The sequence below is a fragment of the Pinus tabuliformis genome, chromosome 1_2 (genome assembly GCF_031772625.1).
Source record: "Pinus tabuliformis cultivar Carrire ecotype Pingquan chromosome 1_2, CPIR1, whole genome shotgun sequence".
Taxonomy (NCBI): domain Eukaryota; kingdom Viridiplantae; phylum Streptophyta; class Pinopsida; order Pinales; family Pinaceae; genus Pinus; species Pinus tabuliformis.
Genome location: NC_142298.1, coordinates 314,132,354 through 314,709,069, shown reverse-complemented (window position 1 = coordinate 314,709,069; position 576,716 = coordinate 314,132,354). Strand labels below are relative to the sequence as shown.

Below are 576,716 nucleotides of genomic sequence, written 5' to 3'. Positions count from 1 at the left end.
AGATCGACTGGAATCCCTTCAACATTCAGGCATGTTCATTAAAACCAAATCACAAGCATAACAACAATAATTCCTCTAGAAATTGAGAAACCAACAACAACCTTCTTTGTCTTCATTCATGAAAATATATAATAGATACATGGATGAAAATAAGTCCAAGTTCATTGCATCTTCGATCCCACAGAGGATCGATTCAAACTGGGAAAACATAGCAAACTGTTGTTTTTTTACATTCTTTTCACCCAAACATAAAACATAAAGCATCCTTTTGTCTTTTTGAAAGAAAAACAACCTATTTAAATAAAAATTATCTTAAAAAGGTCTTTGAACTGGTAAAACTGACTGAAATAGAATAAAGCATAAAAGATGCTTTTCTGACTGCTAAAAAGCCTACGCAGTGCCCAAATATTCATCATTCTAGAACCGACACGTGGCAAGCAGCTGGGGTGGTGAGATGGACACCATATGTACTCCACGCCAGCATCTTCAAAACCTGACAGGTGGCCATCGTACTGTGTACGTGAGATGGTCAGAGCATGGGCTGCATAGCGAGTGTGCAACGTCTATGTAGCAAAATTGCTGCAACTGTTCTTTGAATGCCTTTCATTGCTCCTGAACATTTTCATGATACTATATGATGATCATATCAACTTCAACATATTAACACATTTGAAAATTAAAACAAAACTTGAGAATAAGAAGGAAATCCTGATCATTTCCTTTTCCTCTTGCTTGATAATTTACTGCTAGAAGCCTTGATGTTGGGAGTCTTGGACTTGGGATCTAGAGTAATGAGGTCCTTTTACTTCATAGGTGGTGATAAAGTAGGTGTGGCTTTGGATTTAGGATAAAATTTAGGCATTTTCATGAGCAGGAGGTATTACAACAACTCCCTCATATCTCTTCAGCAATTTATGTGCCTCCTCTAAATCTTGCCTCATAGTTCTCAGTTGTGCATTCAGGACCAAGTTTCTAACATACAAATTTCTTCATTGTCTCCAAACTGGTTGTCACCACTTGACAAAATTCTTACTCTTGTTAAGAGCTTTGGATGCCTCTTTGAATTCATGGTCACAATTTTCCAGAATATGTTGAATGGAATTCTTATACTCTAGATTTTGTTGCCTGAATTGATTGGCCTAGTATTTTCTTTCTTCTAACTCCTCTTAGGCACCAATGATACTCTTTCCATTGAATGAATGGGGGTATATAACGAGCTTTAGCTATTTTTTTCACATACTTAAACTTTGATTTAAATACCCTGACTGCTGGCTCACTAGACCCCACTACAACATTCTTAGCTTGTTCAGCAAAGGCAACATGTTTTTTCTTCCCTTTGGCACTTGTTGAGGGTGACTCTGTCTTGTCTTTTGCTGGTTTAATGGCCTATTTTATGTCTCTATTTTGCTTCTCCATAAATGTTATTCTCATATGGTTTTTAAACAATGCCTCTCTCATCTTTATTATCTTGGGGTCCTCTTCTTTGTACTGCACAACACCTGTCTCAAGTGGTGCTATGTCCTCCTCATAATATGATTGTACCATTTCTGGACCCTTGACCTCATCCACTTTGTCATCCACCTGTACATCTGTCTTCTTGTCTTCATAGATTTCCACAATTGCTTGAGGGGCTGCCTCTTCCTGGGTTTTTTTAACTCTAGACCTTGTTCTTGGTCTCATCACAAACTCATCTTGGACTGTGTCTTCAATTTTGACCTTAAGTCTGGCTTGTTGAGCTAATGTTACATGTTCTTCTGTTCCTTTGTCTTCCTTGTCATCCTCTATGCCGTGCAACATAGTTTTCTTTCTCAACTTGCCTGCAAATTTGTTGCTTGGCCTGACATCTTCCTTCTTTACAGGTTTCATTTCCATGACTGAATGGGTGCTCTCCTTCTTTAGATTTTCTTGCTTGGGCTCTTCTTTATTTGTCTTGATTGAAGGTGACGCAATTTGTGGCAAGAGGTCAATACTTGAAATAAAATAAGACCAAATCATTTCCTTTCTTTCAACAACATGCTTAACTAAGATTTTGATCAAAGAGAAATGGAATATACTTGAAGCATGGTTATCCTTTTGAATTTGTACTTTGGTGGCCAATCTTTCTAGACTTTTAAGCAAGAAATAAGGGAGGTTCATGGGCTTGCTTTCAGTGAAAAGCCATAGAAACCTAAGATGGTACCGATATATTCTACTGAACCTACCCTTGTAAGTGAAATGTCTTTGGATAACCTTCAGAAGGTCTACATACTTCTCTTGGAAATAAATTTTGGGGAAGGTGGAAGCAAACTTGTCAAGATACTCTGGTTTTACAAACTTCTTATAAGCCAAAATTTCTAACTTATCCCCCTTGAACCATTTCTCCCCTACTATTGGGAGATTGTTTGCATCATCTATGAACTTCTCAGTCAATATAATCTCTAGGTCTCCTAGTTTCACTATGTTGTCTTGAAAATTAAGAGAAAATAAGCTAGCCAGTTTGGCATTGTGACCTACTTTCTGAATCTTCTGGCAGAAGGGAATTCACCCTGTGTTCTCAAAAGCCACTCTAATAATAGGGGATTAATTGAGCAGACTCAAAGTACTGGGTTCAATGTGAAAAATGTTTCCTCCCTTTTTGTTGGTAGCAAGGGCCATCCTATCTCAACACCTAGCTGATTGATTTTGAATTTTAGGTTATGGCTACATGTGCAGACCCAAAGGAATGAAAATAGGCTCAAATGACAACAAAGCTCCAATCAGTTAGTTGTAACAATAGGATGGTGACAACATAGTTTATGTGATGGAATACAAGCAGGAGGCTTTGAAAATTTAAAAGATATTTAACATTTAATGCTTCAGGAAACATTCATCATCTAGATTTTAAGTTTAGAGCAATGATACATCGCACTTAGAGGCAAGACTGTGTTTTTAAACATAACAGAGTGTGTGCAACACATGTTTTTTAACAGTGACAGACACACTTTTAGCACAATGACGAGGATAATTAGCAATGATAATTTACAGAAAGGGTGACTGACTCCATACCTCTCTAATCTCTAAGTTCAATCTATGCGTTGGAGACTAGATTGAGATGCAACCTTTCTCTGTGCAGGAAAAATTCGCGCCATGCTCAAACTGTTCTGTAACCTGTAAATATCCCTACAACTCTTGAGTTATTACGCTTTCCGACCTCCCATGTGACCTTTTCTTTGGAAATAAACCACTCATCTCATTCTTTGCATATCTCCTGCGAGCAATCATACAGAAAATTGGCAGCCTTTACAATGATTTCAAATTATGGTGCTGATGTAACAAGATGGACGTGTAACTCGCGTTCCTTATGAAATTTCACATGCTCGAAAAAGTGATGTTCAAATGCTGTAGGGTGGAAGGGGACTTAGATATGATAACTTTGATAACCAAAGTTTGTTGAAGGTGAAAAGGATGATGGGTCAATTATGGTGGGTAATGATGTTTAGGAAAGGGGATAGTTTTAGGCCTAGGGAAATGTGGTTAAGTGAAAACAAAAATAAGGTTTTAGGCCTAAAATAAATCGATTAGAGTAATGTAACGATTAGAGAATGAGGGGAAGTAATGAAATGAGTAAAAAGGAGATAGGTAGAGTGATTAATATGATGATTAGAAAAGGTATAGGTCAAAACATTAATGCTTAGGATCTTTTCGAAATCCTTTCCTCAATAGCTAGCACTTCGACCATATTACCAACCTATCATTACCTAATACCTAGACTCAACAATAAAACCTTTCCGAACAATAGACACTCCTTCCTAATGACTGACCTTGATGGCCAAAGTGATAGCTCGACTAACGATGACTTCCTTGAGTAATGACAGGTCAAAACATGACAATGATCAAATTTATGATTTTGACCTTCTTCAAAATAGAAAATAATTAACTCGATGGTACCTTTCGACTGTAAAACTAACCTACTCTAACACCCTGCACCCAACTACCAGATGTTTATAGTATGACAAGAAATTTACTTTGTAAGATGATGAAATTTAATTTTATTTAAGTTTCACCTACACCGAACACTATTACTAATATTCAAGCTACGACTTTGTTTAATGAATTTTATTTTAACTTGAAGCAAACTATATATAGATTCATGTAACAAGGTCTCATTTATCTACACTGATAAATTAATGTTATTCGAACATGGTGTTAGTGGGACTCAATTCTACATGGTCATGTACAAAGAATGATTTTCCTTCAAATCAGTAGTAGCTCAGTCAAATATTGTAATTAGCTCTATTAATTCTTTACATGGTTAAAGAATTCAATAAGCACAACGAGATTGTTTGCTATGTGTTAGGTTTATATAAAAACTATTATAAAGTTTTAATATATATAAAAAATTTACTATCATCATTGGCCATATTAGGAAAATGTAAAATAATCATCATCAAACTCATGAATTTTTCACATTACTCACACTGGAGAGGATCCATTGTGAACAGTGGGATTAATCAAGGAGCCAATGCTTAATTGTTCTTTATTATCTCAAACATCCAGGAAAGTGTCATAAGGAGAGTTTAAAGGAAAGCATGAAAAAAGGAATTAGGGCGTATGAAAAAAGGAAAAGGAATTTTTGCATAATTGAAAAAACCCGTGAAAATGGCAGAAAGCGCTAGTAGCTAGATCACAGTGGTTATATTATGAATATAGAGGGAGAAAAATGATAAAAAAAGCCCTGCAATTTCAACACAGATCCAAGAAAAAAGATCAAGGAAAAGCCTCTTATGCAAGGATAAGTTAACCTAACATCAAGATTTTCCTCATGTTGTAGCGGCTGCAACACCTCCAAAATTTTGGTTTGCATCCAAATTTCGGAGCCTTCCTTGGTCTTTTTCATGATGGTCACATAAACTCGGGCTCAGTCCATGAGCTCTTGTTAAGTCTTTATACCCTTTTTTCTTGATCGACCACCGGTCGTCTTTTGGCATGTTGATTTCTATATCATGCTTGCTAGTTTGTTCTGGAAATTTTGAAGGTTTGTATTTGTGTGCATGAGTTTTTTTTTTCCCTTGAACATTGGTCATACTCACACACAAAGTTGCAAGCATTGCCATGCAAGTGTTGTCACGGTCATTCGAAGATCTATCTCAAGTGTCGCACCTGTCACTCATAACATTAAATTCAGTCTCACTGAGCACATGTTGTCTTGTTGGTTTGAGGTGTCTTGTCGTCGAGTCACGCTAAGTGTGTGATCACAATGTCATGTATTTACAAGTTCACTTGCTTTCACACTTAGCCATTTTTCCTGAAAATCTGTCGACCGGATAACCCTCCTTCAACTGGACCCCGACTGAGCTGCACTGCACAGTCTCAGCTCTCAGTGACCCTGCTCTGCTGCCCAAAACTGTGCAGAGCTTGAGGCTATCCTCCGGGGCAGCCTGCACTGTGCGATCCTGGAATTGAGCAAGCTGACTGTCTCCCAGAATTGTGCAAAAGTTCTCCGCAAGTCTGACCCAATCTGCGCTTCCCGTAAGATCACTCACCAAGCCTCCCTCTGGTCTACTGGAAAGCCTGAACTACAATGTGACCTGGGGCTACACAGCTCCCCAAAATTGCACAAAATTTGCCCAGTTTCCTGCCCTGCACTGTTTGCAAAAACTGTACAGTCATGTGAGTCGGGCCCATGTTGCCTGTCACTGCACTGTTCCAAGGAATTGTGCAGATTTGACTGGAAGGCTCCTTAATGGCTTGCCCTTCTCTCCCTCTGAAAATTACATAGTTTTGAATGGAAATATCCCTTTTGACCCGCTTTGCACTCATCTCGAAAATTGAGTATCAACTTCCTGTCCGACACTGTCTCTCAGAAATGCGCAGTTATGACTAGCAGCTCCCTGTAGCCCGATCCAACCTTGCTATGAGAAAATGTGTAGAAATTTTTGCCAATGCCTCCTGCTGGTCGATCTGTCTTCCTCCGAGAAACTGCGCAGATTCCCATCTACACCCCCAGATGACCTGCCCAATCCTCATCCTGAAAACTGCGCAGAATTGTCCCAACAGTTCCTCCCTACACCTTGCCTTGTCTTCCTACCAGAAACTATGCAATTTTTCCCACTTGGGTTCTACCTTGCAACTGTCACTGTTGTCCCGAATTGTGCAAATCTGCCTCCCAGTGACGTCTTCACATTTTTTCCCGATAGTTCTCAGGAGCCTCGCATATCGGCTTGAGCTATGTTCTGCATAGTTTCAATGGCTTGTCCCTCTCTCGGTCACCTACACCAAAACGAGCATCATGCTAGGCTAGGAGATTTTTGGATTTGATGTCAACTCATCATGAGTGATTGCAGGAACAAGTACATTGATGTAACATGGCGCGACGATGAATTGGATGAAGAAGGAGTTTATGATAGAAGCTTGTTCACAGTTGAGCGAACGTACGAAACACATCGAGCAACAAGTGAAAGGGACACATACACGAGCACCATCAAGCAAGACCAAGAGCATCGAAGACCCCACACACTTTTCCATGCGGAGGTGAAGACATGATACATTGAGAACACACCCATCACTCAGCAGCATAACAGCTCGACACGGACACCACAGTCAGCCAATACATGTCAACAGTGTCATGTCGAGCTGTGTCATGAGTTGTCTCGGCCACATCACTACTATGGGCCATACTTGTTGTAATCAAATGTAATGTAATGTGAAAGTCCAAGAGATGCACATATGAAGTTGAAGAGTCATGTAAGTCGAAAAGTCACAGGAAGTCAAATAGTCATGAGGGAAGTCGAAGAGTCACAAGGGTCAGTTATTCCCCTTGGCTATATATACCCCCTCATTGTATGAGTAAAGGACTTTTCACCTTGGCTCCCCCCACATAGCCTTGAGAGTATGTAATTTGTTCTTTGAGGAGCAAGGAGTGGATCCAATGTCCCACTACCGGGGCTAGTGATGTATGGTGTACATATATGTCTTGGAACTTTTGCTCAATTTAGAAGCCTGTCTCAGGCCAACACATTTTCACGCATGTTTTGTATCCATTTGTAGGACTATTCTTTAAACATTTGTAATGAATGTTTTCTTAACCTGTACTAAGATAATTGAACTACTTTTGTTATTTTAGCACTTACATTATTGAATATGTGTTTTATTATCTATCACCGTTGTCTCGTCCATGTGGACTACTTCGTCGAACACTAGACAGACCATCCTTGTGTTTTCTTAGTTTTAACGACCACCACCCCTGTGTGGACTACTCCGCTGGACGGTGTACGTATTTTTCCTTGAACTTTGGTTTTCACGACTGCCGCATCCACTGTGGACTATTCCGCTGGATGCTGGACAAACCCTTGTTTTTTTTGCGCTGTGTCCCTCCCTAGATGGTACTACTACCTCTCATCTAGAGGCTCACTTTTACCCTCTCCCTTATAATAAGAGAACCCGAACATTACGCACTCACCAAGCATACTCACCTCGCTTTCTTGAAGTTACAAGCATAACACTCTCATGCGTTGAACATGAAGGGCTAAGGTATATCTCTAAGATAATGGAAAATGGGCCACCGTACCGGATAGGACTCCTATGCCAAATAGTATGAGGTCTAGTTTAGAATTTATACCGGGAGATCCCATGAATGTTGGCGGGTCCAGCACCATCAACACCTCAATAGTTTTGTGTTTTAAGCCTTAATGATCTTCCTATCATTATTCTTATCAATTTTCAAATTGAAAAAATATAAGAATGATTTCAATATGTTTAAAACCTTATGTAAGGATATAAAGAGAAAATGAAATTGTAGACTAGTCATTGAACTCAGATTTAACACTCATGGTTCACTTCAACAATTTTCTAAACATAGAAAAGACAAAGTGCTAGAAAAAGATAAAATGTTAACTTATTGAATATTTTCACTTTACTTGATATGTAGCTCAACTTGAATAATAATAATAAAAGCTAGCAAGATAATAACAATTTCAGATAATGTTAAATAATAGTGCCACAACATATTTTTGAAGCAAAAGAAAGCAAACTCATTAATCATAGTCTTGACTCTTAGGAAAAGCTTATGAGGTTCCACGTTCCATAATAGCAGAATTGTGGGAAGCGCTAATAGCTAGATCATGGTGGCTGGGCAAAGTAATGATAATACTAAGTCCATTGATTATAGTTATTATGGTATATTACTTACACTACCCTATTTGACCTTATTGGGGAATCGTCTCTACCGATTGAACGCAAGTGATTATAGGGAGAACAAAGGCCACACATAATCTACTTGATCTCGATCAAATGGCTCTAGATCTCTCCCTACACCTAGAGGTTATGCATAAGGATATGGAACTCAATATCGTTCTGGATTTTTCCACTCATTAATTAATGCTTGAACTATTATGGAGAGGGGGTGCTTCAATAGCTTCAATAGATGTTGCTATATTAGCAGGAGAGAAATAGTTAAAAAATCCTTGCAATTTCAACACAAATCCAAAAAAAAGACTAAGCCTGTTGTTCCAATCCATATACAAAATTATGAACCATGTAAATTTAAAAACCCATATTTTAAAGAACATACTAACGAAAGCCCTGCAATTTCAACACAAATCCAAGAAAAAAAAAACCAAGCCCATTGTTATAATCCATATACAGAATTACAAACTGCAATTTCAACACAAATCTAAGAAAAAAGACCAAGCCATTTTTGAACCCTAATCTAAACCCTAAACCCATATGTTAAAAACGCTGCCAGTGCATAAAAACCAAAAATTTTAAAATCCTACCAGTGCCTTCTAAAATACCCCAAGAACGAGCTCAAATTCCCAACACCTACAACCCAATTTTGAAGCCTACCCTAAACCCTAAACCCATATGTTAAAAACCCTACCAGTGGATAAAAACCATTTTTTTTAAAAACCTCCCAATGCCTACTAAAAAACCCAAAGAACAAGCTAAAATTCCCAACAACCACAACCCTTTTGCAAACTCTACCCTAAACCCATATGTTAAAAACCCCACCAGTGCATAAAAACCATTTTTTTTCAAAACCCTACCAGTGCCTACTAAAATACCCAAAGAACAAGCTAAAATTCCCAATCGTGGACTGAATGTGTTGAAAAACACAGAGTTTTGCTGGTAGGATAAGATATCCTACCAGAGAGTTAGAGAAGCCATTTCCATGCCCAAACATCATTGCAAACCTCACCATAACACTTCTGCAACATATATAGTGATTACCTACAACAAAAAGGTTGCAAAATTAGTTCTGGAGCAAATAACAATAAAATTTACAACATTTCATGGATAAAACTGCAAAAAAACCAACTTATGCTCCTGGAGCTTGAAACTTGCATGTCCATTAGTGAACCAAATGGAATCTCCCACGGACTCCATCGTAGTCCACAAGGCGCATAATCAAAAGAGAGAACATGACTAACGGTAAACCCCCAATGAACCAAGCGAAACAATGAAAGACGAATGTGTAAACCCCCCACGAGCCACATGAAACAATGAGAGAAGTAATGGTAAACCCCCCATGAACCAGGTGGAACAACTACAAGTAGAATGGTAAAACCCCCAAAAACTAAGTGAAACAACCACAGGCACAATAGTAAACCCCCCATGAGCATATCCAAACAATGACAGCCCTCCAACAGTGCAAATAAGAATTTGCAGGTTAACTGGAGAAGGAGGTTGGGCGAATAATAGTCGAGGTAGCTCAGTGCCCACAAATTGGGCCCGAACAAGAGTGAACAAGGCGTCAAACAACCACATGAAAATGCCATAATGGAAACCCTAGACGTGGTGGAAAGGCGGGTCTTTAATGCGCCCACCCACCACTATTCATGGAGGGACCTTTTGGATAGGTGTCATACGACTTCCAGTTGGACGTCCACGTGATTTGCCCTCGTGGTAGGGAGGGTGCACGACAACTAGCATCCCTACCCTACATAATTGAGTATCAACACATAGACATACAACAATGCAATGCATGTAGCGTCAGAGCGATGTAATAAATGCTTTGAAGTTTTGTGCATAATAATTGTGTTACTTAAATCGTCTCACATTTAAAGGTTTTTTCCATACTTTATCAATAATGTTGTTATTAATTAAATCACTTAATTTGTGATAATGAGAGAATGGAACATTTCATCTCGATGAAATAATCGTGACACAATGAACGAGATAAAATGAAACTAATTTTGAAATAATGACTACACAACGGTGCGAAAGCTTTGGTATTATTTATGGTTAGTATTTTTAGATTAAGCATTTTCTTTTTTAATTTTTCTTGGTATATTTGTCGACAAATTTTATTTGAAATATGGTAAATATTTGTTTAAATTACAAATTTTAATTATATAATCTGCACAATTTAGGTGTTATAGGAGTTTTTCATGTTGAATCCATTTATGCAATTAAAAACACATTTTAAACAACTAAAAATCACAATCTCTCGCACAATTATATCGTCGAATTTTAGCAAAAAAGCAAAACATAAAATAATTAAACAACAACTTTAATTAAATACTTCAATAAAAAAATATGTACTTTAGATATTCATAATTATCAATTCTTTTTTTTTTTGAAATATTCAAATAATTAACTAAGTCTTTAAAAAATATTTAGACAAATTAATATCCCTATTTTTTAAAATCAAGAGATTAATAAATTTATTTGATTGAATTCTTATCAATCTTTCTCCTAGTTAATATTTCGATAAGTTGAACATATGCACATAAGTTGAAAATATGCACGATTGTGATAAGTTCAAAATATGCATGATTGTGTTTGTAACCATTCTTCCTTTATGTATTACTGTAGTATCCACCAACTTTAATGTGTGTTGTATACCTACCTTCCTACTCCACTTCCTATTAAGTTTGTGTAGAGCGGCTTTCTGACTCTACTTCCTTTCAAGTTTTTGTATAACTACTCCACTTCCCATTATGTTTTTAGATGTAGCTATAGATTAGGTAAATTGTAACATTGTTATATAAAATACAATAGTTAGACTCTAAATACCAATTAGTCATTCATTAATCACAATATCTATATCTATAGTTATAATTTTCCATTAAGTTTTTGTATAGTTACTTTACTACTCCACTTCCCATTATGTTTTGAGATGTAGTTGTCGATCATGTAAATTATTCATTAAACACAATATCTATAGTTATAATATTTCATTTAACAATGATGAAGAAGATATTATAAGAATCTTCAATTTTGATCATGTAAACCAACTCTATTAGTAAAAGAACTATTTTTTGGCACCCCAATTTCGAAATAAAGATATCTATTAGCATAATAAGAGTAATTTGTGAAGCATTTTTCCCATGTTATGACAAATATATTTGTCCAAAATAAATACAAGATAACTCATGAATAATAAAATTAGCATTATTTTTTATATCAATCGCATTGGATGCAAATGGTATGTGTGAGAACAAAGAAATTAGACACATAGGTGTTTTATTCTCCATAAGTTGTGTGTGGCAAGATTCTGCTAGGTTTCTCCATAAGATAGGTAACATGGTACCAACTATTGCATTGGAGTGTAAGTTGCTAAATAGAAATTGTGACACTCTTATTTTCTAGTTTTGTGTTTGTTTGTTTGTTTGTTGGTTTGTTTTGCAACAAGATTGTGCTTCTTTTAGGCATGGTGTAGAATGATATCATGACTAATAGTGGCCTTATGCAAGTCACAATCATTAATTCTTCTTCACAAGTATGACTAAGTTATCAATCACTATGTCTACCTCAAGTGAAGATCTTGAACCTCCCCCTAAAGTTTTTTGAGGTAAAAATGCAAACCCAAACAAGTATGAGTTCCAACAACAATAATGTAGAGGGAAGCGAGGGCAATAATGAAGGCACAACAAAGTGGGTCTACCTCTAAACAAGCCTTCTAGATAGTTTCCGAATTGAACACACATCCCAAAAAGATTATTGTTGTTGCTTAGTATAAATTCACAAATTTGACTTGTGTTTTAGGCATTCAAGCAAGGCAAATTCAAGATTTGAGTGTATTTATACATTATTATCCTTTACCTATTTTGTCTCCCTTTTGTTTTGTTTGATTACAATCCTCTTCATTTCCATTTGTTTCAATGTATAAGCTGAGTAATTTTCTTATGTTTTTGGTAAAAACCTGAGGAGCATCTTAGAGAAGTTGCCTCGTTTCTAGCTTTAAAGTTTGTTTCCACCTCTTATTTTCATAATGTTATATTTATTAAGTACTGGAAGGTGATTCTACCATATTCATAAAGGTTATGTTTTTTGCATCTATAGATATGTATATGCATCTTCAAGAGGATATGTGTTAGCCAAGCTCAAGCTTTGGATCACTAGGCTGTCACCACAATGAAAATGAACAAGTTTGTTTAATATCTATATAAAGTTTAGGTTATATAACGATTATGTGAAGGGTTTCTATTTCTAAGCAATTATAATTTATTTATTTGTTTATTTATTTTTTACTATGGTGAATTTGTAATTTATTGGAGTAATTTGGATGAGGTCTAATGGCTATCACTATAACAACAATAATATATCCAACAATTGGTAAGCCAAATATACTAGGCATTTATGACTTCACAAGAGCCAAGGCTCCACAGGGTGAGGAGCATATTCCTTAAGCCTTATCATAAGGGAGCATATTCCTTAAGCCTTATCATAAGGGACTGCAAATGTCTCATGAAATTTAAAACAAAGTGGAAGGAATAACATCCCACGTACCGATCACTTAATCATCCCAAAAAAAACTTAAATAATTACAATTTTAAATTATGATGGGTGCAATGACACGTTAATAACAAGGCCACATAGCTAGCGTTCCCTGCCGCTTAGTTTAATTTAGCTACTAATTTATTTTGTATTGCTATGATGTAATTAGTTTTAGTTAAATGTAATTAGTTCAAAAATTGGTCAAAAGTAATGTTGCTGTCATATTGTTTATTTTCCATGATGTTATATAACAATTTCTCTTTTTCTTTTAATGTGTCATCTACAAAGTGAATTGGTTTTAGTGCATTTCATGGGTGGCATTGAGAAAGATACAATGTGAGCCTTTTCTCTTTTTACAACTCTTTGTATGGTGGTGTTCATGTATTTTTGCAAGATCTATAGCAAGATAATTCATAATTGCATTATCTTTGACTAGGCAAAGATAATAATAATTCTATTTGTGTACGATTTTTTTTATAAACTTTAATTCCATATTTTTTCATTTTAATCTATTATATCTATAGATTTGTATGGAAAATCTCTCATTTTTTCAACAAACCCCATCCATGAAAGTGAATGGAAGATTATGCATGGATGGAGAGGAACTTTTAGAACAATAACACTAGGCTATTGAATATTTAAATAACAGAAGGATTTCTTTTCTATGGTCATGATGTATGTTGTAACACTTTTAAAAAACAATAAAAAAAAATATTGGATTTTTTACTAAATCATTGACAAATAAAAGAAAGAGTTACTTGCAATTTAAACACATTACTAAAAACTTCAAATAAGATTTTGACACGTGTCACTAAAAAGCTTCCAATAAGATTTTCAATAATTACAATATATTTTCTTCTTTCTTGTAAAAACAAAAATACTTGAGTTTGTAAAAATAAAAATGCGTTTATATTTAAAATTAAGTTTGTAAAACAAAGATACTCTTAAAAACAAAAATGCTTGAGTTTGTAAAAATAAAAATGCATTTATATTTAGAATTAAGTCAGAATTATTATATTGTTCATTATTTTTCTTCTGAGAGTTATTATATTGTTCATTATTTTTCTTCTCAATAAAGTGTGTATTAGCTTGTGACGCAACCATATGGCTGCCACACCCTAAACACCTTATCGGGACTCATTCACCCTTATAAGCCTTTTAAGCTTCATGCCCACATATACATATCGGAAGCGTTAATCTATATGCCTTTTCCTTTAAAACCTTGGGACCATGCCACTTTATTGAAATACACGGGAATACATGAAAAACCCACCTTAAACCTTAAGGCCGGACTTCAAAAGGATTTCACCCGCATCTATAATTCCCTCGGGTCCGCTCATCGCCCCTTCCTAAGGATCTATCGCAATATCGCTATCGCGACTATCACAGACACATAATATCGGAATACACTGCAACACATAGAAACCCAACCATAAACGCTTAGGCCAGATCTCAAAAGCTATAAAATCGCATTTAGAATGATCGTCGGGTCCGCTCCTTGCTAAACTTTCCGCCGCGCTTTCCGATCTCTGAAACCTCTGATTGTCGAACCCTCCGATCGTCGATCGGCACTTTATCGTTATTGGCATATCGGCATTCCACAATCCACTGTCACTTAACCTTCCACAATGCAATCGCCGACCAAATCTTGACCGTCGATTTGGTTCTGACCCGACGGTTGACGCTAAATTATTTGATCACTATCACTATGAAACTCTGCAATATGTGATTAGATCTTGACCGTCGATCCTCTTTCCAATCTGACGGTTGACGTTCTATCGCATGATCGCCATCGCTAAGTCTCCTCGGCCGGTTCCAATAACACAACTCTCCTTCGACATGATATCACTTGGTCTATTCTCCGCGATTTGATCTGGTCCATTGATCTATGAGATCTAACGACCACCATGCATTGATCAGTCTATTCCTCTTTGACTTCATTCCATTCGCTGTTTGATGGATTCTGTGTTAAAACGCAGTTTCTACCATACTCTGTCTTAAACACGACACTCCATATACATAACAATCATTCATTTACTCACTGGATCACCATCAATCCTACAGTGATCAATGGTCGATCAAAATGCCTAAAGATGGAATTTTAAACGATCTACGCATATATACACAACAAAACTCGAAAATGGCATAAATACACAGTTCCACACTCAGAATCAACTCTCTGTATATAAACATACAAACACGTAATTACATCTTGAGGCTCTCCATCTCTCTCTGGCCTGATTCTTCTAATTGGAGCCTCTGTTTTCCTAATCTGCCCGTAGGCTTACAATCCCATCTTGAATCCTCTCGAATCCTCTCTCCCTCTTCATAAAAGACAGGAAAATACATATATGCTCTATCTAACAGTCTCCTTCCACATATGAAGGAATTCACTATATACTTAGAAATCATATCCTACCCTAACTAATCAATATAACTACTTGGCTTGATCTCCACGCAGGGAGGATCACTTGCCACTTATTCCCAATTCTGTTCAGAATTAGGCAACAATTAACTACTTACATACTTTGCAATTAATAAAATTAAACAACCAATTCTTCCTCCAAACTTTCATTAGCCACAACATGTGACCACACCATCACATTGTTGGCTAGGCCTAGATGCTCCTGCATCAGACTCCCAAGGTTAAAAATAATCATGATCTCCTGATCATGTGCTTTTGATCTGTGTCCTCCTGGATCCCATACTTTGTTCGGTAGTCTATCCTTGGTTACTTCTATTGTTTGTTGTCCTCCAGGTATCCATACTTTATGCTATATTGCCCCATTAGCTATGCTCTTACTGTCTGCTACTATCTCTTCCATATATCTTACTGCTTTTTGCTCATCATCACAATTTATGTTAGTCTTCCACACTTTAATTTGCAGTTTACCATTACCTTCACCTGTACCATTCTTTTAAGCCAATCTTCCTTTTTCCTTTTGTCCTCTATTTATTCTATTGGAATGTTGTTGTATGAGTCTCCACAACTCATCAATTTCTTTGTCCACTTCACTTCTCAGATGATGAATACTATTCTCCTGCAACTGGATGTGTTCTTGCATAAGAACATCATAATCCTGTGCCAATACTTTCTCCATTGATCCTCTGCAATAATTCCAGTTCCTTATTCTAGTTTCTCATTCATGACTTCACCACTTCTTATTTCAAATTCCAGTATACCTGCAATTCCATAAATTTCTTGAAAACTAAGAATTCTCCCTGCTTGCTTAGGTACTTGGAATACCTCTTCTTCTAGTAACTTAATTTCTACACACTTAATGATTATGGCATCATATTTGTCTACTTCTGAAATGTCATTTTTAGCCTCTTCTTCATCAATAACTCCCAGTTGCACAATAGTAATCTTGTTACTATCATCTCTTGAAATCATCTACAGTTCAACAATTCCATACTGTAAATTCAACATCATTCCATATTTCTGAGACATTCTGATCTCATCCTTCCTTACTTCGATCTGATCTTTAGAATCAACTCCTTGTTTCAAATTGACTTCACATTGCTTTGTTCCTGCATATAAATATTCACCAGAATCAATTAATTCATTAAACACAAATTATTTACCCTGTTTCCTCATTATGCCAACATTTCTGACAACTTCTTTCCCATATTTTTCATTCACGACAACTTCTTCATTCTCATTCAGTTCTAGTTGTACAATTTGATCACTTATTCTTTGGTTTTCTTGCCTCTCCTCCAAAAGTCTTGACTCATGCCACAAATCTGCCATCTCATTTGGAATTTCTTCCAAAAGCTTTGCACGATCTTTACTAACTTCATTGTCTGCAACATCTGTCTTTAGTCCTTCTCTACTCTGGCTTTCTTCAAGGTCAATAATCTCCAATAACTGTTTATCATCTACAAAGTCTTCTATATCAACCTTCAGTAGCTGCTCACCTTTGGCTTCAGTCCTCAATAGTTTTCCAATATCTGCATAATTCGCTACAACTATGTTTAACAGCTGCTCTTTCCTCTGCATCACAAGATTATGTGAATTTCCTTCTTCTAACTTTTGAAAAATCATATCTTTGCTTTTCCTTTCCCTTATGACAACCTTAAACAATTTCCTTACTTCAATGTATCTTGCATTTACATACAAAATATTAGTTTCAAAACTATGAAACACCAAGGTCTCCTCAAAGAATTTCATCATCAACTCTTCCAGTTGACTCCCACTTCCTGAACACACCATAAGATTCTCCATTTGCTTTGTATTAGCTTCATCAGTTTTCCTGAGAAAACTCTTTGTTCCATATTCGTATGAATGGATCTCTTCCTTTCCAAACACTTCTTTGATCTCAATAATTCCTTTGCCATCCTCCTTCTGACTTATATTTTGGATGTCATCTGACTGGACATATTCCTTCACTTGACTGTAACTTTTCTCCTTATTCTTCATATGACTGTGGGTAGTCATCTTTCCACCTGTTGATATGACAATTTCCAATAACTGCTTGTTTTCTCTCAAGTTTACATGACCTACAAGCAAACAATAATTTTCAGTTTTTAAAATACAAGATCCTTCATCCTCTTTGTTGTGACTCCACTTCTTTGAATCTTTTCTTCTCTAACAAATCAATATGAATTTGTTCAAGTTCCCTGAACTCGCTTATCAGCTTGCCATTCCACCTCTATTGTAATAGCTTCCACTTGACCCGTTTCTTCGTTCTCCATCTGTATCTTCGGTCTTCACTTGTCTTTCTTTGTACTGCCAAACTAATCTCCCGTTCTTCATTTTGTTGCCAGTTGCTATACTCCTGCAATCTAATGCCTTCCTCAAATTCACTCTCATGTTGCTGATCATCTCTTTTAAATTGCTGGTTCCTTCCATTTTCATCCTGCTAGATTAATACTTTTGTTTCCTTCATGTCTCTAAGGATATAACTTTCTTGCTGCTCTTGATCTTCCATCTCACCTTCAAATAGGCTCTGTTCAATTTCCCTTATTTCAACATCATACTTATTAATGTTGTCCTTCGTACCTACAGTCACATCATTAACTGAAGAGTCTAAACATTTACTTAACTCTATAAATGTTTGAAACATTTCATCCTTATCATGCATGGTAACCACAATCTCTTCTTTATCAGGTTCTGAAAGCTTCGTTTCTACTTCAGGTTCCTTGAGTAATCTTTCCAAGAACTCTATTTCCATGTGAAATCTTTCCAGTAGTTCATCACAACTTTCGTTCTCAGCTTCATTCTTTTCCTGGCAATCCTCCTAAGTTATTCTGTTTTATGCACTATTATATTGCGAAGTTCTTTCATCAATCTCATCAAACAAATTCATTTGCTTACCTTATTGGAATACCACTATGGCATTTTCATTAGACTTCTGGTCCATATCAACTTCACCTGACTGTCTTACACCAAACATAAATTTATCTATGAACTCTTTTGCTGCAATAAATCAACACTTTCTTCCTCTAAAAGGCATTCTCCATCATACTTCACCTCAAGAGCTTCATTCCTGTTTGTGACAGTTTCACCAGACTGTCCATCATCCTCTGCATATCCTGCAAACATACACAAACTATGAGAATTAAAATCACAAGGCTTCATTGCCTCATCTGCTTCCCTTGTCATCATATCTTCTAATTGTTCTGAACTATGCCAATAGTCCATGAGATCTTCAACTGATCTCCCATTATCCTCTTCACCCAACATTTCACCTTGTTCTGGTCTACAAATGGAAACTTCCATTTCTGCCTCTGTTTCTCTGAGGTTTTCTATCAACCACTTTACATGTCTTTGCTGCAACCTTCTCTGCAACTTAGGCCACTTCACTGGCTTTTTCTTCAAGACTCAACCTTGTCTTTGGTTCTCCTCTGGCAGCATTACTAACGCATCAAGTTGTTCCTTTATTTCAGCTATTTCCTTGTCAAGCTCTACTTGACTCAGATTGTTTGAGCACCCTTCTCTTTCATCTTGTAGCCTTCTTCTGAACCTTTCATATGACTTTCCATAGCCATCTTCTCTTCTATGTGAGCTCTACACCTGCAACCAATCAAATTTCTTCTAAGTTGATCTTCTCACCAAGCTTCTCCTCTGCCTAGTCTCCAAGTCCTCTTTCCTTAGAACATGCACTGAGCAATCTTGCTCTCTCTCTGGTTGCTACACTCACTACTCTTAAGGACTCATCTGTCCTTATCTATTCCAAGCCTCATCTGGAATGAAGTTATGCTACAATCTCTAAGAACTTCCAAAAGTTCTTCCTACAGTCTCACTGCTGTACTCTGGTGCCAAACTTTTCCATTCATTCAACCGCTGCTACTCTCATACCTTTGTAATCACAACCTTCATAAGCAAGACATCCTTGCTCTGATACCAAAATGACACAAACATATGGATGCCACACCCTAAACACCTTATCGAGACTCATTTACCCTTATAAGCCTTTTAAGCTTCATGCCCACATATACGTATTGGATGTGTTAATCTGTATGCCTTTTCATTTATAACCACAGGACCATGCCACTTTATTGAAATACACGGGAATACATGAAAAACCCACCTTAAACCTTAAGGCAGAACTTCAAAATGATTTCACCCGCATCTATTCCGCTCATCGCCCCTTCCGAAGGATCTATCACAATATCGCTATCGCGACTATCGTTGACACATAATATCGGAATACATTGCAACACATAGAAAACCAACCATAAACGCTTAGGCCGGATCTCAAAAGCTATAAAATCGCATTCAGAATGATTTTCAGGTCCGCTCCTTGCTAAACTTTCCGCCGCGCTTTTCGATCTCCGAAACCTCTGATCGCCGAACCCTCTGATCGCCAATCGACACTTTATCGCTATCGGCGTATCGGCATTCCACAATCCACTGTCACTTAACCTTCCGCAATGCGATCACCGACCAAATCTTGACCGTCGATCTGGTTCTGACCCGACGGTTGACGCTAAATCGCGTGATCGCTATCACTATGAAACTCTGCAATATGCGATTAGATCTGGACCGTCGATCATATTTCCAATCCAACGGTTGACATTCTATCGCATGATCGCCATCGCTAAGTCTCCTCAACCAGTTCTGATAACACAACTCTCCTCCGATGCGATATCACTTGGTCTATTCTCCTCGATTTGATCTGGTTTGTTGATCTTTGAGATCTAACGACCACCGTGCATTGATCAATCTATTCCTCTTTGACTTCATTCCGTTCGCTATTTGATGGATTCTATGTTAATATGCAATTTTTGCCATACTCTGTCTTAAACACAACACTCCATATACATAACAATCATTCATTTACTCACTGGATTGCCATCGATCCTACAGTGATCGATGGTCGATCAACATGCCTACAGATGGAATTTTAAACGATCTATGCATATATACACAACAGAACTCGAAAATGGCATAAATACACAGTTCCACACTCAGAATCAACTCTCTGTATATAAACATACAAACACGTAATTACATCTTGAGGCTCTCCATCTCTCTCTGGCCTGATTCTTCTTATTGGAGCCTTTGTTTTCCTAATCTGCCCGTAGGCTTACAATCCCATCTTGAATCCTCTCGAATCCTCTCTCCCTCTTCATAAAAAGACAGGAAAATACATATATGCTCTATCTAACAATCTCCTTCCACATATGAAGGAATTCACTATATACTTAGAAATCATATCCTACCCTACTAATCAATATAACTACTTGGCTTGATCTCCACGCAGGGAGGATCTCTTGCCACTTATTCTCAATTCTGTTCAGAATTAGGCAACAATTAACTACTTACATACTTTGTAATTAATAAAATTAAACAACCAATTCTTCCTCCAAACTTTCATTAGCCACAACATGTGACCACACCATCACATTGCTAGCTAGGCCTAGATGCTCCTGCATCAGCTTGAAACATTCCATAAAAATGTGTTTATATTTAAAATTAAGTTTGTAAAACAAAGATACTCTTAAAAACAAAAATGCTTGAGTTTGTAAAAATAAAAATGCAATTATATTTAGAATTAAGTCAGAGTTATTATATTGTTCATTATTTTTCTTCTCAATAAAGTGTGTATTAGCTTAAAACATTCCATAACAGTGCAATTCATAAAACTATAAAAGCATAAAATAAAAATAAAACATTCCATACTCCATAAAACTATAAAAAAATAAAATATTTTTATTACTTTTTTATAATTAGTCTTTCTCTTCATCTAATATTCTCATAAAACTATAAAGAATAAAATAAAATAATTTTTTTTATTACTTTTTATAACGAGTCTCTCTTCATCCAATATTCTCATAAAACTATAAAAGAATAAAATAAAATAAAAATAATTTTTGAATTGAGGCTTTTGTGATCCATATCAGGTTTATGAGAGTAGTCTTCAACTAAAATCACATCATATTTTATTTGTCGACTCATTTCAAACCCACGAGTGTGGTTCATCGTCAGGACGAGTTGAAGAACCAGATCATAGTTGCATGTTAAATAGAGAGAGCAGGACCTCAAACGTTAAATTTATTGGGAATCAGCTATATTACATGTTAAATAGAGAGAGCAGGACCTCAAACGGTTAAATTGACTGGGAAACAACTATATTACATGTTAAATAGAGAGAGCAGGACCTCAAACGGTTAAATTGACTGGAAACAGCTATATTGCATGTTAAATAGAGAGTGCAGGGCCTCAAACGGTTAAATTGACTGGGAAACTGCTATATATGACTGGACAACTAGGTTGTACTAACGACTACTACAAAAGGATAAGTTTGATGGGGCACCAAGACCAGGAAATATGGAGAGGAAAAATAATTATTATTATTATTATTATTATTATGATTTACCAAATAATCTATTAATAGGTCTTTTAATTAAATCGATCAATAGTTAGTAAGTTAATAAAGGGATATTATATAATATTTAATTTAAAATAATAAAAAATATCGTTAAATAGACAACCTATATATATTCTATATATAGAATATATTTATTATTAAGTAGTTATAAATTATTAATGACCAATGAATATATTTATTATTAAGTAGTTATAAATTATTAATGACCAATGTAGTGGAATTCTAACTACTTAATAATAAATATATTCATTGGTCATTAATAATTTATAACTACTTAATAATAAATATATTCATTGGTCATTAATAATTTATAACTACTTAATAATAAATATATTCATTGGTCATTAATAATTTATAACTACTTAATAATAAATATATTCTATATATAGAATATATATAGGTTGTCTATTTAACGATATTTTTTATTATTTTAAATTAAATATTATATAATATCCCTTTATTAACTTACTAACTATTGATCGATTTAATTAAAAGACTTATTAATAGATTATTTGATAAAAAATAAAAAATAAAAAATAAAAAATAAAAAATATTTTTCCTCTCCCTCCCTATTTCTTGGTCTTGGTGCTCAATCAAACTTATCCTTTAGTAGTAGCCGTTAGTACAACTTAGTTGTCCAAGTTGTCCAGTGAAATATAGCCATTTCCCAGTGAATTTAATCGTTTGAAGTCCTGCTCTCTCTATTTAACATACAACTATGATTTGGTTCTTCAACTCGTCTTGACGATGAACCACAGAATTCAAACACAGAATTCAAAACCCATCGACAAATAAAATATGATGTGATTTTCGTTGAAGACTACTCTCAAAAATAATTTTATTCCTTTTAATAATCAGCGTTTCTCTTCATCCCATATTCTTCATATTCTTCAAGTTTTAAAAAGTTTACAGAAAGTAAGGAGGCCACGAGTCTATTGATGCTAGCGTATAGCGCACAACTTGGCATCAAGGAAACTCAATACAAAACACGATGCAACAAAAATCTAACCATTAATTTAATTTGGCAATTAAATCCCCAACCCTCAGAATTCACCAAAGTCCAGGATACAAAACACGGTTTAATAATAAAAATGTAATCACTAGCAATTGTCCCAAAAGGTACAAAGAGAGGCCTATAGGATTATTAAATTGGAATTTTTGAATTTTTCTAGAAGAGTTAATTGGTTAGTGGAAAACCTTGTTTTCTTGCACTGGATCATTGTGCAATTACTTTTCTTTAGATGTTTTGTTTATATCTATATTACAAGGAACACATTGAATGTCTTATTTCATTTCTGCTATCCTTACTAATATCCTTTCCGTGTTTTTTCTTGATCAATTTGATGAGATATTCCATTATCCTTTAGTCAAAGTCCTCCCCTGCATATTAGTGTACATCCTGGTAAGTTCAAAGCTCGAACCCCAACCAAAAAAGTCAATGATAACCACCGTGCACGTATTCAAATTTGTAATGTAAATCTGCGAGACAGAGTTCAGACAAATTACCTCCAAGATGGGTATCATCGTTTGTATCCAAAACCTCAAAAACTTCGTTGTCAATAGTCAAAATGCTGACATCAAACGTGCCACCGCCAAGATCAAAAACAACAGTATTTTTCTCTCCACCCTTCTTGTCCAAGCCATAAGCTATTGCTAAGGAAAAATATTTACAAAGCTAATAGTGAAACTGTACTTGCAGAGTGATAGTTATACGTGATACAGAATCAAAGTTCTACATCATAAAAATTATGAAAGGCAAACCAAACTGCAAAAGGCCTGAGACCCAGTACTCTGAAAACCAACCAGATCGATACAACCTGAGACCAAGTACTCTGAATACCAACCAGATCGATACAACCTTTTGTATGAGCTGAATATCCATGTATAAGCAATGAAACAATAAAGCAAGAACACCAACCAGATCGATACAACCTGAGACCAAGTACTCTGAATACCAACCAGATCGATACAACCTTTTGTATGAGCTAAATATCCATGTATAAGCAATGAAACAATAAAGCAAGAACTGTCAGACAAGGCTGCAATTTTTCTTATAAAAATATCTCCCACTGCAACGAGTTCATAACAGAAATTTAATGGCACTCCCCTGCAATAATAAATTGAGAGGTATGTGGTAAAAACGATACCCCTCATGATTTTTAATTTCTCATTATTAAACATATACAATACAATTAAATCTGGTACAACCTACCCCATACAATGAAACTCTCTTCAACTAAAATTGATATGTTGTCCATCAAATTTCTACAATCTACAGACAAGTGAACCTTTCACAAAATTCTGCAGCTGCATTCACAAGTACACCCTCTAGTTATCCACAGAAACTTCCTAGCTCCTGAGCTCTGGGTGGTTACTATATTCATGGATAATATTTAGCTTCAGAATAAGTGGCAGGACATACCTGAGTTTAATCTGGCCTCAATCATTTGGGATATCTAATTTGTTTTCTAGTTTATAACAAGGGAAACCTCAACACCTGCCATACCAGACAAGTAGGAGCCAAAAACAGTAGTCGGAGTTGCTAGAATGCCTTAGTGTTCCATTTAAAGAATTTAAGGCTCATTGAAGGCATTCCAGGTCGTTGGTCTACATGGGTGGTCGATGTATGCATACAAATTAATCCCAATTCAACAAGTCCATTTTAACAAGTCGGTGTGCTATGCAAAAACACTGAAACCCAATAAAGAAATCCATAGAAGACCAAGCTAAATCACCATAATGAAATGTTAAAACTTCAAGCCTAAAAAATACCAGAGTACTTTATTCAAATTCATAGCACCAGTATGCCTGATTCTATATATAAACCTAGCCCAGATGAACAGAGTCGTCCATAGTCTCAAGTAGTAGAAGAAACTGCAAATTTGCCAAACCTAGAATCTCCCTACAAAACTCTTATTCCTAAACAGAAAACCAGACTTAACCAAAATCTACACAAAAAATGTTAACCAAACACAATCAAATGTGTGAGCATGTAAAATCAACACAACAACTAAGGTGAAAATTTTGCAAAACAGCGAAATCAAAACGTTGATAGTCATCATATACCCATACGGTAATGAATACAAGTGAATAACAACTCATTCCAGAAATCTTCAATCTAGAGCAACCCAACGAGTAAATTTTTGTTTCCATCACAAGTTTCCATCACAACCCAATACAGGAATAAGCATAATATTGTGATTTTTTCCTTTCACGTTTTACTGAAATAAGTTCAAATCAATGTTTGAGGCATTCAATCTTCTACATAAACTCACAAACAAACCATACAAAACGTTGAAATTTGAATTTTGCCATCATTTTCGATTGTGAATTACGATCATGCATTCATAATGATTATAGGTTACGCTCATGTATTCATTTAAACTTGAAATTAGATTAGTTATTTAACATGGCAACAGTTGGTTTATTTTAATTCGAATTTTCCCATCAGTGTTTTTATTTAACATGATAGGTATTGAGTAATATTATGTAAAAGATGTCCATTATATTATTATGCATCAAATCTCTATTTGAGTTTATAACTTAGAATACTTAACTCACTTAAGTTATAAGAAAATACTAAAATGAAGTAATGGAAAAGCCAATTCTAATACAGAAAATACTAAAATAAGTATGGAAAAACCAACTGTAATACAGAAAATACTAAAATGAAGTATGGAAAAACCAACTCTAATACAGAATATTTGACAAATACGTTCAAATAACTGAGGAAATATGTCAATAACCGTCTCTTCTTGTACTGCAAAAACGCATAATTGCAATTCAACCCCAAACCAAATTGATACAGACTGTATATCTCCATAAGCTGCCATCCCCTCCAACTGTGGAAACCTGAAGCAAAAGAGCCCTCGTTTAATCCCAAATCCACCTGATTTATTTCTGCATCAGTCAACTGAAATTCGGATATCTACCTGATTTGCTTTACATAAGTCAACTCAAATTCCCAAATCCACTTGATTTAATTTGAGAAATTTAACAAGGCAGAGGAATTGCAATCTGGACAAAAAAATTTCAAAAAATCTTGTAAAAGCAGTGTTTGAATCAGTTTCTTGATGGTGGAAATGGATTCAGCACCATCAAAAAATGTCTAGAACACCTAAAATTTTAAAGTTTAACAACACTATAACTTGGATTTACAAGAACATTTTCACTTCAGGAACCTCTAATTAAACTTGAATTTATGCAAAATAAAACAGCTTATAAAACCTTAACCGATACCAAATTTGACAATCAAACAAGCATTAAAAACAACCAGAAAACATACCGAAATTCATGTTGATCTTCTCATCAACGCCACAATCGTGCATACCAGTAACAGTTATAAGGATGTCCTTATTGTAGGCAGCACAGAGATTACATTGAAAACACAAATTCTATCGTTGTAAAAAATGCTCCAAAACAATAAAATAGAAACAGAAGACGCGTGAGAGTCTACAAAAATAACTGAAACTCGTTACCATCGCTAATAAAACCGCTGTCATCAGTAACCCTCTTCAAAGCAGAAAAATCGAAGTCTACCCTCTTCCGGGACCTTAGAGGTTTGCTTTTTCTTTTCACAGATATATATAGTGGTTCATGGAAGCAAGATCAAAAGGAAGTCTTAAACGACAAAGTAAGAGGGACTTTGTAAACCCTCCTTATAACATTAAGAGATTTCTGTAAGCTCTCCACCATATCGAGCATAAAAAATCTGCAACAAAAGGTCTAGGGCTTCATCAATGATCAATGCTTCAAAGTTATAAAAGACTCTATGTAGAAGAATTATAAAAGACTAAATTACAGATGCAGGGTTTTGGGAACTCTCAAAGATGAAGGTGCAAATATTGTTAAACCCACTGGTAAGAATTCCTGCAAAGAACACAACAATGATGAGCAAATGAAATTGCAAAATAAATTGAGAGTAACTATCAAAGGCCAAAGAAGAGGGAAATGGAGCAAATCAAAGGTCTGATTCCCTCAAAGAAAAACGCTGCAACCCCATTTGCAAATGGTAAGGCCTTCGGACATTTCAATACGCAAAAAACCGAACCCTTCTTTTTCCAGCGCATAATTCAGAAAAATACTCAACTTCTTCCATTTTAATACACAAAATCTTTTAATACACAAAATCAAGACATATAACAGATGAACACCATATAGCCCTAACCTGTTGATTCGAAATACATGAGTCTTCCAGATCGATGGTAGTCTTCCACTGAAATTATAAGTTCAAATAAATGTTTGAGGCATTCAATCTTCTACATAAACTCACAAACAAACCATACAAAAAGTTGAAATGTGAAGGATCTAAGATTTTTAACTTTCAGAGGACATTTTCACTTCAGAACCTCTCATTAAACTTGAATTTATACTTGAATTTATGCAAAAGAGAACAGCTCGTAAAACCTTAACCGATACCAAATTTGACAATCAAACAAGCATTAAAAACAAACCAAAAAACATACCGAAATTCATGTTGATCTTCGCATCAACGCCACAATCGTGCATATCAGTAACAGCTATAGGGATGTCCTTATTGTAGGCAGCACAGAGATTACATTGAAAACACAAATTCTATCGTTGTAAAAAATGCTCCAAAACCATAAAGAGTAACAGAAGACGCGTGAGAGTCTACAAAAATAACTGAAACTCGTTACCATCGCTAATAAAACCGCTGTCATCAGTAACCCTCTTCCACTGGTAAGAATTCCTCAACCTGCAAAGAACACGACAATGATGAGCAAACGAAATTGCAAAAATAAATTGAGAGTAATTATCAAATGCCAAAGAAGAAGGAAATGGAGCAAATCAAAGGTCTGATTCCCTCAAAGAAAAACGCTGCAACCGCATTTGCAAATGGTAAGGCCTTCGGACATTTCAGTGCGCAAAAAACCGAACCTTTATTTTTCCAGCTCATAATTCAGAAAAATACTCAACTTCTTCCATTTTAATACATAAAATCTTTTAATACACAAAATCAAGACATATAACAGATGAACACGATATAGCCATAACCTGTTGATTCGAAATCCATGAGTCTTCCAAGACATATAACAGATGAACACGATATAGCCATAACCTGTTGATTCGAAATCCATGAGTCTTCCAGATCGATGGTAGTCTTCCACTGAAATTATTGTTCGATAAATCCACCCATGCAACTTGGTTATTTCCCAATAGATCCTCCGCCATGCCATGTATTGCAACCCTGCAACTAGGTTAGATTGGCAATACACTGTAGGATACCATCCCACGGCGGTATACATCCATGTATTGCAGGTGTTATTTCGAACAATAATTTCAGCGGTAGAATACCATCAGGAAGAGGAGCAACCAAAAAGGAAAGACATTATTCGCTCACAGAACATACAAACATCAAGCAACCATTACTTTCTTTTACAAGTTCAGTGTCCTTCAAACCAAGTCCAGTGTCCTTCAAACCCTAAGTTGTGTTCCTCGCTATAGGGTTTGTGTTCCTCGCTACCTAGATATCTGCCAATTCCAATAGCACGCCATTAACTATCAAGAAAAAGCTATGAACCCTTAAGTGGCCATGACCAAATCCCACCACTATTAACAGGCGAAACTCGATCATTATGCTGAGGAGTACAGCCGCGGAAATCCTCTCGCTCGGCTTTCAATCTCAAGGGGCTTTTCTTCTTCTTGGCATCCACGCGCCCAAAAACCACCACCTCCCCATTCTTGAGAGCCAGAGTAGGCGGTAACCCGCCCAAGGGCCTACAGCTGCGATTTCTTTTTGCAAAATACCTTCAACGCTGAGATATACAGCAGCATTAAGTGGAAAAGGCAGAGGGCGTGGAAAAAAACATGAAGAGCAGAAAACGGACGGATATGGAAGAAGAGCAGGAGGCGGCATCCATGAATACCTCCGCCCTTTCCTTGCAGGGAGGCGATACGCAGGTGCTGAGGTGTCGGAATAAGTGGTTTGCCTGAACGAATACGAAAATAAATGCCCGCACTATACCCACTAAGTCGTTTGTCTGATCAAATACGGAAAAAATTGTCCACTCTGCCAAGTGTTAGCCTGAAAATCATTAATTTAGTAATTAAATCCGCAATCGTCAAAATTCACCAAACACTGTGACGGTGTGTATGTTAGTATGTTCCATCTTTTTGATTGCACTCAGTGATGGCCCAAGTGAATCCAATGCACAGGATATTTCAATCTTCAAAGAGTATGGGGAATTTTCACATTTTTAATTGGCATAACCTGGAGAATTTTCACATTTTTAATTAGCTTTGATATTAGACTTTAACGCTCGGAGGGTTGGAATTTTCACACTATGATTTATTAAAGTCATTTAAATTTAATAGTTTTGTTAATTTTGATATTTATTTAATTAAATAATTGTTAATTTTGAAAAATGTTTAATCATATTTAAATAACAAAAATTATTACATCAATTAAAAGATTTATTAATGGGCTCTCCATAACCATTATATCTATGTGGTGTAATACTCATTCTGTCCATATAGATCTACTGGTTTGATATTGTTAAAATAAGTGATATTTAAATAACAAAAAATATTAAAATAAATAATTTAATTGTCAAAATTCATTTTTATACATAAGTAACACCAATTAAAAGACTCATTACTATTATAGATCAACTGTTTTGATATTGTTGAAATAATTAATATTTAAATAACAAAAATGATTAAAATAAATAATTTAATTTTCAAATTTCATCTTTATACATAAGTAACATTAATTAAAAGACTCATTAATATTTTGATATTGTTAAAATAATTAATATTTAAATAACAAAAATTATTAAAATAAACAATTTAATTGTCAAATTTCATCTTTATACAGAAGTAACATCAATTAAAAGGTTCATTAATTGACTCTTAACCATTATATCTATGTGGTGTAACACTCATTTTGCCAATATAGATTTACTATTTTGATATTGTTGAAATAATTAATATGTCCCTATAAATATTAACTATAAAGAGTGATTTGATTTTCAGTCAATAATAGATTAATTTATGATTTCACTATGAATCGAATGCGTTTATCCTCTACCTACAGCACGGATAAATAAAAAGTAAAAAACATATATAACCTGTAAAAAATAATTTAAATTAAATGCTAGATGCTTTGTGAAACAAAGTTAATGTCCTATAGACAAATTTATCTTTCATTTGCAATGCCTTTAATGGCCAAAGGGACATGTAAGGGCCCGCCATGAGTATTCCATTAAGACACATTTACCTTTTGACTTTGATAGAGGATGGATGCCAAGACTTTCATGCCATTCATTCATAGAGGAAACCCCACTACAACATTCTTAGCTTGTTCAACAAAGGCAACATGTTTTTTCTTCCCTTTGGCACTTGCTGAGGGTGACTCTATCTTGTCTTCTGCTAATTTAATGGCCTGTTTTATGTCTCTGTTTTTCTTCTCCATAAATGTTATTCTCATATGTTTTTAAACAATGCCTCTCTCATATTTATTATCTTGGGGTCCTCTCTTTGTACGACACAACACCTGTCTCAAGTGGTGCTATGTCCTCCTCATAATATGATTGTACCATTTCTAGACCCTTGACCTCATCCACTTTGTCATCCACCTATACATCTGTCTTCTTGTCTTCAGAGGTTTCCACTATTGCTCGAGGGGCTGCCTCTTCCTGGATTTTTTTAACTCTAGACCTTGTTCTTGGATTATGTCTTCAATTTTGACCTTAAGTCTGGCTTATTGAGCTGATGTTACCCGTTCTTCTGTTCCTTTGTCTTCCTTGTCATCCTCTACGTCGTGCAACTTAGTTTTCTTGCTCAACTTGCCTGCAAAGTTCTTGCTTGGCTTCACATCTTCCTTCTTTATGGGTTTCATTTCCATGACTGAATGAGTACTCTCCTTCTTTGGATTTTCTTGCTTGGGCTCTTCTTTATCTGTCTTGATTGAAGGTGACCTAGTTTGTGGCAAGAGACCAATACTTGAAATAAAATAAGACCAAATGCATTTCCTTTCTTTCAACAACATGATTAACTAATATTTTGATCAAAGAGAAATGGAATAGACTTGAATCATGGTTATCCTTTTGAATTTGTACTTTGGTGGCCATTCTTCTAGACTTTTAAGTAAGAAATAAGGGAGGTTCATGGGCTTGCTTTCAGTGAAAAGCCATAGAAACCTAAGATGGTACCGATATATTCTACTGAAACTACCCTCGCAAGTGAAATGTCTTTGGATAACCTTCAGAAGGTCTACATACTGCTCTTGGAAATAAATTTTGGGGAAGGTGGAAGCAAACTTGTCAAGATACTCTGGTTTTACAAACTTCTTATAAGCCAAAATTTCTAATTCATCCCCCTTGAACCATTTCTCCCCTATTGTTGGGAGATTGGTTGCATCATCTATGAACTCCTCAGTCAATATAATCTCCAGGTCTCCTAGTTTCACTCTATTGTCTTGAAAATTAAGAGTAAATAAGCTAGCCAGTTTGGCATCGTGACCTACTTTCTAAATCTTATGGCAGAAGAGAATGCACCCTGTGTTCTCAAAAGCGACTCTAATGGCAGGGGATTAATTGAGCAGATTCAAAGTACTGGGTTCAGTGCGAAAGAGGTCTCCTCCCTTTTTACTGGTAGCAAGGGCCATCCTATCTCAATACCTAGCTGATTGATTTTGAATTTTAGGTTATGGCTACATGTGCAGACCCAAAGGAATGAAAATAGGTTGAAATGACAACAAAGCTCCACTCAAGCAGTTGTAACAATAGGATGGTGACAAAACAGTTTATGTGATGGAATACAAGTAGGAGGCTTTGAAAATTTAAAACATATTTAACATTTAATGCTTCAGGAAAGATTCATCATCCAGATTTTAAGTTTAGAGCAATGAGACATCGCACTGAGAGGTGAGACTGTGTTTTTAAACAGAACAGAGTGTGTGCAACACATGTTTTTTAACAGTGACAGACAAGCTTTTAGCACAACGAGCAGGAGAATTAGCAATGAGAATTTACAGAAAGGGTGACTGACTCCATACCTCTCTAATCTCTGCATTCAATTTGTGCTCTCGAAACTAGCTTGAGATGTAGCCTTTCTCGATGCGGGAAAAATGTCATGCCATGCTCAAACTGTTATGCAACTTGTAAATCTCCCTACAACTCTTGAGTTTCTCTGCGCTTTCTGAACTTCCCTATGACCTTTTCTTTGGAAATAAACCACTCATCTCATTCTTTGCATATCTCCTGCGAGTTATCATACAGAAAATTGGCGGCCTTCACAATGATTTCAAATTATGGTGCTGATGTAACAAGATGGACGTGTAACCCGCATTCCTTATGAAATTTCACATGCTCGAAAAAGTGATGTTCAAATGTTGTAGGGTGGCGGAGGACTTAGATATGATAACTTTAATGACCAAAGTCTGTCGAAGGTGAAAAGGACGATGGGTCAATTATGGTGGGTAATGATGTTTAGGAAAGGGGATAGTTTTAGGCCTAGGGAAATGTGGTTAAGTGAAAACAAAAATAAGGTTTTAGACCTAAAATAAATCGATAGGAGTAATGTAAACATTAGAGAATGAGGGGAATGAGGGGAAGTAATGAAATGAGTAAAAAGGAGATAGGTAGAGGGATTACTATGATGATTATCAAAGGTATAGGCCAAAACATTAATGCTTAGGATCTTTTCGAAATCCTTTCCTCAATAGCTAGAAATTTGACCATATTACCAACCTATTATTACCTAATACCTGGACTCAACAATAAAACCTTTCCGAACAATAAACACTCCTTCCTAATGATTGACCTTGACGGCCAAAGTGATAGCTCGACTAACGATGACTCCCTTGAGCAGTGATAGGTCAAAACATGACAATGATCAAATCTATGATTTTGACCTTCTTCAAAATAGAAAATAATTAACTCGATGGTACCTTTCGACTGTAAAACTAACCTACTCTAACACCCTGCACACAACTACCAGATGTTTACAGTATGACAAGAAATTTACTTTGTAAGATGATGAAATTTAATTTTATTTAAGTTTCACCTACACCCAACACTATTACTAATATTCAAGCTACGACTTTGTTTAATGAATTTTATTTTAACTTGAAGCAAACTATATATAGATTCATGTAACAGGGTCTCATTTATCCACACTGATAGATTAATGTTATTCAAACATGGTGTTAGTGAGACTCAATTCTACATGGTCATGAACAAAGAATTATTTTCCTTCAAATCAGTAATAGCTCAGTTCAAATATTGTAATTATCTCTGTTAATTATTTACATGGTTAAAGAATTCAATAAGCACAACAAGATTGTCCACTATGTTTAGGTTTATATAAAAACTATTATAAAGTTTTAATATATATACAATTTTTACTATCATCATTGGCCATATTAGGAAAATGTAAAATAATCATCATCAAACTCATGAATTTTTCACATTACTCACATTGGAAAGGATCCATCACGAACAATGGGATTAATCAAGGAGCCAATGCTTAATTCTTCTCTATTATCTTAAACATACAGGAAAGTGTCATAAGGAGGGTTTAAAGGAAAGCATGAAAAAATGAATTAGGGTGTATAAAAAAAGGAAAAGGAATCTGTGCATAATTGAAAAAACCCGTGAAAAATGTAGAAAGTGATAATAGCTAGATCACAATGGCTATATTATGAATATAGAGGGAGAAAAATGGTAAAAAAATCCCTGCAATTTCAACATAGATCCAAGAAAAAAGATCAAGGAAAAGCCTCTTGTGCAAAGTGCTTTTATATTGTGTTGCCTCTTGTGCAAGGACAAGTTAACCTAACATCAAGATTATCCTCATGTTGTAGCGGCTGCAACACCTCCAAAATTTTGGCCTACATCCAAATTTTGGAGCCTTCCTTGGTCTTTTCCATGATGGATGCAAAAACTCGGGCTCATTCCATGAGCTCTTGTTAAGTCTTTACACCCTTTTTTCTTGATCGACCACTGGTCGTCTTTTGGCATGTTGATTTCTATATCATGCTTGCAAGTTTGTTCTGGAAATTTTGAAGGTTTGTCTTTGTGTGCATGAGTTGTTTTTTCCCTTGAACATCGGTTGTACTCACACACAAAGTTGCAAGCACTATCGTGCAAGTGTTGTCACGGTCATTCAAAGATCTTTCTCAAATGTCGCACCTGTCACTCATAACATTGAATTCAGTCTCACTGAGCACATGTTGTCTTGTTGGTTTGAGGTGTCTTGTCGTCAAGTCACGTTAAGTGCGTGATGACAATGTCATATATTTACAAGTTCACTTGCTTTCACACTTAGCCATTTTTCCTGAAAATCTGTCGACCGAATAACCCTCCTTCAACCGTCCCCCACTAAGCTACACTACGCAGTGTCAGCTCTCAGTGACCCTCCTCTGCTGCCCAGAACTATGCAGAGCTTGAGGCTCTCCTCCGAGGCAGCCTACACTATGCAATCCTGGAAGTGAGTGAGACGAATGTCTCCCAGAACTGTGCAAAAGTTCTCCCCAAGTCTGACCCAATCTGCCCTTCCCACAAGATCACTCACCAAGCCTCCCTCTGGTCTACTGGAAAACATGAACTGCAATGTGACCTGGGGCTGCACTGCTCCCCAAAATTGCACAAAATTTGCCCAGTTGCCTACCTTGCATTGTCTGCAAAAACTATGCAGTCATGTGAGTTGGGCTCAAGTTGCCTGTCACTGCACTGTTCCACTGAATTGTCCAGAATTGACTGGAAGGCCCCTTGATGGCTTGCCCTGCTCTCCCTCTGAAAATTACGTAGTTTTGAATGGAAATATACCTTTTGACCTGCTCTGCACTCATCTTGAAAACTGCGCATTAACTGCCTGTCCGACACTGTCTCTCAGAAATGCGCAGTTATGACTAGCAACTCTTTATAGTCCGATCCAACCTTGCTATGAGAAACTGCGCAGAAATGTCTGCCAATGCCTCCTGCTACCTGATATATCTTCCTCTGAGAAACTGCGCAGATTCCCATCTGCACCCCCAGATGACCTGCCCAATCGCCATCCTGAAAACTGCGCAGAATTGTCCAACAGTTCCTCCCTACACCTTGCCTTGTCTTCCTACCAGAAACTATGCAATTTTTCCCTGCTAGGTTCTACCTTGCAACTGTCACTGCTGTCCTTGATTGTGCAAATTTGCCTCCCAGTGACTGTTGAAAATGGCAACAAGAAATGCGAAAAATAGAAATGCTAAAAATAACATTGCTATAAATAGCATTTCAGGTACCAGTGTTGGACATAGCAACAAGGAATGAAAAATGGAAGTGCTAAAAATAGCATTTCGGGATAGATTCCAATTTTAGTTAGTCCCTAAACTAAAATTGTGAATTAAAATTCGAATTCTAGCAGCTGCTTGTAAATTAATTAATAATTCATCTTGAGTTAACTAGTTGGAGAAAATCATACATGAAGTCTATGTGAAGAAATGCAACATTTATCCCTTTGATTGAGGAAGTTATCCCTTAACTAAGGAGATAAGGATGAGTTGTACTTTGAGTTGTAATTAGTTAGCTCAGTTAACTGAGTTAAGTCCAGTTAGATTAGTTCCAACAGTTTGTGGAATTAATTGTGAGTTCAGTTAGTTAATGCATGCATGCATGTAATTGTTGCACTTTAGATAACGGAATATTCTCTCATAAATAACTCATGCATGTCTGTTTAGTCAGAGACCCAGTTGAGATCAGAGGAAGGGACAATGTACTATTAGTTGGAGGAATTTTACTATATAGGAAACTCATCCATGCAGAGGGAATTATCTCCTTCAGGATTGCGTAGTTACTACTGAGCTAAGTGAGTAGTGTGAGGTGGGAATTCACACAAGTGGAAGCACTAGCCCCCAAGAAAAATTGCGCAAGGAAATAGGAGGCTTGGAGGGCAGAGGAGAAGGTTTGTGAGAAGCCTTTGAGTGTTTATGAGTAGCAGAGGGATTGTACTGAGAGTTGGATAGCTTTTGAGCTAAAGCTTTGTGTAATACGGACATATTTCCACTTGTATGATAATACAGAGATCAAGGTTTTTAGTTGAGGCTTTCCCCAGAGTATTCTTCTGTGTTTCATGTGTATGATTTCTTCTTCTCTGTTATATGTGTTCTGATTGATCTAGCTCAAATTGATTAAGCTTCCGCAAGTTTGTTGTAGAAGTAGATCTTGTATTTTGCTTTAGTATATTGCATAATCTATTGATCTACAATGGAAATTTCTACATGGTATCAGAGCAAAGGTGATCAAAGGAGAGAACAATATACAAGAAGGGAGAAGTTTGAAGTTTGAGGTTCCTGAATATAGAAATCGAATTCTTATCACATCTCAATTTCACCAATGGTGTTCAACGGTTTAAGACTCGAGTATGCCCTTGATGGAAGCTCGAATTATATAGCCTGGAAGGATCGCATGGAAGTAGTATTAGAGGACAATGGTCTAAAGGACTTCATTGATCAAGAAGTCCCCAAGCCCGCAACGGCTAATGCTACAGAATTGGCGGAATGGAAGAAATGTGTGGCCAGAGCAAGGAGAATCCTTTTGGAGGGAGTTCGAGACCACATAGTCTTGAGTCTCCATGGGAAGGAGACACTGTTTTCGATGTGGAAAACATTGAAAGATCTATATCAAAACAATGACGATCAGAGGAAGCTGGCGCTGAAAGACAAGCTTCGGAAAATCAAGTGTGACAAGGGAAACATGATCTCTACATATCTAAACAAGCTCACCACCGCAGGGATGAGCTTGGAAGTGTAGGCATCACGACAACCGATGATGACATGGTGAGTCTTTCTCTCCTCAGTCTTCCTAAGAGCTAGCAGAGCTACCAAGACTCGGTAAATGGAAGAGAAAAACTACCAGATTGGGAACAACTTTGGTCGGATCTGATGCAGGAGGAGATAAGAAGAAGCACCAGAGATGGTTCTTCATCCAAGGAGGATGAAGAAAACTATGCCTTAGCGAGTAAGGAAAAGAAAGGGAAGGAGAAGGTTTCTCATCCCAAATTGAGTTCTTCCCATGGTGGAAAGAAGTTTGACAAATCGAAAGTGCGATGCTTTCATTGTCATGAGGTGGACCATTTTGCATCAAATTGTCCATTGAAGAAATCCAAGATGGGATCCAAGGAAGGATATGAAGGTGAGGCATTGGCCTCACAGTTCAAGTTGGATATCACCCTCTTCGCATGCATGGTTTCATCCATGGTGGGATGTGGTTAGTTTCTTGACAGTGGAGCTTCATTCCACATGACCGATGATAAGAGTTTGTTCAATACCTTGGAGGAGAAATATCTCCAGATACTCATAGCGATAGGTAATGATGAAAAGTATAGTGTCTCAGGTGTAGGCACAATTGTTTTTTAGAGGGAGCATGGAGCTCGCATTACCTTGACCGATGTCAAGTATGTACCAGGACTGAAGAAAAATTTGGTGTCGATCATAATGCTGGAAGACAAAGGCTATGATGTAGTCTTCAGTAAAGGAAAAGTTTTCCTTAGACATGTCACCACGAGACAAGTGAAGCAGATCGGTTCACGAGTCAAGAACTTGTATGCTCTTGAGGTTCAAGATGCATGCAAAGCCTTGAGGAGCAAGGCAAATGATGGATACTTGGTGGTTGAGAGGGAGAGTACACTACCTCTCAGCATGCAATGCCAGATGAAGTCTCAGACAATTGTGGAGGAGACACGATTGGTGAAGCAGCTTCAGGAGGTTGTGGAGTAGCCACAACTGGGGCAGCCGAGAGGAGATCAAGTGGAGGCATCCACTCGTGTAAAGATCTCTAGTAGGGGGCAATTTCGAGCCAAGTGGGCAGAGGGAGCGCATGCATCCATACCTCCAGGTAGGAGGTGGGGCGATGTGGAGTGACAGTCCCAAGAAGGCTGGAATAGGGGCATGATCATTGAGGTACCCAACCTCTTTGATTAGACCTTGCTACGGGAGCCCTGACGAGGAGTAGCAGGACTAGATGAGTGGGTAGAGACAGATGTGGATGGAGTGACAAAGAGAGCTATAGTGCAGGAGAGTGCAGAGCTAGCAGGCTACAACAATGCGAGAGGCACATGAGTGTTGCACCAATGCAGGATGGCATAGAGAGGTGTGCAATAGTGCGAGATACATGGAGTGTTGCAGTAGTTCAGAGGTCAGAGAGGGAGCACTTATTAGCGGTAGAGGGAGCTTTAGCATCAGAGGGTGTTTCTAGCCCAACAGGGAGGTCAGTTGGGAGATTTTTTGTTTCTAGAGTTGTTGAAGCAACAACACTTGGGAGAAGTGTTGCATGCAGAACATTCCAAAGGTTCAGGATCGGGTTCGAGTTGAATGCATTTCTTGTTGAGAGGGAGTGTTGAAAATGGCAACAAGAAATGCTAAAAATAGCATTGCTACAGATAGCATTTCAGGTACCAGTGTTGGACATAGCAATAAGGAATGAAAAATGGAAGTGCTAAAAATAGCATTGCTATAAATAGCATTTCAGGATAGATTCCAATTCTAGTTAGTCCCTAAACTAAAATTGTGAATTAAAATTCGAATTTGATCTTAGCAGCTGTTTGTAAAATAATTAATTAATTCATCTTGAGTTAATTAGCTGGAGAAAATCAAACATGAAATCTATGTGAAGACATGCAACAGTTATCCCTTAATTAAGGAGATAAGGATGAGTTGTACTTAGTTAGCTCAGTTAACTGAGTTAAGTCCAGTTAGATTAGTTCCAACAGTTTGTGAAATTAATTGTGAGTTCAGTTAGTTAATGCATGCATGCATGTCACTGTTGCACTTCAGATAACTGAATATTCTCTCATAAATAACTCATGCATGTCAGTTCAGTCAGAGACCCAGTTGAGATCAGAGGAAGGGACAGTGTACTATCAATTGGAGGAATTTTCCTATATAGGAAACTCATCCATGCAAAAGGAATTATCTCCTTCAGGATTGTGCAGTTACTATTGAGCCAAGTGAGCAGTGTGAGGTGGGAATTCACACAAGTGGAAGTAATGGACCCCAGGAAAAACTGCACAAGGAAATAGGAGGCTTGGAGGGTAGAGGAGAAGGTTTGTGAGAAGCCTTTGAGTGTCTATGAGCAGTACAGGGATTGTACTGAGAGCTAGATAGATTTTGAGCTAAAGATTTGTGTAATCCAGACATGTTTCCACTTGTATGATAATACAGATATTAGGGTTTTTAGCTGAGGCTTTCCCCAGAGTATTCTTCTGTGTTTCATGTGTATGATTTCTTCTTCTCTATTATATGTGTTTTGATTGATCTAGCTCAAACTGATTAAGCTTTCGCAAGTTTTTTGTAGAAGTAGATCTTGTATTTTGCTTTAGTATATTGCATAATCTGTTGATCTACAGTGGGAATTTCTACAGTGACATCTTCACAGTTTTTCCGATAGTGCTCCAGAGCCTCGCATATCGGCTTGAGCTATGCTCTGCATAGTTTCAGTGGCTTGTCCCTCTCCCGGTCACCTACACCAAAATGAAAAGAAATGCGTAATGCTAGGCTAGGATATTTTTGGATTTGATGTCGTGTCATCATGAGTGATTGCAAGAATATGTACATTGATGTAACATGGCAGGACGACGATTTGGATGAAGAACGAGTGTGTGATAGAAGACTTGTTTGCAGTTGAGCAAACGTACGAAACACATCAAGTAGCAAGTGAAAGGGACACATACACGAGCACCATCAAGCAAGACCAAGACCATCGAAGACCCCACACACTTTTCCATGCGGAGGTGAAGACATGATACACCGAGAACACACCCATCACTCAGCAGCATAGCAGCTCGACATGGACACCACAATCAACCAATACATGTCAACAGTGTCATGTCAAGCTGTGTCATGAGTTGTCTCAACCACATCACTACTATGGGCCATACTTGTAATCAAATGTAATGTAATATGAAAGTCCAAGAGACACACATATGAAGTTGAAGAGTCATGTAAGTCGAAAAGTTACAAGAAGTCAAATAGTCATGAGGGAAGTCGAAGAGTCACAAGGGTCAGTTATTCCCCTTGGTTATATATACCCCCTCATTGTATGAGCAAATGACTTTTCCAATTGGCTCCTTCCACATAGCCTTGAGAGTATGTAGTATATTCTTTGAGGAGCAAGGAGTGGCTCCAATGTCCCACTACTAGGGCTAGTGATGTATGGTGTACATACATGTTTTGGAACTTTTGCTTAACTCAGAAGCCTGTCTCAAGCTAGCACATTTTCACACATGTTTTGTATCCGTTTGTAGGACTATTCTTTAAACATTTGTAATGAATGTTTTCTTAACCTGTACTAAGATAGTTGAACTACTTCAGTTATTTTAGCACTTACATTGTTGAATATGTGTTGTATTATCTATCACCATTGTCTCGTCCATCTGGACTACTCTGTCAGACACTAGACAAACCATCCTTGTGTTTTCTTGGTTTTAACGACCACCACCCCTGTGTGGACTACTCCGCTAGACGGTGTACGCATTTTTCCTTGAACTTTGGTTTTCACGACTATCACATCCACTGTGGACTATTCTGCTGGATGCTGGACAAACCCTTGGTTTTTTCGCATGTGTCTCCCCTTGGGTGGTACTACTACCTCTCATCTAGAGGCTTATTTTTACCCTCTCCCTTACAATAAGAGACCCTGAACACAAAGTTACATTACGCACTCACCAAGCATACTCACCTCGCTTTCTTGAAGTTACAAGCATGACAATCTCATGTGCTGAACATCAAAGACTAAGGTATATCTCTAAGATAATGGAAAATGGGCCACCGTACCAAATAGGACTCCTATGCCAAATAGTATGAGGTATAGTTTAGACATTATACCGGGGAGATCCCCTGAATGTTGGTGGGTCCAACACCATCAACACCTCAATATTTTTGTGTTTTAAGCCTTAATGATCTCCCTACCATTATTTCTTATCAATTTGCAAATTGAAAAAATATAAGAATGATTTCAATATGTTTAAAATCTTATCTAAGGATATAAAGAGAAAATGAAATTGTAGACTAGTCATTGAACTTAGATCTAACACTCATGGTTCACTTCAACAATTTTCTAAACATAGAAAGATAAAGTGCTAGAAAAAGATAAAATGTTAACTTATTAAATATTTTCACTTTACTTGACATGTAGCTCAACTTGAATAATAATAATAAAAGCTAGCAAGATAATAACAATTTCAGATAATGTCAAACAATAGTGCCACAACATATTTTTGAAGCAAAAGAAAGCGAACTCATTGATCATAGTCTTGACTCTTAGGAAAAGCTTATGAGGTTCCATGTTCCATAATAGCAAAATTGTGGGAAGCGCTAATAGCTAGATCATGGTGGTTGGGCAACGTAATGATAGTACTAAGTCCATTGATTATAGTTATTATGGTATATTATTTACACTACCCTATTTGACCTTATTGGGGCATTGTCTCTACCGATTGAACGCAAGTGATTACAGGGAGAACAAAGGCCACACATAATCTACTTGATCTCGATCAAATGGCTCTGGATCTCTCCCTACACCTAGAGGTTATGCATAAGGATATGGAACTCAATATCGATCTGGATTTTTTCACTCATTAATTAATGCTTGAACTATTATGGAGAGGGGGTGCTTCAATAGCTTCAATAGATGTTGCTATATTAGAGGGAGGAAAATAGTTAAAAAAATCCTTGCAATTTCAACACAGATCCAAAAAAAAAATACTAAGCATGTTGTTCCAATCCATATACAAAATTATGAGCCATGTAAATTTAAAAACCCATATTTTAAAGAACATACTAACGAAAGCCCTGCAATTTCAACACAAATCCAAGAAAAAATACCAAGCCCATTGTTCCAATCCATATACATAATTGCAAACCATGTAAATTTAAAATCCCATATTTTAAATAACATACTAGTGAAGGCCCTGCAATTTCAACACAAATCCAAGAAAAAAGACCAAGCCATTTTCGAACCCTAACCTAAACCCTAAACCCATATGTTAAAAACCCTACCAGCACATAAAAACCAAAAATTTTAGAATCTTACCAGTGCCTTCTAAAATACCCCAAGAATGAGCTAAAATTCCCAACACCCACAACCCAATTTTGAAGCCTACCCTAAACCCTAAACCCATATGTTAAAAACCCTACCAGTGGATAAAAACCATATTTTTAAAAAACCTACCAGTGCCTGCTAAAATACCCAAAGAACATGCTAAAATTCCCAACAACCACAACCCATTTGCGAAGTCTATCCTAAACCCTAAACCCATATGTTAAAAACCGCACCAGTGCATAAAAGCCAATTTTTTCAAAACCCTATCAGTGCCTACTAAAATACCCAAAGAACAAGCTAAAATTCCTAATCGTGGACTGAATGTGTTGAAAAACACAGAGTTTTGTTGGTAGGATAAGATATCCTACCAGAGAGTTAGAGAAGCCATTTCCATGCCCAAACATCATTGCAAACCTCACCATAACACTTCTACAACATATGTAGTGATTACCTACAACAAAAAGGCTGCAAAATTAGTTATGGAGCAACTAACAATAGTATTTACAACATTTCATGGATAAAACTGCAAAAAAACCAACTTATTCTCCTGGAGCTTGAAACTTGCATGTCCATTAGTGAACCAAATGGAATCTTCCATAGACTCCATTGTAGTCCACAAGGTGCATAATCAAAAGAGAGAACATGACTAATGGTAAACCCCCAATGAACCAGGCGAAATAATGAAAGACGAATGTGTAAACCCCCCACGAACCACACGATACAATGAGAGAAGTAATGGTAAACCCCCCATGAACCAGGTGAAACAACTACAAGTAGAATGGTAAAACTCCCACAAACGAAGTGAAACAACCACAGGCACAATAGTAAACCCCCCATGAGCATATCCAAACAACAACACCCCTCCAACAGTGTAAATAAGCATTTGCAAGTTAACCAAAGAAGGAGGTTGGGCGAATAATAGTTGGGGTAGCTCAGTGCCCACAAATTAGGCCCGAACAAGAGTGCACAAAGAGTCAAACAACCACATGAAAATGCCATAACCGAAACCCTAGACGTGGTGTAAAGGCAAGTCTTTAATGCGCCCACCCATCACTATGCACGGAAGGACCTTTTGGATGGGTGTCATACGACTTCCACTTGGACATCCACATGGTTTTCCTCGTGGTGGGGGGGTGCACAACAACTAACATCCCTCCCCTACATAATTGAGTATCAACACATAGATATACAACAATGCAATGCATGTAGTGTCAAAGCAATGTAATAAATGCTTTGAAGTTTTGTGCATAATAATTGTGTTACTTAAATCGTCTCACATTTAAAGGTTTTTTCCATACTTTATCAATAATGTTGTTATTAATTAAATCACTTAATTTGCGATGATGAGAGAATGGAACATTTCATCTCAATGAAATAATTGTGACACAATGAACGAGATAAAATGAAACTAATTTTGAAACAATGACTACACAATGGTGCAAAAGCTTTGGTATTATTTATGGTTAGTATTTTAGCTTAACCATTTTCTTTTTTAGTTTTTCTTGGTATATTTGTCAACAAATTTTATTTGAAATATGGTAAATATTTATTTAAATTACAAATTTCAATTATATAATTTACACAATTTAGGTGTTATAGGAGTTTTTCATGTTGAATCCATTTATGCAATTAAAAACACATTTTAAACAACTAAAAATCACAATTGCTCCCACAATTATATTGTCAAATTTTAGCAAATAAACAAAACATAAAATAATTAAACAACTTTAATTAAATACTTCAATAAAAAAGTATGTACTTTAGATATTCATAACTATCATTTTTTTTTTGAAATATTCAAATAGTTAACTAAGTCTTTAAAAAATATTTAGTCAAATTAATATCCCTATTTTTAAAATCAAGAGATTAATAAATTTATTTGATTGAATTCTTATCAATCTTTCTCCTAGTTAATATTTCGATAAGTTGAACATATGCACATAAGTTGAAAATATGCATGATTCTGATAAGTTCAAAATATGCATGATTGTGTTTGTAACCATTCTTCATTTATGTCTTACTGTAGTAACCACCAACTTTAATGTGTGTTGTATACCTACCTTCTGTTTGTAACGATTCTTCCTTTATGTCTTATTGTAGTATCCACCAACTTTAATGTGTGTTGTATACCTACCTTCCGTTTGTAACCATTCTTCCTTGATGTCTTATTGTAGTATCCACCAACTTTAATGTGTGTTGTATGCCTACCTTCCTACTCCACTTCCTATTAAGTTTGTGTAGAGCGGCTTTTCGACTCTACTTCCTTTCAAGTTTTTGTATAAAAACTCCACTTCCCATTATGTTTTTAGATGTAGCTATAGATTAGGTAAATTGTAACATTGTTATATAAAACACAATAGTTAGACTCCAAATAACAATTAGTCATTCATTAATCACAATATTTATATCTATAGTTATAATTTTCCATTAAGTTTTTGTATAGCTACCTTACTACTCCACTTCCCATTATGTTTTTAGATGTAGTTGTAGATCATGTAAATTATTCATTAATCACAATGTTTATAGTTATAATTTTCCATTTAACAGTGATGAAGAAGATATTATAAGAATCTTTAATTTTGATCACGTAAACCAATTCTATCATTAAAAGAACCATTTTTTTCCACCCTAATTTCGAATTAAAGATATCTATTAGCATAATAAGAGTAATTTGTGAAGCATTTTTCCCATGTCATGACAAATATATTTGTCCAAAAGAAATAAAAGCTAACTCATGAATACTAAAATTAGCATTATTTTTTATATCAATTGCATTGGATGCAAATGGTATAAATGTGTGAGAACAAAGACATTAGACACATAGGTGTTTTATTCTCCATAAGTTGTGTGTGGCAAGATTCGGCTAGGTTTCTCCATAAGATAGGTAACATGGCACCAACTATTGCATTGAGTGTAAGTTGCTAAATAGAAATTGTGGCACTCTTATTTTCTAGTTTTTTGTTTGTTTGTTTTGCAACAAGATTGTGCTTCTTTTAGGCATGGTGTAGAATGAGATCATGACTAATAGTGGCCTTATGCAAGTCACAATCATTAATTCTTCTTCACAAGTATCACTAAGTTTTTAATCACTACGTCTACCTCAAGTGAAGATCTTGAACCTCCTCCCAAAGTTTTTTGAGTTCAAAATGCAAACCCAAACACAAGTATGAGTTCCAACAACAATAATGTATAGGGAAGCGAGGGCAAGAACGAAGGCACAACAAAGTGGGTCTACCTCTAAACAAGTCTTCTAGATAGTTGCCCAATTGGACACACATCCCAAAAAGATTATTGTTGTTGCTTAGTATAAATTCACAAATTTAACTTCTGTTTTAGGCATTCAAGCAAGGAAAATTCAAGATTTGAGTGTATTTATACATTATTATCCTTTACCTATTTTGTCTCCCTTTTGTTTTGTCTGTTTACAAGCCTATTCATTTCCATTTGTTTCAATGTATAACCTGAGTAATTTTCTTATGTTTTTGGTAAAAACTTGAGGAGCATCCTAGAGAAGTTGCCTCATCTCTAGCTTTAAAGTTTGTTTCCACCTCTTATTTTCATAATGTTATATTTATTAAGTACTGGAAGGTGATTCTACCATATTCATAAAGGTTAAGTTTTTTGCTATATATATATATATATATATACTATTTTGATGACACTTACCTAGTGATTTGAGCATTAGACATGCCTACCTTTCTAACGTGCTCATTTAAATGCAACTTCAAGAGGATATGTGTTAGCCAAGCTCAAGCTTTGGATCACTAGGCTGTCACCACAATGAAAATGAACAAGTTTATTTAATATCTATACAAAGTTTAGGTTATATAACGATTATGAGAAGGGTTTCTATTTCTAAGCAATTATAATTTATTTATTTATTTTTTATTGTGTTGAATTTGTAATTTATTGGAGTAATTTGGATGAGGTCTAGTGGCTATCACTATAACAACAATAATATATCCAACAGTTGGTAAGCCAGATATACTAGGCATTTATGACTTCGCAAGAGCCAAGGCTCCACAGGGTGAGGAGCATATTCCTTAAGCCTTATCATAAGGGACCCCAAATGTCTCATGAAATTTGAAACAAAGTGGAAGGAATAACATATTCCTTAAGCCTTATCATAAGAAACCGAAAATGTCTCATGAAATTTGAAACAAACAAAGTGGAAGGAATAACATATTCCTTAAGCCTTATCATAAGAAACCGAAAATGTCTCATGAAATTTGAAACAAAGTGGAAGGAATAACATCCCACTTACCGATCACTTAATCATCCGAAAAAAAACTGAAATAATTACAATTTTAAATTATGATGGGTGCAATGACACGTTAATAACAAGGCCGCATAGCTAGCGTTCCCTGCTGCTTAGTTTAATTTAGCTACTAATTTATTTTGTATTACTATGATGTAATTAGTTTTGGTTAAATGTAATTTGTCTAAAAATTGGTCAAAAGTATTGTTGTTGTCATATTGCTTCTTTTCCAAGATGCTATATAACAATTTCTCTTTTTCTTTTAATGTGTCATCTAAGGAGCCAATTGGTTCAAGAAATTTAGTGCTTTTCTTGGGTGGCATTGGGAAAAATACAATGTGAGCTTTTTATCTTTTTAGAACTTTTTGTATAGTAGTGTTCATGTATTTTTGTAAGCTCTATAGCAAGATAGTTCATAATTGCATTATCTTTGACAAGGCAGAGATACTAAGAATTCTATTTGTGTAGGTTTTTTTTTATAAACTTTAATGCCATATTTGTTCATTTTAATTTATTATATGTATAAATTTGTATGGAAAATCTCTAATTTTTTCAACAAACCCCATCCATGGATGTGAATGGAAGATTATGCATGGATGGAGAGGAACTTTTAAAACAATAACACTAGGCTATTGAATATTTAAATAACAAAGGATTTCTTTTCTATGGTCATGATGTAAGTTGTAACACTTTTAAAAAACAATAAAAAATATTAGATTTTTGACTAAATCATCGACAAATAAAAGAAATAGTTAATTGCACTTTGGACACATCACTAAAAACTTCAAATAAGATTTTGACCTGTGTCACTAAAAAGCTTTCAATAAGATTTTGACCGATTACAATATATTTTCTTCTTTCTTGTAAAAACAAAAATACCTGAGTTTTGTAAAAATAAAAATTTCTTCTTTCTTGTAAAAACAAATATACTCGAGTTTGTAAAAATAAAAATGCATTTATATTTAAAATTAAATTTGTAAAACAAAGATACTCTTAAAAAAAAAATGCATTTATATTTAAAATTAAATTTGTAAAACAAAGATAGTCTTAAAAACAAAAATACTCGAGTTTGTAAAAATAAAAATGCGTTTAAATTTAGAATTAAGTCAGAGTTATTATGTTATTTATTATTTTTCTTCTCAATAAAATGTATATTAGCCTTTCTCTTTATCCAATATTCTCGTAAAAATAAAATAAAATAAAAATATTTTATTACTTTTATAACAAACCTTTCCCTTCATCCAATATTCTTCATATTCTTCAAGTTCTTTTATCCAATATTCTCATAAAATTATAAAAGAATAAAATAAAATAAAAACAATTTTATTACTTTTAATAATGAGCGTTTCTCTTCATCCAATATTCTTCTTTTTCTTCAAGTTTTGAAAGGTTTACGGAAAGTAAGGAGGCCACGAGTCTATTGCTACTAGCGCAATAATAAATAGTTTCTCTTCATCCAATATTCTTCATATTCTTCAAGTTTTGAAAGGTTTACGGAAAGTAAGGAGGCCACGAGTCTATTGCTAGTAGCGCAATAATAAATAAGTTGACTTGGGATCTATGCATGTCCATTTTAAGTGACATCGATGGTACTTTGTCAAATCATGGGTGATAGATTACTTTAATCTTCAATGCTTTTCCCTAATTTTAATTACATTTCTTTTTTGACATGCCAATTTTTTTTAAAAACTTCACATCATGATTCTCTTACATACAAAAAATATTTAAAAAAGAGTCGTCTAACGAGGTAGAGGAATTTCGAGGACGGCTAAAAATGGTCGAAATCTCGGCAATTTTTTTTAAAAAATCTTGTAAACGCACTGATTGAATCATGTTTTTGATGGTAGAAATAGATTCAGCACCGTCAAAAATATCTAGAACACCTAAAATTTTGGAAGTTTAACAACTATAACTTGGATTTACAAAAATCCTTACCAGATTTTCTCTAAATATAACCAAAATTTTCCATAACTTTCCAAGCAACTCCTCCACTTCTTTAGACTACACGTTAAAAAAATTCACAATTCATATCAAATTTCTTGCCATTCTCACCTCAAGCTTCTGACAAATGCGTTTATACTCTTTCATTACGAATCGAATGCGTTTATACTCTACTTGCAGCACGCATATAAATAAATGGTAAAAAACATATATAACTTGTAAAAATTAAATTAATTTAAATTAAATGCTAGATGCTTTGTGAAACAAAGTTAATGTCCTATAGACAAATTTATCTTTCATTTGCAGTGCCTTTAATGGCCAAAGGGACATGTAAGTGCCCGTCATGAGTATTCCATTAAGACACATTTACCTTTTGACTGATGCCAAGACTTTCACGCCATTCATTCATAAAGGAAACCTAATAATAATTTTGATGTTTTGACGTCCGCCGCGTGAAGTTTTGGATGGGCGAGACTTTTAGAACATACATTCCCTCCCACGCAATGGTGGTCAAACTCTCGGGATTTTCCATTGCAAACATTCAATGAATTATTAAAATGGACACATTTATTCATTGTCTCATGACTCTTAGCAAGCAACTATTCAAGAAGTCATAACTTGCACAACTATTCAACAAGCCATAGCTTACACGATATTATTGGTTAGGTGATGTTTTGGTTTTTTATGGAATTCGGCAAATAATTAAAATTTTAATCAAATTTTTATTGAGATTTTGGTATGAGGGACACAAGCGTGGGAAAATGTATAGAGGATATGCGTGAGTATTTTCAATTTTTAGAGAAATTTAGGAGTATAGGGAAACATCTATATATATATTTCATATTTAATAATAAAATCATAAATATATTGATGTATATAAATGAATTAAATAATGAAATACACTAATTCATATTCACTATTCATATTGGTACATATAACAACATACAACAAGGGCTCTCCACATATTGGACAACTGGTTTGGCAATACTCTTTTCAAGAGCGTTAACATCAATAATCTTTCCAATTATAAGATCATCATGATAAACCCTTTGTTTGCAAAGCTATTTGGAAGCTCTCGAAAACAAAATTAGCAAGTGGGCAGAAGAAAGAGATAAGCGTGCTAAAGGGAAAGCATGTTTTAGACCTAAACATTCAATAGTTGATCATTGTATAACTTTAAGGCACATTATTGAAAAAGTTTGGGAGAAAAAGGAAGAAGTCTTTTGTTGCTTTGTTGATTTCAGAAAAGCATTTCACTCGGTTCCTAGGGATAAACTTTGGCACAGAATGGAGGAACTTGGGGTTCCTAAACATTTGAGAGCAGTTGTGCATAGGTTGTATGAAGAGTTGAAAGTCAAAATTAGAACTTCAGCAGGCATTTCTGAAAGTTTTATAAGCGATATCGGGGTCAAGCAAGGTTGCCCACTGTCTCCTATCCTTTTTGCTTTATATATCGACAAGCTTGAGGAGTGGTTAAATTTGCAAGGGGGTGATGGTATCTATTTGGGCAAGTTTGTTATAAGACTTCTTTTGTATGCAGATGACCTTATTATGATTGCTAAATCGGCTCTTGGTTTGCAAGAGCACTTACTATCCCTTGAACATTTTTGTAGAAGTGTGGGGATGCAAGTCAATATCAGCAAAATGAAAGTAGTGATCTTCTCTAAGAAAAGAAAACATAACCATCATACGTTCTACTTTGAAGGCAACATTTTGGAAGAAGTTGCGGATTACAAATACCTCGGAATTGACTTCAACAAAATTCTAAAATGGAATGGTTGTAGAAAGAAAAGAACTTTGGGGGGTTGGAAAGCATTTTATGCTTTTCAAAATAGGTGTAGAGAGGCAGAGTTATGGGACTGGAAAACCACTCAAACTCTTTTTGGGCTTCTAGCGATTCCAATGATTCTTTATGGTTGTGAACTATGGGCCAGTAGTACATCCGACATGTAGTGGAGACAAATTGAGAAAATTCAGAAGCGTTTGATTACAAACAAATTTAAGATTAAAAGTGCAGTTCCTTATGATATCTTGTTAAGTGAAACAGAGACTGCTCCTATTGAAACAATTGCTATAGTGCCAGTCATAAGGTATTTTAAAAAAATTGAGCAAATGGAAGAGGGTAGATGGCCTAAGGTTGTCTTTAATGATAGATTGTGCAAGAACAAAAAACTTGGATGCAGCAAAATAACAAATGGTTTAGTAAATGGGGTATTTGCTTGAATGCGTGTCCCATAAACAACAAAGAGATTAAAGCTTTTGTTATGGAAAAGTTCCAGAAGTGTACTTGGAATGAGAAGCTACGAAGAAAGAAAAACTACTATATTGAAGTGTTTAATCCCACTCATAGTCATCAACCAAAAGCATACATAGACGCCAATATTTTTGATGTTTTCTATCCATCCCATTTATAGAATTATAATACTACAAAAATAAATCAACTCTTTGTGTATCATTATCTTATTTGATTTTACAGGTCGCCTCACAGTCCCCTCTCAGAGTTATGGTATATGGCCTTTTCCCTCTATATTTCTTATTAAAAGTTTATAGTTATGGTATATGGCCTTTTCCCTCTATATTTCTTATTAAAAGTTTATAGTTATGGTATATGGCCTTTTCCCTCTATATTTCTTATTAAAAGTTTATAACTTGACTCCTCATATGCTAGTCTAAATAAACACAGTAACCTCACATGAAATTTATGTAGTCTTCCTTGATCTTAACATGTTTTTCAAAAACTGCATATAATATCTTATTAGATTCCACTTTCAAACCTCTTTTGTATAGGAGGAGTCATTGTATTTTGTTCCCTGAAAACATGTTCAAAATGGATGTGCTTGAAGTAATTTACTAGGAATCTAATAAGTTTCATCCAATTTGATAGTATATGCGGACTGAAAGCATTGTGATCCTTAATCCAGTCGATGATGTTCTTTGCATCTCCGTATACTTGCAGTTTCTCAATTCCCAACCACTTTGCAGCTGATAACACACCACATAAGGCAATAATCTCTGCTCTACTATTGGTTCATGTACCTCCTTCCCACCAGAAATTATAGTAGAAAAATGGACTGATTTTAATGAAAACCCCACATCCACATTTTCTCTTCTTGCAAACATAGTCAAAGAAACCCACCGGGAAAACGCTCCATATATTTTTGGATTTGACCTATCTATGATTCACCTTTCTTTTACAGGGCCAACCTCATTCAAAAATGCCATAGATTTAATGATCTCCCTATGTAAGAAACTGTTTTTTGTTAAAAAATGTTGCATTCCTGCTTCTCCAAATCGACCAGAAAATATAGATTGGGAGGAAAACGTATTTTTTATGGTTCTTTTACCAATAAAGTAAACATGACCTTACTGTAAAATAACTTCTATATGGGATATTATATTTTCTGAGAACACCTCCTTTCCAGACAACTAGGGCATGTGTACATAAAAGGAACAGGTGTTCTACATCCTTTGATTCATTTTGGCATAAAATGCAAAAGATCGGGCCAACAAAACCCCATTTCTATAGATTATACCATGTCGATCATTAAATACCAGCCAACTAAATATCTTTAATTTGTTTGGCAAATCCCCTTTCTAGGTTACTTGGAACCAAGTGTTTTCATCGATCATCTTCTCATGTCTGGGGTTTCCATGATAAATTTCCTTTCCCTGTGGATGCCCCTTCTTAAAATTTTCATCCCATACCATACGATCCTCCCAAATGGTGATCACAATACCAACTTGTCTGATTTGTAGTAGATATTAGTCCTATTCTGCTGCATATGGCCTAACAATTTCCATCATATTTGCTGATTTCCACCCTTGTAATACAGAGGTATTGTTTTGATCATCGATGCACTGATGAAGAGTATAAATGCCCTTTTGGTGGATGATTTCTTGTAAACAAAACGATAAGGAATGATTCCTTATTATCCCCTTCAGGGCATCAAGTCCCACCTCAATCTGGGTACCATTTCTGACTTCCCATCACATGAACATAAAAAACTAGGGTAAAGTTTTCCTCATGCCGCCCTAGATAGCCAACTTATTTGTCGAGCTTTTGGCTCCATTACGAACCCAAGAAGCAAGTGTTAGACCACACATGTATTTTTCTCTCATGATGGCAGACCAAAGGCTTGTACCAGTCAATACCCTCCACATGTTCTTTATTACTAGCGATTTGTTGAAAGAGCCCATATCTAAGATGCCCTAGCCTCCCTCCTCGATTTTCCTTGCCAGAATTGGCCATCTTACCAAGTGGATTTTTCCCGTTTGTTTGCTGCCTGACCACATAAACTTTTCCATGCTAGTTTCTAACTTGTGCAAAACCTCCCTCGGTAGTATGAAAAGCTGCATCCAGTAGACCGATATGCTTTGTAGTACAGATTTCAGCAGTATCAACCTGCCCCCCCTCATCAGCCACCTATGATGCCAACTCGACAATTTTTTTTCCATTCTATTAATTAGCTAGTCCCAATCTTTGATTTTATAACTATTTGGCTTTAGTTTGAAACCAAGATAATCAAAGCCTAACTCCATATTTCTGCCTGTAACATTAAAAAGGCCACAAATATATCTTATTATTGGATCCTCACTGTTCCCATAAATAAAAAAGGACTTGTGCTTGTTCATCATTAAACCAGTTGCCATGCCAAAGGAAAGGATGATCCTATGTAAGATATTCCACTCTCCTGGATCTTTTGTCCCACCAAACAATAAATCATCCACAAAGCATAGATGCGATACTGTGGAAGTTCTGGTAATTTTGAAGCCAATTAATTCCCCCCTGATCCTCAAATCCCTCACTTTAAGACTCATGCAATCAATAACCAGAAGGAAAAGGAGGGGAGAAAGGGTGCACCCCTGTCTCAAACCCCTGTGAGCAGGAAAAAAACTTGTTGGCAGACCATTTACAATCACAACAAAATTTGAGGACTTTACACAAGCCATGATCCAGTTCGAGTTGCATGTTGATAGTCCCACTTTTATCAATACCAACTTTAAAAACTCCTAGTCTACGCAGTCGTAGGCCTTGGTTAGGTCCACTTTCATGAGGCACAAATTTAAATTTTTGATTTTCATTGAATGTAGCATTTCCTGAGTGATAGCTACAACATCATGAATCTTCCTTCCTTCCAGAAACCCGAACTGTTCCTGGGAAATAAACTTTGATAATGTCAGTTTAATTCTTCTAGCAATAATTTTTGAAATGATCTTATATACTGAGTTGCAAAGTGATATGGGACGAAAATCTGCAAATGTTCTAGGAGCATCCGACTTTGGGATTAGGGCTATGAATGTGGCATTGATGGCCCCAGTAATGTACCCTTTTATCCTGGATTCCTCAACCATGACAAGTAGTTCTAGGTGCATGAGATCCCAAAAATGGTAGAAAATATCTATACCATAACCGTCCGATCCAGGTCTCTTTTCTTTTGTAGGATCCTTAATCACAACAAATAATTCCTCCTTAGTAATCGAATTTCCCATCTCAACATTGTCCTTCTCCGAGAACATCTCAGGAACCAGGTTAATAAATTCCAATTGGACCCCAATATCATGATCATGTTGTCTGTAAAACCTACTAAAATATTTAACAGTTGCCTCCTCAATATCCTATTGCTTTGTGTAGTGGTGGCCTTCCTCATCCCATATTTCCTCAATGGTGTTAATCTTCTTTCTCATATTTGCATATTTATGAAAGAACTCGATGTTCTTATCACCAGCTTCCAGCCATATAGCCCAGATTTTAATCCTTATGTCCTCCTCTTCTGATAAAAGGATGCTCCCTTTAGATCCCTACTGTGCCATAATTTTATCCCTGTAGAGAGGGGAGAAGAAAAGAGGGTCTTAAGGATCATTTAAGCCAATCATCAATTTTTCGATCTCAATTAGAGTATTTAAATCTGCCACTCTCTTCACTTTGCACCATGTGCTGACATCCTTTTTCAATGCCTTCAACTTTTTACAAATAAGTGATGAGAAGTCCTGTGGAGTAGGGATTATCAGCCTCCTCCAAGCATTAGTAACCAACGAGTCAAACCCCTTCATTTTCAGCCACTTGGGATTGAATTTGAAGGGATAATGACACGACATTGCCACCTCCTTCCACTCAAGTGAAATAGGCCTGTGGTCAGACAAATAGGAGGGAATAATATTTGATTGAAAACCCGCCAGCATAGTCTGCAAATTGGAGCTAATTAGAAACCAGTCCAATCATTTGGATATACCCTCAGCCCCAATTCTTTCGTTCCTCCAAGTGGGAGCCAATGGGTGAGGGATCACGTCAATGAGAGCGTGAGCTTCTAGCAAATCCTTAAAAAAAAACAGACAAAACGTCCACTCTAGCCTTGACACCACATATTTCCTCAAGGTCCATGGAAAAATTGAGATCCCATGCAATAATTAATGGGACCAGCCCCAATAGTCCCAAAATTTGATAACCGATTCCAAAATATTCTCCTGTCCACGAAGGGGCCGTATGTATTTATAAATCTCAGTATGATTTTCGAAGCAACCAGATGCCTTGTAAAAATTATACCTACACATGAGACGTATGCCTTGAGATCAAATATTTTTGGGCTCCACATCACCCCTAGCCCACCAGAATGTCTGAACGCATCAGTGGCGCATACACATCGATAAGGGAAAATAGATAGTAGTGCATCGCATGTCTTTTCTCAGGGGACCATCGTTTCCTATATGAGAATGAGGGAAGGGTTATGGGTCCTTGTAACCCCTCTTAGGGAGAAAATTTTAGTGGCCACTCCTAGAACTCTTACATTCATGGACAACAAGATCATGAGGTACCATGATTCTCAGACAGATTTCCTTTAAGAGCCCGGAGTTCAATGGTATCAGAAATATTCGATTTGTCAAGTGAACAAGGGGGATATATGGAAAGAGACCTCTTGCTAATCTCATTCCCAGGATTACCCTCACAGGCAGTGTGATACTCCTCAGTTTCCAAGGAATAGGCTGAGACTTTTTTATATTTAGGAGGTTTTTTATTTATGAGGGTGACATTCCTTCTGGATGCAGGACTAGGAGGATCAAGAGTCTCATGGAAGAAGGATTGTTTTATAGTCAGAGGTTCCATATCCTGTGAGGCAAACAAGATAGCCTCTAGTTCCCTGTCTGATGATAGGAGTTGATCATCAGAAAGCAGATGATAGGATTCCAAGGAATCATCAGATACACGAGCCACAACCTGATTGAGGTCAAGATATGGGGAGGGAGAAATAGATGAAAATGGGTCACAAACATCCCACAGAGAAGTTCCCGGATAAAGACCTTTGTCACTCCTCACAGGGTTGTCATTGGAAAGAACTCACCCAGGCACAGGAACCTAATGATCAACAATGAATAGAGGATAGGAAGGGCCAAGGAAAAAATCAGAGGGAGCTAATAAGGGGTCAGACATAGGAGACAACCTGTAACGCCCTCGCGACTTGGGCAAGTGCGTGACGGGCTAAACGCCTTCACACGACGAGTTGGCGGGCGACCCGGGTGGGCGACCCGTGCACGACGGGCGGGCGACCCGGGCGAGCGACCCGTGGGCGACCCGTGCACGACGGGCGGGGACCCGTGCACGGTGAACCGACAAACAGTTTGGCGAGCTGTGGTTGGGCAGTCACACGGCGACAGAGGACGAGCTGCGGTGGTCTGGTGCGCGGGTGCGACCACCCGATCGGAAAACAGACTTGGCGGTTGAGGCTTGGGCACGGTGGACCGGCGAGCCAAAACGCTGGGCGAAAGGGCGACCCGTGGGCGGCCGCGGCCGATAGACGGACAACCGAACAGACATAACAGAGTTGTGTGGACGCGGGTTGGTTCGATGAGGGCGCGGCACGGTTGAGCAGCAAAGGCGTGTGCAAAGGGAGGGCGACCCGGGCGGGCGCCCCTCCATACGGCGGACGGACGAGTGCGAACAACGGGCGATGTGCGACAAGGAACAGCAGTGCGACAAGTACCGGATAGCATGCGACGTTAGTACGAGTTGGCTGTGACGTTTTGGAGCGCATACTCTACACTTAACAAAATGTGCGATGGAGTGTTGCGACTTTATATTGGGCGTAGGGAGGCCTTGCCCTTGGGCAAGGGCCGACCTACCAAATAACAAAGTAGGGGCTCCAACGCATGAATTATGGGGGTCGGCCCAAAGAGCTGACACCCCTTCACCAAACGATGAGAAGGCTATATATGCAAGGCGCAGAAGGCTCATTTGGCATCAAAGCACTTCGCTCTCCTCTTGCATTCGATCTAGAAGTAAAGAGGACGCAGTAGAAGTGCGCATCTCTCATGCACATAAGGAGAAGTGCGCAGTTTTACTAGAGGACTGTTTGAGGACGACGGTACACGGTAAAACAGTGGTTCAGTGCGGAATTGACTTGAAGGAGTTCTAGTGGCTCGGGTGAGCACGCTCCTACCAAGGGAGGTTGGCATTGAATTGTAAAAAGGCGATCTTGCCTTGTTGTAATATTTCTAAGTGTTGGCCGAGGACTTTGCCCGACACACTTGTATGGTTGTATGTATTATTGAAAAGGTTTCATAATATATTATTTTGGGCGGACTCGTTCGGGAGTTGCCCCTCCCTATATGATTATGTGCAATTGTATTGCTCATGGTTTAATTGCATGTTGATTATATATGTGAATGAAGATTAATGCATTTTACTTAATTGAGAAGACGAAATTAAGTATGTTTATGTGGAAGGCGTAGTCCATATGTACAAGTATTAACGAAAAGAAAGTACACGGTGGTGCCGCACCCCGTCAGGCACGGTCAAAAAAGTTGCCGTAGGCTTGGGGGCGTGACACAACCCCACGGGCACATTTAGGGGATAAATCGACCTAGTCAAGGGAGGAAAGCGAGTAATGAGAGATTCATTTAAATGTTGAAAATATTCAGCATAATCCACAAATCGACCAAGGGATAGAGTTGGAGGATTATCTGGAGGACTGCTCATAAAAACGCTCACTGGGATGCCAAGATAATCCTTGATAGGAGACCTCCACACCGCCGAGGATTTCTTGGAGCATGCCACCAAAAGGTGACCCGTTTCGTGGCAAAGAAGACAATGGTAGGGCATTCCCTAGTAATCGATATGCATCATAAAACTGAAATTTCTCCATCGGATCTCCAGTTCCACTAGTAACCCTTTCCCCATGTCAACCTCCACCAGAAACCAGGCCATTCGCTTGTCCAACTGACAAAATCTCCCCTCGTCCCAAAAATAGAAAGACCCAATACGATTTCCGATGTCTCGTATCACCGAGGAGTTCCACAATTCTAGGGGCAGCCCTGACAGCTTTACCTAGACCAAATTCCGTCAAGGTGACTTAGTATGGGGTCAAAACCAACTTTCCATCTTTGTAAGATAAGGACCCCCCTTCCCTTAATCCACAGAGCCTTTAAAATCTTCTCAGAATCCTCTGCATTTAAAAAGTGGAAGACCATCCAGCCATTAAAGAGGATGTTAAACTTTTGATGGTATATGAGGATAGGCAGGCATCGGTTTTCAACCCAAGTTTTTACCTGCTTTCCCGTCATTTGGAGGTGTATCTAGCGGCTCATAAGAGCCTGCCGTCTCAACTTTTCAATGCTACCCCAGAAGGACCTTGCCCCTAAGAGAAGTGGAGGAGCCTCCACAGTTTCCTTCAACGGTTTAGGGTTTGGCTTCTTTTTCCTGGTGGTAAAAGTCGAATCAGGTTTCACAGGATTGAGAATTCCTACAAATCCAGTTTCAGGGCGGTTTCCATTGGAATTGTGTTGTAGAGAAATGCGAGAAATGGCTTTTCATTCTGCTTGTATAGTCATTTTGATGAGGGTCTCAGGGGAAAGGTCTGATGGATCATTAATGCCGTGTAGCTGTCTGGTAGCCATGTTGGGCAACTCGGTGATCGCCACCGTCGTGGCCAGACAAGTGCATCCTAGTATAGAGGTCCCGAAGTCCTAGTTGGTGATAAGGATCCACCCGTACGACAAATAAAAACTATGTACAAAGGAGGATGGCAGGTACAATCAGGACCACCTAGGTGAAATCCTAGCCCATACCCATGTCAGACAAATTAATATGTCGATGACACCTCATAAAGGTAAAAATATCCGTCTACACAAGCCCTCGTACCTACAGTAACGTGCATGCATCCCCAATCTCAACTGCCAGGATTGACTCGAATTCAAGTTCCCTGAAAACTGGTTTTCCCACCCTCCAATTCAAGAGGTCTAAAAACTAGTTCTTGGAAGCGCCATGGTTTCACCCATCTTCATTAACAACTGTCAGTAATAAAGGAAAAAGGGAAAGAGTAGGGTAACCTCCGATTCTCTTAATTCAGACTCAATCCACAATAAGAGAAAAGTGCTATGCCCCCGATCACAGATAAAAGCTCAAAACCACTCATGAGTAGTGACTAAAATGTCGATAATGATATAGACTGTTCACTAAAAATGAAAGTTCGTAAATCCCACAACGTTATACCAGTGGAGAAAAACCAAACCCTGTACTTTGAGTGCCCCTGTAAGGAAAGTAGCAAGTTAGCAATCCTACGTACATATTGTTGCATCATAAATCCCATAGTAATAAGTATCTCCATATAAAATGTCCTCAAGAAATCAAAGTGGGATTGTCGAAAAAATCACCACGCTCATGTTAATTCTTAAAGTCCTAGAGTCTCGCCTGGTAATACATGAACCGATCTATATCCCAGGATAGCTTCTATAGCTTTGAGGAAAATCACATTTTATCCTACCATATCATATACCTGCAAAAACCCCACACGAGTTTAACTTTAATTCAGTTTCCTCACAACTCAATGCTTGTTGAACGACATCGATGATCAACCACGACTTTGTCCTCATCCCTATCATCTGTAGTATCACCCTTGTCCTGAATGTTAACGAAACCATCACGTATGCCTTGTTTTTCATCCTCATAGAACCTAAATAAAGATAAAATATTAGGCACAATAGGACATCTAAAAGTCGGGAAAAACTAAGAGGTTCCAATAATAAACAACATAACACATTATCTTCCTTTGGAGATGTAGTAATCCCAAACTCCACTGAGAGTGTTGTCTTTTTGTCTCATTTGCTCCAGTGCATGGATAAGCGCTCTTTAGTAGCGAAGAATTCTAAGTCCCTGTCCTATGGGATTTCATTCAGTTTCAGTGGTTCTTGTGCATAGTCAAGTGTTGTAGTCATTCCTCCTTCCAGTCTTTGTGTCTAGCATTGTTGTTCAATATGGATTTGAATGAACCCCGGAAAGTAGAAATAATATGTTGGCTCCCAGCCTCCAAGAAGTGGGAATGTTTATTTCTTCTATTATGGTGGTTCTCCCGTTAAATGTTATGGATCGATCCTTCTATCTCCGCGATGTTATATCTCCACCAATTCTACATCCTCCCGAAAAACTCTTTGCCTCAATCTTTCTTCCCGCAAGGAATAGAACTTATTTCAGAATACTAGCAACAACATAAGTTAGAAAAAACCCCAAAATGTAACGCCCCAGTCCAAGCATCACAATCACATCCACTGTATGTTGAAAATAGCCATGGTAGCTAGGCTACACGGGACGAAGGAGGATATGGTTATACCAGCATTGAGAGGTAAGAGGGAATGGATTGAAAATCCAGGTGATGTTTTCCTTGTGTATGCAACAAGAGTCTGCTTGTAGTAAAGCACTTGTGCAGCGGTGTAGAGCTCAGCATAATGAACTTCATTGTGCAGAGCTCTGCGCTCCCTTACGTCATTGTGCGCACTCCCTTAGCTTATGCTATTTAGCCATTTAATCATATTCTTCTTCTTTTTTTCAAAACAAAAAAACACTTTCTTTTTCATTAACAAAAAGAGAGTACATTTTTTTATAGATACTATACTTTATCTCTTAGATCTGCTGTATGTAAAAGTGAGGATTCTATCATGTTTCTTATACAAAAATTGTTTCCCATATTAGTGTCTCTGTATGCATATTTTTCCCATGTATTATCTGTAAGAGTGTTAACTATATTCTACTAATTCATACAAAAAGAGAAATTATCTTTCCTGATGAGTGCATGTATTCAACGAGCCTATGTAATGAACATCATTTTACATCAAAATTCTGGAATGTGTTCCCTAGTTGATGTTAATACACCCAAAATTCATAATTATGTCCTATACATATGCCGCGAAGTGATACTTACTCTGAGTTGATACCCCTCTTTGAAAGAAGATCAACTACCTAGTTTTGTTCTCTATAGATGTGTGTGTATGTGATGTTCTGAAAGGTGGCTTCCAATTTTCTAATGCGACTTATCTAGTTGGACAAGATATGGGGACTAAAGTGAGTGTATTCTTTGATCCAATCAATAATACTATTGGCATCTCCATGAACGAATTTTTTTTCTAGTCCCAACCAATTTGCAAAATTGAGGACACCCCATAGCGCAATGATCTCAGCTCTGCTATTTGTCCCCCGGCCACCCTGCCACCAGAAATGGTAGAATCGCCCTGACTCCAGGATAATGAGAAATCCACATCCACATATTCTTTGTTGGCCAGCCCCAGCAAAATATCCTCTGGATAGATCCCTTTAATTTTCTTATATTTTATCTTCCTTATCTTTACCACTATCTTCGTAGGACCTATCACATAAAATTATGGGATTATCTTCAGTATAACCTCCCAAACCACCCTTCTCTTTTGATCGAACAACCAAGAATTGTGACTATACCATATGGCCTAGATAATGTAGAAGGGGAGAAAGTGATAGTTAAGCATGTCCTTAGACCAAGTGATGAAGCAATTTTGTAGTGTGTGTAGAGCACCCAAATTATCTAGCTTCAAAATTTTCATCACCCTAGTCCACACCTCCTTGGTGAATGAACATCCAATGAGTGTATGGTATGCCTCCTCTTCCTGTATCCAACACATGGAGAAAATTCCCGGGACTTGAAAGCCTCTACCCTGTAATTTATCCCATGTAAGAATATTTTTGTGTATGGCCAACCACCCAAGCCAAAATAGTTTCTTGGGAATATCCCACGTCCATGAGACCTTGAACCAAGAGTTGAATTTAAATTTTTTTTCTGCCAATGGAAGATTACTATAAATATCATTGAATTTGGGATATCCATTCTTAGTTGGGCCTTCCCACAACATACTGTCTTCACCATCACCAATACAAGCACCTGAATAATATAAGTTTGTGAGAAAATATTCCCACTCAATAGCCAAGTTATCGCTCAATCCAATATCAGTAGCCCTCATCCAAGACGAATGGGTAGAGAACCGATTGTTTTTGTAAGCAATATGTGCGAATTTTGTGATGCCCTTGTCGTGGAGGGAGGATATCACAGGGGGCTTCATTGGGGGAGAAATACCATATCATACCATGTGCATTCATATTGGGGAATATATATTGAGCATATAATAGGGGGTAAGGGTTTATTTATGTTGGGTGTGTTATATTCTTTCCACGACTACCCCACGCGGGGGGGGGTCACGGGGGGGCGATAGCCCCCCTTGTAAGTTGTGTCGGGTGCAGCAGGGCGGTGGTAGCCCGAAGAATTTTTTTTTGGACCCTATATTAGGTCGACGGACCTACCTATGGTTTTGTGCATGGATATTGCACATGGTTTTGGGCATGATGGTTTTCTGTCCATGGTTATTTATAGATCCGGTCAAGGGAAATATGGTTATGTTCTAATCTAGGGTTAATGGATTGGGGTTTATCGATGCTTTGGCATGTATATATATGTATTGTAACATTGGAAGGAATATAATGAAAAATCAATTTGGTAGTCCCAGTTTTGGGATCCAGGGGAAAATATATGTGTATATCTGTTTTATGTTTTATGCTCTCGCCATTGTTTATTTTCTGCTTTTAAGAATTTGTTTACAAGGAATTTCTGTATGAGGTTAAAAACTACATTTGGTATCAGAGTTGTTTCGGCTTCAAGGGGATTCCTTTGCTACTGAGGGTTTTTCTCGGGCTTGTGGTAGACCCTATTCAGTGGGAGATCCGCAGGATCGAGTCTTGTGGTGAAATAAGATGGTGAGCAGTGGAAAGATAGAGATTGAGAAATTTAATGGTCATAGTTTTGAGTTGTGGAAACTCAAGATGGAGGATCTGTTGGTGGATAAAGATCAGTGGATCACGGTAGATCCAGGTACTTAACCAACAACAATGTCAGGTGAAGACTGGGCGAAGTTGGATCAGAAGGCAAATAGCACAATACGATTGTGCGTCTGAGATTCAATATTGTTGAATGTATCAGGGGAAGCTTTGACGAAGGCTTTATGGGACAAGTTAGGGACTTTGTACCAATCTAAGGCTCCAGTGAATAAACTGTTCCTATGGAAAAAGTTGTATAACCTAAGGATGGAAGATGGAGACTTCGTGACAAAGAATCTGAACGCATTTACTACTGTGGTAAGCCAATTATTATCTGTTGATATTAAAATTTCAGATGAAGATAAGGGCATCATTTTGTTGTTTCTCTTCCAGATTCGTGGGATAGTCTAGTTGTTGCAATAGGTAGCAATGCAACTGCCTCGTAGTTTGATGAAATAGTCTCATCCTTGCTGTCGGAGGAGATGAGACAGAAAAATATGGAGGCATAATGGTGTTGCCTTGTTTGTACGAGGACAGTCCTAGAACAGAAACAAAAATAAGTCCTCGAGTGGGAGATCTAAATCTAGAGGGTGATCTAAATCTCCATGAAAACCTATAAAGGTGTGCTGGAAATGTGGAAAGGAATGGCACTTAAAAAAGGGACTGTAAATCTAAAGCTCTTGAGAAAGAAAAGGGATCTGATGATGCTCCTTTTGCAGAGGCGAAAAACACCTCAGATGAAGGTGGGGATGTGTACTTGGCTTCTTCTTCAAGTACACATGTAGATCATGCATGGTTGATTGACTTAGGTGCATCCTTTCACTTTACTCCCCATAGAGTGTGGTTCTACGAGTATGAGAAATATGATGGTGGTGATGTCTTCTTAGGGGATGTCAAGAAGGCTAGAATCATTGGTCGTGAAAAGTCAAGTTGAAGCTGCAAGGTGGAAGGATTAGAACACTTCCAGGTGTTTTGCATATTCTTGCATTGGCCAGAGAATCTAATTTCTGTAAGAAAGTTGGATGATGCAGGTGTAAAATAGTGTTAAAGAAAGATACCTGCAAGATGGTTCGGGGAGCACTGGTATTGATGTGGGGAGTTCGGATTGGAACTCTGTACAAGCTTCAGGGTAGCACTGTTATTGATGGGCATGCCAGTTCTGTGGTTCTTGAAAGTGGAGTAGAAAATCTAGTAGTCTATGGAGAAAAGACCATGTTATGGCATCAAAATCTTCGACATATTGGAGAGAAGGGCCTTCGAATACTTCATGGTAATGGTATGGTAGAAGGTATGTCTAATTGCTCTTTGGATTTTGATTTCTGTGAAAATTGTGTATATGGGAAGTAGAATTGGTGTGAGTTTTCCCTCTAATGCTAAGAGGGCAAAATGAATATTAGAGCTTGTGCACAGTGATGTGATTGGACCTGTGTCAGTTCCATCATTGGGTAATTCTGTGTACTATGTATCATTTATAGATGACTTCTCAAGGGATAAATGGATATATTTCCTTTGGAATAAATCTGAAGTCTTTGACATGTTTAAAGAATTTAAGGGTTTGGTAGAAAACCAAACAGAGAAGAAGATAAAGGTGTTGATGACAGATAATGGTGGAGATTTTTGCAAGAAGGAATTTGAAGAGTTCTGTAAGAAGTCTAGTATAGCACAGCAAAAGAATACTCCATACACACCTAAGAAAAATGGAGTTGCAGAAAAAATGAACAGGACAAACGTTGATGGAAAATGAAAGAAGCATGCTCAATGATACTAGTTTAGGACATGAATTCTGGGTAGAGGTGGTGGAGACTGCATGCTACATGGTCAACAAATCACCTTCATCAACGTTGGAGGATAAGACTCCACAAGAGGTATGGACTAGTAAGAAACAATATCTTTCACATCTGAGGGTATTTGGATGTGATGCATATGTACATGTTCCAAAGGAGAAAAGAACAAAGTTGGATAGTAAATATGAAAGGTGCATCTTTATTGGGTATAACGATGGTTTAAAAGGTTATAAGTTTTGGAACCCAAAAATAAGGAAAGTTGTGTACAACCAATATGTGGTGTTTAGAGAGGTGAAAGATGTTATTAAACATGAAGTCCTACGAAAGGAACCTGAGAAGATAGAGTTTGAGCTAAAAGAGGAAAAATCAGACTCTACAACAAAAGAGGAATCAGAAGATGAAGAGCCATAAACTCCATTTGTGAGAAGATCAGTTCGAGAAAGAAGGCAGCTAGAAAGATATAGTCCATTTGCTTTCTGTTCAAATTTTTCTTTATCTAGTACTAATGATGATCCTAGAACTGTGAGGGAAGCATTAGATTCAGATGATGGCAAACTCTAGAAAGAGACCATGGTTGATGAAATGGCATCTTTGCACAAAAATGAGGCTTGGAATCTGGTGGAGTTGTCAACTAGAAGGAAACCCACGGGCAGCAAATGGGTGTTTATAAGAAGATGAATGCAGAAGGAAAGGTAGATAAATACAAATCTCGGTTGGTAGAAAAAGGTTATTCCCAGGTGCCGAGAATTGATTTTTGTGATATTTTTTTCCTGTTACCAAGGTAGCTTCTATTAGATTACTTTTATTTATTGTTCCTGATTTTGATTTTGAGGTAGAACAGATGGATGTGAAGACAACATTTCTTCACGGGGATCTGGAAGAAGAGATCTACATGAAGCAACTTGAAGGCTTTGCGGTGAAGGTTAAGAAAGAACTAGTATGCAAGTTAAAAAATTCTCTGTATGGGTTAAAACAATCACCAAGGATGTGGTATTAGAAATTTGATACATTTATACGGGGACTTGGCTTCACCAGAAGCAAAGCAGATCACTGTGTGTATTTTAAATTAATTGGTGACCATGTTATTTATCTAGTCTTGTATATGGATGATATGTCGCTGGTTGGAAATACAAAGAAATTATCCAAGATTTGAAGACCCAATTTTCCTCCAAATTTGACATGAAAGATCTTGGTGCCGTAAACTATATTTTGGGTATGGAAAGTAAATGAGATTGGGTAAAGACTAAGCTCTGGTTAAACTAGAAGAAGTATGTCGAGACAATACTGAAGAGGTTTAATATGCATGATAGTAAACCGATGAAGGTTCCTATTCCTTTAGGTGTAAAGTTTTCTGCTGAACACTGTCCCAAGACACAAGAAGAGGAAGAGTACATGTCCTATGTTCCATATGCAAGTGCAGTCGGTAGCCTAATGTATGCAATGGTTTGTACTAGACCAGACATTGCACATGTAGTGGGAGTATTGAGAGGTTTATGTCAAAACTAGGGAAGGAGCATTGGACAACAGTGCAGTGGGTTTTCAGGTATTTGCGTGGCACTAGTGATTATGGTTTGTGCTACCAAGGAAGACCAGGATTGGACAGAGTTTTGGACATTCGTGGCTTTGTTGATGAAGATTGGGCTAGATATCTGGATCAGAGAAGATATATAAGTGGGTATGTGTTTAACCTATTTGGAGGTGCATTCAGTTGGATGAGTAAGAGACAATTTGTAGTGGCACTTTCAATGACAGAGGCAGAATAGATGGTAGCCACTCATGGAAGAAATGAAGCAGTTTGGTTATAAAGATTGTGTTCAAGTATGGGGTTAGTACAACGAGCTATAAGGATAGACTGTGACAACCAAAGTGCAATTTTCTTGGAAAAGAACCCTTCTTAGCATTCAAAGACAAATCAAATTGATGTTCAGTATCACTTTGTAAGGGATATGGTTTAGGAGAAAAAGGTGTTGCTGGAAAAGGTGGACACTTTGAAGAATACTACAGATGCATTAACAAAGTCTGTGAGCACTGATAAGTGCTCTTGGTGTAGAGAAACATTGGCCATTGCAGGGCTGGATCAATGGCTAATATCTCCCGTGGCCCCTTGCGGAAAGAAAATAACAAGTGGCAGAATGTTGGGTGTGTGTTATATTCTTTCCACGACTACCCCACACATGGGGGGGTCACAGAGGGGGCGATAGCCTCCCTTGTACATTGCGTCAGGTGCAGTAGGGGGGTTATAGGGTGGGTGGCTGCCTCCCTATCAGGGGGTATGCAAGGGGGTGGTACCCCCCCTGCACGGGGTCTGGGACAACGCCCCGATAAATTTTTTGGGATCCTATTTTAGGTGGGTGGACCTACCTATGGTTTTGTGCATGGATTTTGCACATGGTTTTGGGCATGATGGTTTTCTGTCCATAGTATTTTATAGATCTGGTCAAGGGAACTATGATTATGTTCTAATCCAAGGTTAATGGATTGGGGTTTATGAATGCTTCGACATGTATATATATATTATAACATTGAAAGGAATATAATGAAAAATCAATTTGGTAGTCCTGGTTTTGGGATCCAGGGGAAATCTCTGTGTATATCTGTTTTATGTTTTATGCTCTCGCCATTGTTTATTTTATGGCTTTGAGAATTCGTTTGTAGGTAATTTCTATATGAGGTTAAAACTTACAATTTATTAGTAGGTATAAAAAATGGAGCTTAAAATGAATGAAAAAATATAAAGGGGTATAAAAAATGTTCATGAAAAAATGGATACCTACAATATCTAGTGAAAGTAGGGGTTTTTTATATCTAGGTGGTGCATATAGATAATAAGGAGAAGGGGCAACATTAGGATAAACATGCAGTGCAAAAAAAGACCCTAACATCTGTTGATGCAGATAGGGATATGCATATGGCGTGTGGGACTTGGATAAGAGTTTCCATGAGGAGGATTGGGGGAGGGATACATGTAAGAGGAATTGGTCCCTCCCTAAGGTGGACCATAAATCATCAGAGGTGGAGCATATGGTTGAGGGTGTGAAATGGCTCCAACTATGCCATCCATGGCATGAGATACCCTTGGTGCATTTACAACACCAGGCCGAGGCAGATCGGGGATGAAAATTTAGACATAACTTGACTGGGCGTAGATCAGATCAAATTTTAAAGCTACTTGGAGCGCATGTTTCTTAGATAGGGGGAGTGTGACGTGACATCTTTAGTAATGGGGTCCAAGAGTGATCTAAGGAACCAATACATGTAGACACGATCTTCAAATTCAGGAGCTCTACAGATGCTCCTCCTTCTATGCCATTCTTGAACATGGTCGGAAAGGCGAGTGGTAGAAAATTGACGGAAATAAATCAATAGTTTGGTACTAGTTTCATAATGGAGAGGTAACTGGAAATAGGCAAGAAAAACTTTGGCAAGAGTCACAAAAGTGGAATGAGTGGCTCTAGGTTAATCAACATACCACTTAGCAGCAACTCTAGTAATCGTGCATTGGAACAACTAAAGACGATGGAGTCTTAAGTAATGGAATTTGATGAACACCACACATGGAATGAGTAATCACGATTAATGGGATCCTCTCGAGGATTACCTTCAAACTTTGGGATGTCTGAAGGGAGTTTAGTAGGCATAGCTGGCAAGTGGGATCATGGAGAAGGGGATTATTGATGAGTTGGCTAAAATATGGGAGACTCAAACCAACCATAAAAGGAAGAAATGGAGTAGGAGTGACCACATCGGTGGGGGTTTCACTGGTGGGGGTACCCTAGTTGGTACCTGGGTTACCACCTTGGTTTCCCGCACCTATGTTGGTGCCTAACATGGTGGCGATACGGGGCTGAGAAGAGACATAATCAAAGGAGGAACTGGAAGAATCAATAGAATTGGAATTATAATGATGAGTCGATGAAGGACTGGGAGGATGTACTCTAACTCGACAGGGAGGAGTAATATGTCCTAACAGGAACTAAGGCTGAAGACCTCGAAGTCTCTGCAACAAATGCCTAGGGTTGGCAATGATGTCAAGAGAATAATGATCGAAAGCCTAAAGGGTAATGATAGGAAAAAGAGCAAAAAAAACAAATAAACACCTAGTGCATTGGTTCAAAGTGTAAACTAACTATACTAATGATGTTACTCTAATACAAGCAAGCATGTCCTATCAAAGAAAAATGAATCTAACCTATAGGTGATCTAAATCCTTAAACAATCCTAGATCTACTATTTCAGATGACCTTCCAAAGAACTTCTTACTTGACGGAATCTGATCCCCGCAAGTAGAGTTGTCCAGAGAAAGGTAGGGTAGAGAACCAACTGCTTCCCACAACCAGTCCTATAGGGTGTTTTCCTAAGATTGGTCACTACGATTACCTTCATCCCATGAGGGTGGTCGAGTCTTGAGCTTCTTGGTAGTCGAACAACACACGAGATTCCCTGCCATGAGTTGGGTAGCCCTGAGGAGAATCTCTCACACGATGACCTAGCCTAACCCCCTCTGAATCGGGTTTTTGATACACTCCATCTTTGGACCGTGGGATGGTGAAGGATTTTAATCTCCCTAATATGCCAACTTCTATGTCTCAATGAAAGTGATCGATGGGTGTTATTGGAAGCCTATCCCACTGATCCTACACCTATACTACAAAGATTGTTTGGCCTAGTGCCCAAGTGGGCTAAATAAACGTGTGTTGAGTTATCAAGGTGTAATGTTTCAAGTCTTGACTTAGCGGTGTTAACCAAACTCACGTTCACTTAGGGTGTGAGTGTGTGAAAATAATGTGTCAAGTGGATGAGTTAATTGAGCATGTTTTATGATGCCACGTGCTGTTGAAAATAAAGTGCTGAAATACTGTAAATAAATATGAAAATGATAGAAAATAAACAACCAATCAAGTACACAAAACCCCACCCACAAGGGTTACCAAGCAACTAAGAAAGAGAGGGCAAACAAGCTACTCAAAGATACACAAAAAGGCCTAAAAGATCTAATGTCAAGGGACTAAGATCTAGAGGCATTAATATGTTGTAAATGGTGCAAACAAATCGCAAAAATCAGAGGTGAAAAATACTGCAAAGGATAGGAGTGAAGCTATAAAACCTAGGATGCTCAAGGGGATCCTAATGGGGAAAGGCAAACCCAAACACTAATGGGAGAAAAGGAAAACCCAAAATCTAAAGAGAGAAAAGGTACAAGAAACCTATCCAAAAGTGTTGAAAAGTAATGGATCAAACTCTAAAAATCAGTGGCTGAAAATGCTAAAACCTTAGACTCCTCACCAACCAATATCTTCCTAACAATGTGGAGGTGTACTCTAAACACTAGGGGGATTTTTCCTTCCTCAAAGAGACAAATTAAGTGTATCTAGGCTTGGGGGAGATTGAAAATAGAGGTGAAGTACCCTACTCACTCTTAAGACAACAATCTCGGAAATTCTAAAAAAAATTGAAAAAATTTCAGAAAAATACCAAAATTCAGGCACTGACCTGGAACAGTGGAAAACACAGTTTATGGGCCAAATAGTGCAGTCTGGAGCATATATCAGGGGCTTAAGTTTTTTATTTTTTTTTCTCCCGGAACTATTGGTCGGAATATCTCACATAGATTTTGTTGTCTCTTGCTTGGCTAGTACCTGTGACCCGCTAAAAAGAATCATAAAACCACCAGAATCCGAAAATTTGACAAAAAATGAAATAATACTATAAATATAAATTGAGAGGCTAAAAATAGCTGTAGAAAACCCTGAAATTTACTGAAACTTCAGTCACCCAAGAACGTTTTTATTACACCAGTGGAGTCGCCATTTGTTAGTGTGAAATTTCTTGGAAGGTGTACCAAAAACACTTCACTTAAGTCACTAGGTGACAAGTGACCCTAACAACAATTTGATGGATATTTACGATTCAGATCTGCAATAAAAAAGTGAAAAACTTGTGACAAAAACATATACAATCCAGAATAGAAAACAACAGTAAAGATATCCAATGCAATAACCCAAATGGAAAAACTTTAATTGAATAAATTCTTTATTGAAAACACCTGGTGAAGGAGATCTACAAAAAGTGTCTGCAAATCCCCCTCCATGGGATGGGTCCTTTGATGTCCTTGATGCTTCAGTAATCAATCTTCTCTTTCAATATGTGAAAAACCCAAACAATGTGAAGAACTCAAATGGGAGCTCAAAAGAAAAGAGACAATAATGGTGATGATGATAATGATCATGGTGAAGAATGAATGGAAAACCCTCCTATTTATAACAAAGTATTGAGTTAATCTCGAAAATGGAGAATAATAAAATAATATTAACCAAAGCAAGATCTTACCGTTAAGAATACTTTATTATATTTATTGGAGAGGGAAAATATATTTAAAATGGTCAAATACCTTTATTTAGAAATAATAACAAATAAAATGATTTATTAATAATTTCACGAGGATTAAGAATGGTGTGAAATTGAAATAATGATTAAATAGTGATTTAACAATTATTCCAAAAATTGAAATAAGGAATAATAAATAAATAGTGTCATTTTGGGATTCAACTGCGTTAAGTAAGTCATTAACGTATGACCATTTCCATGAGAGGTAGTCGTAACTGACTAATTTCTCATGATTTTTAATAGTTCACTTAGCACTCATTGCATCGAGTGATGCTCATAGGGGTGAAGAAGTGAGATTGAAACTAGTGAAATGAATCACATAGCGTCAATCATCACTTCGGGGCTTTCACCCGGTAACCAGGACTTCCCGGGAGGTCACCCATCCCAGATCGCCTCTGGCTCAAGCGCGCTTAACTGTGGAGTTTTCCCCACAATCAAGCCCACTTAGCTTGCTACCCCATTTGCAAAACCTTAGCAAGTATTGTGCCTCATGAACCATTCAAGTAGAGATCCCTTCACTCTTTTTGAATTTAAGTATTAGGGGGTTTACGCAGTGCATTATATTAGATGTCATTTTGGGATTCAACTGCGTTAAGTAAGTCATTAACGTATGACCATTTCCATGAGAGGTAGTTAATGACTACCTCTCATGGAAATGGTCATACGTTAATGACTTACTTAACGCAGTTGAATCCCAAAATGACATCTAATATAATGCACTGCGTAAACCCCTAATACTTAAATTCAAAAAGAGTGAAGGGATCTCTACTTGAATGGTTCATGAGGCACAATACTTGCTAAGGTTTTGCAAATGGGGTAGCAAGCTAAGTGGGCTTGATTGTGGGAAAACTCCACAGTTAAGCGCGCTTGAGCCAGAGGCGATCTGGGATGGGTGACCTCCCGGGAAGTCCTGGTTACTGGGTGAAATCCCCGGAAGTGATGATTGACGCTATGTGATTCATTTCACTAGTTTCAATCCCACTTCTTCACCCCTGTGAGCATCACTCGATGCAATTAGTGCTAAGTGAACTATTCAAAAATCATGAGAAATTAGTCAGTTACGACTACCTCTCATGGAAATGGTCATACGTTAATGACTTACTTAACGCAGTTGAATCCTAAAATGACATCTAATATAATGCACTACGTAAACCCCCTAATACTTAAAAATAAATAGTGATTTATTTAATTATTCCTAGGGGATTTAGTCAAATGTGACAAGGAATAGTTATTTAAACAATGATTTAATAATTATTCCTAGAGAAAATTTAATAAATAATGATTTAATAATTGTTCCTAGAGAAAATTTAATAAATAATGATTTATCTAATTATTCTCATGGGTTTTTTTATTTGAATCAGAAAATAATTTAGTAAAAGTGGTTTACTAAATTATTTTCCATAGCGAAAGTGATTTTACTATGGTAAAATTAATCCTACATGGTGTATTTCGATTCGCCTAGTTAGAAATGGCTAGGTGATCATTTTTTGGTGATAATAGATGATGTAAGATGAATTCCTTCTATCATGCTAGATGACTTTCTTTAAGCCATATGTACTATATATTCTTTCAATGAGGTTACCAAGAGCTACTTATTTTATATGATGATTGCTACATCCATGTAGGCTTTTACTTCAACTGTTCTTTCAAGCTTCTCTAAAAATGTCATGAGCTATTGCTTCAACGATATGCTTCTAGTATGATGCAATCTTCTACTAAGATGCATATTATCATAATGCTTTTCACCTTGACTGTCATGGTGGATGTCTTCTCACCTCCTACTTCTCCTTGCTATGCATTGGAGAAACCCTAATGGTGAAGATCTATGACTTTATATTTCTTCGCATCATGTTCTTCCACTTCTTCGGTGATATGAGCTTCATTTATTTCTTTATTTTTTTTTGTCCTTCTTGAATTTCAGACAATTTCTCTTGTAATGCCCATATTCCTGACAACCATAGCATTGGATTTTTGACATATCCTTCTTCTTCTTTTTCTGAGGATCAAACCTTCCAAACTTTCCTTTCCTCCTAGCCATGGCAACAAATTCTTGAACTTGCACGTTTGATCCTACATCGCTTTTTGCCTTCAACTTGGTTTCTTCAATCTTACAGAATGATGAAAGTTCACTAAATGGGGTAGCTTCCTTCTTTCCATAGATGCTTGATGTAAATTTTCCCCATTCCTCTCGTAGTGCATTGAGCACTATGGTGGTCATTTCTTTATTGGACATTATTTCTCCAAACTCTTTTAGTTGGTCTCGTATTTCTAATACCCTCATAAAAGTATGAAGCTATTCCATCTTCCTTTGAGATCTTCATTTTGTACAACTCATTCCTTAAAGATATCACTTCTATTGTAGTACTTACATAGAAACAATTCTATTAACTTGCCATATATATATTTTGATGTCTCCAACTTTGATACATAAGGTATGAGGGGATCCTTGATGGATTCTATGGGAGTCCTTTGAGCCCTTACTTCCCCTTTCATATAATTTCAAGAGCTTGAGCTTATTCCTTTGTAATTTTAGTGATTGTACCCTTAACATGTTCAATGGATTCATTTTCTATGAGGATCCAATATGTCCTCTTATTCCATGCAAGAAAGTTTGATGACCCAATTTTGTTTCTTTTCTCGCAAAATGAAGTCATTTTGATACAAAATCAGTCATAAATATAGAGGTGCTTACTTGTCAAGTGAAGATTCTCCCTGATGATGATATATTCAACCCGATGCCTTCTTGATTTATATGATGATGTTGATAATAGAAGATGTTTTCTTGATGAATATGTCTTCCTTCAAAAGTGATCATTCAAAGAGAGGGAGATCACCTTGATTCTTTGATGATAATGAATACACTTGTTCTTGCTTCCCTTGGATGTATAAAATTAAATATTCTTCAATGAGTATAAGTGGAGGTAAGGTTTTCTAGATATTTTCTTTGTGATGATTATGTGAGCTTTGCAAGATTGCTCCCACTATATAACCCTTCTTTAGATGAGTTAGGGTTTTGAGGTCTTCTTCCTTTAAGATGTGACGATCTTTGAGATGAATGGTCTTTATTGATGATTGATGCTCTTGATGATATTCTTGTGCTTTGGCCCTTGAGTGTCCTTCTTTAAGCTGCATTTCCTTGTCTTGTCATCTTAGCTCTGATACCAAGTTGAGAAATCTAGGGGAAACTAGATTAGGTGATTTCTCTTCTTTGATAACTACTTGTGATGTATTTTTACTTAACTTGATTAGATTATTCTTTCACTTGATTATTATTATATTCTATTCATAAAAAACTATCAAACCATAAAGAACAGTAAGACAAAGGACACAAGATATAAACAATCATCCAGGGCCAAAACCTCTCCAATTGAGAGGACAACCCACAATAATTCTTCTCTTCTTGTAGAACTTCAATTGATAAATTCCAAGACCTATGACCCTTAAACAAGACCCTCCAAGACCAAGTCAACCCTTTATTTCTTTCCAACAACTTTTGCAATTTCGATCTTGCCCAAAAAATTCTTTTGCAACTTAAACCTTCCCAACAAATTACTTTGGAACTTTGACCTGCCCAACAAATTCTTATAGAACTTCGACCTAGCAATTTCTTTCCAACACTTTGACTTGCCCTACAACAATTCAACTTTTCCAACAACACTTTGACTTGTCCAACAACAATTCGAGTTGCCCAACAACACTTCAAATTTCCCAACAACACTTCGACTTTCCCAACAAAACTTTGACTTACCCAACAACAATTCGAATGTAAGTCAAAGTGTTGTTGGAGATTGATTATAACAACTCCATCGCTACTTCATTTGTTGGAGAATGCTTCCACTTTGGACCTTGTTGTTTCTCATCTTCATCATCATAATTGAAGACCAATTGAAACTAATTAGGATCTCAGTTTCTCTTGATTACAACTTTTCTTAACATGTCTGTAGGATTCTAGCTTGTGTGTATAATTTCCATCTTCAACTATCCATCTTCCAACACTGGCTGTATGAAATGGTACTTGAGTTTTATATGTTTAGTCTTGGAATGAAATGTTGAGTTCTTTCCAAGATGAATGACATTATAGCTATCACTATATAACCTACCCATCTCCTTCTTGTTTCCAAACTCATCCATAAAATTTTGTAACCAAATCATTTTTTTACTAGCCTCTATAGCAGCAACATACTCTACTTTCGTTGTTGAAAGTGAAACAATGTTTTGAAATTTTGAAACCTGAATGACAGTCATTGCACCTACAATAAACACATACCCTGTGATGCTCCTTTGTTATCTCTATCACCTACTATATATGCATCAACATATCTGTGTAAAACAATGTTTTAACCACCAAAGCATAATTCTTGATTTGTGGTACCTCTCAAATATTTGAGAATCCACTTCACTGCCATCCAATTCTCTTTTCTTGGATTGTTCATATACCTACTTACAACTCCCTTTGCATGTGAAATATGAGGCCTTTTGTAGACCATTGTATACATTAATCTTCCAAACGCTGATGCATATGGAACTTTACACATATAATCCATCTCTTCCTGGGTCTCGGGACACGTCTCCTTACTTAGTTTGAAATGACTAGCCAAAGGTGTACTAGCTGGGTTTGCATTGTGTATATTAAATCTTTCCAACACATTTTCTATGCACTCACTCTAAGACAATGTTAGTTTGCGATTTTTCCTGTCTCTAATTATTCTTATACCATGGATTTGTTTTACACCACCCAAATCCTTCATTTAAAATGAATTTACCAATTTTCCTTTAAGAATATTTATCTCATGCATGTTAGACCTTGCAAAAAGCATGCCATCTACATATAATAGAAATATAATATAACTTCCATCACTTTGTTTGTTAAGATAAACATAGTAATCAAAATTACATCTAGTATAACCTTGTTCAGACATAAACTTGTCAAATTTTAGATACCATTGCCTTAGAGCCTTTTTCAGGCCATACGAGCTCTTCTTCAACATACACACTAATTTTTCCTTCTCTTTGACCTCATACCCTTATGGTTGATGCATATATATTTCTTCCTCCAAATCCCCATGGAGAAAGGCTGTCTTTACATCTAGCTTCTGAAGATGAAAATATTCTACTGCCACTAGACTTAAAATAATTTTGATTGAAGTCATTTTAAAAATAGGAGAACAAATTTCATCAAAGTGTATACCTTTATTTTGTGCAAACCCCTTCACGGCAATTCTAGCCTTATACCTCTATTTTCCTCCATCTTCTTCCTTCAACCTGTAAACCCATTTATTCTGCAATGTTGTTTTACCTGCAGGAAACTTGATTAAGTCCCAAGTCTAGCTATGCATCAAGAATTCCATATCTTATTCCATGGCTTGCTCCCACTTCTTCCTGGTTTCTATTTGCATTGTTTCTTATATATATCTGGTTCACCAAAATCAGTCAACAATACATAATATAATGAAAGAGAGTATTGATCAGGGGGTCTACTTATCTTGGTAGATCTTCTATCACCACTTTCCAGTGTTTGAGGTGTCTATTATTGTTGTGGTTGTTTTTGCTGTTGTGGCTGCTGATCAATATGATTTTCAGATACTTTTACTTTCCCTGTGATCTCATCAAGCACTGCATATTCTTTGTTTTTATTTTCCTGTTTATTTTCTTGTGTCTAATCCTTATACAAGACCTTTTCATTGAATATGACATCTCTTCTCCTAATGATTTTGTGATTTTCATAATCATATAAGGGATAACCAAAATCATTATCACCATATCCAATAAAAGGTACATTTCTTTGATTTTTCTTTAAGATTTGTTCTATTTTCTTTATTAATGTGGACAAAGGCTTCACAACTGAAAGTCTTTAAAAATATGTAGTTTACCTTTTTACCTATCCATGCCTCCTTTGGAATACCACCATCCAAAGAACTTCAAGGCCCTTTGTTTATTACATAAACAAAAATATTTACAACATTTGCCCAAAATTGTAAGGGAAATATTGCATGCAATCTCATGCACCTTGCATGCTCCATGATTGTCCTGTTCATCCTTTTTGGCACACAATTTTCTTGTGGCATTCATGAAACTGTCTTCTCTCTGTGAATTCCATGTTTTTAACAATAGTTATCAAAATATTTGCTACAATATTCACCTCCATTATTTGATCCGAGACACTTCAACTTCTTTTTTGTCTCATTCTCAACCAAATCTTTCCAATTCTTAAAAGTATCAAATACATCAGATTTATTCTGAATACAATAAATCAAGGTTTTTCTAGTTGCATCATCAATAAAAGTAATATAATAGCGAGAGCCACCAAGATATGATACCTGAGCTGGTCCCTATACATATGTATGCACAAGCTCTAATTTTTCTCTCTTTTTTTCCTTCTAAACTCTGATAAATATGAATCTCTTTCATTTTCTGTAAACACAATTCTCAAATAAATCCAAATCAACATGCTTCAAACTCGGCAACAAATATCTCGAGTGAAGAATTTGCGTCTCTTTCTCACTCATGTGCCCTAGCCTATGATGCCACAATGTCGTATCTACTCCTCTGGAGGTTAAAGCATTAACAAATTTAGAAATACCATTGCATAAATGCAGTGTACCCACCTTTTCTCCTTTTTCTATTAACAAAGTTTCTTTAGTGACCTTCCAAGTTTTGTCCGTGAATGTAGTTACACAACTTTCACCACCTAATTGCCTTGTTGAAAATAGATTTTTCTTCAGATTTGGAACATTCCTTACCTCCTCAATAGCCATTGGTTTTCATTTTGTTGCTTTATAAAAACCTTACCCATTCCAATGATTTTACAGGGTTTATCATCACCCAAATGAACATGTCCAAAATCTCCTTGAACATAGTCATGAAAATGTTTCCTATCAAGTTGTTGTGGTAAAAACACAACCCCCCATTATTCACTTAATTATCACTATGGGGACCCTTTAATTGAATGGTTGGTCATATTACTATTTGATTTGAGAGTTTGGATTAATTCAATGAGTTTAATCTGTTCCTATCTTCCTATCATAAACTTTTTGATCTCATTTGGTTGTTTGGTTTGTAAATGGCGCCTAATTGAAGATTGGATATTTTTCATTGCCTTGGCCTATTAAAATGTATATTACCTTTTTGTTTTATAAGTAATAGTTCTTTGTGTGTCTATATTATATATATATATATATTTATTTATTTATTTAATTCATTAGATAGCCCCTGAGGCCAAGACCAAGTCTTATATTACAAAGTGGATTTTATATTATGAATTGGATTATTGATAAAAGAAGAGAAAGACCTATTGAAAAGAATGCATATCAAATCTAATATCGGAGCTTTGATATCAGAGGAATTCATTTGAAATCCCTGATACTCAAAGTCCAATCCATAAAGTGACTCTTTTCAGTAATCAAATGATTATATTAAGTGGCCATATAAATTTTGGAACTATGTAATAAGGCGGATGTCGGAGGACCCACATTCCATGTCATTGTTTCCGCTCCCGCATATCAGAGGTAGTGCATATCGGAGATTTCCTTTCGAGACACATGTAAAAAACTTCGATAATGTTCCATCCAATCTCCGATAGCGATATTCTAATCGTGCCAATATACTGATACAACATATCCCTCCAATCTTTGATAGCGATATAACCTCCCGCTCTGATCTTCGATAATCTCTCCATCGTCAATATTCCAATGCGCCTCCCCCCCGACTTCTGATATTTGTCAGGCTCAGATATACAGACTTAATATACGTATTAATGATGGTCTAATCGAAACATCGCATTTGCCCCTTACATCAATTTTTTTATATGGTAACAGTCATAAAACCTCCGATCTCTTAAACCTCTGATTTGTGATATTCCTCTGGATTCGATGAGCATATAAACAAAGGTTTAATGTTGATATTGTGTCCGCTCCTCATCGGGACTTCTTTAAATAATGAGTTTTATATTATTTCCATTGCTAAAAGTTTCAATATCCATTTCTCTGATACCTGTTAACATTTGCCACTTGTCACCTCCTATGGGCCGTTGTTGTATACATTTAAAAATATGTGATTTATATGGTTTTGGGGCATAAGAATAGTTCCTCACATTTTATGGTTTAAGTTTGTTTTCGACATTTAAAAAAGAAAAAGCTCGCTACCAAAAAAAAAAAAAAACTAATTCTGTTTTCTTTTGACAGAGAAGTTTCCATGGATGACGATGGTGAATAGGTTGAGTCAAGATTTCTGAAGTAACCCTCCAGGTGGAAATAGTTTTTTTTAATAAAAAAAAGATGTTGAAGCAGTTGAATTCCACCTATCAGTTCAAAACAAGGGTGACAAACTTATCATAGAGAAAACTAAAGTGGGCATTTTTCTCAACTGTGGCCATCTACATTTGGCCAGAACCCCAACCAAAGGAATCATTTTGTTTCATTTTCTTTTAATTAACTCATTTATTGAGAAATAGAGGGGGACTATTAATATTTCCACTATGTATAAATACCCATCTCTGATTGTGACAAAGAGGATTTGAATCTGAGAGAAAAGAGGCAGAGTAATACTAGAGCTTACAACATGTTTGTATAGAAAGAGTTGAGACTCATTTTCACTATTGTAGTGAGATCAAATCCATCTCTGCAGATAGGGAATCGATTTAAAGACAACAAAGGACTTGCACTATTGTAATTCTATGATGTTTTATGTAATTGATTCATATTTTTATTAAGATTTGTTTCTGTAATTGTATGCATAGCACTATTATTTGCATCGATTATTGTAAATTAATTGTTCAGTTTTCAATTACATTTATGTTGTATGACTATGTATGTAGCTTTTTGGCGCTATCATTAAATGTTAACTGTTAGCCCATTTAAAATTCTGATCAAGCTATCTTGCAGGATTAATAAAAAAACGCCTTGAAAACTGGAAATTGTATAGGAACAAACTTTTATTTATTTAGGCTAGCTAGCTATCTAGAAGTTTCAAGTTATAAATGTTTTTCTTTTCTATATGTCATTTTATTTGAACTACTTCAATATTTTGACATAAATCTTTTGTTCTTATACATATGTTTATTAGGAGTTGGAGATACTTGCATTTAAGTGTCTGATAACTATTTATTAGGCATTTAGCTTCTTGTATGTGATTTAACAAGGATTAGATCTTGTGAGCTATTTCCCTAATCTAATTCCTTTATTTTATTCCAATTCCAACATGCTTCTTTTCCCATCATTTTAGATTGCTCTTGATTGAAATAAAGACTATTCTTTCCTTCAATCAAATATGTCTAGTATTAGATGTATCTTAAATTATACTTTGCATGCAGTTCTACTTTTTGCATCCTAGAAGTCCCCTCATACAGGGGCAATCTTTAGAGTGGTGTTGGGTGTGGTGATTCACTAGAGGAAGTTGATTTCAGTCAATACGAGAAGAATAATTATCATTGCTAGTCATGGATACTATGGGGAGAAATATCAGTGTTTTGAGAGTCACGTTAGCCCAAGAGACACGTGAAAGGGTCCATATAAATCAATCTTAAATATATGCAAATTCCTGGTATGGTAGACGTGTTCTAGAGCTTGTTGTGTAGCTATAGCATATTTCTGAAGTGGCTGAAAGGGACTAAACTTTTCTTGAGAAGGCATCACTATGTCTATTATTTGTATATTAGTAACCAAAGTTAATATATGAACTATATGCTTTCCAATTGATGAATAATGCTTCTTATTCTAGTTGTTGGTTTCAATTTTGGGTGCATACTTTTGTCATTGTGTGTGTTTGTTTAAACAAACTTTAGAAACTACACCTACAACAATATCTCATCAAATTGTTTGACAAAATAATTCAATGAAAAATCATACAAAACTTAGAAAATACAGTGATAACATTGAGTCATTTCCAAGAAGGAATCTTACAGTGGTATCAAAGCATGTTCTTGGACAATTGTGAGGTTCAAGGGTAAGTTTGTAACCACCGTTGATGACTTCGAAAGATAACCCTTAGGTCACTTACAAAAGACACTGCAGAACCAGGGAGTCCACTCCCATTCTGGAGGAAGAAATATTCCTAAAGTAGAAGAAGAAACCCCCAGAAAAGAGAAAGGGGTAGAAGAGACACCTGAAAGAGAAGAACCGGACATGGGGGATAAGAGTCAAGCATTTAACAACCTATTTAGTGCACTAAATTACTTGGCTAAGGGACAAAAGGAGATGGTTGATCTAATGAGTAGGATAACAAACAAGGGAATTCCATCAAGAAGGAACTTGTTATTAGAGAGGGGTTTAATAATGCAGAGGGAAGTCATTCCCATACTACCATGTAGATTCATTCACACTTATATATCAGAGCACATATACCCAACATGCCTCAATTCATACATGAGATGAAAAAATACTAGACATATCAGACGAGTCAGGGGATTCCTTATGCATATTATTTGGAAAAGTATAGATCATTGGGAACATGATTTCTAGGCTGTTATGAGTTTCAATGACTTTTTCCACCTCCAATTAAAATCAAGTCTAAGGAAGCTCAGAGGGTTTTGAAGCAAAATAAAGAGCTACAAAAACATTGGGAAAGGTGACCATTCCTTGTTTTGATGGGTCATGAAAGTTCTCCGCCATATCATTGGTCCAAAAATTAAACATCTACCTTCAGCTACATCAGATGAATGAGGTCGAGGCCATTAAGTTGGCAACATTACATTTGGACAAGAATGCCCATGAGTGGTGATATCATGGGTTAGTAACCATAGGTCGTGTCATCATCACCTCATACACTGAGTTCACTCAGAGGCTCATAGAGTGTTTTGACCAGAAGGATCCGAACAATAATTTCATGCAACTGACACATCTTAGACAGATGAGTAGCACAAAGGCATAAAGATTAGAGTTTTTGAGATTGGTAGTTATGGTCATAGACATATCAGAGTCTTTGTTGGTGATGTTATTTGTTGACGGGATGTCTAACCCTCTACGTGGTTAGGTTAAGTGGTATCAACCAACCCCTCTACAAGATGCAATGAACAAATATAGGGACATGCAACATGTGGTTCCTAAGATTTTCTCCTAATCCTTCCTTTCCCATAAGATCAAAGAAGTTAAAACTCTTCAGAAGGAGTGGACCAGGAAAACGAAGATGGATGAGGAAACCCAGAAGGAGTTGAGAAAGAAGAAGCTCTATTTTAGCTATCAGGAGCCTTGGGAACTAGGGCGTAGGTGTGTGAGAAAGGACAAGGTGGGCAAGGCCTATTATATTGAGGTGTATTTAGAGAGTGTAGAAATTCTTTGTAGATTCAAACTGCTTATGTAATTTTCTAAAACAAAAGACTTGAATCTACTCTACTCATTAGCAGAAACAATTAAATGATCATGAAATCAAGAAGCATACAAGAGAGAGAATTCAATCAAAACATTACATAATGGTTTCCTTGGGAAAGCCACAACTAAAAACCCCTGCTATCTGTATATTGCATTAGTTAGAAAATATGAGAAGATTACGATGCTTTTCTCAAGCCCGAAAAACCTCTACACTATCTCTATCTATTTCACAACTTCCTAGACAAGCCTAGGCCAATAATTAATCAAATTTTGGCTTGCACGAGTCCCTATTTCCTTGCGTTGTTTCCTTGGGAATTAGCCCCTTATTAATTATGGAAATTCCTCAATATGAATTGTGAAATCCTCATAGGACTTTCTCTAACCTCATGCACCACCTGTACAATTCAGATGATTATACAATTGATAGTACACTGCCCCTAAACTCTAATCTCAACTGGGTAACTCTAAGATCTAACATGCATGAGTTATTTATGAGTGAATCATTAGTTAACTGGTTGAACAAATGGAGCAACACCCCACTGTCTAACCTCCTACTAGTTCCTCCATCAGTTGGAACTAGTTTAATTGACTTTAAGTCGGTTAAACTGAATTAATTAATTACAACTCAAAATAAACTCAACCAAGGCTCTTATAAAGTAGGAGACACTCTACATGACTCAAGTTATACCCTCAACTTGAATCAACTGAGGCAACTGTGTCAAATTAGCTTGGTTAACTTGTACAAGTTGTCTTGTGATGTGGAATTACAATTTTATTCCTAATTTAATTCAAGGACAAAATTAAATCAGGATTTTCTTGTTGCATTTTCAACACTTCCTCTCAACAAGAAAGGGATTATCAGATACCCCAATCTTACCTCTATGGAACTCAAATTTTTCTCTTGACAATGCCTTAGTTAAGATGTATGCATCTTGTTCCTCTGTAGGAATTTACTCCAACAACATGATTCTCCTCTACACACAATCTCATAGATGGTGATATCGGATGTCGATATGCTTGGATCGATCATGAACAACTGGATTCTCGAAGAGTTTGATACAAATTTTCTTGTCACAATAAACCATTGTAGGATCCATCTGTTGACCAAATAACCCAATAAGGATCTTGCTCATCTAGATAGCCTCATAAGTTGCTTGACTAGCAACCATGCACTCTACTTCATCCAAACTGAGTGAAACTGATCTCTACTTCTTGTTGTACCAAGAAATTGTTGTTGACCTAATATTGAAGATTCCACCTAATGTGCTCTTCCCGTCAGATGGAATCCTTGCCTAATATGCATCTGTGAAGCATTGCAACTTCACTCCCTCTGTTTTTTGTACCAAAGACCAAACTGAGTGGTGCCTCTAAGATATCTCAACACATGTTTAGCTTCCTTCCAATAGAGTTTGGATAGATTAACCATTTCTTGATTAAACTGGTTGTTTGCAAAACATATGTTTGGTCATGTGTTCACCAAATACATAAGTGAACCCACAAGCTGCCTGAAAATAGTAGCCTCCACTACTTCACCTAAAGTAGCATCTACCTTCCTCCAGTTTCCTGCTAGAGGAGTCTCCTTAGGTTTGTTTCTCTCCATGTGGAACTTCTTCAGTATCTTATTGACATACTTGCCCTGAGAGACAAATAACTCCTCATCTCTTTGTGATACTTCCATACCAAGGAAAGAATGCATGAACCTCGTGTTCTTCATCTTGAATTCTCTTGCAAGATCCTCTTTGCAATATTTGACCAACTTCTCATCACCTGTTAGAATTAAATTATCAATAGATAATACTATAATCAATAATTTACCTTCAACCACAATATGGTAAAGTTTTGCATCCGCTTCACTTTTGGTGCAACCCAACGTGGTGAAATAATTGGCGATCCTGGTGTACCAAGCACATGGTGCTTGTTTCAATCCATACAACGCTCACTTGGGTCTGCACACATGTGACTCTTTGTTGAAGGTATAAAATCCTTCTGGCTACTCAATGTACACCTATTTCTCAATCACTTCATTGATGAATGTTGTCTTCACATCCATCTTATGTATCTTCCATCCCATCTGCGTTGAAAGTGCTACAATAGATATGATTGAAGAGCACCTTCCTACTAGAGAAAAGGTCTCTTTGTAATCAATTCCCTCCACATTAGAGAACCCTCTAGCCACAAATTTGGCCTTGTGTTTCTCGAAACTAGCATCTGCTACTTTCTTTACCTTGTAAATCCATCTGGAACTCACCACTGACTTGTTTTCTGGTCTTCGGACTACTTCCCGAACATTGATTTTGATAATGGAGTCATACTCCTTTACCATGGCATCAACCCATACTGGTTGTTGCACTGCTTCCTCAAATGAGGATGGCTCAATATCTACACTCTCGCTCATGAGAGCCATGTAGCTAGTGTATCGATCTGGTGACATCCTCTGATTGTGTTGTGATGTGGGTGCTCCCACATTCTCTCTAGCATCATGCATCATTCTGTCACCTTCTCTGATGCACTTCCTTCCATCTCTTGATGTCTCTGCATGAGTGGGTGCTTCCACTCTCTTCTCCTTTGCATGTGGTTGCTCCACATCATCCTGAGGTTCTTCCTTTGGAGCCAAAATATCCTCATCTGCATGTGACTGAAGATCCCTCTCAAGGGAACATATCATGGCCTTCTCTTCATTGAACTTCACCTCTATGAACCACTATCATCCTGTGATATGACAGATACACCGGATAGTTTGAGGTGTATAAGTGTACCTAAAAAATATGCCCAACTCAGCTATCGATTCTATATTTTTCCTTGCATCCTTGGTAACATGAAAATAAAATGATGAAGCAAAGATCCTGAAGTGTGCCACATCTAGTTGCTTACCTGAAAAAACTTCTTTTGGTGTACTCATCCTAAGAATCTAATGAGGACTCATGTTTTTCACATATACTACTGTGTTGCATGCTTCATCCCACAAGTGCAACGGTAGGCCCTGATCATGTACCATCACCCATGAAACTCCCACAATACTTACATTCTTCCTTCTAGCCACCCCATTCTGATGTGGGTTATGGGGTGCTATTAACTCCCATCGAATGCCTTCTGATGCAAAAATTTTATTGAATTCATTTGACACATATTCTCCACCATTATCACTCCTAAGAGCCTTCACTTTCTTGCCATTGTATTTCTCAACAAGTGCTTTAAATTCACAAAATTTAGAGAACACTTGATCTTTCTTCTGCTTGAAGAAAATCCAGAAATTATGTGAGAAATCATCTACAAATATTACATAATACTTGTGCTTTTCCGTGGAGGCTGTCGATAACGGTGCACACATATTTGAGTGAACTCTTTCAAGGATCGCTTGCACTCAATTGTCCTTATCATGAAAGGTGGATTTGGTGTACTTCCCCAACGTACACCCTTTTCATGTATCTCTCTGCTCTAGTGCACCCTTAGGAAGTCCTGTAGAGATTTGCTACATGATCTTCAAAGCTCCATGGTGAATATGGCCCAATCTTCTATGCCATAATTCGTCGATGTCTCGGCTCTACATTTTCTCTGCTTTTGTGCTCAATGCTGCACAATCTTCTACATCCAATTTGTATAGGTTCTTCACCCGAACCCTGATCCGATTAACTTGTCCCAAGGCTATGTGACGAAGGAAAGCCTTTCCTTTGCTAAATATCACATCATAGCCACAAACCTCCAACATAGCAACTGAAACTAAATTCTTTTTTAGACCTAAAACATACATGACATATTTTACAGTGAGAGGAGAACCAGACTCCCTTTGGAAAGCAATAGTACTGATGTTGGTCGCGCTATACCTCCCATCTTGATGTGCATCTGGAGATCCTTATCCTCCAAGTCACTAAAAAATTCTTTGTTATCGGTCATATGGAATGAGGCTCCACTATCCAGATAGCACACACTACCCATCACCGACGTCACCATGCAAGCAATGAGGGTGAAATCCAACTCGAATTGTGAAGCAAGAGCTTCACCTGTTGCTCCTCTTGAGGGCTTCTTGTCGGCCTTATTATGCAGACACTTAGTGGCATAGTGTCCCAACTCATGACAGTGAAAACATTTAATCTTCAACAAGTCCTTCTTGTCGCCTTGACTGGAATCTCCTTTGGATCAGAATTTCTTTCCCTTCCCTTTCTTCACCTTTCCAGTTAAGGCACAATTATCCTCATCGTCATTCTTGGATGAGGTTCCATCTCTGGTGCTCCACCTTAACTCTTCTTGCACCAAGTTGGACCACAAACTCTCCCACTTTGGTAGATGATCCCTCCCATTTATCGAATCCTGGTAGCTGTTCCAGCTCTTGGGAAGGCCTAGAAGTGCTAGGATGACTAGATCATCTTCATCCACTATAATACCAACACTCCCAAGCTCATCCTGACATTGGGTGAACCCGCTCAAGTATTGTGGTAATGTGTCACCCTTCTCCATCCTGATCTTCTGAAGCTTGTCCTTTAGTGCCAGCTTCCTTTGGTCACTATTGTTATGAAACAAGTCGATCAAGGCTTGCCACATTGCATATGGTGTATCCTTCTTGTGGAGGTTCAAGACAATATGAACTCAAACTCCTTCTAGAATGATCCTTCTCGCCTTTGCAACACGTTTCCTCCACTCTAGCAGATCTTGAACATCTATTTTTGGAGGCTTAGGAATATATTTTTCTATGAATTCTTTTAGCCCATTGTTCTTCAACACTGCCTCCATCCTGTTCTTCCAAGCAATATAGCTTGAACTACCCTTAACGGAATATTTGATTCTTAATCCATAAAACAACATCCTGATGGCTTTGAAGAATGATACTACAAAAGACAAACTCATATTCTCCTCTTCTATAATGATTTATGCTCTGATACCATGTAGAAATTCCTTGTATATTCAAACTGCTTATGTAATTTTATAAAACAAAAGACTTGAATCTACTCTACTCATCAGTGGAAATAATTAAATGATTGCGAAATCACGAAGCATATAAGAGAAAGAATTCAATTAACACATTACACAATGATTTCCTAGGGAAAGCCACAGCTAAAAACCCTGCTATTTGTATATTGCATTAGTCAGAAAATATGAGAAGATTACAATACTTTGCTCAAGCTCAAGCAACCTCCGCACTATCTCTATCTGTCTCACAACTTCCTAGACAAGCCTAGGCCAATACTTAACCAAATTTTGGCTTGCCCAAGTCCCTATTTCCTTGCATTGTTTCCTTGGGAATTAGCCCCCTATTAATTAAGGAAATTCCTCAATATGAATTGCACAATCCTCATATGCCTTCCTCTGACTGCATGCACCACCTATACAATTCAAATGATTATACAATTGATAGTACATTTCCCTTGAACTCTAGCCTCAACTAGGTAACTCTTAGATCTGACATTCATGAGTTATTTATGAGTGAATAATCAATTAACTTGTTGAATACATGGAGCAACACCCCATTGTATGACCTCCTACTAGTTCCTCCATTAGTTGGAGCTAGTTTAACTAACTTTAACGCAATTAAACTAAATTATTAATTACAACTCAAAATAAACTCAACCAGGGCTCCTATAAAGTAGGAGACACTTTACATAACTCAAGTTAGACCCTAAACTCGAATTAACTGAGCCAACTAAGTCAAATTAACTTAGTTAACTCGTACAAGTTGTCTTGTGATGTAACATTACAATTTTATTCCTAATTTAATTCAAGGACAAAATTAAATTAGGATTTTCTTGTTGCATTTTCAACAAGAGTGACAATAATGATGATGATAAGGATCCAACACTGAAGAAGGTACATGAATAGGGAAAACCGACAATTGGGGTTGAGACTTCATAGGTTAGGGGCAAAGCCCCTATTATCGCATCCATGTCAGGTTTCCCTAACTATCATACTTTTAGGGTCAAAGGACTTATGGTGAAACACAAGGTGGCAATCTTGATCGATGGTGGGGCTTCCAAAAGTTTCATAGATGTAGCCTTGGTTGATTGAAGGGGGACTCCAACAGAGGGCAATGGATTTGTAGTGGCCATACCAGGTGGCCATCAAATGGACTACACTAGATATATCCCCAAGCTAAAGCTAACAATGTGGAATTACACAGTGACATATGATTTCTTCATGGTGGATGTGTCAGACATCAATGTGGTGCTAGGAGTTCAGTGGCTCTATTACATTGGGAATTATACTACTGATCAACGAAACATGGATATGGTGTTTACAAAGATGGTAGTAAGGTTTTTTTTAGGGCCATACATCAGTAACCCCCCCCCAAAGATAGTATCGTCTAACAACATGAAGGAAATGTTTTGGTGGGGTGACATTGAGTGGGTAGTCAAGTGCTTCATTATAGACAACATGCAACCAGATCAACGAAAACAACATCTAGATGACATTAAGGTATTGCTCTGCAAACACGAGAAACTTTTTTTTGACATTCCTCCAAGTAGATTACCAGATAGGGGTTTTGAACATGTTAAAGGAATTTGAGGAGGGTGTGTAGGGGATCATAACCAATCCCTACCAAAATTCTGAGGTCTACAAAGATGAGATTGAAAAGGCCATTAAGGAGTTGTTGAGGTTTGGTCACATTCAACCTAGCTCCAGTCCTTTCACTTCTTTAGTAGTTATGGCCAAGAACAACAACAATACCTTCCAGATGTGCATTGACTACCAGGCCCTTAACAAGAGGAAAATCAAGAACCGATATCCTATCCTAGGATAGAAGAGTTGATGGATGAGATGAGGGGAACCAAATATTTTTTGGAGATAGATCTTCATTCAAGCTACCATCAGGTTTGAGTTCGGGAACAAGACATCCTGAATACAACTTTCAAGTGCCACTATGGGCACTACGAGTTCCCAATCATGCCATTTGGGCTAATCAATTCCCTTGCAACTTTTTGGTCATGCATGAACCACGTGTTAAACAAATAGTTGTGAAAGTGCTTTTTAGTTTTCTTTGATGATATACTTGTCTACAACAACACTTGGGAGGACCATATGGTGTACTTGGATGAGGTATTGGGGATTCCGGAAGAATAGGAAATATATGAAAAGGAGTCCAAGTGTAAGTTCAACATGAAAAAGATTCTCTACTTACGGCATGTGATTTATAATGATGGGGTTTAGGTACCTCAGGATAAGATCTGGGCAATCGTTGAATGGCATGCCCCAAAAAATGTAATAAAACTGAAAATATTCCTTGGTCTCTGCACATACCATAGGAAGTTTGTTAGCGGATTCTCATCGTTGACCATATGCCTCTTATAAACCTCACCAAAAGGGGGGCTTTCAGGTGGAACGATAAGGCACAGGAAACATTTGAGAAGATGAGTAGGTGATGAGTTTGTGCCATGTGATTGCACTACCAGATTTCACTCAGCCATGCGTGTTGGAGTGTGATGCTTCAGGGACCAGAATATAAGTAATGTTAATGCAGGACAACCACCCCATAAGATTTTAGAGCCACAAAATCATATATTATGAGCAACATTACTCAATTTATGACAAAGAAATGTTGGCCATCAAGCATGCATTGTCCAAGTTTTGATAATATCTTGTGGGGAATAGGTTCAAAGTAAAAGAAAATCATAACAACCTGAGATTCCTCACGGAGCAGAAGAAGTTGAGTGACAAACAACAAAAATGAATCAACATATTGTAGTCCTATGACTTAGAGATCAAGTATGTCAAAGGGAAAAACAATCTAGTAACAAATGCCCTCTTGAGGATGCCATCCACTCTCTCACTCATGGAGATAACATATGACTAGAAGTCACTACACGATGAAAAATATTGGGTCGTGGATGACATCATCTACTATAAAGACCAAATTTATCTATTACCAGAAACACAACTGAAGGAGGAAATTGCTCAAAATTCACCTTTGGTACTGTCGTCCCTTGAGAAACCAATTTCTTGGCTATGTAGAAATTGTGCTTAAGACATTAATGTTTATTATTCTTGTCACTTATTTGTATGATATATCCTAAAATGAAGGACCTAAAAGACCTAGTTCTTAACCCTTAATACTTAGGTGATATGAAAGTATCAGAATGCCATATGATGTTGGATATAAACGATGAATGAAGAATGCTTTGAAAGTTAGAGACAATATGCTATTTTTCACACAAACTATTATCTGTAACAATTTGAGAAGTTAGAGACAATATGCTGCTTTCACAAAAACTATTATCGGTAACTTAGAAGTAATGTTGAAGTAGGGGTTTCAAGTATAGGAGCGCTCTTTTAAGGAATTTTAACTTCATTAACATAAGTAAACAAAGACCTGCAACTTCATTACTATACTTAAAGAAAAGAAGACATATTATGACACATAACAGGGAAGTTACAAAATCATACTCAACAATGTGTGGAAAACTTCTGATTCTTTCATTAATCGACAGTTTATCAAAAATACAGTAGCCTACTCTCTAGGTTCTTCAAAATTCGAACCCTTTTTCTATATTTTCCCTCTTTTTATACATCATGGGACAATTGGTAATCGCCAAAACCATCAAACTACTTAACTATCTCCTAACTGTCTAAGGTAAAATTTATTATAGAATATTACATTAGAGGGTAAAAGACACCTCATTATTCTCAAGAAAACAAAATAACAAGAAATAACAGAAATTAGAAGGTGATGGATGCTCACTGTTTGAATCTATTGCTTAACTGTTGATGAAGTTTCTCTGTAGATGTTATGATGATAGCCAGACTGTTTTAACATAGCAAGCCGCATCTTTACCAAACTCCGAGCGTGGACTTGTGGGTTATGGACCCACGTGTATATCAGAAATGTTATGATTGGCGGAAACACAAAGAAACCCTTATGGCCCACATATATATCATAAGTGTTCTGATTGACGGAAACACAAAGAAACCCAACCAATCACCGTTCCTTTGGAGTTTCAGTCATCCGCCTCTAATTTTAGTTATTCTGCTAAAACAACGGAATTGGTTGATTTACGTGGAATATGGCAAACCTTCGTCTACCACAGAACTGAAAGGAAACAAAACTACGGTTCATAATCTTATCACGTCCGCCTTTTCCACAAACCTTTTCCTTCCCCACAGACCCGATAGGAAACAAAGCTGCAATTTATAGACTTCTCGGGTCCAAAATTCATAATAAAACCCATGCACTTTTTGACGTGATATCCATTGGATCTCATCCCTTCGTGATGAGCGGCTATGATTGATCCCAACTTCAATGGATTAGATTGCATTCCGTAAACCATCGCATCCATTTTCTGAATTGAACCTCGTCCATGTTAACCACGCGATTACCATCGGATCTACATTCTTCAAGCGAACGACCCTGATTAATTGAGGTTTTAACTCGGTTTTATAACTTCTTGCATCCGATTTTGAATTAAAATTCATCCTTGTTATCCACGCGATTACCATTGGATCTGTTGCTTGTCGATCAGATGACTCAGATCTTCTCCCAAGTTTCTTACGTTCAAAAGCCGTCAATAATATAAAACAACTCATTTCTTTCAAATTTCCGCATTCTCTTTTATTTCCGTTATAACATAATATTTGATATTTTTTTCATTTTTGCAATAAAACTGAAAATAAAATTAAAATGACAATGGATGCTACAACATCTGGCTCCACCTAGGGATAGTTCTTTTGCCACATAAGCACTAAGAACTACAGATCAATGCCTTCACCTCGGGCATGGAGTCATATATTGCTTAGCCAATTTAAATTCTATGGAATTTGTACAATGAATTCACTCTGGTATCTACAATGATAGGATGCTTGTGCTTCAGAACTGGAAATAATGTTTGAGGTACTGCCCATTGACAGGCAGCTGTAAAGATTCACCATCAAGATTCTCTAGGAAGAATGTATTATTTTCCCTTGCTTCTATAATTCTGAATGGGCCATACCAGAGAGGATCAAACTTCCCATGTTTTCCCTTATCTTCTCTTCTAGTATCCCACCTTAATACCAGGTCTCCAACTTTAAAATCAATTTCCTTGGCCTTTCTGTCAAAAATACCCTTCATCTTTGATTGATACATAATCAAATTATCTCTTACCTTATCCCTGCTTTCACTCAACTCCACTACCTTATGCATTCTTCTTATCAGAGCACTGGGCTCTATTTTTGCCTCATGAATCATTGCAATTACAGGCTTCACAAGCTGACTTGGGAACAGAGCTTGAGTTCCATACACTAACTCAAAAGGTGATTTGCCTGTAGACCTTCTTGTAGTCACTCGAACAACCCATAGAGAAAACTTTAACTTTGAATCCCAGTCTTTCTGATTCTCTGCAATAGTTTTCTTAAGGATCTTCATCAATGTTTTGTTAGTGGATTCAACCAATCCATTTCCCTGTGGATGATAAGCTGTTGAATGAGATAAAATAACATTATACTTTTGACAAAAAGTAACAAACTTACTTGAACTGAACACTTGAGCATTGTCTGTTATGATTTTGACAAGGCATCCAAATCTGCTGAAAATATTTTCCTCTAAGAACTTCATCACCACCTGGTCATTTTCCCTTTTAGTAGGTATAGCTTCTACCCACTTGGTGAAATAATCAGTAGCTGTGAGAACCCACTTATGCTGTCCACTTGAAGGTGGGTTAATTTCTCCAACAAAATCTAGTCCCCATTGTCTGAATGGTTCTTCTATGAAGACTGGGATCAAAGGCAAGGGAGCTAGCCTCTCCGTCTTAGCAAAACGCTGACACTTCTGACAAACTTATATGTATCACCAAATAGGGTGGGCCAATAAAACCCTGCCTGGAGGATTTTATGTGCAGTAGCCTTCCAACTATAATGTCCACCACATAACTTCTCATGATAATCTTTAATGGTCTCTGTAAATTCATCCTTTGTTAAACATAACAATAAAATTCCCACATAATCCTTCCAATACAGTCTGCCCTCAACAATCACATATGGCTGTGCTTTGATCTTTAATGCTCTATATTTTGTTCTATCCAAAGATTGAGGACAAGAGAGAAAACATAAATAATGGACTATGTGCTTGTACCATTCTGAACATAAAAACTTATATATGATCTTCATACCTGGATTTGATTTTTCTTCACCTTCTTCAATTATTTCCTCATTTGCAAGTGTTAACAAGTTGATTCCCAATGCCTGAAAATTTGACTCCGTCAACATCTTTTCCAATCCCTGCCCTTTCACTAGCTTTGTGGGCTTTATGTCCAGGTCATACTCTTGAATTTTGGCTATCCACTTTCGTCTTTTTCCTTTCACATCACTCTGGACTAAGACATATTTTACTGCAGAATTTGGTACATAAGCAATGACCTGTGACTGCAGCACATAAGTCCCAAAGGCCTTTAGGGCTTTTACCAAAGCATATACCTATTTTTTGAGAATATTGTACTTTAGTTCAACATCTCTGAGAATCTTGCTAAAGAAAGCAATTGGCTGCTCCTTTTCTTCATCATTTTCTGTAACAAAATAACAACTATGAAATTAGGCGATGCAAATGAAAAAACTTGAAAATGATTTTGATAATCAGGGCTAATTAAAGCTGGAGCTGCTTGTAATGCTTCTTTAATCCTGGAGAATGACTCTCTGGATTCCTTGGTCCAATGCACTTCATTTTCCTTCTTCAACATATTGGTAATTTCTTTTACAATTTCAGCATAATTGGACACAAACCTCCTTAAAAAGTTTATTTTTCCCAGAAATTTTTGAATGTCTTTCTTACTCCCGGGCAGGGGTATTTTCTGCATAGCTTGCACCCTTGCTGGATCTATCTTCACTCCATCTCTAGAAAAAATGTGCCCCAATAGTTTTCCCTCTTTTAGAGCAAAAATAGACTTCTTAGGATTCAAGGAAAGCCCAAATTTCCTACATTTCTCAAAATTCTTTTTAAGATGGTCCAGATGCTCCTCATCAGACTTAGAGAAAACAATGATGTCATCCAAGTATATCACTACAAACTTATCTCCCACAAATGCAATGTCCATTGCCCTTGAAATTTTGCACCTGCATTCATCAACCCAAAAGGCATTCGAGCACACATAAAGGTTCCCCAAGGAGTTGTGAATGCAATCTTTTTCTGATCTTCTTTGTCAACAGCCACCTGGTTATACCCAGAAAACCCATCCAGCATGGACATTATGAATGATCCAGTTACCTTCTGCAGCACATGATCCATTTTAGGTAACGGATAGTTATCTTTTAAGGAAGCCCTATTCAGATTTCTAAAGTCCACACATAATCTTATTTCTCCATTTTTCTTTCTTAGAGGCACTAAATTGGCCACCTAGTCAGAGTAATTGAGTGGAACTATTATCTTGGCACCAAGCAGGTTTTTGAATTCTTTCTCAATCAATGGTAAAATCAGAGGGTTTATCTGCCTGAGTTTCTTCTTAAATGGTTTAATCCCTTCTTTCAAGGGAATCTTGTGCTGAATAATACTTACATCATATGTTTTGAGATCCTCATAGGACCAAGCAAAAACATATAATTAAGTGTAACTCCATTAAATAATTTGACCAACCTGGGCTCCTTCTGGGTTCCAATATTGTGATCTTGAATCCGCTCATCCTGTGGAATTTTATCTGAACTAACAGCCACATCATTGGAGTTAAAAAGTCTTTCAAGAGGGACAAGCCCCCTTGGCAGAATATTATCTTTCAATTGAATAATTTTTTGATTAACTATATAATTTTTCAAACCTCGTACTTTTGCACCTTTTGTTGCTTCATCTTCATCTTGATCAATCTCTATGCCCTAAAAATCTTCAATCATAGTCAAGAATTCCTTAATCTGCTAATCATCCTCAAAAATCTGCTAGTGTTTTATATTATCCGAAACAGAAGGCCTGTGCCTCATTTCAACCTCATATCTTAGCTTTGGATTCATAGGAGGCCTAAAAGTACTGGCAGCCACAACCAAAGAGTCTGCTAATCTGTTTCCATCTCTTGGAATGAACTGTATGTTGAAAGCCTCAAAGAAGTTCTCAACCAAATCCCACACTTCATTTCTGTATGCCCTAAGCCTAGGGTGTTTTGTTTGACAATGGTTCTTTATTTGCTTTATAATCAGCTCTGAATCTCCAAAAATAGAAATTGACTAGATTCCCATTTGTTTTGCTGTTTGTAGAGCAATGATCAAGGATTCATATTCTGCCACATTATTTGTTGCCTCAAACTCCAATTTAAAAGAAAAAGGGATCATATTACCTCCAGGTGTAATTAAAAGGAAACCAACACCTATTCCTTCTTTAGAATAGGCTCCATCAAAGAAGCACTTCCACACCCCTTCTGTTTGTAGCTTTGTATTTACACTAGCTAAAGTAAGCTACCTCTGTTTATCTTCAGACAACTCCACATTGTCATGCAGCATGCAGCAAGAAAAGTCATGTTTCTCTTGGCTATATACAGGTGAATTATTTGCTCCATTCTTTGTGATCGTTTTTACAAATCTTGTTTCTCTGTACAATCTTCTTTCTTATCCACCAAAAATTGGTATGACAACATAAGTAAAATCCAGTTTCAAAACACCACCCAATTTATCCCCCCATGACCTAGATAGCAACATTCCAAACCTAGCAGGGATATCTGCTACCGCTACATCCATTACCAAGCTTCTAGCTGGGATCTGGGCTAGTGACACCACCATATATTTAATGACCCTAGACACTTGACTTTATTTGAATCAAAAGAATACAGGTCTCTGTAAGGTTTAGTAACTTGTAGGTTTAGTTGTTTCATCACTGATAATGGCATAAGGTTATGTGAAGCCCCTGAATCAAACATGCAATTATGCAAGAGGAAATCATGAATCAATAAAGAAATGTAGAAAGGAGGTGTTGAAGAATCTACCTCCTCCACATGTGGACCAAAAACCACTACTAGTTTATCTTCTTGTAGATTCATAGTGTCATTTATATTCACATTCTGAGATAGATTGATAAACTCAGCAATTTCTCTTTGATAAACTGGTGTTTTGACCAACTCTATGAGGGGCACTTGAATTCTGATTTTTTCTAATTCTTTAGTGAGACTAAACACATGAACCTGTTTAGTAGTCCTTTCATTTTCATCTTCACTTCTCTTCATCACTGAGACCTCTTGTGGAATGGAAACAAGTTTTTCTAAAGGAATTTTTTCACTTCTATCTTGAGAAGACTCACCTTGAAGTATTGGAGTCTTGCTATTTGTATTCTGCTGTTTCTTTCCTTTATTTAATTGTTTTGCAGGCTGTGGTTCTTGTGGATTCGCCTTTTATAGGGGAGCTAGAACTTGGTGCTCACCTTCATTTTCTTGAATTCTAGATCTTTTCCTTGATCTCAAGTCATACTTCTTATGTAATTCTGCCTGCATAAAATCAGAAAGCTGCTTCCAATATTCATTAATTTCATTCTCATCATAAATGGCATCTGTTTCAATATATTCATATTCTTCTCCCTCAACACCTAGTTCATCTTCATCTACTGCATACAATTTGTAGGTTTTAACCCCGTACAGAAATTACCTGCATATGAATTCTAAAACATAGAAAATAAACAATGCGAGAGCATAACACATAAAAGACATATACATAGAGATTTTCCCCTGGATCCCAAAACCGAGACTACCAGCTTGATTTTTCATTATTTTCCTTTCAATGTTATAATACATATTTATACATGCCGAAGCATCCAATACCATGGACCGAAAACCATCGCGTCCAATACCATGGACTGAAAACCATCACGTTCAAAAACATGTGCGAAAATCATGCACAAAACCATAGGTGGGTCCACCCATCCTAACATAGGGTCCAAAACCAAAATTTTTAGGGGCGCTGCCCCGAACCCCATAAAGTGGGGTTACGGGTACGCCTCAAACCCCCTGTGACCCCCCCTCGCTACACAATCGGCACAACGAAGGGGGGCTTCGGCCCCCCTCTAACCCTCCAATTAACTACGTGGGCTAGTCGTGGAAAGAATATAACACAAACCAACACAATTTAGAAATATGATCATCATGGTCCCTGGAATGGCCTGGTACTTCATCAAGATCTACCTCTAAGTAAAGTGGTGCTTGAACCTGATCTTGATCTTTTCTCTCCTTCTGCAAAATTGGCAGAGGTTTTATTCTATACTGAGGATTAAAGTTTCTGTTCTGTTGTGCTTGCCTCTAAGAATTCTTACTCTCCAATTCTAATTTAATCAATTTATTAGACAAACTTTTAATTACATTATTCATATCCTCCAAGGTTTCACTTTGAGAGGATTCCACTTTAGCCTCTCCCTTATCTTGTATAGGCTGTGTCTCTAGTGCTTTACCTGTAGCCACCATATTTGCTTCTATTTCTAAGGCATCAGTTTGGATCTAATCAAGGGTTGTGGATCTTCTCTCCCTCAATGTGAATCCAAAATCTGATTCAAAAGCCACTGCAAAATTTATTTTTGCACCAGCGGGGGGGGGCTTAATCTCCACTGAAAGATTATGGTACAGTTTATTGAACCTTCTGATGAGCTCCACAACACTTTCATCAGATTTCTTCTTAATAACATTAAACTCTATGAGTGAATACCCATGGTCTCTTTCTCTCCTCATCTTTGGGTGAACAGGCTCTCCATCTCTTTGCATGTAGGAATAGAGTTATTAGGAATCCCTTTAAACCATTTTCTTGCTTCTCCATCCAAGGATTGCACAAAAAGTCTTAAAACAACATCCAAGTGTTCAACATTGAGATTTTCTGCAAAATTACAAAACAATGCTATATGCTTCTCTGATGTTTGTTCATCCTCCCCTGAGAAACGAGGAAGAATTTTCAAGTATTCTTGAGGAATTTGATTCAACTATTGTGGCAACTGAATAGGTGCATACCTATTCAACAAAAATGTAGGTGCTGCCATGTTTGCTCCTAAACTTACTGAACCTTGAGTACTAGCAGGTGTAGAACCTGTCTGAGGAGTAAATGAAGTTTGAAAAGGTGGCAATGTAGTTATAGGTTCAGGTTGAATAACTATAGCAGATACTGAGAAAGAAACAAACTCTAAAGACTGTTCTTGACAGTTGGGTTCTTGAAATGAAGTGGATGTAAAAGGTGACTCTTGGTCAATAAAAGATGAATGTTTGGATGAAAGATGTGTTGAACTGCTGCCAGGTGCAGACAGTGTAGGACTTGGTGTAACTGGAGTTTTTGGCCTTCCAACCCTCTTGGAAACTAGTCTCTTAGGGTCTAAAAGGGCTTGAACCTTTTGCTGTGAGGTATCTGACCTCGTATGAGGCCTCTTTGAAGCTAGAGTTATTGCTTTCTGTTTAATACAGCCAAATATTTCCTCCTCACTGAATCAACCAGAGGAAAATATTAAAAACCCAAGGAAAAGTGTTATTGACTTCTCTCCCCAACAACGATGCCAATTAATGTTGTCCCTTAAGAAACCAATTTCTTGGCTATGTAGAAATTGTGCTTAAGACATTAATGTTTATTATTCTTGTCACTTATTTGTATGATATATCCTCAAATGAAGGACCTGAAAGACCTGGTTCTTAACCCTTAATACTTAGGTGATATGAAAGTCTCAGAATGCCATATGATGCTGGATATAAATGCTGAATGAAGAATGCTTTGAAAGGTTAGAGACAATATGCTGTTTTTCACAGAAACTATTATCTGTAACACTTTGAGAAGTTAGAGACAATACGCTGTTTTCACAAAAACTATTCTCGGTAGCTTAGAAGTAATTTTGAAGTAGGGGTTTTAAGTATAGGAGTGCTCTTTTAAGGAATTTTAACTTCATTCACATAAGTAAACAAAGACCTGCAACTTCATTACTATACTTAAAGAAAAGAAGACATATGATGACACATAACAGGGAAGTTACAAAATCATACCCAACAATGTGTGGAAAACTTTTGATTCTTTCATTAATCAACAATTTATCAAAAATACAGTAGCCTAGTCTCCAGGTTCTTCAAAATTTGAACCCTTTTTTATAATTTTCCCTCTTTTTATACATCATGGGATAGTTGGTAATCACCAAAACTGTCAAACTACTTAACTATCTCCTAACTGTCTAAGGTAAAAGTCATTATAGAATATTACATTGGAGGGTAAAAGACACCTCATTCTTCTCAAGAAAACAAAATAACAAGAAATAACATAAATTAGAAGGTGATGGCTGCTCGTTGTTCAAATATGTGGCTTGACTATTGATGAAGTTTCTCTGTAGATGTTCTGATGATAGCCAGACTGTTTTAACACAACAAACTACATCTTTACCAAACTCCATGCGTGGACTTGTGGGTTATGGACCCACGTGTATATCAGAAATGTTCTGATTGGCGGAAACACAAAGAAACCCTTATGGCCCACATATATATCAGAAGTGTTTTGATTGGCGGAAACACAAAGAAACCTGACCAATCACCGTTCCTTTGGAGTTTCGGTCATCCACCTCTAATTTTAGTTAATCCGCTGAAACAATAAAATTGGTTGATTTATGTGGAATATGGAAAACCTTCGTCTACCATGGAACTGAAAGGAAACAAAACTTCGGTTCATAATCTTATCACGTCTGCCTTTTCCACAAACCTTTGCCTTCCCCACGGACCCGATAGGAAACAAAGCTGCAATTTATAGACTTCTCGGGTCCGAAATTCATAATAAAACCCATGCACTTTTTGACGCGATATCCGTCGGATCTCATCCCTTCGTGATGAGCGGTTGTGATTGATCCAGACTTCAACAGATTAGATTGCATTCCATAAACCATCGTGTCTATTTTCTAAATTAAACCTCGTCCATGTTAACCACGCGATTACCGTCGGATCTGCATTCTTCAAGCGAATGACCCTGATTAACTGAGGTTTTAACTTGGTTTTATAACTTCTCACGTTTGATTTTGAATTAAACTCCATCCATGTTATCCACGCGATTACCATCAGATCTGTTTCCTGTCGATTGGAAGGCTCAAATATTCTCCCGGGTTTCTTACGTTCAAAAGTCATCAATAATATAAAACAACTCATTTCTTTCAAATTTCCACATTCTCTTTTATTTTCGTTATAACGTAGTATTTTATTTTATTTTCATCTTTGCGATAAAGCTGAAAATAAAATTAAAATTAAAATGGATGCTACAACAGGTAGGACACCAGAGGTATTTAAAAACCTACAAGAAAAGAAATGAGAGTTTAACTTGGAAAGGCTTCAAGATGGATGTGTTGAGATTTGTGAAAGAATGCAGCATCTGCTAATAGAACAAAGTTGAACATACTCATTCAGTGAGGTTGTTACAACCACTCCTTATCCATGAGTAGAAGTTGGAGAGCATTTCCATGGACTTTATCACTAGGCTACCTCTGGTATAAAGTAAAGACTGCTTATATGTAGTGGTGGATCGAATTATGAAGTTTGCACATTTCTTTTCCTTACCATCTAAATATTCAACATCATAGTTGGCCGAGTTGTTTTTCGGGGAGGTCTTTCGATTGCATGGGTTACCAAATACCATAGTGAGTGATAGATGCAATAGATTTATGGATGGGTTTTGGCTGGAAGTATTCAAACTTGTGGGGACCGAGTTGACACCAAGCACTAGTTACCACCCATTGATTGATGGTCAGACCGAGATAGTCAACAAGTGGTTGGAGGACTATCTCTGGAACTATGTATCCAACCAACATAAGGCATGGGTTAAGTGGTTGCATATAGGAGAACACTACCACAACACCACTTTCCACATGTGTATTGGTATGATTCCCTTCAAATCAATGTACAAATATGATGCTCCAATATTTACAGATCGAATATTTGGGGATAGTCGTGCCCCTTTGGCTAAAGATTGGATTCAAGAGAGCCAATATATCTTACGAGTCCTCAAGGACAACTTGTATATGGCTCAAAACCAACAAAAGGTATATAGATATATATATATATATATATATATATATATATATATAGGCACATGATGGAGTGTAGTTTTGAATTGGGAAATATGGTATACCTTCGCCTTCAACCCCACCGAGAATTCATCACTCAAAATAAAAGGGGGCTGAAAAACTATAACCCAGGGTCTATAGGCCATACAAAATCGTGAGGCAAGTTGGAGAAGTGGCATATGAATTTCAGCTTCCTGAAGGATGTAAAACTCATAACATGTTCCATGTATCATGCATCAAGAAGGCCTTGGGGAAGCATGTAGTCACCTCCATTGGAATCCCTTCATTGGAAAAGGAAGGAGAGCTAATTCTAGTTCTAGAGGAGATTCTGAAGAGAAGGGCGAAAAAGTTGAGTAACAGAACTGTGAGGGAGTACCTAGTGAAGTGGAAGGATTTACCTATTGAAGATACTACTTGGGAAGGTGAACATGTGCTCAAACATCTATAACTTAAGTTGCTTGAGGGAAAAAAATCTTGGGCAGGAAGGTGAACGTCTGCTCAAACATCCAGAACTAAATTTGCTTGAGGGAAAGAAATCTTGGGCAGGGAGGACTATAATGTCTCTAGCTGCTTAGGAGGCATAAGATGGGTTTCACTAGCATAATCGAGTTCCCATAAGTTAAGACAAAGAAAGTTTTAATAAGGGAACATGATTCGCATAGGAAAACATTATAAATGCTTTAGTGGTGAAAATGGGGACATATCCTAGGCTAATGAAAATTAACTTATATTTTATAAAGTGAAAAGATCCTAAAGTGACTTTATGAAATTAATAAGGTAAAATGACAACAAAAGTGACCACTAAATTATAAAAAGGAAAAAATGAGGAGCTTCTCCGCATTTTATCACTTGCATTTTGAGAAAATAAACTCTTGGAGAATTTTTGGAGAGAAGCATAGGGTTTGAGAAAACCTATCCACCATTACTAGAATTGTTTTTGAAACTATACACCCTAGTTAGTTCAGAGAGTGGAATCTCTCAGATTTCACCATCGCACTATTAAGGAGAAGAATATTTGCAGAAGAAAAATGAGGTAAAAGGTGCTATTAATTGATATTATATTCTAATGTTGAGTTATCATCTTATTTTAAAGGCTGGGGCCACGTCCATTGAAGAGCCAAGACTGCTATATCTCATAAGATGAGCCCCTAAGGAAGAAGAATGAGTTATGCTTATAAATACTAAACCCATTAGTCAAATATCTTGAAATTATCAAGAGAAAGAGGGGGCGAGTTCTGTAGACACCCTAGATGAGTTACATTGTTGAAGGAAGTCAAAATCCCATTATAAATATATCGAGCTATTTGGGTTTTATCTGAGACGAAATATCCTTCAATTTTCAACCAAGTTTGTTGACCAACAAGTTGGGTATTTTCTAAATGATGGGATGTGTGTATCATAAGCTAAAGAGGGTTGATTTTTGGTACAAGTGTGCCCATATACATTTTTTTCCTAGTGTTGAGTGTGGTGCCTCTCTAGAGGAAGTCAATTTCAGTTAACAAGAGTAGAATAATTCTCATTATCGATCATGGCTAGTGTGGGGAGAAATCTCAGTGAGCCAAGTTATCCCAAGAGGCACGTGAAAGGGTCCATATACATTAGTCTTAAAGCTATACGAAATTTTGGTCTATTGGACATGTTCTAAAGCTTGTTGTGTAGTTGTAGCAGAAGTGCAAAAGTTTGAAGTGGCTTAAAGGGACAAAACTTTGCCTAAGAAGACATCACTGTGTATACTAGGTTCCTTCACTATGCCTATTATTTGTATATCAGTAACCAATGTTAATATATGAACTATATGCTTTCCAGATGGTGAATAATGCTTCTTATTTCAGTGATTTGTAATATTTCAAAGTATAAAGTGTTTTTCTAGTTCTTGGTTTCAATTTTAGGTGCATACTTTGGTCATTGTGTGTGTTTATTTAAACAAACATTAGAAACTACACCTACAACAATCTCTCATCAATCCGTTTCACAAAATATTTCACTGAAAAATCATACAAAACTTAAAAAATATAGTGAGAACATTGAGTCATTTCTAAAAAAGAATCTTACATAAATTAAAATAATTAAGGAATGTAATGAGATAATTAAAACATACAATTGATTTCAACATGGAAGATTGATATAAATAAAAAATATAATATAGCATTAAACATCATTAAAACTATTAAATCATGAAATTATAAAAAAAGATATGAGAAATATTATAAGTAAATGATATAAAAATAAATAAGATATGAAATATTTAATTAAAAACAAAAAAAAGGGGCATAATGGAGAATTTTTTTTCCAAAACCATAATTTCATTTATAGATTAAACAAAATTACGTTTTATATATTCACATCCAAGTGTGTATTTATGAAATATTTGCCCAGATGCTTTCAGTGGCTATGAAATAAAACATATTTTCTTGCATGATAGATCATATATACATCATTTAACCACAAGGGTCTGCAAATAGTCCAATAAAAAAGAATTGTCAAAAACCCATATACAATCTATCAAAAGTATCAGAGTTTTCAGCCTATGAGGCTTCTATCATAGTGCCATAAATAAACTAACATCATTTTATGAGATAAAAAGTAAAAAAAAATAAAAAAAAATAGGGACAATAACTGATTAAAATGTTTATCCGTGTTTGGACGATGGAAGAAACATAAATGTTCGCCATTCAAAACTTCCCCAATGGGCCATAAAGCCCAATCAAGCTAAAGGCCTTCCTTAGAAATTCTATCTACTTCCTTGTTATGTACCCTGTAAATGTGAATGGAAGAAAAAGATACATAAGTAAGCTTGATCCTCTATAAATCCTCAAGAGTGTGAGAAAGGTGTAAACTGCGACATTGTTGAATCTTATTAACCCAATTAATAACCAACAAAGAGTCATAAAATATTGTAGCTGACAAACAGGTCATCGTGGAAACTTACCTAGGGAAACTTACACGGGGAAACTTACCAGGTCCAGACATAGTAAGGATTGAAAGATTGAGAACTCTGATACCAAATGTTATGAAACCAACTCACAAAAAGATAGAAAAGAGAGATCAATGCCTTCGAGATAAGCCTCTTCGAGGGGGAAACCTCCTTTACATTACATAAATGAGAAATTATTGGATGATACAAATGACAAGACCTCCTTTCTATATATAGGAGTCTAAGGGGAAACTTACATGGGGAAACCCAATGCTTTCCATTCCAATGGGTGGCATTGATGTTGTATTGGGAGTCCAATGGCTACAATCCTTGGGTACAACAGCTTTTAATTTTCAAGAAATTTTCATGAAATTTCCTTCAGAAGGAAAGGAATTTGAATTAAGGGGTATCACAGGGAAACTAGGAAAGATAATCAGCTCTAACAGAATGACAAAGCTTCTGAAGAAAGAACAAAGAGGTGTAATTGCACAATTATGTTCACTAGAGGTTCCCATATCGAAATCATCTATTTCTCCAGATCTCCAAAAGCCTTGGACAATCATTCCAAGGTATTTGAGACTCCCAAAGGCCTCCTACCTATTTGTGATCATGATCATGCTATTCATTTGATTCCAAGAAGTGTTCCTCCAAACATCAGGCCTTACAGATATCCATATGCCCAAAGGAGTGAAATAGAACGTATGGTTGCCAAAGTGCTAGAGGTCGGTATAATTATCCAACCAAATTTGATAAATGAAGCAAGGGATGAATGGAAGAATGACGAAGCAGGGTGGGAACTCATTCAAAAGTTGCAGAAGATCCCAGTTCAAAAAATATTACCAGAACTTGACAAGGAAGGAAAAATCATATTGGAACCTGAAGAAGTCACATAACGAAGGAATCTACAGCTACGAAATCGATCAATTTCAGAGTATCTCAAGTGGAAGAACTTACCAATTGAATATTCCACATGGAAGGATGATAATTTTATACAGAAGAATCCAGAACTACTCAAGCGTTTAGGACAACACTTTTTGAAGGAGAGGGGCATGTTAGGTCCCTAGACTACTATTGTAACCCTTATTGTTATTAGTTCAACCCCCTTATTATATTTTTGTGTCCATGTAGTACCAATATTTTTATTATTGTACCCCATAGAAGCCCACTATTGTTATTGTTGTGCCCTTACATTATTATTGTTATGTCGTCTCTGATTATATTATGATCCCTTAGACTCCTATATATAGAAAGCAGGTCTTGTCATTTGTATCATCCAAGAATTGTTCATTTATGTCATGTAAAGGAGGTTTCCCCCTCAAAGAGGCTTATATTGAAGGCGTTGATATCTCTTTTCTATGTTTTTGTGAGTTGGTTTCATAATAGATTCTCGATGATAAAGACAATGTAGACTAGTTTGGGGTGAGATTACAGTGATATCCTCCTCACTGTCTCAGGCATAGACTCACTAAAATGTGGATGGACAACGATGCAGTTTGGATAAGGTCTCGGTAAGATAATGCTCAGTGATACTCGGTGCTAGATCTTGATAATAATAGGTGTTGTAGTGATATGATGCTACATGATGTTGCTAGATATTTTCTAAGATGAGGCCAAAGTTCAAGAATATATCACAACATTTGAATGTTGCAGTGATCATGTTTTGGTGCCATGAAGAAATCGAAGAATCAAGAAGAAGGATCACTATGTCTTGGTCTAGGAATGGAAATATAGTTCAAGGGTCTTGGTTCTGCTCTTTGTCAATTGGAATCTCAATAAGAAGAATTTGTGTGGGTTTTCCTATCAAAGAGTGAGAGGTTTTGGCCCTGGCAGAAATCCAACATCTTGTGTTCTTGTCTCGGTAACTATTTGATGAACTAAGAAGAAACACTCTAATAATAACAAGAGAAGATTGTGCTAATAATAAAAATTAAAAATACCTTACAAATAGTTTTCATGTCAAGAATAATCTCATTAACTTGATTTGCCCTAGATTCCTCAACATGGTATTAGAGCTAAGGTGCTGAAGTCAAAGGAAGGGCAACAAAAAGAGACATTCAAGGATCAATTTTCAAGAAGGGCATCAAATCAAGTTGAAGACCTACATCAAATATTCAAGGATCAGTCTACAACAACAATAAACAACAACGATAGGCTTCTGTTTATATAATCAACGAAACAATCTACAAACAACAAGACAATTTAGTCCTAAAGTAAGAATGATTTGGTTCTCAGATAATTTCACAAGCCTCATACTATCCATAGTCTCGGTGCCACAATATAAGTATCTCAACCTCGGATTGAATCCTTTCTATAAAAGGAACAATCTTGACATTTCGGATTGTCTGAGCTTGATGATACGTATTCGATGGCATATAGAAGTTTGTATGGACATTACTTAATATAGAATGAAGGTCTCCTATGATACAACCATAGTAATACTAATTGATGGGTCTCTATACTATAAGGTGATCATCATGGCAAGCGACATCAATACTCTATGGTTCTACACAATGTTGCATACTACAAGGTTCCATAGTCCACTTATGTGATAGCAATACAATGTCATCCCAAGTATATCAACAGTTTGTTAATCATAAGGATCATATGTATAAGTCGAAGTAACTTGAACCACTTTCAACATGATCAAGGTGAATATTTTATCTTCACATGTCAAGTAAGTATTTTTCATTATTCAATTTGGTAAAATAACTTCATGATTGCAAGGAGATATATAGGTTGGATGGGTCATCAAAGGTCCTTGCATGGAATAAGGAGGATTGTCATAATCCTCATAGATAAGAGAAGTCAGTGAACATATCAAGGAAAAAGGTCTCCTTTGAATTCATGGGAAGGAACTCTTAAAGTCCTCTCATCCCTATGTAGCAGGAAAGGAGACATCAAAGAGATATATGAAATGATAGAAGATACATTCTCTGAAAATGTGGTAAATAAGGTCATGTCACTTAGACCTGAGCTCTACACAAAATTGAAGGTATCAAAGAATGATGGGATATCTTCATAAGATCTCAATTGGAGATATAGGAGAGATGATGATAAGATAATCATCATTGTTCTTAAGCAAGGTAACAAATGTCCATAGACAATGAAGTTACCTCATTAAACAACTTGTTGTCTCTATGTTAGATAGGAAAAGACAAGTTGAGGGCAAAATTGTCAAGGGCTAAAGGACTCAAACATTTGCAGAAAATAAAAGGAAGTTTGGTCCTTAATCAAGATAGAATAGTGCTATGGAAAGATTATGAAAAAAAAGCTCATATCACTAGAAAATGGAGGAAGCTGAAGAAAAAGGGCAAAGGAAAGAGGGAGTAACAAATCTCTACTATGATTGAGATGGTATCCCTCACAAAAGGTTCTTATCATAAGCTCCTCAATATTTTGATATGACCATGATAATAAGATGCATCATGGCATCATGGAATTATTAGAAACAAGAGCTCGTGACAACACCATGAGAATCATGAAGGACAAAATCCATGGCAGTCAAACATGAAGGATATAACTCTTGGGAACCTCATTGGACATTAAAGGACATGAAGAAGTCGTCCAGGACAAGGCTCATTATACATCAAGACAAAAGGGAAACATCTGCTAGATGGGGATATGCAAGATCCTCAAGGTTCTATGATGGAATCCTCATCGAGAGAGTTCACTAATCTAGAGAGGAAGCAAGTGTTTCATCAGGAACTCCAACTTATGGAATTCATGGGATGATGGTATGAGGACATAAGGAAGATCAAGGAATTGAAGATCTTTTAAATCAAGGAAGCTGTTGAAAGAAGCCTAGATGATGTAAAGGTAAAATGAGGCATGTATGCTTGTGTTTAGTATTATGATGTCATGTTGTATGGTTGTAAGTAGCATGGATCATTACTTGTATCTTGAGTAACATTATCAAGGGAAAATGATCTCCTCCTCTAAAAGGATGCAGGAAGGCATAAGTCACACTAGATGAAATCAACATAATATGTTCTCATATGAAGTCTGATATGGTTGAATATAATGAAGGAACTCTGCTTGAAATCTCCTAGGAATGGAATGTGTGAGGAAGGAAGAGACCGTGAGATATGCAACCACAATAAAGGAAATCAACGTCCAAAAGACCGAGAAGACTTGACTAGGAAATCTCTCGATAAGATATGAAGACTCTGATAGAAGTCTGAAATGATGGATACCCTTGACAATTAATATATTTGGGAGATGTGTAACCATGTATGCAGGATGTTGATACCTATAGGAAAATGTCATGATGAAGAGCCATCTCATAAGGTACAATTTGATTTAATGTGATGTTTTGATTTCTTGAATAATATATGGATGATTTCATGCAGGGATACTAGAACAAGAGTTGTGTTGGAAATAATGAGAGGGGGGGGGGGTGAATCAATATTCTTTAGTGATTAACACTTTTAAATATTTTTAGAGCATTAGTTAATATTCAATTATTATTAATGTTTATGTAGTAATAACAATAAATACAAGAACACAATAGACATAATAATTTTAGGTGGAAAACCCCCTCCGGGTAAAAAACCATCGAACACTTTTCTAATAAATTATTTAATCTTCAGCCCCAACTCAAATGCAAGCAACAACTTCCTAGAATTCTAGAAAAGCTTTCTTCTCCAGCTCTCACTAGAAGGACGCCCCAATGCCCTAGTTTCTTTAGTAGTCAACAGAATGGATGCACCAACACCCTAGCGAGCCACAACTCACCCTAGCACCACCCTACCACCCTAAAGTGTTCACATGCCCCAACTTGTAGGCAACTTCATACACCTACCTAACACCTCCCTCCCACCCTATAATGACTAAAATGAGACAAGAGTGTGGATTCCCATACCAGGGACAATGATCCACGATACAATATGATTTACAATGATTTTGACCGAACACCCAATCACACTATGACCTGCAGCCAAAGCATGACATCATCCCAATAGAGACTCCTATACCTCCCAATAATGCCTTTTCGACTCTAGGCAGATTAACTCTTTTACAACTTTACAATGATGAATCTTGGCCTTGACATTTCTTCACAATATACAGATGGCTGTCATGTCTTCAAGGATGTCCCACTGTAATGCTTCCTTTGATTTGATACTTATGCTCTTGAATTCTTGCTTCAAGTGGTACTTGAATCTTCTTCTACCTGCATGCAAAATTTTCCTAGTGAAACCAATCCCAAAACAAAACAAAATACCTTTCAACTTACCTTTGCCTGCAAAACACATGTAAGTTCATAATAATGAATAAATACAAATTAAATTTACAATGCGTACTTGAAGTGTGCTTTTCACTTTTGTTGTTGACTTGTTGCAGCAGTAGACAAAGACTCCCACTCTTGATATAGGCATGGACCCTATGCAAGACTATATCCAAAACTGACCTAAAGATATATACAATAAAAACTGATGACAAAGCCTAGACTTGTGATGGACCAAGTTCTAAGTACAACAACAGAGACCATTCTATCAACTATGACAAGACAAGTAACATGAAATACAACATCAGATATATTTAGCAGACTTGGTGTAGCATCAAGAATATGTAGCATCAAATGTGTAGTATCAAGAATAGGACATCCGAAATGTGGTATCAAAACTAACTACGACATATAGAGACATAGATATATAATCGAGACCCTGTATGTACTTACGCTGTCCTGCAAAAACATATGTCAAACATGATACTCATATTTCAAATGTAAACACTAATCATGCATACCTTGTTGTAGGAGACCTACCCTTGACTGTTGATGTGTGGTCCTTACTGCAGTGATCCTTGAATGCATGTTTTTTCTTGCCTTCTAGGAGCTCGATATTGAATTTGTTGTATCTATGCAATTTCAGATCTCCAGGGTCTGAAATTTCATCTTATGGTAGCCCTCTGAGTCCTCTTTCCAACCCCACAGGTCTGATCAAGATTGAATTCTTCAAGGAGTTATTCCTAATCTCCCACGATGACCTGATTATAGACTGGTTCAGTAGAGCGAACTTATACGAGGTGCCACGTATCACTGTTGCGACCTTCGGCCCTAAAAATTCTACTCAAAAAACTAAAGTCAGTCCTCTTTCTGTGACTATTTATGAAATTTGAATCCAATGCTCAAAGAGAAAGTTATGACTATTTTCCCAACGTCACATGTTTGACATTGAATTCGGGACCTTGCAAAAACCCTAACTTCCTCAGATCATATATCTGAAAATATAGCGAACCAAGATCTGAAATGAGGTCAGGAGGTTCATCATGATTTCGACTCAAATGGGTTTTAATTTTAGCTTCTAAAGCTTCACAGAAAAAAGGTTATAGCGAAAATTCCACGATGGCATGTTTGAAGCCACAAAATCCCTACTAGAGGAGGATATGAGGGTCATTATTTATATGAATGTCTTGAGTTGAGGGGGTCCTCAAAAAGCGAATATTGGAGGGATTTTAGGAACAATTTTTTATTATTATTAATTATTGACTATTTAATGACCACAACTAATTGCCACAACCCGATAGGGTTTTAGCCCACTAACTAGGGTTACTAACTTCAAACATGAATATCTCTCAAACCGTGAAGAATTACTTGGCGTGCCATATATCAACGGAAACATATCGACGAGTAAAATAAATATAGTATATCCTTGACTCAGAATAAAGTAAGTTGTCAAGTCAAAATTCCCATGCAAGATTGAGGTATCCCCTGGTGCTGCTTGGGTTGACATAAATGACAACCACTGATCAACAATCTCCCCCTTTGGCATTAATGGCAACACAAGTATTCCCCTTGCGATCATGACACTTCTTGCTACTACCTTCTCTCCCCCTTTGTCATCAATGGAAAAGGGTAACCCCCCCTCAAAAACAACCATCCTGCGGACCTGTACACACCTCCACTCCCCCTTTCTACTTGAGTAGGTAAGAAAAATAGTCTAATGAAAACTTGGGAGAATCCAAAGATTTTTGCGAAGATACTCAAATGATTCAAGAGGTAATGGTTTGGTAAATATGTCAGAAATTTGTTCCTTTGTGCCAGCATATTCAAGCTTGATATTCTTTTCAGTGACCTGCTCTCTAACGAAATGATATTTAATCAGAATGTGCTTCGTTTTGGAATGCATCATAGGATTCTTGGAGATACTGATGGCGTTGGTGTTATCACAAAAGATGGGAATAGGCTCATCAAACTTGACTTGAATATATTGCAAAGTTTTCTTCATCCAAATAACTTGAGTACAAGAAGCTGCTGTCGCAACATATTCTGCTTCTGCTGTGGATAATGAGATTGAAGGCTGCATTTTACTTAACCATGAAACAAGACAACCACTTAGATAGAATGTTGCTCTACTGGTACTCTTACAATCATCAACACTTCCTGCCCAATCTGTATCTATATAAGCTTGGATAACCAAATCATTCCCTTTGGGATACCGTAGACCATATTCTGTTGTGCCCTTAAGATATCGAAGAATTCTTTTGACAACAATAATATGATATTCTTTTGGTGTTGCTTGGAATCTTGCTACTTGTCCAACTGCCTGCATCACATCAGGCCAGGAGGTTGTCACATATAGGAGACTACCAATCATGCATCTATTCAACCTTTGGTCCACATCCTTTGACGAATCTTCTAAGCTTAACTTGCAACCTGTTATCATGGGGGTAAGGATTGGCTTGCAATCTTCCATCTGGAATTTTTTGAGAATTTCCTTGATGTACTTAGTTTGATATATGAATATTCATTTATTCTGCTGAGAAATTTGAAGCCCCAAAAGTATATCAGCTCGCCAAGCATAGATATTTCAAACTCACTTTTCATTTTTGTGGCAAAGTCTTTACTTAGCCTGTCATCATTGCTTCCAAAGATTATATCATCCACATATACCTCCATAATCATTAGGTTATCTTGATCCACTTTCACATAGAGATTGCTGTCAGCGCTTCCTTTCTTGAATCCTTGTTGATGTAGATACCTATCAAGAGGAGCATACCAAGCCCTAGGAGCTTGCTTGAGACCATGTAGTGCCTTCTTTAATATGCAAACGTATTTTTCTTTGTCAGTGAGCAGAAAACCTTTGGGTTGTTCAATGTAAACTTCTTCTTCCAATTCACCATTTATAAAGGCTGACTTAACATCCATTTGGTAGACCTTGATTTTTCTCGAGCATGCGTATGCGAAAAACATCTTGATAGCTTCCATTTTGGCAACAAGAGCATATGTTTCTTCAAAATCGATTCCTTCAACTTGTGCATATACTTTGTAGACTAATCTTTCTTTATTCCTGGTAACATGTCCATCCTCATTCAATTTGTTTTTGAAGACCCATTTAGTTCCAATAACATTTTTACGCCTTGGTCGTGGAGCCAATTCCCAAGTGTTTTTCTTCTCAATTTGATCCAGTTCTTCATTCATAGCTGCTACCTAGTGTTCATTTTGACTATATTCCTCAAAATTGCTAGGCTCAAAAGTTGCTAAAAGGGAAAGATGGGTTTGCTGTGATAAACGAAGTTGTCAACTTTTTTTGGTTCCAATTCCTTCATTTATGTTGCCGATGCTCTAATTTGAAGGATGATTCTTTTGATACCATTCTTTTGAATCTTTTGGAGAAACTTCTTGTACATCCTGGTGATCATTTCTTATTTCTTCTTGGTCGACTGGTGTTTCCTTATTTGATTGGTATTGTTCTGGAGCTCCTTCTTCATCCTTCATAGATTCTACCTCAAGCCCCTTAGATTTGGTTGAAGAGATGATCTCACAGTCTTCGTCAAAAGTAACATTTATACTTTCAACTATTTGTTTTTGCCTCAGATTGTAGCATCTATAAGCCTTTCTTTTGCACGAATAACCAACAAAAATACCTTCATCAACACGGGAATTGAACTTGCCCAATTTTTGGTCTTCTCTTTTGATGTAGCATTTACTTGCAAATATTTTGAAGTATTTGACGTTAGCTGGTCTTCCTTTCCATAGTTCAAACATATTCATGTTACAAATGTTCCTGAGAAGGCCTCTGTTTATAATGAATACGACAATATCAATTGCTTGAACCCAGAATTTATCGTCTAAGTTTGAGTCTTTTAACATGGTTCTAGCCATTTCCTGTATGGTTCTATTTTTTCTTTCAACTACTCCATTCTGCTGTGGTGTTTTGGCTGTTGAGAATTGCCTTTTTATTCCATGTTCGTCACAATATCGATGAAATGCTTTGGACATGAATTCTTTGCCATTATATGATCTTAGACATTTGATCTTCAAATCGGTTTCATTTTCAACCAATTCCTTGTATATTTTGAAACATTCGAATGCCTCAGACTTTTTATTCAGGAAACTGATAGTTGTCATTCTAGTGTAATCATCTACCATTAACATAAAGTATAATTCACTGTCTAAACCTTTTGTTCTCATAGGACCACATAGATCAGTATGTATTAACTCCAATGGATGTAACGCAAAATGTTCCTTTGTCTTGAACTCGACTTTTCTCTGTTTGCCATGCCGACAAGATTCACATATTGTATTGGTAGGCTTTGAGATTTTTAGCATTTTTCTAACTGCTTCCTTTTTGTTGATCTTGACCAAATTGTAGTAATTTATCTATCCCATTCATTTGTGCCATAATCAACTCTCGTCTTCTTTTTCCAAGAAACACCCTTTAGGTGTCTCATCCAAAATATATATGTCATTTTGAGCTCTAATTGTTGTAGCCACAATTTTACCAAACTTGCATTTCCTGATTTCACATTTTTTCGAGTTGAATAAAATCATGTGTCCTTGGTCACACATCTATCCAAAACTGAGCAAATTGTGATTCATATTTTCAACCAACAACATATCCTTTGCTAATGCATCCTTGCTTCCAAGAGTGACTGTACCTGCTCCTATGACGTTTGAAGACCCGTCATTTCCAAAAGACACTATTCCATCCTTCTTTTCTTTCAAGGATATGAACTTATTTCTATCTTCAGTCATATGCGTTGAGCAACCACTAGAAACATACCATATATTTCTGTTGTTTTGAGCCTTGAGAGCGAGAGCACACCTTTTAGTCTTCCTTTTCCATACTTGTTCATTCTAATTTTGCGAGAATTCCTTTAAAGAGCTTCCAAGTTTTCAATCTTTGGCCAGCTGTCCGAAATTGTTACATTTGTAACATTCAACATCATCTCTCAAATGATCATATCTGTTGATATTCTGCTGAGTTCTAGAATATCCATTTCTGAGGGATCTCCTGGAATTATATTCATTCAAAACATACATGCGACATTCTACAGCTCTATGTCCAAACTTTCCACATGAATAACAATGACCATAAAAGATAGTTTGATATCTGGGAGGAAATCTTCTTTGAGGAATTGTCTTCCAAGGTTCTTTCTGCGAATCTTGATCTCTTGATCTAGCTAGGAGATTTACCTACTTGGTAGATTTTTCATATCCATCTTCTTTAGTTGTCATGGAAGGACTTGACTCCTTTTTGAATTTTTCTTTGTAACCAAGAACAGTCTTGTTGTTGCATGATCGTTGGCTGCTGATGAGTTCATCCAAAGTCTTTGAGTTGTTGGCATAGTTTTGAAGGGTTTTTCCATTTTTTACTTTCTTTCATAAAGAAACGATTTTAGCTTCCAATGCTTCTCTTTCCTTGTTACTTTCCTTTAATTCTTTCCTGAGCGATTCTTCAATTCATTTGTATTCTTCAACCTTGATTTTAAGATTTAGGACATGTTCCCTTTCTGTCTTTAATTCACCTTCAAGAGTGTTGACGTGATTCTTCTCAGCCTTGAGCTCTTTGATAAACCTGATTACTTTGTTTTGAAATTCAACTGTAGTCATTTCTTCTTCGTTGTCTCCTTCTTCATCAAGTGCCTCTTTCTTATTGTGCTTGGCGATAAACAATACTCTTATGTTGAATTATTCTTCGTTATCACTGTCTTCTTCAGATGAAGAGCTATCTTCTTTGGAGAAGAAACTTTTCTTAAACCATTTCTTCTTGCCTTGCTTGTTGAACTTGCTAGGACTTTTCTTTCCTTTTCGTAACAACTTCATTTTTGTGAGGACATTTGGTTGTAAAATGCCCAACCTCACCACAATCAAAACATATTAATGGAAGTTTACCTTTGAATTTTCCTGTACCTGTTCTCATTTTTCGTGTGAAGTAGGAAAACTCTTTATCTGAGAATTCTTCTTCATCTTCTTCCTTTTCCTCATCCTTACAGTTGCAAGTTTTTGCTTTCGAAGTCTGCTTGTCCTTACTATTCTTCTTGGATGTAGATTTTTTTTTTCTAAGTGAGATGTGCCATCCTCTTCTTCAATCCTCATTTCATATGCCGTAAGAATTCCATGCAATTCATCTATGTTGAGATTGGTCAGATTCGATCTATCTTCCAAGACAGATACCTTAGGGTTAAATCTTGATGTCAAGGTTCTGAGGAAATTTCAGACAACAATTTTTGTTTCAACAGGTTCTCCCAAACCTTCCAATGTATTTGTTGTTTCATCAACATGCTGAAAGTATGCATCAATATCTTCATCTTCCCTCATTTTGAGTTGCTCAAATTTTTCCCTGAAAATTTGAAGCTTTTCTTCTTTCACCTTTGAGTCACTTGCATACATATTTTCAAGCTTGCCCCATACCTCTTTAGCAGTTTTGTAATTCAATACCTTAATATAAACATATTAGATAAGCCCACTGATAATAATATCTTTAGCCTTTGCATCATATACCATATTTTTCTTACCTTTCTCGTCCTAGGTCGTCGGTGTGAAGCCTTTGTCAACGATTTCCCATACTTCGTATCCTTGGGCTAACAAATGAACCTGCATTCTTCCACTCAAAAGTGCATAGTTATTTCCATTGAAAAAAGGAACTCTATTCTTAGTATACTCCATGATCTCCTTCCAGTTGTTAGACTACTATTGAAGGAACCAAGCTCTCATTCCAATTGTTGGAAATACTGAGAGGGGGGATGAATCAATATTCCTCAACGATTAGCACTTTTAAATCATTTCAAAGCATTAGTTAATATTCAATTATTATTAATGTTTATACAGTAATAACGGTAAACAAAAGAACACAATAGACACGAGAATTTTAGGTGGAAAACCCCTCCGGGTCAAAAACCACTGAACGTTTTTCTAATAAATTCTTTAATCTTCAACCCCAACTAAAATGAAAGCAACAACTTCCTATAATTCTAGAAAAAAATTCTTTTCCATCTCCCATTGGAAGGATGCCCTAACGCCCAATTTCTTTAGTAGTCAACTGAATAGATGCCCCAACACCCTAGCGAGCCACAACTCGCCCTAGCACCACCCTACCACCCTGAAGTGTTCACAGGCCCCAACCTACAGGCGACTTCATACACCTGCCTAGTACCTCCCTGCCACGCTATAATGACTAAAATGAGAAAAAAGTGTGGATTCTCATACCAGGGACAACAATCCACGATACAATATGATTTACACTGATTTTGACCGAACACCCAATCACACTGTTGGGTTGTGTTATATTCTTTCCATGACTAACCTACGTAGTGAACTGAGGGGCTAGAGGGGGGGCAGAGCCCCCCCTTTGTTGCGCCGACTGCATAGTGAGGGGTCACATGGGGGGTTTGAGGGGGGCGACTAGCCCCCCTCTACGAGGTCCGGGGCAGCGCCTTGGGAAATTTTTTTTTGGACCCCATATTAGGTTGGGCGAACCTACCTATGGTTTTCGGTCCATGGTTTTGGATGTGATGGTTTTTCGGTCCATGGTATTGGATGCTTCAACATGTATATATATGTATTGTAACATTGAAAGGAACATAATGAAAAATCAAGCTGGTAGTCCCGGTTTTGGGATCCAGGGGAAAATATCTGTGTATATTTGTTTTATGTGTTATTCTCTCGCATTGTTTATTTTCTGTGTTTTAGAATTCATATGTAGGTAATTTCTGTACGGGGTTAAAACCTACATTTGGTATCAGAGCTGTTTTGGCTTCAAGGGGACGCCTTTGTTGCTGAGGGGTTTCGATCGGGCCTGTGGTAGACCCTGTTCAGTGGGAGATCTGCGAGATCGATTCTGGTGGTAAAAGAAGATGGCGAGCAGTGGAAAGATAGAGATCGAGAAATTTAATGGTCAGAGTTTTGAGTTTTGGAAACTCAAGATGGAGGATTTGTTGGTGGATAAAGATTAGTGGATCGCGGTAGATCGGGTACTAAACGAATGGGAGTGTCTGATGAAGAATGGAAGAAGTTGGACCTGAAGGAAAAAAGCACAATACGATTGTGTGTCTTAGATTCAGTATTGCTGAATGTATCAGGGGAAACTAAGGCGAAGGCTTTGTGGGACAAGTTAGGGACTTTATACCAATCTAAGTCTCTGGTGAATAAACTGTTCTTGCGGAAAAAGTTGTATAACCTGAGGATGAAAGATGGAGACTTGGTGACAGAGCATCTGAACACATTTAATACTGTGGTAAGTCAGTTAGCATCTGTTGATATTAAAATTTCAGATGAAGATAAGTGCATCAGTTTGTTGTGTTCTCTACCAAATTCATGGGATAGTCTGGTTATTGCAATAGGTAGCAATGCAACTGCCTTGCAATTTGATGAAATAGTCTTAGCCTTGCTGACGGAGGAGATGAGATGGAAAAATATGGAGAGCCAGAATGGTGATGCCTTGTCTGTACGAGGATGGTCCCAGAACAGAAACAAAAATAAGTCATCGAGTGGGAGATCTAAATCTAGAGGGAGATCTAAATCTCCAGGAAAACCTGTAAAGGTGGTGTGCTGGAAATGCGGAAAGGAAGGGCACTTCAAAAGGGACTGTAAATATAAAGCTCCCGATAAAGGAAAGGGATTTGATGATGCTCCTTCTGTAGAGGTGAAAACCACCTCAGATGAAGGTGGGGATGTGTACTTGGCTTCTTCAAGTACACATGTAGATCATGAGGCATGGTTGATTGACTCAGGTGCATCCTTTCACTTCACTCCCCATAGAGAGTGGTTCTACGAGTATGAGAAATACGATGGTGGTGATGTCTTCTTGGGGGATGACAGGAAGGCTAGAATCATTGGTCGCAGAAAAGTAAAGTTGAAGTTGCAAGGTGGAAGGGTTAGAACACTTTCGAGTGTTCTGCATATTCTTGCATTGGCCAGAAATTTGATTTTTGTAAGCAAGTTGGATGATGCAGGTGTAAAAACAGTGTTCGAGAAGGATACCTGCAAGATGGTTCAGGGAGCACTGGTATTGACGTGAGAAGTTCAGACTGGAACTCTGTACAAGCTGCAAGGTAGCACTATTGTTGATGGGTGCAACGGTTTTGTGGTTCCTGAAAGTGGAGCAGAAAATCTAGTGGTCTCTGGAGAGAAGACCATGTTGTGGCATCAAAGGCTTGGACATATTGGAGAGAAGGGCCTTGGAATACTTCATGATAAAGGTATGGTAGAAGGTATGAGTAATACCTCTCTGGACTTTGATTTCTGTGAAAATTGTGTATATGGGAAGCAGAATCTGGTGAGTTTCCCCTCTGGTGGTAAGAGGGCGAAATAGATATTAGAGCATGTGCACAGTGATGTATTTGGACCTGTGAAGGTTCCATCACTGGGTAAGTCTGTGTACTATGTATCATTTATAGATGACTTCTCAAGGAATACATGGATATATTTCCTTAAGAAGAAATTTGAAGTCTTTGACAGGTTTAAAAAATTTAAGGCTCTGGTGGAAAACTAGATAGAGAAGAAGATAAAGGTGCTGAGGACAGATAACGGTGGAGAGTTTTGCAGTAAGGAATTTGAAGAATTCTGTAAGATGTGTGGTATAGCACGACAGAAGACTACCCCATATACACTTCAGCAAAATGGAGTTGCAGAAAGAATGAACAAGATGTTGATGGAAAGGGCAAGAAGCATGCTTAGTGGTGTCGAGTTAGGACATGAATTCTGGGTAGAGGCGGTGGAGACAACATATTACCTGGTCAACAGATCACCTTCATTAGCGTTGGAGGATAAGAATCCACAAGAGGTATGGACTGGTAAGAAACCCTCTCTTTCACATCTGAGGGTATTTGGATGTGATGCATATGTACATGTTCCAAAGGAGAAACAAACCATGTTGGATAGTAAATCTGAAAAGTGCATCTTTATTGGGTATAAGGATGGTTTAAAGGGTTATAAGCTTTGGAACCCAGCAATAAGGAAGGTTGTGTACAGCTGAGATGTGGTGTTCAGAGAGGTGAAAGATGTTTTAAACATGAAATCCAACGAAAGGAACCTGAGAAGATAGAGTTTGAGCTAAAGGAGGAAGAATAAAAGTCTAAAGCAGAGGAGGAATCAGAAGATGAAGAGCCACAAACTCCGGGTGTAAGAAGATCAGTTCGAGAAAGAAGGCAGCCAGAAAGGTATAGTCCATCTGCATTCTGTTCAAATTTTTCCCTATATATTATTAATGATGATTCCAGAACTGTGAAGGAAGCAGTAGATTCAGAGGATGGAAAACTCTGGAAAGAGGCCATGGTTGATGAAATGACATCTTTGCACAAAAATGAGGCTTAGGATCTGGTGGAGTTGCCGGCTGGAAGGAAATCCATTGACAACAAATGGGTGTTCAAGAAGAAGACAAATGCAGAAGGAAAGGTGGAGAAATACAAAGCTCGGTTGGTAGCAAAAGGTTATTCCCAGGCGCCGGGAATTGATTTTGGTGATATTTTTTCTCCTGTTGCCAAGGTAACTTCTATTAGGTTGCTTTTATCTGTTGCTGCTGCTTTTGATTTTGAGGTAGAACAGATGGATGTGAAGACAACATTTCTTCATGGGGATTTGGAAGAGGAGATCTACATGAAGAAACCTGAAGGCTTTGCAGTGACGGGTAAGAAAGAACTGGTATGCAAGTTAAAGAAGTCTTTGTATGGGTGTCACACGGAATGAGTCGTTAGTGCAGACACAACCGACCTCCCTAGAAGCCTAAGACTTTCTAATGACAAACAAGACAAATAAGAGCAATCCTTCTCTAAATATGCTTTTACAATATGAGAAATCAAGTGTTTAGATCCTACCTGTAACCCAACGCTGTTGTAGTAGTCCAGCTTCGTTGATCCGGATGAACTCCTCCTTCCCTTCGAAACCTGCATTCACTAACAATCAAACGATTAAATAGCACCTGAATATCACATAAAATAAAACATATTTAACATATAGACCAAGGAGTATATGAAACAACTCATAAATAACAAATTGTTGAGAAGAATGGACTAATTTGTATTAAAAGGTAACAAAAGGAACCATTACAACCTGAGCCTTGGTGTTGTGCAAGTCCCTCCCAGGGTCTACAAGAGTTCTCCTTTACTCTGATCAGCTCACCCACTTCCAAATAGAACAAGCAAAGATGGTAATCTCTCCTCACAAGCTTCTACAAGGAAGTCCTAATTCCAACAGCATCTACCCTTAGGAATGTTCAGCTTTCAACTTCCCCTCCCTTTGGCCCAATGCCTGTATTTATAATGTTCTATAGGAAGTTATTCAGGTCCACCATCAATGGGATAAGCCCCTCTTTGGATGGGATAGCTCCCCTCTTGATGGGATAAGTTCCTCTTTCGTAGGGATACATGAACCATCTAGAGGCGCTTCATACACGTCAAACAAGCTTCTAGAAGACTCTAGAAATGACCACAAGTAACTTTTTTAGAGTGAAACTTGCGCCTTTTGACCTTTACAGGAGTACGCACCCACCCCTTTACATACAGAGCGTACAAGTACGCAGGTATTGTGAACTTCGGTTGCGTACACGAAGGTAAGGCTAAGAGAAACTGCGTACCAGAGATAATTGACTTTAAATGACTTTTCTCTTTTTCTTGAAGTTTGACATGAAGAGCAGAGGCATGAGACTTGCCAAGGAGGATAGTATGACAGTGGATGGAGCCATACTAACTGCAAATAGTCATGGTGACATTTTTTAGTGTAACAGATTGCCCCCTAAAGTGCGAAGCCTGTAGTAGATTAGGGTTTTTATGATCTAGGAAGGGTGAAGTACTTTATCATTTCAAGGAGTATCTTGCGGAGAGCCCGGTCAGAACCTGCAAATATTCAACACAAAATACATATATAAGATGATATCATCGCTGAGGTAGGCATTCCCATACTCAGATTGAAAACTTTAACTAACAATCTAACTACTGCTCTGATACAAGAATGATTTTGCAGTACATCAAAATCGTAGACTTTTGTAGACACAGTATGGACGCAGCCATCTGTTTATGGTTAGTCTACTATATAATGAATACAAAACTCCTCGCAGCCTAGATGGTGGAAACTAGATCCAGGGTCTTCATCTCTACTTCCTGAATTGGTACGATTCTATCCATGCGAATAAATGAGTTGATGTCGAACATGGTAGAAACCACTTGATTACCAGTCGATGATGTAAACTGTTAACAAGTGTGAGAGAAACCACCAGTGATGTCAATGGTTCTCAAAGTACCCAGTACAATCCATGAAATGTGAATGAATGGGTTGATGTCGAACACGTCACGGAATCCTTCGATCGAAAGTCAATGATGTAAACTGTCGTCAAAGGCGAGAAACCTGCCATTGATGCATGCAGACTTCAAGGTACTGACGATTTCTAAGTCATCTTTCTAGATAATGTGCTGATGTCGATAGAAAGCGACCCGTCGCAGGCAAGCCTACAACACGAAATCATTGTTCAAGTTGAAGAAATGTTGCTGTAAGGACTAACTCAGGGATGGTCAAATGGATGACAAGTATTTTGCATATGAATGGTTTATTTGCAGAGACCTCTTGAACACATAACGACACGACAGATGGCTTGTTGACAATTGACCCAAAGTTAATACCCAGAAACGGTTGAAGACTTTCAGAGTGGTTTTATCAGCTTTAAGGCAAAGGATTTCCCAACCCAGGTGAATGAAACGTGTCGTGTTCAAGAGCGGTGATAAGGTTCTTCTGTAACAAAGGATAACAAATAGGTTCATTCTTCTCTCTTTTCCCCCACCATTTCTGGCAAGTACCTCTTTATTTTTTACAAGCTTGAGGAGGATAACATATGCTTGATTATAAGCTCATCCTTCGGATGAGTCCAACTTAGTTTAGATTCGGACCCTAAGAAGGAGTGGTCCGTTCCTGTTTGTAATCGAACAGGTCCTTTACTGTGAAATTTTAACGATTCCAGTATAGGAGAAACTCGGTGTTTTTCAATTTTAGAGAGTCTGAAAAAACTAAAGAAGACTCCAAGGTGAACTTTTTCGTAAATTTGTGTCTCCCAAGCCCGAAAAAGTATAAAATAATACCTGAGAGAACCGCTTGATCTTGCGACCAAGGAGTACTTTCATGATTAATGCCTTTGACCTGAAAGGTAAAAAGCGATCAGAGGCATGTCGTTTTATTTCCAGTATCGAATTTGAAACGACAAAAATCCGGTAATCTTTTCTTGTTTTTACGGTCAGGAAAGGGCTGTAAGAGGACCGTCTTTTAATTCCGTTTTAACGAGTGTAAAAGAAACGCTCGGCAATCTTTTCATGTTTTAGGAGTCAGAAAAGGGCTTAAAATATGACTCTGGTGTCTTGGTTCGTGAAAAATGATGATTTTACCCTAAAGTCCTTTTGTCCTGCACAAAAACAACACATTACTCATACCTGTTTAAGATAGGCAAAAATACATTGAAAAATATCCTTTCATGGTGAAAAATAAACAAACTTAGCATTCATTTATCCAAAAAACCTATAAAAAGACTTTTTACCATTTTACTGTTGAGGGTGAGAAAAGGGCTTTTGGCAAGAAACTTCCCGTGGACTTTGCGGAGAATCCGACCGTCGGAATTGAGCGCCGTCTCTTTAAGGTATTTCACAACATCCTCCTCTTCAATTTCATCCGTTTAGAATTCCATTTTAGGTTCTAGTTCGATTTTTTGGAGGGTTTGGGGTTTTAGGGTCCGCTTTTCGGGGGACGCAGGTGCCGCATGGGTGACCTGCGTACCCCGACATTTTTGTATATGGGAAAATGGTCAGAGTACGCAGCCCACCTTCAGAACAGCTGCGTCCCCACGCTCTGTTTTCTAAACGCAGGGTGCGTACTCCGCGCAAAGCGGATTTTCAAAACCCAAACTCAAAACCTAACCATCAAAATTTGATTTAATGAATTCTAATCAATGTTTTTTGGTGTGTAGATTGCCCACCATGCTAGATTGGCATGAAAGAGAACACGAAGATGTCGATTTGGCCGCAATAGGTCATCAACCTTCCATTGATGCTTTAAAGGCATGCGGACTCTACAAGTACTGGGCCATACCTGGCATGAGGGCCCAGGTGCCATTCTTAGAGTGGCTGGTTGAAAGGTGGAACATTCAGGATCAATGTTTTTACATCGGAGAACACCAGCTCGAGATAGAGTCCTCCGACATATACTTTCTCACTGGCTTGCCTAACAGGGGCGAGCAACTCTCTCTATTCGGGACTAGGCCGGGTGGCCAATCCCTTGCTAGTCTCCGGCTAGAATGGTGCAATAATCAAAACCAGGATAAGGGGATAGAAATCAAATACATATCCCGACCTGAACTTATGGTAATTTCCTTTACAGTTACCAGACTTTGCGGTGCTGCCGCTTTGCACATAGCCACTGGTTCCCAAATGCGGATGGCTATAGATTGCTTCCGAGGCACCATTTTCAACTGGTGCGATGCTGTGCTGGCTAATATGAAAGGCCAACTGACTAGGGCAAAGAACGGACAACTAAAGACTTTTGGATATGGGCCTTTAGTTGTGAGCTTTGCCCTAGAGAGAGTTCCAATGTTGATCCCCCAGCATCTTACTGTTCCAGTTGGGCCTCCTCGGGAGCCTAAGTTGACGCGATGGGTTTCGGTAATGGCCCGGCATCCTGATGAGGGAGCGGGGGTTGTCCAATTTCCTGCAGGTTACTTTCACTGGTTGGAGAGCCAGGTCTTTGCGATTCAGGATTTTCCTTATGCCGGAGTAGATTTTCGCAATGATCCAGACATGGTTCTTCCACAGGGAGAACAATGGGACGACAGAGGTACTTCATTTTTCACCAGTTTTTAAATTATCTATTATTTTTTTTTTGTTTTTTATATATTGTCTCAAAACTGACAGCAAAAATTTTCAAAATGCAGATGTAGGCCCACAGCGTCCGGCCAATCTCCGGGCTTTTGAGAGAAGAGTACCAGTTGCACCAGCACCAACCCCACAGGATGCGGCCGCAGAGACCTTAGCCGAGCTGGAACAGGACTTAGAGCGTCTCACGGCGGGCATACAAGAGACGACTATAGACGATATTCCTATCCGACTTCAGCGCTATGTGGTCGCAGTCCCAGGACCTTTCAGGAGGTTCCTGTGTAGGGTAGCGCGGGCAGTGGTCTCATATAGAGAGCACCACCAGTGATTGGCTAGTCACTTTTTGTAGACACATGTGACATTTTTGGTTTTTTGTACTTATCATTTTTGCCGATCATAAGGTGTTTTTCAGCCTATGATCGAAGACGATGTATATTTTTTGACACACTCCTATCTATATATATATCATTATTACTGGCTTATTTTGTTAAACATGTGTGATGAAATGTTTATAAATTTACATTTATGATTGTTACAAAGGTCTATTTAACATTCGAGACGCCATTGCATCTGCTAATGTATTTAAAGACCTTGGAATATGCTGATATTCAGTGTAATCAAATTCACGTTCCAAGAGACGCACCCTCAAAAACAATCTTAATAAAACTGGATTTATAATGGCATAGACTCTATTAAGCTGTAATACAACGAATTCAGAATCTAACCTCACTATCAAACTCCGAATCCCAAATGAAATAGATTCAGATAATAGCTCAATCACTGCATTGTATTCTGCAATGTTGTTTGTTGTTTGACCGAGGCTCACCCCATGCATAGAAACTAACTCGTCAGAGGGCGAATAGATAACCCAAGCTGCGGAAGAGATATTCCGCGTACTACGATAAGCACCATCAGCAAATCCAATGTACGTTTGGAGAGGCGTCGACATCTGCAATATCAAGAGTAAAACCAAGATAAGCCAGAATAACGACGAAAAACACACTCTCTAAGCTAAGCACACTGTCTAAACTAAGCAAACATACCAGCTAGAAAGAAAAATTAACTTAACTAAACTAACTGAATTCCCATACCCACCATTTAAGCATAATACCTCTTTAGGTAAAGTCCATTTCTGGGCTTACCCAAAGAGTCCCCATCAAAATCTACCAGCTCATAGGCCCCTTTTGCTAGCTTTCGCTTGACAATGTAGGGCCCATGCCACATGGGAACGAATTTTCCAGCACCTAATTTATCGTTAGCTTGATCATATAATAGCACTAGGTCTCCTTCCGAAAAATTACGAGGGGTCACGTTACGATCATACTGAGCTTTCATCGTTTTTGCGTGAGTTTCGATTGCTAAAGCAGCATCACGTCGAGTCTCATCTAATTTAGCTAAGTATAACAGACGCTTCTCCTCTTCGGAAGTAGCTGGGAGTAATTCGATAGCCATTTGAAGTGATGGGATTTCGCATTCAATGGGCAACACTGCTTCCAAACCATAAACTAGTTGGAAAGGAGTGAACCCTGTTGATGTTTTTACTGAGGTTCGGTACGCCAAAAGCGCTGAAAATAACATGTTATGCCAATTCGACCGATGAATACCAATGATTCGTCGAATCATGATAACTAGAACTTTGTTGATGGATTCAACCAAACCGTTTGCTTGAGGGTAATAAGGAGTAGAACTATCATGGCGTAAACCAAGCTGGCTTGTAAGTTCTGTCATCATAATGTTTCGAAAATGGCGCCCATGGTCAATGATTATCGCTTGTGGGACACCAAACCTAGCAATAATATGATTGAATACGAAAATCGCAGCTGTCTTGCCATCTGCCTCGAATGTAGGCATCGCCTCGGCCCACTTAGTAAAATAATCAACCACAAGGATGATATATGCATGCCCCCCGGCCGAGTGAGGGTTACATGTAATAAAATCGATACCCCATTTAGCAAAAGGACCAACGAAAATTATAGGGTGGAGAGGGGTAGGTGGTGCGCGCATCTTGCGATCAAACACTTGACAGTTGTGGCATTTTCGGACCGCAATGATACAATCTTTAAACATGGACGGCCAGAAATAGCCAGCACGCAACACCTTCTGAGCTGTGGCATACCCAGACATATGACCGCCACATGCTCCAGAATGACAGTCATTCAGAACCCTTTCTGCCTCTTCATGAGTTAAACAATGACGAAAAATTAAATCCGCCCCACGACGATAAAGAGTATCTCCAATAATTTTGTACTGTTGGGACTGGAATCGAATTTTCCGACGTTCCGACTTTGAAGCTTCGGGCCGAAAGGATTGGGTTTGGAGATAGACGATTATATTCCCATACCACGGATCTAAAGTGCTGATACGAAACAGGGATTCGTCCGCAATGGGTTCCTCTGCCACAGTTTCCGTGTCAGCACGCGGGAAGTCACACATCAATTCCGCAAAAACTAAGGATTTCTTAGACTTGGACTTCTCGAACTCCAAATCGAACTCCTGCAGGATAACGATCCATTTGGAGTACTTGCCCCCTAGCAATTATTTAGTCAGAATATAGATCATAGGGTTGCAATCCGAAATCACTGTAGTTTTACGGAGAAGAATGTAATGACGAAAACGTTGGACAGCCTGGACAGCTGCCAGGGCCAATTTCTCCACATGCGAATATTTTAGCTCAGTGGGATTTAACGTCCTACTGAGATAATATATCACATGTTCCGTTCCGAATTCGTCTTCCTGAACTAAGACCATTCCAATGGTGGAGTGGGAGGCGGCGAGATACAAAAAGTAGTCCTGGTTGTAGTTGGGAGGATGCAGCAATGGTGCATGGGTCAACGCGTGCTTTAGTGCATCAAAAGACTTCTGAGCTATCTCATCCCAAGAGAATTGTGCATTTTGTTTCAACAACCGGGTGAAACCCTTTGTAATCTCGGCGTAGTTAGGAATGAATCGACGTAAAAAGTTTGCTTTCCCCTGCAAACTTTGGAGTTGGCGCAAACTCGAAGGAGGAGGCAATTTGATGATAGCTTCGACCTTCGAGGGATCGACGCGGATACCGGCTTTTGAAACGACAAATCCTAGCAATCGTCCCACTTCTATGCAGAAGACACATTTGTGTGGGTTCAACCGAATTCGATAATGCCGACACCTCATAAAAATAGCGCGTAAGTGGACAAGGTGATCAACTCGATGTAAAGAATGAGCAGGCAAATCATCGAGATACGGTTGCACAATGTGCTTGATGTCGTGAAACGCGTAAGACATTGCCCGTTGGAAAGTGGCTCCGGCATTCTTAAGTCCAAAAGGTAATTTGCAGTAAGCAAATGTCCCCCAGGGACAAATGAAAGCCGTTTTTGGTTGATCGGCAGGTAGAATATTTATTTGGTTGTAACCGGAAAAACCGTCCACAAAGGAAAATATTTCACTGTCGGTACAATCATCAATTATTTAATCGATATAGGGCGTGGGATAGTTGTCTTTTGGACAAGCACGATTTATATCCCTATAGTCGATGCATATTCTTATTGTTCCTTGTTTCTTGTTGACCGGAACAATATTCGATACCCAATCCGTTAACGGGATCGGATAAATGAAACCTGCTTTCAACAGCTTTTCGACTTCTGCTTTAATCGCAGCCGCTTTCCTAGGGTGTATCTGACACAGACGTTGCCGAACGGGTTTAGTGTCCGGGTAGGTCTTGATTTCATGAACAACAATGGAGGGATCAATTCCTGGCATTTCCTCATAGGACCAGGCAAACACGTCGCAGAATTCTTGAAATAGGACCTTGTATGTTTGAACTTCGTCATCTGTACACGAGGCACCTATATGAATGTTCTCAATAATTCCGGTTTTGACTGAAATGTCAATGGCAATAGTTTGGGAAATGCTTCCCAAATTCAACTCTGAATCAGGATGTTTCATGGGATTCTTAGCGTCCTTGACATATTCAGCTGTAAAAATGGATGAAAAATCATTTTCAAAGTCATCACCTTCAGGTAAAAACGAAGATCTATGATGAAGATCTTCCCATGGTAGATCGTCTACACTTAGGATTTCGTGAAGTTGTTCGTCAGATGACACAACTTCAGGAAACGTTATCCATTCTGAGGTTGATGTGAAAAGTGATTCCTCACGGACCACATTCATTTGGTCGATTTGGGTTGAATGTGAGTTGGTAAAATACTGCACGGCTTCATAAGCAATTTCATATGGACTCAAAGGCATAACATCACCGAATGAGTCTATCTCAGATTCAGATGGGAAAATCCAAGGATCATCGTAAATAATAGTGTCTGAAGTAATCATATGAATGGTTGCGAATGAAGGGTCTGCGTTGATTGGAGGGAAAGGAAAAGTTCCTAGTAAACCAAAATCTTTAACTAATCCTACACCAACATCCTTGTACAGGATAGTCGTTTTACCGACATGCTGGATACTCTCTGAAGAGGCTGGTTCGGATGAAAAGTAAGCCAGCTGGTCTATCGTCATGATCTTACCATTGTGTGGAAACTTTATAACTCTGAAGACCGATGACACGACCGCTGTCATAGCGTAAGACCAACTGCGACCCAAAAGAAGGTTGTAGTCTAGAGGGGCATCAACCACCTCCACATCCAGACTAACGGTTTTTCCTTCAACCCCTATAGGCAAATCCTATAGAATGCCAAATGGATGGAACCCACGGCCATCAAAGGCCTTAAGAATCGTCGGGGATTGGTTCAGTGAAGGAGAGCCAAGCAATCTCCAACACTGAATCGACATAATACACGTAGAAGCTCCTTCATCAATTACAGTCCGATGAATTGGCATGTTTTTGACTATCACTGGAATCTGGAAAGCCATCTGATGAGGGAGACGCGGTGTACTATTTTCTAGATCAAAGATTATCAGGTTCGGGTCCTGAACATCAACAGCTCCTATAGCCGACAAAAGTAATTTTCTCTGTGCTGGGCATGATTGCAGCACTTCCAAAGCCGACATTGCTGAGGGTGAAACAACTAAATCCTCAACAATGTTGTAATTTTGGGCCGCTCTCGCATGTGGATTGAAAGCAGACCTTCGAAGTACACCCTTGGCGAGCGGTTTTATTACTAAGTCCGGGTTAGGTTTCTCGATCTGTAGTGGATCGGAACCGGGAGCTGAGGTTGATGGATTTGAACGAGAAGATTCCGCTTCTTTTGATCCATCAACAGGACTTTTACTACCATAATCTTGTGATCGAGTCGCAATCCGTACATGAGACATCATCAATATGGGTTCTTCACTGGCACTCGAGGAAGAACCTATCATTTTACTCTCCTGCTTTGGAAATGGATCTTTCAAAACAGCAGGAGTTGGGGAACCTTTAACGATTTTCACAACCTCTGCCCGATGAGGGCAATCTCTTGTGAAATGATCTTCTTCACAAATTAAGCAAGGATAGCGAGGTTTGCGCTTTTCGTCGTTAGATTCCGACTTATCTTTTTTCTCCTTTGGAGCCTTGTTTGCTTTATCCTTCTTCTTGCCTTTCTTCTTACCACCGTTTTTTGATTTAGCCGTAGATGACTCTACAGCGTGAATGTCGGCGATAATTTCAGGAGAAGGCTCTCCTGTCGGAGAGTCTGGTAAGGTTATTATTGGAGAAGAATTCTTTGAGGATTTCTTCTTACTTTTAGTATTCACCGTACCAATCATGCCATCAGCAGCATGAGATGCCGAAGGAGCAGCAACGATTTGATTCGACTTAGGAAGATCTGGGATCTTCTCGTGCAACGTACTCGACTGAGTATAAACTAAGTCAAGGTACTGGGCTTGAGCAATGACTTGCTCCTCAGTAACTACTCCGGCCTTAGCTACATCTTCAGTAATCTTCGGTAATAATGATTTTACAAACCATTCAGCTAAGATTTGGTCCGGGATAAAAACTTTCACTAATCGCCGTCAACGTCTCCATTCATGGATATGATCGGAAATATAAGTGGAGGTCGACTGTTTTAATGAAGTTAATAGCTCCGTGCCGTTATCGTATCTGACCGGCAACTGAAAATGAGTTAGGAACGAGGTAGCTAACTGACTGAAATTGTAAAAAGAGGCCCGTGGTAACTCAATGTACCACTTGGCCGCGAGACCAATGAGCGTACGCTGGAAAAGACGTAAGCGGATCGAATCATCTGAGATGGAATTTGAAGCACACCAGAGGTGGTAAGTCATCACGTGATTGGACGGATCCTCTCCAGACTTACCTTCGAACTTGGGTATATCACTGGGCAACTTATTTGGCATTGGCGGCCAGAACGGAAGATATTGTATTGGATCGTTCGTTAGGCGCGTCAAGTCTGGTAAATCCAAAGTTGCGATAAACGGTAACTGCTGGTTAGGATATCTAAAACTCTGGGTCACAAGACCAGTCCCAGGAGGAGGATATCCAGGATAACTTGGAACAGGAATCGCATTCGGGATATTATATCCTCCTGGAAAACCAGGATTAACCGGACCGTACTGGGGTTGTTGAGGTTGTTGATAAGTGTACCCAGGATACGGTTGATACTGGTAAACTGGTTGTTGGACAGCAGGACCGAATTGGTACTGTCCCTGGTACTGTTGGTAGGTAAATTGAGGTTGACTTGTTACAACAGTACTTAAACCAGGCTGCCCTACAGGCATCTGGACCGTGGTTTGAATCGTAGATCCGGACAACGGTAAAGATGTCTGAGGAGTGGTTGCAGAGACAGTAGAAATTGGAGCTGTCGATACTCCAGAAGTAAGTGCGGTAGATGTTGCGGTAGTTGCAGCAGTCGTTTGAGATGGAGTACTAGGTGCAATTGGCGGCTGAGTAACTACCGAAGTTACAGGAGTTTGAATATTTGACTGGACATGTTGCGGTTGCTGGGGTGAACCAGAAACTACGGGTTGTCCAGTTCGAGGTAACATTTGTATACTTGGCTGCAACATCTGTTGACCTTGTGATGGATCCCACACTATCATTCCGGGGTATTGACCCGTAACAGGTTGAGGATACTGAGATCCATAACCGGATTGAGGATAGGATTGATAACTGAAAGGCACAGTTCCCATACCTTGAACATATGACTGACCTTGAGGTGGTTGATAACCTTGACTCGAGTATTGACCTTGAGGTTGATAACCTTGGGGTAAATACTGATACTGGGGTTGACCTTGACCTTGAGGTTGATACCCTTGAGGTAAATATTGATACTGAGGTTGACCTTGGGGTACATATTGAGGCTGGGGTTGACCTTGAGGCATGTATTGTACTATGGGTACATACTGTCCTTGAGGTTGCCCCCCAGATGCAATTTGTGTACCTTGAGGTTGCCCCCCAGGCGTTAATTGAGGCTGCTCCCCAAGCGGTAATTGGCCACCTTGAGGTTGAGAAACGGGAACTGAACCTGACATCATATAAATGTCCCCTACACCTAACGGTTTATTACCATTGTTTCCAGCTAATAACCCATGATCAATGGGTTGAGGAGATGCCCCCGCAAAGGTACCAGAAAGTGAATGATACCCGGCGGGAACAGAAGGACCGCCGTGCAAGAAAGATTCAGGAGATTGAGTGAACACAGACGACTGACCAGACATATTTACAGGAGTATAAATACCTCCAGGTGGAAAAGGAGTACGAGGTGGAGAAAAACCTATCCCTGAGTTGTCTAAATAATTGGTTAACGAAAGGTACCAAGTAGTACTTCTAGGAGGACTGTAAAAGATAGACTCACGCTCCCTTAGATCAATAGTAGGTTGATCTTCAAGGATAGATACGCCTAATTCTTCCTCTGGAGCAAGTTCTTCAATAGCTACCAAACCAGCAGGAAGATTTTCGGTGATGACTCTTTCTACCCTAGGGGAATCTGGTGCACTAGAAGTTGGAGTAACAGGTTCAGATACTTCAGGTTCTTCGCCTATATCACTAGTAGATGAAAAACTACCAGCAAGCTCAGAAACTGCAACTGCCTCAGGATTATAACCTGTTTCTAGACCTTGGTAATCTGGATGGACTACCAATGACGACTCTCCTTCTTCAGGTGAACCTACTTTACTGCCACTAGGAATTACAAGGACCTTTAAACCTTCGTAATGACTTGGGACGTCTTGAGGAGGTTCACCCCGAAGTCTACGGGATTTCCTCAACAATTCGGCCACAGAAACAACCTCAGGAGACTTGCCCCGAAGTCTACGGGACTGTCTCGGTAATTCCGCCACAGTTAAAAACTTTTAACTACTGCACACGCAAACAAAATAAAATCTCAAAGCAAACCACCTAAAGTCTCTAAAGAACCAAACAAATTTGAATCACACGCCTAAATAATCTAGGGCGTCAAACCAAGCACAAACAGTAGCCTTTCGGACCAAAAACGCTAGTTGGAGATGAAACCCAACATCGCCGTATTCAGTACAGAAGTGGCGGGTGGAACAGTTACCTCGGCAACCTGCTTAATGAATAGACCGGCACAAGTTCCTCCACTTTAACCGTCTCGAGTGAAGTGAACCCCCCGGAAAATCCAAGTGAGTCTAGCCGACGTCTGCTCCAAGTACAGTGGGATCTTCCCTCCACCGTCACCTCGGTAGAATCCTAAAGATAATGGTCACTAAGGTTACCAACAGTAACAAATGCACCTGGGGGAACAGTCTACACTCCGACAGCACGCAAGGGCAGAGTATCAAGCTCAATCCCCTTGCCGGCTCCTTGACAATAATCCAAGGTTTACCGACAAGTGACCCCTGGCTCCTCGACAATGGTTAATCCGAGGTTTACCGTTTGTAATACGTGCGTGTCTGGCGTCGTTCCCAACGAGGGAGGATTGATCCCCTCACTGGTTCGGACACAAGCTCGTGCTTCTCCTTTAAGAGGAGCTTTCCTAGAGTACAAATGAAACAATTGGATTTATTCTATCACAAGATAAGCTACTTGTTTGGTTTTGTTGTCTTGGAGAGTTAATTACTCTCCTACTCCAAGACACTAGCCTGATCTAAATTGGTGTTTCAGAGCCCTAGTAAATAAAAGTTACTAAGTTAATTTTACTTTAAGCGTTAATTTTATGGTTTTTCTTAAAGACAAAAAGGTAGTGGAGATGAAACTGGTGGTGTGTAGACTCGACTCGCAACCACTACAAAGATGCACCTAAGATGATTTACACTACTTTTCTTTTTCAATGAATCTCCTAGCTAAGAGAGTTGGAAAATGCAAATTTTATAGAAAACAACTTTCTTGGCAAAGACAATCAAAGAAACAATCTCTTTATCTTTTCAAAACACACAACTCATGACCACTAATTACTCTACGAAATTTCCTTTTTCTCCCAAAAGACTACAAATGCTACCAAAGCAAACTTTTTCCAAAAGAATTTTGTGTCTTTTCTATATTAATAAAGCATGTAAAAACTATTTATCAAATGAAATTTAACAAATCTAAGACAATCAAATCAAATTCACTCAAAAGCAAATTAAAAGGAAATTTACCTAAAAGCAAAAAAAATAATGAGGACAAAAGCCTACAAGGATAATTCCCGGATGTTTTACTCAGTCAAAATACAACTAAGGATCAGTTCATGCAGAATCATAAACTAATAAAAAAAAACAAAATCGAAATCTTTTTGTTCTTTTTTCTCAAGAATGAAATTCAAGGTTTTAACAAACAAACTTTTCGAGATTCGCAAAGAGAAGACACAAAGGTAGGTCTCTCACAAGGGTGACTTCTATGACAGGCCCGACTCCTAAGAGGACTGACCAAAACCAAGGAGATCCAAAGTTTGACAACCTCTAACGTCAAGTCACTACAGGACCAGTTAAAAATCAAACCCTAAGGCAAAATCCCTATGAATTCCACCAAAACCCTCGACACTAACGGGACAAGTTCAAGTGAAGATCTCTGGCAGTAAACTAATGGATCTGGGCAGTAAAAACAAAGTAAAAACAAAATCTAAAGAGCAAAAAAGAGGAAAAATGAAATTTTCTCAAATTTGACAAGGGTACGCAGGTGATCTGTTGACACGGGCGCGGGTACGCCCTGTGCACGAAGACGCAGTGCGTACAAGTACGCACTGTGCCTAAATCAGAGACTGCGTACTACTGGCAAAGCTAAGAAAAATAAAAATCTAATTTGACTCTAAGCTAACCCACCCAAATACACAGTTAGACAGCCAAAAATTAGAAAACAAGCAATTTTTCTCAGACCAAAATATCAAATCAAAAAGAACTCAAACACATTCATGGAGTCCCCAGTGGAGTCGCCATTTTGTCACACGGAATGAGTCGTTAGTGCGGACACAACTGACCTCCCTAGAAGCCTAATACTTTCTAATGACAAACAAGACAAATAAGAGCAATCCTTCTCTAAATATGCTTTTACAATATGAGAAATCAAGTGTTTAGATCCTACCTGTAACCCAACGCTGTTGTAGTAGTCCAGCTTCGTTGATCCGGATGAACTCCTCCTTCCCTTCGAAACCTGCATTCACTAACAATCAAACGATTAAATAGCACCTGAATATCACATAAAATAAAACATATTTAACATATAGACCAAGGAGTATATGAAACAACTCATAAATAACAAATTGTTGAGAAGAATGGACTAATTTGTATTAAAAGGTAACAAAAGGAACCATTACAACCTGAGCCTTGGTGTTGTGCAAGTCCCTCCCAGGGTCCACAAGAGTTCTCCTTTACTCTGATCAGCTCACCCACTTCCAAATAGAACAAGCAAATATGGTAATCTCTCCTCACAAGCTTCTACAAGGAAGTCCTAATTCCAGCAGCATCTACCCTTAGGAATGTTCAACTTTCAACTTCCCCTCCCTTTGGCCCAATGCCTGTATTTATAATGTTCTAGAGGAAGTTATTCAGGTCCACCATCAATGGGATAAGCCCCTCTTTGGATGGGATAGCTCCCCTCTTGATGGGATAAGTTCCTCTTTGGTAGGGATACATGAACCATCTGGAGGCGCTTCATACACGTCAAACAAGCTTCTAGAAGACTCTAGAAATGACCACAAGTAACTTTTTTAGAGTGAAACTTGCGCCTTTTGACCTTTACAGGAGTACGCACCCACCCCTTTACATACAGAGCGTACAAGTACGCAGGTATTGTGAACTTCGGTTGCGTACACGCAGGTAAGGCTAAGAGAAACTGCGTACCAGAGATAATTGACTTTAAATGACTTTTCTCTTTTTCTTGAAGTTTGACATGAAGAGTAGAGGCATGAGACTTGCCAAGGAGGATAGTATGACAGTGGATGGAGCCATACTAACTGCAAATAGTCATGGTGACATTTTTTTGTGTAACAATGGGTTAAAATAGTCACCAAGGATGCGGTATCAGAAATTTGGTACATTTATACGAGGACTTGGCTTCACTAGAAGCAAAGCAGATCACTGTGTGTATTTTAAATTAATTGGCGACCGTGTTATTTATTTGGTCTTGTATGTGGATGATATGTTGCTGGTTGGAAATGACAAAGAAATTATCCAGGATTTGAAGACACAATGGTCCTCCAAATTCGACATGAAATATCTTGGTGCTGCAAATTATATTTTGGGCATGGAAATTAAAAGAGATCGGGTAAAGAGGAAGCTCTGGTTAAACTAGAGGAAGTATGTCGAGACAATACTGCAGAGGTTTAATATGCAGGATAGTAAACCGATGAAGGTTCCTATTCCTGTAGGTGTAAAGTTTTCTGCTGAACAGTGTCCCAAGACATAAGAAGAGGAAGAGGATATGTCCCGTGTTCCATACACAAGTGCAGTTGGTAGCTTGGTCTATGTGATGGTCTGTACTAGACCAAACATTGCACATGCAGTGGGAGTATTGAGCAGGTTTATGTCAAAACTAGGGAAGAAGCATTGGATAGCAGTGAAGCGGGTTTTCAGGTATTTGCGTGGCACTAGTGATTATGGTTTGTGCTAGCAAGGAAGACCAGGATTGGACAGAGTTTTGGATATCCATGGCTTTGTTGATGTAGACTAGGCTAGAGATTTGGATAAGAGAAGATCTACAAGTGGGTATGTGTTTAACCTATTTGGAGGTGCAGTCAGTTGGATGAGTAAGAAACAATCTGTAGTGGCACTATCAACTACAGAGGCAGAATACATGGCAGCCACTCATGTAAGCAAGGAAGCAGTTTGGTTGCAGAGATTGTGTTCAAGTATGGGGTTAGTACAGGGAGCTATAAGGATAGACTGTGACAGCCAAAGTGAAATTTTCTTGGCAAAGAACCCTGCATATCATTCAAAGACAAAGCACATTGATGTTCAATATCACTTTGTGAGGGATATGATAGAAGACAAAAAGGTGTTGCTGGTAAAGGTGGACACTTTGAAGAATACTACAGATGCATTGACAAAATTTGTGAGCTCTGAGAAGTTCTCTTGGTGTAGAGAAACAATGGGCATTTCAGGGCTGGAAAAATGACTAAGCTCTCCTGTGGCCCCTTGTGGAAAGAAAACAACAAGTGGGAGAATGTTGGGTTGTGTTATATTCTTTCCACGACTAACCTACGTAGTGAACCGGGGGGTTAGAGGGGGGGCGGAGCCCCCCTTCATTGCGCTGATTGCACAGCGGGGGGGTCACAGGGGGGTTTGAGGGGGGCGGGTAGCCCCCCTCTATGGGGTTCGGGGCAGTGCCTCGGAATTTTTTTTGTGGACCCTATATTAGGTTGGGCGAACCTACTTATGGTTTTCGGTCTATGGTTTTTGACGCGATGGTTTTTCGGTCCATGTTATTGGATGCTTCGACATGCATATATATGTATTGTAACATTGAAAGGAACATAATGAAAAATCAAACTAGTAGTCTCGGTTTTTGGATCGAGGGGAAAATCTCTATGTATATGTGTTTTATGTGTTATTCTCTCGCATTGTTTATTTTCCATGTTTTAGAATTCGTATGTAGGTAATTTCTGTACGGGGTTAAAAAATACACACTATGAACTGCAACCCAACCATGACATCATCCCAACAGAGACTCCTATACCTCCCAATAATGCCTTTTCAACTCTAGGCAGATTGACTCTTTTACAATAATGACTTCCAATAATGACACTTTTACAAATGACTCTTTTACAACTTTACAATGATGACTTTTGGCCTTGACACTTCTTCAAAATATACATATGGCTGTCATTCCTTCAAAGGATGTCCCGCTGCAATGCTTCCTTTGATTTGATACTTCTTCTCTTGAATTATTTCTTGAAGTTGTACTTGAATCTTCTTCTACCTGCATGAAAAATTTGCTCGACAAAACCAATCCCAAAACAAAACAAAATACCCTTCAAATTACCTCTGCGTGCAAAACACATGTAAGTGCATAATAATGAATAAATACAAATAAACATTACAATGCGTACCTAAAGTGTGCTTGTAACTTTTGTTGTTGACTTGTTGCAACAGTAGACAAAGACTTCCACTCTTGATATAGGCCTGGACTCTATGCAAGACTATATCCAAAACTAACCTAAAGATATATACAATAAAAACTAATGATAGACCCTAGACTTGTGATGGACCAAGTTCTAAGTACAACAACAGAGACCATTCTATCAACTATGACAAGACAAGTAACATGAAATACAACATCAGATATATTTAGCAGACTTGGTGTAGCATCAAGAATATGTAGCATCAAATGTGTAGTATCAAGAATAGGACATCTGAAATGTGGTATCAAAACTAACTACGACATATAGAGACATAGATATATAATCGAGACCCTGTATGTACGTACGCTGTCCTGCAAAAACATATGTCAAACATGATACTCATATTTCAAATGTAAACACTAATCATACATACCTTGTTGTAGGAGACCTACCCTTGACTGTTGATGTGTGGTCCTTACTGCAGTGATCCTTGAATGCATGTTTTTTGTTGCCTTCTAGGAGCTCGATATTGAATTTGTTGTATCTATGTAATTTCCAATCTCCAGGGTCTGAAATTTCATCCTGTGGTAGCCCTCTGAGTACTCTTTCCAACTCCACAAGTCTAATCAAGATTGAATTCTTCAAGAAGGATTTATTCCCAATCTCCCACGATGACCTGATTATAGACTGGTTCAGTAGAGCGAACTTGTGCGAGGTGCCACGTGTCACTGCTGCGACCTTTGGCCCTAAAAATTCTACTCAAAAAACTAAAGCCAGTCCTCTTTCTGTGACTATTTATGCAATTTGAATCCAATGCTCAGGGAGAAAGTTATGACAATTTTCCCAATGTCACATGTTTGACATGGAATTCGAGACCCTGCAAAAACCCTAACTTCCTCAGATCATATATCCAAAAATATAGTGAACCAAGATCTGAAATGAGGTCACAATGTTCATCATGATTTCGGCACAATTGGGTTTTAATTTTAGCTTTTAAAGTTTCGTAGAATCAAATTTATGGCAAAAATTCCACGATGACCTATTTGAAGCCATAAAATCCCTATTAGAGGAGGATATGAGGGTCATTATTTATATAAATGTCTTGAATTGAGAGGGTCCTCAACAAGTGAACGTTGGAGGGATTTTAGGAGAATTTATTATTATTATTAATTATTGACTATTCAATGACCACAACCAATTATGAGTGCCATGCCACAACCCCATAGTGTTTTAGCCCACTAATTGGGGTTACTAACTTCAAACATGAATATCTCTCAAACCGTGAAGAATTACTTGGCGTGCCATATATCAATGGAAACATCTCGACGTGTAGAATACATATCCTTGACTCATAATAGAGTAAGTTGTCAAGTCAAAATGCCCATGCAAGATTGGGGTAGCCCTTGGTGCTTCTTGGGTTGACATCAATGACAACCACTGATCAACAAGTTGTAAGTACAAGTACAACTAGCATTATTGTGATGGATTGAAATTCCTGAAAGAAACATGATGAGGAAGAAATAGCCATATGGCAAAGGTTCTAGATATGTCTTAATAAGGCCACTTTCCATGAAGAAAGGAATGACATGACGAACGAGGAAAGAAAGTGATGGATGGAAAATTCCCCACAAGGAAGAAGCTCGACTGAATTTCATGACATCAAGGAAAGAAATTGATCAAGTAGCTGAAGGACCCACTCGGAAGAAGTTGTTGATGAATAAGAGAGTCCCTACTTAAGAGGGAGCTTTGACAAGTCCCTAATTGAGTGGGAGCTTGGGCAAGTTCCTGGTCAGAGGGAATTTGGGTACATTCCTTTATAGGAATGGGCATGTCTTCCCTAGTTAAGAGGGAGAGATAGAACAAAATACTTGTCTTCGCCTGGGAAGAAAGAATGGGCGGATTGGGTAATCATCTGGCATCCGATACTCTTTGAGGATGTGTAGGGCATCTAAGATAAGAGTAGGCAAGAGGATTGATATTCTTTGAGGGTTGGGAATGCAAGATAAGAATAGTATTAGAAGGTCATACTCATTGAACATCCGGGTGGGTATGTACCTTGAGAGACAATGACGAAGGTGTCTATAGTCATTGGTCTCGCCAACATTGTGCTCTGATATAATGAGAGATAGAGCTGTTAGTCAAGCCCTTGTTGTGGAAACAATGTTGGTTACTATGATGCTATACAAATGGGTTACCAATTTGATTCTTCTTATGATAAATTCTTTAGATTGAGAATGACCAAGTACCATTATGAATACCTCCCTAGTTAAGAGGGAGTGTTGAAGAAAGTGTAACTAGGTTTGGTCTCCATAAGAACTTGTAATTATGATTTTATGAAAAGAAGAAACAAATGTATTTATTTTATTCCTTGCATCATGGGTTTCATGAGCAAGAAGTGTTTTTCATAGGTCAAAAACTTCTTCTTGATGTCTTTAAGGATTTGTCATCTTGTCATAAATTTATAATTCAGAGTCTATGAAGTGTTGTTATGCTTGTAAGATTCCTCCAGAATAGACAAGCACAATCATCTAACGACATCAATATATATATGCTCAAACTTCATGTAGGCTTCAATAAATGGAGACACAACCTTTGGAGAATGTGGTATATATGTGTGTGTGTGTGTGACATGTCGACTCAGCATAAAAGGACACGTCGGTTCATAAAGATAGGTCGATTTAAATGTATGACCCAACAACTATAAATAGGAGCCTGTACCCTTGCATTTCCATAGCAGACAAACTCAACATATCTCTGAAACTTCGGATGGGTACAAGAGAGAAAAATACAGATTATCCACAGAAACCTTCTCGGCATATTCTCTGAGATTATCGGTGCTCGAGACATCAAGAAGTTCGGTTATTATAGTGATCACAATGCGGAGTAATTTGGGGTGAGATTACAGTGATATCCTCCTCACTATCTCAGGCATATACTCACTAAAATGCAGATGGAAAATGGTGCAGTTTGGATAATGTCTCGATAAGATAATGCTTAGTGATACTCGGTGCTAGATCTCGATGATAGCAGGTGTTGTAGTGATATGATGCTACATGATGCTGCTAGATGTTTGCTAAGATAAGTCCAAAATTCAGGAATATATCACAACGTTTGAATATTGCAGTGATCATGTTTTGGTGCCATGAATAAATCAAAGAATCAAGGAAGAAGGATGATTGTGTCTTGGTCTAGGAATGGCAATATAGGTCAAGGGTCTTGGTTTTGGTCTTCGTCAATTGGAATCTCCATAAGAAGAATTTGTGTGGTTTTTCCTCTCAAAAGTGAGAGGTTTTGGCCCTGGCAGAAAGCCAACATCTTGTGTTCTTGTCTCTTTTGTTGGTAAGTATTTGATGAAATAAGAAGAAACACTCTAATAATAACAAGAGAAGATTATGCTAATAAGAAAAGTTAAAAATACCTCACAATTTTTTTTCATGTCGAGAAGAATCTCATTAACTTGATTTGCCCTAGATTCCTCAACACCAAGACCTATGTCGACTTTGTAAAAATGTTTTTCAAATAAATATGAGATGAAGCCACCACTTCTCGTGATATCTTCTCCTTTCTCAAGCGCATCAAAGTAACCCCATAAGCGTAATTTATCAGGTTCGTTTGGGATCACAAGTCTATTAGGGGGTGAAGAAAAGGGATGAGAAAAATGTGAAAGAATATCCATAATGTCAAAAACGGCTCGATTTGGAAAGGATGGCTTGTTTTTAAGAAATTCTTTATTCCTTGCTAACCATACACCCCAACAAATGAGCAGTGGAAGAGCCCTACATAGTTTTGTATTCTTATTTTGTACCCAAAACCACCACTTATTCTCAAAATAGGGTCCTTGCCATACACATCCCTAACAAAAAACAAAGCTACATATTCCAAACCTGACAAAAAAAGGGCATTCAGAAAAAACATTCTCTATGGATTCACCATTCGACTTACATAAGGAGCACCAACCAAGGCCAATCTTATGATGCCTTTGCAATAAATCCCAAGGAGGAACATTTTTAGCTAGGGAACACCACATAAAAAGGTGATATTTTGTCGAGAACTTTACCGTCCATACTCCTCTCCACCACCACTTACCCTCCACCTCAGCTACAACCACATTCAAATGAAGATACAAAGATACCCCAACTTGGGAGTATATACGCCCATCGTAGAGTGAGCCCAAACCAGCTCAACATCTCTCTAGGAAATTCTTATATGAGCAACAACAAAGGCTTCTAGGTAATTGTTCCAATTCTTTCTAAATTCCTAATCAATTTGCAAGGGTTCAACAGATAACCAACCTTTACTCCAAATAGAAGTCTGATTTGGGTAATCGATATGGGAAAGTCTAAAAAAACCTCTATCTTTGAGTTGATCAATGAATTCCTGAGGAAGTCGATGGTTTTTCCCAATATCTGGCCAAGGGTCCTAACCTAGCCTCACCTTTAAACCATTTACAACCTTCCAAGCAAGACCCAAAGAAATAAGGTCAAAAGAATTAAGAAAAAAATGCAAAATGATTGAAATGTTGACACATGGTTTTTCCCTCAGCCTTATCCAATCTTCCAAAGAGAAGGGGTGAATGTACTTTTGATAGACCACCAGAGTCCACAATCTCTGAGTGGAAAAAAGTCTCCATCCACATTTTGTTGCTAGAGATTTTGAGAACATAACAATACTTTTTAGGCCCCAACCACCAAGCATTTTAGGCAAAGAAATACATTCCCATTTAACCCAAGGGAGAATAATGTGTTCTTGAGTGTAAATCCATAGAATTTTGAAACGGGTTCTTCTAGATTTTTCTAAGACTCCCCAAGGGATCCAAACCACTGACATCTAGAACACAGGAATGACTTATAGAATCGATTTGACTAGAAATAACCTTCCCGCTCTTAAAAATCACCTTAAGATCCAACCTTTTAATCTTTTCTCTATCTTTGCGATTAACCATGATCAATCTTCCTTCTTGTATCAATTAGGTTTCAAATGAAAACCCAGTTATTTTAAACCTGCATCCATTTCTAATAGGTGAAAAGGGAAAGCATTCCTGAGATTTTGCAATTCATGACCTACCAGGTTTTGAGTAGAAATACATGATTTCCTGTCATTAACAACCATGCATGTCAATAATCTGAAATAAATTAGCATCATTTTTAGATGAACCATTACAGAAAATTAGAATATCATCAACAAATAGTAAATGAGTGATTGTTAGGGAATTAGCAATAACAAAACCCTAGAAATCACCTCTACATTTAGAATGTACCAACAAATGACTGAGACCTTCAATTGGAAACATGAACAACAAAGGAGACAGGGGGAATCCTTGATCAAACCTCTCTGAGCATGGAAAATATGGGAGGTCGACTCATATATTAGAACAACAAAAGAGACTGAATGAATGCATCCCATCACCCAATTTATAAAATCAATCATGAACCCCAGATGAGTTAGGAGTCTATTGTACATCCAACTCACATGATCATACACTTTTGAAATATCAATCATTATTACAACTCCTTTTAATATGAGAGTTTTGATACTATGGAGACCTTCTTGGGCCAACCCAATGGCTTCACATATCTATCTCCCTTCAATAAAGCCAAATTGTTATCTTGAAATAGAATTTGACAGAATAGGATTTATTTTTCTTGCAATAACGTTAGAGATGACCATGTAGATACAGTTATGTATAGAAATAGGACAAAAGTCCTCAAAGGAGGTAGACATGTCCACTTTGGGGATAAGTGCAATGAAGTTAGAGTTGAAATCCACTAAGACTCTACCTTCCATTCTTGATTCATTTACAAATCCTAATAAGTCCATGCAAATAAGCTCATAAAGCCCTTCAGAAACCTATATCCCCCACCCGTGAGGACCAAGAATTTTGTCTTTCTAAAAACTGGCAAGAACAACCTTCAATTCCTCATCAGATGCCTCCTCCACTAGAGCTCTATTGTCGTCAACATCCACAAACCTTGGGAATAATTGGGAAACCCTATTTACTTTGGCGAACTAGCCCTTTCAATCTCCTTACAAGTTTTATGAAATTGTGCTCGACCTAAAGAAGCAAGGCCTTCAAAAATTGAAACCTCCCTACATTCCTCATCTTGAAGATTCCATATTATATTGCACAAGTTCCTTCCCTTAACGTATGCATGGAAAAATTGTGTTCTCATCCACGCCTTCTAGCCAAATGTCGTTGCTTTTGAACCTCTACGTCGCTTCTTGTGCCTCTAGGATGGCCTTCTTGTGGGATTCTAGACGAACCAGGGTTTCTCTAGATTCCTCATTCAAAAAACCCCCATCCCTAGAATCAGAGATAACATGAATCTCCCTTTCAATTTCAACAAGCTGCAACCAAAGATCCATTGTTTGGAACATAAGAGACCCAACCTTCCTTGAACAAGTTTATAAAATCTTCATCTTTTATCCATGTAGAATTTAGCTTAAACTGAGCACCAAGCTTGGGGCCATGATTTTTCAGATCTAGCACAATGGGTAAGTTGTTATACTCTCCCTTGGAGCCAACCCATTCTTGAATATTATAAAAATGATCCACGAATGATTCTACCACTAAAAATATGTCAATACTTTTTTCTATTTGATCCTCCCCAATATAATGGTTTCTCCAAGTAGGACTTATATTTACATGCTCTACACCCAACAATTTTTTTGCCTCTTACTGAAAAAGTAATTAGAGAGCTTATCACCTCTGGCCCTAGGGCCCCAAGACTCAGTATCACCCAAGTAGAAATTTAAAACCCTTCCAATGATCAGATTCTCAAAATCCATCACCTTCAACCCAAATAAATTGTTCTAGAAATCCCCTAGCTTCGAAGAAAAATTTTGTGCCCTGGCCCATAACTGATATCCCATAAATTTTGAACAATAAGTTTGTGAATATCCTAGCCCACAACAAGACCCCCAGAGCAACCACAGGCATCCAAGGCAATAAAACACCAACCTCACAACATAGGTTCTAGTGTTTTTGAGACAACCTTCCCAAGTCCTAGGGTTTCTTGGAGAAAAAAAATATTTGATCCCTTGACCTTAACTAGCCTCTTGAGCACAAGTTTTTTAGAGGAACTTGCCAACCCTCTACAATTGAATGATATAAATTTCATTAGGAAACAAAACCTTGGGTGTTCAATGCTCTAAGCGCGCCAGTAATTGATAATGGTTTACTTGCAACCAACTCTTCTCTGGATTTTTCTTAGGCTTTGGAAAAAATTGATTTCCTCCCATGAGACTTGGAACTATGAGAGGAGAGCACAATTTGTCCTAAACCATCTCGTTGAATTTCGAAATAGGGGAAAATATGTCTAGATTGTAAACTATATAGGATCTCTCCTAGTTCTTGTTTCCTTGAGAAATCATAGAAACCATAGGAAATAGAGGGTCTTGGGGAGGAAAGGGCCATCGAAAAAAGGCGGGGGTGGGGGGGGGGGAAAGGACAAGACAATTGACCTGGGAAGAAGAAACCCTCAAAACATGATGCGACACAACGAACCCCAAAACCCTATATATAGGACCCCAATCATATCCCAAAATTGAAAAAGATATTGCAAGAGAAGAAATATTAGGAAGGGAAGAAAGAGAACCTAGAGGATGCATGACTAGGGCTAACATCCCACCATTGGCTTAAGGAGAATTCCCTTCACCAACAATCAAATCCTGAGAGAGAAACCTTGCATCTAGCATGCTAGATTCTGGTGAATCATCCAAAATTTTATGCACCATAAAAGGGTCTACCTCCCCATCCTTCAACCTTTCCCCAAGTCATCCAACAAATCCACCTTCATCTTCTTCTTGATCTCCCTTATGACAAGCCTTTTTTGAAGTGGAGATTGCAGTGGTGAACATTATGCCCATATTTCTGACAATGCTTACATCTAAAAGACACCCCTTCATAATCGAGCACCTGGAGTCATTCGATACCTTTGCCGACAATTATGGTTTCATAAAGGCGATTGCGCAAGTCTAGGTTCACAAGGATACTAGCCATAGACATATCCTTGGTTTCTTTGAATGAGTAACCCACTTTCAGGAAAACCCCAATAAAATTTCCAAGAGATTTGAAACTATTTCCATTCCACATATGGGATAGTAATCCAGGTAGCAAGACCCAAATGGGAACCATGTCAAGCCTTTTAGAAATTGCGTTAAAAATTGACATCCAAAATTTGAACGATAGAAGAGTCAAGTTAATGGACCATACTAAAATGGAAAAATTTTCAGTCTCCTTGTGAGACCCAAAATATATATGAATCCACCCTTTATCCATAATGAAAATCTCAGGAAGGGTTTGTACCTTAGGGGATATCTCAACCCTGAGCCACTTTTGCAAGGTCCCTGTTGCCACAAAATATAGCAAGGCCCTAGGAGGGGAACTTATGGGACAACAACTGGACCAAATGACAACAATGGGACAAAGACCCACTATCACCTCAGTCAATGTCCCCTGCTTTTTACGAACTTTCACTGATGGGAGGAGTCCTAGTAGGATAGGAATCACTTGAAAAAGGAAGGATTAATGATCTATGTGTGAAGTGATTCCACTAAGCCTGTTCAAGGAGGAGTTCAATCAATGCTCAATACTTCCAAGAAGTTAAAGGCTCTCCAAGAAAGGCCTAGGATGGACAACAAGACCTAGGGCTCAGGGTTTGCAATAAGGAAGGGTATGCCTAGAGTCAAGATTCCAATATAGGACTTGTCAATAATCTTTACAAGATAATGTCACCTCAAAGATGGTTTTCACTTCACTTAAGATACCTAGAAATGGCCTATGCTAGACCTATGGTTTAGGAATAATCATGGGAGGAGCTCCTCCAAGGTGCACATTAGATCAATATAGGAGAAGGGAAAGGGTCTTGTATGTTTTATTCCACTGAATACTAGGTTCATATGACCCTAAGAATACCACCTTGTCCAAAGAAAACTAGCTAGGTTTCCCTTCTAGGGCACACCTAGGGCATAATATTTTTGGATAATTGACCGTGAGAATTCCACCAATCTTTGAGGTCTCCAAAAGGAAACACTAACGAAGAGTTTAGTATAAGCAGAATCTCAAAATTCCTCCTCTAATGGATTTCAATGGATGCCCTAGGTATCCATCTAGGAAAAGGGCCTAAAATTTTTGGAGAAGAAAATAGGGGGAAGGAAAGGTTGATCACCAATTTTGCTTGGACCACACCCAATCCTTGGGCTATGGAGTCTATGATGATTCAAGATTTTCTAAATTCATCTTCAAGGAGTCTAGAGAATGATGCCCTAGCAACCAATCTTTAACAATTACCTATTCCATGTCTATGGTTTTTCATGGAAGTATAAGAAAATACCTTCCACTAGGAACATTCATCTAATTTCATGTAATGAGTAACATGTGCAATTTACAACTAAATAACCTTTTACAGTTATCTTCAATAAATTAGGACATAAGAGAATTATCTAGTTGCAATAATTCCACACATTAGACATTATTCCAAAAGAAAAGTTTCAACAAAATAACACTTACAAGATGTCAAGAGATATTTCCAACCCTAGAAAAGAAGTAGCTCCAAGAGAGATTGAAATTTAGCTTCCAAAGATATTGAAATGCATCAAATGTCTCCACTAGCATTCAAGAGAAAAGTGTGAAATTCTTGTACAAGAGAGAAGATCCAAGTGATGATGATGCTCTCTCACAATGAAAGCTAGTTCTGTTTATACGAGTCCCAACTAATTTGATTTAGCCTAATTATCCCCCAAAATTATAAAATAATGTGCTAGGTACAAGTATTGGTGACAAACCCACGAAGTAGTTAATAAAGTAATGAGAAAGCCATGCATGAGTAGGTCAAAATGATGATGTAATGATTAAATGAGGCCACTAGGAGGCCACATTGAGTCCTCAAAGTGCCAAAATGAGAGAGAGGGCTCCATAAAGTATGCACAAGGGGATGGATCCTTAATGTCCATGTAAGTATCACGTGGTGCTCCAAAGTGGCTTTGGGGCACAAATATTGGTATCTGGGTCTCTTGGTCAAAGAGAAGCCTATAAATTGCTCAAAATGAGGGAAACGAAGATGGTTCTTACCCTCCGATGTCTCAAGGGTGAGACAAACCTCCTCTAGGCCTTTAATCAACAACCAAACCATGTGTACACTACTAGGCTTGTTGGGGGGAATGTTGGTGCAAGTGCATCATCTCGCGAATAATGTGGGGCAATGAACAAGATGTTGAAGGTGCAGAGGGTTCCCGTGAGATGAGATAATGCTCGATCACATGATGGAGTCTCATGGCTCTCAACACATCCCCTAAAAATGACAATATGATCCTTTGGTGGGCTTGGGCCCTAGTTAAGTGGCCCAACCCATGATGAAACCGCCTGCCAATTATGCATAAGATCCAATGTGTCTCATCAAAATCAAGTACAATAATTCATTATTGCATCTAAGTGAACCAAGCTTGTTAGTCAAGGGCACAAATGATACTCCATAATGGACTTCGCTTCCAAATTTTGGGCTTTGAGCATGTAATAGTGTTACCTCCCTAGGTAGGATTGGCTAATAAGCAGTCCTATTAGGTGTTCCAAGCCCCTAAGGGGAAATACATGTCCAACGTATATCCTTCAAGTGATAGGGTCACGTGGATGATGATGAGGTGGATTGGGACACAGGGGTCTCAAGGAAAAATTCCATGGGTTCAATGATGGTAAAGGTGAGGGATGTCCACACATTTGGGTGTATAAATGTAGAAGGGACAATCGTGGTACATGAGTTACCCCAACCTCTATTTTCACCCTTCTTCATTTTCCTTTTTCCTTTTCTTAATTTTTTTATTATTATTACTAATCGGGGCTCCAAAAGATGAGAGCATGTTGTGTATGATACAAGTAGTGATTACCCCCTTAAGGTGTGTCAATTCATCGCCCACCAGGGGTTGGGATATGCATAGGTCCCTTAATGATACAGGGGGCACTCAAGGGGCCCTAGGAACCAGGGTGATGGCCATAATGAAGGGGTAGAGCTCATGTTTGGTGTTTTCCCACATGCTAATATATTTTCCCAACCATCTTTGGCATTTTGTGATATTTCTTTCTTTTGTATTTGGCCATGATATGTTTTTAATCCTTTTTTTAGCCGCATCAACCTTTGGGTAAACACTTCCAGACCCAACCCAAATATGTGGACAAGGGGAGGGGGAGTACCAAAGCCTTGTGCGTTGAGAAATCTAGGGCATTCAAAGTTAACAATATCTCTACTTGATAATTGCTTGTGATATGCTTTTTACTTCTTAGCTTATGATATTTTCTTTGTTAGCTTATTAGTGTGTTCTTCTCATCTAGACAATTACCAAAATAAATAAAGACAAGTGACATAGAATGTAGGCTTCTCCAGTGAGGGCCAAAAGCTCTCACCTCTTGAGAGGAAAACCCGATTGAAATTATTCTTCTAGATATTCAATTGATAAGTACCACGACCATCACACATACCCTTAACTCTAGTATCCTCCCAATACAATTGCCACTAACCTTAATGCTATTATTCTTCCTTTCCTCGCCTTCCTTCTTGATCTTGAACTGCTCTCCTCGAATTTTACTTAGAGAACCCGATCTCTATTCTTCTTACTGCTTCCTCCCAACTTCCCTAGAGAATCTCGGCCTCTAGGTCTTCCCTAGAGAAACTTGGTCTCTATCTTTCTCGGCTTCCTCTAGAGAATCTGGGTCTCTAGGTCTTCTCCTTCAACCTTCCCCTAAGAATCCTTTCTTCTCCAAAAGAAACCCTTTTTCGCTTGCCCAGAAGAAACTTCATTGTCCTAGCTTCGCACTACCCAGAAGAGACTTCGCTGCTCCAGGAGAAAGTCCTTTTCACCGGCCCATAAGAAAGTCTCTCAGAATATACTTTCACACTTCTCTTTACTGCTCCTTCTTCGCACCTCTTGTTATACTTTCTTCACACTTCTTTCTAGACCAAATTCAAGTTGAGTTGCTTGCCTAGAATGGAGGTCGAGTTCTTCTATTTATACCCTTCTTCACATGACCTTTAGGCCGACTTGATAACTGGAGTTAGGACGACTTCATCTAGCAGATTCCCAAACGTTTGTAGGCTGACTTGAAGAGGTTAGGTGACAAGTTCTTGGAGGATGTTTACATAGACAATATGACCTTTTACAAAGTGTAACATGACTTCATTTACATGACAATGACTCTACATTTTATGAATAGATGAAAAATAAATCCTAAAGAATCTCAATGGGAGTATTGACTTAAAAACAAAATCCTTGCTCATGAAACCCACGAAGCAAGTCAATATAATAATTTCATTTTTCTTATTTACATCTCATTACATAAAATCATAGTTACATGTCATTATGAAGACCAAACCTAGTTACACTTTTCAATATTGTGGACCCAGTGTTCATCTGTGTTGAAGAATGTAACTAGTGTCAGTATTCATAAATGTACTTGAGTCATAATAAAATGTATTTATCAAAAGAAAGAAAAATAAATTTTATTATTACATAAATTGACTTATTAAAGCATGGTCTTCATGCTTGGGTCAATTGTTCTTAGGTCAAATCCTCCATTGAAATATTTTAGGGTTTATGTCAAGTGTCCTTGTCCATGTCATATTGTAAAGAACCCTTCTTGGGATTTATTTGTCAAAGAAGAGATTTATTTTATTGTAAAATAGGTCAATTAGGCCTCCTCCACCAAGTCAGCCTCAAACTAGGCAAGTTGACCTAAAATGGGCAACATAATCACTATATAAAGGCAACAACTTGACCTCATTTGTGACTCACTCTCAACAAGTTTGATCTGCAGTTTCTGGGCAAAGAAAAAATGTGAATTTCTAAGGAAGAAGAGGAAAAGGATAGTGAAGGAGAAGGAGGTCTCTCACAAGCATAGGAAGTCAAAATTATCTCTCTTTTTCCAACACGTGTGAAGTCGTGAAGCTACTGGAGGGGCCGAAATTTCTGGGTCAATGCTGGGTTAAAGCTACTGGATAAGAAGAGACTATTGAAGGTTGTTGTATCTCATTAGAGGGTTGAATTGGTGGAGGAGGAAGGTATGTTGGCCTAGGGTCTTGGTCTATCTCATTTTAATTACTAAAGGAAGAGTTCTTAACTGGGTTTTCCCCTATATAGGTGTTTTTCCCTAGCTGTGTGCCTACATTTGGTGTCCTTGATCGTCGTATCTTGGTTTTGGTAATTTCTTGATGAACTAAGATAAAAGAAGAAAATAAGAAAGATAATAATATCTCAAGGAAATCACAAGTAATTACCAACAAGAGAATATTTTTTCCTTTCCGATTTTCTAACATGGTATTAGAGCTAAGGTGAATAAGGAAGAAAAAGGCAGCGTGAAGATCTATTGAAGAAAAGGAGATTGAAGGAGGTTATTAAAAGGAATCATATAAGGAGATAAGCCTACTATCTACAAGAACAATGTCTAACTCAATGAAGGGAGAAAACAAGTTAGAAGGAGCCTCCAACTACAGGGCATGGAAAAAGAGGATAGATTTCATCGTCAAGAAAAATAAAGTTTCGGATCTAGTTCGAGGAAATGTCAAGAAGCCTATAGATGAATCAAGTAAAGCAGAGAAAGCAAAGTTCAAAGAAACAAAATATTGGATATGAACCTAATAGTGGATGGAGTAAAGGACAACCTCATTCCATATATATCCAATATAGATTCTTCTCAAGAAATGTATGAGGCTCTATCCAAATTATTCACAATCAAGAACATTGGTCAAATTGCAAGCCTCAACAATGAATTAAAAACTATGAAGATTACAAAAGCTGATATTGTGGCATCCTTCTTTATAAGGATATCTAGAATCATAGATGAAATCCAAGCAATAGATGAAACTATACCAGAAAAAGAGCTCGTGATTACTGCCCTGCTAGGACTACCAACATCATGGAGTGTCTTTGCATTAGGAATCAATAGTTGGAAGGATAATTCGACATTCGAGCAAATGTGGAATGCATGCACTTAGGAAGAAGATCGAGTATCAATAACTAACAATAAGAAGGAGGATGAAGAAGAAGAAATCTCTAATGCATATTCCACTCATCACAAAAAGAAGGGAACCTTCAAGAAGTTCAAATGACCAAATAAGAAGATTGACCTATTCAAGACCGAATTCTATAATTGCCATAAGATGGGTCATTATAAAATCCATTATCTTGAGAATCCAAGGAATAAAAGGAGAGATAGGGATCAAGCAAATATTATTGATGAAGCACCACCTAAGAAGAGCAAGACCGAAGAATCAAAAGTGAGGGACTTATACTACTAAGTCCTCTCTCCCTTATCCCTCTTAGCCCTCTATTTAAGTTTTGAATTATTTTCCTTTATGTTTTGATTTCTAGAACTTGTAGGTCTAACATGCCTTGTTAGAACATTTTTGAATTATTTTGATAAGCTACTGGTATCCCTCGAGATTGGATTAAGAGGGATCCCTCGCCATTTTACCAAAGATAAGTATCTTACTCCTTGTATTATATTTTAAGTTTGGTTTCCTCTCTTATCAAGATGTGTTTGTATTATATGCTAATAACCTTTCTCTTTATATTTTCCTTGTTTAGGAAAGCTTGTTGAATGCTCAAGGGTTATGGAGGAGACCTCAAAGGATAAACTTGAAGCATGGTAGAATTTCCGTTGCAAAGGAAGTCCTTCAAGATTTAATGTTCTACAAGGTTTGTAAGGAACAACTAGAGGTATGTCTTATACCATAAGCTTTGTTCTCTTCATAAAAAAAGTATATTCATTCATTTTTAAAATTTTCTTTACATTACTGACATCGTTATGTCTAGGGTTTTGAATCACAAAGATTCTTATTAGGGTGATTAATCATTAGATTGAATCTACCCTCATTATATTATGATTCTTGTGGAACCCTAAAAGGTTCACTATAAAACCCTAACTTAAGGGTATATCAATATTTGTGAAACCATAGTCTACTTAGGGTTATTTATGAAATCTAGAAAAGACTATTCTTTTGATGTTTAGGGCTTTGATGGAAACCCTATTCCTTTAGGGTTTGTTTTATTGAAGCCCTAGATATTTAGGGTTTCGTAAATTAGGGTTTATAATCAAGACCCTTATATTAGCTAAGATGATGTCTGAGGAATGAAACCCTGTGTATATATTCGATTGTATGATCGAAACCCTAGTCTAAATGAAATTGTTGTTTATCTATCTTAGATGATTTGATGCTTGTGTCTTGGATTTACTTAGTAGACATTGATGAGAAATGTTAGTGCATGAATTCCTAGATATGTATATGTGAGTATGCTAACCTAATTGTTGATAGTTTGTGAATTCTAGGGTTTGTAACAAAGCCCTAGTAGAAGTTTAATATTCTAGGATGTGATGATAAAATCTAGGGTTTGCAATAAACCCTAGTAGAGTCTAAAATGTATAGTAGAATTGTTATTTGATTGAATTGTTGCTATCTAAGGATTTGTGTCTCTAAGATGGAATCTAGGGTTTGTAATGGATCATAGTAGAATCTGTCATATATCTTTGAAAATAATATTGAGGCCCTAGATAGAATTTGATTGATTTCTTGATCAAGTTGCTTTATGTTGTACTCTAGGGTTTGTAACAAGACCTGAGCAAGAAGTTGAAGTTTAGAAGTATGTGTCTCTTGCTGATTATGCACCTAACTAGGTTTAGGTATATGATGTCTAAAGTGTGAATGTTTAGATGCTTCCATTATAATGACTTGATTTTGATATAGTTAACTTCATGCTTTTGTATTTGGTTGTACTTGCTACTAAAGTTTTGTAGGTACACAATCTTCAAGATGTTGGAGATATACGTAACTAAAAAATAATGATGAGTATGATGAAGAAAGATATAAGGATGAGGATGATCAAGATGACCTTATTTAATTTGTGAAAGGTTGAAGCTTCTTTGATGTTATAGAAAAGGAAAATGGTTGATCTCTCCAAGTTAAGAAGAAACATGGTTAAAAGAAAAGAGTACATCTCCCTAGTTAAGAGGGAGGGACTATCATGATAGTCATGATGGATACCTTGAAGAATAAATCAGAGAATGAATGAATGCACTAAAAAAGTATTGAAGATGTCTTAGTGTTGCTGAATAAATGAAAGAAGAAAAGCTTCCAACTATTTCATATCAATAACTTGATTTAAGTGGCATCATGATGATTAAGGACCCCGAAGGTTTATATTTACTTGTATATGTATATTTGAAAATTTACTACTAATTGGGGTTTGTGCTTGTGTCTCCATAAACAGGTTGAACACTCTAGAAGCATGTTTGGGCAAATGGATATATCTAGTTTATTAGCGAGAGACGAAGCATCTAATGGCAGATGCTTTGGAGGACATCTGGCTGGCCTATGTGTGTTTGATGTTTAGATCCCGAAGAGTGAGGGTGTTGTTGGTCTTGGAGCTTTGACCTTAGATACACAACTAGACCCCTGGGTTGATCATTAGTTAGTAAGCCTGATGGTACCTAGATTGGCTAAAAGCTTTAGTCCATCTTAGTCCCACCTAGATATATTACTTGGTCAGAAATCTAGTCCATAGCATTGAGTTTGCTAGAACTTTTCGTAGCTCATTTTGGAGATCTTCCATGTACCTCTATAGATATATGTAATTATGAATACCTCCCTAGTTAAGAGGGAGTGTTGAAGAATATAACTAGTGTTGGTATTCATAATTGTACTTGATTCATAATAAAATATATTTATCAAAAGAAAGAAAAAGAAATTTTATTATTACATAAATTGACTTATTATAGCATGGGTTTCATGCTTGGGTCAATTTTTTTTAGGTCAAAGCCTCCATTGAAGGCTTCTAGGGTTTATGTCAAGTGTCATTGTCCATGTCATATTGTAAAGAACCCTTCTTGGGATTAATTTGTCAAAGAAGAAATTTATTTTATTGTAAAATAAGTCAATTAGGCCTCCTCCACCAAGTCAGCCTAAATTGGGCAACAAAATCATTATATAAAGGAAACAACTCGACCTCATTTGTGACTCACTCCCAACAAGTTCGATCTGTAGTTTCTGGGCAAAGAAAAAGTGTGAACTTCTAAGGAAGAAGAGGAAAAGGATAGTGAAGGAGAAGGAGGTATCTCAAAAGCATAAGTCGTCGAAATTCTCTCTTTTTCCCACACATGTGAAGCTATGACATTGCTAGAGGGGCTGAAATTATGAAGTTGGGTCGAAATTCTAGTGAAGTTGAGCCGAAATTTCTAAGTTAATGTTGGGTTGATGCTGTTGGATAAGAAGAGACTATTGAAGGTTGTTGTATCTCATTGGAAGGTTGACTTGGTGGAGGAGGAAGGTCTGTTGCTCTAAGGTCTTGGTCTATCTAATTTGAATTACTGAAGGAAGATTCCTTTACTAGGTTTTCCCCTATATAGGGGTGTTTCCCTAGTTGTGCGCCTACATCTTGTGTCCTTGATATTTTTATTTTGGTTTTGGTAATTGATTGGTGAAATAAGATAAAAGAAGAACATAAAAAAGATAATAATATATCAAGGAAATGACAAGTAATTATCAACAAGAGAAAATATTTCTGCCTTTCCGATTTTATAACAATGTGGACCCACATAGGTAAGATAATGAAATAGATCATGTAATGTGTGGAGGAGAGTGAAAATTATGAAACGAGAAAACGAGACCACACTACCAAAATCGGGGTTTCCCAAGAAGTTCCAATCCTGAAGCTATCAACCAATAGGGGAGATTCCATGGAACTAGCGTTGAGGATCAACCCCCCATTTAAGGTCAGGGAACAAGACTACAGTGAAATCCCTTCTTCCAAGTCACTCAATAATCCATACCTAATGTGCCCAAGGAAGAACAAGCATAAGCACTTAATTACACAATGAAAGACATATGCTTAGGATTAGATAGCCCATCTTCAAACATACGCTCTTGAGATATGGGCCAGGGGACATATGACTAGCTCAGGGAATGAAGATCAATTAGCACATATATCAACTACACTGGTGGTTGGTGGCTATCTAGTGAAGACAAATTTAGGAGAATAATATTTTCACCCTCTGGCCTGAGCAACTAGAGACTTCTTTGTTAGTGACTTAACCTGCGCCATCTCCATGTCGTCCCTCAGACTAAGCTTGTAAGAGGCATGAAAATTTGTGTTCTTCACAAGCCTATCCTTATTTGATTTGGGCCTTGTTAAAATTGGAAACTAGGGCCAAACTCCATATGGGTCACCTTATTTTTTACCACTGATATTTTCTTAGATTCCTCTCTCCGAGAGGTGTAGGATTTATCTAAAGATTATTTGATTCCAACATGTAAAAATGAAGATATGAATTTATTTGTATTATTGACAAATTGTCAAGGTCAGCTAGCAAGCAAAACAAGAATTTTAACCCCCAACTCATCCTTAACATTGCATATAAAAGGAGGAGACCTCAAGTCATTATTGGATCATCTCATCTCATGATCTCTCTCTCCACTTGTTTGGGTATGTCTTCTCAAAAGGAGGACGCAGTGGAAAGAAAGATCTCAAGCCCTAGCTGCAGTCAAGAAGGAGCCCTAAGACAACGTGAAGGATCCTGGAAGGACAACGTGGGAATTTTTGTGAGTTGTAGGTGACAACGTGGTGAATAAGGTTGTTCTAGGGCATGATCCAAAGTTTGGTTTAGGTGTGCTTTCTAGGTAGGGAAGCCACAACCACAAGGAGAAGTAATTCGTTGAAGACAGTCAGCGTAGGGCTGGATATGTATGTGGTTGGGTGTTGGCAGGTGCAAACAGCTAGGCCAAGTTCATGAGGAAGATAAATGTTGTTGTTTGGGTTTGTCTGGGTATCATTTGTGAAGGCCGAAAGCTACAAAAAATTGTTGTGCTAGGCTACAGGCCATAGCACACAACTGGAGGTTGTGTTAAGGGTTCTCATGGGTGGAAAAAACCTTTAGGAGGCAATGTGGCATGAGAGGAGGGTCTCCAAGGTGGACCACAACCCTACAAGGGTTTGTTTACTGACTATGTGGTGGAACTAGGGCTACAGGACGCACCCTAACCAAGAGTGTAGTAAACAACAATGCAAACAATGTTGCAGCAGTGTTTTGTAGAGGGTTGTTGGATTGATGGTATTTGAACTCCTCAAGGGTATGTCGTAGCTCTCTTAGGGATTGTTTGGAGACTGTCAAGGGAGTTTAGGGTTGGAGCAAGTGCCCTAACCTGAATAAAAATCGACTGCAGAATGCAAATAGAATTATGACCAGTGTTTTGGGCTGATTGAGCTTACTGTTGAAGGTTGAAGTTGATCGGGCTTGACCAAGCTACTTAGAGGAAGAATTCTACCCTGTTTGACCAACATTTCCTTTTCTGTCAAGGCTTATCCACTGCCGTAGTAAATTATCAGAATTGTAATTTGTACTATCTCTCTCTCTCTGTTGAACTATTGAAGAATATAAGAGGAATTGATCAAGGGTTTCCCCACATTGGGGTTTGTCCTTGGCCGGTGCCACATATTGTTTCCTCTTGTCTTGACTTGTCTTCTACTGTTTATGTTTATGTTTTATTTGCATTTTACTATCATGCTAATGTGATTACTAAACTGGTTATTGATATTGGGCTAATTAAGAAATTGAAGTAAATTTCTCTTAAGCATAGAACATACCAAAAATTAACATGGTATCAGAGTTGAGGTGAAGACAAAGCCCAAGCAAGAGTGAAAGAGCAATCATCGAAGACAATTGGACAAGGACAAAGGCTCAATGGGTTCCTCATCCCACTTCCTAGCTGAAGACAAGCTCCGTGAAAAGTCTGACTATCATGGATGGAAGATGTCTCTTGATCTAACATTGGAAGAACAAGAAGTGTTGGATTATGTGAGGGGTAAAATCCCTGAGCCTCCTTCAAATGCACCAGCTGCTATAAAGAAAATGTACAACAAGGCTGAAGTCAAAGCGAAGAAGATTACCAGAGATTCCATTGACAAGTGTCTGGTTGCCTACAACTCCGATTTAAACACCTCCAAGGAAATATACGACATGATGGTCAACATGTTCAAGGTTAGTGATGCAAATCAAATTTTATTTCTCAAAAATAAATTGAAAGATATTAGGAAGGGCAAGGACGAGGATATTCAATCCTACTTCTTAAGGATCATTGAGATCAAGAATGATCTTCTGTCGATTGGAGAGGTCATTCCTAACATAGAACATACTATCACTACCCTTGGAGGACTCCCACCCGCATGGTATATATTTAGAACCACTATTCTCAATAACAACCGAATTTCAGGATTTGAAGAATTGATGTTGAGATGCATTCAAGAAGAGACAAGAATGGTGGAGCAAGAAATGCCTTTTAATAGAGGCAACCCCATTGCTTTCTCCTCTCATGCCAAAAGGAGAAATAATGCAGGGTCTAAAGGTCATTTCAATTGAAAGTCCAGATCTAAGGGTGGAAGGAAGGGTGGGTGCTTTGTTTGCAATGAGTTTGACCACTATGCAAGGGAGTTTCCAAATAGAAGGGACACATCACATGATGATGATCACAATCATTCCAGGGGCAACTTCAACAATAACAATCAAAGGAATGGAAGGTTCAATGGAAAAGGAAAAAGGAATGCAGGACATCAAGGAAATGGTCAACCCTCCAACAAAGCAAGGAACTCTAGGTATGAAGAATCAAATGTTGTCAACAATAAGCAAAAGGAATAATATCTTATATTGGCCCTCTCTACTACCTCTCCTTCAGAAACTTTGGGGAATTGGATAATTTATAGTGGCGCCTTAACGCACTTCACCGGGTACAAGGAAGCTCTCTCTAATCTGATAGAGAAGGATACAAACTTGGATATTATTCTTGGAAATGATGCCAGCTACCCTGTGAAGGGAGTAGGGAATGTTACCCTTCAATTGAATCAAGGTAACACGATTCACTTATAAGAAGTTCTATATGTACCTGATCTCAAGAAGAACCTAGTGTCCCTTTCGGCTATGGAAGACAAATGATACAAGGTGGCATTCATTGATGGAAAGGTACATGTTTGGAAAAGAAATTTTAAAGATGCTTTTACTCTTGGGTTTTGGGTTGACACTTTGTATCAAGTTGGAGGAAGTCCATTGGGAGCCATGTCTTGCGACACATCTCTACAATCCAAACTATGACACCGGAGGTTTGCCCATCTTCATTATGAGGCTCTTACCGATGTGAGACAGATGGTGACAGGCATGCCCGAGTTCAAAGTAGAGCATGAAGTTATATGTTCAAGATGTGCTGAAGGAAAACTTATAAGGGGACCATTTCCCTCAAGTAATATCAAGACCACTGATATATTGCAGTTGATCCACTCCGACATATCTAGTATAATGCCCGTAAACTCCTTGGAAGGATACTTATATTATCTCACCTTTACGGATGACTATTCTCGGAAGACTTGGATCTACTTCTTGAAAAAGAAGGATGAAGTGTTCACCTGGGTCCATCACTTCAAAGTCTATGTGGAACAACTCGAGGGGTTTGAGGTTCATGAATGGGAATGTCATGTATGCAGGTTGAAGAAAGCTCTCTATGGCTTGAAGCAAGCACCCCGAGCCTGGTATGAGAGGATTGATAGCTATCCGATGAAGCTGAGATTCACTAGAAGTGAAGCCGATTCGAACCTTTACTTTAAGGTTGAAGATGATAAACCTCTCATACTAGTACTTTATGTGGACGATCTCTTTCTGACAGGTGCAAACCCTCTCATTCACAAATGTAAGAGGGAGTTGGCTTCCAAATTTGAGATGAAGGACCTAGGACTGATGCACTACTTCCTAGGTTTGGAGGTTTGGCAAAATCCAGGAGAAATTTTCCCATCTCAAGGAAAATATGTTGTGAATATTTTGGAAATATTTGGGATGGTGGACTGCAAGCCCGTGACTATCCCAATGGAACTTAACTTCATGAAGTTATGTGGTAGTGCTGTTGGCCTTGAATTGGGAAATGCTTCTGAGTATCGTCAACTCATAGGACCACTGATGTTCTTGGTGAACTCTCGTCCAGATATATGTTTTGCAGTTAATACATTGAGCCAATATATGGTTGAGCCTCATCACACACATTGGATTGGTTCCAAAATATTCTGAGATATCTTCAGGGCACAATCACTCATGGAATGAGATACACTACCGGAGACGTGAGGCTGCATGTTATTCTGATGCTGATTGGGCTGGCAGTGTGGTGGATCACAAGAGCACTTCTGAGTGTTGTTTCTCTTTGGATTTTGCTTCGATATCCTGGATGAGAAAGAATCAGAAGTCGGTTGCCTTGAGCACTGCTGAGGTTGAATACAAAGCTACAAATATGGCCCCTGTGAAGCTATCTGGTTGAAGAACCTCTTCAGTGAACCGTTTGGACATGTGCTGGATACCACCGTGATCCTTTGCGACAACCAGAGTGGGATCTGATTATCAAAGAATCTCGTATTTCATGATCGCTCCAAGCACATAGATATCAGGTACCACTTTATCCAGGATATGGTACAAGAAGGAGCAGTAAGGCTCCATCACATTGGGATTGATGAGTAGGTCGCTTACATTCTGACAAAGCCTTTGGGAAAGGTCAAATTCTTGACTTTCCGAGAATGACTAGGAGTCGTGGAGAGACCCTCTTATGAGGGTCCTATATGATATGGACATTAATCTCTCGGAGCTCCGGGGGGCTTGGGGTAATTCTTGGAGCGATGAGCAACCATAGGGTGAGTGGTTCAACCTTCCCCTATTGGTTTGTTGTGTACAGGGTGAGTGGTCCAGCCTTCCCCTGTGATATCCCATGGCGACATGTAGGAAGGATGAGTGGTTCATCCTTCTCCTGATGAGACATCCTACCTATGCAGTCTGGGACTCATGGGAAGTACCTCTCATCTGGCCAATGAGGATAGGGACCATAGTGCTACCGATGGGCACATAGTGTACTATCGTACTCCCTATGCTAGGATGATATTGATATGGGATCAATTGGAACTGACTTCGGGTCAGTAAGAGTGGTATGACACACTCTCTTTATTGGAATTGACTTCGGGTTAGTAAGAGTGGTATGAGACACTCTTTTATCTGGGACTGACTTTGGTCAATAGAGAATGGTATGATACATTCTCAATCACTTCTTCTACATAGTTCAAAAGCGCAGAGCAGTGCATTGATGGCAAAGATAGTACCAACTGGCAGATGGATTAGCAGATGGAGTTATCCCTAGTTGAGAGTACCAACTGGCAAATGGATTAGCAGATGGAGTTATCCCTAGTTGAGAGGGAGTGTTAAAATTGGAAACTAGGGCCAAAATCCATATGGATCACCTTATTTATGACAACTGATATTTTTCTTGGATTCCTCTCTCCGAGAGGTGTAGGATTGATTTAAAGATCATCCGATTTCGATATGTAAAAATGAAGGTATGAATTTATTTGTATTATTGACAAATTGTCAAGGTCAGCCAACAAGCAAAACAAGCATTTTAACCCCCAGCTCATCCTCAACGTTGCATATAAAAGGAGGAGACCTCAAGTCATTATTGGATCATCTAATCTCATGATCTCTCTCTTCACTTGTTTGGGTATGTCTTCTCAAAAGGAGGACGTGGTGGAAAGAAAGATCTCAAGCCCTAGCCATAGTCAAGGAGCCCTAAGATAGTGTGAAGGAGCCTAGAAGGACAGCGTGGGAATTTCTGTGCGCTGTAGGTGATAGTGTGGTGAATAAGGTTGTTCTAGGGCATGATCCAAGATTTGGTTTAGGTGTGTTTGCTAGGCAGGGAAGCCACAACCACAAGGAGAAGTAATTCATTGAAGATAGGTCAGCGTAGGGCTGGATATGTATGTGGTTGGGTGCTGGAAGGTGTAGATAGCTAGCTCGAGTTCATGAGGAACATAAATGTTGTTGTTTCATTATCATTTGTGAAGGCCGAAAGCTACAACAAGGTGTTGTGCTAGGCCGCAGGCCATAACACACAGTTGGAGGTTGTGTTAAGGGATGTCATGGGTGGAAAACACCTTTAGGAGGCAGTGTGGCATGAGAGGAGGGTCTCCAAGGTGGACCGCAACCCCACAAGGGTTTGTTTGTTGACTGTGTGGTGGAACTAGAGTTGCAGGACATGCCCTAACCAGTTGTGCAACAAACAACAGCGAAAACAATGTTGCAATAATGTTTTCTGGAGGGCTACTGGATTGATGGTATTTGAACTCCTCAAGAATATGCCGCAACTCTCTTAGGGACTATTTGGAGACTGCAAAGGGAATTTAGGGCTACAACAAGTGCCCTAACCTGAACAACAATGAACTACGGAATGTAAACATAATTATGAGCAGTGTTTTGGGCTAATTGAGCTTACTGTTGAAGGGAGAAGTTGACTGGGCTTGACTGAGCTACTTAGAGGAAGAATTCTACCCTGTTTGACTAGAAAAGTGTTCAAAAGACTAATCGTTGTCAGCTAAAAACCCTTCGTTTCTTATTTTGCCTCTATTACTAGATCGGTGGCCAACAAGAGAAAGCCTCCATCCATGGCCGAAAAGGGTAGAGTCCCCTCACCTAGGGATAAAAACATAAGTGTATCAAACCTTGGCTCCTAAAACCCATTAAGAAGAGCCCAAAAGCATTAAAACTAGAGCTCCTAAGAAAAGGGGGAACCCATAAGTAACATTATACATCTCCACATGTCTTGAACCACCACAATAGAATTGGGAAGAGTAAAAGACTAAGAAACTTGTGGTAAACAGATAGCATTTGATCCATGACTACCAAAATATTTGCTAGAAACCCGAAGTTCCTCTAGGATAAGACCTCTTAATGAAACCATACCTTCTTACTGATAGGCTATTTAACCATTTTGTGTTAGTTTTTGTAGCATAAGATAGGTGTTCTAGTCTCGACTTTGGTCAGAGAGGCTAATAAACACAAGATCTCCAAAACCCATAAATGTTTCAACAGAAAACACTCCTCGAGATAGCTCAATAAATTAATTGATTTATAATTAAAAAATGCATAAGCCTAACTTTGGGAAATCAATTAATTAAAGGGAATTAATTGAGAAATGTGAGGATGTTCTAGAAACTCACACAAATTGAGTTTGAGATGATCTTAGTCGTTGACGGGGATCTAATCATGGTCGTTGGTTCACTAATGAGATATTATAAGAGAAACTTGATGGTGATAGAGAAGACACACTTGTGAGGATGAGTTCATTGGCAGTCCAAACCATCCAGCTCCAAAGGTTGAGTAGGGAAGAAGAGTTCAAGCGAAAAGGGATGCAAATACAAATAGGGAGCAAAGACAATGATTCCAGAGGAGGTTTTCAATTTCAAAGAGGAAACAACAATAGGGCAAGTTATTCCACTAGAGACTACATAGGGACTGTGTAGGAGGCTTCAGAAGACAGTTCAATTTGGTTGAGAAGAAGGCAGATTAAGGTACCAGAGGCCAGGATAATTTTTCAAAGGGTCAGAGAATCACTTCCAACAACAGTATTAGGCATGACGCCTTGATCATAGGCATATTAAGGCAGTGCGAGTTACAGGTTGTGCAACATCTATGCTGGGTCCTATGCAACATCTATGCAGGGGCATGCACAGGGGTCTTGGATAGCCAAGTACGAGTGGTCAATTTGCTGCCCGATTGCTTGTGGAGGGAAAGAAACTGCCTTAATAAATCTGGCTAGATTATTTTGTAGAGGATTTCTAGGTTGGCATCCAAATTTGTACCCAAAATTTTCACTGCTGCATAATAATAATAATAAAACGCTCATCTGTTGCACTGGTTTTCCCACATTGGGTATTTCCAAGGACATTTGTCCAAAAACAACAGTGCCAATTTTATTGTGTGTGCTCTATTTTCTTAGTTCATGTAGTGTTTTCTCAGTTGCTGCATTTCAAGGAATTTTCACATGGTATCAAAACAATTTTGATCATATGAGGAGCTTAGTAGTGGAGAGGGAGAAAATCGTTATTCAAAGGGATTCTAAGTGAATTTCCTCTAGGTATGTGCAAAGAGCCAGCTAGGAAATGCAAATTGCAGGGTAGAAGGGTTTGATTTCCAGTTGCAGGTGCAAGAAAAGTTTGATGTGCCTGGTACTAGTTCTAGCAGGTAGTGGTTTTGTCTAGAAGCAATTCCGATGAGCAGATCAAAGAATTCATTTAGCAGATCTAGGCGCAATGATTTTGCAACAGTTTGCAGTGGAATATCAGCATTGGGTGGAAGAGAAAAGCACACAAAGGAATTTCCATAATTTCTCAGAGGGTTTCCAAATCTTGTTTTAGGAGGAAATCTGAGATTTCCAATAGCAGAAGGTAGTAGCAGTTTTTCCAATCAACCAGTGCAAGCTTTAGAAGTAGTAGATCGTTTGCCAAATTCTAGAGAAGGACTTCCAAATGGTTGAACGAGTTTCCTAGTTGGTGTAGCAAGTTGTGTGAGTGTCGGGGAAGGACTTTCAAAGGTTGACAATAGCAAATTTTTGCATTCCTAAGGGAGTGCAAGTAGCATAAAGAAGGTCAAGCAAGGAAAGAGAAGGAGATTTCTAGATCTAGACTCCAACTATTTGAGTTTTGCAGATTTTGCAACTTTTTAGAGATGGACGTATGAGATTGCTAGAGGAGATTGTACGAGTTAGCCAGAATGGAGATCTAGGCAACATATCGACTTCCAGTTGCCAAAGGAAGTGTGAGCTGTCTAGTACTATTTTCAAAGAAAAGAAGTTTCTTAGTAAGGGACAAGGCTTGATAGGAGATAGTGAGGCACTAGATCAAGGACGAGGAGTATGAAACTCTAGTGTATCGGATGGGAAGGATCCAATGCAAAAGAAACAAGGAGATCAGTTAGATCAACTCCAGTTGTTGCAGCAAGATCATCACATTTTCTATAGGGTCCCACAATATCATAGTAGTAGGTTCATTATGAGTTGGTGCAGTCATGTATCCAGATGACAGTTACATAGCCAGTTGTAGTCAGTACTCAAGAGACAGTTGTAGAACTAATTGCGGAGACATAGGCAGTGAGAATTGCCCAATTGCACATAGCATGTGTAGTTCCAGCCATAAAGGTTTCCAGTTTTCCTAAGCAAAGGAGGTCGAGTTAATTCCAGCAGGTGTAGCCGAGGGAGGCAATGTGAATTAGCCAGTTGTAGAGAAAAGGGCACAATTCTAACTAGAGATAGTCATCCAGTCTATGTTGTAAAGGCCATAGGTCATATGCTAGTGTCAAAAAGGTGATCCAAAGGAAGAGTGAGTAGCTACAATGAGCAACATGAGGTAGAGTTTCTAGTGGAAAGGGTTTCCAAAGATGAAATTGTTTTTCTTGCAAAAAAACTATGTAGTCCAGTTCGACATGCAGATAGGAGTGCAAGTTGCAGTATAGAGGCTTTGCTAGAATATGGAGGGATTTCTGAGTATTGTTTCAGAAGCAGATTGAGAATCAGAGGGAGCAAACCTATGGAACTTAGTACTTCAGGATCTGAGGTTATTAGTACACAGTTGTAGTGATGGAAACAACACGGATGAAATATAGTGTAGTGGCAACAAAAAAGTAGCAATGTTGAGGCTTCAACAATGTATGGTCAGAGTTGCAGAGTAATAGCGCATGGTGATAGCAACTATAACTCTAGATGGAGGTGGAGCATGATCCAGGGTTGAAAAGATTTGGGCAAGGTCCATTGAGGAGTAGCAACAATTGTAGATTACTCTTCATATGGATAATGACCCTTGCTACAGGGGCCCACAATTTTCAATAGCAGATGGATTAGTGTTCAGCTTGGCCTAGTGAAATTTTGAGAGACAGTTGTAGAACTAGATGCAGTCAGTTACTTGAGGGGTGTAGAACCAGTCAGGGTGCAGACAAATTCTCAATAAACAATGCAAGGGCTAATTGTTGTCAGAGACTCAGGAGACAACTACAAAACATGGACACAACTAATTCATAGTTTGGTTCTCAGTTGCAGTAGTTGCAAAAACAAAAACAACAACATGAGATTAATTGTAGCGCAAAGCAGTGTTGGCAGCAGTACAGTGCATTGTTAGCAACAGTGCAAAGGCAGGATGGTTCAACTACGGAGTGGTAGATGAATTAAAGTATGCGCAATGGCTTGGTGGGAAATGACAGGTTGTCATAGTTGTCAAACATCAGTAGTGTATGGGAGCATGTTATGTGATAGTATAACATCTTCCTCGCTAAGAGGAAGTGTTATTTTTTGTAGCATCAGATAGGTGTTCTAGTCTCAAATTTGGTCATAGAGGCTAAGAAACACAATATCTCTAGAACCCAGAAAAAGTTTCGGGAGAAAACACCCAGAGACAATTCAATTAATTAATTGATCTATAATTAAAAAATGCACAAGTCTAACTTAGGGAAATCAATTAATTAAATGGAATTAATTCAGAAATGTGAGAATGTTCTAGAAACTCAAACAGATTGAGTTTGGGATGATCTTAGTCTTTGATGGGGACCTAATCTTGGTCGTTGGTTCACCAATGAGAGATTATAAGAGCAACTCGATGGGGATGGAGAAGACACACTTGTGAGGTCGAGTTCCTTAGCAGATCAAGCTATCTAGCTGCAGAGGTCAAGTAGGGAAGAAGAGTTTGAGCCAGAAAGGACGCAGAGATAGAAAGGGAGTAGAGATAGTGATTCAGAGGAGATTTCCAATTCCAGAGAGGCATCAACAAGAGGACGAGTTATTTTTTTGGAGGTTGCACAGGCAGCTTCAGAAGGCAGTTTGATTTGGCTGAAGAGGTCGATTAAGGTACCGAAGGATGGGATGATTTTCTAGAGGGTCGGAGAATCACTTCCAACAATAGAAACATGCATGGCGTTTTGATCAGGGTAGATTTAGGCAGTACAAGTTATAGGTTACACAACATTTGTGCAAGGGTCTTGGATAGCCAAGTTTGAGTGGTCAGTTTGCAGTTAGATTGCTTATGGAGGAGGGGAAATTCCCTTAATAAATTTGACCAAATTATTTTGTTGAGGATTGTCAGGTTTGCATCCTGATTTGTACTCAAAATTTTCACTGTTGCATAATAATATTAAAACCTCATCCGTTGCACCGATTTTCCCACATTGGGTTTTTCCAGGGACATTTGTCCAAAAACAACAGTGTCAATTTTATTGTATGTGCTCTATTTTCTTAGTTGTTTTATTTTTTATATTATTTTTATGGTGAAGAAATTGCAGTGTGATTTATTCACTATTTTGTCGTAAAAAAATAAATTGCATAGTTAATCAGTCAGAACAATAAATTCCAATTGCTACATTTCAAGGAATTTTCACAGTTTACGCCCTCCTTTGACTGTCTAAACTCCTCGTCTGAGAGAAATGCCCATGTGACCAGGGATTTTTGAGTAGTCAATCATTTCTGACTCTTCCATTCTGTGAAGAACCCCTTCAACCTCGGTCAAACCGCCCGCAGACCTAAAATCCTATCACCATTCAACCTATGTTACAAACCTTAACTCCAGCCTCCATCAGAAACTCCGTCAACAACAAATCGCTCATTTCCTCATTCCAAACTAACAATCATCGGGTATGGCCATTGACATAATGAAGTTTGAGTAATCAATAAAGAGATTTGAGCAATAACAAACCTGGTTCAAAGAGTTTTTGGTAGGTTCTGATGTGGGATGAAGAAAAAATAAAAAGAAAACTTATTAAGAAACAAAAATATTGAAGAATATTAGGATAGGGGCAAGAATGGCAAGCGAATGCTAAGAAATCAAAGGAGAGCTTTAATGAAAAATACAATAAATGATGGGCTTCTAAGGTTGGTAAATTTTGTAACCATCTTATTAATTAATGTTGTTAAGATGTTTTCTAATTTCCAAGGCTTCCTTAATGATCCACAAGGAGTCGTGAGGACTAGGTACAAATATTTTGGTATAGTTACAGCAAATATAGTGCTTCGTGTTATGGGAATCCTCAATGTCAACAAAATTAGTAAGATGGTTATGAAACATGTTTTCTTTGAGAAATGTATGGATAGATTTGTTTGGTCAATGAAGCGTTTGTTGCAAGAGTAAGGAATCTAATTAATACCTTTAGAAAGAAGAGGGTTAGATTTATCTTTGATGATTCCAATATATGATTTAAGATTTTATGATGTCTAAAAATAGATTTATATTATTTTTGGCTACATCTTAGAAATATGATTAGGGATTCTATGAATGTAGGGGAATGAAATTTGGTATTGTGGAGGCAAAGCATGGAGGGGTTCTTCATTTAGATGAAGGATTGAACGAAAATCATTGTTGATTTTGGAAATATAATACCCATTGGCATTGAGGGCATTAATGGTAGGGTTTCTTTTTGTGTGAAGGTGATGGGAGGCAAAAATATTTAAGAACAACATTATTTTTAGTGGGTTGGCAGTAGGATTAGGGATGGAGATATCTATTAGCATGATGCATTCTCTAAAAGAGTTGGTAGGATAGGGAAGTTGTTAGTTTTTGTAGCATCAGATATGTTCTAGCCTTGAAATTTTGTGGAGAAGCTAGAATACATGAGATCTCCAAAACTCATAAACTATTTCTGGAAATTTTGCCTAGAAATGACTTAATTAAATTATTAACTAGTTTTTAAATATTTCCTAAGTCTGAACTTAGGAAATATGGTTAATTAATCATTATTAATTAAATCAAGGCGAGAATCATCTAGAAACTCACATAGATCGATCCAAAGATGGTCCTAGTTATAAGAGGAGGTCGATGTGGTGATGGAGAAAACACTTGAGATGTTTGATTTCTGAGCAAATCGATTTCCAGAGTAGAAGTAATCAGTGGTCAGAGAGAGCTAGAGATCGAAGCTGTGAGAGAGGGGCAGAGATAGCGAAGCCGGAGGAAGATTTCCAGATCTGGTGAGTGCATTTGTAGAGGGACAAAAGAGCCAAAGTGAGGCTGACACTGGGGCAACGCTATTTAGAGGCAATTTCGATTATGTTGTGGAAAAGCTATGTTTCAGTCTCAGAAGTTGGACAGACGTTCTGGGGTCTAAGAGAAACATTTTCCCAGACAACAGCAGACTAGACGATGTGAAGAGAGGTTGATTCAGACTGAGCGCAAAAGGGACTACACTAGGGTGATGCTAAGCCAACATAGAGGCAGTTTGGACGTCTCACTTGGAGTTGCCGTCAAAGCCCCAATTTGCCTGTGGGGTGAGGAAAATTCCTCACTAGGTTTTTGCCAATATTTTCTGTACATGATTGCCAGTATTCAACATCTAGATTGTACTCAGATGATTTCATTGTTGCTTAACAATAAAACCCTCAACGGTTGCGCCGGTTTTCCCAAGGTGGGTTTTTCCGGGGACTTTTGTCCAGAGACAATTGTGTTATTTTTATGTGCGTGCTAGCATTTCTTCCAACGTTTATTCTTCCACAATTTTATTTGTGTAGGTTGCATTGTGATTTATTCAATATTTGTCATAGCAAACAACAAATAAATTGTTTAATAAAATTAACAATTAGGAGAATAATTTCCAGTTCCTGCAATAGGATTCCAATTTGGAATTTTCACATGGTATTAGAGCGCAGTTGATCACTTGGAGAGCTCAAAGGAAAAAATAGAGGGAATTTCACTGCTCATTGTGGTCAGCAAGTCAAAATTCCCAAGGGCAGCGCAGCCATTCTGCAAGGAGGTCGAGTTACTTATGGAGGTTCGATTTTTTTGAGTGGGGGGCAAAAAAAATTGATCTTACCAGATCGAGTTATTCCAGAGGAAGAGGGAGCAACCCATATGTTTTGTTGGGCAGATCTCTAGCTGGATGCAGTGGTTTTTACAGCAGTTCACTAAAGCAAAGCCAACGTCGAGTGGAAGGAAGAAGAGCACACACAACGGGAATTTTTTCCTCAGGGAACTTCTAGTCTTAAGAAGTTCGTTTTTTCTATGCAAATCAACAATCGTTGTGAGCAAATCTTCTCATTCCAAAAGGGAGTGTGAATAGTTGAACAACGGCTGAGCAAAAAGAAAGAGGAAGTTTTCAACAGTTCATTGAGATGGCCATTGTCGGGCTTCGTGAACATGACATGTTAGATGGATCTTTCAACTACGTCATCTGGAAGGCAAGGATGTCCTTCCTTCTAGATGAATTTGGCCTGAAAACATATATTAATGTAGTGGTAGCAGTTCCCATGGATGCGTATCGACTAAAAGAGTACAAGAAGGAGATGGCACAGGCGAAACAATTGATCCTAGATGGAGTATAGGATCATGTTGTTTCACATATAGCTGGCAAAGATACTATCAAGCAAACATGGGATGCTCTCACCACATTGAATCAGGGTACTTCTGAGCAGCGAAAGATGTACCTCGAGAAGTTGAGGCTCATCCAGATGTAGAAGGGGGAGGCATAGACCCCTTCCCCACTAGGATTCAGGAGGTCCGGGACCAGTTGTCAGTTGTTGGGGAAATACCTCAACCCACAGAGCTTCTGAGATTGGCACTCAATAGTGTCTTTGAGGACTAGAAGGTCTTTGTCCAAAGCATATTGGGAAAAGACAAGTTACTAGATTGGGACAAGATGTGGGTTGACTTGCAGTAGCAGGGATTGAGGTGAACTCTTCTAAAGAGCTCCATCAATGGCAACAACAGTGGACAAAAGCAGGTGAAGGAGGAGGAGAATGTGGCCCTCACATCAAAGGGTCTTAGTCAAGGGCAAGGGAAGCAAAGGAAGAACAAGAAGGATCTGTCAAAGGTCAAGTGCTTCAGATGTGGTGAGCTTAGTCACTACAATACCCGCTGTCCTCTAAGAAAGAAGGACAAGGAGGAGAAGCAATACCAACATGCAACCTCAACAGAGAACGATAGGATTTCCTCCATATTGGAGGAAGACTTCGCTATGTTCGCCAATATACCTGCAGGAATGAGGTGGGGTGACTTGGTGTTGTAGCCCCAGAGCACTATAGTTGGGTATGATCCTTGAGGAGGCCACCTCATGGATGATTACCTAGCTACGGGGGCCCACAATATTCAATAGTAGGATGGATCAACGATAGTTGATGCAGTCAAATGCCAAAGTGACAGTTGCAGAGTTTAGTAGCAGTCAGATGTTGGGGAGCATAGTGCAGAGGTGAAAACAGTGCAGTTGGCACAGTGCAGAGTGAGCAACAATGTAGATCCTTTAGAGACAGTGCAAAGGCTAGTAGAAGTCAAGACTCAAGATACATATGTATCATATTGATCACAGTTGATTCAATATTTTGTATGTTTCTCAGTTGCAGCAACAACAAATGAGAGGGAGTTGTAGTGAAAATGCAGTGTTGGCGACAGATCAGCAGGGTTAGCAGCAGCACAGATGCAACGTATATCAGAGTTGCACAGTGGTTGGTGGGCAGCATGGCCAGACATTAGCAGCGTGACAAGAGATGATGTAGAGGTAGGGTGTTGCTACAGGGTATGTAGTAGCACTAAAACACATTCCTCGCTAAGAGGGACTATTGGCTTTTGTAGCATCGGATGTGTTCTAGCCTTGAAATTTTGTGGAGAGACTAGAGTAAATGAGATCTCCAAAACCCAAAAATCATTTTTGGAAATTCCGTCTAGAAATGACTTAATTAGATTATTAACTAGTTTTTAAATGTTTCATAAGTCTCAACTTAGGGAATATGGTTAATTAATTAGTATTAATTAAGTCAAAGCGAGAATCATCTAGAAACTCACACAAATCGATCTAGAGATGATCCTCACCATTAATTAATTTTTAATCTTGGTCGTTGGTGCTCCAACAGAGGATTATAAGAGGAGGTCGATGTGGTGACGGAGAAAACATTTGAGAGGTTCGATTTCTGAGCAGATCGATTTCCAGAGTAGAAGCAATCAGTTTCCAGAGAGAGAGCTAGAGATCGAAGCAATGAGAGGGGCAAAGATAGTGAAGTCAGAAGAAGATTTCCAGATCTGGTGAGTGCATTTGCAGAGAGGCAAAAGAGCCACAATGAGGTTGACATTGGGGTAGCACAGTAGCCTCTAGAGGAAATTTTGATTATGCTAGGGAAAAGCTAAGTTTTAGTCCCAGAAGCTGGATGGAGGTTCTGGGGGCCAGGAGAAACATTTTCCCAAACAACAGACTAGACAACTTGAAGAGAGGTTGATTAAGACAAAGCAAAAAAGGGACTGCGTTAGGGTGACACAAAGCCAACACAAAGGCAGTTTGGACGGCTCACTTGGAGTTGTAGTTAGAGCCCGAATTTTCCTGTGGGGTGAGGAAAATTCCTCACTAGATTTTTGCTAGTATTTTCTCTCAAAGATTGCCAGTGTTTGGTATCGATATTGTACTCAGATTATTTTAATATTGCTTAATAATAAAACACTCAGCTGCTGCACCGGTTTTCCGAAGTTGGGTTTTACGGGGGACTTTGTCCAAAAACAATTGTGTTATTTTTATGTGTGTGCTAGCATTTATTCCAACATTTATTATTCCACAGTTTTATTTGTGTAGGATGCAGTGTGATTTTTTCAATATTTGCCGTAGCAAACAAATAAATTGTTAAATAAAATTAACAATTAGGAGATAATTTCCAGTTGCTGTAATAGGATTCTAGTTTGGAATTTTCACATAAGCATATAGTTGTCGAGAGACTATAAGATTGAGAAAAGGAAGAAAATTCTCTTGTTGGGTTTACATGGTAAATTGAATGTGGGGAGATAATCTATTGAGCCAATCATGGAATGCCTTTATGGGAGTTTCGCCATCGCCATGGGGCCAAATGATGAGGGTATCATTAATGAATCTAAATAGCATTTGGATTTGAGAGGGAAATTAATAAGGGTTAGGATTTCAAAATGTTCCATGAAGATGTTTGTTATTGTAGGGAATACAGATGATTCCATGTTCATCCATTTAATTTGATGTGAAGGGATACTTTGATGATAACTAAATAAAAATGAGATGGAGGGCTTTTGGGTAGAGAACTCTATCCTTCGATTTTTTAATCCAAAAGCCTTCAATCTCATTCAAACCCAATCACCATGTTTGAGCCAATTCAAAATCAATACAATGAAATTGAAAAATGATGAAAATGTTATGTACTTCTCAAAACATTTAGGTTAATAATATTTTATAACAAAACATTAGAAAATTTACACTAAGAAAACTAAAAGAAAATCAAAGAAACTTTGACTTCGAAGTGAAAAGTATAATACTCTGGCAGGGATAACATATATATATATATATATATATATATATATATATATATATATATATATATATATATATATATATATATACAACTATATAAATTAAATATGGCTGATAAACGTTGATAGCAATCAAAATTTTTATTTACCATTTGAAATGCCAAGATAGGAGTGGAGGTCGAAAATGGGAAAACGGTTTGGAAACCCTTAATTTCATCTGTGGAATTGTGTATATGATGCAAAATACTAACATTATCAAATCTAGGCCATCCATAATATTTTATTTTCTAAAGAATGGAAACTATGGAAGCCCTATTCCAAAATAGACCACGCTTATTGGTGTAATTAGTCATTTACAATAAGAGATTTACTAACCTCATATTTTTGAATTTTTTGAGCGCATTTCAAGTGAGTCGCACCATCCAACATCAAAGACGAAATAAATTAGAAGTTAATTTTGAAATATACACTTGATTTATATATCCATTTTTTACATTTTTATTATTAAGATGAGCTAATATAAGTAAAAGGTAGGCCAAGATTAAATATTGTTCCTAGAACTTTTAGTTGCTGCAATAAGGTGTTTCTACATGAAACACCTATGTTCAAACCCTAATAAGGAAGACGAAATAGATTAGAAGTTAATTTTGAAATATACACTTAATTTATATATCCATTGTCTACATTTTTATTATTAAGATGAGCTAATATAAGTAAAAGGTAAGCCAAGATTAAATATTGTTCCTAGAAATTTTAGTTGTTGCAACAAGGTGTTTCTACATGAAATACCTATGTTCAAACCCTAATAAGGATTGCATGGATTGGTCATGTTTGATAACTTCACAATAGTTTGGCCATATTAATGCAAACGAGATTCATAGCTCCCGATGATTAAAAACATCTCCTAACAAACAAGAAAGATGTCTTCACAGTCTCATGATATAAATAATATTAATATTTATCAAATATATTAATGTTAAGCGAATTAATGTTATAAACATTCTATTGTTTTTGGACATTTAAAACTATATCCAAGAACCACAATGTTTAAATCCATCTCTCCCATTAATTTTATTAGGTATATTTACTATTTCAAAAGATTCTTTAACTAATTTAGAAAGTGTAGTCTTGAACTTTGGCAAGAACTTATTGTGGCAAAACTAAAATAATGTTTGGTCATATCAAAATGATCTGCAAGGTTGACTTGACGATTATAGTGTGCCTAATAGCCTGAATGTTCTCAATAAGACTAACAACGATGGAATGATTTGTTTGTCCTATGAACAAAGCACCACATAAACAAGATATTTCATAAACACCTTGGGCTTGGAGAGGTTGAAATTGGTTTTTTAATAGGTTTGAGGAGATTTTTAAAGGTTCAATAGGGAGTAAAAATGGCCTACATACAAAGAACCACATGGACAAGGTATTTCATAAACACCTTGGGTTTAGAGAGAATGAAATCACTCTTTAAAAGGTTTCACTAGATTTCTAACAGTTTGGTAGGGTGTAAAAATGTTCTAAGAATTCCAGAAATTATATGAATAGCTCTTTTATAACAAGTAGGTATGTTCAAGCCATATTATTTCCAAGTTAAGATTATGTTGGATGATGCAACTCATTTGAAATATCACTATCTAAAACTTTGAAACACAGGGTTATCCCAAAGCACCGATATTTTAACAATGAATACTTGTGAAAATATTCACTTGTCAATTAGATCATTGACAAGCTCACATGAAAATTCATGATAATACATCCAAATCCACTTATATTGTTGTGGTTATAGAAACCTGATAAGAAAGGCAAAAACATTTTCCATAGAAGTAAATCTACATAAGAAAGAGAAACCATTCCTTGTAATTTGGAACTTAGGTGCAAAATATATAAAATTCCATTCTTGCTAGTACACAAACTATTTCTACTTCTAAAAGCTTTCAAAATAAATGGCTTGGTTGTGATTTGGCAATACATTGTGTTGAGAAATCCATAGGGCAGTGATTAGAGTGATTTCTCCTTACTTGGTAACTGCTTGTGATGTCCTTTTACTTATTAGCTTTGTTACTTATTATTATGTGTGTGTATCATCAAGCAACTACCAAAAACAAGAAGAAAAGGAACACAAAATATAGGCTACAAGCCAGGGCCAAAACCTCTCCACTTGAGAGGAAAACCCACAAATCTCCTCTTCCTTATAGATTCTTCAATTGACGAATTCCAAGACCTTAAGACTGAAACCAATACCCTCCAAGACCAAGACCAACCTCTTTGGATGATGTGCTAACCTTGATCCAGTCAAACCCAGTCAAATCTCTTCCAGTAGCACTTCTTCGATCTCCAACTGCAAAATTTCGACTTCCACTGGAGTCCTAAAATTTTTGGCCACCTAGCAGTTGTTGTTGCCACACGTGTGAGCCTCACTTACCCTTCCAAGGGTTCCTTAGACCTTCACTTGCCTTTCTCTATCTTTTGGAGCTTGAGGATGACCTATGTTGATCTTTGCTTGATCTTCTTGCCTTCTTTTCTCCAAGATCAAACTTGTAGATGAAAACGCTAGATCTGTTGCATAAACCCTAGTCCTCCTTCGCACGTGTGAGAGAGAAATAGCCCAAACAAAAGTCTTCTTCATCCTCTTCTTTGCTAGAATGAGTGAATGATGAATGTCGCTCAAGGAGGTCAAGTTTCCTCCTATATATAGGCTCTTCAAGGTGGACATGGCTCTTCCTTTTAGGCCGACTTGGCCTTGGAGGGTATTTTGACACTTTTAATGACAAAACTGATTTTCTTTACAAATTACAATGTGCCCAAAGGGATCTTCAACTTATGACAATGACTATTTTGACTTCTTGACCTAGGACAAACCCTAGAAGCACCCAATGGGTGCTTGACCTATAAAATAAAAGACCTTGAGCATGAAACCCATGCTCCAAAAATCATAATAATAATTTTCTTTCATTTTAAAATTTACAAGAATCAAAATTACATTTCATATTTATGAAGGTCGAACCTAGTTACACATTTTTTCAACACTCCCTCTTAACTATGGAGGTATTCATAAATGGTACATGGACATTCTGAATCTAAAGAGATCTCATAAGAAGAACCCATTTGTTTAGCATCATACCAACCAACATTGTCACATAGCAAGGCCTTGACTAACAACTCTATCTCTCCACAAGATCAGAGCACAATGCTGGCGAGACTAATGATTTATAGACACCATCATCATTGTCTCTCAAAGTACATACTCTAACCCGGTGTTCACAGAGTATGACCTTCTTTGGACTATTCTTATCTTGGATAGCTAGTCCTCAAAGAATATTAGTCCACAACTACTCTCATATTGGATGCCCTACCTCATCCTCAAAGAGTATCAGATGCCAGATGCTTACCCAATCCTCCATTTTGTCTTCCCAAGTGAAGACAAGAATGATGTGCCTATCTCTCCCTTTCAAATAGGGAGGATACAGCAACCAAACCAAGATTGTTTCTCAAATACACAAGCTTCTTATTAGGAAGATATTTTGTTAATATGTCAGCTACCAACTCATCATTGGAGATTATTGTAGCTGCAACACACCATCTTGTACTAGCTTCGAATGCAGTGATACTTATTTTTGGTATGCTTTATCTTTCCATGAAACACTAGGTCTTCAGATAATCATATATAACCGGTGCTATCACAATGTATCATTGTAGGGTCCATTGGTCCTTTAAATAGGTTAGATAACGGCTTCCTCAACCAGAACACTTCTCTACTTACTTCACATGTTGCGATATACTCTGCTTCAACACTACTAAAAGCAATTATATCTTGCTTTTGACTCATCCATGAGATCATGGAGGATCCCAAACTGAAACATCCTCCTATAGTGCTCCTTCCATCTTGCTCACTGCCTCCCCAGTTAGAATTTGTATACCCAATCAGGTGGACATCATTCCTCCAATCGTACTTTAGGCAGTAGTGGATGGTTTCGTATACATATTCAGAATATGCTTTGCTACTATCCAATGATCATGCTTCGGCTCCGCTTGGCATTGACTGAGAACATTTGTTGCAAATCATATGTTCGGTCGAGTATTCACCAAGTACAACAATGAGCCAATCAATTGTCTATACCTGTAAGGATCCACAAGGCTTGATTCAGAACTCCTTAGTCTTTTCAGGTTTGTGATCATTGGGGTTGTCATTGGTTTGCAATCCATCATGTCAAACTTCTTCAACATCTTGATCACATACTTTCCTTGACCTAGACAGATCTCATTAGGTTCTTGCCAGACTTCCAGTCCCAAATAGTAGTGCATAAGCCCTAGTCCTTCATATCAAATTCTGCTACTAGTTGCTTCTTTCATTCTTCAATTTGACCTTCTACACGTGTCAAGAGAAGATCATCTACATACAGAAGAATGATTTCCGGTTCTCCCTTAACAACCTTAATATAAAGGTTTAGATCAACAAAACTCTTTGTGAAGCCTAATCTTTCTAGGTATGCATCTATCCTAGCATACCATGCCCTTGGTGCTTGCTTGAGGCCATATAATGCCTTCTTCAATATGCAAACATATGCCTTCGTGTCTTTAACTTCAAATCCCAAGGGTTGTTGTATATAAACTTCCTCATCAATTGTGCCATTCAGAAATGCAGTCTTGACATCCATTTGATGGATGTTCCATCCCATCAATGCTGCAAAAGAGACCAATGAACCTATAGTTGTATACCTTGTTGTCGAAGCAAATGTCTCTTCATAGTTGATGCCTTTTAGTTGAGAGAAACCCCTAGCCACCAAATCTTGCCTTATATTTGTCAATACTCCCATCTGTTGCATGTTTGATCTTATAGATCCATTTGGAAGTTACCATAGATTTATCTTTAGGCCTAGGCATGATCTTCCAAACTCCATTCTTCATTCATGGCATTCTTCCATTCTTGATGATTGACAACTTCTTCAAAAGTGGATGGCTCTGCTTCTGTTAGTTTTGTCATGTAGGTTGCATACTCCGAATATCGCTTGGGCTTCCTACTTTCACTGAATGTGCCTTGAGCTGCTCCATGACCTTCTACACCAAGTAGTATAGACTTGAACTAGTTAGGTCTCTTTCTTGATTCGGGGATGACCACAGGTTGAATAGATTCACTAGGACCTTCATCTTCATGGTGAAATTCTTCTTCCTCCCTGTTAACTTCTTCTTCAAATAATGGAAGTTCTTCATCATTAGAGTCCATGGGAAGTTCCTTTGATTTCTTGAATGCAATACTTTCATCAAATATGACATCTCGAGTGACTTCTATAAGGTGTCCTTCCTTTATGTAGATTCTATAGGAATTAGAGTTGTTGTAGCCAACAAATGTTCCCCTCGTGCCTGATGGATCCAACTTCTTTCTTTTGTCCTTCAGTATATGAATATATATAGGACAACCAGAGATTGAAAGATGATCTACAGTTGGTTTATTCCTAGTGAATACTTCTTCGGTAGTTGTGTTATCCAATGACTTCTGGGGACTTCGATTTTAAATGTATACAACTGTCTTTGTGGCTTCTCCCCACAAAAATTTTGGTAGATCTTGATCATGTAACATTGCTTTTACACTTTCTTCAATGGATAGGTTCTTTCGTTCTGCAACTCCATTATGTTCGGGATTGTATGGGACTATCAACTCCCTCTTAATCCCATACTCCTTATAGAATGCTATAATTTCCTTGGATGTATACTCTCCTCCATTATCGGATCTTAGTATCTTGATTCTTCTTTCTGTAAGGTTCTCTACTTTAGCTTTGAATTCTTGAAATTTTGTGAATACTTCGTCCTTAGATTTCATCAAGTAAACCCAACTTTTTCTTGAATGATCATCTATGAATGTGACAATATAGATAACCTCCAAGTGATTTAGGAGTCATAGGACCACAGACGTCGGAATGAATAAGATCCAAGATTTCTTTTGACCGTGAAGCACTGCTTCCAAATGGTCTCTTGGTGTTCTTACCCAATGCACATCCCTTACATATCCCTTCGTGATCTTCCTTCAATTTGGGGATTCCATCTACTATAGAACTTAGAGTTGGACGGATTTTGAAATGAAGGATGACCAAATCTTCTATGCCAAAGTTCACATGGGCTGATTTCAATGTGAACTAAATCTTGTGCAAGAGGAAATATCAACATGTAAATTCTTCCTTCACGAATACCAATTACTCTAGCATTCTCTATGCTCGAGTTCTTACTCCATACTACAACTTTTCCATTAATGAAAGCTACGCTATCACCCTTATCTTCTTGACTTGAAATGGAAATAACATTCTTATGCAAACTTGGAACAAATAGGATGTTCTTGAGATGAATGTTGCTTCCATTTTCCAGCTCTGTAGAGGTTGATCCAATTCCTCTTATAGGATAGCTCTTATTATCTCCAAGTTCCACCGAGTAAGAAGATTTTCCCTTTGATAATGTCTTCAGTTGTTTGTGATGGCCAGTCATGTGTCTAGATGCACCACTATCGATTACCCAAATGTTCTTGTCTTGGAATGTGCCAGTGAGAACTGAGAAGAGACCTTCATCCTTTGTCTTGATTACTTCCTTATTTGTAGTAAATAGAAGATTACATGCTTTCTTGGTGCCTTTCTTGAAATGACTTGCTACCTTTGACCACTTCTTGAGGAACTTTTTCAATGTAGTAGAGATTTTCATAATGCCCTTCGCCAACCTTAGCTCTAATACCATGTTGAAAAATCTATAGGGCAATGATTAGAGGGATTTCTCTTTACTTGATAACTGCTTGTGATGTCTTTTTAGTTATTAGCTTTGTTACTTATTATTATGTGTGTGTATCATCAAATAGCTACCAGAAATAAGAAGAACAGGAATACAAAATACAGGCTGCAATCCAAGGCCAAAACCTCTCCACTTGAGAGTAAAACCCACAAATATTTTCTCTTCCTTGTAGATTCTTCAATTGACAAATTCCCAAGACCTTAAGACTGAAACCAATACCCTCCAAGACCAAGAGTAACCTCTCTGGATGATGTGCTAACCATGATCCAGTAAAACCCAGTGACATCTCTTCCAGTAGCACTTCTTCGATCTCCTGCTCTAGAATTTTGGCCTCCACTGCAGAGCTAAAATTTTCAAGCCCCCAACAGTTGTTGTTGCCACACGTACAAGTCTCACTTGCCTTTCCAAGGGTTCCTTAGGCCTTCGCTTGCCTTTCTTTGTCTTCTAGAACTTCATAATTGTTGAAGAAAAGTGTAACTAGGTTTTGTATTTGTCAATGTAATTTTGATCTTTGTACTTGTCAAGAAAAAGAAATATTATTTTTATAAAATTATATGAATAAGTTTCTTGCTCATTCCATAGGTCTAGGAAAGTCAAAGAGTCAAGATTACGTTAAAGAGCTCTTTATGAGCATTTATGTACTGTACATGGGTCAACCTAGTGTCAAGGAGCCCTCCAAGACAAGCACCATGCTCCAAAGAAGTATATTGCCAGCAACACAATGAAGAAGACAGTCATGTTGGCCTCAAAGCATATATATATATATGACAAGTTGGCTAAAAAATAGAGACACATTGGTTCATCCTAACATGTCGGCTCATTATGGAGATGTGACAACTATATAAACCCAACGAAGGTCACCACTGAAACTTAGAATCTTGGACATCCTGAAACCTCAAATAAGGAGCAGAGATATCTCTGTATACATCTCTGAAATCTTGGTCAAGCACATTTGTATAGGGTCTCGGATGAGGTGCGGGAGAGTGAACACAAATCTCTACAACTTCGAGTGAGGAAAAAGCTGTGACATACTTTTGAAACTTCGGTCACAATTGCAGTGATATCTTCAGACTCCTCTCTAAGATTATGGACAAAGGAATAGTAGTACAGGAAGCTCGAATGAAGGCAGCAAACCAACACTTCGGATGGATCACTGTGATCTTAGACAAGCATTACAGTGACACAACTTCTTGGCACAACTGTGATCTCAGTGCAAGGAGGATGTTGTCATAAGTCTCGGTACAACAGTGTTGCAACAACAATAATCTCAGTGATTACCATTATAGTGCAGCGGGAACAAGACCTTGTTGACATGGTGAATAAAGCAAGATACAACTATAAGGATCTCTATGATATTATGATCATGATCTCGGTCAAGTAGTAACAATGATGTTAATGATCTCAACATCAAGAAGAGAATTAGTGTCTTGGTCTTGGAGTGGCCAATTGGAATCTCTATAAGAAGACTTATTTGTTGGTTTTCCTCTCCAAGAGGGAGAGGTTTTAGCCCTGGTAGAATGCCAACATCTTGTGTTCTTGTCTCTTTGTTTTTGCTAGTTATTTGATGAACTAATGAAGACATACTCTACTAATATCAAAGAAAAGATTGTGCTAATAAGACTAAGTTGAAACACCTCACAAATAGATATCAAATGCTAAGAAGAATCTCTCTAACTCTAACTGCCCTAGATTCTTCAACATGGTATCAGAGCTAAGGTGCAGAAGTCAAAGGAAGGGCAGTAAAAGAGACATACAAGGATCAGTCCTCAAGGGCATCAAAGTAAGGTTAAGGGTTTTGTCCAGAATAAAGGATCAAGTCTACAACAAACAATCGACATCAGCAAAGAACCTTTTTTCCACAATCATCATAAAAAAGGTCACCAAGAACCTTATCAATATGACTACAAAGCAAGATAACTCAAAGTCAAATATTATCATCTTGGAGAAGGTCGAAAATCCGAGAAGCAATCCTAATCTACACTACAACAAAAGGAAAACACAGTGCCTTTCACAATCTCAGTGCTAGCCTCAAAATTTGAGTGTAATTACAACCCATGTCATACCACAACAATCTTAATGACTTAAGCAATTTCGATGATTGGTATTGAACAGTGCTTGAAGGCCACAAAGATCTTTGCTCATGCTAAGTCAACTCAAGCAAGGTTCTACTCCATCAAGAAGCATTGAAACAAGGTTACAAAGATATACAGTCACAACATACAATACAACAATATCAATTTAGAAGGAGAACACAATGCCACATCTCGGGTGGGCATCGTGACAGTGCTCTCAAAATTCTTGATTCGATTCCATACCCTCACAGTCAAGGAATCAGATAATCTCAACATATCATAAAAGGCAGTAGTGCTTGGTGCTGAACAATGCAAGGAAGTCTCAAGAAAGGATCTAGAACTCGATTGTACCAAGCAGCTCAAGCAAGAATCTCATTGAAGGAGATCATTCAAGAAAGCATCAGAGTGAATATTTCATCTTCACATGACAAGTAAGTATCTTTTCATTCTATATTCAAGTTTGGTTAAATGACTTCATGATTGCAAGGACATTTATGAATTGGATGGGTTATCAAGATTCCTTGCATGAAGAAGGAGAATAGACATAGTCCACTAAGTAGCTGAAGTCATCAAAAGGTCTCCTCTGAATTTATGAAAATGAATATTTATGAAAGACTCCCTCACATAGCAAAATTGGAGACATCAAAGTGATGTAGATGATAAACTCATTCTCCTAAGGTGCAATAAAGAAGGTCAAATAAAATTTGATCTACATGAAAGTAAAAAGGCATCAAAGCATGTAGGATATCTTCATAAGGTCTTATATATAAGATCTAGGAATGAAGACAACCATCATTGATGCACTGACAATGTAAAAAATATCTATGAACAAGAAGGTTACCTCATTCAGCAATTTGTAGTCTCTATGCAAGATAGAGAAGGACAAGTTGATGGCAAAATTGTTGAAGGTTAAAAGAACTCAACCATGTGCAGAAAAGGAAGGCAAGGTTGGTCCTTAAGCAAGACAAAATAAGTATAGTTAAGATTCAATGCTATAGAAAGATTTTGGAAGCTCGTATCACTAAAAGATGGAGGAAGTTGAAGAAAATGGCCAAGGAAAAAGGGAGTAACAAATCTTTCCTATGAGTAAGATAGTATCCCTCACAAAAGGGTCCTATCATAAGCTCCTAAATCTTGTGTTATAGATATGACCAAGATAATAAAATGCATCATGGCATCATGGAAGCATTAGAAACAAGAGCTCGTGACATCACCATGGGAATCATGAAGGACAAAACCCATGGCAGACAAACATGAAGAATATAACGCTTGGGAACCTCAGTGGACATTGAAGAAAAGGAAAGAGTCATTTAGGACAAGGCTCATCATACATCAAGTCAAAACGAAACATCTGCCAGTTGGGGGTATACAAGATCCTCAAAATTCTCTGATGGAATCCTCATCGAATGATACGAGTTGACACAACTCCCGGATTTAACCAAGACTTTTTTATTTCTATGATGTTGTTAGAATTGCATTTAAAAGAGCATAAATGAACATATATGCATGTGTTAAAGAAGAGGGAACATAACAAAAATAAGCAACATAAAACACAAGGCGTTGATAACAGAGTTCGTCCAGTGTGGACTACGTCTCCAGGCCTAGTGTCAAGATGGTGTTGGTCGCTTCATTCAGTGCTGGAAATGGTGAAGATGTACATGGACTATGTTTTCTGTCATACAAGGATATGTTCCCTCTACATGAGTGGCAAAGTCTCTCCACGAGATGTTCCGCTACAGGAACTATCACTCACAATAGACCTCCTATCAGCATGACATAAACTTACACATGGTTACAATGAGTATCTCGACATCATGGCATCAAAGTGATCTCAACCAAAACACCCATGGTGACAATGAGTATCCCGCCATCATGGAAACAAAGGGATATCAATAAAAACATACATAACAATCCATGATGAATACATCTCACATGAAATAGACACAAAGATTCTGCATCATACATCAAGCAGGAATCGAAACAACATAATACATCTCACAGCAAATGATCAAAGAAGTACATGACAACAACACTTCATATACCTCAACTCTGATGTTGGCTAAAGAATAGAATACTTAGCTATTGGATCTGAATGCACCATCGAAATCATGGTGTCGCATGGCATAAGATCAACTATCCACACTCTAAAATCTGATTTTGTCAATCCAATTTGGAAAATGGCTGAAAAATAAAAGGCTCAGCTACACAAGATGACTACACCATTGAATTTGTGTTGTCGAGAGGTTTAAAATCGACTATCCATTTTCTGAATTCTGGCATCGGCAAAATCTGGGCCTATAGGAATCTTTTAAATTCCCTCGCGATTCTCTGTTATGAAACCAACGCAAAAAAAAATAGAAAAGATAGTTGAATGCCTTAGAATTCAGCCTCTTCAAGGGGGCAACCTCCTTTACATTACACAAAAGAACAATTCTTGGATGATACAAATGAAAAGACCTCCTTTTTATATATAGGAGTCTAAGGGGTCATAATATAATCAAAGCCGACATAACAATAATAATGTAAGGGCACAATAATAACAATAGTTGGCTTCTATGGGACACAATAGTAACAATATGGGCACTACATGGGTACATCAATATAATAAGGGGGTTGTATTAATAACAATAAGGGGTTACACTAGTAGTATAGGGGCCTAACATGCCCCTCTCCTTCAAAAAGTGTTGTCCTCAACGCTTGAGTAGTTTTTGATGCTTCTGTATAAAATTCTTGTCCTCCCATGTGGAATCTTCAGCGGGTAAGTTCTTCCATTTGATGAGATACTCTGAAATTGATCGATTTCATAGCTGTCGGGTTCTTGTTTCTGTGACTGCTCCAGGTTCCAATATGATTTTTCCTTCCTTTTCAATTTCTGGCAATATTGTTTGAATTGTGATCTTTTGCAACTTTTGAAAAAGTGGCCATACTTCTTCGTCCTCCTTCCATTCATCCCTTGCTTCGTTTATCGAATCTGGTTGGATAATAGAAATAGCGCAAAACAATGCTTCCACATCCTCATCCTTTCTTGAGAGTGCATTTGCAACAAAAATTTTCTTCCATTTTCTCTAGATGATGTCAAAGTCATAACCCAACATATTTGTGACACATTTTTTCCGTTCTTCTAAAGATAATAGTTGTTCTAAAAAGTATTTAAGACTATCATGATCCATTTTTACCTTGAAGTTTCTTCCCATTCGGTAAGGTCGCATTTCCTAAGTGCATGTAGCATTGCCAACATTTTCTTCTCATAAATAGCTTGCTTGAATGTAAGTAAAAATACACAATCACCTACATCAAAACATTTTTCACTACGATGTTGATTTACTTGTTGTTTCATTTGATTTTTCACCAAAGTGGCGTTATCTTTTAAAAGTTGGAGAACTTGTTGTTGATGTTTGATGTGATATTTCACTGCTTGAACCTTTTTCTTCTCGATATGTCCTTCTATCTTTAGAGTTTGAGGAGTGGTAATTTCTTCCAATCCTACAAGATATGGTCGGATTCATTTCTTGATGCTCGATGCGATCTTTCACTTCTTGAACATTTTTCTTCTTGATGTGTCCTTCTATCTTGACAGTTTGAGAAGTGGTAATTCCGACCAATGAATTACAAGATATGGTTGGATTCATTTCTTCCTTCTCGACGTGATCTTTCACTTCTTGCACCTTTTTCTTCTTGATATGTCCTTCTATCTTGAGAGTTTGAGGAGTGGTAATTCTTGCCAATGCTTTACAAGATATGGTCTGATTCATTTCTTCTTTCCCCAGGGTTGGGTCCTGGTGTATATCCTCTTCTTTTGATGTTCTTGATCCTTTTCTTCCTCCTCTTCATACTTTATGTAAAATAATTTCTTACCAGCACACTTATGACCTTTAGTGCATTTGCTATCACAATTGTAAGAAAGCCCTTTTTCTCTTTTTTCTTCCAATTGTTGTGGTGTAACCCTTGTAGGTTGTGGAAGGCTAGGAGAAACAACACTTCCATCTTTATAGTTGTGAGGGGTAGACTTCTTTGTTGCCATAATTTTACTTTCCACTACGTAACAAAGCCCTTTTACTCTTCCAATTGTTGTGGTGTTGCTCTAAAGAAGGTGTTGCTCTTTGTATCCTCATAATGTGCTATCATTTCCTCCGTGAAAATTGACCACGTAACAAGTTGTTTACGAGAACAAAGCCCTTTATACATAAAAATTGATATGGTTCTAAATATGAAGATGCAATACATACCTTTTGTAACAGTGGTACACCATGTAGATCAAAATATTGCTCCATCTGAAGTATCCAATTTACCGGATCCTTGCCATCAAACTTCCTCATATCGCCTTTTCTTGATTTTAGGAGCTCGATCTTGAAATTACTATAACTCTGTAATTTTGGTTCTTCTAGTTCTGAAATTGTGACCTGCAGTAGCCCTCTGCGTCCTCTTTCCAATGCCACCAGTCTGATCAAATTTAGATTCTCCAAGAAAGAGTTATGAACAATCTCCCAAGATGACCTGATTATATACCTTTTCAGAAGATTGAACTTGTATGAAGTGCCACGTGTCACTGTGTTAACCTTAGGATCTGAAAAATATACACAGGAAACTACAGTATGTTCTCTTTCTGTAACTTCTTACGAAATTTCAATCTGATGCTCAAAACAAAAGTTATGACGATTTTCCCCAGGTCACCTGTTTGGAATGTAATTCAGGAGTCTGCAAAAAGACCAACTTTCTCAAATCATATCTCCGCAAATATAGCGCAAAAAGCTCTGAAATTCAAACCCGAGTATCAGGGCGATTTCGTCTCAAATGGGTTTTTTTGTTCGCTTCTGAAACGTCGCAGAAAAAAAGTTATAGCGAAAATGCCACAATGACCTATTTGGAGCAGTGAAACCCTAGAATCCAAAGCTCTGATACCAAATGTTATGAAACCAGCACACAAAAAGATAGAAAAGATAGTTGAACGCCTTAGAATTCAGCGTCTTCGAGGGGGCAACCTCCTTTACATTACACAAAAGAACAATTCTTAGATGATACAAATGAAAAGACCTCCTTTCTATATATAGAGTGTAAGGGATCATAATATAATCAGAGCCGAAATAACAATAATAATGTGAGTACAATAATAACACTAATGGGCTTCTAAGGGGTACAATAGTAACAATATGAGCATTACATGGGTACATCAATATAATAAGGGGGTTGTACTAATAACAATAAGGGGTTACACTAGTAGTATAGGGGCCTAACATTCTCTAAAGATTCCCTCCTCCTGGTTGACTGCAGATCTGCAACTCAAATAAAAAAACTAATCTCACCATTGAGAACCTTGCGAAATTCTTAGAAAAATGAGTAGAAAGTTGGTTGCATTCTGAATCTGGCAAAATTCGGCCCCCAAAGAATTTGGAAGATTCCCTCAAGATTCTCGAAGATTCTCCTTCGTTGGAATCAGCAAATCTGCTGCTCAAAAGGCGAATCCGACCGCGCCATTGTGTTCCCTGCAAAAATCTGAAAAAAAAATATTGTAAACTTGATTACATTATGATAAAATGAATTTTTACCTCCCAAGGAATCTTTAAAATTCTCTGTAAAATTTGTATCTCGAAAAGCATGCCATCATTTTTCCTCCTCAAACTGCGTCATGGTTCCATCTCTAGCCTAGCTCACGGTTCCACCGTTCCGTTCCCCGTTTCACCCTTGTTCTCCCTCCGCTGAGTGAGCAAAATCATGGTTTATATATGAAAACGTGGGCGGAGCTATCAATGTTGAGCTTTGTGGCCCAACGGTGGCAGAGGAGACTAGGCAGGCGGAGGTTATGGTTTCAAATCCCCCTGCCTCCTAAACACAGTCACTTGTTTTTTTTTGTTTCATTACAAAACGGGTGCGATTTGATGTGGTGGTTACACATGTTGTAACCGTTTACATGTTGGGTGCGTTTGGTTTATGGTGTGGCTTGGTTGCATTCAAACATGGGAGCGCCACGTGGGCGGGGTCGGTGGACCCAGTGGTGGGTTCAACTCCCACCGGTTTCGTTAATATACATATATGATGTTTGGTGGGGGTGTGGGTCAGGTCCACCAGAGGTGGCCTGCCCACCCCAACGTTAACATTAATGTAATGTGGTTGGGTCGGCGGGGATCACGACTCGTTGACCTTTTTGAATTAAAAATCTATTTTAATGATATGTTCAATTCTGATGACCCTTGCCTCTTTAATATATATATATATATATATATATAGTTTTGTTTTTGTCTAATATAAGGGATATTAGACAAATTAAGTATCCAACAAATTCGCCCGCTCCTCGGGAGCCAGATTGCATGTCCGGTTGACAGTGAATTTGTAGGACACTTAAACCTGGCCCATTGCCCAACTTTGACCAAAAATTTGACTAGATCTTTCTCCCTCATACAAGCTCGGAATTGAGTGTCGTTCGCACTGTTGGAATCGAGATGACAAGCACTTCGATCTGGTGCTGGTTTGGGAGCGATCTGACTACTTTGAATTTTGACCCTTTCTGAGTCCTCTTAGATTTTTTCCTATGTCTGGTGCCACCTTGATCAATCCTCCCCACTGAGGAGCTTTTGGTCCTCCAAAAGCATGAAAATACTATGCAAATTCTTTGTACCTTGTCTGCACTTACAAGTATCTGATAGGTCACCCTTCCTTCTCCTTCACCTTTGTCTTTCGAAGCCATAAGCGATGAGTCGACAGCTGCAACCTCTGCAAACCTGTAGTACATTGTTTTGTAAATTACATGCTTGACTTACATGACCAAATAATGACCCAAACATCCCATACTTGCCACGAGTTTATAACTCATACACAGTGGTCAAGTTTACATCAAAATGGAAACAATACCCCAGCTATGAAAACAATGTCAACATATCATTGTTGCTTCAACAAGTGATGGAAAACACATCATCACTACAACACATGATTTACAAAAATAAGGCCAAACACTATTGTTGCTTTGACAAGTGATGGAAACACAACATCACTTTCACAGTGTAAAATGCAACACAAAATAAGACCAGACATCATTGTTGCTTAACAGGTGATGGGAAACACATCATCACTTTTACATTTTAAAATGCAACAAATGATTTACAAAAGCACGACCATGACAAGCTAACATATTTAGAAACCATTTTTCACTTATCGATGTGAATGGGTCATCCCCCTGTGGTGGTTTTGCTTGTCGAATGATTTTTTCAACTGGTTCATGCACTAACACTTTGTCTTTAAGGCATTTCTCTGGATGGAGCCTCCAACGTGTGGCCCTTTGGTGACCACTTCTATTGCAATGACTGCAATACGTCTTCTTCCTCCAAGATCTGCTTAACATGTTTCTTTACCTACTGTTGAGAGGGTCTTTCACGCCTCATCATTTTTTGTGCTGCCATTCTCTTCCAGCACTCAAAAAATGTATGGTTATGTAATCCACAAAAAGTACATGTTTTTTGATGCCTTGATTTATGTTCATCATTAACAACATGATTATAATCGAAATGAACATTCAAGTATTGAGAGTTGTTATACCTTTCCTTATTGTCTCTGGTGTAAATATGGCGATGAGAGCTTGCCTCATCTCTTTCCTTGCAATGGGCACTGCCATGGGATGATGGTGATGTGCTCCCATCATTCTCTTTCCTCGATGATTTCAATAATGTCTCGGAAGCATCTGACACCTTCGAGCATTCTCCTTTGGTGTATCCCAGGCCTGCAAATTGAGGTTTATGCACAACCTCCAATGGTTGAGTTATGCCTTGGTTATTAACACCAAACTCTTCTCCTTCCTTGTACCTCATCTTGGTAAGGAGCCTCATGTTTGTCCCTGTAATTGGTATCTCCACATTTCCAACAGAAATCATCCTATGTGAAGATGAAATTGAAGGGGAATCAACATCTTTTATCTCCATTGTCGAGTTGGAAAGAACTGATGAGGGCTTCTCATCATCTATTGTTGGTGGTTCGCTGGCTGTCTTGGCACATTCCCCAACTTCCTTCCCGACATACCCAAGTCCTACCTAACGGGGTAATTCCTCTACTTTGATGGGGTTGACAATGCCTTGGCCATTAATGCCCAATCCTTTCCCTTCATACCCCATTTTCTTCAACATTTGGACACAATTCCTGTGGTATGATTTTAAAAAATAACAAAATCCTCACCAGGAAACATACATGAAGTCGGAGAACTACTTTTTACCTCACATAGGTCACGCTACAGCTTTTCCAAGGCCTCATCCTTAGCTTGCAGCTGTCGTAGCAAACCATGTTTCTCCTCTTTCTCTTCTTGTAGAAGAATCTTCAATTCAGCGTTATCTACTTGAAGACTCTGGTTGTTGTGCTTCAATTCTTCCAAGGTCCCTTCCATGGCTCGCAACTTAAGTTGCACTCATTGCTTTTTCTCTTCTCTTTTTGTAGAGCTTCATACATTATTTCCACCTTTTGGGACACTCTGAGCATGGTCTCGTACATCGCTTTATCATCCTCCATCGCTACACGTTCCATTGTTTATGCTCGCAATTCACATCCACGCAAAGGCCGCTCTAATACCAAACTTGATCTGAGTTGACTCAACTCTCGGATTTAACCAAGATCTTTTACTTTCGTGATGTTGTTAGAATTGCATTTAAAAGAGCATAAAGGAACATATATGCATGTTGTAAAGAAGAGGGAACATGACAAGAATCAACAACATAAAACACAAGACGTTGATAACGGAGTTCGTCCAGTGTGGACTACATCTCTGGGCCCAGTGTCAAGATGGTGTTGGTCGCTTCATTCAGTGCTGGAAATGGTGAAGATGTACATGGACTATGTTTTCTGTCATACAAGGATATGTGCCTTCTGCATGAGTGCCAAAGTCTCTCCAGGAGACATTCTGCTACAGGAACTATCACTCACAATATACCTCCTATCAGCACAACATAAACTTACACATGGTTACAATGAGTATCCTGGCATCAATGCATCAAAGTGATCTCAACCAAAACACCCATGGTGACAATGAGTATTCTACAATCATGGAAACAAAGGGATCTCAATAAAAAACATACATAACAATCCATGATGAATACATCTCACATGAAATAGACACAAAGATTTTGCGTCATATATCAAGCAGGAATCAAAACAACATAGTACATCTCATAGCAAATGATCAAAGAAGTACATGACAACAACACTGCATATACCTCAACTCTGATGCTGGTTGAAGAATAGAATACTCAGCTGTTGGATCTGAATGCACCATCGAAATCGTGGCGTCGCATGGCATAAGATCGACTGTCCACACTCTGAAATTTGACACCGTCAGTCCAATCTAGAAAATGGCCGAAAAATAAAAGGCTCAGCTACACAAACTGACTGCACCATTGAATTTGTGTCATTGAGAAGTGTAAAATCGACTATCCATTTTCTAAATTCTGACACCTACAAAATCTGGCCCTGTAGGAATCTTTTAGATTACCTCGCAATTCTCCAAAGATTCCCTCCTCCGCGTTCACTGGAGATCTGCAACTCAAATCAGAAAATTGATCTCACCATTGAGATCCTTGCGAAATTCTAAGAAGAATGAGTATAAAGTTGGCTGCATTCTGAATCTGGTGAATTTCAACGCCCAAGGAATTTGGAAGATTCTCAAAGATTCTCCTCTGTTGGGAATCTACAAATCTGCTACTCAAAAAACAAATCTGACCTCGCCATTGCATTCCCTGCAAAAATTTGAGAAAAATGACTGTAAACTTGATTACATTATGATAAAATGAATTTTTACCTCCCAAGGAATCTTTAAGATTCTTTGCAAAAATTTTGTCTCAAAAAGCATGCCATCATTTTGCCTCTTGAAACTACGTCATGGTTCCATCTCTAGCCTAGCTCGTGGTTCCACCATTCCATTCGACCTTCGTTCCGTTCGTTCCCCGCTTCACCCTTGTTCTCCCTCCGCTGAGTGAGCAAAAGCATGGTTTCTATATGAAAACGTGGGCAGAGCTATCAACATTGAGCTTTGTGGCCCAACGGTGGCGTAGGAGACTAGGCAGGGGGAGGTTATGGTTTCAAATCCCCCCGCCTCCCAAAAATAGTTGTTTGTTTTTTTGTTTCATTACAAAACGAGCGCAGTTTGATGTGGTAGTTACGCATGTGTTGTAACTGTTTACATGTTGGGCACGTTTGGTTTATGGTGCGGTTTGGTTGCATTCAAACATTGGACCACTGCGTGGGCGAGGCCGGTGGACCCGACCGTGGGTTCAACTCCCACTAGTTCCATATATATATATATATATATATGATGTTTGGTGGGGGTGTGGGTCGGGTCCACTGGAGGTGGCCCGCCCACCCCAACGTTAACGTTAATGTAATGTGGTTGGGTTGGCAGGGGTCACGGCCTGTCGACCATTTTTTAATTAAAAATATGTTTTAATGATATGGTTCAGGCCCGATGGGGGTGGCAAGGGTCATGGCCCGCCATCTCTTTAATATATATATATATATATATAAAATAAACATTGTTTTGATTTTGTCTAATATAAGGGATACTAGACAAATTAAGTATCCAACAAATTCCCCGCTCCTTGAGAGTCAGATTCCATGTCCGGTTGACGGTGAAATTGTAGGACACTTCAGTCTGACCGACTGCCCAACTTTGACCAAAACTTTGAATAGATCTTTCTCCCTCATACAAGCATGGAATTGAGTGTCGTTCGCACCGTTGGAATCAAGCTGAAGAGCACTTCGATCTGGTGCTGGTTTGGGAGTGATCTGACCACTTTGAATTTTGACCCTCTCTGAGTCCTCTTGGATTTCTGCTTGTGTTGGAGCCACCTGGATCATCGAAGGGTTCACTAATCTAGAGAGGAAGCAAGCGTTTCAAGAAGAATTCCAACTTATGGAATCCATGAGATAATGATGTGATGACATGAAGTAGATCTTTTCAATCAAGGAAGCTGTTGGAAGAAGCATCGATGACCTGAAGGTAAAATAAGGTATGTATGCTTGTGTTTAATATTATAATGTCATGACGTATGGTTGCAGGTAATATGGATCTTTGCTTTTATCTTAAGAAGCATGATCAAGAGAAAAATGATCTCTTCCTCTGAGAAGATGCAGGAAGGCATAAGTCACACTAGATGAAATCAACATAATATGTCCTCATATGAAGTATGAGGTGATTGACTACAATAAAGAAACTCTGATTGAAAGTTATGGAATGTGTGAGGAAGGAAGAGATCGTGAGATATGCAACCACGATGAAGGCAATCAACATCCAAAAGACCAAGAAGATTTGACTAGGAAATCTCCCACAAAGATATGAAGACTTTGATGAAAGTCTGAAAAGAATGAAGACCCTTGATAATGGATATCTTTGGGAGATGTGGCAATATGTGAGGATGTTGATACCTACAAGAAGATGTCATGATGAAGAGCCATCTCGTAAGGTATGATTTAATATAATGTTTTAATTTCTTAAATAATATCTGGATGAGTTCATGCAGGGCTACTAGAACAAGACTTGTAAGTACAAGTGCAACCAACATTCATGCAATGGATGAAAGCTCCTGAAAGAAGCATGGAGAGAAAAGTAGCCATATGAAGAAGGTTCCAGATATGTACCAAGAAGGCCACTTTCCATGAAGAAAGGAATGACATAACGAAATAAGAAGGAAAGTGATCGATTATTGTTGCCCTACAAGGAAGAAGCTCAACTAAATTTCATGACATCAAGGAGAGAAGTTGATCAAGCAGCTGAAGGACCACAGAAAAAGTTGATGATATATAGAAGAGTTCCTAGCTAAGAGGGAGCTCTGACAGGTCCTTGATCAAGAGGGAGCTTGAATTAAATCACCCCTGATTACAAAAGAGTGACAGTGGTGTTTTTCTATTTCATGTGTCATGCACTAGACTAGGACTAACAACCATAAGTCTAGGTGAAGGCCATGAATGGAAATGTAGATACATGATATACGCAACATTCTTGTCTTCCCCTGGGAAGAAATAATGGAGGGTTGGGTAATCATCTAGCATATGATACTCTTTGAGGATGTGTAGGGCATCCAAGATAAGAGTAGGCAAGAGGATCGATATTATTTGAGGGTTGGGAACTCAAGATAAAAATAGTCCTAGAAGGTCATAATCAATGAACACCCAAGTTGGTATGTACCTTGAGAGACAATGATGGTGTGTATAAATCATTGGTCTCGCCAGCTTTATAACTCATGGTCTCGTAGAGAAATGGCATTGTTAGTCAAGGCCTTGCGCTATGACAATGTTGATTGATATGCTGCTATACAGATTGGTTACCAATCCGATTCTTATGAGAAATTCTTTAGATTGAGAATGCCCAAGTACCATTGTAAATACCCCCCTAGTTAAGAGGGAGTGTTGGAGAAAAGTGTAACTAGGTTCGATATTTGTCCATATAATTTTGATCTTTGTACTTGTCAAGAAAAGGAAATATTATTTTTATAAAATTATATGAATGAGTTTCTTGCTCATTCCATAGGTCTAGGAAAGTCAGAGTCAAGATTATGTTAAAGAGCTCTTTATGAGCATTTATGTAATGTACATGGGTCAACCTAGTGTCAAGGAGCCCTCCAAGACAAGCACCATCCTCCAAAGAAGTATACTGCCAGCAACACAATGAAGAAGACAGTCATGTTGGCCTCAAAGCATATATATATGACAAGTCGGCTCAAAAATAGAGACACATTGGTTCACCCTAACATGTCGGCTTATTATGGAGATGTGACAACTATATAAACCCAGCTAAGGTCACCACTGAAGCTTAGAATCTCGGACATCTCGAAACCTCAGATAAGGAGCAGAGATATCTCTGCATACATCTCTGAAGTCTCGGTCAAGCAAAGTGGTATAGGGACTTGGTTGAGGTGCATGAGAGTGAACACAAATCTCTGCAACTTCGATTGAGAAAAAAGTTGCGACATACTTTTGAAACCTTGGTCACAATTGCAGTGATATCTTCAAACTCCTCTCTGAGATTGCGGACAAAGGAATAGTGGTACAGGAAACTCGAGTGAAGGCAGTGGACCATCACTTCGGATGGATAATTGTGATCTTAGACAAGCATTGCAGTGACACTTCTTCTCGGCACAACTGTGATCTCGGTGCAAGGAGGATGTTGTCATAGGTCTTGGTACAACAGAGTTGCAACAACAGTGATATCAGTGATTACCATTATAGTGCAACAAGAACAAGACCTAGTTGACATGGTGAATAAAGCAAGATACAACTATAAGGATCTTTGTGATATTATGATCATGATCTCGGTCAAGTAGTAACAATGATGCTAATGATCTCAACATCAAGAAGAGGATTGGTGTCTTGGTCTTGGAGTGGCCTAGTAGGTCAAGTGTCATGGCTTTGGTATTCGTCAATTGGAATCTCTATAAGAAGAATTATTTGTTGGTTTTCCTCTCCAAGAGGGAGAGGTTTTGGCCCCAAAATGGCAACATGTGTTCTTGTCTCTTTGTTTTTGCTAGTTATTTGATGAACTAATGAAGACACACTCTAATAATATCAAAGAGAAGATTGTGCTAATAAAAATAAGTTGAAACACCTCACAATTAGTTATCATGCTATGAAGAATCTCTCTAACTCTAACTGCCCTAGATTCTTCAACAAGGATGACCTCTGGTGACCTTCGCTTGATCTTCTTGCCTTCTTTTCTCCAAGATCGAACTTGTAGATGAAAACGCTAGATATGTTGCAGAAACCCTAGTCCTCCTTCGCACGTGTGAGAGAGAAATAGCCCAAACAAAATTCTTCTTCATCCTCTTCCTTCTTTGTTGCCTTCTTCTTCCTCCTCCTTTGCTAGAATGAGTGATTGACGAATGTCTCTCGAGGTCGAGTTTCCTCCTATATATAGGCTCTTCAAGGTGGGCGTGGCTCTTCCTTTTAGGCCGACTTGCCCGCTTCCAAACCGACTTGGTCTTGGAGTGTATTTTAACACTTGTAATGACAAATAATTTTCTTTACAAATTACATTGTGCCTAAAGGGGTCTTCAACTTATGACAATGACTCTTTTGACTTCTTGACCTAGGACAAACCCTAGAAGCACTCAATGGGTGCTTGACCTATAAAATAAAAGACCTTGAGCATGAAATCCATTCTCCAAAAATCATAATAATAATTTTCTTAGGGTTGGTTCTTACCCCACTTCATATGCCTAAGAATTGCTAAAGCAGCAACATGTCCCAAAAGCATGACACAAAGTTGACAAAAGAAAATCAGAGTTATAGTAATAACAAAAAATAATAATTCAAATTTCTCTGCCACTTAAACTTGCACACAACCAGCTTAGGGTTGGTTCTTACTCCATGTCATATGGCATTCCCTGAGAATTGCTAAAGCAGCGACATATCCCAAAAGTATGACCCAAAGTTGACCAAAGAAAATCAGAGTTATAGTAATAATAAAAGAATAATAATTCAAATTTCTCTGCCACTTAAACTTTCACAGATATTGTGAAGATTCATTGTTTGAATGTCTCTACATGCACACTAACAAACTGCCACAAAAGATAAAGGTTGGTATGCTAGCTGCACATGCATGCACCTACACACACAAAAGAATAAATTACTTAATGGTGCATGACAAGTTGACAGTTTAATCCTTCCCACTATACAAAATTGGTACAATCAAGAAGAGCGTCACAATGTCACATTACAATAAATAATGAGGCCAACTTCACCTTCATCTCCAGCCAGGCAAGCATGCTTTCAAGTTATTTGAGGATTTCCAATGAAGATGCTGTAGCTTCTTTCAGATAGATTAATAGATTTGACATCACTATCATAGCTGAATCGTTTAAGAAAGAAGCAACTCACAATCTGAATGTTAGTTATCTCGCTTAGGAATATGAATATAATCAGATGTAAATTAGTTTGTACAGCTTTAACTTCATTACTCAACATCAATGATAGCCTAATTGCTTTCATAAAACACTCAAATTATTACACATATGTTGAAGTTAAAAATTAGTCCATTATTGACAATTAATTAAAAGGATATTAAAAGCTTGCTTCAATAGACCAGAAAGTTATGTATGCACCCCACAGACCTGAAATTTATCACTTTATTTATTCTTCAAAGAATGTTATATGATTATATCTAAATAGAAACACGAAACAAGCGTGCTGCAAAAGCACCGTCAAGGAAATGCTTAGTTGGATGTGAAATGAAGAATCCCCCCTCAGAGATGAACTCACTTGGAACATATTTGTGCACTGCTTCAACAATGAATTCCTGTGATAAAAAACATGTTTTAACATCTTAAAATGTCTATAATTATGCTAACAAACACATATAAGCCCTCCATTCATTTAAGGAAATATCAGCTTTGATTGACAATCAACATTTACATGATTCACTAAATGTAAAAAAAATACATACTGGATGTCTAGTAAGAAATGATTCAACACGTTCGTTGTTTTCTCCTGGATCTACTGAGCAAGTACTGTAGACTAAAATGCCGCCAGGCTTCACCAACCTGAAAGTTGAATAATGTTAGAGGACACGTTTAGGATGAATATGCTATCAAACATTGGATAAAAAGGAAAGTACGACTCAAGAACTCCAGCAACCCACTACTAATACTAATGTTCAAAAAATTATGGAATTGTAAATGAAGATCTTCCTGGAAAAGCAGTAATAAGAAATTAGGTTCTACAATGAAGCTGCATCTAGGAGCTCATCTTGCAGTAATATTAGCTGCTCCAAATCCTTTAGTGTTCTCTTCCAACGCAAATCTGGTTTCTACATACATTGAAAGATAATATATCATATTTTTTGTTAACATTTCTTTAGACATGATAACATTGCCATGTGGCATGGGCTGCGAAGATCTCAAGAGTCAATATAAGAAGCAACTACTCAGCTATGTACGGAATAAACAATAAGATAAGGTTTGCTAACAATGACAAACATAATTAGTTCACAAGCTAGATTTCATGCAATATATAGAAAATAATCAGGAGGATATCATGAACTACAAACTTTAATGAATTAATGTGTGATGTGATTAATACAGAAAATGTAGAAATGAGGCATTGAAATTACTGATTACCTTGAAAGAAAATAAAAAAAGGAGAAAGACAGAGTCAGATAAATGGTAAATCATATCGAAATCTGAAATGTTTTGCAGAAAAGCAATTATCAACTGATACTAACCTTACACAGGACACCGAGACCACTACACGGAGCATCAAGCAACACTTTATCAGCCCTAATAGATGCTCCAGCCTGTTACAAAATCAATGGAAGTCTGCTTTAGTAGGAGATAACATGAAAAAATACTTGACTGCACAAAAGGGATGACATATACAATCATAAATATTGCATCAATTTTCCCTACAAGAACAATAAAAAGAAGCCATGATGCTGAAGATAACAGCAAACAAAATCATATTCCACGTATGCTCACACATATTTTGTGAAAAGCCAGAGTTTCACTTGGCAGGAATTTAGGAAATGGGTTCCCTAAATAGGTCATAAATACAGGTGTGTAGCACATACAAGTAGAGGTGAAATAGCTATTTAATTATGTCTGATAATTAATTTGATAGCTCAGATTGTAGATTTATTATTCAACATGAAGTATCACATCTCTGGAGTAATGGATTGAAGCATGCTTCTCAGAGAAACCTACACAAGAAATATCGCAATTCTTGACTAAATACCAGTGTTGATAATATCGGTATCGGCAAAATATCGGTGAGGGTCCAGAAAACATTTTATCGGCAATATCGGCGAAAATATCGGCAAATATCGGCAAGAATAAAAAATCAATTTTTTCATATTTTTAAACATAGCTGATATTTTCAAAATATGGCGATATTTTGCCGATATTTTCAAAACGGAAAATATCGCGATATTTACTCGGCGATAAATATCAACGTTGCAAATATCATTTAGGGGAATGTATAGTCAATGATCTGGAAAGAAACTTAAATGGAAATATCGGGAAAATATAGAAACACCTTAGAAAATATCGGCAAGCATAAACTTGGGCTTGAAAATTTTTGAAATGTTGGCAGCCTGAAGAACAAAAGAAAAATTGGAAAAATTGAGAGGAATCAGAGAGATTTGCAACAGCAAATTTATTAACATTAGATTGGAAATTTTAAATCAGTATTAAAATGGTTTAATTAAGGCTTACTAAAGAAGGCATGTTCTTCATGACCTTATCAAGAGCAGGAAAATGAAAATTTGAATTTGTATTCTACTTCTAGACACCAGAAGATGCCCATGTTGGCCTCCCAGTGATGAAGTTGGCCCTGCCAAAGAGACACCTATTCAACCCCTTCCAGCATGTATATATAGAGATCACTTGTCTCCACTCCAAGGTATTCGCATCTCATCTCATCAAGGGTACCTCTTATCTAGCATAAGCGAGGAGGACGAAGAAAGAGAAGGTCAAACAAGAAGCCGCATAGCGAAGGAGGATGAAGAAAGAGAAGGTCGAAGGAGAAGATGAATTCAAGAAAAGTTTCTCACACATATTATCTTCTGCTGCCCTCGCATGTGTGGATATTGAAGGTCTGAATTTCTGTGGTGAAGTCTGGTCACAAGTCTGAAAATTCTGAGGTAGAAGAGTTAGTGCAGACCTAGAGCAAGCTTGTGGAGAGGCTCCTTAAAGTGAATTGGAGAAGTTTGCCTTGGCATCTTGAGGCATCTTTTGGTTGTCATCTTTCTGGTTAGTTTGACTTTGATGTATCTCTTGTTGCATTGATTCTCTAAGGAAAAGGTTAGCTAGGTTTTTCTGCTAAGTTGGTTTTCCCATGGTAAAATCTTGTCGTCTCTTTGTGCATTGTGATCTCTATTGCTCTACTGTCTCTATGGTTGAATTTCTGAATGTATAATTGCTTACTAATACATTGAAAGAGAAAATAATCTTCTACATCATTGGAAGTAACTATCAAGCTTCAGAACTAAGTGTTGAAGAAAGTGTAACTAGGTTCGGTCTTCGTAATGACATGATCTTTGTAAATGATGAAATAAAAGAAATAAAATTACTTTTGTATGCCTTGTTACATGGGTTCCATGAGCAAGAGGTTTATTAGTTAGTGGCTCCCGTTGAGAGACTTAGGATTTATTCAAAGAGTCAATGTCATATAAAGAAGCTCTCCTTGAGCCTATGTTTAATGCATAGAAATGTATAGAAGCCCTCCAAAGACAAGCACAATCCCTCTTCAAGAAGTCAGCCTCCAAACGATATAAAAAGAAGTCATGTTGGCTCATATAAGGAGACACAACAGTTCACTCTGTCATGTCAGCTTATATGCATGACTAACCACAATAAATAGGCGTGTAAGATCCGCATTACAGGAAGAATGGGAACTCGGATGCCTCTGAAACGTCAGTGGTAATTACAGTGAGTAATTATAGACTTAAGACCTCGCAAATCTCAAAGATCTCTGTTCTTTGGATGGGTACCACAAAGATGAATTTTTTGGTCTCCTCATTGTCTTAATGAATACAGTCTCGGTGATCACAGTCATCACTGAAGCAACATTACAGTCTCGGCATATTTGTGAAGAGGAGGATCTTGAAGTAACAGTCTCTGTCTCGACCTACATTCTAGATGCAGTCATAATCTCGGCATAGAAGTAATCATGTAGACATGTTAAGTTTTAGGTATGTTCTATGGTAGAGCAATTGATTTCAATTTCTTTTCCAGATTAGCAATCACATTAGCATAAAGTAAACTGCAGATAGAACATAAATATAAATCGCAAAAGACAAGCCAAGACAAGAGGACACAAGATGTGGCGCCAATGAGGGACAAAACCCAATGTGGGGAAACCCTTGATCAATTCTTCTTTTATGTTCTTCAAAGTTCAGCAGAGAAAGTGAGAGAGATATTTACAATAGAAGTCAATATTTTGACTTTTGATATCGCATGAGATTAGTTGAAGACATATTGCTTCAACTGATTCTCTAAGGTGACTCCTTCACCTATCATAGTGCTGCCTTTCATCCATTTGCTGCACATAACCATGTGACACCATGCTGTACTGTCACATGTGTTGAACCTTGATGACTGAGCTGCTCTCATCTTCATCCTACTCATCATGTTGCATCTTCCATGGTCTTATTCATCATCAAGTTGCCCATGCTCATGATCTCATTCATCATTATGCTGCCCATGATCTCGTTTATCATTATGCTACCCATGATCTCATTTATCATCATGCTGCCCATGCTCATATCATCATGCATCATTATGCTGCTCATGATCTCGTTTATCATCATGCTGCCCATGCTCATTTCATCATGCATCATTATGTTGCTTATGATCTCGTTTATCATCATGCTGCCCATGATCTCATTTTAATGCTACTGTAGGATTTCATAGATCCTCTTGCCACAAGAATACGTTGATGATACATGTGCCAAGGATTTCCTCATCGAATCCTTATCTCATCATAGAGTCATAGCAAGACAGTAATATAACTTACTACGGTTCCATGGCCTTGACTGTGACTCCATTTGATTGTGACTTTGCTTGACTATTGTTTCATGCCTTTGCTGCGGTTATGCCTTCATGTATTGACCCAATTCATAGATCATAGATGCATCCTTATCCTACTAAATATGACTACACCTAATATGTCTCCTTTGATTGTGTTTGAGTGTCACCATTGATTGCGTCGGAGTGTCACCATTGACTGCATATGAGTCTTCATAACTACGTAGGAATATCTCTATCATGAACAGCGTATAAGTCTTTCTGATCTACATATATGTCTCCATTATGGACAGCGTATAAAGTCTTCTCCTCTACAGCATTTAGGGTTTCACGTGGTTGTAGTTTAGGGCTGCGTAAACCTTCACACCTTGGCAGCTACAGGTCTCTTATTAACTGCGGCCAGATCTCCTTGACATTATTATGACTGTGGCTTCTTCCATGCATTATGACTGCGGCTTCTTCCATGCGTTATGACTGCGGCTCTTCCATATGAATGTCACTGCGTGTAAGGAGTCTCTCTGTATAAGTGACTTTCAGAACAGTGTATAAGAACAGCATATAAGGTCTCCTTATGAACAGCGTGTAAGGTCTCCTCGTGATCAGTATAAGTCTGCATTGGATTAGGGCATCATCTGCAGCTAGGGCTCCTTCTAGGCCAGCGTATTCTTTAGTTCTCTCCTTCTCCAAAAACCCAAGACGTGGAGAGGAGATCACATTAAGAGTGTGTCTGTAAATGACTTCAAGTCCTCTATATTTATACTAAAAACGTAGATGATGAATAGACACGACTATTGGGCTTCTGAGCCTACTCAAGTTGTTGGTCGATTTGATAATTTGTCTTATAACATAAATAAATTCATAACTCCATGAATACTTATCGGAATCGGATGATCTTTAGATCAATCCTACACCTCTCGATGAGAGGGATTCAATAAAAATATCAGCTGCCATAAATAAGATGACCCACATGGAGTTTGGCCCTAGTTGCCAATTTTAACACTCCCTCTCAACTAGGGAGAACTCCATCTGCTGATCCATATGTCCGACTGTACTATCTCTGCCATCAGTGCCCTGCACTGCTCTACTCAGCTCTGCTAGCTCTGCTCAGCTCCACTAGCTCTACTCAGCTCTGCTGGCTCTACTGAGCTTTGCTGGCTCTGCTTTGCTCAGCTCAGCTCAGCTCTGCTCAACTCTATTGGCTCTACTCTGCTCTGCTTAGCTCTACTCAGCTCTGCTGGCTCTGCTCAGCTCAGCTCTGCTGGCTCTACTCAGCTCTACTCAGCTCTGCTCTGCTCAGCTTTGCTTTGCTCAGCTCTGCTGGCTCTGCTCAGCTCTGCTGGCTCTGCTCAGCTCTGCTGGCTCTGCTCAGCTTTGCTGGCTCTACTCAGCTCTGCTGGCTTTGCTCAGCTCTGCTTTGCTCAGCTCAGCTCTGCTCTGCTCAGCTCAGCTCTGCTCAGCTCTATTGGCTCTACTCTACTCTGCTTAGCTCTACTCAACTCTGCTGGCTCTGCTCAGCTCAGCTCTGCTATGCTTTGCTCGCTCTGCTCTGCTCTACTTAGCTCTGCTCTGCTGAACCATGAAGAAGAAGAATTGATCGAGAATGTCTCATACCATTCTCCACTGACCCGAAGTCAGTCTCAGAGTGCGTACCACTAGTCCCAAACTAGTCTCAACCGACCCAAAGTCAGCGTCATAGTGGGTACCACTCCTACTACTGGTCCCAGACCAGTATCATCAGTCTCAGAGAGTGTACCACTGGTCCCAGACCAGTCTCAACTGACCCGAAGTCAGTGTCATAGTATGTACCACTCTTACTGGTCCCAACCAGTCCTCCACTGACCCGAAGTCAGTCTCAGAGTATGTACCACTGGTCCCAGACCAGTCTCAATTGACCCGAAGTCAGCATCATAGTGGGTACAACTCCTACAACTGGTCCCAGACCAGTATCATTGATCCCAAATCAATGAAGGTCATCCTAGCATAGGGAGTACGGTAGATACAGCGATGCGTCCATCGGTACTACTATGGTCCCTATCCTCATTTCCCTGCTCACTGATAAGATGAGAGGTACTTCCCATGAGTCCTAGACTGCATGGGTAGGATGCCTTGATAGGAGAACTAATCATCCTGTCCACAGGAGAGCGAATCATCCTGTCTAGTGGATGCCACGAAGAACTAATCATCCTGGCCCATAGGAGATCGAATCATCCTGTTCCGCAATCACCATGGAGAACATATCATCCAGGTCTCACAGGAGAACTAGTCATACTGCTACACAATCGTCATGGAGAACACATCATCCAGACCTCACAGGAGAACTAATCATCCTGCTACACAATCGTCATGGAGAACACATCATCCAGACCTCACAGGAGAACTAATCATCCTGCTACATAGTCGTCATGGAGAACACATCATCCAGACCTCACAGGTGGCCATGCTAGCAGCAATATACTTTGCCTCGGCGGTGCTCAAAGCCACCGACTTCTGCTTCTTGCTCATCCAGGATATCGAAGCAGATGCCAAGGAGAACTAGCACTGAGAAGTGCTCTAGTGATCCTCCACACTGCCTGCCCACTCAGCATTCGAATAATCATGTGGTTTCATATTTTCAGCAGTGTATCTCAATCCATGAGAGATTGTGCCCCGAAGATATCTCAAAAGATTCTTGGCACCAATCTAGTGAGGCTCAACCAAATATGAGCTCATCATGCTAGCTGCAATACATATGTCCAGACGGAAGTTCACCAAGAACATCAACGCGAATGAGTTTATGAAACTCAGAGGCATTTCCCAAATCTGGTCCGACATCACTACCATATAACTTCTGAAAGTTAAGATTCCCAAGGTAGTCACAGGCTTGCAGTTTATTATTCCACATCCGGAATCCAACTCCCTCTTACTTCTGCAAATGAGAGGGTCTGCACCAGTCAGAAATAGGTTGTCCTCATAAGGTGCTGGTATGAGAGGTCTATCATCCACAACCTTCGGATGGTTTGGATTGGTTTCACTCCTAGTGAATCTCAGCTTCATCAAACAGCTATTGATCCTCTCATACTACGCCCGAGGTGTTTTGCTTCAAGCCATAGAGGGCTTTCTTCCACCTGCATAAGTGAGATTCCTGATTATCAATCTCAAACCCCTCGGGTTGTTCCACACCTGTGGACCTGCCCATCGATGAGTGCCACCCTGTAACCTTCGACTTCCATTGCTGAAATGGAAACCAGGTTCTTCTTGCGATCAGGTACATAAAAGAGATTTTGTAAATGAATTGAGTTACCTCCATTCAGTTGAGGGATAACATTCCCAACATCCTTTCCGGGATAGGTGGCATCGGCTCCAAGTATAATCCCACGATTGTTTCCATCTCTACCAAATTAGAGAGTGTACCCTTCTATCCGATGAAGTGCCTTGAAACACTACAATCAATAAGCCAGATTCCCAAAAAATCTGAAGGAGAGGGCCAATACAAGATAACACTTCTTTATCTTATCAGAAACAATATTTGATTCTTCATACCTGGGGTTCCTTGCTTTCTTTGAAGAGTTGGCCGTGTCCTTGATGACCTGCATTACTTGTCATTCCTTTGATCATTGAAGATGTCTCTGCCATTCGGACACTCCTTCGCATAATGGCCGAACTTATTGTAACCAAGGCATCCGCCTTTCCTTCCACCCTTAGATCCGAACTTCCCAATGAAGTGATCTTTAGGTAGGCCATCAGAAACTTTCGTTGCGCCATTCTGATAATATTCTCTGCTTTGACTTCACCCTTGGTGAATTAGAAGAGGGATGAGGAACCCATTGATCCTTTTGTCATGTCCCAACTGTCTTCGGTGATTTCTCTTTCACTCTTGCTTGGACATTGTCTTCACCTCAGCTCTGATACCATGTTAAGTTTTAGGTATGTTCTATGCTAGAGCAATTTATTTCAATTTATTTTCCAGATTAGCAATCACATCAGCATAAAGTAAACTGCAGATAGAACATAAATATAGATCGCAGAAGACAAGCCAAGACAAGAGGACACAAGATGTGGCGCCAACCAAAGACAAACCCCAATGTGGGGAAACCCTTGATCAATTCTTCTTTTATGTTCTTCAAAGTTCAGTAGAGAAAGTGAGAGAGATATTTACAATAGAAGTCAATATTTTGACTTTTGATATCGCATGAGATCAGTTGAAGACATATTGCTTCAACTGATTCTCTAAGGTGACTCCTTCACCTATCATAGTGTTGCCTTTCGTCCATTTGCTACACATAACCGTGTGACACCATGTTGTGCTGTCACATGTTTTGAACCTTGGTGACTGAGCTGCTCTCATCTTCACGCTGCTCATCATGCTGCGTCTTCCATGGTCTTATTCATCATCAAGTTGCCCATGCTCATGATCTCATTCATCATTATGCTTCCCATGATCTCGTTTATCATTATGCCACCCATGCTCTCATTTATCATCATGCTGCCCATGCTCATATCATCATGCATCATTATGCTGCTCATGATCTCGTTTATCATCATGCTACCCATGCTCATATCATCATGCATCATTATGCTGCTCATGATCTCGTTTATCATCATGCTGCTTATGATCTCATTTATCATCATGCTGCCCATGATCTCATTTTAATGCTACTGTAGGATTTCATAGATCCTCTTGCCACAGGAATACGTTGATGATACATGTGCCAAGGATTTCCTCATCGAATCCTTATCTCATCATAGAGTCATAGCAAGACAGTAATATAACTTACTACGGTTCCATGGCCTTGACTGTGACTCCATTTGATTGTGACTTTGCTTGACTGTTGTTTTATGCCTTCATGTATTGACCCAATTCATAGATCATAGCTGCGTCCTTATCCTACTGAATATGACTACACCTAATACGTCTCCTTTGACTGTGTTTGAGTGTCACCATTGACTGCGTATGAGTGTCACCATTGACTGCATATGAGTCTTCATAACTGCGTAGGAATATCTCTATCATGAACAACATATAAGTCTTTCTGATCTGTGTATATGTCTCCATTATGGACAGCGTATAAAGTCTTCTCCTCTACAGCATTTAGGGCTTCACGTGGCTGTAGTTTAGGGCTGCGTAAACCTTCACACCTTGGAAGCTACAGGTCTCTTATTAACTGCGGCCAGATCTCCTTGACATTATTATGATTGCGGCTTCTTCCATGCATTATGACTGCAACTTCTTTCATGTGTTATGACTGTGGCTCTTCCATATGAATGTCACTACGTGTAAGGAGTCTCTCTATATAAGTGACTTCCAGAACAATGTATAAGAACGACGTATAAGGTCTCCTTATGAACAGCATGTAAGGTCTCCTCATGATCAGTGTAAGTCTGCGTTGGATTAGGGCATCATCTGCAACTAGGGCTCCTTCTAGGCCAACGTATTCTTTAGTTCTCTCCTTCTCCAAAAACCCAAGACGTGGAGAGGAGATCACATTAAGAGTGTGTCTGTAAATGACTTCAAGTCCTCTATATTTATACTAAAAACGTAGATGATGAATAGACACGACTATTGGGCTTCTGAGCCTACTCAAGTTGCTGGCCGACTTGACAATTTGTCTTATAACATAAATAAATTCATAACTCCATGAATACTTATCGGAATCGGATGATCTTTAGATCAATCCTACACCTCTCGATGAGAGGGATTCAATAAAAATATCAGCTGCCATAAATAAGATGACCCACATGGATTTTGGCCCTAGTTTCCAATTTTAACAAGACACATTCATGATCTTGATGGAGGCATAGCTACAAGGTCATAATCTCAGTGAATCCAGGTGCAGCTCTCATATATACATACATATCTCAGTGCATAGATCTCGTTGTTTTGGTGTAGATCTCGATGAAGGTGCAACAGAGATGCATCTGTGATGATCTTGGTGATGGCCTCATTGTTGCAGCAGTAATGATCTCGATGGTGCATTAGTAATAGCCTCGGTGTAGCAGCAGTGATGATGATGATCTCAGTAGTGACAAAGAAGAGGATTAGTGTTTTGGTCTTGGAGTGGCCTAATAGGTCAATGGTCATGGTCTTGGTATTCGTCAATAGGAATCTCTATAAGAAGAATTCCGTTTGAGTTTTCCTCTCAAAGAGTGAGAGGTTTTGGCCTTGGCTTAACTATTTGATGGACTAAGAAGACACACTCTAATAATAACAAGAGAAGATTGTGTTAATAAGAAAAGTTAAAAATAACTCACAGATAGTTATCATGGCGAAAAGAATCTCATTAACTTCATTTGCCCTAGATTCTTCAACATGGTATCGGAGCCTAAGGTGTTGAAGTCAAAGGAAGGGCATAAAAGAGACATTCAAAGATCAAGCTTCAAGAAGGGCATCAAAGCAAGTTGAGGGGCTTTGTGTTTCAAAACCTACATCAAAGATTGAAGAATCCGTCTACAACGACAAGGGTTTTTGTCTATATAATCAAGGAGACAGTCTACAATAGCAAGATAATTCAGGATAAGTACTACAGTGAGACTGATTTGATCCTTATCTGAAGTTCTCAGATAATTTCATAGTCTCATACTACCCACAATCTTGGTGCCAGGATCAAGTAATCTCAATCAAAAGATGAAGGGTTCATAACTCGAGTACATGACAACAATTTCGGTGCTTCCCACAGTTTCAGTGTATGTCATATAATGATCTCCATAATAACATGATCTCATCATACTAGTGACAGTCACTACCTCAGATTGAATCCTTTTCTATAAAGAATGCAGTCTTGACAACTCAGATTCATGATGCATACTCGATGACATATTGAGGTGGATCATCTACAGCATAGCGCTCAGAAATAGGTCTAGGTACTATAAGGTGATCGTAGCAAGTAACCTTGATGCTCTATGATTCTACATGATGCTGCATACTACAAGGTTCACTTGTGTGATAGCAATACAGTGCCATCTCAAATCATAAGGATCAAATGTATAAGTCATAGTAACTTGAAGGAAAGCTTCCTATTGTTACAACAAGGATCTCATCCAGAGGAAGCATCAATGCATTTGCTTCAACCACTTTCAACATGATCAAGGTGAAGATTTTATCTTCACATGTCAAGTAAGTATTTTTCATTAATCAATTTGGTAAAATGACTTCATGATTGCAAGGAGATCTATAGGTTGGATGGGTCATCAAAGGTCCTTGCATGGAATAAGGAGGATTGTCATAATCCTCATAGATAAGAGAAGTTAGTGAACATATCAAGGAAAAAGGTCTCCTTTGAATTCATGGGAGGGAACTCTTAAGGTCCTCTCATCCCTATGTAGCAGGAGAGGAGACATAAAAGAGATATATGAAATACTAGAAGATATATTCTCTGAATAATGCAGAAAAGAAGGTCATATCACTTAGACCTGATCTACACAAAATTGAAGGTATCAAAGAATGAAGGGATATCTTCACGAGATCTCAATTGGGAGATCTAGGGAGATGATAAGAAGATAATCATCATTGTTCTTAAATACACTAACTGATAAGCAAGGTAACAAGTGTCCTTGGGACAAGAAAGTTACCTAATTTAACAAGTTGTGGTATCTATGCAAGATAGAAAAAGGACAAGTTGTGGGCAAAAGTGTTAAAGGCTAAAGGACTCAAACATTTGCAGAAAGGAAAGGGAAGTTTCGTCCTCAAGCAAAACATAACAATATAGCTAAGATTCAATGCTATGAAAAGCTCATATAACCGGAAAGATGGAGGAAGCTGAAGAAAAAGATCAAGGAAAGAGGGAGCAACAAATCTCTACTATGTTTGAGATGGTCTCCTTCACAAAAGGGTCCTATCATAAGCTCCTAAATCTTTTGTTATAGATATGACCATGATAATAAGATGCATCGTGGCATCATGGAAGCATTAGAAACAAGAGCTTGTGGCATTACCATGGGAATCATGAAGGACAAAATTCATGGCAATCAAACATGAAGGATATAGCTCTTGGGATACTCATTAGACATTGAAGGAAAGGAAGAGGTCATCCAAGACAAGGCTCATCATACATCAAGTCAGCAAAAGGAAACATCTGCCAGATGGGGATATGAAAGATCCTCAAGATTCTCTGATGGAATCCTCATCGGAGGGTTCACTAATCTAGAGAGGAAGCATGTGTTTCATCAAAAACTCCAACTTTTGGAATTCATGGATGATGTTATGAGAGAAGAAGCAGATCAATGGGTTAAAGACACTTCAACCAAGGAAGCTGTTGAAAGAAGCCTAGATGACCTAAAGGTAAAATGAGGTATGTATGCTTGTATGTAATATTATAAAGTCATGTCATATGCTTGCAAGTAACTCGTATCGCTACTTCTATCTTGAGAATCATGATCAAGAGAAAAAGGATCTCCTCCTCTGAAAGGATGCACGAAGGCATAAGTCACATTACATGAAGTCAACATAATATGTCCTCATATGAAGTATGAGGTGGTTGACTACAATTAAGAAGCTTTGATTGGAAGCTTCTGGGAATGGAATGTGTGAGGAAGGAAGAGATCGTGAGATATGAAACCATGATGAAGGCGATCAACATCCAAAAGACCAAAAAGATTTGACTAGGAAATCTCCCGGAAAGATATGAAGACTCTGATGAAAGTCTTTAAAAGATGAAGACCCTTGACAATGGATATCTTTAGGAGATGCGTCAATGTGTATGCAACATGTTGATACCTATATGAAGATGTCATGATGAAGAGCCATCTCGTAAGGTATGACTTGCTTTAATGTTATGTTTTGATTTTTTGAATAATATATGGATGAGTTCATGCAGGGCTACTAGAACAAGAGTTGTAAGTACTAGTACAACTGGCATTCATGTGATGGATGGAAATTCCTAAAAGAAACATGATGAGGAAGAAGTAGCCATATGACAAAGGTTCCAAATATGTATCAAGAAGGCCACTTTCTAGGAAGAAAGGAATGACATGACAAACCAAGAAGGAGAGTGATGGATGGTTAATGCCCTACAAGGAAGAATCTTGACTGAATTTCATGACATCAAGGAAAGAAATTGATCAAGCAGTTGAAGGACCCACGAAGAAGAAGTTGTTGATGAAAAGGAGAGTCCCTAGTTAAGAGGGAGCTCTGACAAGTCCCTAATTGAGAGGGAGCTTGGGCAAGTTCCTAGTTAGAGGGAACTTGGGTACATTCCTTTACAAGAATGGGCATATCTTCCTTAGCTAAGAGGGAGAGATAGACATAACATTCTTGTCTTCACCTAGGAAGAAAGAATGGAAGGATTGGGTAATCATCTGGCATCTGATGCTCTTTGAGGATGTGTAGGGCATCCAACATAAGAGTAGGCAAGAGGACCGATATTCTTTGAGGGTTGGGAACCCAAGATAAGAATAGTCCAAGAAGGTCATACTCAATGAACACTTGGGTGGGTATGTACCTTGAGAGACAATGATGAAGGTGTCTATAGCCATTGGTCTCATCAACATTGTGCTCTGATCTAATGAGAGATAGAGTTGTTAGTCAAGGTCTTGCTGTGGAAACGATGTTGGTTACTAGGATGCTATACAAATGGGTTACCAATCTGATTCTTCTTATGAGAAATTCTTCAGATTGAGAATGACCAAGTACCATTATGAATACCTCCCTAGTTAAGAGGGAGTGTTGAAGAAAGTGTAACTAGGTTTGATCTTCATAATGACATGATCTTTGTAAATGATGAAATAAAAGAAATAAAATTATTTTTGTATGCCTTGCTACATGGGTTTCATGAGCAAGAGGTTTATTTGTTAGTGGCTCCCATTGAGAGCCTTAGGATTTATTCAAAGAGTCAATGTCATATGAAGAAGCTCTTCTTGAGCCTATGTTTAATGTATAGAAATGTGTAGAAGCCCTCCAAAGACAAGCACAATCCCTCTTGAAGAAGTCGGCCTCTAAACGATATAAAAAGAAGTCATGTCAGCTCATATAAGGAGACACAACAGTTCACTCTCTCATGTCAGCTTATATGCATGACTAACCACTATAAATAGGCATGTAAGATCCGCATTACAGGAAAAACAGGAACTTGGATGCCTCTGAAACTTCGGTGGTAATTACAGTGAGTAATTACAGTCTTAAGACCTCGCAAATCTCAGAGATCTTTGTTCTTCGGATGGGTACCACAGAGATGAATTTTTCGGTCTCCTCACTGTCTTAATGAATATAGTCTCAACCTCCTCACAGCCTCGGTGATCACAGTCATCATTGAAGCAACATTACAGTCTCGACATATTTGTGAAGAGGAGGATATTGAAGTGACACTCTCTGTCTCGGCCTACATTCTAGATGAAGTCATAATCTTGGCATAGAAGTAATCATGTAGACACAATCATGATCTTGATGGAGGCATAGCTACAAGGTCATAATCTCAGTGAATCTAGGTGCAACTCTCATATATACATACATATCTTAGTGCACAGATCTCGTTGTTTTGGTGTAGATCTCGATGAAGGTGTAGCAGAGTTGTAGTAGTGATGATCTTGGTGATGGCCTCAATGTTGCACCAGTAATGATCTCGATGGTGCATTAGTAATGGCCTCGGTGTAGTAGCAATGATGATGATGATCTCAGTAGTGACAAAGAAGAGGATTGGTGTCTTAGTCTTGGAGTGGCCTAATAGGTCACGGGTCATGGTCTTGGTATTCGTCAATTGGAATCTCTATAAGAAGAATTTCGTTTGGGTTTTCCTCTCAAAGAGTGAGAGGTTTTGGCCCTGGCAGAAAGCCAACATCTTGTCTTCTTGTCTCTTTTGCTTTGGTAACTATTTGATGGACTAAGAAGACACACACTAATAATAACAAGAGAAGATTGTGTTAATAACAAAAGTTAAAAATACCTCACAAATAGTTATCATGGTGAAAAGAATCTCATTAACTTCATTTGCCCTAGATTCTTCAAAACTAACTACTAGTATCAACAGGACTAACCTGTAGAACAAAACAATTAAAATTGGCCAAAAACCTGTGGTTTGTCTATTAAATTTGCATTTCTCTAGTTAAACCTATGGACTAGTACCCATGATGTGTAATATTCCTTTTTAATAATTTAGCTAAAAATATCAAGAAAATGTTACAGCAGAAATTTTGCCAGAAATTTTAATAAAATGCCATACAAATCCACATAAATTTTCATGAAATATTCCAACACAATTTCGCACAAGAAATACTGGCACACATGAAATTGCAAATATAAAACCCACAAATGTTATAACTCAAATACACATGAGAAATGACAACAAACTCGGCAAAATTCAGCCTTATTATTTATAATAGGGTTGTGAGAACCTGTTACAAATACCAGCAAAAATCTAAATGGCTGATGATAGCTATTACATCACTAGAAATGAACCTTGAATAGGAGATCTAGGTGATCCTCGCTTCCTACCCATAGATCTGCTCCAGATCTGCTCACCAATTGATGTCGATGAAGCTCTATGAGATTTGTGAATGAAATCTCCATAATAGTGAGTTGGGGTTTCGTCCAACACACCAAGACACCCAAGCGTTTTCATCCTAGGGCTCTTTGAACCTTAAAACCAAGTTCTCAAAAACTTCTCAAGAGAAAATAATCCAAAACCAAGATGCCCCAATGACTTTCTTTCCCCTCCTTTAAAGATTTGATGGATCTCCCTCCAACCTTCTAGAAACACTTATTATTATTATTTTATTTTCATTCTAGAAGCTCCTCCCTTTTATTTTATCTAGGTGACTCTTTTTATATTATTTTATTTAAGTCACTTTTAATCCCAGAGAATGATTATTTCTGCCTCTACGATCTCTTTGGCCATTGAAAGTCACTTTTCACCATCCCATCCTATAGATCTCTTCATCCCAGTTCCAAGGAACTATTACACTAAGGTGTTTCTCCAAATAATCTACTCCAAATAACACTTTTAGTGTATTTAATTAAATATGCTTGATAACGACCCAGTTTTACGTGAATTGTCGAAATGCAACAAAACCAAGAACGAACTGTGTAGAACTAACCTTGATGATGAAATATAGCAAACGAACCCTGTCGGACCCCATAAATCTCCAAAACCCTTCAGGCCCATTGATGATGTAATCTCACTCATGTGACCTGGATAACAACCTCTGGAAATCCACCCTAACCACATCATGAGGGAAACCAAACATGTGGACATTACAAATTCTCCTGCCCAAGATTGCTTTCCCTCAAACAATCCACATCTACCAATTGTAAAAGCATTTATACACCAACACCAGGATCCCATATGAACCATTGTGTCACATCATGCCTTCGTGCCACCCAATCATGAATGGAACCCTCGATACCTAGATCCCAAACAAACCTCTGACTCATCCTACCACCAATAGATCCACCTAGATCCCAATGCCACCATGGCCATCCATCATCACCCATGTCCCATGGCTCCAACTGCACTTAGCCCCTGGATATGGATGTTGTTCCATAAATTTTCCACTCAGTAGGATACCGACTCATCACTTCTCTCCAATCCATCTCCTGGCATGGACCTTGTGCATAAGCGCCCATACAAGATTCAATCCCACCATGTTGATGTTAGGCTAGCACAACTGGAATGCTGATGAAATGTTGGCTTATATCTCTGTCTTGTCCAACCTATAATTCCCCTCCGAAATATTCATCCCTTTCTTTCACATGCCGTATTTTCTTCGCTCCATGCAAAAGTGGACTTGTGCTACCGCAAGCCCGCTCTATATACTCCTAAAGACGGCTCCTCTAAAGCACCCTAGTATATTTCTCTTGTTGTTGCGCTAGGGATTTTAGTTGTTCCCAAACACTGGAAAGATTGGTAGCAGTGAGGGCACACCTAACTCCAAGAAACTCAAGTTCACCATTCTGATGTAATATGGTGTCTTGGAGTATCCTAGTCTTATCCTTTATTGCTAGAATATCTATCTTACGACACTTCATCTTTTTCTGGTGGCTGTCGCCTGGAGGTTCGAAAGCCACTCTGGGTGTCTCCTACTCAACCATCTCATCCATCACTATCACCTGAGCCTTCAATGGGCTCTCCAAAAGAGTAGACTCATGATCCTCACGATGCAATTTAGGCATTTATGCGTCATGCCTCTCCTCGTGATCATGCAAGCTAGAGCGTTCTACATGCAACTTCAATCCATTCATGGACCCTTCAACCCTTTCCTCAATCAGTTTACTATTGGGTGCATTATATTCTTTCCATGACTAGCTTCACGAATTGTACTTTTGAGATAAAAAATTATTCCAATTCATCTTCCAAAATATGCTCTGTTACAATCACACTTGATTTGTATGCTAAACTTGGCCCACCAAAGATAACTCATCTTCTATCAGAGATAAATAATGCCAGCAATAAAATATCTCTCGACCTCAATGATTAGCACTAACTTGGCTCCTAACACACATAATGAACTTTACCTGATAGCATAAGAATTGAGTTTGCAAAGGAAAAGATGGTTGCCCAAGATGCACTCAACCCTTCCACAATATAGCTCGGCCTTCTACAATATATATTGATCTCTGCAACACTACAATAGGCTCGACTTCAAGAGGCAACAATTCTTCCTACAGAAGAGGATAAAATTGACCTCCCAAGACTGACAAATCCAACCTTAATTGATACAAATCTCAGCTTGCCAAAATTATTGATCCCAACCTCTGATTAATGATGGATCTGATCTACTAAAAAGAAGTTGAGTATGTGACCTGCAATTCAATGATTTAGCTTCTCAAGTAGTCATTTGCTTATGCTAGGGTTTCTGGCTTCCACGAATCGAAGATGAAATTACCCTTTAACCCCTTAGGCTGGTAGAAACCAGCTCTGATACCATTGTAATATTCCTTTATATTGATTTAGCTAACAATACCAATAAAATGTTATAGTAGAAATTTCGCCAGAATTTTTAAAAATGTCATACAAATCAACATAATTTTTCATGAAATATTCCAGCACAATTTTGCACAAATACCGACACAAATGAAATTACAGATATAAAACCCAGAAATGCTATAACTCAAAATTACACACAATAAATGGCAGCAAACTCAGCTAAATTCAAGCTTGCTATTTATAATAGGGTTCTGAGAAACTGTTACAAACACCTGCAAATATCTAAATGGCTGAAAATAGTTATTACATCACTGTAAATGAACCCCAAATTGGAGATCTGGGTGATCCCCACTTGCTACCCACATATATGCTCCAAATCTGCTTACCAACTAATTTTGATGAAGCTCTATGAGATTTCGAAATGAAATCTCCACAATATCGAGTTGGGGTTTTGTCCAACACACGAAGAAACCCAAGGGTTTTCATCCTAGGGCTCTCTGAACCTGAAACCCAAGTTCTCAAAAACTTCTCAAGGGAAAATAATCCAAAACCAAGATTCCCCAATGACTTGCTTTCCCCTCTTTTAAAGATTTGATGGATCTCTCTCTAACCTTCTAGAAGCACTTTTATTTTATTATTTTATTTTCATTCTAGAAGCTCCTCCCTTTTATTTTATCTAAGAGACTCCTTTTATTTTATTTTATTTAAGTCACATTTAATCTCGAATTATGATTATTTTGTCTCTACAATCTCTCTGGCCATTGAAAGTCACTTTTCATCATCCCATCCTCCAGATCTCTTCATCCTGGTTCCAACGAGTTATTACACTAAGGTGTATTTCCAAATAATCTACTCCAAATAACAATTTTACCATATTTAATTAAAATATGCTTGATAATAACATCGTTTTATGAGATTCATCGTGGTGCACATACACAAAGATGGGGGGCGGACCTACCCATGGTTTTGTGCATGGGTTTTGCACATGGTTTTGGGCATGAATGTTTTCTTCCCATGGTATTTTGTAGATCCAGTCAAGGGAACTACAATTATGTTCTAACCTAGGGTAAATGGACTGGGGTTTATGAATGCTTCGGCATGTATATATATGTACTGTAACATTGAAAGGAATATAATCAAAAATCAATGTGGTAGTCTCGGTTTTGGGATCTAGGGGAAAGTCTTTGTGCATATTTTTTAATGTTCTCGCTATTGTATATTTTTTTGTTTGAAGAATTCATTTGCAAGTAATTTATGTACAGGGTTAAAACCCACAATGACTTGAGTTCTTTGCCATTTTTTGCTCTTCTTCAATTTTTGCAGTCTCATTTGTTTCCCTGTCCTTTTTATCTTTACATTTGTGATCTGGTGTCCACACTCCCTGACATGTGAAACATATTTTTCTCTCTTCTCATTTGATTTATGATCTTTCTTGGGAGTTCTAGAAACTTCTTTTGCTTTGGCTCCTCATCCTTTCCAAATGTGGACCCTCCAAAAATTCTCCTCACCAAATTTCTTTTGACAAGAGGGTCAACACTAAGGGCTATGAGTTGCCTTAGTGACTCATCCAACCTTTGTTGGCCTTTGGCCAATTCACTCTAGATCCTCGATAGATCATCCATGTCCCTCATGCTACCAGATGCTCTACCTGCTTGTAAGCTCACTTGTACCTACATGTACTCCTAACTCTGACATGCTCTTGTATCTGCAACTTATAACCACCTACTTAAAATTTTCCAACCTCAGACCTGTGGTTATGGGCCCCCAACTGTCCAAAGTCAAACTTTGTTAGCTACAGGTCACATCCATCAACAAAATAATCTTCCCTGTACCTGTGAATACTTGCTATAACCCAATCATTGGAAATAATTCAACACTAATGGATGCTTGTATTCACACATCTAGCGAGAACCTAGGACCTTTGTGACAATACTTGTCAATAAAGGACTTGACCTTTGTCACAAGATTGGATCCACTCAACCACTGTTGTCAAGAATAACCTACTTCCAACTTGTAAGCTACAAGATACCAATACAATGCAAAGTTTTCACTTTCATATCTCCACTACAGGATTTCAGAAATGATACTACTAGCATAAAATTTAGGAATCATGCATTGTAGTTTTGTTGCCTTAATATGAGTAGAAACAAACATCAAATTGAATATATGCAAAAACCTCCTCTTCCACTCCTTGAAGTTGCCTCAACAAATGCTACAAAATGGATACTCTGCTTCAACCCTTCTTTCACTTATGAACATTCATTGCCTGCATAAACAATTGATTAGCACATGCACAACAATACTTAATCGGTAAAAATCACCTTCAGTAAGTTGCTACAACTAATACATAGTGATCACCCCTGTTTTCATAATACAACCAGCCACATTGTTTTGCAATTATCTCACACCCTTTTGAGGATTGATGCAGTGGTCACAGCCTTAGACTCGGGGTCATAACTCGCTCAGGAATGCAAATCATTTACATGTTTCCTTTTATATGCTTTGATAAAACTTTACACTATTAGCCAATCAAACGTTCACACTATTGGAAGATTCAACGCATGTGTTCGTTCATCTTCAATGATGGACTAATCCCAGAGTAGACATACTACAACCAGTTATGTTTGTGCCGCGAATGTGTTTATCAATTTGTCACTGACTTGTAAATTAATTATGAGAGTAATCCCCTCAAGTCCTGCCACTAAGCCCCTAATGGTTCGGCTTCCACTTTATTGCCACATGAGACATGCTCAATTCCCTTATGCTATTAGAATCAAGTTTCTCACAAATCTAGTTGTAGCTCCACTTGGTATAATAATGACCAAATCTGGCTAACCGCTTTGACAAAACAATCATCCAAGTGACCACTTGATTTGTAGCTTATGACCTCCACAATGCTAGATTTTCTTCTATGGTAGATGACATCCCTCCTCGTCTAATCATTGAAATGCAAGTAGCTGTGACTATGAGCGATTCTTATGGGTCGAAATATGCAAAATTTCCAACTTTGGTTCATATTGCGTGTCAACGTTGTTTGCAGGTTGGAAGACCTCGAATCCACATGTCGAAATGCATCGCACCCATTTCTCAGTTGAATATCAACCTACTCTTCTGTAAGGTTTGCGTGACATCTCATGTGAAGGCGCTAATGCTATAGTGATCGTTTGTTAGACTCAAACTCTCGTCGCTCGAGCAAGAAATTCAGCCCCTTCGTACAAACTTGGCTCAGTTTCAATTCTTCAATAAAAATGGCTCAGATCAATGGTTCTCCCACTTCAAGAAAATCAAATTGGAAACCCGCATAAGAGTAACTCAAATTGTTTGCTATGTCGCCTCCAGAGATCCACGATTTCAATTGGGTCTAGTCCGTGTCCACTTGATTCCTACGATCTCAGCTATATTCAGTCCCTTGCCAATTGGCTCGATTTCATGAAGTTTCTAATTGGCTTGGCCACAAACGACTCATTCTCCAAATACGCAGAATATGAGTAGATCAGTGAATGTTGATTGCTCAATGTAGTAGGGGTTTTGAATATTCTTTTGGCGCGTTTCCTCTCCATACATTTTGATCGTCCTCAGGCCGTTTCTGTCAAAGGGGCACTATGTGGTGCAAGTGTGGCTTGAAAATTAATAAAATTCGGCCACAAAATATGAAATTCAACTCTCGGTCAAATAATACCAACTTGGTCCTTGTTGAGAAACCTGGGGGCAACTAGGTTAGGTGATTTCTCTTACTTTGATAACTGTTTGTGATGTATTTTTTTTACTTAACTTGATTATCTTCTTTCTCTTGATTATTATTGTGTTTGCTATTATCAAACAATCACCAAACAATGAAGATCAACGAGACAAGAGGACACAAAATATAGGTTGCATGCCAGGGCCAAAACCTGTCCTTTTGAGAGGAAAACCAACAATAATTCTTCTCTTCTTATAGAATGTTTAGACGACGAATTCCATGACCTATGACCCTTGACAAAGACCCCTCCAAGACCAAGTCAAACCTTCCTTTGATGAGCTTCTCTTTCACAAAGTCAATGCCAATCAAATTTGGTTACCAACTTCAGTTTTCGGCCCTAAGTTCGGAAATTTGGCTGCCACTTCAGGACTGCAATTTCGACCTGCCTGTAAATCCTATAGTTCCACACGTGTGGGTGGACTTAATGCAGAAATAACCTTCTCCTCGCTTCGCTTGATGGGCCTCCTCTTTCTAGAAAACTCGCCTTATATTGTAAGGCTTCTTGACACCAAACAGTGACTTCTTGACAGTTATGCAACTCGGCCTTACTATAGCCATAGATGCCCTAATTACTCTGCACGTGTGAGGTAAGGTAGCCCAAAACCAGTTCAATTCTTCTTCTTATTCTTATTTCCTTCTCTAGTTCTTCTAATGCTTGTACGAAGTTCTTGTGAGCTGAAATGAATGATCTCAAATGTGATCGACTTCTATCTTATATATAGGCTTACTGGATGCCCTTAATAGGCTGACATGTCTTCTCTAGGAGGCTAACTTCACTGTTAGATAGGTCAACTAGTTCTTTGGATGATGACAAGGTCTTAGAGGGTCTATGACACTTTTGACTTTACATAAATTTTCTTTGACTTGATACAATAAGCCCAAAGGGGTCTTCCATACATGACAATGACTCAATTGACTTGTTGACTCAATGACAAGCCCTAGAAGCACTCAATGGGTGCTTGAACTATACATAAATTTATCTTGAGCATGAAACTCATGCATCAAGAATGACAATAATAAAATTCTTTTCTCTTTAATATCAAATATATAAAATCATGATTACAATAGACATTATGAAGACCGAACCTAGTTACAAATTTCAACACTCCCTCTTAACTAAGGAGATATTCATAATCCATACAGAGTACTTTGACATTCTCATATTGAAGAATTCTCATAAGAAGAGTCGGATTGGTAAGCCATCTCATAAGCTATTTTATCAGTTTATACCAGTACATCTCATCATATCAACCAACATTGTCACATAGCAAGGCCTTGACTAATAGCTATACCTCTCCACAAGATTAGAGCACAATTTTGGCAAGACAATGACTAATAAATACCTCTCATCATTGTCTCCCAAGGCACATACACCATCCAGATGTTCACAAGGTATGTCCTTTTAGGACCATTCCTGCTTTGGAATAACACATCCTCAAGGAATTTCCTCTTCGACTACTCTTGCCTATTGGATGCCCTACCACATCCTCAAAGAGTATCAGAATCAATCTCAGATGCTTACCCAATCCTCCATTCTTTCTTCATAACATGAAGACAAGAATGATGTGTCTAACTCTCCCTCTCAATTGGGGAGGATCTACACATTTCTATAGAAGAAATATTCCCAAGCTCCATTTTAACAAGGGACTTTCCCAAGCACCCTTTCAACTAGGGACTTGTTTCCAACAACAGTTATCTGCTCTTTAGTGGATATCATTGTTAGTTTTTGTAGCATCGGTTGTGTTCTAGCCATGAAATTTGGTGGAGAAGCTAGAATACATGTATTCTCCAAAACCCATAAATCGTTTCTGGAAATTCCACCTAGAGATGACTTGATTAAAATAATTAATTTTTTTTAGTGGTGCCTAAGTCTAAAATTAGGAAAACTTATTCATTAAAGGGTATTAATTAAGTCGTGGCGAGAATCTTCTAGAAGAAGACATGGATCGAGTTCTAGTTAATCTTAGCCATCGATTATGTTTTAATCTTGGTCGTTGATGTCTCAATGAGAGATTACAAGACGAAATTCGATGGGGGTTGGAGAACACACTTGGAACCACCAGAAATTCAAATTTGTTGGGAAATCGATTTCCAGAGTAGCAGTTGTGAGTTGTTGGAGGTAATTCAGAAAGATCGAAGCAGTGAGAGAGGGGCAGGGATAGTAAGGCTGGGAGGAAGATTTCCCAGTGCAATGAGTGCATAGCAGAGAGATAGGGAGTTCCACAGAGAGGCAACAGAGAGCAGAGAGGCAGCGTAGAGCTTCAGAGGGGAAGCTGTATTTTGTTGGGGAGGAGCAGTGATTCAGTGCCAGAAGCCGGAGTGGAAGCCCGGAGGCTAGGAGAATCCATTTCCCAGACAGCAGCTGATCAGTTAGTGAGAGAGACATTGGTCTAAGTTGTGTGATGCATAACTGCATAAACTGACGCAGGGACAGCGTAGAGGCAGCGAAGAGCAGCTCATCTTGAGCCAAGGTTAGTGTCGAATCACCGATGGAAGTGAGATTTTTCTCACTATATCTTCTATCAGTCATTTCTCTGTATGGATTGCTAGATTTGAGCATCCATAGATTTGTACTCAGATTTACTACTGCATAATAATAAAACCCTCAGTTGTTGCACCGGTTTTCCCGAGTTGGCTTTTTCCGGGGACATTGGTCCAAAAATAACTATGTCCTTGTGTGTGTGCGCATCTATTCTTCCAGTGTTTTTATTTGTTCTGCAGTATTTTATTTGTGAAGGATGCAGTGTATTAGTAACGATATTTACCATAGGATGCAGTAAATAATTTGTTCAAGTTATTTAACAAATAGAAGAAACTTAATCAGTTGTTGCAGTGGGATTCGCAGTTTCCAAATTTTCATGATCATGGTACTATCAACTGCTTGTAGGGCTCCTCTTTCTGCATCATGTCATGAACTTCGTCTTCTTCATTATCGGGCCTTCTTCGTCATAACTTATTTGTAGGGCTTCAGCCATCTTCTCCATCACTTCACTTCAATGAAACATAGCGTTGAACTAATAGTCATGTCATCCTTTTCTTCGTCAGGAAGTGATCTTCTAGTTCACATCTGGCTATCCTTCATACAACTACCTCTTCTAAGTCATGCTTCTTTCAGGATCTTTCATCCAACCACATGAGTGCTAGTTGTATGTGACTTTCTACAACCCTCTTTTCGTAGCCTTGTTTTAACCCAACCAGATCTTTTTTAAAAATCAAAATGAACATCAAATCAAAGTTACCTTTTTATGATGGCCTTTCGTAATGACATCTGCTTCTTGCAACATCAACATCCTACACATGTATGAATCCATCTCCAAGACATTCATTACCAAGATTCTTCTTTTGCAGTATACATATCAGGGTCTTCATACCTTCTTCTTCCATGGAGATGTCATAGCTAATTCTTCTAGTTATCAGATGTTGATCACTTATCTTATCTTACGTGACTATAGTTGCATCTTTCACAAACTCTTCTTCCTTTCTTCACATATTGCTTCCTTCTGGATCTCTTTTACATGGTTCTTTCAACATAGGAACCATGATTGTCAACCACCTCATATTCCATATGAGGTCATATTATGTTGATTTCATCTTATCAATACGTAGAAGAGTTCAAGCACATTATCTACATGCCTTTATGCATCATTCTAATGGAAGAGATCCTTCTTCTTCGATCATGCTCATGAGATAGAGCATTCAACCATGTTATCTGCAACTATATGATGACATGACTTTATCTATCAAATATATACATAACTTTTCCTTCTTTTGGTCATCTAGACATCCTTCTAGCAACTTCCATTTCTTGCTTGAAGATGAAAGTACTTCAACCAACTCAACATGATGCACATCTTTGCCATCTTACCTTACCAATGGATCCCACACAAGGTGGAATGTGGACTATCTACGAGGCACTTGCTTCTTCTAAGTGAACCTTATTATAAAGATTCTAGAGGAGGATCTTGATGATCCCCATTCTGCAAATGCTCCTTTCTGATAATGATGATGTATGATGACTGCTTCAATCATACATGAGCTAGTTCCTTTCTATCATGATGACTGCTTCAATCATATAGACTTCTACTTTGGTTACATCGTGTTTTCATGATGTCATCTCAATGTTTGCTATAATGCATCCTATCATGAGATGCTTCCTTCTTTGATTTTGCTAACTTCTATGTACTTGAACAATAGGCTAGGTGAGTTAGAGAACTAATAGTGGAGGTCTACTACCTTTTTTTTTACTTCTTATTTCCAGGTTCTTCTACTTCTTCGGTGATATGGGTTTCATTTCTTTCTTTTCACTTCTTGTTGTCCTTCTTGAGTTTAAGATAATTCCTCTTAAATTTCCCATATTCATTACACTCATAGCATTGGATCTTTGACATGTCAAGCTTCTTCTTTTTCCAAGGATCAGACTTTCCAAACTTCCCTTTCCTCCTAGCCATGGTAGCATATGCTTGAACTTGTTCATTTTATCCAACACTGCTCTTTTCCTTTAACCTAGGTTCTTCAATTTTACATAATGACCAAATTTCATCGAATGGAGTGGCTTCCTTCTTTCCATAGATACTTGATACAAATTTGCCTCATTCATCAAGTAGTGCATTGAGCACAATGATGGTCATTTCTTTATCGAACATTATTTCTCCTAATTCTTGTAGTTGATCTCTTATTTGAGATAACCTCATAAGGTATGAGGTTATCCCTTCTTCCTTAGATACCTTCATCTTGTATAATTTGGTTCTCAATGGTATAACTTCTCCTGCAGTGTTTACAGAAAACAATTCTACTAGCTTTTCATAGATATCTTTCGATTTCTCCAACTTTGCTACATAAGGGATGAGGGAATCCTTGATTGATTTTATGAGGATTCTTTGAGCCCTTATTTCCCCTTTCATATACTTCGATAGTGCTTGAGCTTGCCCTTGAGATGGTTTGGAGATTGAACCCTTAACATATTCAATAACTTCATTCTCTATGAGGATCAAATCTATCCTCTTTTTCCATGCAAGGAAATTTGATCAACCAATCAGTTTGTTGCTCTCCTTGCAAAATGAAGTCATGTTGATAATAGATTCAGACATAAGTAGAAAATACTTACTTGTCAAGTGAAGATGCTCCTTTTGAAGATGATATCTTCAACTTGATGCTTTCTTGATGATATTGATAATTGGAGATCCCTTCTTGATGATGATTTCTTTCTTGAAGATGTCTTCCTTTCTCAAAGATGACAATGCTTCATTTTCAAGAGAGGGAGATAGTCTTGATTCCTTTGATGATGATTATAGAATGTGTGAGCTTCCCAAGAATGCTTCAAGTGTAGAATCCTTCTTTAAATGAGCTAGGGATTTTGAGGTGTTCTTCTTTCAATGATATGATCCTTGATATGAGATGGGTAGTCCTCTTTGATGTTCCTTAGATCCTTCCTTCAAGATGATGTGTGGATTAGTCCTTCTTGATGATTTACTTGTGCTCGACCCTTATGTATTCTTCTTCAATTGATGATCTTCAAGCTGCCTCTCCTTGTTGTTGTCACCTTAGCTCTTATACCATGTTGAGAAATCTAGGGGCAACTAGGTTAGGTGATTTCTCTTACTTTAATAATTGCTTTTGATGTAATTTTTTACTTGACTTGATTATATTCTTCTTTATCTTGATTATTATTGTGTTTTCTATCATCAAACAACTACCAAACAATGAAGATCATTGAGACAAGAGGACACAAAATATAGGCTGCAAGTCAGGGCCAAAACCTCTCCTCTTTAGAGGAAAACCCACAATGATTCTTCTCTTCTTGTAGAATGTTCAGACGATGAATTCCAAGACCTATGACCCTTGATAAAGACCCCTCCAAGACCAAGTCAAATCTTCCTTTGATGAGCTTCTCTTTTACAAAGTCAATGACAGTCAAACTTTCTTACCAACTTTAGTTTTCGGCCCTACCTTCATAAATTTGACAGCCACTTCAGGACTGCAACTTCAGCCTGCCTATAAATCCTATAGTTCCGCATGTGTGGGTGGACTTAATGCTGAAATGACATCCTCCTCTCTTCGCGTGATGTGCCTCCTCTTTCTAGACAACTCGGCCTATATTGTAAGGCTTATTGACACCAAATAGTGACTTGACAATTCTGCAACTCGGCCTTACTACAGTCACAAATGCCCTAATCATTCCGCACGTGTGAGGTAAAGTGTTGAATTTCCACGGCCTTGGTCTAGGTTAGAGTCTTAAAATCACTAACACTACCAAACCAAGAATCTCTACCATAAACTACTTTGCAAAGTGGAAATATAAAGCAGTAAATCACATATGCACAATATACACAGTTTTAAACAAAATTGTACAATAATGTACAATCACCAATCTTCGTTATATTAAACCAAATCTGAATAACACAATAGTCTATGGTATACAAGATACAATGACAAACTTCGTTGCAGCTTCTATGTCGTATCTCGTCCTGTCGATCCTTCACTTCCATACTGCTCTCTAGTAGTGCCTTAGTCCATCAATGCCACTACACATTGAGACTCCAAGAGGGTTGCCTCCTATCACTGCTACAAGTCACGTCTGCTACAATGAACACGGGCTCATCAAACCAATGTTGCATTAATCGTTATCGGGATAATATTGGCGCAAGGAAAAAATCGGAAAAAATAGGAAGTATCGGGAAATTATCGGGAAATAATTGTTTGGTACAAAAAAAATCAATTTTTTTCAATTTTTTTAATATCTAAACCATCTACAACATAAAATAAATACATTGACACATAAATATGATAAAAGAACTAATATATAAGATGTTTAATATCATTTCTAGTGCTAAAATCACGCATAACATTGAAACATGTCCTGAATAGTAAGTCCTGACTCCTTAGTTCCAACTCAACCTCAAAATATCAACAAAAAATATGATAATGTATCTCATCATGTCATAATGTCATATACAATAAAATGAAGAAAATAACTAAAGTCTAATCCTATTGATTTCCTCTGTCCCTCTTGCAGTAAAATGCCATAGCTTTCCCTTTCCCTTTAGATGTAGCTGCTGGTGCCCGTGCTAGTGGAGATGGCAGTGGAGTCTAATGTGCTCTAGAAGCTGAAGAACTAGAAGTAGGAGCTATAGGAGGTAGACCACATCCTCTACTAGTGGTAGTGGTAGCCCGAGCAGGTGGTGTCACCTCCTCCCCCTCCACTACATCCTGCACTAACCAATCATCAGCAGACTCCATGAGAGACCTCTCGGCCTCAACCCTCCATGCAACAGTGGTGTCAATCCCATCCAATGAGATGGCATCCACATCAGGTGTCCTCTCAAGTTGCCTCACCCACAATCGAAGATTGTAATAGACGTAGACCATGTCATTAAGTCGCTGGGACTCCAACCTGTACAAATATCATGAAATAATACTTAATAATTATAAAAAAAATATTGTTTAATGAATTCAAAAATTTATTTGGAAATTTGAAATATTTTAAATGTTTAAGTGTTAACCTGTTGCGCTTCTTGTTGTGTATTTTTTCAAATACACTCCAGTTGCGCTCACATCCTGAGGAGCTACATGTTTGGCTGAGGATGCGAATGGCAAGCATTTGCAGAAGGGGTACCCTACCACCATACACTTTCCACCATGCATCTACAACAAAATTACAAATAAAATTTTAAATAAACATAAGAAAAAAATGGAATTTGAAGAGACAATGAAATTTGAAACAAAGTTACAAACTAAAAAATACCTGGCATTTTAATCGTCCTATCAGTGACAGCCATCTCAAAGCCAAATGTGCCACCTGCCATCCTATATGTCTCAATTTGTTTAGAGATCTCTATACGTTGTTCTGGAGATCGCACCATCTTCTGGACACAGGATAAGAATCCATCCATGATCTCAGCATCAAAATCAAACCCACATGCGTAAGAAAATGCAGGGTTCAGGAAAAGCCCAGCAGCATGAATGGGACGATGGAGTGTGTTGTTCCATCGCTCATCAATCACTCCCCATAGGAGGAGTTGTCTCTGAAACCCATCATCTCCCTTACCATCATAGTAGGCCCGAATGGCTTCTTTGGCCCTGTCCATGGCCTCATACAAATAGCCCATTGCGGGCTTCTCACCATCAACCAACCGAAGAACCTTTACCAAAGGTTCAGTAATGACACACACCTCCTGCACTCCCGCCCAGAAGTCTTCTTGGTATGAAACTAGTCTGCATACGGCCTCTCCTTCTGGTTTGCGGCTCATTGGCAAAGCACGCCACTCCTCTGAAAGAAACATTCTCTTCACATCCCACATAGAATTCAAGAGGGGTTGAAGAGATATGAAACTGGTGGGAAACCGTGTAATGGCGGGGCACACCAACTTTTTGTTGTTGGTGAATCTTCTCATCAAGCTAAGCACAGATATATGATTATATATAAATTTTGTAATGTTTTTTGATGAGTCAACACTATCTTTGACAAAGGGGATTTTCCCTATGTCCTCTAACATCAAATCAATACAATGGGCAGCACAAGGTGTCCAAAATAAAGTAGGATGCCTATACATAGGCATCATACCAACAGTAACATAATTTGCAGCGTTGTTCGTTATGACTTGGACAACATGTTGTTCACCCACCTCCAAAATAAACACATCCAGCAAATCACATAAAGTTCTTGCATCTTTGATTTGTTCAAATGCATCAACAGATTTGATAAACATAGTCCCCTTGGGACAACTAACCAAGAAGTTTATAAGGGTTCTCCCCTTTTGGTCAGTCCAACCATCTGACATAACAGTGCATCCTGTTTGTGCCCATGATGCCCTAAATTCCTCCAATCTTTGGGTGCAGTCACGCTTTTCATTTTGAAGAATTCGGCCTCTGAAATCATGATAAGAAGGGATTTTGTACCCTGGGCCAACACTGGCAATAGCATCAACAGTAGGTTGGAAAAATTGATTATTCCTTACAATGCTGAAAGGAATATCACTCCAGAGGAGAAATTTTGCCAGCAGTTTGTCAGCTTGTTCTTTCTCAGTTCTTTTTAGCATTGAACCGATAGATGGCTGTGAACCAAGTGTGGTTCGAGGAACAAAAAATGATGTGGCAGCTACCGGATTGGTTGATGCTGCAGTAGAACCAGTGCCACTTGGCCCACTTCCTTCAGCTGACCTTTTTAGTTGCCTTTTGAGTTCTTCTTTGGCCTCTCTAGTCTGCTCTAATTCTTCCAATGCTCTCATGGCTCTTTGGATAAGTTCAAGATTTGTATTTGTACAAGGCCCCACATCTTTTCCAGGGATTTTTGCAAGGTGAAACTTCAACCTGTACACCCCCCCGGACATAGGGTGGCCACACAACTTGCAACTCAAGTTTAGTCTATCATTCGGAGAATCAGGTACACCATATTCCCAGAAAGGATCCAATTTCCTTGGCATGTTTGTTTTTGAACTTTGAAGTTGCAAACTTGAAGTCTTGACTCTTGAATGGTGTTTTGGTGCAATTGTGAACCTATGGGAAAATAAGGATTACAATTTAGCATTACGAAATTACAAGTTACAAATTTACAATTTACTATTTTAATTTTTAATTTTTAACATTGTACATTGAAAATCCAACTCCAAGTTACCCAACCTATAACAACCATTCCAAAGTTCAAAGTTTCAAACACAAGTTACCCAACCAAATGGCAAAAACAATGAAAAATACATAAACAATATTTAAAAACAATGAAAAAAAAATAAAAAAAATTGGTTCCCATAGTCATACCAAGTTACCCAACCAAAACAATGAAGATATACAAAAAAATCTTTAAAAACAATGAAAACAAAAGAAAAATGGTGCCCATACCAAGTTACCCAACCAAAAAGAATGTTTTTAAACAATGAAAACAAAAAAAAATTAATCCACATACCGTTTCTATGGAGAAACCGGTGGTCTCCTCTTGATTTTCTCCTCTAAGCACTTAGATTCGGCTAAAAACCCTCTCCAGCTTGGTCTCTAGCTCTTCTTTGCCCTCCGCGCGTGACTGTCCAGATGAATTCATAACAAAAAACAAAAAACACGTTATAAAACCTCGCTGCCGCAAAGCCCTGCGATTTTTTCCATTTTTATCGTGATTATTGCGATAATTTCAATAAAAATCGGCAAAAAAAAATTCCGGCGATAATTTCGTATAGTTATCGCAATATTATCAGAACAGCGAAAAAATCGCAATTATTTCATTTTATCGTGATATTATCGCGATTTTCACAACACTGCATCAAACTACTATCTAGGTTGGCCAATACCTAAGCTCCAATCTGTCAGGCTAGCAACAACTTTCGTCCATCAATGTGTTGCACTTTGACACCTATCTTCACCCAAACTTTGGTTGTTCTTCGTCCTTCAAGGTAGCTCGTCTACGGCTACTTTGGGTAGCCAACACATTGCCCTCCAATCAGCTCTAAGTAATCGAATCAATCACTGATGAATTTGCTCCTAATATGACACTTCACCACCTCGGAATGTCATATACATGGCATCAACAGGCTGCTCAACAAACTGATCCAATCTAGTCACACCTTGACCCAATACACCTCCCAAAACACTATTGTTCACCTTGTTGCACTGTTGTCATTGCATCATTGGTTAGGGCATCACCCTACAGCCCTTATCCTCCATGCAAATCAACACAACAACTCTCTTAAGATTGTGGTCCCCCAAGGGAATAACCCTCCACACCTACACTGCTCTTCAGGCCTTGTTTAACCCCAAATGCAACACCAAGAAGTAGTCCAGCTATTGTAGGCCTTCGGCCCCCTCCAAAACTCCACCAACCACCCCTAACACAGCTCTATTTTGTCCTTTAAATTTGCGGCCTTCCCTACCCAGCAATCCGTACCCAAGAAAAGCCCTAATCACACCTCAAAAAATCCCTAAGACCTCCACACTGTCAACTATAGCACTTCAGTCTTACCACAGAAAATACCCACGCTGTCCTTGGCTCCTCCACGTTGTCCCTTGGCTCCTTTTGTTGCAGCTTCCTCCACGAAATTTCAGACTTCTTTTATGAGATGTATTGCCAACTCTAGGATGCTTTAAAACACTCCAATACACCTTGTATTTATACACATACAAGGGCTTCAACGAATTGATGAAGAGACCCATCTATTAGACTAATTTTACACCAAGCCTACATGACTTGGTAACCAATAATTACCTTGTCAACTTCAAAATTTCATTTCTCTCTAACGACAACTTGGATTCGGACGATTCTTGATGCATTGGAATCATATCGTCGAGCACTATCATCCTCATCCATCACATGTCGTACCTCCATCTCGGTTTTGGCCCAAATCACGATGGGTGCAAAACCCCACACTTGGGTTCTAAGCTCACAAGCTGCCCTTGTGGTGCTTTGCCCTCCAAACCCTAAACCCTAGGGCTTGGAGTACCTCCCAAGCTACACAAATCAACACTCCCTCTTAGCGAGGGAGGTACTTCCAAGATTAGGAAGTATCTCGTCATCATCACTGCACGCAACACTTACCCAACTCCTGGCGCTCACAATCGCAACAATCCTTGTACTGTGAACTACGCCCTTCTCGGAAGTATCATTGTCACTGCTAGAAGCAACCTGCTTCTTCTTATCATATAACGTCTTCCACTCTTTCCATGATTCCTTCTTAGCAATTGTAGGAGCACCCTTGCTCACCACTGACCATGCGCTCTTCTTCGGTTGTAGAGTCTCCCTCTGAATCTGCAAGCTCCCTCTCGAACTAGACTCCCTTTGAGTCTCTGGAACCTAGACCTTCTCAGGAAAGTGTACCTTCTTCTCGGGAACCTGTACCTACACCTACACTTGCTCTTGCTTCTTTGGAACCTACACCTGCTTCTTTCCATGATCCACAGGCTTGGCCGTCAACCTGTAGAGACCATGCTCTCTAACTCCGAGTACAATCCCATCAGACTTAGAGCCTCTGAGCCTGAGTCTTGCCTTCCCATCCTGGAATAAGACCTCAAACCCTTTCCTCTCGATCATCGAGACAGAAATCACGCTATATTTGAGTCCTGGTACAAACAGTACATCCTGGACCCGCATCATACGTCCTGTCTCCATCCTGAATGGCACAACACCCAATCCTCAGATCTCCAACTGACTCTTGTCGCCCAACACCATGTGCAACTTCGAGTCCCATCCAGCTAGAGTCTCAAAAACCTCTTGTGACCCTGTCATATGCTTCGTCGCACCACTGTCCACGTACCATCCATCCTCAGTGATAGTACTCTGTGAGAAATGAGAAATCATAGCAAATTCCTCCTCTTCCAATCTCCTGGAGAGATCATCTATCTCTGCTGAAGTGGCAACACCGACGGCCTGCTTTCCTTTCTTCTTCTCATCATTTCCCTTCTTCTTCATCAGACATCTCGACAAAAAATGACCCATCTCGCCACAGTTGAAACACTTGACTTTACTCAAGTCCTTCTTTTGCTTACCCTTCATTCGTGATGCAAGTGCCATGTCATCATCTAAAGCCTTTTGCTTCGGATGAAGATCCTTGTCTCGCAACTCTTCTTGAATGAAGTCATCCCACAGCCTATCCCAATCTGGCAACTTCTCCTTGGCAACGATCCCTTTGATGAAGGGCTTCCATTCCTCAGTAAACCCTTTCAAGGCAATCCTTACCATATTTCCATTTGGGGTAGAGACACCAATGGCAACAAGCTCATCCTTAACCTCAGACAATCTCATCAGATATGAGTTCACGCTCTCACCCTTTATCATCTTGGTGGACTTCAACTTATCCTCCAATACTAGACCCGATTCTTGTTCTTATTCTGGAACAAATTCTGAAGAGTCATCCACATCTCATGTGCATTGTTCTTCCCAAACAAACGGGTATTAGGGCATCCCTCACACCATCTAGGATGATCAATCTTGTCCTCGCATCCAAATCCTCATATATTTCCAGCTCCTTAGGGTTGGTTAGCTTCTTGATCTCTTTCTCGGCGAACTCCTAGAACATGTCAGACCAACTTGATCCCTTCCTTCCAAGGACTATAGTTGGACAACCCCTCCAACCTGTCATCATACCAGAGATCTGCCTGCAACTTCGACATTGTAGTGAACCCTTCACTCACAATGTGACCAACTCCCCCTCACGCTGTACTTCGTTGCGCACAACTCTGATTTACTTATTTCCAAACTCAGACACGCTCTGGTACCATGTCTAATTTCCACGACCTTGGGTCTAGGTTAGAGTCTTAAAATCACTAACACTACCAAACCAAGAATCTCAACCATAAACTACTTTGCACAGCGGAAATATAAAGCAGTGAATCACATATGCACAATATACACAGTTTTAAACAAAATTGTACAATAATGTACAATCACCAATCTTCATTATATTAAACCAAATCTGAATAATACAACAGCCTATGGTATACAAGATACAATGACAAACTTCACTGCAGCTTCTATGTCATATCGCATCCTATCGGTCCTTCGCTTCCGTACTGCTCACTAGTAGTGCCTTAGTCCATCAAGGTCACTACACATCGAGACTCCAAGAGGGTTGCCTCCTATCACTGCTGCAAGTCACGTTTGCTATAATGAACACAGGCTCATCAAACTGCTCTCTAGGCTGGCCAATACCTAAGATCCAATCTGCCAGGCTAGCAACAACTTTCGTCCATCAAAGTATTGCACTTCGACACCTATCTTCATGCAACCTTTAGTTGTTCTTCGTCCTTCAAGATAGCTCATCTAGGTCTACTTTGGGTAGCCAACACACTACCCTCCAATCAGCTCCAAGGCACCCAATCAATCATTGATGAATCTTCTCCTAATATGACACTTCATCACCTCGGAATGACATATACATGGCATCAATAGGTTGCTCAACAAATTGATCCGATCTGGTCACACCTTAACCCAATACACCTCCCAAAACATTATTGTTCACCTTGTTGCAATGTTGTCACTGCATCACTGGTTAGGGCATCACCCTACAACCCTTATCCTCCACACAAATCAACACACCAACTCTCTTAAGACTGCAGATCTCCAAGGGAATAACCCTCCACACCTACGCTACTCTTTTGGCCTTGTTTAACCCCAAACTCAGCACCAAGAAGTAGCCCAGTTGTTGGCTATGGCTTGCGGCCTAGCACGGCAGCAGTTGTAGGCCTTTGGCCCCCTCTAAAACTCCACCAACCAGCCCTAACACAGCTCTGTTTTGTCCTTCAAATTTGCGGCCTTCTCTGCCCAACAATCTGCACCCAAGAACAGCCCTAAGACCTCCACGTTGTCACCTACAGCACTTCGGTCTTACCACAAAAAATACCCACGTTGTCCTTGGCTCCTCCACACTATCCCTTGGCTCCTTTTGTTGTGGCTTCCTCCACGAAATTTCAGACTTCTTTTATGAGATGTATTGCCCACTCTAGGATGCTTTAAAGCACTCTAATAAACCTTGTATTTATACACATACAAGGGCTTCAACGAATTGATGGAGAGACCCATCTATTGGACTGTTTTTACACCAAGCCTACATGACTTGGTAACCAATAATTACCTTGTCAACTCCAAAAATTCATTTCTCTCTAACAACAACTCGGATTTGGGCGATTCTCGATGTGTTGGAATCGTATCGTCTCGCACTATCATCCTCATCCATCACATGTCATACCTCCATCATGGTTTTGGCCCAAATCACGATGGGTGCAAAACCCCACACTTGGGCTACAAGCCCACAAGCTACCCTTGGGGTGCTTTGCCCTCCAAACCCTGAACCCTAGGGCTTGGAGTACCTCCCAAGCTACACAAATCAACATAAAGTAGCCCAAAAACAATTTGATTCCTCCTCTTCGTATTCTTCTTTCCTTCGCTGGTTCTTCTAGTGCTTGTATGAACTTCTTAAATGACCCCAAATGTGGTTGACTTTTATCTTATATTTAGCCTTATTGGATGCCCTTAATAGGCCCACATGTCTTCTCTAGGAGGTCGACTTCACTGTTAGATAGGTCAACTTGTTCTTTGGATGATGACAAGGTCTTGGAGGGTCTATATGACACTTTGGACTTTACATAAATTTTCTTTGACTTGATACAATAAGCCCAAAAGGGTCTTCCATACTTGACAATGACTCGATTGACTTATTGACTCAATGACAAGCCTTGGAAGCACTCAATGGGTGCTTGAGCTATAAATAAATTTATCTTGAGCAGGAAACCCATGCATCAAGAATGACAATAATAAATTTATTTTCTCTTTAATATCAAATATATAAAATCATGATTACAATAGACATTATGAAGACCGAACCTAGTTACACATTTCAACAATCCCAACGTGGTGAAATTCGATAGCGAGGAATTCGGCTTTGGCTTTGGAAAATCGACTCCATCCAGGTTGAGTAGTGAGACTTCACTCCTTATCATCCCGATCCTAGGATTGCAAACCTTGCCCAATTTATCAATGTGAACTTGGCTCACAATCTAGCAATGCCAAACTCGGCTCAATGAGGAACTAGCTGCAGCCATGGAGATGGTAATACAATTAAGAAGATCAATGTGACTCATTACTCGACCTCCTTATAATATCTCTACCTTCTAAGATAAAAAATAATTCTGATTCATCTTCCACAATATGCTCTGCTACAATCACACTTGATCAGTATGCTAAACTTGGCCCACCAAAGGTAACTCGTCTTCTATCAAAGATAAATAATGCCAACAATAAAATACATCCCGACCTCAATGATTAGCACTAACTCAGCTGCTAACGCACAGAATGAACTTGGCCTAATATGTATCAGAATTTAGTTTGCAAAGGAAAAGATGGTTGCCCAAGACGCACTCAACCCTTCCACAATAAAACTCGGCCTTCTACAATATATCTCGATCTCTGCAACACTACAATAGGCTCGACTTCAAGAGGCAACAATTCTTCCTATAGAAGAGGATAAAATCGACTTCCCAAGACTGACAAATCCGACCTTAATTGATACAAATCTCAACTTGCCAAAATTACTGATCCCAACCTCTGATTAATGATGGATCTGATCTAGTAAAAATAAATTGAGTATGTGACCTGCAATTCAATAATTTAGCTTTTCACGCAATCATTTGCTTATGCTAGGGTTTCTGGTTTCCACGAATCCAAGATGAAGTTGCCCTTTAATACCTCAGGCTGGTAGGAAAACCAGCTCTGATACGACTATAATATTCCTTTTTATTGATTTAGCTAAAAATACCAAAGTTCCACGGGGACGTGTCCCCCAAGGTTGGGTGCGCACACCCCTTGCACCCGGGACGGGGGGATGTCTGGGGAAACGTTTCCCCACGTCCCCCTTTTGGGGAGACGTGGGGAGACGCAAGGGGGGACGTTTACGTGACTCTCCCAAAGGGGGACGCCTGGGCGTCCCCCCTTAAATTTGCTTGTAAACAATGATTTATGACAGGCGGAACCTAGTATTTGATCATATTTCCCTACTAATGCTATCCAATTCATGGTAATGTTAAATTCTTAAAAGTGACATTCTCCTTTATCTTTCATTTTCATCCTTTTACTTAAATTTTTAACATTACCATGAAATGACTCGGATGTTTGAGAGTGGTCTCAACCTCATTGGATTTCATATGGAGAAAGTAGAATTTTAGATCTCACTCAAAATCCAGCAGACTTAACAGTTTTTTAGTAATTCATGATTTGGTGGATTGTAATGTTTCCATTGCAATTTGTCATGTACAAAGGTATGGAATTAGTATTTAATCAAGAGCACCAAGCCCTCTGTGTACTTTAGAGTGACTTTTAGACTCACTACTCCACTGTTTTTGAGTTTAGTTATATCAATTTCCTATTCCAGTCTTTAAAATTTAGTATCTATTATAGTCTATTGTGCTTAGTACTAATTAGATTCTAGAATGATGAATGATGAATATGTATCAGAGTATTTCATTATTGAATCTCGTGGTCTATGGATGAATAATGTATGTATTAGTAAGGATGATGAGTATGGATCAATGTATTTTATTACTTAATTCAATTATGTATGTATTATTGTATTATTGTATATATATATATATATATATATATATATACACGTCCCCCCTAAATTTCCCTAAAATTTGAGGGTACTCCCACACATCCCCCTTGTGCATCTCCCCGCACCAACGTCTCCCCGTCCCGGAGTCTTGGTGGAACATTGAAAAATACCAATAAAATGTTACAGTGGAAATTTCACCATAAATTTTTAAAAATGTTGTACAAATCCACATAAATTTTCATGAAATATTCCACCACAATTTTGTACAAATATCGGCACAAACGAAATTGCAGATATAAAACCCAGAAATGCTATAATGCAAAATTACACAAGAAATGGCAGCAAAGTCAGCCAATTCAACCTTATTATTTATAATAGGGTTCTGAGAACCTATTACAAACACCTGCAAATATCTAAATGGCTGAAAATAGTTATTACATCACTGTAAATGAAGCCCAAATTGGAGATCTGGGTGATCCCCACTTCTTACCCACAGATATGCTCTAGATCTGCTCACCAATTGATGTCAATGAAGCTATATGAGATTTCTAAATGAAACCTCCACAATAGTGAGTTGGGGTTTTGTCCAACACACCAAGAAACCAAGGGGTTTTCATCCTAGGGCTCTCTGAACCTGAAACCCAAGTTCTCAAAAACTTCCCAAGGGAAAAAAATCCAAAACCAAGGTGCCCCAATGACTTTCTGTCCCCTCTTTTAAAGATTTGATGGATCTCTCTCTAACCTTCTAGAAGAACTTTTATTTTATTATTTTATTTTCATTCTAGAAGCTCCTCCTTTTATTTTATCTAAGTGACTCTTTTTATTTTATTTTATTTAGGTGACTTTTAAACCTAGAGAATGATTATTCTGTCTCTATGATCTCTCTAACCACTGAAAGTCACTTTTTATCATCCCATCCTCTGGATCTCTTCATCCTGGTTCCAATGAGCTATTACACTAAGGTGTTTCTCCAAATAATCTACTCCAAATAACACTTTTAGCATATTTAATTAAAATATGCTTGATAATATAAGAATCGTCAAAATGCAATGGAACCAAAAATGAATCGTGTGGAACTGACCCTGATGATGAAATTTAGCAAGTGAACCCTTTCGAACACCATAAATCTCCTCCAAAACCCTTCAGGCCCACCGATGATGTAATCTCAATCCTGTGACCGCCATGGCTAACGCACCTTGGAAATCCACACTACTAGCCACATCATGAGGGAAACCAAAAACGGGGACATTACATGATGTCACTTTTTCCAACGATCAACTCTTTATTTACTTGACACCCTTGTGTCATTCCCTTTTCTCTAAATATGCTTGATTTTGTCATGCAATAGGTTCTAAATCTCTCTTTAAAGTGTCAAAATTCTATTGAATTCACATCTCAAATCCATCTAATTTCCTTGTCAAGATCTTGGGTTGCTTGGTCCTATTTCCCCTTAATCTAAGTTTCACTGAAACAGATACGTGGTTTGAAACAAATTTGACAAATTTTCAAAAAAATTGGATACGATACGGCAAGGAAACGACACACACACACACGTATATATAGTACATAGTACAAAGTACAAAATGAACTATGACTGCCAGTCAACTATCATATGGCATATCATGGTATTCAATGCTCGTTGTTCAAAAGTTTAAAACAGCATCATAAATTACATTTACATATCATCAAATATGTCTTCATCCATGTAATTAAGATCCACGTCCTCTCCAACAGTGGGAGCATTGCTGCCATGTCCACTTGAAGATCAAACTATTGGTGCCTCCTCGTCAAACAAAATCATATGAGACATGGCATTCAACGTCATATCCAAGTCAGGAAAATCTGGTTCCACATCCCATAGTTTGGTAGGCTAAAATCTGTATTCGTCACGCTAGTTCCTCAGCCTTCTTGGAGCCCAATCTATTTCGCTTCACTAAATGGATGAAGCCATATGTACTCCAGTTCCTTTCTGCTAAAGAGGAACTAGCAACCTATGACAAGATCTTGATGGCCAATTTTTGGATATGTGGAAGTTCCCCACCATAGTAGTTCCACCAATCAATTGGACTTAATCGCGTCATGTCCTGCATAGAATCACCATCAACAACCAAACCCTCTGATCCCACAAAATGAGTAAACTCTGAATGAATCTAAATACCAATTTTAGGATCTACAAAAGCTTTCTAAAATCTTTCTTAAATCCTTGTGAGACTTCTGGTTTTTGTTTGGTGTGGTTCTTTCTGGATCACTTACCAACTCTGCAAAATAATATTTTGGATTCACTACATAGGCCAAAAGGTGCATTGGGGTGGTCATCTTGTTTCACCTTTTGATCAATATATCTTTTACTTCTCTGTAAAAGACTTAATCTAGGTCCTTCTCCTTGGCATTTATAACCACCATTATCTTCTCTATCATGGAGTCAATTCCCTTATACACCTCTCCCAAACTAGGCATATTAGTGTCAAACATGTGGAGAAAATCCACAATTGGTTTAGTAAATGCCAAGAGGTACTCCACCCTATCCCATTATTCATCATCAACAACCAACCTTTTCACTACTTGTGCTCTTTCAGATTGGGATTGCCTCCATTGTTTCCAAAGGGAACTGCATACCATGGATTGTAATGCTTCTTTCACTTGCAAAAGCCTTGTTAAGACTATGATGTGAGAAGCAAAACTAGTCTCAACGACTTGCAAGTGCCAATCTTTTAATAAATTAAAACTCATAATTGAATGAATACATATTATGATTCACAAATAATGACATTTAAGAATCCAATTTACATATTTGAATTCAGAGTCATAGAAATTAGAATCAACTGTGAAATTTTCACTATTGCAACAACTGGAAATCATTCTTCTAAGTGAATATTATTGTGTGCAATTTATTTGCTATTATGCAAACAATGAATAAAATCACTATTGCAATTTTCACCAAAAATAAAATGCACTTCAGAAAATAAACTAGAACTGAGAAAATAGAGCGCGCACACAATAGAATGACACCATTATTTTTGGACAAAAGTCCCTGAAAAACCCCAACTAGGAAAATCGGTGCAACAGATGAGGGTTTATTTTTATTATGCAGCAACAAAATTTAAGTACAAAAATCTCAATGCCAAACTAACAATCCTTAGGAAAATAATTTGGACAAAAATTAGTGAGGCAATTTTTGTCTCACTTGATATTAATCTCAGCTTCGAAACTGGCTCAAATTGGCTTCTTAAACACCCTTGCGTCAACCTCTACATAGGCCAAATCATACTGCCTTAGGAACTGCTTCGATGTTGTCGTTATGCCCAACTCAGCGTTTGAGAATGACTCTCTTGGCCTCGTGGACTTTTTCTCAGCTACCAACAACTGAATCAACCTTCTCTTCAATTAAATCGAACTCCCTCTAAAGCTTCCTGCGTCGTCTCAATAAGGAAAATTCGGCTCTCCTGCTGCCGACTTTGTGACACTAGAAATCTCCTTTGGAATTACTATCTTTGCTCCCTCTCTTTCTCTGCGTCACTTTTTTCTCGAACTCTTCCTCCTTGCTCTACCTCTACAACTAACTAACTCGATCTACCAAGGAACTCGACCTCACAAGTGTGTTCTCTTCATCCCCATCAAGTTGCTCTTATAAACTCTCGTTGGTGAACCAACTACCATGATTAGATCCCCATCAATGGCTAAGATCATCTCAAACTCAATCCGTGTGAGTTTCTAGAGCATTCTCACTTTTCTCAATTAATTCCATTTAATTAATCAATTTCCCTAAGTTAGGCTTAGGAATTTTTTAATTATGGATCAATTATTTAGTTGCGCTGTCTCTGGGTGTTTTCTCCCAAAACTTTTTCTGGGTTCCGAAGATATTGTGTTCCTTAGCCTCTCTGACCAAAGTCGAGACTAGAACACTTGTTTGATGCTACAAAAACTAGCACTTCCTCTTAACGAGGAAGGTGTTCTCTCCCATAACATCTTCCCTCATGCTACTGATGTCTGGCAACTGTGACACCCTGCCACTGCCCACGAAGCCACTGAGCATACTCTGATTCAGCGGCCAACCCTGTAGCTGAACCACCCTGCATCTGCATTGTTGCTGACACTGCATTGTGCCCCTTGCACAACTGCCAACTCTACTTTGTGCTGCAACTGATCTCATCTTTATAAATGACTACACCAACTGACACTGAACCTGCTACTTTGATATTCTGGGCCCCTATAGCAAAGGTGATGATCTTGTAACAACAATCTGGAACTGATCTAACTAATTTCCTTGTTGCATCTGCGCTGGACCCTGCCTAGCTTGATATGCATAAGTATTAAGCTTCTCCTCCACCTGGATCTGGTGCCTCACTATCTCCTTTTGAGGTCATTCTTTTTCTGGGACTTGTTACCGCTCAAACTAGTAGGGGGTCCTAGAGGGGCACTTGCTAGGTCAAGAGCAACAATGAAGCTAAAGCCCACTGTCGCGACAGCTAAAGCTTTCCTACTCTTTACGGACTTTCACCGATAAGAGGAGACTCGATATATAGAGAATCACTTACGAAGGACACATCAACTAAGATGGGTGTGAAGTGGTCTCAATGACGCTTTCCTAGGAGAGACTCAAGAGTGGGACTTGCTTGCTTTTTAAGCAAGTTGCAAGGTTCTCTAGGATAGGGGAATAGGGATTTGAGGGCTTGGCTTAGGGAATGTGACTTGTAAAGGAGCTTCCTAAACACTAAAATCCTTATGGAACTTGGTTTCCCAAGTAGTTTTTGAAGAGTTGACTTTGATAAGATATGGGACCACACGAGACCAAGTGGACCTAGATTAGGTCAAGAGGAGGGAATTTAGGAATCGATGATGAGCTTAACCTAAACAAGAAAGAGAAGGGGATCAAAGAAGAGATCTTTACTTAGAGGTGCTAAAATGATCCCTATGAAGTACCAACCTAAGGAAACCTAGAGCAAAAATCAAGCTCAAGGCTAGGGCTTGGGATATCTCACAATCCTCCTCAAATTTGGAGGGCACCTAGGAGACACGCTAGCGCAGAAGAGGCCAAGAGATCAAAGTTTTTCTATGGGTGGCTTGTTAGGAAAGTGATGCTCTAGGAGGCCTAATGTGGCTAGACCTAAAACAAAGAAGAAAAGGTGAAGAAAAATGGTTCTTAAAATGATCACCTTATGGTAGACCAGTGCCTAATCCTTTGGGGAGATTGGAGTCAAGAAGAATAATGAGAATGGACTTCGTTTCTAGGTCAAGGAGGCTTCAAGGACTACTTCGTTTAGTGTTGGGGCAAAAGAGAGTGACCTTAAAGCTTTATACTTCACTTTGCAAGACGAGATGGCTTATCAAGATGAATTCAACCATAGAATTATCCCTAGGAAAATTCGTTCAACATACATGGCCCATACATAGAGAGAGATGCTATCTAGGAATAATAATTCCACAATTTCGCAACAATGCATGCAGCAATTAGCCCTAGTATAGCGAAAATCCCATTATCGATGTATGTGACAATGTAAAAGAAAGAATAGAATTAAATTTTGTACTGACATGTAAGAGAATATATCCAACCGTCAACAAATTGCCAATTAAGAAGCTCCAAGACAAGAAGAGATAATCCAAACATCAAAATTCATTCCATGCTTCAAAATTTTGTCCAACAAGAAGGAATAGCGAAAATCTCAAGAGAGATACAAGTCAAAACCAAGTGATGATGCTAAAATTAATCCTTATCACTTCTATTTAGACACTTCTAATGAGTTTGATTTAGCTACTTGGCCTACAGAAGCCCCTAAAATAAGAATAATGTGAAAAATAACTAACTTTTGGTGACAAGCCCACCAAACTAGCTCATAAACAAAAGTATAAGCCTCTCAAGAAGTCGAATGATCAAAAATACAGGTCATTGGGCCTTCTAAGAAACCTAATGAAGTCCATAAGTGCCACAAGGATGAATAGGACTCCCAAAGGTATTGGACAAGTGGTTGACCTCTTGTTCTCCAAATAATAAACATGTGGTGCTTCCAATGGGTGTGAGAGCACACAAGTAACCTCATGGGTCTCCAAGTAGGTCGAAGATGCCTGTAGACCATCTGTAAGCGCTCAGATGATAGTGTAAGTAATGCCACATCAGCATACAAGTCTTGGGTCATCTGCCAAGTGCATGGTACAACTATGGGGTTAGCTGGTCATGGTGAACCAGGTGCATCTTTCTCGTCCAATAGATGAATCTCGAGCAATCGTTGAACATCTTTGGGGATCCATGGAGTGTTGTCTACTGTTGTGGAGGCCCATGGCTCTCAACACACCCTACATGTGCCAATGTAGCCCTCTAGAGGGTTAGAACCCTATATAGGGAGATCAAACCCAAAATAGAGACCACTTGCAATCCTGCATAAGATCCAATGCATCCCCTAGCCTTCCAGTACAAGAAATCATCAAAGGAAATCGGGTAAAAGAGCTTACAAACCATGGACAACAAGAGGGCACTTCATAATGGCATGCCCTTCCATAGTGGCCTATGGCATGTGCTAATGTCTCTAAGCTACAAATGGGGTTAACCAAGTATCCTATTAGGTGGTTTCTACTTTTATAAGGGATAGTATGTCCATGGTACATCCTTTAAAGACTGGTGGCATGTGATAAAGAGATGAATGGAGTGAAAGGGGAAGCCCTAGGCTACATGTTGGAGTACAACGATAGCTAGTAAAAGGGAAGCCCACACTTGGGTATATAATGTATAGGAGGGAGCAATCGTGGTACATGAGGTGCCCCAGTCTTGACTTTTCCACCCTTCTTTATATGCCTTTTGCCTTTTATAATTTTTGTTTAATTAATTGCTTGGGGCTCAAGGGATAAGAGTATGATGTGTAAGATATAGCAGTGGATACCCCCTTTAAGGTAGGGCGATTCATTGCCTACCAAGGGTTGGGACATGTTGATTTCTGGTAGCATCGGATGTGCTTTAAGCCTCAAAATTTGCAGGGACGCTAGGACACATGTATTCCAGAATACCCAGAAATCGTTTTGGGAATTCCACCCAGAGACAGTTTTATTAAAATAATTAATTATTTTTAATAAATGCCTATGTATAAACTTAGGAAATTAAAATAATTAAAGGGTATTAATCAAACTGAGGGTGAAACTTCTAGAAGAAGACGGAGATCGAGTCCAAATGATCTGAGCCATCGATTAGAATCTAATCTAGGTCGTTGATTACTCAACTGGAGGATTATAAGGACTTCGATGGGCATTTGGAAAACACATCGAGTATGAGATCAAGAGATCAATTTCTGAAGAGAGTAGTGCAACAGTTGTCGGAGAAGTGATCGAGGGGATTTCTTGCAGTGAGGGGCATAGATAGTTTCTGGTTGGAGAATTTCTTGATCTAGGGATACATCGTAGAGAAGGCGAAGAGAGATCCAGAGGAGGCAACACAGAGCCACGCTTGGCAGCATCAGGCCACGCAGAGGCAGCACAGAGCCATGTTGGGCAGCATAAGGCCACACAGATAGTTTCTGGTTGGAGAATTTCTTGATCCAGGGATACATCGTAGAGAAGGCAAAGAGAGATCCAAAGGAGACAACATAGAGCCATGCTGGGTAGCATAAGGCCATGCAAAGGCAGCGCAGAGGCACACTGGGCAGCATAAGGCCACACAAAGCCTCAGAGGAGATCTGAAATTTGCTAGAGAATCGAGTTCCAGAGCCAGAAGTCGGGGTGTGAGACTGGGAGGGCAGAAAGTCGAAGTTCAAGAGGCAAATCAATCAGCCAAAGGAGTGACGCAATCCCTAGAAGTTGTGACGCAATCCCCAAAAGCTTTGACACATAGCAACGTAGTGATTGTGCAGAAACTACGCAAAGGTAGCTAGGGGCTAGCCATTCAGTGGTTGGATCAGTACTGGATCGCTAGTGATAGTGTGCGGTATAACTCACTCATCTTTCTATCAGTCAAATTCTTTGTATTGGATAGCCATCTAGGCATCCAAAGATTGTATTCAGAAATTACTGCTTAATAATACAAACCCTTAGTTGTTGCACCAATTTTCCCACATTGGGTTTTTCCAGGGACACTGTGTAAAAATTTCTAACCCAAAATTCTACTGCATCAACTGATTTATTTCACTACCTATTCTTCACAATAAGTTATTTACGAAATCCCTTCAGCAAACATTAAAATAAATTCTACTGCAGTTATCACATAACTACACAGAGAAAAATACATGCACAAGAACTAATCACATCAACGCAGTTGTTTTTGGACAATTGTCTCCGAAAAAACCCAATGTGGGAAAATTGGTGCAACAGATGAGGGTTTTATTAACCTTCAGCAACAACCGCTTTACAAGGAATGATTTTACAGAGAAACTGAGAGAAAACACCTGATACTTTCCCCTAGAAACTTTTTGACACCCTGGAGACCCTTCTCCCAGTTCAGCGTCACCTCTACGTCACTCTGCATGGTTTTGCGTCCCTCTGCGTAAGCCTACGTGAGAGTTGCGTCTCCCTCTGCGCTGTCTCTCAATACCCCTATGTCACTTCCTCCTCATTCATTGATTGCTGCTGATGCCCTCCTCTTCCTCCACCCTGCAACTTTCCCTCTGAAATTGATCTCCTTCTCTTTGAGAATCGATTTTCCTTGGGATACTGAGTATCTTCCGGTGTGTCTCCAAATGATCCTCACGTCTTCTCTTATACTTTTCCTGTTGATGAATTAACAACCGAGATTAAGTCTCTAATCAACGACTAAGATTAAAACAGACTTAATCCTCGTCTCTTGGAAGCTTCTCACCCTTATCTTTATTAATACCCATTAATATTTTTATTTTAATAAGTTTAGACTTAGGAACCTATTAAAAATATCAATTATTTTAATAGCTCCTCATCTGGGTGGAATTTCTCCAAACAATTTATGGGTCTTGGAGATCTCATGTGCCTTAGCCTCACCACCAAATTTCAAGGCTAGAGCACATCCTATGCTGCCCAAAATCAACACTCCCTCTTAGTGATGAATGTGCTCTAGCAATGCTTCACCATAAAAGCATCACACTGATCCCCCACATTGGTCCTCTGTGTTGATGCTTGGCCTGCTGCCCCACATCCACTGCACTATTTCTTCTTGTATTATTTCCCATGACACTGCCATCGCTACATTTGTACTGCAACTCACTCTCAACATGCTACATCATGCTGCCCATAGCACTACCACTGCTAATTGTTGCACTGCAATTCCCAATACTTATCCATTTCAGCTACTGAAATGGATTCTTCACCATCCCCATCTTCTACCTGAAATAAACAAACTTTGTTCTTCCTAGAGCCTTGGTGAGGATGTCTGCCACCTTTTCTCCTATAGGAGTGTACCTCAATTGTACTGCCCCTCGTTCGACACAGTCTCTAACAAAGTGAAACCTAATATCAATGTGCTTCGATAGATCATGAAATACTGGATTCTCAAAGAGCTTGATGCAACTCTGATTATCACACAAAATCATAGTCGCTTCCATCCTTCTCCTGAATAGATCCACAAGCAATTTCCTAAGCCATATGGCTTCGCACGAAGTTGCGCTAGCTGCCATATATTCTACTTCAGCTGAGCTCAAAGCCACGGCTTTCTATTTCCTACTACGCCAGGAGGTCATTCCTGATCCAATGTTGAAACAGTACCCAGTTGTACTTTTCTGATCTACTAAACTTCCAACCCAATCTGCGTTAGTGAACCCACTCAGCCTGATGTCATTGCCTTGGGTGTACAATAGTCCATGCTCGATTGTTCCTTGTATATACCTAAGAACATGTTTGGTTGTTGCCCAGTGCGCCCTCTTGGGTTCCACCATGAACTGACTGAGGGTGTTGACAGCGTAACAAATGTCTGGCCTGGTATTGACCAGATACATCAGGGACCCTATAAGTTGTCTGTACAAGGTGGGATCAACGTCTTTATCTTCTAATGCATCAATCTTCTTCCAATTAGTGATCATTGGAGTAGCCATAGGTCTACAATCCTGCATCCTGAATCTCTTCAAGATCTTTGTAGCATATCTCCCTTGTCCAGAGCATCATGGACAAACTTCCAACCCCAGGAAATACTGCATCTATCCCAAATCCGTCATGTCGAATTCTCTGGCTAGGTTCTTCTTGTAGTCTTTGATGAGCCTGGATGATCTTGTCAGGAAACGATCATCCACATATAACACCAGGATTAGAGGCTCATTCTCTACGACAAGATAGTAGAGATTAAGATCTGCGTCACTCTTGACGAACCCCATCTTTTGCAAGTAGCCATCAATTCGACTGTAGCATGCTCTAAGTGCCTCTTTAAGCCCATACAAGGCTTTCTTTAATCTACATACATGAGATTTCTTCTCATGTGTCTCAAAAACCCTTTGGTTGTTCAGTGTATACTTCTTCTTCTATCACCCTGTTCAAGAATGTCGTCTTGACATCCATCTGGTGAATCTCCCACCCCATCTGTGCTGCAAGGGATATCACGGTTCTAATAGAAGTATACCTGGCTACTGGGGCAAAGGTTTCTTCGTAGTCTATCCCTTCCTTCTGAGCATACACCTTAGCCACAAACTTGGCTTTGTATTTCTCCACATTGTTGTCTGCAGCATATTTGACTTTGTAGATCCATCTCGAACCTACCACTGACCTGTCCTAAGGCCTAGGTACCACTTCCCATACATCATTGACCATTATAGAACTGTATTCCTCCACCATAGCATCTACCCATACTTGATGTTGAACGGCCTCCTGAAAACTAGAGGGTTCCCCAACCTGAGCTACTAGGGCCTGGTATCTGTTTGGCTATCTTCGCTCCCTTTTATCATTCTTCGGTGCACCAATCAAGTCCTTTGCATCCTGTAGAATCTGTCGGAGATCCCGGCTCGTTCTTCCACTGGTAGTGGATACATCTATCAGCTCTTCCTCTTCCTGAGTTTCCTCCTGTTCTAAAGCTTTGCCTTTAGGCGAATTGTTGGTACTAGTTTCTACTGGTCGAAGTGGTTGGACCAACAGGTCGTCTTTTGACTGCTCTTCGAAAGGCATTTCTCGGGATTTCCTGAAAGCTCTGTCCTTCATGAATTGTACATCCCGCCGAACTACTACCTTCCTACTCCCTGGAAAATAGACTCTATATGCCTTAGCATTCTCGCTATATTCCACAAGATATCCTTTCTTAGAAGTTTGATCTAATTTCTTTCTCTTTTCTTCGGGTATACGATAATACGCCAAACTCCCAAATATCTTGAAATGACTAACTTCAGGTGTCTTCCCGGTGAAGACCCTTTCTAGAGTGATTTTGCCCAATGCCCTGTGTGGAGTCCTGTTCTGTACATAAAATGTCGTGTTGCATGCTTTTGCCCACAGGATTTTGGGCATATCTTGATCATACAGCATTGCCCTAGCTGCTTCCACAATACTCTTGTTTTCCCTTTCTGCTACTCCATTATGCTTCGGATTGTAGGGAGTTGTCCACTCTCTTCTGATGCCTTCCCTAGCGCAAAAATCAGTGAAGTCCTTGTCAACGTACTCTCCACCATTGTCTGAGCACAACACTTTTATCTTCTTTCCTGTCAGATTCTCTACTAAAGCCTTGAACTCTTTGAATCGACCAAAAACCTCATCCTTGGTTTTTAGAAAGTAGATCTAAGTCTTCCTGGAATGGTCATCGATGAAGGTGATGAAGTATTCGGCACCACTAAGAGCTTTTGTGGACATAGGTTCGCAAATGTTTGAGTGTATCAATCCTAGAACACTCTGAGCTCTATTGTTACTTTTAGAAAACGCTGCTTTGGCATACTTGCCTAGAGCGCACCCTCTGCACACATCATTTCATTCGGTACTTAATTCTAGAACTCCTGATACTGTTTTCCTGAGAATTCTCAGAACCCCATGGTGTAAGTGTCCCATTCTCCTGTGCCATAGTTCATTCAAATCTTTATCTCCATTGCTGCCTATCAGTGCCATTGGAGATTCTAACTGTAATCTATATAGCCTGTTACTCCTGATTCCAATCCGGGCCTTCCTTTTCCAACTCAAGTGTTTGACATATAATTTCTCCTTAATGAAGAAAGCGTCATAGCCCTTGTTTTGAAGTTGAGATACAGAGAGTAAGTTCATTCCCAATCCTGGCACATGTAGCACATTAGTTGCTCAAAGCCGCTCTCCTGCTTCGGTTTGAAAGACTACAGTAACTCTTCCTACAAGGATACACTTTGCCTTATTTCCCATGGTTATCTGAAAATTCATTCTTTCTTCCTAATAATCTGAAAAACATTCTCGAATTCATGTCATATGCCAGGAAGCTCCACTATCTATATACCAAACCTCAGAGGAGGCAGAGCTTGCTAGGCAAGCGACTTCTTCTTCCAGTCTAAAAGCTAACATAGAATAATCGTGATCCATGTCCCTCGTGCTTTCTTCTGGAAATCTACATGAGTCCCTTTGAGTTGATGCATGTGCATCATGCTCTTGACCCATAGCCGATTCTTTTCTCCTGTTGACGGATCTTCACTCTGATACCAGGTGAAAATTTCTAACCCGAAATTCTACTACAACAACTGATTTACTTCACCTACTTATTCTTCACAATAAGTTATTTACGAAATCCATTCAACAAACATTAAGATAAATTCTACTGCAGTTATCACATAATTACACAGAGAAAAATACATGCACAAGAACCAATCACATCAACACAGTTGTTTTTGGACAATTGTCCTGGAAAAAACCAATGTGTGAAAACCAGTGCAGCAAATGAGGGTTTTATTAATCTTCAATAACAATCGATTTACAAGGAATGATTTTACAGAAACTGAGAGAAAACACCTCAGACTTTCCCCTGGAAACTTTCTAACACCCTGGAGACCCTTCTCCCATTTCAGCATCACCTCTATGTCACTCTGCATGGTTCTGCGTCCCTCTGCGTGAAAGTTGTGTCTCCCTCTGCGTTATCTTTCAATACCCCTGTGTCACCTCCTCCTTAGTCACTGACAATCCGTTGATGCCCTCCTCCTCCTCCACCCTGCAACTCTCCCTCTGAAATCGATCTCCTTCTCTTTGAGAATCGATTTTCCTTGGGATACTGAGTATCTGTCGGTGTGTCTCCAAATGATCCTCAAGTCTTCTCTTATACTTTTCCTGTTGATGAATCAATGACCGAGATTAAGTCTCTAATCAACAGTTAAGATTAAAACAGACTTGATCCTTGTCTCTTAGAAGCTTCTCACCCTTATCTTTATTAATACCCATTAATATTTTTATTTTCTTAAGTTTAGACTTAAGAACCTATTAAAAATATTAATTATTTTAATAACTCCTCATCTGGGTGGAATAACTCCAAACGATTTCTGGGTCTTGGAGATCTCATGTGCCTTAGCCTTTCCAAGGCTAGAGCACATCCGATGCTATCCAAAATCAGCACACTGGTCCAAAAATAACGATGTCATTTGTGTTATTTCTTTCTTGCTTAAATTCTTGTTTCCGTATATTAATTTAATTAGTGGAGGCTATCGTGTATTGGTTTCAATATTTACCGTAGAGCACAGTAAATAATTTGTTCAGTTATTTGACAAATGGAAGAAACTTAATCAGTTGTTGCAAGAGAAATTTGAGTCTTCCAAATTTTCACATGGTATCAAAGTGCAGGTGAAGCAAGAAAGCAGAGCCAGAAGAGCCCAGCGCTGAAGAGGAGGGAAGTCGAAGTGCTACGTAGGTAGAAAATTGAATCCCTAATGGGATTGCGCAGTCGAGGCCAGGAGGGAAAAATTTTCATGGGAAAATCTCTCAGAGAAGCATCAGCGCAGAGAAGTTTTCTAGTGAGATGCGGTTTTCTACAGCAGTTTTTGGGGTAGAAAAGCGTCAAAAGGAAGAAGAAGACACTGTTGAGGGAATTTCTTCCTTAGAGAATTCCTAGCCAGGGAATTTGATTTCTCTATTGTTGAGCAGCAGCAAAGAGGAGCAGATCTACTAACTCTAGCAAGGAGTGCATAGGCTAGCCTAGTTGCACAGAGGAGAGAGGAGGCAGTTCGACATTTCGTTGGCAGAGATGGTAGCTAATGGGTTGTGAGATCAGGATCGGTTGGATGGCGCATCCAACTATGTGATCTAGAAGGCAAGGATCTCATGTCTTCTAGATGAGCACAATCTCAAAACCTATGTCAACAGTGTGGTAGTTGTACCCATGGATCCAGATCCGCTCAAGAAGTACAAGAGTGAGATGGCAAAGGCCAAGCGATTGATCCTCAACGGAGTGAGACATCACGTAGTGCGTCACATTGCCGGCAAGGATACTGCCTGGCAGATGTGGGAAGCATTGGCTACGTTATTCGAAGGATCTTCTGAGTAGCGGAAGATGTACTTGGAGCAGAAAATAAGATCCACGTAGATGCAGAAGGGGGAACGCGTTGATCCGTTCCTAACAAGGCTTCAGGAAATCTGAGACTCATTGTCAGTTGTGGGGTCAACACCTCAGCCTACTGAGATGGTGAGGCTCACCCTGAATTTTGTTTCAAAACTTAAAAGAATGGCAAGTATTTGTCTAGAGCATCATGGGCAGAGAGAGATTTCCAAATTGGGAAGGGATGTGGGCCGCTCTTCAACAAGAAAAGATGAGGAGAGACTTACTCAAGTGCAAACTTGATAGCAATAGCAACAGTTGGATGAAGCCCAAGGAGGAGGAAGAGATGCAACTTGCATCTAAGGGGCAACAGGAGCAGCGGAGGCAAAAGAAGGACGTCTCGAAGATCAAGTGTTTCGGATGTGGTGAATTTGGTCACTACGCTACACAGTGTCCTCTCAAGAAGAAGGACAAAGACAAGAAGCATAATCCAAAGGCTGCATCTGCAAAGATCGAGGAGGAGGATTTTTCGATGATTGGGCCAAATACCTCCAGGGGAGAGGTGGGGTGATCTGGTATTGTAGTTCGAAAGAACAATAGATGGGCAGGATCCTTGAAGAGTCCACCTCTTGGACCAATACCTTACTATGAGAGCCCATATCAGAAGTAGGAGGATGAACTAGGATCAGTTGATGCAAAGGAGTGTCGGAGTGATAGTTGCAGTGGCTAGGAGCACCAGAAACTGAGCAACGTAGAGCAGAGTTGGCCACAGTGCAGTTGGCACAGTGCAGAGTCAGCAGCAACGCAAAGGCTTTAGAGGGTCAGCTTAAAAACTAGCAGTAGTCAGACCTCCAGCAACAGATGCATCATGCTAAACACTTGTTCAATAATTTTGGATGCTTTTCCATTGCTGATGCAATAGCAGCAGCAGTTGAAGAAGGTTGCAGTGCAGATGCAGTGTTGGCAGTGGCAGTGCCAGCAGCAGCACATATGCAGAACTTATGAGGGGTGCAATACGGATGCAGTGTTGGCAGTGGTAGGGTCAGCAGCAGTACAGATGCAACATTTGTGCAGTAGTTGGTGGGCAGCGATGTCAGACATCAACAGCGCAGAGGGAGATGTTACAGAGAAGGGTGATGCTTCAACAGGTTGCATTACTAGAGAACATTCCTCGCTAAGAGGGAGTGTTGATTTCTAGTAGCATTGGATGTGCTCTAAGCCTCAAATTTTGCAGGGAGGCTAGGACACATGTATTCCAGAATACCCAGAAATCGTTTTGGGAAATTCCACCTGGAGACAGTTTTATTAAAATAATTAATTATTTTTAATGGATGCCTAAGTATAAACTTAGGAAATTAAAATAATTAAAGGGTATTAATCAAACTGAGGGTGAAACTTCTAGAAGAAGACGGAGATCGAGTCCAAATGATCTGAGCCATTGATTAGAATCTAATCTGGGTCGTTGATTACTCAACTGGAGGATTATAAGGAGGACTTCGATGGGCATTTGGAAAACACATCGAGTAAGAGATCAAGAGATTGATTTCTGAAGAGAGGAGCGCAGCAGTTGCCGGAGAAGTGATCGAGCAGATTTCTTACAATGAGGGGCAAAGATAGTTTCCGGTTGGAGAATTTCCTGATCCAGGGATACATCGTAGAGAAGGCAGAGAGAGATCCAAAGGAGGCAGCACAGAGCCACGCTAGGCAACGTATGACCACGCAAAGGCCGCACAGAACCTCAGAGGAGATCCATAATTCGCTGAAGAATCGAGTTCTAGAGCCAAAAGCCAGGGTGTGAGACCGGGGGGAGAAGTCAAAGTTCTAGAGGTAAATCGATCAGCGAAAGGAGTTACGCAGTCCCCAGAAGCTATGACACAGAGCAGCGCAGCGATTGCACATAGGAAGTTAGGGGCTAGCCATTCAATGGCTAGATCAGTACTGGATCACCAATGATAGTGTGAGGTATATCTCATTCATCTCTGTCAGTCAGATTCTCTGTATTGGATAGCCAACAAGGCATCCAAAGATTGTATTCAGAAATTACTACTTAATAATACAAACCCTCAGTTGTTGCACCAGTTTTCCCACATTAGGTTTTTCCAGGGACATTGGTCCAAAAATAACAGTGCCACTTGTGTGCTATTTCTTTCTTGCTCAGATTCTTGTTTCTGCATATTAGTTTAATTAGTGGAGGCTGCAGTGTATTGGTTTCGATATTTACCATAGAACAAAGTAAATAATTTGTTCAGTTATTTGAAAAATAGAGGAAACTTAATTAGTTGATGTAGTAGAAATTTGGGTCTTCCAAATTTTCACAGCACAATTATGGGTTCTTGAATGATAAAGAAGGATCATCTAGGGCCTATAGGAACTAGGGTGATGCCCATGATGATGGGGTAGAGCTCATGTATTGGCTTTTGCCCACGTGCTAAATGTGTTTGTCCCGACCATCTTTTGCATTTTGTGGTACATCTTCCTGTTGAATGTGGCCAATTATGCTTTTAATTTTATTTTCAGCTGCATCAACCTCTGGGGCATCATTCCAGGCCCAACCCAAGGTGTGGGCAAGGGGAGGGGGAAGGCTAACCCTATGTGGACCCAGTGGAGGAATGTGGACCCAAGTGGGAGAAATGATGAATGGGGTTATAATGAGTGGAAGGGGAGTGATATATGTGGATGAGGGAGCGGGACCACGCAACCAAAATCAGGGTTTCCCATGTAGTACCATCCCTAAAGCCCAAAGGTCAGTAAAAGAGATCCCACGGGACTAAGGTCCAAGGTTAACATCCAAAAGAGGTCTAGGGACAAGAGCACAGACCTAGCCCACTCTTTCCGCCAAATCCCCCCATTAATCCATGCCCAAAAGTATCCATGATAAGTAAACTACAACACTCAATTACCAAATGACAAGGCATACCTTTAGGTTCGGGAGGCCCACCTTCAAACATATGATCATGACAGATGGGTGAGGGACCACATGGTTGGCTCAGGTGGTGAAGAAATGGCACAACGAGCTAGTTGGTGGTTGCAAGGGGTTGTTGGCTGCCGACTGAGGACCATCTTGGAGAAAAAATTTCTACTAGGGACATCACCCACAAAATGGTGGGTAACAGGACCCTTCTTCGCTTTGCAACTCACACTTCCTCCGACAACTGGAAGTCGATTTGTTGCCCAAATCTGCATTCTCGCTAACTCATACGACCTCCTTGGCAGTCTTGTACGTCCATCTCTGGAAAGCTGCAAAATCTCTAAAATTCAAATAAACTGGAGAATTAGTACAGGTAATCTCCTCCTTGTTGAGCCTGCTCTCTGCTACTTGCACTCCTAGAGGAATGCGCAAATATGCTCCTCTTTGCCTCTGAAAATCCTTCTCGAACAACTTGCATTGCCTGCTCGCTCAACTAGGAAACTCGCTCAACCTTCCGAAAGTCCTTCTCCAGAATCTAGCACACGATCCACTGCTCCTGAAGCTCGCACTAGTTGACTGGCAAAACTTCTACGGCCTATTGCAACTAGAAATCACAGATCTCCTCCTGAAACTGGATTTGGAAACACTCTGAGAAATTCTGGAAAATCCTCTGTGTGCTTTTTTCTTCCACCTAGCGTTGATCTATTGCTGCAAACAAACTGCGCCTAAATATGCTCAATGAAATGATTGATGTGTTCACCAAACTACTTCTTGGCAAATCCACTACCTACAGATCTCTGCTTCTGAAGCTATTCGAATTTTTCTGTTGGTTACAACTAAAAATAGAACCCCTATCTTTGCTAATTCACACTCTCGATTGGCCTTCGCGCAGATCCAGAAATTTTCCCCAGAGACTCCCTTTGAAGATGCAAAATTTCTCTCTCATTATTGAGCCATTGGTTTGTCTTCAACTTGCTCTGATACAATGTGAAATTTTCACTATTGCAGCAACTGGAAATTTTTCTTCTAACTGAATATTATTATGTGCAATTTATTTTCTATTATGGCAAACAACGAATAAAATCACTACTTCAATTTTCACCAAAAATAAAATGCACTACAGAAATAAACTAGAATTGATAAAATAAAGCGCACATACAATTAAATGACATCGTTATTTTTGGACAAAAGTCCTCGAAAAAACGCAACTGGGAAAACCAGTGTAGCAGATGAGGGTTTATTTTTATTATGTAGCAGCCAAATCTGAGTACAAAAATTTGGATCCCAAATTGGAAATCCTCAGCAAAATAATCTGGCCAAAAATTAGTGAGACAATTTTTGTCTCTCCCGACACTGATCTCAGTTTCGAAACTGGCTCAAAATGGTTGCTTGAACATGCCTATGTCAGCGTTTGCATGGCCTCTACGGAGGCCAATTCGTACTGCCTTAGGAATTGCTTTGATGTTGTCATTCTGCCCAACTCAACCTCTGAGAATGACTCACTTGGCCTTCTAAAATTTTTCCCAGCCACCAACAACTAAATCAACCTTCTTTTCAGCTAAATTGAACTCCCTCTAAAGCTTCCTGTGTAGCGTCACTAAAGAAAACTCGGCCCTCCTGCTGCTGACTCTTGAGAACTAGAAATCTCCTCCAGAATCATTGTCTTTACTCCCTTTCCATAGTTGTGTCCCTTCTAGCTCGAACTCTTCTTTCTTGCTCAACCTCTGCAACTGAATAGCTCGATCTAATTAGGAACTCGACCTCACAGGTGTCTTCTCCATCCCCATCGAGTTGCTCTTATAATCTCTCATTGGTGAACCAACAATCATGATTGGATCCCCATCAATGACTAAGATCATCTCAAACTCAATCCATCTGAGTTTCTAGAGCATTCTCACTTTTCTCAATTAATTCCCTTTAATTAATGGATTTCACTAAGTTAGACTTAAGGCATGTTTTAATTATCGATCAATTAATTTAATTGAGCCGTCTCTTGGCGTTTTCTCTGGAAACTTTTTCTAGGTTCTGGAGATCTTGTGTTCCATAGCCTCTCTGACCAAAGTCGAGACTAGAACACCTATCCAATGCCACAAAAACTAACACCAACTTTGCAAATTCCTTGTAGATGCCTTGGGACATGTGGTGGTTTGTTATGAAGGCTTGAATTATTTTGCCTCTTCAAAAATAACTCGAATCCACTCAATTTGCTTCCCCATCTTGCTCAACATGACGTTCAATGAATGTACAACACAAGGGGTCCAAAAGATGTGCTAATATTTTCTTTCAATAATTATACCTGTTGTTCCACACACTATTGCATTGTTAGTTATTACCTGCACAACATTTTCTGGCCCCACCAATTCAATTGCTTTTGTCACGATGTCAGCAATGAATTGGGAATCTTTTAGTTTCCCCTCACAATCCACTGCCTTCAAAAACATTGCCCCCTTTAGGCTCTTAGCAATCACATTGATCGAAAGCCTATTCCTTTGATCTTTCCATCCATCAGAAATGATGAACACCCCTGAAATGCGCCATGAATTACAAATGGGGCTTAATTTAGCCTCCAAATCTAACTTCTTAACACTCAACAATGTACTGCGGACCTTCTCATATCCAGGGCTCTTATACCCTTTTGGAGCTTCATTCATTGCTTTGATCATCTTTGCCCAGTAAGGAGACCGCACAAGGTTAAAGGGAAGGCCATTTGGATAAATGTGTTAGTGTCAGTCTTTCCAGCCTTCCTCCAGTGATCAAATATGCTATTACAAAGTGGTCTCAGAGTGTCAAGGTCAAATTTTGTCATTTCAGTGAGTCTTCAAGCAAAATTTGGTCACTAGGCATTAGGTCTAGGGTTTGCTTTCACTCCTTTCAAAATTGCCCAAATGTCGGTCCATGTCATCATTCAGCTGAGCCTATCATCATTCATAGGGTTGTCCTCATCATGTCATGTTCCATTGGGTCATTTTACACCTTGTTCATGCTTCAGTTGCGCCTAGGCAAGGTTCATTTCCCTCTCCTAGGGTTTTGAAGGCAATTTCTCTTGGATGGTCAAATCATTAGCAAAACTTGTATCCAGATGTTCATACACCTTCCCCTATCCTTCATGTACCTTATCAAACACTTCCCATCTCTGAGATCCCGCAAATTCCTCATTTTCGCACAAACCCTAGTTTCTTGCTACAACTTGGCAATTTTCTAGGTTGGGCCTGTGTTTTGCCCGTTTGGACCCCTTCCCCTCACTCGATCTCCGCAATTCCACTTTCCCCTACTTCCTAACATCCCTCCCTACTTCCAAAAATTTCCCCAAGAATTTAGAAGCCCCTTATCCCCTTCATTTCGCTTCATTTCCACAAAATTCCTTGTTTCACACATCGGGATAAGTTTCACTCAAAAGATGTTTCAGAGCAATCAAAGATGAATTTTGGAAAACTGAGAGAGGTTTTTGTCCACAACATGCCAAAGAAGAAAAACCTCCTTCACTTTTTACACAGGTGTCATGGTTTTAGAGAAATGTCAAAAATATCGTTGCCTCAGGAGAATCGAATGCACCTCTGGAGTGACCTTGGGAAAATCAAATTTTCTCCTAGCTTGGTTGGTCAAATGAATTTCTTGATGAGTCAAATGATAACTAGACATAAATATCTTTCCAATGAGCTATCATGAGCTCAATTTGGAGTTGAGGAAGGCATTCAAAAGTTGACTGCAACAGCACTCTGCCTTGAGGCAGCCTCATTTGGCACATTTTGACCAGTCTTGGGAGATTTGATTTTTGACAAGGCAAATGAACTCCAAATTGAAAAATTCTAGTTGTGTTGGAAGGTAGACTCAAAGACCTTTCCAACGAGCTATCCTGCACCCGATTTCAACACCGGAAAGGCCTCCAAAAGCCTCTTGCAAAATGCACTATGTAGCTGGGTGCGCGCTACGCATCAGGGTCGGCGCGCTACGCATCAACACACTTTTCTCAGTGTAAATTTACTCACGCGCTATGCACCAGGGGCGCGCTACGCGTTGGGTGAGGCGCGCTACGCGTTGGGATTTTTGCTCAGAAATTCGCCAGCAAGTGTGCAACTCCTCCTCTAACTCAGTTAAAACACAGGTAGGCTTCATGTCCATGGTTTGTACTCAGTTTTGCAAGATGTATGTAAATAAATTATGCTAACTATGCCATGAAAATTAAATGTAAAAACCCTCAGTTTGCTGTGAGAATTCAAAGGTGTAGTTTACTGTAGGGTTTTCAAAATTATATCCTGCCAAGGTTTTCCCACTTTTGTGTTTCCTACCCCCCATGTTCACCAACATTTTCCTTAAAAAAATTCCTCATAGAACCCTACACTATCCCTCTACAAAATTCTAAACCCTCCCTTCTATTACAAACATAATATCCCCTAATTCACCCCAAACCCTAAAAATTATCAGAATTTCTATATCCTTTCCCTTCCCTAAATTCCTTGTTTATTTCCATTGCCCCTATGTCCCTAATGTTTCCCTTTCCCTAACAATTCCCTTGTATTTGTGTCCCCTTGGTCACAGCATTTTGAAAAACAGGAAAAAGTCTACAGTCAATTGTGTGCACAGTGAGCATATATATTCCAGCCATCTTGTCTTCAACAATATGTCAGAAACTAAGTCAGCTTATGAGCAGAGTTATGACAGTGATTCTACACCAAAAATAGAGGTGCCAAGGAGGTATCACAAAGGTGGCAAAGGTGGTCGGCATGTCAGGGAGGAGCCCACTTCTTTGGCTCATTTGCAAGCTTGTCCACTTGCAATGAACTGTTTTCGGTATCAATCATGTTTTGAATATTGTGAGCGGATCTCACAAATCCAGCATCACCGAGAACTAGTTCGTTTATTTGTCCTACATTTGCAGAATGGTCATGTAAACCTTGCTGGAGTGGATTTCACCTTGTCACCCGAGATTATTGCTCAGGCCACTGGGATACCAAATGTAGGGGAGGAATGGAATAAGCGCCAGCAGTTAGACAGATTTCACTATGAGCCATATATCAAGCCCGGGTGTATGAGACATTTAACCGCTGTTTTTCCTTTCAGATTCCTAAGGGATGAGTATGCACCATTGATGAGACTCATCATTCGATATTTCACTTGTGAGGGCAGATTTTCACGTCTCTATTCGTACCATATCCGTTTGTTAATGCATTTTACAAGGGTACATATGATGAATATTCCATTTTTCATGCGTCGCAACATAGAGAGAATGGTGCCTTTAGTACAAAGGAAGAGCCCAACACATCAGCATAAAAGCATCTATCATTATGCATTGATCAAAATCATAGTGATGCATCAGTTGGCACAGCAGGGCATTGCTTGGGAGGATTTTATTTCTCGTGATCTTTTCACAGCGCCACAGCCACCTCCTGAGATTGTTCATGATGAGGGAGGGCCTTCACATCAGTTTGACATTCCTGAGATAGAGCATGTCAGCGCTCCAGCATGTGCGACATATCAGCGAGGACACAGGGCCTTATTTGCATCTGCACGACGAGTACTATCTCCACCCGGGGTGGAAGGGGTCTCGTTGACTTCATCAGCACAGCGAGTGTTATCTCCACCTCGTGTGGAAGGGGCCTCGCTTTCGACAGCAGCACCGCAGGTACAGGATAAGGGCAAGAAGCCCAAGCATGAGGAGAGGCCTTCAGGTGAGCCATCAGGTTTTGTTACTAGTCATGATGAGACAGCTTCATATATCAGGTATCTAGAGCAGTGCAATAAACAGTTAGAGGACGAGCACACACTTATAGAGCTGCAACGAATCCGTGAAGACCGTAGGTTGGCCCGTAAAAGACCGGGTGACTTGACACCTGTGGCGCGGCAATTTGTGCTTGAGAAGGTCAACCGACACTTGGAGGGGTTGTTGGCGAAAGCCAATAGAGACAAAGACTTGCTTCGTCACATGAAGAATCATTACTGGGCCCGCATGCATGTTTGCAAGGCAAAAATTAAGATCCTTAAGAGGCGATTGAGCAAGGCACTAAAACGACGGAAAAGGCCCGATCCACTCCAAATTTTGGCCGAAGCCTCTTTGACTGAGCATAATACTTGATTGGGGACCCCCAGCCCAAATTTCAAGAAATTTGGGGAAAATTTTGTCAATTTTGAAATTTTTATATAAAAAACAGGTTTTTGGCCTCAACGCATAGCGCGCCGCGCGCTACCCTAAAGATGGGGAGGTCCAAATCAAGAAAGGTTTGCATTTTTGTATTTGTCATGATGAAATACATCTGCTCAGCCACTGCCAAGACATTTCATCAAGATTTGGGTCCCCTGAAGGTCAAAAAACATGCAAAAAATGACCTCACTACCCCTTTTTGGACACACAGGTAGCAGCCTTGGGAGAATGCACTTTTGGAGGGGCAAATGGACATCAAATTGGAAAATTCCACTTGGGTTGGAAAGTAGACATCCAGGGCTTTCCAACAAGCCAACCTGAGCTCAATTTGGATGCCGGGAAGTGCCCCAAAAGTAGGTGGAAAGGCGCGCTACGCGTAGGGCTCAGGCACGCTACGCATCAGGATTTTTTGCACATTTTGCACCTTCTAGCTCAGGAATTCGCCCAGTTTTGACCAGTTTTGACTTGTGATGGGATTTTTCACCCTCCTTGATGTAATTAATGTAATTTTATGTTGACTTGACACTTATTTACCTATTCTAGATGATTCATTCATAAAATAGCAAACATTTAATGAATGAATTGGTTTCCTAGCTTATAGAGGCAAGTTGTTTTGACTGCCTAGATTGTAGTGCTTTGTTTAGAATTGGTTGAAACAGCTCCTAGGATGATGAGCTCGACCCCTAGAGGCAAGGGAATGTGTTAGCTTGCCTATATTATGTATTTTCTTAGTCATTTTCAGGGTTGGACTCTTTGGGAAGAGGCTTTGAGACTTTATTGTACATTTTACTTCAGCATTTTGGCAAAGGGAAGACCAGGGATTTGCAGCACTATTTGGAATTCTTGTGGCTTTATGTCTTGATGGTGTGCTTCTTTCAGTACTTGTAAGTTTGTTATGTGTATCATTTTTCTATCTCTCATCTTCTGTAATTGAACAAATGAAGTGTTAAGGTAGAATCCATAAATTTGCTATGCTCTGCCTTTAAATTTGTTTAATTTTCCATGTTTTCATCAGTTTAAGGAGAACCCTTGCGCTTGCTTTCTCTCCTTAGCTCCTCACCTGTCTGATCTATTCACCCCATCACTTTAAAAGCATCAAAACAATTGCCTACCTTGCTCCAATCAGACCTCTGCAGAAACTGTGTCTTATCCCCGCACCCAAAATTGCCTTTTCCTTTGATTCAACAAAAACTCCAAAAAATCACCTTTAAACCTCTGCACTTAATACCTAGCCTAAAATTTGTCATCAATTCAGTCATCTCAAGCTTCTTTGATTACCTTTTGCCGAGATAGACCCGGAGAGAGCCCTCTCCTGTCCTCGTAGGGCTAGCTACGACGCTGAGCGTGGTTTGATGTGGCCTCGAGTTTTGCCTTCCTCAGCCTGAGGCAAATTCGAACGCTAACAAAATGCATGGACCTATAGCTATATATGCCTTCTCTCGAGCATCATTATTAAAACTTTTTTCAAGCGGCCCCAAATTAGTCCACTTTGAACCAGGGTTGCCAATTCCATAAGAGAGAAGTGGAGGCTTTGATGAAGATGCTCCCAACCTTGTTGGTTGTTTGAATTGAGAGACGAGATTTTCCTCGTTTGCTTTAGCATCTACCTTGTCTTGTTCTTTCTAATATTTTGCAAGTTTTTCCTTGCTTTAACCTTTTTCCCTTTGTCTCATTCTCTTTAGGTGGGCCAGTGCATATTCGAATCCCATTGCCTCTTAATGCAAGTAAATGTGCTTTAACCCAGGTGTATGATCCCTTAAACTCCTTTTGACATTCACTACAATCCCATACCAATGATCCCCCTCCTCGGATCTTCCTTACAAAAGTTACATATTTCCAAAGTGGTGAATTTGGATCAACTTTAGGAGCGGATTCAATTTCTAGTTTCTCACGAATGAATGAACTTGAAGTTGCCATGATGATGATGTAAATGAAACAGCAAAATAAAATTGACAATTACAAATTCAAACTCCAATAATTTTAAAATTTATAACTGTAAAAATATAAAAAACACAGATGGGCTAGTAGACTTTGAATTTATAATTATGTAGAGAGAAATGAATCCCTTTGAAATTGGGATGATTCATTAAATTAATGAATTTTTACATTTCTATAATTTTAGATTTGGAACATGTCTTATTGAACTTAAATGGAATTTAACGATTGTGTGAATACAATTTGTGATCCCAAAAGTATTCTTTTTCTTTGTTGGATCCAACTGGATTTCAATGATTCTCTAATTGGTGGGGGTTTCACATTCACAAATCCAAATGCAACATCAACTTGTGGCTATAGGAAATCATTTGCAGCTTGATTTCTAATAAGCATCTATTGTTTTTTCTAGGTAGTAGGCATTCTCTTTTACGTGTTTAAACTTTATTTTAGTTTCTGTACAAGATTTGTGATACAAGCAACAAAAGTAGAGAGAAATGATTTTTGAAATCTACCTTCCCTTAATATGTGTATTATATAAGTTACATGTACTTCAAAAGTTTGAAATTAGTGTTCATAGTTCACACTGCTTTTGGGCCTTGGCTAAGAACGAAAATTGAAATGGCACCTTGATGAGCGTAGGGCTAAGGGTCGTAAGCATACCTCTTCGTCCGCTTGCTTGGAATCGCTTACTAGACTTTCTTAACTGGCAGCTGGCTTTAACACTTGAGTTCATTACTTGCCCAGGAAACAACGACTGGTCAAGATAAAGTTTAAACTGAGGCTGGGAGAAGAAAGAAAGAAATGCGCTAGGGCTTGGGTCTCCTCTCCAACTCCAGTCTCCAAGTCGACTCAAGCTTCAAGCTTCAAGTTATCTCGCTGGAAGAAGAAAGAAAGAAATGCGCTGGGGCTTGGGTCTCCTCTCCAACTCCAGTCTCCAAATCGACTCAAGCTTCAGGCTTCAAGTTATCTCTGGGTCGGCGGCTCTTCAAAAAACAATGAAAGTTGAAACAAGCTTCAAGTTGTATGTCGGCGGCTCTCGAGTCTCCAAGCAACAATGAAAGTTGAAACAAGCTTCAAGTTCTGTGTCAGCAGCTTTCGAGTCTCCAAGCAATGATGAAATAAGAATAATGAAGCGATGAAAATGTTAAGAAGGGGCCCAAAAGGCGTATTGGTTATTAGGTTAAAAAGGTGGCGCATAAAATGACCAAAAACAAGCGAAAAAAAATGAAATTTGTTCCCAACGCTTAAATTTTTCCTTACATTTTGAGAAATATGGATATGTATCACGATTTTCGTACGAAAATCGTGATACGTATCCATATTTTCCAGAAAATGTATTGATTTTTCATGAAACTGTGTTGAAACGTTTCGAATCTCAAGCTGACCGTTTTTGGAAAAGTGAAATGTGACTAAAACGTTTCAAGTTTGTTTCCAAGTCGTTTCGTACTCATTTCAGGATCTGAAACGTTGAATGACGTTTCTGGAAGATGGGGGCAGCGTTTTTGATATCCTAGCCCTTAACGTGTAACATTCCTAGAGCCACCCTTTAGCTAGTGTGGTGTATGTTAGCTACCCTTTTGTTAAGGTAATAAAGTGTGTCAAGAGATGATGGACTTTTGAGCTTATCAGTGCACATGCAAATTGATGATGAAACTTTGACTCTTTACAAAACTAAGGAACATGGCTCCTTACATGATCATGCAGTTCACACTTGTTTGAAGTTTGAACATTGTTTATGGCAACACGAAGAAGTTGGAAAATGACAATGTGATGGTGATACTCATAGTTACACGGGTACTGCTCCCAACCATTGGAGAGCACATACCTCATGCTCCCGCGCTCCTGGGAACTTGGGAGCTAGTACAAAACGCTTAAAAACAACTGGGAGCTTTAGCAGGTACTTTGAGCTTTTCAAGAGCCTTACTGCAGGAGATTTTGATGTTTTGGGTACCTATTTTGAGCAGGGAAGGCACCATTTGTTTTTTTGCTAAGTGATACATGCCAGATCAAGAGGCTGGACTACATGAGCTCTGTAAAGTGACAGAGACGTGCAGAAGTAGCAAAGGTTTCAACAAAATATAGACAATTGTCAGTCATTCCTCGGCAGCGTCTGTTGCAAATCTTGAAGTTCAACAATTGCAAATAAGTCTGCTCTCTTGAAACCTATCCTGAAGCTTTAATGCTACGTTACCGGATCCGCTGAGGGCAAGAGGTGGAACCGCGGATCCCCGAATCCGAAACTGGTATGGATACGGATACGCTAGGATCCGCGTACGGTCAGTTAGTGCTTTAGTTAGCGACGATCTGCCAGTGTATATATATATATATAATATAAATTTAAATAAAATTAGGTGTAGTTTTTTAATACCATCTGCAGTGTATATATATATATATAAATTTATATATAAAAGTTAGTGATTTAGTTAGCGACGATCTGCCAGCGTATATATATATAAATTTATATACAAATTTAAATAAAATTAGGCGTAGTTTTTTAATACCATCTGCCCGCTTATAGATATATAAAGATTTAAATAAAATTATGAGTTATGTTTTATACCATCTGGCATATATATATATATAAAGATTTTATTAAGATTAAGCGTGAAGTTTTTTAATACCATCTTCCCGCATATATATATAAATAAAGATTTCAATAAAATTATGCGTCAAGTTTTTTTAATAACCTTTCAATATAAAGATTTCTGATTTAATTAAAAAAATTATTTTGAGGTTAATATATATATATAATAAATTTATTTTAAATCAATTTGTTTTTTTAATAAGCTTTCAATATAAAGATTTTCGATTTAATTAAAAAGTTTATTTTGATGTTAATATATATATAATAGAGTTACTTTAATTTATTTACGGGTCATATTTTTTAATATCATCTGGCATATATATATAAGCTTTTTAATATCGCATATATATAAAAAGATTTTATTAAGATTACCCGTGAAGTTTCTTAATCCCATCTTCCCGCATATATATATATATATATATATATATATATATATATATATAAAGATTTCAATAAAATTATGCGTCTAAGTTTTTTTAATAACCTTTCAATATAAAGATTTCTGATTTAATTAAAAAGTTTATTTTGAGGTTAATATATATGTATAATAAAGTTATTTTAATTTATTTATTTTAAATCAATAGCTTTTTTAAATAAGCTTTCAATATAAAGATTTCTGATTTAATTAAAAAGTTTATTTTGATGTTAATATATATAATAAAGTTATTTTAATTTATTTATTTTAAATCAATATATTTATGTTTAATAAACCGTATGTTTTATATTTCATTTTAAATTTTTTATTTTTATAAGTCATAACTTATATAACTTTATGTTTGGTTATTAAAAATTAAAATATTTTTTAATTTTTATAAATAAAAAAATATATATTTTATGTTATAACTTTATTTTAACAATTATATCAATATGTTGGTATTAATATTTATATGTTTATTTGTTTGTTAGTTTTTAAATTTCATCATTTCAGTGTTCAGATTCATAAATTATCTAATAATTTTAGTTCTAATGTTGTGATTCATGAATGGTTTTGATTTTAAACATCAAATGTATTTTCTAAAATTTTTAAAAATATTATTATATATTTTTGTACTTGCCGTATCCTCGCCGTATCTGGATCCTGGCTTTTCAAAAATCCAACGAATCCGTATCCGTATCCGGATCCGAATCCGGATCCGTATCCTGGTAACTTAGCTTTAATGATAAGATTCAATGAATTATAGTGATGGTCAGAAAAAGAAAGAGTAGTGTGTTAGTCAGTTTCATTTTATGAATTTCCAAACTTGAATTTCAAAGTTGAATATACTATAGTGTTGCATGAAATCACATAATAATCGAGTAATAACAACCTTTTTCCAGTTTGGGAGCTCCGCATGTTTCTTTGCTGGGAAGGAATTTGATTGGCAAATTGTTGAATGATTAATATTTTGATTTTTTTGGCAGTGTTTCAAAGTTCAATCTTTTACATATTTCTTTGCAAGTTGGAATCGGAGGGATGGAATTTGATTGGTAAGTTTTGGAATCTGCAGGAAGCAAATTAATAAATTATTTTATTTTTTGTTTTTATATATATTAAATTTTAATAAATTATTGTCGCTCCCAACTTGACGTTTCCTGTAAATTTGGGGAAAGCTTCTAGCCATGCCAGATACTTGCTCTCCCGTACCCAGAATACCTGCATACCAGAAACTCATTCAACATAGGTGATACTACACTGAATAGACAAAGACAATGAGGGATGAAGAAATTCATCTCCAGAAATTGACGATATTTGTTGGAATGATCGTGGAACCATTTAATTGGAAAGAGAACCTGACAATATAAGGACCTTCTCTTTCATAGCTTTGTTTTGATAGAGTAGAAATCTCAAACTGTGAGAGTGTTTGAAAGTGGATCGCCGATTACAGAACAAGGAGCAGATGCGATTTGCTGCGATAAAGAAGCTGCTTACCATGATATTTCCAGTAGTGGAGAGTGAAGGATAGAGTTAGACTATGCGATAAAGAAGCTGCTTACCATGATATTTCTAGCAGTGGAGAGTGAAGGATAGAGTTAGACTATGCAATGACTGCTCATTACTTTCCCATTCTTCATCTTGCAATGGTGCTACCCAAGGGATGGAACCTAATGTGGATCTTTCAAGTGAATTCTCACTAGCTCTTGGACACCACAAGAACAGGGATATGGAGAGAAACAATATTTTGAAACAAAGGAATCCTCCAACGTGTATAGAATTCTGAATGACCCTTTGAATCTATAGTAGGGAATTTTCCACTAGAAGAATGAGAGAGAGGAGGACCAAAAATAGTACATGGAATTTCCTCCTACTAGGGTGCACCAACTCTAGCCAATGATGAAAGCATGCTGCTGAAAAATATCCTCAGACAGTGCAACCAGCTCCAAAATCTCTACATGCCACCTAACTGCCAAGAAAACTCCAATGGATTCAAGTAGGGTGCACGACTACTTGCTTTTCATAGGCCATAAGTAAGAATCTCCCATCTGCAAAACATAAATTAAAGCAAGGAAGCCAAGAAGTACAATTCCTAAGTCAAGAATAGAATCTAAGTACCATAATGGAACTGCAGTCTCCAAGACTTTTCCCAAGCAAGGGGCATTAGTCTCCCGTTGCCAACGAATAAGGTTCTATCTGAAAACAGGGACCTAGAACTCTCCTCAATATATGCACCCTCATCCTCGAAAGGAACTTCCTCCTTGGCTAATTTAAGCACATTCAACCTTGCAAAGTTACCTTAGATCTTTGCACTAGTGAAGGGATAAGCTGGGTCTCAAGTTACTGCATGAAACCTCCATCATAAGTGCACCTTCTCCCAAAAAGAACCTTCCTTTCTAAGAAAAACTAAAATATATCTAGAAGCCTCCTATAATTGGCACAGTAACCGTCCAAAATAGATAAATACTGGGATCCAAAATAATAACATGTGACATAATGTGGAAGCCTCCTGTGACCTGCACCCTCTTTGATAGTTTTTCATTTAAATCTGCACCCTCTTTTATACTTTCCTCATCAAGATAGTGCCATATATTATGGCAGCTCCTTCATAAATGAAGGTGCTTCTCCTCTAATTCAAACAACCAGTTTTGAGAAGGGCTTTCCTTCACAAGACTTGCAGCCTGATTCCATCAACCAAGGATCACTTCACACTGAAATCTGCTGGAGGAAAATACTTGCATGTCAAAACTACTAAGGGAAAGAATCTCAAACATGAAATCTGCTACAAGAAAGCCTCCAACAGTGCTCAGTTGCTGGTAATTAATTAAAAGGTCCATGTCTGCCCTCATTTCAAACCTCAAACTTACAATGGACAGTTTCTGCTCATGCCAGGCACATCATTCTTTGAATATTAAATGCATAAGGCACAATCGTTGTTCCAATTGTCAACAACCCTCTATAAAATGCACCCTCACTGCCAGGTAAATGCTACAGGAACGAACCCATTGATCTTCTGCTAAAGGTATGCAAATCCAATAGCTGCAAGTTGCAACCAAAATAATCACTGTCCAACACTCCATCTGGATCAAAGTCACCAAACTCAGAATCGGCAAAAACTCCATGTGGCAGTAAGAGCAAAGAGTTTGAATTGGATTGGGAATAAATTGGAAGAAACTCGGCAAGTACAAAAAAATAAAGATATACACCTTTTTTGAATTAAAATATCATTTTTCTTTGATATTCAATAAATCATTTTCCATACAGTGCACAATATTAATAGATGTCCAAAACCTCATGGATCAATAATTATCTTGACCTAAATACACAATAAAGTTTTCTTCAATGACCACACTTCCTTTGTAGATTTCCAGCAGGGAACAAACAGGCATGAACCAGTAACTCAATTACACAAGGCAATAGCTTACAGCAAAGCTACGGATATCATCCTGACAGGCATTAACAACACTGTCTAGACTCTAAAGCTTGCACTTTTTTTGCTGCTTCAAGCACTCGCAATCGAGCTTGGTTTACATCAATTGCAATTATGCTTCCTGCAAAATAAGTTATGCTTTGATATTGGCAATAAACTGTGAAGCTAAAAGAAAAAACATAGAAAAACACCATCTCCAAGAGTCTCAAACAGCCATCAACAAAACTGAAATAGTCACCAAACTCAGAATCGGAAAAAACTCCATGTGGCAGTAAGAGCAGAGAGTTTGAATTGGATTAGGAATAAATTGGGAGAAACTCGGCAAGTACAAAAAAAATAAAGATATACACATTTTGAACTAAAAAATAATTTTTCATTGATATTAACAAATCATTTTCCATACAATGCACAATATTAATATATGTCCAAAATCTCATGGACCAATAAGTATCTTGACAAAAATACATAATAAAGTTTTCTTCAATGACCACACTTCCTTTGTAGATTTGAAGCAGAGAACAAACAGGCATGAACCAGTAACTCAATTCCACAAGGCACTAACTTACAGCAAAGCTACGGATATCATCCTGACAGGCATTAACAACACTGTCTAAAGCTTGAATTTTTGCTGCTGCCTCAAGCAATCGCAATCGAGCTTGGTTTACATCAATTGCAATTATGCTTCCTGCAAAATAAGCTATGCATTGATATTGGCAATAAATTGTGAAGCTAAAAGAAAAAACTTAGAAAAAGACCGTCTCCTAGAGTCTCAAACAGCCATAAACAAAACTGAAATGACCATTACTATGTACACCATCAAGTGCCAGCAAAAATCATCTTAATGTCTTATTCATTATGCCCAAAATACATGGTAACTTTAGAATGTCAACAAAATCACACTTCCTCACAAATTTGAAATATCACCTTGACCCTGCAGGCGTGATGCCATGAACAATGCCTTTCCCCCAGGTGCAGCACAACAATCTATAATAGTTTCTCCTGGTTGAGGATCCACAACAGAAACAACCAAACCTGATCAAAAACACACATTACATACATTAGACCATATTAATACATGAACAAAGTATGAACAATGCACTGACATTTTCTAAAATTTAAATAAATAGCAAATATGTAATAATGATCTCAAGTCTACAAAAGATAATAGCTTTCCATCTACAAAAGATAATAACTTTCCATTATAATCTATCATTTGAATTGAATGACTTAGTGAAATTTTTTTGATAATGGTATTGTATGTTGGAGTGACCTTTCTTGATATGGCTCAAGATGAGAAAACATGGAAGACCACAGAAAGAAATACCTAAACTTGCTCAAGGGTGGAGGTAAGCATATATTCGAAGAATATAGTATGTATATTAAGATTGAGTGTTCTCTACAGAGGAGAGACATCCAAACTAAATACCAGCCAACAAACCTGAAATGTATTCTTGTGACAACTTACAATAATCCGATAAAACCTTGAAGACAGTTACATAACTGATCTTAGTAGTGACAACAGTGCTAGCAAGAAATACTTGACTAAGATAAAATATCATACTAACATATACCAACAGTAAAAGCCCAAAGGGTTAGCTCAACCAGTTGTTGGCAATGTTGCTGAGCCATTGGCTAATTTTGTGCTAGTAAGGTGCCAAATTCAAATTCCCCTCGGTTAGGTGCACTAGTCTATACTAACAGGTTTACTAGGATGCCATCCACAAATGTGGGGAAGCATCCCTTGGGTTTCGCTGCAAAGTTCTACTTGGAAAAAAATACAACAATATTGTACACAATGAGCAGAAGTAATCTAAGGTACAAACATAAAAATACAAGTCAATTCCTCCCTACTTGGGAGGAAATTGACCCCATTCTCTATGTACATCACAAATATTGTGCTCTATAATGGATTGAGAGATCCATTTAGCTTGTCAAGGCAACACTCCTTTTATAATGAAACGGTATGTGGCTATCATCATCTTCCTAATTGTCCTCTCCATGTATCCAGTAGAGTATCCCCTGCAGTGGAGGCTGAAGTCTAGGATAGTATCCTGTATGTGTACAACCTCAACCTTCTGTAACAGTGACCAAAGTAGCATACCTGTATACTGTTAGAAGTTTGAACTGATCCAGATTTCAAGTGCACATTACCAAAAATAATCAATTATAATGTGTAAGCCCCAAGCATGGAGTGTTAGTTTTTGTAGCATCGGATGGTGTTCTAGTCTCAAATTTTGTGGAGAGGCTAAAACACATGAGTTCTCCAAAACCTATAAATCATTTATGGAAATTCCACCTAGAAATAACTCAATTAAATAATTGACCATCATTTAAATTTTTCCTAGGTCTTGTTGACCACACTTTGTCAACAATCCAAGTTGAGTACAAAGCACCAAATAAAAAATTTCAAAGATCAATGCCATCACTCAACATCCACTTGTATCATTGTAAACCCAATCTCTGCAAAAAATTATTGTAAATGATGCTACTATGACCATTAAGCCATATAACAACACCTACATAAGCCTATGATTTTTGTCAAAGGATTTCATCCTAGGAAGTTTTTTAATCTCCCCGAATTATGTGTGTTTGTGAACATGAAAAATCGACAGAGGTTTTTTTCTAGTTATAACCCCAAAGCTAGGGACGAATTTGTTGACAAGGTCTTAGGTGAGTCTTGGTGTTTATCGAGTCTATGTAAAAATGTGTTTAGGAATATTTTAGTGCATGGTTATTCATAGTTAGACACTATGGCTAAAGTATTTTATTATAAACACACTTGGTTTCATACTAGATCATATTGTGTCGCAAAATTGAGCAATGTCTTGAGGGTCTATGTCTAAATGTGTATTTCCCCTTCTAAGGGTTGAATTAATTTGTAAAATCTTGATGTAAACAATATTTTAGTGCATGGTTACTCATAGTTAGACACCATGGCTAAAATATTTGAGGGTGGAAAGAAATAATTAATCCCCTCTAGTCATTTAATTAATTTTTCTGGCAAAACTAAACAAAAATCATAAGAAAGAAAATTAATTAGTTTTGAGTCAATAAATAATTTGAGAGAATAAATTTTTTCCAAGTGAAAAATAATAAAAAGTTCTTGTGTCAAAAAAGGATTATTTTTTAAAAGGACCCCCAACAAAGGGAAAATGCTTTTTTTAAGAAAAATTGATCCCTTGGACACTGTTGGTTAAGTCAAAGTGAATTTTTTGAGGATATTAGCCCACTATATAGTTTTTTGGATTAATAAAAAAGGGGTTTTAAGAGAAATTCAAATTTTTCCTCAAAAATAAAAATCGATGGCAGAGATCAAGTTATTCTCAAAGGAAGATCAACGAATGAGATTGTTTTGACGAGGATCAAGCCATCTAGCTGCTATTTCCACTTGGAGGGGTTCTATTCTCTCATTTTCTATATAAGGAAGCTATCAAGCTCCTCATCTCATCTTTGGATATGTAATCCGTAACGATATACTGAGCCTTGCTCTGCTGGAATTTTATTTCTCAAAATAGAAAGACTTTAGGGCTTCAATTTCATGTTGTTCTTCCATTTGTTGATATGTGGTATGTGCTAGTGATTTTTATGCTCTATATTATACGTGCTTCATAAAATTGTTATTTCATTTGCTGCATGACGGAACATCTAGTGGTACAGGTATCTTGCCCTAGGTGTTGGGTTTAGATCTACAAGTCTAAATCTCTTATTATCTAACAATTTATATTTAAGTTTTGAATAGAGATCTGCAGGGATGCTAGCCCTTGGTCTACAAGCCCACTGACTGTAGAGAAGAATAGACCATGTTTGGATTCTGAGCTTTCATTTTGCAGGGTACTTTGCAAAAAGGTTTTGCCCGATGATTTATTTACATACATCATTCATATTTTAAAACCTCTAAAAAAATTTCAATCTCTTTCTCTTGTGCTATAACGAAATTTACATGCCATTAAGAGCTAATTTATTTTGTGAATATTGTAGATATTTGTAAATAATTTTTCCAATCCTTGTATTTTAATTTTAAATTTTGTATAACATTTGGGGTTTGGGATTTTAAATTTTTTGTATATATTGGGTATTTGGGTTCTCCATTTTTTCATTTGTGTAGGTGACAATTCAAGGGTTTGAAGCAGCAATGAATTTTTGGGTTACCCATTCAAGAGAAAGAGGTTGATCTAGGCCCTAGAGGGTAAGATCTAGCCCTCCAGCTCCCAGCAACTCAATGTCCAGCTCAAGAAGGAATTCATCCATCTCTTTAAAGGAGGATTTTATAATTTTTTGGGGCATTTTTCTCTTGTTTGCAGGGATCTGAACCTCCTAGATTCTAGCCACAGCCCTCTAGGGAATTTTTACCTGGGCCGCAGACCCTAGGGGCCTTCTTTCCCTTGCGGCAGCCCTTAGAGGGCCTCATCTCCTAGCTGCAAGCCTCATTGAGGTTGGTCGCAAGCCTTAGGGCCTTGCCCTATCAAGCCACAACCCTAACTGGGCTTGCACCAAGCCTTGGAGGTCTCATCCTCCTTGTCGCAGCCTCTAGGAGGCTTGTTTTGGGCAGCCGCAGGCCTTAGGGGACTTGCAGCCCTAGGTCGTAGTCTTACGACGCCATTTTCCCTTAGCCGCTAACCTTATTGGGCCTTCTTCTTCCATCATTGGGCATTTTTGGCATTTTTGTGGGGTTTGGAATCAAAATTTTGACTAATTTTTGTGGTTGCAGGCCTAGGACATCATTGAAAATTATTTGGGACTAATATCTATTGTTTTGGATCATAAATTTTGAGCTTATTGGGCTAACAATTTGTTTTGCAGATTAACTAGCCTCTTGGGCAAGGGTTTCAAGGGCCAAAGTTGCCAAAAAAGCCACCAACCAGCCATAAAAGCCCTAGCTTCAGTCATAAGAGGGCTGGTCAACTTAATTTCAAGCTAACAAATTGTGTTGCAGGTACTTCAAGGAGTTCTAGTCCATTGGAAGATCAACTAGCTGTCAAACTAGGCCTCTAGGCCTAAGGGCTTTCTCTGTAACCTTGTCTCTTCGTCACTGTTTCATAAATCAGATCTGAAGCTTTATAATAATATAATTACAGTGGCATAACCTCTGAAATAACACTCTAAAAACCCCTAAAACACATTCATATAAGTTCATAAATAGTGGATATTTAATCTCAAATAATAAGAAAGACTTGTCTCATGGTTTCTATGGTTTTCTAGTTGATTTTGGAGAGCTGATATACATTTTCCTGAGTCTGATATATTAACTTCTGAATCTGATATAAATGCTACAATAGTGAAATTTGTGAGTTTTGGTGCTAAATTTTTTATCTAAGCAGTCCTAATACATTTACGAAGTCATAATAAGCTTGGTTTGGCAAAGTAACATGAGTGGTTTTGCTCCAAGTGGTTGAACTAATCATTATTGTCTTGCTGGTCACTCTTTGCATTTTACATCGTTGGCATAATTTAAAGTGTGCTCTAATAAAAATCAACTTCATTTGTGAAGAGAATCTAATTGCACATCTCAATGTGAAGCTTGAAATATTTGTTAATGCTAGCCATCCATTGGAGTTCTAGTCCATTGGAAGATCAACTAGCTGTCAAACTAGGCCTCTAGAACTAAGGGTTTTCTCTCTAACCTTGTCTCTTCCTCACTGTTTCATAAATCAGATCTGAAGCTTTATAATAATATAATTACAGTGACATAACCTCTGAAATTACACTCTAAAAACCCCTAAAAACACATTCATATAAGCTCATAATTAGTGGATATTTAATCTCAAATAATAAGAAAGACTTGTCTCATGGTTTCTATGGTTTTCTAGTTGATTTTGGAGAGCTGATATATATTTTCCTGAGTCTGATATATTAACTTCTGAATCTGATATAAATGCTACAATAGTGAAATTTCTGAGTTTTGGTGCTAATTTTTTTATCTAAGCAGTCCTAATACATTTACAAAGTCATAATAAGCTTGGTTTGGCAAAGTAACATAAGTGGTTTTGCTCTAAGAGGTTGAACTAATCATTATTGTCTTGCTGGTCACTCTTTGCATTTTGCATCGTTGGCATAATTTAAAGTGTGCTCTAATAAAAATCAACTTCATTTGTGAAGAGAATCTAATTGCACATCTCAATGTGAAGCTTGAAATATTTGTTAATGGTAGCCGTCCATTGGAGTTCTAGTCCATTGGAAGATCAACTAGCCGTCAAACTAGGCCTCTAGGCCTAAGGGTTTTCTCTCTTACCTTGTCTCTTCCTCACTGTTTCATAAATCAGAACTGAAGCTTTATAATAATATAATTACAGTGGCATAACCTCTGAAATAAGACTCTAAAAACCCCTAAAAACACATTCATATAAGCTCATAATTAGTGGATATTTAATCTCAAATAATAAGAAAGACTTGTCTCATGGTTTCTATGGTTTTCTAGTTGATTTTGGAGAGCTGATATACATTTTCCTGAGTCTGATATATTAACTTCTGAATCTGATATAAATGCTACAATAGTGAAATTAATGAGTTTTGGTGCTAAATTTTTTATCTAAGCAGTCCTAATACATTTAAGAAGTCATAAGAAGCTTGGTTTCGCAAAGTAACATAAGTGGTTTTTCTCTAAGTGGTTGAACTAATCATTATTGTCTTGCTGGTCACTCTTTGTATTTTGCATCATTGGCATAATTTAAAGTGTGCTCTAATAAAAATCAACTTCATTTGTGAAGAGAACCTAATTGCACATCTCAATGTGAAGCTTGAAATATTTGTTAATGCTCTAACGAATCATTGCTCATCCTGTTACATTTGCATAGTACATTAGTAATCTCATCTCAAAAAAGGTTAACTTGACATTGGCATTGTATTGATATCACTTTGTTGCATCTTACTCTTGCAAGTAACCTATTGCTTTTTATTGATAAGTGACATAAGGAATTGGTTGTTAATTGGATAAGACCATTATCTTGTTTCATGGTTTAAGAACATTGTTATCTAAATTTAATCTTGTGATATCATCTTCTTCGAGTAATATTTGTTGAGAAATCTAGGGCAGCTAGATTATGGTGATTTCTCTTACTTTGATAACTGCTTGTGATGTTCTTCTACTTTTCTTTCTTATTAGCTTCTTCTTTACTTATTATTATGTTGTTATTTTCATCAAACAGCTACCAAACTATGAAGATCAAAGAGACAAGAGGACACAATATGTAGGCTGCAAGCCAGAGCCAAAACCTCTCCTCTTGAGAGGAAAACCCACAAGAATTCTTCCATCCTTATAGAATATTCAAATGATGAATTCCAAGACCCAAGACCCTCGACCAAGACCCCTCCAAGACCAAGTCAACCTTTCCTTTGATGAGCTTCTCTTCAACAAAGTCAACGTCAATCAAACTACTGCAACACTTTAGATTTTTGGCTCTTACTTCAGATTTCAGTCATTGCTTCGTAACTGTACTTTTCGGCCTTCCTATTCTCTCTGCAATTTCGCACATGTGACTGAATTATGGCAGAAATATGATCCTTCTCTCCTTCACTTGGCTTGGTTTCCTTTCCTTGGTAACTCAACTTTCTTTCTAGATCTTTTGTCTCAAAACTTCGGCTCCTTTTGATAGGTCTGCAATTTGGCCTTGCTGCAATAGCAGTGATGCCCTAATCTTCGCACGTGTGGAGGATGGCAGCCCAAAAACACTTCGCTTTTCTTCTCCCTTTATTCTCCTTCTCTTTGCTAGGTATTCCTTGTCTTTGTTTGTACTTCAACAAACTTCTTTATCGAACTTGATGATGATCTCTTCCAATGAGGTCAAGCTCTTATGTATAGGCTTCTTGTGGAGGTGGAACAACCCTTCATGAGGCTGACTTCTCTTATGCAGGCCAACTTGGTCTTGGAGGAGAATAGTGAAAATTTCTGAATCTACACACAGAAATCCTACTGCAGTCACTGGTTTAACATCTCCTACTTGTTATTTCATTTTACAAGTTATTTAATTACATAAACAGTGATGTAAACACTATTGCAATCTACACTAACATACAGATCATAAACTGAAGCAATAATTGAGACACACACACAAGGGACACCGTTATTTTTGGACAACACGTCCTCGGAAAATCCCAATGCGGGAAAACCAGTGCAGCAGATAGAGAGTTTGTATTATTAAGCAAGTTGAATCTGAGTACAACAGGTTGCTCTCATATCGACTAACCTTACAGAGAAATCACGGCAACAAGAAATACATTCGAGGGTTTAACTCGCTCCTCAAGTCACAGTTGATCTAATGAGTGACTAACACCCTCCTGGCAAACACTGCGAAGTCCCTATGCAATCACTGTGTGGGCCAGTGTCTTGCCTCTAGAGAATTGTGTCTCCTCTTTTGCTGGATTGATTTGCTGGATGAAGACTGTTGTTTAGCCCTTCTGGCTCAGAACCTCGCTTCTCCAGCAAAATCTCGGACTACTAATGATTACTCTGCACTGTCACTACAAGAGCCCCTCTTGGACTACGTCAGCTCTGCGTGAGCCCCTCCTAGGTTGCGTAGGCCTTTGCGTTGCCTTTTTGATGCTCAAGTTGCCTCTTTGCCATGTACTCTTTGGCTCGGAACTTCCTCTCCGATCCAAATCTCTGCTTCTGCCCCTCTCACTGCAACAGATCACTTGTTCAATTTTCTCAGCAAACCTCGCCCCAGAAAAATCGAACTGGCCGATCAACTTGGTGTATTTCCAACTGACCCTCAAGCCTCCTCTTATACCTTTCCTGCTGATGAATCAACAGTGAAGATTAAGTCTCTAATCAACGACTAAGATTAAATTAGACTTGATCCTCATCTCTTAGAAGCTTCTCACCCATATTTTCATTAATACCCATTAATATTTTTATTTTCCTAAGTTTAGACTTAGAAACCTCATTAAAAATATTAATTATTTTAATAAAATACAATCCAGGTGGAATTTCACCAAATGATTTATGGGTCTTGGAGATCTCATGTGTTCTAGCCCCTCCACAAAATTTCAAAGCTAGAGCACATCCAATGCTACCAAAAATTCAACACTCCCTCTTACCGAGGAATGTGCTCTAACAATGCTTCCCAACAGAAGTATCACACTGATCCACGACATCGGTCCTCTGTGTTGCTGCTGCTTGGCCTGCTGCCCTTCATCCACTACACTACTGCATTTTGTATTGCTACCCATGACACTGTTGCATCTGTACTGTAACTCCCTCTCAAAATGTTGTATCACACTGCCCATAGCACTGCCACTGCTAACTGCTGCACTGCAACTCAGTTGCTGAAAAGTAAGCAACTGAAAAGCCACCCAAAAGACGACATGCTGGTCAGATTGGATACCCTGTGATGTTGAAGCTACCTCTGTTGCTAATCTGTGTTGATCCTCTGATGCTACTGCGTTGTTGTTGTTGTTGTATCTGCTATGTGCCTCCCGCACTGCTCAACACTCTACTGTGTTGCTTCAGACTTTGAGCACTCTAGCTCTACCACTGTTGCTCCATCTTCCCTCGCACCAACTGACTCCCGTCATTCTGCTACTGTCATTAAGGGCTCCCGTAGCTGTATGTGATCCAAGAGTTTGGGCACCTCAAGGATCCCGCCCTTGTGTAGTCTTCTCGACTACAGCTCAATATCACCCCACCTCTTCTCTAGAGGTGCATGAGCACTCATGGCACAATCCTCATCATCGTCCTTTTTGTCAACTTTCGCTGGAGCAGCCTTTGAGTCAGACTTCTCTTCCTTTCTCTTCTCCTGAGGGCACTGAATGGCGAAATGACCCAGTTCTCCACATCTGAAGCATTTGAATTTGGATATTCTTCCTTTTTCCTCTTCTGCTGCCCTTGTTGTCACGCTGATACGAGCGCTGCATCTTCCTCTTCCTCCTTCTTGACTCTGATTCCTTTGCCACTACTTCCTACCTTGGTTAACCATCTGACCTCTTCTTGTCGAAGAGTTTCCCACATCTCCTCCCAACTGGGGAGAGAAGCCCTGCCCAAGATGCTCTGGACAAAGGTCTCCCAATCTTTAGCGACTACATTCAGGGCAGTTCTGACCATGAATTCAAGATCTAGCGTAGAACCTACGGAAGTTAGCTAGTCTCGATCCCTTACAACCTAAGAAGGAAGGGATCAATTTCTTTTCCCTTTTGCATCTGATACTATCTCAGTTGGTTCTCAAGCAACATCTTTCGTTGAAAAGAAGTTCCTTCATACAAAGTGGTCAAGGCCTCCCACATTTCCCTTGTTGTGTCCTTTTCAGCAATATGTGCAACCACATGATCCTTGACCCCATACAAGATCATGCACTTCTCCTTTGCTTGAGCCTCCTCGTATTTCTTGAGAGGATCAGCATTGACCGGAACAACAACCTTCCTCAAGGCATAATCCTTGATGCGATTTTTGGCCTTCCAGATGACAAAGTTGGATGCTCCATCCAATTTGTCCTAATCCCTCAGTCCATTTACTGCCATCTCTACTCAAAAGAGTGTCAAACAGGTTCTCTTTTCCTTCTTTCGTTGCTGCCCCAGCAAAACTCAGATCAGGATTTCTTTGGCGCTAGAAATTCTCTATGGAACAAGTTCCCTCTGAGCCCTGATTTCCTTCACAGAAATCCTTCCACCAAATAATGTCGAATCACCCCTCTCTGATCCTCCTTTGCTGCTGCTCAGCAACCTGGATCCATATTTCTTTGGCAAGAAATCTATTAAGGCAATGACTCCCTCTACCTTGGTGCAGTCTCCTCAGACACTAGTATGCACCAACAACAACAGTGTCCCACCAACACCTCAGATCTGATCTGCACTGCGCCCTCTGCCCCAGCAACTAAAGAATCTGAGCTCCTGAGGCTTTGTGCAGTCACTGCGTGAGCTAGATCAGCTCCTCCTGGCCACTACATCACTCCTTCCCAGTCCAGAAAGATGGTGTGGCTCTGCGCGAGCCTGATCTGCCCCTCTTTGCTTCTGCGCTGGCCCACAGAGCTGACGCAGTCATTGCATGGGCTCCTCCCGGCTACTGCGCTGGCCCACAGAGCTGACGCAGTCATTGCATGGGCTCCTCCCGGCTACTGCATCACCCTATCCTCGCTCAGAATGCTGATGCAAGCACTGCGTAGCCTCTGCGTCACTTCTTCTACATTGTGTCACCCTTCCTCTATGTTTTAGGCTCTGGAACAGCAGTGTCACTCGAGATAGTTGCCTCTATGCAACAGATTCGCTGGATCTCCTAACTGATGGCTTCAGTGTCCTATGATTTGCAATCGCTTTGATACCATGTGAAAATTTTTGAATCTACACACAAAAATCCTACTGCAGTCACTGGTTTAACATCTCCTACTTGTTCTTTCATTTAACAAATTATTTAATTACATAAACATACAGATCATAAACTGAAGCAATAATTGAGACACACACACAAGGGACACTGTTATTTTTGGATAACACGTCCCCGAAAATCCAATGCGGGAAAACCAGTGCAACAAATAGAGGGTTTGTATTATTAAGCAAGCAGAATTTGAGTACAAGAAGTTGCCTCTCACACCGACTAACCTTACATAGAAATTCACGGCAGCAAGAAATACATTTGAGGGTTTAACTCGCTCCTCAAGTCACAGCTGATCCAATGAGTGATCTGACACCCTCCCGCAAACACTGCGAAGTCCCTATGAAATCACTATGTGGGCCAGTGTCTTGCCTCTAGAGAATTGTGTCTCCTCTTTTGCTGGATCGATTTGTTGGATGAAGACTGGTGTTCATCCCTCTCAGCTCAGAACCTCGCTTCTCCAGCAAAATCTCGGACTACTGACAAATACTCTGCATTGCCACTACAAGAGCCCCTCCTGGACTGCATGAGCTCTGCGTGAGCCCCTCCTGGGCTGTGTAGGCCTCTGTGTTGCCTTTATGATGCTCAAGCTACCTCTCTGCAACGTACTCTTTGGCTCGGAACTTCCTCTCCGATCCAAATCTCTGCGTCTGCCCTCTCACTGCAACAGATCACTTGTTCGATTTTCTCAGCAAACCTGGCCCTAGAAAAATCGAACTGACTGATCAACTAGGTGTATTCCCCACTAACCCTCAAACCTCCTCTTATACCTTTCCTGTTGATGAATCAACAGTCGAGATTAAGTCTTTAATCAATGGCTAAGATTAAATTAGACTTGATCCTCATCTCTTAGAAGCTTCTCACCCATATTTTCATTAATACCCATTAATATTTTTATTTTCCTAAGTTTGGACTTAGGAACCCCATTAAAAATATTAATTATTTTAATAAAATACAATTCGGGTGGAATTTCACCAAACGATTTCTGGGTCTTGGAGATTTCATGTGTTCTAGCCCCTCCACAAAATTTTGGAGCTAGAGCACATCCGATGCTATCCAAAAATCAACATTTGACACTTTTTGACTTAGATAAATTTCTTTTACATGATACAATATGCCCAATAGGGTCTTTACATATGACAATGACTTCGACTCCTAGACTTTATGACAAATCCCTAGAAGCACTCAATGGGTACAGGACCTATAAATAAAATGATCTTGAGCATGAAACCCATGCTACAAAAATAATAATAATAAAATTCCTTTATCAAATACATAAAATCATGATTACATTAGACATTATGAAGTCCAAACCTAGTTACATACTTCAACAATATTGTGATCTTAATTAGATAATCCTATTGCTCATTTTGATTCATTAATTTAGGGATCATGGCATCATAGAAGCATTGAAAGCAAGAGCTCATGACATCATCATAGAAAAGCATGAAAGATGGTTAAAATTGAAGTCCATGGAAGGATATAGCTCTTGGACACCTCATTAGTATCATAGGTGGTACTTGTGGGAAAAGAAAGCAAGGGTCATCTAGTACAAGCCTCATCATACATCTGTCAAAAGGAAACATTTGCTGGAAGAGGATACTCAAGATCCTCTATTGGAATCTTTGTCGGAAGGTTCACCAATAAAAAGGAAGCAAGGGTTTCATCAGGAATTCCAACCTATGGAATTCATGGGATGAGGGTATGATGACAAAAGAAGTGAAGCAGAACAAGGGATTAAAGTTTTTCAATCAAGGAAGTTGTCGAAGGAAGTGTAGATGACCTAAAGGAAAATGACGTATGTATGCTTGTATTCAATATTGTAGAGTCATGGCATATGGTTGCAGGAAACATGGATCAATGCTCTATCCTGAGAGCATGATCAATAGAAAAGGATCTCCTCCTCCGAAAGGATGCACGAAGGCATGAGTCACACATTGTCTAGATGAAATCAACATAATATGTCCTGATATGTAATATGAGGTTGTTGACAATAATTGGAGGAATTCTGATTGGAAGTTCTTGTGAATGAAATGTGTGAAGAAAGGAAGAGATTGTGGAATACGCAACTATGGAATAGACAATCTACATCCAGGACTAGAAGATTTAACTAGGATATCCCATTAAAGACATGAAGACTCTGATGAAGATTGAAAAAGAAAGAGACCCTTGACAGTATATATGTTTTGGAGGTGTGTCAATGCGTGTGAAGGATGTTGATGCAAACTAGGAGATGTCATGATGAAAGACCATCACAAAGGTAGTTTTGATTTTAAGTGTTCATTTCTTATTTTTGAACAAATATATGGATGGGCTTATACAAGGTTGCCAAGAGAAGAGCTATGGATGTCTTCCACCATTGTTGACCATGTACCAGGAAGGAAGTTCCTTCATGAAACATGGCAAAAAGAAGGTAGCATGGCATGAAGGAAGGCCAGATATGGACTAATGGATCACTTTCCATGAAAGGATTCATGACATGACCACTTATGAATGAAAGTGATGGATGTTTTGTGCCCTATGAAAGTCCCAAAAGATGTAGACTCTATGACAAAGAAGAAATTCATGACATCAAAGGAAGAAGTTCTACAAGCAGCTGGTTGGCCCATGATCTCCACCTAGAGAGTTGTTGGAAGCAAGTCCCTGGTCGAGAGGGAGCCTGGTCAAGTCCCTATTTAAGAGGGAGCTTGGGTACATTCCTTTATGGAATGGGTTTGTCATCCCTAGTTAAGAGGGAGTGACAGTTGTGGTTCTCTATCTCATATGCCATGCACTAGACCAGGACTAAAAGTCGTAAGTCTTAGTGAAGGCCATGAGAAGAGAGATAGACACATCATTTTTGTCTTCACTTGGGAAGACAGAATGGAGGATTGGGTAAACATCTAGCATCCGATGCTCTTTGAGAATGAGTTAGGGCATCCAAGATAATAGTGGTAGAGGACTAATATTCTTTGAGGACTGGGAATCCAAGGTAAGAATAGTCCTGGTGGAACACACCCTGAGAGCCAAGGTGGGGTATGTTCCGAGAGAGACAATGATGAGGGTGTATATACATCATTGGTCTCGCCAGCGTTGAGCTCAGATCTTGTGGAGAGATATAGTTGTTAGTCAAGGCCTTGCTATGTGACAATGTTGGTTGATATGATGCTAAACAGATGGGTTAACAATCTAACTCTTCTTATGAGAATTCTTCAGATTGAGAATGACCAAGTACCATTATGAATACCTCCCTAGTTAAGAGGGAGTGTTGAAAAGTGTAACTAGGTTCGGTCTTCATAATGACCTGTAATGATGATTTTATGTAATTGATGTAAAGAAGAAAAAAATAAAATTACTATTGTAATACTTGTCTCATGGGTTTCATGAGCAAGCAATATTATTAATGGCTCCCATTGTGAGCCTTTAGGTTTTGTCATCAAGTCATAAAAGTCTATAGAGTTGATGTCAAACATATAAGACCCATGTGGGCATGTTACACATTGTAAAAGGAAATGTATTCATGTCATAAACCCTCCAAGACCTTTTCACAAAATCACCTCGAATTCAGCCCAAAGATGTTTCCAGAAAGGCATGTCGGCCTAGGCTCCAATACAAGTCAGCTTATTATGATGCAGAAAGGAAAGAAGTTCTCAAGAAAGGAAACCTAATAACCAGCAAGAACAAGTAGAGGAAGATCAAACTCATTTGGGTCTGTTTCTTATGTAAAAACCTTCACACGTGTGGCAAAAACTAGGGTTTTTGCAGTGGATACATCTGTTGTGGTAAAAGACAAAGAAAGGGTCTTCACACCCTCACCATTGCTAGCCGAAATAGCAAGGAATAGCCCTCAAGGTAAGCGAAGGAGAGTCACACCAAGAAGGACCATAATTCAGTCCACACGTTTGTCTATGCAGTGATTTCAGGCAGCCAAAATCGCAGACCTATGGAGGAAGGCCAAAAACTTCAGAGCAACTGAGATTAGTAGTGCATGAAGGTAGTTGAACTTGTGTTGACTTGTGAACGAAGGAGAAGCAGTGACTTGGTCTTGGAAAGGCTGTTGTGTCAAGGGTCTAGGCCTTGGTCTTGGTATTCATCAATTGAAGTCTCTATAAGAAGAAGAATTTGTTTGGCTTTTCCTCTCAAGCAAGAGAGGTTTTGGCCCTGGCTAACCGCCTACATCTTGTGTCTCTTGTCTCTTTCTGGTTTATGCATTGGTGGTTGTTTGATGAAGAAGAACATTATTATAGCACAAGTAAAAGAATATCCTAATCTAAGAAGTAAAAAGCATTCACAAGTAGTTATCTAACATAGAGAAATCACCTAACTGCTACGCCCTAGATCTCTCAACAGAACCAAGGTTGCTTGGGAGCAGAAGCTGAATCAGGGAGCGACATTTTCAAAAGCTCTGGCTTCGGGAGCAAATAGGGAGCGAATTTTTATATATTATATATTTGTATATATTTTGATGCATATATGTCAACAAAAGCATGTAGAATGATGAATTAGATATAGAAAGCATAAAAACATGGATTGAACAATATAACATCAATCATGTAGAAGTTATAATCTTCATCAACCACGTCCACAAGTCAGTAAAGTACAACATATCGAGTCTCGTGATTCATCAATTTTAAAATTTCAAGCTTTCAAAATTTGATATATAACTTTTATCATCATTGATCACTAAAGTTGTAACTTGTACTTGTAACCATTCCCTTACCCAAGTAACCAAACGATAACAAAGAATATCTAACATGAAATGAAATGTTTCAACTTTCATGAAGCATCAGATTCATAATCCATTACCAATGAGTTATAATTACCAACTTCAAACTTCGAACATAAATTATCATATATTGTTTACAAAAAATATCATAATAAATATGAAAGAGTCAACAGTTATAAAAACTACTAGAAAATAGAAAAGACAAGTATCTAGTATCTATTGCTAATGCTTGGGCCTCTTTCCGCCACGCAAAATGTCTATAATTTCTGAGAAAGCATGTAGAATGATGAATTAGTTATAAAAAGCATAAAAACATGGATTAAACCATGTATCATCAATCATCTAGTAGTTACAATCTTCATCAACCACAAGTCCACAAGTTACAAGTTTTGATTTATATAGCATGTAAAGGTACACATAACCAAAATAGCATCGAGTGCAATCCATCTCTAATACCGAAAATACATCAAAAAAAAGGCTCTAGATGATCTCTAGCATCCAAAAAAATCATGCCACAACAAATATCAACATATCATCAAAATTATTGCCTATCTTAGGATCTTTGACATTAATATCGCCCTCCAAGCATTAACATGAGATAGAAAAAAAGCAGCGTGTCAAGTCAAGATATTGTTTGAGTGATGGGTACATTATTAGTAGGGTTATGATAGAGGAGTTCGACAACCAGTGTCACTAACATCAAGGTACATAGAGGGATTGGTGCTCTTGATTAAATACGAGTTCTATACCCTAATATATGGAAAAATCCAATGGAAACATTGTAAACCCCCAAATCCTAAAATCCTGAAAAACTGATAATTTTGTTGCATTAGAAGTGAGATCTAAAATTCTACTTTCTCCAAACGAAATCCAATGAGATCGGAACCACTCTCAAACATCATGAACGATAGGCTTGATCACTAGGCTACCCCACTCAAAAATTCTTGTTTTTTGAAAAAAAAATTGCACTTGGAACGGGTTTGCTAAAAAAAAGATGCAAAAAAAGCTAGGGAGAAAAAAAAATTAGCCAATGCACTCCAGGGTCGCTCTTGATGGCTCTCGATGGGAGCGTGCTTCAGGAGCAGATTCGAGGGCGGGGGGGGCGCTCTCCCGCAACCCTGTGTGGAACAATCAATGTAAACTTGTAATTAGGGATTTTACTTGTGTTTTTGTAAAAATCTAGGTGTTAAGTCTCATATAAATAGAGGCTCCCCCTCATTTCATTTCATCATTACATACATTCATTCTACTATTCTAAGAGTGTGAATTACTCTTTCTCGCTACATTGGGAAAGGTGTGATTTTCTATGGTGCAAATTTCTTGCAGAGATGATCTTTTCCATGGAGATGTTTTTCTTGGATTGAAACAAGTGCTTCTTTGGATAATTTTGTGATTTTCATGCTTAATCTTTGATATTTTGCATATTGAATGTGTGAAGTAGGGTTTTTATGTATGTCGTGACTAACTGTTGAATTATGTTCAAATCTTGCTCCATTATTGCATGCAAAATTGTTCTCCTAGAAGCCCATAAGGTGACTCTAATTGTGCATTTATTATATTGAATTTCTCCCCTCACAAGAGAAATAGTTTGGGTTTTGAAAGTGGATGCCCTAGTCATCCCCCCTTACTCCATCAAAGTATCTACCATTAAATTTAGCACTGGAAGACTCCATTAAACCCTTGTACCATAAGGCATTAATCTTTGTTGTGTTGATCATCCAAATATTTTATTGAATTTCTTCCTCTGTCCTTTGTTCCTAGATGTTTAGGATTAGATGCTAGGATTTTTGGGGCAATTTTTTGCATAGAAGTAAATTTGTGTGGGTTCTTTGTGTTGATTTTTTGTAAGAGAAATTGATCTTCTAATCTGATAATTACTTCCTAGTGATTGTTTGATCAAATTAACTTGTCACATGTATCATTAAGCAATTATACATAGAAAGTCTCAACAATCATACAATGATAACAATAGGATCATAAAGAGACTGCCAAGCAACAAAGAGACAACAAATTTACCCTGGGAAAACCCAACCTTGAGAACAACCCAGCAAACTTTTTTTCTAACGAGAAATTGTTCTTCGGCAATAATTACAATTCCAAGAATATTCTAGAAATCTATGCCAAAAACCAAGTCCAAGATACCACTCAAACCTGATCAAATACAAGATAGTCAAGTTTGGTCAAACCCTCCAAAAATTAGAGAATGGTCATGTTACCCACTACCTGTGCATAGGAGAAATTTTTCTCCTAGATGGTCCTCAAATGGAGCCAGTAGCCCCTTGCATCCACCAGATAGCTCGATGTGCCATTATCTCCGCCACTCGAGCTAGATATGTGGTCCTTCGCCCATCTGTTATGATCGTATGGTTGAAGGTGGGCCTCCCGACCCGAAGGTATGGCTTTTCAACGGTATAGTTCAGTAATTTTCCTTACTTATCATGGACACTTTTGGGCATCGATTGGTGGGGGGTTCAGCGAAAAGAGTGGACTAGGTCTGTACTCTTGTCTACTCCGCTCGATTTGGTGGTTACCCTTGTATCTTAGTCCTGTAGGATCTCCTTTACTGGCCATTAGCTTTAGGGTTGACACTGCATGGGAAATCCTGATTTTGGTTACATGGTCCCACTTCTCAACACCATATACATCACTCCCTCCCACTTATTCTAACCCCATTCATCATTTTTCCCATCTGGGTCCACACGTGTCAACTAGGTCCACATGGGGTTAGCCTACCCCTCCCCTTGTACACATCTTGGGTTGACCTTGGAACAATGCCCCAAAGGTTGATGCAGCGAAAACGAAAAGAAAAGAAAAAACACACTTTCGCCTCTCAACAGATAATGTACCACAAAATGCAAAAGATGGTCGGGACATACAAATTTAGCACATGGGCAAAAGCTAAACATGAGCTCTACCCCTTATCCATGGCCATCATCGTGGTTCCTATGGGCCCTAGATGCGCCCCCTTCATAATTTTAGGGATCCATGATTGTCCCAACCCCTAGTGGGCAATAAAATTCCCCACCTCAAAAGGGGTACCTACTGCTTAATCCTACACATCATGCTCTCATCCCCTGAAGCCTCGAGCAGTTATGAAATCAATCAAAGGAAAACGGCATATGAAGAAAGGTGGAAAATCGAAGGTCAGGGTAACTCATGTACCACGATTTTCTCCCTCCTAAACTCATATACTTGGGTGTGGGATTCCCTTATTATAGCTACCCTTGTACCATGGCATGTAGTTTGGAGCATTCCCCTGATCCCCACTCTGTTCCATCACTATATCATTTGCCACCTACCACCTGATGGATGTACCATGGACATGTCACCCACTTTAAAGGTTGAGACCACCTAATCAAGCCTTTGATTAACCCCCTTACTGAGCTTAAAGACACTTGTACATACCAAAGCCCACTATGGAGGGGCATGCCACCATGAAGTGCCCCATTGGTTCCATAACTTGTAAGCTCTTTTACTTCATTATTATGAGCTTTGTTGTATTGGAGGGCAAGGGGATGCATTGGATCTTGTGCAGGATTGCAAGTGGGTTTCTATTTGGGGCTTGGTCTCCCTATAGAGGGTCCAATCCCTCTAGAGGGCCACATTGGCACTTGTAGGGTGAGCGTTGAAAGTCATGGGCCTGCACCATAGCAGAGAGTACTTCATGGATCCCCAACACCGCTCATTGATTGCTCGTGTTCCACCTTTTGGACGAGGATGATGCACCTGGTACACCATGCCTAGTGGGCTCCACACTTGCACCATACACTTAGCAGATGAGGATGTGTCTCACTGCAGGAGACAAAGGGAGGGCTTATGTTGTCATCCTAACCCTTATAGGTGGTTTACAACCATTATCGATCCACTTGGAGACCCATGAAGATGTCCTTGTGCGCCCACACCCACTTGGGAGCACCACAGTGACTTGCTTGGAAAACAAGGGGCCAACACTTCGTCCACTATGTTTGCAGTCCCTTCTCTCACCATGGCACAATTTGGACTTCATTAGGCCTTCTCAATGGCCGAACGACTCATTATGTTGATCACTCTGCCCTCTTGAGAGACTTGTTTTTATGTTAGTGGCCTATCTTGGTGGGCTTGTCACCAAGGGATGTTGTTATTGCACATTATTTTATTATTTAGGGCTTAATAAAGCCAAATAGGCAAATCGAACTCATTAGAGATGGTATAAATTGATGAGAGGTGATTCATTTCTCTCATCATCACTTGGATTTGGAATTAGTAGCTACTTGAGAATTTTGCATTCCCTTTTGGAGGACAATTTTGGTTTCATGGACGAATTTTGATCTTTGGATTCTATCTTCTTGGTCTTGAAGCTTCACTATTGGTCTGAAATTTACTGCTACTTTATGCGAAATGGTGGAAATTTTTGTCTTTGAAGCATTGCATACATTGCATGTGTCATGTATGAATGGGTGAATGTTCCTCAAGGTTATCTTTGTTGAAAACACCTTGACAAGTCATCAATTTTTGCATATCGAAGTATAAAATCTTACGATAGCTACTCGCATGCGCTAATTGTCATGCGAAGTTGTCTAGAGGTCTCCTTGATTACGTATAGTCTCTCCAAATCACAAATTCACCTTGACTCCATCTCTCCCAAAGGCAAGGCACTAATCCAACCATTTGTGGTCACTTAAAAGAATATCTTTCTCACCTTCTCCTTCTCCCTCTAGGCCTAGTCCTAATAGGTCACATAGGGCAGCCAACGAATATATTTATAGCCATCCAAACACCTTAGTTTTTGGTCCACTGTTGCGTTGGAATTATCTCTAGATGCCCTCCAAATTTGAAGCAATTCCGATTGTGGGAACCTGAGATATAGCAAGCCCTAGCTCAAAGACCTATTCTTGCCCTAAGTTTCCCTTGGCTAGTGTCCTCATTTGGATCATTATATTCAATACTCAAAAGAAAATGTTCTTTGATCCCTTCCTCTTCCCTAATTAGGTAAAGCCCCTCCTTGGTTGATCAACTCCATACCCTTGACCTAATTTTGGGTCCACTTGGTCCTGTGTGGTCCCGCAACTTTACAACTCTAATTTCACAAAGATCACATAAAGGCCAATTCTCCATAAGGATTTTCGGGTATAGGAACCCTCTTGGCAAGATATATTCCCAAACCCTAGCCTCAAGAATCCTCTTAGCCCTTCCTAGAGAGCCTATCACCTTGCTTTTCAAGCAAGAAAGCCATATAATTGAGTCTCTCTTGTGAATAGGCCTTGGGAATCACCCTTCATCCTTTCATTAACATATTCATTCTTGTGATTCCCTTATACCGGGTCTCCTCCCATCAGTGAAAGTCCGTAAAGAGCAGGGAGCCTTAGCTGAGGTGGTATTGGGCTATCGCTCTGTTGTTGCCCCTTGACCTAGTAGTTTCTCTATATGATCCCCTCCTAGGACCCCTGCTAATTTGAGCCATGACATTTTGGCATTGTTGTCGAGGACACGAAACGTGTGCCTCATTTCCCTTGCGACATCATTGGCATATCATTCTTGGCAACTCAATTAGAAGAGCGAAGCCCTAGTTCTTCATTGAACTTCAAAGTTAATGCTTGTAGGGTGAAGCAAGCATCTATCAAGGCATTTTAATTCACCATGGCGACTCCATTTTAATCCTAATATGAAAAATCATACATGGAGCATTGCCAAGCAGAAAATACCGTTGGTTCTGCATTTGCAAAAGTCAATGATAGAGACCTTCAAGAACTGCAAAAATATGTGGACCAATATGTCGAGCTTTTGAAGATTTGTTGGAGAACATGGATAAATAATGCAAGCTCAAGTTTCATGGTGTTGAAAAGTGTAACTAGGTTCGGTCTTCATAATGACATGTAATTGTGATTTTCATGTAAAAGATGTAAAGAAGAAAAATAAAATTATTGTAATGTTTGCATCATGGGTTTCATGAGCAAGAGATCTTATTTTTAGTTAAGGCTCCCATTGTGGGCCCTTACGGATTTTGTCATCTAGTCATAAAAGTCTAAAGAGTCATTATCATGTATTCAAGACATGTTACACCTTGTAAGAAGTCTAATTTGTCTTTGTAAGTCACCCTCCAAGACCTTGTCACTAGTCCTCTCTCAAGTCGGCCTACAGTGAAAGGATAAATCTAGAAGATGAAGTCGACCTACTCCAAGGATCATGTTGGCCTAACTGTCATGGACAAATGACTATATATAGCAATGCTTAGCCTCATTTGGAGGACATCAATTTGGTGAAGCAAGTCTCTATCTCAAATGCGCAAACCATCTTGGAAGAAGCCCTAAAGCCAGCGAAGGAAGAAGGAAGGATAGCGAAGGAAAGAGTCATCGTTGAGGACTGTTTTCGAGCTAGTATACCCTCACATGTGCGAAGGTTCCAGGTCCGAAGTTGGCAAGGAAGGATCAACGATTGTAGTCACCTAGAAGTGATCTTGTTTGGGTGGAAGTCTTCTCTTAAGGAAGCAAGTTAGAAAGAGAAGAGTCTCTCTCAAGGAGGAGACGAATTGAGGAGCCAAATCAGATCTAGGGTTTATGTTGTGAATATAAAGGGTTGCAAACCTACAAGAAGAGGCCAAGAATCTAAAGGAAGCTGAGAAGAGCAAGAGAAGAGCAACGTTGATCTAGTGGAGAAGAGGAGGCTGGTGACTTGGTCTTGGAAGGGCTCTAGTGTCAAGGGTTTTTGTCATGGTCTTGGTATTCGTCAATTGAAGGTTCTATAAGAAGAATTTTGTTTGGGTTTTCCTCTCAAATAGAGAGAGATTTTGGCCCTGGATGACAGCCTATACACTATGTCTCTTGTCCTTTCATTGTTCATGTGTTGGTAATTGTCTTGATGAAAAGAACACAATAATAACATAAGAAAAGATGATCATAATCAAGAAGTAAAAAGACATTCACAAGCAATTATCATTATAGAGAAATCACCTATCTATTGATGCCCTAGATTTCTCAACATGGTATCAGAGCTAAGGTGCTAAAATCAAGGAGGGGTATCTAATCGAGGAGACACACAAGGATCGAGTTTCAAGAAAGAGATCAAAGCGAGACAAAGAATACCAAAGCAAAAGTTCAAGATCTACATCATATTGAAACCCTAGATCAAAGAAATCTACTTCAGCAAGAGTCTTAGCCTCTTCAAAAGACTATAGAAGGCTAGATCAAAGAACAATGTCATCATCTTCAAAAGGGTTTGTAAAGCAGGCTCTCTCTGATTAAAGAATCTTTCAACGAGTAGTCTTCTAATATCTATGTCACTATCAAGTTAAAGGAGGAAGCAAGTGGAGAAAGCAGCGTCTACTCAAGTATATTTATGACTTCATCTAAATCTATCAAAATGTCGTTTTGCAAGGAGGGCAACATATTGGTTGGGCTTCAAATTTCCTTGCATGGAATAAAAGAATAGATCTAAACTATGAAAATCTGGAAATTCCAAATCCTTCTGCAGCAACTGATAATATTTCTTCTATTTGTTAATTTACTGAAACAAATTATTTGCAATTGTCTACAACAAATATCGTATTACATACACTGCAGTCTTCACAAATTAATTACTGCGCAAAATAAATGTAAGGAAAATACTAGCACAACAATAACACATTAACACAGTTATTTTTGGACAACTGTCCCCGAAAAACCCAATGTGGGAAAATCAATGCAGCAGATGAGGGTTTCTTTTATTATTCTTGAGCAAAATCTCATGTACAATCTACGGAAAGCATAATAGAAGAAGAATCACTGAGAGAAATTTTACAAACAAATTTCTCCACTCCATAATGAATTTCTGACCCCGAGAGGGCCTACTACCCTCACGCTAGCCACACTGTGTCACCCTCTGCACAGTGATTGTGCTATCCCTACGTCACTGCCTATGAGTGGGTGTTCTGCGTCCCTCTTATGCGTTGCCTCTTCCTATTGTTTCTTGCACTCTCAACTATTGTTGATACCCTCTCTCTCTCACCTACAACTCACCCTCTGATTCGATTTCCTCTTGTTGAACCTTAGCCAAGGAGGAAATCAATCTACTTGGGCAACTGAGTATTACCTTGAGTGTTTTCCAAATGCCCATCGAAGTCCTTCTTATAATCTTCTCATTTAATAATCAACGACCCAGATTAAATTCTAATCAATGGCTCATATCATATTGACTCGATCTCCGTCTTTTTCTAGAAGATTCACACCCAGTTTTATTAATACCCTTTAATTATTTTAATTTCCTAAGTTTAGACTTAGGCATCTATTAAAAATAATTAATTAATTTAATAACATTGTCTTCGAGTGTGTAATGTTCCAAACTTAAATAAACAGTGATGTGCAAAACAAAATCGATTCGTGACACAGGAAATTAAAACAATCATCAAATGCTCATTAAAACTCCAGAAGTGAGAACCTGCTGAACCATTTTATTAATGAAATGGAGTAAGTACAATAATATGTAGAAATGCACCTAGGCTTGCCTCAAGGGCAAGCTTGACAGGACCAAGGTGATAAAACAATAATCTCAAAGCTGGAAATGACTGCTCCTCTAATGCTTTTCGTTGTCCCAGAAACTACACTACTAGATGGAAAGGAACTGAAAGAAACCCTGTTTCGAGTGCTTAGAAAATGTTGAAATTTTATATCTGGGATCCTTGTCAGAAACCCAAAAAAACCCAAAAATGGTTTGGCCTATCTCCAAGCCAAAGTCGAACCCATAAAATGGTGCAAATTCCCCAGCTACTCGCAATTCGCCATGTTATATGAATGAGTATTTCATACCCAAATATCACCTGGAAAATTCTAAAATTTTAACCACAAACTCCTCTCACAAAACCCAGAAATGGTTTGGCCAAGTTTTGACCTTCCAAAATCGACCCCCAAAGGCCCTACGCCCTCCAAAACTACTAAAGCACACTGTCCCTCCTCAAACACTCTGGAAAAGTAGCAATCACCTCCACTAATGCACATTGTCTTCGGGTGTGTAATGTTCCAAACTTAAATAAACAGTGATGTGCAAAACAAAATCGATTTGTGACACAGGAAATTAAAACAATCATCAAATGCTCATTAAAACTCTGGAAGTGAGAACCTGTTGAACCTTTTTATTAATGAAATGGAGTAAATACAATAATATGTAGAAATGCACCTAGGCTTGCCTCAAGGTCCAACTTGACAGGACCCAGGTGATAAAACAATAATCTCGAAGCTCGAAATGACTGCTCCTCTAATACTTTTCGTTGTCCCCAGAAACTACACTACTAGATGGAAAGGAACTGCAAGAAACCCTGTTTTGAGTGCTTAGAAAATGTTGAAACTTTATATCTGGGATCCTTGTCAGAAACCTAGAAAAACCAAAAAATGGTTTGGCCTATCTCCAAGCCAAAGTCGAACCCATAAAATGGTGCAAAGTCCCCAGCTACTCGCAATTCGCCCTGTTATATAAATGAGTATTTCATACCCAAATATCACCCGGAAAATTCTAAAATTTTAACCACAAACTCCTCTCACAAAACCCAGAAATGGTTTGGCCAAGTTTTGACCTTCCAAAATCGACTTGAAAAGCCCTACGCCCTCCAAAACTACTAAAGCACACTGTCCCTCCTCAAACACTTTGGAAAAGTAGCAATCACCTCCACTAATGCTTTTCTTATCTCTCTGACAAGGATCAGCCTCAATGGTTGAGTCTCCACCTCCCACGTGAGCACAAAATGTTGCCTTTGCACTGGCCCAAGAAGTGCGAAAGTCACATTGAATGGGAGCACTCTCCTCCAACTCCAAAACTCTCCAAAATGGCAGAAAAACTCCTATGCCTCCTCTCCGAAAATTCTCCCGACCAAAACTCCTCCACAAGATGCCACAAACAAACTCGGCCTCCCTCCACTGCATCCTCCAGAAATACGCACCACCTGGAGATGGATGCAACTGTTGGAAACCACAATGAAATCCTCCTATGAAAGAATGAAGATAAACCTCTCTAGGGTGGCACTCGAAGTCCCCCGAAGAAAGGGTGAGCACTTCACTTGAAGAACTCTTGCTAAATAGCAAGTGACTCCACTAAGCAGCGCAAGCAGCCAAAGAGAAATTCGATATGCCAAAGATGATGAAATGAGGAGAGTTGTCTTCCTTATATAGATTTCGTGGAGTACTTTTACCTCCAATTTTTCCCTCCATCGTGGGCCCTCACTTAACCATCGACTTTTCCCCTCCAAGCAATTCGAACTAGGGAGTGTGTATTCCCTAGTGTGGGTGGCCCCCACGTAGAACTTAACCACAACAAAATAGCTTCTCCTAAGTCTAATATCCTAATAAAATCCAATGGGCCCCACTATCTCCAAAATTGGCCCCAAAATGCAATAATTAGACTTGTTCCAAATTAATTTAGGAAGGGACATTACAGGATGGAATTTCCCAAAACGATTTCTGGGTATTCTAGAATACATGTGTCCTAGCCTCCCTACAAATTTTGAGGCTTAGAGCACATCTGATGCTACCAAAAATCATCATAAACCTGCTTGAGAATGAAGCCATGGAACACATCAAGGGGTCAATAACCCAACCTTCTAAAGAAGATGCTCAAGCACTTACTAAATACATGAAAGGGGAAGTGAGGGCCCAGAGGATTCTCATAGAATCCATCAAAGAGTCCCTCATCCCATATGTATCAAAATTAGACACTTCAAAAGAAATATATGACAAATTGATAGAGTTGTTTTCAGTAAGCATCGCAGGAGAAGTTATCTCTCTAAGGCAAGAACTCGACAAATTGAAGATCTCAAAGGAAGAAGGAATAGCCTCATATTTCATGAGGATTTCAGAAATAAGAGATCAACTTCAAGATCTGGGTGAAATAATGTATGACAAAGAAATGACCATTGTAGTATTAAATGCACTACCAGAGGAATGGGGCAACTTCACTTCAAGTATTTATGGAAGAAAGAAGCTACCCTTTCCAGGATCTATGGTCATTGTGCAAGATCGAAGAAACCAAACTGAAGGCAAAAACTGATGTAGGATCAAATGAGCAAAATCAAGCATATGCTACTATGACAAAAGGAAAAGGAAAGTTTGGTAAATTTGGTCCTCAAAAGAAAAAGAAGAACATGGCTAAGGTTCAATGCTATGGATGTCAAGAATATGGGCACTATAGAAGAGATTGTCCTAAACTTAAAAGGGACAATAACAAGAGAAATAAGGAAGAAGCCCATATTACCGAAGAAGTGGAAGAACCTGAGACGAAGAAGCCTAAGAAGGAGGAAGTGAGAGATATCTACTATGACTGAGATAATCTCCTTCACTAAAAGGTACTCTTATGTTGTGTAAATTATAGATAGGAAGCATTGTAAATAAGATAAGATGCATCATATTAGAAATTGGCATCATGATAGAAGCATTAGAAGAGCTCGTGACATAGGCAACATGAAGGATGTCTGGAACAAAATCTATGGTAGTCAACTATGTAGGATATAACTCTTGGAAACCTCATTGAAAGCTCAAGTGATACTTATGGAAAAAGGAAGAAGTCATCTAGGACAAGGCTCATCATACATTAGTCAAAAGGTAACATCTGCAGGATAGGATATGCAAGATCCTCAAGATTCTCTGATGGAATCTTCATTGTAAGGTTCATCGATCATGAGGGGAAGCAAGTGTTTCATCAAGAATTCCAAACTTGTGGAATTCATAGGATGATGGTATGATGACATAACAATGAAGCAAATCAAGGGAATGAAGCTCCTTCATTCAAAGGAAGTTGTTGCAAGAAGTCTGAATGACCCAAAGGAAAAATGAGGTATGTATGCTTACATTTGATATTATGAAATCATGTCATATGGTTGCAGGTAACATGGATCACTGCTCTATCTTTAGAAGCATGATCAAAGAAAGGATCTCCTCCCTCAAAGGGATGCATGAATGCATGGGTCACATATTTACTGGATTAAATCAACATAATAAAGCCTCATATGGAGTATGAGGTGGTCGACTACAATTAAGGAACTCTGATTGGAAGCTCCTGGGAATGAAATGTGTGAGGAAAGGAAGGAAGAGATTGTGGACTATGAAAATATAAACAAGACAATCAACCTCTGAAAGACCAAGAAGATTTGACTATGATATCTCCCAGAAAGATATGAAGACTCTGATGGAAGTCTGGAAAAAGATGGAGACCCTTGACAATACATGTCTTTAGGAGATGTGTCAACATGTATACAGGATATTGCTGACTACAGGAAAATGTCATGATAAAAGACCATCACAAAGGTAATTGTGATCTAAGTGTTCATTTCTTATTTTTGGACAAGTATCTGGATGGGCTTATGCAGATCTTCCAGAGGAAGAACTGTTGATATCTTCCCCAAGAACCATGAAAAAGGATGTAAGATCCTTACAAAGAAGTTAATATGAAGAAGGCAGAATGACATGAAGCAAAGCCAGATGTACACTGATGGATCACTTTCTAATGAAAGGAATGATGACATGATTGACTCATGGATGAAATGATGAATGGTCTGTGCCCTATGAAGAAGTCCCAAAAGATGAAGATTCCATGACAAAGAAGAAATTCATGACATCAAAGGAAGCAGTTCTTCAACCAGCTGGTTGTCTTTTCATCTCCACCTGAAGAGTTGTTGTAGGTCCCTGATTAAAAGGGAGCCTAGAAACAAGTTTCTTACTTGGAAGAAACTTGGAAATTCTTAAGCCAAGAAGGAGCTTGGGTACATTCCTTTCGTAGGAATGAGTACATTCCTTTATTCGAATAGTTTTGTCCTCCCTAATTGAGAGGGAGAGATAGACACATCATTCGGGTCTTCACTTGGGAAGATAGAAGGGAGGATTGGGTAATCATTTGGCATCCAATGCTCTTTGAGGTTGGGATAGGGCAACCAAGATAAGAGTAGTCGTGGAGGACCGATATTCTTTGAGGACTAGAAATCCAAGATAAAAATAGTCCTGATGGAACACACCCTAAGAACCCGGGTGGCGTATGTTCTCAGAGAGACAATGATGAGAGTGTTTATAAATCATTGGTCTCGCCAGCGTTGAGCTCAGATCTTGTGGAGAGATAGAGTTGTTAGTCAAGGCCTTGATATGTGACAATGTTGGTTGATATGATGCTATACAAATGAATTACCAATCCGATTCTTCTTATGAGAAATTCTTCAGATTGAGAATGACCAAGTACCATTATGAATACCTCCCTCATTAAGAGGGAGTGTTGAAAAGTGTAACTAGGTTTGATCTTCATAATGGCATGTAATTGTGATTTTTATGTAAAAGATGTAAAGAAGAAAAATAAAATTATTGTAATGCTTGCATCACAGATTTCATGAGCAAGAGATTTTATTTTTAGTTAAGGCTCCCATTATGAGTCCTTAGGGATTTTGTCATCTAGTCATAAAAGTCTAAAGAGTCATTGTCATGTATTGAAGACATGTTACACCTTGTAAGAAGTCAAATTTGTCTTTGTGAGTCAGCCTCCAAGACCTTGTCACTAGTCCTCTCTCAAATCGGCCTACAATGAAAGGATAAATCTAGAAGATGAAGTCGACCTACTCCAAGGGATCATGTCGGCCTAACTATCATGGACAAATGACTATATATAGCAGTGCTCGGCCTCATTTGGAGACATCAATTCGGTGAAGCAAGTCTCTATCTCAAGTGTGCAAATCATCTTGGAAGAAGCCTTAAATCCAGCGAAGGAAGAAGGAAGGATAGCGAAGGAAAGAGTCATCGTTGAGGACTGTTTTCACACGTGCGAAGGTTGCAGGTCTAAAGTTGGCAAGGAAGGATCGTAGATTGTAGTCACCTAGAAGTGATCTTGTTTGGGTGGAAGTCTTTACTTAAGGAAGCGAGTTAGAAAGAGAAGAGTCTATCTCAAGAGGAGACTAATTGAGGAGCCAAATCAGATCTAGGGTTTTTGTTGTGAAGATAAAGGGTTGCAGACCTACAAGAAGAGGCCGAGAATCTGAAGGAAGCCGAGAAGAGGAAGAGCAAGAGCATCTTTGATCTAGTGGAGAAGAGGAGGCTCGTGACTTGGTCTTGGAAGGGCTCTAGTGTCAAGGGTCTTTGTCATGGTCTTGGTATTCGTCAATTGAAGGTTCTATAAGAAGAATTTTGTTTGGGTTTTCCTCTCAAAGAGTGAGAGGTTTTGGCCTTGGATAACAACCTATACACTATGTCTCTTGTCCTTTCATTGTTCATGAGTTGGTAATTGTCTTGATGAAAAGAACACAATAATAACATAAGAAGAGATGATCATAATCAAGAAGTAAAAAGACACTCAAGCAATTATCATAATAGAGAAATCACCTATCTATTGATGCCCTAGATTTCTCAACACATGGGACAACACAAAAACAACTCTACATAATATTGTGTGCCTATGAGAAGGATCCTAGTCGTCTCTTTGAATTTGCTAGCCGAACTTCTGTTTTTAACATTTTGACTTATCTTATCAATGAAAAATATTATAATCAATCACAAAGCCCCATAGAATGTAATCAGTTGGATGATCAGGGTGACCTTGAAGAGAATTCAAATGTGGAAGACGATCATGAAAGTGAGGAATATATGGAAGAATGGAATCCATCTAAAGAAGATCGTGATGGCCATAATACCATAGAGGGCCTTCAGGATGCAAATTTAAGGATTGAGAATGTGCATGGCATGAGTGAGAGTCCCATTGAAGTCCATGAGGATCAACAAGATGAAGTGGCGACTTTCATTCAAGAAAGAGTGCTTGGGGATATGGATATTGTAGTTCCCAGTGAAGATGACATTTCTAATTTCTTATGCATTAATGAAGGAAAATGGGATATGGGCAACCATCATTTTGACAGTGACCCTATTTATGATACTGACAAAGAAAATAGCATGAAATTGACTCTTCTTTTTTCCAGGGCATCACTCAAAATGATATGGCTACTCACACCATTGAAAAGAAGGAACATTGTTTTCCCATGCCCAAATATGTATTAGAAATAGCAGGCCCCATTTATGGCATCAATGATGACACTAACAAAGGCCTTGTTTTCCCGTACCTTCTCTAGGATCCTAATTGCATAGCTACATTATCCATGAGCCCTCACCTTGGCCATTCTCACATTATTACAATTATTGATGATCCCTTTTCCTCTCTTAGGTATGATATTAGGGAAGAACTATCCATTAGATGCATCCCTCCTTCCCCCTCATACCCTCAGGATTGTGAATATGATTATCATAAGAAACTTGTTGGTTGTGTCCCCCCTTGTCATCAGTCTCCCTTTCTTCCCAGTCATGACCTTATCGTGGTAATAAGGAAGGATGGGGACCATTACGGGGATAATGTTCCTAAGATTGCTATCCATCAAAGGTTTACGAGCTTAATTATTGATATATCTATCTTTTGGTTGGAAGAAAGGATCTGGTGGAATAGATTGTATCCCTTGAATCCCTCTTCACCCGTAGTACTACATGCGTGGTCATTTCATTTTCTCGCCTCTCGCCCTTGTGACCTTCATGTTGTCATTCCTACCCCTACATTTTCTCTGTTGCATCAGTAAACAAAAGGGCAGTTGTTTTCATATTCACTGGATGATTGTTGGTTGCATTGTATCTTTGTTGACAGTTCTAGGCTGGGGAAATGTGCCAAAGAATCTAAGGGTCTTAACTAAATTGGATGACCAATGCATTAAACTATTAACACTTGTATAATCCAAATATTTCTCTGAAGTTCAAAGGGTTGTTTTTCATTCATAGCAGCATAAAATCTTTGAATCGATTTCGAAAGTGGAAAAGGGAGAAGATATATGACAATTAAACATTCAAATAGAATACTTAATTCACTGGGCATAGTAGATGCGTGCAGAAGAAATCTACAGCCAAACAAATATATATTAAGGAGATGACAGAAGGCAACAATTTAAAGGTGCAGAAGAACTAATTCAAACAGATTGTTCAATTAGCTAATCTCCATAAAGATGATAACTTTGCAACGGCTATCAGGAAGTTAATACTTAATTTAGCCCTACCCTAACTCCTATGTTACCTTGAATATATGATGAAAAACAAAGATGAATATACCAGAAAAACTCACATGGACACAAATGTTGTTAAGGCTGAAGACAGAATCCTTTTATTATCTTCAAAAGCTTTCAGAATAGTACAATAATGTTTCTGGATTATCACAAGGGTACAACCCTTCTTACTTTGAATTACAAAATATTTATAGAGTGCAATTCAAAAATATCTAATCGAATACAATCCTTTACAAAATGAAATCTTATCCAAAATGATTTGGATATATCAACACTCTATTCGAGGGTGGTGTTTGTAACTGCTACTTGAAAAACCTATTTTCGCTCTTCATGCTCCTTCCACTATACTGGCCACTGAAAACGTGTATTCAGTTCCTGTTTTCCTGTGCTTCTGCCCTGAAATGCTGCATTTAGTTTACTCAATAAGTTTGAGTAACTTGTCCCATCTTTCATCATCTGGAATTGAGAATTTAACCACCTTTTTGTATGCTTCATCCACCTCTGTGTACTTCTCAAAAGTCGGTCTACTAATAAATAGATGTTGAATTTCATGCTGGATAAATAAATCATATTCTAGACCTTCTAGAAAAACCTTACCACTTATGATTCCTTTTACTTTAGCAAATTTTGACCTATCTACTGCTATGTTATGTAATCTATGCTAGTAATTTTCTAGTGGAATCAATTGGCCACTAGAATCTCTTAGAGGTGGAAGTCATTTTTGTTGTAGGATGGCAGCTTTTTTGTAAAATTTCTTTACTTGCACTTCTAAGTTTTGACATTTATTTTCTAACTATAACATAAAAATTCTTTAATTCAAAACTTTTCTAACTTCTAGGACTGTGTCACTCCTATCTACAATTCCCAATTCTTCCAATTCATCCTTGGTCTTTGAATTTGGCACTTTGATGATCTTCATTGCCCCACCTGGCTTATGATCCAAGTCTTCTTTAATCTTTGCTATGGATGCCTTTGCTTTTCTTACCAATTCCTCTTGTTCAAAGAATGATTTCAATAGATGTCCAGAGCTCTGACATGGTTGAATTGATATCAACCCAAATCTTTTCCTTTGCTTCAGATAATGTCTGTGTTGTGAGTTATTCATCTGCATACTTTTCAAGTTGTTTGGTTAGCTTGAAATTTTTATGTTTTTCAGATATATATGCATTATCTGCTTTTATTTTATTCTCTTCCATCCTCTGCAGTGTTGCTTTCAACATTTCTATTTCGACATTTCTGAGAGATAAATATCCTGTGGCCTTGGTAATCTTTTTGTTTCTTCCTCGCTGACTATCTCTGTCTGTACTGTAGAAGTCCCTGCACTTGTTTGTTGCTCTTTTTCCTTTAACAAGCTTTCGATATTAGCCTACATTTTCTATATTTTGATTTTCTGCTCCACAATCATCTTTAACATGTTTTCTTTCTCTTTCTCCCTGTTAAAATTGGCAACTAGGGCCAAACTCCATGTGGGTCATCTTATTTATGGCAGCTAATATTTTTCTTGGATCCCTCTCATCCAGAGGTGTAGGATTGATCTAAAGATCATCCGATTTCGATAAGTATTCATGGAGATATGAATTTATTATTGTTATGGGACAATTCGTCAAGGTTGGTCAGCAACCAAATAAATCCCACTTGTGCTCAACGTTTAGTTATAAATAAAGGAGGACTACAAGTCATTTAACACTCATCTCTTGTGATCTCACTCTCCACTTGTTTTTGGCTTTTGGTGGAAGAGGAGGTCTAGAGGAGATGCCTTCTACGCAGCCCTAAAGAAGGGTCATCTAGCAGAGCTCTAGCCGCAAACTTGTAGGAGATCTGGCCACAAATCTAAGAGGCCCTAGTCCGCAGCTAGAAGAGCCCTAATCTGCAACTAAAGGAAGCCCTAATCAGCAGCTAAAGGGAGTCCTAATCCACAGCAAAGGGAAGGCCCTAACCAGCAACTAGAGGAAGCCCTACGCTTCCCTACCTAAGGGTGATATGGATATACCCTAGCCCTAGTAACCTAGAGTCTGGACAGCGTGGGAAAACAGGGATCTAAAGTCTGCTACAAGAGGTCGAGTGGCTGAGGTAAGTGCGGATAGTCTTAGGCTGGAACAGTGATATAATCAGGATCCGAGTTTGCTATGAAGAGATCCGAGAAGGCTGACTGTTAGGCCGAGTTCCTAAGGGTAAAACACGTTGCTGTTTGGAAGTTATTTTGGCACATTTTCGGAGGTTTGTTGCTACAGCAATCTGTTGTGCTCGGCCGCAGGCCATAGCACACAACTAGAGGCTATGTGAGGGTTGTCAAGGGTGGAAAGCACCCTAAGCACGCAGTGTGGGTGAGGAGGAGACCTATGAGGGTATGTCGCAGCCCTTAAAGGGTTAGTTTGTTGACTGTAGGATGAAACTAGGGCTGCTACAAGTGCCCTAACCAGGCTTGCAGCAAACAGATGTGCAAACATATCACAGCAGGGTCTAATTGGACTATTTGGGCATGTTGGTGTAGCTGGACATATTATGGGACAGCAGCAAGTATAGCATAGTGCTATCAGCATACAATGATGGGTAGCAATGCAACATAATATAAAAAGGGTGCAACACTATGTAAGATGCAGCTACATGACTGAATGCAGTGATGATGAGTGGAACATAGAGTGCAGATCCATGATGAGAACAACCCAGTGATTGAAGAAGCACAGTGACAGGAGCAGTAGCATGAAGTGCATAACATGGTCATTAGGTCTAGCACTGTGATGATGAGTGCAGCATGGTGTAGCACGGTGAGGTGCAGCACATGGACGAGATGCAACACAATGATAGGTGAAGGAGTCACCTTGGATAATCAGTTGAAGCAGCATGTCTTTAACTGATCTCATGTAGAGATGATCTATTCTCTTATCTAGAAAGTCAATGTTGTAAATGTACTCTCTCTCTCTCTCTCTCTCTCTCTCTCTCTCTCTCTGTGTTGAACTATTGAAGATCATATAAGAAGAATTAATCAAGGGTTTCCCCACATTGGGGTTTGTCCCTGGCTAGTGCCACATCTTGTGTCCTCTTGTCTTGGTTTGTCTTCTGCGATTTATGTTTATGTTCTATCTGTAGTTTACTTTAACACTGATGTAATTGCTAATCTGGAAAAGATATTGAGCTAACTATGAAAATTGAAATAAATTGCTCTAAGCTTAGAACATACCTTGAGGTGAAGACAAAGCCCAAGCAAGAGTGAAAGAGCAATCGTCGAAGACAGTTGGGAAAGAACAAAAGGTTCAGTGGATTCCTCATCCCTCTTCAAATTCAACGATGGTGAAGTCGAAGCAAAGAATATTATCAGAATGGCGCAACGGAGGTTTCTGATGGCCTACCTAAAGATCACTTCAATGGAAAGATCGGATCTAAGGGTGGAAGGAAAGGCAGATGCCTTGGTTGCAATAATTTCAGCCATTATGCGAAGGAGTGTCCAAATGGCAGGGACACATCACTTGATGATGATAACAATCATTCCAAGGTCATCTTCAATGATCAGAGGAAATGACATGTAATGCAGATCATCAAGGAAACAACGACTCTTCAGAGAAAGCAAGGAACCGCTGGTATGAAGAATCAAATGTTGTTTCTAATAAGATAAAGAAGCGTTATCTTGTATTGGCCCTCTCCTTCGGATTCTTTGGGAATCTGGCTTATCGATTATAGTGCTTCAAGGCACTTCATCCGATAGAAGGGTGCTCTCTCTAATTTGGTAGAGATGGAAACAATTGTGGGATTATACTTGAAGTCAATGCCACCTATCCCAGAAAGGGTGTAGGGAATGTTACCCCTCAATTGAATGAGAGTAACTCGATTCATTTACAGAATCTCTTTTATGTACCTGATCACAAGAAGAACCTGGTGTCCATTTCGACAATGGAAGTCAAAGGTTACAGGGTGGCATTCATCGATGGAAAGGTACGTGTTTGAAAATGAAATTTTCAAAGATGCTTTTACTCATGGGTTCAAGGTTGTCAATTTGTGTCAAGTTGCAGGATGGTCCGTTGGGGATCATGACATATCTCATCTATAACGCCCAAGATCTACTTTATGAGGCCCCCAACCGATGTGAGTCAGATGGTGACACGGATACCTAAATTCAAGAAGAGTATGAAGGCACATGTCTGAGATGTACCGGAGGAAAATCTTACAAGGGGACCATTCCCCTCATGTAGCAAGTCCACAAGTTTGGTACAACCCGAGGGGTTTGAGATTCATGATTGGGAATCTCGTGTATACAAGTGGAAGAAAGCCCTCTATGGCTTGAAGTAAAACACCCTGGGCCTAATATGAGAGGATTGATAGCTGTCTTATGAAGCTGAGATTCACTAAAAGTGAAGCCGATCCAAACCATTATTTGAAGGTTGTGGATGATAGACCTCTCATACCTATTACCGGCACCTTCTGAGAAACGACCTATTTCTGACAGGTGCAGACCCTCTCACTTGCAGAAGTAAGAGGGAGTTGGATTCCAGATATGGAATGGTAAACTGCAAGCCCGTGACTACCTCGAGGATCTTAACTTTCAGAAGTTATATGGTGGTGATGCCGGACTAGATTTGGGAAATGCCTCTGAGTTTCATAAACTCATCTGCATTGATGTTCTTGGTGAACTTCCGTCTGTATATATGTTTTGTAGTTAGCATGGTGAGCTCATATTTGGTTGAGCCTCACTGGATTGGTGCCAAGAATCTTCTGAGATGTCTTTGGGGCACAATCTCTCATGGATTGAGAAACACTGCCGGAAATATAAAGCTACATGATTGTTCAAAATGCTGACTAGGCAGGCAGTGTGGAGGACCTCAAGAGCACTTTTGAGTGTTGATTCTCTCTGGATTCTACTACGATATAATGATATGGACAGGAAGTGGAAGTCAGTTGCTATAAGCACCGCCGAGACCGAATACATAGCTACAAGTATGATCTCGTGTGAAGCTCCCTAGTTGTGGAAGCTCTTCAGTGAGCTGTTTGTACACATGATGAATACCACTATGATTCTTTGTGACAACCAGGGGGGATTCGATTATTGAGGAATCCTATATGCAATGATTGCTCCAGCAGATAGACATCAGATACTACCTCATATGGGATATGGTAAGTCGATGAGCGAGGAGGCTCCATCACATTGAGACTGATGTACAGGTCGCAGACACTTGTCAAAGCCTCGGGGAAAGGTCAAATGTGTGATTTTCCCGAATGACTTGGAGTCATTGAGAGACCTTCGTATAAGGGTCCTACATGTTGCATGCACTAAGCTCTAGGAGCTCTGAGGACTTGGGGTACTCACTGGAGCGACATACGACCATTGGGAGAATCACCCTCCCCTAGTGGTGCGCTATGTACAGGGTGACAGGTTCAACCTTTCCCTGTGATAACTCGTGGCGACTATGGAACAGGATGATTAGTTCCCATGTGGGTCGGGATGATTAGTTCTCTCGTGGCAACTATGGAACAGGATGATTAGTTCTCCTGTGGGCCAGGATGATTAGTTCTCCTGTGGCAACTATGGAACAGGATGATTAGTTCTCTTGTGGGCTGAGATGATTAGTTTCCTGTGGCAATTATGGAACAAGATGATTAGTTCTCATGTGGGCCGGGATGATTAGTTCTCCCATGGCGACTGTGGACAAGAAGATTCGTTCTCCTGTGGGACAAGATGATTAGTTCACCTGTCGAGGCATCCTACCCATTCAGTCTGGGACTCATGGGAAGTACCTCTCATCTGATCAATGAGCAGGGAAATGGGGTTAGGGACCATAGTAGTACTATCGATGGACGCATCGTTGTATCTACCGTACTCCCTATGCTAGGATGACCTCCATTGATCTGGGATCAACGAAACTGATCTAGGATCAGTATGAGTGGTTTGAGACACTCTCTTGTGATATCGATTTGGGATCAATAAAGCTGACTTCGGGTCAGTAGAGAATGGTATGAGACATTCTCGATCAATTCTTATTCTTCATGGTTCAGCAGAGCAGTGCAGGGCACTGATGGCAGAGATAGTACAGTCAGACATATGGATCAACGGATGGAGTTCTCCCTAGTTGAGAAGGAGTGTTGAAATTGGCAAACTAGGGCCAAACTCCATGTGGGTCATCTTATTTCTGGCAGCTGATATTTTTCTTGGATCCCTCTCATTGAGAGGTGCAGGATTGATCGAAAGATCATTGGATTCTGATAAGTATTCATGGAGATATGAATTTATTAGTATTATGGGACAATTCATCAAGGTTGGCCAGCAACCAAATAAACCCCACTTGTGCTCAACGTTTTAGTATAAATAAAGGAGGACTTGAAGTCATTTAACACTCATCTCTTGTGATCTCACTCTCCACTTGTTTTGGGTTTTTGGTGGAAGAGGAGGTCTAGAGGAGATGCCTTCTACGCAGCCCTAAAGAAGGGTCATCTAGGAGAGCCCTAGCCGCAGACTTGTAGGAGATTTGGCCACAGATCTAAGAGACCCTAATCCGCAGCTAGAAGAGCCCTAATCTGCAGCTGAAGGGAGCCCTAATCCACAGCAAAGGGAAGGCCTTAACCAGCAACTAGAGGAGGCCTTACGCTGCCCTACCTAAGGGTGATATAGATATACCCTAGCCGCAACAACCTATAGTCTGGACAATGTGGGAAAACAGGGATCTGAAGTCTACTACAGGAGGCCGAGTGGCTGAGGTAAGTGCGGATAGTATTAGGGCTGGAACAGTGATATAATCAAGATCCGAGTTTGTTGTGAAGAGGGCCGAGAAGGTTGACTGTTATGCTGAGTTCCTAAGGGTCAAACACGTTATTGTTTGGAAGTTATTTTGGCACATTTTTAGAGGTCTATTGCTACAACAATCTGTTGTGCTAGGCCACAGGCCATAGCACACAACTAGAGACTGTGTGGGGGTTGTCAAGGGTGGAAAGCACCCTAAGCAAGCAGTGTGGGTGAGGAGGAGACCTGTGAGGGTATGTCACAACCCTTAAAGAGTTAGTTTGTTGACCGTGGGATGAAACTAGGGCTGTTGCAAGTGCCCTAACCAAGTGTGCAACAAACAGCTGTGCAAACAAATGACAGCATGGTCTAATTGGACTATTTGGGCATGTTGGTGTAGCTGGACATATTATGGGACAACAACTAGTACAGCATAGTGCTATCAGCATACAATGATGGGTAGCAATGCAGCATAATATAAAAAGGGTGCAGCATTATGTATGATGCAGCTACATGACTGAATGCAGTGATGATGAGTGGAACATAGAGTGTAGATCCATGATGAGAACAGCCCAGTGATTGGAGAAGCACAATGACAAGAGCAGCAGCATGAAGTGCATAACATGCTCATTAGGTCCAGCACTGTGATGATGAGTGAAGCATGGTACAGCACGGTGAGGTGCAGCACATGGACGAGATGCAGCACAATGATAGGTGAAGGAGTCACCTTGGAGAATCAGTTGAAGCAGCATGTCTTCAACTAATCTCATGTAGAGATGATCTATTCTCTTATCTAGAAAGTCAAAGTGTTGACTTATTTTGTAAATGTACTCTCTCTCTCTCTCTTTCTCTCTCTCTCTCTCTCTCTGTTGAACTATTGAAGATCATATAAGAAGAACTGATCAAGGGTTTCCCCACATTGGGGTTTGTCCCTGGCTAGCACCACATCTTGTGTCCTCTTGTCTTGGCTTGTCTTCTGCGATTTATGTTTATGTTCTATTTGCAGTTTACTTTAATGCTGATGTGATTGCTAATCTGGAAAAGATTATGAGCTAACTATGAAAAGTGAAATAAATTGCTTTAAGCATATAACATACCTAAACTTAACACGCCCGTTGTCCTACTTCCTTAGTTTGTGGATGTTCTGTTGTAGGCAACTTCAGTTGCTTCTTAAGTGCTTTTATATCTGAATTTCTCCTCTTGATTATCTCTTCAGCAGCATTGACATCATTAGGATCCAATCCTAGCTTTATCACCAGATCTTCCAACCCTTTTATTCTGGTATCCTTGGCTAAGGAAGACATTCTTTCTAACTTGAGTTGTAAATGAAAATTATTTAAAGATGTTTGCAATTTAGAGGTTGTGATAGCTGAACTTGTTAGTGAGGAATAAATCATCTCACTTGCCTATTTGTGGAGATCGATCTGATCTATTGGATGTATTTGCTTAGTATCAGAGGAAAACACAAAAGCCTTATAGTCATCTGCACTTTTAGGAATTGGTACTTTTGGCTATAGGAATGCCAGCTGAAATTGCCCTCTGTCAAGTTCTAGTGCAAATAATAGCTTGTGTTGAATGGTGGATCACTGTTTCCAGAACACGGTATAGGTGGAAGTTCTCAATGCCTCGTTCTTTTTCTTCATCTCTCTAAATCTGGGAAATATATTTTGTTGTCATGGAGATGGAGAACAGGAGAAATAGAAGAATCAATAGTTATTCCTTCAATTTGTTGGAATGAAAAAGCAGGCTCGCCTGATAACACTATTGTAGTTTGTTCTTCTGAATTTTAGCCTTTTAATGATGACTCTTCTATATTTATTGATTTTCTTCTTTTGAAAACTTTGAAACCAATTGCTTTAGGTCCTGAACTTGTAGGTGACATACATTCTCCTGGCCTTTTCAATTCTTTTTCTTTTAATCTTGGAGTTTCCAATACTTTCTGAGTGGAGGTCTATTCTTCAGTCTCTTGGAGTGTGTTTCTTCCTATTCCTCTCTATTTGCACACTGCTCAATCTCCAGCTTTGCTATATGAACATAAGGGGTTGACCTTTGCTCAGATATTATCTTTGAAATAATTCCAAGTGGGTCATAAGGCCAACTAAAACTGCGTCTGAATTTCATATGTTTGAGTACACTATCTACTTCCTTCTTTGCTGCTCTACTGTTAACAACAAATGGACCAATATGTCCTTTAAACTTGAACTGAGATTTCTGTTTCCTTAACACAAAATGTATTTCATCCATATTCATCCTCTGACTCATGAATTCTAAAGCAAAAGATCCTCATAGGCAGGAAAATTGGCAGTTTATAAGGGGGAAGTTCACAGCGATAGACTCTGATTTCTATGAAATTTTGGTAGAGATACCAGTGTCCAACCTTAGATTGTTCACTGAGATGTAAAATTCTTTTGATTTATGTGGAGACACTGGGCACTGTTGAAGAAAGTGTAACTAGGTTCGATCTTCATAAATGTAATTTTGACATTTGTATTTATTCAAGAAAAGAGAAATTATTTCTATATTATTTGTCAATGAGATCCTTGCTCATTGGAGTTGGTCAATCACATGTTTAAGTGCTTCTCAGAAGTCAAAAGGTCAATGTATTTATGTAAGACCCTTAGAGGGCATGTTACACTATTTATAAAAATTGTATAAGGTCAAAGGAATACCTCCAAGCCAAGTGCAAGTCCTCTCCATGTAATAACGTCCTCAAAAAGAAGCTAAACAATGAAAATAATGAAGAACCAGTCAAGTCGGCCTAAAGGAGGGACAATCCTCTATATATAGAGGTTGTCCACTCCCTCTGAACATCCACCAAGCAAGCTCTGAAATCAGCAAAGGTAGAAGCCGAGGAAAGTGAAGGAAAAGACAAGTCTAAGGGTCTCCAAGCAAAGCGAGGAAGGAAGGAAGTCAAAACGAAGTAAAGGCACTGTTTCTAGGGCAGAAAGCAGTCACACGTGCAAGTTAGAAGAGGGCAGATTGCGAATATAACAGCAGTAGCATTTCAGTGCAAGATTCGTTAGTGTTTGGGCTAGATATTAGGCCTACAAGGCCTCCCAAGTCAAGCGAAGAAGTATCTCTCTCTAGCGAAGGTGAAAGGACCCTAATTCTCTAAGGGTACCCTCCACATGTGCGAAAACTAAGGCAACAGAACAGCATTACAGTCATACACCCATACCTCAAGAAGGATCTCATTTGGTCAACAAAAGAAGAAGTCTACTTGAGCAAAGGATAGAAGAGGAACATCTCATCTAGAAGGCTCACTCAAGGAAGGTCTATCTCTAGACAAGAAACAAAGGAGGAGGACGAAGTGTTGGGGAGCAAAGTGCTGAATGGAGGAAGTCTATGTGTTGGGTAACCAAGTGAAGAAAAAAAGGACTTGACTTGTGCTTGGAGGACATCCTGGTCAAGGGTCTGGGGTTTGGCAGTGATCAATAAGAAGCTTCAATAAGAGAAACTTATCGAAGGGTTTTCCTCTCTAAGAGAGAGAGGTTTGGCCCTGGCAGAGAGCCAACGTTTGTGTTCTTGTCTTTATGTTTTTGGTAGCAGTTTGATGAAACACACACACTAAGAAGAAGAAGAAGATCAAGCTTAGATAATTGTAAAATTGCTTCACAAAATGTTATCAAGTAGAGAAGAATCCTAAAATACATCATTGCCCTTGATTCTTCAAAATGGTATCGGAGCTAAGGTGACACATCAAGGAAAGGGCATCTCAAGAACACTAATCAAGGAAGGACATCTACAAAAGTTGAAGCATCTAGCTAAGAAGTCTCAATCACTTCAAGGACAAGAAGGTCTACCATCTATCTTTCATTAAGGAAGACCACAAGGCAAGAAGAAGAGCCTTACATAAAGGCACCTACAAGAAGAGCAAATCAAAGAAGGACCTACATCAAGTTACAAGTCATCAAGCAACTCTCATCATCAAGTCAAGTCCACTTGGAGAAAGCAACTTGAAGAACATCAAGATCTAAGGAAGGCATGCCATCAAGTCTTCAAGGAAAAAGCAAGTCTACTACATCTCAAAATCTATCAAGTAAGTATATGTCCCCTTCTGAATATACATCAATGTCTTTTTGCAAGGAAAGCAATAAAAATAACTTTCTTGCATGGAAGAAGACGATTGATTTACTTCTCAAGGAGAATGAACTCCTACAACACATCAAAGGGAATGTTACTATTCCTGCTCAGGAACAAACTCAAGCCTTAGCCAAGTATAATAAGGATGACAAAAGAGCTCAAAGGATTCTAATAGAATCCATCAAAGACTCTCTCATTCCTTATGTTTCCAAGTTGGAGACATCCAAAGAACTCTATGACAAACTAGTAGGGCTATTCTCGGTAACCACAGCGGGAGAAGTGATATCTCTACGAAATTAATTGTACAAGATGAAAATATCAAAGGAAGGAATAGCTCCCTACTTCATGAAGACTCTGAGATGAGGGATCAACTTCAAGAGCTAGGGGAAGTCATGTCTGACAGAGAAATGACAACCATAGTACTCAATGCTCTACCTGAGGATTGGGGCAACTTCACATCAAGCATATATGCCAAGAAAGAAACCACCCCACTAAGTGAAATGTGGTCTCCATGCAACATAGAGGAAAATTTACTTAAAGAAAAGGAAGATGTGGGATCAAAGGAGCAAGCATTTGCTACCATGGCCAAGAGAAAGGGAAAAATTGGCAAATTTGGTCCACGAAGAACAAACAACAAAGATATGTCCAAAATCCAATGCTATGGATGTCAAGAAAATGGACACTACAAGAGGAATTGTCCTAAACTAAAGAAGGACAACAACAACAAAGAAAAAGGGAAGAAGCTCATGTGACTCAAGAAATAAAAGAAAAAGACAAGAAGCAAAAGAAGGAAGAAAGGTCTTCTTTCAAGGTTTTGAGTAGGATAGAAGCATGTAGGAATAGAATAAAATTAAATGGCTAGAAACATCTTCTAGAATCTAGAAGCATGATGTACATAGAGTTCAAATGCTCGTGTAGAAGGAGCATTTATAATATAGCAAAATGCATGGTTAGAAATATCTTCTAGAATATAGGAGCATGATAAATATAGCTCAAGATATTCATGTAGAAGGAGCATACCTAGTATAGGACCTCATCCACAATGAAAGAAAATTGATCGTGATTGAAAATCTTAGAAGGCCTCCATCATCAAAAGAAAAGAAACATTTGCAGGGTAAGGGTCTTTAAGATCCTATGATGGAATCTTCAAAATAAGATTCATAAACAAAAGCAGATGTCTCATAGGGAATCCCATTCATGGATTCAAGAAAAGGATGATATGCAAGCAAGCTAAGATGAAGCAAGAAGGGACACACCAAGGACAACCAAATGAAGCTAAGATGATCAAAGGAGAATCAAGATGAGGTACGTATGCATCAAATTTTGCTCATGTTATCATTTGTATATTAATGAGTCATGGGAATAATTCTATAACATGATCAAATATGAAAGAATCTCTTTCACCAATGACATGCTCGAAGGCATGTACTAAAATGCAATGAAGGTCAACAAAAAGAAATACTCACATAAGGAGTATAAGATTGTTGACTTGTGCTTGGAGGACATCCTAGTCAAGGGTCTGCGGTTTGGCAGTGATCAAAAGAAGCTTCAATAAGAGAAACTTACTGAAGGGTTTTCCTCTCTATCCTCTCTAAGAGAGAGAGGTTTGGCCCTGGCAGAGAACCAACATTTGTGTTCTTGTCTTTATGTTTTTGGTAGCAGTTTGATGAAACACACACACTAATACTAAGAAGAAGATCAAGCTAAGATAACTGTAAAAGTGCTTCACAAATTGTTATCAAGTAGAGAAGAATCCTAGATTCCTAATATACATCATTGCCCTTGATTCTTCAACATGAACTGTACCACTACTTAAAAGACATAATGCCATATGTAAAAACCGATTAACAAAATCACTGAAAGAATACTCCTCTGTGCTTTTTCTAAACAGAGAGGTCTAGTGGATGAATGATTGCGGTTTGGCCTGTGAATCAAGCTTTTGTAAGGGGAATTTAAATCTCTCTGACTGATAACACAAAAATAGATAAACTAAAACAAACTGATGCTTGAACAATCCTTCAACACCGAATTTTAGAAATTGCTCATGAATAACATTTGATAAAAACTTACTAAAATAAAAAAGAACTGGGGGTTTCTTTCAAAATGAAAACACTGACAGAAATCCAACGATGACTTCATCTACCCATGGATCAATTTGATACCCTAAAAGACAAGAAACCATGGAAATTACTTGCCTAGACATCTCTGGAAAAATTGCAGAAGAACATGGTGGATTGGTTCTAGGCACTTCTGAATTTTCAAGTAGAAAAAGACTCAAAAATTTGGGCTCACTGCTAAAAAGTAAGTTTCTAGTAAATTTCCATGAGGGAAACGGTTGAAAAAGAATGAAGAGGGCCTTGGGGATTGATTTGCAACGTTTGACAAATGGATTCTGAGGTTATTGAGAATAAAATTTCGTTGTTTTTGGCCACTATGGCTATTTGGCTTGGTAAATAACGACTCTCGCACTAGGTCATGAATTTGGGAAAATGATGGGTTTGGAGAAGACAAAATTGGGGCAACGTCAACACCCAGAAGCAAAATTCATCACTAGCATCCTCAAATTTTTGATATGCCCAATTATGGGGTTCGTAAAGATCAAATTCACATTGGGTTTCAGCGATTTTGTACCGTGTATCAACTAAAGGAAGTTCATCAAGGTTAATTATAGGGGCTAGGGTCAGACTCTCTACAACTAATCAAGATTTTCTCTTTTGACTAGCCATTTCAAGAACATGATAGAACAAAGGATAACTTAGCAAATTACCGGTCAAAATGATGGCTGATAACCTAGGGGATTGTTGCGGTTGGTCGTTTTTTATATGTCGGAGCGCTTCGAGCAAGAATGGCAAAAGGATGGGTAATGGAGAAATGGCACAATTTAAATTCAGAATGATCGTCAACGGTTTATTTCAAATTACCATTATTGGTGTGTCGATATTTATTAATCGAATGTTGGCGGGTGCACTAATAACTTAACAGGCAAATTTGCTAAGTTATCGGGAGATCTGGCGATGGTTAATTTAGCAGGGGCAGTAATGACATGGTAAATTAGCAAGAGAGTTGGAGGGAAGATTAGCAGCGGGCAAAAGGAGTTTGCAGGGGGGGTGGGGGGGTGGTAGGCGATAAGTGGGTTTACGTGAGGGGGTCCCGCAATTCACACAAGAGTGCCACGTAAGAGGAGACGGTAATTTGAGAACAACTTTGTGGACCCCCACCCCCCTTTGTTATCCGTTTGGAGTGTGGGGAGTCCTGCAATTGCACGATAGCCATTGATCCGGACGGGTGCGATATTGACCGTTGGAATGTGTCTGTCGTTTAACTCTTTGGCAGCAATTACTTTATTTACAGAAAATAATAATTTAACACATTTTTAGTGCATATTCAAAATTTAAAAGCAGCATTTAGAATTGCTCACTTATTACATAGTGTAGAAAATAAATTTAACTATTTTGTTTTTTGAGAAAAACTTATGCATTTTAGAAAGATCAAATGCATAGGTAAAATAAGTTACAACAGGTTGCATTGGGTCTATGATTACACTTAGTAGTTGGGTGATGTAACATGCATGTTAGCGTAGGATGCATTGCATGTTGATTTTCTCATTAGAGCTAACATCATATGATATTATCATGCCAGATTAGCAGCATTTAGATTAAGATTGCATTCGAAATTTTGTTTGAATCTTATTTACTACTTGATTTTTAGTGGCCTAATATAAGCAAGTGTGATCATGAGACGTTGTGAAAGCATGTTGCCCTATGTGTTTGATTTGTGATATGTGCAGGTGACAAGTCTGCGGTACCAAGAGATTGTTGGTGTTCACGTGACCAGTCAAGTAGCTTTGCACCAATGTGGAAAAAGTCGAAGTCGGGATTAATTCGGCAAGGGTCCAAAAGTTGAAAAATTCGTTAAAGTCGATTTTTTTGAAAAAGTCAGCAAAATTAAAAAAAACAAAATTATTCATTTTATTTTTTATTTTTTTTAACATCTACAGTCGAAGTCATAGTTTAGAGGTGTTTTCAGTGTTTTACTACAATGTCATTCTTTACATGTGAATTCGATCACTAAAAGCATATTACACTCTTGCACTCTGCATTCTAAGTGCATTTTATCACCAATGTTTTTCAACATTATCCACAAAAAATATGATCATAATAGTGTTGATTCTTGGGAACGTTCTTCAGTTATTTACACTTCCTTGCTTGCTAGTCTGGATACTCCTTGTCCTCTTGCTCTTATGTCTCACAATCATGCTCGTCGAGGTAGGTATGCACTTCTTTTTCATAGTCTTCTGAGTTTCTTATAACAGCCTTCTGACAGCTTAGCCTCTAGCTAATGTCTCTTCTCTGTATTTTTTTGCACGTCTCATATATAGATCCCTACTGTTTTGGAGACATAACATCCAGCAAGAGCAAACCAATAATAGCCATATATGTTTCAACATTCAACAGAATATAGCAAGTAAGCAATTAATTTTCTTAGTAACACCAACTAACTATAATGCTCGAAACTAAGATTCAACAACAAAACAAATTGCACAGCGCAATGTTATCATCAAATTTCTAGGGCTATGTTTGAAAGATTCCACTCTCTGCCTTAATATTAAACAACAGAAAATTATATCATTTTCGCCTTTGCGGCCTCTTTATTCGCGGCCTGGAAGGGATGCCAACTTTTTGGGTAGACTCTCGATTAAATCGGGAGTATAACGATTAAATCGCGATTTTTTCCTTTCTGAAAAAGTCGCCAAAAAGTCAGGGGATTAAAATGTTTAGTTTAAAAAATCGCATTTTTAGGATTAAATCACGATTTTTTGCAGAATTTTTTCCACACTGCTTTGCACCTTTCTGAGAGCTCACGTCGCAGTTGGAGCCAGATGTTACCCACTACCTGTGGGTGGTATGCATAGGAGAAAAATTTTCTCCTAGATGGTCCTCAACTGACATTCAGCGAACCCTTGCAGCCACCAAATAGCCCGATGTGCAATTATCTATGCCACTTGAGCCAACCATGTGGTCCCTCGCCCATCTATTATGATCATATGTTTGAAGGTGGGCCTCCCAGACCCCGAAGGTATGGCATTTCATTGGTATAGTTGAGTAATTTTACTTACTTATCATGGACACTTTTAGGCATGGATTGGTGGGGGTATTTGGCGGAAAGAGTGGGCTAGGTCTGTACTCCAGTCTCCTCCACTCGATTTGGTGGTTACCCTTGTCTCGTAGTCTCGTGGGATCTCCTTCGCTGAACAATAGCTTTAGGGTTTGTTGACCACTGGAGTGGCACCTGATGATTATATGAAGACTCCATGCCCAAGGATGATCCAAAGGACACTTGTACCATCAGATATCATCAGTCAACGGAGTTTTTTAACTCTACTTCCATCTTCTCATCATCTTTCTTGTACCCAGATTCCACACCCTATGGGGAATTGTAATAAATGATACTAGTAATGATGAGTTTTAAGTCTGTAACAAGCCTAGGATGTTGGGACTCGATCAGCAAACGAGTACACCTTGGAGTGTTTTTTTATCTGGTTAATTATCCCCTTTTTTCAGAGGCGGATAATTTTCTAGGTTTTTTCATTCACGTTTTACCCCAAAGCCGAGGTGACGGTATGAAGGTTGAGCACCTGACACATCTTAGTGTCTACAATCGATGTATATTACCATCCTAGATCACACAAACAATTTTGTGGAATTTGGTTAGGTCTAGGTAGTCATTTTTTAACTTTTTTGATTTCCTGCAGGTCAAAAATTGCAAATAAAATTGTATTTAAATTGTAATAAGTCTAGTCTAGAGAAGTTGTATAGGGTATGAGTAATCAAAATTACACCTCTCACCCTCAACTTTCTACTATAACACACTTTGAGGAGTTAATAATGTGTTTTGGACCCTCAAAACCCACTTTTCCCAAGTTTAGTGAGAAATCTGGCAATTAATTAAGCCAGAAATTAAATAAATGGAGTAAAATAAATATCCACACATGCTAAATGTTGTGGAAATGAGGTAGAAAATTATGGGGGAGTTAAAGTGAAGTCCCAAGGTGATGTGGACTCCTAAAATCAAGGAAAGGACATGTGCTCAAATAAAATCGAATTTCTAGCATTAAATGAAAACGCTGCTTGGAAATTCGAATTTGTGAAGTTAATGCACATTTAAAAGGATTTGGGAGAATATTTGGTGGAGATTTTTGTGGGAAATTGTCCCACATGAGTTAACACCCATATACACTTGTCATTCCACCATAAAATTCGAATTTGGCACATAAGGGAAGAAGAAATGATGTCCATTTGCCAAAATTCGATTTTTACACTTGGCATTGGAGCTCCATTCAACAAATTCGAATTTCTCTTTGGGATTGTCACCTCATGCCACTTGTTTAATCACTTCTACATTGGGATAGGCTCCAATGTCATTTGTCATTGTCATTCTTCATTGGGATTTGCTCCCAACTCTCTATATAAAAGAGTCACGGGCTCTCACATTGTAATAAGATTGTTACTAGCTATTGTGCTTGCGGAAGCCCTGCTGCCTTGTACACTTTCAGAAATATCAATAAAGACTTTGGGGTTGCATTCATGAGGTGTTCCTCGTTTTCGAGTGTGATGAATTGTTGAGCATTGGTATAATTCCTTTTACTCGTGCTTTGATCAAATTTGCTTCCATATGCTCTTGTATATTTGTTAATGTACAGCTATCTTGCATTGACATTTGATTTAGAAGTATGCTCTAGATATAGAATGCTTTAGTTGGTTTTAAATAAATCTTTAGAGTTTTTAATCATTGTTTATTGCTAAATCTATATGGAACTAATTCTTGATTGAAGTTTTGTAGAGGGAACATCTTGTTGGGATTACAGAATTAAGCATGAGGGGAAGCCTTTAGAGAGACCAACCCACTCTTGATACATTTTTAAAGGAGCTCTCATTTGTTCTTTGAACCTTCATAGTCTTTGTTAAGTTATGGTATGTTCTATGCTTATAACAGTTTACTTCTTTTTCTTATTATATTCCACCGATTAGCAATCACATGTACATAAAGTAAAGTGCAGATAGAACATTAAACGATCGACAGAAAACAAGCCAAGACAAGAGACACAAGATGTGGCGGCTAGCCAGGGACAAACCCCACAATGTGTGGGGAAACCCTTTGATCAAATCTTCTTTTATCTTCAATAATTCAGCGCAGAGAGAAATAGTACAATAAATTTGATTCATATCAGCAGTAGCAAACCCTAGATCAGTAGCATCAGCATTAGCGGCTTTATTATCAAACTAGGGCAGACCATATCTCACAAACCGACAGTCGGATTGACTTCATTCCACCACCAAAAGTTTCGGCTTCCAGAAGAGGTTCAGATGTACTACAGCGCAGTTCAGATGAGGAGATCTTCTAGGCCACGCAAGTCAATCTTTACTTCTGCAGTTGCAGCTTCAGTTTCAGCAGTTTCCGGCTTCAAACTAGGGCAGTCGATATCTTGCAAACCGTTCGTCGGATTGACTTCATTCCACCACAAAAGTTGCGGCTTTCAAAGGAGGTTCAGATGAACCTACAGCACAGTTCCAAAGAGGAGATCTTCTAGGCCACACAAGTCAATCTTTACTTCTGCAGTTGCAGCTTCAAATTCAACAACTTCCGGCTTCACATGTGAGAGAGAGAGACCCATTTCAGCGCAGTAGAGAAGAGACTCATATTTGCGCAGTAGAGAGAGAGAGATGTGATGAGATGAGTGAGTCCAAATGAGGAAAAGTCCTCTTATATTTATACACAACGTTGGTGGGTGAATAGATGCGACTGTTGGGCTTCTGAGCCTACATGAGTTGTAGGTCGGCTTGATAATAATTCCATAATCAAAATAAATTCATATCTCCATGAATACTTGTCGGAATTGGATGATCTTTATATCAATCCTACACCTCTCGACGAGAGGAATCTAATAAAAATATTATTAGCCATGAATAAGATGACCCGCATGAAGTTTTGCCCTGGTTGCCAATTTTAAACACTCCCTCTCAACCATGGAGAACTTCATCTGCAATCTGTCTATCGGTCGTTACTATTCATCCATCAAATGCACTGCCTTGTACAGCCTGACCCTTGCCCTGCTCTGCTCTATTTTGCCTGTTCTGCTTTGTCTTGTTCTGCCTGCATTGATCTGTACTGTTTTGTTCTGTTCTGCTCTGCTCTTGCATTGTTCTGTTCTACTCTGCTTTTGTCCGAATTATGAAGAAGAAGAAATGATCGAGGATGTATCATACTGACTCAAAGTCAGTCTCAGAGTATGTACCACTGGTCCCAGACCAGTCTCAACCAACCCAAAGTCAGCGTCATAGTGAGTACAACTCCAATGGTCCCAGACCAATATCATCCTCCACTGACTCAAAGTCAGTCTCAGAGTATGTACCACTGATCCCAGACCAGTCTCACCGACCCCAAAGTCAGCGTCATAGTATGGTACAACTCCTACCACTGGTCCCAGACCAGTATCATTGATCCCAGATCAATGGAGGTCATCCTAGCGTAGGGAGTACGGTAGTTACAACGATGCGTCCATCGGTACTACTATGGTCCCTAACTTCATTTCCTGCTCATTGATCAGATGAGAGGTACTTCCCATGAGTCCCAGACTGCATGGGTAGGATGCCTCGACAAGAGAACTAATCAATCCTGTCCTCACAGGAGAACACATCAATCCTGCTACAATTGCCATGGAGAACACATCAATCCAGGCCTCACAGGAGAACACATCAATCCTGCTACAATTGCCATGGAGAACACATCAATCCAAGCTGCCATGGAGAACACATCAATCCAGGCCTCACAGGAGAACACATCAATCCTGCTACAATGTCGCCACAGGGTGTACATGTATACCACCAAGGGATAGTGAATAATCCTGTGGTCATATGTTGCTCCAAGAAGCACCCCGCACCCCCCTGGAGCTCTCAGAGCTCAATGCATCATACATGACCCTCATTGGAGGGTCTTTGAACAACTCCAAGTTGTTCACGGAAAGTCAGAAATTTTACTTTCCCAAGGGGTTTTGTCAAAATGTCGGCGACCTGTTCATCTATACCGATATGATGGAGCCTTATAGCTCCCCGTTGCACCATATCTCGAATATAATGGTATCTGATATCAATATGCTTGGAGCGATCATGGAATACGGGATTCTCTGACAAACGAATCCCACTTTGGTTGTCACAAAGGATCACAATGGTATCCAATGTGAATCCAAACAACTCACTGAAGAGCTTTCGCAACCAAACTGCCTCACAAGAAGCCATGCTAGCAGCAATATACTCTGCTTCGGCGGTGTTCAAAGCCACCGACTTTTGTTTCCTGCTCATCCAGGATATCGAAGCAGATCCCAAGGAGAAACAACACCCGAAAGTGCTCTTACGGTCCTCCACATTGCCTGCCCAGTCAGCATCTGTGTATCCAAATAGTCTCACATCTCTGGCAATGTATCTTAACCCATAAGTGATAGTGCCACAAAGATATCTCAGCAGATTCTTGGCACCAATCCAGTGTATGAGGTGGGGTTCAACCATATGCTGGCTCAACGTGTTGACTGCAAAGCATATATCTGGACGGGAGTTCACTAAGAACATTAATGCTCCGACGAGTTGGCAATACTCGGTAGCATTTCGTAAAACAGGTCCAGCAGCACTACCGCTTAACTTCTTGAAGTCAAGCTCCATCAGAGTAGTTACAGGCTTGCAGTCCACCATTCCGAATCTTTCCAATATCTTCACCACATATTTTTCCTTGAGATAGGAAAATTTCTCCTGGCTTTTGCCACACTTCAAGTCTAGGAAGTAGTGCATCAGTCCTAGGTCTTTCATTTCAAATTCAGAGGCCAGCTCCCTTTTACATTGTGAATGAGAGGGTCTGCACCTGTTAGAAAGAGGTCATCCACATACAACACCAGTATGAGAGGCTTGTCATCTTCAACCTTAAAGTAAAGGTTAGGATCGGCTTCACTCCTAGTGAATCCAGCTTCATCAAGTTGCTATCGATCCTCTATACCATGCTCGGGGTGCTTGCTTCAGCCCATAGAGAGCTTTCTTCAACCTGCATACATGAGATTTTCGATCATAAATCTTAAATCCTTCGGGTTGCTCCACGTAGACCTCTTCTTTGATCGAGCCATGCAAGAACGCAGTCTTGACATCCATCTGATGTAGGTTCCATCCTTGTGAAGCGGCAAGGGCTATGATCGAGCGGATGGTCGTATATCTGGCAACAGGTGCAAATATCTCATCATAGTCTATACCTTCCTTTTGGGAGAAACCTCGAGCAACAAAACAAGCCTTATACTTTTCCGTGCTTCCATCTGCTGCATGCTTTATCTTGTAAAGCCATTTGGAAGTAACAACAGTCTTGTCCTGGGGTCTGGGAACTACTTCCCAAACATCATTCTTTATGATAGACTCATATTCTTCGGTCATAGATCCTTCCATACTTGATGCTTGACGGCATCTGAGAATGACGAAGGCTCATTTTGTATGATCGTGCTCATGATGGTCAGGGATCCTTGATACCTATTAGGTTTCTTACTTTCACGAAAGGTTCCTCGGGGTGCAGCATGTCCTTCAGCATCATCAAGTAACCCCTTAAGCCATGAAGGCCTCTTCCTAGAAGAGGAAGGCTCATATGGAGGAGGATCAGTGTTGCGGGGGAGCGCCCCCCCCCCCTTCGAACCCGCTCCCGAAGCGCGCTCCGGGCGGGGAGCGGCTCGGGAGCGGGTCGGGAGCGCGCTCCCCAAAATCGCTCCCGGACGGGAGCGATTTTCGGGAGCGCGCTCCCTTAAAAAAATTTACGCTCCCTGCTCTGATAGGGAGCGTTTCAGGGAGCGATCGCTCCCGAGCTCCCGGAGCGTTTTTTAATGCCCGGAGCGCGATCGCTCCCCGATCGCTCCCTAATCGCTCCCGGGCATTAAAAAACGCTCCGGGAGCGGTTCGGCGGAAAAAAAATTCCGCCGGACCCGAAAAATTAAAAAATTTAGCTAATTTTTTTTGTTTTATAAGCCCAATGGGCCAAAAAACTTGTCATTACAACTTTGTTGAGCAAGTGATTGAGAGCTTGAGCAAGAGATTGAGAGCTGGAGCAAGAGCTGAGGAGCAAGGAGCCAGAGCTGAGGAGCGAGGAGCAAGTGCCAAGGAGCGAGGAGCAAGCTTGCAGAGGTATGTAACTTAATCATTTAGTTAGTTTAGTGGTTAGGTAGTTAATTTGGTTAGTTTCATTTACCTGTTTGAGTTTTAAAGATCATTAATTTAAATTAAATTAATAAATTAAATGAATTAATCCCAATAAACTAAATTAATTTGCAGATTCAAGACTCAAACCCTACAAACATCAAACACGATGGACCTGAGCATTTTTATTGGCATTTTCCTCTTCCTGGTCCCCTTTCTGGTTATTATGGTGGTGGAGAGTAGGAAACGGAGGGGGCCTGACCCTGAAGAGGTGGATGAAGAAGCCGGAGAGGAAGTCAAATAGGTGAAAACCCCAGTGAGGAGGATGTGGAGGGTGAACATGTGAGGGTGAAAAAACTAAACAAGACCAAACTCCATTGTGGAAATATGTTCAGAGGCCTGAAACAGGGGAGAGGGGGTGGAACCACTAAATTTCATTGCCCCCATTGCAACACTGATTTCACAGGCTCATACACCGTTTGAGAAGACACCTTTGCGGGAAAAGGGCATGGGATGGAGAGAAACAAATAGGAATCAGAACTTGCAACTGGGGGTGAGTGTCAACAGTTGATAGAGCCAAATACATAAAGGAAGAGGAGGACGCCCAATACAAAGCAAAAAGATCAAGGGGTTTCTTTGAACCAAGCTCACAAAGAACTCCTTCAGCATCCTCCCAAGGCAGTGGATATGGACATGGAGGCTCAGGGTCATCATCTTTACGCCGTAGAAGCATATCAGATTTCCTTGATGAGGGGTGTAGGATGATGTGGATTCAAAAATTTACAGGTCCTCTTATGCAAATGGCATACCATTCAATGTTCTACGCTCACCTTATTGGCACGAAATGGTTTTCTGCCATAAATGATGCCCCTAAAGGATACAAGAACCCTGGGTATGACAAGGCAAGAACAGTTGGCCTTGATCATGAAAAAGCAAAAATATCACATTCTTTGAATAAAATGACAAGTTCTTGGACTGACAATGGGGTGTCCATTGTATCTGATGGATGGACAAATGTAAAAGGCAAGCCATTGATAAGTGTTCTTGCTGTGTCCCGAAGTGGTCCCATTTTTCTAGCTGCACATGATTACTCAGACAAGTTCAAGACCGCTATCAACATTGCAGAAGCATTGCTTGAAACAATTGAGCGTATTGGCCCATACAATGTCATCCAAGTCATCACTGATAATGCTCCTAATTGTAAGGCAGCGGGAGCAATTATTGAGGATAGATACCCGAACATATTTTGGTCTGGATGTTTGGTTCACACATTGAACCTTCTGTTGCATGATATTGTCAAAAACAAAAATGAACAATACCAATGGATTGGGATTTGTACAAGAGAGGAAAAAAAAATGATAAAATTTATTACAAACATAGCAATACCCATGGCCTTTTCCGCAGTCACTCGAGATTGGAGTTGCTGAAGATTGCGAGGACTACATTTGGTAGCTATTACCTCACCTTCAGGCGCCTTTTGAAGGTAAGAGAGGGTTTAGCTAGCATGGTATCAAGTCCCAAATTGGCAGGTGTTAAAGGAAAGGGCTACAAATGTAGCTGACATTGCAGGTTTTGATACGGTGGAGGAGGCCGCTCTTGATGGGCAGTTTTGGACAGTTGTGAGACAGGTATTGGATTTCACCAAGCCAATTTATAACATGATTCGGTTTGCAGATACAGACAAACCGGTGATTGGCGAGGTGTATGAGCAAATGGATACCATGTTGGGGGAAAAATAAAGACATTGTTAATAACAGAGATCCCGACTTGTACAATCTGATTCACGATTGTGTGTGTGTGAACGGTGGAAAAAGCTTAACCTTCCACTACATTGCTTGGCGTATATCCTTACGCCAAAATACTACTCAGATTCTTGGTTGGGCAAACCTGCAGCAGGGGGGTGGTGTTAGGACCAAACCCCATTTAGATCGAGAGGTAACTAAAGGATATCTGGATGCATTAGAAAGTTTGTGCCTGACAGGGAGGAATGTGCAGCTGTGCGCCTTGAAATAGGCAGATACTTCACTGGCAGTGGTTTGTATGGTAACTTCCATGCAAATGGACGACAAAGATAAATTTGATTCTCTCACATGGTGGGAAACATATGGCGGCGACGGACTTTTGCGAAAATTGGCATTGAAAGTTCTTGCACAGGTTGTAAATTCTTCTTCTGCAGAGAGGTGTTGGAGCACTACAGTTATATACATAATGTGAAAAGAAACAGGCTCAACGAAAACCGAGCAGAAAGCTTGGTTTATGTGCAACTACAATTTGAGGTTGTTGAGCCATTACTGTGATCGGGCCAATGAAGATCCCACATATAAAATTTGGGACAGTCACCCTGAGGACGACAATTTAGAGGATGGCATTGTACATATGGAAGAACTAGAAGATGAGCTTGTACGGGATGAAGCTGAAGCAGCTGCAGCAGCCATGCCACTCCACCTCCACCATCCAGTAGCAGTTCTCGGGGCCCGAGTCTTGTTCCATTGCTGTCGCCACCTCCATCGACACCCTCGCGTGGAGGCTCTAGTTCTGGTCGTCGGTCTGGGAGGGAGGACTCCTAGAAGACCGCCAAGACCTACTTATACTCCTGGAGACTCTCGTGGCAAGGGCCACTTGTAGATTTACAGTTTACTTGTCTTTTTTAGTTTCTATTAGACTTGTCACTTTAGTTTTCATAACTGTTCAGTGTTGAGTTTTGAGTCCTTGACTCTTGACTCTTGACTCTTTCATATCATTATGACATTATGATATTTTTTGTAAACATTATATCACTGTGACAATGAAAATTTGAAGTTTGAAGTTGGGCCTTGGCAATTATAACTCATTGGTAATGATTGTGAATTATGAATATGATGCTTTGTGAAAGACTAAAGTTGTTTCATTTCATCTCATTATTCATGTTTCATTTTATAAATTTTTAACATTTCATATCATGTTAACAGTTAGAAGTTAGGACTTAGAAATATCTTCGATATTACTTCTTGTAATGGTTAAACTTGGCTTACAAGTACAACTTGTTACTTTGGTGATCAATGATGATAAATGTTATTGAATTGAATGTTATTTTAATTTATTATTTTACTAAGGTTGATGACGATTATAATTTCTAGATGATTGATGTGATATGGTTCAATGATCAATTTATGTTTTTTAATGTTTTTTATGTCTATTTCATCATTCTACATGTTTTTGTTGACATATATGTATCAAAAATTAAAAAATATAAAAAATATATATATTTTTAAAAAATCGCTCCCGGATTCGCTCCCAAACCGGGAGCTTCTGAAAATGGTCGCTCCCGCTCCCGCTTCCGCTCCCGCTCCCCGCTCCCGCTCCCGCTCCCAAGTAACACTGAGGAGGATCAATCGGATCCATGGGTTCTTCTACATCAGGCATTGATTCATCATCCTTTTCTTTCGGTTCCCTGGTGTCGGCTTCTTGAGAGCTCCTCAAAGTCGAAAGATTGATCACCTTGCTGAGAGCCATATCTTCGTCAAAGGTGACATCATGACTGATTATGACTTCCCTTTGACTGGCTACATAGATTCTATAGCCTTTAGTATTTTCACCATAGCCCACGAAAATTCCCTTCTTTCCAAATGCTCCCAATTTATTTCTTTTCTCTTTCGGCACATGAAAGTATACAGGGCTTCCAAAAATTTTAAAATGAGAAACATCAAGTTTCTTACTGGAGAATTTTTCTTCAGGAGTCTTGGAACCCAATGCTTGATGAGGGCATCGATTTTGTACATATACGGCAGTGTTTGCAGCTTCAGCCCATAGAAACTTAGGAAGACTTTGATCATGTAGCATGGCCCGGACAGCTTCCATAATTGTGCGGTTCTTCCTTTCTGCCACACCATTTTGTTCAGGAGTATATGGTGTAGTAGTCTCCCCTTGATGCCAGCCTCTTTACAAAAAATCATGGAACTCATTAGATTCATATTCAGTCCCATTGTCAGTTCTGAAGATCTTGATCTTCTTTTCGGTTTGATTCTCGATTAGGGCGTTGAAGTGTCGGAACCAAGGGAACACTTCATCCTTCTTTTTCAAGAAGTATATCCAGGTCTTTCGAGAATGGTCATCTGTAAAAGTAAGATAATATGAGTATCCTCCCAAGGAGTTCACAGGCATCATACCTGATATGTCTGAGTAAACTAGTTGTAATATATCGGAGGTCTTGCTTTGACTTGAAGGGAATGGTCCCCTTTTGAGCTTTCCTTCGGCACATCCCGGACATACACCTTCTTTCTCTACTTGGAATTCAGGCATCCCTGTTACCAGCTGTCTTACATCGGGTAGAGCTTTGTAATGAAGGTGGGCAAACCTCCGATGCCAAAGTTCGGACTGAAGCGTTGTGTCACAAGACATGACACCTAGCAGACTTCCACCGACTTGATATAAAGAATCAACTCGAAACCCAAGAGTGAAAGCATCTTTAACATTATTTTTCCATATGCGTACCTTACCATCGCTGAAGGTTACCTTATAGCCTTTGTCTTCCATTGCCGAGATGGATACCAGGTTCTTTTTGAGATCAGGTACATATAATACATCTTGTAAGTGAATCGTATTACCTTGATTCAGTTTAAGAGAACATTGCCTACACCTTTCACTGGGTATTTCATGTCATCTCCAAGGACAATTTCCAGGTTAGTTTCTTTCTCTACCAGATTATAGAGTACTTCTTTGTAACCAGTGAAGTGTCTTGAGGCACCACTATCAATGAGCCAAATTCCCATTGAGTCCGAAGGAGCGGAGGTAGATAGAGCAGCTGGTAGATAATATTCAGCCTGCTTATCGTCAACAGTGTTAGATTCATACCTGGAATTTCTAGCCTTCTTGAATGGTTGCCCTCTTCCTTGATTTTCCGCATTCCTTTTTCCTTTGTTGTTGAATTTTCCATTCCTTCGATTACCATGAGAGGGATTTTGATCATCGTCACGGTGAGAGTCCTTTCTATCAGGACATTCCCTTGCATAGTGACCTGCTTTATTGCAAATGAAACATCGTCCTTTTCTTCCACCCTTAAATCCAGCCTTTCTTTTCGATTTAGACCCAGAATTATTTCTTTCTTAGCATGAGAAGAAAAAGCAGCAGGAGGACCTTTAGGCAAGGGCATTTCCTGCTCTTCTACCCTTGTTTGTTCTTGAATGCATCTAGCCATTAATTCCTCGAAACTAGGAATTACATTATTGTTCAGAAGAGTAGTCCTGAACACATACCATTCAGATGGTAATCCTCCGAGAGTTGTGAGTGACATTTCTCTATCAGTAATGGTTTCCCCAATAGATAGGAGATCGTTCTTGATCTCGGTGATTCTTAAGAAGTATGCTTGCATACTTTCATCTTTACCCTTCTTGATTTCCCTCAACTTATTTCTAAGAAACAAAACTTGATTTGCATCATTAACTTTAAATAAACTCACTAGTCTGTCGTAGATTTCCTTGGAGGTGTCTAGATCAGAGATGTAGGCCACCAAGCGCTTGTCGATAGAGTCCCGGATGATCTTCTTTGTTTTGACTTCTCCATTTTTCCATTTGTTCCAGGCAGCAGCAGATGCATTTGATGAAGGCTCAACAATATTGCCTCTTACATGGTCCAGCACTCCTTGATCTTCAAGGGTTAGATCGATAGACATCTTCCATCCGTGATAGTCAGCGTTCTCACGGAGCTTGTCTTCGGCAGGAAAGAGTGTTGAGGACCCATAGTTCTTTTAGGATAGCCTTGCCAATCTTCTCTTCAATGATTGCTCTTGCTCTTGCTCGAGCTTTGTCTTCACCTCAGCTCTGATACCATGTTAAGTTATGGTATGTTCTATGCTTATAACAGTTTACTTCTTTTTCTTATTATATTCCACCGATTAGCAATCACATGTACATAAAGTAAAGTGTAGATAGAACATTAAACGATCGACAGAAAACAAGCCAAGACAAGAGACACAAGATGTGGCGGCTAGCCAGGGACAAACCCCACAATGTGTGGGGAAACCCTTTGATCAAATCTTTTTTTATCTTCAATAATTCAGCAGAGAGAAATAGTACAATAAATCTGATTCATATCAGCAGTAGCAAACCCTAGATCAGTAGCATCAGCATTAGCGGCTTTATTATCAAACTAGGGCAGACCATATCTCACAAATCGACAGTCGGATTGACTTCATTCCACCACCAAAAGTTTCGGCTTCCAGAGGAGGTTCAAATGAACCTACAACGCAGTTCAGATGAGGAGATCTTCTAGGCCACGCAAGTCAATCTTTACTTCTGCAGTTGCAGCTTCAGTTTCAGCAGTTTCCGGCTTCAAACTAAGGCAGTCGATATCTTGCAAACCGTTCGTCGAATTGACTTCATTCCACCACCAAAAGTTGCGGCTTTCAAAGAAGGTTCAGATGAACCTACAGCGCAGTTCCAAAGAGGAGATCTTCTAGGCCACACAAGTCAATCTTTACTTCTGCAGTTGCAGCTTCAAATTCAACAGCTTCCGGCTTCACATGTGAGAGAGAGAGACCCATTTCAGCGCAGTAGAGAAGAGACTCATATCTGCGCAGTAGAGAGAGAGAGATGTGATGAGATGAGTGAGTCCAAATGAGGAAAAGTCCTCTTATATTTATACACAACGTTGGTGGGTGAATAGATGCGACTATTGGGCTTCTGAGCCTACATGAGTTGTAGGTCGGCTTGATAATAATTCCATAATCAAAATAAATTCATATCTCCATGAATACTTGTCGGAATTGGATGATCTTTATATCAATCCTACACCTCTCGACGAGAGGAATCTAATAAAAATATTATTAGCCATGAATAAGATGACCCACATGAAGTTTTGCCCTGGTTGCCAATTTTAACAGTCTTATATTACAAAGTGGTTTTGCAGGGATTTCGGCACATAGCTTTGTACACAAGCCGAGAACTTCTGAATTTAAATCTCTTTTAAAAAAACATTGTACTTCATTTATTTCATTTGCTATCTAAGCGCTTGAAGATGGCTACACAAAGACGAGAGTTTACTCTCTCTTTAGCTTAGCCTTTTGTAAATTATAATTGTACATATACATTTTATCTTGCTGACTTTTCCATTAATACTTAACTTATATTGCAGCCATTGTTTGGATTGTTTGCTAACTCTTGTGTGGCAGATTTTGAAGAGCAACTCCCCACAACATCTAACAAGTGTTTGCAGGATCTTTGGCAAGTGTTGGGGGTTCGATTTCCAAGGATGTTGTGAGCCCTTTTGAGGCTTATTTTGGGCAAGTCGAGTTCACTAGAGGGCTGCCCATTTTCCTCTTTAAACCATGGGCATTAGGAGGAAACTCACACCTTGTTTCCCTTGCATAAGTTTTGTGAGATCTTCTCACTACTTTCTCAAGGAAAAAGGTCTAGTGTCCAAGTTTCAAGCAATTATTGTGAGGACTCTCCTTGAAGTATAGTTGAGAACTTTGAAGGGCCCTCTTCTCATTGTAATATCAATAAAAGATCTAACTTGCTTGTGGGAGCTTGGGGTTTCTCCCATGGTATCCTATCTCCCCATTTAAGGCAAGGCTTCTCTTGGGTGGATTGACATTCGCATGGTTTAAGCTTTCATACTTCATTCACTTGCATGCTTTAATTGGGAATCAACACAACCTCACTATCACATTTCATTAAGTTAAAGTTTGTAACAATTTCATTTGAGCTTTGCATTTTCTTTCTCATTGTTGCTTGGAGCTACAAGCTTACACTTTACTTTGGGCAATTCATCCTTTACATGCAAGCATTTTATATTCTTAACAAACTTTGATTCGTTTTCATTTACCTTCATAAATTGTTTCATGGGCACTTGAATACATGCTTCACTTTTATGCTCCATTGTTATCTTGAATATTGGAGCAATTTATTGTCATTGTCTATTTGAAACAAATTTTACTTTCAAGCAAATTACTTGTATCATTTTAATTCATTGAAGAAACACATGCAATACTTGTAAGCTAATTTTATTCCTCCACTTGAAGTTATAATTGCAACTTATGTTGAACGCTATTTCATTCTCAAGCATTGCAAATCAATCTCTTTGAAGCATTTGCATGTATCATTATTTTAATTTGGGGAATTAACACAATTTGCATTTCATCTATGCATTTTAGTGTAGTAAGGCCCCAAGCCTCATTAAAATTTTACCTCCAACATAAGTTGGTTGAAATAGACATCTTAGGGATCCTCTACTCCTCTATTGACTCTTCATTGTGAGATCCATATCATTGGGCGAGGGTGAGGTCTGAGGATTGAAGAGTTAAATTGTAATCCTGTTGTAGAGCTAATTAATAAAATTAACCAAAAGCACTTTCCATTACATTTACTTTACTTGTCTCTTGATGGTTTGAGTTTTCATATGCAAAGTCTATTCCAAAAGCAAGTATTATAATCATTTCAAACAAGTGTTTTATTTTCATGTTTTGAGTCTAATTGCATATTGATGTCTTGGTTTAGCACTTCCTTTCTTTTACATTTCCAAGTTAGTTACTAATTTTTGTGTTTTGGCAAGATATGTTTCACATGTTTTAATTTATAAAGTTGATTATCTCAAAAGCATTTTGTATCTTACATATCTTGTGCTAACAATTTTTATTTACATTTCAGGGTGACTTTGTTTTCTCTTTTGAGAACATTGCATTTTACTTTGAGCAAATATATCTTTAAATTGTTGAGCAAATTCCTTATAAGGCACTGGTTTTATGATTTTTAATCATATTAATGATTGGCATTGTTATTTCAACTTGCTCACTTCATATTTGCTCATAAATCCTTAAAACTAATCCATTTTCACTATAACACTCTCATAGAAACTCACATCTTTTAACTTAACTTTTCATTAGGGACCACCCCCCTTAGCTATCCTAGGAGATAGCTCAAAAGGAGAGAGTCGGGATTAGTGTGACAGCCCCTTCTCTGAGTTCCCTTCCACCAACCACACCATGTGGGGTTGAAGGCTTTTCACACTGACTTGTAGGTAGGTGTAGGTGGCAGGGTCAACATCTTTGGCGTCATTGCTAGGGACAAGCTTTCTTGTACCTGGGAAATACGACTAACTTTTGGTTTTTGCATGTTGGATTTTAGAGTTAGATTCTTGTTCAAGTGGCAGCTCCACTTATTTAATTTTCTGCAAGGATTTCTACTTGTAGCTTGCTTCTTGTAGATTTCTTGCTAATCTTGGACAGGAGCCTCTCTCTGGTATCCATTTGCTCTTTTTAGGGTCAAGTGAGCATGACATCATGAATGTTTTGTTCGCCCCTTGTGATTTTACTAACATTATAGGCTATCCGAATTTCATTCCGGATGAAGCCATTGAGGCTATTGAAGAGTTGCCTGGTTTTCTAGGTGACAATGCCATCAGTACTAAAACTCACCTTAGGAATTTCCACCTTTGTGTGAGCAAATGGTACCATGATACTAACCATGAGGATGTTAAAATGAGACTTTTCATTTTTTCATTAGATGGCGATGCTATGGATTGGTTCATAGACTTACCTGCTAACAGTTTCGATTCTCTAGAATCAATCATTGGCACTTTTGAAGAAAAATATGGAGATGAAAGGAAGATCAAAGCGAAAGCTAATGAGAATGATAAGGATCTCATCAAGGGGTTGACTCAAATGATTAAGGATATGCAACTCAACCAAGTTCAACTCATTAAGACCATGGAGGAAAATCATGCACAAGCAATAAAAGCCATGGAAGTCAATCATTCTAATCAAATGGCCAGTTTTCAAAATAGGTTGCTCACCATGGAAGAAAAACAAGTGCAAGTAATCAACACAATGGAAACGAATCATGCCAAGGAAATAAGTGTTATTAAGGCTAATCAAGTCACTTTTCAGAATAGGTTAGATGAAATGGAAAGATTACGCGTACAAAAATTCCAACTTAGGTTAAATGACGAATGGGAAGAGAACAAAGAAACAAATCATAAGCCTCCCGGTCCACTGAAGCAATCTTCATCTCATTATGAGGAGGTCATTTACTCCATTGAAAAATGGCTAATTGATGGAGACTTGGATAGCAAGGAAACTGAGGGGAATTAGGTTTATACTTATGAGATTGATCCATCACCCATGTCAGAGCAGAAGCAGAATGGACAAAAGCAGGTCAAAGAAGTCTTGGATACTTCGAATTTTCCATCTGAGCGTCTTCAAGATCGGGCAAAAAAGTCTACTTTGATCACATCAACATCAACATCACAATATGTTAAGAAGAAAAGAAAAAAGCGGAATGGATTTGGTAAATATGATGGCCATGTACAACACAGTGTTGGGATTGATCAAAGTCCTCAAATATTTAGAATTGGACAGGGCACATCAGAAAAGCAGCCCATGGATCTGCCTGAAAGTAAGCAGGTTCTCAACATGAACTTCATTAAGGACATCTGATGCTATGGGGCATCTTTCTGTATCATATTTCTAACCTTATCCCTCGTCATTTTATTTCATGAATAAATTGTCATTTATGCTTTTAGAATAAATTTTCATTTCTTCGTTTCTGTAATTGATTTCTCTTCATGATATTTTTGAATGGATATTGCTGATATATATCTTTTGTTGATGGATGCAGATTCCAGGTTCTTGCACACTATCACATTGTATCTAGCGTGCATCCCCATATGGAGCCAAATGTTGACCACTGGACTGGCACCTGATCATTATATGAAGACTCCATGCCCAAAGATGATCCAGAAGACACTTGTACCATCAGATATCATCAGTCAACGGAGTTTTTTAACTCTACTTCCATCTTCTCATCATCTTTCTTGTACCCAGATTCCACACCCTACGGGAAATTGTAATAAGTGATACTGGTAATGATGAGTTTTGAGTCTGTAACAGGCCTAGGATGTTGGGACTCGATCAGCAAACGAGTACACCTTGGAGTGTTTTTTTAATCTGGTTAATTATCCTTTCTTTTTCAGAGGCGGATAATTTTCTAGGTTTTTTCACTCATGTTTTACCCCAAAGCCGGGGTTACGATTTGAAGGTTAAGCCCCTGACACATCTTAGTGTCTAGAATCGATGTATATTACCATGCTAGATCACACAAAATAATTCGTGGAATTTGGTTAGGTCTAGGTAGTCATTTTTTAATTTTTTAGATTTCAAATAGGTCAAAAATTGCAAATAAAATTGTATTTAAATTGTAATAAGTGTAGTCTAGAGAAGTTGTATGAGGTATGAGTAATCAAAATTACACCTCTCAGCCTCAACTTTCTACTATAACGCACTTTGAGGGGTTAATAATGTGTTTTGGACCCTCAAAACGCACTTTTCCTAGGTTTAGTGGGAAATCTGGCAATTAATTAAGCCAGAAATTAAATAAATGGAGAAAAATAAATATCCACACATGCTAAATGTTGTGGAAATGAGGTGGAAAATTATGGGGGAGTTAAAGTGAATTCCCAAGGTGATGTGGACTCCTAAAATCAAGGAAAAGACGTGCTCAAATAAAATCCAATTTTTGGCATTAAATGAAAAAAGCTGCTTGGAAATTCGAATTTGTGAAGTTAATGCACATTTAAGAGGATTTGAGAGAATATTTGGTGGAGACTTTTGTGGGAAATTGTCCCCACATAGGTTACCACCCATATACACTTGTCATTCCACCATAAAATTCGAATTTGGCACATAAGGGAAGAAGAAAATGATGTCCACTTGCTAGAATTCGATTTTTACACTTGGCATTGGAGCTCCATTCAACAAATTCGAATTTCTCTTTGAGATTGTCACCTCATGCCACTTGTTTAATCACTTCTACATTAGGATTGCTCCAATGCCATTTGTCATTGTCATTCTTCATTGGAATTTGCTCCCAACTCTATATAATAGATCCATGGGCTCTCACATTGTAATAAGATTGTTACTGACTATTGTGCTTGCGGAACCATTACTGCCTTGTACACTTTCAAAAATATCAATAAAGATTTTGGGGTTGCATTCATGAGGTATTCCTACTTTTCGAGTGTGATGAATTGTTGAGCATTGGTATAATTCCTTTTACTCATGCTTTGATCTAATTTGCTTCCATATGCTCTTGAAGATTTGTTAATGTAGAGCTATCTTGCATTGACATTTAATTTAGAAGCATGCTCTAGATATAGAATCCTCTAGTTGGTTTTAAATAAATCTCTAGAGTTTCTTATCATTGTTTATTGCTAAATCTATATGGAACTAATTCTTGATTGAAGTTTTATAGGGGGAACATCTTGTTGGGATTACAGAATCAAGCGTGAGGGGAAGTCTTTGGAGAGACCAACCCACTCTTGATACATTTTTAAAGGAGCTCTCATTTGTTCTTTGAACCTTCATAGTCTTATCTTACAAAATGGTTTTGCAGGGATTTCGGCACATAGCTTATATAAGTCGAGAACTTCTAAATTTAAATCTCTTTAAAAAAACATTGTACTTCATTTCTTTCATTTGCTATCTAAGAGCTTGAAGATGGCTAAGCAAAGACAAGAGTTTACTCTCACTCTTTTGCTTAGCCTTTTGTAAATTATAATTGTACATATACATTTTATCTCGCTGATTTTTCCACTAATACTTAACTTATTTTGCAGCCATTGTTTGGATTGTTTGCTAACTCTTGTGTCGTAGATTTTGAAGAGCAACTTCCCGCAACAACTAACAAGTGTTTGCAGGGCCTTTGGCAAGTGTTGGGGGTTTGATTTCCAAGGATGTTGTGAGCCCTTTTGAGGCTTATTTTGGCCAAGTCGAGTTCACTAGAGGGCTACCCATTTTCTTCTTTAAGCCGTGGCCATTTGGAGGAAACTCGCACCTTGTTTCCCTTGCATAAGTTTTGTGAGATCTTGTCACTACTTTCTCAAGAAAAGAGGTATAGTTTCCAAGTTTCAAGCAATTATTGTGAGGATTCTCCTTGAAGTATAGTTGAGAACTTTGAAGGGCCCTCTTCTCATTGTAATATTAATAAAAGATCTAACTTGCTTGTCGGCTTCTCTTGGGTGGATTGACATTTGCATAGTTTAAGCTTTCATACTTCATTCACTTACATGCATGCTTTAATTGGGAATTAACACAACTTCACTATCACATTTCATTAAGTTAAAGTTTGTTACAGTTTCATTTGAGCTTTGCATTTCTTTCTCATTGTTGCTTGGAGCTACAAGCTTACACTTTACTTTGGGCAATTCATCCTTTACATGCAAGCATTTTATATTCTTAACAAACTTTGATTCATTTCCATTTACCTTCGTAAATTGTTTCATGGGCACTTGAATACATGCTTCAATTTTATGCTACATTGGTATCTTGAATATTGGAACAATTTATTGTCATTGCCTGATTGAAATAAATTTTACTTTCAAGCAAATTACTTGTATCATTTTAATTCATTGATGAAACACATGCAACACTAGTAAGCTAATTTTATTCCTCCAGTAGAAGTTATAATTGCAACTTATGTTAACACTATTTCATTCTCAAGCATTGCAAATCAATCTCTTTGAAGCATTTGCATGTATCATTATTTTAATTTGGGGAATTAACACAATTTGCATTTCATCTAGGCATTTTAATGTAGGAAGGCCCCAATCCTCATTAAAATTTTACCTCCAACATAAGTTGGTTGAAATAGACATCTTAGGGATCCTCTACTCCTCTATTGACACCTCACTATGAGATCCATATCATTGGGCCAGGGTGAGGTCTGAGGATTGAAGAGTCAAATTGTAATCTTGTTGTAGAGCTAATTAATAAAATTAACCAAAAGCACTTTCCATTATAATTACTTTACTTGTCTCTTGATGGTTTGAGTTTTCATATGCAAAGTCTATTCCAAAAGCAAGTATTGTAATCATTTCAAACAAGTGTTTTATTTTCATGTTTCAAGTCTATTTGCATATTGATGTCTTGGTTTAACACTTCCTTTCTTTTACATTTCCAAGTTACTTACTAATTTTTGTGTTTTGGCAAGATATGTTTCACATGTTTTGATTTAGAAAGTTGATTATCTCAAAATGTTAAATTATGGTATGTTATATGCTTAGAGCAGTTTACTTGTTTTTCTTATTATTATCCACAGTTTAGCAATCACATGTACATTAAGTAAAGTGCAGATAAAACATTTAAATGATCAATAGAAAACAAGCCAAGACAAGAGACACAAGATGTGGTGGCTAGCCAGGGACAAACCCCAATATGGGCAAACCCTTTGATCAAATCTTCTTTTATCTTCAATAATTTAGCAGAGAGAAATAGTACAAAAATCTTATTAATATCAACAGCAGCAAACCCTAGACCAGCCCTAAACTAGGGAAGTCAATATCTGTTAAATCGAAGGTCAGATCACCTTGATTCTGGTGCCAAAAATTGCGGTCTTTCAAGGAGAATCAGCCACACCAAACTCGCAGTCAAAGAGGAGTCCACGCTGGTCAACACTGGTCAAAGTTCCTTTCTGCAGCTTCAACCATAGAAATTTGCGTCCTCTTTTCCACACATGTGAGAGAGAGAGCCTTTCTGCGCAGGAGAGAGAAGAGACTCTTTTCTGCGCAGGAGAGAGAGATATCCGATGAGAAGTGAAGGGTGCAAATGAGGAGAATGCTCCTTGTATTTATATGCAAAACATTGGGGTTGAATAGACATTACTGTTGGGCTTTTAAGCCTACATAAGTTGTTGGCCGACCTTGACAATTTGTCCATAATCAAAATAAATTCATATCTTCATAAATACTTGTCGGAATCGGATGATCTTTAGATCAATCCTACACCTCTCGACGAGAGGAATCTAGGAAAAATATCAGCATCCATAAATAAGGTGACCCACATGAAGTTTGGCCCTAGTTGCCAATTTTAACACTCCCTCTCAACTAGGGAGAACTTCATCTGCAATCTGTCGGATCGTCACTACTGTCCATCCATCAAATGCACTATCCAATATGGCTTGACCCTACTTGCTCTGCTCTGCGTTGCTTTGCTCTGCTCTGTTCTGCTCTGCTCTGCTTTGCTCGAATTATGAAGAAGAAAAAATGATCGATGATGTATCATACCATACTCCACTAACCCGAAGCCATTGTGTACCACTCTCACTGGTCCCAAACCAGTATCATTGATCCCAGATCAATGGAGGTCATCCTAGCATAGGGAGTACAGTAGATACAACGATGCGTCCATCGATATAACTACTATGGTCCCTATCCTCATTTCCCTGCTCATTGATCAGATAAGGGGTACTTCCCATGAGTCCCAGACTGCATGGGTAGGATGCCTCGACAGGAGAACTAATCATCCTATCCACAATAGAACGAATCATCCTGTCCAGTGGATGCCACGGAGAACTAATCATCCTAGCCTACAGGAGAACGAATCATCCTGTTCCACAGTCGTCATGGAGAGTGAATCATCCTGGCCCACAGGAGAACTAATCATCCTATTCCACAATCACTATGGAGAATGAATCATCCTGGCCCATAGGAGAACTAATCATCCTGTTCCATAGTCGCCACGGGGTGTCACAGGGGAAGGTTGAACCTTTTACCTTGTACAAAGTGCACCAACAGGGGATGGTGAGTCACCCTGTGGTCATATGTCGCTCCAAGAAGTACCCCAGGCCCCCCTGGAGCTCCCAGAGCTCAGTACATCATACTTGACCCTCATTAGAGGGTCTCTGAACGACACCAAGTTGTTCTCGGAAAGTCAGGAATTTGACTTTTTCTAGGGGCTTTGTTAGAATGTCGGTGCCCTGTTCATCTGTACTAATATGTTGGAGCCTTATTGCTCCTCGCTGCACCATATCTCGAATATAGTGATACCTGATATCGATATGCTTGGAGCGATCATGAAATACGAGATTTTCTGATAAACGGATCCCGCTCTGGTTGTCACAGAGAATCACGGTGGTATCCAATGTAAATCCAAACAGCGCACTGAAGAGCTTTCACAACTAGACTGCCTCACAGGAGGCCATGCTAGCAGCAATGTATTCTGCCTCGGCAGTGCTCAAAGCCACCGACTTCTGCTTCCTGCTCATCCAGGATATCGAGGCAGCTCCCAAAGAGAAACAGCACCCCGAGGTGCTCTTTCAGTCCTCCACATTGCCTGCCCAATCGGCATCAGTATACCCAAGTAGTCTCACATTTTTGGCAGTGTATCTTAATCCATGAGTGATTGTGCCATGAAGATATCTCAGCAGATTCTTGGCACCAATCCAATGTGAGTGGCAAGGCTCAACCATATGTTGACTCAAAGTGTTGATTGCAAAGCATATATCCAGACGGGAGTTCACCAAGAACATTAATGCTCCAACGAGCTGTCGATACTCGATAGCATTTCGTAAAACAGGTCCGGCAGCACTACTGCTTAACTTCTTAAAGTTAAGCTCCATCAAGGTAGTTACTAATCTTTCCAATATTGTCACCACATACTTTCCTTGAGATAGGAAAATCTCCCCTGGATTCTGTCGAACTTCGAGTCCTAGGAAATAGTGCATGAGTCCTAGATCTTTCATCTCGAATTCAGAAGCCAGCTCCCTCTTACATTTGTGAATGAGAGGGTCTGCACCTGTTAGAAAGAGGTCGTCAACATAAAGCACCAGTATGAGAGGCTTGTCATTTATAACCTTAAAGTAAAGGTTAGGGTCGGCTTCACTTCTAGTGAATCCCAGCTTCATCAAATAGTTATCGATTCTCTCATACCATGCTCGGGGTGCTTGCTTTAGCCCATAGAGGGCCTTTTTCAACCTGCACACATGAGATTATCAATCACAAATTTCAAGTCCTTCGAGTTGCTCCACATAGACCTCCTCTTTGATCGAACCATGTAAGAATGCAGTCTTGACATCCATCTGATGTAGGTTCCATCCTTGCGAAGCAGCAAGGGCTATGATCGAGCAGATGGTGGTATATCGGGCAACAAGTGCAAATATCTTGTCATATTCTATACCTTCCTTCTGGGAGAAGCCACGAGTGACAAAACGAGCCTTATACTTTTCCATACTTCCGTCAACTGCATGCTTTATCTTGTAAAGCCATTTTGAAGTGACAATTGTCTTGTCCCGGGGTCTGGGAACCACATCCCAGACATCGTTCTTCATAATAGACTCATATTCTTCGGTCATAGCATCCTTCCATACTTGATGCTTGATGGCATCTGTGAATGATAAAGGCTCATTTTGGATGATGGTGCTCATGATGATCAGGTATCCCTGATACCTGTTCGGCTTCTTTCACGGAAGGTTCCTCGGGGAGTTGTGTGTCCTTCAGCATCATCAAGTGTCCCCCTAAGCCATGGGCTCAGGTGGTGGAGGATCAATAGGATCCAAGGGTTCATCCACATTGGGCATTGTCTCATATCTTTTGGTTCCCTGGTGTCAGCTTCTTGAGAGCTCCTCAAAGTAGGAAGATTGTCCACCTTGCTAAGGGCCATATCTTCGTCAAAGGTGACATCATGACTAATCTCGACTTCCCTTTGACCAGCTACATAATTCTATATCCCTTAGTATTTTCACTATAACCCACAAAGATTCCTTTCTTTTCAGATGCACCCAATTTATCTCTTTCAGCACATGAAAATATACAGGGCTTCCAAAAATTCTAAAATGAGATACGTCAGGTTTCTTACCGGTGAACATTTCTTCAGGAGTTTTGGAACCCAATGCTTGATGAGGGCATCGGTTTTGTACATATATGGCGGTGTTTGCAGCTTCGGCCCATAGAAACTTCGGAAGTCTTTGATCATGGAGCATAGCACGAACAGCTTCCACAATCGTACGGTTCTTCCTTTCTGCCACACCATTCTGCTCAGGAGTCTATGGTGTAGTAGTCTCCCTCTTAATGCCAGCCTCTTTGCAAAAGTCATGAAACTCATTGGATTCATATTCAGTCCCATTATCAGTCCTTAAGATCTTGATCTTCTTTTTGGTTTGATTCTCGATCAATGCTTTGAAGTGTCGAAACCAGGAGAACACTTCATCCTTCTTTTTCAAGAAATATATCCAAGTCTTGCGAGAATAATCATCTGTAAAGGTGAGGTAATATAAATATCCTCCCAAGGAGTTCACAGGCATCATACCGGATATGTCTGAGTGAACCAATTGCAATATATCGGAGGTCTTGCTTTGGCTTGAGGGAAATGGTCCCCTTTTGAGCTTTCCTTCGGCACATCCTGGACATACACCTTCTTGCTCTAATCTGAACTCGGGCATCCCGGTTACCATTTTTCTTACATCAAGTAAAGCTTTATAATGAAGGCGAGCAAACCTCCGATGCCATAGTTTGGACTGAAGAGATGTGTCACAAGACATGACACCCAACGGACTTCCTCCGACCTGATATAATGAATCAACTCGAAACCCAAGAGTAAAAGCATCTTTAAAGTTCTTTTTCCATATACGTACCTTGCCATCGCTGAAAGCCACCTTGTAGCCTTTGTCTTCCATTGCCGAAATGAACACCAGGTTCTTTTTAAGATCACGTACATATAATACATCTTGTAAGTGGATGTTATTACCCTGATTCAATTGAAGAGCGACATTTCCTATGCCTTTCACAGGATATTTTGAATTGTCTCCAATAACAATTTCCAGGTTGGTTTCTTTCTCTACCAAATTATAGAGAGCTTCTTTGTATCCAGTGAAGTGCCTTGAGGCACCACTATCAATAAGCCAATTTCCCAGCGAGTCTGGTGGAGCAGTGGTAGATAGAGCAGCTGGTAGATAATATTCATCTTGTTTATTGTCAACAGTGTTAGATTCATACTTGGAATTTCTTGCCTTCTTGAATGGTTGTCCTCTTCCTTGATTTCCAGCACTCCTTTTACCTCGGCCATTTAACCTGCCATTTCTTTGATTGCCTTGAGAGGGATTTTGATCATCATCTCAGTGTGAGTTCCTTTTATCAGGACACTCCCTTGCATAATGACCTGGTTTATTGCAATGGTAACATCGTCCTTTTCTTCCACCCTTTGGTCCAGCCTTTCCTTTGGATTTAGCCTCGGAATTGTTTCTTCTTTTAGCATGAGAAGAAAAGGCAGCGGGATGACCTTTAAGTGTGGGCATTTCTTGTTCTTCCATCCTTGCTTCTTCTTGAATGCATCTTGCCATTAATTCCTCAAATCCAGGAATTACATTATTGTTGAGGAGAGTAGTCCTGAATATATACCATTCATATGGTAGTCCTCCAAGAGTTGTAAGTGCCATTTCCATGTCAGAAATTACTTCCCCAATAGATAGGAGATCGTTCTTGATCTCGGTAATCCTTAAGAAATACGCTTGAATATTTTCATCTTTGCCCTTCTTAATTTCCTTCAGCTTATTTCTAAGAAACAGGACTTGATTTGCATCATTAACTTTAATAAACCCACCAATCTATCGTAGATTTCCTTAGAGGTGTTGAGTTCAAAAACATAGGCCACCAAGCGCTTGTCGATAGAGCCCCGGATGATCTTCTTTGCTTTGACTTCTCCCTTGGTCCATTTGTTCCTGGTAGCAGCGGATGCATTTGATGGAGGCTCAACAACTCCGCCTCTCACATGGTCCAGCACTTCTTGTTCTTCTAATGTTAGATTGAGAGACATCTTCCATCCGTGGTAGTCAAACTTCTCACGGAGTTTGTCTTTAGCAGGGAAGTGTGTTGAGGACCCCATAGTTCCTTTTAGATAGCCTTGCCAACCTTCTCTTCGGTGATTGCTCTTGCTCTTGCTCTTGCTTGGGCTTTGTCTTCACCTCAGCTCTGATACCATGTTAAATTATGGTATGTTCTATGCTTAGAGCAGTTTACTTGTTTTTCTTATTATTATCCACAGATTAGCAATCACATGTACATTAAGTAAAGTGCAGATAGAACATTTAAACAATCAACAGAAAACAAGCCAAGACAAGAGACACAAGATGTGGCAACTAGCCAGGGACAAACCCCAATATGGGGAAACCCTTTGATCAAATCTTCTTTTATCTTCAATAATTCAGCAGAGAGAAATAGTACAAAAATCTTATTTATATCAGCAGTAGCAAACCCTAAATCAGCCCTAAACTAGGGCAGTCAATATTTGTCAAACCGGAGGTCAGATCACCTTGATTCCGTTGCCAAAATTGCGGCCTTCCAAGGAGAATCAGCGACACCAAACTCGCAGTCAAAGAGGAGTCCACGCTGGTCAACACTGGTCAAAGTTCCTTTCTGCAGCTTCAGCCCTAGAAATCTGCGTCCTCTTTTCCACATGTGTGAGAGAGAGAGCCTTTCTGCGTAGGAGAGAGAAGAGACTCTTTTCTGCGCAGGAGAGAGAGAGATATGTGATGAGAAGTGAAGTACGCAAATGAGGAGAATGCTCCTTATATTTATATGCAAAATATTGGGGTTGAATAGACATGATTGTTGGGCTTTTGAGCCTACATAAGTTGCTGGCCGACCTTGACAATTTGTCCATAATCAAAATAAATTCATATCTTCCTAAATACTTGTTGTAATCGGATGATCTTTAGATCAATCCTACACCTCTCGACGAGAGGAATCTAGGAAAAATATTAGCATCCATAAATAAGGTGACCCACATGAAGTTTGGCCCTAGTTGCCAATTTTAACACAAAAGCATTTTGTATCTTACATATCTTGTGCTAACAATTCTTATTTACATTTCAGGGTGACTTTGTTTTCTCTTTTGAGAGCATTGCATTTTACTTTGAGCAAATATATATTTAAATTGTTGAGAAAATTCCTTATAAGACACTGGTTTTATGGTTTTTAATCATATTAATGATTGGCATTGTTATTTCAAGTTGCTCACTTCATATTTGCTCATAAATCCTTAAAAGTAATCCATTTTCACTAAAACACTCTCCTAGAAACTCACATCTTTTAACTTAACTTTTCATTAGGGACCACCCCCCTTAGCTATCCTAGGAGATAGCTCAAACGGAGAGAGTCGGAATTAGTGTGATAGCCCCTTGTCTAAGTTCCCTGCCACCAACCACACCTTGTAGGGTTGAAGGCTTTTCACACTGACTTGTAGGTAGGTGTAGGTGGCAGGGTCAACAGGGTTGACACAAAATGGGAAATCCTGATTTTGGTTACATAGTCCCGCTTCTTTACACCATATACATCACTCCCTCCCACTCATTCTAACCTCATTCATCATTTTTCCCATTCGGGTCCACATGTGTCCACTGGGTCCACATAGGGTTACCCTCCCCCTCCCTTGTCCACATCTTGTGTCGGGCCTGGAACGATGCCCCAAAGGTTGATGCAGCTAAAAAGGAAAAATAAAAAAAACACAATTTGGCCACTCTCAATACGAAATGTACCACAAAATGCAAACAATGGTCAGGACATACAAATTTAGCATGCGGGAAAAGGACAAACATGAGCTCTACCCCTTATCCATGGCCATCACCCTGGTTGTTGTTACCCACCATTTTGTAGGTGATATTCCTAGAAAAAAAAATCTAGAAGATGTTCCTCAGCGAGTAGGCAACAGCCCCTTGCAGCCACCTCCAAGCTCGTTGTGCCATTTCTCCGCCACCTGAGCCAATCATGTGGTCCCTCGCCCATCTGTCATGGTCGTATGTTTGAAGGTGGGCCTCCCAAACTTGAAGGTATGCCTTGTCATTTGGTAATTAAGTATTATAGTTTACTTATCATGGAAACTTTTGGGTATGGATTAATGGGGTGATTCAGCGAAAAGAGTGGGCTAGGTTTGCGCTTTTGTTCCCCATACCTCTTTTGGATGTTAACCTTGGACCCTAGTCTCGTGGGATCTCTTTTACTGACCTCTAGGCTTTAGGGATGGTACTTCATGGGAAACCCTGATTTTGGTCGCATGGTCCTGCTCCCTCATCCACATATATCACTCCATTTCCGCTCATTATAACCCCATTCATCATTCCTCCCACCTGGGTCCACATAGCGTTAGCCTTCCCCTTCCCCTGGCCCACACCTTGGGCCAGGCCTGGAACGATGCCCTGAAGGTTGATGCAACTGAATTAAAAGAACAATAAAAAAAAGCATAATTGGCCACATTCAACAGGAAAACGTACCACAAAATGCAAAAATATGGCCAGGACAAACACATTTAGCACGTGGGCAAAAGCCAATACATGAGCTCTACCCCATTATCATGGCCATCACACTAGTTCCTACAAGCCTTAGATGAGCCTCCTTTATCATTCACGAACCCATTATTGTCCCAACCCCTGGTGGGCAATGAACCACCCTACCCTAAAGGGGGTATCCACTGCTATACCTTACACATCATGCTCTTATCCCTTGAGCCATGAGCATAATCAAAGAAAAATCATAAAAGGCAAAAGGAATATAAAGAAGGGTGGAAAAATCAAGGGTGGGGCACCTCATGTACCACGATTCCTCCCTCCTATAGATTATATACCCAAGTGTGGGCTTCCCTTTTGCTAGCTACCCTAGTACTCTAGCATGTGGTCGGGGCTCCCCCTTTTCATTCCTTAGTCCATTCATTTCTTTATCACATGTCATCACCCTTTGAAGGATGTACTTTGGACATACTATCCCCTTTAAAGGTAGAAACCACCTAATAGGATACTTGGCTAGCCCAATTTGGAGCTGGGAGACATTAGCACATATCAAAGCCCACTATGGAAGGGCATGCCATTATGAAGTGCCCACCTATTGTCCATAGTCTGTAAGCTCTTTAACTCGATTTCCTTTCATGACTTGTTGTACTAGAAGGTTAGGGGACGCATTGGATGTTATACAAGATTGCAGATGGTCTCCATTTTGAGTTTGGTCTCCCTATACGGGGTCCTAACCCTCCCAAGGGCTACATTGGCACATGTAGGATGTGTGTTGAGATCTATGAACCTCCACAGCAGTAGAAAACACTCCATGGATCCCCAGAGATGTTCAGAGATTGCTCGAGATTCACCTTTTGGACGAGGAAGATGCACCTAGTTCACCATGCCCAGTGGGCCCTACAGTTGTACCATACACTTCGCAAACGACCCAAGACTTGTATGTTGATGTGGCATCACTTACACCATCATCTGAGCTCTTACAGATGGTCTACAGGCATCTTTGACCTACTTGGAGGCCCATGAAGTTACTTGTGTGCCCTCACACCAATTGGGAGCACCACAAGTTTATTTATTTGGAGAACAAGGGCCAACACCTTGTCCACTACTTTTGGGAGTCCTTTTCCTCATTATGGCACCTATGGACGTCATCAAGTCTCTTAGAAAGCCCAACGACATATATTATTAATCATTCAACCTCTTGAGAGGCTTATTCTTTTGTTTATGAGCTAGTTTGGTGGGCTTGTCAGCAAAAGTTAGTTATTTTGCACATTATTGAGGGATTTAAGTAGACCTAATTAGCTAAATCAAACTCATTAGAAGTGTATAAATACAAGTGATGTGAATTCATCTTAGCATCATCATTGGATTGGACTTTTATCTCTCTTGAGAATTTCGTTATCCTTCTTGGAGGACGAATTTTGGAGCATGGAATGAATTTTGATGTTTGGATAACTTTCATATGTCTTGAGCTTCTTGATGGCAAGTTTTTTGGATGGTTGGATATATTCTTATACATGTAAGGACATTTTTATGCTATTCTTTCTTTCTAATTTTGTCACATACATTGTTGTTGGGATTTCACTACACTAGGACTTATTTGTTGCATCTCTTATGCGAAGTTGTGCAAATTTTGTTTCTAGATAGTGAATGCTTCATGTATGGGCCATGTATAATGAATGAATGTTCCTAGGGATGTTTCACAGATGAAATTCATCTTGATAAGCCATTTATCTTCCAAAACGAAGTATAAAGTCTTTGAAGTTTCTTTCGCTGCTACCCTAGTGCCAAGTGAAGTTGTCTTTGCGGCCTCTTTCACCTAGAAAATTCGACGATCCATAGTCATAATTCTACCTGACTCCATTTCTCCCCAAAGGATTAGGCACTGGTCCACCCAAAGGTGATCACCTTAAACCTTTTTCATCCTACTCCCTCTCCTTTTCTAGGCCTAGCCCCATTAGGTCTCCTAGGGCATCATTTATCTTGCAAACCACCCATCAAAAAAGTTTGATCCCTTGGCCCCTACTTCGTTGGTGTATCTCCTAGGATCCCTACAATTATGAAGAAATTCTGACGGTGGGATCTTGAGATATCTCAAGCCCTAGCCTCGAGATTGAATCTTGCCCTTGGTTTCCTTAGGCTAGAAGCCTCATTAGGACCCTCACATTGTCTTGCATTAAAAATTCTTTCTTTGGTCCCTTTCCCCCTTCAGAATAGGTAAATCATATCATTCGTTGCTAAACCTTACCCCCTTGACTCCCTCGGGTCCACTTGGCTCTGTGTGGTCCCATACACTATTAAGGGTAATTCTTCAAGGATCATTGGGAATCCAAGCTTTCACAAGAATTGCAAGGCCTGGAAACCTCCATTAGAAGATACATACCCTAAACTGAAACCTTAAAATCCCCCTTAATCCCTTCTTGGAGAGTTTTAAACCTTGCCTCCAAAGCAAGCAAGCAACATATTTCAGCCTCTCTTGTGAATAGGCTTCTAGGATCACCCCTCACCCTATCATTAGTTTATCCATTTAGTGATCCTCATCATAACGAGTCGCCTCCCCTCAGTGAAAGTCCGTAAAGAACAGGGAGCCTTAGCTGAGGTGACAGTGGGCTATTGCTCCATTGTTGCCCTTAGCCCTAGTAGTAGCCCTTCAAGGATCGCCATGTAGGACCCCTGCTAGTTTGAGCAGTAACAATTCCTATGAGCCCTAGATGAGCCCCCTCCATCATTAAGGAACCCATGATTGTCCCAACCCTTGATGGGCAATGAACTGCCCCACCTCAAAAAGAGGTACCTACTGCTTCATCCTATACATCATGCTCTCATCCCCTGGAGCCCCGAACAGTTATGAAGAAAAAACAATCAAAGGCAAAAGGCATATGAAGAAGGGTGGAAAAACAAAGGTCGGGGTAACTCATGTACCACGATTTTCTCCCTCCTACACTCATATACCCAGGTGTGGGCTTCCCTTATTATAGTTACCCTTGTACCATGGCATGTAGTTTGGAGCATTCCCTTGATCCGAGCTTTTGTTCTATCAATATATCATTTGCCACCTACCACATGATGGATGTACCATGGACATGTCACCCCCTTTAAAGGTTGAGGCCACCTAATAGGGTCCTTGATTAACCCCCTTACTGAGCTTGGGGACACTTGTAAATGCCAAAGCCCACTATGGAAGGGCATGCCACCATGAAGTGCCCCATTGGTTCCATGACTTGTAAGCTCTTTTACTTGATTATTCTGATGATTTGTTGTATTGGAAGGCAGGGGGGCGAATTGGACCTTAAGCACGATTGCAGGTGGGTTTGCATTTGGGGATTGGTCTCCCTATATGGGGTCCAAGCCCTCCAGAGGGCCACATTGGCACTTGTTGGGTGAGCATTGAGAGCCATGGGCCTCCACCATAGCAGAGAGTACTTCATGGATCCCCAACACCATTCATTGATTGCTTGTGTTCCACCTTTTGGATGAGGATGATGCACCAGGTTCATCATGCCCAGCCGACTCCACACTTGTGCCATACACTTGGCAGATGTTCCAAGGTCCAGAAGAGGATGTGTCTCACTACAAGAGACAAAGGGAGGGCTTATGTCATCATTCTGGCTCTTACAGATGGTTTACAAGAATTATAGATCCACTTGGAGACCCATGACGATGTCCTTGTGCCCCCACACCCACTTGGGAGCACCACATTGACTTGCTTGGAAAACAAGGGGCCAACCCCTTGTCCACTATATTTGGAGTCTATTCTCTCACCATGGCAAACTTTGGACTTCTTTAGGCCTTCTCAATGGCCCAATGACTCATTATGTTGAGTACTCTGCCCTCTTGAGAGGCTTATTTTCGTGTTAATGTCTATCTTGGTGGGCTTGTCACCAAGAGGTGTTGTTATTACACATTAATTTATTATTTAGGGCTTAATTACGCCAAATAGGCAAATCAAACTCATTAGAGATGGTACAAATTGATGAGGTGATTCATTTCGCTCATCATCACTTGGATTTGGAATTAGTAGCTACCTGAGAATTTTGCACTCCCTTTTTGAGGACGAGTTTGGTCTCATGGATGAATTTTGATGTTTGGATTCTATATTCTTGGTCTTGGAGCTTCATTATTGGCATAATTTGATGGTTGGATATACTCACTGTACATGTAAGTGATATTTTTCATGTTTATCCTTGTTATTTACTATCTATTAGATGCATCCCTCCTTCCCCCTCATATGCTCAGGATTGTGAATATGATTATCATGAGCAACATGTTGGTTGTGTCTCCCCTTGTCATCAGTCTCCCTATCCTCCCAGTCATGACCTTATGGTGGTCATAAGGCATGATGGGGACCATAATGGGGATGATGTTCCTGAGGTTGCTATCCATCGGAGGTTTACAAGCTTAATTGTTGATATCTCTACCTTTTGGCTGGAAGAAAGGATCATGTGGAATAGATTGTATCCCTTGAATCCCTCTTCGGCCATAGTACTACATGCATGGTCATTTCATTTTCCCTTCTCCCACCCTTGTGACCTTCTATGTTGTCATTCCTACCCCTACCTTTGGCTTTGTTGCATGAGTAAGCAGAAGGGCAGTTGTTTTAATATTGATTGGATGATATGTTGGTTGCATTGGGTCTATGATTACATTTAGTATTTGGGTGATGTAACATGCATGTTAAGGTAGGATGCATTGCATGTTGATTTTCTCATAAGAGCTAACATTATATGATATTATCATGCTAAATTAGCTACATTTAGATTAAGATTGCATTTGAAATATTGTTTGAATTTTATTTCCTAGTTGATTTTTAGTGGCCTAATATAACCATGTGAGATCATGAGATGCCGCAAAAACTTGTTGCCATGTGTGTTTGATTTGTGATCTGTGCAGGTGATAGGTTCATGGTACCAAGAGATTGTTGGTGTTCTCGTGACATCGCATTTGAGTAGCTTTGCACACCTTTCCGAGATCTCATGTCCTAGTTGGAGCCAAATGTTACCCACTACCTATGGGTGGTATGCATAGGAGAAAAAATTTCTCCTAGATGGTCCTCAGCCGGCAACCCCTTGCAGCCTTTAGATAGCTTGATGTGCCATTATCTCCACCACCTCGGGTAACCATGTGGTCCCGTGCCCATCTGTTATGATCATATGTTTGAAGGGGTGCCTCTCGACCCCGAAGGTATGGCTTTTCATTGGTATACTTGAGTAATTTTCCTTACTTATCATGGACACTTTTGGGCATGGATTGGTGGGGGGATTCAGCGAAAAGAGTGGGCTAAGTTTGTACTCTTGTCTCATCTGCTCGATTTCGTGCTTACCCTTGTATCCTAGTCCTATGGGATCTCCTTTAATGGCCATTAGCTTTAGGGTTGACACAACATGCAAAATCTTGATTATAGTTATGTGGTCCCGCTTCCTAACACCATATAAATCACAACCGCCCACTCATTCTAACCCCATTCATCATTTTTCCCATCCGGGTCCACATAGGGTTAGCCTCTCACTCCCCTTGTGCACATCTTAGGTCAGGCCTGGAAAGATGCCCCGGAGGTTGATGCAGCTAAAAAGAAAAGAAAAGAAAAAGCACAACTTGGCCACTCTCAACAAGAAATGTACCACAAAATGCAAAATATGGTCGGAACATACAAATTTAGCATGTGGGAAAAAACCAAACATGAGTTCTACCCCTTATCCATAGCCATCACCCTGGTACCTGTGGGCCATAAATGAGCCCTCTCCATCATTAAGAAACCCATGATTGTCCCAACCCCTCGTGGGCAATGAAATGCCCCACCTCAAAAGGGGGTACCTATTGCTTCATCCTACACATCATGCTCTCATACCCTCGAGCCCCGAGCAGTTATGAAGATTAATCAATCAAAGGCAAAAGGCATAGGAAGAAGAGTGGAAAAACAAAGGTTAGGTAACTCATGTACCTTGATTTGATCCCAACAACACTCATATACCAACATGTTCTTTTCCTTTATTATAGCTACCCCTTGTACCATGGTATGTGGTTTGGAGCATTCCCCTAATCCCCACTCTGTTCCATCACTATATCATTTACTGCCTACCACCTGATGGATGTAACATGGACATGTCACCCCCTTTAAGGTTGAGACCACCCAATAGGTGTTGGACATTGGATAAACCAACAATTCTCGTGTGTTTCATGACATGGAAAAACCGCCTCTCATGGATCCTTATCTCTGACGATGCAATCGTTGACTAACACCTATGGGTTTTGGTGTAACGGTAATTGTGATTCCCAACAAGTGGTATCAGAGCGTAGGTCACGAGTTCGATACACACCCAGCTCGAGTTGGGGTGGAGATTGTTGGACATTGGATAAACCAACATCCCTGTGTGTTTCGTGACATGGAGGGCAAAGGGACGCATTGGATATTATGCACGATGGCAGGTGGGTTTTCATTTGGGGCTTAGTCTCCCTATACAGGGTCCAAGCCCTCCAGAGGGCCACATTGGCACTTGTAGGGTGAGCGTTGAGAGTCATGGGCCTCCACCATAGCAGAGAGTACTTCATGGATCCCCAACACCGCTCATTGGTTGCTCGTGTTCCACCTTTTGGATGAAGATAATGCACCTAGTTCACCGTGCCCATCTGACTCCACACTTGCACCATACAATTGGCAGATGTTCCAAGGTCCAAATGAAGATGTGTCTCACTGCAGGAGGCAAAGGGAGGGCTTTTGTCGTCATCCTAGCCCTCACAGATGGTTTACAAGCATTATCAATCCACTTGGAGACCCATGAAGATGTCCTTGTTCCCCACACCCCACTTGAGAGCAACATAGTTACTTGCTTGGAAAACAAGGGGCCAACCCCTTGTCCACTATGTTTGGAGTCCATTCTCTCACCATGGCACACTTTGGACTTCATTAGGCCTTCTCAATATCCCAACGACTCATTATGTTGATTACTCCGCCCTCTTGAGAGACCTATTTTTATGTTAGTGGCTATCTTGGTGAGCTTGTCACCAAGGGATGTTGTCATTGCACATTATTTTATTATTTATGACTTAATTAGGCCAAATAGGCAAATCGAACTCATTAGAGATGGTAGAAATTGACGAGAGGTGATTCATTTCTCTCATCGTCACTTGGAATTGGAATTAGTAGCTATTTGAGAATTTTTAATTCCCTTTTGGAGGACGAGTTTGGTTTCATGGATGCAAATTTGATGTTTGGATTCTATTTTCTTAGTCTTGGAGCTTCATTATTGGCATAAATTGATGATTGGATATACTCATTTACATGTAAGTGATCGTTTTCATGTTTATTCTTGTTATGTACTTTGTCTCACGAATGTTGTTGGGATTTTCGCTATATAAGTCTAAAATTTACTGCTACTTTGCGAAATGGTGGAAATTTTGGTCTTTGAAGCGTTTCATACATTACATGTGTCATGTATGAAAGGATGAATGTTCCTAGAGGTTATCTTCGTTGAAAACATCTTGAAAAGTCATCATTTTTTGCATATCGAAGTGTAAAATCTTACGATAGCTACTACCATGTTCTAATTGCCATGCGAAGTTGTCTAGAGGTCTCCCTAATTAGGTATAGTCTCTTCAAATCACAAATTCACCTTGACTCCATCTCTCCCAAAGGCAAGGCACTGATCCAACCATTGGTCGTCACTTAAAGAATATCTTTCTCACCTTTTCCTTCTCTTTCTAGGCCTAGTCCTAATAGGTCACCTAGGGCATCCAACGAATTTATTTGTAGCCAGCCAAACACCGCAATTTTTGGTACACTACTGCATTGGGGTTATCTCTAGAGGCCCTCAAACTTTGAAGCAATTCCGATAGTGGGATCCCAAGATATAGCAAGCCTTAGCTCAGAGACCATTTCTTGCCCTAGGTTTCCCTTGGCTAGTGTCCTCATTTGGGTCATTGTATTAAATCCTCAAAGGAAAATGTGTCCTTTGATCCTCTCCTCTTCCCTAATTAGGTCAAGCCCCTCCTTGGTTGATCAACTCCATACCCTTGACCTAATTTTGGGTCCACTTGGTCCTGTGTGGTCTCGCAAATTTACAACTCTAATTTCACAAAGATCACATAAAGGCCAATTCTCCATAAGGATTTTTGGGAATAAGAACCCTCTTGGCAAGATATATTCCCAAACCCTAGCCTCAAGAATCCTCTTAGACCTTCCTAGAGAATCTATCACCTTGTGTTTCAAGCAAGAAAACCATATAATTGAGTCTCTCTTGTGAATAGGCCTTGGGGATCATCCTTCATTAACATATTCATTCTTGTGATTCCCTTATACCGGGTCTCCTCCCAATGGTGAAAGTCCGTAAAGAGCAAGGAGCCTTAGCTGAGGTGATAATGGGCTATTGCTCCGTTGTTACCCCTTGACCTAGTAGTTGCTCTATAGGGTCCCCTCCTAGGATCCCCTCCCAGGACCCCTACTAGTTTGAGCAGTAATAGGTCAATGTTGTTCCACTGTTCTAAAATTCGGCCTGAGGCCAACTCGGCCCTATGGTCAGAGTGTCTTCGGCCAACTGTAGTCAACTGAGGTTGATTGCACCCTTCTTCTATGGTTAAAGTCTCCTCCTTCTGCATTCAAAGCCTCCTCTTCCTCCGCAGTCAAAGCTAGCCTTTCCCCGCAATCAATATTGGTCAAACTCTTGGTCAAGCACAACCAGAACTTCAGTGAAATAGAGCAGGTCATATTCAATCAATTGGAAACTCTAGCAATTCGGTCAAACTTTAGATTATCCTTTCTTGACTTCGCACGTGTTGATTAGGAAATAGAAGAGATGTGTTGTGATGCAAATTGGTACAAATGTGGAGATTGACTTGTGTATTTATATGTGAAAATTTCTAAACTGAAATTCTACTGCAGCAACTGATTTATTTCACCTACTTATTATTCACAATAAGTTATTTAGGAAATCCCTTCAGCAAATATTAAAATAAATTCTACTGCGGTTATCACACAATTACCCAGAGAAAAATACATGCACAAGAATCAATCACATCAACACAATTGTTTTTGGACAATTGTCCCCGGAAAAACCCAATGCAAGAAAACCGGTGCAACAGATGAGGGCTTTATTAATCTTCAGCAGCAACTGCTTTTACAAGGAATGATTTTACAGAGAAATTGAAAGAAAACACCTGAGACTTTTCCTTTGAGACTTTCTGACACTTTGGAGACCCTGCTCCCACTCCTGTGACACCTCTACGTCACTCTACGTGGCTCTGAGAGGCTCTGCGTCCCTCTACGTTAGCTTCCGTGAGGGCTACATCTCTCCTTTGGACTGCGTCTCTCTCTGTGATATCTCCCACTGTCCCTGGTCACCTCCTCCTCAGTCACTGCCTATTGTTGATGCCCTCCTCTTCCTCCACCTTGCAACTCTCCCTCTGAAATCGATTTTCCTAGAGATATTGAGTATCTGTCGGTGTGTCTCCAAATGATCGTCAAGTCTTCTCTTATACTTTTCCTGTTGATGAATCAACGGTCGAGATTAAGTCTCTAATCAACGACTAAGATTAAAACAGACTTGATCCTCATCTCTTAGAAGCTTCTCATCTTTATCTTTATTAATACGCATTAATATTTTTATTTTCCTAAGTTTAGACTTAGGACTCATTATAAATATTAATTATTTTAATAACTCCTCATCCGGGTGGAATTTCTCAAAACGATTTCTGGGTATTGGAGATCTCATGTGCCTTAGCCTCTCCTCCAAATTTCAAGGTTAGAGCACATCCGATGCTACCAAAAATCAACACTCCCTCTTAGCGAGGAATGTGCTCTAGCAGCTTCACTATAGAAACATCACGTTGATCTTCCGCATCGGTACTTGTGTTGATGCTAGGCTTGCTGCCTCACATACCCTGCATTGTTGCTTCTTGTATTGTTGGCCATGACACTGCCACTGCCACTCTTGCATCTATACTGTAGCTCCCTCTCAACATGTTGCATCATGCTGCCCGTAGCACTGCCACTGCTAACTGCTGCACTACAACTCCTGACACTTATCCATTTCTGCTACTGAAATGGATTCTTTACCATCCCCATCTTCTCCCTGAAATAAACAAACTTTGTTTTTCCTAAAGCCTTGGTGAGGATGCTTGCCACCTGTTCTCCTGTGGGAGTGTACCTCAACTGTACTGCTCCTCGTTGGACACAGTCTCTAACAAAGTGATACCTGATATCAATGTGCTTCGACCGATCATGAAATATCGGATTCTCAGAGAGCTTGATGCAACTCTGATTATCACACATGATCCTAGTCACTTCCATCCTTCTCCTAAATAGATTCACAAGCAATTTCCTAATCCATATGGCTTCGCACAAAGTTGTGCTAGTTGTCATATATTCTCCTTCAGCTGAGCGCAGAACCACGGATTTTTGTTTCCTACTACACAAGGAGGTTATTCCTGATCCAATGTTGAAACAGTACCCAGTTGTACTTTTTCGATCTACTGAACTTCTAGCCCAATCTGCATCAGTGAACCCACTCAGCCTGATGTCATTTCCTATGGTGTACAATAGTCCATGCTCGACTATTCCTTGCATATACCTAAGAACATGTTTGGCTTCTTGCGCGTTCGCCCTCTTAGGTTCCAACATGAACTGACTGCGGGTGTTGACAGCGTAACAAATGTCTAGCCTGGTATTGACCAAATACATCAAGGACCCTATAAGCTGCCTGTACAAGGTGGGATCAACGTCTTTATCTTCTGATGCATCAATCTTCTTCCAGTTGGTGATCATTGGAGTAGCCATAGGTCTACAGTCCTGCATCTTGAATCTCTTCAAGATCTTTGTAGCATATCTCCCTTGTCCAAGGAAGATCTCACCCTTCTGCTACCAAACTTCCAACCCCAGGAAATAATGCATCTGTCCCAAATCCTTCATGTCGAATTCTGTGGCTAGGTTCTTCTTGCAATCTTTGATGAGCCTGGATGATCCTGTCAGGAAAAGATCATCCACATATAACACTAGGATTAGAGGCTCATTCTCTATGACAAGATAGTAGAGATTAGGGTCTGCGTCACTCTTGATGAACCCCATCTTCTGCAAGTAGCCATCAATTCGACCGTACCATGCTCTAGGTGTTTGTTTAAGCCCATACAAGGCTTTCTTTAATCTGCATACATGAGATTTCTTCTCATGTGTCTCAAAACCTTCTGGTTGTTCAATGTATACTTCCTCTTCTATTACCCCGTTCAAGAATGTCGTCTTGACATCCATTTGATGAATCTCCCACCCCATCTGTGCTGCAAGAGATATCACGGTTCTAATGGAAGTATACCTAGCTATTGGGGCGAAAGTTTCTTCATAGTCTATCCCTTCCTTCTGAGCATACCCTTTAGCCACAAACCTAGCTTTGTATTTTTCCACATTGTCATCTGCAGCATATTTGACCTTATAGATCCATCTCAAACCTACCACTAACCTGTCCTGAAGCCTAGGTACCACTTCTAAGACATCATTGACCATTATAGAGTTGTATTCCTCCACCATAGCATCTACCCATACTTGATACTGAACGGCCTCCTAAAAAGTAGAAAGTTCCCCAACCTGAGCTACTAAGGCCTGGTATATGTCTGGTTGTCTTCTCTCCCTTTTATTATTCCTGGGTGCACCAATGAAGTCCTCTACATCCCGTAGAATCTGTTGGAGTTCAAGGCTCGTTCTCCCACTGGTAATAGGCACATCTATCAGCTCTTCCTCTTCTTGAGATTCCTCCTATTCTGAAGCTTTGTCTTCAGGAGAATTTCTGGTACTAGTTTCTGCTGGTCGAAGTGGTTTGACCAACGGCTCGTCTTTTGACTACTCCTCAAAAGGCATTTCTCGGGATTTCCTGAAAGCTTTGTCCTCCATGAACTTTACATCCCGTCGAACTACAACTTTCCTACTCCCTGGAAGATAGACTCTATATGCCTTAGCATTCTCGCTATATCCCATAAGATATCCTTTCTCAGCAGTTTGATCTAATTTCTTTCTCTCTTCTTCGGGTATATGGCAATACACTAAACTCCCAAATATCTTGAAATAACTGACTTCAGGTGTCTTCCTTGTGAAGACCTTTTCCAAAGTGATTTTTCCCAATGCTCTGTGTGGAGTCCTATTCTAGACATAAATTGTCGTGTTGCATGCTTCTGCCCACATGAGTTATGCATATCCTGATCATACAGCATTGCCCTAGCTGCTTCCACAATAGTCCTATTTTTCATTTCTGCTACTCCATTCTACTCTGGATGTAGGGAGTTGTCCACTCCCTTTTGATGCCTTCCTTAGCGCAAAAATCGATGAAGTCCTTGTCAACATACTCTCCAACATTTTCTGAGTGCAACACTTTTATCTTCTTTCCTGTCAAATTCTGCACTAGAACCTTGAACTCTCTGAATTGACCAAAAACCTCATCCTTGGTTTTAAGAAAGTAGATCCAAGTCTTTCTGGAATGGTCATCGATGAAAGTGACAAAGTATTCGGAACCATTAAGAGCTTTTGTGGAAATCAATCCGCAGATATCTGAGTGTATCAATCCTAGCACACTCTTAGCCCTATTGTTACTTCTGGAAAATGTTGCTTTGGCATACTTGCCGAGAGCACACCCTCTGCATACATCATCTCGTTGAGTACTTAGTTTTGGAACTCCTGATATTGTTTTCTTGAGGATTCTCAAAGCCCCACGGTGTAAGTGTCCCATCCTCCTATGCCATAGTTCATTCAAATCTTTGTCTCCATTACTACCTATCAGTGCCATTGGTGATTCTAGCTGCAACCTGTGCAACCTGTTACTTCTGATTCCAATATGGGCCTTCTTTTTCCAACTCGGGTGTTTGACATATACTTTCTCCTTAATGAAGAAAACGCCATAGCTCTTGTTTTGATGTTGAGATACGGAGAGTAAGTTCATCCCCAATCCTTGCACATGCAACACATTGGTTGCTCAAAGTCGCTCTCCTGCTTCGGTTTGAAAGACTACAGTACCTCTTCCTACTGGAGCACACTTTGCCTTATTTCCCATGGTAATCTGAAAATTTATTCAATCTTCCTGCACTGTCTATATACCAAACCTCAGAGGAGGCAAAGCTAGCTAAGCAAGCGACTTCTTCTTCCAATCTGGAAGCTAACATAGAATAATCGTAATTCATGTCCCTTATGCATTCTTCTAGAAATCTACGTGAGTCCCCTTGAGTGGATGCCTCTGCGTCATGCTTTTGACCCATAGTTGATTTTCCTCTCCTGTGGTCGGCTCTCTGCTCTACTATCATGTGAAAATTTCTAAACTGAAATTCTATTGCAGCAACTGATTTATTTCACCTACTTATTATTCACAATAAGTTATTTACGAAATCCCTTCAGCAAATATTAAAATAAATTCTACTGTAGTTATCACACAATTACCCAAAGAAAAATACATGCACAAGAACCAATCACATCAACACAGTTGTTTTTGGACAATTGTCCCCAAAAAAACCCAATGCGGGAAAACCAATGCAGCAGATGAGGGCTTTATTAATATTCAGCAGCAATTGCTTTTAGAAGAAATGATTTTGCAGGGACTAAAAGAAAATACCTAAGACATTCCCTTTGAGATTTTCTAACACTTTGGAGACCCTGCTCCCACTCATGCGACACCTCTGCATCACTCTTCATGTCTCAGCATGGCTCTGCGTCCCTCTGCGTCAACCTGCGTGAGGGCTACATCTCTCCTATGGACTGTGTCTCTCTCTGCGTTGTCTCCCACTGTCCCTGCATCACCTCCTCCTCAGTCACTGCCTACTGTCGATGCCCTCCTCTTTCTCCACACTGCAACTCTCCCTCTGAAATCGATCTCCTTTACTTGAGAATCGATTTTCCTAGAGACATTGAGTATCTGTCGGTGTGTCTCCAAATGATCCTCAAGTCTTCTCTTATACTTTTCCTGTTGATGAATCAACGGTTGAGATTAAGTCTCTAATCAACAGCTAAGATCAAAACAGACTTGATCATCATCTTTTAGAAGCTTCTCACCTTTATCTTTATTAATACCCATTAATATTTTTATTTTCCTAAGTTTAGACTTAGGAACCCATTAAAAATATTAATTATTTTAATAACTCCTCATCCAGGTGGAATTTCTCGAAACGATTTCCGGGTCTTGGAGATCTCACATGCCTTAGCCTATCCTCCAAATTTCAAGGCTAGAGCACATCCGATTCTACCAAAAATCAACATTATATTGTTCAAATGAGTGGGTTTTGACCAAGGATCACAGCGTTTCATGGTGGGGCCAACTTAATGATTTGGAGCCTGCATGAACTCCAAAAATTACAATTTTATTTTATTTTTCATAATTTTCTTTGGCCGATTTCATAGGCCTATTTGGCATGCTAGAATACCTCCCAATGCTACACAAAAATCAACAGTTTGTGGATCATAATTTAGGAATTGCATCTATAACCTTATAAAGGCAAAATTTAGCATAGTGCATGATCTATCCTTCCTATTTAGGGCTGATGTCACACTTGTTTCCTATTTAGGGCTGATGTCACACTTGTTTACTGTTTATGCATACATTTCAACCGTAAAAATCAATTTCCTAGCCCTAAATCCTAGTGTCTATTGGAAGGCGTTTTCTTTGGGCTGCTATATGACATTGTGCAACTTATTATTGCATATCAATGAAACCCTAACTTAAAGAAGCCTTATATTTGGTCGAGGCATAGAGTATTTGAACCTTGGTATAGAATATATGCCATATTATAGACCTATTCTCTATCACCTTCAGCCATAGCATTAGAGTACCCTTTAGGTGATAAGGGTAGTGTCCCTTGTGGTTAAATACCATTAAAGAGCATGAGAAAGGTCCTTGAGGTGACAGCGGCATCCTTTTCTCTTGTTGCCATAAGGTCTGGCTCTGCGCAGTGAGGCTTTGCACAGGGCCTGCTAGATTTTGTGGGAAAGGATCTAAGTTTCTAACACATTTAGGACAGCATTAGGACATGTGATGGACACAAAGGACCTGTCTGTCCATTATTCCATGTGTATGACACAAGGATTTGGGACATGCGGACCCTAACCAAAGAATCTTGTTTCTTAGAGAACGCCATTAGTTTCACTATGTTGAACAAGAAAAAGGAGTGTGTTTTGACAAAGCTACAACAGCACATAGTCAAACACTCAAGAAGCCTGCAGATTATATGGATCTCTCACAGGTTCTGATCTCTGATCCACAGCAATTATTACAAATGTTATTATATAAATTTACATAGAATCTACCTCAATACACGCATGCACATGTATTCAGAAGTGCTTTACATATGACAAATTTGACCTTTTTCATATTTCAACAATAAGTAATAAGATGCTATTATGTATTAGACCCCAAAAGAAACAAAAAGGGAAGTAAAAAAATTTATAGGAAACAATACCTGCAGCCTCATCCTGTACAGCACACATCCCTTCTTTCAGCAATCCAGCTTGGATAACATGCTGGCCAAGTGTACATGTTACAATGAGTTTCAGAATGACCTCAAGTATAATAAATAAAAGCTATGTCATGCTAAAAAATACAACGAACATTTATTTGTCTGATGTTGGGAAGCATTTATCTTGATCTTAAAATGCTATGTAAATCTAGGAGAGGAAGCCTGAGGAGAAAATAGAGAGCATCCTTCAAACTTCTGAAATGCTTGATCTACATCGGGAGTCTAATGAAGAGTTTCTAATTGCTAGCTTGATGCAGTGGGCAAGCAATGTTTTGAAGTTGTTAACACCCAAAACAAATTTCTTCAAAATTCATATAGTGGATCCAATTGTGATGAACTTGTTAAAAGTTTATCGTTTGGCATTGATGCTTCGTGGAGTGCTAGATGAAAGTTGAAACTTAGTACATCATTGCATGTATTTTATTGCTTATGATATGAGGGTTGGACAGGTTCTTGGCAAATGGTTAATTAACAAGTACAGCCAAAGGGCATATCATTCTTATTTTAGTGCATAGATGGATAGGGTCAACATATGCATTCCTATTTCTAGCACGTTCTTCCCAATCTATTTTTAGCGGGCTACCCTATGAATACGATTGACATGCAGGTTTTGGTAATCGTATGGGAGGATAAGCACATTCAGATGGACTATCTCAGATTCTTGATTTGGTTATTTTTAAAAGGTTTCTATTTCAAGAAACTTGGTCTTTTTGTGAGATGAATTTTTGGAAAGGAACCGTGTTTGCAAATTTTTTGGGAAAAAACTGTGTTTGCAATTTTTGGACAAACTAAATTCGCAAACACAGTTCTTTTCCAAACATTCATTTTACAATGTGAATAACTGTGAAAATCTGCATAACTTGGTCTTTTCAACAGCTAATGACATTTTGAGCACCAAGTTGATAATTATTTTTAAGATTCTCAAGCTTCAAAAAAAATTATTTTTAGAAATTTAAGTTTTCTTGAGATCTGATTGTATTATTGGATACCTTCTGGGAATATCTGCATATGATTTTGTTTTAGTTGTATTCTGAGGTTAATCCAACCTTGTTCTTAAAAAATAATTTTGGCACTTGTGGAGATAATTACATTTTTGAATACCCAAAATTGAGCACAATAGGACCCAAATTTTAAAAAAAGAAAAAATGAAATATTGAAGTTTTGCTCTATTTTAATCCTTGAGATTTTCATCATATTTTTTGCGACCCAACAATGTGAACAACATGGGGGTCAAATTTTAAGACATTCCAAAAATATCTTTTAGAGTCAATTTTGGGGGTTCCAGACCTTTCTAGAATGTCTAGAAGCCTTTAGAGTGGAACAACATAAGGTGGACTTTTAGTAATAATTCAGTACACTAGCCTTGGAGACTTTCTAGTTCTAGAGATCTAGAACGTGGACTTTTAGTAATAATTCAGTACACTAGCTTTGGAGACTTTCTAGTTCTAGAAATCTACAACGCACTCCATGAGGAGGGTCGCACTTGCCTTGGTCAACACTTTATGCATGTCTATTTTGTTGAGAAATCTAACTAGTGTTGGTCTTCGTAATTGTATTTGAGTCATGATGTAATGTACTTGTCAAAAAAAAAGAAAAAGGGAATTTATTATTAAAAGAAAAATTATTTATTAGCATGGGTTTCATGCTTTATTTAGGTCATAGCCTCCATTAAAGGCTTCTAGGGTTGAGTCATGAGTCTATGTACTTGTGATTATGGTCTAGACCCTTATTGGGCATTTTGTATCAAAGAAATTAAATTATTTTGATGTAATTGGGTCATATACTCCTCCATCATCAAGTCGGCCTATCCACTGTTCATGTTGGTCTGGATTAAAGATGATTTGACCTTCAAGAGACTATATAAAGGAGCATTCGACCTAATGTGAAGATCATCTATCCATCCATTCGATCTACAGTTTCTAAGAGAGACAAGAAGTGCGAACTATCTAGAAATAAAAGCCTTACACTTGCAAGAAGGATTGAATACAAACAAAGAAGAAAGAGATTATAATTTTGTTCCTTTCTATCACAAATGCAAATAATTCTAAAGTAGAAGAGCGTCAATGCAGGGCGGTGCAAGACCAGATTTCAGGATGGCAAAGAGGGTCAAGACCCTGGTTAAGTTGATTTATGTTGACTTGTGAAGAAATGAGCTAGAAGTTGACTTTTCTACATGAAAGGCTGACTTGGTGGATTGGCGGGTGTCTTTGTCTTGGTCAAAAGAAAGGTCTCAGATTGTCTCACTTTGACTTGGTTCTACTAGTAGATGTAGAAATTAATGTGTAGGTTCAATACTGCTCATGAAATTTACTAAATCACAAGACTTGAAGCTACTCTACTGATTTGCAGAAGTTAATTCACCATCTAAAACAAGAATCATAGACATGCAAAAGGAAACATCACACATGCACAGAGATTTATCTAGGGGAAAGCAACTGCTCAAAACCCCTTACTATCTATATTGCATTAATCAAAGAATAGAGAAGAAATACAATGCTTGCTCAAGCTTGAGCACACCCTGCAAGTGTATAGTCTATCCCTCTGCCTGACTGACTGAACCTGGCCAACACTTAGCCAATTTCAAGCCTTCCCAAGCTCTTATTTCCTTGCGCTATTCCCTTGGGAAATTGCCCCTATTTTTTAGGAATTTCACACTCTGGAATTGCACAATTGCCTTAGGTCGTTCTCTGAAGCGAACAAAGTTCCTTCTACAGATTAATTACTCCAAAAGACTTGGAATGTCAAGATATCCATTTAGGATATAAATATTATATTAAATAAAAATGAATAAGAATGAATGATAATATTTACAAATGAGAACGAGAGGTTCGCTTATATACCAAGCAAGTGTCTCTTCATGAAGAGTCATGTCCTATTAGACATGCCTCTTCAACCTAATTACTAACTTAACTAACTATTATTTATGATTATTATCTTTTACATTATATTTATATTGTTTATATATTTTATTTGTTACATTGCCTCCTTCCTCAAAAAGCTTTGTCCTCAAAGCTTGTCAATGAAAAAGGCTTGATCTCTTTTTCGGCTTCGAAAGTCTTTCTATCTCGGAATAGTCATCCTCGTCGATACAAGTTGATATGATCTTCTTAGTGACAAACAAAATTGTCGCACTGAGAAGGGATCAGACCATCCCAAATTAATCTTCTGTATAGTACTCTGATCACTGGAATTTTGTAACGACTTGTTAGCATAAGACTGGATTGATTTTACGTCATTATTTTCTGAAACATCAATTTGTTGTTTTTGGTCTGAATGGTCCCGATACATAGCATGGTTGAGTTGTCTACTCTCATGATTCGGATGTCGATATGGAACCTTTTTGGTTTGATTTCTCCTTACTCATGGATTCCATATTTTTTCTTTTTCTTCACTTCTTTTATATTCCCTTTTTTTTTCAACAATTTTTTTTTTATATGATATATTCTCTCCCCTTTTTTTTACTCTCTTTCTATATAATTTTTTTTTTTACTCTCTTTTCTATATATATATATATATATATATATATATATATATATATATATATATATATATATTTTAATCTATAAAATATATTTCCACTTCTCTCTTATAAAAATCTAATATATATAAATTTCAAATATTCTCTTCTTCTTCTTCTTCTTCTTTTCACTCTTTTAAAAAAAAAAAAAAATATATAATAATAAATTTTTTTATATATAATTATAAATTATATATATTATATAATTTTAATTTATATATATTATAAAATTATAATTATATAAAATTTATATATACTTTTTTGAGACCCACTTTTCCTTTTATATGTAACTATATAAGGCTTATATAGTATCCTTTTTTATAATTATAATAATATTTTTTTTCGAAAATTTGGATGAGTTGTGACTAATTTGGATGAGATGTGACTCTTGGTACAGTCACAATCTTTAGATTTGAACGATTAAAATTATTTAGATCACACCTTTTTTCTCCAATGTTATCAAAATATCTTTTACTTTTAAAATACCATGGGCTATTACCATGGGTTGTTTTTAAAACCTCCTGTAAAAAGTAATATTTACGTTTCACGTAAGAGCTTTTGTATCCTTGTTTTTTCTTTAACTTTTAAAATACCATGGGCTATTACCGTGGGTTGTTTTTAAAACCTCCGTTAAAATGTTCTCCACGTAAAAAGTAAAACGTATGCCTTTTGTTTTTTGTTTTTCTTTCAACTTTTTAAAATACCATGGGCAATTACCATGGGTTGTTTTTAAAACCACGGGCTTTTCCACGTAAAAAGTTTTAAATATATTTGGTATGAGATTTTGTATCCATTTTGTTTTTTCTTTTACTTTTTTTTCTTCTTTTTTTAATTTATTTACTTTTATATTTTTTTTTTGTTAAATTTTTTTTTTATGGCCAAAGGCCTAGAAAAACGGAGAAAAGGAGAAACTCCCAAATATTGAGCAAAATGCTTCAATTATACGACAACAAGGTTGACGAATTTCAATAGTCAAAGACTTGGATAGGAGAACGAGCTCTGTGCACCGGTTAAGCAACCTAGAGGACCGAACTGCTCTGATACCAAATGAAGCGAACAAAGTTCCTTCTACAGATTAATTACTCCAAAAGACTTGGAATGTCAAGATATCCATTTAGGATATAAATATTATATTAAATAAAAATGAATAAGAATGAATGATAAGATTTACAAATGAGAACGAGAGGCTCGCTTATATACCAAGCAAGTGTCTCTTCATGAAGAGTCATGTCCTATTAGACATGCCTCTTCAACCTAATTACTAACTTAACTAACTATTATTTATGATTATTATCTTTTACATTATATTTATATTGTTTATATATTTTATTTGTTACATTCTCTGACTACATGCACCACCTATACACATTGCAATATGCAACAACTGATAGTAGACTACCTTGGGATCTCCATATCAACTGGGTAACTCAAATTCTCTGCATACAACAATTATTTTGGGTTGATTGATCAGTTAAATGGTTGATCACTGAGTGTGGTTGAAGTTCCACTTCCACAACTTGACCTCCACTAATTCGTCTGATAATTAGAACTAGTTAAACTAACAATAACTCAAATTAACTTAAATAGATTGCTACAAATTAGCAATCAATCATGCAAATCTAAACTCTAACTCCTCCAACTCGAATTTACTAAGTAAACTTGGTGACACAAGCCATCTTACACAAGTTAACATCATCCAAGTTTTCTGTTGATGTGGAAATTTGAACTTTAATCTAGTTTGACCAAGGCAAAGTCAAAACTAGATTTTCTTGCTACATTTTCAACACTCCCTCTCAAAAAGAAAGGGATTTTAAACCACCCCTATTATGCACCTGTGGACCTCGAACTTCCCTCTTGACAAGGCCTTTGTTAAAATATCTGCATCCTGTTCCTATATCGGAATGTACTGCAACAACATAATTCGCCTCTGCACACAATCCCGTAGATGGTGATACCGAATATCAATATGCTTGGATCAATCGTGAAAAATAGGATTCTCAGAGAGTTTGATACAACTCTGATTATCATAGTAAATCACAGTGGGATCCATCATCTAACCAAACAAGCCAACAAGTATCTTTCTTATCTAGATCGTGTCAAATGTTACTTGACTTGCAGCCATGTATTCTGCTTCTGCTGAGCTGAGTGCCATTGATCTCTGCTTCTTGTTGTACCAAGAAACTGCTATGGACCCAACACTAAAAATTCCACCTGATGTACTCTTCTGGTATGATGGACTTCCTGCCCAATCTGCATCAGTGAAGCCACACAGCTTCACTCCCTTTGTCTGTTTGTACCAAAGTCCAAAATGGGTAGTGCCTGAAAGGTACCGTAGAACATGCTTTGTTGCCTTCCAAAAAAATTTGGTTGGCCTAATCATAGCTTGACTCAATTGGTTGACTGCATAACACATGTCTAGTCGTGTGTTCACAAGATACATGAGTGAACCCACCAACTGTCGATAAACAATCGCATCCACTTCCTCACCTGAAGTGGCATCCTCTTTCCTCCAGTTGGTCGCTAGAGGAGTCTCCATGGGTTGGCATACTTGCCCTGAGAGACAAACAGTTCCCCATCACCTTGCCATACTTCCAATCCAAGGAAGTAGTGCATGAGACCCATGTCCTTCATCTCGAACTCTCTTGCAAGGTCCTCCTTGCAAGATCTGATCAGTTGCTCATCACCAGTAAGGATCAAGTCATCAACATATAAAACAATAATCAACAATTTACCTTCTACCAAAATATGATATAGGTTTGCATCCGCTTCACTTTTGGTGAAGCCCAAACCAATGAGATAGCTATCGATCCTGATGTACCAAGCACGAAGTACTTGCTTGAGACCATACAATGCTCGCTTGAGTCTGCACACATGAGACTCTCGATCAAAAGTCTCAAATCCTTTTGGTTGCTCGATATACACCTCCTCCTCAATAACTCCATTGAGGAATGTAGTTTTCACATCCATCTGGTGGATCTTCCACCCCATCTATGCAGCCAAAACAAGGACTAATCCAATGGATGAGTACCTTGCTACAGGAGCAAAGGTCACCTCATAGTCAATCCCCTCCACTGAGAGTACCCCTTGGCCACAAATCCGGCCTTGTACTTTTCTATGCTTCTGTCTGTTGCCTGCTTCACCGAGAAGATCCATCTCAAACCCACAACTGATTTGTCTACTGGTCTTGGGACCACTTCCCAAACATTATTCTTCACATTGGATTCGTACTCCTCCAATATTGCATCAACCCATACAAGTTGCTCTACTGTTTCCTTGAAAGAGGATGGCTAAATCTCTACTAGCTCCGTCATGCGAGCCATGTAGCCAGTGTACTGATCTGGTGACCTTCTCTACTTGCATTGATTTGAAGGAGCACCCACATTCTCCTTCACATCCTACACAAATCTCTGAGCTTCTCTAGTTATCTTCTTACCTTCTCTGGATGATTCTGCTTGAGTGGTTGTCTTCACTCTCTGCTCCTCAACTTGTGGCTGCTCGACAACATCTCAAGGCTCCTCCTTTGCAGCCAAAAGCTCCTCCTTTGGAACTAAAAGCTCCTCCTCTGGTGGGATCTGAAGCTCCCTCTCAAGAGAGCACTGCATGGCTTTGTCTTCATCAAATTTGACATCCTGTCACACAACTATCATTCTGAGGGATGGAAAATACACACGGTAGCTGTGGGGAGTTTCTGTGTAACCCACAAACACCCCCAACTCTATTCTCAGCAATAGCTAGAGGCTCCAAAGATCCTGAAGTGCGACACATCCGACTTCCTCCCCGAGAAAGCCTCCTCTGGTGTGATCATGCCAAGAATCCAATGTGGACTCCTGTTTTGCAAAAAGATCGTTGTGTTGCATGCTTCAGCCACAAGTGCATAGGTAGGCTCTGGTCATGCAACATCACCCATGTTGCTCCCACAATGCTTCGGTTCTTCCTCTCAGCCACCCCATTCTACTGTGGCTTGTGGGTTGTTGTTGACTCTCGTCAAATGCCTTCTTTTGCACAGAGTTTTTTAAACTTATTTGACATGAACTCACCTCCATTATCACTCTTGAGAGCCTTCACCTTCTTGCCCTTTTCTTCCTCCGCCAATGCCTTGAACTCTAAGAACTTGGAGAAAGTCTCATCCTTCTTCTACATGAAGAAGATCCAGCACTTTCGCAAATAGTCATCAATAAAGATAACAAAATACTTGTGCCTAGTAGTGGAGGTTGTCGAGAAAGGTCCACAAACATCAAAGTGGATCCTTTTAAGGACTGCATGTGCTTTGTTGTCCTAATCATGGAAAGTGGCTTTAGTGTACTTCCCCAAGGTACACCCTTTTCATGTGTCCTGCTGCTCTAGTGCTCCTTTGGGGAGGCCTGTGGTAATCTATTGCATGATCTTCAAAGCACCATGATGCAAATGGCCAAGTCTTTTATGCCAAAGTTCGCCAACATCGCGGCTCTGCACCTTCTCCGCCTTTGTGCTCAATGCAGCACAATCCTTCACATCTAGCTTGTAGAGGTTCTTCACACGAAACCTGATCTGCTTCACCTGTCCCGCGGCAATGTGTTTCAGGAATGCCTTTCCTTTGCTGAAGATCACATTGTAGCCACGATCTTCCAAAACTGCAACAAATATAAGATTCTTCTTTAAACTATGAAAATTCAATTACTCAAATCACCACTGCATCAACTGATTAAGTTCCTTCTATTTGTTAATCATTGAACAAATTATTTATTGTTTCCTACAGTAAACACCGAAACTAATACACTGTAGTCTTCACCAATTAAATTATAAGCGGAAAAAAGAAATTGAGCAAGAAAGAAATACACAACACATTACACCGTTATGTTTGGACAAATGTCCCCGAAAAAACCCAATGTGGGAAAATTGGTGTAGCAGCTGCAGGTTTGTATTATTAAGCAGTAGTTTCTGAATACAATCTTTCGATGCCTTGCTGGCTATCTAGTACAAAGAATATCACTGACAGAAGAATAGTGAGAAGTACCTCACACTATCACAGGCAATCCCAATTGATCCAACCACAGAATGGCTTGCCCCTTGCTGCCTCTGCACAGTGACTGCGTCACCCAGCGTCACAGTGTCTAGGGATAGCATCACTCCCTCTGCTGCTCAATTTTCCTCCCAGGAACTTCAATTTCCACCTCCCAATCTCACACCTCAGCTTCCGACTTCAGAAATCGATTCCTTTAGCAAAAATACAGACCTCCTCAATGCTTTGCGCTGCCTCTGGGTCAGCCTACGCTGGCCATCTTAGCCTTTGCACTGCCTCTCTCGGATCTCTCTCTGCCTCCTCTACTGAGTATTCTCAGATCAAGAGAAATCTCTTACCAAAACTATCCCTGCCCCTCATTGCAAAAGACCACTTCAAATTCTCTTCCCATCAACTGTTGTGCTTCAGAAATTCGATCTTCTAATCTCCACTCAATGTGTCTTCCAAATGCCCATCAAGCCTCCTCTTATAATCCTTTTGTTGAGAACCAATGGCCCAGATTAGATTCTAATCAATGGCTCAGATCATTTTGACTTGATCCTTGTCTTCTTCTAGAAGTTTCACCCACAATTAGATTAATACCCTTTAATTATTTTAATTTCCTAAATTTAGACTTAGGCACCCATTAAAAATAATTAATTATTTTAATAAAACTGTCTTCGGGTCGATTTTCCCAAAACGATTTTTGCGTATTGTGGAATACATGTGTCCAAGCCTCCCTGCAAATTTTGAGGCTCAAAGAACATCTAATGCTACCAGAAATCAACATAAACCCGAAACAAACATCACATCCTTGAGCTTGAGAGGGGAGCCCGACTCCCTTTGAAAGGTGACTATACCAATCTCAGTCGCGTTGTACCTTCCATCATCTCCCATCTCGATGTGCATCTGGAGATCCTTCTCCTCCAAATCACTGAAAAAATCTCTATTCCCCGTCATATGGAACGAGGCACCATTGTCGAGATACCACACACTTCCCATCATTGTGTTAGCCATGCATGCAATGAGAGTAAAATCAAGCTCGAACTATGAAGCTAAGGCTTCACCCGTTGCTCCTCCTGCGGTCTTCTTGCTTGCCTTCTTGTGTGGACACTTCGTGGCATAGTGCCCAAATTCATGACAGTGAAAGCACTTGATTCTGGACAAGTCTTTCTTCTTTCCCCCTTGACTAGATTCTGCTTTGGATTGGATTTCTTCCCTTTCCCTTTCTTTGTCTTTCCATCCAAGGCATAATTCTCCTCATCCTCGCCCTTGGATGAAGTCTCGTCTTTGGTATTCTGCCTTATTTCCTCCTGTACCAAATCAGACCACAAGCATTCCTAATTTGGTAGTTTCTCCCTCCCGTTCACTGAATCTTGGTAGTTGTGCCAACTCTTGGGAAGGCCTAGAAGGGCTAGGCTCACCAAATCATCCTCTGCTACAGTAACACCAACTTGACCAAGTTCATCACGACATTGTGTGAACCTGCTCAAGTACTGTGGAATGGTCTTGTTCCTCTGCATCTTGATATTTCGAAGCTTGTCCTTGAGTGCCAATTTCCTGTGGTCACTACTATTCTGGAACAAATCTGTTAGCGCTTGCCACATTGCATACAGAGTCTCTTTCCCGTGGAGATTTGAGACAATATGGTCTTGTACTCCCTCTAATATGATCCTCCTCCACTTGGCAACACACTTCTTCCATTCTGCTATATCCTCTGCATCAAATGTTGCCAGTTTCGAAATATCATTATCAATGAATTCCTTCAACACATTATCCTCCAACACTGCCTCCATGCGGTCCTTCCATGCAACATAATTCAAGCTTCCCTCAAGAGCATACTTGAGCCTTAATCCATTGAAAGCCATCTTCTCAGTCCTGAAGAAAACCTGCAACCCTGATCTACAAATTCGAACCTCTTGCAATGACAACTTCGAAATCTCTGCTCTATAATGATTACAACTCTGATACCATATAGAAATTAATGTGTAGATTCAATACTGCTCATGAAATTTACTAAATCACAAGACTTAAAGCTACTCTACTGACCTACAAAAGTTAATTCACCATCTAAAACAAGAATCATAGACATGCAAGAGGAAACATCACACATGCATAGAGATTTATCTTGGAGAAAGAAACTGCTCAAGAGTCAAAACCCCTTACTATCTATATTGCATTAGAGAATAGAGAAGAAATACAATGTTTGCTCAAGCTTGAGCACACCCTGCAAGTGTATAGTCTATCCCTTTCACTGACTTAATGAACCTAGCCAACGCTTAGCCAATTTCAAGCCTTCCCAAGCTCCTATTTCCTTGCCATGTTCCCTTGGGAAATTGCCCCTACTTTTTTAGGAATTTCACTATGGAATTGCGCAATTGCCCTAGGTCATTCCTTGACTGCATGCACCACCTATATACATTGGAATACGCTACAACTTATAGTACACTGCCTTGGAATCTCCATCTCAACTAGGTAACTCGAATTCTCTACATGCAACAATTATTTTGGGCTGATTGATCAGTCCACTGGTTGATCATTGAGTGTGGTTGAAATTGCACTTCCACAACTTGACCTCCACTAGTTCTTCTCTGACAGTTAGAACTAGTTAAACTCACAATAACTCAAATTAACTAATATAGATTGCTACAAATTAGCAATGAATAATGCAGAACTGAACTCTAACTCCTCCAACTCGAATTTACTGAGTAAATTGGATGACACAAGCCATGTCACACAAGTTAACATCATCCAAGTCGTCTGCTCATGTGGAAATTCAAATTTTAATCTAGTTTGACCAAGGCAAAGTCAAAACTAGATTTTCTTGTTGCATTTTCAACAGTAGAAGAGTTTGACTGAGTTTTCCGATTCTTAAGGGTTTTGCCCTGGCTGAGTGCCTACATCTTGTGTCCATTTGTCTTTGATGATCTTCATGTTTTGTAGTTGTTTGATGAACAAAAACATAATAATAAGAAGAAGAAGAAAAATCTAATCAATCAAGTAAAAGAATATCACAAGCAACTATCAAGTTAAGAGAAATCAAATTAAAGGAACACTAATAAGCTGCCCTATGGATTTCTTATATTTTTGGCCTAGACCTAGAGCTTGGGATGCACCGCATGAGGGTGGTCCTATTTAGCATTTTGTAGTTAGGGTTGTCAAGCTCCCCAAAAGGTTTGAACATGCTCACTAGAGATTACATCAATATCACCCATACTACGAGAGATGAGGTTACCTATATGAATTTTGAATTTTAATATCTCTGAAATGCCAGCAAGGCATATATTATGCATTGTTTCTCTTATATAAGGAGCACCCAAGCTGGAAGTGGTATGCAAGCCCTAAAGGAGTCTCACGATCTTGGCATGGCACTTGGAAGAAAAACAGAAAGGCAGCATACAAGGAAAATGCAGCAGAGGTAAACCCATTTCTTGGCCTCTTGGAACTGAAAGAAATACATCTCCAGTACACTTCGCTCCAGAAATAAACAATGTTAACAGGGTAAAGCATCGGTCTTTGTCCAGACTAAGCAGCTATAAACAGCTAAACTAAGCATCCTTTTCAGCTTGATTTCAGAGGTCTCTTTGTGATTAAGGTGCTGATAGGATGCCCGTCATTGAAGGTTCTGTTGTACAATATTTGAGAAGCTGTGTTAGATTTCTCAAATATGCCCAGCATGTCAAATGGCCAGAGAACTTGATTCAAGACACATATATCATGGAAAGAAGGCAGCTGGCATAGCAAGCTTTACATTTGACAAGGTCAACGAGCCAATTTAGGAGGAGCATTCCAACTTCAATGGAATATTTGGAGGGGTTTGTTATAACTGCTCGGATAATTTATTGCACTCATCCCCATGAGATCTATCCTTGAGGATTCATTGAATTGCTGGGAGGAATATCCTAACCCCTTTTCTCGACACACTCTTAATCGTTGATTCATTCATCAGCTCTCCCTTGATTTATGGCACAGTGCTTAATTTTGTTGAGATCCCTGCATTCTACTATTCTAGTACAGAAGGGAGCAAATTACATTCCTAGGTGGATGTTTTGCATGAAAGGAAGACAAATGGCATGAGGTCCCATTCATTGCAAATTTTTTCATATTTTGAGCACCCAAATTTGTCAATGGCTGTTTCAAGTTTCAACAGACAATTTAACTACTTTTGCACACAATGCTATGGAGATCCCCATTTAAAGGAGTTAATTAGCATGATTGAAGGAGGACCCTAGCTTTGGGAAAATGTTTGACAACTCGCACATCATTCAAGGGCCCAAAGGGTGTATTCAACTTCTGAAGAAAACTTTTTAATTGTCATGTAATATAATACTCCCTAAAGCATGGATCTAAGATCTTGTTGCTACTCTGTTATTACTTGTGTGAGTAAAATGTGGATCTAAAACCACTTGTTGCTATTATGGGGGAAAGTTGTTGAGGTGGATAAGAACATAGTATTTTAATTATTTTTCCTTGGAGAATAAAATGGATCTAGGAGCTGTCAAGCATACTTTATTAGTTTTCCTTGGAGACAGCATGGATCTACATAGTTATTGTTATCCATTGGAGAGATTTGTGGATCTATAAGCCACTATTATTATTCTATTGTAAGAGGTTGAGCTAGAGACTCTATTTAAAGAGTATATATCTCATTTGTTTCTCATTGTTGGATCTGAGGAGATTCCCTTTGGAGCTTAGCTGAATATCTTGCTGGCCACTGAAGTAAGGATTATCTTTTGTGGCATATGTGTTTGGACTCAATATTGTCGAAGACTAATGTTGTAATTTGCTTGCATCAAATGTGCCATGAAGGGTTCAATATGGATTACCTTGTTCCTTTCTTTAGAAGAATTTAATTGTAATGCATTCCCCCCATGAAACCTCCATTTATTGGTAGAAAAGTCAATGAGTACCTTTATTCAACCCTCATGTATGTTCGAAGTCTCTTCTTTATTCAGGATTTCAAAAGTTATTTCAGTACTATTGGACAGCAAGATAGGGCTGTTTGTGGGTTGTTAATTCTACCTGCGTTCTCTCTTAATCTTATTCGAAAGAAGCTGATAGTCAGTGGCGTTCCCAGTTTGTCTTGACTCAACTTTCCCAATAGATTGAGATTGATCTTGGTCCACCCATCACTTCCTAAAAATCCATATTACAAATTTTGTTTCACTAAATTAACTTCTCTAATTGACCTTGAGATTCCATTTGCATAACTTTAGCAATCTTAGTTTAAGACTTAAGTATACTCCCCTTGTGTCGGAGGAGAGGTAGACTAAAGTATGAGTGGGAGATTTGTTAAAATTGGCAACTATGGCCAAACTCCACATGGGTTTTATGACAGCTGATTTTTCTTGGATTCCTCTCTCCGAGAGGTGTAGGATTGATCTAAAGATCATCCAATTCTGACATGTACAAATGAAGTTATGAATTTATTTTGATTATGGTCAAATTGTCAAGATCGGCCAGCAAACTTATGTACGCTCAAAAGCCCAACAATCACGTCTATTAATCCTCAACGTTGCATATAAATAGAAGGTGACTTAGCCTCATTTGGACACACTCATCTTCACACTTCTCTCTCTCTCCTCATTGATTGCGTATAGATTTCTGGGCCTCTCTCTCTCCACATGTCCGAAATTTCAGGAGAGAAAATTTTCAAGAGGCCAAATTTTTGGACAGTTTGACCAAGCGTTGGCCAGCATGCTTGACCTCCTTTGACTGCTTTTTTGTGCGGGCTATCTCTGTTTGGGCAGGCCGCATTTCTGGGCACATAAATCAAAGCTAAACGTTGATTGTTGACCAGCATTGACTGCAGCTAGGGCTGACTGCAGGTGGGTTGTTTGACCAGACTTTGACTGGGCTAAATTTGACTGTTTTGAGGGCTGTTTTATCTTGTTGTTTGGAGGCTGAAGTTGACTGAAGTTGACCAATTTGCTGAGGGTCAAATCTGCCCTGTTGACCAGCGTTGACTTTTCTAGTTAGGGCTCTTTTGCTGCTGTTATAAATTATCAGATTTGTAAATTGTACTATCTCTCTGCTGAACTATTGAAGACTAAAAGAAGATTTGATCAAGGGTTTCCCCACATTGGGGTTTGTCCCTAGCTGGTGCCACATCTTGTGTCCTCTTGTCTTCGCTTGTCTTCTACTGTTTATGTTTATGCTCTATCTGCATTTTACTATAGATTTCTAATCTGAATATTGATATTGGGCTAATAAAGAAATTGAAGTAAAATTGCTCTAAAGCATAGAACATACCATTGTTACCTAAAATTAACAAGATTCTATGGTAGCAATGGATAGCCCCCTCTTAGTTTGTCTAAGTCCTTACTTGTAAGTTGTGCTTTAGGGATTTATCACAATAAGTGACAGTTTGGGTGGTAACTGGGAGGAAGGAGCTAGTCCCACCCATCATCTGAATCAGTGGTGCATATATCAACACCAAAGGCCTACAGAATAATACCCTCCAATGAGTGGCCTAGACAAACATGGGTTGGGAAGTAATCATAAGTGGCATCAAAACACCCCTACTAGTGGTCAAGGTAGAGGCTACAGAACCAATGTAAGTGCTCCTAGCATTCAACACTGAGAAAACCCTAAAAAGCTAGTGATGCAACTCTAAGCAAGTTTCCTATCTAGTGTCCCAAACTGGATGAAAGGATGTAATTGTGTAACTGTTACATAAGAACTCTGAACTTTGAAGTAATACTCCATGAGAACAAAGGCCTGTCTAATGTATAAGGAAAGGTCCCATTGGTCAAGAAATCTGAAGAACATTGACAGACATCTGCCCAATCCCTTGTAGAGACAAAGAAACCTCCCTCTAATCTCATAATACTTCGGTGACTAAAGAAAAAGTGTTCCTCGATCTCTACCTCATTCAACAAGCAAAGTATACAAATTTGTTTCACCCTTAAGAGTTGGTGATTAGTGTTGACTTTCAATTGATGCAAGCACACCCAAAGTTGGCCAAGAGGAAAATGAAGCTCGTGTAGCAAATGGAACTGAAAGTACTTCGACTAGACAATTGAAGGTCTCTAGGAAAGATGTGTATTCTTTAGAGTCTATGGCTAGGGTTAATGTCTTGGCCTTTCTTGGCTAGGTTGGCAAGGGTCTAAGGGTCTAAGGGTCCTTCAACACCAAGTATGTAACCCTTGGTGTAAGAATTCTGTAATGTAAGACATCATTCCTGTTTCCCTCCATAGAAAGATTTAATAAATGATCAACCATCTGAGCATACACCTCCATCACAAACATGTCAAATTCATTATGCAAGAACATTATGAGACCTTCGCAATATTGTCTATGTCTGTCTAAATGTAAAAGAGGAAAATTGAATGCATATAACTAAAATGGATTAAATATAAAATCTTGTTAAATTAAAAAGGCATTCTTACATAGCTAACCCTACATAATATTATGTGATCCAAGGACTTGACAAATTAAACTTGTGCACTAATGAAGACAAATCTTGTTCAAGGAATGTTGCAACAATTCCAACAACGAAAAAACTGGATGTGAATTGATTTGTCACAAAAATAGTTAAAAACAATTGATCACCTGCAATCCCATTGAGAGACGGACAAACTCTGTCATGTGTGGAGATAACTCATGGGGGACCTGGAAAAATATAAAACTTTATTAGGTATCCATTTCAATGGTTGTTCTACCAACGGAAAGTAAATCAAATGAATTAAAGCTCACAAACAAAACATAAAAGTTATGTTTCGGTTATACAGAACTACATCTCTAGGAGAATTGTTTCTTCAATGTTACAAGTGTTCCAACTTCTTTTCTACTTATTCCCCATTAGGAGTGCTATCACATTATTTAAACTAAACTAAACAGCTTAGGGTTTTCTATACCATAACAAAAATTTATAGTTTAGTTGTAATATGATATTTCCATAGTTTAGAAAATAACGGTTTAACATGAACAATATATGGTTTCACTTGAAAATGTCTTACCTTTAACTTGTTTAACAAAAGGACTAGATCATTTCTTGATACACCTCTGCCACTGTTGGCTCTGTTATACCAAACGATTGAAAAATTCACTAGTCAGACAGACGAACCTGTACAAAATGGATATTTGAGTTACAACCTACAATACCTCAGGCTGAAGCTTGGTGGACTGTTATTCCATTCCATCAACTGAATTGTTCCTTCTTGTCCTAAATGAGTCATCCACCGCCTTACCATCCACTTATACATGAAACAAGCAACACATTAGTAGCCACATTTGCAAGAGAAATAGTTACTCTGCAGTGTAATCTAAAGGCTAGTCACCATTTGACTAAGACAACTAGTAAATTCACATTTTACTAATAACATTCGTAAAAGAACTAGTTATTGTGGCCTAAAAGCAAATGACCACTGGACTACATCTCGGTCTAAATATATTTTGTTCTTAGCGATGTGGTCTGAGTTGGAATCTTAGTATCATTTATTCATTTTGAGGGATAATGATAAAGAATATGACATTGGAAAAGAAGAATAAGAAGAGCCTAAGAAGGCAAAGCCAGGAAAACTACTGCCAAATAAAATACTGAAAAAGGAAACTTGTTAAAAAAGAAAAGGAAATTCTTCACAAAATGAATCAAAGAATGTCTAAGAAGCCGACAAAATCCTACAGTGCATTTTTTAACAGATAATGAATCAAAGGTAATTCAAGCCATGTTTTCTATGCACCCAAGCCTCCCACTAACCACAAAAACAAAATTAAAGACCTGAGATTCAAGAATTAGCACTGAGAAGACATTGTGGAGCTAAGTAGATGAGAAGACTAGATCTAAAGTGATTACTTGGTTGGTTAAATGATCAAACTATCAAAACAGAATTACCTACAAACTCAAGCTTTCCAATAGCCCTGTTGTCGCACAAAGTGTCCAGGCACTGCGACAATGCTCAGAGTAAGGGTTGTCACTCTAATCCTTACTCACTCTGTTTAGACTCTCTCCTAGACAAGTCAAGGGGGGTAGTCCCTAGGGGTAAATGAATGAAGGAAACCTGTGGAACACAGGCTCTAGGAGACTTAAGGCTGAATAACTTAATTAAATTAATTAAGTTCTGATTAACAGAGTTATTGATTGATATCAACTGAGATGAATAAGACACAACCACAAGATAGAAATGATTTTTAGACCAGTGCCTTAGATGCTCAATTAACCATGAACCTACTTGAAGAAACAAAATCAAGCTATTCAGAAGAGAATTAGAGATGTGATAGAAACAACGATCTTAGCATGCAAAACAGTATAGCAATTAAATTCCGAAAGATCTAAATACCATGAAGAACCATGAAATTCAAATGCTAAGCAATTCACAATCCTAGAATTTAAATGATTTTTCTTTAATGACCCAGATCTAGAAAAATTTATCGTTCTCCTATAGTCAATCTTTAGAGGCGATTTAAAAGATTATTACGTGTGTTTGACTATAGAGAAATTAATACCACAAAATTTTTCTTTAAATTTTACCCCTAACACAAGAAGACACCAAGAAGGAACTTTAGATTTAAAAAATTTAATTATTGCTTAGGCAAATTTTTAATGTGTTAAGCTTATGAAATAAATTTAATGTGGTAAATGAAGAAATTAAATTTTTAATGTGACAAAAGTAAAAAAGGAAAAAATCAAAAGGGTTAATAAATCAAATTTTTAATGGGCCATAGGCCACATAAAAAATTTAAATTTTTTAAATGTGAAAGCGTGAAGTCCTTTGACTTCTTTTTAAAGTCACATAAAAATGATTTTTTTTAATTTTATAGTTTTTATTATATGAAAAATCCAAATGTCATAAAAAATCAAAATAAAAAAGGAAAAGTAAAACACAATGAAATAAAAAATAAAAAATAAAAAATAAAATCAAAGTAAAAAAAATTAAAATCAAGTTTTTTTTTGAGTTTCTATTTAAAAAGTCAAAGAAAAAAAAAAGCAAACCTAAAAGAAAAAATCGAATTATTAGAAGTGAAACCCTAAACTAAATTTAAGACAAAAAAGAAATCGAATGTTTGCTTTGCAAATTGACGGCGGCAAAGGATGGAGAGGAGTTCGAGCGACAGCAGGGAGAAATGCAAGCCGAGGGAGCTGCGATGGATGCAAGTTTGCAGGAAGGGAGGAGCGAGGGCTTTAGAGGAAGGAGATATGGAGAATCGCAGGTCAATTAGAGGGAGCCGCGATAGAGGAAGATGAGGCAATAGAGAAATCGACGCACAGGCAGAAAGGAAGCAAAGACACAGTGGTTTAGTGCAAGCAGCGAGGAGGAGGAGATGGCAGTGAGCAAGCAGATCAAGGGCAAAGGACGTGAATGGAGGCAGTGTTAAGGGATAGGTCTGCGAGATCAAGCAACGACGAAGCAAAGAGGGAAAGTTGCGTGTAGGTTCAAGGGAGAAAATGAAGGATGCAGAGGGCTGAGGAAGAGGGACGCGTAGGGAGAATGAGCCAGCAATGAGGGAATGCGGATATGGCAGCAAAGAGAGACAGAGAAAAACGCAGCAGAGAAGAAGGCTAAAAAAATGGAACAGAGAGGGAGAAAAGAAATGGAAAACCCCAGGTAGCAAAGAAATTCGAAAAGGCTTCCAGGCAGCAAATGGCAGCCCCAAAAACCCCAAAACAAACCCAGAAAAAATAAATTTCACATTAATATATCTTTGCTTTAAATTTTTATGCCAAAAGACCCAAGATCTGAATTTAAAACCCTTGGAGAATAATGCTCGTAAACCCCAGAAGTCCAAATCTTACCTTCCAGGGCCTAGATCTGGCTTCTATATCAATTTTCCCTTCAAATTTGCAGTTGCACAATGAAAAGAAAGCACCCAAACAATATATACAATGATAAAATCGGAAGAAACCCCAAAAACCCAGTTAGATAATTACAAATTGAAAGCTCTAATTAGCCAGATCTATCATTATGTTGCACAAAAATTGAAGTTTTTTAAATTTTAAAATAAGGTGCTAGCTCGAAACCCTGATGCATCACAAAACGAAAATCTTATGATAAGCCCAGAGCTTATTTAGCTGAGCTCTTTAGGAAATACAGATCAGGAGTTGGCTGGTCCAACTGAAGACTATCCCCTAACACCCAATAAACCAACTCAAGATTTCCTTGCAAAACTCGATCCAACCATTAAAAATAGAGCGAGAAAATAATAATAAAACTTACAGAAATAGAGATACATGTTATTACGTTCAAAACTTAAATTATTATTCAAACCCCAGCAACTGAGCAAGATACCTGTACTCAAATCACTCTTCAGAAGTTAGCATCTATGGCTTTAGAAACAAAATTATGCATGAAATAAAAAACATCTTACAACATTTCCATGAAGAGTAACACCAACAGAAATTAACCCCAAAGTCTTTCTTTATTATCTAGAAAGATTACACAAGAACTTCTTGCTTAGCACATGACCCATAGATCGAATGGATCGACTGACAAATGACCTCCTATTTAAAGATAAATCCTCTAACAGCTAGTTCGAGTGATCCTCGTCAAAGCAATCTCGACCGTTAATGAATATCAAAATTTCTTTTAGTCTCATCCGTCGAAATATTTAATTTTGAGGAAATTCCAATTGCTTCCTCTTGTTGCGGTTGTCCTCTAATAGGATGCTTCCCTCCACGCTGCTCCTTTGGGGCAGTTTCAAGCCCAACGCCTGGACTTGTCACCCTAAAACAATTGTTGCACCCTCCAGCAAGCCCTCCTTACCTCGGCCTCCAAGAATAGGGCCTCGGCCCTTCAATCAGTAACTTTGTCTCTTAAACGTACCCCTGAAACAGTCCTCAAATGTCCTCGTTGTCTCTCCTAGCTAGGATTTCCTTTTTGCTGTAGTTAAGGGCCTCTTCTTCTGCGGATTAGGGCCTCCCTCTTGCTACGGATATGGCCTTTCTTTTAACTACAGCTAGAGCATCTTTGACTGTAGCTAGGGAAACTTTATGACTATGGCTTGATCTCATTTAGTACAGTGACTAGACCTTATTCAACTGCAGCTAGGGCTTCATTTTTTAGCTGCGTATTAGACCTCCTTTGTTGCAGATTAGGCTTCCTCCTTCACTGCGGTTATGTCTCCCTATTGACCTCTCCTTCCACCAAACCCAAACGAGTGGAGAGAGATCATGAGAGATGTGTGTGCCTCAAATGAATTGAGGTCTCCTCTATTTATAATCCAACATTAAGGTTGATCTGGGGGTTATTTGCTTGCTGGCCGGCCCTGACAAATTGTCAATAACACAAATAAATTCATATCTCCATAAATACATGTCGGAATCGGATGATCTTTAGATCCATCCTACACCTCTCGGAGAGAGGAATCCAAGAAAAATAATAGCTGCCATAAATAAGATGACCCACATGGAGTTTGGCCCTAGTTGCCGATTTTAACACTCCCTCTCAACTAGGGAGAACTCCATCTGCTAATCCATCTACCGGTTTGTACTATCTTTGCCATCAATGCAGCCCCCTGCACTGCTCTGCTCTGTTGAACTATGAAGAAGAAGAAGTGATCAAGAATGTATCATACCATTCTCTACTGACCCGAAGTTTGTCCCATATAAAGAGAGTGTCTCATGCCACTCTTACTGATCTGAAATCAGTTCCAAAAAAAGAGTGTGTCTCATACCACTCTTACTAATCTGAAAAATATTCCAGAGAAAGAGAAGGTCTCATACCACTTTTAATGACCCAAAGTTAGTTCCATTGATCCCAGATCAATATAGGTCATCCTAGCATAGGGAGTACAATAGTACACGATGCGTCCATTGGTAGTACTAGTCTCTATTCTCATTTCCCTGCTCATTAGCCAGATGAGAGGTACTTCCCATGAGTCCCAGATTGTATGGGTAGGATGACTCAGTAGGAGAAGGATTAACCACTCATCCTGCCTACATGTCGCCATGGGGTATCCCAGGGGAAGGCTGAACCACTCACCCTGTACACAACAAATCACTAAGGGAAGGTTGGACCACTCACCCTATGATTGTGTCTCGGCAGGAGAAGGATGAACCACTCATCCTACCTACATGTCGCCATGGGGTATCCCAGGGAAGGCTGAACCACTCACCCTGTACACAACAAATCACTAGGGGAAGGCTGGACCACTCAACCTATGATTGTGTCTTGACAAGAGAAGGATGAACCACTCGTCCTGCCTACATAGCAAACCATTAGGGGAAGGCTAAACCATTCACCCTATGGTTTCTCATCGCTCCAAGAAGTACCCCAAGCCCCCCGGAGCTCCCAGAGCTCAATATCTGTATCATACAGGACCCTCAGGAGAGGATCTCTCAATGACTCCTAGTCGTTTTTGAAAAGTCAAGAATTTAACCTTTCCCAGGGGCTTTGTCAGAATATCGGCGATCTGCACATCAGTGCCAATGTGATGGGCCTTATTGCTCCTCGTTGTACCATATCTCGAATAAAGTGGTACCTGATGTCTATGTGCTTGGAGCAATCATGAAATACTGGATTCTCTGACAATCGGATCCTACTCTGGTTGTCGCAGAGGATCACAGTGGTATCCAACACATGTCCAAACAACTCACTGAAGACCTTCCACAACCAGACAGCTTCACAAGAGGCCATACTCGCAACTATGTATCCGGCCTCAGCAGTGCTTAAAGAGACCGACTTCTGCTTCCTGCTCATCTAGGATATCAAAGCAGAACCCAAAGAGAAACAGCACCTAGAAGTGCTCTTACGATCCATCACACTGCTTGCCCAATCACAATAACCATGCAGTCCCTCATCTTCGGCAGTGTATCTCAGTCCATGAGTGATTGTGCCCCGAAGATATCTTAGAAGATTTTTGGCACCAATCCAATATGTGTGATGAGGCTCAACCATATATTGGCTCAACGTGTTAACTGCAAAACATATATCTGGACGGGAGTTCACCAAGAACATCAGTGCTCCTATGAGTTCATGATACTCAGAGGCATTTCCCAATTCAGGTTCAGCAGCACTACCGCACAACTTCTTAAAGTTAAGCTCCATCGGGGTAGTCACAGGCTTGCAGTCCACCATTCCAAATTCGGAATCCATGTCCCTCTTACGTTTGTAAATGAGAGGGTCTGCACCTGTGAGAAAGAGGTCGTCCACATAAAGTACTAATATGAGAGGTCTATCATCCATAACCTTAAAGCAAAGGTTTGGATAGGCTTCACTCCTAGTGAATCTCGGCTTCATCAGATAGCTGTCAATCCTCTCACACCAAGCCCGGGGTGCTTGCTTCGAAGTTCAAACCATAGAGAGCTTTCTTCAACCTGTATACATGAGATTCCCGGTCATGAACCTCAAACCCCTTGGGTTGTTCCACATCTATGTTCTTGCTATAACTGGAGGGGAATGGTCCCCTTGTAAGTTTTCCCTCAGTACATCCCGGACATATACCTTCATGCTCTTCTTTGAATCCAGGCATCCCTGTCACCCTCTGTCTCACATCGGGTGGGGCCTTATAATGAAGATGGGCAAACCTCCGGTGCCATAGTTCAAATTGAAGAGATGTGTCGCAAGACATGACCCCCAATGGACTTCCTGCAACTTGATACAACGTGCCAACCCTGAACCCAAGAGTAAAAGCATCTTTAAAATTCCTTTTCCAAACACATACCTTTCCATCGATGAATGCCACCTTGTAACCTTTGTCTTCCATTGCTGAAATGGACACCAAGTTCTTCTTGAGATCAGGTACATAAATAACTTCTTGTAAATGAATCGTGTTACCCTGATTCAATTGAAGAGTAACATTCCCTACACCCTTTATGGGATAGGTGGCATCGTCTCCAAGAATAATCTCCAAGTTTGTTTCCTTCTTTATCAGATTAGAGAGCACTTCCTTATATCCGGTGAAGTGAGTTGAAGCACCACTATCAATAAGCCAATTTCCCAAAGTGTCCAAAGGAGAGGTAGTGGTGAGGGCCAATATAAGATAATACTCCTTTTGCTTATTGTTAACAACATTTGATTCTTCATACCTAGAGTTCCTTGCTTTCTTGGAGGGTCGACCATTTCCTTGATGTCCCGCATTCCTTTTTCCTTTGCCATTATACCTATCATTCCTTCGATCATTGTTGTTGAAGTTGCCCCTGGAATGATTGTGATCATCATCATGTGATGTGTCCCTTCTATTTGGACACTCCCTTGCATAGTGGCCAAACTTATTGCAAGCAAAGCATCTGCCTTTCCTTCCTCCCTTAGATCCAGGCTTTCCATGGAAATGACCCTTTAGTCCCTGCATTGTTTCTCCTTTTGGCATGAGCGGAGAATGTAGTAGGGTTGCTTTTAGTAAAAGGCATTTCTTGCTCCACCATCCTGGTTTCTTCTTGAATGCATCTTGACATCAATTCTTCAAACCCTGGAATTCGATCATTATTGAGAATAGTGGTTCTAAATATATACCACTCGGGTGGGAGTCCTCCAAGGGTAGTGATAGTAAGTTCCCTGTCAGGAATGACTTCTCCAATCGATAGAAGATCATTCTTGATCTCAGTGATCCTTAAGAAGTAGGATTGAATATCCTCGTCCTTTCCCTTCTTAATATCCTTCAGCTTATTTTTGAGAAATAAAATTTGATTTGCATCACTAACCTTGAACATGCTTACCAATCTGTCATAGATCTCCTTGGAGGTGTTCAAATCGGAGATGTAGGCCACCAAACGCTTGTCAATGGAATCTCTAATAATCTTCTTCGCTTTGACTTCACCCTTAGTGTACTTGTCCTTTGTAGCAGCCGGTGCATTTGATGGAGGCTCGGGGATTTTACCCTTCACATAGTCCAACACTTCCTATTCTTCCAATGTCAGATCAAGAGACATCTTCCATCCGTGATAGTCTGACTTTTCACGGAGCTTATCTTCAATCGGGAAGTGGGATGAGGAACCCATTGAGCCTTTTGTCCTTTCCCACTGTCTTTGGTGATTACTCTTTCACTCTTCCTTGGGCTTTGTCTTCACCTCGGCTCTAAAACCATGTTAATTTTTGGTATGTTCTATGCTTAAGAGCAATTTACTTCAATTTTTCTTATAAGCCCAATATCAATTTCCAGATTAGCAATCACATCAGCATGATAGTAAAATGCAGATAGAACATAAACATAAATAGTAGAAGACAAGCCAAGACAAGAGGACACAAGATATGGCACCAGCCAGGGACAAACCATGATGTGGGGAAACCCTTGATCAAATCTTCTTTAGTCTTCAATAGTTCAGCGGAGAGAGAGATAGTACAAATGTACAAATCTGAGAATTTATGACAACAGTAGTAAAGCCTAGATTAGAAATGTCAATGATGATCAAACAAGATGGAAATCTTCCTCTAAGTGACTTGGTCAAGCCCAGTCAACTTCAATCTTCAACAGTAAGCTTAATGCATCCTTCTAGCTGCTTGGAAGATCCTCCACATGGAAGCAACAGGCTGTTGCAATCATGATTCAATCTAGTCAACACATTGACCCAACACTCCTCCACAAAATGTTGTTGTCCTCCACTGTTTGCTTGCTGCTCCTGTAAATCTGGTTAGGGCACAATATGCAGCCCTTAACCCTCTATGTTTCAGCAAACTAAATTTTTATGCTGTCCTAAGCACTCCTACAAGTTGCTCATCAAACTGACTCAACACATACAAGATGCACTCCAAAATGTGAGCACTAGTTCACTGTTCTAGGGTAACTTGGTTGTTGCAATTTTGGATTGGTTAGGGCACCCAAACACAGTCCCTAACAACCCTCAAACTAACCCAGAATTGCTTCCTCTTGTTGCGGTTGTCCTCCAATAGGATGTTGCCCTCCACGCTGCACCTTTAAGGCAGTTTCAAGCCCAACTACTGGACTTGTCACCCTAAAACAGTTGTTGCACCCTCCAGCAAACCCTCCTTACCTCGGGCTCCAAGAACAAGGCCTCAGCCCTTCAATCAGCAACTTTGTCTCTTAAACGTACCCCTGAAACAGTCCTCAAATGTCCTCATTGTTTCTCCTGGCTAGGGCTTCCTTTTTGTTGTAGTTAAGGGCCTCTTCTTTTGCAAATTAGGGCCTCCCTCTTGCTACGGATATGGCCTTTCTTTTGACTGCGGCTAGGGCACCTTTATGACTATGGCTTGATCTCATTTAGGACAACGGCTAGGGCACCTTCTTCAACTACAGCTAGGGCTTCTCGTTTTAGCTGTGTACTAGACCTCCTTTATTGTGGATTAGACTTCCTCCTTGACTGCGGTTATGTCTCCCTCTTGACCTCTCCTTCCACCAAACCCAAACGAGTGGAGAGATATCATGAGAGATGTGTGTGCCTCAAATGACTTGAGGTCTCCTCTATATATAATGCAACGTTGAGGTTGCGCTGGAGGTTATTTGCTTGCTGGCCGACCTTGACAAATTGTCAATAACACAAATAAATTCATACCTCCATAAATGCATGTCAGAATCGAATGATCTTTAGATCAATCCTACACCTCTCGGAGAGAGGAATCCAAGAAAAATAATAGTTGCCATAAAGAAGATGACCTACATGGAGTTTGGCCCTAGTTTCCACTTTTAGCATATTTTCAGTGGGTGACTTGTCACTTTTGGAAAAGGAGGTTGCATAGCTTAATTTGGGTGATTACCTATTCCTCTTTGCTATCTTTGGAGGACTCAGTGTTCCACGGAGACGTGTCCCCACACTTCCTTGTGCTCCGGGGACGTGGGGATGTCTAGGGGACGTTTCCCTACGTCCCCAAAAAATTGAAACGCGAGGAAACTCAAGGGGAGACATTTCCTCCCAAAATAGGAAACATTTCTTGCGTTTCCAAAAAATCGAGGTCAAATCATGAAAAAATAAGTCAAATCCCTAAAAGAAATTATAAAATATTATAAATATACTATGAACAATGGGGGGACAAGGGTATTTCTGGTTATTTCATATTTGAAGGGACCAACAACACGATGGGATGTTGATCCAGAGGATGATGCACAAGTAGATATGGAAGAGGGACTTGATGAGACACAGATGGGGTTGTGTAATGTCCCTTCCTAAAAATATTTGTAATAGGTTTAGTCTCCAACAATTTTGAATAACTTTTGGTAAAGGTGGAACCCACACATTTTTGACTTAGGAACTTGGGAGTAAAGGGGTGGTTGAATTACATTGCTAGTGGAAGGCGAGGGCCACCCACGTGGGGTAAAAAGGAACTTGGACTCTTGGGCAATTCGAATTGCCTTGGAGGGGAAATCGAATGGCTAAAAAGAGGGGCCCACATGGGGAAGGAAGGCCCGCGAAGTTATAAGGAGGAGGAACTCCCGGACCCAAGGCATCATTTGTCTATCAAACTCATTTGTGTTGCTCGAGCTGCTTAGCCGAGTTACCAGTTGTTCAGCATCCAGTTTTCCAGGTGTAGAGTCAACCTTTCTTCAGGGGACCTTGAGTGCCACCCTAGGAAGGCAATTCGTACTACATTGTTGGAGAGTCGATGGAGTTTTACAGCTATATCACTCTGCCTCTGACCCAGTCAATGCATACTTCTAGAGCACGCAGGAGAGGGAACACGCAGAGCTTGCTTGGAGGTTCATTCGAGCAGCATTTGTCAGGAAAGTTTGGGAGTTGGAGTTTCAGAGGAGGATCAGCCTTTGGGGAGAGTTTTGGACCGAGAGATTGTTGCATTTAGGCAGCTCGATTTATAGTCACTGAGGACTATGCAGAGGCCATCACTAGGCACACGTGTGAGTTGGAGGAAGACGCTTTAGAGCTAGAGATAGCCAGGATAAGTGGGGAAAGCTTTAGAGGGAAGCATCTCAGCATTTGGGGGTGATTTGGAGGTCCTTTCCAGCCAACTACAAACAAGTCGTACTTCCCAGCATGAGAAGGACATGGTACTTGGGGGTTCAAATTCTGGTGGTCTAAACTAGGCAAAACCCTTTCTGGGTTTTGGTGGGTTTTGGTTGAGGACAAGGGGCTAAAGTTGCAGCATTTTCTAAGCATGAGAGGTGGAGTTTCCAGCACATCATTTCCAGCAAGCAGCGCAGTTCATCTTTGGAGCAGCAGTTGTGCAAAACTTGGGTTGTTGTTTACTCACCTGAGTTTCGTCATGCTTGTCCATCGAGACAAGCCCAGTTGCACCATTCCATCACCATTGTACTTGCTCTGGAAAGAATTAATAATATGGCTCAGATGATTCTTATTTGCAGTGTTCATATGGGTGTTTGTTGATTGTTTCTCATTTCCGAGGGTTGGTTGTTTATTTGCTTTGTATATCACTGTTCATCCTAGTTAGGAACATTACAGTGGTATCAGAGCCCAGATCTTGGCTCAGCCGTGGGGAATTTCTCCTATGAGTGAAGAGGACCGACAAAATATTACATACAGAAGGCAGAGGTACCGGAGCAGAGAAAGGGAGTTGGAGATCACTCTAGACACGGAGGACAGGGGAAAGGTAGTGGTAGCAGAGAGCACGGGAGAGCCCAAGAGCAGGGAAGAGATGGCCTTTGACAGCCTCTTGAAGGCTAGCAAAGGGGCAGAAGGAAATGCTAGAAGAGATCAAAATGAGGAATCGGAAGAGAAGCACTCATAGGGAGTTTCTACTTGGAGAGACTTCAGGGGCCTCTCAACAATTCGACCATCCTTCACCCACTACGCAACCTCCATCAGCGAGTGGGGCAACTCAAGCTACATTGCCCTCTTTCGTGCCTTTGGCGCAGAATGAACCAACAGGGGTCAAAGATCCTTCACCAATGGGAGAGAACTTCAGGGAGTGGCAGTGCATGGGAGCAGACTTTAGGGAGGCACTCCCTTTCAGAGATTTCCGCAAGCTCAAGCAGAATGTTAAGGGCAAGAAGTATGGGGAGCAAGGCGCACAGAGCTATGAGTTGCAGCGTACTATTGGGAGAATGTACTTCCCCACATATGATGGCACTGCCAAGTGCATAGCTTGAGCCTGGGTAGAGAAGATGGACACTTATTTCTAGCTCAACCAGATGACAGAGATGGAAGCCATCAAGATGGCCACACTGCACTTGGAAGGGGAAGCCCACAATTGGTGGTTTCATGGCTTGGCTACCTTGGGGCATGCCAATGTGACTTCATATGAGGATTTCACCAGGAGGGTGGTGGAGCGATTTGATCAGAGGGATCCAGAGGCTCACTTCAGGGAGCTAACCCAACTCAGACAAACGGGTAACCCAAAGCAGTACATATCGGAGTTTTTGAGAGTCTCAGTGATGGTGTCGGACCTATCAGATGCTCGGAGGGTGTACACCTTCATAGAGGGCCTGCTCGAGCCCCTGCATGTACTGATGAAGTCGCGTAGACCCTCCACGCTGTAGGAAGCAGTGACATGCTAGAGATTTGCAGGGGGTCATCCCCAAGACACAAGCACCTGTCCCTGCACGCACTCCCTACCCTCAGAAGGGGAGTGATACTAGGCCACCACCATAGAGAGTAGCCCGGGGACGTGGGAAGCTGGATGATGAAACCCGGAGGGACCTCAGAAGAAGGAAATTGTGTTTTACCTGTCGGGAACCCTGGGCACCACGCCATCAGTGCACAATTGGCAAAGCTCACTATATCGAGGTCTTCTCAGATAGCGATCAGGAGGATGATGTGGAGCTGGAGTGGTGTGGGAGATGGTGAGAGTCTGACGGAGAGGGGACCACCAACACCACCTCCACAGGGGGGAACATCTTTTGCTCCATCAGGGGGAGTCCTTACTTCTTTATGCAGGGTCCCAAAATTTATGACATTGAGGATTTGAGGTACCATAGAGGGGCAACGTGTTTCAGGCTTAGTTGATAGTGGGGCTACCCACAACTTCATTGACGCTCAGTTGGTTCAGAGGAGGGGCATCACCACAACAGAGTTTTGAGGGCTTTTCAGTTCTGGTACCAGGTGAACGGACTATGCAGTGCACTCGGTATGTTCCCGCCTTGATCGTGACCATGGGGAACTACTCAATGACAGACCATTTCTTTGTGGTAGATGTGTCAGACACCAACATAGTGATGGGTGTCCAGTGGCTATACTCCCTTGGATGAGTTACCACTGATTGGAAGAAGCTGGAGATGGAGTTCACCAGGTCAGATGGCAAGCTGGTGGTCCTCAGAGGCATGCATTCGTACCCACCACAGACAGTCTCAACGCATAGGATGGAGGCAGATTTGCGGCATGGAGACATAGCGTGGGCAGTAGAGCTGAGGATCTCAGAGGCTGGGGGACAAGCCCAGTCACCACCCCTGGATATACAGGCACTATTAGACAAATACTTAGTGGTATTTGGGGACATTCCACCAAGGCAGCCACCAGACAAGGGATTCGAGCACACCATCGAGTTGGAGTCGGGTGTGCAGGCAGTGATTACCACCCCTTATAGGCACCCCAAGGCCTATAAGGACAAGATTGAATGGCCATCAAAGAGTTGTTGGCATTGGGCCACATCAGGCCGAGTTCCAGTCCCTTTGCTTCTTTAGTAGTGTTGGTGAAGAAGAAGGATGGAACCTTGCACATGTGCATCGATTACCAAGCACTCAACAAGAAGACATTGAAGAACCGATACCCCATACCTCGCATCGATGAGTTGATGGATGAGCTTAGAGGAGCCAAGTACTTCTCTAAGATAGATTTGCGTTCGGGGTACCATCATATCAGGGTGAGGGATCAGGACATCCCCAAGATGGCTTTCCGATGTCATTATGGGCACTTCGAGTTTTTGGTCATGCCCTTTGGCTTGACCAATGCACCGGCCACCTTCCAATCATGTATGAACCATGTATTCCGGAGGCAATTGAGGAGGTTTGTCTTGGTGTTCTTCGATGACATATTGATATACAGCAGCACCTCCAGCACTAGGAGGAGGTAATGTGCATTCTAAAGAACAACAGTTTTACGCCAAACTATCCAAATGTGAGTTTGGCCTGACTGAGATGCTCTACCTGGGGCACATTATTGGCGCAGATGGAGTGAAGGTACATGAGGAGAAAATACAAGCTATTCGAGACTGGCCAGTACCCAGAGATGTGACAGTGTTGAGAGGCTTCTTGGGCATCTGCACGTATTACCGAAAGTTTGTCAAGGGATTTTCGCAGTTAGCAACTCCTCTCATGGATTTGACTAAGAAAGGGGCTTTCGCATGGACAGATGGAGCACAGTCAGCTTTTGATCGCCTCAAGGAGGTGATGAGCAGTTGTCTAGTGTTGGCACTTCCAGACTTCTCCCAGCCCTTCACCGTGGAGTGTGATGCATCAGGAGAGGGGATCGAAGCAGTATTATGCAAGGATGGTCACCCATTGCTTTCGAGAGTTAGAAGCTCCTACCTTATGAGAAGTCATATTCTGAATATGACAAGGAGATGTTGGCCATTATACATGCCTTGGCCAAATTTCGGCAGTATTTGGTGGGTAACCAATTCAGAGTGAAGACCGATGACAAAAATCTTCACCACTTCGTGGGGCAGCGGGGCCTAAATGATAGACAACAAAGATGGGTCAGCAAGATGCAGGCCTATGATTTTGACAATGTAGTGGTCGATGCCCTATAGGAAACCCGCAGGCCTCTCCCTCATGAGCATTTGCCATGATTGGAAGGCCAAGTTGTTGGTAGAGTATTCGAAAGACAGGCAAGCATGCAAGATTTTAGAGGGGGCACACACAGACGAGCGCTACTGAGTGATGGACGAGGTCATCTACTACAAAGGGCGCATATTTCTGGTACCCATCTCACAGTTGAGGGAGAGAGTGCTCTAGGCAGCACATGACTCGCCATTGTCAGGGCATCAGGGTTTAGAAAAACATACATGGCAGTAAGAGAGCGTTTCACAAGGAAGGGCCTTAAGGGGGATGTGTTGAGACACGTACGGGAGTGTGAGGCATGCCAAAGGAACAAGGGGGAGTTGATCCACCCCGTCGGGTTATTGCAGCTGCTTCCCATTCCTGAGGGGAAGTGGGAGAGTATCTCCATGGACTTCATCATTGGGCTCCCCACAGTATAAGGTAAGGATTGCATCTATGTCGTAATTGATCGATTGACTAAGTATGCCCATTTCTTCGCCATCCCGACCCGATATTCAGCTTCATAGGTTGCAAAGTTGTTCTTCAGAGAAGTCTTCCAGTTGCACGGGCTTCCTAAGAACATAGTGAGTGACCGGGACAGCAAGTTCATGGGAGGATTCTGGCAAGAGCTCTTCAGATTGGTTGGTACTGAGCTCACCCCTAGCACGAGCTATCACCCCTAGACAGATGGCCAGACTGAGCGAGTTAATCAGTGGTTGGAGGGGTACCTCAAGAACTACGTGACCGGGCAGCAGAGGGCTTGGATTCGATGGCTGCACTTGGGTGAGTATTGCTACAACACCACCCATCACATGTCTATCGGTATGACCCCTTTTCGTGCCTTGTATGGTTATGATGCATTGTCTTTTGCTAACATTGTTTTTGGAGACAGTCAGGCCCCAAAGGCCAAAGATTGGATCCTGGAGAGCCAAGACATTCTCAAGGCTCTCAAGGACAACTTAGTGACAGCACAAAATCAGCAGAAGATGTACATTGATAGGCACTAAAATGAGAGACATTTTGAGGAGGGGGAATTGGTGTATCTCCAGCTACATCCATATAGACAGTCTACCTTGAAACAAAAACAGACCAAGAAGCTACAGTCGCGTTTCTATGGGTCATACAGGGTGGTAAGACGAGTTGGAGAGGTGGCGTACGAGTTGGAGCTTCCTCAGGGGAGCAGGATTCACAACATCTTCCATGTCTCATGCCTCAAAAAGGTGTTGGGACAAGAAGTGACAGTCGTTGTAGAGTTACCCCCACTGGATGATGAGGGACATTTGGTTTTGCAACCAGAGGCTATCTTGGAGACTTGGGAGAGGAAGATAAGGAGCAAGACCATCAGGGAGTTTTTGGTACGATGGAAGGACTTGCCAAATGAAGATGCCACATGGGAGGGTGAACACATTTTGGAGCATCCAGCACTGAGGTTGCTTGAGGGAAAGCAACATTTGGGAGGGGGGGACTGTAATGTCCCTTCCTAAAAATATTTGTAACAAGTTTAGTCTCCAACAATTTTGAATATTTTTTAGTAAAGGTGGAGCCCATACATTTTTAACTTAGGAACTTAGGAGAAAAGGGGGGTTGAATTACATCGCTAGTGGAAGGTGGGGGCCACCAACGTGGGGGAAAACGCCCTTGGACTCTTGGGCAATTCGAATTGCCTTGGAGGGGAAATCGAATGGCTAGAGGGAGGGGCCCACATGGGGAAGGAAGGCCCATGAAGTTATAAGGATGAGGAACTCCCCAACCCAAGGCATCATTTGTCTATCAAACTTATTTGTGTAGCTCGAGCTGCTTAGTCGAGTTACCAGTTGTTTAGCATCGATTTGCAGGAGACTCAACCTTTCTTCGGGGGACCTCAAGTGCCACCCTAGGAAGGCAATCCGTACTACCTCGAGGAGATTCAGAGGCGTTTTACAGCTATATCACTCAGCCTTCGACCCAGTCAGTGCATACTTCTGGAGCACGTAGGAGGGGGAACACGCAGAGGTTGCTTGGAGGTTCATTTGGGCAGCATTTGCTGGGAAAGTTTGGGATTCGGAGTTTCAAAGGAGGATCAGCCTTCGGGGAGAGTTTTGGACTGGGAGATTGCTACAATTGGGCAGCTCAACTTATAGTCAATGAGGACTGCGCAGAGGCCATCATTGGGCACACGTGGGAGTTGGAGGAAGAAGCTTTAGAGTTGGAGATAGCCAAGAGAAGTGGGGAAGAGGGAAGCATCTCAGCATTTGGGGGTGATTTGGAGGGCCTTTCCAGCCAGCTACAGACAGGTCATACTTCCCAGCATGACGATGAGGACGTGGTACTTGGGGGGTAGAATTCTGGTGGTCTGAACTAGGCAAAATCTTTTCTGGGTTTTGGTTCAGGACCCAGGGGCTGAAGTTGCAGCATTTTCTGAGCACGGGAGGTGGCGTTTCCAGCACATCCTTTCCAGTAGGCAGCGCAGTTTCTAGGCAGCGCAGTTCATCTTTGGAGCAGCAGTTGTGCAGCACTTGGGTTGTTGTTTACTCACCTGGGCTTTGTCACACTTGTCCATTGAGATTGAAAGTGCATGAACATTAGATATGCCCCCCTATGACTGGAGAAGCAATGGTCCAAACAGAGGAGTAATTAGCTGCGACCTTAGGCTAATTACTAAATAGTTATTTCTTAGTTTTGCTCAGACCATATCTGAGAGATAACAAGAGGTAAAAGTATGCAAAAAATCAAGGAAATCAAAGAAAAACTCGTCAATGTCTTGAATAAGAAATGCCAGAAATTTGAAAATAAAAAATGTTGCATAGCATGATGCTTTAGCATTAGAGGATAGAAAAATAAATGACAAGAACGCAACAATCATCAATGAACTTAACGATAGTCACTATAGTGATGACAACTGGAAGCAGTTTAACTAGCAGACTCAAGAATATATTAACATAAAGCATGGACAAACAAAACAATTGACATCCAGCCAATCCTTCAAGGCTAACAACAGAACTGTGTGAATTCTGTCTAAAAAGATGTTAACAAGGCCTTACAGACACAAAGACACGTGCAATTGAGGGGTATGAAAATAATATGATTAATAAGTGCTATTATGTATTACCAACAACAATAAAATTCTGTCCCTAGCAGCAATAAATATTGCAACAAACTAATTTAGGAAGTGCAAATCAATCACCAAAAGAGAGTGAAGAGAAACTAAGAAAATGAGTAAATGCATTTCCTTGCTTTCTCAGCAGAACAATAGCTAAATGCCTTCCCTCAGGAAAAATAACAACTGAATAGTATGCCATAGTGTTCATCCTTAAAGCAACACCTTGAAAAATTTACATGATAATAGGAATTTACCAATTTGGAAAGGATGCACTACAAATCAGCGAGGTTAGCTATATATCTATTTTAAAAGAAAAATATTTAGGAAAGAAAAGCATACATATTGCAGCCATTCAGGACAACAGATCATGTTCTATGAAAGATGCGAAAGGGCTAAAATGAAAAAAGGTTTTGTCCTTACAACTGGATGTGAGTACTTTACAGAAAGAGCACGTGCTTTTGAACGATCGTCACCTTCCACTTTTGGTAGGGGAAGCATATCCTTTTCCTGCAATCACCTATTCAAAATTTAAAAGAAAAACTTATAAGAGAAAACAATTTGCTAAGCAGTTCATAAGTGAGGATTAGTATCAATGGAACCACAGAAGAATAATACAAATCATTAAGGTTTTATTGGTAAACACACCCTATCAGAAGCTACTCTTCGGAGAATGCCATTAACCATGTTTCCAGCACCTGCCCTCAACGCCGCCCTTGCAAGTGTCACATTCTGCATAGCCAACAACAAATGAAATCTGCACCAAATGAAATCAAGAAAGACATGAAACTTATATAAAGAACACAAGATGTTGGCACATGAAGCTCCAAACAAGATTTGAGAATCATATAGAGATATTTTTATTAATGTCTAATAATGACCACAAAAGGAGGTCAGTGGGAGAAGATAGTACATCTAGTGCAAGTGCAATGTGGAACATCTCCTAGATCTATGCTGAAAGTAGAAAAAGATATTGAGATCTAAGAACAAGATAGAAACTAGAAGCAAGTCTAACTAGGAGAGAATATAAAATAAGATGTGGGTACTGCTTCCACCCAAAATTGCACTTAAATTAAAAGGCCCAGATAATAAGTGGAAATTTTAGAGGGAACTAAGAAGGGCTATCCACTGTCACCACAATAGCTCCTCCTATCTCTTTAGGCCATCTCTCCTCTAGCACACAAGGGGAATCACTAAGGCTAGAATTACCAAATCTGTTCTTGAAGCTCAACATTAAATTCAAATTTAATAAAACAGAAAATAATTTATTTATACATTATATTTTGTGTGGTTGAAGGAACATACTGCTGCCTGTTACCTATTGGCCTTTAGGCTTTAGGAAGGGCACTAGTTGGGAAACCCCGATTTTGGTAGTGTGGTCCCGTTTTCCAGTTCCACATTTTTCACTCCCCTTTGCACATTACAAGCCCTATTTCATAATATTTCTTCTTTGGGTCCACAGGGCACTAGCACACCTCCCCTTGCCCACATATATGGGTCAGGCTTGGAAACGTTACCCCAGAGATTGATGTAGCTAAAAGAAAGTTAAAATCATATCATGGCCACAAGCAAGAAACAAAAGAAAAAGATCACAAAATGCAAAATATGGCTGGGATATTTAATATAGCACGTCGGCAAAAGCCAAACATGAATTCTACCCCTTATCATGGCCATCACTTTGGTTCCTAGGGCCCACAAGTGCCCATCATATCATAAAGGAATCCATGCACGTCCCAACCCCCGGTGGGCGATGAACCGCCTCACCCTAAGGAGGTATAATTGTTATGTATCATTCATAGCATGCTCTCATTTACTGGAGCCCTAAGCAATAATACAAAGAAATAAAAAGTGAAGGGCGAATAAAGAAGGGTGGAAAAACAAAGGCTGGGGTAACTCGTGTAACCACGATTGCTCCCTCCTCACATTTGTATAAGCAATATGTGGACTTCCTCATTATTGCTAGCCTTGTACCCATGGCATTTGGCCGCCCCTTTCCATCATCATTCGCATGCCACCTATTAATTGAAGGATGTACCAAGGACATGTCTTTCCCCTTAAGGGATGGGAACATCTAATAGGATCGTTTATTAGCCACTCCTACCTAGGGAGGTAACACTACCTCGAGATCAAAGCCCCAAATTTGAAAGAGAAGCCCCAAATGAAGTCTCAATTTTCCCTTGACTAACAAGCTTGGTTCATTTAGATGCACTAATGATTAATTGTACCTAAAGGTTTAGATGCAGCACTGGACATTATGTGTGAATGGCAGGTGGTTTCATCATGGGTTGGGCAACTTAATTGCGGCCTAAGTCCGCTAGAGGAGCATATGACATGCTACATGTGAAGCATTGAGAGCCATGAGACTCCTATTACTTGCAGAGCATCATTTCACTCCATGGGCACCTTCAGCATCCCTAGGAGTCTGCACTTTTGCCCACATAATTCATGAGATGATGCACTTGGACCAAGTGGAACAAAAATTTCTGGATAAACAGAAATATATATAGAAATAATTTATTAATAAAAGAATAAACAGATGATGATTGATTACAATGGGTTCCTGGCTTATATACCGCCACGACACCCTTTGGGAAAGGGCATGATCTTATGATCGTGCCCTTTCATCTAACTAAACCTAAAATTAAACAATAACCTAAATAAACTAATTTTTTACCCATAACATTGCCTTCCTCTCGAAAGAATGCTTTGTCCTCAAAGCATAAGTAACGACGGATGTTGTTGAAGAATGTTTCATTCTCCCAGAAAGTGTCTTCTTCGGTAAGTCCTTCCACTTGATCAGATATTCTAAGATGATCAAGGTCGCACATTTTAAAAGGTCTTGGATTAATCTCTCAAGTTTCGTTTTTTTGGTGAGTTGATATCGGTATGGCTTGATGTTAACAGGGTCTGGTCTTGCCTTGACTTCTATTGTATGCTCAATTCCCCTATTAGGCGGCATTCTTCATAGGTAGGTCTTGAAATACTTTTTCATGCTTCCGAATCAGATCTTGTATCTCTGGTGATTCTTCTCTGGTCATATTTGCAGATAACATTTCTATTGATGACATTGTACTGCATAAGTATGCTCTTTTTCGACTCAGCTTCATCATCTGAGATGATGATACAACATGATTTTCTGGTGCATGGAATCCATGTAGTTTGTACTTCTGACCTCCCATTTGAATTTTATAAATTGTACTTGATGGTTGGCGGCATAATACCTAAAGTTCGTAGCCATTGGATACCTAAGACTACATCTACTCCTCCTAACGGTACTGTGAAAAACGGAGACTCTAAACTGAAGTCTTGAATCTGCAATTTAACCTTATGGCATTTTCCCACCTTTTCAATCTTCTTACCGTTAGCTATCATCACTTTCATGTTTGGTAAGGGAAATGAAAATATATTGAGTCTCTTTGCCACGGTTGCATCTAAAAAATTGTGTGTGCTTCCAGAGTCGACGAGAACCACTACGTTGTTCTTCTTTATGTGTCCTTTTAACTACAAGGTCTGAGGTTGTGATATACCTGTCATGGCTGATAATGACACTTGCGGAGTACTTCCGTCATCTAGTTCTGGTGAAAATTCTGGAGCGTCTTCTGTGTCTTCTACGTCATAATCTTCACTGTTTGAATCATTGGTTGCTTCACAATTATATAGGTTCTTTGGTTCTTTTCCTTTAACACATCTATGTTTGGGGTCCCACTTCTCACCACAGCGTTTACATTTACCCTCTTTTATCCTTTGCATTTCCACATTAGATTTTTCATCTTCACGATGATGTGGTGGAACATATCTTGTATTATTTGAGTCCACATACTGGGGTATCCTTCGTCTTGCATAAGCTTTTTCCGCTGTTGACCAAAATATTGGTTCGGATTTCTTTTCGGTTTTTTGCTTTTCGTCTTGCTTCTTCTATAGATGTAATATCATGCATCTCAAGTTCTGCTTGTAAATGGGTTTTGAGTCCCGAGATGTATGACTGAATTAGACGAGATTCTGATAACCCAGGTACTTGTGTTACTAAGGTCTCCCATTCTTGAGTGTATTCATCGACACTTCCTTTTTGTCGTAGTTTGATGAGTTTTGAAAAGAACTCTTCTTCCTTTACACCTTGGAATCTTTTGAAGAATGCATCTTTAATTTTCCTCCAGCTAATGACATATGTTGTCTTTTTCCACCACATAACCAGTTATATGCTTCTCCCTCCATTTTCATGGATGCATGTCTAAGCTTTTCGTCATCGTCAGTGATGTCATATATCTCAAAGTATCTTCTGCTTTATTTATCCATGCAACATTGTTTTTTTCGTTTCCATCGAATTTAGGCATCTCGACTTTTGCCCTTCGCTGTATGTTGCCACTGTTGAGCGAAAAAAGGGTGTTGATTGGTAAAGTTATCCCAGAGTTGCTTTTTGTAAAGACTGTGTTACTTGCTTCTTGGTGGGAGTCTCTGATTTTTTTGGGGATTCAACCTTGTCATGAGAGTCTGTGGACTTAGTTGAATCCGACGAGACGTGTTCTTGATTCTCTTCACCTTCTTTCAGTAGTTGTTCGGGCGTACAATTCGACCTTTTACACAGAACTTTTAGCATTGTTAAGACCTCTTTGAAGTTTACTTCTGTTTGGACATGTTGACTTTCTTTTTATCTCTATTCGATTGTCGTATCTTCAAGATTTTTGATTTTGTCTGCTTGCTCCCCAAGCTTGCTCTCGACGTCATTTAATCTTTCACTGACCTCGTCGTGGTTGTTATTTATCTTATGTTCTACATCCAACAACCTTTTTTGGAAATCCGCCATTGTCATTGTCGACATTGAGCGGGTTTGCGGGGGCGTGTATTTATTTGCCAGCTAAGATACTTTCCTCCCCTCTTTTTTTTTTTTTTTTTAGCTAAAATAAAATTTATACATATAAATTTTAATTAATTAAAATAAATTTAATTAATTAAATTAATTATATATATATATATATAACTTTTAATTAATTAAAATAAATTTAATTAATTAAATTAACTTTTTTATATATATATATAATTTTTAATTAATTAAAATAAATTAATTAAATTATATGTATTATATATAATATAAACTATATAATATGTTATATAAATATGTCACGTTATATAATATATATATATATTATATAATATAAACTATTTAATATAGTTTGGTTATATATAACTATATAATGAAAATTACCAATGAAATCAATGAAACAGAAAATTGTGTGAAGACTGCTAAGAGATACGTCACTGAAAATCATGAATACTGCTACCAAATATGACTTTCGTTCGCAGATTGTAATCGACAGGTGTCACTCGGCAGCGAAAGAGGCCCTGGGCACTTTAAATGAACAAGAAATCACGGCCTTTAATACCCTCGGCGGTCACTCGGAATTAAACGCTTTTCCTCTCGACCACACAGCAAATCAAACCAGCAGCGCGGCAGTCTGTACACAAATTTACTGATGTAGTCACTTACAACTGAACGCAACAGATCTTACCAAACTCAACCGAACGGCTCTGTTCGTTACCAATTCGAAGAATGAAATGGACAAATACACTCAGTATAAGACTGTGTGATATTTCTTTTTTAAATTCGATTGTTGGTCTGAGCAGAGCGAACGATGAAATTTTCAGGCAATAGGGAAGATGTCGAGCAAAAATTTTAGGCAAATTGGAAAATGTCAGGCAGCGGGGAAGGATGAACTTCGATGGGGAAGGATGAACGTCGATGGGAGAATGGGTGGATGTCGACGTCAGGACGGTTTGAACGGCTCAACACACACACGTGGGCAGTAATAAAGAAACAGAGTGATGAGGAATAGCGGACAGTGGTGGCTGTAACAATCCCGGAAGGCGGAAGCGTGTGGCAGACAACTTGCAGGGTTGAAGAACAAGGCGTTGGCTGGCAGCGTCTACAGAAAATGGTGGTGGAAGGAAATAACACTATCAGAACGCAACTTCTGTGTATTTGCAGGTGGACAAGCGAGAATCGACCCCGCTCTGATACCAATGGAACAGAAAATTTCTGGATAAACAGAAATATATATAGAAATAATTTATTAATAAAAGAATAGACAGATGATGATTGATTACAATGGGGTTCCTGGCTTATATACCGCCACGGACACCCTTTGGGAAAGGGCATGATCATATGATCGTGCCCTTTCATCTAACTAAACCTAAAATTAAACAATAACCTAAAATAAACTAATTTTTTACATAACACAGAGTGCCCCCCAGTCAGCTTAGCAATATATACAGGTTTTGGCAGCTAATCTGAGGCCCGAATGAGTATTGTCTCACTATGGAGACATGGGAGGGCTAGCACCATCCTCTGAGCCCTCAATGTTGGAGTAGACACAAGCTATTCTATCACCAAGAGACCCATGAGATCCATTTTGTGCCCCAAACACAAAATTGGGGTCCACTCAATGAGTTGCATGGATGTCTAGGGGCCAACCCCTAGTAGATGATTTTTGGGGCCCCATTGACTAACTTTGGCACACAGAGAGCTCAACACATGCCTCCAAAAGGCCCACACAATGATGATGTCAGTATTTCGGCCCTCTTCTGGGTTTATCTTTATGATTTTACAGTGGCTATGTGCTTGGCTTGTAACCACACTTAGCTTTTACCCTCCATTTGACAACTAAGAGGGGCTTTAGGCTAACATTTGACTTGATTGGACATGTATAAATAGATGAGGAGCTCATTTGAGTCTCTCATGATCATCACACTTGGAATTCGACCTCTTAGAGGATTTTCACACTTGTTCCTTCTTGGCTATAGTTGAAATATGTAACTAAGTTCGGTCTTCATAATGACGTGTAATCATGATTTTATGTAATTGATGTAAAGAGGAAAAAAATTTATTTTATGCTTGAGACATGAGTTTCATCCTTAAGGAATTTTATTTTATAGATGAAGCTCCCATTGTGAGCTATTATGTTTGGTCATCAAGTCATAAAGTCTATTAAGTCAATGCCATGTATTGAAGACCCATTTGGGCATGTTACATATTGTAAAAGACAATTTATTTGAGTCATTAGAAGAGTCAAAAACCCTCCAAGACCTTGTCACAAGTACTCCATCAAGTCGCCTTCAAAAGGAGATGAAGATCATTCGAGAAGAGGATGTTGGCCTACACACTTGCACAAGTCGGCTTATTTCTTGGGCAGAGTACTATATATATAGAGGACTCAGCCTCACTTGAAGACCATTCGATGAAGCATCCAAAACAAGCGATCAAGTGCGAAAAACTCAAGAGAAGAGAAGCAGCCGAAATAGTTTTGATCTATTTTAGGGAAAATACCTTTCACACGTGCGAAGAAATCTAGTGTCATCTGCTATAGAAGAAGTCGAAATCATGACAGTTGTCTTAGAAGACAGAATTAAGGAATAAAAACAAGTCAACTTATAAGCCGAATTGCAGAGAAGGAAACTCCATCTAAGCAAAGGGAATCAAGGGATAAAAGATTAGTGTTGATCCCTCACATGTGTTGCAACTAGGGTTTCTGAAGAGGCCGAGAGTTGCAAGTCTGAGTTAAAAGGCCAAAATCATAAGGGAAGCCGAGATCTAAGTTGAAGCAAGCAATTTGACTAGCGTTGACTCAAGGAAAAAGAATTTGTTCAAGGAAGCCTTGTGACTTGGTCTTGGAGAGGTTAGTAAGTCAAGGGTCTTGGTCTTGGAATTCATCACTTGAAGATTCTATAAGAAGAAGAATTTGTTTGGGTTTTCCTCTCAAGTTGGAGAGGTTTTGGCCCTAGTTGACCGCCTACATTTCGTGTTCCTTGTCTCATGCTCATTTATGATTTGGTAGTTCTTTGATGATAGAAAACATTACCATAATCAAAGTGAAAGAAAGAAGCTAATAAAAGACTAAGCAAAGTCGCATCACAAGCAGTTATCATTCAAGAGAAATCACATCATCCCTCTACCCTAGATTTCTCAACATGGTATCAAAGCTAAGGTGACAAATCAAGGAAGGGCAGCTCAATAAGGAACACTCAAGCACTCAAGGACCGAAGTTCTAGAAGGGCATCAAAACATCTAGAAGATCATCTCATCCTCGAGACATTTTGAAGACAAGGTCTACATTATCTTCTTGAAGGAAGTGTCAAAACCCTAGATTGATCAAAGAAGAAGTCTACACTAGAAGCAAACTTGGGATCCTCGCTCAAGTCATCATCACAAGGAAGGAGACCTCAAGAGACCCTAATTCTTCTTGAACTGAAGAAATCCTCGAATCAAAGCATCTTGAAGTATACTCATCCAAGGGAAGCAAGAAAAAAGAGTTGTTGGCATCAACAAAAGTCTCCAGGTGATCTCCCTCTCTTTGGAGTCAAGAATCACTTTTGAACAAAACTATATTCATCAATAAGAAGTTTTCTATTATCTATATCATCATCAAATTCAAGAAGGCAACAGATTGAAGGAACATCTTCACAAGTAAGTACATTTATGTCTACATCTGAATCTGTCAAAATGTCTTTTTGCAAGGAAAGCAACAAATTGGTTGGGGCTTCAAACTTTCTTGCATGGAAGAAAAGGACAGATCTAAACCTCATAGAAAATGAGGTTATGGAACATGTTAAGGGCTCAATCACCAAACCTCCAAAGGAAGATGCTCAAGCACTTGCAAGGTATATGAAAGGGGAAGTAAGGGCTCAAAGGATTCTCATAGAATCCATCAAGGACCCCCTCATTCCCTATGTATCAAAATTAGAAACATCAAAAGAAATATATGACAAACTTGTAGAATTGTTCTCTGTAAGCACTGCAAGAGAAGTAATCTCGTTAAGGCGAGAACTCTACAAGATGAATATATCAAAAGAAGAAGGAATAGCCACATATTTTATGAGGATATCTGAAATAAGAGATCAACTACAAGAATTGGGAGAGATAATGTATGACAAAGAGATGACTACCATAGTGCTCAATGCACTACCGGAAGAATGGGGCAACTTCACATCAACTATCTATAGGAAAAAGGAAGCTACTCCATTCAATGATTTGTGGTCACTATGCAAAATTGAAGAAACCAAGTTGAAGGCAAAATTTGATGTAGGATCAAATGAACAAACTCAAGCATATGCTACTATGGCAAAAAGAGAAAAGGGAAGTTTGGGAAATTTGGTCCTCATAAAAGAAAGAAGAATATGGCAAAGATTCAATGCTATAGATGTCAAGAATATGGGCACTACAAGAGAAATTGTCCTAAGCTCAAGAAGGACAACAATAAAAGAGGAAGGGAAGAAGCCCATATCACTGAAGAAGTGGAGAAAGCTGAAAAGAAGAAATCCAAGAAAGAGGACGTAAAAGATCTCTACTATAATTGATATAGTCTTCCTCACTGAGTTCTTTTCAAATTTCTATTTCAGGTTTCTATTGTAAAATATGTCTATCATGATAGAAATCATTAGAAGCATGATAGGATGCATTGTGTTAGGAGATGACATCACAGAAGCATACGATTGAAAGCAAAAGCTCGTGACATCATCATAAAAAAGCATGAAAGATAGTTGAAATAAAAGTCTATAGCAATCACCTATAGAAAGATGTAGCTCTTGGTAATCTCATTAGAAGCATAAGTAGTACTCATGGGAAGAAGAAAGTCATCTAGTATAAAATCTCATTATACATCATTCGAGAAGAGAATTTTCCAAATAAGTATGATCAAGATTCTCTGTTGGAATCTTCACTGGAAGGATCACCTATTGAAAAGAGCAAGAGTTTCGCCGAGAATTCCACCTTGTATGGGATTCATGGAATAAAGGTATGATGTCACCAGATACGAAGCAGGTCAAGATGATTGAAGCTCTTTCAATCAAAGGAAGTTGTTGAAGGGAGTCAAGATGACCTAAAGAAAGAAATGAGGTATGTATACATATATTTAATTAAGTCATGTCATATGGTTGCAGATATCATGAATGAATGCTCTACCTCGAGAGCACGATCAAAAGAAAAGGATCTCCACCTTTGGAAGGATGTAGGAAGGCATCGTTCACACATTGACTAGATAATATAAACATAATATCCCATCCAAATATCTACATCAAGGTTGTGAATAATGAGTCAATCATTATTCTATTGTATGTAGATGACTATAACTCCATATCGCCCCACCTCACTCCTGGAGGTATAGCTGCAAACATGGCGAAGTCTTCCTCCAGTCTAGAGGACAACTTGTCTATCTCTGCGGACGCCGCCCCTGGTCTTGCTTCTCCTGCTTGTCCTTCTTCCTTAGAGGACACTGAGCACTATAGCGGCCAAACTCGCCACACTTGAAGCACTTGACCTTAGATAGCATTGAAGAATGTAACTAGTATTGGTCTTCATAATTGTACTTGAGTCATGATGTAATATATTTGTCAAAAGATATTTTTTATTATTATTTAAATTGACTTTTTAAAGCATGGTTTCATGCTCATGAAATGTGAGGTGGTTGACAAAATTGGAAGAACTATGATTGGAAATTCCTGAAAAGAAATGTGTGAAGAAAGGAAGGAAGAGATCATGAAAACTGCAACTATGGAGAGGACAATCAACATCCAAGGATTAAAATATTTGACTATGATATCTCCACGAAAAAGATATGAAGATCATGATGAAGTCTGAAAAAGAAAGAGACCCTTGACATTATATATCTTTTTGGAGAGGTGTCAACATGTATGCAGGATGTTCATGCAAACAAGGAGATGTCATGATGAAAGACCATCACAAAGGTAATTTTGATTCAATGTTCATTTTCTATTCTTGAACAACATCTGGATGGGCTTATGCAAGGCTGCCAAGGGAAGTGTTGTGGATGTCTTCTACAATTGATGCTCATGTAGCAGGATGAAAGGTCCTTAAGGAAACATGACATGAAGAAGGCAACAAGGCATGAAAGAAAGTCAGATACAGACTAATGGATCACTTTTCGATGAAAAGAAGGATGACATGACTGACATTATTAATGAATGAAAGTAATGGATGGTTTGTTCACTACAAAGAAGTCCCAAAAGATATAGACTTCATATTAAAGAATAAGTTCATGACATCGAAAGTGGAAGTCCTACAAGGAGTTGGTTGTCCCATGATCCCCGCCTAAAAAGCTACTGTAAGCAAGTCCCTGGTCATGAGGGAGCTTGGTCAAGTCCCTGATTAAGAGGCATCTTGGATACATTCCTTTTATAGGAATGGGTACATTCCTTCAATGGAATCGGTATATCCTCCCTAGTTGAGAGAGAGAGATAGACACATCATTCTTGTCTTCACTTGGGAAGATAAAATGGAGGATTAGGTAAGCATTTGGCATCCGATACTCTTTGAGTATGTGGTAGGACATCCAAGATAAAAGTAGTCGTAGAGGGCCGATATTCTTTGAGGACTAGGAATCCAAGATAAGAATAGTCATGGTGGAACATACTATGAGAGAACCCGAGTAGGGTATGTTCCGAGAGAGACAATGATGAGGGTGTTTATAAATCATTGGTCTCACCAGCATTGTGCTCTGATCTTTTGAGAGATAGAGTTGTTAGTCAAGGCCTTGCTATGTGATAATGTTTGATGATATGATGCCAAACAAATCGTTTACCAACCCGACTCTTTTTATAAGAATTCTTCAGATTGTGAATGTCCAAGTACCTTGTATAGATTATGAATACCTACCTAGTTAAGAGGGAGTGTTGAAATATGTAACTAGGTTCAGTGTTCATAATGACGTGTAATCATGATTTTATGTAATTGATGTAAAGAAGAAAAAAAACATTTTATGCTTGAGACATGGGTTTCATTCTCAAGGAATTTTATTTTATAGATGAAGCTCCCATTGTGAGCTATTAGGTTTGGTCATCAAGTCATAAAGACTATTAAAGTCAATGTCATGTATTGAAGACCCATTTGGGCATGTTACATATTGTATTCAGTCATTAGAACAGTCAAAAACCCTCCAAGGCCTTGTCACAAGTATTGCATCAAGTCGGCCTTCAATGTTGATTTGGGGTAGCATCGAATGTGCTCTAGCTCCGAAATTTTGTGGAGGGGCTAGAATACATGAGATCTCCAGAACCCAGAAATCGTTTGGAGAAATTTCACCCGAATGAGGAGTTATTAAAATAATTAATATTTTTAATGGGTTCATAAGTCTAAACTTAGGAAAATAAAAATATTAATGGGTATTAATAAGAATATGGGTGACAAACTTCTAAGTGACGAGATCAAGTTTGTTTTAATTTTAGCCTTTGATTAGGGACTTAATCTTGACCATTGATTCATCAACAAGAAAAGTATAAGAGGAGGCTTGAGGGTCAGTTGGAGATACACTTGAGAGATCAGTCAGTTCGTTTTCTGCGGCATGCTTTGTTGAGAAAATTGAATAGGTGATCTGAGCTACAGTGAGGGGCAGTTCGACAAAGAGACTGCAGTCCAAGGCCGAGAATACATAGCAGAGAGGCAAAGTAGCACCAGGAGAGATAGCGCAAAGGGAGAGCTCTGACGCAGTGTCGCAGCGACCTAATGTCACAGTGAAGTAGTGAAGGCTAAGGGGTCTCAGTAACACAGTGAGCAGCTCCTAGAGGAGGTGACGCAGTTCCAGGTCCTAGAGGAGGTGACGCATTGGAGGCTAAGGGGTCTCAGTGACACAGTGACGTAGTGTCACAATGACGCAGTGATGCATTGATGCAGTGACACAGTGGAGGAGGCTAAGGGGTCTCAGTCACACAGTGTCGCAGTGAAGCAGTGAGCAGCTCCTCGACGAGGTGACACAGTTCCAACGTAGAGCTTGGAGCAGCCAGCGCTGCCTAGCACTGGGAACAGCATAGTCACCTGTGGGGTTTGTTCATCCAGGTGTTGGTTGGGTTTATTCTCTGTTGGGTGAGCCAGATTTGGCACCCTAGTTGTATTCAGAAATTTGCTTAACAATACAAACCCTCTATATGTTGCATCGGTTTTCCCACACTGGGTTTTTTCGGGGACGATTGTCCAAAAATAACGATGTCCCTTGTGTATCTGTCTCATTCTATCTCAGTTCATGATTTGTATGTATGTGTAATCTGCAATAGTGTTTTCATCGCTATTTAAATAATTAAATAACTTGTTGAATGCAAAAACAAGTAGGAGATGATAAACCAGTAATTGCAGTAGGATTTCTGATGTGTAGATTCATAAATTTTCACATAGTATCAGAGCATTGCAGATCATAGGAGACTGAAGACATCAGCCAGGAGATCCAGAGAATTTGTGGCGAAGAAGCAGTTGTCCCAAGTGACAGCATCGTTTCAGAGGCGGAGGAGCAGCTAAAGGAGTGACACAGAGCCAAAGAAGTGACGCAGAGACTCACGCAGTGCCTGCATCAGCATTTCGAGCCTGGAGAGGGTGACGCAGAACCCGAGAGGAGCCTATGCAGTGACTGTGTCAGAGCTCTGGGCCAACGCAGAGCCTGAGAGGTTCGAATCAATGAGTTTTCAGTGCTGGAGGAACAAATTCGATCTGAGGAGTTGGTGGGACGTTGTTGCTGCTAGTGCAGAACAGTGCTGTGGAGACAGAACTGAGGTAGGGGGAGTCACTGCCTTGACAGATTTTTATCCAAAGAAATCTAGATCCGAGTTGTAGCAGCAGAGGAGGATTGGAGAGGAGTGATTCGACATTTGGCCAAAGGATTTCCGTGAAGGAAATCAGGACTCGGAGAGAGTCTAGAGGAGCTTGTTCCTTAGAGGATTTCTAGCGTCGAAGAAAGCTTGATTAGCAGCAAGAGAGGGAGAAGAGAACCAGTCCTATTTTTTTAGCAAAGAAGGCAGTGAATGGACTGAGGGATCAGGACAAATTAGATGGAGCATCCAATTTTTTCATCTAGAAAGCCAAGATCCTAGCAGTCCTAGACAAAAATAGCATCAAGGACTATGCCTTGAAGGTAGTTGTTGTTCCGGTCAACGTTGATCCGTTAAAGAAGTACGAGGAGGCCCAGGCAAAGGCCAAGTGCATGATCCTAGACAGGGTCAAAGATCATGTAGTACCACACATTGCTAAGAAGGACACAGCAAGGGAGATGTGGGAGACACTGACCACCTTGTACTAAGGCACTTCCATCCAATGGAAGATGCTATTAGAAAATCAGCTGAGACAGTACCAGATGCAGAAAGGAGAGGAGATCGATCCCTTCCTCCTCAGGTTGCAAGGGATTCGCGACTAGTTGACTTCCGTGGGGTCTACACCAGATCCTGAGTTCATGGTCAGGACTGCCCTGAATGCAGTCACCGAGGACTAGGAGACATTTGTCCAAAGTATCTTGGGCAGAGCGACTCTCCCCAATTGGGAGGAGATGTGGGCAGCTCTTCGACAAGAAGAGATCAGGAGGTTGACCAAGGCAGGGAGTAGCGGCAAAGGAGCCCGGGTCAAGAAGGAGGAGGAGGAGGATGCAACTCTCGCATCATTGGGACAGCAAGGGCAGCAAAAGAGAAAGAAGAAGGATATTTCCAAGGTCAGATGCTTCAAGTGTGGGGAACTTGGACATTTGCCACTCAGTGCCCCCAGAAGAAGGGCAAGGAGGAGGCTTCTGACTCAAAGGCTGCCCTAGCGAAAGCTAATAGGGAAGGCGAGGATGACAATTGTGCCATGAGTGCTCATGCGCCTCTCGAGAAGAGGTGGGGCAACATGGAGTTGTAGTCGAGCGAACTACATGGAAGGGTAGGATCCTTGAGGTGCCCAAACTCTTGGATCACATACAGCTACGGGAGCACTTAACGACAATAGAAAAATGTCGGGTGTCAGTTGGAGCGAGGTATGATGGAGCGACAATGGCAGAGCTAGAGTGCCATAGTCTAACGCAGCGCAGTGGATGTTGTAGCAGTGCGAGAGGCACAAAGCAGTTTGCAGCAGCGCAATAGCAGCAGAGGGTGAGCACAGATTAGCAGCAGAGGTAGCTTCAGCATCATGAGGCATCCATACTGACAAGCATGTCAGTGTTTGGGTGATTTTTTAGTTGCTTACTTCTCAGCAACTGAGTTGCAATGCAACAATTAGCAGTGGCAGTGCTATGGGCAGCATGAGGCAGCATTTTGAGAGGGAGTTGTAGTACAGATGTAGCAGTGGCAGTGGCAGAGTCATGGGCAGCAGTACAGGAAGCAGCAGTGCAGTGGATGAACAGCATCAGGCCAAGCATCAGCAGCACAGAGAACCAATGCAGTGGATCAATGTAGTGCTTCTGTTGAGAAGTGTTACTAGAGCACATTCCTCGCTAAGAGAGAGTGTTGATTTTGGGTAGCATCGGATGTGCTCTAGCTCCGAAATTTTGTGGAGGGGCTAGAATACATGAGATCTCCAGAACCCGGAAATCGTTTGGAGAAATTCCACCCGGATGAGGAGTTATTAAAATAATTAATATTTTTAATGGATTCCTAAGTCTAAACTTAGGAAAATAAAAATATTAATGGGTATTAATAAGAATATGGGTGAGAAACTTCTAAGTGACGAGGATCAAGTCTGTTTTAATCTTAGTCGTTGATTAGGGACTTAATCTCGGTCGTTGATTCATCAACAGGAAAAGTATAAGAGGAAGCTTGAGGGTTAGTTGGAGATACACTTGAGAGATCAATCAGTTCGATTTTTCTAGGGCGTGGTTTGCTGAGAAAATCGAATAGGTGATCTGAGTTGCAGTGAGAGGGGTAGTTCAGCAGAGGGACTTCAGTCCAAGGCCAAGAATACATAATAGAGAGGCAGAGTAGCACCAAGAGAGACAGCGCAGAGGGAGAGCTCTGACGCAGTGTCGCAGTGACGCAGTGTCGCAGTGATGCAATGACGCAATGATGCAGTGACGCAGTGTCGCAGTGATGCAATGACGCAGTGATGCAGTGACACAGTGACGCAGTGGAGGCTAAGGGGTCTCAGTGATGCAGTGTCGCAATTATGCAGTGAGCAACTCCTAGAGGAGGTGACGCAGTGCCAGCGCAGAGCTTGGAGCAACCATCGTTGCCCAGCACTAGGAACAACAGTTAGATGTGGGGCTTGCTCATCCAGGGGTTGGTCAGGTTTATTCTTTGTTGGGTGAGCCAGATTTGGCACCCTAGTTGTATTCAGAAATCTGCAGTGATGCAGTGACACAGTGATGCAGTAGAGGCTAAGGGGTCTCATTGACGCGGTGACGCAGTGTCGCAATGATGCAGTGAGCAGCTCCTAGAGGAGGTGATGCACTGCCAGCGCAGAGCTTGGAGCAGTCATCATTGCCCAGCACTAAGAACAGCACAGTCACCTGTGGGGTTTGTTCATCCAGGTGTTGGTCGGGTTTATTCTTTGTTGGGTGAGCCAGATTTGGCACCCTAGTTGTATTCAGAAATCTGCTTAATAATACAAACCCTCTATATGTTGCACTGGTTTTCCGCATTGGGTTTTTTGGGGACGATTGTCCAAAAATAACGATTCCGTTGTGTATCTATCTCATTCTATTTCAGTTCATGATTTGTATGTATGTGTAGTCTGCAATAGTGTTTTCATCGTTATTTAAATAATTAAATAACTTGTTGAATGTAAAAACAAGTAAGAGATGATAAACCAGTGATTGCATTAGGATTTCTGATGTGTAAATTCAGAAATTTTCACATTCAAAAGGAGATGAAGACCATTCGAGAAGAGGATGTTGGCCTACACACTTACACAAGTCGGCTTATTTCTTGGGCAAACTACTATATATATAGAGGAGTCGACCTCACTTGAAGACAATTCAATCAAGCATCCAAAAATAAGAGGTCAAGTGAAAAAAACTCGAGGAGAAGCAGCGGAAATAGTTTTGATCTGTTTTGGGGCAAATACCTTTCACACATGCGAGGAAATCTAGTGTCATTTGTTGCAAAAATCCAAAGTCATCACAGTGATCTTAGAAGACCGAATTAACGAAGAAAAACAAGTCAACTTACAAGCCCAATTGCATAAGAAGGAGACTCTATCTAAGCGAAGGGAATCAAGGGATAAAATATTAGTGTTGATCCCTCACACGTGTTGCAACTAGGGTTTCCGAAGAGGCCAAGAGATGGAGGTCTGAGTCAATAGGCCGAAATCATAAGGGAAGTCGAGATCTAAGGTGACGCAAGCAATTTGACTAGCATTGACTCAAGGAAGAAGAATTCATCTGGGTTTTCCTCTCAAGTTGGAGAGGTTTTGGCCCTGGTTGATCGCCTACGTTTTGTGTTCCTTGTCTCACGCTCATTATGATTTGGTAGTTGTTTGATGATAGAAAACATTAACATAATCAAAGTGAAAGAAAGAAGCTAATAAAAGACTAAGCAAACTTGCATCACAAGCAGTTATCATTCAAGAGAAATCACCTCATCCCTCTGCCCTAGATTTCTCAACAGCTATTAGAGATCTATTGGATGCATTTCGATATTTGGAAACTATTATTGATTGTCTTTGGAGCTACTGCTTTGCATAATGGATGGATATACTACATGTTTCCTTCTAAATGCTTATTGTTGAATGTTTTCTATCTTGAAATTGTCTCATGTACGGAAGTGTTGCTTCTAGGTTATGTTATTTTGTGCCCTAATTGTTGAAAATTAATTTTGAAAGGCTATCTAGTTGAGATTGCATACAGCCCCAAGGGTTAGCTCAGTTGGTCAAAATCAGTGCCTAGCCATCGAGAGGTCACAGGGTCCATTCTCCCCGAAGCCCTTGGGGTCAGGCCTAGCTAGTGGGCCGTGGGGCAAGATTCCCTTCCGGGTCGATCAGCCCAGATTTTTTCGTGGACGTAGCACCACCCGTTGACCAGGGTGTCCGTGAACCACAAGCCAAAAAAAAAAAAAAGTTGAGATTGCATATGGTATTCACTGTACAACATGTAATGAATGTTCCTAATGGAGGAAATCTTTAAACTTTTTGACATATCTCTCTTTAATGATGTGAACTTTTGCAAGGATATTGATGCAAGTTTCAAAAATAAATCTCTCCTTGATGATACAAAGATTCTATGGAAAATTCTTGTGTTGATGCAAGTTCCTGTAGCAACTTTCTCTATGATAAAGTAGGCCTTCAATGGCACCTACTTTTCTGTGATGTGGTGGGCTTATGTAAATAGATTGGTTGAACTTCTTGTGGATGAATCATGGCAGAATTTGGAGGGTTGACTTGGCACTTGGATCACTGGTTGGTTGACTTGGATTTCTCTTCTTGATGAAGAATCTATAAGGAAAGGATTGACGGGTTTTCCCCTTGTGGGTTTTGCCCTTGCCTCTGGCCTAATTTCTTGTGTCTCTTGACTTTTGTGCATTATAATTGTATAATTACTTGATGACCTAATGAATGAAGTAAAACATTTAATGGAAAACACTTGTAAACAATCACAAGTATTTATCATGTCCAGAAATTCAATCTTGCAACTGAATTTCAACACTAAGTACCTTCTTCTTCAACTCTAATGCAGTTGCACGAACTATCCTTCAATATGGCACCTGGAATATTGCTATCTAATTGGCATATGTTTAGTCTTGGCATTTTGATTGCATCCCTAATTGATGTGGGATCTCTCAACAAAGTGGGAAATCCCACTCACAAGCCAAGTTCATACACTAGAAAATATAAAAACTCAAGTTAATCTTTCATTAAACCAAACACAAGCTTAAATAGCTTTACATATAGAAAACAACCACAACAAACTAGGACGCATGATCCTATGGGATAGCAACCAAATACAATAATAGATCTAGTTAGAGATATGATGTCAACTAGTCACAAGAATAGGAAACTAAAAACTATTCGTCACGCCAAACCAATAATGATAGTGGCTTAATACAAACAATAATCAGAGATAGTAATTACATGAGAAAATGTTAGGGATCAGTATTCCTATCATTCCTCCCAGCCAAAGAAGCATTCGCCTCCAATACTTTCTGCAGAGAGGGGAAGTGTTGATGCTATCAATACGAAATAAGCAGAATGTAGAGGTTAATCTTGTTGAGCTGAGCGATAAGGCAAGAAGTGGTGGATGTCTGATGACACTGGCCAATCAAAACCTACAATCGAATTTGTGGAAGCCAAGCTTTTTCTTTGTGATGTAGATCAACATAATGGAACCCAAATCCATATAGGACAAAAACAATGCTCAAAACCAACTGAAATTCTCCTAGCAAATAAGTTATGACCTAACACCAATGACCTTTCCTGAGCACATCACCCCAAACATATCAAGTTCCAAGAACCATGCAAATCTCCTACCCTTTGTGGATATGACCACCCAATGAGTTGGTAAGGTTTTGATTCCAAATGGTTGTCATAACTCCTTTTGTACGAACCTAAGGGTTTGTGTTGAGGTTGATCTAGATTCTAAAGCATAAGTTTCCACCATTCATCTCAATTTTCACCGATGATGGGGTATGCTAGTAGAAATTACATTCCCTTAATCTCCCCAATGCATGCTTTTCCTACCAAGCCCAAGATCATCTCGTCCATGACTATCCCCAACACAAAACCAAACCAAAATAACCTAAGGAGGCTATGGCATAAAGCTTGTAGAAAGTGTGCCCAACCACAATAGTATGAAAGTTTTTCAAATCAAAATTGCTCCCCAATTTGTGGATCGGGTGTGGATTGGATGGATGACGTGTTTGGTCTCGGAGTGGGGGAAACCAAAGCAGACCACCTAGTCATAAAATCAGCAATGTGTGAATCAAGAGACCATATGCCTTGCTTGAGGAATTTAACCTAGAGGCCTTGTTGACTACTAAAAACCCTATTGCACTCATGATATCTCTTTCAAATATGAGATGGCAAGAAAGAGGAAGGGCAGGGAATATGGGTAAGGCACTACCCGAGAATGTCAAAAAGGGCAGTAGTATGGGAGAACATGGATTGGGAAAATGGCATGACATTTATGGAACATGATATGCTAGAAAGTTTTGGGGGAGTGGCAAAGGGTTGTGCAAAGTTCACATCTTCACCATGAGATGAACATCCACTTCTTATAGCAAAGGAGGCAATGATAAGTTCTATAAAGGCAAGGGAGGGATTGGGGGTCAAGTGTAGAAGTGAAGCAAAGCTACTTATGGAGAGTTTTGCATTCTTCATCAAGACACCAATTTATGGTGTAGGGGTCAATGGTGGGCATATGGGTGAAAATTTGATAAAAATATCTCTTATTACAACCAACCAGTAATTATCCAATGTACTAGATTCTAAGCAAAATTATTAAACTAGAAATACTGAATAAAAACACGATTTCAACATTCACCAAAATAAATTGCGGAAACTCTAATACAAAACCAATCACAAAATTGACACAATATTTTTGGACAAAACATCCCTGGAAAAACCCCAAAGGGAAAACCAATTCTTCAGATGTGAGGGTTTTATTATTATTTAGCAAATTCTGCAATTGTTAAATATTACAACATTACTTTCCAAATCTTGGCAAAGCTCCAGCAAAATATTTCTTCACCTCCACAAGTCAATTTGACCAATGGAAGGCTTACGGCCTCCCTCTGGAATCTGCCACGGCCTCTCCTACAATTCACATTGAAAATTTTTGCAATCCACCTTTTTTGCAATCGCATTGATTTCCTGCAATTCGCTCTACAACTGGAAATCCCAATATGCTAAACTGGCAACCCGTACGGCCTCTCCTAGCAATCTCAACCTCTCTGTCTAAAAAATAACTCTAGGAGAATTCCTGCTCTTGATCTTGGAAATTGGAAGAATATTGATGAAAGAAACTTCGGTAATATTTCTTGTTTCAATTGTTGTTGAAACCCTCATTGGTGTCAAACCCCACACTATCATTGTGCCCTCTTCACTACAATGAATGATCTCTAAGGCTGCCCATCGATTTCCTTTATAATCTCTCGGTGAGAAATCAATGGCCAAGATATAGATCTAAAATGATCTAATCCATGGCTAAGATCACTTAGAAACTTTACTAGAAGTCGCTAGAGGAAAATCGACCATGTCTCAATTGTTACTTATTAATTAATCTATTTCCCTCAGTTAAAACCTAGGAAAATAATTAAAATTGATTAATTATTTTAATTAAGACATTACATCCAAAAGAATAACTTGGGCATGGAGATATTTTCCACTCTTGTGTTCCTAACCTCATTGACACCACCTAAGGCTAGAAGACTTGTCTGAGCTTCATCAACCAACACTCCCTCTTAGCGAGGAAGGTGTTCTACGTTGTACACCATTGTGCTATCTACTCACATCTGGAACACCTGTCACTTCATGGCCCATTTCACTATGCCACAACTCTCCTGGACTGTTACTGCAAGCGATGAGCGCAAACTCATCCTCTATCCATCTAGAAAGCTCGACTACGACTATAATTATCTGCTTCTTGCACTTCTTGTAGCCTTTCTTCATGTGCTGACAAATTGGTACGTTAATGGCTAAACTCATGACAACCGTAGCACTTGATCTTCGACATGTCCTTCTTTCACTCCTTGGAGTTGGACCCTTTACTAGATCCCTTCTTCGCTTTGCCCTTGTTCACAAGAGCAACATTCTCATTGTCGTCTCCCTTCTGCTCGGAACTGTTGCTAGTACGATTGTTGCCTTTCACAAGCCTAAGTCGAAGCTCCTCCTGTGTGAAGTCATTCCGCAAGCAGTCCAAAGTAGGAAAATCAAATCTTCCACTAACCACTTGCATGAAAACATCCCACTGCTTTTGAAACCCATTCAGCATTGTTCTCACAAGCTCTTCGTCATCTACCTTCTCTCCAATGGTTGCTAACTCATCTGTAACTGTCCTAATGTGGGTCAGATAACTGACAACGTTTTCTCCCTTATTTTGTCTAGTGCTTCTAAGCTTCTCTCTTAGGATCATTTTCCGATTCATATTTTTATCCTGGAAAAGTTTGGTGATGCCATCTCACATTTTCATTGTTGTATCTTCTTCTACTAAATGTGGAACTATTTGGTCCTTGACCCCATCTAGAATAATATGCTTGCCCTTGGCATCATCTTTCCGGTACTCATGCAAAATGATAGGATTTGTTGATACAACAATATGTGTCATAGCAAACTCCTTCAACCTATGTGTCATGCCCCTTCCTAAATTAATTTGGAACAAGATTAATTATTGCATTTTGGGGCCAATTTTGGAGATAGTGGGGCCCATTTGATTTTATTAGGAGATTAGACTTGGGAAAGTTATTTTGTTGTGGTTAAGTTCCACGTGGGGACCACCCACACTAAGGAAATATGCACTCCCTAGTTCGAATTGCATGGAGGGGAAAAGTCGATGGTTAAGTGAGGACCCACGATGGAGGGAAAATTCGAGAGAAAAAGTGCTCCACGAAATCTATATAAGGAAGGCACCTCTCCTCATTTCATCATCTTTAGGCATTTCGATTTCTCTTTGGTTGTTTGAGCTGCTTAGCCGGGTCACTTGTTGTTCAGCGCGAATTCTTCAAGCGAAGAGCTCACCCTTTCTTCGAGGGACTTCGAGTGCCACCCTAGGAAGGTTTTTCTTCATTCTTCCAGAGGAGGATTTCGTTGTGGTTTCCAACAGTTGCATTCATCTCTAGGTGGTGCGCATTACTAGAGGACACAATGAAGAGGAGGTCGAGTTTGCTTGTGGTGTCTTGCAATGGAGTTTGGTTGGGAGATTTTCCGGAGAGGAGGCATAGGAGGTTTGTTTCCATTTTGGAGAGTTTGGGAGCTGGAGGAGGGTGCTTCTTTGCATTGTGACTTTCGCACTTCCTGGGACAACGCAGAGGCAGCACTTGGTGCACACGTGGGAGGTAGAGTATCAGTCTTTGAGGCTGAACTTGTCGGGGAAGCTAAGGGAAGCATTTGTGGAGGAGATTGCTTCATTTTTAGAGCTTGGGAGGAGGATTTTGTTGGTGTTCCTTGCGGGTCGTATTCTTGAGCAGTTTGGAGGGCGTAGGGCATATTGGAGGCCGAATTTGGGAGGTTGGATTCAGACCAAACCCTTTCTGGGTTTTTGTGGGTTTTGGTCAAGGAGCTTGGGGCTAAAGTTTCAGCATTTTTTGAGCACCGGAGACGGGGATTCTTGCAATCACCTTCCAGCCAGCAATGTTGTTTCTGGGGATAGCGCAGAGCATTTGAGTAGTGATTTCCAGCTATTGAGATTATTGTTATATCACCTAGGTTTTGTCACACTTACCCTTCAGGCAAGCCCAGGTGAATTTCTCCATACTATTGTACTTGCTCCATTCATTAATAAAATGGCTCAGCTGGTTCTCACATCTAGAGTTTTGTGAGCATTTGCTGATTGTTTTAATTTTCTATGTTACAAATCGATTTTTCTTTGCATATCACTATTTATTTAGTTTGGAACATTACACCATCCTCTTCCAAAATAAGAAGGCACCGAACATTCCAGACACCAAAGTTAGACATGCCATCCAACCTATCTTGATCCCTTAACCCTATTGAAGCCATTGCTAAAGCCCTCAAAAGAAAATAAAATAATCTCTTCTACCAGCTAACAAAAGTACCTAGAACACATTACGGTCTCCCTCTACAAGTGATCTCGGATGCTATTGGGCAACTCGCACTTCCTTTGTGAACTAGCACAACCCACTAAAACTGCACATTGGCCGTCCCAAAAACTCAAATTGTCTTAGGGAAATCACTCTGACGAATTTCTCTGCCTCCAGCAACTAGAGAAACCCACTCGCACTGCATCCAAAAAGTCAATCGAGCAACCGGCGAATGAAACTATGTCTCCAACAATACGCACTGGTAAACCGGCCATTCGCACTGGTTAATTACACCTCCCTCTTGCAGAAAATAACACTAGTAAAATTCCTCCAAGTAATTCTGGAAATCGATCTAGGTATTAAACCCTTGGCTTTCTCTTCCAAACCCCTACGTTGATCTACTCCAATAAACCTTTGCACTTCAGATATGCTATGATTTCATGTGAAAATTCAATAAAAATATCACTTACTGCAATCAACCAATAATTATCCAATGAATTTAATTTTGAGAAAAATTATTATTTGTAAATACTAAATAAAAACATGATTGCAATATTCATCAAAATAAACTGCGGAAACTATAATAGAAAACCAATCACAAAATGGACACAATATTTTTGTACAAAACGTCCTTGGAAAAACCTCGAAGGGAAAACCAATTCTTCAGATCTAAGGGTTTTATTATTATTCAGCAAATTTTGCAATTGATAAATATTACAACATTGCTTGCCAAATCTCAGCAAAGTTCTAGCAAAATATTCCTTCACCCCCACAAGTCGATCTGACCACTGTAAGGCTTACAACCTCCCTCTGCAACCTGACACGACCTCTCCTGTAATTCGCAATATGAATTCCTACAATCTACCTTTTCTTTAATCGCACTAGTTTCTTGTAATTTGCTCTAAAACTAAAAATCTCGATCTGCTAAACTGGCAACTTGTACGGCCTCTCCTAACAATCTCGTACTGCCTCTCCTAGCAATCTCAACCTCTCTCTCTCTATAGGATAATTCTGGGAGAATTCCACCTTTGGATCTTGGAAATTGCAAGATTAATGATGAAAGAAACTCCAGAAATATTTACTACTTCAACTGTTATTGAAACCCTCACTGGTGTCAAACCCCACACTATCATTATGTCCTCTTCACTGCAATGAATGATCTCCAAGACTGGCCATCGATTTCCTTTATAATTTCTCATTGAAAAATCAATGGCCAAGATCTAGATCTAAAATGATCTAATTGATGGCTAAGATCACTTAGAAACTTTTCTAGAAGTCTCTAGAGGAAAATCGACCATGTCTCAATTATTATTAATTAATTAATCTATTTCCTTAAGTTAAAACTTAGGAAAATAATTAAAATTGATTAATTGATTTAATTAAGACATTTACATCCAAAATAATAACTTGGGCTTGGAGACATTTTCCGCTCTTGTGTTACATATGGTTGAGCTACATCAACCAACAATATGGATGTTATCAAGTGGAATAGAGGCAGCAATAAAGGGCCGCCTGCTCTAAAGCCTTGGATACCATCTCATACTTGATTGTGGTTGTATCCAATGACATGAAATGGGAGAAGGGGGATTGCAACTTTGTAAGGTAAGTGGTGTGGGATTCCACATAATCTCTATCGTAAGGAAGGAGGTGATGCGAGGAGGTCAAGGGGTACAAATGGGTATGGTGGGAGGAAGGGCAAATCAAAAGAAGATGGTGAGGAAGACGTACTCTACAAATAGGAGGGGAGAGACATAGAGGTCTCGAATGTGTAGGGAAGCTCTTGGTTGGCGAAGATGTAGTCCATTGTCCACCACACTAGCCCCACACTACCTGAAAAACAAATGATACTTGTATGGTTGTACCTATCCTTGGTTAAATCTAACAATTTACCCAATTCTCCCCAAGGAAATACTTGTTATATAAAGTAAATAATTGAAAACCAGCAAACTAATATATACTAAACTAGGTACAGAAATTACAATCTTTTAGGATTTTTTAAAGAAGATGTGTTTGTTGGGTTAAATTTGTGCCTTACATACGTAGCCCTTGCCGGAGTGTGAAATTGACACCATAGGTTGATCTAGCCTGAAAAATCAAGGGAGTGGGCTTGGTCCTGAATAGAAATTGCCCCTCCTACTAACTTAACCTCCTGGATAATATTTGAACCCGCTTAGAAACGACCTCTCTCAAAGTGGTGTCTCTACTCTTCAAACCTGTGTGCAATGAATACAAGACCCTCCACAACTCGAAGCTCCCCTTCAGAATGGTCCAGTTGCTTGGATGGATCCACCTACAAAATAAATTGACAAAGTGGGGTTGCCCCTTAGTTTGCTCCTTCCACATGACTATGTAGCCCTCAATGGCAGGATCTGTTAACCTTAGTGTAATTTTACTTATTCCCAACAAAACTAGATAAAACCCCAAAAGCATATATCAAGAAAAAAAAAAAGTAAAAATAAAAATCGCTCCACACAATGTATATAGAATAGACAAAGGTTTGCAAAGAATGAACTCTTTTATTATGATGGCACTAATCTCAAATGACAACAACAACAATACAATGAGGGGAGGTTAGCCTTTTATAGAACAATTTGCAACTGCTTGATTGCGGTTCCAACTCCTCCTCAAAATAGTAATTACTAGTGTTGCGAAAATTGCGATTTAATTGCAATAACATCAAAAAATCGTGATTTTTTTATTTTCCCGATAAAATCACCCGATTATTATGAACTTTTTTTTTCAAAAAAATCGTTGAAAAAATCGCAATTTTTTCGAAATAATCACGATTCGATGAATAAAAATCTTCAGGCTCCCAAAAAGCGCGTTTTATAAGGAAAAAAATGATTTTTTTGTCATTTTGAGCAGACAACGGTGTGGTTTGGGAGCTGAGGAGGAGAGGAAGCCTGGAAGGCGTCTACTAGGGCAGAGGAGGAGAAAAACGGGAGATTTTAGCATCCCAAACAAGAGAACTTCGTTTTTGGATCAAATTTCTCCGGCAAACCGTGGTTTCCAGGTATGGACACCAAATTTGGCCATTTTGTTTTGGTTTTTTCTTGTTTTTGCTTAGGTTTCTATAACCCATTGATTATCAATGATTTTTGAGTGGATTTGATGGTGTTTTTTTTTTCATTTTTGTTGCATAGAGTGGAGAAAGTTAATTTTGGATTGAGTTGAGATTGTTTGTCAAAAATTCAATGTGTTGTGTCATGTATGTAATTTTTTTTTTAATTTTTGTATCTTGCAATTCTTATTGTGTCATAGGTTCAACTTCAAACTTCATCTTACATTAAAACTCAAGAGTTCAACCAAGTTACAAACATGCCAAGGAAATTGGACCCTCTGTAGGAATTTGGTGAACCTGATGGAGGGTTTGATAGAATGAACTTGCCTTGCAAGTTGTGTGAACAGCATATGTCAGGGGGGGTTTATAGATTGAAGTATCACCTTGCACAAATCCCTGGACATGATGTAGGGCCTTGCACCAATACAAATGTGGAAATCATTCGAAGAACCATGAAATCATTGGAAGAATTAGAGCAAGAGAAAGTGACCAAAGCAGATCTGAAGAAGCAACTAGCAGGGAGAGTGTTAGGAGGTGAATATGGAAGTGGCACTGATTCTACTTCAGCATCAATGTCTACAATCAACCCTGTAGCTACCTCATCGTTTTTTGTTCCTAGAGCCACGCCTGGTTCACAACCATTTATCACTTCAATGCTTAAAAAAAATGAAAAAGAACAAGCTGACAAGTTGTTGGTCAAGTTTCTCCTTTAGAGTGATATTCCTTTCAGCGTTGGAAGGAATAATCCATTTTTCCAACCTGTTGTTGATGCTATTGCAGTTGTTGGCCCAGGGTACAAAATCCCTTCTTATGATGACTTTAGAGGCCGCATTCTTCAAGATGAAAAGGTTGACTGCACCAAAAGATTGGAGGATTTTAGGGCATCATGGGCACGAACAGGATGCACTGTGATGTCAGATGGTTGGACCGACCAAAAGGAGAGAACCCTTATAAACTTCTTGGTTAGTTGTCCCAAGGGAACAATGTTTATGAAATCTGTTGATGCATCTTCACATATCAAAGATGCAAAATTATTATGTGATTTGCTGGATGTGTTTATTTTGGAGGTGGGTGCAGAACATGTTGTCCAAGTCATAACGGACAATGCTACAAATTATGTTGTTGTTGGCAAGATGCTTATGCAGAGGCATCCTACTTTATTTTGGACACCTTGTATTGCACATTGTATTGATTTGATATTGGAGGACATAGGAAAAATTTCCTTTGTCAAAGATATTGTTGACTCATCAAAAAGCATTACAAAATTTATATATAATCATGCATCTGTGCTTAGCTTGATGAGAAAAATCACTTACAACAAGGAGTTGGTGCACTCTGCCATTACACGGTTTGCCACCAGTTTCATATCTCTTCAATTCCTCTTGAATTCTATGTGGGATGTGAAGAGAATGTTTCTCTCAGAGGAGTGGTGTGCTTTAACATTTAGCCGCAAACCAAAAGGAGAGGCCATATGCAAATTAGTTTTATACCAGGAAAACTTCTGGGCGGGAGTGCAGGACGTGTGCACCGTTACTGAACCTTTGGTAAAGGTTTTTCCATTAGTTGATGGTGAGAAGCCTGCAATGGGCTATTTGTATAAGGCCATGCCCAGAGCCAAAGAATCCATTCGGGCCTACTATGATGATAAGGGATATGAGGGGTTTCAAAAACAACTCCTCTTATGGGAAGTGATTGATGAACAATGGAACAACACACTCCATCGTCCCATTCATGCTGCAGGGAACTACCTGAACCCCGCATTTTCTTACCCATGTGGGTTCTTATTTGATGTTGAGATCATGGATGGATTCTTAACATGTGTTTAGAGGATAGTGCGATCTCTAGCAGAACGTGTAGAAATCTCCAAAGAAATGGAGATATGCAGGATGGCAGGTGGCACATTTGGCTTTGAGATGGCTGTGGTTGATAGGAAGACTCAAATGCCAGGTATTTTTTAGTTTGTTTCAAATTTCATTCTCTTCAAGTTCATAACTTCATACTTAGCTTCAACTTTCAAATTTCATTTTTTTTCTCATGTTTATCTTATTTGTAATTTTGTTGTAGATGCATGGTGGACTCGCTATGGTGCCAAAGTACCCCATCTTCAAAAGCTTGCCATTCGAATCCTCAGCCAAACATGTAGCTCCTCAGGATGCAAATGCAACTGGAGTGTATTTGCAAAAATACACAACAAGAAGCGCAACAGGTTAAACTTAAAACTTAAAATATTCAAAATTTCCAATTAATTTTTTGAATTCATTAAATAATATTTTTTTTATAATTATTATTTTATGATCTTTGTACAAGTTGGAGTCCCAACGACTTAATGACATGGTCTACGTCTCCTACAATCTTCGATTGTAGTTGAGGCAACTTAAGAGGATACCTGATATTGATGCCATCTCATTGGATGGGATTGACACCACTGCTGCTTGGAGGGTTGAGACCGAAAGGCCTCTCATGGAGTCTACCGATGATTGGTTAGAGCAAGAGGTAGGAGAAGGCGTAGAGGAGGAGGAGGAAGGAGGAGGAGGAGAAGCAACAGGAGGAAGAGATGACACCACCTACCCAGGCGACCCCTGCAACCAGTAGAGGATGTGGTCTACCTCCTCTAGCTCCTACTTCTTCAGCTTCTAGAGCACAGCAAAGTCCACTACCAACTCCACAGACATCTACATCTAGAGGGAAAGGGAAAGCTATTGCATTTTCTCACAAGAGAGGTAGAGGAAATCAGTAGTATTAGTTATTTGGTTCATTTCATTGTATATGACATTATGACTCATGATATGGGATACATTATTATATTTTTTGTTGATATTTTGAGGCTGAGTTGGGACTCAGGAGCCAGGACTTACCATTCAGGACAGGATTCACTGTTATGTGTGATGTAGCACTAGAAATGATATTACACATCTTATAGATTAGTTCTTTTATCATATTTATGTGTCAATGTATTTATTTTATGTTGTAGATGCTTTAGATATTAAAAAAATTGAAAAAAAAATGAATATTTTTGTATTCTACGATTTTTTCTAGATTATTTCCCGATTTTTACGATTTTTTCCGATTTTTTCCCCTCGCTGATTTAATCCCGATAACGATTTTCGCAACATTGGTAATTACTAGTTATCCACAAGTTAGAGATGTCACCCACCACCTGTGGGTGATAACCATAGGAGAATTTTTTCTCCTAGATTGTCTTCAGCCAGCAGACCCTTGTAGCCACCAGATAACTCGATGTGCCACCATCTTCATCACTTGAGCTGGCTATTATGTACCTTTGCCCATCTGTTATGATCGTATGTTTGAAGGTAGGTCTTCCAACCCCGAAGGTATGGCTTTCATTATGTAGTTGGGTATTGTTGCTTACTTACCTTGGACACTTTTGGGCATGGATTAGTGGGGCGATTCGGCGGAAAGAATGGGCTTGGTCTGTACTCTTGTCTCCGTGTCCAACTTGGTGGTTAACCTTGCATCTTAGTCCCGTGGGATCTCCTTTATTGGTTCCTAGCTTTAGGAGTGGCAGTACATGGGAAATATCAATTTTGTTTGCATGGTTCCGCTTCCCGACACCACATACATCACTCCCCTCGGCGCATTATAACCCCTTTCACACATTTCCCATCTAGGTCCACATTTGTCCATTGGGTCCACAAGGAGTTAGCCTCCCCCTCCCCTTGTCCACACTACAGGTTGGGCCTAGAAATTTGCCTCGGAAGTTGATGCAGCTAAAAAGAAAGTAAAAGGCTTAATTTGGCCACTTTGAAGAGGGAAATGTACCATAAAATGCCAAAGATGGTCGAGACATACAAATTTAGCACGTAGGCAAAAGCCAACTGAGCTCTACCCCTATCATCTTGGCCATCACCCTGGTTCCTAGGGCCCCTCATATTGGCCCCCCTACATCATTAAGGAACCCATGATTGTTCCAAAACCTAGTGGGTGATGAACTGCCCAACCTTAAGGGGGTAATCATTGGTATCTCTTACACATCATGCTCTCATTCCCTAGAGCCCTGAGAAGATAGAAAAGAAAAATCAACAAAAGGCAAAAGGCATATGAAGGGTAGAAAAACAAAGGTCGAGGTAACTCATGTACCACGATTTCTCCCTCCTACATCTATGCACCCAAGTGTGAGCCTCCCTCATCATGTGGCTTGGAGCCTTCCCCTGATGCCCCACTTCATTCCATCATTATAGCACATGACACCAGCCACCTGATAGATGTACCATGGACTTGACACTCCCTTAGAGGTTGAAACCACTTAATAGGGTTCTTAACTAACCTCCTTCTTGAACATGGAGTCACCTGTACGCTCTAAAGCCCATTATGGAAGGGCATGCCACTATTAAGTGCCCACTTGATTCCATGGCTTGCAAGCTCATTTTCTCAATTACACTAATGATTTGTTGAACTAGAACTTAGAAGGTGAGGAGACGCATTCGATCTTATGCAATATTGCAGGGGTCTTCATCTTAGGGTTTGGTCTCTCTATACAGGGTCCAATCCCTCTAGAGGGTCATATTGGCATTTATAGGGTGTGCGTTGAGAGCCATTGGCCTCCATTCTAGCACAGAGCAGATAGCCATGCCATGGGATCTTTTAGCACCACTCATTGCTCGCTTGTATTCCACGTATTTGATGATGATAATGCACCTAGACCACCTTGGCCAATCAGCTTCACACTTGCACCACACACTTGGCAGTTGATCCAGGGCCCAAATGGGGTTGTGTCTCACCATGGGAGACAAAGGGAGGGCTTGCATCATTGTTCCAGCCCTTGCAAATGGGATACATGCTTGTTCGATTCAGTTGGAGACCCATGAGGATGATTTTGTGCCCCCACAGCCACTTAGGGGCACCACAGGTCATTTGCTTGGAGATCAAGGGGCCATCCCCTTCATCACTATTTTTGGAGCCCTTTTATTCATTTTGGCACATGTTGGACTCCATTTGGCCTCCCAACGGCCCTCCTAGCTACTTGTCTATCATTTTGGCCCTCTTGAGAGGCTTATTTTTCATATTATGGAGCTATTTGGTGGGCTTGTCACCAAAAGGTTGTTATTTGTGCATTATTTTATTATTAGGGGCATCATTAGGCCTAATTAGGCAATTCCAATCCCTTAAGACGATCATATATATTGATGAGAGGTTCATTTCATTCCTCATCATAACTTGGATTTGTATCTCTTTGGAGAAAAGAATTCGAACCTGCTATTGTTGGATGAATTGGAGATCAATACATGCATTTTGATGTTTGGATATCTGTTATTAGCCTTGGAGCTTCATTTTTGCAAGTCTAATGGATGGATATAATCTTCTTGTCATGTAAGTGCCTTCTTATGCAAACAAATTTATGCCTATTGTCTAATGTATGCAAGGTTATGCTTGGATTAATTTTGTGCCCTAATTATCTATGTGAAATTAATAAAGACATGTAATCTTGGCTCGTTGTATATGTTAGTCATCTTGACTTGAAGATCGAACTATTCCTAAGGGTGGGTTGATACCTTTCACCTTGAAACTCCACAAATTTCCAAAGTTGAAGTATAAATCAGTCTTGTGATCTTGTAGTTGCTTCTCTGGGGCATGCGAAGTTGCAAGAAGGTTCCTTGGTAGAGCAAACAATCTTAATCAATTTCACTTTGACTCCATTCTCCACAATTGGCTAGGCACTAGTCACAAGTCCTTGGTGATCACCCTAGATTTTCTCCTTTCCTTCAATTTTCTGCTCTAACCCTAGACGGCCTAGCTAGGGCACCCAACGAATTCCATTCTAACCATCAGTTTGTTGAGCGAGTTGGTAAGGAACTGCGTTGGGGTGTCCTCCACATGCCCTTCAAATTTGAGATCAATCCCACGGTCTGTTCGTGAGATATACCAAGCCCTATCTCCAAAATCGTTTGGATTTAGGTTCTTTTTTATTAGCAACATTCTAAGGGATCTCCTATGCTAGAAAACTCAAAGGAAGTTCACTTATCATTGATTCCTCCTTTACCTTTGCTTGAACTAGATCTTTTGTTTGAAGATTCACCTGAAACCCTAGGAAGTTCACTTATCATCGATTCCTCCTTTACCTTTGCTTGAACTAGATCTTTTGTTTGAAGATTCACCTGAAACCCTAGGTCTTGTTTGGGTGCCCTTGGGCTTCTTTGTGGTCCCACATCTCTACCATCCCTTATTTCACAAGGCCACTTATAAACCTAGTTCATAGAAGAGTCTTAGGTCTAGGACATCCTCTATCTGGAGAATACCCCTGATCCCTAGGCCTAAGCCTCTCTTGAGCCTTTCTTAGAGAACCCTTCACCTTGCTTCTAAAGCAAGTAAGCCCTTTTAGTTGAGTATCTCTAGTAAATGGGCTCTAGAAATAACTACCTATCCTATCATTGACTCATCATTTCTAGTGATTTCCTTGTATTAGGACTTCACCCATTGGTGAAAGCCCATAAAGAGTAGAGGACATCGACTGAGGTGGCAGTGGATCCTTGTCCCATTGTTGCCACTTGATCTAGTAGTAGTACCTTGGGAACCTCTCCTAGGGTCCCTGCTAAATTGAGCGGTAACATTTTTGGCGTGGTTGACAGGGACACAAGACGTGTGTATAGTTTCCCTTACGACATCATTGATATATCATTTCTGGCAACTCCATTAGAAGAACGAAGCCCTAGTTCTTCATTGAACTTTAAAGCTAAAGGCTTGTAGGGTGAAGCAAGCATCTTTCAAGGCATCCAAATTCACCCTAGCGACTCCATTTTTTATCCTATATGCGAAGGTATAAAAATTGGTCTATGACCTCCCTCCATCTCCCTATGATAGCCTTGATCCTAAAAAAGTTGTAAGGCTACTAGAACTGAATGGGTGGATTAAAAATCGATTGCCCAGGTTCAAAGGAAGTCTCGATCAAGATGCTAATGTGCACATAGATGACTTATTCTGGTGCCTCGCCCGATATAGAATCGATTATGACACAAGTATGATGTTATTTGCTCTATCACTTGGAGGTCCAGTTAAAGGTTGGTATGACAATATTCCCCCTGAAAGTGTTGTTGATTATGATAGATTTGAAGATATATTCCTAGGAAGATGGAGCAACCTCCCATACCAAGAAAGTGGTCTTTATAACCAAGAGAAACAAGCTCCCTTTCTAGGAGATAAAACAGATCCCTTTCTGCATGATCAACATAAGACAAGTAATCTTGAATGGGATCTTGATAAGAATGTCAATGAGGGATGTGCCTTCAAGGGTGAGGCTACTGGTGTCCCTTTGATTCCTGAGGATAGTCCTCCTCTCATTACTTATGATAAAGCCCCGAAGGAAGAATCCTCCCTGCCTACAAATAAAGATGATTTTGAGGAAAATCATGATGACCAAGCAAATGAAGAACCTACGGATGATTTTTGGGAGGCTGATTGGGGAATTGGGTACAAATATGTTGTGAATGAAAGCCCCATTGAATTCCATGAGAAAGGACATGATGAAGTAGGGTCTCTCATTCAAGAAGGGGTGCTAGAGGATATGGATATTGTAGTTCCTTGTGAGGTTGACATTTCTAATTTCTTCTGCATAAATGAAGGAAAATGGGATATTAACCATCATTTCGACAATGACCCTATTTATGATGTTGACATGAAAAATGAGGTTGAGGTTGGTTTTCCATTTCTTTTGGGCATTACTCATAATGATACACCTATTCATACCATCAAAAGAGAGGATCATTATTTTCCTGTATATGAAGAAGGTTTGTTGGAAGTGGTTGACCCTGTTTATGACATCAATGATAACAATGACAGGAGCCTTTCTTTTCCTTGCCTCCCCCAAGATTCTAAAGAAATAGTTGCATTATCCATGAGCCATTGCTTCACCCCTTCTCATGACATCACTGACATTGATGCACCCTTTCCCCCTCCTAATTATGATGTTGAGGAAAAGCCACTCATTAGACATATCCCTTCTTCCCAGTCATACCCCCTCTTCCCAGTCATACCACCAAGATTGTAAGCACACAATTGTTGCCCCATTCCAATGTGACCATCACAACGAGCAGCATGTTTGTTGTGCCCCTCCATCTCTTCAATCTCTTTTCCCTTCCCATCATGACCATATGGCGACAATAAAACATGACGTTGTGAACAATGCTCATGATAGGGAGTTATTGAGCTTGATCATTCATTCTTCCATTCTATGCTTGAAGGGAAGGCTCTGAACCTCCGAGCTAGTGTCCTTCTCCTCATCCAAGGCTCCTTTCAACATTATGTGGATATCATATTTTTCCGCCTCCCTCCCGCACCATCTTCCATATGATTGTTTCTATGTTGGCTTTTGGGTTTATTGCATGAGTAATCATATAGGCATTATATTCTCGCATTGATCTAATGATATGTTGGTTGCATTGGCTTTATGATTACACATAGCATTTGCTTGATGTAATATGCATGCTAGAGTAGCATGTAGTGCATGCTGATTTTCGCATTAGAACTAACATCATATTCTTTTAACATGCTAGATTAGGTGCATTAAGATTAAAATTGCATCTATAATAAATTTTTATTTCTTGTTGATTTGTGTGGCCTAATACAAGCGTCGGTGATCATAAGATGTCGCAAAAACATGTTGCCCTGTGTGCTTAGTCTTTGATGTGTAGGTAACAGGTCTAGTGTCCCAAGAGATTGTTCGTGTTCTCATGACCTCCACGTTTGAGTACGTTCGTGCACTCTACTGAGAGATCATGTCTGAATTGGAGCCAGATGTTACACACCACCTGTGGGTGACACCAATAGGAAAAATCTTTCTCCTAGATTGTCTTCAGTCGGCAACCAGTAGCCCCTTACAACCACCAAATAGCTCAATGTGCCACCATCTCCGCCGCCTGAGCCAGCTATTATGTACCTTCGCCCATTTGTTATAATCGTATGTTTGAAGGTGGGCCTTCCAACCCTGAAGGTATGGCTTTCATTAAATAGTTGGGTATTGTTGCGTACTTATCATGGACACTTCTGGGCATGTATTAGTGGGGGGATTCAGAAGAAAGAATAGGCTTGGTTTGTACTCTTGTCTCCTTGTCCAACTTGGTGTTTAACCTTGTATCCTAGTCTCATGGGATTTCCTTTATTGGCTACTAGCTTTAGGAGTGGCACTACATGGGAAATCCCGATTTTATTTGGGTGATCCCTCTTCCCAACACCACATACATCATTCCCCTCCATGCATTATAACAAGTTTCAGAGATTTACCATTCGGGTCCACATTTGTCCAATGGGTCCAAAAGGAGTTAGACTCCCCCTTCACTTGTCTACACTTTGGGTTGGCCCTAGAACTTTGCCCCTGAAGTTGATGTAGATAAAAAGAAAGTAAAAGCATACTTTGGCCACTCTCAATAGGAAGTGTAACGTAAAATGCAAAAGATGGCTGGGACATACAAATTTAGCACGTGGACAAAAGCCAACACGAGCTCTACCCCTATCATCATGCACATCACCCTCGTTCCTAGGGCCCCACATATTAGCCCCCTTGCATCACTAAGGAACCCACGATTGTCCCAACACCTGGTGGGCGATTAACTGCCCAACGTTAAGGGGGTAATCACGGTTATATCTTACACATCATGCTCTCATTCCCTGAAGGCTCGAGCAGTTAGAAAAGAAAAGCCAACAAAAGGCAAAAGGCATATGAAGAGGGGTGGAAAAACAAAGACGGGCTAACTCATGTACCACGATTGCTCCCTCCTACATCTATGCACCCAAGTGTGGGCCTCCCTCATCATAGCTACCCTTGTACCATGGCATGTGGCTTAGAGCCTTCCCCTGATGCCCCACTCCGTTCCATCATTATATCACATGACACTAGAGACATGACGGATGTATCATGAACCTGTCACTCCCTTAGAGGTTGAAACCACTTAACAGGGTCCTTGACTAACCTCCTTCTTGAACTTGGAGACACCTGTATGCTCTATAACCCATTATGGAAGTGCATGCCAATATGAAGTGCCCACTTGGTTCCATGACTTGTAAGCTCGTTTGCTCAATTACACTAATGATTTGTTGTATTGGAAGGTGAGAATACACATTAGATCTTATGCAGGATTGCAAGTGGGTCTTCATCTTGGGGTTTGGTTTCCCTATACGGAGTCCAAGCCCTCCAGAGGGTCATATTGGCATTTATAGGGTGTGCGTTGAGAGCCATGGGCCTCCACTATAGTAGAGAGTAGATAGCCATGCCATGGGATCTTTTAGCACCACTCATTGCTCGCTTGTATTCCACTTATTTGATGATGATAATGCACCTAGACCACCTTGCCCAATCAGCTTCACACTTGCACCACACACTTGGCAGTTGATCCAGAGGCCAAATGGGGTTGTGTCTCACCATGGGAGACAAAGGAAGGGCTTGCATCATTGTTCCAGCCCTTGCAAATGGGATACATGCTTGTTCGATTCAGTTGGAGACCCATGAGGATGATTTTGTGCCCCCACAGCCACTTAGGGGCACCACAGGTCATTTGGTTGGAGATCAAGAGGCCATCCCCTTCGTCACTATTTTTGGAGCCCTTTTATTCATTTTAGCACATGTTGGACTCCATATGGCCTCCCATCAGCCCTCCTAGTTACTTGTCTATCATTTTGGCCCTCTTGAGAGGCTTATTTTTCATATTATGGAGCTATTTGGTGGGCTTGTCACCAAAAGGTTGCGATTTGTGCATCATTTTATTATTAGGGGCATCATTAGGCCTAATTAGGCAATTCCAATCCCTTAAGACGATCATATATACTGATGAGAGGTTCGTTTCATTCCTCATCATCACTTGGATCTGTACTTCTTTGGAGAAAAGAATTCAAATCTACTATTGTTGGATCAATTGGAGATCAAAAGATGCATTTTGATGTTTGGATATTTGTTATTAGCCTTGGAGCTTCATTTTTGCAAGTCTAATGGATGGATATAATCTTCTTGTCATGTAAGTGCCTTCTTATGCAAACAAATTTATGCCTATTGTCTAATGTATGCATGTTATGCTTGGATTAATTTCGTGCCCTAATTATCTATGTGAAATTAATAAAGACATGTAATCTTGGCTCGTTGTATATGTTATTCATCTTGACTTGAAGATCAAACTATTCCTAAGGGTGGGTTGATACCTTTCACCTTGAAACTCCACAAATTTGCAAAGTCGAAGTATAAATCTTTCTTGTGATCTTGTAGTTGCTTCTCTAGGGCATGCGAAGTTGCAAGAAGGCTCCTTGGTAGAGCAAAAAACCTTAATCAATTTCACTTTGACTCCATTCTCCACAATTGGCTAGGCACTAGTCTCAAGTCCTTGGTGATCACCCTAGATTTTCTCCTTTCCTTAAATTTTCTGCTCTAACCCTAGACGGCCTAGCTAGGGCATCCAACGAATTCCATTCTAGCCATCAATTTGTTGAGCGAGTTGGTAAGGAACTGCGTTGGGGTGTCCTCCACATGCCCTCCAAATTTGAGATCAATCCCACGGTCTGTTTGTGAGATATACCAAGCCCTATCTCCAAAATCGTTTGGATTTAGGTTATTTTTTATTAGCAACATTCTAAGGGATCTCCTATGCTAGAAAACTCAAAGGAAGTTCACTTATCATTGATTCCTCCTTTACCTTTGCTTGAACTAGATCTTTGTTTGAAGATTCACCTGGAACCCTAGGTCTTGTTTGGGTGCCCTTAGGCTTCTTTGTGGTCCCACATCTCTACCATCCCTTATTCACAAGGCCACTTATAAACCTAGTTCATAGATGAGTCTTAGGTCTAGGAGAATACCCCTGATCCCTAGGCCTAAGCCTCCCTTGAGCCTTTCTTAGAGAACCCTTCACCTTGCTTCTAAAGCAAGTAAGCCCTTTTAGTTGAGTATCTCTAGTGAATGGACTTTAGAAATCACTACCTATCCTATCATTGACTCATCATTTCCAGTGATTTCCTTGTATTGGGACTCCTCCCATTGGTGAAAGCCCATAAAGAGTATGGGGCATCAACTGAGGTGACAGTGGGTCCTTGTCCCATTGTTGCCACTTGATCTAGTAGTAGTCCCTTGGGAACCCCTCCTAGGGCCCCTGCTAAATTGAGTGGTAACAGGAGACTTAGTTATTTTTTCATAGAATATTACAATATAATTTTTTAATTACCCACTAAGGGCTCAAGTTGACTAAATTTCCCAATTTGATTCCTCAATCCCTTTGCCAATGGTCCGATATAATCAAAAAGGAAAATAGTACATAATATTAGCTCAACGTTCCACTTATTTGCTTTGGAGGAAATTCAACTTGGTCATTTGGAGGAATAATTTGTCTTATAACAGCTACTTTCCTGGTCCATTACTCAACTACTTAGTTCATGAAGTCTCCAATGGCAAGTTAGACCCTCTAACAGCTAGTTGACTTGCCCAACGACTAGTTTGAATTGATGTTTTTGTTTACTAACTTGAACATGACCATCTTTTTCTAGTTCTACAACAGCTTGATGAATTTGCCAATTCTACCACCTAGGTTTGTTGTAATTGAAATATCCCCAAATAGAGATACTAGTAAAACAACAATGTTTTTAGAACGAGAGCACAACAGAATCTGAAGTTTTTTTTGTATATAAAAATCAGGAATTACAACTATGAAAATTACTTTCTGAAATGAACACAAATCTGAAACAATCCTTTGAATTTTATCTCTAAATCGGCCTTCAAGCCTGATGAATGATTGTAGCCCGGAAAAGATGATGTGGTAGGCTCTCACAAACCAAAGCTCTTCCACCAAAACATCTTTTTGACTAGGGGGAGCCCATACGTCTCTCTGAACAGTGAAACCATGGATACTCAAGGTTGTCAGAGTTTAAGCCCAAAGTTACAACAGCATAGAATAGAAACTCACAATGTATATCTTACCTAGCTGTCAAAGCGACCTTCTCCTTTTATAAATGATGGAAGTCAAATTATCCATGCAAGACACTGCCTTCAACTTCCATGCATTTCAATTAACCGATGGTAAACTACGATGAGATGGCCATGCGGATGGCTAAGGGAGTACACTTAGTTCAACTGAAGTAGAAGTGGAGAGAAGTGTGTGCTTAGTCTAGTGGAGATACTCTTATGTCAAATTGATGTGAAGTGGGAGAGAAAAAGGCATGTACCTAGTTAAATGGACCACGCGCTCAGTGATCTCCCCATGCATACACACCTTTTAGTTAACTCCAAGAAAAGGGCCAACTCATTCCTAAATTAGTGTATGCATCCCAATGGTCTTTAGTTCACTCATGCATGTGCTCCAAATAAATCTCAGTCACACTCAGTCTTATCCATGCGTATTAATCCATGTACATGTGCCCAAACCCAATGTGGCTTTGCGTCCTTTTCATCTTGGGTAAGTCAAGGAGAGGACAGTAGATTTGTTGTTAGTTTTCCTAGTTTGAGTTGGGAACATTACAATAACTTGGCCTAATTTCATCTAGATCTTGCTTCATTTGACCAAATTATGCCTTACATTGCCTCATCATCATGCCCAATGTTGGATCTCTAACGCCCTAGGGAATTTGGAGAAATGCAGACATGGGTTTTGTTCCTCTCGTTCTATAGACCAATTTTGACATATTACGTTCAAATTCTGACAAAATATGCCCCCGTTATGCCACTAGGAAATTTGTTCTGCCATGTTATCATGCACAAGTGGATGATATCTAATGCCCTTGAGAATTTGGAAAATCTGAAACATGAGTTTTGTTCCTCTCATTGAGAAGACCACTTCTAACATAATGCATGATCATTATACCAAATGTTGCCCCCATTCTACCACTTAGAAACCTACTTGACACGTTGACCAAGTTTGACCAAGCTATAACTAGCCACTGCCACCTCTGATTCGAAAACTAGAACATAGCATGGAATCCTCTCATCAAACTGCATAATCTGAGACCATGTTGACTTTTTGACCACTAGGACCACTTTGCATTAGGAATTATGAACTACCTTAGGAAATGTGAAAAGTTATCAAATGGGATTGCCATAATCTAAGAGTTGTCTGAGGAATACTATTCCAAAGCCAAGGTCACCTACAGACTCTATAGACCATAACTATGTGATATGACATAGGTGCACCTCGATGTGAGTTGCAATGGCCCATATAGTGTTGATCACCCGTACAAATGCAATCTCCCATTAAAACATGAGTCCTCGAGAGAGTCCACCTCAGGCCCTCCAATCCTGTACAGCACGAGAGTAACCAAAAGTGAAATTTCAAGGGACCAGCCACAGTCCAACCAAGACAACAAGATAGACTCAAAATACCTAGGTCTAGTATACCTAATACAGGGCTTCACATGGTTTTTACATCACTTTTGACTATTGACCTTGGGCTAACAATGGCGGTGATAAATACTGCAAACTGTTCATGTGTACCCCTACTGACATGAGGGGTAACAGCACCAAAACATATCGTTATGGTTCCAGCAACGAATGGAGATATTGGACATCGGACGAGCCCCCTAACCCATAGAGGGGGGTGAGTCCCAAATGACAAGTCTAATATTACAGATGACGACCCACTTTCCTTCTTCCCTGGCTGCTGTCACCTAGTTCCTAGACTGCCTGAGTTCAACAAATAGGGCTCTAGATCAAGGAAGACCCTATATGGGAGGGAGGTTCATGATCTCTTAGCCTCGAGGGGTCTGAGTCAGTCCCCTAATATCCCAAAATAGAGGAAGAGAGCGGAGTTGGCACTCATCCTAGCACACTCAATGCTAAGTTCCTTCAAGTCAAATCTGTCCTGGAGGAAGGAGGTGCCTATCTATAGAGGATCTAATGGAGGCATTCCTCATTTATCCTGTCTCGTATTACCTCTTCTACCTCAGTGAGCAGGGGATTTGTTTGCTTTTTCAGACTACCTAAACCCAGGAATTAAGGGTTTGTTGTTGAGTCTCCATTTCTTGTTTAAACAGTGTCTGGTCTGCAGTGATATCATCTCTTCTTGCAGATTTTTGATGTCCGAGATCTCAGATTGGAGAGTGGGGGAATCCCCAATCAAATTTTGCAGGTGAATGTTTTCTTGGTGTTTCATTTTGAGAACCAGTTGCTTGAGGTATGTTACCTTTGATTGAAGCTTGCTGTTCTTGGTCTCAAGAAACTCCACCTTCTGCAACATATTTATCTGTGAAGTCAAGAATGGAAAATCTAACTCCATGGCTTTATCTGCAGGGCTGTAGATTGGCTCCTGCTTGCTGTTTCCGGTTTCAACAGTCTCAAATTGATTGCTGTCACAGGTTATTATGGTTCCCTTTTCAGGTTTTACAGACTGCTAGCAATCAGAGAAGAGGTTGAGATGGTCTAGTGATGGGAATAGGATCATTGATGGGGAGCTAGAGAGCACTGAGGGGACAGAGAGGAGGAATGAATCAATAACACACAGTTCAAGCATTTACGCTTGTCACTTAAATAGTGCTATTATTCAAGACACACTCTCTCCATTAATTGGAGAGAATTCAAACGCAAAATTTTATCACCCTAGCTAACCCGCCCGCAAAAGTATGGACAGCTAGGATGCAATGCTAATTTATTTCCACCCTGTCATGATATTGTAAACATACTTTTATTAGTAGGGATGACATGAGACGAGATTTTGACCAAACAAAGACTTCAATGAGAATACTTTACCGATTACAAGAATGCAAGTAAAATCATAATACAACAAAATAACCCAACAGTAGAATTACTACAGTGACTTGTTGAAGATTTGATGTGCTACTTCTTAATTTCCTGGTATTCTGTAAAGCAACAAAGAAGAATTCATGGGATTTGAAGAATCCACAGAAAAGCCTGTCAATCATAACAGAGTAGAATCACAAAAGAAATAGTAAATTTCCAGTACAGAAAGCTTACCTCATTGACAACAGCATATGGAGGCATGCCTAGCTTAACAATTTCATAGACACCAATTCGAAGTATCTAGATGCAGGAAAGAAGAAGAGGTTGCTCAAAATATTTCCAAGGAATCACCATAAATGGAAAAATAAATTTTATTCCATTTTCAGAAAACAAGATACAAATGCCCTAATACAACATCCTGCTATAACAGCCCTTCCATTCAGCCAATCTGAACTGCAAAATTTCCTCCAATTTAATGGTGTTTCTTCACAAGATACGTATAACTCTTGTAAACGGCTGTTCTATTGAAAAGTTCACTCTTATATCACTAATCTAGCATTAAAGTGTAAAGGGAGGAAAAACTTGCTATATTTTATTCAAGCTATTGAATATCTCATGGAGATAGCAACATTAATTTCAAATTATATACCTGCTGAAGAAGAGGCTCCATGTTTTTCACTTTTGTTGAACCATTGTAGAGTGAAAAAATAAGATAATCAAGATAACGCTTCCACCGAATAACACCTGCAACTATATCTGTCACCTACAAAAGAAAATTCATTAGAAAATGTTTCCTATGCGGATGATGTCAGTGACAGTGTCCACAATAGTACAAAAAGTATTAGTCGGCATAAGAACAAAATCTCTGTAGTTTTTCTTCTGTGAAGAATGAATGTATTTTCGAGTGAGATCAGAATTCACAACATGGAAGTTGTTAACTCATAGATGCAGGCATAGGAAAACAGAAATAAATGCTTTTAGTAGGTAAGAACATCAGAAAATGAGAAATCAGCAACTTTTATATTGAAGAGAATAAACAAAAGAAAAGCAGGCAACAGTAGTGTAGAAAGGAGATTCTATTATGAGGAAAGCATTGAAATTTTCAGTTCTAGGGTAATTAATGCAACTTCAGAAATTTCACCTTTTTACTAAAGGTTTCCTAGATCTAGTCCCTGTGAATTTACAGCCTTAGAGCTGAACTGAAATATAATAAAACAGCAGCAACAGCAGATTTCACTTCTTCTCAACCCCACTCAACAAGGCAATTCAACAGAAAAAATACCAAATGTGTGCCAACAAGCTTCAGCCTCTAGGGAAATGTTATAATGAATAAACCAGATCTGAAATCATTTTATAATACAGCATATTCCCTTATATCTTCAATATCAGTGTTGACACCCTTAATAATTTCATTCTTAACTTACTCAAATCAGCAAGACATGCTAGTGCTGGAAATTATCAAACCATGATGATAAAGATAGCTGCAACACAAATCTGCAATAAGACAATTTGAACAGTTGAAAACTTCATATATATAAGATGAAGTTCAAGTCCATACTCTCAGCTCAGCATAAGCTAGTACAACCCTCCAAACTCTCCAAAACCCTAGCAAGGGAAAAACATGCAAAGCCCTAGCTCCACCCAAAAGGCTCCAACAAGCTAGAGTCACACTAGTAAGTACTCCTTGGCCCCATGAAAGGCAACTTCTCTTTTCTTTCTCCGCAACAAGTACAACCCTAGGGTTTATCACCAACCCTAACTCCTTGCCTCTTAGAGTAGAAATCCTGATCTTAGACTTCAAGAATGCTCAAGAAACCCTAGTGTCACAATACAAGAGAGATAAAATACAAAGAAGAATGAACAAGAGAAAGAGAGACTAGTGCTCCTTCTCCTACATCTATAACTCAAACGTAAAGAAGAATAAGCATCAGTGCATGAATTATGTCTTTATCTCCAACATCTAGCTTACAAGAACAAACACATGCATCTCACAAGAGCAAGATCCCAACAAAGACATCCTCTATAGACTTCATAACTTCTCCTATGGTTTCCTCACGAACCTTAGCACCTTACTCTAAGAAGACAAGTAGAAAGAAAAAAGTGCAGTGATGATCCTCTCCTTCCTCTATTTATATAAGAGGTAAGGGAGGTCTACAAGTCAAGTGGACCTAGTCCACTACAAGCAACTTACTACAAACAAGTAGGCCCACACATGTAAAGGACTCCTACAACTGACACATGTCAAGCTCAAAACTGATGACAAGTCACAATCCAGAAATGAGGCTCCAAGAAAAGAGCGCTCCTCCTCCAAGGGCTCCAATGCTCAAATGCCTCTCCAAGTCAAAGTGTCACCTTCAGGTCCACTCAACTACATGTTCACTTGCTTAACCCAAGCTATCATAAGTTAACTACAAGCCTCCATGTAAGCAATCCAAGTAACCCCATTTTGTCTAGGGCTCAAGATCCTCCTTGGAAATGGCAAACGCTTCTCCTCCATTGTAGGGTGTTCTCCAAGCAAGCAACCTCTCCATGTGGCTAGCTTGTAGAATGTCACCAACCTGTCTCCAACACTCCAAGGAAGAATGTCAATCAAGTGTCCATATGAGGTCTAACAATAAATGAGTAAGCCACCTCCAATGTCCAAGTCCATCACGAATCAACTACGTTGCCAGGAAACGTGGGTTCGAGGACAGGTGCATCACTTTTTGAAACAGGGTACGTGGGTTCGTCAAGGGTGTATATATATATATATAATAATAAATTATAATATATATGAATTTTGAAATCTTCCAAATTACAACAAGAAAAATAAACTATGTTGCACGGGTTCCCGCACCCGGGGGTGGGGTTCTCGAACCCGTCCCGGGTTCCCGCACCCAAGTACCGGATTCGGGTACGGGTTCTTCTCAGAAGAACCCAAAAGAACCGGGTTCTTACATGAAGAACCGGGTTCTTCAAAAAAAAAAATTGGGTTCTTTTCCTTTAATGGGTTCTTGGGTTCTCGGGTTCTTCGGGTTCTTGGGTTCTTGGGTTCTTTGGGTTCTTCGGGTTCTTCGGGTTGGGTTCTTTGGGTTCTTCGGGTTCTTCGGGTTCTTTGGGTTCTTCATAAAAAAAACTATATTCTTAATTTAATGATTTATAACTTGCAACATCGGACAGGGCATAGCTCAGTTATTTGATTGCCCTAGAAACAAATATATGCACATTTCAGCTACAGGAAACCACATTCAAATTTCAAATGAATCCAACTATACTCTTCTTGAGTACCTTTAGTGCCTCATTGTTAAATCGAACCATAGCACTGTTAAAATAAGATCAGTGACCTTAATACTACATCTATAACTCAGACATTCGTTGAATAAGCATTCTTAAATTGCTGAAATTACTGAACTTAGGATAGTAGACCGTTTTACAAGCTTGCTGTGGTGGAATGGGAGCCTCAAGAGCGTATTACTGCCCCTAACTATGTATATGACATATGTAGTGTGCCTGGTTATCAATACCATGATATATAACGTCCTAATCTAAAAGGTTGGTAGGAACAGGGCTCAGAATGAGTGACTAAGGGTTACATAAATATAGATATGATATAAATACCTGTCTAGATGGAGGAGATAAAAACCAAGTGACTGACAGAAACTGAGAAATATAAAGATACGTAAATATTCCTGCATAAGGATCAGCATATAAATTTACTGGGTGCATGGACCTTGAGTTTGGTTAACTCCCGTGTTAAGTGTAACTATGGCACAGAGTAAGTTGGCCTTAATGAAATTACTGAGCGGTATTATTCATTGTGCGGATTTTACTTAACCAGATAGGTACTGGCTTGATACCTCACGTGTTAGATTTTACATTGTTAAAAAGGAATGGGAATGGTAGTTATAACTCTGCCTTCACTGCATGGAAGAGTTTCAAAGTTGGAGAAAGTGGCTCCATCCCTGGCGATGTGAACAGGTTTCTTCAACTTAAGCTGTATCTTGCAGACGATCAAAGTCCTTTGCAAGCTCTACAACTTATGCATAATGAAGTAATGTGCTCCTGACCAGCAGTGCCATGCTGCAGTGTGCAGGTAAATGACAGAGCATAGATTAATGGCAGGATAATTCAAAGTTCAAAGTTATTCAGTTATTCACAACTAAAACAGTTCCTTCATGAAAATCTTCACAGCTAGCCATATGAAGGGACAGCAGAAAAATAAACATTACTTCATCCAATTAGTTCGATAGCCACTACCATGGCCAATGAGAGAAATAGATTGAGGCATTTTGAATGCCTTTTGAACCTGCAGTAGAGCTAAAACACTTTTTAAAATCATGAACCTATGAAGCTTACTTTGAGAGATATGTATGTAGGAATTTACAGGGTAAGTTCCACAGAAAGAATACCAAAAGGACACCGCTCAACCAGATCTCAAATCAATACACCAGTATTTTTGACGTGGTTAAAACCCTCAGAGTGCAAGGAGGGAAACAGTCCACGGCCTGTCCCAACGTGGGTACTACAGGCAATTTATTAATCAAAGAATGAAAATTTACATAAGCTTCTCTCATGCACGGATTACCCGAACAATGACCCTCCATGCGCTTTAAATAGAACTCATGGACCAATCGGGTGTCAAGCCACAGATCAAGTGTCGGTAATACCGAGGTGAGAGTGAACCGTCGGATCACTACATATCGTGACCGTCGGATTGTAAGTTACAAAATGTACAACGGTAAAAGAAACACACTTTACCTAACTCTATACTAGACCAAGTTGAACTTAACTATATCCTATGTGTCGGAATATCCTAACATCCCCCCTTAAGAACAACTTGGGATAGGATTGAAGGATTTACAAATATGACACAATAGGAGAAGGAAGGAGGCACTAGAGCCTATCCCCCCTTAGTGACAACTTCCTGAACTCCAAGCATATATCGAAGTTTAGTGAACTTCGCCTCTGTGAGAGCCTTTGTGAAGATGTCTGCAACCTGATCATCTGTTGGACAATATTGCACTTCAAGAACATGGTCATGAATGAGCTTTCTGATGAAGTGCATGTGTAGTTCAATGTGTTTGCTGCGCTGATGCTGGACTGGATCTTTGCATAGCTGAATGGCACTTTGATTATCACACCAAAGTGTGGTTGGATGCTGCTGCTCAAAGCCAAACTCTGATAGGATCTGACGAAGCCACAAGGCTTCCTTACTAGCTTCCACGGCACCACGATACTCTGCTTCTGCTGACGAAAGAGAGATGGCGGCCTGTTTCTTACAAGCCCATGTAATAGGTCCTGAACCAAGAGTGAAGACATAACCGGCAGTAGACTTCCGATCATCAGGGTCACCAGCCCAATCAGAATCAGTGAAACCAACTAACAGAGGAGCTGCTTTGGCACTGTAATGAATCCCAAACTGTACTGTACCTCGAACATAACGAAGTATTCTTTTAGCTGCTTTCCAATGACTTTCACGGGGGTTTTGCATAAAACAAGCAACAAGGCCAACAGCAAAGGAAAGATCAGGACGAGTATGGGTTAAATACAAGAGTTTTCCAACAAGTTGACGGTATAAGGTAGCATCAACTTCAGGAGAAGTACAAGAGACTGAAAGTTTGACGCCAGACTGAAAGGGAGAAGGGGCTGGCTTATAGTCTTCCATGTGAAAATGACGAAGAATATCACAAGCATACTTGGACTGGGAAAGGGAAATACCCTCCTTGGATTGCAAGACTTGAAGACCGAGAAAGTAGTGTAAGTGTCCTAAGTCTGTCATTTCAAATTTCCTTTTAAGGATAGACTTCACATGGTTTATAAGATTGGGATCACTACCAGTAAGGATAAGATCATCAACATAAAGAACAAGGATGATAAGAGAGTTGCCCACTTTCTTGGTGTAGACAGTATTGTCAGAATGACACCTAGAAAAGCCAGATTCTAGAAGAAAGCTATCCATTTTGGCATACCAAGCCCGAGGAGCTTGCTTGAGACCATAAAGGGATTTCTTAAGTCGACACACAAGGCTGGAGTCTGTTTGTATGAAGCCAAAGGGTTGTTCCATATAGATTTCTTCCTGCAAGTCCCCATGCAAGAAGGCAGATTTAACATCCATTTGATGGACTTCCCATTTTAAAGAGGCAACAAGGGAAAGAACAAGGCGGATAGAGTTCATTTTGGCAACAGGGGCGAAGGTTTCAGTGTAGTCAATGCCTTCAACCTGTGAAAAGCCCTTAGCAACAAGACGAGCTTTATGTTTATCAACTTTGCCATCTGGTCCATACTTAGTTCTGTAAACCCATTTACATCTACAAGTTTTCGTCCCTTTGGTAGAGGAACAAGATCCCGTGTATCATTTGTCATCAATGAATGATATTCTTCATTCATAGCTGCTTCCCAATGTGGATGGCCTGAAGCTTCTGCAAAAGTGTCAGGATCATGATTTACTGGAGCTTGAGCCAGTAAAGAAGAGGCTCTTTCAAACTGAGAACGTGTACGTCGCTGATCTGTAGGATCACCGGCAAGACACCTGCTGCATCCCGAGTAGCACGGACCCATCTTGGAAGTTGAGGATCCTGAGAAGGTGGGGGAGGATTATCATCCTCGCTTTCATCATCTGAAGAAGAAATGTTTTCAAAAGTAGAAGAGATAGGAAGAGGTGGCACATCCGCCGGATTAGGCTCGCAGGCCGATTTATTTTCATCAAATTTTACATCTCTTCTAATGATAACATTTTTGGACTTAAATGGAATAAGTCTATAACCTTTTACATCTTCAGAATATCCAACAAAAGTACATTTCTCACTCTTAGGTTCTAAAGCTTTATGCTTTTCATCTAGAATATGGGCCCATGCTTCACTTCCAAACACACGAAAGTGACTTACATCTGGTTTAATGGAACTCCAAGCTTCTTCTGGAGTGATATTCTCTAGAACCTTAGTAGGAGTGCGATTGATTATATAATTTGCACAATTAATTGCTTCGGCCCAAAAACTAAGACTGAGTCCTTTAGATTGCAGCATACAATTAGCCATTTCCTTTAAGGTGCGATTTTTCCTTTCAGCTACACCATTTTGTTGTGGAGTGTATGGAACAGTATGTTGCATTTGAATTCCATTTTCGGTGCAAAAGTTGATGAATGTGTTTTTAACATATTCTCCACCATTATCAGTTCTTAGCTTAAGAATTTGATGTCCAGATTGTTTTTCAACAAAGGCTTTGAAGGCCAAAAATGTGTTAAATACTTCGCTCTTGAGTTTTAAGAAGTATACCCAAGTGCGCCTGGAGAAATCATCAATGAAAGTTAAGAAGTACTTGCAGCCAGAGAATGAAGCAACAGGAAGAGGACCACATAAATCACTGTGCACAAGCTGTAAAGGGGCTAAGGCGTGCCAAGAGGCACGTTTGTCAAAATTGTCCCGATGATGTTTTCCGAGTACACATCCGGAACAAACACCATCTCTGCAAGATACCATAGGAAGACCTGTCACCATATTTTCTTTACATAGATGCTGAAGGGAGCGATAGTTTAAGTGACCAAATCGCTCATGCCAAAGCTTGCTCACTTCATCATTATGAGCAACAAATACTGAGGGAAGATGTGATGACTCAAAGTTGTGAAACTTATACAACCTTGTGGAATCATCAGCAAGACCAGTAGCTAGAATCTGTTTAGGATCTTTTAGATCCTTGATTACAACATCATGAGGTGAAAATTCAACAATTTTACCTTCACCTGAATGAGTTATCTGATAGACAGATAGAAGGTTGCAGGATAAGGTTGGAACACATAATACATCATTAAACTGACCATTGTCTAGATGAACAGTTCCAGTCCCTACAACATTAAGAGATCTATCATCACCAACATATATATTTTTGGTGTTACAATCATTTAAAGAAGAAAACATGGCTTGGTTTTTGGCCATGTGATAAGAGGCTCCAGAATCAATGAGCCACTCATGAGAATGAGAAGAAGAAGAAGATACATTTAATGCATAACCAGACTGAGATGATTGACAACGACATGCAGAAAGTGCCATTCCGGAAGTTGAAGTTGAAGTAGGCTCCACATGGATGTTATGTTTCTTCATTGCGGCTTCCAAGGCTTCCATCTTCTTAAAGCATTTAGATTCTAAGTGGCCATCTCGATTACAAAAGCTACAATGTCTATCAGTCTTCTTCCATTTGTTTTTATTGGTCTTATCATTTTGCTGAAATGATCTTTCATTTTGAGGCTGAGATGGTTTAGGACCATTCTTTTGAGGATATGACTTCTTAGGATTCTTTGAATTTGGTTGTTGTTGGGCGGCTAACGCTTTCGTGGAAGAGTTTCCAAGATTAAGAAGACCAAGGTGTAAGAGTTTTTCTTGTTCTCTTATTAAGGAATCACAAAAGGAGTCAAAGGAAGGGGCCTTGTAGTCTTGTCCTTGACAAATGAAAGCTTCCCTTGTAGAATGGAAAGTGGAAACAAATACAGAGTAGGCTGGTCCCAACTTAGTAAGGATGGAATAAATAAGGTTACCATCTTCTTTCTTAACTTTAACACCTTCCAAGAGATATCTAAGGGTCTTGAATTTGGACAAGAAATCTTCAATGCAAGAAAAATTATTAGGATCCAAAGTAAGCAGCTCATTTTCAAGTTGATGGGCTCTAATTACATTTTTAATCCCAAAAATTTTAGCAAGTTTTTCTAATGCTTCATGAGGAGTCTCAAGTCCTGCAATGTGGAATCTAAGATCAGGAGAAATAGACATCCCTATCAAACCTCGTGCTTGATCTTGTCTATTTTCCCATTTTGCCACCTTGTCTTCATCTTTTGGTTTCTTCTCTTGGTCTGTGGCTATTCTGAAAAGACCTTTACTTCTAAGTAAATCTTCCATGTAGTCTACCCATTGGAAGTAGTTAGTGCTGTCAAGAATGACTTGGCATGGACTTTCCATTTTTTTTTTTAAAAACTGAAGCTGAAGATGCTGAAAGTAAGTGTTCCAACGGATAGATCTCAAAAAAATAGGCGGTTTTAAAAAAAAACGGCTCTGAAAAAGGCTTCCGGATGAAGAAATTATGGCTTTTTGAAAAAAAATTGTTGACGTTGCCGGCAAAGTGCGCGAATGTGCGGGAATGAAAAAATCCGCCCCCACAAAATGGAGACTTGAACCCAAGACCTCTACTCTCTTAAAATAGCTTTGAACCAATTGATCTATACAAAAAATTTGAGAGAGAGAGAGAGGGGGGGGGGCCTTGGTTTGCGTGCTTGCCTTGAGAAAGCTCTTTTTCCCTACAAAACACAAAACACAAAACCCAACACGAACATGCAAAGAAAAACGAACCTTGCGGCTCGAAGTTAGCTTTAGCCAAAAAACTAGAAATTTAAAAAAAAATCTCAAAGTTAGCTTTAGCCGAAAAACTAAATATTTTTCTCAATGTTTCTGATTTTCCGAAATCACACTAAGGTGCAGGGAAAAGAGCATACGCATGAGAAAAATCCTTCCTTTCTGTTTCTGATTTGCCCAGATCGCACAGAGTCGCAGGGCAAAGAGCATACGCAGAAATGAAAGGTATAGATCCGGTTAAAAAAAAGGCTAAATAATCTGAGACCGAAATAAGCAGAGAGAAAATAACAGTAAACTGCAAAAAAAAAACACTGTATACCTCCCGATCTGAAAAATGACGCAACTAGGGCTACCGGAAACCTTTTCGCGTGAAACGAAAGGGGTTCCTCACAGGAACAGATGCTCCGAACGCAACAGAGCAGTCCTCTCGGCCCGAAAGCAGTCAGAAACAGCAGATCTAGGAAACGACAGCCGCATGCAGTTCTACCGGCTTCAGATTTGGATCACCAACGGACGCGGCCCTCAAATAGCTCTGATACCATATAGGAATTTACAGGGTAAGTTCCACAGAAAGAATACCAAAAGGACACCGCTCACAACCAGATCTCAAATCAATACACCAGTATTTTTGACGTGGTTAAAACCCTCAGAGTGCAAGGAGGGAAACAGTCCACGGCCTGTCCCAACGTGGGTACTACAGGCAATTTATTAATCAAAGAATGAAAATTTACATAAGCTTCTCTCATGCACGGATTACCCAAACAATGACCCTCCATGCGCTTTAAATAGAACTCATGGACCAATCAGGTGTCAAGCCACGGATCAAGTGTCGGTAATACCGAGGTGAGAGTGAACAGTCGGATCACTACATATCGTGACCGTCGGATTGTAAGTTACAAAATGTACAACGGTAAAGAAACACACTTTACCTAACTCTAACCTAACTCTATACTAGACCAAGTTGAACTTAACTATATCCTATGTGTCGGAATATCCTAACAATGTAGGCAGTGGGCACGGTAACTTCCAGGGGCATTTTGAATTTTCAGTTTTAGTAGTAGCCTTGAGCTCTCTCACATAGCTGTCATGGTTACACAGAAAAGATTCAAAAGAATGTTATGCTGTCATAAAATATAGCTTAGTCTCTCATTAATATTTATTATTATTATTAACATCTATTAACATAACTTTTACTTTGAATTTTGTTAAACAGATTCAAATTGTCTTCCAAAATTGCAAAATAAAAAATGTCTTCAACAAGTCCGCAATATCCACTTTGGAAATATGTCGATAGGCATTGTGAAATTTCATATATGTTATTAATTATAATTTATAAATTTATAATTTATAAAATTTAATTATTAAAATTTAATATTATTATATTACCCGACGAACCCACGCACCTTGTTTCCAAAAATGCCGTCCCCGTCCCCGAACCCACGTTTCCTGGCAACATAGAAAATAAATAATTTAAAGACTTAAACATGAACATTCACTTTGAAATTTCACTTTGAAATTTCAAATTTGATCTCAAGTGGAAATTGCAATTTGCACATTGATGTGAATCAGGATAATAGGTATTAGAATCATAAATATATGTCCATTGTCATACTACATTCAAAATTTTCCCTAAGGCATTTCCAAACATGAAATAGAAATTTTCAAAATTCCAAAAAAAGTGAAACTAAACAATGAACAAGATTAGGCTTCCTTAAGCCATGTCATCAAGATCACTAAGCTCTTCAGCCAATAGGCTCTCTAGGAAGGGATCACTCTCATCTGGAGCCTCTTGCTCATCCATCGTAACTGGAGGTAGCTCAATAAGACCATCTCGTTGTATCTCCTTGTCCACATATGTAGCATCATTTGTGTATTGGTCCCATCTCTTGAAAGGACCCTCCCTGTGCCCTGGGTCTTTACGCAATATGAGACGAAGTGTGCTATGAATGTAGACTAAGTTCGTAGCCTTCTTTGATCCCACGGGCTAACCATTCACCGTGCTCCCCATGTCGCATGAAGCACACCCAAACATGGTGTAAACAATTTTGGAGTAACCCCAAAAGATAACAAAGTGTTTTCACCAGCACCAACCAACTTCCTCTAAAACTCATCCAAATCTGCGAACTACAAATCTGAACCTGCTACCATCATGACATCTCAAATCTCTGAAAGATGGTTACTTGGGAATATGAATGAACACAACTCTGAATCATTAGCAACCTACCTCAAGTCAACATCAAAGCCAAAATTGTCAATAGCCATGATCATTGGTATCTCAACCATGCACCTTAAAACTTATGGTAACTAAAGCATCAACCTAAGCTAGGTCAACTCCCTCTTTCTAAGAAAATACTAAAGAGAGAGTATCATCAAGGAAAATGCCATCAACTACAAGGTTGGAATCAATCCCTGATTCCACAATAGTTTTTCAACCTATCTTCATGGCATCTCAACATGCATGCTCTACATGTGCCTCAAGTCTAGAAAACTCATTCAGTTTCTCACTAAAATATACAAGTGTTGTTAGATTAGCAAGTTACTATATAGACCACCCTCTCTCACCCCTCTATTCTAAGACCTCAAACAAGTTGGACTACAATCACTAATGGTGCACTATTGTCCTTCAAATGCAACTCTACATTGTACATTTGTCATACAAAAAATTGAAAGAAGGTTCTTCTTTAAACTAAGAACCAATAAAACACCACTCAATGTAAGAAGATCATATTATGGCATCTGGAAGGAAATGGAGCCAACTCATCTCATAAGATAAGTAGCATCATTACCCAACTCCATACTCATACATCCCTTTTGCTTCTAAAGTTTGTTGAAGAGTGACATTTCGTAAGTCATATATCTCAAATCCCCACTATCCACATACCATCCAACACTAGACATAGTGTCGATAGAAAAACACAAGACCATGAAGAAGGTGGTCTCAAATTGAAAGGAATCCTCTACACCTACTACAATCCCAACTTTAACTTGTTCCATTCCCTTCCCCTTCTTCTTTAATGGGAACTAGCTAGCGTAACGTCCCATTTCGTGACATATGAAACACATCACTTTACTAAAGTCATCCTTTCCTATACTTGTACCTTCTCCTTGTAGCCTTTCATGCCACTCTTCTTTGTCCTCCTAACAAGAGCAACCTCATCTAACACCTCTTGTTTCTCTGAACAAGATTGTATCTTAATTTCTTCCTGCGCAAGATCATTCCACTGCATTGCAAAAAGTAGAAGATTCTCATAGGCATGAACACCCTAAAAAAAGGCCTTTCAAAAAGGTAAGAGTCCATTCAAAGCAATAGACACCAACTCCTTATCCTCCATTTGCATATTAATGTGAATGAACTGATATCTCAACTTTGTGACCCTTGTCAAATAGCTCACCCCAATATCTATCTCACTTATGTAAGTCGATGAAAGCATGTTACATAGGAGTATCTGTCGAGAAACACAAGAACTTTGAAACAAACCAACCAAAGCCCCAAACTTGTCCCTACCTATCATCTTCTCTACAATGTGAGAGATGAAATGATCCTTCATTGAATCAAGGATGACCATCTCAGCCTTTGCCTCCTCCTCATGATAAGTGGCCAACTACGTTGGATCAACAGATTCTAGAATCATCTTCACAACATGCTCCCAAAGATCAGCTTCCTCCATAAGCATATGTAACCTAAGCTTCTAAGAAACAAAATTGGAATCTCCTTCCAACCTAACACACTCGTTGAGACCAAGAATCATCTCACACATCCTAAAACAATTCTCAAAAGGAAAATCAACAATATATGAACTAGACAAAATACTTCTAGGGTTCAAATGCTTCTACCAAGCCATCTAAGGTTTCACACCCAACAATCTCAACAAGGTCAAGCACCTCTCCCAAGTAGACCATAGTTGAAATACCACCTCCCTCTTACACCAAAAGAGTGATCTCAGCCAAAACAGTTCTGATGCCATGTCCAAATTTCTAGTTCTAGGGCAATTAATGCAACTTCACAAATTTCACCTCTTTATAGAAGTTTCTCATATCTACTCCCTTTGAATTTAATAACATAGGGTTGATTTGAAATATAATAATACAGCAGCACAATGGACAATCTTTCACTTCTTTTCAACCCCAATCAAGAAGGCAACTCAAGAGAGAAGATCCCAAATCCATGTGGGAAAATCTTAATCATTCATAAACTAGATCAGAAATTTACTTAATGACAGCAGTATATCTACCCGTATATCTTTAACATCAATGTTAATGTTCTTAACAATTTCATCCTTAACTTATGTCAAATCAGCAAGCCAGACTAGTGCTGGAAATTATCAAACCATGAAAATAAAGATAATTGAAAATCAAGTCTGCAATAAGACAATTTGGATAGCTGAAAACTTCACATACACACACAGACACACATAAAAGATGAAGTTCAAGTACATTCTCTCGAGATATATATATAAAAAGATTGTAATGTTCCAAACTTAAACAAACAGTGATATGCAAAAGCAAATACGATTCATACACAGAAAAATAAAAACGATCAGCAAATACTCAATACACATCAGAAATGAGAACCAGCTGAGCCATTTTATTAATGGAATGGAGCAAGTACAATAGTATGGAAATGCACCTGGGCTTGCCTCAAGGGCAAGCTTGACAGAACCCAGGTGTCAAACAATAATCACAATGTTGGAAAGATAACTGCTCCTCTAATGCTCTGCGCTGTCTCCCAGTAACTGCACTGTTGGTTGGAAAGGAACTGCAAGAAACCTCGTCTCAGGTGCTCAGAAAATGATGAAACTTCAGCACCATGCTCCTTGGCCAAGGCCCAGAGAGGGTTTGCCCTGAATCCAACCTCCAGAAATTCGGCCATTTCTATGGCCTACGCCCTCCAAACTGCTCCAATAATATGACCTACAAAAAATGGCTAGGAAATCCTCCTCCATGCTCTGAAAGGGAAGAAAACACCACTCCAAGTATCTCCTCTAACCTCCACGGCAAAGCTCAGCCTCAAGCGCTGATACTCTACCCACCAAGTGAGCTTCGAGTACTGCCTCTACACTGGCCAGGGAGTGTAAAAGTTACACTGCCAAGCAACAAACTCGACCGGCTCCCAATCTCTCCCAAATGCCAACAATCCTACCTAGCCTCCTCTCTGGAAAATCTCACGCCCTAACTCCGTTGCAAGACACCAACAACAAACTCGACCTCCTCTCCACTGCATCCTCCAGCAATACGCACCACCTGGAAGTGAATGCCACTGCTGGAAATCACAATGAGATCCTCCTGCTAAAGAAATGAAGAAAACCTTCCTAGGGTGGCACTCGAAGTCCCCTGAAGAAAGGGTGAGCTCATCGCTTGAAGAATTCGTGCTAAACAGTGAGTGACTCGGCGAAGCAGCTCGAGCAACCCTCCAAATTGTCCTCCCTCGTGGGCCCTCACATAACCACCATCATGCAAAACTTAACCACCTCCATGCAAATCGAACTAGGTAGTGCTTATTCCCCTAGTGAGGGTGGCCCCCATGTGTAACTTAACTACAACATAAATAACTTTTCCTAAGTCTAATCTCCTAATAAAATCGAATGGGGTCCACTAGCTCCAAAATTGGCCCCATAATACAAAAATTAATCTTGTTCCAAAATAATTTAGGAAGGGACATGACAGTCCTCCCCTCCCAAATGTTGCTTGTCCCCAAGCAACTTCAATGTCAGATGCTCAAGAATGTGCTCTCCTTCCCAAGTGGCATCCTCATCCGGTAAACTCTTCCAACGCACCAAATACTCTTTGATGATCCTGCTTCTGAGCTTCCTCTCCCTGGTCTCTAAGATGGCCTCTGGCTCTAGGATCAAATGCCCCTCATCATCAAGTGGAGGCAACTCCATGACTGTTGTAACCTGCTGCCCCAACACCCTCTTGAGGCATGACACATGAAAGATGTTATGAATCCTGCTCCCTGGTGGTAGCTCCAACTTGTAAGCCACCTCTCCATCCCTACTGATCAATTTGTATGGCCCAAAAAATCTTGGTTGCAACATTTCGACCCCCTTTTTCTTCAGTGTGGACTGTCGATACAACTACAATCGCAGGTAGACCAAGTCCCCCTACCCAAAATGCCTCTCTACTTGATGTCTATCAACATACATCTTCTACCGGTTCTGGGTTGTCTATAAGTTATCTTTAAGAGCCTTAAGGATACCTTGGCTCTCTAGGATCCAATCCTTGGCCTTTGGGGCCCTGCTGTCTCCAAAAACAATATCAGCAAAAGACAAAGCATCATAACCACATAAGGCAGGAAAAGGAGTCATACCAATGGACATATAATGGGTAGTGTTGTAACAATGCTCTCCCAGATGCAACCATCAAATCCAAGCCCTCTGTTGCCCTGTCACATAATTCCTGAGATAGCCCTCTAACCACTGGTTCTCCCACTCTGTCTGACCATCGGTCTGCGGATGATAGTTGGTGCTCAGTGTGAACTCAGTGTCAACTAGTCTGAAGAGCTCCTACCAAAATCCTCCCATGAATCGGCAATCCTTGTCACTGACTATGGTCTTAGGGAGTCCGTGCAGACGAAAGACCTCACTGAACAACAACTCTACCACCTGTGAAGCTAAATATCATGTCGGTATGGCAAAGAAGTGTGCAAACTTGGTCATCCGGTCGACCACCACAAATATACAATCCTTCCCATGCACCGAGGGCAGTCCAATAATGAAATCCATAGAGATGCTCTCGCATTTCCCCTCAAGGATGGGAAGAGGCTGCACCAATCCTGCTGGATGGATCAACTCTCCTTTGTTCCTCTGGCAAGCTTCGCACTCCTGCACATGCCTCGATACATCTCCCTTGAGGCCCTTGCAAGTGAAGCGCTCTCTCACTGCCATATAAGTCTTCCTAAACCCCTGGTGCCCAGACAACGGAGAATCATGAACTGCTTGAAGGACGCGCTCTCTCAACTATAATCCTGAAACCAAAAATATGCACCCATTATAATAAATAACCTCATCCATCACCCTGTAGCACTCATCTGCATAGTTGCCCTCCAAGATCTCGCACGCCCAACGATCCTTGGAGTACTCCACCAATAACTAAGCCTTCCAGTCATGACAAATGCTCATGAGAGAAAGCCCGACTGGTCTCCTAGATAGTGAATCTACCACTACGTTGTGCTTCCCCCACACATACTCAATATCAAAATCGTAGGCCTGCACTTTGCTAACCCATCTCTGTTGTCTATCATTGAGGCCCTGCTGCCCCATGAAATGGCGAAGATTGTTGTGATCTGTCTTCACCCGAAATCGATTCCCCACCAAGTACTGTCTAAATTTGGCCAATGCATGCATTATGGCCAACATCTCCTTGTCATAAATAGAATACGACAACTCATGAGGTAGAAGCTTTCAGCTCTCGAAAGCAATGGGATGCCCTCCTTGGGACAAGACTGCCCCGATCCCTACCCCTAATTCATCACACTCTAATGTGAAAGGATGAGTAAAATTTGGGAGTGCCAATACCAGACAACAACTCATCACCTCCTTGAGGCGATCAAATGTTGCCTGAGCTCTCTCTGTCCACGCAAAATCCCCCTTCTTAGTCAGATCAGTAACGGGTGTTGCCAACTGTGAGAAGCCCTTCACAAACTTCCAATAATAGATACAACTGCCCAAAAAGCCTCTCAATTCTGTCGGGGCTCTGGCCAATCCTGAACGGCCTGAATCTTCTCCTCGTGCACCTTGACCCCATCTGCACCTATGATGTGTCCCAAGTAAAGCATCTCTGTTAGCCCAAACTCGCACTTGGACATCTTGGCGTAGAACTGATGCTCCTCCAATATACGCAAGACTGTCTCTAAGTGCTGCAAGTGCTCCTCCCATGTCCTATTGTAGATCAAGATGACATCAAAGAATACCAGCACAAACCTCCTCAACTAGCCTCAGAACACATGGTTCATGCATGACTAAAAAGTAGTCAGTGCATTAGTCAACCCAAAAGGCATGACCAAGAACTCAAAATGCCCATAATGACACCAGAAGGTTGTCTTTGGAATGACCTGCTCTCTCACCCGGACTTGATGATACCCTTACCACAAATCGATCTTAGAGAAGTACTTGGTTCCTCTAAGCTCGTCCATTAACTCATTAATGCGCAGAATGGGATCCCTGTTCTTCAGCGTCTTCTTGTTGAGGGCCCCTATAGTCAATACACATGTGAAGAATCTCGTCCTTCTTTTTCACCAGCACAACCGAAGAAGCAAACGGACTGGAACTCAGTATGATGTGACCCAACGCCAATAAATCCCTGATGGCTCTCTTAATCTCGTCGTTATAGGCCTTGGGATGCCTATAGGGTGTAGTAATGATTCCCTGCACACCAGGCTCCAACACTATAGTGTGCTTGAATCCCCTGTCAGGTGGTTTTCCCGACGGTATATCTCCAAAGACTACTGGATATATATCCAGTACTGCTTGTATATCTGGATGTCGTGGTATAGTATTTCCAATCAGTGGTAACCCAGCCAAGGGAATACAACCATTGGACAGCCAGCACCACATTGGTGTATGGTACATCCACCACAAAAAAGTGGTATGTCATCGAATAGTTCTCATAGTCACTGTCAGAGTGGGAACACATCGAGTGCACCATATAGTCCTGTCTCCTGGTATTAGGACTGAAACCCCTCAAACTCTGCAGTGGTGATGCCCCTCCTCTGGACCATCTGAGCATCAATAAAATTGTGGGTGGCACCATTATCTACCAAAACTGAGACACGCTGCCCCTGCACCGTACCTCTAATCCTCATAGTCAAAAGTTTGGGAATCCCACACAAAGAAGTTAGGACTCCCCCAGTCAGTACGAAAGATGCTCCTCCCTGAGGTGGTGGTGGTGGTGGTGCTAGTCCTCTCACTGTTGGATCCTCGCTGTCTCCGCCAAAAAACTCCAAATCCCAATCATCCTCCTAATCACTGTCTGAGAAGACCTTGATGTAATGGGCCTTGTCCGCTCTACACCGATGACCAGGTGCCCAAGGCCCTCGACATGTAAAACACAACTTCCTCCTCCTGAGGTCTCCACTAGTCTCGTCATCCAACTAACCCCGCCCCTGTGCTGCTCTCTGTGTTGTGGGTGCTCTAGTGTCACTTCCCTTCTAAGGGTAGGGAGTGTGTGAAGGAAATGGAGCTCAGGTCTTGGGAATAGCCCCTTGCAAATCTTGAGCGCAAGATACTGCCTCCAAAGAGTGGATGGTTTGCGAGACTTTATCAATCCTCGCAATGGTTTTGTCAACCCCTCTACAAATGTGTATACTCTCCTCGCATCTGACAAATCAGGTACCATCACTAAGACCCTCAAAAACTATGAGATCTAATGCTCTGGATACCCTGTCTGTCTTGGGTCAACTCCCTGAAGTGAGCCTCTAGATCCTTGTGATCAAAGTGCTCCACTACTCTCTGCGTGAAGTCCTCATAGGAGATCACGCTGGCATGCCCCAAAGTGGACAAACCATGAAACCACCAATCGTGTGTCTCCCCCTCTAGTGCAATGTAGCCATCTTGATGGCCTCTACCTCTGTCATCTGGTTCAGCTGGAAGTATATGTCCAGCGTTTCCAACTTTCCACCCAAGCACGTGTTGTGCACTTAGTAATGCCATCATATGTAGGAAAATACATTTTCCCAATAGAACGATGCAGCTCATTGTTTTGTGTACCATAGCCTTTCCCTTTCTCATTCTCCTTGAGACTGCAAAAGTCTCTGAAGGTCAGAGCCTCTCTAAAGTCTACCCCCATGGACTGCCACTCCCAGAAATGCTCCCCCAGCAACAATGGATCCTCTCCTCCACCAGTCTCACCCTGCGCAAAAGGTATAAAAGAGGGTGAAGTAGCTCGAGTTGGCTCACTCGAGGATGGCCACTACGCAGTAGGTGAAAGTTGATCAAACTGTTGAGATGCCCCTGAAGTCTCTCCAACTACAAACTCCCGATGAGTGCTCGCTCTCAGTTTTGCATCTTGATCTCGTCCAGCATCTCCTTCTACCCTTTTGCCAAATCACTCAAAGCCTTCAAGAGACTATCGAAGGCCATCTCCTCCCTACTCTTGGGCTCACCCATATCTTCTACTACCGCAGTCTTCCCACGATCCTCCATGTCTGGAGTAATCTCCAACTCCCTTTCCCTGCTCCGGTACCTCTGTCTCCTGTAAGTAATATTCTGTCGGTCCTCCTCACTCATAGAAACGTTTTCACGTGGCTGAGCCAAAATCTAAGCTCTGATACCACTGTAATGATCCAAACTTAAACAAACAATGATATGCAAAAGCAAATACGATACATACATAGAAAAATAAAAACGATCAGCAAATACTCAATACACATCAGAAATGAGAACCAACTGAGCCACTTTATTAATGGAATGGAGCAAGTACAATAGTATGGAAATGCACCGAAACTTGCCTCAAGGGCAAGCTTGATAGAACCCACGTGTCAAACAATAATCACAATGCTAGAGAGATAACTGCTCCTCTAATGCTCAGCGCTGTCTCCCAGTAACTGCACTGCTGGTTGGAAAGGAACTGCAAGAAACCCTGTCTCTGGTGCTCAGAAATAGTTGAAACTTCAACCCCACACTCCTTGGACAAAACCCATAAAGGGTTTGGCCTGAATCCAACCTCCAAAATTCAGACTCCTCTATGGCCTACGCCCTCCAAACTGCTCCAATAATACAGCCTACAAGAAATGGCCACGAAATCCTCCTCCAACCTCTAAGAGGGAAGCAAACACCACTCCAAGTATCTCCTCTAACCTCCACGGCAAAGCTCAGCCTCAAGGGCTGATACTCTACCCACCAAGTGATCTCCCAATACTGCCTTTGCGCTGGCCTAGGTAGTGTAAAAGTCACACTGCCAAGCAACAAGCTCAACCAGCGCCCAACTCTCCCAAATGCCAGCAATCCTCCCTAGCCTCCTCTCTGGAAAATCTCAGGCCCAAACTCCACTGCAAAACACCAACAACAAACTTGGCCTCCTCTCCACTGCACCCTCCAGTAATACGCACCACCTGAAAGTGAATGCCACTACTGGAAATCACAATGAGATCCTCCCCCTGAAGAAATGCAGAAAACCTTCCTATGGTGGCACTCGAAGTCCCCCGAAGAAAGGTTGAGCTCTTCGCTTGAAGAGCTCGTGCTAAACAGCGAGTGACTCGGCTAAGCAACTCAAGCAACCAAGAGAAATTGATATACCCAAAAAGATGAATGGCATGAGGAGAGTTGCTTGCATATATAAATTAAATGCAGCACTTTTCCCTCCAATTCGTCCTCCCTCATGGGCCCTCACTTAACAACCATTATGCAAAACTTAACCACCTCCATGCAAATCGAACTAGGGAGTGTGTATTCCCCTAGTGAGGGTAGCCCCCATGTGTAACTTAACTACAACATAAATAACTTTTCCTAAGTCTAATCTCCTAATAAAATCGAATGGGGTCCACTAGCTCCAAAATTGGCCCCATAATACAAAAATTAAGCTTGTTCCAAAATAATTTAGGAAGGGACATGACAGTCCTCCCCTCCAAAATGTTGCTTGTCACCAAGCAACTTCAATGCCGGATGCTCAAGAATGTGCTCTCTTTCCCAAGTGGCATCCTCATCCGGTAAACTCTTCCAACGCACCAAATACTCTTTGATGATCCTGCTTCTGAGCTTCCTCTCCCAGGTCTCTAAGATGGCCTCTGGCGGTAGGATCAAATGCCCCTCATCATAAACTGGAGGCAACTCCATGACTGTTGTAACCTGCTGCCCCAACACCCTCTTGAGGCATGACACATGAAAGATGTTATGAATCCTGCTCCCTGGTGGTAGCTCCAACTCATAAGCCACCTCTCCAACCCTCCTGATCACTTTGTATGGCCCAAAAACTCTCAGCTGCAGCTTTTTGGCCCCCTTTTGCTTCATTGTGGACTGTCGGTACGGCTGCAATCGAATTCCCCCTCCTCAAAATGCCTCTCTACTCAATGTCAATCAGCATACATCTTCTACTGGTTCTAGGTTGTCTCTATGTTATCCTTAAGAGCCTTGAGGATATCTTGGCTCTTTAGGATCCAATCCTTGGTTTCTGGGGCCCTGCTGTCTCCAAAACCAATATAAGCAAAAGACAAAGCATCATAATCATATAGGGCACGGAAAAGAGTCATACCAATGGACATATGATGGGTGGTGTTGTAACAATGCTCTCCCAGATGCAACCATCAAATCCAAGCCCTTTGTTGCCCTCTCACATCGTTCCTGAGATAGCCCTCGAACCACTGGTTCACCCTCTCTGTCTAACCATCAGTCTGAGGATGATAGTTGGTGCTCGGGGTGAGCTCAGTACCGACTAGTCTGAAGAGGTCCTACCAAAATCCTCTCATGAACCAGCAATCCTTGTCACTGACTATGGTCTTAGGGAGTCCGTGCAGACGAAAGACCTCCTTGAAGAACAACTTTGCCACCCGTGAAGCTGAATATCGTGTTGGAATGGCAAAGAAGTGTGCAAACTTGGTCAGCCAGTCGAGCAACACAAAATACAATCCTTCCCTTGCACTGAGGAAAGTCCAATAATGAAATCCATAGAGATGCTCTCCCATTTCCCCTCAGGGATGGGAAGAGGCTGCACCAATCCTACTAGATGGGTCAACTCTCCTTTGTTCCTCTGGCAAGCTTCGCACTCCTGCACATGCCTCGATACATCTCCCTTGAGGCCCTTGCAAGTGAAGCACTCTCTCACTGCCATATAAGTCTTCCTAAACCCCTGGTGCTCGGACAAAGGAGAATCATCAGCTTCTCGAAGGACGCACTCTCTCAACTGTGATCCCGAAACCAAAAATATGTGCCCCTTATAAGAAATAACCTCATCCATCACCCTGTAGCGCTCATCTACATAGCTGCCCTATAAGAACTCACACACCCGACGACCCTTGGAGTACTCTACCAATAACTGAGCCTTTCAGTCATGACAAATGCTCATGAGCGAAAGCCCGACTGGTCTCCTGGATAGTGCATCTGCCACTACGTTGTGCTTCCCCCGCACATACTCAATATCAAAATCATAGGCCTGCACTTTGTTGACCCATCTCTGTTGTCTATCATTGAGGCCCTGCTGCCCCATGAAATGGCGAAGATTGTTGGGATCTGTCTTCACCCGAAATCGATTCCCCACCAAGTACTGTCTAAATTTCGCCAATGCATGCATTATGGCCAACATCTCTGTGTCATAAATAGAATACAACAACTCATGAGGTAGAAGATTTCGACTCTCGAAAGCAATCGGGTGCCCTCCATGGGACAAGGCTGCCTCGATCCGTGCACCTGATGCATTGCACTCCAATGTGAAAGGCTGAGTAAAATCTGGGAATGGCAATACCTAACAACAACTCATCACCTCCTTGAGGCGATCAAATGTTTCCTGAGCTCCCTCTGTCAATGCAAAAGCCCCCTTCTTAGTCAGATCAGTAAGGGATGCTGCCAAATGTGAGAAGCCCTTCACAAACTTTCGATAATGGATATAAATGCCCAAAACGCCCCTCAACGCTATCACATCTCGGGGCTCTGGCCACTCCCAAATGGCCCCAATCTTCTCCTCATGCACCTTGACCCCATTTGCACCTATGATGTGTCCCAAGTAAAGCATCTTTGTCAACCCAAACTCACACTTGGACATCTTGGCGTAGAACTGTTGCTCCTCCAATATACGCAAGACTGTCTCTAAGTGTTGCAAGTGCTCCTCCCATGTCCTGTTGTAGATCAAGATGTCATCAAAGAATACCAGTACAAACCTCCTCAACTGGCCTCGAAACACATGGTTCATGCATGACTGAAAAGTAGCCAGTGCATTGGTCAACCCAAAAGGCATGACCAGGAACTCAAAATGCCCATAATGACACCTGAAGGTTGTCTTTAGAATGTCCTGCTCTCTCACCCGGATCTGATGATACCCTGACCGCAAATCGATCTTAGAGAAGTACTTGGCTCCTCTAAGCTCGTCCATCAACTCATCAATGCGCAGAATGGGATACTTGTTCTTTAGCATCTTCTTATTGAGGGCCTTGTAGTCAATACACATGCGGAGAGTCTCGTCCTTCTTCTTCACCAGCACAACCGAAGAAGCAAACAGACTGGAACTCAGTCTGATGTGACCCAACGCCAATAACTCCCTGATGGCTCTCTTGATCTCGTCCTTATAGGCCTTGGGATGCCTATAGGGTGTAGTGATGACTGCCTGCACACCAAGCTCCAACTCTATAGTGTGCTCGAATCCCCTATCAGGTGGTTGTCCCAGCAGTATATCTCCAAAGACTATCGGATATCTATCCAGTACTGCCTGTATGTCCAGATGTGGTGGTGTAGTATTTCCCCCAGCCTCTGAAATCCTCAGCTCTACTGCCCATGCTATGTCTCCATGCCTCAAATCAGCCTCCATCCGATGGGCCAAAACTGTCTGACGGGGGTACAAATGCATGCCCCTAAGAACTACCGGCTTGCCATTCGGTCCAGCAAAATCTATCACCAGTTGTTTCCAATCGGTGGTAATCCAGCCAAGGGAATACAACCATTGGACACCCAGCACCACATTGGTGTCTGGTACATCCATCACGAAAAAGTGGTCTGTCATCGAATAGTTCCCCATAGTCACTATCAGAGCAGGAACATATTGAGTGCACTGTATAGTCCTGTCTCCTGGTATTAGGACTGAAAACCCCTCAAACTCTGTAGTGGTGATGCCCCCCCTCTGGACCAACTGAGCATCAATAAAATTGTGGGTGGCCCCACTATCTACCAAAACTAAGACACGTTGCCCCTACACCGTACCTCTGATCCTCATAGTCAAAAATTTGGGAATCCCGCACAAAGAAGCCTGGACTCCCTCAGCTGGTGCGAAAGATGCTCCTCCCTGAGGTGGTGGTTGTGGTGGTCCTCTCCCTGTTGGATCCTCGTTGTCTCCACCAAACTCCAACTCCCCATCATCCTCCTAATCACTGTCTGAGAAGACCTCGATGTAATGGGCCTTGCCCGTTGTGCACCGATGACTAGGTGCCCAAGGCTCTCGGCATGTAAAACACAACTTCCTCCTCCTGAGGTCTCTCCTGGTCTCGTCATCCAACTAACCTTGCCCCTATGTTGCTCTCTGCGTTGTGGGTGCTCTAGTGTCACTTCCCTTCTGAGGGCAGGGAGTGCGTGAAGGAAATGGAGCTCGGGTCTTGGGAATAACCCCCTACAAATCCTGAGTGCAAGATACTGCCTCCAGAAGAGTAGATGGTTTGCGAGACTTCACCAGTCCCCGCAATGGCTCTGTCAACCCCTCTACAAATGTGTATACTCTCCTCGCATCTGACAAATCAGGTACCATGACTGAGACCCTCAAAAACTCTGAGATGTAATGCTTTGGATGCCCTGTCTGTCTGAGTTGGGTCAAATCCCTGAAGTGAGCCTCTAGATCTTTCCAATCAAAGCGCTCCACTACTCTCTAGGTGAAGTCCTCATAGAAGGTCACGCTAGCATTCCCCAAAGTGGACAAACCAAGAAATCACCAATCACGTGCCTCCCCCTCCAGGTGCAATGTAGCCATCTTGATGGCCTCTACCTCTGTCATCTGATTCAATTGGAAGTATACGTCCAGCGTTTCTAGCTAAGCACGTGTTGTGCACTTGGTCGTGCCATCATATGTAGGAAAATACATTTTCCCAATAGAACGATCCAACTCATAAGTCTGTGTACCATAGCCTTTCCCTTTCTCATTCTACTTGAGCTTGCAAAAGTCTCTGAAGATCAGAGCCTCTCTAAAGTCTGCCCCCATGGACTGCCACTCTCGGAAATGCTCCCCCATCAACGATGGAGCCTCTCCTCCACCAGTCTCACCCTGCGCCAAAGATATAAAAGAGGTTGAAGTAGCTCGAGTTGGCTCACTCGAGGATGGTCGTCGCGCAGTAGGTGAAAGATGATCAAACTGCTGAGATGCCCTTGAAGTCTCTCCAACTACAAAATCCCGGTGAGTGCGTCGCTCCCAGTTCTGCATCTTGATCTCGTCCAGCATCTCCTTCTGCCCCCTTTTGCCAAATCACTCAAAACCTTCAAGAGACTATCGAAGGCCATCTCCTCCCCACTCTTGGGCTCACCCATATCTTCTGCTACGCAGTCTTCCCACGATCCTCCGTGCCTGGAGTAATCTCCAACTCCCTCTCCCTACTCCGATACCTCTGTCTCCTGTAAGTAATATTTTGTCGGTCCTCCTCACTCATAGAAAAGTTTTCCCACGGCTGAGCCAGAATCTAAGCTTTGATACCACTGTAATGTTCTAAACTTAAACAAACAATGATATGCAAAAGCGAATAAGATTCATACACAGAAAAATAAAAACGATCAGCAAATACTCAATACACATCATAAATGAGAACAAGCAAAGCCATTTTATTAATAGAATGGAGCAAGTACAATAGCATGGAAATGCACCGGGACTTGCCTCAAGGGCAAGCTTGACAAAATCCACGTGTCAAACAATAATCACAATGCTATAGAGATAACTGTGCCTCTAATGCTCTGCGTTGTCTCCTAGTAACTGCACTGCTGACTGGAAAGGAACTGCAAGAAACCCCGTCTCCAGTGCTCAGAAATGGTTGAAACTTCAACCCCATTCTCCTTGGAAAACCCACAAAAACCCAGAAAGGGTTTGGCATGAATCCAACCTCCAAAATTCGGCCTCCTCTATGGCCTACGCCCTCCAAACTGCTCCAATAATACTGCTTGCAAGAAATGGCCACGAAATCCTACTCCAAACTCTGAAAGGGAAGCAAACACCACTCCAAGTATCTCCTCTAACCTCCACGGCAAAGCTCAGCGATACTCTACCCACCAAGTGAGCTCCCAGTATTGCCTCTGCGTTGGCCCAAGTAGTGCAAAAGTCACACTGCCAAGCAACAAACTCGACCAGCTCCAAAACACTCCCAAATGCCGACAATCCTCCCTAGCCTCCTCTCTGGAAAATCTCACGCCCAAACTCCACTGCAAGACACCAACAACAAACTTGGCCTCCTCTCCACTGCGTCCTCCAGTAATATGCACCACCTGGAAATGGATGCCACTGCTGGAAATCACAATGAGATCCTCCTCTTGAAGAAATGTTGAAAACCTTCCTAGGGTAGCACTCGAAGTCCCCCGAAGAAAGGGTGAGCTCTTCGCTTGAAGAACTCGTGCTAAACAGTGAGTGACTCGGCTAAGCAACTCGAGCAACCAAGAGAAATCGATATACCCAAAAAGATGAATGAGATGAGGAGATTTGTCTTCCTTATATAGATTTCGTGGAGCACTTTTCCCTCCAATTCGTCCTCCCTTGTGGGCCCTCACTTAACCACCACCATGCAAAACTTAACCACCTCCATGCAAATTGAACTAGTGAGTGCGTATTCCCCTAGTGAGGGTGGCCCCCATGTGTAACTTAACTACAACATAAATAACTTTTCCTAAGTCTAATCTCCTAATAAAATCGAATGGCATCCACTAGCTCCAAAAATGGCCCCATAATAGAAAAATTAATCTTGTTCCAAAATAATTTAGGAAGGGACATAACAGAGATGAAGTTCATGTACATACCCTCAAATTATATATATATAAGGCATACTAGTGCTGGAAATTATCAAACCATGAAAATAAAGATAATTGAAAATCAAATCTGCAATAAAACAATTTGGATAGTTGAAAACTTCACAAACACACACACACACACACATAAGAGATGAATTTCAAGTACATTCTCTCAAATTATATATGAGATGAAGTTCGTGTACATCATAGTTTTAAAAACCAAAACTAGTGACCGAACCAGTCCACCTAATAAACTAGGTTTGAAACCGAAACAGGTCAAACCGGGACTAGTCAGATCTCAATGAACCAGTTTTAAAAAATACATTAAATAATTAATTTTTTAAGAAAAAAACTATTTTTAAGATTTAAAACCATGATTCCAAGCAAATAGAGACAAAATATGCAAAGTTTGCTCATTTATATACCATGTAAAGGTGAATATATCAAAATGGCACCGAGTGCAATACATATCATCGACAAAATACATAAGCAATGAGGCTTTAAATGGCCTATAAAGTCCAAAAACAATGCTACAAGCTATGAGGCCATTGGCCTACTACAAGACTACAAGTCTAGACTCTACACATGATCAATTATCAAATTCATCACCACTACTAGACATAGGATCATCATCAAGAGCTACATAGACATCATCTGGTTCAGAGTTTGAGGATGCCTTAGCCTCATCTGCAACCTCAGTAGCACTGCGACCAATAACGATAGAAGTGGACCTAATGGAAGCACAAGTTGGTCAAGCTGCAGGACTAGTGCCTTCCATTGGTTGTTTTCCTTTCCTTGATGTGACTACTAATCCTAGTTTTGATGGCGCCACCAAATCTGCTTCATCCCCCGCTAATGCCATGTCAATATCAAAATCAGCATCAAACACAGGATCTTCAGTCTTCTCCACCCATTCTGATGTTGGATCAATATCGTCCAACACAATGGGATCTAGATCAATTGTTTTGTTCATCATTTGGTTCTGCCTTAGTCGAAGGTTGTATTGCACAAAGACAAGATCATTTAACTGTTTTTGTTCCAAACGGTTTCTCTTCTTCATGTGTATGCGCTCAAAAATAGACCAATTGCGCTCACAACCTGAAACACTGCAAGTTTCGCTAAGGATTCTAATTGCAAACTTTTGCACTTGAGGACATTGGCCGCCAAATGACTCCCACCAATGTGTTGCAAAGAAAAAGACAATAATTGGTAACTTAGTTCATTTCATTACTTATTTACAAATTACAAGTATTTATAGATAATTTGAATTGTAAATTTGTAAACAATATAACTTGAAAAGAAGAACAAATTTGAATTGCTTACCTGGTTGATACACATCTCTTGCCATCTTTGTCAAGTTTTTTCTAAAGGTACCAGCTACCATACTGAAAAGAGTAAGTTGTTTATGTATTTCCAATAGGTTTGCATGGATAGGGACCATGCACTCCAAGCAATCAATCAATCCAACTCTGACCTCCCGATCCTGCAGATCTCCTAGTCAAGCTTTATAATGATACTTTGGGTTCAAAAAATACCCAGCTACATGTATAGGACGATGGAGTTGATTGTTCCATTTGTTATCAATGATCTCCCATATACGGCCATATTTAGCTAACCTATCCTTCTACGTTGCTCGTATCTGCTCCTTTGCCTGATCCATAGCCTCATAAATGTAGCCAATGGCTAATTTTTCCCCATCCACCATCCTTAGCACCTTCACAAGGGGCTCGGTAATTTTCACAAGCTCTGCAGACCTTTTCCAAAAATAATTGTCAAACACTTTCTTTTTGGTGTCTTTGCCATCTTGTCTACGAGCCCACCGAGATTCAATCCAGTCATCAGATAAAAAAACAAAAAAACAAAACAAAACATTTTCTACATGTTTCTCTATTAAGCATTGAGACATTGCAATGTGAGGAAGTGAGTTGAAAATCTCGTAATTGCAGACCTAACAAGCTCTTTGCCACCAGTGTTTTTCCTCGCTAGGCTCAATACTCATGAGTGGTTGTAAATGTATTTTGTAATGCACTTGGCATGCTCTACAATGTTTTTTACCCACTCTAATGTGCCTATGTCCCCAAGCATGAGGTTTATGCAATGTGTAGCACATGGAGTCCAAAATATGGCCCTATATTTGGACTCAAGCATCTTTCCAACAAGAACATAGTTTGAAGCATTATTTGTGATGACCTGTACAACATTATGCTCTCCCACTTCTTGAATAATGTCATCCAAAAGCTCAAATGGAAGGGTTGCATCCTTCACCTTATTGGATGCATCAACTGATCTCAAAAACATGTTTCCTTGAGGGCAAGAAACAAGAAAATTAATGATAGTGCGATTCTTTCCATCGGTCCATCCAGCTGACATGATGGAACAACCTGTTTTGAGCCATGAATCTCTATACTCAGCAAAATACTCATCAATAGAAGAAATCTCTTTTTGCAAAAGAGCTCCCCTCAAGTCGTGCATAATAGGGCCTTTGAAGCCCTTTCTTGCAGCTATAATAGAATCCCACATAGCTTGGTAACAAGGTGAGCAAGCAACATTAAATGGGATATCTGCATCATACCACCATCTAGCAATGTATTGATAAGAAGTTTCTTTGCATTGTTTTTTCCAATGTTGATCCAAAGTGGGTTGACGACTTGGTTGGGAGGAAGTGGGATTAGAAGAGGCAATGGTGGCAGAGGATGAGAAATAACTTTGGATGTTTGTTCTCTTTGTTCCTTTTGATTGTTGGCCAAGAGAAGGAGGAACATAGTGAAAGGGGTCATTGGTGGAAGGGATAGAAGAGGAGTCTTGAATCTCATAATCATCATACCCACTCTCTTTCATGGCTTCTAATAATTCCCTCTTCCTTGCAATTTCATCTTGGATGGCCTTCTCCCTAGCCTTATTCTCCTCAAAATTTTCAAACTTGGAAAGGTATTCTGCCCTAACAGGACCTAACACTTCATTTGGTGCTTCACATGGCTTTACTTGGCCTCTTATCCCAACCAAGTGTTGTTTCAATCTGAGAATACCCCCACCTCCAATAGATTTATGGCAAAATTTGATTATCATTTTTCCATCAATCAAATCACAATGAGCCCATGAGCCCATGCACTGTCCTTGGCTTTTGGAGCCATGTTGGCTTGAAATAATTAAAATTTGCAAAGAAATTTGTCATTTAAAAAAAAATTGTAGCTAAGAAAAATGGAAAACCAAAGCTAAATTTAGGAAAAAAAATGCACATTGTAGCCTACAAAATTTGATAGCATAGAACTAGAGATTTGATAGCATAGAACACATAAAAAAAATTAATACATGGACAGCAGTGAAATGAGGAATTTTTCAAGTGAAAATCCTTACCTGGAAATGCAAACTAGCTTCCTTAGCCTCCTCTTGAAGATGCCAACTCTACTAACAGCTCCAAACTATCTCCAAAATAGCTCCAACTCCAACTCCAAGCCTCCAAGATGACTACTCCAGCAAAAACTCAACACTCTCCAAGCTCCCAATCAAACTCACAAAAACTCCAAATGAGATGTGTGAGACAAATGAGAGGGGTAAGCTCCTTTTAAAGGCTTGGAGAGGGTGTTTTTGGAGGGAAACAACCCTTATTTTCCCTCCAAAACACCCTGGAACCTTCCTAAACCGCATCATGTGGGTTTGTCGCGGCCTTGGCTGTGAACCAACTGATTTAGGAATTTTTCAAGTGAAAATCCTTACCTGGAAATGCAAATTAGCTTCCTTAGCCTCCTCTTGAAGATGCCAACTCTACTAACAGCTCCAAACTATCTCCAAAATAGCTCCAACTCCAACTCCAAGCCTCCAAGATGACTACTCCAGCAAAAACTCAACACTCTCCAAGCTCCCAATCAAACTCACAAAAACTCCAAATGAGATGTGTGAGACAAATGAGAAGGGTAAGCTCATTTTAAAAGCTAGGATAGGGTGTTTTTGGAGGGAAACAACCCTTATTTTCCCTCCAAAACACCCTGGAACTTTCCTAAACCGCACCGTGTGGGTCTATCGCGGCCTTGGCTGTGAACCAACCGATTTAGAACAAACCGGCCGGTTTGACCATAAACCAGCCAATTTTGCCCTAAACCAACCAGTTAGGACCGGTTTTTCTAAAATTTGGGTGAAGAGGAAACCTGAACCAGGTTTTTGTGTAGGTTTGACCCAGTCGGCCAATGAATTGGCCGATTTGACCAGTTTCTGGTTCAAGTCAGTCGGGTTTTAAAAACACTGATGTACATACTCACAAATTATATATATATATATATATATAATAAAGAGATGAAGTTCAAGTACATATTCTCAAATTAAGATAAGTTAGTATAACCCTTCAAGCTCTTCAAAACCCTAGCTTAGGAAAAACATGAAAAAACGTAGCTCCACCAAAAAGACTCCAACAAGTTAGAGTCACACCAGTAAATCCTCATTGGCCTCATGCAAGTGTCTCTTCCTCCTAAAACGATATAACCCTGTTGGGAAGCGGGACCATGCAACCAAAATCGAAACAAGAAATGTACCACAAAATGCAAAAGATGGTCGGGACATACAAATTTAGCGCGTGGGCAAAAGCCAAACATGAGCTCTACCCCTTATCCATGGCCATCACCATGGGTTCCTATGGGCCCTAGATTGGCCCACTCTATTATTAAGGAACCCGTGATTCAACCCCTGGCAGGCGATGAACCACCCCACCTTAAGGGGGTATCCACTGCTACATATTACACATCATGCTCTCATCCCCTGGAGCCCCGAGCAGTTATGAAGAAAAATCAATAAAAGGCAAAAGGCATATGAAGAAAGGTGGAAAAACAAAGGCCAGGGTAACTCATTTACCACGATTTGCTCCCTCCTACACTCACATACCCAGGTGTGGGCTTCCCTTATTATAGCTACCCATGAACCTTGACATGTGGTCTGGATGATTCCCCTAATTCCCACTCCATTCCATTAATGATTATTATATCATTTGCCACCTACCACTTAAAGGATGTACCATGGACATGTCACCCCCTTAGAGGTTGAAACCACCTAATAGGGTCCTTGGTTAACCCCCTATTGAGCTTGGAGACACTTGTACATGCCAAAGCCTACTATGGAAGGGCATGCCACCATGAAGTGCCCCATTGGTCCCATGAATTGTAAGCTTTATTACTTGAGTATTCTAATGACTTCTTGTATTCGAGGGAAAGGGGACGCATTGGATCTTATGCAGGATTGCAGGTGGGTCTTCATTTGGGGCTTGGTCTCCCTATACGGGTCCTATCCCTCCTGAGGGCCGCATTGGCACTTGTAGGGTGAGCGTTAAGAGCCATGGGCCTCCACCACAGCAGATATTACTTCATGGATCCCTAGCACCGGTCATTGATTGCTCGTGTTCCACCTTTTTGGATGAGGATGATGCCCCTAGTTCACCATGCCCAATCAGCTCCACACTTGCCCCATACACTTGGCAAATCTTCCAAGGTCTAGAGAATGTCTCCCGCTACAAAGGAGGGCTTACATCACCATACTAGCCCTTACAAATGGTCTACAGGCATTTTCGATCCACTTGGAGACCCATGAGGATGTCCTTGTGCCCCCACACCCACTTGGGAGCACCACAGGTTCTTGCTTGGAAAACAAGGGGCAGACCCCTTGTCCACTATGTTGTGAGTCTATTTCTACATCGTGACACCCCTTAAGACTTCATTAGGCCTCCTCAAAGGCCCAATGACTCACTTTATTGATCAATTGATCCTCTTGAGAGGTTTATCCATATATTATTGATATATTTGGTGGGCTTGTCCCCAAAAGTATTGTTATTATGAACATTATTTTATTTTAGGGGTTCAATTAGGCCAATTTAGCTAAATCGAATTCATTAGAGAGTGTATGAATAGAAGTGAGATGATTCATTGTGATCATCATCACTTGGATTGGGTTAACCTCTCTTATGAGATTTTCTCTAGCCTTCTTGGAGGATGTGTTTGGATGAATGGATGAATTTGTTGTTTGGATCTCCTTCATTTTGTCTAGGAGCTTCATTATTGGCATATGTTAATGATTGGATATACTCTTTCTTACATGTAAGTACTCTTTAAATACTATACTTGTTATTTTCTCTTGTCACATGCATGTTGCTAGGATATTCGCTATACTAGGCTGAAATTTAATGCTTTTCTAATGTGAAATTATGGAAATTTGATCTTCTATAGTGTTGCATCATGCCATGGGCCATGCATGAATGAGTAAATATTCCTAGAGATATTTTGTGTCAAAATTTTATCTTGATAAGTCATCAAATATTGCAAATCGAAGTATAAAGACCTTGAAGCAGTTATTCTCATGCCCTAATGACAAGACAATTTTTGGGCAAGCAAGCAAAGGACAAGAAGGATGAATAGGACGAAGAAGAAGACAAATTGGCTCTCTTTCTCTCTCTTTTGAATTTTCAACTCGCACGTGTGGATACAGTCTCTCTCTCCTGGTTCGCAATTTTCTTGGGCATTATGTTGCAGGGGGGGAATTTTGGGCAGCTACAAGGGCTAAAATTCTAGTGCAATTGGCAGCTGCAAGGAGGCCAAAATTTCTAGGCCAGATCAGGGAGAGCGAATTTCTGGATCAGATTGGGTGGCTTGACTTGGAGGGGAAGACCAGGTTTAAGCATAGGTCTAGGTGTCTCTCTCGTTGAATAGAAGAATTTATCTATTGAAAAGGTTGTAAGGTTTTCCCCTTGGTGGGTTTTCCCAGGGTAAATCTTGTCCCTTCTTTGTGCATTGTGATCTCTACTGTTCTACTATTCTTTATGGTTGAATTTCTAAAGTACAATTACTGAATAACATATTGGAATAAAAGTAAAAGAAGATGTACATCAAAAGTAATTATCAGTTTTTCAGAAATATTGTGCTAGTTATCATTGCACTTAGAAAATCAATAAGGTGTCCCACCAACAAGTCTTGGAGAAGCTAAAACAGTGTTGGTTGTCCATGTATTTGTTGCAAGAGTAGAAGTGGGAGGCAAAAATCAAAAAGTATAAGGATCAATTAGTATTAGCTCAAAAGTTAACAAAACATGCATGTGAGCTAGCCTTAGAGATAGTTCTTTGCAGAGGACCTCCAAGGGTCTATCCTTTTTATTCGCACAATAGGTGGACCACTTCTAGACTAAAACAAATAGCATCAAGGCAGCCACATGAGGTGAAACAACGACAAGACTTTGTGGATATGTTTCTTTTTGCAGACCTGGAAGATCAAAACCTGTTATGTGAGCTTTACCTCTTTAATTTCTTATTATGCTCCCTGCAACCCAAATCCCTATGTCAAGGATGTCCAGCTTTGAGCTTTCATCTCACACATCCTCAAGTTGGTTAAATGGAAGAAAGAGGTTGAGTTCTATGAGAGGATTGAATCTGAAACAAGCTTGTAGGTAAGGGATGAGTACACTTTACCTCATATAATCAAAGATGATTTGGAGAAGATGATTCAAGACCTAAGGGACTCAGTTGCCATGAGACACCATCAAAGATATGTTATTATAGAATACATGGACATCTCAAGGACCCATTTAGTGTAAGCACTCATCCTTTCCCATGACCTATGGGAAGCTCTCCCCACTTACCTAAGGAACAAGAACACAGTTGGCTACCCTTACTTCAATTTGGCCCTAAACCTGGCAGGATTCTATGCTAATTCTTTACTCATATATGGTCCAAGATGGATTAGCCTACGTTTTCACTCCCTGTCATTTGGTGCACCAGACGTTTTTAAAGAGCACCTGTGACGTGGAGTGAGGATGAGGAGAGAACACATTGGTTAAAGTTGGATAGGGCCTTGGGCTACTACAATCGAGGGGATTATGGACACCTAGCATTTGACTAAGGTGAACTGCATGCAGGGGTCCCAAAGGAAGAATAGATAGGTTGCATGAGGACATGCAACCACATTAGTCGGGGGAGATGGTGAGTCCCCACTTTGTCTATATTTTGAAAAATATAAACACTTCTCTTTTTGCCCTAATCTATAACTAGTGTTCCTCTGTTCACTCTTATCTGTTGTAAGTTTCACTATGTTATACAAGTTGCCATATCTTTCTCTTATTTCCATTTGCAATAGAGATTGAAGTGCATCTTGAATAATTATCAAAACTATTGTGTTTCTGTGTATCTCTATGGATGATTATGTCTAATGGTTCATCATTAACCTTGTACTCCTTGAAGATAACATGTTGCTTCCAAGAGCATATACTTTCCCGCCTGGTGGTAAAGGGTAGAAGCCCAAATTTCAATAGTGAGCATTCACAAAGGGTAAAATGCCAAACTTCAAATGGCAAGCATTGGTAAAGTGTAAAACCCCTAAATTCAATGATTCATATCGATCTGGGCTAAAACCCTGATTTTTTATACCAGGTATCAATTGAGGATTTTTGTAAGGATTAAAAGAGATTTCATTCAAACTGGCCTAATCACAGAACTTCTAAGGGTCCTACATCCCTCGTGTTTTACAAGCATGTGAGAAACCCCACTATGGATCGAGGAATCAACAAGGACAGGTTGAGGGCATCTTAGTTGTTCGTTTCATGGGTTATCAATGGCGCGCTTGTCCATAGCAAACAAAAACTTGGACAAGACATTATTATTCACTCCAATGGTTAACCAATTGCATGTTTATTCTTCCATATCATAGCACACAAAGGCTTTGACAAAGTGCAGGCATCTCTACTATTCATTTCATGGAGCAACAATGGCACACTCACCCCCTTACATAGTATAAGCCAACAGGGGATCAGCCCAATTTTGCCATTATTTTAAAGGAGCGCATAGAAAGGCCATTGTATAACTAAAGCCTATCACAAAGAAGCATGCAAGTGAAGACGGTTCCACATCCACCTTCTCAATGAGATAGAATCTACGAACCATCAAACTAGATGGTCGAACCAATCATGGGCATGCCCCCATTGCCTTTCTTGTTTTTTTTGCAATCAAACTAATTTCGTAATTTATAGAACCTATCATTCCATACTTGAAACAGACAAGTTCTGTTAGGGTCCCACCCTAACCCCCTTATTTATGTAGTAGGATCGAGTCATAGTTATAGTTAAGTAAAGAGTCAATAAAGCCCATATTAATAATTGTAAGTGGTTAACCCGCATTTAATGACGGGACCACAGTTAGTTATGGGCCATGGTATTAGATAGATGGTATTAATAAGAACCATGATATTGCTCCATGGTATTGCATGTATGAGTCATATATAAAGGATAGAGACTCCCTGCGAGGAGCATCATGTCTTATTTTGTAATTGAGCTCTGCTCTATTGGAGGTTGCCCCCTCGAAGAGGCAAGTGAACATTGCTTTCTGCATAATAAAATACTTGCTGTTGTTTCTCACTATTCTATGTTCTGGGTATATTTCTTCGCATATTTGGTATTCTGGTGTTGTCTTGCAGGTTAAGAGCATAACAAGTGTTATCATAGCACTTTCTAGGGCCGGTGGGATCTCCATTTCTTAGCAAAAAAAAATTTGCCTAGAGACGTGTTCCAGCGTCTTTAAACCACGGGATCTGTCGTTGAGCGCATAAACCTGCGGATTTGGGGAGGCATGCACGCAGGAAATACAAGGGGTGGTCACGCTTGTTGGACTCCCTTGTAACCCCTATGGGTACCCCTTCGAGTAGTAGCGCATTAGACAGAACCGCGCACGGACTATCTTCCAAGTACCCTCTGGGTATATCGGAAGCCCCCTAGCTCCTTTGCAACCTCGCCATAGATATATCGTCGGCCATCTTGCTGCTACAGTACACTGAGAACAGCACTCGGAGAGATTACTCGCCCGTACGATAGGGTAGTCGGGTTGTACGGCTAAGGGTACAGTTGATCCTCCTTAGTTAGAGCCCTGAAACATTGGGCCAATTACTACTGTCAAACCCTTATGTATATTGTGATCTGTAGCACCTGACACTCCTCGAGACCATAGTTCCCTTTTCTATCTCTGGATCACGCATAATCTCTGCCAGATCAGATCTCACAAGTGGAGTTTGCAACAGCAACAGACATCAGTCCCGCAGTTCCGAGTTAACAGAACAGCCATTCAGATCTATTAGATCCACCAGATCTGAGTAGTTGTGTGGGGTTCCTATACCGGGGCACGATTTTCGCAAGACTTTTGGCAGCATTGACATTTTGAGGATTCGGCTACTGCTGTATTCCTAAGCAAGGAGTAAAACTCCGTTAGGAGTTTTCAAAAAAACAAAAAAACAAAAAAAAACAAAAAAACAAAAAACAAAAAACCAAAACAAAACAAGACAAAACAAAAAAAAGTCTGAGACCCCCCGGGGCGCTTATTAGTGATCTAGCCCATAAGAATCAAGACAACGAGCTAAGCAAAGTGGTACCATTCAATTTTTAGTGCCAAAAAAAAAATTCAGGCGGTCCCAAATTTCAAGTACATCGGATCGGTGCATGGTAGAAACTAGAGCTCAAGCTATGGCCAATGAGAAGATCGACAAACTTGAACAATCCTTGAAAGACCTCCAAGATCAGCTAACGTCACTAACTAACCAACTCTCTAAGGGCAAGGCAGAAGCCCGCGAGGAGGCGTATATTGGCCATGAACATAGTGAGGGTGAGTCTAGCCACTCTCTTCACCTCTGGGGCACCCACCAACAATCCCGTCCGTGACCTCCCAAGCTGGATATGCATAAATTTGATGGTTCTCACCCGACAGCATGGGTAGCACAAATGGAGCAGTATTTCAATCTGAATTACATCTTAGATAATGAGACTCAGCTTATGGTGGGGAGCATGTACTTGGACAATGAAAGATGGCAATGGTGGCAATGGCATCAACGTTGCAATGGAAGTTTTTTGACTTGGGACACCTTCAAAAAAGCTCTTATAGAGCGCTTTGACCATGACTCTGCTTTTTTGGGTCGTCTCACTAAGCTCCGACAGACTGGCACAATGGATGAATATATTACAGCCTTTCAAGCCTTAGCTTTTCGCACTAGGGGTCTCCACAATGCGTTCTACACGGAATGTTTTATCAACGGTCTTAAAGAAGCCATACAAGCCCACGTCCGACTGCACCACCCTCCCACATGGTCAGAGGCTTGCAAGGTAGCTCGTAACGTGGAACGTGCATTAGCGGCCCAGTCCACTCGCCCAAATTTCACCACCAAGGGTCGCCCCCCACAAGCTCATAGCACAACTCAAACACTTAAGGTTCAAAAGGTGTCACCTGCAGAAATGGCAGAAAGAAGAAAGCAGGGATTATGTTACAACTGTGATGAAAAATACTCCCCAGGTCATAAATGCAAGGAGCCCAAATTCTTTCAAATTGATGCCACTGATTACAACGCATCGGAGGAAGCCCCACCACTTGAGGAACCTGAGGAGGCAGATGAGGACAACCAAAAGGACAATGTCCCTGATGAACCAGCTATTTCGCTGCATGCTTTGGCAGGGATTTCTTCACCTCAAACTCTCAAAATCAGAGGTTTTATTAAGCATTGCCCAGTAGTAGTCTTGATTGATAGTGGAAGTACACATAATTTTATCCATCAAAAAGTCGCGGAAGCAGTGCATTGTTTTGTACGAGCAGTTTCTAACTTGCAAGTCCAAATTGTGGATGGGGGAACAGTGAAATGTGAAGGCCGCTGTGAAAATGTCAAACTTCAAATGGGGGATTCTCAGTTGAAGACCCACATGTTTGCCATACACATGGGAGGGTGCGACATTGTCCTCGGTGCTAAATGGCTTCGCACACTTAGGCCAATCACAATGGATTTCCAGGAGTTATATATGAGCTTTAAGCAGAACAACTCCACACATACCCTCCGCGGACTCCAGGCGGGAACTCCCTCTATCATCAACTCACATAGGATGGAAAAATTGTTAAAAAAGGGCCATCATGGAGTTATAGCTCAATTTAATGCCATCCAGGCCGTCGAACCCAATTCTCTGCCGATTCATCCTGAGATGCAACAGATTTTAAATAACCATCTGCCAGTCTTTGACAAGCCTCATGAGCTTCCACCCTCGAGAGGGGAACATGATCATAGCATCACCTTGGTCCCAAGGGCCCAACCACCAAATGTGCGCCCATACAGATATCCGTTCACCCAAAAGAATGAAATAGAAAAAATAATCAAGGAACTTTTGGAAGCAGGCGTCATTCGTCCCAGCATTAGTCCTTATTCATCACTGGTGGTCATGGTGGTCATGGTGCTCAAGAAAGATGGGGAATGGCGTATGTGTCCAAACTTCAAGGCCCTCAATAAGTTGACAGTCAAAGATAAATTTCCCATCCCGGTTGTTGATGATTTGTTGGATGAACTCAATGGGGCTCAATTCTTCACTAAGCTGGATCTTCGCGCAGGCTACCACCAAATTCGCATGAAGGAAGTCAACATTCCAAAGACTGCTTTCCGAACTCATGAAGGCCATTATGAGTTCTTGGTCATGCCATTCGGTCTTTGTAATGCCCCATCTACTTTTCAGAGCCTTATGAACCACCTTCTCAAACCATATCTCAGGAAATTTGTCCTTGTTTTCTTCGATGACATCCTCATCTACAGTTGCACTTGGGCTGCACATCTTCAGCATGTAGATCTGCTCTTGCAACTGCTCCGCAAGCATAAATTATTTGTTAAGATGTCCAAGTGTTCTTTTGGCATGGAAGAAGTTGAGTATTTGGGCCACATTGTGGGGCGTGAAGGTGTCAAGGTGGACCCCAAAAAGATCCAAGCAATGCAGGATTGGCCTCAACCTAAGACCTTGAAGAGCCTGAGAGGATTTTTGGGTCTCACCGGCTACTATCGCAAATTTGTCCGCAATTATGGTCGCATTGCGAAGCCCCTCACTCAACTCCTCAAGAAAAATTCATTCTTCTGGAATGATGAAGCACAACAGGCATTTACAGCTCTCAAAAATGCCATGTGTTCCACTCTAGTCTTAGCACTACCCGACTTCACCAAATCTTTTGTCATTGAATGTGATGCTTCAGGTACGGGTATTGGGGTGGTCTTAATGCAGGACGGTTGACCCTTGGCCTTCACAAGCCAGCAACTAAGTGGGAAGAATCTGGGACAATCTACCTATGAGAAGGAAATGATGGCCATCTTACATGCAGTAGATACCTGGCGTCCTTACTTATTGGGGCGACGTTTCCAAATCCGCACAGACCATCACAGTCTTAAATATTTTTTGGAGCAACGCCTATCATCCCCACAACAAAATAAATGGCTCGCCAAAATGCTGGGATATGATTATGAGATCATTTACAAGAAAGGGCGCGAAAATATTGTAGCAGATGCATTATCTCGCCAATTTGAGGAGGAAAGTACCTTGCTCGCAATTTCCCTTCCCATTCCAGAATGGATTGAAGAGCCTAGCAGGGAATGGTTTTCACATCCCTGGCTCTCCCAACTCATTACTCAATTGTAGGCGGATCCAAATTCCATCAAGGGCTACTCGTGGCGGGATGAGATTCTTCGCTACAAGGACAGAGTCGTAATATCACCAACATCCACCCTCAAAAGCCGCATTTTGGCGGAATTGCACTCATCCCCCACTGCAGGACATTCAGGCTTTCAGAAGACGTATGCTCGCACTAGAAGATCATTTTTTTGGACAGGCATGAAAAAGGACATCCTTACTTTTGTAGCGGAATGCGATGTCTGCCAGCGCCACAAAGGGGAGACAGTCAAAGCACCAGGCACATTACAACCATTGCCCATTCCGGCATCAATATGGACGGAGGTTTCTATGGATTTCATTGCAGGTCTTCCAAAGTCAGGAAACAAGTCAGTCATCATGGTGGTGGTGGACCGACTTTCTAAGTATGCTCATTTTTGCGCCCTACCCCACCCTTTTACACTGACTTTGGTCGATCAATCTTTCATGGATCAGATCTTCAAATTGCATAACATGCCCACTTCTATTGTGTCTGATCATGACCCAATCTTCACCAGTAATTTTTGGCAGGAACTCTTCAGGCTACAAGGTACCCAACTAAAACTCAGTACTTCCTATCATCCACAAACGGATGGTCAAACTGAAACAGTCAACAAATGTCTGGAAACCTATCTTAGGTGTTTCACTTCAGAGAAGCAACATCTTTGGGTACAGTGGTTACCTCTGCTGAATGGTGGTATAACACCAACTATCATGCCACCACCAAAGTGACTCCCTATGAAGCAGATTATGGTCAACTCCCTCCTTCCCCTACTTCTTATATCAAGGGGTGCTCAAAGGCACAAGAAGTGGATCAACTCCTACAAAACCGCACAACCATGCTTGCCCATCTTAGAGAGAATCTTCATCAAGCTCAAAACCGCATGAAGCAAAAAGTAGATTAGCATCGCTCAGAGCGCCAATTTCAAGAAGGGGATCAAGTATTTTTGAGGTTGCAACCATATAAGCAAACATCACTCAAAGATAAGGGTTGTCAGAAACTATCTCCAAAATTCTACGGACCGTATCAAATACTTCAGTGCATTGGAGAAGTGGCCTACAAGCTAGCTTTGCCACCCACTGCAAAAATCCATCCAGTTTTCCATGTCTCATGCCTCAAGAAAGTGATTGGGAACAATTGCAGAATTCAAACCAGTCTACCTGAATTGGATGAAGAAGGGTCAATCTGGCTCCAACCTGAACAGGTCCTAGACACACGAGAACGGCACCTGCGTGGCCGCATGATCAAGGAAGTCCTCGTCAAGTGGAAAGACACCTCTCTGGAAGATGCAACCTAGGAACCAGCCACTATTCTTCAGCAGTTTCCGCAGCTTCAGCCTTGAGGACAAGGCTATTCTTAAGGGGGAGGGCATGTTAGGGTCCCACCCTAACCCCCTTATTTATGTAGTAGGATCGAGTCATAGTTATAGTTAAGTAAAGAGTCAATAAAGCCCATATTAATAATTGTAAGTGGTTAACCCGCATTTAATGACGGGACCACAGTTAGTTATGGGCCATGGTATTAGATAGATGGTATTAATAAGAACCATGGTATTGCTCCATGGTATTGCATGTATGAGTCATATATAAAGGATAGAGACTCCCTGTGAGGAGCATCGTGTCTTATTTTGTAATCAAGCTCTGCTCTATTGGAGGTTGCCCCCTCGAAGAGGCAAGTGAACATTGCTTTCTGAATAATAAAATACTTGTTGTTGTTTCTCACTATTCTATGTTCTGGGTATATTTCTTCGCATATTTGGTATTCTGGTATTGTCTTGCAAGTTAAGAGCATAACAAGTTCCCTTTCAAAACTATATATATCCATATACAATGTCATGGCACAGGTTACAAATTGTCGTTAACATTAACAATATCAGACTGTTGTAAAAGATTGTGTTTGCAGACTTAATAGAAGTTGTTTTGAGTTTGATGTGTGAGATCGCATTGTAATCTTGTTTTGGTAGCTTTATGAAGTCGGGCATAGGCCACACCTCAAGTAAGGCCCGCTCCAAGTGAGGAACTATGCCACATTTACCTCTTGTATTTAGTAGTTTAGCTTTAGTTAGATTGCTTTCAGTAGTGTTATTTCCTCATTGCTTGATGATTGTTCCATTTATTTGTGCTTTCTTTTATTTTAATGATCCATTGCAGAATGAGTTGTAGAATGGGTTGTACAGATTCATAAGCTGCAAAATGATTGTAATGTTGTGGTAGAATTAGAGTGTAGTGGGTCACATTGTCCTTAATTGACAATTGGTATGCAGAGCTACATATTGAGTTGTGAATGAGCATTTCATGAGCTATGGTATGCGAGGTGCCACTTACCAACTAAAAAATTGGAGACAACATTGGTTCTTTTACTGCAAGTTTTATTTCAATTACAATGTGATGAGTAGAATAGTTTAGAGCATGCAATAAGATGTTTTACTTTTGTGTTACCTAAATCAAGTGCCTCACAAGTCTCAAACAAACTCCCAGGTTGACAAACTAAATGGTTGGGTTTTCATTAGATTATCCTAGACTTAGGAAAACCCATATAAAAACACCAACACCCATTTTCTACGGGGGCACATAAAAACACCCCTTTTCTAGGGGGCCAACACCCAGAAGTCCTCCTTTTGTGTGTGACGCCCAAAACCACCCCTTTTATGGGGGGCACCCAAAAGCACCCCTTTCTAGGAGGGGTGCCTAGAAGTCCCCCTTTGGGAAAATGCATCCCCCACAATGGGGAAACATTTCCCCTTGTGTTTCCCCACATTTCCCCAAAAGGGAGACATGGATAAATGTTTCCCCAAGTGCCTGTTAGATTTGGGTAGCTCGGAAGGTATTTCCGAGAGAGGACAACCCACCAAAAAGAAGTTTGTTAGGCGATTTACCCAAAAGTGGGGTTTTGGACCCAAGCAACGGGTTTAGGACCAAAAGAGAAATAATTAAATATTCTAAGGGTCAAAGAGGCTAAACCCTAAATCTAGAAAGTTTACCAAATGACCCAAGGAAAATTATTTAAGGAGCCTAACGTGAGGTTTATGAGATATATGGAGTGCAAGAGAGATGTAGCCATCTTATGCTAAGTGTGCCCTAGGATAGTTGTATACCTTCAAGGAGGGGTGAGCTAGTGCTGGTGTGAGTTTTCTAAGTTAGAGAAACAAGGTTGAGTTAACTGTCTACAAGCTGAAAGGTCAAATGAAGACTGTCGTGTTAATGTTTGTCTGTTGGTTGATTAGAAAAAGGCTACATGAGGTAGGGCCTGTTAGCCCTGGGGTGCACTACTGCTATTTTAACGGAAATCTCCCCTGTTTTATCCCCGATGCTCCACGTCTCCTCTTGCTCTGCTTTGGCCATAAGCCAGACTTCAAAAATATTACTCTCACATCTATAACTGCTTCGGGTCCACCTTGTAATCGCAATCGCCAATGGTCGATGGCCGATGGACGCGATATGACATTAAGCCAAATTGCGATGTTGCATCGGGTCCGGTCTTGCAATCGCAATCGGCGCTTTGCAGAGGACAGCCCTTTGGGCATTATGCGATGGGCGGATGCAATATACATTAAACCAGAGCACAATGTTGCAGCGGGTCCGCGTATATGTATCGCAATCGGGGGTTTGGGGTGATGGCACATAGCCGAACCACCGATTTCCACTGTCGCCGATATTTATGCCCGCTCCGATAGTGTATTCCGCACACACATATATAAGCTCTGCCTTTCCACTCTGATAGTGTATTGCATATATGTATGGTTTTATGCCGCCGATAGTGTATATAGCCCTATCTATATATGTTTTGCCGCCAATAGTGTTAAATACGCACACACACACATATATATGGGTTTTAGCTCCCGATAGCTCTATTTTGGCTCTGTTAGTATTTTTTGACAGTCAAACAAGTGAACTGAAATAACGGAAGGCATGGCCGAAAGGGGAAAAACAACAACACGATGCAGCCAAACCAACAGAAATGGTCATGGAGCGTCATTGGCACGAGCGAGCCACCTGACAGTGCAGCGAAATTACCAGAATTTGGTCACTGTGTTTGTTAGGAAAAGAGACCTCTGGCTCATCTCTGTCTAGTTATGGCATCAAGCAATTAGAAGCCAGAGGGGATAGATTAAGACATCTCGAGCCTCAGACAACCCGAGAGCATTGCAAAAAGCCTATAAATGGCTGAAAGTTAGAGGAAATTAGATTTGCAACCTTCATTTACTTTCTGTAGCTAGCCATTCATATGTGTTTATGTATGTATCTGCTGGTATAGTCAGGATTCTCCATCTATTCATTGAATCTATAAACTATTGAGCATTAGTAGTCGAAAGCCTTGTCAAGCTGAGGGTGTTCATGCATGTCTTGAGCGAAAACAAAGATGAACAGTCATCTGACTTGATCCAAACCCCAATCCATTCCAATAGTTCAGAGAATGATATTGAAGATTTATATGTTGTCAGGCATCTCCGAGCTACAACCTAGGAGAGCTTCCTAGAATGCTAACATAATTGGCGTCGTTGCCGGCGAGAGGAGACTGAAGCTTAGCTTCCCTGGGGGACAACACAGATCCAGCTTTGATGATAAACAAAGTCTGGACACTATTTGGGTTGTAATCATCTATTTGGCGACTCTACTAGAGGACGAACCTCGTGGCGACTCCACTCCATAGTTCTGGCTTAGTTTGTGAGGCATACTCGGAGAAATCCTCAGGGGCCACGAGCTAACCTAGTACCTGACCCTAAAAAAATCATCAAAGAAAGAAAGGCGTTGCAGAAAGGAGCATCAGGTTTAGGTAGCTCTAAACAATATTCTATATCTCTTCAAGAAAATCCTGTAATAAAACAAATACATGTTGAGAGTATAGCATCTAATACTAGCAGTGAAGAAAAAATCTCAGAGATTCATAGAGCTCCTTATACTTTAGGTTCTCCTTTCATTGTAAGCCCAAAGGAAGCCTCTCCTCCTATCCATCATACTCCTTTAGTCTTACCAGTCACTCCTCAACCCTCTGTCATTCAAACTTCCAGTACCCTTATAGCCACCACAGCTATGGCAGCACCTACCAAAATGGAAAGAATCATAGCTGCTAGGTATGGACCTCTAGTACTTCCCACTCGTTTGACTGCCATGCCTACTAGAGAATATTAGAAGTATAGGCCTAAGTTCACTAGGACTGAAGGTGTTACAGCTGAGGAACATCTTGAATCATTCTATAGCTATGCTGATAACCTGGACATTAGTGAAGATGATGTATGGATGAGAGTCTTTGTCCAAAGTCTAGATGGAGAGGTTAGAAAATGGTTCAGAGAACTAACCCCAAGGTCTATAGCAGATATTGAGGCTTTAGATGATGCATTCCTAAAGCATTGGGGGGATAAGAAGGATTTACTCTACTACCACACCGAGTTTGGGAACTTAAAGAGCGAAAATGGTGAGTTGTTGTCTGATTTTAATAAGAGGTTTAACCGCATGTACAGCGAGATACTAGCGGAAGTAAAATCCACCACTACCTCTACTAAACTCACCTATGCTAGTGCCTTCGATTCTGACTTCTCTCTAGTGTTGAGGGAGAGATGATATACTACCTTGGCTGATATGCAGGATGCAGCCTTGGAAGTAGAATCAAACATCATAGCTGCAGAGAAGCTCAAGGGGAATGTTGATAGAAGGCGACAGAGGGACGAAGCTTCATCATCTTCAGATCCCAAGATAGATCAAATGACCAAGATGATAGAATCATTAGCCTCTGAAATCTCCAAATTAAAGGTTGAGCAGCACCCTGGGAAATGAAGAGTTCCTAATACCTTCGCTCCTAGAAATCCAAATCCATATAGAAGAGCTAATGAGCAGTTGCAGATTCTGCAAAGCAATAAAGATGCCAATGAAGACCCCTTTTCAGAATGTAGTCATGGAAGAGGAGCAGTTTGATGAAGATGATGAGATCCATTGTACGAAAGACAAAGGCAGTGCCTCCTTTTTGACCTTAGCTGCCTATAAAAAGTCATTATTCAATGACCAGATCAGCCAAGAGTGGGATGGTGGAGCTGTTCTGCAAACTGGTGATCAACACATATATGATCTAAGGTCGAAGATAAATAATGGCAAGGAAACTCCTGTTCAAAGAGTTGTTGTCCCTGCAATACAGCACGCTAAAAAGCAGAAACGACCGGCAGTTGAACCCATCATCCTCAATGCTCCAACTCACGAGGTAAGAGGCCTTGACAAGTCTCCTTCTCCTTTCAGTTTTGAATCAGAAATTCAGAAGCTAAGCATACCTATACCTCTGATTGAACTAGTGAAGAATGAGTCCTTCAAGAGATCTATCCTCGAGGCCCTTGAGCCTAAAGCCATCCAAGCCTCCACCGACTATGTAAATCTGCAAGACGACAAACCAGTTGTTGTTCTCAACCCAATGATTGAAAATTGTGATGGCCGCTCCCCATCATTCTATGTCTCTTTGACTATTCATGACAAAATCCTTCACAACTGCCTTCTGGACACAGGAGCCAGCCATAATCTAATGCCCAAGGCTACTTGAGGACGAACCTCTTGGCGACTCCACTCCATAGTTCTGGCTCAGTTTGTGAGGCATACTCGGAGAAATCCTCAGGAGCCATAAGCTAACCTAGTATCTAACCCTGAAAAAATCATCAAAGAAAGAAAGGCGTAGCAAAAAGGAGCATCAGGTTCAGGTAGCTCTAAACAATATTCTATATCTCTTCAAGAAAATCCTGTAATAGAACAAATACATGTTGAGAGTATAGCATCTAATACTAGCAGTGAAGAAAAAATCTCAGAGATTCATAGAGCTCCTTATTCTTTAGGTTCTCCTTTCATTGGAAGCCCAAAGGAAGCCTCTCCTCCTATCCATCATACTCCTTTAGTCTTACCAGTCACTCCTCAACCCTCTGTCATTCAGACTTCCAGTACCCTTATAGCCATCACAGCTATGGCAACACCTACCAAAATGGAAAGAATCATAGCTACTAGGTATGGACCTCTAGTACTTCCCACTCCTTTGAATGCCATGCCTACTAGAGAATATCAGAAGTATAGGCCTAAGTTCACTGGGACTGAAGGTGTTACGGCTGAGGAACATCTTGAATCATTTTATAGCTATGCTGATAACCTAGACATTAGTGAAGATGATGTATGGATGACAGTCTTTGTCCAAAGTCTAGATGGAGAGGCTAGAAAATGGTTCAGAGAACTGACCCCAAGGTCTATAGCAAATATTGAGGCTTTAGATGATGCATTCCTAAAGCATTGGGGGGATAAGAAGGATTTACTCTACTACCACACCAAGTTTGGGAACTTAAAGAGCGAAAATGGTGAGTTGTATAATTTTAATAAGAGGTTTAACCGCATGTACAGCAAGATACTAGCTGAAGTAATCCACCACTACCTCTACAAAACTCACCTATGCCAGTGCCTTCGATTCTGACTTTTGTTTAGTGTTGAGGGAGAGACGATGTGCTACCTTGGCTGATATGCAAGATGCAGCCTTGGAAGTAGAATCAAACATCATAGCTGCAAAGAAGCTCAAGGGGAATGTTGATAGAAGGAGACAGAGGGACGAAGCTTCATCATCTTCAGATCCCAAGATAGATAAAATGACCAAGATGATACAATCATTAGCCTCTGAAATCTCCAAATTAAAGGTTGAGCAGCACCCTGGGAAAGGAAGAGTTCCTAATACCTTTGCTCCTAGAAATCTAAATCCATATAGAAGAGCTAATGAGCAGTTGCAGATTCTGCAAAGCACCAAAGATGCCAATGAAGACCAAAGGGTGAAGACCCCTTTTTAGAATGTAGTCATGGAAGAGGAGCAGTTTGATGAAGATGATGAGATCCATTGTATGGAAGACAAAGGCAATGCCTCCTTTTTGACCTTAGCTGCCTATGAAAAGTCATTATTCAATGACCAAATCAGCCAAGAGTGGGATGGTGGAGTTGTTCTGCAAACTGGTGATCAACACATATATGATCTAAGGTCGAAGATAAATAATGGCAAGGAAACTCCTGTTCAGAGAGCTGTTGTCCCTGCAATACAGCACGCTAGAAAGCAGAAACGACCGGCAGTTGATCCCATCATCCTCAAAGCTCCAGCTTACGAGGTAAGAGGCCTTGACAAGTCTCCTCCTTTCAGTTTTGAATCAGAAATTCAGAAGCTAAGCATACCTATACCTCTGATTGAACTAGTGAAGAATGAGTCCTTCAAGAGATCTATCCTCGAGGCCCTTGAGCCTAAAGCCATCCAAGCCTCCACTGACTACGTAAATCTGCAAGACGACAAACCAGTTGTTGTTCTCAGCCCAATGATTGAAAATTGTGATGGCAGCTCCCCATCATTCTATGTCTCTTTGACTATTCATGACAAAATCCTTCACAACTGCCTTCTGGACACAGGAGCCAGCCATAATCTAATGCCCAAGGCTATCATGGATGAGTTGGGTCTTGACATTACCAAGCCTTATCATGACCTGTTTTCTTTTGACTCCAGAAAAGTGACATGTTTGGGATTAATCAAAGACCTGGCCATCACCTTGTCTCAGCTACCTAGAAGAGCACGATGATAGATATTGTGGTAGCAGATGTACCCCCCAAATTTGGCATGTTGCTTTCTAGAGATTGGATCAAGAGATTAGGTGGAACATTACAAAATGATCTGTCCTATGCTACTGTCCCAGTTTTTGGAGGTGAGAGTAGGAGATTATATAGAGAAACTCAGTTGGCTTATATCATCAGTGATGAAAGGAATCCCACTAATCATCCCATCTATGCTGTCGACACTGATTTTGGAGCCTGTATTCTTCAAATTGAAGAATCCCAGTTGGCCTCCATGCAACTTAGGAAACCGGTTTGCCAGATCACAGAGGAAGAAGGCCCACAAATTTGGGACATGTTCTTTGATGGAGCTTGCTCTAAGGAAGCTGTAGGGGCAGGTGTAGTCCTTGTGTCCCCCACAGAAGAATGCATTCATTTATCTTTCAAATTAATTTTCCAAGTCACAAATAACATAGCAGAGTACGAAGCCTTGATATTGGGCTTAAACGTTGCTAAAGAAATGGGCATCGAAGGTCTGAAGGTGTTCGAGATGCAGACCTTATCATTCAGCGGGTGAACAAAACTTTCCAAGCAAAGCATCCAAGGCTGAAAGCATACAAAGATGAGGTATGGAAGCTCAAGGGTTCTTTTAATAGTTTCAACATTTCTTACATCCCTAAAATGAAGAACTAGCTTGTTGATTCCCTTGTTGTGTCTGCTAGCACATTTATTTCTCCTTTGCCTCCTAAATTGACTTATGAAGTTCAGGTGAAATATAGACCATCTCTGCCTGACAATGTCAAATACTGAAAAATTTTTGAAGATGATGATGAAATCAATAGGTTTTTACAAGTCATTGATGAATTTTCTAAAATGCACATTGACAAAACGAAACCATTGAAGAATGCAACCAGTCCCAGCTAAAGGACGAGATTGGTCAGGATAGCATTGTTCAGCTGCCTAGTAAACATATACCCAAAGGATTGGTGCCCCTAGAGAAGTTTGATCATAATGATGTACCTTATAAGCCTGCCAAAAAGGAAAATGAGTCTGCAGTTCATAGACATAATGTAGGGAGTCCAGCCCATCCAAAGTACATAAATTTGTCCACTCACTTGTCTTCTGCCCAAAGTTCCGAGTATTGCACCCTAATAAAACAATTTGCTGATATTTTTGCTTGGGAGTATAGTGATCTTAAGACCTATGACACCAACATCATCCAGCATAAGATTCCACTGGAGAAGAACACCATCCCTTTTAAGCAAAAATTAAGACCTATCAACCCTCTCTTATTGCCTTTGATTGAAAAGGAAATCAAGAAGCTGTTGGATGCCAAGATCATAGTTCCCCTAAGGTATTCAAAGTGGATAGCTAACCTTGTGGTAGTAAGAAAGAAGAATGGAGAAATCAGGCTTTGTGTTGACTTCAGGAATCTGAACAAATGCTCTAAAAAAGACAACTACCCCCTACCTAAGATGGAACACTTGCTGCAAAAAGTTTCAGGGGCTAGAGTTATGTTTTTCTTAGATGGATTTTCAAGTTACAATCAGATTGTTGTACATCCAGAAGATCAAGAAAAGACTGCCTTCACTACTCCTTGGGGCACTTTCATGTACTCCAAGATGCTTTTTGGACTGATGAATGCTGGGGCTACTTTTCAGAGGGCCATGGACATAGCCTTTGTGGGAGAGAAGGACAAGTTTGTCCTTATTTACCTTGATGACATAACGGTCTTTTCCAACAGTCACAAGGACCATTTGCAGCATTTGAAGAAGGTGTTTCTAAAATGTTGATGGTTTTGAATTTCTGTGAACCCAAAGAAGTCACAGTTTTCTCTAGAAGAAGGCAAACTTCTGGGACATATTGTTTTTGCTGAAGGTGTGAAGATCGATCTGGCGAGAGTTCAAGCAATTCAGACATTGTCCATCCCAAGTCAAAAAGGGACATTCAATCTTTCCTGGGAAAGATTAACTTTGTCAGGAGGTTTATTCCAAACTTTGCAGAGCTAGTGAAGCACATCACTTCCATGCTGAAGAAAGGATCAGAAATAAAATGGACAGATGGTGCAAGAAGCTCTTTTGAAGCCATCAAACAAGTTATCATGGAAGCTCCCACTCTAATCAACCCAGATTATACCAAGGAGTTTTATATCTTCTCTTTTGCCTCTTATGATACACTTGCAGCAGTTCTATTGCAGAAAAACGATGAAGGTGTAGAACACCCTGTGGCCTTTTTCAACAAAACTCTGAGGGACGCTGAACTAAGGTATGACCTTATTGAAAAACAAGCTTATGCTCTCATAAAATCTTTAAAGGCATTCAGAATTTATATTCTGCATTCCAAAGTGGTTGCGTATGTACCTTCAGCCTCAGTAAAAGATGTCCTAACTCAGCCAGATATTGATGGAAAGAGAGCTAAATGGATTGCAAAATTCATAGAGTTCAACATAGAGGTGAAGCCCACCAAGCTTGTCAAAGGCCAGGGCTTGGCTAAGCTTATGGCTGAGGAAAATTGCAGTTTGTTAGACATCAATTGCATGGGTTCAAATTCAGGTGGTGAGCGGACAGAGGAAGCAGCAGAAGAGCAAGAGCAGAATCAGTCTTTGGCTGAAAATCTAGCCACCTGTGAATGGTATTCCAGTGTAGTTCATTTTTTGCAGAAGCTAGAAGTCCCTCCAGGGCTTAGCTCAAGTCAAGCCCGAGCCATTAAGCTCAGATCAGCCAAATTTTGCATTAATAAAAACCTGCTTTATTGGAAAGACCCATCAGGAATCCTCTTGAGATGTCTAGACAAAGGACAATCTATGGAAGTCACGCACCAATTCCATTCTAGCATCTGTGGAGGGCATCATTATTGGAAAACCACAGCCCACAAGATCCTGAGAGCTGGGTATTATTGGCCTACTCTGTTTTCTGATGTGTTTTCTTTTGTGAAGTCTTGTGACAAATGTCAGAGGTTTGCAGGAAGACAACAGCTAAAATCTTTGCCCTTAAAGCCAGTACACGCCATGGTCCCTTCCAGCAATGGAGCTTGGACTTCATAGGTGAGATCAATCCACATTCCAGTGGCCATCACAAATGGATCTTGGTAGCCACTGATTATTTCACCAAATGGATTAAGGCTATACCCACTAAAAATGCTAATCATCAAGTTATCATAAAGTTCTTGAATGAGAATATTTTCACTATATTTGGTTGCCCAACCAAACTAGTCACTGATAATGCAGCAGCTTTCAAGGTAGAAGAATTGGTGGACATGTGTGAATCCATGGGCATTCAATTGGTGCATTCTACCTCATATTATCCTCAAGGCAATGGCCTGGCAGAATCATCTAACAAGAGTCTTGTAAGGATAATCAAAAAACTGTTGGAGGACAATAAAAAGAACTGGGATTCCAAGTTGAAGTTTGCACTATGGGCTGACAGAGTTACCAACAAGAAGTCCATAGGAAATTCTCCATTTAAGTTGGTTTATGGCGCTGATGTTGTTTTTCCTATCCAACTAATTCTCCCTGTGGCCAAATTCTTGCAAGAAGAACATGATGAAGAGAACGACATGGCAAAGAGAATGAGTAACTTGGTTGAATTACAGCAGATCAGAGAACAACTGGTTGAGAAGTTAGAATTCATCAAAAGAAGATCAAAGAAACCTTTGATAGAAAGGCAAAAATTGACAGTTTTCAGGTTGGTGATTGGGTTCTCAAATGGGATGCATTGAAGGAAAAGAAGGGCAACCATGGTAAATTCGATGCCTTATGGACGGGACCGTTTGTCATCGCTCAAGTTCAGATGAACAATACGTTCATTTTGCACAATTTGAAGGGGAAGGTGTTTTTGATGGCCCAGTCAATGGGCGGTTTTTGAAACTTTACTTCATATGAGGCTTTAAGGCCTTAATATTGTAATAGGTTTTCTTTCAGTTTTTGTTGTTTTTTATGCAAATGAACTCCATGCCCAATGGAACACTAGGAGATAAGTTTGTTTTGGTTGTTACTGGAAAGGCAGTAGTCTGCAATCCTTGAAACCTTGTAGGGAGGCTTTCATCCCCAAAAGGAGCCAGTGTTAGCCCTGATGCTCCACGTCTCCTCTTGCTCCGCTTTGGCCATAAGTCGGACTTCAAAAATATTACTCTCGCATCTATAACTGCTTTGGGTCTGCCTTGTAATCGCAATCAGTAGTCGCCAATGGTCAATGGCCGATGGACGCGATATGACATTAAGCCAAATTGCGATGTTGCATCGGGTCTGGTCTTGCAATCGCAATCGACGCTTTGCGGAGGATAGCCCTTTGGGCATTATGCGATGGACGATACAATATACATTAAACCAAAGCACAATGTTGCAGCGGGTCAACACAAATGTATCGTAATCGGGGGTTTGGGGTGATGGCACATAGCCGAACCGCCGATTTCCACTATCGTCGATATTTATGCCCGCTCCGATAGTGTATTCCGCGCACACATATATAAGCTCTGCCTTTCCGCTCCAATAGTGTATTGCATATATATATGGTTTTATGCCGCTGATAGTGTTAAATACACACACATATATATATGGGTTTTAGCTCCCGATAGCTCCCAATAGCTCTGTTTAGGCTCTGTTAGTATTTTTTGACAGTCAGAAAAGTGAACTAAAATAATGGAAGGCATGGCCGAAAGGGGAAAAACAACAACATGATGCAGCCAAACCAACAGAAATGGTCATGGAGCGTTGTTGGCACGAGCGAGCCACCTGACAGCGCGGCGAAATTACCAAAATTTCGTCACTGTGTTTGTTAGGAAAAGAGACCTCTGGCTCATCTCTGTCTAGTTATGGCATCAAGCAGTTAGAAGCCAGAGGGGATAGATTAAGACATCTCGAGCCTCAGACAGCCCGAGAGCATTGTAAAAAGCCTATAAATGGCTGAAAGTTAGAGGAAATAGGGGTTCAACTTTTGGACACTGTGGATACTCTGTTCCTTCTAGCGTCTCATCTTTATTCCAGTAATACAAGCTTCTTTTGCTATTACATGTTCAATTCCCATTTTCTCCTCTGTTCTAAGCTTGCACTTGAATAGGTTATTCACGTTTTATTCTGTATCTAATGCCAGATAACTGTCATCTTATCTCTGCGTTGATAAATTAGATTTGCAAACTTCATTTACTTTTTGTAGCTAGCCATTCATATGTGTTTATGTATATATCTGTTGGTATAGTCAAGATTCTCCATCTATTCATTGAATCTATAAACTATTGAGCATTAGTGGTCGAAAGCCTTGTCAAGCTGAGGGTGTTCATGCATGTCTTGAGTGAAAACAGAGATGAACAGTCATCTGACTTGATCCAAACCCCAATCCATTCCAATAGTTCAGAGAACGATATTGAAGATTTATATGTTGCCAGGCATCTCCGAGCTACAACCTAGGAGAGCTTCCTGGAGTGCTAACAGGGCCGACCTCTATCCATTGTGGAGGTTGCGCAAAAGCCCTAGTGCTGGGCCGAAACACCTAAGACCACAGTGTACAGGGCCACAAGACCTCAAGCTACTGACAGATCAAGATGAGGCCTATCCAAGGATGCCGCAAGCAAAAGAAGGCAAATCGAGGGCATAAAGGGTTTCATGAGTATGAACAAAACCTAATAGCAAACCCTCATGTGAATATTGATCCAAGAAGAGAAGTCTAATATGATCTACGGAAGAGGTTTTTTTTGGTTATGTGTAGTGGCACAAGGTCAATGTGGAAGTTAAAGTCTGCTATAGTGCCAAGGAGGAGGGTTGTAGCCCTATGTTATATGCCCAGATCTGGCCAAAGCAAGGTTGCTTCGGAGCAGAGCAGGAGTAGGAGCAGGAGCAGGAGCGGGAAGCGAGAATGGAAGCAGAAGCGGGGAGCAACATTTTCAAAAGCTTTTGGGTCGGGAGCGAATCGGGAGCAAATTTTATATAATATATATTTTTATATATTTTAATGCATATATGTCAACAAAAGCATGTAGAATGATGAATTAGTTATAAAAAGCATAAAAACATGGATTAAACCATATAACACCAATCATCTAGTAGTTACAATCTTCATCAACCACAGGGCCACAAGTTACAAGTTTTCATTTATATATCATGTAAGGGTGCACATAACCAATATTGCATCGAGTGCAATCCATCTCTGGACTGAAAATACATCAACAAACAAGCTCTAGATGGCCTCTAGCATCCAAAAAAATCATGCTACATCTACATATCATAAAAATCATTGCCTATCTTGGGATCTTTATCATTAATATCACCCTCTAAGTATTAACATAAAATAGAAAAAACATAACATGTCAAGTCAAGATTTTGTTTGAGTGATGGGTACATTTTTAGTAGGGTCATGATAGAGGAGTTCGACAACCAATGTCACTAACATCAAGGTATATAGAGGGATTGGAGCTCTTGATTAAATATGAGTTTTGTACCTTAGTACATGACAAAATCCAATGAAAACAGTGCAATCCCCCCAATTCTGAAATCCTGAAAAACTAGTAAGTTTGTTGGATTTTGAGTGAGATCTAAAATTCTACTTTCTCCATATGAAATCCAATGAGGTCGGAACCACTCTCAAACATCCTGAGTCATTTCATGGTAATGTTAAAAATTTAAGTAAAAAGATGAAAATGGCTGCCCCACTCAAAAATTCCGGTTTCTTTGAAAAAAAATGCATTTGGAACATGTTTGTAACAACAACAAAAATGTGAAAAAAGCTAAGGAGCAAAAAAAAATAGGGAGCGTGCTCCCAAAGGGAGTGCTCTTCGGGAGCAGATTCAAGGGGGGAGGGGGCGCTCCCCCACAACCTTGGGCCGAAGATCTACAGGAGACATTTGTGGGTTTTATGTCCAGCGCAAGGATATATGCTAAGAGACCTCAGGCAAGAGGACAGGAGCTTCGATCTGTAGTTGAAGGAGGGCCGATGACTTCTACAGTAGGCCATGGGTAAAGTGACATATTGTAAGGCTGACTTCTTGTGGTTACATTGACTGTGGTAGGCAGCAGAAAAGAGGGTGAAGTGTATTCTTTGGAGGAAGCGGTTTGCTGAGTTTGTATTGTTGAAGTCTGTTCACAACTTATTGTTGAAGTCTGTTCACAAACGAAGTTGTGAACAGCATGTCTAGAAGGCTAATGTACAGTGATCTTAATGGATCAAGATCCCTGTGAGTTGCTGATCTTATATTGAACTGATTATTCAGTGATTTGGTGGGCAAGATCACTGCGAGAAGCAGATCTACTAGGGCTGAGTATTCAGCATATTTTGGGGCAGTAAATACACTTGTGAGCATCTGATTTAAGGAGACAAAAGGACCTGCCAGGTGTCAAAGACAACAAGTGCAGAAAGGGCTGATCTAAATAGGCTACTTCAGCAAGTAAGCTGTGTGTTTGTTTTTGTCTATTTCTCATTGGGTGGATTGCAGGTCTAATGTTTGCAGAGTGCAAGCCCTAGTTTGTATACAATGTATACTAGCTATTCTAGTGATCGAGGGCGATGATCCCTGGTGCAGGAGCCCCATGATTCTTTTATTGATCGGTTAGTAACATAATCAAGCTTTGGGCTCAAATCTCTGTGTACTTAATTGATTTCATTGCTAAAGAATTCCGCTGTGCAAAGTGCTAGAAGGTTGAGGGCTCCTAGTGTGTTTGTGAGCATGATTAGCGTCAGACCAGATCTCCTGTCCCAAGAGCATGGGAAACATGAGGGCACTCCCCCCACCTTAGGGACACATCCCCATGGAACACTGCTATAACTCATTTACTTATAAGATGTTCTTATGTCAAGCAATAGTGGACAGAGGTTGATCAGTTTACAGGTGTGAAGGATGAATGGATCAGTGACTCTGTAGAAAAATGTTCAAAAGCTTGGTGGGATAAGAAGGATTTGAAGGAATGGCAAGCAGTACCCTTCTTGACTAGTTGGGGATTCTGGCTAGCTCGAAACTTCTTGCTTTTTTTAAGATAAAGGGATTCCCACCTTTCCAGTGGCATACCAGATTAGAGCAATGGCTGCTGCTTCTAAAATGCCAGGGAGGTAGATGTGGGTATTAAGCAGTCTTGAGATTTTTTTTTATGGATAAAAGTCAAGGGCTACAGGATAGCAGCAATGCTGGTTGCATATTATATCTTTCAGAATTTCATTCAATTAGGATGAAGGCAGCCCTGGGAAAGGGTTCTAATTTTGCAGAACTAATGGCACTTAGGCTTTTATTAAAAGCTGCTGTTTGGACAAAATGTAAGGCATCTTCAGAGATATGAAGATTCAAATTTAGTGATCAAGTGGATGAAGAAAACTGGGCAGCTGTTAAATATCCATTAAAAATCTTATGGGACCAGTTAAAACTTAAAAGATATAGCAAACTCCTTTCAGGTGATTACTTTCACGGATGTTTTTAGAGAACAGAATCAATAGGCAGATAGGCCCTCAAAGGAAGGTCACCAAGTTGCTGAGAAGAGGGTGATTTTTGAGGATCCCCGAGGGGAAATTTTGACCATATCTGGAAACAATTACCCTGAAGCAGATACATATATCTGAAGATTGCAGGAATTATGTTTCTGAGCCTAGCTTAAGATGCCTTTTATTCTTTTAATAAGAAAATGTTACATGCTATGATTTCAAGCTTTGTCGTTGAAACTTTCAGGACTGTGATGACTCTAATTTTGGACTGTTTACGAAAATCTACTTATATATAAGTAGAAATTCTTTATCTTAACTTTTGAGATATGTATATGAAAGGAGGCTCTGTAGTGCTCCTCTATTTTGTTCTGTAAATGCAATAGCACATGAAAAGTGTGATTTCTTTCTCCTCAAATAGAAATAACATTTTTTGGAAAAAAAATCATATACATATATATGCACAAGGCCTGCAATGGAAATTTTTCACCTCTGCTATAATTGCAGAACTGACAACGCTACACCTAAGCCCTTGAATGGCTAAGAAGTGTCACTTGAAGCTGTGATTTTTCTCATACGCTAACCTATTTCCGGATGTTTATTGGCTCTCTTGAGTTGTGCAGAGAGCTAGTGTTAACTTCTCACAACCCGCATTGGGATTTAGCTCAGGTGTTGGTCTTTCTCAACCAACTACAAATGATGTGCTCTGTAGATAGCTTTTAACTAGTCCTATAGCTATTAGTATTGATCTTGGACAACTATAGGTGGCACCATTTTGGCAAACCTAATATTGTTGAATGGTCACTGGCTAAAACAGTTTGCCACATGCAATTCAAGCTACAAATGTCCTAGATGAATTGAATAAATAAGGGAAATGCATCAACATTAGAGTGAAAGTTCCATATGATCAAACTCTTAGCACATCTTATCTGGGAGAGTAGAGTTGTGTAGAGTAATTATTAATGTGAAGCAAAATCCCATCTTAAAGGCATGCCACTGTAGCATTAGCTTGCAATACTATCACACAGATGATAACCATCAGCCAAAGGGAGACCACAAGGCATAACACCGATATCACCACTGATGTTAGTGCCGAAGCTAAGAACTTGCACCCCAAAGCCAGCGTCTGAAATGGCATGGCTTTTGGTACAGATAAGGCATCCTAAGCGGAATGGCAAAAAAACCTAAGGGAAAATGTTAACAGGCCATTGTTGCTCCTAACCTGACCACAATTAGGAGAGAACATGTGGTGGCTCCATGGGAATTGAAATCACAAAGACCACTACAAAACAAAGGCGGGAAACTGAGCATACCAGCCTGGTATTCCTGGCGTCCAGCGGGTTAGTGCGGAAGCCGAGAGTGCGCTGAATATAATCCATTTCATCATCGATAGCATTTTCCCTGCAATCTGCACTTAGTAAGTCTGCAAAAGCTCCTCCTTGCTCTATCCTCAATAACCGCACCGCGGAAGCTTCAACGCACACGAACACCCAAAACATACACCAACAAGCAAACCATTTCAGAAAGGGTCAATAGTAAACAGAGCATAACTTATTATTTAGGATAATGAAGAGGGATTTTGGGCAGAGGACAGGCTTAAACTTTAACCTGCTCTGTGAGGGGAGACTTTGGAGTTTATTTTTGATTTATCAGCAGGTTTTACAGGGTTGCGTTTTTTTCCTTCACTAGTATTCGTATTCACAACAAGTGACGCCGTGCAAAATAATTGGTTTGAGCTCCATCTTCCTGCTCTTCTTCTTCCGGGAGTGATGCGAGGATTAGATAACAAGGCATATACTAAATGCTGCACTGAGGAACATCCAATGCCAACGCCAATGTGACTAGAATGAGAAGCAGTCCGTATGACTGAGAGCGTCGCCACCATTATAAGAGAAACTGTTCTTGTATACTCTCGGACATACCATGTGCTTTCTTCCTTATTCAACGGCTTGGGCATCTAATATCCTGGTTTTGATTTTGCCTTACATTCCATCATTCTCAAACTCCAAGTCACTTTATCTCCAAGTCTTGAAGTAAAATTTATATGTTTATCTTAATGCCCATATCGTACTTTGGTTACTACTAAAATTCAGAAAGCCTGATTTTGTAGAATACTTTGTTAGGGAATTGAGATTTTGTCAACTTCAAAGTTCTGAGGGTCATCACTTCCTTTGTTTTGCAAAGTTCTCAAGGATTGACTTTCTTTGTTTCGAAAAACATATGTGTGGTGTTTTATGTGCGAAAAAGTAGGTTAATTTTATAAAACGTGATTCTATGATTAAAAAATAAAAATAAAAAATTGTTATATAAATTTAAAAATTTAATAAATAATTCAATAACAAATCATTATAATAATGGAAGGTAATAGAATTTGAAAAGAGCAAGAATATTACAAGAGGTTTTAGAGATAGGAAAATAAGAATTGGAAAACATGAAGAGAGCATGGCAAACCATGAAAGAATCAATAGCAGCAAATAAGGAAGTGATAATCTCTAAAGCAACTCAGGTAAATACACAAATATCTAAGCAAGTAGTCATTTCCGGAAAAAAAGGAAAAAGAGAACAAGAGGACAAACATTCCAAAAGAAATCAAAATTAGAGTTGAGGACACTAATGGTTACATAAGGATGGAGGAAAAAGAAGATGTAAGTGCTCATAGAGCACAGGAAAGAGAACACAAAGACAAAAAAGATAGGGAAACAAACTTTATTATCAGAGGAATAAGAGACTATGGAAAGAATGAAAGCACTCTCAATTTGACAAGAGACTTTTTGAAAGAGAAATTACATTGGAGAGGGAAAATTTTCCAAGCAAGGAGGGTGGGAAAGATATGTGAAGAGAGGCCTCGACCCATAAAAGTCATCATGGCAAGTGTGCAAGACAAACATTATCTCTTAAGCAAAAAAAAACTCTTGAAAGGCTCACACTTCTTCTTAGATGAAGATCTAACTAGCAAACAACAAGAGGAGAGAAGAGAAGAAGTGGAGAAAATTAGAGCAACAAGAAATGAAGGGAAAAGAGCATGGTTGTACAATGGTAAAGCGGTTATTGCAATGTTTGGGCCTCATGACAAAGCAGGGCAGCAAGTTGGCAGTAAAGAAAAAATAGTTAATTCTATAATAGGGAGGAAAACAACAAGATCAACATGGATGAAAAGGGGTGAAGACTCAAATTTGAGTCTTGTGTGCCAAACTGCGTAGCAATCAAATCCTACCCAGGTCTACCTAAGTCTAGTTTGTTGGAACTGTAGAGGTTACCCTTGGAGGAGGGGACCTAGGATAGGGCCTATTGCAGAAGGTAGAGACATAATTTGTCTCACAGAAACTCATGAACATGATGGTTGTAAAACTCATATGTTTGATGGTTATTTGAAATTAGCAGTTTGGAATGAGGTAGCATAAAATGGTAAAGGGTACAGAGGAATATTGGTTTTGGTGAAAGAAAAAGAAGTTTGTCACATTCAGATAGTAAAAGAAGATACAAATAAACAATATTTATGGTTCAAAATAATAGAGAATGAGAACCACATAATAATCGCAGCACGTTATTTCGCACCTCAAGTCTCAAAAACTTACAAAATAAGGGGCTAGATAGTAAAGACCCATATGCAGCTTTAAAGCAAGATATTGCTGCATATTCTCAGTAGGGAGAAGTTGTTTTAGTGGGAGATTTCAATGCTAGAACAACAAATCAACAAGCTAGTATTTTTTGTTTCAAAGAGGATCATAATACTATCTGGCTCATTGAAGAGGAGAATCCTCAATGGTTGAGATGTTCAGAAGATGACAAAGTTGGCAATCATTTTGCAGAGGAGTTGCTCACGTTGTGTGGTGCTTTCAATTTAATTATCTGCAATAGTCTAGATAGATGGAAAAGGTCTGGGAAGTTTGTCGAAAATAGCAACAAGAAATGATAAAAATAAAATCCAGAAATTCCAATTTAATTTGTCCTTGAATTAAACTGAGAATTAAAATTGAATTATTTTCTCATAGAAACTTGTAATAGTTAACTAAGTTAAGTTGACCTAGTTAACTCAGGAATTTCGAGTTGAAAGTCTTTGTGAAGTCATGTATATGTTCTCCCTATATTTTAGGGTTCTAGTATGAGTTAATTGTGAGTTGTAATTAGACAATTTAGTCTACTAAGTTACGTTCAGTTAAATTAGTTCCAAATTGTTTGAGGAACTAATAATGAGTTAACAATCAGTTGGTGCACTAATTCACTCAATTAGTGCTACTCCAGTTAATTGAAGATTCCCTTATCAAAAACTCATGCATGTTAATTTAGAGAAAGACCCAGTTGAGACTAGAGTGCAGGAAAGTTTACTATCAGTTGTATAATTTTCTGATTTGTACAGATGGTGCATGCAATCAGGAACTGAACCTTGAAGGGATTGCACAGTTATGCAAGAAGGATTTCCTCATTAAATAGAGGTTACTTCCCATAGGAATTGCGCAAGGAAATAGGGACTTGCAGAGCTAGAGAATTGGCTAATTATTGGCCAAGAGTTTGCTTGTGAGTTGGAGATTGATTTTATTGGGTATTGGGATTGTTCTTATGAGAACAAGCATTGTAATCTCATCTTGATTTTCTGATTAATGCAATACAGATAGTGGGGTTTTGAGTTGTGGCTTTCCCCGGATATTTATTGTGTTATGTACCATTGATTTATCTTCCTTTTGTCGATTATTGTTTTCATCGATCTTTATGGGCTTCCGCTATAAAGAGTAGAAGTATATTCTTGTCTTTTGCTTTAGTACATTGCATGAGCTTGTGAATCTATAGGATAATTCTACAAAGTTCACTTGCAACACATACAATGGGGCAAGTGTTGTTGACTATGTTGTTTGTTCACAAAGCTTATTAGAAATGATAGATGAAGTTAAGATTGGAGAGCATATGTGGGACTTAAAATCATACCATAACCCAATTTACATAAAGTTATCTTGGTTAGAAGAAAGGCATCATAGGATGAAAACCCAGTGTTCTTGACAATCGATATTAAAGGGCAAAATTCTTCTAACACAACAAAATAGCATTATCTTCAAAACAATGTTGGAGAGATCAATTCAGAAGGGGAAGAGTGGTTCCCAAAGTCTCAATAGTCATGAGTTAACAAATATAATTCAGGTTACACTTGAGAAGCGCAAAAGAGCAAAAAATAGGAAATCAGAATCAAATTATTTTCCTGTAAATGCTTGGTTTGATGAGGAATGCAAAATGACAAGGAAAACATTGAAAAAGGAAGGTAAGGAGAAGATGAATGTAAAGTTATATAAGCATATTTTAAAAAGGAAAAAAGATGAGTTCATGCAAACAAGGTGAGAAGAGTTAATATATCTACGTAAGAATAACCCAACGTTTTTTTGGTAGGAACTTTGACCAAGGAACAAGCAAACTGAAAATAATATTACAACCAACCAATGGTTTGACTATGCAAGACAACTCTATGAGAAAGAATCAGATGATGAGCATCCTCCCAGGATCAACACAACTACAAAGTTTTTCACATTACAAGAAGTGGAGACAAAAATTAAGAAGTTGAAACGGGAAAGGCAAAGGACTTGGTTGAACTTCAAGATGAATATCTAAAGTGGGGAATGAACATTTTTGCACCGCACATCATGGAAATATTCAACAATGTCATTCGACAAGGATTCCCAAGAGATTAGACAACTATTCTAGCAATACCCCTTTTTAAAAGTGGAGACATTAATAATCCTTCCAATTATAGAACCATTATGATCGATCCTTTGTTTGCAAAGCTCTTCAGTGACATTGTAGAAAATAGAATCAGTAAGTGGGCGAAAGTAAAAGAAAAGAGGGTAAAAGGGCAAGCAACTTTTAGGCAGAAACATTCTATAGTAGATCATCGTATCACGTTGAGACACATTATTGGGGGGGGGGTGGGGCGGGGGGGGGGGCGGGAAAAGAAGAAGTATTTTGTTGCTTTGTTGACTTCAGACACGGTCCTTAGAGATAAGTTATGGAGTAGAATGGAAGAACTTGAAATTCCTTTGCATTATAGAGTTGTTGTCCATAGGATTTATGAAGAGGTGAAAGTCAAAATTAGAACTTCAGCAGGCATTTCATAAAGCTTTAGAAGTAACATTGGAGTCAAGCAAGGTCACCCTTTATCCCCTACTCTTTTTGGTTTGTATATTGATAAATTGGAAGAGTTGCTAAATTTGTAAGGTGGAGATGGTGTTTGGTTGGGGGAGTTTGTGATAAAGATTATTTTATATGTTGATGACCCTATATTGATTGTTAAATCGGGCCAGGGATTGCAGATGCACCTATATGCCCTTCAACAATTTTGTAAAGCAGTGGGGATGCAAGTCAATACCAGCAAGACCAAAATAATGATTTTTTCAAATAAAAGGAAGCATAGCCAACATACGTTCTTCTTTTAAGGCAACATTCTTGAAGAAGTAAATGAATACAAGTGCCTCAGGATTGATTTCAACAACAAGCTTAATTGGGAGGACTGCAGAAGAGAAGAGAATTTTAGGAGGGTGGAAAGCATTATATGCTCTTCAAAACAGATGTAGAGAGGCGGAATTATGGGATTGGAAAACAATTAAAGTGCTTTTTGGAATCTTAGTTTGTCCAGTGATATTATATAGGTGTGAACTGTGGGCTAGCAGCATCCCTGTCTAAAAATGGAAGCAAATTGAGAAAATCCAAAAACGCTTGATCATGAGCAAGTTTAAAATAAAAAGTTTGGTTCCTTATGAGATAATGTTGAGTGAAATGTGAGCAACTCCCATCAAAGAAATTTCTATGGCCTCATAAGGTACCTAAAAAAAATTGAGCAAATGAGAGTAGGTAGATGGCCTAAAGTTATCTTCAATGAAGGCATGAGTGAAAGAAAAAATCATGGATGAGACAAAACAACAAATGGATGCAAAAATGGAATATTTACCTCAATGTTTGTCTCACAAATAGCAAGGAGTTAAAGAATTTTGTTATGGAGAAGTTTTGTAAGCGTATATGGGGAAAAGAGTTGGGTAGAAAGAAGAAGTACTATGTTCAAGAATTCAACCCCACTTGTGATCTCCAACAAAAAGAGTACATTGGAGCTAGCATTCCATGGAGAGCAAAGATTCTTATTGCTCAATTAAGAACTAACTCACATCAACTTTGGTGCAAAACGGGTCAGTGGAAAATACCTAAAGAAGCTTGGGAAGAACAAGTGTGTACTTTTTGCACTTATGGAGCAGTGGAATGGGAAAAACATTTCATTTTGGAATGTGATCTTTTCAGAGACATTAGAGACAGTTACAACAATATGTTGACATATGTTCCTTGGCATTGTTTTTTCAGTGAGGGGACTCTTAGAAGGTTGGGTCATCTCATCATTAATTTGAGTAATAAACGGATTGAATTGTAAAGGGTGAAAACCTGGGAGGTTGGTGGTCCCATAGACTATTTTTAGTCTCGTGGACGTTTAAAATTTCATTCATTCATAATTGAATTTTAAGTTCATAATGGGTATAAGACTATAAGAAGAGAATTGTTTATAAATTGGTGTATGAGATTCTTTTATTTGTGGGACAAGAGACCAATTTTCGTATAATGATTTGATTGCTAAAGTCTATAGAGGTATAAATACTCTACCCTCCTCTGAATTTAAATTTATTACTTCTTAAGAGGAAATACATATTCTTAACCATTTTATAGTATTTTATGAATGTTTTTAGTTAGCATACATTCAATGTCAAGATCTTTTATAAAATATCAACTTTTTATATAAAATTGCATCAACAACTATATAAATTTGAGATTATGGATATTATTGGTTACACGTATTTAAGAGGTAGTCTAACTTATAGAGGAAATGACATGTTTCACGTCATTTTTTTCTGATTAATTTTAACCAAGATCTAGCAAATATTTTAAAAACTTGGGTTTAAGATGTTTAATTTGTAGAATTTGAGTGACGCAGGGGATTTTTCAAGGTGTTGAATCCATTTATGCATTCAAAAACGCATTTTAAACAACAAAAAGTCACATTCTTTCTTGAAATTGTTTTGTCGGATTTTGGTGAAATTATCTATTGTTTATAAGTTAGACTATGCCTATATTTAACATCATTTTTAATGTAAAATTTGTTATAAAAAAAATTTAGGAAACATAATTATTTTATTTTTCACTCTAAATTTTAAATTTATTAGAAATAAACAAAAAAAATGTGGTCTAACTAATAAAACAAAATAGGGCATTTTTTCTTGTTAAGTTTAGATTTGATAAATAAAAAAGGAGAGACCGCCATATCATTGATTTTTGTCTTTTTGGGAATTTTTAGTTTATATTTGATAAATGAAAAAAGGAGAGACCACCATATCATTGATTTTTTGGGGAATTTTCATTTAAGGTTATTCCTTAGTGTTTCTTCTGCATAGTTATCACCCAACCCCCTCCTTTAGTCAGATTGTCTTAGGAGTTCATAAAAATGTTGGATTGATTGACAATCCCTCCCAAACTCCTCATCGTTTATAAATTCATTGAATGGGGTAAACATGAAACTAATTTTAATTTGACATTTTGTAAGTGGCAAGCAAATTTAAATTATAAATTTAAGGGTTCACATAGATTTAAATTTGACATGTGAGGCAAACTTACACTTGGTTTTAAATTAAAATTGAACATCTCAACAAAACTTAAAATTAAATTTGAAGGGTACTTGAATATTCAAACAAATTTAAGGGTTTAAGGAAAGATTTAAATTTAAATGTGCACGATCATGCAAATTTAATTTTTTTAAAAAAGGAAAGAAAAAACCAACAAATCTTTGTATTAGAAAGAAACTTGTTTGCATTTGTCTTTATATATCAAAATGTCTAATGCATTTATCGTAAAAAGATATCACGATAAGTCACGTATCAAAAAACTTCCCATGTTAACAATTCTCACAAAAACATAAACTAAAGAGATAACATATGAGAATCAAAATATCATGATCATGACAAACAATGCCCATAGATCAGCGCCCAATATGAAGAAACTTCAGGGAAACTAGATATTTCCAGCCCTTTGTAGTTCCTCATTTCTAAAACTAGATAAGTTGATCTCCCCGAGTGGATATTTTTGGCCCTTCTTTGATATAGTATCAACAGTGTTATTCAACTCCCCATGTAAATGTGAGAATGTCACCCATTTGAAAAAACCAATTAAAACTCTGATTTGAATTTTTTTTGTTTGTAAGCATTGGGGGATCGAAGGTAGACCTTTCATTTTCCCAGTCAATTGCAGCTTTTGAATCTTGAAAGACATCTAATGTTTCCAAGGATAACCATTTCACACAGAATAGGAATCCCTAAAGTGCAAGAATGTTAGTCGTTGTACTTGTACCTATACCGTTTTTCTAGAAGAAATGATAAAAATGCCTAAGTTGTAGGGCAATGTATGCCTCACTGCCACATATATTATGATTAGTAGCACCATCAAAGAACCCCACGAGGTATCTATTCCTGAGTTCTGGAAGTTGAATGCATCTCTATTTTTTCTTACGTGTCACTAGCCCCATCACATTAAAATATGCATAAATTTTAAGAAAATTATGTTGATATCCACTGGGATGTTTTTTCAAATTAGTTTATTCCTGCTCCTCCAAGTTCCCCAAAAGATATAAAACAAAAGTGTTCTATATTCCTTAAAATCCTTCTTCCATTATTTTAGACAAACTTCCACTGATGTTGTATTCTAGCCAACAAAGACATTTAAAGTTTGTAGAAAACCACTCCAAATGGAAGCCACAAAATGACAAGTGAGCAAAAAGTGTGATGTGTCCTCATTATCAACCATGCACGTGACACATCTTCCAAGACCTATGAACCATTTCTTGCATAAATTTTCCCAAGTTAATATCTTATTATTCCAAAGTAGCCATCCAAAATATTTAAGTTTTAGGGGGAAAGTCCATTTCTAGACCTTCCTAAACCATCACCTTTCCTCATCCATCTATTGGGATTGAGAAATATACATGTAGGCCTCCTTAGTAGAAATATTCCCCTGAACTACATTTCCAACCCAAGTAAATAGGTCTTCCTTTTCAATGAAATAGATACCACCCAAATATAAGTTAGTGACATACATGTCCCAAGTCTTGGCTAATTCCCTAATTAACCCCAAATTTCTCGAGCAAATCCAGGTCAGATAATTAATGATCAGATCATCATTAGTTTGAATCTGATGGAGAAAAGATATACCTTTGTCATGGATGAGCCAAATGAGAGAGAATGACAAGGAGTAATTCTTTGAAAATCCTTTGATAGGATCCAAGCCAATCTCCACCGATGTAACCAACCTAATATCCCATTTCAAATTTCTAAGTAGCCAATGCTTTGCCTTCATAATGATATTCTAGATATATGATACATTGCAAGGAACTCAATATCTAGCCTTGATCCAATCCCGAACTAACAATTTTTCTAAGTATTTTTCCATTATAATCCTATGCCATATGCCATCCCAAAATAAGGCGCACCATATGCTCTTCACCGCCAAAGCCCAACCAAAATTTTCAATGTTTTTTAAACACTACCCTTTGTCCTCCTTCCTCATTGAAATTTCCTTCATTCAAGCTAGATGAATCTTATGAACATATTTCACACTAGATCAAATGGAGTTTGAGAATAGTGAATTAATATGTTTGATGATATGCTTAGGAATCAAGTAGAGGTGCATCGAGTATACCGACAAATATGTAGGACAGATTGTGCCAAAATCAATTAGCCCCATATTGTGAGCCACTTTAGGGACCAAATGGCCATTTTTTTCTCAAATTTATGATTCATTCAAGCCCAATCTCTAATGTCATGATTATTTGGTCTCAAGTGGAAACCAAGATCTTCGAAACCCCTGTCCAAATCAACCACACCTACAACAAATAAATCAACGTTCTCTAGAACTTTTTCATGTTTTGTGGCAGCATCAATAATCGATATTTTGACGCTACTCATAAGAAGACTTATAACAACACCAAAAATGGAAATTGCATGATGCATATATTTCCATTCCAATAAGGATACATATCCAACAATTAATACATCATCCACAAACATAAAGTGTGTAATGGAACATTTTTTGGTGATTTTAATGCCCACAACGAATCCATTATCCCTTACTTCAATGATCATTTTGTTCATTCCTTCTATTATCAACAAAAATAATAGAGGGGGTAATGAGCAACCCTACCTCAACCCTCTCGAAGCCTTGAAGAAACTAGAAGGCACTCCATTTATGAGAACCACATAGTTCATAGAAGTGATGCGTGCCTTTATCCAATCTACAACCTCCATTGAAAAACCAGTTTTATGTAAAACCATCCTCAAAAAACATCAATCAACACAGTCATAAGCTTCAATCAAGTCTAGTTTTAGAAGTAAGGCCTCCTTCTTATGTGTCTTAGTTGTATGTATTCATTTCTATGCAATAGCCACTTCATCTTGAATTTGACAATTTTTTAAGAAATCAAATTGTTCCAGTGAAATATGTTTTGAAAGAAAGGCTTTTAACCTGGAACCAATAATCTTAGACATAAACTTGTAAGCAATATTACACAGTGAGATAGGGTGATAATCCCTAAATGAAATGGTATTTGAAACCTTTGGAATCAATGGAATAAAAGTGGAATTTAATGCACCATCAATTTTATAGGTGGTCCATGTTTCTTTAGCCATATGTAGAAGATATGGCCCCATGATATCCAAAAATTGAATAAATAATTCCACATTCCACCCGTCCAAACCCCAGCTTTTTCCCCTGGCAAAAGACTTAAGTACTGCTTCAACTTCTTTAGATGTGATTAACCTCCTACTGACTACATCGTCCTCCTCGAAAAACATCAACGGGTATTTGTTGATGACCCCTAATTGGGCATCAATGTCAACCCCTTCCCTAGCTTTGTATGAATTCCCAAAATATATTATAGCCTCCTTATGAAGATCCTTTAGCATAAAAATATGTCTACCATCTTTTTCCTCCAAATCCTAGATAATGTTATCCTTTTTTCTCTAAGAAGTGAATATATGGAAGAATTTTATATTGTTATCTCCTTCGAAAATCCAAATGGAGTGGATCTTGAGCCTCCATTCTTCTTCTTGTAGTTTTAAATTCTTTCTCTTTCTTGTTTCCAGGTCAAATTCCTTTTGTTTAAATTCAATAGAGAAGTAACCAGGATCTGATGGGGTAGAAATCGAATCTAGTTCGAGCTCAATCACCACAAGTTCTTGTTTGTTCTTTCTATTTTTTTCTCTTTCCCATTTTTTGACCAAAGCTTTTAGTTTCTGACATACAACTTCCATACATGATATCTTTTGGTGAAATCCCCCTTTTGTCCATGTATCCCACACTAGATTCTCAAATTCTTTATCTTTTAACAAGGAGTGGTTAATTTTGAAGGGAAGACCCTTCCAAGCAAATTCACCCCACCATTTTAGAAATATAGGGGAATGATCAAACAACTTAGAAGAGTTGACCCATGAATGCATTGAACCTAGTTGCTCTAATAAGTTCTCATGAACAAAATTTCTATCCAATCTCTTTCCAATTCCATATAGTCCAATACAACCATTCCTCCATGTGGGGAGAAGTGGCACTAAAGGGATATCCACCAAGTGATTTTGTCCCTAAATTTCATTGAAATATCCACTCAATAGATCCAATTTACATCTAGAGCCCCAAATCCCCCCTGTAGAAACAATAACATTTAAATATCCTGCCACAGTGAGAGAGCCAATCTTCAATAACCTACACCTGTCTACCCTGTTCCAGAAATCATATCTGGACTCATAGGGAGCTTATACATTCAGGATATGAATTATTTCCCTTTTTCCCCTTATGAATCCCATTAATAAGATAACTGAAAAAGTTTTAATGCTAGGAAATTAACAAGGCATAGATCCCACATAGCTTCCAACCCCCCCCCCCCCCCCCCCCCAAAGAGGCCAATAATGGCAATAGAACATAACTTCCATCCTTGGCATATTTTCAAAAAATATGCACATTCCTTATCTCTAGTTGTCATAGTCTCCTGGATTAAAATAACAGATGGTTTATTTTCCAAGATCAAGTGGTGGAGGGAATTTTATTTAGGGGCATTCCCTAAACTCTAAAAGTTCACAGACATAATCTTCATGGTGGGGTATGTGCAATGGGCATAAGATCTCTAAGAGCCAATACATCTAAATTGAAAAGGGGAGTAGTTTGATATGAATATGATAGATAAGGATAAGTCAATGATAGTCGAGGTGGAGAATGGCCCAACAAGGGAACCCCTTTCGATCTACCTTTGTGCTTCTTTTGAAAAGTAACATTGCATTTATAATTGGGGATTATAGGGAGGACATCCAGGGATTTCAAAGACGAGTGAATAGTAAGAGGTTCAATGTTGATGGTCGAGCAATGTTTAAGAAAATCAATATCACTACTGACAAAGTTCGTATGGGAGTTTATACCCATATAGGTGCCAAATTGAATCACCGAGGAATTGTAGCCTGAAGGGAGCTATTATACTCATCATATGAGCCATGTTTGTGGCCCACTGGAGGAGTCACAAAACATGAATTATCTTTAATAGGTGGGAAAGACCCTAGATGAGGGAGGGTTCTAAAAATGGAGGAGATACCATTTTTCCCAAACCTAATCATAAGGTTTGTATGCGAAGGAATATATCACATAGAATCGACCAGACAATTATTCACATGTGAATATTTATTCAATATTTCATCTTCGTTTAAAGAATTCCGAGAAACATCATGAGAGGGAAAATGTGAAACATTCTCATAAATGGTACCTTTGACTGAGTTGTGTACAAATGATTTATTTCCATTTGCATCTTTCACCATCATTGAAAGCTCATACTGATGTATCAAGCACAAATTTCACTTTGATGCAGGAACAAAAGAGGAGCCCAGATTCAGATTATTGTCTCCTTCTAGTTGGTGATAATAAATCATTTCAGGGTATTGGTGTCTCCTTTTGGTTGGTGTCAGTGAAGCATTTCAAGGGATTGGTGTCTCCTTTTGGTTGGTGTGAGTGAATCATATCAGGGTATTGGTGTCTCCTTTTGGTTGGTGCCAATAAGTCAATGTTACATTAAGTTAGTGCCTACAAGATCATTTATAATAAAAGAAGTTTCATAAATGCATGGTGTATTCTTATGTTGCTGATGTCATTGTATATGCATTGAAATGTTTCGAGTGGTTAAAATTTTCCATTATACTAATTCACCCCCCACCCTCTTAGTATAATCACATTCCCAACAATTGGTTTCAGAGCACATTACTTTTGAAATTATTCCAACCACTAGAAGGAATATCTCAAAGGGACTGTGGCTAGTCAGAATGAATTGGATTAAAACAATGCGACATTATTGAATGGATCAAATTATGCAATATGGAATGAAATAATGAAGTATTATCTAATGGATCTTGACATTGATACTTTGAAATTTGTAGTGGATGGAAGGAAGGACAACAAGCATAACATAGAAGCCATGAATGCTACCTTGAGTGAGTTGTAAAGCATCTATGAGGGAGATGGAATTCACTCTACTTATGAAATGAAGACAGAAAAATTAGATCGAAAGGAAGAAGTACTCAAAGATTCAAAGAATATCAAACACCATGACTACTCAAATGATGAATAAAATAAGGAAGAATCCCAATTCATAAGGAAATTGAAGAAGGGATCAGGCAAAGAGAACATCGATGATGGAAAGGACCAAGATGAGAGAAATGGATTTATCAAATGATGATAAAGAAGACATTCTCTTCTTAGACATGGATGATGAAGTCACTCAGGAAGAGAAATTAGATACAGTGCAATCTATCTCAAAAAGAGCTAGCCAAGGCAAATATAATCAAGAAATGGAGACAAATGCAAAACTCACTTTTCTCTTAGAAGAGACAAAGAGACTCACAATTACAAATATAATGGAGGAGGAGCTATTGCAAGAGCATGAATATAAGGATCATAACCTTTATGAAACAAAGAAAATAGTTGTCATCCTTAAGTTTGAATTAGAAGAAGCAAGAAGAATGAAAGAAATAATGACAAGCCAATTGAAATAAAAGGAAGAACAATGTGAGAAACTAGAGGTAAGAGATCGTTTCCTTGACAAATGATCTTGATAAGGGAAATGATTAGTTGAAGTTTGGAAGAGTTTTGAAATCTTGGATAATAGACTCAGTAGTCGAAGATCCCCCTTTATTAAGACAAGCACTAGTTATCATGGAGTTGTCAAGGGAGAATCAAGTACAAACACATAAATGAAAAAAGAAGCAAAAGGTTATGTTAGTGTGCTTAAAGGAACCAGCAATCAGTCAAACAACATATGAAACAAAGCCAAATATCAGCAAAGTATTGATCAAACTAGCCACATAAACAACAAGAAAGAAAGTGAATATTAGTTAAAGCAAAATCAGATCAACCCCATAGTAGCGATGGAGTAAGGAAGCAACAGAAATATGAACTTTCGCAAGCAATCATCCAAAGAAAGCCAATTCCTTCAAAAGGATCAATTCTTCCAAGAATACCATTCACATCAAGATACTCAAATTTCCTTAATGGATACTATTTTATTTGTGTTAAGTTTGGCCACAAAGAAAACTATTGTAGATCAAGGAACAACAAAGGTCCTTGTAAGACCTCAATAAGTAGCCATATCAGATGTAGAAATTCCTACAATGATGGAATCGAGAATCTCAATTCATTTTATCCATTATTGTATCACAATGAATATTTTAGGTGCAACAATTTTGGACAGAAGAAATATACTAAGGCCTCAAGAAGACATCACCATCAATAGAAATCAAAGAATGAAGATGTGGAGAAGGAAGCAAGAGCAACATGAAGAATGCAGTCTAGCCCTATGTGTCAAAGATGAAGAAATCCAATGGTATATAGACAATGGATGCTCAAATCATATGTCAAATGATAAAAGCAAATCTCTCTCTCTAATGGAAGCCAAAGGTGACAGTGTCACTCTGGGAGATAATCCATTAACTAGATTAATTGGCAAAGGAAAAGTTAGCCTTGATAATGAAAAATATAAAGCTTGATATGTCTTGTTTATTGAAGATTTAAAAAATAATATTTTAAGTATAAGTCAAATGGTTGATAAATGACATGAGGTCACATTCAATTCTAAAGGATGTAAATTAAGAAAAGAAAGCTCTAGAAAATTATGTTGGATGTGGAGCCTGATTATCTTACTGATTTCGAGGTCTTGTTTCACTTGTGTTTGGATCCTAATCCCCGATGGGGGGGGGGGGTGTGTGGGGGGGCGAGGGTTGGGGGTGTACTGCATGTTTGGAGCCCCCCCCTGGGCCAAGGTTTGGGGGTAGCGCCTTCGAAGCTAAAAATAGATGAAAATTTTCCTTGTAAAATATTGTAATTTCGCAGTCAGTCTGGGCCATTCATTAGGCGGATAATATGACGGTAGAAGTTATATTTAATTTATGGTTTTTTCCCCCAGAAGGCAACCCCTTGGTTTATATGAGGGAATTGTATTGCAGATGGGAATTATTATTATGAGTGAGAAAGAGAGAGGAAATTGTGTGAGAGCAAAGAGAAAATTACAGTGGATCTGTTGTAGATTGTATCTCTTCATTTTGTTGGATAATATAAAAGGAAGGATTGGCTGTTTCTTCATGGATGTAGCCCAAATTGGGTGAATCATGTAAATCTGTGTCTCTCTTTTTCTATGCATTTTTGTATTTGTGTTTCCACAATGTTTTGTGTATTTCATTGTGATTTCATTGCTCCATTAATTAATTTTTAACAAATTAGTGACAAAAGCAACCAAGACTTCAAACAATGCATATGTCCTTAATAAAGATAAAGGAGAGGATTGTTGTGTGACAATGTTTTCTCTCTCATCTTATCAGTAAATTACATGTGAGAGACTGAAACATCTCAAGCCACATTAAGAAGATGGGAACTTTTGAGTGTAAGCTATAGGAGAATGAAGACAAAAAGGAAAGTTTGTAGGATAGACATGAGGATGATAATTCAAATATAGAAACAATGCAAGCAATGGCAAAGAAAACAACCATTGGGATTGCAAATGTTACAATGAAGGACGGAAAAGAGAAAAGAAGCATCTGGACCCAAAATGAAGGGAGGTAAAGAAAATGAACTTGTATTTGTATACATACATGGAGGCTTGTATTTATACCAAGGAAAAGTAATGGAGGAAACACCATTGTAAGATGACTAGGAAGCATGCACATTGCTACACATATTGAAAATAAGCCCATTGCAGCTGGTCAATTGGTAGAAGATCATTTGTAGGTATGACTTAGAAGTTGAAAGTAAAGCAAATAATGCAATTCAACCAATAAGAAAAGAAAAAGAAGGAGAGTTGCAAATAAGGAAAAGCATCAATTCAGGGAAAACAACTATTTGATGTTAAAATAATTAAGTTGTAGACAAAAGGAAGCATAATCCCAGGGGAGTAGTCCTAAAAAGAAGAAGTAAAAGGAAGCTCAAACATGAGGGGAGTAGTCTGAAGAGTAGAGTTATAAAAGATGAGTGCATGAATAGATAATCACAACCTTGATAGGGGGACCCTAGCTATAGACAAAAGATAAGTGAACAATCAAAGGAAGTAATTGTTTTGATCTTAAGACCTCAGGGGGAGAATTGCAACCAAAAGTAAATCCATTCCCTTTTCCATTGATGTAAAAGGGGGAGAGTGAGTATACATAATAAGAAAATATTAGGAGAAGATACTCAACTAGTAGATAAGTATCCTTCTTAACCAAACCACATCAATGATTGGATTATGTGTGGTGGTCTTTCCATTAATGAGAAAGGGGAATATTGTTGAACAAGTGTTTTCATTGATGTCAAAGGTGTTGTCATTAATGTAAATAATAAGATTATTGCACTGTGTGTTGTCATTGATGTTGTGTTGTCAAAAGTGTTGTCATTGAATGTTGTGTTGTTATTAATGTTGTCTAGCTTGATTTCAAGGATGAAGATTAAGTTTGGGTATTGTATCTTTGAAGGCAACTATTATATAGTCTTGTAGTTGAGATGGGAATAAAATATATATGGTTAAATAACTTGTTATGATACCTTTCCAATGGTATGTGGCACTTCCATTAACTCCACAAGAATGAGAAGTTGACTACTTCAAACCAATACTTATGCATACATGATGTAAAAGAAATCTAGATTAAGGTGGAAATATAGAGGCAAAAGAATCCAGATCAAGGTGGATATTGTAACACTCCCTCCCATCCTCTTGGAATCTCCAAGGTCCATGAGAGGTGTTACTTGTATTTAACCCAACCTCCATAGTCTTGTCATGGAAATGGGGACACAAAATTCCTCCTTTTAAGAAATAATTTAAAATAAACCACTGACAACATCATCATGTTAAGATCAACCAAACCTTTCGAACGATATAAATTTCACCCCAATCTAACTTATGGATCAAAAGTTATGTCCATTCTAAGTTTGGTCCATTAAGCCATGCCATCTCATCAGGGTCTGCCACATGGCACCCACGTGGTTACTCTACCACTCCTAGAAAGTCCAATTGTGGAATGGCAAAAAATACACGTAGGTTTAGCATAGTTGGGGTCGATCCCCATCGTTACAACTAGTGAACAACCTTACGAATCCCGACTACCAACCCCCAACCTGACCAACTCTCGACTTGCCTAGGCTTCAACAAGCCTGGATCCAAACTTTTCCTGAACAATGCTTCCAGGACAACTCACTTGACCACTTACTTACCCAAATCCCAACTCAAGCTTGCATTGTTTTTGTGAAGTTCTTAGACTTATAATTATTTTTTCGTGAAATGCTTTCAGGCTGCACAGACATGTGTTTTCACATTTTGATTACCACTACAGGACTTTGCCTCATATTCCATGAGGTCATGGATCAAAAATCCAATCTCATATAGACCCCATCTTTCCTGTCTTAGGCATGAAAACTTTAGTTTTCGGTGCTCAACCATCAGCTTCACTCGCTGAAGCACACAAAGAATATTTATTTCCCAAACTTCACTCAACTATCATAAAATTCTCAGGCTATTGCACTTACCCATTAAAAGACACGGATATCATGCATATCAACGTAAACCCATGAAAATATACCAAAAGGCTATGGGGAAGCTCAACCAACTCCCTATTTACTTACAAACAATTATACATCTAAGTTCGTTCATTCCTTACAACTCAACACACACATAACATATGAATATAAACAACAACATTACATGCCCAAAACCATGTTCATCCATTACAACTCAACATACACAAAGCATAGAATATAAATAATAGCAATACTTGCCACAAGACCATACTCATTGATTCAGTGAAATAACATCACAAGAATAGAAAACATAAGCAAACACTTATTTTGTAAGGATGCTTGGCCACTGAGATTAGGAATTCAACTCTCCACCCAACCTTAGGAAGACTACACTAACCTCTTTCTTGTAGTCAACCACACCTGAGCTAGATTCCAGAGCTTGAGGAAGAGTTCTCATAAGAATAAAACCATTGTCACTAGCTTAAACAAGGATTTCAGAGACTACACCACCTCCACCCACTAGCTAAGCAAGGGAATCTAGAGATGTCACCATCTCCTCCCTCACAACCGAGTCATGGAATCCAAAGATATCACCATCTCCACCCTTGTAATTTAGGAAACAATTATTTAGTGACTCCACCCAAAATCAGGAATCTAGAGTTCACTAATTGTAATCGTTTGCCTGATAACCAAGCTTAGGTAGACATCATGGACCCTCTTTTACTAGGAATCGAAAGGAAGATGGCCTCCACCCAAATTGAGAATCCAGAGAGCCTTTCACCTTCACCCAATAGGAATCCACTGAGCCCTCTACCTCTATTTCAAACCAAAAATTCCTCCTCTAGCAAGCTCGTTGGAGAACTAGTGTAAGCAGTTGTAGCCTCCTTTCCTCCATGCAATTCTCATAGTTTTTCCAGCTCTTTCTCTCTTAATCTCTCTTCCCTTCTACTACTTCTTTCCTTCTCGGATGCCTTCTCTTGTGTGGTTCCCCCCCTATTTTCTTGGGTGCTCCTCCCCACAGCCTTCCACCACCACTATTACAACTGTATACCGATGGTGTGAACGCGTGCCTCACTAGTGCAACCACCCGGTTCGAGTACAACCCATCATAGTTAAGTTTTTATCCTCATTCCTTACAATTTTTTCCCAACAGAGGTATGGTTCCCGTCCTTTCTTTCTCCAACTGAAGTTAATGTACAATCAACTCATTTAAGGCACACGAGTCAGCTTCTTATGACTGGAATTAATAACCGACTTCTTCCAACTTCCCAAGAAATCTCCCCCACCAAGCTCTAAAATATGTTTCCCAATATCTCATCTAGTTTAATTTAAAAAAAAAATGGCTACATTATTTACAACAGGGAATTTTTCCAAGTGTTGTCACAAACCACACCCCCTTAAAGGAAAACCATCCTCAGTGTTCTATACCTGAACAAATTTCCAACCATGCTTTAAACCAAGCACAAAATCTTTAGGAGCTTTATATACATATCTTTATACGATCATTTACAAACTTATTTACGTTTTCTTAACCAATAAACAAAAATGGATATTTTTCCTGCATATGATCAAAGATCTCCCATGTGGATTCATCAAGCCCAAAGTGCCTCCATTGCACTTTGACTTGATCGATTACACGAGTCTAATGCGTGAGCTTCCTCTGATCTAGGATGCATAGAGGTTTCAGTTAGAGCTCTCCCTTTGGTTCCACCTATAACATCAACCAATCAATCACATGATTAACATCTTGTACATACCTTTTGAGTAAAGAAACATGAAAAACATTATGAACTTTTACTATTGGTGGCAAGGCCGTCTTATAGGCCACTAGCCTTATCCTTTCAAGAACTTGAAATGGTCCATAAAAGTGTGGTTCCAGGTTGGCACATGACCCAATTTTTAGAGAGCTTCTCTTGGGTCTAACTTGTAGGTAGACATGATCTCCCACTTTAAATTCCTTGTGGACTCTATGTTGGTCCACATAGCTTTTCTACCTTTCTTGTGCCACCTTTAAATTTTGTTTGATGGTCAACATTTCCTACTCCATTTCCCTAAGCATATTAGGCCCAATGAGGTCCTTGTTCACTAGATCACTTTGACTGGCAGGAGTATTACGTTTCCTCCTATAGAGAGCCTCAAATGGACTCATTTTCAAGGATTCTTTATAACCATTATTGTAAGCAAACTCCACAAGTGGAATATACTCTTCCCACTTCCTTGGTTGGTGCATCACATACATTTGAAGCATGTCCTCCAATATTCTATTTGTGCTCTCTATTAGCCCATCCATTTGTAGTTGGTATGTTGTGTTAAATGCCAACCCTATCCCTAAGCCAACAAATAACTCTTTCCAAAATTTTGAAGTAAATTTAGCATCTCTATCTAAGATAATTCTCTTGGGCACTCCATGTAGCCTCACAACTTATTTTAAAAAAACTTGAGCCACGTCACTTTTTGTATAAGTTGATTTAACAACCACAAAGTGAGCAACCTTGCTCAATTTGTCTACGACTACCATCATGGCATCGTGTTGCTTGGATGTCTGTGGAGACCTTGTGATAAAATCCATGGAGATCACTTCCCACTTCCATTCAAGTATGGGAATAGGATGTAATAAGCCTGCTAGATGTCTACTTTCAACTTTTACTTGTAGACACTCAATGCATTTTGAGATAAAATCAACCACTTCCCTTTTTAAATCTAGCCAATAGTTAAAAAATTAATGGTTGTTAATGTCTTTTGGTAGCCTGAATATGGATTTCTATGAAATTATTTTAATATGAGCCTCTTCAACTTGTTTTCATTCGGCACATAAATTATATTCTTGTGTAACAAACCTGGTGAAAATTCCATGTAATAAAAGTTAAAAATAATAACCACGAATGATGGGACACTTATTCCAAGTTGAATGTTGGGAAAAATCCTAGTGACAGGGATCACTTGTGATTGGTTATGGCTAAGGAAATTGGCAAAGGCAATGGCTAAGGATTTGGAAAGGCAACATAGCATTTTTGGCACATTTATTTATGAAAATAATGGAAATTAGGAGAAAAAGGAGGTGAAAGGTCAGAGGTTGCATGTGAGGAGGAAATTGAAGGAAAATAATGGAAAATGAAGAAAATAGAGGCCTCATTCATAAAAAGGCTTCTAAGGACTAGTTGATAACCTTTTGTTAGTTCAGTTTTGGAGATCTCTCATTATTCTCTCTCTCTCTCATACTCTTGGAGACTTAAAGTTTTATTGGAGCACTCTTGGAGGGTGTGGCATACTTGGATTTTTGGAGCAAGAAGGCAAAGGAAGAGCAGGAAAGCGCAAAAAGACATTGGGATCAACAACTACATCAGATTTGCTTACAGGTATCGAGTTGCATGTATGTTTCCTTCACTATTTTTGGCATGCATGGCATATGCATGTGGATTTTTGGTTGTGATATGTCATTGGCATGGAGGATGGCCGAGATTGACAGTGGATTGCCTAGCCTTGCCATTTCCTGGATAGCCATGGTGATTGTGGGTTTATTTCCTTGTTGTGTTTTTGGTTGGTTCTCATGTTTCCTTAGCTTGGGTTGAGTTATTAGTCCTGTAGCCTTGGTTGGACAAACGCTCTGGAGCCCTGGAACAACTTGGGTTGAGTTACTAGTCCCGTAGCCTAGGTTGGACAAACGCTCTGGAGCCCTTGGTGGGTTGAGTTACTAGTCCCGTAGCCTTGGTTGGACAAATGCTTTGGAGCTCAGTAAAAGTTGTGGGTTGAGTTCATAGTCCTGTAGCGGGGTTGGACAAACGCTTTGGAGCCTTGATGGCTGGGATAGAGACTGATTTGATGATGGTTTTGTGATGTCTGACCGTGAGGTGGAATCACTGTTTGATGGGTTGAGGTGGATGACCTCTGGAAGCCCTGGATGGTTTTTTATTGATGTGTTTTATGAGATCCCACATTCATGCTTGGAATATGGCACGGGGGTGAATGGTTGAAGAGATATTTGGCTCAACCATTCTACGGTCAAGTGGAACATGGAAGTCCCATCCTGGGTTTGGATTTTGCATCATTAATGAAAGGTTATTTCTCCTTGTATTTCTATGAGCATTTTGATGGATTATATGTGGTCTATATGGCTGTACTTTCATGAGTATTTATGTCCCTATTATGTTGGTTATGTATGTGTTTTATGACAACATCCATGTATGGCTTCCCTCATGTTTTTACTTGTAATTGAATGATCAATGTATCTATGACCTAATGGATGGAATGGCAGTTGATGTGTTGAGGCATCAATGGTTCTTAGCGATTCTCAGCTAAGTATGAGACCCCTATGCTTAGAATTATTAATTACACCTATAGATTACACATTTGCAATATGTTTGATGAAATGCCTGTCATGGCTAGTAGGGGTCCAGTTAAGGTCTTAAACAAATATTTTCTTTAATACTGTCATTTCCTGGTTATTTTACTGATTTGAAGAGATGGTTCAATTCTGGGCAGTGACGTGGGTTCTGGGCCTGAAAAAGTGGCTCAATTCTCGGACTCGTTGGCATAACACTGGCAGTTTTGGTCTCTGGTCGCTGGCAGGCAAGCCTGTGAGAGTAACTTCAGGTTGTTGGTCACTCCCTTGCCCATAACATGAGAGCAACTATGGCCTAAGAGATCCAGAACATCAGTGGGACCTAGAGACAAACTGTTTGAGTGGCTGACATGTCTCCTGAGGGTCTTGTAGCTGCTAATTAATGTATGTATGGTGTTTCTGTCAGTTCCACTTCCTTAACGTGACTTGGGAGGCCGAATCATATCATAGTGGCCTCTCATCACATGTTTACCTCGGCTGGCCTTCTTGGGTAGATGTGGGAGGAGGATGTTACAGAGTGGTATCAGAGCATGGTTCACCCTTTGAACTAGATGGGCTATGTGTTGGTCATGCATGCATGTCAGTTGCATGTGTGTCTCTCACCCTTACATTCCATTTGCTTGTTGTACTTGCATGATGTTGTTCATGATTGTAGTGATGTCGTCATGTGAAATTTGAGGAGTTATTGTGGAATGCATCGTTGTGAGTGTATGACTAGTTACATGTCAATCTATGTTGCTTACATGTATCGTTGTAGTTTTCTTGGTTACATTATTGCATGTTTGGTCACATTCTTGTATGCTTGGTTGCATGTATCATTATTGTAGGTTTGATTTCAAATATTGTTCATTCATGCTTGGTCATATGTGTTTATGCATATGTGTGAATGGTTATGCATCACTTATGCATGTTCATGTTTGCATGTGGTCAAGTGTATAGTGACGTAATGATGGTGGTTGTCATGCATGAGGTTGTGGTGTGTGTTGTTATTGAGGTCATGCATTGATGACTGGACCCTAGCTAGAATGACGGTTGCATGGTCATATGCTTATGTTTTATGTTTCTATATGTTGTCATGATTATGTTATACATGTATCACGCTAATTTGTTGATCTTGTAGACAAGGTATCCTCCCTAAGCTATACTAAGGTACGTTGGTTTATTGTGATTTGGTTTAGCTAACATGATATACCTTGCAGGAAGAAATATTAAATGGCTAGCAAGATGGTTGACTACAAAGACTCTTCCTATGAATTCGAAGAGTAGTATGGTATTAGAAACTCTTCTGACTTGGCAGTGACACTAAGAAGCTTAAAGGAAGAGATAAGGAGTTGTAAGGTAGATAATGACTGAATCATACAGGCACAAGAAAAGTTAGCATAGGTAACTACAATCATACTTCAGAGCTTGTCAGATTTGCAGCGACAAGGACTACTTTGGATCAGCCATGAGCAGAAGGATAGAACTAATGGGGCATATGGTAGTATATCGCATGGTGGTCACAGATCAGATAGAGATGACACAATCAGAGATGGAAAATTGTTGGACACTCTGGATAGGAGAAGGGATAGACACAGGTATGACTCTAGTTCTAATTCAGATAAGCACTATGATCATCATCAATATCATCCTTACAGGAGGAGTGATAAGGGGTATTTTCCAAGTGAGTTTAAGAAAGCAAAGGCACTTACTTTGATGGAGAGGTAAAGAAATCGTGAGATGTAGAGGCATGGTTGCTAGGCATGAAGAAGTTCTTCAGATTGCATGACTATTCAAAGAACATGAAAGCTAGAGTGGCTACATTTAGTCTCAAAGGAAAAGCAGACATTTGGTGGGAAGACGTGAAGAATGTCAAAGGTATAAATGAGGAATATTTGACTTGGAGTGAGTTTGAGCAACTATTCAAGAAGAAGTATTTTTCGGAAAGATACTTTGATGACAGGGCAAAAGAATTTTATGAGCTAAAGATGGGATCCATGACAGATGATGAGTACACTAGCATATTCTTGGAGTTGCTAAGGTATGTGCCTTACCTCAAGGAGGAGAAGGCTAATATTTAAAGATTCGTTAGTGGGTTATCGATTGCATTCAAAGATAGGATTGAGTTCGACGAGCCTAGATCATTGGAGGAGGCCATCAGAAAACTGAAGCATTTCTATGAACATTCGAAGCGTCAAACTAAGACAAAGACAAATTGGAGAGGTAATGCAAAGAACAAGGGAAAATGGGACAAGAAGTGAGTAAGACCATAGGATTCAGGTAACAAGGAGAATGTTGCACCACTTAAGAGGTTCAATGCATTAGATAGAGGACAGGGACACAAATCTAAGGAGCAGAATAAGGAGCCCATACAATGCTGGACTTGTGGAGGAGATCATCATAGGAGGGATTGTCCACAATAGAAGAGCGGTAGGCCTAAGATATATAGTGCACAGGAGGAACATAATGTTAGAAACGTTGGTCAGAGTATTCCACGTATCTATGCAATCTTGGATAACAAACATGCAGAGCATCATGCATCTATCATTGAAATGGACAGTAAGCTTTGTGATCAAGTTATTTCTATTTTGATTGACCCTGGATCTAATTGTAGCTATGTTTGTCCTAACTTGGTGGATACATGTGGTTTGAGTAAGGAATTGCATGAAAAGTCTTGGTTAGTGTAGTTGGCTATAGGTACGAAGAAACAAGTTCATCATTTGGTAAGAGCTTGTGCATTTGACTTGAATGGTATGCCTATTGCAACACATTTGAATATATTACCATTGGGTTCATACATTATGTTGTTGGGCATGGAATAGTTGTATCTTCATAGAACCAAGGTAGATTGTTATGATAAAGCCATTGAGTGTGTTGATGACAATGGAGAAGCAAGATTCTTATAGGGAAAGAAGAAATCTACATCAATTAGGATGGTGACAACTATGCAAGCAAAGTGTAGCCGTAGGAAAGGGTGTAAGTTATTTGCAGTGCACATTTCTAGTGATAAGGGTAAGGAAGTTGAGGATATGGATGTGTTGAGCAGGTACCCAATTTTACAGCAGTTCAAGGATGTATTTCCCAAGGACATTATAGAGTTGCCACCTCACAGGGAGGTAGACTTTTCTATTGAGTTAGTGCCAGGGGCAGCTCCAGCATCAAAAGCACCTTATAGGATGAGCACACCTGAGTTGGTCGAGTTAAAGTTGCAACTGAAGGAAATGTTGGACAAGGGGTACATTAGGCCAAGTGTATCACCATGAGGCGCACCGGTATTGTTTGTGAAGAAGAAAGATGATACTCTCAGATTATGCATTGATTATAGGTAGTTGAACAAAGTGACCATCAAGAACAACTACCCTTTGCCGAGGATTGATGACTTATTTGATCAACTAAAGGGAGCAACAATGTTCTAATTGATCTGAGATCCAGATACCATCAGGTACACATCAAAGAGGAGGACATTTACAAGACTGCGTTCAGGACTAGGTATGGTCATTATGAGTTCGTTGTTGTTCCATTTGGCTTAACTAATGCTCCATCTACATTTATGTGTTTGATGAATAGTGTGTTGCATCCATATTTGGATAATTTTTTTATTATGTTCATTGATGATATATTGGTATATTCTAAAAATGAAGCAGAACATGCTGAAAATTTAGCAGGAGTGTTGAGGTTGTTGAGAGAGAATCAGTTGTATACTAAGCTTAGAAAGTGTAGTTTCTTTTAGATTGAGGTACATTACTTAGGGCATGTTGTCTCCAAGGAGGGCATTGTAGTAGATCCAGAGAAGATAAGGGCCATCATGGAGTGGGTAGCTCCTAAGAGTGTGGATGAGGTGAGATCTTTCATGGGTTTGGCAGGCTACTATAGGAGGTTCATTAGGAACTTCTCACAGATTTCTTATCCTATCTGTTGGACACCTAATCCTAAAGGGTTAGTGTGGAAGCCGAAAAGACTAAGCAGTCCAAGAGACCTTGGGATCTGAAACCCAAGAGTCACAACATTGTATTATAAATGTACATCTCTTGTTAATAAAAAATGAACTCACATGATTTATCTTTCACATTGTTTGTTGTCCATGTGTGTTTAACATGGTATCGGAGCCGCTTGTTTTTCTGTGGCCTGTTATGTGCATGTCAGTCCTGCACCTCTGCCCATAATCCTGTGTCTGAGCTGCCTTGAATAGCGCTGGCCTGGTATTCATTATCTGTAACCTTCCACGCATACTTGACACTAATGAGCACCTTGCCTCCCTGCGCCTCTACTGTCTGACAATTCTCTGCGCTCGGCATCTATGCGTTTTATATATTCTGCCATTCTCAGTCTAACGCTCAGCCTGTCGCTCTCCCATCGGTTCTGCTGGTCGCTCTGCGCTAACTGTTCTAACGCCTCTCTTGATTATTTGACTTCTCAACGCTCACTGTGGTGACTGTGCGCTCAAATCAGTTATATCCTTCCTCCTGAAATTACAGTGGTTTGATGTAACACACTATCCTGCGTGCTACTCCGTGACCTGCACTCCTGGAATTTTGACATTCTTTATTGACAGTATCGGGTCAGTTGCAGATGCTGTTTCAGTTTTAAATTTTGTGTTTCTGGGAAAGCAATGGAAGCTGACGGTTCGAGTGGGCGTGGAATCTCATTTAAACATCCCTGAGACCAAGAGTTCAAAAGTAGAATTGGAAGTTGTGGGCATCATTAAGCAGAGAATTCTCTTCAAGACAAGGCCGAAGGCACTGATATCAAAACCTGAAGTGAAGGCGAAAAAGGTCAGAACATTGGATGCTTTAGCCGGTTAATAATGTCACTCAAATGCAACAGTCGAGGTCGGGTAGCAATTTTATTAAGATTGATATATTAGTTCTCTGCTCTAAGTTAATGCTTGCAATGAGACGTAAACCATAAGAGCATTATAAATATTTACACATAATGTTTCAATTTGTGGATACGCTGATTTAGATTATGATCCAATATTTTATCATTGCTGAGATTAAGTTTGATGAACGGCCACTATGTTTTACATCATTGGTTATATATATTTCTGCAAAATGGCAATTGTACTGTTACTAAAAGAGATGGCAGTTTGAATGTTGTAAGACGAGTGCCTTCAGAATATCTTCACTGTGCCTACCAAAGACTCTGATGCATGTGTCCCTCGCCTGCTTCGATGCATGTCGTGTAACAAATGCATGACTTTCTTCGCCTATCCAACGCTTGGCTTCTTTTAACTGCCGGGCTACCATGACCAGGATTCGAATGTCGCCGGGTACAGTATTTTGAATGGCCTCCATTACTTCTTCTCCAGAAGGAACGCAGTCCTCCATACAAAGCGTATCTAACCCGATGTTTTTTTTCCGTGCGTTAAGGGATGGAGAGAGTCTTTTTTAATCTAGTTCTCACAGGTCCCAAGATCGGAAGAGAGGCATATTGTTGAAGGTTTCCGCTGCCTCTCGAAGCCTGTTGGTGTTACACAATTTTTTAATGCGTTTCTCTGCATCTTTAAGATTTGGATTTTCCAGCAATCATTATTGGAATTTGGTTATAGAAAAATTGTTGGCGAACTTTTATTGTATCTGGGTCGTGCAATCTCAACGATTAATATCTATGATTCCAGTTATTTTTCAAATTATTTAACCAAATTTTAGGCAAAAATGATCAGGACAAAAATGATTGGAAACGTTTCATTCTAAATTTTTAGTCAAATTTTGAAAAAAAAATAACTGGAAAAGGTCCCAATTATAGCATGTTCCAAGTCAACTGCATAGGCTTGCTAAGTCCGGAGTCAACTGTTGACTGTCTTGCCACGCTGAGTTGATTGCTTTAAAGCCAAGTCTGGTAACTTTGGTTTCATTCAATTAGAAAGTTTTCAGAAATCAGTGGAAGGCATTGCCCTTTTGCCACTATGGTCACAGAAGGTTGTGCTGAAAGAAGTTGGTGAAATATATGTAAAACATAATGCAACAGAATGCAATGTATTCAGAGGTTCAGAGACCTGTTTGGCTGCACCAGATTACTCTAATTACATAAAGACCTGCAATTCTAAAAACAAACCTGTTGACTGTGCTTTCAAATCATTCATTACAAAAGGTTCTTTTGAAGGTCTATCATTAGTACCGCAACAATATGTTGGAGCAGAAGTGATATCATCATAGCATCAAATTTAAGGTCTTCAACAGTAACGTAGCTTTATCATCTTATTTTATATGGATTGTAATTGGTGCTTGTTGGTCGCACACTGATCATTTGTTACACGAGATATTGCTAGTGGGTGTTACCTTTTTGCATTGAGTAGTAGTTGTGATCAGTGTTTGGGGTGTAATTCTGACATTAAAGAAAAAATGGCCAGAACCAGTGAAGTTTTACAATTCCTTAAAACTCTGATATTATCTACTGTTGATGACACATTACAAATCAGCAAAGGATCTCTCTCAGAAATTCAGACATGTTTACAAAATGCACAGGAAAAGATCGATTTTTTGCAGCTTGAATCACAGCTACAGCAAGAAGAGCTACATCAAAATAGACACCATTCTGAACCTGTTTTTGTTCAGAACATTGAGACAACCACCCATCAGCAACATGTTAATAATGGTACAGTTCATTCAAATAAAGCAGCAGTTGTATATGTAGATGCAGAAACTCAGTCTGCACTTCCCAAGCCCATCATCAGACCTTGGGAACAGCTTGTCCACAACAAGCACAGAACTGGTCTTGGATATGACAAGGACTTGTCCTTTCATATTCCAGACTATGCCAAGCCCATTCAGTTTCAGAGTGCTGGATTCATTCATGACAGTTCACCTCCATTTGTTCCAGATTCTGCCCCTCTTCCACAGCAACAACAACAACAACAGATCGTGAAATGCCAACACTGTGACCGAGTTGGCCATTTGAAAGATCACTGTTTCGATCTTCATCCATGTAAGCACTGTCATAAAACCAGTCATTCTTCACACAGATGCTTCAGAAACAAACGTCCTGCAAGAACAAAGATTCATCTTGGATGGATCGCTTCTTGGCAATGGGCATCAACAGCCAAGAAGATATTCCAAACACATGTCAGAACTTGTTCCAGAATATTGAACAGTCTTGCAGTTGAGTTTTCTCCATCTTCTCACCTTGTATCTGACAGGGGGGGAAATGATGGTCATCTACAAGCTTCAAAGTCACATCAAGCGAGCCTGAGCCACAACCTGCCACACCAGTTTCAGAGTTGCAGCCAGAGACAAAGATGCCCGTGAACAGATTGAGAACACTTCCTCTAGCAGAAGACACCAGCTTCTTGCCACTTTTGGAAGAGTTCAGGAATTGCATTAAGCATTCCAGAGTTGTTGGTTATCCTTAAACCATCACAGGTTGAGACTTCCCTTTTCAGGTTGAAGTTTTACCTTTTATGCGGGGTGAGACCTCCCTTTTATGGTTGAAGGTTTCCCTCTTTAAAACAATAGGATCACTTCCTCTAGCAGAAAACTTCAGTTTCTTGCCAGTTTTGGAAGAGTTCCGGGAACTGCACTAAGCGTTCCAGTGTTGGTGGTCAACCTTAAACCACTGCCCTTTATACCAACATTTCATAGAGCACATTCAGCCTAGTGCTGCCATGCATTTTTTGCACATTTTGTATTACAGCTCTCTTCTTGGACTCATACATAACCCTTCGGATTAAGGGGGGGAATGTTGGACACCTAATCCTAAAGGGTTAGTGTGGAAGCCGAAAAGACTAAGCAGTCCAAGAGACCTTGGGATCTGAAACCCAAGAGTCACAACATTGTATTATAAATGTACATCTCCTGTAAATAAAAAAATGAACTCACATGATTTATCTTTCACATTGTTTGCTGTCCATGTGTGTTTAACACTATCACATCATTGCAAAGGAAAGGTAAGAAGTTCGAATGAACTAAGGAGTGTGCGGCTAGCTTTTAACAACTTAAGCAGTTGTTGACGCATGCACCGGTACTATAGATTGCAGATCTAGACAAAGAGTTTGTGGTATGCACATATGCTTGCAAGAGAGCGCTTGGTGGAGTCCTTATGTAGGATGGATAGGTAGTATGTTATGAGTCCCAGAAACTAAACGAGGATGAGTAGAACTACCCGACACATGATTTGGTGTTAACAACGATCATACATGCATTGAGGATGTGGAGACACTATCTTCTTGGCAGGAGATTTGTGCTTATGAGTGATCACATTGGGTTGAGGTATTTGTTTGACTAGTCGAATTTGAATGCCAAGTAGGCTAGATTGTTGGCCACGATCAACAAGTTTGGCTTCGAAATCAGGTACATCACAGTTAAAGAGAACAGGGTGGTAGATGCTCTCAGCAGACAGGCATAGGTGAATCACTTGGAAACTATGAGCTCCTATGGGACTAAATTATAGGATAAGATCTTGCAGGCAGGTCAGTAGGATGTCCGGTATATGGAGATTGTGCATAGGATGCAACAAGATGGTGGTAAAGGTGCAGGTACAGGTACAAGTGGCAATACATGCATAGGTACAGGTGCAAGTGCACAGGGTATGGATTATTGTCTTACAATAGACAAGTTGGTCAAGTTCCAAGATAGGATATATGTACTAGATAACAGTGAGCTCAAGAAGGCGATCTTGAGGGAGTTTCATGCGGAACCTTATTCAAGTCACCCAGGTTATTAGAGGACATTAACTGCAGTGAAGAAATTTTATTATTGGCTAAATCTGAAGAGAGAAGTAATAGAGTTCGTGGCTAGATGTTTTGATTGTTAGCGAGTGAAAGAAGAATGCAAGCATCCAGGTAGACCACTATAGCCGATTACAATTCTAGAGTGGAAATGAGAGGCCATTTCCATGGACTTCGTTATAGGTTTGCCGAAGACAGTGAAGCAACATGATTCCATCATGGCCATTGTGGACATGTTGACAAAGGTTGCACACTTCATTCTGGTTAAGTCTACATTCTCAGCTAGTGATGTAGCACATGTATTCATCAGAGATGTGGTTAGATTGCATGGTATTCCGAAGAATATTGTGTCAGACAAGGATGCGAAGTTCACTTCCAAGTTTTGGAAGGAGTTATTTGCAGGTTTGGGCACAGAGTTGGCCTTCAGCACAACTTATCATTCACAAATAGATGGATAGACAGAGAGGGTCAACAGGATATTGGAGGACATGTTGAGGATGTATGTGATGCATCAGCAGAGGAAGTGGGAAGACTATCTCCCTTTGGTAGAGTTCACATACAACAACGATTATCATGAGTCATTGAGGATGAGTCCTTTTGAGGCATTGTATGGGTGAAGTTGTAACATTTCCATTAGTTGGAGTGATCTAGTTAATAGGGTGTTGATTGCACCAAATATGTTGGCAGACATGGAACAAGAAATGCAAGTAATCAAGAAAAATTTAAAGGCAACACAGGATAGGTAGAAGAGTTATGCAGATACAAAGAGGTTGTTCAAGGAGTTTTGGGTTGGGGAACAGGTGTACTTGTGCCTCAAATCGAAGAACAACTCCTTGCGGATTGGATCATGTGCCAAGATGGCACCGTGGTTTTGCGGACCCTTCAACATCATTGAGAGGATTGGGTTAGTAGCCTATCGACTTGCACTGCCTCTGATAGTGAAAGTCCATGATGTTTTCCATGTATCATTGCTTAAGAAGTATGTTAAGGATGTTGATCATGTGATTGACTAGTCTGTATTGCAGGTGGAACCAGACGAAGAATTCTAGCCGGAGCCTCAGTGTATATTGTAGAAAAAGGTGCTCATGCTCTAGAACCGAGCAATCGAGCAAGTTAAAGTGCAATGGAAGCACTTTGGGCCCGATGAAGCTACATGGGAGATGGCGGATCAGATGCGGGATATGTATCCTTCCCTGTTTGCCGGTTGAGGCAAAGCAACTTCGATATGGTGGTTGGTATATGTTTTATGGTGGTCGGTATATGCTTCATGGTGATTTGATATGTGTTTTATGGTGGTCTGGTATATGCTTTATGGTGGTTTGGTATATGCTATATGATGTTTTGGTATATGCTTAGATATGGTGTTTAATATATGTTTTGATATATGATTTGGTTTATGATTTGGTATATGTTTTGGTATATATTGTTGGTAATGTTTCTATATGTACACATGTATATAGATGTAAATACCGCCATGAGCTATGTTATAAAGCTCCACTATTGGGTATGGGTGTCATGTTATTATGATTATGTTGTCATATTACAATGTTATCATGTGGTTATGTTATCATGGTGTTATAATGTCATGTGGAATGACACTTAGCAAGATGATCATTTTAAATATCGTAATGAGTTGTGTTACAAAGCTCCACTATGTGGCATGTTGTTATGATGTCATTTTATTATGTTGTTATGTTGGTTGCTTCTCAGCAAGTTGATAATTGTAAATACTACATTGAGCTAAGTTATAAAGCTCCATCGACAATATATATTTTGCTTACAACAATTTTCTGGTTATAGGTGTTGTTGAACATCGAGGACGGTGTTCCCCCAAGGGGGAGGGTTCTGTAACAACTCTGGTGAAAATTCCATGTAATAAAGGTTAAAAATAAAACCACGGATGATGGGACACTCATTCCAAGCTGAATGTTGGGTAGAATCCTAGTGATGGGGATCACTTGTGATTGGTTATGGCTAAGGAAATTGGCGAAGGTTTTGGAAAGGAAAAATGGCATTTTTGGCACATTTATTTATGAAAATAATGGAAATTAGGAGAAAAGGGAGGTGAAAGGTCACAGGTTGCATGTGAGGAGAAAATTGAAGGAATATAATGGAAAATGAAGAAAATAGAGGCCTCATTCATAAAAAGGCTTATGAGAATCAGTTGGCAACCTTTTGTCAGTTTAGTTTTAGAGCTCTCTCATTATTCTCTCTCTCTCTCATACTCTTGGAGACTTAGATTTTTATAGGAGCACTCTTGGAGGGTGTGGAAAACTTGGATTTTTGGAGAAAGAAGGAAAAGGAAGAGCAAGAAAGCACAAGAAGGCATTGGGATCAACAACTACATCATATTTGCTTGTAGGTACTGAGTTGCACGTATGTTTTCTTCACTAGTTTTGGCATGCATGGCATATGCATGTGAAATTTTTGTTGTGATCTGTCATTGGCATGGAGGATGGTTGAGATTGACAGTGGATTGCCTAGCCTTTCCATTTCCTAGATATCCATGGTGATTGTGGGTTTATTTCTTTGTTGTGTTTATGGTTGGTTCTCATGTTTCCTTAGCTTGTATTGAGTTATTAGTCCTGTAGCCTTGGTTGGACAAACGCTCTAGAGCCCTGGAACAACTTGGGTTGAGTTACTAGTCCCGTAGCCTGGGTTGGAAAAATGATTTGGAGCCCTTGGTGGGTTGAGTTACTAGTCTCGTAGCCTTGGCTGGACAAACGCTTTGGAGCTCAGTAAAAGTTGTGGGTTCAGTTACTAGTCCCGTAGCCGGGTTGGACAAACGCTTTGGAGCCTTGGATGACTAGGATAGAGACCGATCTAATGATTGTTTTGTGATGTCCGGCCGCAAGGTGGAATCACTGTTTGATGGGTTGAGGTGGATAGCCTCTAGAAGCCCTGGATGGTTTCTGATTGATGTGTTCTATGAGATCCCACATTAATGCTTGGAATATGGCACGAGGGTGAATAGATGAAGAGAGATTTGGCTTAGCCATTCTATGGTCAAGTGGAATGTGGAAGTCCCATCCCGGGTTTGGATTTTGCATCATTAATGAAAGGTTATTTCTCCTTGTATTTCTATGAGCATTTTTATGGATTGTATGTGGTCTATATGACTGCAATTTCATGAGTATTTCTGTCCCTATTATGTTGGTTATGTAGGAATTTTATGACAACATCCATGTATGGATTCCCTCATGTTTTTACTTGTAATTGAATGATCAATGTATCTCATGACCTAATGGATGGAATGATAATTGATGTGTTGAGGAATCAATGGTTCTTAGCGATTCCCAGCTAAGTATGAGACCCCTATGCTTAGGATTGTTAATTACACCTATAGATTACACTTTTGCAATATGTTTGATGAAATACTTTGTAGGTTACACTTCCATGAGACACCAAAGGGGAGAGAGAGAGAGAGAGAGGTAAAGAACTGAAGCAATGCAAGGAAGGACACAAATAGAGGGGGTGAGACCTACTAAATTGATGGAAATATCATTTTATGTTGGAGTAAATGATCTCAAACGAGGTAGAGGATACATAGCCATACCCGCCGAGATAACTGAGTACAAAGAATAATGGTGAGCCCAACAATGTGGGATTGAGATACAAAGTACATGATACATGATATGTTGGCATCAATGGGCCAAAAAATAATACAATGAATCCCATATACATAATGTGTCTGGAAAGACATAGGTCAGGACTGAATATAATAACATCTGAGTACATGAGACATAATGCCCCTCAAGCTAACATGGTGAGGGGGGATCACAACCAAAGAAGCCTTGCTGAACAGGAAAGGGCTCTGAAGATCTGAATGGATCATCTAAAGGAGACATGAATGCTGTGGGTGCTGCAAGAAGTGGAAACCGAACCCATCACATTTGTGGAACTACATCTGAGCCTGGATCACCATCTGCAGACATTCGAGCATGTGGGGGGTTAACTGAAGGGCCACCCCCTCATGAGGTCTGGAACATCTCACACATACCTCGAAAACACTAGGACAATCATCTAGATTATTGAACCATCAAGTGTATGATTCTCAATCATGCGATAAGGAGCTGGCACCGAGCATGTGAGAAAAAACCAAGTTAAAGGGAAATGGTGATTCCCTTTGCTTGATCCGAGGCACCAAACAAAGATGAAAGATGGAACCAAGGTACACCGCCCTCTAGACCACACTTCTGGAATAAATGTGCCAAAGTTGATAGAAGAGGGCACACCATAGATAAAGTAATAAGGAATCCTTAAAAAAGGCGTGAGGTATCATGGTAGAGTGACTGATGGACTGACACCAGGGATGATGATGGAAGGAAATGAGATGGGTGGTGGACTGACGACTTCCCTTGTCAGAGCATGATATGTATGGTTGATCGAGAAACGACTCACTTGATTCCAGAAGAGATGGTCAATTACTCAGACGGGGGCTTTCCAAAGATGGAGCAGTATAGTTGGAGGTCAAATATGAACACTATAGGATGGATGTGACACAAAGATGTATGGAACACTATAACTAGACTCAAGGGGACACGAAACTTATGCCATAGATACAAGGGTGACTCATATCAGATACTTTGAACAAAGGTTACTTGATGATGCTGCCACATGGGGGAGGCTCAGAGGGGACCATAAAAAAATGAGTAAATGATGGTTACTCATGACAAAAATTGACACGTGAGTCAACCAGTGCAAAGGTAAAGTGGTACCAAAGTACGGGTGGCTCAAATGAAGAAATTTAATTTTAATAGGTGGCAAAGTGAGACCTCATGGAAAAAATGGCTTCTTTGCGAAGTGTCAAATTACCAAAAATGAAGGGAGACATAGTATGGAACTCAGTGAGAGCTTTCTAGTGGTGTTGACGGTTTGTCAAACAGAGCTACAGTTTGGTTGCAATGGGCGACGAAAAAACTAGGATTTTTCCTATAAAAGGGCTTTTTGCCCCCAAATCCAATTCATTTGCATAGTGAGTTGTTGGAGAATTTGGAGAGGAGGAGAAGGCCCTAAATCTTGTGGAGATCATAGTGGACAAACCGACCATCGAAAACAAGATCTGTAAGTTAAAGGTAGGTGGCTTAACCTTACTCATAATTTTTGGTGGATTAGATTTTTAGATTAGGGATTCAACTCTCTAGGGGAAATCTGCTCTTCCAATACATTTTTGAAGGTAAAAACTGTGTTATGGACTGAGAGGAAAAGCAGGATGGGGGGTCTCTGTTGGGTTGAAGCTTTGTACCCATGATTTGTGCCTTTGACTTTGGACTGAAAAAACATAATGGCATGCTGCATGTATGGTAGAGCTGAAGGTATCATGGAGAGAAAGATATTTGGAGACCCTTTGTGCTGAGATTCATGGGAATCAAGCAGTTAGAGGGGTTTTTGCATGATATGTCATGCTAAAGTTCCTTGAGAACCCTTTGATGAGGGATGGCGAGCCCTTGTTGTCAAGGATTGTGACCTACTGGGACCCAGATCAGGAGGCCTTTGTAGTATAGGGGCACAAGATCGAGATCACGATCCAGGACATAGATTTTCTTATAGGAATCCCCCCCAGGGGTTGTAGGGGAGATACATCCAGTTCTGCCTTGTGGGAGGCATATAGCAGAGTTTGTTGATCGTCACTGTGTATCAGGGGCTCATGCAAAGTGCACGACCATTCAGATCAATGACTTATAGAGGCTTGAGACAGGAGTTGCAACCGCAACAATGCTACAGATCTTGGGCAACCATTCCTTCTATCACATCACTAGGGGGCAAATGATGCTAGTGGAGAGTGTGTTGGCAGGGATCTAATATGGGTGGGCCTAGATGATGTTGTCATCATTGAAATGACAGTTGACACTGTGTAGGTTCAGGACCAATGATAATTGTTCTTTCAGGACAATGTTATGCTCATTCTTCTTTGAGAAGATCTTGACTATCCACCCTCACGTACAAATCCATGATGGGGGCCCACATGAGCTTAAGATGCGTCACAAGGGGCAGCTATTGTGATGAGGTGGAAGAGGGGGAGTTGGACGAGTGTTACGACCTGAGTTTTTTGCTCATTGGGACCAAATGCCACTATACATAGATGATTATCTGTATAGTGGAATGAAATATCAAGGGGATCCTGACTTACCACTTGTACTGAGACGAGCATGGGGTCCATATGGTAAGTGAAAGTAGTTATATATTTGATGCATTTATAGTTTAAGAAATATGTGTATGTTGTAGTGATTTCTAAACTTTGTGGGATGTAGATATAGCACCGTGAGGCTAGCAAGATACATAGGATGAGCCACAGCGCCTGGGGCTGCAGATCAGGGTGGGTCCACATGACAACAGAGATCAGGTAATGATGCTCTACTGGAGGATCTCCGACATAGATTCTATGTGATTTTGACGGGGGTGACAGAGCGCGGGTGGCATGAGTTAGACGATCGGTATACAGATAAGCGCATTGGTCTTCCCTCAGAGTGGTGAGGAATCACATGACACATTGCTATGGCCGGTCAGGTAGTACGAGACCTACAGGATGGTGGGATGGAGCCATTAGCTTGGGAGCCTATAGATAATAGTGATTAGGCATAGGGACATGTGGGTCCCTCAGAGTGGTTCGTCATTTGTTTTTGCTATGGGTGTCTTCTTGTATATACATGTTATAAACGCCAATCTAGAATATTATTTGCAATGGTATGTACATAATGATTTTGGGATCTAGGAACATGATTGAATCTAATGGATTCAAATTGATGTTCCAAAAGCTTAACTCGTAGATATTTTCTAAATAGGACAGGATTATGCACATGATAAACACTGTTCAATTGCATGACAAGTAGCAAGGAATCAAGACAAACATGAAGGTGAAGGATGTGACGATCAAGGGCATCGGCTAACAAACCTATCACAACATCATATTTGACCTGGTTATTGGTGGAAGATCCAATGCAGACACCGTTGTAGTGGACTAATGAATGCAAGGGGGTGAAAATGGCCCAAGTTTTCGAGGCTAGATTCTTGGAGAAGCTAATCGCACCATCAACATAACCGATATAAGGTGTGGATGATGGATGCATTTGAAAGACGCAAGAATAAAATGAATGAGTGAGACAACGATGAATGACAGTGTTGACACTGAGATGATGGAGATCGTCACTGATGAGGATATAGCAAGGGACTCGATGTCAAATACGTTGTCAATCATCATGAGTGAGATAGGGGGAAAATTTATGGGTTTGCTGATAGGTAAGGATGTTGTCATACTGTTGTACTGTGAAACAACCCCCCCACCCCCCCATTTATATACAGCAATAGTTGATGTTAGACATATAAATGGGGACCCTTTTTAAATTTCTGGTCTTAGAATAATAAAACCTAACTCTAAGAAATTGCCTCAAAAAACTCTTAAAACAACCCAAAGATAGGATCGTCATCGCAAATCGCATTTTTTTCCATGTAATGAACATGAAACACCTTTAAGAAATTGCGATGGTGATCAAACCTCCTGATGCGATATCCCGATTAAACAACTTGCGAACTCGCAATCGCATTTCATAGAAATTGCAAGTAATTAAGCCTTGCCACTCTGAACTTCATTAACGATTTGCGAAATTCGATATTCTGATATCGCAATCGCATTTTCACCTTACAAGCAGGCGACACTACATTAAATCATTTTAAAGATTGCGATGTGCGAATAGAGCTGTAAGCATATGAATTAAATGCGTTTGAATGTAATAATGAACAGTTTGACAGGTTAATAAATGTTTAGCGGCCCAAGGAGAGGTAATTATTTTCCAAGTTATGGGCAGCTAACATTGGATATCTCATCTAAACCTTTCCCATGATCCAAAGTCATTTCAGATATGCTTTCAGCCTTAATTGCCTGATACCGTCTACGATGATATATCTCGTTCATTTCAGGTAAGCTACAAAAGACATGTCATTGAGGAAGGTAATGCAGAAACAAAAGAAATAGAGCATTCCAGAGTCCAAGTTTACAGAAATTGCTCCTATATTCTCTGATACGGTCTACATCGTTGACGGGGGAGCAACAGCCTGGGAGGTTATATACAACGTGCTCGAGGATGAGCGTCCGAAGGTTACTGTCACAAAATCAACATCTGATTCAACAAGACCTTCAGGACTCCAATTCAAGGATGTCACCTATTATTTCCTTCATAGGATAGGAGTGAGAGATAAAATCCTGCCATACACGGATATGATTAGGTGGGTGGTGGAAAACCTCACAATTGAAGATAGGTAATTCAAGAATTCGCGAATGGAACTCATGGGGTCATTCAGAGCAGAGGACCTGAAACAAATGTACCATATATCTAAACCTCAAGATATATATGATACTACATATGTGGCCAAATTCGCAAAGAAGAACCAAGAGCCCTTCAAGGTGATTCAGGGCTAGAGAGTGTTGGAGAACAAATTCAAATTCAAGAAATCGGGTATGTATGCTATAGCCTCTTTGGCAAACCCCTACAACTATGCAGCTGCTATGTTATGTAGACTATATGGGTTACCCAATAATGCTAAGTTTTCCATAGAATGAATTCCTCTGATTGATGCCTGTGTTAATTCCCACATTATGAATTGGGCCACCATTCTATCTAATAACCTAGCCACCATCATCATCGAATATCAGCAGAAGAGATCCTCCTCTTCAGAGAACCTTCCTCCTTTCTATTTCAGTGCCTACATTATGGATGCCATCTATTTTTGTATTAAATTTCCAATCATGGGTTGGAAATGAACCTTACAAGACCCATACCCTATCTGTCTCAGTCATAAATAAATGTGGGAATCCCATTACATACACCATTTCTATAAAATATGTCATGTTGTTATTTTGCTGCTGCATCAATTAATTTTCAATAGGAAAGCCCCCAGGTTTTCCCAAGAAGTCGCTACAGACCTTCTGGTTGTCGGCAAATATTTTGTTGAAGAATGGTTCACCTATGTTAGGGTTTTTGGTAGCAAAATAGACCCACATGTCCTCCCCTTATATATTTATGATAAATTGTTGGCAAGGGAAATCGCCTACTAGACTGTGGGAAAAGGCATGACCAAAAATCTCAAAGAAAGTAACAAATTGTTATGGCCACCTTTTCCTATCAAGTGTGGTTCTTTTCCTTTGGCAAATTTTAATCACGCGATAAAGGAATAAGTCAGCATGGAAGGCCTCAGGCTTTATACTTTGCCGAAAAGGCAATTTGATCCCGACAAGGTAGCATATAACATCACTACTACGCTAAAGATCAAGCCATATAACCACGAGGCTAACGACTCTAAATCCCTGTTAAAGTCGACTGAATCCTTTGTGTTAGACTCGGTCCTGTCAGTCCCTTGTCAGAAATCAAATTCTCCAAAATTCATTTCTCGTCATTTGTAGTCACTGATGTTACTGTGGTCCAGAAAAGAGTCATTTTAATTCTTGAGCCCAGGGTTTTTGTCTTCAGAAGTGCTTCAATAACATGTGCAGGCCAGAGGAAGGTTCAATAAGTTTCTTATTTCAAGAGTTCTCATCATTAATAATGTTGAAGGACATTTCTTCTTCAAAACTCTGTTTTGAAGAAGAAATCATTAAGTTTGTTTAAAACACGATTGATAAGGTGTTCCAAATTTTACAATTCTTCAGGTAGCCCTTGTCATCTTGTTAGTTTTCAGTAGCTCCTGCAAAACAATCAACAGAAGAGCCATCAATCAAGCTCAGAAAATCAAAAAGGGAATTTGAAAGGCAGAGTTTGTATTAATGTGAAAAAAGTGCCGAGCTAAGACAAGTCACCATCCCTGCAAAAGACAACAAAGAAAACTCTTTAGAAACAAGGAGAACTCGCTCAACTGAAGCCCCGAATTCACAGTTGTTGGAACCAATGTTGCATGGATTGCTAGAAAACAAGTTTGCAGAATTGCTACTTTTCATGTTTATTGTGAGTGGTGAACTGTGTGGTAACATGATAATTATGTAGCTCTCAGTACATAATTCAAAAAAGAGTTTGAATTTAAATTTGGAGCAGAGATCGAATTGCAGGTTAGAAGGGCGAAAGCTCGTTTTCAAAACTGAAGACTGGAGGTGTAAGAGGCGCGCTACTCATATAAAGCGCGCTACGCATATGGCCTCCCCAGCCTGTGTAAAATCTCAAGCGCGCTACGCACTGGCAACTTCAGGTTCTTACAGCCAATGTTATTGCTCTTGCCTGGAACGTATACCTCTCATTTGCAAGCCACAGAAATGTAGCTCCGACAGAATCCTCTGGTTCTTGAAATTGTAGTTTGCATACATGCCAGTGAAGGCAATATAGATGATTCACATGGTATGAAATTCGGGCAAGCTGGAGATTCTTGTTGCAAACAATTTGTCCTCAAGATTTTTTTTTTTTTGAATTGGTATAGAAGAGCTGATTTCACCGCCTACGCTTTCAATAAGCTTTGTCAAACGAGCTTTGATCAATGGAGTCCGAAGATATTACAATGCAGCCTGCTCATTCTCATGACCACCACCATGATCACCATGACGATGACCATGGCCACGATCACCATCACTCGGATACAAAAGCAGCTACATCATGGGTTGGTCCTGATGGCCGGAAATTTCATTCACATGATGGATTAGCTCCCCACTCACATGAAACATTGTATTTTCCAAGGCTATTTTAGTCGGAGGGCTGCACGACTTACAAATAGGGATTTTATAAACTAGATGGCTTCCATTTGTTAACACGCACCAGAAACCAGATGACGGGTTTCCTTAAAAATTACAATCATCTTTTGAATACAAATCAGTTATGTCGGACAAACGTTGGAGGCGGCATCTCCCACCTTACGCCCAGGTCAAAGCCAGAATTTAAACAAAGGATATCCACCGTCACGGCGGAAAGATAGGTTCGATTGCCGATTTTGGTCTTCAGTTGCAAATTTAAAGGGTCTTCAGCTACAGTTTCCGCCCTTTCATTTGTCATCTACAGATTCGAGTAGAAGAAGGAACGCTATTCTATCTTCAGAAAAGCTGATTGGTTTTTTAGTTTTATTTGTTAATCATGACAAAACAAATCCCTTGTTTTGGGTCGATCTCTTTTCTCTTGGTCCTATTTATTGTATTGAAAAACCATTTTGTAAGGGACAGAGTTCTGAAAGCTGGTGGAGGAGAAATACAGAGTTTTATTGTATAGTTGACTGACAGAGAAAATAATTAAATGGCGCAGCTCTAATTTGTAAGATTCTTGTGGTGTGAAAGTTTAGCATATGTTTTTCTTCTGTGTCATATGTCTTTGTAATGTTTCATAGTTTCATTCATTATCATTTCTAGCTGAATGCTTTACAGTGTGGGAGGTAGAACCCAATTTATTTGCTCTACCTCGAAAGAGCGTTTCAGTATTTGTGTAATTGTCTTCTGTCTCTAAAGGACTCATTGATTAATGCCCTTTTCAGCTCTTTAAATAGTCTTTTCATCCCATATTATTTCCAATTTAATTGCTAAACTTCACTGCTACCTCGCCTTATGGAATAATCTATGCCTTTGATTAAATCTCTACTCTTGCTGTCTTTGCCCCATGCAGCCCAGAAAACCCAATCATTTATTAAAAACAAACTTTCATATATATTTACTAGCCTAAAATCAGTTCCCACTTTAAGTCATCTCGCACCCTATTGCTCATTTTATCGAGATTGACTGGAGAGAGCCCTTTCCAGTCCTCGTAGGGCTAGCTACAAGGCTAAGCTTGGTTTGATGTTGCCTTGAGTTTTGCCTTCCTCAGCCTGAGGCAGATTCGAGCGCTAACATAGTGGCGACCATACTGGGGAATCCTCCCCGGTAAAGGATAACAAAGTTCAGATCTGATGCTGATGGTGGACAGCAGTCAGACACATATGAAGGCTGAAACATTCACTTGGCGACTCCAACTTGATCCAGAGATTCCAGTGCTCGCTGATCCACTCATGCAATGGTAGGGTATGTGGCAAACCCTGCACTATGTGAAGCTGTAAAAGAAGTAAGAAATCAGTTAGCAGATTTTGAAATTAATGAAGTTTTTTTCAATGCCTTGCTTCAATGTTTGAAATCTCTGAAGCTTCCTCTTGAAGCTAAAACTGGTGTCTGTGAGTTAGTTGTTGAAAGAATTGAGAAGGAAATTCAGTGTTTAAATGATCAGATCCAGTCTTATGAATTCCGAGATCCCAAAAAGTTCTTGGAAACGCTCCCTCCTTCAAAACAAGAAACAATAGAGTTGCCTACAGATGTTTGCATTGATAGTGTGCAGCTGGATGTATGTATTGCAGAGTTGGGGCAGCAAACAGAGTCTGGCTTTCGCGATCCTATTGCGATGTACATGGAAATGTTTTTCAGTTTGACTGACAAATCAAACTGTCTTTTACATGATCAGACTCATTATGTGCATGTAGGGCTGCCAACAATTGCATCTGTGATCTGGTTGAAGCACTCTCAAGCAGCGTTCTTCTCAGATTTACTTGAATGGTTGATCTGGCATTACAGTATTACCTAATCTATTGTTTTTGCAGCAAAGTAGGGTAGATTTTGTAAATAAATAAGCAGCTAAAGGGCAGCATTTCGCTCTAATTTCATTACAGTTTTGGTTGGAAGTTTGCTAAGTCAATTTTTCAGTTATTTCAGTCTTGAGATTGAATCAGTTTGAGTTCAGTTTCAGTTTAAAAATTGAGTCAAGAGTCGTGTTGATTTGTCAAATAATGATTCCATCGCCCAATGGATGGAGGCACTGTTTGCTCTCCCAAAGATCTGCTGTTCTTGGCACCTCCAAGAGGCGGCAACTGCCATCCCCATTGGAGCCAATGTTAGACTCGGTCCTGTCAGTCCCTTGTTAGAAATCAAATTCTCCAAAATTCATTTCTCGTCATTTGTAGTCACTGATGTTACTGTGGTCCAGAAAAGAGTCATTTTAATTCTTGAGCCCAGGGTTTTTGTCTTTAGAAGTGCTTCAATAACATGTGCAGGCCAGAGGAAGGTTCAATAAGTTTCTTATTTCAAGAGTTCTCATCATTAATAATGTTGAAGGACATTTCTTCTTCAAAACTCTATTTTGAAGAAGAAATCATTAAGTTTGTTTAAAACGCGATTGATAAGGTGTTCCAAATTTTACAATTCTTCAGGCAACCCTTGTCATCTTGTTAGTTTTCAGTAGCTCCTACAAAACAATCAACAGAAGAGCCATCAATCAAGCTCAGAAAATCAAAAAGGGAATTTGAAAGGCAGAGTTTGTATTAATGTGAAAAAAGTGCTGAGCCAAGACAAGTCACCATCCCTGCAAAATACAACAAAGAAAACTCTTTAGAAACAAGGAGAACTTGCTCAACTGAAGCCCCGAATTCACAGTTGTTGGAACCAATGTTGCATGGATTGCTAGAAAACAAGTTTGCAGAATTCTTACTTTTCATGTTTATTGTGAGTGGTGAACTGTGTGGTAACATGATAATTATGTAGCTCTCAATACATAATTCAAAAAAGAGTTCGAATTTAAATTTGGAGCAGAGACCGAATTGCAGGTTAGAAGGGCGAAAGCTTGTTTTCAAAACTGAAGACTGGAGGTGTAAGAGACGCGCTACTCATATAAAGCGCGCTACGTATATGGCCTCCCTAGCCTGTGTAAAATCTTAAGCGCACTACGCACTTGCAGTGCGCTACGCACTAGCAACTTCAGGTTCTTACAACCAATGTTATTGCTCTTACCTGGAATGTATACCTCTCATTTGCAAGCCACATAAATGTAGCTCCGACAGAATCCTCTGGTTCTTGAAATTGCAGTTTGCATACATGCCAGTGAAGGAAATATAGATGATTCACATGGTATGAAATTCGGGGAAGCTGGAGATTCTTGTTGCAAACAATCTGTCCTCAAGATTTTTTTTTTGAATTGGTATAGAAGAGTTGATTTCACCGCCTACGATTTCAATAAGCTTTGTCAAATGAGCTTTGATGAATGGAGTCCGAAGATATTACAATGCGGCCTGCTCATTCTCACGACCACCACCATGATCACCATGACGATGAACATGGCCAAGATCACCATCACTTGGATACAAAAGCAGCTACATCATGGGTTGGTCCTGATGGCCAGAAATTTCATTCACATGATGGATTAACTCCCCACTCACATGAAACATTGTATTTTCCAAGGCTATTTTAGTCAGAGGGCTGCACAACTTACAAAAAGGGATTTTATAAACCAGATGGCTTCCATTTGTTAACACGCACCATAAACCAGATGACGGGTTTCCTTAAAAATTACAATCATCTTTTGAATACAAATCAGTTATGTCAGACAAACGTTGGAGGCGACATCTCCCACATTACGTCCAGGTCAAAGCCAGAATTTAAACAAAGGATATCCACCGTGGCGGAAAGATAGGTTCGATTGCCCATTTTGGTCTTCAGTTGCAAATTTAAAGGGTCTTCAGCTACAGTTTCCGCCCTTTCATTTGTCATCAACAGATTCGAGTAGAAGAAGGAACACTATTCTATCTTCAGAAAAGCTGATTGGTTTTTTAGTTTTATTTGTTAATCATGACAAAACAGATCCCTTGTTTTGGGTCGATCTCTTTTCTCTTGGTCCTATTTATTGTATTGAAAAACCATTTTGTAAGGGACAGAGTTCTGAAAGCTGGTGGAGGAGAAATACAGAGTTTTATTGTACAGTTGACTGACAGAGAAAATAATTAAATGGCGCAGCTCTGATTTGTAAGATTCTTGTGGTGTGAAAGTTTAGCATATGTTTTTCTTCTGTGTCATATGTCTTTGTAATGTTTCATAGTTTCATTCATTATCATTTCCAGCTGAATGCTTTACAGTGTGGGAGGTAGAACCCAATTTATTTGCTCTGCCTCGAAAGAGCATTTCAGTATTTGTGTAATTGTCTTCTGTCTGTAAAGGACCCATTGATTAATGCCCTTTTCAGCTCTTTAAATAGTCTTTTCATCCCATATTATTTCCAAGTTAATTGCTAAACTTCACTCCTACCTCGCCTTATGGAATAATCTGTGCCTTTGATTAAATCTCTACTCTTGCTGTCTTTGCCCCATGCAGCCCAGAAAACCCAATCATTTATTAAAAACAAACTTTCATATCTATTTACTAGCCTAAAATCAGTTCCCACTTTAAGTCATCTCGCACCCTATTGCTCATTTTATCGAGATTGATTGGAGAGAGCCCTCTCCTGTCCTCGTAGGGCTAGCTACGAGGCTGAGCTTGGTTTGATGTTGCCTTGAGTTTTGCCTTCCTTAGCCTGAAGCAGATTCGAGCGCTAACACTTTGAACAATCGTTTGAATGGGCGAGGGAAAATCTGAGTCATGGAGATTTTGGAAATTTTCAGGAATTTAGAAACAGAAGGCTCGAAATAATCCCGATGCACTTGTTGAAAATCGAAGACAAGCCCACACCTAGTGTGACAGTCAATAGCGCAGGACCTAGTTCTCGCATTGAATCTTAGGTAAATACTGAGAAAACACTAGATACAGGAAAGGTCCATGACACCGATAACATAGCAGAATCCAACAGGAAGTCAGCCAAGAAATAGGTTATGAGCACCCCACCTAAAGAGATCAGTTCAAAGGTCAAAAGTGACAGTTTGGAACAGGAGTGAGATCAGTTTAATAAGAAACTGCAAGATAGTCCCAACACCACAGATACCCAGGAAACAATGGCGTGTCAAAATCCTCTGCATAATCAGGACAATACAGATTCCAAGCCAATATATGAGCAAGAAACAACTTCTCAACAGATCGATTATCCCTGCTATGCCCACAATAGAGATTGTCTTGAAAGTCACTAAAATCCCTCCTCTAGATGTGTTTTACAGCTCGCTGTACAAGGTTGTAGTAGAAGACAGAGGAAAAGGAGAAGGGTAGAAACACTCGAGCATCCACCTGGAACGAGACAATGGACATAGTTTGGAGAGACATTCCTTCCAACCCAGCTGAGAACTTGACTAGGTTGTCACAGTTTACGGGAGCATATGCAACGGCCACCATGGACAAAGCCATCGAAGTCTCTATTTTGTTGAGAGAAAAGGAGGAGGAGATCACACAACTCGAGCAGTAGCTCGAAACAGAGAGGGCAAGTGTCAACAGGCAAGCCATTGACCAGCTTGCCCAATTGCAAGAGAGCATGGAGGTCTCGAAGATAAGCCATGAAGCCGATATATCGGTAAAAAATATGCAACTCCAAGAATTGTAGCAAGCCATGGAAAGATATGAGCATACTCCTACTATCAAGGAGTTCATTAAAGAGGCACTAGAATTGAATTCCCTCCTGATGAAACAACAAGAACAATTTTGCCAAAAAATGTTACACGTCACTCCTTATCTGATCACTGGCAACCAACTAATAAATAAAGCGATTGACCAGAGAACTGAGTTTACTAATCTAAACACCAGAATCTCAGAGTTCATCGAATAGCAAGAAGCAGAAGACAAGAGGAAAGCCAATCTGCCTAAGATTGAGGAGACTCACAAGGACATCCTTTTCACGGATTGGGACGCAAGGATCAAGCAAGCGGAGCTAGCAGTGGCGAGAGCAGCTGGGGTGGCGAAGAACATAATCAAGGCGGTAAACCACACTCTGTTTGCCACCAACCTGGTAAAAGAAGGCAATCCAAAAGAAATGCCTGATTTAAGTGATTTGCATAAAAGCTGGCAGGAAAAAGCAGAAACTCAAAGGGAAGAAATCACAAAATTGGCAAAGACCGACTGGGATTTGTATTGGCAATACCTCGTCAAGACATACAACCAAATCATGACCCTTAACTGCATACTTCATTCAACTTAGGGGATGCTGCCACGTCTCACTGATGCGATCTTTGCAGGATAGGTCATAACACATTTTGGGGCACCTCCACAAGTCAAACTGATGGCCGACATATGAGTTTTGAAGGACAAATTGGCAGAGATCAAATCATAATCTTAGCCTCTGCTCATCAAGCCACTGTTTATTTTTAGAGTTATTTAACTAGTTAGGAGGAAAGTTGTTTGAAACCTCCTCAAATTTTTGTATAATCTATTTTTGCACATTAGTTAGAATAATATTTATACCCTTCTCATGCATTTAGAGAAGGGTCCAGAATTTTATCAAAAACATTTGCAAAGAATGCACTATTGTAAGTTTGTGAATGCTTTGGTGAAATTATGGAACATGATCGTTTCTTTTAAATATTAGACTACTTTCCTTTGTTGATGCACTATTGTATACTTGGGAGATAATTTGATCTGAAGAAAGGAGTTGATCCATGTCATTAGTCAGATGAGCAGAACTTCACACATATGGTACTTTTATCTTGTATGATTGATTTTGTTTCTGTTTAATTAGTGACAACACTTTATTTTCATGAGCTATGTATGGGATACATTCTTTCTGTTAAGCGTTAATTGCACTATTGTATGATGCCTAGCTGAAATTGTCTACTTTCATATATAAATCATCATATATGCGATATATTTTATACAATTTCTTTGACTAACTATTTAGTCAAAGAAATTATCTTTATACGTTATCATCTCTGTTTTATGTGTGATTGATCTTTATTATCACATGTCAAGCAGATATCTTTGTAGATCGCATATCACACAAGAATACCTAGGTTTATATTAGAATAAGTTAGTTAGAGATTTGCATAATAGAATAGGTCATTTAGATTATCATTATTCTATTGCAATCACTCGTGAACCACCCACTCTCATCTTAAAACCCACACTAGGAAACTGGTCCCATTATCCCCAGTCGGAGCCACCACTTTAAACGGAAAAGGAGTTGTCTTAAGGTCTAGACCGGGTGGTTATCCCCCATGTTTCGGCAACAAAAATCTGAGGCCGCAACACATACCAAGGATAATCGGAGGTGGTCATGGCTTCCATGATGCCTTCATCAGAATGGAAGATGGGGGGACTAGAGGAAGAGATACCACATGATGAAGAGGATCTACCTGTGGTATCTTCATGAGAGACAAGGTTCACATATGCGTCGTCAAGGTTGGAATACAGGTGACTAGTAGATGTGAGATATACTAATGTTGAGACCGAAGTGTTCATCGAAGAAGGTTGAACAGAATCACAATGGGAGACTTCTAGAGAGTCCCAATATATCGATCCCATGGATGATGACAGGTAGAGAATAGGAGCAGTATTATCCATCGTCTCAGCATCAGAGGGAGGGATCACGATGGGTAGTTGAGAGACCTCTAGTTATGGCATAAGAGTGGGACCATAAACCGCGAGTAGAGGAGAGGTGGATTCACTATGAGTGACCTCTAATTTTCAAAGCACTTGAAGTGTATCATGAAAGTCTTCAAGATGGGGAAAACGATGAGAATAATGGTCATAATTATCACACAAAGAACAAGGGTGATTCATGCGTAATGATATTTTCTTGTTAGTTGACTCAGGTAAGGTGACATGTACCTCAGGAATGTTAGAATTAAGGAAGGTATCAAAGATCACATTCTTGATGTGAGGGAGTTCAAGATGATTATTGGTGGCATGACCAACAACATCACACAAAGCATAAGGAGGAGTAGGCTTTGGTGGCTTAGGAGGAGCTAGAGTTTTTTGGGGTGCCTTGTCTTTGGTTCCCTTTTTCTGGGCTTTCCCCCCTCACCAGATGCTTTCACAACAGGAGTAGGTTCATGTTGAGGTTGCTATGGAACTAAAGAAAAGGAAGGGTGAGTAACAACAGGTTGAACAAGGGTCAAATCAGTGTAAGGTTTGAGTTGATATGGGGGAGTGTTTGCGGGAGGATCAATGTACTAAATTGGGACCCCTAAGGTAATGTTGGCTAAACTAAATGTAGCCATAACATGTGTAGAATAAACTCTTGGGGAAATAAATAAGAATGGTATATGACCAAAAGGATAATGATCCAGGGGAACGACTCTGAGATGGTTAAGACATGGGGGAACGATTCTGGGGTGAAAAGGACTAGGAGAGATACTAGTAGAAGGAAGAGGACCTTGATGAATAGTACCAGAAAGTTGGGTTGAGTTGGGAACAATAGGTTGCGAAGGTGTTAGCTGTTGTGAAGGCATACCACGCTGCTTGTGGGCAACCCGTGATGCTTGAAGCATGTAAACACTGGTGGTGGACCATAATAAGCACCAAGCAAGGTGGAATCTTTGTAGACTCTACGAGGGACATTAGTGAGGGGCAAGAAACTCTTATTGCTAGTCATCGATGAGATAGTGGACTGAGGCAAAGTCTGAGATTTCAGATCATAGTACGTCAACTGATTGATAGTGATTATCTTTCCATTATGAGGGAAACACATCTTACGGTGAACTGAAAATGCGACAACTGACATAACATAGGTATAACTACGACCAAAAGGACGTTATAATCTAATGGGGCATCAATGACCTCAATGTCAATAGAGACAATCTTGCTGGCAACAATGATAGGACATTTGTGATATAAGTTAAGGGGTTGTGAGGGATGACCATCCCAAGCATGGAAAGTGATGGTGGACGGAGACAATTTAGGTGAACCAAGTTGCTTCCAAACACTAGTAGCTATCACATAGGGGGAGATGCCTTTGTCTATGATACATCGATGAACAATGGCATTTCTTATGGAAATTGGCATTTGAAATGCAACAGATGAAGGTTGTGGAGGATGTTCCAACTTGTCAACGTCAAAGACAATCATACAATCGTCATGGGGATCCACAACACCCAAAGCAGAGAGTAGAGCTTTCCATTGGGATGGGCACGTTTGGAGGACTTCCAACATTGACATGGAAACAGGAGATTGTGCCAAGTCATCTACTATGTTATAGGTATGGGAGGCTTTAGTAGAAGCAACATTTCGATGTAATGGACCTTTAGGGATATGGGGATAACCTCTACCTTAGGATGAGGGATCTATAAGGGACCATTGGATGATGACAAAGGCTCGGTGGAAACGTGGGGTTGGGACTCAGTCGCTGACTTAGTGGGTGGCTTATTATATTGGCGTGATTGAGTCTGAAGGTTGACTTGTTTGATATTGACCTCATCGGAATTCATCATAAGAATCTGATAATCATTGTGACCAGATGGTGGAGGTGGGGGAGTTGCATGACCTTGTGTAGGTTGAGCAACAAGATATCCTTGGTGAGGAAAATGATTGGTAAGCACTGTTAGCGCTCGAATTTGGCCTCAGGCTGAGGAAGGCAAAATCCAAGGCAACATCAAACCACTTAGCCTCGTAGCTAGCCCTACGAGGACAGGAGAGGGCTCTCTCCGGGTCTATCTCAGCAAAAGGTCTTCAAAGGGCTGAGATGACCAATAAAGACCACTGATTTTAGGCTAGTAAACTGATAGGGAAAGTTTGATTTCAAATTTTTAGGGTTTTGTTGGAAAACTGAGCACGACAATTTTGGGTGCGGGGATGAGACACAGTTTTTTGCAGAGGTCTTTTTGGGGCAAGGTAGGAGATTGTCTTGATGCCTTTGAAGGAAGTGAATGGATAGGTATGACTGGTGAGGAGCTAAGGAGAGCAAGAAACCATCAGGAGTTCTCCTTAAACAGATGAAAACATAAATATTAAGCAAACTTAAAGGCAGAGCATAGAAACCATGAATTCTACCTTAACACTTCATTTACTTAATTCGCAGAAGAGAAGAGTAGGAAAATGATACACATAAAAAACTTACAAGTACATGAGAGAAACATACCATCAACACAAATCACCACAGGAATCCCAAATAGTGCTGCAAAACCCTGGTCTTTCCTTTGCCAAAATTGCAGAGATACAAAGAGTAATACAGTCTAAGCTTATCCCTCAAGAGTCCAACCATGAAAATGACTAAGAAGATACATAATATAGGCAAGCTAACACATTTCCTTGCCTTTAGGGGTCGAGCTCATCATCCTAGGAGCTGTTTCAACCAATTCTAAACAAAGCACTACAATCTAGGCAATCAAAACAACTTGCCTCTATAAGCTAGGAAACCAATTCATTCATTAATTTTTTGCTATTTTATGAATGAATCTTCTAGAATAGGTAAATAAGTGTCAAGTCAACATGAAAATACATTAATTACATCAAAGAGGGTGAAAAATCCCATCAAAAGTCAAAACTAGTCAAATAGCTGCGTTTTCCTGTGCTGAAGATGAAAAACTCAGAAAATACCCTGATGCGTAGCGCGCCAAAACCCTACGCATAGCGCGCCTTTCAGCTCACTTTTGGGGCACTTCCCGGCATCCAAATTGAGCTCAGGTGGGCTTGTTGGAAAGGTCTGGATGTCTAATTTCCATCCAAAGTGGAATTTTTCAATTTGGTTCCTATTTGCCCCTCCAAAAATGCATTCTCCCAAGACTGCTTCCTGTGTGTCCAAAAAGGGGCAGTAAGGTCATTTTTTGCATGTTTTTTGACCTTTTGGGGGCCCAAAACTTGATGAAATGTCTTGGAAGTGGCTGAGCAGGTGTATTTCATCATGAAAAATCCAAAAATGCAGACCTTTTGTGAATTTGACCTCCCCATCTTCAGGGTAGCGCGCGGCGCGCTACGCGTTCAGGGCAAAACCCTGTTTTTAACACAAAAATTTCAAAATTGACCAAAAGTTCTCCAAATTTTCTGAATTTTGAGCTGGGGGTGTATCATCAAGTACCAGGCTCCTTCAAGGAGGCTTCGGCCAAAATTTGGAGTGGATCGGGCCTTTTTCGCCGTTTTAATGCCTTGCTCAATTGCCCTTTAAGAACCTTCATTCTCGCTTTGCAAACATGCATGCGGGCCCAGTAATGATTCTTCATATGGTGGAGCATATCTTTGTCTCTGTTTGCCTTGGCTAACAATTTCCCTAAATGAGTGTTCACCCAGATAAGCATAGACTCTCGCTCAATAGGTGTCAAATCACCGGGTCTCTTGAGGGCCAAGTTTCGGTCTTCTCGGATTCGCCGCAACTCATAAAGAGTGTGTTCATCTTCTAGCTGCTTGTTGCTCTGCTCCAAGTAGTTGATTGTCCAATTGGCAATTTCCAACTTCTATTGCAACAAGCGATTCTCAGCCTTTTGTTGCTGAATGATCTCCTTTAGCTCTAAGCTAGGAGAGCTGATATCAAGGTCAATAATATCCGTGTCTGGATCTCCTGAAGGTCCCTCATCAAACATGGGTTGCTTGCCTCTGTCCTGTACCTGTGCTGCAGAAGGCGAGACCCTTTCCACCTGATGTGGAGATAATACTCTCTGTGCAGATGCAAATAAGGCCCTCATGGCACATCTATCATAATTTTTTCTCATTAATCTTGCAAAACCAAGAACTAACCATGGAAATGAAGCTTACCTGTAGTTTGCTTGAGTTAAGAAAGGATTTGAATGCTTGCTGGCAAGTTTCTGGGCAAAAAACCCAACGCGTAGCGCGCCTCTGGTGCGTAGCGCACGAACAAATTAACACAGGAAAAATCGTGCTGATGCGTAGCGCGCCCACCCTGATGCATAGCGCGCACCTAGCTACATAGTGCATTTTGCAGGAGGCTTTTGGAGGCCTTCCCGTGTTGAAATCGGGCGCAGGATAGCTTTTTGGAAAGGTATTTGAGTCTACTTTCCAACACAACTTGAATTTTTCACTTTGGAGTTTATTTTCCTTGTCAAAAATCAAATCTCCCAAGACTGGTCAAAATGTGCCAAATGAGGCTGCCTCAAGGCAGAGTGCTGTTGCAGTCAACTTTTGAATGCCTTCCTCAACTCCAAATTGAGCTCATGATAGCTCATTGGAAAGATATTTGTGTCTCGTTATCATTTGACTCATCAAGAAATTCTTTTGACCAACCAATCTATGAGAAAATTTGATTTTCCCAAGGTCACTCCAGAGGGCTTTCGATTCTCCTGAGGCAACGATATTTTTGACATTTCTCTAAAACCATGAAACCTGTGTAAAAAGTCAAGGAGGTTTTTCTTATTTGGCATGTTTTGAACAAAAAACTCTCTCAGTTTTCCGAAATTCATCTTTGATTGCTCTTAAACATCTTTTGAGTGAAACTTAACTCGATGTGTGAAACAAGGAATTTTGTGGAAATGAAGCGAAATGAAGGGGATGAGGGGCTTCTAAATTCTTGGGGAAATTTTTGGAAGTAGGGAGGGATGTTAGGAAGTAGGGGAAAGTGGAATCTTAGAGATCGAGTGAGGGGAAGGGGTCTAAAAGGGCAAAACACAGGCCCAACCTAGAAAATTGCCAGGTTGTAGCAAGAAACTAGGGTTTGTGCGAAAATGAGGAATTTGGCGGATCTAAGGGATGGGAAGTGTTTAATAAGGTACATGAAGGATAGGGGAAGGTGTATGAACATCTGGATACAAGTTTTGCTAATGATTTGACCATCCAAGAGAAATTAGCTTTCAAAACCCTAGGAGAGGGAAATGACCTTGCCTAGGCGCAACTGAAGCATGAACAAGGTGTAAAATGACTCATTAGACACTGACATGATAATGAAAACCCTATGAATGATGATAGAATCGGCAGAATGATGACATGGACCGACATTTTGGCAATTTTGAAAGGAGTGAAAGCAAACCCTAGACCTAATGCCTAGTGACCAAATTTTGCTTGAAGACTCACTGAAATGACAAAATTTGACTTTGACACTCTGAGACCACTTTGTAAGAGCATATTTGATCACTGGAGGAAGGCTGGAAAGACTGACACTAACAAGCACAACTGGTTGAGATGAAGCAGGAGGAGGAGGAGGAGCTATGGGCTGTTGTCCTTTAGAAGCAACTGTTTGAGCTTCCCATGGTTGATGCATCTGAGGTAAAGGAGACACTCATGAGTAATGGCCATATATGCCGCAACAAGAACAAGGTTTTTTCATTCAAGGACCCTTATTTTGCTTGCGTTGGCTGCCTTGTTGCTGGGTTGCGGGATTAGGCTGGTTTCCCTAAGGTGCATTAGATGGTGGACCCTATATACATTGATTACCTTGAGATTGTTGGTTCCAATTACCTTTCCCCTTGTTCCTTTTCTTGGGGATGGGGGGATTGGTTGTTCTCTGATAAGGATAAACTTGACCTCGTGGAGGAGGTTGTTGTTGTGGTAGAGGTGGAGGAGGCATGAGGGGCTGGGGTGTTGATGCTGATAGGGCTGGAGTGCTAAGCGGTGCATACAGATAGTAAGGAGATGGGGCAACATTAAGATAAACAGGTGGAGCAACAACTATCCCTGACATCTATTGATGCGAATGGGGATATGCATATGACGTGCTGGGACCCGGATAAGAGTTTCCATGTGGAATATTGGGGGAGGGATAGGTGTAAGAGGAATGGATCCCTCCCTGTGTCTGACCATAACTCATTGGAGGTGGAGCATATGGTTGAATTTGAGGGTGTGAAATGGTTCCAACGATACCATCAGCGACATGATATTACCCCAATGCATTGGCAGCGCCAGGCTGAGGCAGATCAGGAATGAGAGTATAAACATAACTAGACTGGGCATAGATCAAGTCAAATTTCAAGGCTACTTGGAGCGCATCTTCCTCAGATTGAGGGAAGTGAGAAGCGACATATTTAGCAATGGGGGCCAAAAGAAATCTAAGGAATCAATCCATATAGACGCGGTCTTCAAATTCAGGAGCTTTACATATGCTCCTCCTTCTACACCATTCCTGAACATGGTCAGATAGGTGAGCGGTTGAAATTTGATGAAAACAAGTTAATAGTTCGATACTAGTGTCATAACGGAGAGGTAACTGAAAGTACACAAGAAAAGATTTAGAAAGAGTCGTGAAATTGGAATGAGTGGCTCTGGGTTGATTGACATACTAGTTAGTAGAAGCTCTAGTAAGAGTGTGTTGGAATAGATGAAGATGGATGGAGTCTTCAGTGATAGAATTGGATGAACACCACATATGAAATGAGCGAACATGATTTGTGGGATCTTCTCCAGGAGTAACTTCGAACTTGGCAATGTCAGAAGGAAGTTTAGTAGGTATAACTGGCCAATTGGGATCATGGAGAAGAGGATCGTTGATAAGTTGGTTGAAATTAGGGAGACTCAAACCAAACATAAAAGGAAGCAATGGAGTAGGAGTGATAATACCATTGGAGGTTACGCTTGTGGGGTTACCCTGGTTGGTACCTGGGTTACCACCTTGGTTTCCCGCACCCACATTGGTGCCTGACATGGTGGCAATACGGGGTTGAGAATACACATAATCAAAGGAAGAACTAGAAGAATCCATAGAACTAGAGTTAGAATGATGACTCGATGGAGGACTGGGAGGATGTACTCTAACTTGATGAGGAGGAGTAATATGTCCTAATAGAAACTAAGGGTGAAGGCCTCAAATTGTTTGCGACAAACGCCTAGGGGGCGCAATGATTTCAAGACAATGATGAATCTAAGGAGTAAAGGGTCATGATAGGAGTAAAAGAGCAACAAACAACAAGCAAACACCTAGCGCAGTGGTGCCAAGTGTAAATAAACTATATTAATGATGCTACTCTAATACAAGCAAACATGTCCTATCAAAGAAAAAGACCTCTAGCCTATAAATGGCTTAAATCCTCAAACAATCCTAAATCTATTGTTTTAGATGGTCTTCCAAAGAACTTCTTACTTGATGGAATCTCATCCCTGCAAGTAGAGCTGTCTAGAGAAAGGTAGGGTAGAGAACCAACTGCTTCCCACAACCAGTCCTATAAGGTATTTTCCTAAGATTGGTCACTACGGTTACCTTCGTCCCACAGGGGTGGTCGAGTCTTTAGCTTCTTGGTGATCAACCACCGCACGAGATTCTCCACCACCGGTTGGGTAGCCCTGAGGAGAACCTCTCGCACGATGACTTATCCTAACCCCCTCTGAATCGAGTTTTTGACACACTCTAGATTTAGACCGTGGGATGGTGAAGGATTTTAAGATCCCTAATATGTCAACTTCTATGTCTCAATGTAAGCGATCGATGGGTGTTATTGGAAGCCTATCCCACTGATCCTACACCTAAACTACACATATTGTTTGGCCCTGGTGCCCAAGTGGGCTTAATCTATGTATGTTAAATTATTAAGGTGTAGTGTTTCAAGTCTTGGCTTGGTGGTGTTAACCAAGCTCATGTTCACTTAGGGTGTGAGTGTGTGAAAATAATGTGTCAAGTGGATGAGTTAATTGAGCATGTTTTATGATGCCATGTGCTGCTGAAAAAAAAGTATTGAAATACTGTAAATAATGTTGAAAATTATAGAAAAATAAATGCCAATCAAGCACACAAAACCCCACCCAAAAAGGATATGAAGTAGCTAAGAAAGAGAAGGCAAACAAGCTACTCAAAGACACATAAAATGCCTAAAATACCTAATTTCAAAGGGATTGAGATCTAGAGGCACTAATCTGTTGTAAATGGTGTAGATACACAACAAAAATTAAAGGTGAAAAATGCTGCAAAGGATAGGTATGAAGCTCTAAAACCTAGGATGCTTAAGGGGATCCTAAGGGGAAAGGTAAAACCAAAAATCTAAAGGGATAAAAGGTGAAATAAACCTATCCACAAGTGTTGTAAAGTAATGGATCAGACTCTGAAAATCAATGGCTAAAAATGCTGAAACCCTAGACTCCTCACCCAACCAATCTCTTCCTAAAAATGTGGAGGTGTACTCTAAACCCTAGGGGGATTTTTCCTTCCTCAAAGAGAAAAACTAAGAGAATCTAGGCTTAGGGGAGATTGAAAAAGAGATAAGAAACCCTTCCCATTCTACACACAACACTCTCAACAAGTTTGAAAAAATTCTGAAAAAATCTCATCAAAAATTCAAAACGTAGGTACTAACCTAGAAATAGGGGAAAATAGAGATAATGGGCCAAAAAGTGCGCTCTCGAACACAAATATGGGGTTGAAAAGTGCATTTTTCTCCCGAGACTCTCGGTCGGTAGACCTCACACAAATTTCCCCGTCTCCTGCTCGACTGGTACCTGTGACCTGCGGAAAGAACCAGAAAACCACCAAAATTCGAAAATTTGAGAAAAAAGGAAAGAAAACTATAAATAGAAATCGAGAGGCTAAAAATAGCTGTAGAAAAACCTAAATTTACTAAAACTTCAGTCACCCCATAACTGAATTACTACACCAGTGGAGTCACCATTTGTTAGCGACAATGTAAGTAAAGACCCAATGGAATCGCCATTTGTTAGTATGAAATTTCTTTGAAGGTATACCAAAAATATCTCACTTAGTCATTGCTGACACACAACCCTAACAACAATTTGTGGCTTCTTACGCTTCAAATATGAAATAATAAAACTAGAAAAACCTGCAACAAAACAACATATGTGATATAAAACAATAAACAACAATGTATATCCAAAGTAATAACCCAAATGGAAAGACTTTTAAAATGAATAATCAATATTTATTGATCACACCTGGTGAAGGAGATCTACAAAAGGGTATGCCAATACCCCTTCATGGGATGGGTCCTTTGATGTCCTTGACGCTTCACTAATCGATTCCCTCTCTTGATGTGTGGAAAACCCAAAACAATGTGTAGAACTCAAGTGGGAGCTCAAGTGCAAGAAGACGATAATGGTGACGATGATAATGATCATGGCGAAGAATGAATGGAAAACCCTCCTATTTATAACAAAGTATTGAATTAATTTTGAAAATGGAGAAAAATAAAATAATATTAACCAAATCATGATCTAACTGTTAGGAATACTTTATTGTATTTTTGGGGAGGGAAAAGGTATTCAAAATGGTAAAATACCTTTGTTTAGAAATAATTAACAAATAAAATGATTTATTAATTATTTCGGGAGGATTAAGAATTGTGTGAAATTGAAATAATTATTAAATAGTGATTTAACAATTATTCCAATAATAGAATTAAAGACTAAGAATTAAATAGTGATTTATTTAATTATTCATAGGGGATTTACTCAAATGTGACAAGGAATAATTATCAAATAATGATTTAATAACTATTCATAGAGAAAATTAAATAAATAATGATTTATTAAATTATTCTCATGGGTTTTTTTAATAAAAATGGTTTACTAAGTTATTTTCCATGGTGAAAGTGATTTTACTATGGTAAAATTAATCATACATGGTGTATTTCGATCCACCTAGTTAGAAATGGCTAGGTGATCATTTTTTGGTGATAACATCAGTCCCATAGGAACTTATGATTGCAACATGGGCTAATTGAACTCGCATATTTAGCGCATCAACAACTCAATTTTTCTTCCCTTTTATGTATTTAATTTTGAAATCAAACTTGCTGATCATGGCTAGCCATCTAGCCTATGTGGAATTTAATTTTGGCTAATTGAATAAATATTTCATACCCCCATGGTTTGTCATCAATACAAATTTTATTCCAAGGAGATAATGTTTCCACATTTTTAAAGCGTGAACAACGGCCGCAAGTTTGAAATCATGGGTCATGTAAATTTTCTCACGCTCGTTTACCTTCCAAGTTGATTCATATTACACCACTTGGCCCTCTTGCATCAAGACTCAACCAAGTCCCTCCTTGCAGGTATCTTTGCAAACCATAAATTCCTTGTCCTGGTATGCTATTCTTAACACTGGTGCATGGGTAAGAAAATGATTCAATTGCTTGAAGCTTGCAACATATTAAGATGTCCATTCAAATTTCTTCCCCTTCTTCTGCATTGTTGTGATTGAATAACCAATCTTGGAGAAACCTTTGTTGAATCTTTTGTAATAACCTACCACGTCCATGAATGACCTAACCTTAGCCACATTCTTCAGTGCTAGCCATTCCCTGATGGATTTAATTTTCTCTAGGTCAACCACTACACCCTCCATTAAGACGATGTGTCCCAAACATTGAATTTGAGACTAAAAGAACTCGCATTTGTTGAGATTTGCATATAACTTGTGTTATCTTAATAGTTGTAACACCACAACTAAGTGTCCTTCATGCTCCTCCTTGTTTCTTGAATAAACCAAAATACTGTCAACAAATACCAATATGAATTTGTCCAAGAATGGACTCAAGATGTTGTTCATTAGGAACATGTTAGTTTTTGGTGCATTAGTAAGTCCAAAAGGCACAACCACAAATTCATAATGACTCTACGCTGTTTAGAAAGTGGTTTTATGGATATCTATATCCTTGATACATGCCCGTTGATACCTAGAGCTCAAATTGATTTTTGAGAAAACTGTTGGTCCCTACAATTAATTAAATCAGTTATCAATTCAGGGTAAAGGGTATATGTTCCTTATGATAACTTTATTGAGATTCTTATAATCTATACACAATTTGAGTGTGTCATCCTTCTTCTTTACAATTAAAACTGGTGCTGGCCATGGTGAAAAATTTGGCCTGATGTACCCCTTGTCTAACATTTACTCGAGCTGCAACTTCAACTGCATGAGCTCTAAAGTATTCATCTAATACAGAGCTTTAGATGTTAGCATTTTTCTTGGCAATAAATCTATGTAGAAGTCCACTTCGCTATGTGGAGGAAATCTAGGGATCTCCTTTGGAAATACATCTTCATATTGTTTTAAAATTGGCTACTCCAATAAGTGACTACCTCCATTATTCTCAAGATTGTTGATCACTTGAACAATAAATAACTCACATCCTTTCCAACAACTCCTCTTGACCTTCATCTTTGTCAACAAGCAAACTAATGTAAGCTTTCTTTTTCCTTGCAGTATTATTCTTTCACCCTTCTCATTGAGGCATTCAATTGATTTATCAATGCAATTGATCTTTGTTGAATGTTGGGCCAACCAATCCATTCCAATCAATGCATCATACACCCCCAATAGTTAAAAATTAAAATCAACTGTTATACTCATGTATTTTAACACCAAGGGGCATGATTTAACGATATATTTCCCTCTCCTCATGGTCCCTATGGCTAGCTATACCAACCATTATTCCTTGTTTGCTTCTTTAAACAAATTGTAATTTTCTAAAATTGTCAGAATAATAAACTAAGATTCAAACCAAGATCAATCAAAATAAAAATACATTGATCATGAAGCATACATTTCAATAATCATCGCCTAGTGATCAACCTATCGATTGTCTACTGCTGTAAAAATTCTTGGCACGTTCTAGGCCACTTCCATGACTATCTTATCCTCTTGTGTGATATACAATTTTACGCCATGCATTGGGGATTACTCCTTTTCTGGTGATTTTCCCCACAAATACAACATTTCATAGGCCCCACTCCACATCTCCTATTTTCCTTTCCTACGACTTAAGTAAATTGTCCTTTATTGGCAACTTTGAGTCTCCATTGATTTTCTTGGCTAGCTAGAACCATGTTCACTCCTTTGAATACAGGTGGCTACTTCACAATCTTCTGCCTAGATCCTTTAAATTTAAAATTTCCCTTTGATTTCCAATCCACCCATACTCAAACCTGCACTTAGCTTGCTCATAACAATGCTTCAATTTCCTAATTGCATCCTCAAGAGTTTGTGGTTCATCAAACTCAATTTGGTCTTTAAATGCCTATGGCAAACCACTACTGTACTTCTAAATTTTTTCCTTTCCATCCTTGAGATAAAGGATGTACCTCAACAACTCTAAAAATTATGTGCTATATTCTTCATTTGATTGTTGTGCCCTCTTGAGTTCATACAACTCCTTGGAATTTTTGTTGAAGTACCTTTCTGATAAGTACTTGTCCCTAAAGTATTTCTCAAACTCTTTCGAAGACAACTCTTCCTCCTTAATATTGTTCACATTCTTTAAATCTTCCCACTATATGTCAAATTTTCCCTTCAAGCTAAATGTAGCCACCTTTGCCTTCATGTTCTTAGAGTAGTCATGGACAAAAAAGAACTTCTTCATCCCAAACAACCATGCTTCAACATCTTCTTCCTTCTTTAACTCACCATCAGATGTAGGAGGCTTGGATTTCTTAAACTCCTCTGGTAAATTCTCCTTTTCCCTCCTCCTACGATGATGATGATTTCCTCCGTGAGTAGCACCGAAATGTTTCCCATGGATGCTCGTTCTCCTTTATGAAGTACACAATGGAGTACATCCCCTTACCGTGTCTTCACTAGATAATTTTTTCTTTTTCCTGGACGTACTACCAACTTCTCACTTAGTCCTTTCTTCTTGTTTTCCTTGACCTGGAGGACTCTGTTTGAACTTGAAACTAGATCCAAGCTCATGTTGCCTTTGCCTCTAAAGATTTGATAAAATTTGCAATATTACTACATCCATTTTAGCTTTCTTCTCCTATGCCTTGACAATCCTCTCTTTTTCAGCTTTACAACTCCTTAGTTTAGCCCTTATGCTTATCAATGTATCCATCTAGTCAGGAGAGTCTGCGCCCTCCCCGCCCCCCCCCCCTATTGAAGAATCTAGGGAAAAGTAGTGTAGAGTGATTCTTCGTTACTTGATAACAACTTGTGGAGTATTTTTACTTTTATTTGTTAGCTTATTCTTCTTATTATTATTATTAGTGCACATGTGTGTACTTCATCAAACTGCTACCAAAACATAAAAACAAGAACACAAGATATTGGCTCTCTGTCAGAGCCAAAACCTCTCTTCTCTTGAGAGGAAAACCCTCTAGTGAATTTCCCTTATTGAAGATTCTATTGATTAATGCCAAACCCTAGAACCCTGACAAGAGTATCCTCCAAGCACAAGTCAAGTCCTTTCTTCTTTCTGCACCTTATTTCCCGACACTTCTTTCGGTACTTCTTCTGACACTTCGTCTTCGGTACTTCGTCTTCCTTCTTTCGGAACTTTTTTATTCTTTCAATTGTGGGTAAATCTTGTTATACTTTCTCTAGATGACAAGCCTTTGATGAGAACCTTCCCATATGATGATTCCTTCACCTTTTTATCCAAATGAGCTTCTTCTTCAAAGTGTGGGTGCAGACTAGATGTGACTTTCTAGTAGCCCTAAATTCTTGCATGTGTGACTGTTTACTTGCTGTTGTAGCCTATTTCCTTGTTTGCTGGAGTTCCCTTCCTCTTCGCTTGATTAGGAGGCCTTATAAGACTTATTTACAAGCCCAAAAACATTGAGATATGTCATTGTAGTTTTCTGCTGTAATGACCGTAGGAAGACCCTTACTTTCTCACACGTGTGGTTGTGATAACCCTAGAAAAACAATCCCTTTCACCTCAGCTTACTCTCTTCCTTCACTGCCCTAGAAGGCCTCTTCTTCGTCCTTTTCTTAGCCTATTTTCTGCGCTCATTTCAGAGTGAAGTTAGTGCGTTGTATTGGAGTGGAAAACCTCTATAAATAGAGGACTGTCCCTCCTTTTATGCTGACTTGATTTACTGCTTGTAGGTTGACTTGAAGAGTAGACTTCAGATGGCTTCTATGGTGGTGTAGCATGCTTGAAGGGGCTTCTTGATGGTGCCTTTACATAGGAGGAGACTTGAATTTTCTTGGAGGTTTTCCTTACATATTCATACATGGTGTAACATGCCTTCAACATTTCCTTTTGACTATTTGACTCACCTATAGCACTTAAACTAGTGCTATACCTATTTCAACGGGTAATAAACTCATTGACATATATTATAAAATAATATTTGTTTTTCTTGAATATATACAAATATCAAAAGTACATTTATGAAGACCGAACCTAGTTACATTTCCTTCAACACTCCCTCTTAACTAGGGACGTATTCATACAACATTACAAGGTGTTTGGCTATTATCAATCTTGAAGAATTCACATATGAGAAACCGGATTAGTAATCCATCTGTTATAGCATCATGTCCATCAACATTGTCATAATGCAAGGCCTTAACTAAAAACTCCATATCTCTATGAGATCATGAGCTACAATGCTGGCGAGACCAATGATTTATAAACACCTTCATCATTGTCTCTTAAGGTACATACCCACCCGGGTGTTCTCTGAGTATGACCTTCTAGGACTATTCTTATCTTAGGTTCCCAGCCCTCAAAGAATATCGGTCCTCTTGCATACTCTTGTCTTGGATGCCCTACACATCCTCAAAGAGTATCGGATGCCAGATGATTACTTAATCCTATGATTATTTCTTCCCAGGTGAAGACAAGAATGTTGTGTTTACATTTCCATTCATGCCCTTCATCTAAACTTATGGATGTTAGTCCTGTTCTAGTGCATGACCCATGAAATGGAAAACACAATTGTCACTCCTTTGTAATCAGGGGTTATCCAAAACTCCCTCTTGGCCAGGGACTTGTTAGAGTTCCCTCTTAACTAGGGACTCTTTCATTCATCAACAACTTCTTCTTCGGGTGTCCTTTAGCTGCTTGATCTTCTTCCTTTCTTTGATGTCATGAAGTCTTTGTTCGAACTTCTTCTAGGTAGGGCACCATCCATTGATCACTTTCCTCCCTGGTTTGTCATGTCATGCTTCCTTCGTGGAAAGTGGCTTTCTTGTCATTCATCAGGTTTTCTTGTCATCTTGGTTACTCTTTTGTCATCTTGTCCATGCTTCGAAATATTCTTCTCATGGATGCTTCGTTGTACTTGCATGTTTACATGCTTTGACCTAGTAGCCCATCATGACTTCATCTTGATATTGCTTCAACATTGCTTTTTCTTTTGTTGGATGGCTTCTTCATCACGACATCTCTGTAGAGTAGAATCAGTTATCTGCACCTTTTATATCTCCAAGGCCTTCATAGGTGTCAAGGGTCCTTTCTTTCTTTATCAGAGTTTTCCTGCCTTCTTTCGGGAGATATCTTCAAAGTATTTTGTCAGATAGTGATTCTTGGTGATCATGGTGCTCTTCCACATGCTTGATCTTTTCTTCATTTTCTTCTTATCAGATAGATAGGTCAACCTTCTAATGCTTCCTATGAGAGCATTCCTTCATTGCTTGCTTCCTGTACTTGTCAACATTTCTTCTTGCTTCTCAGTCTTATGCTCCATATGTGATCATATTATTTTGTTGTCCTTCATTTCATTGTAGTACATGTCTTCGAGCATGTCCTTGGTGAAAGAGATTCTTTCATACTTGATCATGTTATATAACTATTCCCATGACTCAATAATATACAAATGATAACATGACTAAACTTTGGTACATACCTCATCTTGATTCTCCTTTGATCATCCTTTGGTGTGGCCCTTCTTGCTTCATCTTATCTTGCCTGCATATCATCCTTTTCTTGAATCCCATGAATGGGATTCCCAATGAGACATCTTCTTTGGTTCATGAACCTTCTTTTGAAGATTCCATCATAGGATCTTAAAGATCCTTGCCTTGCAAATGTTTCTTTTATTTTTGATGATGGAGGTCTTCTAAGATTCTTAATCATGATCAAAATTTTCTTTCATCATGGATGAGGTCCTATACTAGGTATGCTTCTTCTATATGAATATATTGAGCTATAACTATCATGCTCCCATATTCTAGAAGATATTTCTACCCATGCATTTTTTTAATTATAAATGCTACATCTCCATGAGTATCGAGAACTCTATGTACACCATGCTTCTAGATTCTAGAGGATGGTTCTATCCATGCACTATTATTCTATTCCTACATGCTCCTTTACTACTCAAAACTTTGAAAGAAGTCTAGAAGTAAAGACTTTGACCTAGTCATAGTAGAGATCCGGAGGATCTTCCTTCTTTTGCTTCTTCTTTCATCTCTTGAGTTATGTGAGATTCTTCTCTCTTTCTTTTGTTGTCGTTGTCCTTCTTAAGCTTAGGACAATTCCTTTTGTAGTTTCCATATTCTTGGCATCCAAAACATTGGATTTTGGACATGTCTTTGTTGTTTGTTGTTCATGGACCAAACTTGCCAAATTTGCCCTTTCTTTTGGCCATGGTAGCAAATGCTTTCTCCTTTGATCCCACATCTTCTTTTGCCTTGAGTCTGGTTTCCTCTGTCCTGCATAGAGACCACATTCCACTGAAAGTGGTTACTTCCTTCTTGGAATATATGCTTGATGTGAAGTTTCCCCACTCCTCAGGTAGAGCATTGAGTACTACAATTGTCATTTCTTTGTCAGACATGACTTCCCCAAGTTCTTGAAATTGATCTCTCATTTTAGAGATTTTCATGAAGTAGGGAGATATTACTTTGTTATCTTCATCTTATACAATTCATTCCTCAGAGATATTACTTCTGAGGTTGTGGATACTGAGAATAACTCTACTAGATTATCATAAATTTCTTTCGATGTATCAAATTTGGAGACATAGGGAATGAGAGAGTCTTTGATTGATTCTATCAGAATCCTTTGGGCTCTTGTTTCATCCTTATTGTACTTGGCTAAGGCTTGAGTTTGTTCCTTAGCAAGGATAGTCATATTCCCTTTGACATGTTCCGGGAGTTCATTCTCCTTGAAAAGTAGATCAATCCTCTTCTTCCATGCAAGAAAGTTATTGGTACCTACCAATTTATTGATTTCCTTGCAAAAAGACATTGATGTATATTCATAAGGGGACATGTACTTACTTGATATATTTTTGAGATATGATTGATTTGCTTCCTCCTTGAAGACTCGATGGCTTGCCTTCCTTGGACTTTGATGTTCTTCAAGTTGCCTTCTCCAAGTGGACTTGATTGATGACGATATTTTCTTGAAGACTTGTAGCTTGATGTAGGTCCTGCTTCAATCTGCTCTTCTTTGTAGGTGCCTTTATGTAATACTCTTCTTCTAGATTTGTAGACCTTCTTGATGAATAATGGATTTTATACCCTTCTTGTCCTTGAAGTGATTGAGACTTCTAGGCTTGATGATTCAACTTTGTAGATGCTTCTCCTTGATGAGTGTTCTTGAGTTGCCCTTTCCTTGATGTGTCATCTTAACTATGATACCATGTTGAAGAATCTAGGGAAAAGTAGTGTAGAGTGATTCTCCATTACTTGATATTAGTTTGTGGAGTATTTTTAATTTTCTTTGTTAGCTTATTCTTCTTCTTCTTCTTATTAGTGCATATGTGTGTACTTCATCAAACTGCTACCAAAACATAAGAACAAGAACACAAGATATTGGCTCTTTGCCAGGGCCAAAACCTCTCTTCTCTTGAGAGGAAAACCCTTTAGTGAATTTCTCTTATTGAAGCTTCTATTGATCAATGCCAAACCCTAGACCCTTGACAAGAGTATCCTCCAAGCACAAGTCAAGTCCTTCCTTCTTTCTGCACCTTATTCCCCGACACTTCTTCCGGTACTTCTTCCGACACTTCATCTTCCTTCTTCTGACACTTTGTTCTTCTTTCAATTGTTGGTAAGTCTTGTTATACTTGCTCTAGAGGACAAGCCTTTGATGAGAACCTTCCCATATGATGATTCCTTCACCTTCTTAACCAAATGAGCTTCTTCTTCAAAGTGTAGGTGCAGACTGGATGTGACTGTCCAGCAGCCCTAAATTCTTGCACGTGTGACTGTTTACTTGCTGTTGTAGCCTCTTTCCTTCTTCACTGGAGTGCCCTTCCTCTTCGCTTAATTGGGACTCCTTATAGGCCTTGTTGACAAGCCTAAAAACAAAGAGATATGTCACTGTAGTTTTATGCTGTAATGATCGTAGGTAGACCCTTCTTTTCTCACACGTGTGGCTGTAATAACCCTAGAAAAAAATCCTTTTCACCTCGGCTTTTTTCTGTCTTCCTTTGCTGCCCTAGAAGGCCTCTTCTTCGTTCTTTTCTTAGCCTCTTTTCTATGCTCATTTCCGAGTGAAGTTAGTGTGTTGTATTGGAGTGGACAACCTCTTTAAATAGAAGACTATCCCTCCTTTTAGGATCACTTGATTGACTGCTTGTAGGCCGACTTGAAGAGTAGACTTTAGATGGATTCTATGGTGGTGCAGCATGCTTAAAGGGGCTTCTTGATGGTGCCTTTGCCTAGGAGGAGACTTGACTTTGCTTGGAGTTTTTTATTACATATTCATACATGGTGTAACATGCCTTCAACATTTCCTTTTGACTATTTGACTCACCTATAACACTTAAACTAGTGCTAGAACTATTTCAATGAGCAAGAAACTCATTGACATATATTATAAAATAATATTTCTTTTTATTGAATAAATACAAATATCAAAAGTACATTGATGAAGACCGAAGCTAGTTACATTTCCTTCAACACCCCTCCCCTTTCTCAATTGATTACTCTTCTTCATGTCCATGTTGCGACCTATCATTGCTATATTGCACCATTCTCCTGCTTATTCCCTTTAGCCTTAGTGTCTTCTTAAGTGTTGTCATACACACATGAATATTAGCACATCAATTAATCATATAGATCTATTCATCGTCAGCTTGGAGATCCTGCCATAAACATATGGTCAACAGTATCTTGGAACATCAATTTTTACAAGTCAGTTTTTGTGACGTAATATATGTTTGGTCAATTTAGTGTGTCCTAAATTGCTATATAAATTGTCAATCCGGGAGTCGTAAACTGCTGAAGTGAAGCAAGATAACCGATTTCTTACTTCTTTGTCGTTTTTGATTTTTGGTTTGTTTTTGGGTTTATCTTTTGTTGATTCCCTAGTGTGAGATGGCAAAATTCAAGTATGGATATAAGTGTTCAAGGAAATGGCGACCTCTACAATGATTTCAAAACTTCAAAGTTCTCAAAAAGGTTTTAAAACTTGCAATGATGAAATCAATTCCTAAGAGAAAATAAAAATGTACCAAACAGTGAGCTAGTGACAATGAAGCCTAGTATCCTTGCTGCTGTATAAAAAGAGAAAAAAACTGAACTCAAAGCAATTCAAAAACTGTAAGCAAAGTAAACTAAATCATACTACTTCAACTCATATTCTGACCCCTCACCATTCGACTCGCTCTGGCTATAGGAGGTAATCATAAACAAATTGAGTAATTTGATATCTAGATTGCATAAAATGAAACTAAGATCAAACTACACATTCATACTTCAATCCCTCACCATTCGACTCGCTCTGGATATAGGAGGTAACTGAAAATGGCATGAGTAATATAATCACTAACTTGCAGAAAAATAAACTAAATCATATTACATCAACTCATATTCTAACCCCTCACCATTCGACTCGCTCTGGCTATAGGAGGTAATCATAAACAAATTGAGTAATCTGATATTTAAATTGCATAAAAGTAAATGAGCAAGACAAAACTAAAAGAAATAAACAGTTCTGGAATTAGAACTCAGAAAATAAATCAGCAGAAGGACAAGATGATTTCATGTCATTAGTCATTAAAAATCTACGTGCAATTGCCCGGGCTGTCTATAAGAACCTGAAAGAAAAACACTGATCAATTAACAGTCATTAGAAAGCATAAAAGAAACTATGGACAACAACTATCATGAATACCAAAAACAGTGTAATATGTACAAGCAAACGATTATGGCATCAGTAACATAAAGGAAGAAAGCAAGAAACCATACAGTAATTACAGAACCTTGGTGTACAGGGGCCCTCTGCAACCTCGGCCAATCAGCAATCAATCACAAATTGAACTTAAGAACACTGTCTTCTCATATATTAAAATGCAGTCATAATATAAAGATAGAGTCACGGCACAGTGGGCTCGTAAAACAGTCAAAATTACATATATCAAGCTAGCTAATATGCGTATGATAACGCGTTATTTATAACTGAGGATGATACAACTACTTCCTAAATTCTGCGCTGCTAAACAGACACATGAATAACCACGTCCGGAGATCTAGCAATATGGTAGCCGTGACAATTAAATCCAAGGAGTGGTGGCTGTTAGATTTGGTTCACGGAGCAGTTCACAAGTGTTAGCACACCTCCTGAGATTGAGGAATTTGCCGTGCAAGTCTTCACGTGGTGAAAAACAGAGTCCTGCCACCGCAAAACTCTTAGGTTGACCACCGCTTTGACTGTCCTTGACCATGGCCTTTTGTGAGTGATTCGGATGAACCAAGGGGACACGTTCCATGTCCACATCATTTGCAGCTTGCCCATGTGGCCGGATTCTCCAGTAGACACCTGTAACATAGACTTCAACAAAAAGGCTGCGGAAAGTTGAGCTGGCTGCGAAAAATGACAAAATTCCACAACTCACTGAGCAAAAATCTAGATCAAACAACAGTCACAAGACATAGTTAGGAAACCATTTTATATGCTCTTTTTAAACTAATATGCAATGATTTGACAGCTTGGTGGTTCAGGTAACTGGAAAAAAAGGCTAAAAAGGTGTATAGGGAAGATGCAGGTTTGGGACTCAACATACCCCCACTGTGAAGGTGTTGCATGTCCTCATGCAACCAAAATTTTAGTCATTCCCCTTTAGTCCATATGTTCTGAAGCCTCTGCTAGTACATCCAGTCCTCTTCTCTTCTTTCTTGGTGCTACCACCATCCTCGGTTTCCTTATCAAACATCTGAATTTGAGATTGATTAATTCCCTGCTCAACTTTTTGCACTTTTTCTTTAGTTTCTTGTTCTTCTTTTGCCATAGTCCCAAATGTAGCATAGTATTATCATGAATGATTTTGTCCACTTTTCTCTGCTCTTTTAATGCTTCATTCTCTTGTTTAATGTGCTTGTTTAGAACCTCTAATTCAAACACTTCTTGTTTTAAGGATTGTACTTGTGCATCATGTGTTATGTGGGGCAGAGTGGACGATGTACTCAGGCCTGTAGCTGTCTTTTCTAAGGATTCGAGGTAATCATACACCTCCTGCTGACTTGGATCTATTTCAGGTGTTTTCCTTGGACTGACTTCAAAGTCTTGTTGAGGAGGAGGACTGCTTTCTAATTCCGACCGAGAGGGACTTACATCAACATCTGGAGGACTGGTTTCAATATTTGGTTGAGGATGAGGTGGACTACGGCCAGTTGGAGGTTTCTCGGGTGTTTCCCCACCCAAGTCGATGAAGTGGGGTCCTTTTACTTGTGTTTTCCTCCACTTTCCTCTAAGCCTGCTGCTTCTTCTTAAATACTGTGGGCTAGTACTCCCTTCTTCTATGCTCTGTTTTCCTTTTTCTTTCTTCTTTGCTGTAGCAGCTTGTTTTCGAAGATGCACTAGTCTCTCAGACAATGTTTGATAGTCTTCCTCTATAGATGGCTCTGGTGATTGGTAGACATCTTCTATGTTCCTTTTTCCTTTCAATTTCCTCTGTTTTCTGTCCTTAGTTCTTTCCTCCTTTTCTTTTTGACCAACTTCTTTAGTTTTGCTAATAGGAGAGTCTTGGATTATGACACTCTTTTCTTTTCTCCTACTCCTTCTTGGTGTCTTTGGTGCACTGCTTTTAGGTGCCTCAGATGGCTCTTGAAAGTAATTTCTTACTAAGAACGGTTCCCAGGTATCTTTGTTTTTCTTCAGTTGGTCTTCAATGAGAATCCTTACAAGTCCATGATGATATAAATGAGGTTCTATGTCTCCTATGTTCTTTTGGATTGTGGTGCTCATCTTTTTTAAACTCAGCAGTAAGAAATAAGGCAGATTAAGGGTTTGATTCTCTAAGAAGTTCATCAATAACCTAGCATGATTCATGTACATTGCTCAAAAGCGTCCTTCGCAAGTGATAAACTTTTGAATGATTAACAGTAAGCTGGCCCATTCTTCTTTTAGTGCATGAACAATAATTCCTTTTGTAAATACGGTAACGTCCATACCTGGGTTACATAATATGATTCTCCATGCCTGCTCGTCCACATTTTTGTTTTTAAACTAATGCTCACCTTCCTGGGGCAAGTCTGTGGCAGCTGCTATTGATGCTTCAGTGACCGTGAACTTCAGGTCTCCAATTTCCACCATCTGGCCGTTGAAAGATCGTGCAAAGGCTTTTGTTACCTCCTTATTATGGCCTTTAAATTTTTGAATGAAGCATAGCCATTTTTCTTTCTTCAGCAAATCTTTTACTTGAGGGTAACCTTCTAAGTACTTAGGTCCTTCTGGTTCTGCCCTTAATAATCGTCCCATCCTTTCCTCTGTTTTGAAATTCAACTGAAATTCAACTGCGTGTGAGGGTTTAACAGAGGTAAGATGGCTAGGTTGTAGGGTTTATGGCAAAAAACATAGTGGCTGCAATTGGAAGATGGATAACAGGTAACGGGAGTGTTCAGGAACTGCAAGCGGAAACAGAGGATGAGCAGCCGAGGTGAGTTCACAAAATGGAGTGGAGACGTATGTGAACGAGGTGGCTTTAACAAAATGGCAGGGTAGTGAAGTGAAGTCGGAATTTTGAATTGAACGGCTGCGTACGAGATGTTACACGTTTATGGAATGGCTGCGAAAAATGCGGTGGAGAGGAGCCGTAATGAAATAGGTCACATCTCATGATTACAACTGGAGTATGAAAGTGCAGTCATCTACGAGTTAAAACCGAAAATTAATCATGAGACCGTTTAGGGAATAAATGCATGGTTTATGGAATAATGTCGTGGAATGGTAATGGGTAATGGAGCTATCGTGATAATCATTGCACATAGTGGAGCTTTAAGGTTTAATAACTATGCAAAATTGTGCCTTTGATTGCTATTTGAAAGAAATTTTTGCTCATACCTTGGAATCCTTGTCATTTGTTGTCCATTAGCCTTTAATCAACTGCTCCTTATTGATGCCTGTAGATGCTCCATGTCTTCATAGCATATGCTTAGTCACACCTGCATTTTCATGATTATTGCACTAACATCTTGACTGTAAATTTGAAAAACAGAGTGGTGGTTGCGGAAACTACTTCGAGCTGCGGAAATTGATTCCAGCTGCGGAAATTGACACAACACCCACTTGGCTGAATAAAGATAGTTAGATAATAACTAATTGAATGGAAATGGTCATGAAAGAGACATTTATTGATGAAATAGAATGAAATGGATGGAATGAAGTAAGATGAAGTGGAGTGAAGTGAAATGAAAATGAAATGGAGATGGAGTGGGATGGCAATGAAGTGAAGTGAAAATGGGAAAGGAGAGATCTTTTTTTTTTGGAAAATATAGAGTGTCAGGTGTCCCTGATTTTCACTCTACATTTTCTGTATAAGACTGCCAATCAGTGATTGGTTTTCAGGCTTATACAATTTATTTATTTATTTATTTTTTGATTGAAAGAAACAAAGGCTAGGCTGGTGGGGAAGAAGGATTCTTCTTCACCAGCCTTATTGCAGAATTCTCTTGAAACATTTTGACAAATTCCTCTTTTGAGAGTGGCTTATGATAAATTTTCAATCTGTGGCCATTCACAATAAGAGGAGTTTGAAATTCATCAATGGTCTTGATTCTTACCGCTCCATTGCTAAAGACTTTGTCAATCTCATATGGCCCAAGCCAATGGGTCTGAAATTTACCTTTGAAGTCTTTAAACTTGGAATCAAATAGTAATGCCCAATCTCCCTCTTGAAACTTTTTCTCTTTGATGTATCTGTCATGCCACTTAGCTCTTTGATGTTGAACTAGATCAGTTCTTAGGATTGCTTCTTGTCTGATCTCATCTAGCTCATTCAACTGCTCCATTCTGTGCTTTTGGGCTTTTGATAGATCCATCCCCAACTGAACTGCCATCTTGAAAGTTTTGGCTTGAAATTTAATGGGGAGCAGGACTTCTTTCCCATAAACAAGTTCATAGGGAGAATGTCCTGTTGTGTTCCTCCATGTATTTCTGTAGGCCCATAAGGCTTCAGGAAGCCTTTTTTGCCCAATCTCTTCTGTGTGGATGAACAATTTTGGTGATGATGCTTTCAATAACTTTGTTCGTAAACTCCACTTGGCCATTTGCTTGCGGATGGTAAGGAGTAGATTTTCTGTGCTTGATTTTGTATTCTTCGATCAGCTTCTCCATCATGTTGGATGTAAATTGACTTCCATGATCTGTCACAATTTCTCTTGGGACACCAAAGCGAGTAAAAATATCCTCATAAAGAAAATTAACAACTGAATTTTCAGTAGCAGAAAGTAATGCTTTGGCTTCTACCCATTTAGTGACATAATTAGTGCATACCAATATATACTTCTTCTGTTTAGATGGTGGATTAATGGGTCCAATGAAATCTAAAGCCCATTTTTCAAAGGGTTCGATGAGTACCTGTGGTTGTAATGACATTTCATTTGAAAGAGTCGGTTTCCCTACTCTTTGGTAGCTGTCACACCTTCTGACATATTCTTTTGTATCTTTGAAGAGGGAAGGCCAATAATATCCTAAAGAAAGGATTTTATAGGCCATCCTTTTGTCAGCAAAGTGTCCACCGCATGGTTCATCGTGACATGCCTTGAGGATGTCAGGCATTTCATCTTCCCGAACACATCTTCTGATCACACAATTTGGCCCTGTTTTAAACAATTCGTTAGAAATCCATGAATATTTTGAACTCTCCTAAATAATTCTTCTTTTTTCACTAGGAAATAGATGTGGAGGTAGCTTCCCTGTAACCAAATAGTTAGAAATATCTACATACCAAGGAGTCTTAGTTGTTACTGCAAATAAATACTCATCTGGAAACTTATACTCTACAGGAGAATCTTCGTTAGTATTTTGGATCCTAGACAAGAAATCAGCTACTGTATTTTGTTTCCCTGGTCTATCCAACACAATAATATTGAATTCCTGTAAAAGTAAGAGCCATCTTGTAACTCTGCCATTAGTAACAAGTTTGTTCATTAGATATCTAATCGCAGAATGATCAGTATGGACAAAAGTTTCATAGCTTGTTATATAATGTCTAAACTTATTGATTGCATGAACAACAGCTAAAAACCCTTTTTCAGTCACAGTATAGTTCAACTCAGTGGGAGTCAAATTTTTACTGGTATAGTAAATGGCATAAGGAACTAAATCCTTTTGACCCGACACAACTCCTAGAGCTGTATCTGAAGCATCTGTAGAAATATGGAAAGGAAGTTTCCAATTTGGTCCTCTCAAAATGGGTGCTTCAGATATTATTGTTTTCAAAGTTTCAAATGCTGATTGACAATCAGGATCCCATTTGAATTCACAGTCTTTAGTAAGTAATTTGAAGAGTGGAGATGCTATTTTGGTGAAGTTTTCTATAAATCTTCTATAGTACCCAGTAAATCCCAGAAAACTTCTAACATCTTTTTGACAAATTCGAATAGGCAACTTGGAGATGACTTCAACTTTTGATCTATCAACTTTAATCCCATCCCCTGAAATATGATGTCCCAAAACAATACCTTCAGTAAACATCATAAAGCATTTTTCATGACTCAATGAAAGGTTTGTTTCTTTACATCTTATAAGGACTTTTTCCAAATTCTCTAATGCCTCTTCAAATGAATCACCATAAACTGTAAAATCATCCATATAAACCTCTACACAATCATGGATTAGATCAGAAAAGATTCCTAGTACTGCCCTTTGAAATGTTGCGGGTGCATTACATAATCCAAAAGGAAGCACTCGGTAAGAAAAAGTTCCCCATGGACAGGTAAATGTGGTCTTATCTTGATCTTTAGGTGCTACGTGAATTTGATTATAGCCACTAAAACCATCCAAAAATGAAAAGTACTTTTTGCCTGCTAGAGCATTTAATACCTGATCGATAAAGGGTAAAGGGAAGTGATCCTTCAAAGTTGCTTTATTCAATTCCCTGTAATTAATGCATACCCTCCATTTACCATTCTTTTTAGGTATTATAACCAAAGGAGAAACCCATCGGCTATCTGAAATTGGATATATGAAGTTTACATTGAGCAGTTTTTGGAGCTCTTCTTTCACTATCTCCCTAAGGTTTGGATTCATCCTTCTCTGAGGTTGTCTGATTGGTCTATTGCTTTCCTCGATGTAGATGTGATGAATGCAAGTGTTAGGGTCAATACCTTTCATATCAGTATACTCCCATGCAAATGCAGTAGAATGTTTTTGCAAGATTTTGGTTAGCTCTCCCTGTTGTGATTTTTCCAAGTTTTTGTTGATATTCAGTGTTTTACCTGGAAATATATTAATGGCGGAACTACCAAACTCTTCCATATAGTAAAGAGACATTTGTCTAGATGATAGATACTCAATGTCAGAATCTAACTGAAATTGTGTGTGGTCATATTCTGAAGATAATTCAAAATTTTCTAATGTGTTCAGAATTTGACTATCTCCACTGATTTCAGAAATGGTAAAGACAGGTTGTATAGTTTCCTCATCATCGACCCATTCATTATCTCCTACTTCTGTAATTGCTTTTGCTGGAGGATACAGATTGAATTTCTTTGTCGAATTACCATCAGAAATATACATAACCCCAGATCTACAACTGATAAAAGCATCAGCTGTGGCTAGCCAAGGTCTTCCTAAGATGAGTGGGTGCCCTCCTATATTACTCTTGGGAGTTAAAATCATGAAATCTACTGGATATTCCCAAGAATCTAAGGAGACCAAAATGTCTTCTAATACACCATCTGGTTTGATAATTGATCGATCTGCAAGTTGTAGTAAAGTAGGTGTAAAAAGAAGATTAGGAAGTGTTAGCTGTTCCATAGTCTGTCTACTCATAATGTTGATAGCAGCCCCTAAATCAATCAAAGTATTTGGAATTTCTACCCCATTGATATGTGTTTTGACAATTGGACTACCGGGATCTACATACTTCTGCATGGTAATTTTTCCCATCATGATATCTGTAATTTTTCCTGCCAGGTGGATTCTTCTTGTATCTCTTGGTTTCCTTCCTGGTCTTTTGAGACTAAACTCCTTTATTGTTTTTGCTAGAATAGGAATTTCTCTAATGGCTTGTAACAAGGGAATCTTGATACAAACATTCTTTAATTCATCTAGGAAATCATAGTCAGGCAACAAGATTTGTTTTTCCACCCCTTTGTCAATTTGTAATCTTTCAGGAAAAGGAGGTGTGGATGAAGATGCAAGTTGCTAAACTATAGGAGTTTTGGGGGTTGACTCTTTTTCTTTTTCTTTTTGAGTGCTTGGGTTTTGAAGAGATGCTTCAGAACCTTTATTGGTTTCAAGAGAATCTTCCTCAGAAATGCTTTGCTTTTGAGCATCTATAAAAGGCTTGTCTAAAACTCTACCAGATTTGAGTTGTACATCATTGAGAGGAATAATCATATAGGTAGGAAATTGTTGTCCTTCTACCATGTAAGCATTTTGAGGGTTTTTATTATTGGGATTTGGCAATGGCTGGGAAGGTAGTTGATTTGTCTTTTGTTGGAATGGAAGCAAGAGTTGGGAATTTGGATTCTGTTGAGAAGGTTGTTGTTGTTGTGGAAATGGCAATGAAAGTTGTGGATTTTGATTTGGAAGTTGGTTTTGAAAAGATGGAGGATATTGATAAAATTGAGCAAATCTCCCATAAGGATTTTGCATACCTTGTACCCATGATTGAAATGGATTTTGAGGTTGGGACCAAGGTTGTTGCCAAGGATTCCAATTTGGTGGGGGTTGAAAGTTCGTGGGGTTGTTAAACCCTTGATTTTGTTGCCCCTGCCAAGGTCTCCTTGAAACAAAACAGAGAGACTCAATTGAATTTGGGTCTTCTTGAAAGACAGCTTTGAGCCCAGGAATTGAAGGACAATCCTTGGTCTCATGGCTTTCTGAACAAATCACACATGTTTCTACAACTTTTGCATCCAAGGGGCATTCCCTTAGAGCATGTTTCTTCCTACATTTTGGACAAAAGATGGCTAAAGCTTCAGCTTCAGCTTTCTGCTTGTTTTGTATCTTAAGGGTGTCTAGTTGCTCACTAAGACTCCCTAAAATATCAGTTTTAAACTCATCAAGCATATTGCCAATCTCAGCCCTACTTACTGATCCAGTTGCAGATTTGTTTGCTCTAATGAGAGAAGGATCTCTAGGCCCTTTTCTAGTTTTAGATTTTCCCCTTGAGAGATGGACACATAGCTCTGCTATATCATGAAGTGGAAGTTGAGATATATCTCCTTTTCCCATCATGTTCAAAATATCTATCCATTCATCTCTAATGGCTTTTAATAGAAGGGCTTTCAAGGTTTCCTCATCTAAGTTATTCATTTTTGATCTTTTAAGGTTGTATTGAAATCTTTCAAGTAAATCCTCCAAGTTTTCATCTTCTTTTTGCACCATTTTGAATACCTCATCCTTGTGATTGGTGGGCATACAATAGTCTAGGTATCTATCCAAAAATGTTTGTTTCATATCATTCCAAGTCCTAATATATTGAGTGACTAATCCCATGAACCATTTTAGAGCAGCTCCCTTCAATGTTGAAGGAAACAATTTGAATTTTTGAGAGTCTTCCATATAATCATAAGTTCGGCACGCGACTTCAAACTCAAATAGAAATGTTTCAGGATCCTCACTTCGCAACCCATAAAAGTTTGGGAGGACAGATGGTGAGATGTTTTTCATTGTTGTTCGAGATTCCTCATCAACTATAGGAAATCCAAATGAGTTATCTCCATCCCTATTTCCCCCATTGTTACCTCTACCTCCTCCATTGTTTCCTCCTCCTCTACCTCTACCTCTACCTCCTCCAAATCCGTTTACTACTTCCTCTGTCATGATAGTTTCCTCAGAGATTTTAGAGTCCTCTGGTTCTTCTACTAATGGTGAATGAGGAGAAATTTCTCCCTCTTCTTCTTCAGGTGATTCTACTTCCTCAATTACAATGTGTTTTCCTGTAGAAGTAAAGAAAGGGTCTTTTCCTAACTCAGATTCAGTGGATAGTGTGGGAGAGTCTCCTAATTCAGCTACTGCCTCTTGAATTCCAGGAATCCTAAGGCTAGGAGTGTGAGTTGGAGATGATGGAGGCGTATCTTGTCTATACCTTGAAGTAGACGGAGTTGTAAAAATCGAACTCTTGGCCCTAGCTATAAACCTTCCCCTAGAATCTCTTGCTCTATGCATGTCATTTTTTTTTCTTCTTCAAGTCGGGCTAATCATTCTCTTTCTGATCTTCCAGATCACATTAGGTGCAAGAAGAGAGCATACTCAAGAAATTATTAAACCAATAACTCTCTTTTCTGATCCTCCAGGTCACACTAGGTGCAAGAGGAGAGCATGCTTTGAGAAGTTATCAATTTTTACCTTCCTTGAATTTTTTTTTTTAAGAAATTGGCTACCTAGTTTCACTTCCCCGGCAACGGCGCCAAAATGTTTGGTCAATTTAGTGTGTCCTAAATTGCTATATAAATTTTCAATCCGGGAGTCGTAAACTGCTGAAGTGAAGTGCACTATATATGCAAGATAACCGATTTCTTACTTCTTTGTCGTTTTTGATTTTTGGTTTGATTTTTGGGTTTATCTTTTGTTGATTCCCTAGTGTGAGATGGCAAAAGTCAAGTATGGATATAAGTGTTCAAGGCAATGGTGACCTCTACAATGATTTCCAAACTTCAAAGTTCTCAAAAAGGTTTTAAAACTTGCAATGATGAAATCAATTCCTAAGAGAAAATAAAAATGTACCAAACAATGAGCTAGTGACAATGAAGCCCAGTATCCTTGCTGCTGTATAAAAAGAGAAAAAAACTAAACTCAAAGCAATTCAAAAACTGTAAGAAAAGTAAACTAAATCATACTACTTCAACTCATATTCTGACCCCTCACCATTCGACTCGCTCTGGCTATAGGAGGTAATCATAAACAAATTGAGTAATCTGATATCTAAATTGCATAAAATGAAACTAAGATCAAACTACACATTCATACTTCAATCCCTCACCATTCGACTCGCTCTGGCTATAGGAGGTAACTGAAAATGGCATGAGTAATCTAATCACTAACTTGCAGAAAAATAAACTAAATCATATTACATCAACTCATATTCTGACCCCTCACCATTCGACTCGCTCTGGCTATAGGAGGTAATCATAAACAAATTGAGTAATCTGATATCTAAATTGCATAAAAGTAAATGAGCAAGACAAAACTGAAAGAAATAAACAGTGCTGGAATTAGAACTCAGAAAATAAATCAGCAGAAGGACAAGATGATTTCATGTCATTAGTCATTAAAAAGCTATGTGCAATTGCCCGGGCTGTCTATAAGAACCTGAAAGAAAAACACTGATCAGTTAACAGTCATTAGAAAGCATAAAAGAAACTATGGACAACAACTATCATGAATACCAAAAACAGTGTAATATATACAAGCAAACGATTATGGCATCAGTAACATAAAGGAAGAAAGCAAGAAACTATACAGTAATTATAGAACCTTGGTGTACAGGGGCCCTCTGCAACCTCGGCCAATCAGCAATCAGTCACAAATTGAACTTAAGAACACTGTCTTCTCATATATTAAAATGCAGTCATAATATAAAGATAGAGTCACGGCATAGTGGGCTCGTAAAACAGTCAAAATTACATATATCAAGCTAGCTAATATGCGTATGATAACGCGTTATTTATAACTGAGGATGATGCAATTACTTCCTAAATTCTGCACTGCTAAACAGACACGTGAATAACCACGTCCAGAGATCTAGCAATATGGTAGCCGTGACATTAAATCCAAGGAGTGGTGGCTGTTAGATTTGGTTCACGGAGCAGTTCACAGGTGTTAGCACACCTCCTGAGATTGAGGAATTTGCCACGCAAGTCTTCACGTGGTGAAAAACAGAGTCCTGCCACCGCAAAACTCTTAGGTTGACCACCGCTTTGACTGTCTTTGACCATGGCCTTTTGTGAGTGATTCGGCTGAACCAAGGGGACACGTTCCATGTCCACATCATTTGCAGCTTGCCCATGTGGTCGGATTCTCCAGTAGACACCTGTAACATAGACTTCAACAAAAAGGCTGTGGAAAGTTGAGCTGGCTGCGAAAATTGACAAAATTCCGCAGCTGACTGAGCAAAAATCTAGATCAAACAACAGTCACAAGACATAGTTAGGAAACCATTTTATATGCTCTTTTTAAACTAATATGCAATGATTTGACAGCTTGGTGGTTTAGGTAATTGGAAAAAAAGGCTAAAAAGGTGTATAGGGAAGATGCAGGTTTGGGACTCAACAATATATTTCAATATATAATACATGTTTTAATGCCACAACAACATATAATATAAATCGTATCTAAATATTTTATTAATTCTCTCCTCCCTGGTATACTATATGAAGACCTTAACCTTGCTTCCAGAGGTCGTGTGTTGAAGCTATTACTCTCATTAACTATGATGTCTCAATAACAAAGTTCTATTTTTTTATTTATTATTCCCAAAGGTTTAGATGTTGAAACCTTTAGCGTTGTTGCTATGTAACATAGCTCCAATTCTATTCCCAAGGTCTAAGTATTGAAACATTTGGCTCTATTCCCAGTCTATAATGCTCCTTCCCATCCCCTTGGACTCTCCAAGGCCCATGAGAGGTGTTACTTATATTTGACCCAACCTTCATAGCCTTGACATGGAAATGGTGTCACAAAATTCCTCCTTTTTCAAATACTTTAAAACAAATCAACACCATCATCATGTAATAAATAATGAAATTATATTATTCAATATTATAAAAAAAAATTATTCAATTGATTTTTTATTGATAAAAAAATAAAGTATTTTAAATTAAATTTATTAAATAATATGTTATATGAAAAAAACAAAATAATAAATTATAAACACGCCGACTATACACATATATTTATTTTGTGGTCCCTCCTAGAAGCAAGTCGGAGGTTGGGATGATTATGAGGTCAAAGGTTAGACTTGTCTTTTGAACGATACTATGACACTCCCTGACCAATTAGGCTCCTTGTAAACATGCACAACTATACACACATATTTCTTTTGTGGCCCCTATTGAAAGCAAGTCGGAGGTCGACCTCCACTATGAGGTCATTTGAATGGTCTCTCTAGACACTCTCGACCACTGACACTTCCTGACCAATTCGACTGCAGCTATAATACTGCACGTAAGCTGGTGCGAGCCTTGACAAATTCAACGAAAGTTGCGATATCCGTTTCATTTAAATATTATTTTAATCAAAATTATTCACATATACATTAATGTTGATATTAGGTGAGATTAAAGTACTCTGTTGTTTTACGAGGAAATGAGCAACAATGGTCAAATTATCTTGCTTCATGGTTTTTATCGTTTGTGTTGAGATTTGAGAGTAATGATGCCATTTATTACCTGCAAATTGTAACTTATTCCCTCGTCCATGTTTTATTTCTCTTCTCATACATATTTGGCTTGTAATGTACTTTTTTATTCAATATAAATTGAAAATATAATTTTTGCATTTTGTTTCCTAGAATCCAAGTTCACTGTAATTATTATTTTTTATAAACGACTTAAATGAGGTCTATGATCAGGTCTATCATCAGTTGATATGTTATAAATTAAAAGTTAAATATCTAGTAAAATTAGTTGTTATTATACTTTGATTGTGTGACATTTTTTTATTTTTATTTTTATTTTTTAAATAAGCAAGCGAATAGTTTTGATAATAATATATATTATTTATTATTGACTAATTTGTATCATTAGTATTTGAAAAAGAAAAATAAATAACCATATTCACATTATTTTTTTTCTTTAAACGAGATAACGAGTTCATATCTTTTAAACATTTTAATAGTAATTTGTTTAAATTTGTACGTAGTTTTTGGATTTGTTATCTTAAAATTTTAGATAGAAAGAATAATAATATTTCTGTAAAATTGCTTTAAATAAATTTATCTTATAAGAATAATTTATTCAATTTAATTTTTTATCGATAAAAAAAAATATTAAAAATTAATTTATTAAATAATAATAAATTATAAGGAAGCCAATTATATATATATATATATATATATTTCTTTTGTGCGCCCTCCTAGAAGCAAGTCAAAGGTTGGGCTTACTATGAGGTCGGAGGTTGGCCTTATCTTTTGAATGATACTATGACACTCTCCAACCAATTTGGCTCCTTGTAAACACCCCCAACTATACGCACATATTTCTTTTGTGGCCCCTACTGAAATCAAGTCGGAGGTTGGCCCACACTATGAGGTCAGAGGTCGGCCTTATTGTTTGAATGGTCTCTCTAGACACGTCTGACTACTGACACTCCTTGACCAATTCGGCTCCAGCTACAATACTTCATGTAAGCTTGTACGAACTTTAACAAATTCAACAGAGGTTGGGATATGCGTTATATTTAAATATTTTAATCAAAATATTTGCATATACATTAATGTTGATATTAGCTGAGATTAAAGTACTTTATTGTTTTAAGAGGAAATGAGCAACAATGGTCAAATTATCTTGCTTCATGGTTTTTATCGCTTGTGTTGATCTTTGAGAGTAATGATGCCATTTATTATTTGTAGATTGTAACTTATTCCTTAGTCCATGTTTTGTTTTTCTTTATACATATTTGACTTGTAATGTACTTTTTTATTCAATATAGATTGAAAATATAATTTTTGCGTTTTGTTTTCTAGAATCCAGGTTCATTACTATTATTATTATTATTATTTTTTATAAATAACTTAAATGAGGTCTATGTTCATGTCTATCATTAGTTGATATGTTATACTAAATATCTAGTAAAATTAGTTGTTATACATTCATTGCGTGACATTTAGCGAAAAAATGTTATTATTATTTTTTAAAATATAATAGGCAAGCAAATAGTTTTTATGCTTGAGTTTTTTATTTTTATTTTTATTTTCTTTCCTGAATGAATTTTGTTTTAAAATTTAAAATTATTTATTTAAATTACAATTTTAAACAATGCTCTCTCTCTCTCTCTGTCTATATATATATATATATATATATATATATATATATATATATATATATATATATATATATATACATACATACATACATACATACATATATACACACACACACACACACACACACACACACACATATATATATATAAGATGATCATAAGCCGGGGAGTGATGGAAACCCTATCTCTGACGTCTGTTTCGAACAAGGGTTATGGTTAGCGTTGCCCCGTTTCCGCTGTATCCGTTTAATCTTTGTAGGTGCGCGCTGTCACTCTTCGTCATTTACTGGCTGCCCTCCGTGCTTCCTGTTGTCACTGCTGCCTTCCTTTATTTGTTGGGCCTACTGCATTATGTCGGACATGGAATTAGAGGAGGTGGATTATTCCGCCGACCCTAACCCCTATGTCTCTATTTTTCGTAGCCCTAACCCTACGCTGGTTTATTCGTTTGCTGCTCACCAGGAACCGACTGAACCACTCCTATTCGTCTCTCCTCTTGTCGTTACTCTCCTCGGACCATCTACATCTGGCCTCCCCTTCGCCACCCTCTCCATTGATTCCCTGGAGCTTGATTGCCCTCCACTCTCACTAGTGACCCTCCACTTGCTTGTTGCTTGTTCACTGTCATCCCCTCCTTTCGAACCCTCGCCTTCCGGGGATCTATTGTGCACTCCGCCCTTCGTGCCCCCCTCTGAAGATGATCACACCTTTGTGCCTGGGTAGACCCTGCTTGAGCCTTTAGTGCCTTCCACTTTTGCTGCGGCGACACCCTCCACCGTTCCATCCGGCTGCTTCGAGACCCCAGTCATTAAGGTCCGACACTCTACACAGAATCATCACCAGGAGAATCAGGGCTCTCCAGACCCATTGCAGGACCACCCAACTGCGCCTAGATCAGGCAAGTGGAAGATTAAGTGTGTGAAGGCCTCGGGTAAGGACCTCACCCTCAAATTTGGGGAGGGTTTGAACATGGGTGAAGTTGTCACTACGGCTGGTAAGGTTCTGGTGGGTAGGGTTCGGGGACGTGCCTATTCAGCAGAGTGGCTTAGCCTCTGG

At 39.4% G+C, this 576,716-nt stretch overlaps 2 protein-coding genes across 8 annotated transcripts; both read right to left on the bottom strand.

The window, feature by feature from the left end:
- Positions 1-25,193: 25,193 nt before the first annotated feature.
- On the bottom strand, positions 25,194-28,539 carry LOC149205624 (uncharacterized). 6 transcript variants are annotated; one of them, XR_016252481.1, is made up of 7 exons: positions 27,531-28,538; positions 27,173-27,231; positions 26,981-27,034; positions 26,683-26,730; positions 25,801-26,384; positions 25,448-25,532; positions 25,194-25,367 (listed from the first exon to the last, which is right to left on the bottom strand). XR_016252481.1 is itself a non-coding variant. In XM_089395128.1 (5 exons), exons 1-5 carry the CDS (start codon positions 27,779-27,781, stop codon positions 26,308-26,310), a joined length of 489 nt encoding a protein of 162 aa, XP_089251254.1. In that variant the 5' UTR covers positions 27,782-28,538; the 3' UTR covers positions 25,194-26,307. The 6 variants fall into 6 exon arrangements, 1 of the variants encoding a protein (XP_089251254.1); XR_016252480.1 differs by having other exon boundaries at positions 25,448-26,384; XR_016252479.1 differs by having other exon boundaries at positions 25,194-25,532.
- A 166,931-nt stretch (positions 28,540-195,470) lies between these two features.
- LOC149205623 (NOL1/NOP2/sun family protein / antitermination NusB domain-containing protein) lies at positions 195,471-493,313 on the bottom strand. 2 transcript variants are annotated; one of them, XM_089395126.1, is made up of 16 exons: positions 492,766-493,312; positions 492,471-492,628; positions 434,543-434,656; positions 434,128-434,193; positions 392,426-392,509; positions 392,201-392,287; positions 374,314-374,405; positions 374,169-374,229; positions 373,762-373,821; positions 357,656-357,716; positions 267,174-267,281; positions 266,816-266,934; positions 196,641-196,712; positions 196,141-196,226; positions 195,864-195,960; positions 195,471-195,716 (listed from the first exon to the last, which is right to left on the bottom strand). In XM_089395126.1, exons 1-16 carry the CDS (start codon positions 493,112-493,114, stop codon positions 195,582-195,584), a joined length of 1,749 nt encoding a protein of 582 aa, XP_089251252.1. In that variant the 5' UTR covers positions 493,115-493,312; the 3' UTR covers positions 195,471-195,581. The 2 variants fall into 2 exon arrangements, with proteins under 2 accessions (XP_089251252.1, XP_089251253.1); XM_089395127.1 differs by lacking the exon at positions 196,141-196,226 and having other exon boundaries at positions 195,475-195,716; positions 492,766-493,313.
- Between the last annotated feature and the right edge of the window lie 83,403 nt (positions 493,314-576,716).

Coding starts and splice junctions, on each gene's coding strand:
- LOC149205624 (XM_089395128.1), bottom strand. CDS start 27,781: ATGTATACCGCCGTGGGATGGTATCCTACAGTGTATTGCCAATCTAAC. Junction 27,035..27,172: donor CAGCGGTTTTATTAGCGATG/GTAACGAGTTTC, acceptor ACATCCCTATAG/CTGTTACTGATATGCACGAT. Junction 26,385..26,682: donor CATGTATTTCGAATCAACAG/GTTAGGGCTATA, acceptor TGTTCTTTGCAG/GAATTCTTACCAGTGGGTTT.
- LOC149205623 (XM_089395126.1), bottom strand. CDS start 493,114: ATGCCCAAGCCGTTGAATAAGGAAGAAAGCACATGGTATGTCCGAGAG. Junction 392,288..392,425: donor GAAGAGTAGCTTCTGATAGG/GTGTGTTTACCA, acceptor AGGTGATTGCAG/GAAAAGGATATGCTTCCCCT. Junction 357,717..373,761: donor GTCTCTCAATGGGATTGCAG/GTGATCAATTGT, acceptor ACACTTGGCCAG/CATGTTATCCAAGCTGGATT.